General features: G+C 44.5%; 11 protein-coding genes, 3 long non-coding RNA genes and 5 pseudogenes across 136 annotated transcripts, besides 38 other annotated features; 8 read left to right on the top strand and 11 right to left on the bottom strand.

The window, feature by feature from the left end:
* Positions 1–1,954: 1,954 nt before the first annotated feature.
* On the bottom strand, positions 1,955–58,970 carry VRTN (vertebrae development associated). 2 transcript variants are annotated; one of them, XM_011536911.3, is made up of 3 exons: positions 58,813–58,970; positions 24,079–24,240; positions 1,955–5,180 (listed from the first exon to the last, which is right to left on the bottom strand). In XM_011536911.3, the coding sequence occupies exon 3, from the start codon at positions 5,177–5,179 to the stop codon at positions 3,071–3,073; it is 2,109 nt and encodes a 702-aa protein (XP_011535213.1). In that variant the 5' UTR covers position 5,180; positions 24,079–24,240; positions 58,813–58,970; the 3' UTR covers positions 1,955–3,070. The 2 variants fall into 2 exon arrangements, with proteins under 2 accessions (XP_011535213.1, NP_060698.2); NM_018228.3 differs by lacking the exons at positions 24,079–24,240; positions 58,813–58,970 and adding an exon at positions 13,311–13,492.
* Positions 2,973–3,551: an enhancer, noted in NCBI's record as "H3K4me1 hESC enhancer chr14:74825115-74825693 (GRCh37/hg19 assembly coordinates)". NCBI's record gives its function as "activates a minimal SCP1, AML or CMV promoter by ChIP-STARR-seq in naive H9 embryonic stem cells {active_cell/tissue: H9 hESC(naive)}" and the evidence as "EXISTENCE:reporter gene assay evidence [ECO:0000049][PMID:30033119]".
* Positions 11,729–12,478: an enhancer, noted in NCBI's record as "NANOG-H3K27ac-H3K4me1 hESC enhancer chr14:74816188-74816937 (GRCh37/hg19 assembly coordinates)". NCBI's record gives its function as "activates a minimal SCP1, AML or CMV promoter by ChIP-STARR-seq in naive H9 embryonic stem cells {active_cell/tissue: H9 hESC(naive)}" and the evidence as "EXISTENCE:reporter gene assay evidence [ECO:0000049][PMID:30033119]".
* Positions 12,479–13,229: an enhancer, noted in NCBI's record as "NANOG-H3K27ac-H3K4me1 hESC enhancer chr14:74815437-74816187 (GRCh37/hg19 assembly coordinates)". NCBI's record gives its function as "activates a minimal SCP1, AML or CMV promoter by ChIP-STARR-seq in naive H9 embryonic stem cells {active_cell/tissue: H9 hESC(naive)}" and the evidence as "EXISTENCE:reporter gene assay evidence [ECO:0000049][PMID:30033119]".
* Positions 31,896–32,515: an enhancer, noted in NCBI's record as "H3K27ac hESC enhancer chr14:74796151-74796770 (GRCh37/hg19 assembly coordinates)". NCBI's record gives its function as "activates a minimal SCP1, AML or CMV promoter by ChIP-STARR-seq in primed H9 embryonic stem cells {active_cell/tissue: H9 hESC(primed)}" and the evidence as "EXISTENCE:reporter gene assay evidence [ECO:0000049][PMID:30033119]".
* Positions 33,756–34,377: an enhancer, noted in NCBI's record as "NANOG-H3K27ac-H3K4me1 hESC enhancer chr14:74794289-74794910 (GRCh37/hg19 assembly coordinates)". NCBI's record gives its function as "activates a minimal SCP1, AML or CMV promoter by ChIP-STARR-seq in primed H9 embryonic stem cells {active_cell/tissue: H9 hESC(primed)}" and the evidence as "EXISTENCE:reporter gene assay evidence [ECO:0000049][PMID:30033119]".
* Positions 35,618–36,237: an enhancer, noted in NCBI's record as "OCT4-NANOG-H3K27ac-H3K4me1 hESC enhancer chr14:74792429-74793048 (GRCh37/hg19 assembly coordinates)". NCBI's record gives its function as "activates a minimal SCP1, AML or CMV promoter by ChIP-STARR-seq in naive H9 embryonic stem cells {active_cell/tissue: H9 hESC(naive)}" and the evidence as "EXISTENCE:reporter gene assay evidence [ECO:0000049][PMID:30033119]".
* SUB1P2 (SUB1 pseudogene 2) lies at positions 55,900–56,540 on the bottom strand (annotated as a pseudogene).
* Positions 58,581–58,940: an enhancer, noted in NCBI's record as "active region_8726". NCBI's record gives its function as "activates an Ori minimal core promoter by ATAC-STARR-seq in GM12878 lymphoblastoid cells {active_cell/tissue: GM12878}" and the evidence as "EXISTENCE:reporter gene assay evidence [ECO:0000049][PMID:35858748]".
* Positions 59,029–76,694, top strand: ABCD4 (ATP binding cassette subfamily D member 4). 40 transcript variants are annotated; one of them, NM_001353595.2, is made up of 19 exons: positions 59,029–59,088; positions 61,695–61,813; positions 62,288–62,415; positions 63,894–64,033; positions 65,514–65,630; positions 65,989–66,109; positions 66,765–66,815; positions 68,715–68,809; positions 69,094–69,215; positions 69,321–69,412; positions 69,587–69,676; positions 71,464–71,672; positions 71,845–71,936; positions 72,444–72,480; positions 73,198–73,247; positions 73,704–73,756; positions 74,077–74,153; positions 75,147–75,262; positions 75,434–76,694. In NM_001353595.2, exons 4-19 carry the CDS (start codon positions 64,018–64,020, stop codon positions 75,500–75,502), a joined length of 1,407 nt encoding a protein of 468 aa, NP_001340524.1. In that variant the 5' UTR covers positions 59,029–59,088; positions 61,695–61,813; positions 62,288–62,415; positions 63,894–64,017; the 3' UTR covers positions 75,503–76,694. The 40 variants fall into 40 exon arrangements, 30 of the variants coding, with proteins under 30 accessions (NP_001340524.1, NP_005041.1, NP_001340522.1 ...); NM_005050.4 differs by having other exon boundaries at positions 65,984–66,109; NR_003256.3 differs by lacking the exon at positions 62,288–62,415 and having other exon boundaries at positions 65,984–66,109.
* Positions 59,201–59,280: a silencer, noted in NCBI's record as "silent region_5929". NCBI's record gives its function as "represses an Ori minimal core promoter by ATAC-STARR-seq in GM12878 lymphoblastoid cells {active_cell/tissue: GM12878}" and the evidence as "EXISTENCE:reporter gene assay evidence [ECO:0000049][PMID:35858748]".
* Positions 69,353–70,205: an enhancer, noted in NCBI's record as "H3K27ac-H3K4me1 hESC enhancer chr14:74758461-74759313 (GRCh37/hg19 assembly coordinates)". NCBI's record gives its function as "activates a minimal SCP1, AML or CMV promoter by ChIP-STARR-seq in naive and primed H9 embryonic stem cells {active_cell/tissue: H9 hESC(naive and primed)}" and the evidence as "EXISTENCE:reporter gene assay evidence [ECO:0000049][PMID:30033119]".
* Positions 95,934–96,434: an enhancer, noted in NCBI's record as "H3K27ac hESC enhancer chr14:74732232-74732732 (GRCh37/hg19 assembly coordinates)". NCBI's record gives its function as "activates a minimal SCP1, AML or CMV promoter by ChIP-STARR-seq in naive H9 embryonic stem cells {active_cell/tissue: H9 hESC(naive)}" and the evidence as "EXISTENCE:reporter gene assay evidence [ECO:0000049][PMID:30033119]".
* Positions 99,225–122,514, bottom strand: VSX2 (visual system homeobox 2). Its single transcript, NM_182894.3, has 5 exons — positions 122,032–122,514; positions 120,697–120,781; positions 116,675–116,798; positions 102,181–102,361; positions 99,225–101,369 (listed from the first exon to the last, which is right to left on the bottom strand). The coding sequence occupies exons 1-5, from the start codon at positions 122,399–122,401 to the stop codon at positions 101,044–101,046; spliced, it is 1,086 nt and encodes a 361-aa protein (NP_878314.1). The 5' UTR covers positions 122,402–122,514; the 3' UTR covers positions 99,225–101,043.
* Positions 104,253–104,432: a silencer, noted in NCBI's record as "silent region_5928". NCBI's record gives its function as "represses an Ori minimal core promoter by ATAC-STARR-seq in GM12878 lymphoblastoid cells {active_cell/tissue: GM12878}" and the evidence as "EXISTENCE:reporter gene assay evidence [ECO:0000049][PMID:35858748]".
* Positions 110,176–110,335: a silencer, noted in NCBI's record as "silent region_5927". NCBI's record gives its function as "represses an Ori minimal core promoter by ATAC-STARR-seq in GM12878 lymphoblastoid cells {active_cell/tissue: GM12878}" and the evidence as "EXISTENCE:reporter gene assay evidence [ECO:0000049][PMID:35858748]".
* Positions 115,854–116,355: an enhancer, noted in NCBI's record as "H3K4me1 hESC enhancer chr14:74712311-74712812 (GRCh37/hg19 assembly coordinates)". NCBI's record gives its function as "activates a minimal SCP1, AML or CMV promoter by ChIP-STARR-seq in primed H9 embryonic stem cells {active_cell/tissue: H9 hESC(primed)}" and the evidence as "EXISTENCE:reporter gene assay evidence [ECO:0000049][PMID:30033119]".
* Positions 120,198–121,163: an enhancer, noted in NCBI's record as "H3K27ac-H3K4me1 hESC enhancer chr14:74707503-74708468 (GRCh37/hg19 assembly coordinates)". NCBI's record gives its function as "activates a minimal SCP1, AML or CMV promoter by ChIP-STARR-seq in naive H9 embryonic stem cells {active_cell/tissue: H9 hESC(naive)}" and the evidence as "EXISTENCE:reporter gene assay evidence [ECO:0000049][PMID:30033119]".
* On the top strand, positions 144,199–153,102 carry LOC105370564 (uncharacterized). Of its 3 annotated transcripts, none has more exons than XR_944025.3 (3): positions 144,199–144,383; positions 147,206–147,317; positions 153,012–153,102. It is a non-coding gene; the product is annotated as an uncharacterized LOC105370564 (long non-coding RNA). The 3 variants fall into 3 exon arrangements; XR_944026.3 differs by lacking the exon at positions 144,199–144,383 and adding an exon at positions 144,627–144,924; XR_001750823.2 differs by lacking the exons at positions 144,199–144,383; positions 153,012–153,102 and adding exons at positions 144,627–144,924; positions 149,149–149,357.
* Positions 159,590–159,790: a silencer, noted in NCBI's record as "peak2199 fragment used in MPRA reporter construct". NCBI's record gives its function as "represses an SCP1 promoter by STARR-seq MPRAs in K562 erythroleukemia cells {active_cell/tissue: K562}" and the evidence as "EXISTENCE:reporter gene assay evidence [ECO:0000049][PMID:32103011]".
* Positions 160,470–277,007, bottom strand: LIN52 (lin-52 DREAM MuvB core complex component). 9 transcript variants are annotated; one of them, NM_001024674.3, is made up of 6 exons: positions 276,970–277,007; positions 270,657–270,731; positions 265,978–266,015; positions 264,103–264,169; positions 260,725–260,808; positions 160,470–163,041 (listed from the first exon to the last, which is right to left on the bottom strand). In NM_001024674.3, exons 1-6 carry the CDS (start codon positions 276,986–276,988, stop codon positions 162,986–162,988), a joined length of 339 nt encoding a protein of 112 aa, NP_001019845.2. In that variant the 5' UTR covers positions 276,989–277,007; the 3' UTR covers positions 160,470–162,985. The 9 variants fall into 9 exon arrangements, with proteins under 9 accessions (NP_001019845.2, NP_001358935.1, XP_016877253.1 ...); NM_001372006.1 differs by having other exon boundaries at positions 270,657–270,725; XM_017021764.2 differs by lacking the exon at positions 160,470–163,041 and adding an exon at positions 233,310–233,869.
* LOC112268141 (small ubiquitin-related modifier 2-like) lies at positions 168,686–170,067 on the bottom strand (annotated as a pseudogene).
* Positions 187,210–187,507, bottom strand: RN7SL530P (RNA, 7SL, cytoplasmic 530, pseudogene; annotated as a pseudogene).
* On the top strand, positions 219,402–265,300 carry LOC105370563 (uncharacterized). Its single transcript, XR_944024.3, has 3 exons — positions 219,402–221,739; positions 261,756–261,818; positions 265,244–265,300. It is a non-coding gene; the product is annotated as an uncharacterized LOC105370563 (long non-coding RNA).
* Positions 270,478–270,550, top strand: RNY4P21 (RNY4 pseudogene 21; annotated as a pseudogene).
* Positions 275,889–275,978: an enhancer, noted in NCBI's record as "active region_8725". NCBI's record gives its function as "activates an Ori minimal core promoter by ATAC-STARR-seq in GM12878 lymphoblastoid cells {active_cell/tissue: GM12878}" and the evidence as "EXISTENCE:reporter gene assay evidence [ECO:0000049][PMID:35858748]".
* Positions 276,919–277,098: an enhancer, noted in NCBI's record as "active region_8724". NCBI's record gives its function as "activates an Ori minimal core promoter by ATAC-STARR-seq in GM12878 lymphoblastoid cells {active_cell/tissue: GM12878}" and the evidence as "EXISTENCE:reporter gene assay evidence [ECO:0000049][PMID:35858748]".
* On the top strand, positions 277,510–305,116 carry ALDH6A1 (aldehyde dehydrogenase 6 family member A1). Of its 3 annotated transcripts, none has more exons than NM_001278593.2 (12): positions 277,510–277,616; positions 286,946–287,008; positions 289,352–289,426; positions 289,599–289,721; positions 289,989–290,067; positions 290,466–290,768; positions 292,982–293,103; positions 294,394–294,583; positions 295,077–295,258; positions 296,603–296,782; positions 297,043–297,141; positions 301,217–305,116. In NM_001278593.2, the coding sequence occupies exons 1-12, from the start codon at positions 277,569–277,571 to the stop codon at positions 301,319–301,321; spliced, it is 1,569 nt and encodes a 522-aa protein (NP_001265522.1). In that variant the 5' UTR covers positions 277,510–277,568; the 3' UTR covers positions 301,322–305,116. The 3 variants fall into 3 exon arrangements, with proteins under 3 accessions (NP_001265522.1, NP_005580.1, NP_001265523.1); NM_005589.4 differs by having other exon boundaries at positions 289,599–289,760; NM_001278594.2 differs by having other exon boundaries at positions 289,599–289,760; positions 290,303–290,768.
* Positions 279,099–342,614, bottom strand: BBOF1 (basal body orientation factor 1). 24 transcript variants are annotated; one of them, XR_007064048.1, is made up of 14 exons: positions 342,429–342,614; positions 338,819–339,047; positions 332,714–332,779; positions 327,792–327,935; positions 321,318–321,398; positions 315,833–315,903; positions 313,889–314,033; positions 313,510–313,617; positions 311,768–312,261; positions 306,278–306,379; positions 304,983–305,057; positions 304,705–304,819; positions 283,611–283,767; positions 279,099–279,175 (listed from the first exon to the last, which is right to left on the bottom strand). XR_007064048.1 is itself a non-coding variant. In XM_011537171.3 (13 exons), exons 1-13 carry the CDS (start codon positions 342,482–342,484, stop codon positions 297,175–297,177), a joined length of 1,794 nt encoding a protein of 597 aa, XP_011535473.1. In that variant the 5' UTR covers positions 342,485–342,614; the 3' UTR covers positions 295,871–297,174. The 24 variants fall into 24 exon arrangements, 22 of the variants coding, with proteins under 22 accessions (XP_011535473.1, XP_011535476.1, XP_047287734.1 ...); XR_007064049.1 differs by lacking the exon at positions 313,510–313,617; XM_011537171.3 differs by lacking the exons at positions 279,099–279,175; positions 283,611–283,767 and adding an exon at positions 295,871–297,275 and having other exon boundaries at positions 304,698–304,819.
* Positions 297,846–298,065: a silencer, noted in NCBI's record as "fragment chr14:74530601-74530820 (GRCh37/hg19 assembly coordinates)". NCBI's record gives its function as "represses an EF-1alpha promoter that drives an FKBP-Casp9 reporter gene in an ReSE screen in HepG2 liver carcinoma cells {active_cell/tissue: HepG2}" and the evidence as "EXISTENCE:reporter gene assay evidence [ECO:0000049][PMID:32094911]".
* Positions 317,458–317,627: an enhancer, noted in NCBI's record as "experimental_36659 CRE fragment used in MPRA reporter constructs". NCBI's record gives its function as "activates a minimal promoter by MPRAs in K562 erythroleukemia cells, with activity observed for both the introgressed and non-introgressed 14:74511124 variant alleles {active_cell/tissue: K562}" and the evidence as "EXISTENCE:reporter gene assay evidence [ECO:0000049][PMID:34662402]".
* Positions 339,863–340,157: an enhancer, noted in NCBI's record as "tiled region #10298; HepG2 Activating DNase matched - State 5:Enh". NCBI's record gives its function as "activates a minimal TATA promoter and a strong SV40 promoter by Sharpr-MPRA in HepG2 cells {active_cell/tissue: HepG2}" and the evidence as "EXISTENCE:reporter gene assay evidence [ECO:0000049][PMID:27701403]".
* Positions 339,863–340,217: a biological region, named in NCBI's record as "Sharpr-MPRA regulatory regions 4216 and 10298".
* Positions 339,923–340,217: an enhancer, noted in NCBI's record as "tiled region #4216; HepG2 Activating DNase unmatched - State 5:Enh, and K562 Activating DNase matched - State 5:Enh". NCBI's record gives its function as "activates a minimal TATA promoter and a strong SV40 promoter by Sharpr-MPRA in HepG2 cells, with weaker activation in K562 cells {active_cell/tissue: HepG2 | K562}" and the evidence as "EXISTENCE:reporter gene assay evidence [ECO:0000049][PMID:27701403]".
* Positions 342,498–342,747: a silencer, noted in NCBI's record as "silent region_5926". NCBI's record gives its function as "represses an Ori minimal core promoter by ATAC-STARR-seq in GM12878 lymphoblastoid cells {active_cell/tissue: GM12878}" and the evidence as "EXISTENCE:reporter gene assay evidence [ECO:0000049][PMID:35858748]".
* ENTPD5 (ectonucleoside triphosphate diphosphohydrolase 5 (inactive)) lies at positions 342,675–406,634 on the top strand. Of its 14 annotated transcripts, NM_001321987.3 has the most exons (18): positions 342,675–342,713; positions 346,033–346,139; positions 350,813–350,872; positions 354,151–354,267; positions 365,187–365,313; positions 373,791–374,077; positions 375,070–375,149; positions 378,802–378,945; positions 384,589–384,664; positions 384,904–384,939; positions 385,551–385,639; positions 385,948–386,027; positions 386,978–387,039; positions 387,985–388,086; positions 388,939–389,079; positions 390,055–390,111; positions 391,838–391,953; positions 394,949–398,733. In NM_001321987.3, exons 6-18 carry the CDS (start codon positions 373,861–373,863, stop codon positions 395,033–395,035), a joined length of 1,287 nt encoding a protein of 428 aa, NP_001308916.1. In that variant the 5' UTR covers positions 342,675–342,713; positions 346,033–346,139; positions 350,813–350,872; positions 354,151–354,267; positions 365,187–365,313; positions 373,791–373,860; the 3' UTR covers positions 395,036–398,733. The 14 variants fall into 14 exon arrangements, with proteins under 14 accessions (NP_001308916.1, NP_001317118.1, NP_001308913.1 ...); NM_001330189.2 differs by lacking the exons at positions 354,151–354,267; positions 394,949–398,733 and adding an exon at positions 402,410–404,047; NM_001321984.2 differs by lacking the exons at positions 354,151–354,267; positions 394,949–398,733 and adding an exon at positions 400,413–400,879.
* Positions 342,778–342,847: a silencer, noted in NCBI's record as "silent region_5925". NCBI's record gives its function as "represses an Ori minimal core promoter by ATAC-STARR-seq in GM12878 lymphoblastoid cells {active_cell/tissue: GM12878}" and the evidence as "EXISTENCE:reporter gene assay evidence [ECO:0000049][PMID:35858748]".
* Positions 342,858–342,997: a silencer, noted in NCBI's record as "silent region_5924". NCBI's record gives its function as "represses an Ori minimal core promoter by ATAC-STARR-seq in GM12878 lymphoblastoid cells {active_cell/tissue: GM12878}" and the evidence as "EXISTENCE:reporter gene assay evidence [ECO:0000049][PMID:35858748]".
* Positions 343,023–343,317: a silencer, noted in NCBI's record as "tiled region #8014; HepG2 Repressive DNase unmatched - State 1:Tss". NCBI's record gives its function as "represses a minimal TATA promoter and a strong SV40 promoter by Sharpr-MPRA in HepG2 cells {active_cell/tissue: HepG2}" and the evidence as "EXISTENCE:reporter gene assay evidence [ECO:0000049][PMID:27701403]".
* Positions 343,038–343,107: a silencer, noted in NCBI's record as "silent region_5923". NCBI's record gives its function as "represses an Ori minimal core promoter by ATAC-STARR-seq in GM12878 lymphoblastoid cells {active_cell/tissue: GM12878}" and the evidence as "EXISTENCE:reporter gene assay evidence [ECO:0000049][PMID:35858748]".
* Positions 358,182–358,607, bottom strand: RPL41P4 (ribosomal protein L41 pseudogene 4; annotated as a pseudogene).
* Positions 369,120–369,621: an enhancer, noted in NCBI's record as "H3K4me1 hESC enhancer chr14:74459045-74459546 (GRCh37/hg19 assembly coordinates)". NCBI's record gives its function as "activates a minimal SCP1, AML or CMV promoter by ChIP-STARR-seq in naive H9 embryonic stem cells {active_cell/tissue: H9 hESC(naive)}" and the evidence as "EXISTENCE:reporter gene assay evidence [ECO:0000049][PMID:30033119]".
* Positions 398,293–412,045, bottom strand: COQ6 (coenzyme Q6, monooxygenase). 15 transcript variants are annotated; one of them, NM_182480.3, is made up of 12 exons: positions 411,783–412,037; positions 408,394–408,528; positions 406,454–406,512; positions 406,035–406,158; positions 403,686–403,816; positions 402,885–402,992; positions 402,739–402,801; positions 402,441–402,548; positions 400,588–400,790; positions 400,393–400,508; positions 400,060–400,226; positions 398,293–398,993 (listed from the first exon to the last, which is right to left on the bottom strand). In NM_182480.3, the coding sequence occupies exons 1-12, from the start codon at positions 411,868–411,870 to the stop codon at positions 398,964–398,966; spliced, it is 1,332 nt and encodes a 443-aa protein (NP_872286.2). In that variant the 5' UTR covers positions 411,871–412,037; the 3' UTR covers positions 398,293–398,963. The 15 variants fall into 15 exon arrangements, 13 of the variants coding, with proteins under 13 accessions (NP_872286.2, NP_872282.1, NP_001412192.1 ...); NM_182476.3 differs by lacking the exon at positions 411,783–412,037 and adding an exon at positions 411,468–411,661; NM_001425263.1 differs by lacking the exon at positions 411,783–412,037 and adding an exon at positions 411,366–411,661 and having other exon boundaries at positions 398,851–398,993.
* Positions 409,611–409,909: a silencer, noted in NCBI's record as "fragment chr14:74418757-74419055 (GRCh37/hg19 assembly coordinates)". NCBI's record gives its function as "represses an EF-1alpha promoter that drives an FKBP-Casp9 reporter gene in an ReSE screen in phorbol 12-myristate 13-acetate-treated (for megakaryocytic differentiation) K562 erythroleukemia cells {active_cell/tissue: K562(+PMA)}" and the evidence as "EXISTENCE:reporter gene assay evidence [ECO:0000049][PMID:32094911]".
* Positions 410,979–411,979: an enhancer, noted in NCBI's record as "H3K27ac-H3K4me1 hESC enhancer chr14:74416687-74417687 (GRCh37/hg19 assembly coordinates)". NCBI's record gives its function as "activates a minimal SCP1, AML or CMV promoter by ChIP-STARR-seq in naive and primed H9 embryonic stem cells {active_cell/tissue: H9 hESC(naive and primed)}" and the evidence as "EXISTENCE:reporter gene assay evidence [ECO:0000049][PMID:30033119]".
* On the top strand, positions 411,869–439,264 carry FAM161B (FAM161 centrosomal protein B). 3 transcript variants are annotated; one of them, XR_007063990.1, is made up of 11 exons: positions 411,869–411,990; positions 415,358–415,677; positions 417,078–417,628; positions 419,248–419,594; positions 420,910–421,037; positions 423,851–424,015; positions 424,262–424,361; positions 425,875–426,014; positions 427,569–427,649; positions 429,485–429,582; positions 439,227–439,264. XR_007063990.1 is itself a non-coding variant. In XM_011536475.3 (10 exons), the coding sequence occupies exons 1-10, from the start codon at positions 411,937–411,939 to the stop codon at positions 429,528–429,530; spliced, it is 1,932 nt and encodes a 643-aa protein (XP_011534777.2). In that variant the 5' UTR covers positions 411,869–411,936; the 3' UTR covers positions 429,531–429,687. The 3 variants fall into 3 exon arrangements, 2 of the variants coding, with proteins under 2 accessions (XP_011534777.2, NP_689658.3); XM_011536475.3 differs by lacking the exon at positions 439,227–439,264 and having other exon boundaries at positions 429,485–429,687; NM_152445.3 differs by lacking the exon at positions 439,227–439,264 and having other exon boundaries at positions 427,569–429,687.
* Positions 411,903–411,962: an enhancer, noted in NCBI's record as "active region_8723". NCBI's record gives its function as "activates an Ori minimal core promoter by ATAC-STARR-seq in GM12878 lymphoblastoid cells {active_cell/tissue: GM12878}" and the evidence as "EXISTENCE:reporter gene assay evidence [ECO:0000049][PMID:35858748]".
* ZNF410 (zinc finger protein 410) lies at positions 429,442–475,104 on the bottom strand. 6 transcript variants are annotated; one of them, NM_001242924.2, is made up of 14 exons: positions 475,048–475,104; positions 469,755–469,936; positions 468,031–468,166; positions 467,554–467,604; positions 465,429–465,647; positions 463,701–463,892; positions 457,853–458,003; positions 456,880–457,061; positions 452,533–452,622; positions 440,858–440,983; positions 439,757–439,897; positions 438,441–438,568; positions 437,144–437,261; positions 429,442–430,460 (listed from the first exon to the last, which is right to left on the bottom strand). In NM_001242924.2, the coding sequence occupies exons 2-13, from the start codon at positions 469,785–469,787 to the stop codon at positions 437,160–437,162; spliced, it is 1,551 nt and encodes a 516-aa protein (NP_001229853.1). In that variant the 5' UTR covers positions 469,788–469,936; positions 475,048–475,104; the 3' UTR covers positions 429,442–430,460; positions 437,144–437,159. The 6 variants fall into 6 exon arrangements, 5 of the variants coding, with proteins under 5 accessions (NP_001229853.1, NP_001229857.1, NP_067011.1 ...); NM_001242928.2 differs by lacking the exons at positions 437,144–437,261; positions 467,554–467,604 and adding an exon at positions 434,735–434,856 and having other exon boundaries at positions 456,880–457,032; NR_040251.2 differs by lacking the exons at positions 437,144–437,261; positions 467,554–467,604 and having other exon boundaries at positions 465,429–465,615.
* Positions 475,045–475,114: an enhancer, noted in NCBI's record as "active region_8722". NCBI's record gives its function as "activates an Ori minimal core promoter by ATAC-STARR-seq in GM12878 lymphoblastoid cells {active_cell/tissue: GM12878}" and the evidence as "EXISTENCE:reporter gene assay evidence [ECO:0000049][PMID:35858748]".
* Positions 475,165–475,444: a silencer, noted in NCBI's record as "silent region_5922". NCBI's record gives its function as "represses an Ori minimal core promoter by ATAC-STARR-seq in GM12878 lymphoblastoid cells {active_cell/tissue: GM12878}" and the evidence as "EXISTENCE:reporter gene assay evidence [ECO:0000049][PMID:35858748]".
* PTGR2 (prostaglandin reductase 2) lies at positions 476,237–510,132 on the bottom strand. 14 transcript variants are annotated; one of them, NM_001371330.1, is made up of 11 exons: positions 510,020–510,132; positions 503,064–503,147; positions 501,306–501,424; positions 487,749–487,940; positions 487,287–487,379; positions 484,795–484,965; positions 482,658–482,867; positions 481,787–481,908; positions 480,671–480,758; positions 479,525–479,564; positions 476,237–477,862 (listed from the first exon to the last, which is right to left on the bottom strand). In NM_001371330.1, the coding sequence occupies exons 6-11, from the start codon at positions 484,909–484,911 to the stop codon at positions 477,786–477,788; spliced, it is 654 nt and encodes a 217-aa protein (NP_001358259.1). In that variant the 5' UTR covers positions 484,912–484,965; positions 487,287–487,379; positions 487,749–487,940; positions 501,306–501,424; positions 503,064–503,147; positions 510,020–510,132; the 3' UTR covers positions 476,237–477,785. The 14 variants fall into 14 exon arrangements, 13 of the variants coding, with proteins under 13 accessions (NP_001358259.1, NP_001358260.1, NP_001358261.1 ...); NM_001371331.1 differs by lacking the exon at positions 510,020–510,132 and adding an exon at positions 509,843–510,016; NM_001371332.1 differs by lacking the exon at positions 510,020–510,132 and adding an exon at positions 509,959–510,016.
* Positions 476,746–476,855: an enhancer, noted in NCBI's record as "active region_8721". NCBI's record gives its function as "activates an Ori minimal core promoter by ATAC-STARR-seq in GM12878 lymphoblastoid cells {active_cell/tissue: GM12878}" and the evidence as "EXISTENCE:reporter gene assay evidence [ECO:0000049][PMID:35858748]".
* Positions 509,996–510,398: a silencer, noted in NCBI's record as "fragment chr14:74318268-74318670 (GRCh37/hg19 assembly coordinates)". NCBI's record gives its function as "represses an EF-1alpha promoter that drives an FKBP-Casp9 reporter gene in an ReSE screen in phorbol 12-myristate 13-acetate-treated (for megakaryocytic differentiation) K562 erythroleukemia cells {active_cell/tissue: K562(+PMA)}" and the evidence as "EXISTENCE:reporter gene assay evidence [ECO:0000049][PMID:32094911]".
* Positions 510,337–510,386: an enhancer, noted in NCBI's record as "active region_8720". NCBI's record gives its function as "activates an Ori minimal core promoter by ATAC-STARR-seq in GM12878 lymphoblastoid cells {active_cell/tissue: GM12878}" and the evidence as "EXISTENCE:reporter gene assay evidence [ECO:0000049][PMID:35858748]".
* Positions 523,348–523,517: a silencer, noted in NCBI's record as "fragment chr14:74305149-74305318 (GRCh37/hg19 assembly coordinates)". NCBI's record gives its function as "represses an EF-1alpha promoter that drives an FKBP-Casp9 reporter gene in an ReSE screen in K562 erythroleukemia cells {active_cell/tissue: K562}" and the evidence as "EXISTENCE:reporter gene assay evidence [ECO:0000049][PMID:32094911]".
* Positions 525,717–525,895: a silencer, noted in NCBI's record as "fragment chr14:74302771-74302949 (GRCh37/hg19 assembly coordinates)". NCBI's record gives its function as "represses an EF-1alpha promoter that drives an FKBP-Casp9 reporter gene in an ReSE screen in K562 erythroleukemia cells {active_cell/tissue: K562}" and the evidence as "EXISTENCE:reporter gene assay evidence [ECO:0000049][PMID:32094911]".
* LINC02274 (long intergenic non-protein coding RNA 2274) lies at positions 531,828–539,404 on the top strand. The gene is made up of 2 exons (NR_135238.1): positions 531,828–532,067; positions 538,471–539,404. It is a non-coding gene; the product is annotated as a long intergenic non-protein coding RNA 2274 (long non-coding RNA).
* Positions 539,405–551,821: the final 12,417 nt, after the last annotated feature.

Raw genomic sequence — 551,821 nt, 5'->3', positions numbered from 1 at the left:
CCTTCTTTCAACACATTTTAGCACCTATGATGCCAGGAACGAATCTACCTGCTGGGAACACAGTGGTGTGAGCAAGTCAGGGAAAAGCCCAGATTTTCATGGAGCTTACATTCTGCTGGGGAGGTAGGCAATAATCAAATAAACAAATAAACAAGAGAAACATCAGATGGGAGTAAACACCATGAGAATGAAAACTGTGGTGTGATGGTGACCCTCAGAGATCTGAATGGTAAGAAGTCTGCCATGTAAATATGACAGGGAAAAGCATTCTAGACCATAGCAGCAAATGCAAGGGCCTTTAGAGCAGAAACAAGTGTTCAAGACCAGAGGCAGCTGGTATGGTTGTAGCGTGGTGGGTTAGGGCCAGCATGGAGCAAGAGGCAGAGTCAGGGACAGATTGTCTGGGCTTTGTAAAGCAGCACAAGGAATTCTAGGAGTAAAGGGAAGCCACGGACACATTTTAGGCAGGAAAGTGAAAATCCGATTTCATAAACTCTCTCACTGCTCTATGGAGAATGGGTTGTATAGGGGCCAGGCATGGTGGCTCACGTCTATAATCCCAGCACTTTGAGAGGCCGAGGCAGGCAGATCTCTTGAAGTCAGGAGTTCGAGACCAGTCTGGCCAACATAGTGAAACCCCGTCTCTACTAAAAAGGCTAAAGTTAGCCAGGCATGGTGGCACGTGCCTATAATACCACCTACATGGGTGGCTGAGGCATGAGAATTGCTTGAACTCAGGAGGTGGAGGATGCAGTGAGCTGAGATTGTGCCACTGCATTCCACCCTAGGTGAGAGAGAGAGACTCTGACTCAAAAAATAAATAAATAAAAATAATGGGTTGCAGCACTTTGGGACGCCGAGGTGGGTGAATCACGAGATCAGGAGTTCAAGACCAGCCTGGCCAAGGTGGTGAAACCCCATCTCTACCAAAAATACAAAAATTAGCCAGGCATCATGGCAGGTGCCTGTAATCCCAGCTACTTGGGAGGCTGAGGCAAAGAATTGCTTGAACCTGGGAGGTGGAGGTTGCAGTGAGCCAAGATCACATCACTGCACCCCAGCCTGGGCAACAGAGCGAGACTCTGTCTCAAAAAATCATAAAAATAATGGGTTGTATAGGGGTATAGGGGCAAGAGTGGAAGCAGGGAAGCAGGGAGATGGGGTAGGAAGCTGTGATGTGGGCCAGGAGAGACAATGGCAGTAGAGTGGAGAGAGGGTTCTGGGTATCATTTGGAGTCAGCGTCAATAGGACTTGCTGATGGATTGGATGTGGGGTGAATAAAAAGCAGAGGCAAGAATGACTCCCCAGGAGCACAAGGATGCCAGCCACTGCAGGAAACCCAGACAGAAGAAGGGCCTACGGGAACTTCTTCCCTAATGATTCCTCCCTCACCAAACAGGCAAAGGCCTGGGCTTAAAGCTCCCATTACATCCCTGCTGCTGCTCATTACAGCAGGCTGCCCTCACCCTTGTCCCACCAGACAGAGGGAGCATGCAAATTAGCCACTCTAAGGCTGTGTCCTTAGAGTGTCCCAGTCACAGGACTGGGCCTACCTGCCCGAGCACATTGCAAGGACTAAATAGAATGTCTGGCACAGACTTGACTCCAGGTGCTGGCCTGGCCTCCATGGCCCAGGGCCAGCCTCACAGTGGGCCCCTGTCGAGCCAACCTGTGGTGGCAGCAACCCCTTCCCCACCTGGGAACGCCAGGTTTCTCCCATGGGAGGGAGGGCATTTCCAGGTAGCCAGAGCCCCACCCTTCAGCTGGAAAAGCACCCAAGGTCACTTCTAGATCCAATTCAGAGTCCCCAGAATAACTCTTTTCATCCCCCAAGCTCTAGACCTGAGTGCATCCCATCGAGAAAGAGAAGGTCACTCTTGTCCCCTTAAGCCAAAGGGGAGCATGGGAATGGGCAATCACATCCTGGCAAAACAAATACCAGAGACCAAGCACTGTGGGCACTGCATCACTTTATTTCTTTGGTTTTCAAACGTTACTCTCGAACAAGGCAAATTCAGTCTCCCACCTGCCTGGCCGCTTTGTGATCTCTCACTGAAGATGGGCCTCCAGCTCCGAGAAGACGCTCAGCAGAAAGGTGGAATCCCCAACTGACAGCCAGGCTGGCCGAGGACTGCAGGGTCCCAGCAGGTGGATCAAGCACCCACAAGCAGAGACTCTGGGCCATAATCTGCAAACAGAGCCTGCATCTCCCAGCCTTGCCCCACCTGGTCCCACACTCCTTGCAGGGGACAGGCCAGCCCCTCAGTGATCTCCAGTGCCTCAAGATCTCCGGTGCCTCAGTGCCATCCTTTAGAGGCCAGCTGTGGTTCTTTCTATACATCCCTGCTGCTGCTCCTGCTGACCTGGCACCTTCTCCCTTGGGGATGCCAGGCACAAGCTGCTGATCAGCTCTACATTTGATTTTCTTTCTTTTTTTTTTTCTAAGAGATGAGGTCTCACTACATTGCCCAGGGTGGTCTCTAACTCCTAGCCTCAAGTGATCCTCCTGCCTTGGCCTCCCAAAGCGCTAGGATTACAGGCATAAGCCACCACACCTGGCCCCCATATTCGAGCCTAATGTTCCTTTGGGAAACAACTGAGTAAAGAGGATGCCAACCCCCAAAAGAAACTGAAGATAACGTTCTGCCCAGTGGGACCGATGATCATGCTATAACACTCCTTTTGTCTCCAGGAAAAGCTGAAAGCAGCTCTAGCTAACCAACCCCCCTCTAAACCCCCTGACATACATACGGCTTCCAACTCCAGCAAGGGGGCCAACCAACCCACTCAAATCAAAACCAAAAACTAAATCATAACAGTAAAAATATGACCAGCAAACAACGAAAGAGGATATCTCTGGTCCCACAGTTTCCTACGGGAGACCAGATGGCTGATTTCTGGCATTCTCTGTCCTGGAGCCAGAAAATAACACAAATATACCCTTGGACTTAGGGTAGACACTGTGGGACCCAGAGCAAAGGACATCCTGGCCAAGCCTGGGGTCAGCTCAGGTCCCTGACCCTCTCCAAACTGGTCCCCCTTCTTCCCAGCCCCTTTTGTACCTCCCTGTCAGCCATCTACCAGGGTCAGGCCGTCATAGAGGGCTCGCTTCCACATGTAGTATGTGGAGCGGGCAGTGAGGGGAAAGAGGGCACTGAACTCCTTGTAGGAGGGAAAGCTCTTGGACTGGAAGCGCTTCTGCAAGAACAGCTTGGCCTGGGCCTTGAACTTCGTGGTAGCGATCATGTCCATCACCAGCATCCGGCCATCCCTGCCACCCGCTGCTGCCACCACAGGTTGGCTCAGCAAGGGCCCACTGTGGGGCTGGCCCTGGGCTGTGGCCCCCTCCTGCAGGGCCCCCTCTCTGGAAGGCCCTCCCTCTACATCTTCTGAAGAAGCCCCCACAGGTGGGGCCATCACAGCTGTCACATCCCTGCCAGCCTCCTTCTCCTGCTTCTCCTCAGCCTCCTGCCCCCCTTTGCCCAAGGTGGGGACCGGCACCTGAAGTTTGGACAGGCCTCTGGGCCAACCCCGAGCAAGACTCTTCCAGACCCAAAAGGCAGAAGGTGACAGGCTGGGGTAGCGGAGGCGGAAGCGGCAGAAAGGGAGATGCCCACTCAGCACCTGCCTGCGGGCAGCCCTGCGCAGACGCCTCTGCCAACGGGACAGGGGCATCCTTAGTGGCAGGAGCTCCCCGGGGGCGGGAGGGTCCTCACCTGTGGCATTCCCTGCCCCCTCTTCCGCCTCACTCTTCCAAGGAATTACAGCCCCTTCCCCAACAGATGCTAGCTGGGGAGTCCCAGCAGCAGAGAGGGCTGGTGCCGGCTTGAAGCTGGGGTTCCTCCGGAGGGCCTTTCGCCGCCAATTATAATAAGTGGACCGTGAGATGCCAGGGAACCTGCGTTTGAAGCAGCGATAGGGTACCAGTGTGTTCAGGGAGATGCAATGCTCCAGGTACAACTTGGCCCGCTGCATTAAGACCATTCCAGGGCTTGACACCGCCAGTGCGGAGCACTCCAGCTCCTCCTCAGCCACCTGCTCCTCCGGCAGCTTCTCTAGCTCCTCCATGCCCAGCACCTCCCTGGGGGGCAAGGCCGGGCAGGTGCCAGAGCCCAGCAGCTCATGCTTCCAGGCATAGTAGGTTGAGCGGGAGATCTCCGGGAACCGCTGGAGGAACTGCTGAAGTGGCACGACGCCCCCCCGGTGGAAGCTGTCCTGCAGGAAGTGCTTGGCGGAGAAGCGGGCAGCAACCTTCTGCCGGTGCTCCTGGGACTGCCGCCGCCAGCGGTAGAAGGTGCTTTTGGTGACGCTGTAGCGCTCACAGAGGTGAGAGTAGCTGAGGCCAGGTTCACGGTTGAGCAGCTCCAGGGTCTTGGCCGGCGATGAGAGTGGGGCCAGGGCTGGAAGAGCTGGGGCCACGCCAGGGGCACCTTCAGCCTCCACCTCTTCCAGCCCCACCACAGGGGCAAAGTACTGGTGGCGGAAGAAGTGGCTGGTGAGGGGCTGGCCAGCCCACATGATGTGCAGCGTGGAGGGCACGTGGTCGCAGCGGCGGGGCCGGATGACACGGTTGAAGTAGGGCCGGATCTTGAGGTTGCGCATGGGGTAGATGGAGTAGATGTTCCGCTGGAGGACAGAGGCGAGAGCATACAAGTGCCACACGTTGGAGAAGCTGCTGGGGAAACAGGAGGCCTTGACGTCGGCATCGAAGATGGCCTCCAGCGTGGCGGGGGGCAAGCTGGTCATCTCAGGGGACTCCTCAGAGCATAGGGAGTAGCGCACGGCCTGCAGCATCACTTTGGAGTCGATCATGCCCTGGAGGTAGTAGTGTCTGTGCAGCAGCATCTCTACCACGGTGCGGGCCCGCAGCTCCAGGCTGAGGCCTGCGTCACCCCACAGCAGCATGCTGGCCGCCTCGAACAGCAGGCTGCCCTCCCCCTTGCACACCAGCGGCAGCATGTTCCGTGGAGCATCTTCTGGATACAGGCTCAGGGCCACCGAGTCCACTTCCAGCACCTGGAGGCCAGGGCCTCCCTCCCGGCAGGTGGGGAGAGTGAAGGAAGACAGGACCTGCTTGGCCTCCAAGGAAGCACCTATGAGACCCTCCAGGCCTTCGCACTCCACTGCTTCCTGCAGCTCCTGCAGCACCTTCTGCACCAGCTGGTTCCGAGAAGTCATCCTGCCAGGGCAAAAGATAAAGGGGCAGTAGTCAGGTCGAAGTGCCCAGATGATGACTAGCAAAGGTGCCCTGTCCACTCCTGCACTTTCTCCCAAAAGGTAATGTCTATCTGCTCCCGTCCTCCCACAACAGACGGGATTGGTTCATCACTGAATGGTACTGAGGAAAAGTGTGGTCTCTAGAACCTGGCTTTGAATCCTGGCTCTGACATAAGCTTGGTCACCTTGGATCACTTAACCTCTCTATGCTTCTGTTCATTTTCTATAAAATGGGAATGGTGTGTTAAAATCTGCTTTATAGGCCAGGCACGGTGGCTTACACCTGTAATCCTAGCACTTTGGGAGGCCAAGGCAGATGAATCACTTGAGGGCAGGAGTTCGAGACCAGCCTGGCCAACATGGTGAAACCCCATCTCTACTAAAAATACAAAAATTTGCCAGGCATAGTGGCAAGAGCCTGTAATCCCAGCTACTCTGGAGGCTAGGGCAGAAGAATCACTTAAACCCAGGAGGCAGAGGTTGCAGTGAGCTGAGTTAGAGCCACTGCACTCCAGCCTGGGCAACAAAGTGAGACTGTCTCCAAAAGGGAAAAAAAAATTAATAAAATATGCTTGAGTTGTTCTGGGCATAAATGAGACAATAAAGAGATGTTGGCTGGGCGTGGTGGCTCATGCCTGTAATCTTAGCACTTTGGGAGGCTGAGGTGGGTGGACTGCTTGAGTCCAGGAGTTCAAGACCAGCCTGAGCAACATGGCAAAACCCCATCTCTACAAAAAATACAAAAATTAGCTGGGCACAGTGGCATGTGCCTATAGTCCCGGCTACTTGGGAGGCTGAGGCAGGAGGATCATCTGAGCCTGGGAATCCGAGGCTGCAGTGAGCAATGCTCGCACCACTGCACTCCAGCCAGGGTGACAGGAATGAGACTCTGTCTCAGAAAAAAAAAAAAAGAGAGAGGCCAGGTGCAGTGGCTCATGCACTTTGGGAGGCTGAGGCAGGCAGATCACTTAAGGTCAGGAGTTTGAGGCCAGCCTGGCCAACATAGTGAAACCCCATTGCTACTAAAAATACAAAAAAAAAAGTTAGCCAGGCATGGTGGAATGCACCTGTAATCTCAGCTACTCAGGAGGCTGAGGCACGAGAATCACTTGAACTTGGGAGGTGGAGGCCGCACTGAGTAGAGATCATGCCACTGTGCTCAAGCATGGGTGACAGACCGAGACTCTGTCTCAAATAAATAAATAAATGATGCTATTTTTTTTTTAAAGAAAAGAAAGAAAACCGTTATCCTTAAGTACATGTCGTTTTCAATACTGGGTGTAATCAAATGGGGCATACTTATAACACGCTTGCTGCAACCCGAGGTATGATGAATGTCTCCATTGGATGATTGTTCTGCTTTTCTGATAAATTAGCTCCCTTTAGCATGATATACAATTTTTACTTGAAAGAAAGTCTAATAGACACTGGTCATTCAGATTTGGATATATTTGGCAGATATTTTCTCAAAAATGAATGAAGTGAGACTGTAATTTCAAGGGAAACAACTATTTGCTGCCCATAAAAACTTATCAGCTTCCATCTGAAAATCTCAATTTTTCTGATGAGATCAGTGGTGACAATTTTTTTTTTTTTTTTTTTTGAGACTGAGTCTCGTTCTGTCACCCAGGCTGGAGTGCAGGGGCGCAATCTCAACTGGCTGCAACCTCTACCTCCCGGGTTCAAGAGATTTGCCTGCCTCAGCCACCCGAGTAGCTGGGATTACAGGCGCATGCCACCATGCCCAGCTAATTTTTGTAATTTTAGTAGAGACGGGGTTTCACCATGTTGGCCAGGCTGGTCTCAAACTCCTGACCTCAAATGATCTGCCCGCCTCAGGTTCCCAAAGTGCTGGGATTACAGGTGTGAGCCGTCACGCCCAGCCCTAACAAATATAATTTTTTATGCTGTATAATGAATTGTCAATTGTTTCCACTAAAGATCTACATCACTCAGTGAACATTTTCCAAATAGCCAATGGGTGCTGTTACAAAGTCATGCACTTGTAGAAGAATCATTCAAAGTATAAAAGAAACCCATGGGGCTGGGTGTGGTGGCTCACACCTGTAATCCCAGCACTTTGGGAGGCCGACACGGGCGGACCACGAGCTCAGGAGATCGAGACCATCCTGGCCAATGTGGTGAAACCCCGTCTCTACTAAAAATACAAAAATTAGCCAGGAGTGGCAGCACATGCCTGTGGTCCCAGCTACTCAGGAGGCTGAGGCAGGAGAATTGCTTGAACCCGGGAGGCAGAGGCTGCAGTGAGCCAAGATTGCATCACTGCACTCCACCCTGGGGACAGAGCGAGACTCCATCTCAAAAAAAAAAAAGACCCATGGATTTTAATATAACAGGGTACAAAAAGTTCATGGATATGGTTTCAAATTCCACATTATAACTAAGCTTTGAGAAGCTACTACTTGTAAAGTTTTGGTATAATATCAAAAAAATCCACTGAAAAAGTGATCAAAATACTCCTCCTTTTTCCATCTATATATCTGATGAAGTTAGATTTTCTTCAGATGCTTCCACCAAAACAATATATCAAAACAGATTGAATATAGAAAGATATGAGAAAGTACTCATCTTCTTTTAAACCAAATACTATGGAGATACAGAAAAATGTAAAATGTAAAAATGTAGAATAATGTGCTCTCGGACATTATTTAACATTTTTCCAAGTCTCCATAGTATCTGGTTTAAAAGAAGATAGGCCGAGGCAGGCAGATCACTTGAGGTCGGGAGTTCAAGACCAGCCTGGCTAACATGGTGAAACTCTGTCTCTACTAAAAATACAAAAATCCATCCTGGCTAGCATGGTGAAAGCCCGTCTCCACTAAAAATACAAAAAATTAGCCGGGCACGCTGGCGGGCGCCTCTAGTCCCAGCTACTCGGGAGGCTGAGGCAGGAGAATGGCGTGAACCCGGGAGGCGGAGCTTACAGTGAGCCAAGATCACGCCACTGCAGTCCAGCCTGGACGACAGAGTGAGACTCCATCTCAAAAAAAAAAAAGTAGTTTTTTTGCTCTGGAAATGTCACTTCTCATAAAAATGATTATTTGTTACTGTATAACAGGCTTTTTAAAATTTATTTCTTATTTTTAATTTTGTGTACAATATACACTGGTAGATATAACCTATATAAACAAAAGGTTTTCAGGGTCTGCAGACCGTACAGGAGTCCTGAAACCAAAAAGTTTGAGAAGTGCTGCCCCAGAAACAGCCTTTCAAAGGGGTAGCAACAATCTATTCACTGCACAAAGATCTAATAACTATGATTTACTGAGCATTTACTATTTGCCATGCACTGTCCTAATCCTGACACTAATACTTTAAGTACTACCATTATCCCCAATTTACAGGTGAGGAAACTGAGGCAACTGAAGTTAACCTAATTTGCCCAAGGTCACAATACAAGTTAGTTGAAACCAAACACTTTTTTTCTTTTTTTTTGAGACAGAATCTCACTCTATCACCCAGGCTGGGGTACAGTGGCTCATTCTTTGCTCACTACAACCTCCGCCCCCAGGGTTCAAGCGATTCTCCTGCCTCAACCTCCAGAGTAACTAGGACTGTAGGCACATGCCACCACGCCCAGCTTATGTTGTAGAGATGGGGTTTCACCATGTCCGACAGGGTGGTCTCATGGTCTCAAACTCCTGACCTCAGGTGATCCACCCACCTTGGCCTCCCAAAGTGCTGGGATTACAGGCGTGAGCCACCATGCCTGGCCCCAGATGCTCTTTAGGGTCTGTGATTCATCTCCTGTTCAAACCATTAACCACCTTTTAACACAAAACTAATCATCTCAATTATTGGTATGTTTTTATTGTTCAGTTGCAAAGCAGAGTGGTATTCCTTCATAGACACTTTTTACATTAGGGGAGGGACCATTATCCTTTCTGGTTTCTCAGATCATGTTCTCAAATTAAACTTGTTCTCAGAGTTCAATAAATTGCTTTAGATGACCCTTAGGTTTAAAAATGGTGTTTGGGTATATACATTTTTCAGATCAAACTGTACGCTTAAGGCCAGGCGTGGTGGCACACGCCTATAATCCCAGCACTTTGGGAGGCTGAGGCAGGAAGATTACTTGAGCATAGTTCGAGGTTACAGTGAGCTATGATCACGCCACCGGACTTCAGCCTGAGCAACAGAGGAGACTGTCCCCAAAAAGCAAAACAAAACAAAAAAGCTACATTTGAAAGGAGTGGATGAATGCAAATTGTAATTTAGTAAAAATGTTTTAAAAAATTAAAAGTAGGGCTGGGGCGCAGTGGCTCACACCTGTAATCCCAGCACTTTGGGAGGCTGAGGCAGGTGGATCACGAGATCAGGAGTTCATGACCAGCCTGGCCAAGATGGTGAAACCCCATCTCTACTAAAAATGCAAAAATTAGCCAGGTGCAGTGGCAGGTGCCTGTTATCCCAGCTACTCGGGAGGCCGAGGCAGAAGAATTGGTTGAACCTGGGCAGCAGAGGTTGCAGTGAGCCGAGATCGCCCACCGCACTCCAGCCTGGGTGACAGAGTGAGACTCCATCTCAAAAATAAAAAATAAAACATAAATAAAAAAAATTAAAAGTACTGAGGCCGGGCATGGTGGTGGCTCAGGCCTGTAATCCCAGCACTTTGGGAGGACGAGGCAGGCGGATCACAAGGTCAAGAGATCAAGACCATCCTGGACAACATGGTGAAACCCTGTGTCTACTAAAAATACAAAAAAAAAATAATTAGCTGGGCATGGTGGCCCGCGCCTGTAGTCCCAGCTACTCGGGAGGCTGAGGCAGGAGAATCACTTGAACCCAAGAGACGGAGGTTGCAGTGAGCCAAGATCGCACCACTGTACTCTAGCCTGGAAACAGAGCGAGACTCCGTCTCAAAAAAAAAAGTACTGAGGGAACAGCCACCAGAATTTTACTTGATAACCAAAGAAGGAAAGTCGTTTAAAAATTGGTAATCAGCCCAAGTGCAGTGGCTCATGCCTGTAATCCCAGAACTTTGGGAGGCTGAAGTGGGCAGATAGCTTGAGCCCTAGGAGTTAGAGACCAGCCTGGACAACATAACATAACCCCATCTCTACGGAAAAAAAAAAATTAGCCTGCATAGTAGCATGTGCCTGTAGTCCCAGCTACTCAGGAGGCTGAGGTGGATAACCTGAGCCTCAGGGGACTGAGATTATGCCACTGCACTCCAGCCCGGGTGTCAGAGTGAGACTGTCTTAAAAAAAAAAAAAAAAAAAAAAAAACCTGGTAATCAGAATCACCTTTGGACAAAATTTCTAGGCTGTGGATTTCTTTAAAATGTGTATATTATAACAAATCTGGTATAACCTCTCACCATATTTCTATTTGTACCATATCATTTAACTCTAGAAGTTGGCTTTTATTAATCTGTCAACTTTTATGCCTTTTATATTTACTTTAAAAAGAAAACTATTACTTTTCTTTGGATTCAGGAGATAATCCATATCAGTCCTTAGTAAAGACAGCACTTAACATTATACAATTTTTAAAAAAGGAATCCTGAAGAACAAACTGTGTACACACAGACAAGCTTTTTCATTTTGGCAGACAATGATGTCAACAAGCAAGACGTTGGGTTTTTGTTTTTCTTGCATTATGTCACTTGTTGAATGCTATTTTACAACTGCATACAAATGAGTGCTCTGCTAGATACTTTGTAAACAAAATTAGGAAAATAGCTACCATTTACTGACTGCTTCCTATGTGCATTTAACTAGGTAATTCAACCAAAATCTCAGGAAAAACAAGAGGGAACAATATACTGAAGCTGTGTGGATATTTTTATACCCTTACACGCAATTAGCCGATTTCCTGAGGAGAGCATGATGTTCCCTGAAGTGTTAACAAGTATCTGCCAGCTTTTCACCCTCAAGCATTTGGAGTTCAGGCTTTTCAGTGGTAATTTTGTTTATATGTGGTTCTCACCTTCCTTCCATGTGAACTACAATTCCATCACACCTACGCTATCTACAGGATCCCTAGTCCGAGTTCACACCTGGAGGTTCCGGGTTTACATTAAGTAGCTTTCGCAAGACCACACAGCTTTTAAAAGCTACAAAGTCTAAGCAGCCTGACTCTCAAGCTCCCTTTCTAAGCACTATAATTCCATCATCCAAAATTCTCATTATCCAATGGATCCAGAAACTTATGGATTTTTAGGACTTTAAGACAAACCTGGCCATTTTACAGATAAGGAAATTGAGGTCCACAAAGGTAGAGTCGACTTGCCTGAATTCATGCAGCAGTGTCCAGATACCTTCCAACACAACGTCCAGATATGCCACACTTCCTCTTGCACAGTCCCCACCTGTCCCCACCCTCCTCGTCCCACCCTATCTACTCTTCCCAGGCCCAGTTCCACCCGGCTCCACCCAATTTCATTCCTTTCTCTTCCCCAAAGAGGTAGGAGGTACAAGTATGTGATACCCCACTTCTGGCTTCCTCAAAAGCTTAAGGAAAAGCAGCTCCACACTCACTCCCAACCCACAGATGGATTCGCCCACCAGAGAATAGGGCCGTGTGGAAAGGGTAGGGGCTGCACGGGGAAGCCTATCACTCTTAAGTAGACAATTGATGATGGGGTTCAGGTGCAACAGTCTTTTTGGCAATGGCTCTCTTCCTAGAAGTGCAATGCAAAGCAGACAAGCCGGTTGCCAGGTGCATTCAGGGAAGGAGGTGCAAAAAGTGATAGCTAATCTATGGACTTTGCCCAGCTGGCCTGCCCTGGCCCCCACAACTCTTGGAAGTGATCTGAAAAGGTATGAAACCAAGGAGGCAAGGCACACTCGGGATTGCACAGGCTCATCCCCTCCTCTTGCCTGAGATTAGAAGGGCGGGGGTAAAGGCAGGACATCCAGAGGCATCCAGCCAGGATCTTAGCTCCAGTAAAGCCAAGGAATGAATGAATGGCCACAGGCTACTCTGCAGGGCACTCACAGCCTCGCCTTCACCAAGGTCAGCCTCCCCGCTCCCCCATTCTTTATTTCAAGCATATGGGGTCTCAGAACCCAGGTCTGGCCTCTTGTCCCCTGCGTCTTAAGAGTGAGCCAGGAATCTGGGTGGGCCAAGGGATGGAGGGGCAAGAGATCTGCTGTTATGAGCCTGGCCTGGTCTTTAGAACAAAATCCTTCCCCACCAGCCTCATTCTGGGCTCTAGCTTACCATGGATCCCATGTTCTCAGCCCTCCCTTTTCTTCCTCTCCCTCCCAAAGCAGGCGCTGTGTTCTCTATAGTCAACCTGCACATGGGCCACCAGGTCTCAGTAAGGCTGTGGGTTCGATTCTCCCCTGGATGGCTGGCTCCTCACCCAGCCTTGCGCCGTGCCTCTCTGCCCTGCCCTCCCTGCCCTGGCCACACCAGCCCGACTGCACAGGCTGCGCCTGCCAGGGCCTAAGGGAGCGCCAGCCATCTTTGCTCCCTCCCCGGTGGCCCTGGAGGCCAGCTGGGCAAGGGCAGCTGCCAGGGTTGGCTGGTGGCAGCCAAGCCTTTGGGCTGTGACTTCCCAAGGAAATTCCCACCACCAAGGGTAGTGGCTGCACCTTGGGTCACAGGGGTGGGCCTGAGGCCACCAAGTCAATCCAGCCCAGTTCAGTTGCTCTACTGGACCACGTGTTTGGAAGGGAGGAAGAGTGCAGCCCACAAGGGGAAGCAGCACAGGCTCCCGGTTGCCCCTTAAGGTGCCAGGAGGCAATGAGTGGCAAAAGAGGGAGCTGGCAGGTCCGGGGCTCCAGGGACGAGGGATCCAACCTGAGAAGCCCGGGGAACCTGGGGAGGGACCGAGGCCAGACCATTGTGTAGGGTGGGGAAGGGAGATAGGCAGACGGGTGGGGGTGGGGACAGGGCTGGAGGTGGAGGTGGGGGTGGGGAGAAAGAGAGCTTGAAACAATGCGTCCTCTCCCTCTACATACACTCCCAGACACACATACACCACAGCATCTTCACGGGGCCACTCCTTGACCTGGGCCCAGTAGGGTCCCGAGATCATCCCTGACCCCGCTGGAGCCTCCAAACTGTACGGGGCACCCCCACCCTTCCTAGTTTTGAGGAAACTCGCTGTTTTACTGACCTGGAGTGTGACCCAGAGCCCTGGGGGCATCCACTTCTCGCTCCACCTTCCAGCCTGGGACATTTAAGTCACCCTGTGGGGAAAGGCCTTCTCAAGTAGCGTCCCCAGCCGAGCTCGTCTCACTCCAGAACCAGTTTCATATCTGTAGAGGACCATTGAGCATGGACCGTCTACAGCCAACTGGCCGGTGGGGAAGCGGCTTAAGCCACTCCCCCCAGGAAATCGCCCACCCTCAAGTGCTCTGTACCAAGATGAAAGAAGTGCAAATTCGGGGGTCACTTCCAATGGTAAAGTGATAGCAGCTATTGTCATCCACTCTCCCCAGCTGGGGGTGTTAAAGTGCCCTGACCCAGCTCTGAAACAAACCCCAAACTGCCCAGAGAAAAGTTGAAAGAAAGTTGAAAGATTTCCAAAGAGTTTGGGGGGAGGGGAGGGAATGGGAGGAGAAGGTTCAGATCGAAAGACCTAGGGGAAGAAAGTCTGTGGCCAGGCTTGCAGAGGAGGTGGAAGAGAGCAAAGCTGGGGCCCAGAAACTAGCTATGGATAATTGCTTAAGAGAAATACCTTGAGGCTCTCTGAACCCTCAAAATGCATCTCTTTGTGAGGCAGCTCTCACCAACCCCAGTCCTGTAAGACAGGCAGAACCAGGCAGACTGGAGAGCTACTCACGGCCCCATCATGGGGCAGTCTCCCTTCCCATCCAGGAAGGCCCCACTTTCTCTAAAGGCTGCATCTCCACCATTCTCTGAGCATCCCCCAGGCTTGGGGCTCAACACCTCTCATTCCCAAAGCAAGCCTGGGCCAGAGCTGCATCTGTTAGGAGCCAGGGGGCCTATCCCAGGGCACCTAACTTACTGAGCCCCACTGAAAGGTGGGGGCACGCAGTACCTGCAGCTTCGGTCCCTCCCCCATGGCTCACCTAGGGCCCAGGGGCCTCAAATAATCCCAGGAGGAACCAGTCCAGCCCCTGCTGATGGGGGAGGTGAAGGCCTCAGGATTGCAGCCTTGGTGGCAGCTTCCCCCCAAGGGGCTTTCCAGCCTGGCTTTAACCCTTTGGAGTGCTGTAGCTAACTGCTTCTTTCCAATTCCACCCACAGCTCCTCCGTGCTGTCTCTCCCCTGACAACCACTGTAAAATGCCCCCATGCATCCATTATGCTCCAGCTCCACTATTATCATTTTCTCCTCTCTCAATCACAGCTCCACAGTTATCACCAAAAGCAAAAATCCTTCACAAAACACCCTTTCCCAGGGGCACTGGAAGAAGAGCCGCCACACTTGAACTCAAGTCCAGTTCCTGCATCTTAATCACACCCGCCCCACCCACCAGGAATGGCAGTGGCCTGAGGCTGTGGCTTAGCGGGTGTCTTGGACTTGGGTTTGAATGCCAATCCTGCCCCTTACTAGAATGTGGCCTTGGGCAAATTGTTTAACCCCTCCCAGCCTGACTTTGTGGTTAATGGGGTATAGCATCTACCCCAGAGAGTCATTGGATAAATTCCACGAGATGATAAAATTTAAAACATTTAGAACTCTGCTTGGTACAAAGAAAGTGTATTCTAGTTCTCAGCCTTTCCAGTTAATTTGAAATTATGTTTAAATTCTTAATATAAATATGCTGTATTTTTAAAGTTTTGGAGAATAGTGGTTATCTCATAGGAGGAGATGGAATTACGAAATACCTTTTCTTTCCACACTATGTTCTCTCTGTGCTGTTTGACATTTTATAAAAAACGTCTGCATTACTTGCTATCATTTTAAAAACCAATGAAGATAATTTAAAAATTTTTAAAAGGCTAATGGAATCTTTCAAAGTGTTTTTTAAAAAGAAAGTAGTGAAAAAACAAAAAGGTTTGTTGGCTTTTCCATTACAAAAGTAAGAGTGTTATTTAAGAATAATTGGGAAATTTTTTTAAAGTAAAGTAAAGGGAAGAAAAATTACCTATAATCCCATTATCTAAAGACAGCTATTGTTAACATCTCAGTATATTTTGTTCTAATCCAGTTCTTTTTTCTTAGAATTACACAAGTTAAGCATTCTCTTTACAAAAGATTGAAATAATACAGAATAAAATGGCCAGGCGTGGTAGTGCATGCCTATAGTCCCAGCTACTCGGAAGGCTGGGGCCAGAGGATTGCTTGAGTCCACAAGGTAGAAGCTGCAGTGAGCTATGATGGCACTGTTGCACCACTACACTCCAGCCTGGGTGACAGAGTGAGATCCTGTCTTAAAAAAAGAAAAAAAAAGAGTAGGTAAGCAAGTCCTTGTTCCACACCCAACACATTCTCCTCACTAAACCTGCCAGTCCTTTTGCTGTGCATTTTCATCTTTCTTTTCTTTTCTTTTCTTTTTTTGACACAGGGTTTCACTCTGTTGCTGCTGGGGTGAGATGGTGGGATCATAGCTCACTGCAGCCTCAAACTCCGAGCTCGAGTGATCCTGCCACCTCAGCCTCCCGAGGAGCTGGGACAACAGGCACACGCCACCATGCCCAGATAAATTTTTTTTTTTTTTAATAGAAACAGGGTCTCCCTATGTTGCCCAGACTGGTCTCAAACTCCTGGGCTCAAATCCTCCTGCCTTAGCCTCCCAAAGTGCTGGGATTACAGGTGCAAGCCACCGTACCCAGCCCATTTTCATCTTTTTATGTGCATATATACGTGTTTATTTTTCTAGTTTCTCTATGGGTATTTTCCTTGCTTTTCTTTTTCTTTTTTTTTTTTTTTTGGAGATGGAGTCTTGCTGTTGTTGCCCAGGCTGGAGTGCAGTGGCACAATCTCGGCTCACCTCAACCTCCAACTCCCAGGTTCAAGTGATTCTCCTGCCTAAGCCTCCCCAGTAGCTGGGATTACAGGCCCCTGCCACCACACCCAGCTAATTTTTGTATTTTTAGTAGAGACAGGGTTTCGCCATGTTGGCCGGGGTGGTCTCGAACTCCTGACCACAGGTGATCCACCCACTTTGGCCTCCCAAAGTGCTGGGATTACAGATGTGAGCGACCATGCCTGGCCAAGGATATTTTTGTTTTATGTTAAGCTATTTTAAAAACATTTTTGACTAAGTAATAATAGGCAGGGTGCAACTGGGTGTTTCACCAACATGGTGAAACCTTGTCTCTACTAGAAATATAAAAATTAGCCGGGCATGGTGGCAGGTGCCCATAATCCCAGCTACTCGGGAGGCTGAGGCAGGAGAATTGCTTGTACCTGGGAGACAGAGGTTGCAGTGAGCTGAGATTGTGCCACTGCACTCCAGCCTGGGCGATAGAGTGAAACTCCATCTCAAAAAAAAAAAAAAAAAAAAAAATAGGCAGGGTGCAGTGGCTCATGTCTGTAATCCCAGCACGTTGGGAGGCCAAGGCAGAAGGATCAGTTGAGCCCAGGAGTTCGAGACCAGCCTGGGCAAACACACCAAGCTCCCATCTCTGCAAAAATTTAAAAATTGGCCAGGCATGGTGGTATGAACCTGTGATCCTACTTACTCAGGGCTGAGGCAGGAGGATCAATAAGCCCAGGAGGTGAAGGCTGCAGTGAGCCAAGGTTGTACCACTGCACTTCAGCTTGAGCAACAGAGCAAGACCTTGTCTCAAAAAAATAAATGAAAAATAAAAATAAAAATTTTACAAAAAGATCAGGATTCAAATTTCAGCTCTTTTCTCTACTACAGTTTCTCTCTCCAGAAGCAGCCAGTATTGTTTCTAGTGCATCACTCCAGAGATGGGTTATGTATAAACAAGCAAGTATCAGAGACAGAGCTTTTTTCCTTTCTTTAAAGCACAAATGGTAGTCTACTATACACTCTTATGCACCTTGCTTTTTTCACTTCATTTTTTTATCCAGAGCCACTACTGTCCAATGAAATTTAAAGAGGGTTACACACATATTTTTACATTTTTCTTTTTTTCATTTTTTTTTTTTTTAGTCAGAGTCTCCATCTGTTGCTCAGGCTGGAGTGCAGTGCCGCGATCTCAGCTCACTGCAACCTCTGCCTCCCAGGTTCAAGTGATTCTCCTGCCTCAGCCTCCTGAGTAGCTGGGATTACAGATGCCCACCACCACGCCCCTGCTAATTTTTTTGTATTTTTAGTAGAGACAGGGTTTTACCATGTGGCCAGGCTGGTTTCGAACTCCTGACCTCAAGTGATCCGCCCACCTCAGCCTTCCAAAGTGCTAGGATTACAGGTGTGAGCCACCATGCCCAGCCACTTTTACATTTTCCAGTGAACACTTTTTTTTTTTTTTTTTTTGAGACAGTCTTGCTCTGTCACCCAGGCTGGAGTACACTGGCATGATCACGGCTCACTGCAGCCTTGACCTTGATCAAGCAATCCTCTCACCTCAGCTTCTCCAACTGGCTGGGACCATAGCTGGGCACCACCATATCTGGCTAATTTTTTTTTTTTTTTTTGTAGAAAGCAGAGTCTTGTTATGCTGTCCAGGCTGGTTTTGAACTCCTGCGTTCAAGTGATCCTCCCCCTTTGGCCTCCCCAAATGCTAGGATTATAGGCATTAGCTACCATGCCCAGCCGGTAAACACATTTTTTAAAGTTAAAAGGAGGCCAGGCGTGGTGGCTCACACCTGCAATCCCAGCACTTTGGGAGGCTGAGGCAGGTGGATTACTTGAGGTCAGGAGTTCGAGACCAGCCTGGCCCACATGGTGAAACCCCCGCATCTACAAAAATACAAAAAAATAAGCCGGGCATGGTGGCGCACACCTGTAATCCCAGCTACTCGGGAGGCTGAGACAGGAGAATCACTTGAACCCGGGAGGCGGAGGTTGCAGTGAGCCGAGATCACGCCACTGTACTCCAGCCTGGTGACAGAGTGAGACTCCGTCTTAAAAAAAAAAATTAATGCGATGTATGTTTTACATTCCTTTTTTGTACCAAGTCTTCAAAATCTGGTGTGTATTTTACACTTAAAGCACATCTCAATTGGGATTAGCCACATTTCAGATACTCCACAGCCACATGTGGCTGGTGGCTTCTATTTTAGCCGAGATAGCATGAACTCCATTTAATGCATGGGCGTGATTTATGGATCCAGTCTTCTACTGATGAACATTAAGGTCATTTCCATCTTTTGCTGATTGAACCATGCTACGGTGGGTAAGCCTGTACATGCATAATTTTCCACATGTACAAGTATAGCCGTACCTTCAAATTGTATGTGTAATAGTAATTTGTATAGATCTTGCAAATTTCCCCACTTAGAAGTTATACCAGGCCAGTCAGGCACGGTGGCTCACGCCTGTAATCCCAGCCCTTTGGGAGGCTGAGGCGGATGGATCACCAAGGTCAGGAGTTTGAGACCAGCCTGGCCAACATGGTGAAACCCTGTCTCTACTAAAACTACAAAAATCAGCTGGGTATGGTGGCATGTGCCTGTAATCCCAGCTACTCAGGAGATTGAGGCAGGAGAATCGCTTGAACCTGGAAGGTAGAGTTTGCAGTTAGCCAAGGTCGCAGCACTGCACTCCAGCCTGGCCACAGAGCAAGACTCTGTCTCAAAAAAAAAAAGTTGTATCAATTTACTTTCCCGAAAACAGTATGAGAGTACAATTTCTCCACCCTGCCAGTATAATGTGTTATCAGAAAAAGTGTTTTATAATCTTTGTCAATCTAATAGGTGAAAAATTATTCCCTCAGTATAGTTTTTTTGTTTTTCTCAGTATAGTTTTAATTTACATTTTTAAATTATGATGAAAGAGCATTTTTCATATATGTAAGAGCCTTTTAGACTGGCGTGGTGGCTCACACCTGTAATCCTAGAACTTTGGGAGGTCAAGGCAGGAGGACTTGAGCCCAGGAGTTCAACACCAGCTTGAGCAACACAGTGAGACCTTGTCTCCACAAAAGTAAAAAAGAAAAAGTTAGCCCTGTGTGGTGTCATGCGCCTGTAGTCCCAACTACTTGGGAGGCTGAGGAGTTCAAGGTTGTAGTGAGCTGTGATCACACCACTGCAATCCAGTCTGGGTGACAGAGTGAGACCCTGTCTCAAGGAAAAAAAAAAAGCCATTTGTGTTTTTTTCCTTTGAATATCCTTTGCCCATTTTCCTATTGGATTATAGCCCTTTTTCTTATTGATTTGTCAGAGCTTTGTACAGTGTGTATATGTGTGTATATATATGTACACATATATGCACACACATACACATATATACATTCACGTGTATGTGCGCATATACATATATACACGAATACATATATACACATATTTACATACACATACATGTATAGTTTTATTTTGCACAAGCCCTCAGAAATAAATGTAGGATATATTAAGACAGTCCTTGGTTGATGACAGGAATTAGAAATATTTTTTCTGAATTTGTGGTTCCTAGTTGGACTTTGAACCACAGTCCGAACAGATATGGTACAAATCTGTCTTGTCTTTTTTTTTTTTCTGAAGCAGGGTCTTGCTGTGTCACCCAGGCTGGAATGCAGTAGTGTAGTCACAGCTCATTGCAGCCTCGAACTCCTGAGTTCAAGGGATTCTTCTGCCTCTGCCTCCGCCTCTGCCTCCTGAGGAACAGGAGCATACCATACCCAGGCTGATCTCAAACTCCTGGACTGACGTATCTGTCTTTTCTTTAATGGGTTTGGGATTTGGTAAATTTTAATTTACTTTTATTTAAACTGTCAAGATGAGATGTCACAAAATTAAGGGCCTGGTTATTAAGGTGTTCAAACACCAAAATCCCAGTTTCCCAGCAATAACTAAACCAGCTTCCACAAGTAGACATCTTTAGTTAATATATACCTCGCTTTGAACAAAATTCAGATTTCAGAAGCAGAGGAGTTGGGGGTAATCCTTCACTTACAAAAAGACATGCGGCCAGGTGTGGTGGCTCACGCCTGTAATCCCAGCACTTTGAGAGGCCGAGGCATGTGGATCACCTGAGGTCAGGAGTTCGAGACCAGCCTGGCCAACATGGTGAAAGCCCATCTCTACTAAAAATACAAAAACTAGCTGGGCATGGTGCTGGGCGCCTGTAATCCCAGCTACTCTGGAGGCTGAGGCAGGAGAATCACTTGAACCCAGGAAGCGAAGGTTGCAGTGAGCCAAGAAGGTGCCATTGCACTCCAGCCTGGGCAACAAGAGCAAAACTCTGTCTCAAAATAAATAAATAAAGAGACATGCAATAGAAAAGCTTTAAAGAAGTAATTAACAATGTTTATGTTTAAATTTACAGCTTTCCAGGGGTTGTGTAAGTGGTGGCTCACCTGAACTTGCATCAGCTACTAAAAGCAAGTCCTATGTTGAACAGGACATTGATTGGGTGGTAAAAAGTCTAAATTTTGGAGTATGATAGGGTCAGTATTCCAGCTTTGCCCTGTGGGACATGGAGTAAATTACCTGGCCTCCCCAGATCTAATTGCTCTCTTAGAAAATGATGGTAACAACCCCAGAGAGGTTGCTGTGAGGATTAAATGGAAAAACTGTGAAATTCTTAGCACTGGTCTAATAATGAAATGCTCAGTAAATAGTGCTGCTATTCAGTTATTCTCTTCCCTACTCACCTTCTTTCTACAGAGATTTAAAGAATTCATCCATCTGTCCCATCAATTAATTCATTCACTCAATGACTTGTTAAATAATTTGTTATTTCAGCTGGGCACGGTGGCTCACACCTGTAATCCCAGCACTCTGGGAGGCCGAGGCAGGCGGATCACAGGGTCAGGAGATCAAGACCATCCTGGCCAACATGGTGAAACCCCGTCTCTACTAAAAACACAAAAATTAGCCGGGAGTGGCTGCGCGTACTCCAGCTACTCAGGAGGCTGAGGCAGGAGAATTGCTTGAACCCAGGAGGCAGAGGCTGCAGTGAGCTGAGATTGCGTCACTGCACTCCAGCCTGGGCGACAGAGCAAGACTCCGTCTCAAAAAATAAAAATAAAAATAAATTGTTATTTCATATAATTCATCATTCATTCAATCATTTATTTATTCACTTGTGCATTTATTCATACATTCAGTCATTCATTCAACAGATATTTGAGCTCTTAATATGTGCCAGGTTCCAGGCTAGCCCCAGGAATACAATGATGTCTACAGACTGAACTCTAGACTTTAGAGTGTGAGAGTTGAAACTCAAAAGGCTTCTCATTGGCCGGGTATGGTGGCTCACGCCTGTAATCCCAGCACTTTGGGAGGCGGAGGTAGGCGGATCACCTCTCAGGAGTTCAAGACCAGCCTGACCAATATGGTGAAACCCCGTGTCTACTAAAAATACAAACATGGCCGGGCGCGGTGGCTCACGCCTGTAATCCCAGCACTTTGGGAGGCCGAGGTGGGTGGATCACCTGAGGTCAGGAGTTTGAGACCAGCCTGACCAACATGGAGAAACACCGTCTCTACTAAAAATACAAAATTAGCCGGGCGTGGTGGCACATGCCTATAATCCCAGCTACTAGGGAGGCTGAAGTAGGAGAATCGCTTGAACCTGGGAGGCGGAGGTTGCGGTGAGCTGAGATCGTGCCCTTGCACTCCAGCCTGGGCAACAAGAGCAAAACTCCGTCTCAAAAAAAAAAAAAAAAAAATACAAACATTAGCTGAGTGTGGTGGCACACACCTGTATTCCCAGCTATTGGGAAGGCTGAGGAAGGAGAATTGCTTGAACCCAGGAGGCAGAGGTTGCAGTGAGCTGAGATCATGCCACTGCACTCTAGCCTGGGCAGCAGAGTGAGACTCCATCTCAAAAAAAAGAAAAGGCTTCTCATTCATTCTACAACACAACAAACACCTATTATATTCACTGTAAACAAAGGCCTTAAATCCAATTACTGCTAGTCTTACTTTTATGACATGTTCTCCTAGCTTCTTTTATTTTCTGTTTTTGAGACAGGGTCTTCTCTGTTGCCCAAGCTGGAATTCAGTGGTGCAATCACAGCTCACTGCAGCCTCAAAATACTGGGCTCAATCGATCCTCCCGCCTCAGCCTCCCAAGTAGCTGGGACTACAGGCATGTGCCACCATGCCCAATGAAATTTTTTCTTATTAGTAGAGATGGTGCCTCACTATTTTTCCCAGCCTGCTCTAGAACTCCTGGGCTCAAGTGATCCTCCCACTGCCTTGGCCCCTGAAGTGTTGAGATTACAGACATGAGCCACCATGCCCACCCTGATTTCTTTTTCTTTTGTTCTTTCTTTCTCCTTCCTTTTTCTCTCCCCCTCCTCCACCCTTCTCTTTTACCCTCTCTTGCCTGTACCCAGGACTGAGACCTTTACTCCCCCATCCAGAGTCCCTTGGTGACTACCAAGAGATGGATGACCACTCAGACTCTGGAGTCAGAGCAACCAGAATTGAGTCTCAGCTCCCCTACTTCCTAGTTACAGAACTTTGAACATGCCTGACCCTCAGTTTCCTCATCTGTGAAATGGGGCGAGTGATATCTACTTTACAGGGCCAATGAAATGATCTGATAAAACAGCCATAACACTACTTGGCCCTGAGGAAATAATACCAGGGAAATATGATTGTCAATTCAAATTACAATTAGTGGCTCCCACCTGTAATCCTAGCTACTTGGGAGGCTGAAGCAGGAGGATCACTTGAGGCCAGGGGTTCAAAGTCAACCTGGGCACCCTAGTAAGACCCTGTCTCAAAAAAAAAGAAAAGAAAAAAATGGCTTGGCACAGTGGCTCACTCTTGTAATCCCAGCTCTTTGGGAGTCCAAGTCAGGCAGATCACCTGAAGTCAGGAGTTCGAGAGCAACCTGGCCAACATGGTGAAACCTCATCTCTACTAAAAATCTAAAAATTAGCCGGGCATGGTGGCTCACACCTGTAGTCCCAGCTACTCAGGAGGCTGAGGCACAAGAATTGCTTGAACCCAGGAGGCGGAGGTTGCAGTGAGCTGACATCTTGCCACTGCACTCCAGCCTGGGCAACAGAGTGAGACTCGATCTCAAAAATAAAAAATAAAAATAGTTAGCTGAATGTGGTGGCATGCAACTATAGTCCCAGCTACTCAGGAGGCTGAAGCAGGAGGATCACTAGAGCCCAGGAGTTTGAGGCTTCAGTGAGCTGTGATTATGCCACTCCACTCCAGCCTGGGCAACAGAGCAAGATTCTATCTCTAAAACAAAAAACAAATTACAATTTGTTAAACATCTACTCTGTGTAGGCATTATACTCAGCTCTGTGGAAGACACACAAAGAGTGAACGCAGTCTTCCAGTCAGGACAGAAGAGTGCATAGCAAATTCTCTATGGTAAGAGCTCATAATGAGAGCTACCATGACTTGCTATTACTGAGGAAAGTAACAAGTATTTCTTGAGCCCCTCATTCCTGGGTACTGGCGTTTCTCAGAGATCTGTGCTAAGAGGGCTGTCAGGCTGATGCTGGCTTCTCTGGTTTCATTTGCAACTCCAATCTAACATTATTCATGGCTTTAAGTCATTTCACTTAGGGGTAAGTGTGAATATAGATTAGATATTAGAGTATACGAAGCAATTAATGTTAAATTTGTTAGGAGTGAGAACAGTATGATGGTTACATAGGAAAATGTTCTAAACTTTTAGATATACATTTCAGAATTTAGGAATAAAATGTCAGGGATTTGATTTTTTTAATCAGAAAAAAGAATATATATGGCACAATGTGATACTTTTTGGATCAGGAGTTCATTTTACTATTCATTCTGAGTGGTTCATTATACCATTTTTCATTTTGGGTGTGCTTAATAACTTTTACAATAAAAAGATGAAACATTTTATTTGAGGAGTGAAGTATCACTTTAAAGGAGCAAAGGGGAAGGACACTTACCTGCAAGCCAGGCTCCCACTTCAGGGAAAAGCAGGCAGCCCAGGTACCTGGGATGGGCAATGTCATTGGCAACCTGGATTGCCATCTGCTTGTTTGCAGGGTCTTTGATAGGTGCCTTTGGGGCAGTGGGCTTCACAGAGCAGCTGTCCTCAGGAAACGTACCTGGCGAGGCAAGAAGGCTTGTCAATAACTCAGCCCTTCTCCCACCCCAAGAAAACAGGCACAGGTACCCACTAGGGGAACAGTTGGCCCTGAAGCAGTTTCAAGGGCTTGTGGTCCTTCCCCTCCGAGTTTGTTGCATTTCTTCAGCCCTCTCTATTTCATCCATGAAGGGGAAACAAGACCACAAGGCCAAACTCAACGTCTCCCAATCACCCTGCTCTTCCTCTCAGGCCTAGTATCTTTGGTCTTGGTTAGTTTACTCCCAACTCCTTTCATCCCCCATTACCACACACTGGCAACCACCTTTATTAGTTTCCTTCCAGAGTTTCTTTTTTTGTTGTTTTGTTTGTTTGTTTGTTTTTGTTTGTTTTTTGTTTTTTTGAGGCAGGGTCTCACTCTGTCACCCAGCTAGAGTAAAGTGGCACGATCTCGGCTCACTGCAACCTCCGCCTCCCAGGTTCAAGCAATTCTCCTGCCTCAGCTTCCCGAATAGCTGGGACTACAGGCATGTGCCACCATGCCCAGCTAATTTTTGTATTTTTAGTAGAGACTGGGTTTCACCATGTTCACCAGACTGGTCTCAAACTCCTGACCTCAAGTGATCCACCCACCTCAGTCTTAAAGTGCTGGGATGACAGGCGTGACCCACTGCACCTGGCCCAGAGTTTCTTTTCATCAGTACAAACAGATACAAAAATACATTCTTCAAGGACAGTATGTTCTGAACAGGCATAAACCCAATTCAAAGTAAATTTTCAAAATACGTAAAATTACAAAATGTTCCAGGTAAGAGTGAAGTAAGTGTGGGAGTTGTTAGCATCTAGATAAGATCTAAAGCCAAAGGGGTAAGAAAAGAGGAGAAAAAGAGGAGAGAAAGAAAAAGGACAATTCTCTAAAGTCACCTAGAGGAAAATAGCGAAAAAAATTACCAAGAGGAAACTTTTTTTTTGAGATGGAGTTTCGCTCTTGTTGCCCAGGCTGGAGTGCAATGGCACGATCTCAACTGACCGCAACCTCCACCTCCGTCTGGTTCAAGCGATTCACCAGGAGGGAACATTTTAGTTCAATTATATTACCCACTACTGATGTGTCAATAGATCTATGGGAACTAACCCAGAAAGATAGCCAAATTAAAGTGGGATTTCAGAGTTAAATAAATCTTATGAATCCACTTTTGCAAAAATCTATCTATTATGTATGTATATATATATACACGTGTTTAGGGAGTAGAAAGAAGTGTCTGGGAGACTATAAATGGAGCAAACTAATGGAAAACCCTGGAGAAGAGGTTTGTGGAAAGAGGCGGGTTTTTTTTGAGACAGAGTTTCACTCTTGTTGCCTAGGCTGGAGTGCAATGGTGCAATCTCGGCTAACTGCAACCTCCGCCTCCCAGGTTCAAGCAATTCTCCTGCCTCAGCCTCCCGAGCAGCTGGGATTACAAGCATGCAGCACCATGCCCAGCTAATTTTGTATTTTTAGTAGAGACAGGGTTTCTCCATGTTGGTCAGGCTGGTCTCAAACTCCTGACCTCAGGTGATCTGCCTGCCTCAGCCTCCCAAAGTGCTGGATTACAGGCGTGAGCCACCGCACCTGGCCAGCTTTTTTACTTTGCACACTTCAGTTTTGTTTGCATTTTTGCCACAAGAATGCATTCTTTTTGTAAATAAATAAAGAAGATCTGAGGCTGGGTGCGGTGGCTCACACCTGTAATACCAGCACTTTGAGAAGCCGAGGCAGGCAGATCACTTGAGGTCAGAAGTTTGAGACCAGCCTGGCCAACATGGTGAAACCCCATCTCTACTAAAGACACAAAAATTAGCTGGGCCTAGTGGTTCATATCTGTCATCCCAGCTATTCGGGAGGCTGAAGCAGGAGAATTGCTTGAACCCAAGAGGCGGAGGTTGCAGTCAGCCGAGACCATACCACTGCACTCCAGCCTGGGCAACAGAGCAAGACCCTATCTCACAAAAAAAAAAAAAAAATAGAACATCTGTAAAAGGGGAGAAACTGCTTAAGGACACCTATATTGAAAATTTCTAAGCCTGTATAGAATGGCAATGAAAATCACTGGCTTTAGAGTTGAATAAACATGGGTTTAAATCCCAGCTCTACTGAGCCTTAATTTCCTCATCTGTAAAATAGTGATATAATAATATAGGTTCATTACAGGCCTGTGATAAGGATTAAATGAAAGAAATACAAGTCAGGCATTTAGTACAGTGGCTATCATACACAAAATGCTCAATTAATATTAGTCATATTTTAAAATAGTGATTAGATCAAACTAGCCAATCAGAGAGGTATGTACTTGGACCACATTACGTTGACACCTCTAGACCTACTGTCACTGAATTGCTTTTTCTGTGTCATGCTTTGGATCCCCACTGAGGGTTATTGGATGTGTCTGCTACATGGCTTCCCATATTCTATTATCCAGTTATGGTTATTCTTTCTTGCTCTGTCACCCAGGCTGGAGTGCAGTGGCATGATGTCAGCTCACTGCAAACTCCGCCTCCCAGGTTCAAGTTATTCTCCTGCCTCAGCCTCCCTAGTAACTGGGATTGCAGGCATGCACCACCACACCTGGCTAATTTTGTATTTTTAGTAGAGACAAGGTTTCACCATGTTGACCAGGCTGGTCTCAAACTCCTGACCTCAAGTGATCCACCTGCCTCGGCCTCCCAAACTGCTGGGATTACAGGTGTGAGCCACCGTGCCTGGCCTTTGTGTTATGGTTATTTGAATGCAGGTCTCCCCTACTAGATTTCTTTGAAGGCAGGAATCATACTCTTTGTCTTCGTATTCTTCAAGTTACTCAATGGTGATGTGAAGACTGCTACTCTTATCTACTGCCAGAATCCAATCCATAGACCCACCCTCCGTACCAAGGAGCTCAGAGGTGGGCGGCATGTACCTGGGAGTATGCAAGATGATTCTCAGAAGAACTTCCGTGTAGATACATATTTTCTTTCATTCTTTTCCATTTCTACATTTGTGTTTTACAAGGCACAGAATATAATAGTGCATACATATCATTTATAAAGAAATATACCTATGTTGGGAAGTTTAACCATTTTGCTCATGGAATGTTAACCTATAAAATTTGGAAAACAGTATCTTCTTTATGAGTTCTCTCAGACTCAGGGTCACAAAAAGCTATGTTTCTCCCCAGCAATTGGTTTATTGTTTGTTTGACATGGAGTCTTGCTCTGTCATCCAGCCTGGAGTGCAGTGGTGCAATCTCAGCTCACTGCAACTTCTGCCTCCTAGGCTCAATTGATGCTCCCACCTCAGCCTCCCTAGTAGCTGGGACTACAGGCACCCACCGCCATGCCTGGGTAATGTTTTGTATTTTTATTAGAGATGGGGTTTCACCATGTTGCCCAGGCTGGTCTCGAACTCATGAGCTCAAGCAATCCGCCCGCCTCAGCCTCCCAAAGTGCTGGTATTACAGGCATGAGCCACTGTGCCCAGCCTAGGTTTATTGTTTTTAATGAACTTATATCATTTAATACCTTTCCTTCTTGGCTTTGGCTTCCAGGAACCTCAGAGCCAAACCACAAACCAGATGTATGCATAGAATGCCTAACATTCACGTTCTGAGGGCTTTAGTAATGAGCGTAGCTTCTGGAACCACATTGCCTGGGTGAGCCACTTACTACTTGTGTGAACTTGGGCAAGTTGCTTAACCTCTTTGTGCCTCAGTTCCCTCATCTGTGAAATGGTGATTGTAACTGTAGTAACCTCATAGAATCATTATGAAGATTAAATAAGATGGTGCATGTAAAGCAACTAGAACAATGCAGTGAACATATAGTGAACACTCAAATGTTGTTATGTTGTTTTATTTTATTTATTTATTTATTTTTATTTATTTTTTTTTGAGACAGAGTCTCGCTCTGTCGCCCAGGCTGGAGTGCAATGGCGCGATCTTGGCTCACCGCAACCTCCACCTCCCGGGTTCAAGCGATTCTCCTACCTCAGCCTCCAGAGTAGCAGGAATTACAGGCATGCGCCACCATGCCTGGCTAATTTTTGTATTTTTAGTAGAGATGGGGTTTCACCATGTTGATCAGGCTGGTCTTGAACTCCTGACCTCAGGTGATCCGCCTGCCTCGGCCTCCCAAAGTGCTGGGATTACAGATGTGAGCCACCATGCCCACCCTGTTGTTTTAATGTTATTATTCACTCTTACTCAATGATTTCTTTACCCTTGCTTTTCTTTTTTCCTTTTTGAGACAGAGTCTCACTCTGTCCCAGGCTGGAGTACAATGGCATCATCTTGGCTCACTGCAGCCTTGATCTCCCGGGTTCAAGTGATCCTCCCACCTCTTTTTTTTGAGATGGAGTCTCGCTCTGTCGCCCAGGCTGGAATGCAATGGTGTAATCTCGGCTCACTGCAACCTCCGCCTTCTGGGTTCAAGCAGTTCTCCTGCCTCAGCCTCCTAAGTAACTGGGATTACAGGCACATGCCACCACACCCAGTTAATTTTTGTATTTTTAGTAGAGACGGGGTTTCACCATGTTGGTCAGGCTGGTCTCGAACTCCCGACCTCGGGTGACCCGCCCGCCTCGGCCTCCTAAAGTGCTGGGATTACAGGCATGAGCCACCGTGCCTGGCATATAAACATATTTTTTAATGTGCCAGTCACTGTGTTAGGCATTTGAAGAATACAAAGACAAAGAATGTGATTTCTGCCTTCAAAGAAATCTAGCTTGGGAGACATGCATCCAAATAACCATAACCCGAGAATAGAATATGGGAAGCCATGTAACAGACATGTCTGAATGCCATGAGGACACTGAGGAGCTGAGACCCAGGAAAGTTTCCTGAAGAAGGTGGCATGGGAGAGCAAAGATTTCAAGAGAAGGAAGCAATGGAAGATGCATGACAGTCTCTGCAGGACTAATGTGCCACTCACACTGCTGGGTCCAAGTGGGTGCTCAAGAAATACCTGTTTGTGAATATTTGATTCAAGCAATGTGAAAAGAGGTAAAAAGAGTTGATGGGACAATGCCCAAGGGCACTGGTTGTTAAAGGAAGTGAAGAAAAAAAAATAGATTAGGAGGCCAGGCATGGTGTCACGCCTGTAATCCCAGCACTTTGGGAGGCCGAGGTGGGCAGATCACCTGAGGTCGGGAGTTCGAGACCAGCCTGACCAACATGGAGAAACCCCATCTCTACTAAAAATACAAAAAAATTAGCCGGGCAAGGTGGCACATACCTGTAATCGCAGCTACTCAGGAGGCTGAGGCAGGAGAATCGCTTGAACCCGGGAGGCGGAAGTTGCAGTGAGCCGAGATCGCGCCACTTCCAGCCTGGGCAACAACAGCAAAACTCCATCTAAAAAAAAAAAAAAAAAAAAAAAAAAAAAAAAAAAAAAAAACAGATTAGGAGTCGATCCTCCGGAGGGGGAAAGGTAGACTTGTCCTGCCAGGCCAGAAAACACAGGTGTGAAAGCCAGGTAAGCAGCAGTTGCTTTGAGGGAGGAGGAAATGGAAGCTTTGGGATTGGGAGTGAGTAGGTTTGGGAGGGGTCCTCTGTGCAAATCTATCTACAATACAGAACAAAGGTCCAAAACCCCTAACATCTCCCCTTGGGGCTCAGAGATGGGACCTTCCTTTTTTTTCCCATGGTGTGGCTTCAACTTCAGGCCCTTGCAGAACTACATATGGGCACAGTCTTTTAAGGTGTCCTATCATCTCTAAGCAAAGTAATCCCAGATAACTTCAGCCACATGCTCCCTTCCTTTGGACGCATATGTAGGGTGAGCCTGAAAATGAGGGACCTAATCACAGTTGATTTCCCACCCCAAGTGTCCCTTAGAAGTGACAGAGTGTGGTGAACAAAGTACGGAATTTGGAGTTGAACAAAACTGGGCTTTTACTTCTAGCTTCTAACAAGATACTAACCTAGTTAAATTAATCTGTAAAATAAGGATGTCAATGTCTGCGTGAAAGGCATGTTGTGAAGATTTCACGTCTTACACAACGTAAAGTGTGCACATCTAGTATTCTGCAGGCACTAAAATTACCTCTAAGCTCCCTCCATTCCTGAAATGAATAAGCTAGAACTTATTGAGGACTTCTACTATATCAGGCACTGTGCAGACTTGTGTGTTTTCTTTTTTGTATATATATATATATATATATATATATATATATATATATATATATAAAATTTTTTTTTTTTGAGATGGAGTTTTGCTCTTGTTGCCCAGGCTGGAGTGCAATGGTGCAATCTTGGCTCACTGCAACCTCTGCCTCCTGGGTTCAAGCGATTCTCCTACCTCAACCTCCTGAGTAGCTGGAATTACAGGCACCTGCTACCATGCCTGGCTAATTTTTTCTGTTTTTAGTAGAGACAGAGTTTCACCATGTTGGCTGGGCTGGTCTCGAACTCCTGACCTCAGGTGATCCATCTGCCTCTGCCTCCCAAAGTGCTGGCATTACAGGCATGAGCCACTGTGCCCAGCCCAGACTTGTGGTTTGTTTGTTTGTTTATTTATTTATTTATTTTTGAGACGGAGTCTCACCGTGTCCCCCAGTCTGGAGTGCAGTGGCGCGATCTCGGCTCACTGCAAGCTCCGCCTCCCGGGTTCACGCCATTCTCCTGCCTCAGCCTCCCGAGTAGCTGGGACTACAGGTGCCCGCCACCATGCCCAGCTAATTTTTTGTATTTTTTTTAGTAGAGACGGGGTTTCACTGTGTTAGCCAGGATGGTCTCGATCTCCTGACCTCGTGATCCACCCACCTGGGCCTCTCAAAGTGCTGGGATTACAGGCGTGAGCCACCGTGCCCGGCCCAGACTTGTGTTTTATTCATGCTCCTGTTTTGCCAATGAGGAGGTGGTTCTTGCCCTTCGGAATGAGGCAACAACGTGGGCTCTTTCCCTTCTTTCTGCTCTTGCAGACTTGATCTGCTAGAGTCAAGTGGTCAACTTCTAGAACGCCTCAGGTGTAGTCAGAAAGTCTGATACTGCTGTTGGGCGCGGTGGCTCACGCCTGTAATCCCAGCACTTTGGGAGGCTGAGGCAGGCGGATCACCTGAGGTCAGGAGTTCAAGACCAGCCTGACCAGCATGGAGAAACCCCGTCTCTACTAAAAATACAAAATTAGCCGGGCGTGGTGGCACATGCCTGTAATCCCAGCTACTAGGGAGGCTGAGGCAGGAGAATCACTTGAACCTGGGAGGCAGAGGTTGCAGTGAGCCAAGATCGCACCATTGCACTCCAGCCTGGGCAACAAGAGCGAAACTCTGTCTCAAAAAAAAAAAAAAAAAGTTTGATACTGCTAAGGGCTATACTTCAACTAACTGAGTGCTTACATAAGTCTAGTAGTAATTCAAGGCCACTCTGGGTCCTTTACTTTTTTTCCCCAGAAAGAGCAGGGCAAGTAGTATCTGTTTAGTTTTCATGTAGAACAAACAGAGTATCACCTCACTTTCCTTTCCAAATCAACCTTTCCTTCCTTCCATTTCTTTAGAAAAGTGTTTCCCAACTTGGCTGCCCATGGGAAACACCTGGGGAGATTTAAAAAATGCTTTCCAGGCCCGGCACAGTGGCTCACACCTGTAATCCTAGCACTCTGGGAGGCCGAGGCAGGCAGATCACTTGAGGTTAGGAGCTCAAGACTAGTTTGGCCAACATAGCGAAACCCCGTCTCTACTAAAAAATACAAAAAAACTAGCCGGGCATGGTGACACGTGCCTGTAATCCCAGCTACTCAGGAGACTGAGATAGAAGAATTGCTTGAACCGGGAGGCAGAGGTTGCAGTGAGCTGAGATAGTGCCACCGCACTCCAGCCTGGGTGATACAGCAAGACTCTGTTTCAAAAAAAAAAAAAAGCCCAGGCCCGGTGGCTCATGCCTATAATCCCAGCACTTTGGGAGGCCAAGGTGGGCAGATCACTTAAAGTCAGGAGTTCGAGACCAGCTTGGCCAACATGGTGAAACTGTCTCTATTAAAAATACAAAAATTAGCTGGGCATGGTGGCACATACCTGTAGTCCCAGCTACTCAGGAGGCTGAGGCAGGAGAATCGCTTGAACCCAGGAGGCAGAGGTGGCAGTGAGCCGAGATCACGCCACTGCACTCCAGCCTGGGCAACAGAGTGAGACTCCGTCTCAAAAAAAAAAAAAATGCCTCCACAGGCCAGGCACTATGGCTCACACCTGGAATCCCAGCACTTGGTAGACCCAAGGTGGGTCAAGGTGGGTCAATTCTTGAGCCCAGGAGTTCAAGACCAGCCAGGGCAACATTGCAAAACCTCATCTCTACAAAAACAAACAAACAAACAAACAAAACCACTAGCTATTCGTGGTGGCACGCGCCTGTAGTCCCAGCTACTCAGGAAGCTGAGATGGGAGGATCACTGGAGCCCTGGAAGATGCCACTGCAGGCCAGCCTGGGTGACAAGAGTGAGACCCTGTTTCTTTTTTTTTTTTTTGAGATGGAGTTTTGCTCTTGTCGCCCAGGCTGGAGTGCAGTGGCATGATCTTGGCTCACTGCAACCTTCGCCTCCTGGATTCAAGAGATTCTCCTGCCTCAGCCTCCTGAGTAGCTGGGATTACAGGCATGCGCCACCATGCCCAGCTAATTTTGTATTTTTTTTTTAGTAGAGACAGAGTTTCTCCATGTTGATCAGGCTGGTCTGGAACTCCCAACCTCAGGTGATCCGCCCTCCTCGGCCTCCCAAAGTGCTGGGATTACAGGCATGAGCCACCGTGCCCAGCCCCAATTTTTGTATTTTTAATAGAGACAGGGTTTCACTATATAGCCAGTCTGGTCTCAAACCCCTGACCTCAGGTGATCCGCCCACTTCAGCCTCCCAAAGTGCTGGGATTACAGGCGTGAGCCACTGCACCCAGCCCCAATTTTTGTATTTTTAGTAGAGACAAGGTTTCACCATGTTGGCCAGGCTGGTCTCGAACCCCTGACCTCAGGTGATCCACCCATCTCAGCCTCCTGAAGTGCTGGGATTACAAGCATGAGCCAGGGCACCTGGCCAATAACTTACTCTTTTTAACCCTGCAGTATGTCATGGATCTCTTTCCTTGTCAGTATAAAATTACCTCGTTTTTTAACAGCTGTAGAATGTTTTGTTGTAGGGAGGTATTATAATTTATTTAAGCAATCCCTTGCAACTGAACATTGACTTTTTCCTGTTTTTCACTATCAGAAACAGTGTTGCAGTAAACAAATGTGTGTATGTTTTGCAAAAGTTCCTTCCTGTAAGACTCACCAAGTAGAATTGCTTGGTCAAAAAAACAATCTGTAGACACATATTTATTTATATATTTTTATTTTGGGGTAATTGAAGGCAGCACTTTGTGATATCATTCATTGGGTACATACTTGGGAGTATTGTGGCTGAAATGGCTTCTGAGCCCCTCAACGGACTACAGAGATCCACTGGGCTCTCCAGACAGAGGGCTGGCTGGACTGACAGAAACCATGGCCACCTCTGACAGCTCTATTGTGGCTTCTCTGAGGCAGGAGGTGGCCAGGGCACAGGGTCTTCCGTCCTCACCCTGCAGGGTACCTTTTGATATATTGGCTCATAACCCAGGAAGTTGGAGGTACTTCAGGAAGCTCTCAGAAGAGGTGGAACATACCAATTAGAATCAACCAGCACTAGCCAGGTGTGGTGGCTCACGCCTTTCCTTCGCCCCGATCTCCTCCAGGACAAGATCACCCACAAGGGCCAGGCGCAGTGGCTCATGCCTGTAATCCCAGCACTTTGGGAGGCTGAGGTGGGTGGATCATCTGACCTCAGGGGTTCGCGACCAGCCCGGCCAACATTGTGAAACCCTGTCTCTACTAAAAAGACAAAAATTAGCCAGGCGTGGTGGTGGGCACCTGTAGTCCCAGCTACTTGGGAGGCTGAGGCAAGAGAATTGCTCGAACCTGGGAGGCACAGGTTGCAGTGAGCTGAGATTGCACCATTCACTGCACTCCTGCCTGGGCAACGAAGTGAGACTCCATCTCAAATAATAATAATAATAATAATAAAATAAAATCAACCAGTGCTTATGTTGTCTGAAATTAGGCCCAGTCCACAAGGGCAAGGCTTGCAAGAGAGGAAGGAGGAATCGCGGAGCAGCAAACCAAAGCCAGGCCTGTGTCTTGAGAGGGCTTCTCACCAAGGGAAGGTATAACTGCCCCTTTTCCTGGCCTGTCCTGCTCTACGGGAATTTGAAACAAAATGTGGACTTTAGGAGGCTGCCTGGGAGGAAGGGGAGCCTGGGTGGGGCCATCCCTGCGGATCAGGAAAGGGCAGGATCATAGGATGGCTCCTGTGATTTGGGAGACAGTCGGTAAACAGGTAAACAGTGCAGACTGCGGAACTGTGCAAGAGAGTTTGAGGGAAGAGTTACCCAGTTGGTCCTCGGATTCCTACTCAAGGTGGCAGGTGGGGAAGACCTGGATTCACATCCTGTCACTACTGTGGACCAGCGGACCGAGGAGGCTTGGGGTGAGCCTCTGGATCCACATATATTTCACCTTGGGCTGTGGTGAGGATTAAATGAGGAAACAGATGCGACGCACCTACCATTGTTCCAAGCACACAATAGGTGCTCAATAAATAGTGTATTTATCAGTGGATAAAACCACTAGGATACCTAATCCAAGGAGATAGGGAACCAACCACCTAGGAAAGAGGATCCCAAATCCTACAGGACAGCCACCTGTGGGGCCTGAAATCAGGAGCACAAAGTGACAGGCAAGGAGCTTCCCATTGCTGCTGCTTGGTGGGTGGGATGGATTGTCCTAGACAAAGGATCTACACCTTCAGCCCTGGATTCTAGGATGTGAACCACACACCCATATCCCGCTGCCCTATCTGTGTCACAGCAACTCCCCTCAACCTCCAGGGAACGAGGAGGAGCGTCCTGGGGTCCAGTGGGCCTGAGCCGTGGCCATGAGTGGGGAGAGAGGATCATGGGGTGGGAAGGCTGTAAAAGATGTAAATGGTGTGGTGTGGAGCTCGGCTCCAGCTGTCTAGCACTCCCTGGAGCTGGCAGGAGTCCAGGGAAGGGGCCCCAGACTCAGGGCGCCTTTTGTTCCAGGGCTTGGCTATGTAAAAGGTGGGGGAAGGGGCAAGAATTCATGGAACTTGTCCATTCATTGGAGCCCCCGCTGCCAGCAGGTGCGAGAAGGAGGGAGGGAATGAGGGACTTGGGGCTGGAAGGTTTAGATATGAGAATGGCAGCTCAGCATGCAGTGGATGACAAACAGATTCCTCAGCTTCCATCCTCCAGGGCTGTGAACATTCAAGCCAGCCAGACCCCAGCCTGCTTAGAATGTGCCACGAACTGTTTCCTCTAGCCCCCAATTGGCGTTCCAAACCCCCATCTCTCCAGTCCCCAAATTCCCATTTTCTATGTTCTGCCAAAACACCCTGCTTCCCCAGGACCACTTCCATTGCTGTCTGATTTTCTGAGGTTTTGTTTGTTTCTTTCTTTCTTTTCTGTTCCTCTTTGGCTGCTTGGGGCTCACAGCTTCCAGGGCCTTCTCCAAAGCACCATATTCAAGCACTGGATGCTGCTTGGACATATCAATTGAGGTCCCAGAGAAATCAGTATGGGGAGAAGAAGGACTTGGAATCACACAAACATGGGTCCGAACCCTGCTTGCCCTTCCCAGCTGGGTAAACTCCAGGCAAGTTACTAACCTTTCAGAGCCGCATTCTTTAGGTAAAATGAGGATAATGTTTGTTCCTACTTCTCAGAGTTTTTGTAAACATTAAATTCTGAGTTGATGTCTAGAAAGCTCTTTGCACAATGCCTGGCCCAGAACAAGTGCTCAATGGATAATAAGCATAGGAAAACGAGGCAGAAAGCCCCTGCAGTGTTTTCATTTGTATTTCCTTGTTGCCAGAGAGATTAATCTTTTAAATGTATGTTTATTATGTATTAATATTTCTTTCCTCTTTTTTTCTTTTTTTATTTTGAAACAGGGTCTCACTCTGTTGCCCAGGCTGGAGTACAGTGGTGCAATCATGGGTCACTGCAGCTTCCAACTCCTGGGATCAAGCAATCTTCCTGCCTCAGCCTCCCGAGTAGCTGGGACTCCTGAGTAGACAGGGGTCCCACTATGTTGCCCAGGCTGTTCTCGAAATTTTGGGCTCAAGAGATCCTCCTGCCTTGGCCTCCCAAAGTGCTGGGGTAACAGGCGTGAGCCACCTTGCCCAGCCTATTTATAGTTCTTATTTCTTACATAAATTACCTGTGTTCATCTCTTATCCATTTTACTTCTAGTTTTTTTGTTTGTTTGTTTTTTGTTTTTTGACCTTTGGTTTGATAATTGGTGGAACAGCTTTATACATTTTGTAATTCTTTGTCATACAATTTGCAATTTTTTTCTCTTGGTTTCTCACTTGCTTTTGATTTTTTTGGCGTCTTTCAACATACAAAGTCTCTTTTTCCTTCTATATACCATATTCCCAAATCTGCGTTAGTTTCTCATTTTCCACAACATCCTCCCACAGATGGCCCACAGGAGCTGTCCCTGTATAGGCTGATTTTCTCAGCATTTTGGGGTCTGCACTGACCCTTGCCTTGACCAGTGCACTCCCCAGGACTTTATTAGGCCCTCCATTGTTCCCAAGATGCGAAAAACCTGCAGCCAGGGCTGTTTGACTGAATCCTGTAGTATTTTAGTTTTATCCTGAAATGCACACACTCCCCCCTACTGGTTTCTGGAAGGATCACACTCTTTTTTTTTTTCCTACTAGTTTGCTCATTTGGGGAAACTCTAAAATCTGATTGAGAAATCAGTGTCTGAATGAGAATGTATTTATTTATTTATTTATTGTATTTATTATTAGTTTTTTGAGATGGGGTCTCACTCTGTCTCCCAGGCTGGAGTGCAGTGGGGAGATCTCAACTCACTGCAACCTCCACCTCCTGGGCTCAAGCCATCCTCCCGCCTCAGCCTCCTGAGTAGCTGGGGCCATAGCATGCGCCACCACGCTCGGCTAATTTTTGTATTTTTGGTAGAGACGGGGTCTCGGCATGTTACGCAGGCTGGCCTCAAACTACCGGGCTCAAGTGAGCATCCTGCCTCGGCCTCCCAAAGTGCTGGGATTACAGGTGTGAGCCACCACACCCGGCCTGAATGAGAATTTAAATGTCCCCCATTAACCCTCTCTTTGGGGCCCAGGACTGCCTCAGGCTGTCCATATCTCACCATCTCAGCCAGCTGCCAGACAGACTGGCCATAAGATGTATTTCTGAGAAGTATGTGTAAATCTTACTTGATGAATTCCATTTTAATGCTGTAAGAGAAATTAAAATTAAAATAAATCCTTCTTTTTTTTTTTTTTTTTTTTTGAGTCAGAGTCTCACTCTGTCACCCAGGCTGGAGTGCAGTGGTGCCATCTCAGCTCACTGCAACCTCTGCCTCCCGGGTTCAAGCGATTCTCCTGCCTCAGCCTCCCGAGTAGCTGGGACTACAGGCGCCCGCCACCACGCTCAGCTAACTTTTTGTATTTTTAGTAGAGATGGGGTTTCACCATATTGCCCAGGCTGGTCTCGAACTCCTGACCTCATGATCCGCCTGCCTCGGCCTCTCAAAGTGCTGGGATTACAGGCGTGAGTCACCATGCCCGGCCTCTTATAGCTTATTTACTGGGCACTTACCATGTGCCATTCACGGCAGTTAAGCACTTTACATGAAGCTCTCAATCCTCAGGACCATAAGGAAAGATCAAATTTCTCCATTTTACAGATAAGTAGACTGAAGCTCTAGGAAGTTATGCAGCTTGGCTGAGGTCACCCAGCTGGAAGGTTGCCAGATTCAGCAAACAGACATATAGGAAGCCCAGTTAAATTTGCATTTCATATAAATAATGAATAATTTTTTAGTATTGCATGTCCCAAATATTGCATGCCATATTTTATCTGGCAACCCTTCCCAGATGATAAGTAGTAGAATGTGGCCTAGAATCCAGGTCTCCTGATTCCCTGACCTTCCAGTGGGAGGACTAGGGAGTATTGCATGGAATTCTTTGGAAAGAAACCCCTGTACTAACTCTTGGACTCCACCTCAGACATACTGAATAGAATCTCTGGGAGTCAAGCCTAGGAATCTGCACTGGTTTTTTTTGTTTGTTTGTTGGTTTGGTTTTTTTTTTTTAGATGGAATTTCACTCTGTCGCCCAGCCTGGAGTGCAGTGGGGCGACCTTGGCTCACTGCAGCCTGCACTTCCCGGGTTCAAATGATTCTCCTGCCTCAGCCTCCTGAGTAGCTGGGATTACAGGCGCCCACCACCACGCCCAGCTGATTTTTGTAATTTTAGTAGAGATGGGGTTTCACCATGTTGGCCAGGCTGGTCTCAAACTCCTGACCTCAGGCGATCTGCCCGCCTCGGCCTCCCAAAGTGCTGGGATTACAGGCATGAGCCACCGCCCCCAGCCAGAACCTGCACTTTTTAACAAGTATCCTCACCTTCAAACCTCTACTCCCCAGAGATTTTTTTTGAACTTTGAATTTTGAGAGCACTTTTGTCTCTATGCAGCTTGTAGGTGGAGAAGCCCATATTCAGCTGTCCTGTGGCTTCCAATATTCCCAGTATGCTTTTTTTTTGAGATGGAGTCTCACTTTGTCACCCAAGCTGGAGTGCAGTGGCATGATCTCTGCTCACTTCAACCTCCACCTCCTGGGTTCAAGTGATTCTCCTGCCTCAGCCTCCCGAGTAGTTAGGATTACAGGTGCATGTCACCATGCCTGGCTAATTTTTGTATTTTTGTAGAGACAGGGTTTCACCATTTTGGCCAGGCTGGTCTCAAACTCCTGACCTCAGGTGATCTGCCCACCTTGGCCTCTCAAGGTGCTGGGATTACAGGCGTGAGCCACCGTGCCCGGTCCCTAGTATGCTTTTTAAGTTCATTCACTCATCCATCCATAAAACTCCTGACAGATATTTATTGTTTGAAGGCTTGTCCTGCCAGCTAGGGATAGAAAGGAGAATTGGAGGCAACCGGAGACTTTGAGGAGCTTCTGTTCCACTGCAGGACATTGACAAGAAAACAGACACAATAGGAATACAGGGGGTGTTGGGTTGGACAGTTCCATAGGGGCTATGACAGGATTTGCTTCAGAAGCAGAGGGACAGGGTGGGAGCAGTCAGTTGCAAATTTCAGGGGATATGCTTCAGTGGAGTCTTGAAAGGCCAATAATTGTGTTTTCCTACCAAGGGGAGAACAAACGATAATAGATATAAATTTTAGACAGTGGTTACAATTTGCAATAAGAAATGAATTTAAATAGGCCAGGTGCAGTGGCTCATGCCTGTAATCCCAACATTTTGGGAGGCTGAGGAGGGACAATCACTCGAGCCCAGGAGTTCAAGATCTGTCTGGGCAACACAGTGAGACCCCATCTCTATAAAAAATATAAAAATTAGCTGGACCTGATGGTGCACTCCTGTGGTCCCAGCTACTCAAGAGGCTGAGGTGAGAGGATTGCTTGAGCTCCAGGAGGCAAGAGGTTACAGTGAGCCATGACTGTGCCACTATACTCCAGCATGGGCAACAGAGTGAGACCCTGTCTCAAAAAAAAAAAAATATGGGGAGCCGGGCACGGTGGCTCACGCCTGTAATCCCAGCACTTTGGGAGGCCAAGGCAGGTGGATCATGAGGTCAAGAGATCGAGACCATCCTGGCCAACATGGTGAAACCCCGTCTCTACTAAAAAACAGAATACAAAAAATTAGCTGGGTGTGGTGGCACACACCTGTAGTCTCAGCTACTCAGGAGGCTGAGGCAGGAAAATCGCTCAAACCCGGGAGGTGGAGGTTGCAGTGAGCCAAGATCGCACCACTGCACTGCAGCCTGTGGGACAAGAGCAAGACTCTGTCTCAAAATAAATAAATAAATAATAAAATAAAAATACATTTTAAAAATGCAAATGAAAAGCTGGGCACGGTGGCTCACGCCTGTAATCCCAACATTTTGGGAGGCTGAGGCAAGTGAATCACCTGAGGTCAGGAGTTCGAGACCAGCCTGGCCAACATGGGGAAACCCCGCCTCTACTAAAAATACAAAAATTAGCGGGCATGGTGGCGCATGCCTGTAATCCCAGCTACTTAGGAGGTAAGGCAGGAGAATCGCTTGAACCCAGGAGGTGGAGGTTGCAGTGAGCCGAGACCACACCACTGCACTCCAGCCTGGGCAACAGAGCAAGACTCTGTCTCAAAAAAAAAAAAAAAAAAGCAAATGAAAGAGAGCAAGAATGTGGGCTCTGGAGCCAGACATCCCGGTTACTTCCAAGTTCCCCCACTTACTAGCCCTATGACCACGTCCATGTACCCCACCCCATCCTTTCCATGCCTCAGTTTTGCGTTCTGTGAAATCGGGATGATCATATTCTCTTCCTCATTGGTTGGGTGTGCAGGTTAAAGGAAATAATCATACAAAATGCCTCATGCAGCTCCTACTTAGTAAGTATTCAATAGAGGTTAACATCAACAATTTTCCTCTCTTTTCTACACCTTCCCTGCAGCCTACAAATGTGTTGTAACAGCTTTCCATCCTTGATCCTGGATCCTCCTCTTATTACTGACACATTACTTGTCCCCATTTGTGGCACAACTCTTTGAAAGAATTGTGTGTAATTCCCATTTCTATTTTCTCACCTTCCTGTTTCTCCTGAACCCACTCCATGGAACCTGCTCTTGTCAAGGCCACTGATAAACTTTATATGCATTTCCAGTGGGCAATTCTCAATCCTTATCCACAGCCTTTCAGGAACATTTGACACAGTTGATCCACCCTTGCTGCTGCTGCTGCTGCTGCTTTTTTTTTTTTTTTTTTTTTTTTAAAGAGATGGGATCTGGCCAGGCAATGGCTCACGCTTGTAATCCCAGCACTTTGGGAGGCCAAGGCAGGTGGATCATGAGGTCAGGAGGTCCAGACCTGCCTGACCAAGATGGTGAAACCCCCATCTATACTAAAAATACAAAAATTAGGCAGGTTCAGTGGCGGGCACCTGTAATTCCAGCTACTTGGGAGGTTGAGGCAGGAGAATCGCTTGAACCCGGGAGGTAGAGGTTGCAGTGAGCCGAGATCACGCCACTGCACTCTAGCCTGGGTGACAGAGCAAGACTCCGTCTCAAAAAAAAAAAAAAAAAAAAAAAAAAAAAAAAAAAAAAAAAGAGGCCGGGCGCAGTGGCTCAAGTCTGTAATTCCAGCACTTTGGGAGGCCAAGGCGGGCGGATCACAAGGTCAGGAGATCGAGACCATCCTGGCTAACATGGTAAAACCCCGTCTCTACTAAAAATACAAAAATTTAGCCGGCGTGGTGGCGGCGGGCGCCTGTAGTCCCAGCTTCTTGGGAGGCTGAGGCAGGAGAATGGCGTGAACCCGGGAGGCAGAGGTTGTAGTGAGCCAAGATTGTGCCACTGCACTCCAGCCTGGGCGACAGAGCGAGACTCCGTCTCAAAAAAAAAAAAAAAAAAAAAAAAAAAAAGGGATGGGATCTTGCTCTGTCACCCAGGCTGGAGTACAGTGGCATAATCATAGCTCACTGCAGCCTCGAAGACTGAGGCTTAAGCAATCCTCGCACTTCAGCTTCCTGTAGTGGGAGCAGCTAGGAGTATAGGAGCATGCCACTATGCCCAGCTAATTTTTTTATTTTTATTTTTTTGTAAAGAGGGAGGTCTCACTATGTTGCCTGAGCTGGTCTCAAGCAATCCTCCCGCCTCCACCTCCCAAAGTGCTGGGATTACAGGCATGAGCCACCGTGCCCAGCCAGGGCTTGCTTCTTGAAGCACTCATATTCTTTGGCTTTCAGGACAACACATTTGTCCAGTTCTCCTACCTCCCTGGCTGCTCCTTCTCCATCTCCTTTGCTGGCTCTTTACTACTAGATGTTGGACTCCCAAAAGGCACAGTCCTCTGACCTCTTTTCTTCTCAATCTACAGTCAACCCTTAGGTGATCTCTTGCAATCTACTCATTTAAAACCCCACCTTTCTTCTGATGATTTCCACATTTATGGCTCCAGCTCAGACATCTTCCCTAACTTCCAGACTCAAACAGCCAATTGCTTATGTAACATCACCACTGGGTGTCCAACAGGCATCTCAAATTTAACCTGTCCATAAACAAACTCTTGATTTACCACCTGTTCCTCACACATAATCTGTTCTTTCCCCATAACTCCCAACCCCAGTAAATGGTACCATCATTCACTCAGTTGCTCAGTCCAAAGCCTTAAAGTTGCACTTGAAGCGGGGTCTTTGATAGCTCAGTTGGTAGAGCAGAGGGCCATTTGGATGAGCTGCAGAACCACACTTGATTCCTTTTTCTCTCATTCACCACATCCAAACCCAAATCTGATTGTCTCTATTGTCAAAATACTATAAAAATACATCCCGAGGGGGCCAGGCGCGGGCCGGGCTCATGCCTGTAATCCCAGCACTTTGGGAGGCCAAGGAGGGTGGATCATTTGGGGTCAGGAGCTCAATACCAGCCTGGCCAACATAGTGAAACCCCATCTCTACTGAAAATACAAAAATTAGCCAGGCAGTAGTGGCACATGCCTGTAATCCCAGCTACTCTGGAGGCCAAGGCAGGAGAATCGCTTGAGCCTGGGAGGCGGAGGTTTCAGTGTGGTGAGCCAAGGTCGAGCCACTGCACTCCAGTCTGGGTGACAGAGTGAGACCCCATCTCAAAACAAACAAACAACAAAAAAAAATCCCGAGACCAGGCACAGTGGCTCATGCCTGTAATCCCAGCACTTTGGGAGGCCGAGGCAGGTCGATCACTTGAGGTCAGGAGTTCAAGACCAGCCTGACCAACACGGTGAAACCCGGTCTCTACTAAAAATATACAAATTAACTGGGCATGGTGGCACATACTTGTAGTCCCCAGCTACTTGAGAGGCTGAGGCACAAGAATTGCTTGAACCTGGGAGGTGGAAGTTGCAGTGAGCCAAGATTGGGCCATTGCACTCCACCCTGAGCAACAGAGCAAGACTCCATTTAAAAAAAAAAAAAAAAAAAAAGGCCGGACACGGTGGCTCACGCCTGTAATCCCAGCACTTTGGGAGGCCAAGGCGGGCGGATCACCTGAGGTCAGGAGTCCGAGACCAGCCTGGCCAGCATGGTGAAACGCCTTCTCTACTAAAAATACAAAAATTAGCCGGGGCCTTGCGTGGTGGCTCACACCTGTAATCCCAGCGCTTTGGGAGGCCGAGGCAGGCGGATCACCTGAGGTTGGGAGTTCAAGAACAGCCTGACCAACATGGAGAAACCCCCACCTCCACTAAAAATACAAAAATAGCCGGGCGTGGTGGCGCATGCTTGTAATCTCAGCTACTCGGGAGGCTGAGGCAGGAGAATCACTTGAATCCAGGAGGCGGAGGTTGCGGTGAGCCGAGATCACGCCATTGCGCTCCAGCCTGGGCAACAAAGAGCGAAACTCTGTCTCCGAAAAAAAAAAAAAATTAGCCAGGCGTGGTGGCACATGCCTGTAATCCCAGCTATTCAGGAGGCTGAGGCAGGAGAATCCCTTGAACCTGGGAGGTGGAGATGGCAGTGAGCCGAGACTAAGGTCTCTCAACCTTAGTACTATTGTCTTTTTTTAAATTTTATTTTTGAGACAGGTTCTTACCCTGCTGCCCAGGCTGGAGTGCAGTGGCACAATCATAGCTCACTGCAGCCTTGAACTCCTGGGCTCAAGCAATCCTCTTGCCTCAGCCTCCGTAATAGCCTGGACTACAGTTGCTTGCTACCATGCTCAACTAATTTAAAAAAAGAGATGAGGTCTTGCTTTGTAGCCCAGGCTGGTATAAAGCTCCTGGCTTCAAGCAATACTCCCATGTTGGCCTCCAAAAGCGCTGGGATTACAGGCATGAATCACTGTGCCCAGCCACCATTGAGATTTTGTTTTTTTTGTTTTTTTGTTTTTCTTTGGAGACAGAGTCTCACTGTATCCTCCAGGCTGGAGTATAGTGGCACGAACTCTGCTCACTGCCACCTCCACCTCCCAAGTTCACGTGATTCTCATGCCTCAGCCTCCCAAGTAGCTGGTATTATAGGCACCTGCCACCACACCCAGCTAATTTTTGTATTTTTAGTAGAAACGGAGTTTCACCATGTTGGCCAGGCTAGTCTTGAACTCCTGAGCTCAGGTGACCCACCCACCTTGGCCTCCCAAAGCGCTGGTATTACAGGTGTGACCCACCGTGCCTGGCTCACTATTGACATTTTGGACCAAGTAATTATTTGTCATGGGGAGTTGTCCTGTGCATTATTGTAGGATACTTTGCAGCACTCACTAGAAGACAATAGCATCCGTCAGTTATGACAACCGAAAATATCCAGATACTGAACAAATGTCCTTGGCTGGTAGGGAGAGTTGGGGAGAAGTATGTAAGATAAGCTAGAGCAAAGTCACCCTGGTTGAGAGCCACTTCTCTACAGCTCTGTACCATTCTATAGTCCCCACCAACCTGTCCCTTTCTATAGTCCCAACCATGACTCTCTCACCTGAAATACCAGAATAGCTTCCTATCTGATTTCCCTAACTCCATTCTAGCTCTCCATACAGCAGCATCCAGGGTGATCCTTTTAAATCATCCACCAAATTTTGTCACTCTTCTGTTTTTAACCCTCCAATGGCTTCCTGTAACAATAAAGATTCAAATTTTTTATGATAGTGTGCAAGACTCTACATGACCTGGCCCTTGTGCATTTCCTATCACTCTCCCCTTGTTCATTGCACTCTGGCCATGCTGGCTTCTTTGCTCTTCCTTGAACATCCCAAGAATAATCCCTCCTTGCCGGGCGGTGACTCACACCTGTAATCCCAGCACTTTGGGAGGCCGAGACGGGCGGATCACGAGGTCAGGAAATCGAGACCATCCTGGCTAACACAGTGAAACCCCGTCTCTACTAAAAATACAAAAAAATTAGCCGGGCATGGTGGCGGGCGCCTGTAGTCCCAGCTACTCGGGAGGCTGAGGCAGGAGAATGGCGTGAACCCGGGAGGCGGAGATTGCAGTGAGCCGAGATCACGACACTGCACTCCAGCCTGGGTGACAGAGTGAGACTCCATCTCAAAAAAAAAAAAAAAAAGAATAATCCCTCCTTTGGGCATTTGCATTTGCTGTTCCCTTTGCTTAGAATGCTCTTCCCTCAGAATCTGCATGGCTCCTTCCTTCACTTCATTCAGGTTGTTTGTTCATTTGTTTGTTTGTTTGTTTGAGATGTCTCGCTTTGTTGCCCAGGCTGGAGTGCAGTGGCGTGATCTCGGCTCACCACAGCCTCTGCCTCCCAGGTTCAAGTGATTCTCCTGCCTCAGCCTCCCAAGTAGCTGGGACTAGAGGCGTGCGACACACCTGGCTAATTTTTATATTTTTAGTAGAGACAGAGTTTCACCATGTTGGCCAGGCTGGTCTTGAACTCCTGATCTCATGACCCACCCACCTCAGCCTCCCAAAGTGCTGGCATTACAGGTGTAAACCACCACACCCAGCCTCATTTAGGTTCTTTAAAACCTCCTCGGAGAGTCCTTCCCTGACCACCCTATCCCAAGAAGCACCTCCACCATCATCCTCTCTCCCCATATGCTGGGTGATGGACATGTTGACCCCCTGCCCAGATTCCCTTTCAAGGCAGGACTTGTTGCCCCAGCTGCTGGGAGTGCCGTAAGCAGACAGCCTTCAGCTATCAGCTCCTTTGAGAATTGCCTCAGCTACAAGAGAGAATTTGCCTGAGTTTACGCCCTTTGCAAGATATCCCACACCCAGTGACTGATTGGGGTGGGGTAGAAAGGAGGGCCACTGTGGCCCAACAGGAAGCAACTGAGATGGGCCATGTCCACTCTGGTGCTCCCCATGGGGTCGGCTGAGGCTGTAGTAGGGCCTACCTCTCAGCTTGATTCCTCCCTCTGCCCAATCATGCTTCCTTCATCTCCCTACCAATATGCAATCTCTATAGTCATTGAGCATGATAAGCATTGTCTCAGGGTGTGGATCCAGTGGACCCTACTTGTGACACCCACTGTAGTTTTCTTAGCGCTATCTGATTTATATTTAATATTGTTTTGTATTTGCCTAAGGTCTGTGAAGGCAGATACTTTGTCTTGAAACTGCTATATCTCCAGCACCTATGCCTGGCACATACAGAGTAGTTACTCAGTAAATGCTTTTTGTTTGCTTTTTTGTTGTATTGTTTTGTAGAGACAGGGTCATGCTATGTTGCCCAGGCTGATCTCAAACTCTTGGCCTCAAGCAGTCCTCCCGCCTCGGCATCCCAAAGCACTGGGATTATAGGCATGGCCACCACACCCGGCCTGGTCAATAATTACTGAATGTTGAACGAATTATCACTGTTGCTGGTTGCGGTGGCTCATGCTTGTTATACCAACTACTCAGGAGGCTGAGGCACAAGACTCGCATGAATCTGGGAGGTGGAGGTTGCAGTGAGCCAAGATCACACCGCTACAAGCCAGCCTGGGCGACAGAGTGAGACTCCGTCTCAATTTCAAAAAAAAAGAAGTATCACTGCCATCTCCTTAATACTGTTGGGGCTCAGAAAACAATACCCCAAAGTATGGCACTTTGGCATGCTGATACTTTGAACTGAAAGACATTGGAAGGACCTCAAAAGCAAAGTCTCTTTCTTCTCTTCTCCTGTTCTTCTTTCTCCTGCTTCCCTTCCTCTCCCAAGGCAGGCCATAGAAACTAGAACCCTTCTTCTTCAAAGCCAGCCATAAAACCTAGAAATAGGACTTTAACCTTCCTCCATCCTTCTGTGTAGGAGCTGGCCATAAAATTCTGACCTACCTTGTCTGAAAATAGACCATAAGACCTTCATTTCAGAAGGGGCACTGCCCTAAACCCAGGAGAAAGGAACACCACACAAACAGGCCAAGAAGAATCTGAACAGAGGCCTTGCTGGGTTTCCCCACTCAGTCTGTTACTATTAGATCATTCCCTTTCTGTCTAATCACATTTCAACACAGCTGTCATGCTTCACTGAATCTAAGCATAAAAATGAACAGTTTTTGGCTGGACGCAGTGGCTCATGCCTGTAATCCTGGCACTTTGGGAGGCCGAGGCAGGCGGATCATGGAGGTCAGGAGATAGAGACCATCCTGGCTAACTCGATGAAACCCCATCTCTACTAAAAATACAAAAAAAAAAATTTAGCCGGGTATGGTGGTGTGCACCTGTAGTCCCAGCTACTCAGGAGGCTGAGGCAGGAGAATTGCTTGAACCCAGAAGGTGAAGGTTGCAGTGAGCCGAGATTGTGCCACTGCACTCCAGCCTGGGCCACAGTGTGAGACTTCATCTCAAAAAAAAAAAAAAAAAAAAGAACAGTTTTTTTCTTGAGTCTTTTGGTCCTCATTTCTGAAGGCTCCCACGTCACATACAATTACACAATTTTGATTAGATAAATCTGATATGCTTTTAGATGGACATGGTGGTGTGCGCCTGCAACTCCAGCTACTGGGAAGGCTGAGGCGGGAAGATAGCTTGAGCCCAGAAGTTCAAGGCTGCAATGAGCCATGATCACACCACTGTACTCCAGCCTAGACAACAGAGCAAGACCTTGTCTCTAAAAAAAAAATTAAAAGAGAAAGTTATAAATTGCTTATGCTTTTCTCTTGTTAATCAGTCTTTTGTTATAGGAGTGGTGGCCATGACCCTTATGATAAAGAGGAGATTTATTATACCTTTCCACCCCTTCAATACTCTAAGATTACTCTATGGTTGGGGAGTCCTTTGGTGATATCTAATATAAAGGCTCCAGCTGTTTTTCGTTTTTTGTTTTTGAGACAGTGTCTCGCTCTGTTGCCCAGGTTGGAGTGCAGTGGCACGATCTCAGCTTCCCAAGCATCTGAGACTACAGCTTGCACCACCACACCCAGCTAATTTTTGTTTTTGTTTTGTAGCAATGAGGTCTTGCCATGTTGCCTAGGCTGGTCTCCAACTCCTGAGCTCAAGCAATCTTCCTGTCTCAGCTTACCAAAGTGCTGGAATTACAGGTATGAGCCACCACGCCCAGCCAAGGCTCCAACTTTTTAACAGACTTGCAGGGGCCTTAATCTTTCCAAAATGATTCCAGGGTGGAAAGAGGCCAAGATGGTTTCAGATCTAGAGGACGTGACAGCAGGGCTCTGCTCAGCTGACAACTCTGTCCCTCCTGCTCACAAATTTAATAGGCTGTTCTCACTTGGGGAAGATGTCACCGTCCTTTGAACCAGCTACACTGCAGACATTTTGACCTGGTCAGCCCACAGGATAAATTTTAGATTAAGCAGCTATTCTTGAGTATTTTAACAAACTTTCATTTTTTTTAAGAACTTTCACATTGCTCAGGAATTTCTTTTTTTTTGCTCAGGAATTTCTTAGGATGGCCATTAGATGTGAGTCGCTTTATCATTCTAATTTTATATACAGGGAAACCTAGGTCAGAGGAGTAGCTTCATTCATCACAGAAGTGTTTAGTGAACACCTTCTATGTGCCAGGCGCTGGGCTGGGTATTGGAGGTTGACTAGGCAAGCTCCTTGGCTAGCAAGGGAAACAGACAGGTCCAACTCTGTCTATAACTGAGGTGTGAACCAAGAGCTTGGAGGACCAGAAGATAAAATGATTGCTTCTCTTTTAGGGTATAATCTCTGAAAAAAATTTATTGTATAGGTAACATTTTAAAAAACAAAACACAGGCCAGGCGCAGCGCGCATGCCTGTAATCCCAGCACTTTGGGAGGCCGAGGCAGGTGGATCATGAGGTCAGGAGTTCGAGACCAGCCTGACCAACATGGTGGAACCCTGTCCCTACTAAAAATATAAAACTTAGCCAGGCGTGGTGGAGTGAGCCTGTAATCCCAGCTACTCAGGAGGCTGAGACAGGAGAATAACTTGAACCTGGGAGGCGAAGGTTGCAGTGAGCCACTGTACTCCAGCCTGGGCGCCAGAGCGAGACTCTGCCTCAAAAAAAAAAAAAAAAACACAGGCCAGGTGCGGTGGTGCGTGCTTGTAACCCCAGCGCTTAGGGAGAGTGAAGAAGGCAGATCACTTCAGCCCAGGAGTTTGAGACCAGCCTGGGCAACATGGTGAAACCCCGTCTCTACAAAAAATACAAAAATCAGCTGGGTGTGGTGGCATGTGCCTGTAGTCCCAGCTACTCGGGAGGCTGAGGTGGAAGGATCACTCGAGCCTGGGAGGTCGAGGCTGCAGTGAACCAAAACTACATCACTGCACTCCAGCCTGGACTACAGAGTGAGACTTTCTCTTGAAAAAAAAGAGAGATTAAAAAACAAAACACTTAAGCATATGGGCTCTTTAGTCAAACTGCCTTTTGCTCTCTCCAATCCTTGCATTCTGAATTCCTACAGATTGCAATCAACTTCAGTGGGTGCACAGTTATGCACACACAAACATGCTTTTAAAAAACAAAATATGGAGCCTATCTTCTTTTAAACTTAGCTATATTTGGGATATATCCAAAGATGTTAATTGCAGCATTATATGTAATAGCAAGAGACTATAACCCACTAAAATGTCTGTCAATAGGAAACTAGATATATAGTTCCTCTGTAGAGACAGTCCCTGACTTATGATGGCACAATTTGACAATGGGTTTGTCACAAACTTAACAGTGGAAAAAAGTAATTACTTAAATCTGTGTATGCTGGCTGGGCGCGGTGGCTCATGCCTGTAACCCCAGCACTTTGGGAGGCCAAGGCAGGTGGATCACCTGAGGTCAGGAGTTCAAGACCAGCCTGGCCAACATGGTGAAACCCTGTCTCTACTAAAAATACAAAAAATTATCCAGGCATGGTGGCGGATGCCTGTAATACCAGCTACTCAGGAGCCTGAGGCAGGAGAATTGCTTGAACCAGGAAAGCAGAGGTGACAGTGAGCCAAGATCGCACCACTGTGCTCCAGCCTGGGTGACAAGAGCGAAACTCCATCTCAAAAAAAAAAAAAGTCTGTATATGCTGATATGGAACAACTTCCAAGATATATTACAAAGTGTAAAAAGAAAGCTGCGGCCGGGAGCGGTGGCTCACCCCTATAATCCCAGCACTTTGGAAGGCCGAGGCAGGCAGATCACCCGAGGTCAGGAATTCAAGACCAGCCTGGCCAACATGGCGAAACCCCGTCTTTACTAAAAATACAAAAATTAGCCAGGTGTGGTGGAGCATGCCTGTAATCCCAGCTACTTGGGAGGGAGTAGCTTGACCCCAGGAGGCAGAGGTTGCAGTGAGCCAAGATCACGCCACTGCACTCCAGCTTGGACAACAGAATGAGAGTCTGTCTCAAAGAGAAAAAAAAAAAAAAATGCAAGCTGCAAGGCAGAGTGTTTAAAAGGAAAAGGAGTATTTGTGTTTGAGTGTGGGTATGTGTGAAATATATTAATACATATAAGTTTGCATATATATAAAACATTTCGGGAAAGATTCCTAAGAAGCTGTGAACAGCTTGGCTCTGGGGTGGAAGACAAACTTATTTTTTATTATATGCCCTATCATCTTTTGCAAAATTTTTTTTAACCACATGCTTTTCAATTTTTCAATTAAAAAACTAGTTGATTAAATGAAACAATAGGGCATGGACATTGTTCAATGTTTAATATTAATGTCACATTCAGCTCTTATTATTGCCAGGTAATGTTTAAGTCTTAATATCTATTAACTTGTTTATTCCTCGAAACAACCCTCTGATGTGGAAACTATTATTACCCTCATTTACAGATTTTAAAAAACTGAGGCTAGGTGCAGTGGCTCATGCCTGTAATCCCACCACTTTTGGAGGTCAAGGCAGGAGGAACGCTTGAGGCCAGGAGTTCGACAGCCTAGGCAACATAGTGAGGCCCTGTCTTTACCCCCCCAAATTTTTTTTAAAGAAAAATTTAAAAACCTCACCGGGTGCAGTGGCTCATGCCTGTAATCCCACCACTTCGGGAGGCCAAGGTGGGCGGATCACTTCAGGTCAGGAGTTTGAGACCAGACTGGCCAAGATGGTGAAACCCCATCTCTACTAAAAATACAAAATTTAGCCAGGCATGGTGGCACATGCCTGTGGTCCCAGCTACTTGGGAGGCTGAGGCAGGAGAATCACTTGAACCCAGGAGGCGGAGGCTGCAGTGAGCCGGGATTGTGCCACTGCACTCCAGCCTGGGTGACAGAGCAAGACTCTGTGTTTAAAAAAAAAAAAAAAAAAAAACAGAGGCAGCATGCCCCCAAGGTCACACAAATACCAAGTGATAGAGTGGGGATTTGAACCCATGCAATCCGGCTCTGAGGTCCATGTTCTGAATCACTATGGCAATGCTACTTCTCCTTTTTTTTTTTTTTTTTTTGAGACAGAGTTTTGCGTTTGTTGCCCAGGCTGGAGTGCAATGGCGCGATCTCGGCTCACTGCAACCTCTGCCTCCCACGTTCAAGTGAGTCTCCTGCCTCAGTCTCCCGAGTAGCTGGGACTACAGGAATGTGCCACCACGCCTGGCTAATTTTGTATTTTTAGTAGAGACGGGGTTTCTCCATGTTGGTCAGGCTGGTCTCGAACTCCCAACCTCAGGTGATCCACCCGCCTCAGCCTCCAAAAGTGCTGGGATTACAGGCGTGAGCCATGGCACCCGGCCATCTCCTTCTTATTAATAGCTGCAAAATATATTCTACACAGTGAGGGTGTCATATTTTGTTTAACTGCTCCTCCTTTGATAAGCATTCTGGTTGCTTCTAGGATTTTGCTATTACCTTCTATGCTGTAGAAACATCCTTGTGATTGACCCTTTGTCCTTTGTGCTTTTGGGTAAATATATTTATAAGAGAATTCCTGGAAATGAAACTACGGCATCATCTAAAATTTGACAGTTATTACCAAATTATTTTCCTTTTTTAAAAAAAACATCAATTTGTCTTCCCTTTATCTATGTATAAGAGTGAGGAAGTAGCACAGGACTCTAGGAGCTGAAATAAGGGAAGTTTGGTCCCATTAGAAAACAGTATAAGCAGAGACAGTGACCTGTGGGTTTTTTAAAATTTTATTTATTTACTTTTAGAAACGAGGTCTCGCTGTGTTGCCCAGGCTGGAGTGCAGTGGTATGATCATAGCTCAGTGCAGCCTCTAACTCCTGGGCTCAAGCAATCCTCCTGCCTTAGCCTCCGTTGTTGAGGCTGCAGTGAGCCCTAGCCTCACTGTGTGTTTTTTGAGGTTAGGGATTGTCTTGTTTATCTTTGTTCAACAAACAGCACAAGAATCACTTAAGAGCTTTAAGTGGGCTGTTGATTTGGTTTACATTTGTGCACATTTCTCTGGCTGCTTTGTAAAAACTGGATTAGAGCCGGGGGAAATTCAAGTGTATAAACCCAGTTAGAAGATTTTGCAAATATTTGTTAAACAAATAGCTACTGTGCTCTTACGAGTGCTTCTGGAAAATGGGGACACAGTAGTGTGAACACAACAGACATGGTCCCTGTCCTCTTGGGGTGGAGCGAGAGAGGCATGAATGAAGTAAACGCACAAAATGAAAATATAACCAGCTGCAATAAATGCTAGAAGCAGGAAAAAGTGGGGTGCTGTGGAAGGAAACAATAAAGGGTGGTTAGGAAAAGACTCTCTGGGGAAGGGACATTCACAGCGGGGATGGAAGGAAGAATAAAAATCACCGGAAGAGTAGAGGAAAACAAGGTTTGTTTTCTAGCCCCTAAAGAGGTTCAAACAGAAATTAGCTGGGCATGGTGGCATAAGCCTGTAATCCCAGCTACTCGAGAGGATGAGGCACAAGAATCACTTTAACCTGGGAGGCAGAGGTTGCTGTGACCTGAGATCATACCACTGCATTCCATCCTGGGCAACAGAGCAAGACTGTCTCAAAAAAAAAAAAAAAACAAACAGAAGTTGGAGCAATAGGCAAGGCCAGGGCATAAGAAGCCTTGAAGAGCAGGGTGCAGTGGCTCGCGCCTGTAATCTCAGCACTTTGGGAGGCCAAGGCCAGCAGATCACTTGAGGTTAGGAGTTCGAGAGTAGCTTGGCCAACATGGCAAAACCCCATCTCTACTAAAAATAACAAAAATTAGCTGTGCGTGGTGGCGGGTGCCTGTAATCCCAGCTACATAGGAGGCTGAGGCAGGAAAATCGCTTGAACCCGGGAGGCAGAGGTTGCAGTGGGCCGAGATCACACCACTGCCCTCCAGCCTGAGCAACAAGAGCGAAACTCCATCTCAAAAAAAAAAAGAAGCCTTGAAGGGCTTTAAGTGGACTGTTGATCTGGTTTACATTTGTTCAGATTTCTCTGGCTGCTTTGTAGAAACTGGATTAGAGCAGGAGGAAATTCAAGTGTAGAAATCCAGTTAGAAGGTTTTGCAGAAGGACATGAAAATGAGATAATAGTAGCTGGTCTAAAGGGGTAGAAGAGGAACCTATAAACTAAAAGAGTGTTAAATGACATATGATCAATTGCAATGTGTAGACCTTATTTGGATCCCAATTTTTTTCTTTTTTTGTAGAGATGGGGGTCTAGCTATGTTGCCCAGGCTGGTCTTGAACTCCTGGGCTCAAGCAAACCTCTGGCCTTGGCCTCCCAAAGTTCTGAGACCACAGGTGTGAGCCACTGTGCCCAAGTGGATTGTGAATTTTTTAAAAACCTAGAAAAGAAAAAAATAAAATAAAAAGAAAACATCGATCACAGTTATGAGCTAATTAGAAATTTGAACTAATTTTAAGTTGGCTCTAAACCCGGTGGCTTACACCTGTAATCCCAGCACTTTGGGAGGCTGAGGCAGGTAGATCACAAGATCAGGAGTTCGAGACCAGCCTGGCCAATATGGTGAAACCCTGTCTCTACTAAAAATACAAAAATTAGCCAGGCGTGCTGGTGGACGCCTGTAGTCCCAGCTGCTTGGGAGGCTAAACAGGAGAATTGCTTGAACCCGGGAGGCGGAGGTTGCAGTGAGCCAAGATCGCGCCACTGCACTCCAGCCTGGGCAACAGAGCGAGACTCCATCTCAAAAAAAAGAAAAAAAAATTGGATCTTATCCAAAAGATAACTCTGAAATATAAACTCAAATATTAACAACCAATATGATATATGGCCTTTTGCTATGCTTCATTATGATTTTTCTATGCAGATATTTACATCTATATATATTTTCATAGTTGAGATCACATTTTACATCAAGTTTAGTATTGGTGTAATACTTTTTTTGTTCAATGCAATACACTCTTTTTTATTGTGAAAGCTGAATTGAAATTAAAAGATCTATAAAAAACTGTCATTTTTGGCCTTCAAGAGCACCAACTCTCATGATCAAAAAAGGCCACAACAGGGCCAGGAGCAGTGGCTCACGCCTGTAATCTCAGCACTTGGGGAGGTGGAGGCGCGTGGATCAACTGAGGTAAGGAGTTTGAGACCAGCCTAGCCAACATGGTGAAACTCCATCTCTACTAAAAATATAAAAAATTAGCCGGGCGTGGTGGCGGGTGCCTATAATCCAACTACCCAGGAGGCTGAGGCAGGAGAATCACTTGAACTTGGGAGGCAGGGGTTGCAGTGAGCCCCAATCCAGCCTGGGCAACAAGAGTGAAACTCCATCTCAAAAAAAAAAAAAAAAAAAAAAAGGGCCACAACAGTTAAGAATGTATTACTTGATTTATTGTATACTAAGTGGTGGGCACAGAGCAATTCTCCTTATAAAGTTGACAATTAGCTTCACTCAGAACATTTTAAATAATGCACATTAAAACAAGTATTCATTTTACAAGTTGTTCTGCAATCTAAACATACAATAGCTTGGAGGACAATATTTAGAAAACAAAAGCCAATGTAAAAAGACAGATTAAAACAACTAGAGGCCAGGAGCGGTGGCTCCGCCCTGTAATCCTAACACTTTGGGAGGCTGAGGCAGAAGCATCGCTTGAGCTCAGGAGTTCTAGACCAGCCTGGGCAATATAGTGAGACCTCATCTCTATTTAAAAAAAAAAAAAAACTTAAAAATTAGCTAGGCATGTTGGCGCATACCTGTAGCCCCAGCTACTCAGGAGATTGAGGTGGGAGGAGTTGGAGACTGCAGTGAGCTGTGATTATTATCCCACTGCACTCTACCTGGACCACAGAGCAAGAACCTGTCAAAAAAAAAAAAAAAAACCACACATACACAGACACACACACACACACACACACAAACCAACTACACTAGAACAGTATAGGTTTTATATGGCTTGAATTTCACAGTTTTCTTAACTGCATCATCAGTATCAGAAATCTGTTCTTGGCCAGGTGCAGTGGCTCACATCTGTAATCCTAGCACTTAGGGAGGCAAAGGTGGAGGATCACTTGAGCCTAGGAATTTAAGACTAGCCTGGACAACACAGTGAGACACCTCCCCCCAACCCCTGCCTTCTCTACAAAAAAAATTTTTTTTAATTAGCTGTGTGTGATGCCAGCACCTACAGTCCCAGCTACTAAGGAGGCTGAGGTGGATCACTTGAGCCCAGGAGATGGAGGCTGCGGTCAGCTGTGATCCCACCACTGCACTCCAGCATGGGCAACAGAGCAAGACTCTGTCTCAAAAAAAAAAAAAAAATATATATATATATATATATATATATATGTATATTTTTACATATATATATTTTACATATATATTTTTACATATATTATATATATATAATCTTTAAATTTAAATTTTAAAAAATCTGTTCCTTCAGCTGGCTTCTTTGCTCCAAATTCAAAGAAATACCTTCTCTTCCTGGTTTCATTTCACCTTCTGGATCCATCCAATATTATTTAATATCAATTACCCTTTAAAATCCCAAACACTGGCCCGGCTTGGTGGCTCACACTTGTAATCCTAGTACTTTGGGAGGCCAAGGTGGGCAGATCACTTGAGGTCAGGAGTTCAAGACCAGCCTGGCCAACATGGTGAAACCCTGTCTCGACATAAAAGACAGAACTTAGCCAGGCATGGTGGCGAGTGCCTGCAGTCTCAGCTACTCAGGAGGCTGAGGCAGGAGAATTGCTTGAACCTGGGAGGCAGAGGTTGCAGTGAGCCAAGATCGTGCCATTGCGCTCCAGCCTTGGGGGACAAGTCTAAAAAAAAATCCCAAACACTAATGTACCTCATTTTCCTAACCTGAAACATCATGTTATCATCTGTGCTGCTGCTGCTGTTCTCTTTGGAAGATGATAGAGCTCTTCAAGTTTCACCAGTCTTTTGCTTCTTTACAGGTCTTTCTGGAGCAACCTGCTTTTTCCTCTTTAACTTTTTGTCAACATCACTGTCAGAACCGCTGCCAGAAGAGCTTGAAGAAGTAAGTTCCTTTGATTTGGGCATTACTCTGCTCTGCTGCACTCCAGTAGCCTCCCGCTTGCTCACTGGTAACTCTGGTGTATTACTTCTTCTTCTTCTTTTTTTTTTTTTTTTTTGAAACAGTCTCACTCTTGTCACCCAGGCTGGAGTACAATGGCACAATCTCAGTTCAATGCAACCTCCGCCTCCTGGGTTCAAGTAATTCTCCTGCCTCAGCCTCCCAAGTAGCTGGGATTACATGCACCCGCCACCACACCTGGCTAATTTTTGTACTTTTAGTAAAGACGGGATTTTGTCATGTTGGCCAGGCTGGTCTTGAACTCCTGACCTCAGGTGATTTGCCTGCTTCGGCCTCCAAAAGCGCTGGGATTACAGGCGTGAGCCACCGTGCCCAGCCTGCTACTTCTTAAAAGTTTACAGTAATAGACAATGCTGAGGCACCCTGGGACAGTAATGCCACCGAATACCAAACTAGGACATTTTTGAGACTGAAAGGGGACAAGATCTGTAAACCTAGATTACCCTAGAGAGGTGACGTTGCTTGCTTTAATACTTTGGTTGCCTTATTAATTTTTCAAAAATTGCATCCTATTTTTTTGGTTTTCAAAATAAGAAAGACATACTTGAATAAAGTTATTTCCTCTTCAAAGTCTTTCTAGATTCCACTTTTCCCCATGCTGAGTTAAATGCCTTTCTCTTTGGTTCTGGGGCAGTGGTTCTCAATGCTAGGGGGTGGGGTAAAGCTGGAATTTTGGTCCTTTCTCCCCTAAGGGACATTTGGCAATGTTTAGAGACATTTTGGGATGCCTAGGTCAGAAGGAATGCCACCGGCATCTAGTGCGTAGAGGCCTGGGATACAGCTAAACATCCTACATTGCATAGGAAAGCCTACACAGCAAAGAATGATCAGGCCCCAAAACTTAATGGCGCCAAAGTTGAGAACCCCTGCTGTATGGTATGTTTGTCATAGCACTTCATAAAGACAGCTGTAGGCCGGGCACGGTGATTCACACCTGTAATCCCAGCATTTTGAGAGGCCAAGGTGGGTGGATCACCTGAGGTCGGGAGTTCGAGACCAGCCTGACCAACATGGAGAAACCACGTCTCTACTAAAAATACAAAATTAGCCGGGTATAGTGGTGCATGCCTGTAATCCCAGCTACTCGGGAGGCTGAGGCAGGAGAATCGCTTGAACCCGGGAGGCACAGGTTGCAGTGAGCCAAGATAGCACCATTGCACTCCAGCCTGAGCCACAAGAGCGAAACTCCGTCTAAAACAAAAACAAAAACAAAAAAAGGCCAGGAGCGGTGGCTCACTCTTGTAATCCCAACACTTTGGAAAGCCAAGGCGGGCAGATCACCTGAGGTTAGGAGTTCAAGACCAGCCTGACCAATATGGAGAAACCCTGTCTCTACTAAAAATACTAAATTAGCTGGGCGTGGTGGCACATGCCTGTAATCCTAGCTACTCGGGAGGCTGAGGCAGGAGGATGGCTTCAATCCGGGAGGCTGAGGTTGCCGTGAGCCGATATCGCGCCATTGCACTCTAGCCGGGGCAACAAAAGCAACACTCCGTATCAAAAAAAAAAAAAAAAAAAAAAAAATCTGTAATTGTCAACTGATTGACCTACCCAGCTAGACTGCAACTTTCATAAAGACAAGTGATACATGCATGTTGTAGAGTGTTTGGCTTGCAGTTGAAACTTAATAAGGATTGGAGGAAAGTGAGAAGACACATCCAGATTCAAATTTAGGGACCTGTGGGATCATGCTGTTTGGGTTTTTTTTGAGCCATTTCCCACCTCCCTTTGGGTACTAATCAGTCAACTGATAAGCATTTCATTCATTCAACTATCTATCTTATCTATCGATCATTATCATCTATTTATTTGTTTTTGAGACAGGGTCTCTCTTTGTCGCCCAGGCTGGAGTGCAGTGGCACAGTCACGGCTCACTGCAGCCTTGACCTTCCGGGCCCAAGTGATTCTCCTGCCTCAGCCTCCAGAGTAGCTCGGACCACAGGCGCTCGCCACCATCCCCGGCTAATGCTTTTGTCTTTTGTAAAGGCGGGGTCTTGCCATGTTGCCCAGGCTGGTCTTGAATTCCTGGGCTCAAGCGATCCTCCCGCCTTGGCCTTCCAAAGTGCTGGGATTACAGGAGTAACCCACCGGGCCCGGCTGGAAGCCTAATTTATACTTTTTTAAAGATCATGCTGGCTTCTCTGGGAGAATATGTAAAACATCTATTATACACAGAATCTAAAATACTTGCCATAAAGTAGTTACACTCTCGGATACCTATTGTCAAAAGGGAAGTCTCCCAGAAAATATGGGGGCGCTGTAGCCGCCGGGTCAGCCGAGTCCACTCTCTGGTACTTTTAGAGACGTCGGTCGCTTCCGGGAGAGTCCGCGTCTCCCGCACCTTCCTCTCTATCAAACGCCGTCTCTGTGGTAGCCGGGGCCCCGCCCCTCCTCGGACTCTACCCAGTACTGAACTAGGGGCAGCTGGGCTCCAGAGTCCCTCGGGTCTCAGGTCATGGCGGTCGCGGGGCCCGCGCCCGGAGCTGGCGCCAGGTAAGCAGGGCGGTCGGGGAGGAGGTTTGGGAGCAGGAGTTCCGGGCTGTAGGGAATGGGCTTTCCTGCCCTCCGTGCCTCGTCCGCCGCCCTGGCGCCCCCGTCTCGCCCCCGTGACTTCTGAGAGAAAGAGGAGCTCTCGAAGGGGCGTCCGCCCTCCCGCCGCTCTAGGCCGCTCCGCACCGGCCGCGGCCCCCTCCGTTCTTGGCCGGACTTGTGCCATCTCCTGCGGTGTGGGACCCTCACCCTCGCAACTGGCATTCTTTTTTTGAAAAGAAGAACCTCAGGTGCACAAAATTGAGTTGATCCTTCTCAGTTCTTGACACCCTGTGGGCCAATGCAAGGCTCCTTGTTTATTTTATCACTTCCTCTCTTCGTTCCTATTCCCAGACCCCTTTCACTCCCCTTTTCAGACAGCCACTCTGGTGTGTTATATAAGTGGCTTTACGGTCCACCTTGGGTAAATTTGTGCAAGTGTTACTTTGAAATCTATATAGCGGTTTCGAATTCTTCAATATAATATGCTGTGATTTTTCTTTAAACCTTTTTCCTCAACATTGTGTTTTTGAGTCCATCCATGCTAGTCATCTTGTTTTCACTTCTGAGTGCTTGCATGAGGGGTGCTGTGTGCATAGACTTATTCCCCTAGTGGTGGATAGATTTTTTTCTAGTATTAACACCCCCACAAGCCACACTGTAACGAATATTCTGGCAGTTGTCTCCTTGTGCATATTGTTGCATTTCTCTGGGTATCCACCCCAGAGTTGGGTCCTGGTCATATCTAATTTTGCTGGATTGTTCTTTGGAATGGTCACACTAGTTTATACTTCCCGACGGGCAGTGCATAAAGCTTCCTGTTTCCCGGTATCCCTCCATCGTTCAGTGGCGGCTGGTTTTGTAATGTTTATCAGTCTGGGGGGTGTAAGGTGGTATCCCATCGTGTACATTTTCTTTCTTTCTTTCTTTCTTTCTTTTGAGACGGAGTTTTGCTCTTGTTGCTCGGGCAGGAATGCAGTGGCATGATCTCGGCTCACTGCAACCTCCGCCTCGGGTTCAAGCGATTCTTCTGCCTCAGCCTCCTGAGTAGCTGGGATTACAGACGCGCGCCACCACACCCAGCTAATTTTTTGTATTTTTAGCAAAGATGGGGGGGTTGGCCAGTCTGGTCTTGAACTCCTGACCTCAGGTGATCCACCCGCCTCGGCCTCCCGAAGTGCAGGGATTACACTTCCCGACGGGCAGTGCATAAAGGAATTACAGACGTGAGCCACTGCTCCCGGCCTACATTTTCATGTGTTTATTAAACGTGGGTTTTCCCTTTTTTGAATTGCCTGTTTATATCCCTTCCCACTTCTCTGTGGATTTCCTATGTTCCTGGCTTGCAGGAATTCTTGTAGGCTCTAGATTTAGATCCTGGCCATGCCCGGTGGCTCACACCTGTCATCCTATCACTTTGGGAGGCTGAGGTAGGTGGACCACTGGAGTCCAGGAGTTCAAGATCAGCCTGGGCAACATGGTGAAACCCCATCTCTACCAAAAATACAAAAATTAGCTGAGCGTGTTGACGCACGCCCGTACTCCCAGCCACTAAAAAGGCTGAGGTGGGACAGTCGCTTGAACCCGGGAGGCAGAGGTTGCCCTGAGCTGAGATCGCACCACTGCATTCCAGCCTGGGCAACAGAGCAAGACCTTGTCTCAAAAAAAAAAAAAAAAAGATTTTAGGCCAGGCGCGGTGGCTCACGCCTGTAATCCCAGCACTTTGGGAGGCCGAGGCAGGTGGATCACCGGAGGTCAGGAGTTCGAGACCAGCCTGACCAATATGATGAAACCCCGTCTCCTACTAAAAATACAAAAATTAGCCGGGCGTGGTGGCATGCACCTGTAATTGCAGCTTGTCAGGAGGCTGACACAGGAGAATCACTTGAACCAGGGAGGCGGAGGTTGCAGTGATCCGAGATTGCGCCGTTGCATTCCAGCCTGGGCAACGAGCAAAACTCCGTCTCAAAAAAATAAAGATTTCAAGTCCTTGTTGGTTTTGCACTCTGCAGATACCACCTCCAAGTCTTCTAACTTAATCTATGGCACTGTGTTGAATAAAAACATTTAACTCTAATGAAGTTAAATTCATCAGTTTTCCCCTGTATAGGTTTTTAAGGTATCTTCATTAAGACATTTTTCTACATTTCCTTCTATTAACATGATAGTGTTACTTTTCACGTTTAGATTTTTAATCCATTTGTAATTTTTTAAGTTTTTTGTTTTTGGTTTTTTTTTTTTTTTTGAGACGGAGTTTTGCTCTTGTTGCCCAGGCTCTTGTTGCAATGGCGCAATCTCAGCTCACTGCAACCTCTGCCTCCCAGGTCCAAGCAATTCTCCTGACTCAGCCTCCCGAGTAGCTGGGATTACAGGCATGAGCCACCACGCTTGGCCAAAGAATTTCCTTTGTATCCGTGGTCTGTTCCCAGCCTACCATCTTCAGCATTTGAAAACCATTCTTTCTGCATGGCCTGGACCCTCTACAGAACAATGTGGATGAGCTTAATAACTACTCCCTAAGGCTTAATTATTGTCTTGGGCTTTTCTCTGCCTCCCCACCTTCTCTTCAGGCCCAGGTTAGATCTGCAATTTCTCCAGCGGTTCCTGCAGATACTGAAGGTTTTGTTTCCTTCTTGGTCATCACAAAATGCCTTGATGTTCCTGACCCTTTTGTGCCTGACCCTACTGGGTGAGTGAGTGAGCCCAGACTAGAGGAGGGAGGGGAGCTCTGGTTTGGGGTCCCTTTCCATCTTTTTTTTTTTTTTTTTTTTTTTTGAGACAGAGTTTCTCTCTTGTTGCCCAGGCTGGAGTGCAGTGACATAATCTCAGCTCACTGCAACCTCTGCCTCCCTGGTTCAAGTGATTCTCCTGCCTTCGCCTCCTGAGTAGCTGGGATTACAAGCACCCACCACCACGCCCGACTAAACTTTGTATTTTTCAGTAAAGACAGGGTTTCACCATCTTGGCCAGGCTGATCTCGAACTCATGACCTCAGGTGATACACCCGCCTCAGCCTCCCAAAGTGCTGGGATTACAGGCGTGAGCCACCGCGCCCGGCCCCTTTTCATCTCTTTGGGGTGCTGATGAGGCAGGGACTCAGGAAGAAGCCTCCCTTCTTTTTAACCCCTCATCACTGATTTCTTACTCCTCTCCCTCCTTTCAGAGCAATTTGTGATCTACCAGGTTGGCTTGATCCCCAGTCAGTACTATGGGGTCCTGGGAAACAAAGACTTGGAAGGGTTTAAGACTCTGACATTCCTGGCTGTCATGCTCATTGTTCTGAACTCCACGGTAAGATCTTTCCCTCTCTCTGTGTCTCTCGTCCTCTCCAGTCCAGTGTGACCGTAATGCCTAGTGGAACTTAGCCTCCAGGAAGCAGGAAGCAAGCTGTGGGGGTGTGTTTCCTCCCTTTTCTGGGAACTAAAGGGATAGTTGCCTTTATTAAGCACGTTGATCTTGCTATTGGCCCACGTGGGACTGATTCCTCAGATGTTTCCACTCCTGGGCCCAGGCCACAGGTTCTGGTTTAATTCAGCATTTAGCAGAACTGATCATTGCCCCTTTCCTTCCTAGAACTCTTATTTCCGGCAGCTCATTAAAACGGCTCAGCAGCCAGAGCTGCTGCTCCTCCTCTGCGGGACCGAGGCTGTGACTCACCCTGGCACCATGTCACACCTCCCAGCCTTTGAACAGTGCTTTCTTGCAGAATGGCCTCCTCCCCTACCCCTCATTCAGTAGGGGGGCTACCACCTGCTCACTCTTCGTCATCCCTCCGTTGTCACCTCTTTCAAGTCTTTCTCAGCTTTCTCCTTTGTGTCTCCTCCACCAAACTCTGCCCTTTTTCTGTACTTAACGAATTCCTTGAGTTTACCTCGCTGTAACACTCCTCACACGCTTGTAATTGTTTTCTGGCTAAACTGTGAGCTCATAATGTCCCTAGTGCTTAGCACATAGGTGCCCTGGAAATGGTAAATGATGAGACTCAGGGCTGTACCAGAACTCAAGCCTAATGCTGTCTGCCAGGCTGTGCCACCTGTTTTCTTGGGGAAGCCACTGCTCATCGTACCATGGCCACTTTTGTTGGGTCTTCGGTCAGTAAGCACCTATGCATACAAATCTCTGTCCCAAGCTTGGGGGACAAAGGAGTAAGAACATAAATGGAATCGACAATATGGTCTCCAATCTTCAGAAGCTCATCTACTCTCAAAATAAGACAGTGTAGAAAGAGGGTCTTGCCTCTGGTAAGCCCTTTAATATTTGGTGAAGGAGGCTGGGTACAGTGGCTCACGCCTGTAATCCCAGCACTTTGAGAGGCCGAGGCGGGCGGATCACCTGAGGTCGGGAGTTCCAGACCAGCCTGACCAAGATGGAGAAACCCCGTCTCTACTAAAAATACAAAATTAGCTGGGCGTGGTGGTGCATGCCTGTAATCCCAGCTACTCGGGAGGCTGAGGCAGGAGAATCGCTTGAAACTGGGAGGCGGAGGTTGTGGTGAGCCAAGATCGCGCCATTGCACTCCAGCCTGGGCAACAAGAGTAAAACTCCATCTCAGAGAAAAAAAATTTGGTGAAGGAATGAACACGTGAGTGAGTGAGGAAGGGAAAGTCCCATGACTCGATGATTTAAAAAAGAAAAGTGCTGAGTGGACGGAGTAATCAGAGTCAGAGTGGGCTGGGATGGGTCAGCGGAGGCTCTTGCGAGCCTTGAGCTTTGAGCTGAGATTTTCAGGAAGCCATCTCTCCCTTCCCCTTGCTTCCCCCACTGCACAGCTGAAGAGCTTTGATCAGTTCACCTGCAACCTGCTGTATGTGAGCTGGAGGAAGGACCTCACTGAGCACCTTCACCGCCTCTACTTCCGGGGCCGTGCGTACTACACCCTCAACGTGCTGCGGGATGACATCGATAACCCGTAGGCGCCCCAACTCAGTCCTTTCTACACTCTGTGTGGTCCTTTCCTTCTGGCCTAGCCCTGGAGACTGCTGGTGGCAGACACCAAGGAGATCATCTGCAGTCGTTTTCAAATGCTGCTGCCCAGAGTCATGGGGGAGGGTGCCCTGCAGAGGACTCCTGGAGAAGCTGCAGGGCTGTGAATAGGCAGCTAAAAAGAAGAAGCCTGCCAGGTGCAGTGGCATGCACCTGTAGTCCCAACAACTCAGGAGGCTGAGGCAGGAGGATCACTTGAGCCCAGGAGTAGTGCACCGTGAGCACACTTGGGAATAGCCACTGTACTCTAGCCTGGGCAACATAGCAGAAACCCCCATCTCTTAAAAAAAAGAAAAATGTTAGGAGCAGCTTTCTTTTGTCCTTTTCATACTTTATATCTTAGTCTTCCAGTAAGAAGACTAAGGGGTTTCTTTAGAGGGTTCTAAAGAAAATGTCCTTGCTAGAAAAACCAGCTCTTAGATTTTCATCAGTAAAAAAAATTACCACTATCCAGGACTCAGTCTAGGATTCACATCTCCATTCTATCACCACTCAGGTTATAACTCTTAAAGTCACCAAGCCCCAGGTTCCCCTTCTGTAAAATGAGGACAATAATAGTTCCTATCTCAAAGGGTGTAGTGAGGATGAAATATCATTCATGTAATGCACATGTACAGTGCTTGACACATAGCAAGTGTTTCAGTGTAAGTTAGCTATTGTTATTTTACAGATGAGGAAGCTGAAGCCCAGAGATTGCAAGTGACTTGCCCAAGGTCACGTCACTCATTGGGAATAGGAATCAGTATGGCCCTAGTGGTGAGATGAGACATAGGGGGTCTCCTTCACACCCATCCCCTCACTCACCACCTTCCTAGCAAGCACTTTGTTGGTTGGGGTACCTCTCAGCTCAAGCTTAGCTTTGGTGCAAAGATGCGTGGGAGGCTGCTGCTGCTGCCTAACTTCTAGGCCTCTTTCTGATGGCTATGGCTTCCATCCTGCCTCTGCCCCCTGAGTAGCTGGGACTACAGGTGTGCCTCACAGCCTGGAGCTTTCACAGCCAGATAACTAAAGGGGCCAGGCTAGGGCTTATATAAGAGAAATTTGGGAGGATTGAGATAAAGGGGATAGTCTTCTTGATCATCCAAAACAGCTCATCTACCTTCAAGTTTTTCTTTGGCTCTGCTCAGAGCTGGCTCAGGCCCCTGGGTACTGGACCTTTCAGTTCCCACTTTTTCAGGGGATTAACTAAGGCACCGTAAGATGCAACTCTCTAGAACCCTGTTTAAAGGCCCTGGGATTTAGTTGCCCCTAGGAAACCAGCCTTGTCTGGTTCCCTCTTCCCATAGGGTCAGTGTTCACAGCACTGTGAGGCAAGGTCAAGAGCAGAGGTGATGTGAAAGTTTCTTGTTCTCTCTACCTTTGGGCCCATCTCCCTGGGTCCAGCTACTCTGTGTCATTGGCTCCAGGGACCAGCGCATCAGCCAGGACGTGGAGCGATTCTGCCGGCAGCTCAGCAGCATGGCCAGCAAGCTCATCATCTCCCCGTTCACCCTCGTCTACTACACTTACCAGTGCTTCCAAAGGTGAAGCCTCCCTCCTCCCCAGCCTGGTGTTTCCCCAGAGGGCCCTCAGTCAGCTCTCCCAGGTCAAGGTCCAAGAGAAGCTTATTTCCCCTCTCTCCCACCGTACCTTACCACGTGCTCACCCATCCCACGTGCTCAGGCCCCTGCCCTTCCTTTGGCCCTGTGTTGCAGTGTCACAGATATCCTGGCTCTGAGAGCTCATACCAGATGCCCCCACATAGGAGCAGAGGGCCCATTGGGCCACTCAGATTGGACAGGGGCTACCTGAGAGGGAACAGGAGTCAGGGCTGAGGCATGTGGGGATAGGTGGCACCCCACACCCTCTCCCTTCTCTCCCTCTCTCTCTATTTCAGCACAGGCTGGCTCGGGCCTGTGAGCATCTTCGGGTATTTCATCCTGGGGACCGTGGTGAACAAAACTTTGATGGGCCCCATTGTGATGAAGCTGGTGCATCAGGAGAAGCTGGAGGGAGATTTTAGGTGTGTCTCCCTCACTTGAGGTTTCTGGGCTGGGGCATAATAGTTAAGGAAGGGGATCTGGAGTAAAACTGCCTAAGTTCAAATCCTAGCTGTGCCAGTTACTAGCTGTGTGATCTTGGAGAGGTCTTTAACCTCTCCAAGCTTCAATGTTCTTGTCTCTAAAGTGGAAATGGTACCGTTGCCTACTGAGAGGATTAGGAGGATTAATGAAATCATACCTGAGAAGGTCTGAGAACCGTGTCTGCCTGGCCATCACCATCGTCATTGTCATCTCTTGGCCTTCTCACTGCCCTGGCATAACCGCCCTGTCTTGGATCAGTTGGGTGTGGCAGCCAATGGATCCAGTGCCTGCCCTGTGCTTCTTGTCCCCCTCCTTTGGGCCAGGCCCTGGGAGGAGGAGATGCTGTGAGCAGGAATACCCCTGTCCTCTCTGCAGAAAGCTGAGGGGCAGCCCTGTCTCTGCAGAGCTCCTGCCACACCACCTAGCCCTGGGGTTTTCTACCCCATAACAGTCCAGGAAAGGGTCAGACTGAGGCAGCCACGGTTTTGAGGCAGAGCCGGGCTCCGCTTGGGCGGTCTTTGTGATCCAGGACTCCAACAAGAGTGAGGCCAGTACTCCCTGTTGTCAGCACACATTTCCCTTTGGTCCGCCCAGGTTCAAGCACATGCAGATTCGGGTGAATGCGGAGCCTGCTGCTTTCTACAGGTGAGTCTGGAGAGATGGTTCCCCTTCTGCCTTGCCAGAGCTGAGAGTGGAGAAGGAAAGATGAATCCTCAACCCTCCCACCACCACCGAGCTCAGGGGCTGAGTGTTGTCACACTTGGCTGTGACCCTCTCCCTCTACCTCCCCCTGCCCTTGCCTGCCTCATCCTTAGGTCCAGGGGTTTGCTTCTGAAGCTGGTGGTTCCTTACTGTGGCCAGCTTTAGTCTTAGTGGCCTAGCGTGGGGCCTGAAATTGTCAAATGAATGAATGCCTCATCCTCTTGCTGGTGACTGTAAGACATCCGTCTGCCTCTGCTCTTCTGTCTGTTAAGAAGCTTTCTTGCCAGTGCCTGAGGTTCAAGCCTGATCCTTTGTCTCCGTAGCGTGGGATGGAATGGGAGCTTCTCAGAAAACCAGGAGACCTGCTCCCCACAATGCTGTCTAATGGAGCCAAGCGTCTGGTCTCCTGACGGCAGCAGCAGGAGCAGCAGCAGCGGCATGAAATCCCATCCCTTCCCTCCAGGGCCAGAACCGGTCCCTGTGCTCTGCCTTATGTGAGGCCTCTGAAATCAGCGTTAGGATTGATAGTGCAGGCAGAGGTTTGCGTTTAAGAAGTGGAAGCTACTCCTTGGCTCTGTACTTGGGGTGGATGTGATAGCCCTGGGACCTTTGCTCCTCAGTCTCTGCTGCAGTTTGCAACCTCCACCACTTGAGGGCACCAAGAATACTGGGAATCTGCGCTGGGGTGGGGTTGTGAGGTGGGCAGGGCTGGGTGTGTAAAAAAGTTGCTTTTGGAGGCCGGGCATGGTGGCTCATGCCTGTAATCCCAGCACTTTGGGAGGCCGAGGCGGGTGGATTGCCTGAGGTCAAGAGTTCGAGACCAGCCATGGCCAACATGGTGAAACCCTGTCTCTACTAAAAATACAAAAAATTAGCTGAGCATGGTGGCGGGCACCTGTAATCCCAGCTACTGGGGAGGCTGAGGCAGGAGAATCACTTGAATCCGGGAGGCAGAGGTTGCAGTAAGGCAAGATCCTGCCATTGCACTCCAGCCTGGGTGACAGAGCAAGACTCCGTCTCAAAAAAAAAAAAAGAAAAAAGTTGCTTTTGGATTCTGCAGCCTCTGCTCATGAAGCTCTGGGGAAGGCAGGTTAGTTTGTAGAGTTTCAGATGAGTTCTTCTGTGGCCTCTGTGCAAAATCTGAAATCTCCCTCCACCTTTTCTGCCTAGCGAATTTCTTCCCATCCTTGAAACCCCAGATCACCTCCTCTGGAGAGCCTTCCCAGACTCCCTTAATGGCTAAGCCTATCTGCTGCCATGGCCCTGAGGGCACACTTAGTACTCCTGATTCCAAGTGAAGAATGCAGTGTGCCTGCCTGCCCTCTGGACTGAGAGCTCCTCAAAGACAGAGATAATTTTCTCATTTCTTTATTGCACTAGCTAACTAGTGCAATGCCTGGTACACCTAGTGACCGCTCTGTGTATGTTTATTTAACAATAGTTTTTATTTATTGAGGGCTCCTTATGTGCTTGGCACTTTATATTTAGAAACTTTTAATTCTAACTCTAACCTATTACATAGGTATTATTGGCTCCATTTTATAGATTAAAAAAACTGAGGCTTGGAGGCTTAAGTAGCCTGCCTGTGTCACGCAGCTAGTAACTGGCCAGAGCCAGGATTTGAACTAGGTCTGCCCAACTCTAGAGTTTATGTTCTTCACACAGACAATACCATTAAGGCATGACTGAAGCCGTGAATGGGCGCTACCAGTAGACAGATCCTGAGACCAAGATCATTTGAATGGCCTTGGTTTCTAAAGGAGGGTGTGATATGGGACAGGCGGCCCCCCAACCTGGCTGAACCTCTCCAGCCCTGTGGACATCCCAGCCTTTCCTTGTCAGAGCTGGGCATGTGGAGCACATGAGGACAGACCGCAGGCTGCAGAGACTCCTTCAGACCCAGAGGGAGCTGATGTCCAAGGAGCTCTGGCTGTACAGTAGGCGAGGGGGCCCAGGGAAGTGGGAACCATGGGGTTGGACTGGTCTGCTTCCCTTCCCACACCTCTCTACCTCCTGTCTGCAAGGATAAATGTGCCATGATGAAGGAATTAACCGGGGATGAGGAGGGGGGGCTGTTGCCTTTCTGTGAGTATCCTCAGGAGAATGAGGATCCAGAGAGTCCACGTGGCCCTACTTGGCGTCCTGCTCCCTGTCTTAGGGTTGTGTCCGCTGTAGGGCATGTGGATGGTTCCTGGGTGTCTCACAGATGTGTTTTCTACAGTCGGCATCAACACCTTTGACTATCTGGGCAGCATCCTGAGTTACGTTGTCATCGCAATCCCCATTTTCAGCGGGGTCTATGGAGACCTGAGTCCCGCAGAGCTTAGCACCCTGGTCAGCAAGGTGAGACTCCCTCTTGGTCACCCCACATGCTGTCCCTCTCTGTCCTTGGCCCAGTGTCTGTGGGCTCGAGTCGAGACCTGCTTGACCTCTTCCCATCCTGTCCAGAATGCCTTTGTGTGCATCTACCTCATCAGCTGCTTCACCCAGCTCATCGACCTGTCCACGACGCTCTCAGATGTGGCTGGCTACACGCACAGGTGAGGCCGTGTCCCACCCCTCTGGCTCCTGAGCAAAGTGTGTGCTGCTGGCAGAAGTGGCTGAGTGAAAAAAGGAACAGAGACATACCATGTACTCGTGGGTGTGAGATAGGAAAAGGAGTTCACCTTCACCTGGCTCCCAGACCCTGCCTCAGATTTTCTTTTCTTGTTCAGAATTGGGCAGCTTCGGGAGACGCTTCTGGACATGTCCCTGAAGTCACAGGACTGCGAGATCCTGGGCGAGAGCGAGTGGGGCTTGGACACGTGAGTAGCGGGCTGGCAGAGCAGTAGTTGAGGCTGCAGGCTGTGGCATCACCTGGCTTGGGTTACCCTGGAGTCCTGCCCTTTCCCAGCTGGGCAGCAGAGTTGTAAGGAGTAAATGGAAATGGAATGCCAGGCACATGTAAGTTCACAGTCGATGTTGCTGTTCCGGCATCTGTTGTGTTAATTTACACCATTCCCCGGCCAGTGGAAGCAAAGTACACACACCTTCTGCCTGAGATAACAGGAATCTGCAGTGTCCTCCCCTTCCTGTGCTTCCTCCTCCCGCTGATTCCTCTCCCTGCCCCTTTCCTTGGGGCATGTCTGTCTTTGTTCCCCCACCTCACTCAGCCCCAGAGATGTCTGTATCCGTGTGTCTGCGTGGATCTGTAATATTTCTGTGCATTCAGGATTTGCTTGATCTCCACACTTTCCTTGGGCAGATTACCTAACTGTTCTGTTTCTTCATGTCTGAAAAGGAGGTCATAATGAACTTCCTTCACTTGTTGTAGGGATTAGATATCATCATCCATGGAAAGTGCTTGGACAGTGGCCACATCATAAGCTTTCAAAAATCAGTCTGAATTCCAGGGCCTACACTCAACTTGCTTTTCTTAGGAGCTAATACCTTAACTGTTGCTTCTGTTCCAAATGAAAGCTTCATGCAACCATGAGTGCAGAGGCTGGGCATGAAGGAGGGTCTGTAGGAAACTGGAATTGCTGTTCTGTGGGGAGCCAGGCATCCATGCAGAGGCAGAAACTCCAGAACCATTTAGCTTTAACCACTCCCATTCTTGTTATTAGTACTCTGGTCACACTGTGATGCCATGAAGACCCACCAGCATTAGAATTTGTTGAATACCGCTCTGCAACCTGGGCAGTTACTTAGCCACCTGATTCTTAGTGTCCTCATCTGTGATGATATTTGAGACTCATGGGCATTAGACTGAGTAAGATCAGTCCCATAAGGGGCTTTGTCCAGCCAGGCAGAGAGTAGAAGTTCCACCCCTACCCCTGTATTAATGTGCTCAGGCTGCCATGACAGAAAACCACAAACCGGCTGGCTTAAACAATAGAAATTAATTTCCTCACAATTCTGGATGCTTATGGTCCACGATCAAGTTGTCAGCAGGGTTGGTTTCTTAGGCCACTCCTTGGCTTGTAGATGGCCACCTTGTTGCTGTGTCCTCACGTGGCCTTTCCTTTATATGTGCGTGCCCCTGCCACCTCTATCTTAAGAGGACACCAGTCATATTGGATTAGGGTCCCACCCCAACAACTTCATGTTAACATCATCTCTTTAAAGACCCTGCCTCCAGCTGGGCACGGAAGCTCACGTCTATAATCCCACCACTTTGGGAGGCTGAGGTGGGCAGATCACCTGAGGTCACAAGTTCGAGACCAGACTGGCCAACATAGTGAAACCCTGTCTCTACTAAAAATATGGGCACGGTGGTGGGCACCTGTAATCCAGCTACTCAGGAGGCTGGGACAGGAAAATCGCTTGAACCCAGGAGGCGGAGGTTGCAGTGAGCTGAGATAGCTCCACTGCACTCAAGCCTGGGTGACAGCAAGACTTTCTCTCAAAAAAAAAAAAAAAAAAAAAGACCCTGCCTCCGAATGCAGTTACATTCTGAGTCACTAGGGGGCTGGACTTCAGCATGTGATTTTGGGAGGATGCAAGTCAGCCCATAATAATCCACAGGTGGTGGCTCCCGGGAGCAGTGCCTCCCCCACAGCAATACTGACCCTGCCCATCTTCCTCACGCCCCCTCTCTTCTCTGACACAGACCCCCAGGGTGGCCAGCGGCAGAGCCAGCAGACACAGCATTTCTCCTTGAGCGGGTCTCCATCTCTGCCCCCTCCTCTGACAAACCCCTAATCAAGGATCTGAGCCTAAAGATCTCCGAGGGACAGAGCCTGCTCATCACAGGCAACACGGGCACTGGCAAGACCTCCTTGCTCCGGGTTCTGGGTGGCCTCTGGACGAGTACACGGGGTGAGAGCCAGGCCCTCCCTGCCTCTGACCCAGCCTGGGCCCTAGGGGTGGGGTGAAGGCGGGGACGGTGTGGTAGAATCCATTCTTTTCTGTTGGGGAACAAGGAAGAGAGGAGACAGGCAGTTGCCTCTTCTGGGAGATCTCACAATGGAGGTTTCTGTGGGCTCTGCAGGCTCAGTGCAGATGCTGACGGACTTTGGGCCCCATGGGGTGCTATTCCTGCCACAAAAGCCATTCTTCACTGACGGGACCCTTCGGGAGCAGGTCAGTCTAGTTCAGGGGGCTCACTCCTCCCTCCTCAACCCCGCCCACCCACAGCTGGGACCTCTGGCACTGTGACAAGTCTCAGGTCCTAGAGTCAGGGCAAAAGGTGAGGTGGTGAAGTGGCCCGGGCCTGGGAACTGCTGGCTCTAAGAACCTTCTATTCACATCCATGGATTGGGCCCACTACTCATAGCAGCTCCTGAGGCAGGTAAATGGGGCAAGGACTCACGCCAAATACCACACGCGTATGTCAAACACCCAAGGTCGGATTCTGGGGCCCCTGCCCTCAGGAGGCTGTCAGACTGTTCCCCCTAAACACACTTCTGAAGGTTGTAGGGACCTTGCCCTGCTGTCTGCCGGCCAGAGCCTCTCCCATCTGACCCAGGCCAGGCGTTCCCACCTCTCCTCCTTGGGAGGTTCCAGTGGGTTCTGGAGGGAGGGTGGGCTGTGTGCAGCTCCGTCTTTTGCTCGCCCTCCTAGGTTGGTGTGGTTTTTTTCTTTTCTCAGGTGATATATCCCCTGAAGGAGGTCTACCCCGACTCAGGTGAGCTGGTCCTCCTTAGGTCATGTCCTCTCCTTCTGTCATGGTTGTCCCTGCTCTACCTGACTGTGGCCTCATCTGTGCCCTTGGGGAGAGGCTCCAGCCAGGCCGCTGATTCAAGGAAGAGGGGCTCCTCTCCTCTTCCTTTGACTGTTTTGGGGTCTGTACCCAGATCTCACCTCATTCTTTCTGTCCTTAAGGAGAGATGCCCACTGGGACAAGGAAAGTGATGCCTTCCTTCACCCACCCCTTCCCTTATGAAGATCTGCAACCTGTGGTTTCAAAGCCTTCGCCCAGCATTCTGAGGCCCCCACCCCTGCATCATCCATGATGTGCCCTGTCTATTCTTTTTTTTTTTTTTTTTTTTTTTTTTTGAGATGGAGTTTCACTCTGTCACCCAGACTGGAGTGCAGTGGTGTGATCTCGGCTCACTGCAACCTCCACCTCCCGGGTTCAAGCAATTCCCCTGCCTCAGCCTCTTCCGTAGCTGGGGCTACAGGTGCACGCCACCTTGCCTGCCTAATTTTTGTATATTTAGTAGAGACAGCGTTTCACCATGTTGGCCAGGGTGGTCTCCATCTCCTGACCTTGTGATCCACCTGCCTCGGCCTCCCAAAGTGTTGGGATTACAGGCGTGAGCCACTGTGCACAGCCTTGCCCTGTCTATTTTGACCAGCCAGGAGGCTCTGGCTTTTTGCAGAAGGCTTCTTTGTTGTGCAGGTTCTGCCGATGATGAGAGGATCTTGAGGTTCTTGGAATTGGCAGGCCTGGTAAGTGGGGAGAGGGACCCTCAGGACCCGAGCCCACCTGGGAGCACCAGCTACAGGTAGGCAGGTGCTGGCCCTGCTATGCTTGGGCCCAGGACTGGAAGTCTGAACCTGGGGTGGAGAATGGGAGTATCAGTTGACAGTGTGTGCTGTTGGCCAGGTTTAGGCACGAAGGGGGTAGTGCTCTCATTGGAGAATTTTAAAACAAGAATAGGATTGATGAAGGCGGTTTGCTTTTTACTGTCATCATGCTCCAGCAAGTCTAAACAGTGTCATTGGTAGAATATTCCTCTCTGCCTGGGGCAGACTGTCCCACAGTCCCCCGCCTTGGTATGCCACTGGGGCATATATTTGTCTTAGAGGTGTGTGTGTATGCTGGGGAGTGAGGGAGGTTCCCCATGATGGCAGGTAGCAGGGCTGGCCATTTCATGGACATCCTGCCCTCTGGGTCTGTTACAGTCCAACTTGGTGGCAAGGACAGAGGGCCTGGACCAGCAGGTGGACTGGAACTGGTAAGAAAAGAGCTTGGGTGCTCCAGAGATAGCCCCACCATAAAGACAGTGGGTTTCAGGGTCCCTGTCAAGGAATGGAACGGCTCCTGACCCCAAAGTCCAGATGTTTGGCTGGTCAGTCGGGTGCAAGTTTATGCCCTTGGGAACAGAGTTTTGCCTCACTCTGTGAGGGCTGTAGGCCTATGGTCGAAAGGGAAGGGGCTTCTGTCTCCTGGGGCTCACCTCTGTGCAGAGAAACCTCTTCCTACCCAGACCATTCTAGGTAAAAGCCAAGCTATATTCTTCCTCCTCTAGCAGTCCTCTCTCCTACCTTTCCTCAGGTATGATGTTCTGTCCCCGGGGGAGATGCAACGGCTCTCCTTTGCCCGACTCTTCTACCTGCAGCCGAAGTACGCAGGTGAGGTCTCGCCTTGTGGCTGCACATGCCATGCGCTGTCTGCACTCACGGGTGTAGCAGCATGTGTTCACAGGCACCCAGGCACACCTGTGAATGGCTGGGCTTCTCCGCATTCCCTGCTGGAGAGGACAGCAGGCCCTGCCCGTGTAAACAGTGCCTGGCATCGTCAGAGTTAACACTGAATATGCGGTACTGCCAGCTCATAAGCTTGCTTTTCTTCTGTTTTCTTTTTTCTTTTCTTTTTTTTTTTTTTTTTTTGAGACAGTCTCACTCTGTCACCCAGGCTGGGGTACAGGGGCACAGTCATGGCTCAGTGCAGCCTGGAACTCCCAGGCTTAAGTGATCCTCCCACCTCAGCCTCCTGAGTAGCTGGGACTACAAGCATGTGCCACCACACCCTGCTAATTTTTTTATTTTTATTTTTGTAGAGACAGGGTCATGCTATGTTGCCCAGGCTGGTCTGGAGTTCCTGGACTCAGGCCATCCTCCCACGTTGGCCTCCCAAAGTGCTGGGATTACAGGCATGAACCACTATGCCTAGCTCATAAGCTTTTTGCCTGGCAGCAGCTGGAGCCAGGAGCCAACATTGAAGGGTTATAATTTTATGCTCCTCTGGCTCCACCATCAAATGAATGGGCACCCATCCTCCTCTCCCACCAAGCTGTGCCTGGCAGGTGGATGGGTGTGGACTTTTCCAAAGACTGACATTCTTGCGGGGGACTGGGATTCCCTGGATTGAGTGGTCCCAGGGAGTGGCTGGTGCTTATCTATAGAAGCTGAGAGATTTCATGCAGCTGCTCACAGGCTATTCCCTTGGAGAGTCTGGCCCTCTGCTCCTCTGGCCCATCCTTCTCCCTGAGGCAGGGCTTCTGGAAGCCAGAGCAGCTTTCAGCCTCCCCTGGGTCCCAGCTGGGGTTGAGTATGGGTGGGAGGAGAAGCAGCGGCGGCAGAGGGCAGGGCTTTGATCTCTTCCTCTGTGCTCTGCCCCCTCAGTGCTTGATGAAGCCACCAGTGCCCTGACAGAGGAAGTGGAGAGCGAGCTCTATCGCATCGGCCAGCAGCTGGGGATGACGTTCATCAGTGTGGGACATCGGCAGAGCCTTGAGAAGGTACCCGTGCTCACAAGGATGGCCTGAGGAGGAGAAAGAACCCAAAGGCTCAGCCTGGCCAGGGCCAGAGGCCCCTCAAAACGGGGAGTAGCAGTAGCAGAGAGAACCGAGTGGCCTCCTCTGCCAGCGGCCAGGGCAGCCTGATCTCCATGTGGTGGTGGTCTCTTGTAGTTTCATTCCTTGGTTCTGAAACTCTGTGGAGGAGGAAGATGGGAGCTGATGAGAATCAAAGTGGAATGAAGCTCTGGCTTTTGGAAGGAGAGCCACACTGTGGCGGGTCGGCGGCCCTCAGGAGAGACCAGGAGGACTGACAGCGAAGATCGAGCTCAGGTTCGCCACATAGATCCCGTGCAGGAGCCACATGGGTCCTGTGCAGGACCCCTAGCAGTGGTGGGCTGAGCCCAGGTCTAGGTTTCTGTGGGGGACACTGAATCTCCCAGTGTTCAGTCTCCCAGGACTCTGCTGCCTCAGCCAGAGCCTCCATATGCTTGAAGTGCTGATTACCTACAAATGATTTCAGATCATGTTTGCTAAAGAGAAATCTGGAAGTGTGAGATCTGTAAGAAATGAAAGAAATGACTCTTGGAGTCAAGAGATCTGGAAATCTTTTAATCAGTTAAATTGTGCAGCAATAGATTTTTAACTTTAACTGACCATTTAAGTTTTTTAATAAGTTTTTTACAAAGAAAAGTTAAACATTAAAAAGAATTACAGCTTTCTGTCTTCTCTATCATGGAATGATCTTTTTTATTGAATCTCCAGATTTGTATTTGACAGCTTGGTGGGAAGGGAAGCACACTCTGCTGTTCTGGAATCTTATGCCCAGGGTTTTTCACTTCTCCCCACATCTCCCTTTCCACTTGCCAGTGTTGTGTAGTTAGAACCTGAACCACTAACTTCCAGGGGCCTTTGGTCTGCCCTACCTTAACCCAAATGAAAGTAAATCCCTTTCCCCTTAGCCAAAATAAGGTTGGGTTTTCTAAAAAAATAGTCTATATTAGGGAACAACAACAGCAAATTAGACAAAACCCAGAAAGCACAAAGCATGAGGTGGAGTTACTGTGCCCAAAGTCCTCACTCAGACCAGTGCCCCTCCAGTTCAGTTGTCTATGTATTACCTTCCTTACCTTCATAATTTTTGCCAGGCTTCTGTACTTCTAGTACTTGAGTTACTTAATATTTTTAAAAACAAACCTTTTAAGTTTAAATGGATTTTTAAGTGAAATTTTACACTTAACATAGATGGAAAGTAACTAAAAATAAATACAAGAAAAACCATCGGTGTTATTAACTTACGGCTAGATGCTGTTGCCTGCATAGACTCTGGGCCTGAGGCTTGTTCATTTTGTAAAAAAGAGAGGTGAGGAGTTAGACGGACTGGCACTCAACTGAGATTTTTCTCCTTAATAAAATCAGAAAGATGGAGTGAGAATTGTATTTTCTCACTGTAAAATATAAGATTATTTAACGCTTTCTTGGTACCACTTAAAAATGACTTACTCTATCCTTACTGACTTCTTCAGCTCCTAAGCCTTTTTCACAGACGCTGCTGCCGCTGCCAAGTTATTTTGTTTATTTTTATTTTTTATTATTTATTTTTGAGACAGTGTCTCACACCTCACTCTGTAGCCCAGGCTGTAATCTAGTGGCACAATCACAGCTTATTGCAGCCTTGACTTCCCGGGCTCAAGTGATCCTCCCACCACAGCCTCTCAAGTAGCTGGGACCACAGGCAGGAGCTCCTATGCCCAGCATCCAGATTATTTTGGAGACCAATTCATTCCTATCTCAGGGTCTTTGCATTTGCTGCTTCCTCTGCCTCTAACTGGTTTCCAGTGCTGTTCTGTTCTTAACACTTAGCCTTCTCCCTCACAGAAACTGCCCAAGAAAGCTACTCCTAGGGGCACACTCTGCACCTCTATCCCTCCCTCATGTCAGAGATGGAGACTACTCTTAGATGAGTCGACATAAACATGCGTGGAGGAAAATCAGGTCTTGTGTCCTTCATAGTACATTATGGACAAAATGTTTGTTTTAAATGCATCGTACATCAGCCAGGCAAATAGTTTCCCAAACTTAAGACCCATTTTGGCCACCCAGGAATCTACAGTGACCCATGTGGATGAGACATAAAGATAGCCATAGGTTTCCCATCACTCTTCTGGAGGGTTCTGGGCTGCAGGACAGGCAGAAAAGCCATCTTTTGTCATCTCTATCCACGTTGGCTTAACATGTCAATGTGTGTCTAGTAAAGGCAGCTCAAACCCAACATGTCCCAAACTGAACAAGAAGAGCTTTCCCTGGCCGGGCATAGTGGCTCATGCCTGTAATCCCAGCACTTTGGGAGGCTGAGGTGGGTGGATTGCAAGGTCAGGAGATCGAAACCATCCTGGCCAACATGGTGAAACCCCGTCTCTACTAAAAATAAAAAAATTAGCTGGGTGTGGTGGCACATGCCTGTAATCCCAGCTACTCGGGAGGCTGAGGCTGGAGAATCGCTTGAACCCAGGAGGCGGGGGTTGCAGTGAGCCGAGATCGTGCCACTGCACTCCAGCCTGGTGCCAAAGCAAGACTCTGTCTCAAAAAAAAAGAAAGCTTTCCCACTCACGCCTGTAATCCCAGCACTTTGGGAGGCCGAGGTGGGCAGATCACAAGGTCAGGAGTTCAGGACCAGCCTGGCCAATATGGTAAAACCCCATCTCTACTAAAAATACAAAAGTTAGCCGGGTGTGGTGGCAGGCGCCTGTAGTCCCAGCTACTCGGGAGGCTGAGGCAGGAGAATCATTTGAACCCAGGAGGCGGAGGTTGCAGTGAGCAGAGATTGTGCCACGGCACTCCAGCCTGGGCGACAGAGCGAGACTCCGTCTCAAAAAAAAGCTTTCCCCAGAGCCTTTTCTAGCATCTCCTCTGATGGCAAGTGGCGTTACTGTCCATCTAGCACATCACCAGGTGCTGTTGCTCTGACCCCATAAGTAAATCTTCCAGCCATTCACTTCTCTCACCTGCTTGAATCCTAGCTAGAAGCAGCTCAGAGGGAGCCAGAAAAATGAGAAAAACCACAAGGAGAATCGAGGAACAGGAGCCTGGACGGCAGCTGGACTCTGAAAAAAAGAAGTGTCAGGAGGCAGCCTGAGCCTGCCACGTAGGGGAATGTTAGTAACCAGTGGCACGGCATTCTGTGGGCTATGGGGCAGTTCTTGAAAGTGAGGGCACTTTGGTTTGCCGCACACCAGCCATGTCTGAGGCACCATTCTCAGTTCCAGGGTTACAGTGGGGAGCAAGATGGACCTGGCACCTCTGCTGGAGCTCGCGTGTTCCATGTGGTACATGGTGGGTCTGAAGGCAGAAAGCAGCAGGAAAACACTGGGCTCAACTACAAGTGGAAAACATTTACAAAATCGTATGTCTGTTGTGATACTGTAGCAGGTCTTCTTGAGCTGCCTCTAGAACTCGAGCATTCTAGCATTACCCAAAACATCAAGTCAAATACAAAACCATGGAAGACTATTACAGAATGTTACCAGATGGTTCGTGAGTGTGTAGGGAGTCCTATTTCCTGCTGCAAAGCAAACCATCTTTTTTTTTTTTTTTGAGACGGAGTTCACTCTTGTTGTCCAAACTGGAGTGCAATGGCGCAATCTCGGCTCACTGCAACCTCTGCCTCCCAGGTTCAAGCAATTCTCCCGCCTCAGCCTCCTTAGTAGCTGGGATTACAGGCATGTGCCACCATGCCCAGCTAATTTTTTTTTTTTTTTTGAGACGGAGTTGCTCTGTCCCACAGGCTGTAGTGCACTGGCGCAATCTCAGCTCACTGCCAGCTCTGCCTCCCGGGTTCACGCCATTCTTCTGCCTCAGCCTCCCAAGTAGCTGGGACTACAGGCGTCCACCACCACACCTGGCTAATTTTCTGTATTTTTAGTAGAGATGGGGTTTCACCGTGTTAGCCAGGATGGTCTCGATCTCCTGACCTCATGATTTGCCTGCCTCAGCCTCCCAAAGTGCTGGAATTACAGGCGTGAGCCACCACGCTTGGCCGTATTTTTTTTTTTAGTAGAGGCAGGGTTTCACCATGTTGGCCAGGCTGGGCTCGAACTCCTGAACTCAGGCAATCCACCTGCCTCAGCCTCCCAAAGTGCTGGGATTACAGGTGTGAGCCACTGCGCCTGGCCTGCAAACCATCTTTAAAATCCCCATTATCTTTCCCTTGGTTTCACTTCTTACACAGCAGCCTGTGTCTTCTCTCCTTCTCCTGTATCTCCCCTGCAATCCCTTTAACCCCTCCGAAAGGATTGGGTACTGGAGGGGACAACTTGGATTCCGGGACAGATTATCTCAGGAAAGACCAGGGAGGATGGAAGTGATCTTAGCTTTTGAACAAAAGTTCATGAATGCAACATCTGTGGGGCAGGCACTGCAAACAGAAGTCCTCATAAACAGCTGCCACACCTCCCCTGCATCCAGCATTTTGGAGACATTTTTTCATTTATGTATATGTGTATGTATGAGTGATGGGGTCTTTCTCTGTCGTCAGGCTGGAGTGTAGTAGCACAATCATAGCTCACTGCAGCCTCGACCTCCTGGGCTGAAGCAATTCTCCTGCCTCAGCCTCCTAAGTAGCTGGAACTATAGGTGTGCGCTAGCACGCCCAGCTAAATTTTTTTTTTTTTTTCTTTTGTGGAGATGGGGTTTCACCATGTTGCCCAAGCTGGTCTTGAACTCCTGGGCTCAAGCAGTCCTCTTGCCTCGGCCTCCCAAAGTGCTGGGATTACAGGCGTGAGCCACTGTGCCCGGCCATTTTCTTTTTTCTTTGTAGAGACGGGGCTCTCACCATGTTGCCCAAGCTGGTCTTGAACTCCTGGGCTCAAGCCGTCCTTTTGCCTCAGCCTCCCAAAGTGCTGGGATTACATGCGTGAACCACTGTGCCCTGCCCATTTTTTTCATTTAATTGTCACCACAGACCTAGCAGCAAGGAAGGCTGCAGGGCTTGGGCTATCACTGATGGGGCTGTCAGAGGTAGGGTCCTTGAGTCCTTGCAAAACAAAATGCCTGGGGGTTCTGCTAGGTGTGGAAGAAAGACAGGGACTGAGGAAGGTGAGCTGGTAACCTGGCCACACGGACCAGGCCAGTTGAGAAGGAAGCAGAGTGGGAAAGCCTCTGGGCAGAGGAAGGAGGGAGGGAGATGCTTCTCATGGGCAGAGGATAAGGAGCCCCCAAGAGACTCGGGCTGGCCACTCTGGTCATTTTGAGGGTAACAGAGACTGGAAGGTCACCAATAAGCCTCTGTTCCTGCCATAGGCCAGAGAGAGCTGTGCTGTGTGTTCTGTGTCCACAACAGAGCTGAGCTTGTCGGTCCAGGAAGCCGGAGAAACACAATGCCAGTTAGTCTCTGTAAATGCTGCCTTTCTGGAAGCACTGTCCTGTTGGTGCCAGGAGCTCCTGGCTGATGCTGTACTTGGATTTTGGGACAATGAATGTTCCTGAGCTAATCCCTGGGACAGAGAGGACCCTGTGGAGGCACATGTAATTGTTGGGACAGCCTGCCCTTGGAGAGCAAGTCAGCTGAGAGGGGGGCCAGTACCCTTGTGGGAGGCTGCAGCAATGCCCTCCTAGGGGGTGGGGAGAAGCTTAGCTAAACCCTGGCCCTGGGCATCAAGCAGGAGGACATGGGCTAGGGAACATTGACCTTGAGCCTCCAAGCAGGGTGAGGCTGGCCAGGGTGGGCCAGTGGATTTGTTCATCTGTAGGTAGGAAAGAGTCTTGAAGGTCGGAAGCCTCAGGGAAGGCTCAAGTTCAGGGCAGGACAGAGGGGTTCATTTGTTCTTAGCTCCTGGCATTCAAGGAAATCTCTCAAGGCACTAGCTGAACAGAGACCACACATGACAAGGATTACTGACTTTGCAAAAATAGTTTGGTAAAGTCACCAAACAAAGAGGCAACTACAGCCTTCAGCAATTAAAAACAGTAAACTGGGGAAGGAGGAGAAACTGATTTCTAGGGTTGCCATATTATAATATTCAAATGTCTAGGTTTCTTTTTTTTTTTTTTTTTTTTGAGACGGAGTCTTGCTCTGTCACCCAGGCTGGAGTGCAGTGGCGTGATCTCGGCTCAGTGCAACCTCTGCCTTCCAGATTCAAGCAATTCTCCTGCCTCAGCCTCCCGGGTAGCTGGGATTACAAGCGCGTGCCACCACGCCCAGCTAATTTTTGTATTTTTAATAGAGACGGGGTTTCACCATGTTGCCCAGGCTGGTCTTGAACCCCTGACCCCAGGTGATCTGCCCACCTCGGCCTCCCAAAGTGCTGGGATTACAGGCATGAGCCACCACGCCTGGCCTTCAAATGTCTAGTTTTCAATAACAAGTAGAACCTCACAAATTATACAAAGAAATAAGAAATGATGGTCCATTCAAGAGGAAAAAAGTTGACAGAACCTGTTTCTAAGGAAGCCTAGACATTTAAATGTGCTCAAAGAGCTCATGGAAAGCACGGGCAAAGAACTAAAGGAAAACAGAAAAATGAGGTACAAAATGAATATCAAGAAAGAGACAGAAATTATAAAAAGGAATTCAGGCCAGACACAGTGGCTCACGTTTGAAGTCATAGCATTTTGGGAGGCCAAGGTGGGTGGATCACCTGAGGTCAGTAGTTCAAGATCAGCCTGGCCAACATGGCAAAACCCCGTCTCTACTAAAAATACAAAAAGTTAGCTGGGTGTGGTGGTGGGCTCCTGTAATCCCAGCTACTCGGGAGGCTGAGGAGGGAGAATTGCTTGAATCTGGAAGGCAGAGGTTGCACTGAGCCAAGATCGCACCACTGCACTCCAGCCTGGGCAAAACTCCATCTAAAAAAAAAAACAAACAAACAAAAGGAATAAAGGAATCCAGTAGAGCTGGACCTGAAAAGTATAGCAACTGAAATAAAAAATTCACTAGAGGGGTTCTACAGCCGATGAGAACAAGCGGAAAAAAAAGAACCAGCGAACCTGAAGACAGGATGATTGAAAGTCTCCAGTCTAAGGAGCAGAATGAAAGAAAGTAAGCAGAATCTAAGTGATTGTGAGACACCGTCAAGTGGAACAACATCCTGAGACTGTGGGACTCTTGGAAGAAGAGAAGAGGAAGGGGAAGGAAGAATATTTGAGGAAGTAACAGCCAGAACTTCTCGAGAGTGAAAGGTAGAAAATATTTGCAAATCAGAAATCTGATAAGAGTCTAGTATCCCAAATATTTAAAGAACTCTTACAACTCAACAATAAAAAGACAATCCAATTTAAAAATGGACATTTCTCCAAAGAAGATATATAAATGGCCAACAAGCATACAAAAAGATGATCAACATCATTAGTCATGAGGGAAATGCAAATAAAAACCACAGTGAGATATTTCATACCCACTAGGGTGGCTATAATTTAAAAAACAGAAAATAACAAGTGCTGATGAGGAAATAGAAAATTGGATCTGGGCATGGTGGCCCACATCTGTAATCCCAGCACTTTGGGAGGCCAAGACGGGTGGGTCACCTGAGTTCAGGAGTTCAAGACCAGTCTGGCCAACATGGTGAAACCCTGTCTCTACTAAAAATACAAAAATTAGCACAGAGTGGTGGCACACACCTGTAGTCCCAGCTACCCGGGAGACTGAGGCATGAGAATCGCTTGAACCTGGGAGGCAGAGGTTGCAGTGAGCCAATATCGCACCACTGCACTCCAGCCTGGGCAACATAGCAAGACTCCGTCTCAAAAAAAAAAAAATTGGAACCTTTGTACATTACTGGCAGAAATGTAAAATGGTGCAGCCACTATGGAAAACATTCTGGTAGTTCCTCAAAAAGTAAAATAACTACCATATGACCTGGCAGTTCCATTCAGGCATATCTCAAAAGAACCAAGGATGGGTACCCCAACCAATACTTTTATAGGAGTGTTCATAACAGCACTATTCACAATAACCAGAAAGTGGAAACAGCTCAAAAATGTCCATCAACAGATGAACTGGCACTGGCTCTATCACTGGATTTGGTGCTGAAGCCGCTTCTAGCTCTGCAGCTGGCACTCATTCTGGCTTTAGCTTGGGGATGAGTGCTGTGGTGGGTGCTGGAGCTAGCTCCTGCTTTGTAGCTGGTGCTGGCACTGGCTCTACTGCTAGTGCTAGACTAGGTGTCAGAACTGTCTAGCTCTGGAGCTGGATCTAGGGCTGGTGCTAGAGCAGGAGCAGGCTCTAGCTTCAAAGCTGCCATTGGAGCTGACTCTAGCTCTAGAGCTGACACCAAAGCTGAATATAGCTCTGTGGCTGGCACTACAACTGGCTTAAGCTCTGGAACAGGTGATGGAGCTAGTTCTAGAGCTAGCACTGGCTTTAGCTCTGGAGGTGGTGCCAAAGCTGGCACTTCACCTGGCCTAGGCTCTGGAGCTGGTGCTAGAGCTGGCTCTAGCTTCTCATCTGGTGCTGGAGCTAGTGATGGAGCTGGCTCTAGCTGTGCTGCTGGTGCTGGAGCTGGCACTAGCTCTGGACCTAGAACTTCCTTTAGTGCCAGCGTTGGTGCTGAACCTGCTTCTGGCTCTGGAGCTGGCACTAAATCTGGCTATAGCTCACGAGTGGATGCCAGAGTTGGTGCTGGAGTAGGTGCAGAGCTGTCTGTAGCTCTAGAGCTGGAGCTAGTGCTGGTACTAATGTTGACACTGGCATAGGAGCCGGAGCAGGCTCTAGCTTTGGAGCTGACTCCAGCTTTAGAGCTGACTCTAGCTCTGGAGATAGCACTGGATCTGGAGCTGGCTCCTGAAGTTGAATGTAGCTCTGGAGTTGGCACAACAACTGGTTCTAGCTCTGGAGCTGGTGCTAGAACTGGCTCACTCTCTACAGCTTGTGCTGAAGCTGATGGTAGAGCTGACACCGGATCTGGCCCTAGCTCTGGACCTGGTGTCAGAACTGGCACTGGAGCTGGAAGAGGAGAAAGGTTTGCCAGCATGATTGGATTCCATGTGCCTTTTCAAAGACAGAAAGCATCCCACTGCAGGCTGGACATGGTGGCTCACGCCTGTAATCCCAGCACTTTGGGAGGCCAAGGCGGGTGGATCACTTGAGGTTAGCAGTTTGAGACCAGCCTGACCAACATGGTGAAATCCCATCTACTAAAAATACAAAACTAGGCGTGGTGGTGCATGCCTGTAATTGTAGCTACTTGAGAGGCTGAGGCAGGAGAATCACTTGAACCTGGGAGGCAGAAGTTGCAGTGAGCCGAGATTGCACGACTGCACTCTAGCCTGGGCAACAAGAGTGGAACTCCATCTCAAAAAAAAAAAAAAAGCATCCTACTGCTTTAAGAACAGTCCTGGCCCGGTGTGGTGGCTCACGCCTGTACTCCCAGCATTCTGGGAGGCCGAGGCAGGTGGATCACAAGGTCAGGAGATCGAGACCATTCTGACCAACATGGTGAAACCCCGTCTGTACTAAAATCACAAAAATTAGCTAGGCATGGTGGCGTGTGCCTGTAATTCTAGCTACTCAGAAGGCTGAGGCAGGAGAATTGCTTGAACCCAGGAGGCGGAGGTTGCAGTGAGCTGGGATCACGCCACTGCACACCAGCCTGGGCAACAGAGCAAGACTCTGTCTCGGAAAAAAAAAAAAAAAAAAAAAAGCAGTCCCAGCCCAAGAACTCTGCCCCCAGCAAGTCTTCTCAGTCTGCAGCCCACCAAATGAGTGCTCCGAGCTTACTCTCTGCTCCTGTCCAACACCGCTCGTCCCAGGGTGGCCCAGCCCCAGGCCCCTCCCCACACATTCCCGCACACCCACCCCAGTCCTCTTCATCCTCTTACTCTACCCCAGTGGCCTCTAGGTGCTTGAACTGGGCAAGAAGAAGTCAGGCCTAGCACTCCAGGTACCAAGCCAGCATGGTAAGCTGAATGTAGCCACCAACAGCCTCTGGCAGGGAAAGTCTTGAGGCTGACAGAATTCTCCAGGCACTGGTCCAGACAGGAGCCCAGAATGAGGAGATGGCGCTGGGACAGGTGAGTGAGCAGTGGAGTCAGAGGCCTGGCCTTTCCTCCCATGCTACCCTCCTGTGGCACCCCTGCAGGGGTCTAGGCTCCCGTGTCTGCCCTTGCCCACTTCTATACCCCAAACTCCAGCCCCACTCTAGCTGTCCTGGCAGCAGCAGACCTGGTCGTCAAACATGGGGCTAGCAAGGAGCCTCAGGCATAGGGAGCTCTCAATAAATGTCTGACCAGCCGGGCGCAGTGGCTCATGCCTGTAATTCCAGCACTTTGGGAGGCTGAGGCAGGCAAATCACCTGAGGTCGGGAGTTCGGGAGGTGGAGATTGTGGTGAGCCGAGATCTCGCCATTGCACTCCAGCCTGGGCAACAAAAGCAAAACTCCGTCTCAAAAAAAAAAAAAACAAAATGGTCTGACCGGCTCCCCCAAGGCAGGCCTAGAGAGTCTGGGGGAGGCCCTCCCCATCTAGGGACACATGGATCACCCTTGCCCTTCTGCTCAGGAGGTACCCCAGGGCCTCTCCCTGACGCCAGTCCTCCCAGCCCAGGGTGTCTTCTCACACACTGCTCACTCTGTCTGCCCACATTCTTCCTGTAATTTTTTTTTTTTTTGATACAGAGTCTCACTCTATTATTCAGGCTGGAGTGCAGTGGCATGATCTTGGCTCACTGCAACATCCACCTCCCGGGTTCATGCGATTCTCTCACCTCAGCCTCCCAAGTAGCTGGGATTACAGGCAGGCGCCACCACACCCAGCTAATTTTTGTGTTTTTAGTAGAGATGGGGTTTCGCTATGTTGGCCAGGCTGGTCTTGAACTCCTCACCTCAAGTGATCCGCTCACCTCGGCCTCCCAAAGTGCTGGGATTACAGGTGTGAGCCACTGCGCCCAGCCAGTCTGTCCACATTCTTGACATCTGTCCCTACTCGCTAGCCAAACCGCAGCTTCCAGAGAAGAGTGGGCCTGGCCCCCAGCTTTGCCAGGGGTGGTCAGGTGGGTGAGCACTTTCCATTCCTAGCATAGCCACAGAGTACACTCCTCCTACCATCTGTCTCCCCCTTCCAGTGGAAAAGATGGTGCTGTCCCAGGGGACCTGGCACCATGCCACCAAGCTCAACCACAGCCCTCTCTGCACCCCACCAGGCAGATAGAACCACCAGAGGAGTCTGGTTTCCCTTTAGTTACAGACGGGGGTGGCCATCATCACACCCCTCTAATCCTGATGTACCACGGCCAGGGAGCCACATGCAGCCAGTGGCCTCACAGGGCTATGGTTAACTCTGGACACACATCCACTATGCAGTCACGGACTAATATAGGCAGAAGCCCAGAATGCTCTCTGGCTGATAGCTCTGCCTTCTGTTACTCAGCACTCAGTTGGAAGTATGCTAAGTCATCAGCATGCTTCCACTTCACCCAGTCTCCTGGGAGGATCAAAACCAAATCCTACTGTCTATTGCAGCATCTGGCTTTAGCCTAGGTTTTCTGGAATAACTATACCCCCCACCCCCACTGTAAGTTGATTGTGTTTGAAATCTAGACTGCTACTGCTATACCCCTAGCACTTAGAAGAGTAGACAGTCTAGTGTCCATGTTGATAAATCGTTGGTTAGGGTTCTAGCACATGCTGCCTTTATTAAAAACTGTCCCAAACCCATTTACAAAAGCAGTAGCTAGTGCAAGGGTGTGTGGCTTATAGTGGGGGGCAGGCTGGACTTGAAACTAGAGAAAGCCTAATTCTTGCTTATTTCAAAGGTTCATTCCAGGGGTGTGAGTGAGGTATTAGCTACATGTGCTTGGGGACATCAAAGTACCCTGGACCCCTCCAGTCAGAGAAAAGGGGTCTGGGAAGTCTTTCATGCCAGGATATTCAAAATGCATCTGTGGCCGGGCACAGTGGCTCATGCCTGTAATCCCAGCACTTTGGGAGGCTAAGACAGGAGGATTGCTTGAGGCCAAGAGTTCAAGACTAGTCTGGGCAACATATTGAGCTACAAAAAATTTAAATATTTTTCTTTTCCTACAAAAAATTTTAAAATTAGCTGGGTGTGGTGGCACACACCTGTAGTCCCAGCTACTTGGCAGGGCTGAGGTGAGAGGATCACTTGAGCCTGGGAGGTTGAGGCTGCAGTAAGCCTCATCCCACCACTGCACTACAGCCTGAGCAGTACAAGAGACTGTCTCAAAAAAATAGTAACATTTTAAAAAATTTAAAAAGAATAATAAAGTGCACCTGTAAGCACTATACAGTGTGTTTTCCCAACTCTGTCCCCTGAGAAGGCCTAGAAGCAACTGTACCACAATAACAGTAAGCATACCTTGTGCCTAGATTTTGGTACCTAAATACCATTCTCCACTAAAAAGCCAGACAAGAGGAACCAACAGATGTTAAAAGTAGTGGATTAAAGTTTGATGAGGAATAAGATATTTATATAGTCTCAAAGCATCATCCCACAAAATACTTGTTAATAAGTACATGATACTCATTAACTTTACAATGGAAAAACCTGCAGGTACTATCTTTTTTTGTTTTGGTTTTGGTTTTGAGACAGGGTTTCACTCCCATTGCCCAGGTTAGAGTGCAATGACACAATCTTGGCTCACTGCAACCTCCCCCTCCTGGGCTCAAGCGATTCTCCTGCCTCAGCCTCCCGAGAAGCTGGGACTACAGGCACACATCACTGCACCCAGCTAATTTTTGTATTTTTTGTAGAGACAGAGTTTTGCCATGTTGCCCAGGCTGGTCTTGAATTCTCGAGCTCAAGCCATATGCCCCTCCTTGGCCTCCCAAAGTCCTGGGATCACAGGCACATGAGCCACTGCACCTGGCTAGCAGGTACCATCTTAATCGAATGATAAACATTAACATCACCAGGAATGGAACAACATGGTGTGCTTCCTGATATGATGCACTGAGAATGGAGAACCAGTTCCATGGAATTTTCTCCAAAAATGCAGATTCAGGTATGCAACCTGAGTCTTATGAGGAAATATCAAAACCCAAATTGAGGACATTCTATAAAGTAACTGGCCAGAAATCATCAAGAACGTCAAGGTCACAGAAGGCAGTTATGGATTGGAGGAGACTACAGAGACTGGGTCACTCAATTCAGCGTGCAGTCCTGGATCAGATCACAGTTGATAAAGGACGTTTTTGGAATGATCAGGGTTCTGTGGACTAGTTGATAGTATTTAACACCCTTCTGGACAAATCAATGTCAATTTCTTGATTTTGTTAGTCGTATTTGGTTGTGTGGGAGAGTATCCTCATTTTAAGGAAATATACACAGAAGTATTAAGTGGTAATGGGGTATCATGTCCCCAACTTACTATCAAATGGTTTAGAAAAAAATGCAAAAATAGGCCAGGCAAGCGGGGGTTATGCCTGTAATCCCAGCACTTTGGGAGGCCAAGGTAGGAGGATCACTTGAGCCCAGGAGTTTGAGACCAGCCTGGGCAACATAGTGAGACCCTGTCTCTATAAAAAAATTAAAAAATATTATCTGGGCATGGTGGTGCACGTCTGTAGTCCCAGGTGCTTGGGAGGCTGAGGTGAGAGGATCACTTGAACCCAGGAGGCTGAGGCCACAGTGAGCCATGATCACACCACTGCACTCCAGGTGACAGAGGAAGACCCTATCTCAAAAAAAAAAAAAAGTAATAGTAGAGATACAGAGTGAATAATAAAATGTAGTGAACTGGATTTGTTTTTGTTTTTGTCTTGAGGCGGAGTTTCACTCTTGTTGCCCAGGCTGGAGTGCAATGGCGTGATCTTGGCTCACCACAACCTCCACCTCCTGGGTTCAAGCAATTCTCCTGCCTCAGCCTCCCGAGTAGCTGGGATTACAGGCATGCGCCACCACACCTGGCTAATTTTGCATTTTTAGTAGAGACAGGGTTTCTCCATGTTGGTCAGGCTGGTCTGGAACTCCCAACTTCAGGGGATCTGCCCGCCTTGGCCGCCCAAAGTGCTGGGATTATAGGCGTGAGCCACCACCCCCGGCTAAGAGTTTTGTGTTGTTGTTGTTGGTGTTGAGATAAGAGTCTTGCTCCGTCTCCCAGGCTGGAGTGCAGTGGCACCATCTTGGCTCCCTGCAGCCTCCACCTCCTAGGTTCCAGGGATTCTCCTACTTCAGCCTCCCGAGTAGCTGGAATTACAGGCATGCGCCACTACGCTCAACTAATTTTTTTATTTTTAATAGAGACGGGGTTTCACCACGTTGACCAGGCTGGTCTTGAACTCCTGACCTCAACTGATCCTCCTGCCTCAGCCTCACAAAGTGCTGGGATTACAGGTGTAAGCCACTGCACCCGGCAAGTATTTTTTAAAGTACTACTAAAAGAGTCCTTCCCTTTATTTCTACCTGACTCCCTGACTATCCTACCAACTGTATGGTCTATGTGCCTTTGGGAGAACTTTCATTCTTCCAGCTATCATTGCACCTAGCCTGGAACAAAAGACTGGAAGAAAATACATTTAATATTTTCGGCTGGGCGCTTGAACCTGGGAGGCAGAGGCTGCAGTGAGCCGAGATCGCGCCACTGCACTCCATCCTGGGCAACAGAGCGAGACTCTGTCTCAAACAAAAAAAAAATTTTCATTGTCTCTCTGCCTAACCACTCACTCGCTCGCTCCTCCAATGCTTACTTGACGCTTCTAAAGGCAGAGGGCAGAGATGAAGAGGAAGGTGCCAGTTACAGGAGAGACGCAGAACCATGGCCCAGGGAGGCTAAATGTTTGGTTCAGAGACCCCAGAGCGTTTACGGAAGCCTCTTGGCCAGAAGGGATTGATAAGAACCAGGCAAAACAAATCCAAAAAGATAACTGACGTCAGGACCGGGGGAAATGTCCCAACAGGGAACTGAGTGGGGCAGTGACCACCAGCCATAGGGAAGGATACCAAGAAGCCAAAGGCTTGAGTGGTAACATGTTGTTCCCATTTCACAGCCCTTTATAGTTTACAAAGGAGCTTCTAGGACAATGGTGGAGTGGGCTGGTAAACAATTCTGATTAAGAACATCTAGAGGTGAACAAAATATAACAAAAACAAGTTTCACGCATGACTGGAATAGGAAACAAGAAAGGGAATCCCAGGTATGACAGTCAGAGTCAGAAGGTTGACTAGCACTTGCATTTTATTTATTTATGAGATGGGGTCTTGCTATGTTGCCCAGGCTGGAGTACAGTGGTGCAATCATGACTTACTGCAGCTTCAACCTCCTAGGTTCAAGTGATTTTGTAATTTTGTATTTTTTGTGGATTTGGAGTTTTGCTATGTTGCTCAGGCTTCTCTCAAACTCCAAGGCTCAAGTGATCCACCCACTTTGGCCTCCCAAAGTGCTAGGATTACAGGTGTGAGCCACTGTGCCCAGCCCTTAGGACTTGCATTTTATTTTTTAAATTAATTTAAATTAATTTTTTTTTTTTTGAGATGGAGTCTCTCTCTGTCACCCAAGCTGGAGTGCAGTGGCATGATCTCAGCTCACTGCAACCTCCGCCTCCCAGGTTCAAGCAGTTGTCCTGTCTCAGCCTCCTGAGTAGCTGGGATTACAGGCACCCGCCACCATGCCTGGCTAATTTTTTGTATTTTTAGTAGAGATGGGGTTTCACCATGTTGATCAGGCTGGTCTCGAACTCCTGACCTCAGGTGATCCACCCGCCTCGGCCTCCCAAAGTCCTGGGATTACAGGCATGAGCCACCACCCCTGGCCGGGACTTGCATTTTAAATGTCCACTTGGGGACAAAAGAGCCGACCTCATGGTGAGGACTGGAACGAACACTTAAACAATGGAAGTATTCACACAGAAAAAGAGAAGGAGAAAAGCTCGTTGTGGTCAATAACAAAACACACAAGCAGACAGTATGCTATGAGAGTAAAATATGCAACAAACAAAAAGCAAAATTACAAGGCAAAATTGGCAAATCCACAAAGCAGAAGATTTTAAACTCTAATTTCCCAAAATTAGAAAAAACATGTTTAATCACAAATGGAATATTTATGAAAATTAACCACATGCTAGCCCTAACCAAGTCTCAGTATATCAAAAGAGCAAGATGATGAACCATGATCTCTGATCATAGTGTAATAAAATTAGACCAAGCACAGTGACTCACGCCTGTAATCCCAGCACTTTGGGAAGCCGAGGCAAGTGAATCATCTGAGGTCAGGAGTTCAAGACCAGCCTGGCGAACATGACAAAACCCATCTCTACTAAAAATACAAAAATTAGCTGGGCGTGGTGGCAGGCTCCTGTAATCCCAGCTGCTCGGGAGGCTGAAGCATGAGAATCGCTTGAACCTGGGAGGTGGAGGTTGCAGTGAGCTGAGATCACGCCACTGCACTCCAGCCTGGGTGACAGAGTGAGACTCTGTCTCCAAAAAAAAAAAAAAAAAAAAAAAATTAGAAGGCAATAATAGAATCACTTCCCTCACAAAAATCCTAGAGCTTGGAAATTTCAAAACATTCAGAAGCTTAAAAATGGGATTTAATAAATATGTGAAACAGAAAATAAGTGAAAACTCTGTGCAGTCTTTTGGGATGCAACTCTAATAAAACTTAGACATGTATGATTTTTAAGGCCAGGCACTGTGGTTCACAGCTGTAATCCCAGCACTTTGGGAGGCCAAGAAAGGCAGATCGCTTGAGCTCAGGAGTTCGAGACCAGCCTGGGCAACGTGGTGAAACCCTGTCTCTACTGAAAAAAATACAAAAATTAGCCAGGCATGGTTGTGCACACCTGTGATCCCAGCTACTGGTCAGGCTGAGGTGGGAGGATCACTTGAGCCTGGGAGATGGAGATTGCAGTGAGCCATGTTCACACCACTGCACTGCAGCTTAGGCGACAAAGCAAGACGTTCTCAAAAAAAAAAAAAAAGAAATGTATGATTTTTAATATCTGTATTAGTAAATAATAAAGATTTAGAAAGAATGAGATAAGTGTTTAAGAAGCTAGCAAAAGCCCACTCTCCCCCAAAAAAGATACAAGGTAGGAAAAATTTTTTAAATAACAGCAAAATAAAACTGACTCAAGGAGAAATAAAGTTTAGTGCAAACCACCTCATCTCATTGGGCTTCACAACAGTGCTGTGCAGGACTGTTAGGACTGCAGTTTTATGCCTGAGCATACCAATACTTGAGGAAGTTAAGAAAGTAGTAAAGGCCAGGCACGGTGGCTCACGCCTGAAATCCTAGCACTTTGGGAGGCCAAGGCGGACAGATTGCCTGAACTCAGGAGTTCAAGACCAGCCTGGGCAACACGGTGAAACCTCATCTCTATTAAAATAAGTGGCAGCATGCACTTGTATTCCCAGCTACTTGGGAGGCTAAGGCAGAATTGCTTGAACCCAGGAGGCAGATGTTGCAATGAGCCGAGATCGCACCCCTGCACTCCAGCCTAGGTGACAGGGAGACTCCGTCTCAAAAAAAAAAAAAAAAAAAAAAAAAAAAGAGAGCAGTGGAGACTGCACTTAAACTCAGGTCTTCTAGATCCACTCTGATGTTCTTTCCATTTTTAGGTCACACTCTTCTCATCACGGGTTGTCTTCCCTGGGCCACGGCGCCTTGCACTTTTCCATATAGGAATGGTCCCGGATGAGGGAGGGCTATTGGGAAGTCTTCACCTTTCACGGTACTCTGCCCCTCCCTTCCTAAAAACTTGTGCCTTCTGCATGGAAACCATGCATGGACTGACTCCTGAATCACGGGACACTGTGGGAGACAGAAATGTGGGGTGGAGGAGAAAGAAGCGCTCCTGTTAGAGAATGCTGTTGTCCTTTGGTCCTTTGAACATCCTCCTATATCTGTTGCTGTTAAGCTCAGACTTGTCTTAATCTTTCCTTTCCTTTTTTTTTTTTTTTTCTTTTTGAGACGGAGTCTCCCTATGTTGCCCAGGCTGGTCTCAAACTCCTGAACTCTAGGGATCCTCCCACCTCAGCCTCCCAGTGGGCTGGAATTACAGTTGTGAGTCACCATGCCCAGCCTTAATTTCTTCCTTTCCTTCCCTTCCCCTTCCCCTTTCCCTTTTTCTTTTCTGCCTGCCTTCTTTTCTTCTTTCTTTTTTCACAGTCTTGTTCTGTCACCCAGGATGGAGTGTGGTGACACAATCTCAGCTCACTGCAACCTCCACATCCCGGGTTCAAGTGAGTCCCCAGCCTCAGCCTCGCAAGTAACTGGGACTACAGGCACACACCACCACACCCGGCTATTTTTGGTATTTTTTAGAAGAGACAGGGGGTTTCACCACGTTGGCCAGGCTGGTCTCAAACTCCTGGGCTAAAATGATCCACCCACCTCGGCCTCCCAAAGTGCTGGGATTACAGGTGTGAGCCACTGGTCCCAGCTCAGCCTTAATGTTTTCTTTTTCATAAATATATTCATCAATCTAATTCGTGTAATCATCTCTTTGATGGCTGCGAAGCTCTTTGTTGGCTGAGCATAGATTTGCCTTTTAATAATTTGTTTCTGCATCTGAGCGGGTAAAAACTGTTCTGGTCTACCCTCACTGAGGCTGTGTGGAGGAAATGGTGAATGTTTCCTCCTCTTTCCTCTCACCTCTGAGCCCACTATTGTCCCCCTGGTCAACCACCTTTTCTCTGGCCTCAACACCAAGCAAAGGGGTGAGTGAATATCAGCCTGGTGAGCAGCTCAAGCAATTCTGCAACTAACAGAAGGCCACCTCCTCATTCTTTGACCCCTTCCTGTGACAGAGACTCCCTGAGGTCCGCAGCCGGGCTCTGCCTCATGAGGAACAGAGCCACGGAGATAAATGGGAGGGGTCCTTGGCTCAGCAGCAAGGAGTGGGGGAGGGGAGGAGGCCAACAATCAATGAAAATAGTCAGCATTGGGTGGGATTGATCTGGAGTGAGGAATTAATAGAGCAAATCACTGCTGGGCCTGCTTAGCTGTGACTAAGCAGAGACTTCCCTGACTTCATTGCTGCCTGAGTTGAGCAGCAGCCAGGAGGGAGGTGGGGACAACAGGGAGACCTAAAGAAGAAATGGGGGGGAGGAAGCTCCAGGAGACAGGGCCGGCCAGGGCCAGGGGCTCTTGACTCCAGCTTGGTTCCCCAGAGGGTAGGTCTTGGGGGCCCTGGGGGACCAACTGGGATACTTGGTAAATGGAGCACTGGGGGGTAAGAGACAGGGAGAGGGAGAGCCCTGGCACTTGTTCCAACCCAAAGAAGCCCTCTGTTGTTTTCCCTCTAGAAAACAAACTAGTTTGTTTTAAAAAATAAACTTTTTTTTTTGAGACAGAGTCTTACTCCATCGCCCAGGCTGGAGTGCAGTAGCACGATCTTGGCTCACTGCAACCTCTGCCTCCCGGGTTCAAGGGATTCTCCCGCCTCAGCCTCCCAAATAATTGGGATTACAGGCACCGGCCACCACGCCCAGCTAATTTTTGTATTTTTAGTAGAGACAGGGTTTTGCCGTGTTGCCCAGGCTGGTCTCAAACTCCTGACCTCAAATGATCCACCTGCTTCAGCCTTCCAAAGTGCTGGGATTACAGGCGTGAACCACCACACCCGGCCTAAAAGTAAGCTTTATTTTTACAATTTTAGATTTACAAAAAAAATTGTGAAGATAGTACAGAGTTTCCAGGTCCATAGTACAGAGACCTCATAACCCCCTGCTGTAGTTTGAATGTGTTCCTCCACGTTCATGTGTTGGAAACACAATCTGCAGTGCGACAGTGTTAGTAGGTGGGTCCTAATAGCTGATGAGGTCATAAGGGAGAATGGATTAACATTATCATGGTAGTAGGCCTGTTATAAAAGCAAAGTCGGCCCCCTCTTGTTCTCTAACACATGCTCTTGTGCCCTTTTATCTCCCACCATGTTGTGACGCAGCAAGAAGACACTCACCAGATGCAGTCCCTCAACCTTGGACTTTCCAGCCTCCAGAACTGTAAGAAATAAATTTCTTTTCTTTTCTTTTCTTTTTTTTTTTTTTTGAGCTGGGGTCTGGCTCCATTGCCGAGGCTAGAGTGCAGTGGTGCAATCTTGGTTCACTGCAACCTCTGCCTCCCAAGCTCAAGTCTTGTGCCTCAGCCTCCTGAGTAGCTGGGACTATAGGCATACACCACGCCAAGCTAATTTTTGTATTTTTCCTAGAAATGGGGTTTCACCATGTTGGCCAGGCTGGTCTCGAACTCCTGGCCACAAGTGATCTACCCACCTCAGCCTCCCAAAGTGCTGGGATTACAGGTGTGAGCCACCACACCAGTCTCTCTTTTCTTTATAAATTACTCAGTCCATGGTATTCTGTTATAGCCACACAAAATAGACTAAGACACCCCCTCACCCAGCGTTGCCTCTTATTGACATCGATATTAGTATGGTACCTCTGTTGAAATTGATGGGCCAGGCTGCCTCAGCTCCACACTCTGAAGAGAGGTGGGGAAGGCACTGCAGTAGGAGAAAGACTTCAAGGCCCCAGTGAGCTGTTGGGTGCAGGAGACACAAGAGGCTGGAGGGCCAGCAGGAGGCTGGGACCAAGGTCCCAGCGATCCCTGAGATCGAGTCCCTCTTTCTTGCAGCAGCTGCTCTCTCCAGGCCATAGGACTGGCCTCAGAAACTCCCCCACTGTCACCAGCCCTGCTTGCCACTCTCCCACTCCCAGCCAGACTCCTCCTCATCTTTCCCTGCCAGGCCTGCTCACCAGCACCCGCAATCCTCATGAACCAGCCCCTCCTGCCCCTGTAGCTCTCTGCTGCTCTTCTTGGGGCACGCAGCCATCTCTTGGCAGCCTGTTAGCCCAGCAGAACCTGGAATAAAATCTCCCTTCCAGGAGCCAGGTGTCAGGGTCAGAGGGAAGAAGACACTCCTGGGGTACAATCCCACCTAACAGGACTTCTCTCTTTGTTCTGCCTCATTTGGGCCTGGCCATCCAGGCCTTCCTTTCCTGTCCAGCCTCTCCCCTCATCGATTACTTGTAAACCTATTTGCATTTCCTTGTGCAGAGAGCTGCTTGCTTCTCCTCCGGGCAAATCCCCTGAGGTGATCGTCCAAGAGGATTTCTGCTATCTCCCAAGGCTCTGAGTGTCCCAGTTGTCCCCTAGGCCTACCCGAGGGTGGGGCAGCTGCCAAGGATGCCCCCTGGGCTTGAGAGGCTTGCGTTGGCCCCTCCACCTTTCCTTTGTGCTGTACGGTGCCTTTCTCCACGTCCTCGCTTCTTCCTGGATACTCTACGCCACAACGGGCGGAGCAGATGTTACTCTTCCATTTTATAACACAGAGAGAGGGTAAACACCCCGGCCCAAGGCCCACAGATGGTCAGGTCATCCTATTAGATGCTTTCACGGTTTCTTACAGCATGCCTCCAAGTTCACAGGACATTTGCAATTTTATATTTTATTTGTATGGTTACTTAAATGCTGTCTTTCCCTCCAGACTGTAAGTGCCATGAGAACAGGGAACTTGGGGCCAGGCGCGGTGGCTTACACCTATAATCCCAGCACTTTGGAAGGCTAAGGCAGGCAGATCATTTGAGGTCAGGAGTTCGAGACCCCATCTCTATGAAAAATACAAAAATTTAGCCAGATGTGGTGGCATATGCCTGTAATCCCAGCTACTCAGGAGGCTGAAGTAGAATTGCTTGAACCCAGGAGGCGAAGGTTGCAGTGAGCCGAGATTGTGCCACTGCACTCTGGCCTGGGTGACAGAGTAAGACTCTGTCTCAAAAAGAAAAAAAAAAAACAGGGAATCTGGGACTGCTTTGCCTACTACTATATCCCCAGTGCCTTGCCCCACTGCCTGATACATATTAAATGCTCAGTCATTATTTTTAAATTATTGAATAAATGATGAATTATAGGCAGAACATTCATCTGTGCATTCAATAATGGATTGAGGGTCAGGCCCTTTGATGGGTCCTGGGATAAAAGAAGAAGAAGATGTAGTGCCACCCTTGAAGAAATCCGTCTTATGGGAAAGATAGACTTGTAAATAAAAAAATTACATAATCCCAGTACTTCGGGAGGCTAAGGCAGGCAGATCACGAGGTCAGGAGTTCAAGACCAGCCTGACCAGCCTGACCAACATGGTGAAACCCTGTCCCTACTAAAAATACAAAAATTAGCTCAGCATGGTGGCACGCACCTATAATCCCAGCTACTCAGGAGGCTGAGGCAGGAGAATTCCTTGAACCCAGCAGGCGGAGGTTGCAGTGAGCCGAGATCCTGCCTCTGCACTCCGGCCTAGGCGACAGAGTGAGACTCCATCTCCAAAAAAAAAAAAAAATTACAACACAACGTGGAAAATGCCATAATCAGGAATGTCCCAAGTGCTGTCAGAGAACAGAGGTTATAAACTTGCTGGCTGGGCGCAGTGGCTCATTCCTGTAATCCCAGCACTTTGGGAGGCTGAAGTGGGAGGATTGCTTAAGCCCAGGAGTTCAAGACCAGCCTGGGCAACATAGTGAGACCTCATCTCTACTAAAAATCAGCCAGCATGATGCACACCTGTAGTCCCAGCTACTCGGCAGGCTGAGTTGGGAGGGCACCTTGATCTGAGAGCTCAAGGCTGCAGTGAGCCATGATCACAACACTGCACTCCAGCCTGAGCAACAGCAGGACCCTGTCTCAAAAATAAATAAATCAGCAAATAAATACACTCTTCCTGGAAGGTCAGGAGGGCTTCGGAGGGGAGGGGACTGGAAGGTTGACAAGTGGTTTACTTCCTGGAGGGTTGGAGAAAGACATTCCCAGACCGAGGATGAATCCTGCAGGAGCTGACATGCCGGGGAAGGCCTGGGAGCAGCCTGGCACGGCAGGACTTGAAGCCAGGCTCATGGCTCTTTCCCATCCCCACACAGGAGCTGGAGATTTCCCACATGTGCCCCTCAGGGTCCTGGTCTGCGAGGACCACATCTGGGTCCAATCCAGGGTATTAGGACTGCTGACCTCCTGTCATTCTCCTTCGCTGATGGGCTGCCAGAAACCTCATCCACGAGGGAGTTCACATCTAAGCCAATTTGAAACAATCTTACGAGATTTCTTGGGCCCAAATCTCAAATACAGCCTATCTCATCTGCTCACCCCGCTCTCTCATCTCGTAATTCCATCCATCACATCATCAAGTCGGTGGGTCACAGCTGTCAGTAGACAATTTCATATGGTCTTCCTCGAGCTGTTTCTCTTTGACTCTCCTTCCCTTTGACACGGATTTAGCATAATCTGTCTGGCTTTCAACTCCAGATACTGTTACCTCTTTCGTTTGTTGTTGTTTAGGTTGAGGGTAAGATGTGGAAGGGCACAGGTGTGCACAAAAGGAAGGGAGTTCTCTTGGGGGCCAAGGTGGGCTGTGAGCTTCCGCAGAGGGCAGTAGGAAACAGGGTTATCAGTAAGTCAGTACCAAGGAGAGAGGCAAATGCCGACTACTATGTGGGGAGTAGGAGGGAGTCAGAGGTAAGAACTATGGATCGTTGGGACATTTAGGTTGTGTCGATCATGGAGGCCAATCCCATGTCACAGTGACGAATGTCATTGAAGGGTGGTATCGGCTCAGTGGAGAGACGTAGGCCACTTGTACCTCTACAATTAGAGTAATTTTTTAAAAAAGGAACCCAGTAATTTTGACCTAAAATATCAACTTGTAGATTTACTTTTTTTTTTCGAGACAGGGTCTTGCTCTGTTGCCCAGGTTGGAGTGCAATGGCATGATCTCAGCTCACTGCACCCTCAACCTCCCGGGTTTAAGCAATCCCCCTGCCTCAGCCTCCTGAGTAGCTGGGATTACAGGAGTGTGCCTCCACCCCTGGCTACTTTTTATATTTTTAGTAGACACAGGGTTTCACCATGTTAGCCAGGCTGGTCTCGAACTCCTGACCTCAAGTGATCTGCCCACCTAGGCCTCCCAAAGTGCTGAGATTACAGGCATGAGCCATCGCACCCAGCCGTAGATTTACTTTTTATGCCACCCATACACACGGAACACAAACCATTCCCCACCCACAGTGGACTCCTGGATTTCTCCCCTACTATTTTTAAGTCAATTTTATTCTTACTTGTATCTTTACAGAAAATGGCACAGAAATCACAGGTTTCGAATACCTAGAAGTTATTACAGTTCCATATTTCAAACACCTCAATATCAAGTTTCTTTCTTCTCACTCTATGTACATTATTTACACACCAGGGGCTATAGTCTAACACTTCAAACCAACAGGGACAAAGACAAGAAGAACCGGACTAGGGGGAGGGAAGTTCCATAAATGGAATGAAGAAGAAATCAACTTTTGATATGGAATTAAAAAGTTGCAACGCACTGTCTCAGGCCATTCTCTAACGAGGTATTCCCTGCAAAGGTGGGTGGGGTGGTGGATAGGTGGATGGGGTCGGGAGCCTGGCCTGGGAATCTGGATCGGGCAGGTCAACAGGGCTATGTGCTCCCATTGTTCATGCGAATGGAAAAGGCCAGGCCGGAGAGGTCACCATACACAGGTCCACCCATCAGCCAGCAGAAAGAAGCCCCAGCTCCTTATTCCATCATGGTTACCGTGTTTTAGTCTAGTGAACGTGCTTCCTGGCATGCACTGGCATGAAGGCGTGTGTGCCTGCAGCTTAGCTTGGGCTTACTCCTGGCCTTCTGCCTTGCTTTCCTTCCAGCCTTTTTCCCATCCTTCTGAACAGGTCAAAGGCTTGCTCTGAGAGGTGCTCAGCCCTAGCCCCTTAGCCCCCTGTCTGTCTGGAGTGAAGGTTTCTCCAGCAGGCCCTTAATGCGTATGCATAGCCCCAGGCCTACTCCAGGCTTGGCTTCTCAGTTGAGGCCAGGCCTGTGGCTTCGTAGATGTCATTTACCAGCCAGATTGGGTTGTTCAAGGCAGGGCACATGTGAACTCATAGTTTGCAAGGAGCTGTGGGGGCAGGTGCCTTCATGGCAAGTCAAGGTCACAAGCAGCATATCACGAGAGTCGAGATTCTTCAGGACACAGGCTCAGGGGCCCGAGGACCCAGGGTAGAAGGTTTGGACTCCTGAACAGTGCAGTGAACCACAGCATTTGTGAGGCATAGGACATGGACTCATGGCACGCAGCGTACATCACCACATGCCACATAGGTGCCTGTGCTGGGAGGAGCCAGTGGGACAGGCTGGGTGTGGAGAGGGTGGGTTCCTGAGGGTGACCATGGCGGGGCATGAGACCAAGGGTGGCTGAGGGGCCCAGGCTGAGACTTCCCAACTGTAGCCTGCCATCTGGACTCCACTGATGGGTGGGGCAGAGGCTGGGCCTGCCTGGGCCTGCACAGTGTCTTCACACTGTGGAAGCCCAGGCCCAGCCAGGTCTGCAGGAAGGAACAGGCTGAGTTGGGAGAAGACTTTTACTGAGGAGTGGGGTGCTGAGGACGCTGGAGTTGCAGTTCCAGTCCTCCGTCTGTGTCACAGCCATGGCAGGCAATTCACAATGCATTTGCAGCAATGGGCTTTAGGCATGGGCAGAGCAGAATGTAGAGCTGGGAAGGAGGACTCTTTAAAGCAAGAGAACAGAGAGCAAGGGGTGGCCAAAACCAGTGAGCGTTGCAAAGGGATTGAGAGAAGGGGCTTGAGGGGACGTTGTGGGCAGCAAGAAGGCTTCTGAGGCTGGGATGCTGGAGAGGTCAAGACTAGATGAGGGATGTCTCAGCATGGTCCAGAGTCAGAACCCAGCGGTGCCTGCAGCCACCAGGGGTGATGGAGGACCTGTGGGGAACAGGGAGGATGGCAGAGGCCAGGTCTGGGCCTTGCCTCAGAGAGCATCTCCCAGCACCACAGGGCCCGAGGAGAGCAGAGTCTTGGGGCTCCGGCATCTGAGCGCGCCTTGACCTAAGCCATGTCCTCCAGCTGCGGTGGACTGAGCCTCTCCGCCGGCCTGTCTTCATCCATGGCCTCCTCCTCCTCTGGCTTCTCGGTACTCCGGGCCAGGCTGTCCGGCCCAGACACAGTCCCCAGCACTTTGGTGCTGTGCTCCTGAGCTTTGGCCCGGAGCACCGCAATGCTGTTCTCCCTCAGTTCCTCCTGGGAGATGGCCGCCTGAGCGTCGGGGCCCCGCTCGTCCTGCTCCATCTTGTCGAGCTTGGGCAGGGCCTGGCGTTCCCCCTCGGGCTTCCTCCCCGACTCGGCTGCTGCCTCCAGCGACTTTTTGTGCATCCCTAGAAAGAATTGTTGGTATTCGGGTTTAGAAAAGCGCCTGGGAAAGCCATCTTGAACTGAAAACGGCAAAGATAGAGAGAGGCCAGAATTAAGGACGAGCAGAAAGCCTTACTCCCCACACCGCAGTCACACAAGTCCCAGGGCTGGACCAGGGTCAGGGAATGGGGAGATGGGTCGCCAGCCCTGTGGAGGACCTCCCCCTGCCAAAGCCCTGGGCACCTGGGCCTCGGGTGGCCTGTTCTGTCCCTTCCAGGCCACAGCACATGCTCCCCTGTCCCTCCCCCATGGGATTCCGGATCTTAGAACCCCAAGAGGAGCTGGTGCTGTTCTCAGATATAGGCCCAGAGGGCAGGTGGGGAAGTTGGCAGGTGGGGAAGATAGCAAGTAGAGAGATTTGGGGGACAGAAGTCCTTTGGGCTAAGCAGAATGGCAGCCAGAGGGACCTAGGGGTTCTCTCAACCCCCAGGGAAGACTGTTTTGTTCAATATAAACCCACCTCTGGCCAAGGGGAGAGGAGGGTACAGACCCCAGGCCAACAGCCACACTGTTCTCACAGGACAAAATAATCCACAGTTAGGGACTCGTTCATGATGAGAGTTCTTGGCACCCAGTGCAAGTGACAGACACCAGGCCCCAGGCCCACCCTGCTCTGAGTCCCCCAGGATAGACCAAGAGGTTTGCTTTGAAGAATTTCTCTCCTGCTAGGCTGCTGTGGCCCAAGTGCCCCTGCCTCAAGGCTCTGTCCCCTCCTCCAAGGAGCCCGCTCTCCTCACCGCAGGGCAGGACCCCAAGGAGGGTGCGGGCTCTTACCCAGTAGCCACGGGGCACAGGAGTCCATGATGCCATCCTTGGCTGACTTGAGGATGGACTCGGGCAGGGGGATGGAGTGCCGCACCATGGCCCCGTAGAGCCCATACTCCGCCATGACACTGCTCCGGCCCCAGCACTTCTCCCGCTTCCTCCACTTGGCTCGACGGTTCTGGAACCAGACCTGCAGGTGCACAGAACAGGTCAGAGGCTTGCTCTGAGAGGTGCTGGGCCCAAGGCCCTTACCCCTTGTAGGCTTGGAGTGAAGATTTCTCCAGCAGGGCGTCCTTAACCTAAGCTCGCCTACTCCATGGTGCCCTCTGTGTTCCTCCAGGCTCAGGGAGTATTCAGAAGGAGGACATCAGTCTTATGAGAATATCATGGGTAGTTCTAGGGAGATGGGGTATGGATGCTTCCTGGACAGGGTCTTGCAGGTGCGCAGGACCCAGTGTCATCGACTGTTTGCAGCTGAGAAGCCTGCCCTGCCACTGATGGCTCTCTTGCATGTGTTCACACCTCCAGCATATAAATCTTTTTTTCTGATTTGCAGAGGGACAAATTCCTTTCCCAGCACTGGACTAGCAGTGTCTCTGGCTCAGGGCTTCCTCTCTGCCAGAAGCCCAGAGTCACAACCATCCAGGAGGGCTGCAGGTGAGTGAGGGATCAGGGACAAAGGGCAGGGGACAGTCTTAGGGGCACTTCACCCAGGTATCAGGAAGGCTGGGAACTCAGGGAGGGAGACTCCCCTCGGAGGCCTGGGTCAGCCTGCCTCCTCCACCCTGTCCCAGCTAAGCTCTGCCAAACCACATGTGCCCTCCAGGTACCTGCTCCCCACAGCTCCGAGCCTAACTCTGAATAGTATTTGGGGAGCTGGACCAGGGATGAAGATAACATTCTCCAGGGTTGAGGAGCAAATGGGAGGAGGGACCTGGGAGGGAGTGGGGGCGGAGGAAGCACTAGCGAATGTGTCTCTGGCCCCAAAGCTGATTGGTGCAGGGTCTGAATGACAGTGGGGTACCCTGGGGTGTCTGCAGCACTCTAGCCCATTCTAGGATCCCAGAATCCCTGCCAAGTTTGAGGAGGGAACATTTCTTGGTCCCCCAGAGCAGCTTTCCGGAGATTTCCCGCAGCTGACAGAGCCGGGAGCCCCTCGCATTGTCCGCCAAGGAGGTCCAGGCCCGCGGGGTAATGGTGCGCCCCAAGCCTGGCGGTTCCCTTCTCGCCCCTCACAGTCCTTAAAGGCTCAGACCCCGGGGGCAGCGAGTCGCCCCAGGGAAGTCGAGGGAGTCGGGAGGGGAGGACCGAGGCGGGCTTGGGAAATCTGTTCATTTCCTCCCGATTTCCTTGCCTGGGTCTGGGCCGGCGCCGCCCTTCCCTCCGGGCCCCCTCCCCCGCGGCAGAGGTATCAGCTTTTAATGAAAAATTGCTCCAGCTCTATTCAGGAGGCGGCAAAAGAAGAGTCACCCCCAGGGGCAGCCCTGGGCTGATTGAAAAATAAGTTAATTTCAGTTTGAATCGATGGGCCTCAGGCACTGAAATACCACGGGAAATTAAAGCGGCTGCTCTCCCGGGAGCCGCGGCATTGACCCGCACTAATTAATGCTGGGGAGGCAGCACTCGCCTCGTCGCGAGCGCCCCCGCTTCCCCGGGGACCCCCAACTCTTCTCATTTAACTAATTAGACGGGGAAAATTGGGTGTTAATTTGTTTAGGATTTTCCCCCTTCCCCCCGGCAGCCCCTCGCGGCCCCCGCCCCGCGCGGCGCGGAAATGCATGCGGGCTCGGCGGCAGATGGCTGCCCGGGTCACGCTGCAATCTCCTCCGACTTGATTGCTTGATTAGGTCGTTAGCACATTAAAAAAAAATTGCTTGCCGTCTGGCGCTGGCGTGATGAGTGGGACGCTCGGCAGCGCCTGGGTAATTTATCTTTTTATACGGCGAAGAATTTGATTTCAATCTGCAGATATATGGGGCGCCTTTGACACCTGTTTAACATCGCGCCGCTGACAGCTTAACCCTTCGCTTCCTGGGGAGCGGGAGCTGGGGCCGGCGGGGCTCGGGGGAAGTGGGTGGGGGGTGGTCCGCGCGCTCCTGCGGTTCCCGCCGTTGCCGTCAGGTGGCGAAGTGAGCGCCCGGCGGCGCGGAGTCTGCGGCGGAGCGCGGCCGGCCAATCCCCGGCAGGGGCGCTCCGGCCCGCCAGCCTCGCATCCCACGGAGGTCACAGAACACTGCACGCGCACCTTTAAGTTGACCCAAACGCGTGTCCTCTGGCCTTTATTCATTTGTAAATAACTGGGAGCCTCTAAACATGGGAGCTACACGGCCTTAGATGCCCCCGGCCTCTCCCGCCCCGGGTGGCTCCATCCCCGTTTGGGCAGCACTTTTGCTGCCTCCGGGTTTGGCACCTGCAGTTCCCGCGCAAAACTGGGGGGCTGGGAAGCACAGGTGCAAGGCCTCTGCCTGGTCCGGACCTGACCACCCTGGGAGACCCCCGCCAAGGAAAGGGTTTGTGTAATCCGAAGGCCGCTAGATGACTGTCCTCCCTGCCCTGAAGGGAGTGGCAGCAATGCCAGCCGTGCTAACTCGGGCCTGCGTCCCGGCCTGGCTCCATGCCGTATGTAGATCTCCCCAGCGCCGCGGGCCTGTGCTGCAGGATGTGTGCCCGACTAGCTGTGTTACCCGGGGCCTGCGGTTTGTCTGGGGCCTCAATCCTGCCCCATCATCCTCCCCTTAGCGTATCTGCTTGCTGCAAGCTGCTTTCTCCCACAGAGGAAAAATCCAAAAGGACTAATCTACATAAAAGTATGACTCCCGGCCTGGCGCAGTGGCTCATGCCTGTAATCCCAGCAGTTTGGGAGGCCGAGGCGGGTGGATCACCTGAGGTCAGGAGTTTGAGACCAGCCTGGCCAACATGGGGAAACTCCATCTCTACTAAAGATACAAAAATTAGCCGGGCACGGTGGCGCACACCTGTAATCCCAGCTACTCAGGAGGCTGAAGCAGAAGAATCGCTTGAACCTGGGAGGTGGAGGTTGCAGTGAGCCGAGATCGTGCCACTGCACTCCAGCCTGTGCAACAGAGCAAGACTCTGTCTCAAAAAAAAAAAAAAAAAAAAAAGTATGACTCCCGGTTTTATCCACCTCTCAGAGAAGACAGCAAAGAATGAATCCCCTGGTGATGGAATTCCAGACACCAAGTGTGACCACAGAGGGCTGGAGAGGTTTGGTTCATGAATATAAGAAGCCACCTACTTCCTGGTCGGGTGACAGTCTGTCCTGCTTGAATACAGTGCATTATATTAGGTTGGTGCAAAAACTTATTGCAGTTTTTGCCATTGAAAGTAATTACTTTCGTTTGAGATGGAATCTTGCTCTGTCACCCAGGCTGGAGTGCAGTGGTGTGACATTGGCTCACTGCCACCTCCACCTTCCGCATTCAAGCAATTCTCCTGTCTCAGCCTCCAGCGTAGCTGGGACTACAGGTGCCCGCCACCACACCGAGCTAATTTTTGTATTTTTAGTAGGGACGAGATTTCACCTTGTTGGTCAGGCTGGTCTCGAACTCCTGACCTCAGGTGATCCACCCGCCTTGGCCTCCCAAAGTGCTGGGATTACAGGTGTGAGCCACCGTGCCTGGCCAAAAGTAATTACTTTCAATGGCAAAAACCGCAATGACTTTTGCACCAACCTAATAAAACAAGGCCACAACCCCTCAACTGGCATCTGTGCAGCCAGACTGGAGAATGTTTTGGATTTAAGAAAAAAGATGTGATGCATAAACCACAGTAACATAATGTCCTGCAGCAGCAGCACCTCATGATCAAACCCATCAGCTTCGATTTCTCAGCAAAGCATTTATGTACATGTTCACACTAAAAACGATAAATAAATTCTGTAAGGTCTGGTCCGGTTTTTGCCATCACTGAGTTTTGATGCCAAATTTATAAAAGAGGGTTCTGTTTTCAGTGCAGTTTGGACTTAGGGTTTCTGGAGAAGGCATTGTGGAATATAGAAAGACAGAGATGCCCCCACCCACCCAGTGTGGATACCTGGCAAGGTGCACTGCCCTGGCTTCCCCAGGAGTTCCATGAATACCCATGCTTGAGATGGCGCAGTTTCTCAGATGGAAACAGCATTTTTAGGGTACTAAAGAAGGGGGTGCAGACTCGGGATTCTGATCATCTCTGGGGCCTATAAACAGAACTATTTTCCTGGGTCTCCTAATTTGGGCAAATGAATATCTGGCTGATCTGTAGATCAGACTTTGCCCACAGACTCTCTCCCAGGGGAGCCAGTGCCAGCTGGTCGCTCAAACCAGAAGTCATCCAGACCCTCAGTTATGGGCTCCTGGAATGCCTGGCTCTCTGTGAAGACCAGATGCTGCTCCAATTTATAGAGGAAACCTGGATGGCCAAAACAATTTCTTTCTAAGACAGTTGGCAAGGATGCTATGGCAATGGTGCCTTGGAGGGAAGTGGACAAGGAATTAGAATTAACCCTAACTGCTCTGTAAATGTCCCTTTCTATTCCCTTCCTGGAAGCCACCAGCCTGTATATAGAACTGAAATATTTACCAGAAGCATTGAGGCCAGCCAGTCCTGACCTGGAATTCCCAGCTCTGAAAAATTGCTGTGTGACTTTGGGCAAGTTACTTGACTTCCCTCAGTCTCAGTCTCTCCAAATGAAAGATAAGAATATCCACTTTTCAGGCCAGGCATAGTGGTTCACGCCTGTAATCCCAGCACTTTGGGAGGCCGAGGTGGGTGGATCACAAGGTCAGGAGATCGAGACCATCCTGGCTAACACGGTGAAACCCCGACTCTACTAAAAACACAAAAAAATTAGCCGGGTGTGGTGGGGGGCGCCTGTAGTCCCAGCTACTCAGGAGGCTGAGGCAGGAGAATGGCGTGAACCCAGGAGGTGGAGCTTGCAGTGAGCCGAGATCATGCCACTGCACTCGAGCCTGGGCGACAGAGCAAGACTGCGTCTCAAAAAAAAAAAAATCCACTTTTCGGGGTTTTTGGAGGATTACATGAAATAAGTGAGTGCCTAAAATCAGTGTTTGTCATACAGAAGGTGTCCGATAAGTGTTAGTTTTCGGTAGAGACACTGAAAATAAATGGGAGCCTACCCGGAAGGCAAGTTAATCAATGGCATTGCCTGGCCCTCTGGCCTCCTTCACATGCCCTTCAAGGCTGGACTTACAAATAATAATAACAACAGTCCAGGAGGAGGGGAAGAAAGATCCAGCCTTTGGCTGTATATTCAATACAGATAGCCTCTACTTCCCCCTTAGGCATTTGGAGAGCTAAACAGGTGTTCCTGAAACTCTCCCCACATTTCTTTTCTTTTTCTTTCTTTTTTTTTAAATTTGAGACAGAGTCTCGCTCTGTCTGTCGCCCAGGCTGGAGTACACTGGCGTGATCTTGGCTCACTGCGACCTCCACCTCCTGGGTTCAAGTGATTCTCCTGCCTCAGCCTCCCAAGTAGCTGGGATTACAGGCACCTGGCAGCACGCCCAGCTAATTTTTTGTATTTTTAGTAGAGTCAGGGTTTCACCATGTTGGCCAGGCTGGTCTTGAACTCCTGACCTCAGGTGATCTGCCCGCCTTGGCCTCCCAAATTGCTGGAATTACTGGCGTGAGCCCCCACGCCTGGCCTCTCCCCACATTTCTAATACATCCCAAGCCCTTAAGGCTCCAGTACAGGGGAACACCTACACAGTGCCCATACTCCCTGTGAGTGGACTGTGGTGCAGCAGCTAGAAGCCCTAGACTGGGGATTTCTGCTCTGCCTCTAGGTGCCTTTGTGGCTATGAGTGCATTTCTTTTTCTTTTCTTTTCTTTACTTTCTTTTTTTGACGGATTTTCGCTCTTGTTGCCCAGGCTGGAGTGCAATGGCGCGATCTCAGCTCACCGCAACCTCTACCTCCCAGATTCGAGCGATTCTCCTGCCTCAGCCTCCTGAGTAGCTGGGACTACAGGCTTGTGCCACCATGCCTGGCTAATTTTGCATTTTTAGTAGAGACAGGGTTTCACCATGTTGGCCAGGCTGGTTTTGAGCTCCCAACCTCAGGTGATCAGCCAGCCTCGGCCTCCGAAAGTGCTGGGATTACAGGCGTGAGCCACCACACCCAGCCAAGTGCATTTCTTAACCTTTCTGAGCTTCCCATTCCTTACCTGCCCTGTGACACCACCTCTCTGCAGGTTTCTGGTGGAAATTAAACAGCGTGTGGGAAATGCCTGCCACATAGTGATAACTGAAACACACTGGCCTGATGCTTGATGAATTCTGTGGACAGATGTGCAACAAGCTTTGCTTTCTAGCAAATGTTCTAGGATACCTTTCACGTAAAACCCTATCATTTTATCTCCCACCTTTGATATGTCTTCTCAGCATTTAGGCTCCTTTTTCTAGGTGGACTGTTGGTTCTGACAAACCCACAATATTCCTTTGATCCCTCTCTCACTCACTTTCCTGACCGCTCACTTTCTAGAAGAGACTGCTCCTCTCACATGGGAGTCTGGTCCCAAGCTCTTCAGAAGACCCTGCGTCAAGGTGCCAGCGAGGACTAGAGCCCTGCCTTATACTTCAGTCAGGGTGCCAGGTGCCTGAAAAGGGGCCCAAAGTGACACCCAGGGCCACCAGATTTGGAGTCCCAGGACAAAGTGAGTTGGGAGGGCCTTCCAGTTTGGGAATGACCCTGGGTTTCTCTTTTCCTTTTTTTTTTTTTTTTTTTGAGATGGAGTCTCACTCTGCCACCCAGGCTGGGGTGCAGTGGCACGATCCTGGCTCACTGCAACCTCTGCCTCCCAGGTTCCAGCAATTCTCCTGCCTCAGCCTCCTGAGTAGCTGGGATTACAGGCACCCGCCACCATGCCCGGCTTATTTTTGTATTTTTAGTAGAGACAGGGTGTCACCATGTTGGCCAGGCTGGTCTCGAACCCCTGACCTCAAGGTGATCCGCCCTCCGAGGCCTCCCAAAGTGCTGGGATTACAGGTGTGAGCCACCACCCCTGGACAAGCCTGGGTTTCTTGATACATTTCTCCTCAGAGGTATCAGCAGTGATACCCCAGCAGCAATCAGAAAGCCCAGGTTGGCCAAGCGCAGTGGCTCATGCCTGTAATCCTAGCACTTTTGGAGGCCGAGTCGGGTGGATCACAAGGCCAAGATATCGAGACCACCCTGGCCAACATGGTGGAACCCCGTCTCTACTAAAAATACAAAAATTAGGTGAGCGTCGTGGTGCAAGCCTGTAGTCCCAGCTACTCAGGAGGATGAGGCAGGAGAATCGCTTGAACTCGGGAGGCAGAGGTTGCAGTGAGCCGAGATCGTGCCCCTGCACTCCAGCCTGGGCAACAGAGGGAGACTGCATCTCAAAAAAAAAAAAAAGAAAGAAAAGAAAGCCCAGGTTGTGTGGAAAGACTGTGGCTGTCCACAGTTGTCTGGCAGGTGCCTCCACAGCAGGCACAGAATGTGCCTGTGCCTCGAAGGAAAGACTGGGCCCAGGGAAGGACTTCTTGCCAAGTGGATGCAAAGGCACAGCTAGCAGGCCAGGAAACCCTGTCAGCTCTTTCTCGACGTGGGCAATCAGCAGGAACAGCCGAGGCCATGCCTCACACCTCCTCTTGTCTCTGCATCATCACATAGCTGCTGTCCTGCAAGCTCCCGCCCTGGCATCGCCACCAGAAAACATGCCCAGGGTTCCATCCCTCAATCATCTCCCAGGAGACCCTCTGCAGTCCTTCCAGGATCGCCCTCCTAAATACCTCCTGAAGGAGACATTGTGCATGACAGATGCCCTTTGCACATTCTGGTCTCCTCGCTACCTCAGGCCCTGCCCTGCCATCTTGCCACATGCCATCAGGTGAGCGTCCATCACTTTCCCCCAGTCTCTTTCTTCCCCTCTGGCTGGAAGCTGATGAATTTGGGCTCATCGCTGGCGTGACTTAAGGGCTTCACACTCTGCACCCACTCAGCACTTCGCCCGCGGTTTATTGCAGCGCGCTCTGTGCAGCCCAGCCTAAGGCTCAGACAAGTGGAGTCTTGCTGCAGCCTCTGTTACCCACTAGGGGGCAGCTCCGACCACATTTCCAGACAGCCTCTTGCCTGAGCACTGACATTCCATTTCCTTCCTCACCCCAAACCCCTGCCACCCAAAACGCCACTTTCTTCCACTCATATTAACCCACTCAGAACAGAAACAACCCTCTCCTGAGCCTCCAACCCAGTGTGTTTACATTCACTGCACACAGAATCACCTAGAGAGATTTAAAAGCATACAAATGCCAACGTGAAGAGGTTTGATTTTTTGTTGTTGTTTTTGTTGCTTTTTTGAGACAGAGTTTCGCTCTTGTTGCCCAGGCTGGAGTGCAATGGCGCGATCTCGGCTCACTGCAACCTCCGCCTCCCGGGTTCAAGCTATTCTTCCGCCTCAGCCTCCTGAGTAGCTGGGATTACAGGCATCCGCCATCATGCCCGGCTAATTTTTGTATTTTTAGTAGAGACGGGGTTTCACCATATTCGCCAGGCTGGTTTTGAACTCCTGAACTCAGGTGATCTGCCCACCTTGGCCTCCCAAAGTGCTGGGATTACAGGTGTGAGCCACCGTACCCGGCGTAATTTTGTATTTTTAGTAGAGACGAGGTTTCATCATGTTGGTCGGGCTGGTCTCGAACTCCTGACCTCAAGTGATCCACCCGCCTCGGCCTCCCAAAGTGCTGGGATTACGGACGTGAGCCACTGTGACCTGCCGAAGATGTTTGATTTTAAACCAATTAAATCGGAATTGCTGGGTGTTGGCCGGGGGAGCGCATGGGCATTTTAAAAATCTGCCCTGGGGTTTGGCGCGGTGGCTCACGCCTGTAATCTCAGCATTTTGGGAGGCCGAGGCGGGCAGATCACGAGGTCAAGAGATCGAGACTATCCTGGCTAACACGGTGAAACCCTGTCTCTACTAAAAATACAAAAATTAGCCAGTCGTGGTGGTGCGCACCTGTAGTCCCAGCTACTCTGGAGGCTGAGGCAGGAGAATTGCTTGAACCCAGAAGGCGGAGGTTGCAATGAGCCGAGAAAAAAAAAATCTGCCCTGGTGATTCTAATAACCATCCTGAGATGAGATCTGTACAAACCCTTCCCTACTCAAGCACCCATCTTCTTAATTCTGGAATATGACCCACTAATACTTTGTTCCCTACCCTTAGGCAGGGGCCACTTTAGAAGAGGCAAAGTCACACAGTGCTCGGCAGAGAATCTAAACCTCAGCCTTCAACATACACGAGACTTCTAAGAGGGGTGAAATGTAGTCTCTGTTTACTTCGAACATTCATAGTTCTGTAATGTTTGCATTTTATAACAAGCACATCTTAGAAAAAAAAATAAACACATGAATATATATGTAGCCTGCCCTCACAATTCTAGTAACAAGTGACCCCTCAGAGGAAATTAAGTCAGTCTGGAAACCCACCTTCTCTTCCCCAGGGCTGATAGCTGGCAGGGACTTCCAGAATGCCATATCCTAGCATTTAAAAAAAAAAATTTTTTTTTTTTTGAAACAGGATTCTGCTGTGTCACCCAGGCTGAGGTGCAGTAGCACGATCACAGCTCACTGCAGCCTTGACCTCCTGGACTCAAGTAATCCTCCCACCTCAGCCTCCCAAGTAGCTGGGACCAGCATGTGTCACCACACCTGTTAATTCTTGTATTTTTTGTGGAGATGAGGTTTTGCCATGTTTCCCAGGCTGGTCTCAAACTCCTGGCCTCAAGTGACCCTCCGACCTTAGGCTCCCAAAATGCTGGGATCACAGGCACCAGCGTTTTATTTATTTATTTATTTAAGACACAAAGAAGACGGTGTGCCTGAGTCTGATGTGGAGACATAGAAGCTTTTCTTTCCCCAACACTGCACCATAATCCTCCACCTCCAGCCCAGAGCGATGTGGAGTGAGGACGTGTTTACTCTCCAAACACAAAGGCAGAGGAAATCATCATGCCTTTCTGCTGGGACTGGTTTGTCATCACTGTTCTTTGCATTATTACAGTTTGTATAGAGAGGCATTCATGTCTATCTCATAGGATCTCATGTCACGGTAGCTGAGTACTGGGTTTGAATCCCAGTCTTACTTTACCTCTCAGCCCCTCAGTTTCTTCATCTAGAAAATGGGTGTAGGAATGACAGCTAACTAATTTGTCTGTTACGGATTAAATGAAATGAAGCATGCCGGGCATGGTGGTTTACACCTGTAATCCCAGCACTTTGGGAGGCTGAGGTGGGTGCATCATTTGAGGTCAGGAGTTCGAGACCAGCCTGGCCAACGTGGCAAAAACTCGTCTCTCTAAAAATACAAAAATTAGCCAGGCATGGTGGTGGGCACCTGTAGTCCCAGCTACTCAAGAGGCTGAGGCAGGAGAATTGCTTAAGCCTGGGAGGCAGAGGCTTCGGTGAGCCGAGATCACACCACTGCACTCCAGACTGGGTGACACAGTGAGACCCTGTCTCTAAAAAAAAAGAAGAAAAAGAGAAGAAACGAGGTATGGAAAGCACTTAATATCTGGGACAATGGTGAGTACTTAATAAATGCCAGTAACAACACTGTTTTTATTAAGTTAGCATTATGAAAAAATATTATTATCTTACAAATGAGTAATTTCAGACTCAGGGTTTGGCTTGCTGGCAGTGAAACAAAGACTGGAAGTAGGTGTGTCTGCCTTTCCGCGTCTACATCGCAGGTTCTCATCAGACATCAGACAGTAGACTTCAGACATGCAGGGGTTTCTTGGCTTGGCCCAGCAGGGGTGTATGCTCCAGCGGTCCATCTGGGCCTGTTAAACTTAACCTGCCCTGCACCCCCATTCTACCAATGGCAGCCCAGGGGCTTGTGGTGGGGGAATACTCAGGAGGCACCTCCCTGGAAGGGATCTCACCTCTTTCTTCTACAGATGGGGAAACTGAGGCTCACAGATGGGAAGTGGCCTAGCCTCTGCCACACCAGATGTCAGTTGGAGCTAAAATCCGGGTTCCTGATCTCCAGTTCAATAACCTTTCCATTCCAACTTGATAATTTCTCTCTGTTTTTTTTTTTTGTTCGTTTGTTTTTGAGACAGAGTCTCACTCTGTCACCCAGGCTAGAGTGCAGTGGTGCGATTACAGCTCACTGTAGCCTCTACCTCTTGGGCTCAAGTGGTCCTCCCATCTCAGCTTCTTGAGTAGCTGGGACCACAGGCTTACATCACCATGCTCGGCTAATTTTTAAATTTTTTTTTGTAGAGATGGGGATTTCACTATGTTGTCCAGGCTGGGCTCAAACTCCTGGACTCAAGGAATTCTTCCACCTCAGCCTCCCAAAGGGCTGAGATTACCGGCATGAGCCCCTGCACCTGGCCAGGAATTTCTTTTCTTTTCTTCCAAGACAGGGTCTCGTTTTTGGTTTTTTTTGTTTTTTTTTTTTTTTTTAGCCTGGTCTCAAACTGCTGGGCTCAAGCAATCCTCCCACCTCAGATTCCCAAAGTGCTAGGATTACAGGCCTGAGCCACTGCGTGGCCGAGAATTTCTAACTCCAGACTTGGAGCCAGTAATAACTTCCCCTTTCCTGCTCGTCTCACCTGCAGAGTCCTCTGACCCAAAGCTAGGCTGGGAGGGGGCTGGCTCAGGAGTGGCGGCCAACACGTGGAGGGGAAATGATGGGGAGGGAAGTCAAGGTAGAAAAGCAAGGGTTTTGGAGTCTAAAGAGACTCAACTCTGGCCTCTGTCTGTGCCTCAGGTTCCCCATCTGTCAAATGAGAGTAATAGCCCCTAGCTCATGGGTGTTCTGAGGACTCTGCTGAATATACATGAACTAGCTCTGTGAGGAAATGAAAGACACAGGTGGGCTGCTGGTCGAGGGAGGGCGAGGACTTGCTTTTCACCCTCTTGAATTCATGTACAGAATTTGCCCATTCAAAAATAATTTTGTTATATAAGTGAGTTTTGGGCTGTTTTTTTTTTTTTAAACAGTGCCTGGTACTCAATAAACATTGATTAACTTTACTGTGATACAGGTCCCCCGCCTGACTTCAAATCACCTATGCTCCCCCAGCTTCAAGTCAAAGCAAAGACTTCAAACAGAAGAGGTGGGCAGTGCCACTGTGGGCTTTCGATTCAGAGTTAGGTTTGAGTCTTGTGTCTCCCACTTACTAGCTGTGGGGCCTGGGCAAGAGGCTGTGCCTCAGCTGCCTCAGTTCTCAAAGGAAATTCATGGTCTTCAGCCCCTGATTGTCACCAGGACTTAATAAGATCAGATCTGACACCGAGTGAGCTGGGGGCACGTGCCAGGCACTGCCCTGAATGCTGCACACATATGGCTCATTACCTCCACACAAGAGGCAGGTGCCACTGTCACCCCCATTGTACAGATGAAGACTGAGAGGCTCTGGCATGTGAAGCCCGGCCAGGAGCCCAGCCAGTCTGGCCCCAGAGTCAGTGACCCTAACCATGGTACCACCCTGCCTGTCCTGTGTACATCGTGAACTCAGGAGAACACCTGGCACATGGAAACTCCTCTGGAAACGATCGCTGTGACTGCTATTGATGCACACCAAGATCTTTCCCAGGCCACTTTACTGAACTGGGGCAAGAGGACTTGACAACTCACAGACAGCTTCTGGGGGTAGCATTCAGGCATGTGGTGCTCAAAGGCTCTGAGACTCTTTCCTCATTTCTCCGATATCCACAAATTGCAGAGCCAATCCTCACAGTCCCAGGGCGATGAGCTCTCCTCATCCCACACCCCAAGCTCCTTCCTGCTGGTTCTGGTGCCCTCAGATACCACCTTATAGGCAACCCCCAAGCAACTTAACAAAGCCCTGTTAAGTTAAATGTGCCTGTTGGGGCATTCGTAGCAATGCAGTTACAGCTGAGGGAGAGCCTGCCCCCAAATCCTGAGCTCAGCAGGTTTCAAACACCTCATCCACCCTCCCCCACCTAATCTACCAAGCAGATTTCAGGACAACCCACTGCAAGAGACAAGCTATTCCTTCATTCTGGTCAATACCGCAAATGTGGGGCCTGCCAACAGCGGGGATTTGTCATTGCTCCTCCCTGCCGCAGCCACCTGGAATGGCCAACTTTATGCTAATGAAGGCCAGGCAGGGGTTACTGCCGTGCAGTTTAAGGCTTGGCTTACACACACGCACACACGTGCACACACACAATTCAACATCAACGCCCAGCTTACCTCACAAGAACCCAATTGGGTGGAGGGTAATGGGTCCAGGCCCCCATGGATAATGCACCAAACATAATCTGCTTATGAATAATTGAGCTTATTGTTAGTGTCAATGTCTAAAACCATCGGCTGAAATTCCAAATAGATTTCCAGGGGAGAGGAAGGCCTCACAGCCTCATTTCACATTCTCTGGTCCTCCAGTGAGAGAGTACAGAGCAACCCACACACCTTACTTGGCTCCCCCGGCCTCCCAGGCACACATCACACCTGGAGATACAAGGAACCTAGACTGGGGAGGAGACGCAGAGCAGAGCAGTTCCAGGAAGTCAGGACCAGCCCCTGGCCCACACACCCCAGCCTCCGCAATGAACTAGCTCTGGACCGCTCAGGCGATGGGAGCAGCTTTCATTGAAGGTTGAGCACCAGCTAAGACAACCCCAAATCTTCTGGAAATGTTCCTCCCACCCCACTCCTTCTGCCTCATGGAGGCCCTGCCCAGACTCCATCCTCCCCCAGAGAAATGATTCCACAGCCCTACTCCTGCCCAAGTAGGGGACTCTGGACTTGCCAAGGTCCTGCTGCCGCTAAGTGGAGGCCCCATGCCTACCACATGCCCAGATCAGTGGCTAGTTATGCCACAAAACTGCCCAGGAGAGGAGGAGGGCTTAGTGAGCCACCTGCAGGGCCATGCCCCAGCTCACATCCTAGGCCAAACCTGGGAGAAGAAAAGGAGCAGCAGGTCAGGGCAGCAGTTGCTGGGCTGTGTGTGGGAGGAAGGAGCCTTAGGTGGATGGAGTGGTGGGAAGCAGGAAGAGAAGGGGTAACACTTTCATCATGGGGAGGGGAGGAGAGGGGAGGGAAACAGACTGGGGTCAGGACTAGAAGCCACCTTCCTCTTCACAGCTACCCAGAGGCCTGGGGCACCCTCTGGCCTTGGAACAGACATTTAGCTGTACCAAAGGGACCTCCGCCTCAACAGAGACCCTGCCCAGGACCGGGGGCCCCTCCAGTACTCCACCTCTCATCCCCAGACCCCCGCAGGGTCTGTCTGACATACTCCCCGGGAAGCCTATAGTCTGGAACAACAGCCAGGTCACAACTGGGTGCTTCTCATCCCCCGACAGCACCCACCTCATGTGGCAGGTGTTCAGCTTAAATAGGCTGAGAACATGATCATAGGCAAGCACATGCCCACAGTGGGGCTGGGAGGCGGGGTCATGGGCATCTGGAACCCTGGAGTGGTAGATGTCACCGAGAGAGGGGAGAGTGGAGGGGAGAGGGGCTCAGGGCTGTTACCTGTATCCTGTCTTCCGGCAGCTCCGTTTTCATGGCCAGCATCTCCCGGGCATAGACGTCTGGGTAGTGGGCTTCGTTGAATGCCTTCTCCAGCTCCTCTAGCTGGTAGGAGGTAAAGATTGTCCTGAGGGGAGCAAGACCGAACACTCAGGACCCCAGAAACTAAAAGAGCCTGTCTCAGACAAGACAGAACCGCCTTCCTCTGTGTCTCCTGGGCAGGCCCCGAACCCAGGCTGGCTCAGCACAATAGGACACAAATTCTCTCTCTCTCTCTCTCTCTGTCTCTCTCTCTCTCTCTCTCTCTCTCACACACACACACACACACACACACACACACACACACTTTCTCTCTCTCTTTCACACACACACACACACACACACACACACACACACACACACACACACACTTTCTCTCTCTCTCTGTCTCATAGTTTAACCCTCCGGACTCTTCTTCCTCAAGGCTGAGGGCTCACACTACCCTTCCTGTGTTTGGGGGGTGGCCATTATTTCAGCCCTCAGTGACATTTCACACTGGGAATCTTTCTGGAGGTGCTCTGGGGGAAAGGCTGTCCCAGAAGAAGGACATTCTAGAAAAGCAGAAAGCCCCTCTTCCTCCCAAGCACAGAGAAGAGGGGCTTACCAGATTACTAAATAGCCCAGCTCCACCCAGACCAGCTTCCTGGGCCCCTCTCACAGTCACTAGAGCTGAATTTTTGAATGCCTTTCAAAGTTAGAAGATTCACCGGAAGGTCAAATGCAGCCTCAACCTCAGTGTTTATACAGCAGAGAACTGAATCTCCCACTCCCTCAACTCCCCCCAGCACCCCTTCCTCCTCCCCTGCCCTTCCTCGACATCACCCAGACCTACCAGCCTCCCAGCACTGCCCCGAGCCTTTTCCAGTCCTATTCTGTGCTGACAAGGGAAGGGCCACCTTCCAACCATCCCATACTTGCAAGCTCAGCCACTCACCTGCAGGGGGTTCCATTCGGGCCACCCTGAGAGCCCACAGGCACAGTTCCCCACCCCCAACAGAGCAGTTCATATGGATCTATTTTGTGTTATAAACTGCTTTAAGAATCTGGTAAAAACTACATTCTCTCACCTTAGGAAAATGGGCAAATAAATAGGCCCCAATTTGTAAAATTTTGCCTCCAACATTAGGGGATTCATAGGTCCTCTTTCTTGAATAAACCGCTAAACACCTACTTCCAGACACAAACTCTTCTCTTTTCAAACCTTAATTTCACCAGGTTTTGGGTGGTCTTTATCCTGAAACCTCATTAACAAGCCAACAGGCAATATAGTCCAGCGTCCACAAACTGAACTGGTAGAAATGGTCCAGCCCTTGCCTGGTCCCCTGGGATCAGACTCTGGCGCCAGCACAGGGGTGTAGAATCCCTTATTGCTGGGCCCTCACCCTCGTCTAACACAACCCAAAAGTACAGATTTGAACCTCACACAATCCTTGTGCTGGTGTCCACTTTAATATCTCGGGGGATAATTCAGGGAAGAAAGATTGTGCTCTTTGCAGAAAATGACTGGTTTGATTCTAAATCGTTTCTCCTATTCTCTGGGGGTGGGGGGTGATGATGTGAAATGCTTATGCACACACGAAGTTAATTCTTGAGAATTTTGAAGATCTGCTGCTTTTTCGCTTCTGCCATCTGCTGAAGGGCCCATGGACAGAGCATCAAAATAAACAATAAAGAAATTCAAGTCCTTTCCAAAACCAGGGAAACTGAGGCACAAAGGCAGTCAAAGAGGAGAGCCGATTATAGGTCATGTAGAACCATTCAAGTCTCAGTCCCTACTTCGGAGAGCCCCTCTTCAAAAAACAAAACAAAAACTCAAATCTCCCAAACTTTCCCTAATTCATGCCTCAGAGCTGACACACTTCCCCCATAATGTGACCCAGCCTGTGTTCCTGGTTTATGCAGAACCCCAGACCCTTCAGGCTCCTGTTGTGTCCAGTCTGAAGAGGAGCTGAGCTTTCCCAGTAGAGAGAAAGAGCAAAATCAGAGAGACTCTCACCGTGGCTGCTTTGTCCCCACGCCACCCCCCAAACGCTTTTAAGTCTGGTTTGTTTCTGGGAGATAAAAATAAGCCCATCTCTCATCACCAGATTCCAGGGTCTCTTACCCCAAATCCCCAAATGACAGAAGCTCGAGTAAAATGTATTTTTTCCTAATTAAAACAAGCACTTGAAATCCGTAGCCATTCTCCTCTCTCCAATAACCTTCTCCCTTCATGCAACAGAAATAGAAACCCCAGGCAGTTAATACCCGAGTGTTGGTGAGTTGCTGTTCTGCCCCCATGAAAACCCACCAAAACCCCCAAAGGTGTTCCTGGCGAAGAGAGTGACAGATGAAAACAGACGGTCACTAAGTGCCATGCAGTGAGATGTCCTGATGCGGAAATGCCATTCCTGTACCCAGGGTTTGGGGATGCTTTTTCCAGGGCTCTCCATGCTGTGGGAACCCCTCCCACCCCTCCTGGCACCAGCACAAGGGCAGTTTTGCCGGTCTCTGACCTGCCCTCCCTGCAAGGTCCCTGTCCCTGCCTGGGGAAGATGACAAGATTACCCACCCTGGGACCCGCGTAAGATGGGTGCATAAAAAGTGTTTTAATGAATATTCGTTGAATGAATTGAATGTAAAAAAAAAAAAAAAAGACCAAAGATCAAGACCAAAAAAATTTTTCTTTTTCCTTTTAAAATAAAACAATACAAACTAAACAAATGCAAACAGCTGCCGGAAAAAGAATAGACCGAGATCCGGAGAAACCAAGTCGAAGTTCACCTGCATTCAAGCCAAAACCTATTAGGGCCTAAGGGGTGAGGATAGGCCGTTTTAAAAGGTGGCGGTCAACAGTGGAGTTTCCCAGGGCCAAGGAAGAACGAAGCATAGAAAAGCGCAGAGAGGGTGCAAAGAGGCTGAAAACAAATTAGGGTGGGAGAAAACGATGTGGCGGCGGGGGTGCCAGAGAACGCCCTAGTGGAGAAATGTCTTGAAAGGGCGCAGAGTCTGTGGCGGCCCCACCTGATGGGGACGGAGTGGGGTGCGGGGAAATAGCTCCGAGGTGAGCGCCGGGGCAGCACCTGCGAGCAGCACCCGCAGAAAGGCAGGCAGATTTTTGGTTCTTTCTCCTTTATTTCCTTGAAAACCACCTTACAAATGTACCCAAGGAACTGGTAGCAGTGCGGCTGGTGCGGAAGGGAATGAGGGCGGGGGTGGGAGAAGGGTAGGTTACTTTTCAAGATATACCTGTCGGCATCTACTGAGTTTTAACTTTGTGCAAGTAATTTCCATTTAAAGACAAAAACAAAACAAAACAAAACAAAACAAAACCCTTTCTAGTCTGTACCCCGATGCAGTCCACCCTACTCCAGCTACGGCTGGTGGGACCGTCCAGTCTACATCGCCTACCACTCCATTTTGCAGACGAGGAAACTGAGGCTCACAGAAGGGAAGCGACTCGGTCAGAATCACGAATGAGCAGAAGCCAAAAGAAAATGCTCTGTCAGTGCAGAGATCGCTCCAGCTTTGGAGAACGGTGGGAGCAGAAAGCTTAGGGAGTTGGCAGAGAGGACAGGGACCCCGGGAGAGAAATGGGGGCGGCGGTTGAGGCCGAGGGCAAAGAACCGGCTCTGGCAGGAGGTGGGAGCTAATCTGCCCGCCGCCGGGTCTGTGTGGCTCTCAGAATGTACTGGTGCGGGGATCTGGGGACCGCCCCCACTCTGTGGCTCAGTTTGGCCTGTGTTGGAGCCTTTCCTTTCTCCTGAACAAGGAGGAGAAAGCCCGAACCGGGCCGCTTTCCCGGCGGCCACTCATCCTGCTCAACCGGTGCCGACGCCAAGGCCCCCGGGCAGATTCCGCCAAACAACCCGTGGTCTGCGCCCTGGCACGGCCTCGGACCTCAGATCCGTTGTCGGCGAAAATAGGGTCCGAGAGACCCGATCCCGGAACGGGGGACGGCAGCGGGGTGCGCGGGCAGGAGAGGTAACAGAAAGCGGGGGCCTCACCTGTGTCGCCGCTTCTTCCGTTTCTTGGTCTGGTTTAAAGCAGATTTGGACATTTTTCGATCGCTGGAGGAAACATCTTCAGAATCTGAAAAGCGGGCGTAGGGACATGCGGCAGAGTGGGGGACGCGCTCCGCTGTGCCCGAAACCCGCGAGGGCCCCACCCCGGGCTGCCTCCGCGAGCGGCGGGGACCTGCTCTGTCTCCCCAGGAAGCCTGCGGGCGCCCCGGTGGCCGTCCCATCCCTGAGCTCAGGCTGACCTCTCCCGCGCCGGGGCCCGAATCCGGAGGTTTTGAACAGATTTCGTTGTAAGAGAGGCAAAGGCCCCGGCGCGCTTGGGACCGGGACGACGGAGAGCGAGGCAGCCTTAGGGGGCCGCAGAGATCCCCGGCAGCGCTCGCGACCCTGCTGCGCCCTGCCCTGCGCGGCCAGCCCCAATGCCCCGGGCCGGAAAGTTGGCCTCGAGGAGCGAGGAGCGGAGCGGAGGCGTGGGGAGCTGGGCTCCGGGAAGACTGGGGGCTGCCGAGCACCGTCCTTTTCGCAAGGCGGCACAATGCGTCCCTACTCGAGGCCCGAGAGCCTGCGACGCGCTGGTTTTCGTTGCCTTTCCACGTAAAACAAAGTAAAACGCAACGAAAAATCGGGGGAATTGCCAAGCTCAAACAGGAATCGGAGGTTCGAGCGGGCCGCGACACACCTCCCGGAAAGCAGCGCGGGGAGAAGGCGGAGAGGTCACCCAGGGTCCCCGAGCCCGCGCGTCCCCGGGCTCCAGTATATAGTGGCGCTTACGTGGGAGAGGATGGCGGCCGCTTTAGCTGCCGCGATGGCCGGGTTGTCTGAGCTCGTGGGGGTGAAAAATAAACCCCAGTTGACCAGCGCGGGATTTGGGAATCAGACAACTTTGGACACCAGGGATGGGGCCGGAGCCGGAACAGCATCGGGCTCGAGGAGTGCGGATCCTACACCAGGCCGGGGCCGCAGTGGAGCAGCGGTGCTGGGGCCCTCCGACACGGCCGGCGACTCTGCACCACGGGCTCCGACACCCCAAACCCAGTTTTCAGTGGGGCTCCAACAGAGTGCCGTGGCCGAGCCCTGCCCGACGCGGGGACTGGAGAACTGCGCGGCCGCCCGAAACGCTTGGGGCCGAAACCCTGCGGACGCCGAAGCATCCTCCCGGGCCCCATCACCAGGCGCGTCGGCCCAAGGCCCAGGCGGCGACCCCCGGCCTGGCAGGAACTTTTCCGCCTGGAGGCCTGGTCCAGCAAGCGAGAGCCGACGGCGCGGGGCTCCCGGCTGTCGCCCCCCAGTCAGGCAGCAGCGCAACCTCTCCTCACCTACCCGAGCTGGCCGTCTGGCTGGTGTCCAGCGGCCCCGATGCTCTGCCCAATGGCTGCAAGTGGACGCTCTGCGGGTCGGACAGCACTTCCAGGAAGGTGGGCTGCGTGTAGAAGCCAGGGAGCCCCCCGGGCCCCAGAAGCCCCATGCCGCCCACCCCCGCGGGGCTGAGCACTGAGCGCGCCGCCAGCAAGTGCCCGGGGGCCAGGCCGTCGAGCGCTGCCCGCGGGTGGGAGCTCGGGGGCTCCTTGTTCAAGCCCAGGATCTCCTGGATGCCGAACCCAGTGCACCTGGCCGGGGCGCCCCCCGAGGTACTCTTGGCCACTGTCTCGGATTTGGGCTTGCTCAGCGCTTCCCCTGCTTTCCCCGTCATCTCCCTGTTCTTTGGAGGGGCTGAGGCCGCAGGTCTTTAGCTCCCCCCACCCCCCCGCCGGGCTTCCCGCTTCGCGAAGTTGGTCCCAGGTGCCCCCTCCGGTGTCTAATGCTCTGGAGCCCAAGGAGATTCCCCTTTTATCCAACCAGGCGGCAGCCCAAGTGGGGTCAGAGCTGAGCAGCCAATCACCGGGGCCAGGAGCGATTAGGAATTCCAAAAAGCTGGCAGCTCCCGCCGCAGGCAATGTCGAATGGCCAGGGTGCTGGGGGTGGAGCACCGGGTGGGCTCTGCAGGATGCCCATGGGCAGGGACCCCAGGGGCCGAAGTGAGACAACCAGGTTCAGGTTCAGGGCTGTTCCGGGAGGCAGAGTGGCTTGGGGCTCTGGGCAGATTCTGGCAGGGACAGGTCCCTGAGGTCAGGTGGAAGGATGGGCTAAGGGCAGAGGTGAGAGACTGGGAGACCTCCTTCCCTCAACTCCTATGCAGGTTGGCAGCATCAGGGCGGCCTGAATATGGCACCTCTGTGTAAACGGTTGAACAAGGGAGAGGTAAGTGCTGGGGCAGTGTGTGTGGTGGTAAGCTGGGAAAAGATCAGGCCAAGGTGTGCAGAGGGTGATGTAGGGGTAGGGAAAGTTTGCTTCCCCAGCACAAGGTATAATGCCTAGTTCGGAAGAGCTACTCAACACATATTGGCCCAATGAATGAATGATAAATGGGTCAGAAAGAGGGGTCCCTGGTGGGAAAGAGGAACAGTGATGATTACTTTTGGAGAACAACCATGGACATCCAAACCTCTTCCTAGAGTAAGCATGAAGCATGCCCAACTTTCATGGGAGGACTTGATTCTTCCACCCAATTCATTCGACTAATATGTATTGAGCTACTAGCTCCGACCTGGTAGCCAGGGGTTCCGCAGTAAATCAGACAAGGCAAGGGCCCTGCTATACTTCAGAGTTCATTGAGCAAACAGAATGAAGAGGAAGGGATTGTTGATGTGGAGGGAGAGGAAGGAGGAAGCGGGTGAGAGGAAATTAAAAGGTAAGCTGCTTTCCCCTGCACTCCACCACCTCAGCTAACTCTTCTGTGACCTTCTTGGGGCTGGGAACTATCTTATCGACCTTGAGGCTCCCTTCTTCACTGCGCCTAGCATATGGTCAGTTCATGGTAGGTTCCTTGAATTGAAGGCACCCTATGGGGAGATAAGGACTAGGTCCATTGCTTTAAGCAGAGATTGGAAAACCAGGCTGGGAAGATTCCATCCAGGATTTCTTAGCCAGTCAGGTGCAAACCCCCAAATGGAAGGAAACCCCCTAGCCATACCTGGCCTATTGCCAAGGTGTCTGGTACCCTCGTGGCTGCCATGGGGCCAGCCTGAGAGGTAAGAGGAGGCACCTCAGGATGTGGAACCTAGACCTTGCTAGCAGGGCTGTTGTGAGGAGGGTCTCCACTCCCATTGGTTTGGTCCACATAACAGCTGGAATTAGGTAGGGGCATCTCATGGTGCAGGAGATATCTGGGAGAGTGGTGCCTCTGTATCCCATAATAAGGCCGTGCCTACTGTGTGCCTACATCATCCCAGGCCCCTTACATGGTGTCATCTCTGGTGACACAATCTCAAGGCATTCTTCACCTTATATTCTATGGAGGTGGGTCCCAAGTAACACCACTCACGTAGACAACAATGTGAATGGTGCCCTCTGGAGTTGTGCAAAGCAGTAGACTCACCTGCCAGAAAAGAATTTCTGTCCCCATTTAATGGATACACAAACTTATGTTGCCTAAGAGGTTACCTAGCTAGTAAGCATCAGAGGTCAGATGAGTCAGCGCATGAGTCTGATGTCAGAAGCTGTTTTCTTTTGACTCCATCCCTCTCTCAGCCCACTCTCCATGCCAGCCCACCCTGGGAGGATGGATGAGGATGTTATGTTAATGGCATCTGTCATGTCCCTGACTTATCATGAGACATCCACGATGAGCCAGATGCCAGCTGATGGGCAAACGTGAGTGATGGAAAACAAGTGTGTGAGTGATGAAGTTGGCTCTTGCCAGATGAGGATGAAAAATCTCTTGACCAAACCCCATGTCTGAAGCTGCCAGTTCCCAATATCAGAGAGATAGTCGCCATCCTGCTGTAGGAGGTTGGAGACCGGGACAACCCCAGGCCCCCTGAGAAAAACCCTTGCCAGAGGCTGAAGGTGAAGGGAGGACTCAGCTTCCACCTGCGGCCAGCTCCACCCTGGGAGCTGGACTCCTTGACAGACTCCTGGCTACGGGGCTGTCTCTGAGCTTTTGAGGTGTCACTGTTACTGCTCCCCAGCTGCCCAGCTTGGGCTGGACCCAGACTTAAGACATTTGTGGCCGGGCGTGGTGGCTCACGCCTGTAATCCCAGCACTTTGGGAGGCTGAGGGAGGCGGATCACTTGAGGTCAGGAGTTTGAGACCAGCCTGGCGAACATGGTGAAACCCTGTCTCTACTAAAAATACGAAAATTAGCCAGGTGTGGTGGCGTGTGCTACTCCGGAGGCTCAAGTGAGAGAACTGCTTGAACCCAGGAGGAGGAGGTTGCAGTGAGCCAAGATCGCGCCATTGCACTCCAGCCTGAATGACAGAGGGAGACTCCATCTCAAAAAAAAAAAAAAAAGACATTTGTGGACCATAACGGGGGACCCTACAAGGAAATGCAGATCCCCACAGCTTGGGCCAGGGGTGTGGGGAGTGAAGTGAACCCTTTCAGAGGCATTTAGTTTGGTCACACTGAGTCCAAACCTGGGCCTTCTCTGAGCTCATCATTTCTCTTCTCTCTTAACATCGATTGCTTTACCTAGAAAATAGCCCGATAATGGGGTTGTGAGCATCCCTTGACCCCCTGAGTTAGCATAGAGGACAAGGGCCTGGTCTCTAGAGCCAGACTGCCTGGGTTCAGATGCCCACTCTATCACTTGCTTGGTGACTTTGGGAATATTATCTAACCTCTTTGTGCCCTCTGTGCCTCAGTTTCTTCATCCATAAAATGGGGATCATAGTAGGACCCCACTCCTTAGAATTATCATAAAGGGCCAGGTGTGGTGGCTCACACCTGTAATTCCAGCACTTTGGGAGGGCAAGGCGGGTGGATCATTTGAGGTCAGGAGTTCAAGACCAGCCTGGTCAACATGGTGAAACCTGGTCTCTCCTAAAAATACAAAAATTAGCTGGGCATGGTGGTGGACACCTATAATCCCAGCTACTCAGGAGGCTGAGGCAGGAGAATCGCTTGAACCTGGGAGGCAGAGGTTGCAGTGAGCCAAGATCGCACCACCAGCCTGGGCGACAGAGTGAGACCCTGTCTCAAAAATTAAAAAAAAAAAAGAAGTGTCATGAAGGCCGGGCCTGGTGGCTCACGCCTGTAATCCCAGCACTTTGGGAGGCTGAGGTGGGTGGATCATGAGGTCAGGAGATCGAGGCCATCCTGGCTAACACAGTGAAATCCCGTCTCTACTAAAAATACAAAAAATTAGCCGGGCGTGGTGGCGGGCGCCTGTAGTCCCAGCTACTCAGGAGGCTGAGGCAGGAGAATGGCGTGAACCTGGGAGGCGGAGCTTGCAGTGAGCCGAGACTGCGCTACTGCACTCAAGCCTGGGCAACAGAGCCAGACTCCATCTCAAAAAAAAAAAAAAGAAAGAAAGTGTCATGAAGATTAGAGCTATCCAGTGCTGCACATGGTGAATCAGTGTAGACTGTGAGTATACAAAAAGGCTACAAATGAAGGCTCCTATGATGTTTACTATTATTATTACCATGCAGCAGGATACTGTACTTGGGACTGGCAGTGTGGTGGGGAATAAAGACCTGGTCCTTGCCTTCCTGGAACTTGGACCAGTGGTGGGAGGAGGTGACATATTTAAAGCACTTAGCATGGTGTCTGACCCTGGGGACTCAATACATTGTGGCTCTTACTGCTATTGTGAATGGGTGCCAGGCCCCTTGTCACCTCTAATCCACTCAACTTCTGTGAGAGGCCAGAAGTTCTGTCCCCCTTGTCACAAATAAGACACTAAAGCTCCAAGAGGGTGATTAGGGAAGAGGGAGGATGCTGTCTCTATACTTTGCCTTGGTTACTGGTCATTTGTAGCACCAGCTACAGCCAAATCATTCTCCCTTGCTAGCTGCCTCCCCGAGTCACTATCCAGCCATCAGCAACAATTTTTTGGGAGGGGTTGGAAAATGCAGGGAGGAGACAGGATCTGTGTTTGAATCAATAATCCCATTATGAATCTGTCACCCATGAGTGTTTCACTTTTTTAATATGCTTGTGTATTTTGGGCTTACCCTGAAGGGTAAACCTTATTTTTCTTTGTGCTGGACAGTTCTCTTGAGAGAGTCTCGATGTGCCTTCGGCAAAGGTCCTGCTCTCACCTCCTGCTGTCATCAGACATTGGACCAGATATTCGGTTCCCTTTGTTCAGTAAAGAGGCTTATGATGGGAGGAAAACAGGAGGGATTTTGATTCACATTTAACCTACACACACTGAACATTTATTAACTCCTGAAATTTTTGCATTGTCTCAGTGAATCCTTCCAACTACCCTGAAAGGTGTGTATCATTTTTTCAAATGAGGGAGCAACTTCGGAGAGGCTGGGTGACCTCCCCAACAACACACAGCTATCCAGGGCCAAGATGGAGTCCAAGTTCACTGCATTCTGGTTTTCTTAAAGATGAAACTACAGCCTCAAGCAGAGGAAGGGATCCTGGATAGAGGGAGGTGAACCCTGCCCCAAAAATGCTTGAGCTACCATGGCCCATGGAGAATGGGAGGGAAGAAAGGAAGGGGTCCTCAGAGGGCTTGGGAAGGGCTACCCAGGTCCAGGCTGGGGGGCATCCCCAGAACCCAGGGCTGCTAAGAGCATCTCACCTCAAACACCTGGGCCTGGTTTTTTCTTCTAGTTTTCCAAGGGCCCAAGGAGTCATCTGTACTCTTAGAGTTTTCTCGGAGGGCCTGGGGGAGTGGGAGGGAAGGAACAGGTTCTTGGTAATGCCTCCAGCCAGCCCTCTAGAAGGCCTTGACTTCTGTCAGTCATGTTCAAGGTGCCTCTTGTAGCTCAGCTGAGGGTTTCATCCAGCAGAACATTACCTATCAGGTTTCAGCTGCCCACAGCCCCTACATCACGACTCCCTCAGCATTAACCTTTCCTTAGCCTCTCAAGGGAAAAGCAAGACACCCGCACCATGTCCTTGTCTCTCCTGCCATGTTCAGCTACGGGCAGTGTGGAACAATGGAAAGATGCAACCATACAGGACTGTCTATCACCACCTGGCTGGCCACCTCGGGCTGTGTCTCAGGTTCCCCTTCAGGCTCAGATGGTATGGGTGCCACCATCCTGATGCCCTGAGAAGGCATGCGTTCTGTTTTACAGCCCCCCCCGCCCCAATGATACTTTTGTAAGACAATCTGGTCGAGTATTTATTCCTTCAACAAATATTTATTGAGCACCTACTATGTGTCAGCTACTATTCTTGGTGGGAATACAGTGGGGTGAAAGACAGCAAAGCCTCTGTTGTCATGGAATTTATGTTCTGTTTGTGGGGTACAGTTCACAAACAGGCAAGGACATAAGCAAGACCATCTAAGAAGGTGAAAAATGCCAAGGAGGAAATCAAGTGGCATTTGAGTGACTGTAGGAGGGGCCTCTTTTGTTTGTTTGTTTGTTTGTTTGTTTTTGAGATGGAGTCTCGCTCTGTTGCCCAGGCTGGAGTGCAGTGGCACAATCTTGGCTGACTGCAACCTCCGCCTCCTGGGTTCAAGCGATTCCCCTGCCTCAGCCTCCCGAGTAGCTGGGATTACAGGCGTGTGCCACCATACCCGGCTAATTGAGGGGCCTCTTTTGGATGCAGGGCAGGAGGGGCCTTTCTGAGGAGTTAGCATTGGGGCAGAGACCTGGGTGGGGAGAAGAAGCCAATCTTGTGGGGTGCAGGGGCAGGGGGTGGGGTTAGGGGATCTGCATGTGTGCATATCCTGGGGGTCAACCAGGTAGGTGTCTCTGAGGACCAGTGAGGAGGTGAAGGAGGCTAGAGGGGAAAGCGGAAGAGCAGGTGAGCCTCTGAGAAAAGCTCATTAGGGTTCATAAGCCGGGCCTCCTGGGCCAGGGCAAGGACTTTGAATGTTATCCCCAGTGGGAGAGAGAGAAAGCTGTTGGCAATTGTGAAACAGGGAGGCCAGCGAGGGGCTCACAGTGTGGTCCAGGCAAGAGCCAGCAGGGGATGGCTTCAGGGTGGAGGGTAGCAGTGGAGATGGAGAGAAGAGGATGGCCTTGGGATTCACACAGAAGAAATTTGAAAGTACCCAGTGCTCTCCCAAGGCGGAGTATGATTCCGATAGTCTGTAGCTCAGAGAACTTGGAACCTGAAGTCTTTTTGAAAACCACTTCTGTGTTCTCCCAACAGAGTCCCAGCAGCCCCCATGTCAGCTTCTCCTGGGTCAAGGGCCCTGAAGCCTCTCTTCTGGCTCCTGGAAGTTTGGCTTTCATCTCTTTGTCAAAATCAAGGGCAAAGCTAGAATCACATGATGAACAGTCGGCGCCCACAGCAGCCATTACTATTAAGCTATTAAGCTGTTGTAAATGTGTGGAAAGGCAGATGGATGTGAGGAAGGCAGAGAGCACATGACCTTGAGGGTAGCTTCCCCAAAGACCCAGAAAGCAGGTGGGGGCCAGGGACCATGGCCATGACCCAGAAAGCAGGTGGGGGCCAGGGACCATGGCCATGACCCAGAAAGCAGGTGGGGGCCAGGGACCATGGCCATGACCCAGAAAGCAGGTGGGGGCCAGGGACCATGGCCATGGGGCATCTGGTCAAGGAAAGGAAAGGGATGTGGGCTGCAGAGGCACGACCAGGATCTGACCCCAAGAAGACATTTCCAGATTCCGTACTTATTGGTCCTCTGAGGTGCACAGCTTGGCCCTTCTAGTTAAATGACCTTGGGAAAGTTACTGCATTCTTTGAACTTCCATTTTCTCATGCAAAAAATGGGAACATAAGGTCTACTTCAGAGGATTGTTGTGAGGATCGCATGAAACAATCTACAGTCTTATAATGGACAGTGATTATTTTGTGGGCTGTTCTACATTTCAATTTGATTCCTATTTAGGGAAATTCCCCAACTTACGAGTCCTAGTGGAAGACAGAGTTTTGTGTGTGTGTGGTTTTTTTTTTTTTTGAGACAGAATCTTGCTTGGTCACCCAGACTGGAGTGCAATGGCGCGAACTTGGCTCACTGCAACCTCCGCCTCTTGGGTTCAAGCGATTCTCCTGCCTCAGCCTCCCAAGTAGCTGGGACTACAGGCATGTGCCACCACACCCAGCTAATTTTCGTATTTTTAGTAGAGACGGGGTTTCACCATGTTAACCAGGCTGGTCTCAAACCCCTGACCTCGTGGTCCACCTGCCTCAGCCTCCCAAAGTGCTGGGATTACAGCCGTGAGCCACCGCGCCCAGCCCAGAGTTCTTATTCTGCAACGAAACTGGAAATGCCAAACATTTGCTCTTCCAGCTTCCCTTGCAGCTAGAATGTGGCCATGTGACCTGGGCTCCACCAATCAGAAGCAATCATCTTGGACTTTTAACCAGAGTCAGTGACACGAGAAGCAAGAACCGTGGAGAATCTTTTCTGGTAGCAGTAGCGGGTGCAGCAAGATCAAATTGCAGGGCAATAAGTTAGCAACAGAATTCCATGCCCAGGGTTGATGGTGGCAGCAGTGAGAGCCTCAGCACTTACCTAGGGTCCAGTGAAGGTGACAGTAATCACAGTAGCTTCATCAGACTAGTACTGTGGCAAGATTTTGGGCATTGATTTTAGTCTCTAAACCCACTGGTGAATTTCTGAGCTACTCAGTGTCTTTCTCTCTCTTTCTTTTCTTTTTTTTTTTTTTTGAGATGGAGTCTTGCTCTGTCACCCAGGCTGGAGTGCAACGGTGCCATCTCGGCTCACTGCAACCTCTGCCTCCTGGGTTCAAGCAATTCTCCTGCTTCAGCCTCTCAAGTAGTTGGGATTATAGGTGTGCACCACCATGCCCGGATAATTTTTGTATTTTTAGTAGAGACGGGGTTTCACCCTGCTGGCTAGGCTAGTCTCAAACTCCTGACCTCAGGTGATCTGCCCACTTCAGCCTCCCAAAATGCTGGGATTACAGGCTTGAGCCACCACACTCGGCCACTACCCAGTATCTTTCTAGTAAACCCCCTTTTTGGTGAAATTCAGAGTTGCTCGTAACCCAGAACCCAAACTATTACAGGATGTGAATGTGGTACCTAACCCTACTCTCCACCACAATCTAAGCTGGGGACATTCATTTCTCTAAATAATCTAATTTGGGCCAAATTTGAGCTGTGATTAGCATGGGATTATAAAGAGAAAGTCTTTGGAGAGAGATCTCTTTGTAAATTCTGGCTCTATGGGTATGGCTGAGACCGATAGTTGTCATACCAATTTCCACCCTCTCCTTCCTTCTTAGTATGATAACCCTATTTTTTTTTCAGTGGTACTATGCCTAGATAAAAGACTACACTTCCCAGCTTCCTTCATCCTAGAAGACTCTAAGACATTTGGCACACACCCTTTTTGCTCTTTTCGCCTTTTTTCTGGCTTCCTTTCTGAAACACAGACATGATGGCTAGTATTCCAGCAGCTGTTTTGGATATGAGGTGACCTTGAAGATGGAAGCCAACATTAGAGCAGAAAGAAGGACGGAGTCTGGGTGCCTAAAAACCCGTGAGCCGCCATATCAGCCCAGGACTGCCCCAATGAGCTCAGTGTTTAAGCCGCTGGTCTCTGATCTCTGTTACTAGAGGCCACAAGTGATTCCTCAGTGATACCATGGAGAAGCATTTGAAATCAAACATTTTGACCTGCCGGAAAATGGAAGGGTTGCTGTCATAGCAGAGATCTGATTTGTCCCCAAGTCCTAACAGCTGGAAATCTCTCTTGGATCTGTCTCTCCTCTCCAGCCTCATAGAACTCGATATTCACTTTATCTTCTTCTCTTCCCTGCCATCTAGATGTCCTCCTCCAGTGTCTTGAGTCATGGCCCCTAGAATAGCTTTTGCAGTGGTCTAGGTACCACCAACTTTGGCTTTGCTGCAGGGAAGCTCCTTACTGTTCTGTTTTGGTGTTTTTTTTCCGTAACGCCCAGCATTCTCTGCACAGAAAAAGCTGAGGTAGGGGGCAGGGCTTGACTCCGGACCAGACTGAAGACTGGCTGAAACAGAGAAGAGGCAAAACACCTCCCCATAAGACATACCCACCAGTGCACCATGACAGTTAACTGTAGCCATGGCAACACCCAGAAGTCACCACTCTTTTTCTAGAAATTTCTGAATAACTTACCCCTTAATTTGCATGCAATTTAAAGTGGGTATAAATGTGACTACGGACCTGCCCTGGAGCTGCTACTCTCAACACTGCCTGTGGGTTCATCCTGTTCTGCAGGGGCAGTCACAGAGCTGCAACACTGCCATCTCAATAAAGCTGTTTTCGGCTGGGTGCGGTGGCTCACACCTGTAATCCCAGCACTTTGGGAGGCCAAGGCAAGCGGATTGCCTGAGGTCAGGATTTCAAGACCAGCCTGGCCAACATGGTGAAACCCCGTCTCTACTAAAAATACAAAAATCTGCCGGGTGTGGTGGTGGGCACCTGTAATCCCAGCTCCTTGGGAGGCTGAGGCAGAGAATTGTTTGAACCTGGAAGGCAGTGGCTGCAGTGAGCTGAGATCGTGCCACTGCACTCCAGCCTAGGCGACAGACTGACAATCTGTCTCAAAAAAACAAACAAACAAACAAACAAACAACAACAACAAAAACCTTCCCAGACAGAGCCCCGATGTGGGGGCTCCCCTGCCCTGCCTCAGAGTTACAGTCATAGTTCTAATCCTGCCTCTAGTACTTGTGGTGTCCTGTGGGGCGAGTCTTTTAGCTTCTCTCTTCCTCAGTTCTTTCGTCTGTAAACTGGGGATAGTGATGCCTGTCCTGGCGTTCTTAGAGGGCTCTCAGAAAAGTGCTCCGAAGATGGTGAAGGATTGTGCAGAAGTCTGGTCATCTGTTTCTTGTTTATAAATGATAACTCAGAGTATATCAACCATCTCATTTACAAGCTTTAGTTATTTTTTCTGTGTTATACTTGTCCACAATTGCGACTCATCTTCCCACATTTCTTACTCTTCAGCCTTTTGAAGATCCACCTGAAGATTTATTCCTGTTGACTTGGTATTATACCCTCTGTCGTTTACATATGACTGACTAGCATTGATCTATTGAGATTTACAACTACCTCTAGCAATCTCAGCTAACGTCTATTGAGTGCTTACTATGTGCCAGGCATTTTGCTCAACACTGTATACAGATTATTATATTTAAAACTCACAAAAAACCATGAGGTGGGTGCTTCTATTATCTCGTTTTTACAGATGAGGAAACTGAGTTACAGCATGGTTACAGTCAGGCAGCTAGTGAAGTTGTGTAGTCAGTAATTGAACTCAGTGAATGAGGTTTTGTAGCAAACAGTTTGGGGACTCTAAGGAAGCAGCAGCTAGGACACAATCTGGGGAGTGCAGGTGGCTTATCAGGGGAGGGGTGACACCTGTGAAAGGTGAAGAGGAGGAAGCAGAACTGGGCAGAAGAAGCCTCAAACTGCAGTGTACATCTGACCATCTCAGTCAACCTAACGGGGAGCTCAGAGCAAAGGTTGTCCATTAGAGGAGCTTGAGCTGGGCAGAAATGGCCAGACCCTGTGTCACTCAAACACTGCAGTGGAGTTCAGAGGGGCTACAGCTAGAGGCCATCTATTAACTGCACTCTTGCACCTGAATAGCAAGTTCTTTCTTAAGGGACATCCAAGCAGTGCAAAGCCATAGTGTTACCAGAAGGGGATCCTGATCCAGACCCCAAGAGAGTGTGAGTCCATATGGTAAAGTGAAAGCAAGTTTGTTAAGAAAGTAAAGGAATAGGCTGGGCGTGGTGGCTCACACCTGTAATCCCAGCACTTTGGGAGCCTGAGGCAGATGGATCATTTGACTCTGTTCTTTGTGTTCTAAATGACTTCATCTCTCAGGCCATCTTCATCTCTCAGGTTGGTTCAGGGATGGGTACCTGACCTAGGTCCCCCCGCAATTTCTTGGGATTTCTGGATTTGAGACTGAGATTTGGGTTTAGTCTGTTGCTGATGGTGGAGAAGATGTAACACAACAATCCTGAGAGTTGTCAGCAACCATTTTTTCTGCCTCTGAAGAAAGTCCGTGGCCAGAGCATCAGGATGATAAGAGGGAGTTGACCAACATGGGGGTCCCTTCTCCAGTCGCTCCTTTGGCTCAAGTTCACCTTCCTGCCCTGGTCAAGGTTGAGCTGTAATGTTCCAGCATTCCCATCAGTTCAATGTGGGTTTCTGTCACGCTATCAACTAAAGAAGATCTTAACTAAGACACTCTGCCTGTTATGTTACAAATCCCATTTTAGAGAATAAGGGTCGGACAGGGTATGTAGCTTGGCTAATGCCAAAGAGAAGTGAGTGGCAGAGATGAGGTCTGAGTCCAGGCCCAGGACACTCCAAAAGCCATGCTCCTTGTGGCCTTCCCCAAAAGAACTCAATGTCGTTGGCCAACCTGTAACCTCACCAGATGCACAGTTCCCAGGCTGGTGATGAGGATGCTGAAGAGAAGCAGTTTTGGTGCTGACCCCACTCAGTGGCCGTGTAGAAGCTTCATCTGCACTCATCTCTTTTAGTAAGCCCATCCAGCCTCTGGAGTGAAGCCTCACCTCAGTGGTCCCTCCAAACCTCTTCTTTTCAGAGCCCCTTTGTTTTCAGCCCTGGGTGGGCCCTGGGCTTCTAGATGCCCATCCCAAGGGTCACTGCCATCTCTATTCCAAGGCCTCAACCTGGCATGCAGCACCCTCCTGCCCCTTTCCCATGGGCTCACTGGCTTTGCACTTCTGCCTCTTCCCACAGGGCACTTCTTGTGCATGGCGTGTCTCCTAGGCCTCCTTCCCTTTCTGCCATCCTTGCCCTACCGCTAGGCTTTTCTCCTTCCCCTTCTTCCTTAGCCCCAGGGGTGCTTCCAATATTCTAGGGGCCACCCATGGCCCAGAGCCTTCCAGGCCCCTCTACTCCACTCTACTTCTTGACCTAGGTTTACCTCTTCCCATTCCCCAGCCTGCCGGGCTCAGACAAGGCCCAGCCTCGATGACTCCCAGATGCCCCTGCTATACCGAAGTTCCCTGCCAGCGGCTGGTCAGGGGCAAACAAGACTTAGAAAGGCTGGGCTTGGTGGCTCACGCCTGTAATTCCAGCACTTTGGGAGGCCGACACTTGAGGTCAGGAGTTCAAGACTAGCCTGGCCAACATGGTGAAGCCTCGTCTCTACTAAAAATACAAAAATTAGCCGGACATGGTGGCAGGCATCTGTAATCCCAGCTACTTGGGAGGCTGAGGCAGGAGAATGGCTTGAACCCGGGAGGCAGAGGTTGCAGTGAGTCGAGATCACACCACTGCACTCCAGCCTGGGTGGAAAAAAAAAAAAAAACAGGACTTAGACGAATCACCAAGAATCTGAAAAATGCCTTCTTAGGAAAACCTCAACCCAGCATACCTTTATTATTATTATTATACAAGTCATACATGTTCATGGTGAAAAATAAGAAAATACTGATAAGTAAAAAGAAAAACATTAAAATCATCCAGAGATAACTGCCATTAATATTTTGGTTTACCTGTTTTTTGGCAGCTTTCTAAGCATGTAAGTACTTGTATTCCCAAAAATAGGGAGCCAGGCACAGTGGTTCACACCTGTAATCCCAGCTACATAGGAGGCTGAGGCAAGAGGATCACTTGAGCCCAGGAGTTTGAGACAAGCCTGGGCAACATAGTGAGACCTTGTGTCTATTTTTTTAAAAGTGATCCTTCTGTATACTGTTTTGTAAACTTTCTTCCTCCCTGTGTACATTGTAATATACCCCAAATGTCTTCTACTCCTCTTTGATACACATTTACTAAATGTCTATGGGTGTTCCCTGACTCAAGCTCAAGTCCTTTCCACTTAAGGCTGACAGAACCCACCTATAGAACCACCCATTGCTCTCAATGCCTTGCCAAACTCTGGCACTGGGATGGGTCCATGGGGGGATCCTGCCAGGGCCTCTGCCTCATTGCACTCAGTGACTGGCCAGGGACAGAGCACAGAAGCCTGTGGGTGGCAAAGGGCAAGACTGGGAGGTGGGGTGCAAATGGCTATGTTCTGGGGGGACTTGGGGTAGGAGAGAAGATGGGAAGCCTGGTAGGGTGGGGGTGGAGGGCCAGGGCCAAGGTCTCAGGAAACGGGCATCCGGGAAGACTGCCCAGAACACTGTTATGAGCCTGAAGACAGGTCGGCATTACTTGGCAAGGTGTTAGGGGGAGGAAGAGAGGGCTCCGGAGGAAGGCCTGTAACGTGAACAAAAGTGGAGAAAGGGCTCCCTTAACCTTTTCAATTCTCAGTTTTTCCTTCTGTAAAATGGGAATCTCTTTTGAAAACCTGCTCTGCAGTGAGACTGAGAGGACCCAGGGACATGATGGCGATGAAGCATGCAGACAGGCCCCCGCGCACTGTGGGTGCTGGGTCTTTCAGCCTTTCATTCTCCCCAATCTCCTCCAGGCCAAGATCACCCACAAGGGCCGGGCGCAGTGGCTCACGCTTATAATCCCAGCACTTTGGGAGGCTGAGGCAGGTGGATCACCTGAGGTCAGGAATTTGAGACCAGCCTGGCCAATATGGTGAAACCCCGTTTTTACTAAAAATACAAAAAATTAGCCTGGTGTGGTGGCGCATGCCTGTAGTCCCAGCTACTCGGGAGGCTGATTCTCCTCCTCAGGAGGAGAATCGCTTGAACCCAGGAGTTGGAGGTTACAGTGAGCCGAGATCAAGCCATTGCACTCCAGCCTGGGTGACAGAGCAAAACTCGGTCTCCAAAAATAAAAAGATCACCCACAAGGCAGCGTGGTGTAGTGGTTAATGACTCTGGCTCTTAAATTACATGGTCCTGGGCTCATGTCCCCCATTTACCACCTGCTAGCCGGTGACCTGGGAACTTAGCTTTCACCATGCCTCAGTTTCCCCTTTTTAATATGGGCCATGCAGGGAAAACTTCCTAGAGGAGGCAGCAGTGGGGCTGGACTATGAAGCTAGAATGATCACTAGCCTGCAGCAGTGAGGCCCCAGCTCCTTTGCCTGTGACCATCTCCTCCCAACGCTTTTCCACCAAATCTCAGGCTTAGGACACCCCTCTGGAAAAATCCCACCCTGCCCACCATCTCCTCATGTTTTCTTTTTCTTTTCTTTTTTCTTTTCTTTTTTCTTTTCTTTTCTTTTTCTTTTCTTTCTTTCTTCCTTTCTTCCTTCCTTTTTTTTTTTTTTTTGATGTTTTGCTCTTGTCACCCTGGTTAGAGTCCAGTGATGCACTCTCGGCTCACTGCAACCTCCGCCTCCCGGGTTCAAGTGATTCTCCTACCTCAGCCTCCAAGTAGCTGCGATTACAGGCACGTGCCACCAGGCCCAGTTAATTTTTGTATTTTTAGTAGAGACAAGGCTTCACCATGTTGGCCAGGCTGGTCTTGAATTTCTGACCTCAGGTGATCTGCCTGCCTCGGCCTCCCAAAGTGTTGGGATTACAGGCGTGAGCCACTGCGCCTGGCCATCCTCGTGTTTTCTTTTAGCCATCCTGGGAAGAAGTTGGGAAGAAGGTCACCCACTCTCACACGGCCACAGCCCAATTTTCTCTTGAAAATCGCTACTAGAATCACCATTTGTCATAGTCCAAGGGTCGGGGACAGAGTCTGGGGGAATAATTTGACGAAGGTGGGCAGGAAACCCCCCTCCCTCCCGTCGAGCCCTGCTGGAGGGAAGGACTGTGGTAGGCGCAGAGGTGAGGAGGCCAACCGAATGCAGAAACCCAGCCAGGGAAAGGTTTAGCCCCACAATCCAATTCCACTTAATATCCCATAATAGAATGCTGTCAACATGAGTTTCCTGTTCAAGTGGATTTGTTAGGAAGGCTGGGGAGGTCAGAGGTGTATTCCGGCCCTCCTGGTGTGGGGACTCCAGTAGGGTGTGTGTGGTGGGGGTTACTTGGGCACAAGGGCCCCCTCCCCACCCTCTCCCCTCAGCAAGCCAAACAGGCTCTCAGGAAGGGGTTTGTCACACTTGTCTGTACCAAGACCTCATGAGTTTGTGATGGCTTGCAGAGGGTCCTGGAGCCTCCTGAGGGAGCGTGCATCTCCTTTGAGAAGCGTCCAGCCACTAAGGCAGAGAGCAGGATATTCATGTGAAGGGATTCAGACCTTGAGCAGAAGGTGGGGAGGGGTTCCCAGTTCGGGGGAAGGTACACAGGAGGAGCCACAGGGCCAAACTTGAGGCAACCTTGGGGGGCAAGGGGCCACTTAGGGAGAACCCTGAAGATCTGGGTTGGCCTCAGCCCCCATGAGTGACAACCCAGTGGGTGACCCCACGTAGTTACTCAAACTGGCTGCTGCCTGCTCCTTCTGCCCCCCTGGCTGGCCCATTGCTAGGCGTCCTTCCTCCCAGCTGACTAAGAATCCTTTTGGGGGAGACTTCTGTGAGAGCTTGTGATCGAGCGGTCCCCGTGGATCAGACACAGTGCTGGGCCTTCCATATGCTGCTGCCTCATCAAATTCTGTGGAGCCAGGCCAGGGAGCAGCAGCAGGGGTCAAGGCTGGGGAGAAGGGCTGTGTGAGCACAGGAGCCGTTATTATCCTCATTTTCCCCAAGTAATAGGGGCTCAGGGGTTTTAAGAAACAAAACTAGGGCCAGGCGTGGTCGCTTACACCTCTAGCCTCTAATCCCAGCACTCTAGGAGGCTGAGGCCAGTGGATCACTTGAGCCCAGGAGTTTGAGACTAGCCTGGGCAACATAGCAAGATCCCATCTCTACCAAAAAAAAAAAAAAATAGAAAGGCATGGTGGTGCACACCTGTAGTGCCAGCTACTCAGGAGGTTGAGGCAGGAAGATCACTTAAGCCCAGGAGTTTGAGGCTTCAGTGAGCTGTGATTGAGTCACTGCACTCCAACCTGGGCAACAGAGTGAGGCCCTGTCTCTAAAAAATATATTTTAAATAAATAAATAGAAACAAATCAAGACCTCACATAGTAGGGGAGGGCACTGGGACAAGCATGAAGTTCTTTCTGACCCCAAAGCTGGTGCAGGAGAGATGGGGAGATGAATGAAGACTCAGTGAGAGCCTTCAGAAACCCAGCCTGCGCCTGGTCTTGGAGAGCGGATGTTGGGTGCATTTTTCTGTAAGTATCCAGGAGGGTGTGGGGCAGAAGTTGCAAGGATGAGGTCAGGCCTTGGCTCCTCTGGGGCCTGCGGGTGGGTGAGACCAGGGGAGGGGGGAATGGGCCTGGGGCCGAGGAGGGCAGGGCTGGGCCTCCGGCTCTTTTGTGAGCTGTTTTAATTCGTGTAAATGAGGGTTTTTAATTTGTTATTCTGGGTTTTATTTCTATTACCATCTCATTTGCCTGTAAACCCTATTCTGCCCCTGCCTGGACCGAATTCCATTTGATGCATTAGGACTAATTCTCCTCCCAAAGGGTTAGATGTTTTCTCCCCACACAAAAGTCGCTTATTTTGGATAAAGAGACGATTAGATTTATCTTTAATATTTTAATGGCAGCTGGGATTAGTGGGCAAACAGCCCCGACTGGGGTTGTTCACGGCGGATTAAGTTCTGATCAACTCTCAGATGGGGAGCCCCCACCCCCACCCCACTCCACTTTCTGTTTTCCACAAAGTGCTTTTTATTATTTTTTGTTGAAAAAAAAATTCCCTTGTCTTTTGGAGCATCATAAATTCCATTTGCTGTTTTCTATTAAATCAAGTTGATTAAATTCGTTGTGACTCTTTGCACATAGATCTTTTTAATTTTAACGTCTCCAGCATAAAATCTTTAATGGTGCCATTTGAAATTGCTGCAATATACAGTACAGGCCCTGAGAAAACAGATGGAAATGAGGTTCTGCCAGGGATGGGGGAGGTCCTATCAGGAGGGGTACAGTTGGGAGAAGGCACAGACCTCCAGGTGAAGGCAGGGGACTGACTCTTCCTGAGGTCCAGAGAGCCCCACGTTCTCCATTCAGCTATTTTCTAGCTTCAGGGCTTTGGCTAGGAACTTGGCCCATGCTATGGAGGGCTTGCTATGTGCCTGGCACTGTGTATGCATCGCCAGTCATCCTTACAAGGAGGCTCAGAGAGAGGTCACTTGCTCAAGGTCACGTAGCAAGTCGGTGGCAGTGGTTGAGTCCAGATTGTCTTTGCCAATAAAGCCTCATCTCCCCTTTCATCAGTAAAATGGGGGTGATCGGTTCCGCCCTGGGTCACAGGTGCTTGGAAAGATTGGATGAGGTCCACAAACTGCTTTGGGAACAGTACAGAGCTGTGCTCTCCTGGGGGGATGGAGGAGTGGGGCTGACCCATTTGGGCCTCAGAGGCTCTGCTATCACTGGGTAGAGCTGCCTTTTGAGACCCTGGGAACCTTCACTAACTCCAGGGTCTCGGCTTCCCCCCGCCCCTCAGCTCTCCAGCTCTCCGGCCTCCGGCCTCAGGCTTTTTCTCCCCGTCTCTAATCCTGACCTCATCAAGTCCTGGGAAGAGGGTTGATCCACAGGAGCAAATCCCTCATTCAGAGGGGCAAAATCAGCTTAATTTGCAGCAATTTGAAGCAGGTCTTTGCCAGGATTTGAATATCAAATTATCCCACAGCCTGGGCTGGTCTGGGAGGCCTCCCCCGGCTGCAATATGGACCGATGTGCTCAGGCTTCACCAGGGAGATTGTCCTGGGAGTGACTGAAGCTGAGGCTGTGGAGATGGGAGTGAGTGTCAGAGGGTAGTGGGCAAGGTGGGGGTCACCAGTCAGCCCCCACTGCCAGAGGGCACTGCAGCAGTGACTGAGGGACAGATGGAGTTTGGGGTCAAAACCTCCTGTTCTTGAGACTCACCGGGGGCTCTTGTCAAATGTGCGGATTCCCAGGCCCTTCTACAAACATAAGAAATCAAGATTTTCTTGACTAAGAAAGTTTAGAAAAATCCGGTGCAGCTCAGTTAGCCAATCAACAAACACTTGCTGTGCACAATCTGTACTGCCTCTCATTTTGAGAGAATCAGCCTCCTCTGGTGCCCACCCTGTTCATTCCCAGCCTCTGGTACTGTGGACAATATTTCCTTGGCTGTCTGCTCCATGATGGCCCCTGAGGCCTGAGTCAGCGGCTGCAGAGAGCTCTTCAGCCTTCCCTTCCTGGTCTGCATGCCCAACTCCTCTGGCCACCCGGCCCTTTCATTCCTTTTCTGCAAGCTCAGGCCTAGCAGACATCCTCTTATGTCAGTCACACAGGCCTCGCTGCCCAGACCTGAGCCCCGGGGCTCAGACCCCTCTCATGGGCATGTCATGAGCTGTGAGCCTCTTCAGGAAGGCCCGAGGTTGGTGAAACATTCTGGTCCCGCCACAGTGTTGTGTCCCTGTGGGCCCTGCAGTGTAAAAGTAGCAGCCAGGGATGTTGGGATGGCTTTGCGCAGGCCCACTGTCCAGCCAGCACCATCAACAGAGATGAGAGGCTCTCGGTGTGACAAGCATTATAAGAGCCACAAGTGCTTCCATTTAATTCTCACAAAATCCTATGGAGTAGGTACTATTATTATATACACCCATTGTATAGATGAGGAAACTGAGGCACAGAGAAATTAGTAACATGCCCCACCCAGGTCATACAGCAATAAGAGGTGGACCTGGGATGCATACGCAGGCAGTCTGACTCCAAACTGCTCCTCTTAACCACTTTGTTCTGTCTCCATCTATCCACCTTTACCTAAAATTTTGTCCTTCTCTATATTCTCCACAGCAATGACTTGCCTTATTTTTAAAGGCATAATCACAGTGTGTTTGGGGAGCAAAGAAAGGAGCGCATAACCTACACTAGGGCAATCACAGAGGCTTTTTGGAGGTGGTGTCTTTATTTGTTCAATGATGTGGTAGAGCAACCACTGTGTGCCCAACACTGGTGATACAGACATGAAGAAGCCATGGAGCTCACAAACGGGGGCCTGAACACCCCATCGGCAGTGCTCAGTGCACTGATGGAGAAAACACAGGGCATCGTAGAAACACTGGGGACACCCCAAAGCCCAGGAGATCAGGGAAGACTTCCTGGAGGAGAGGCACTAGTCCCCTTCACTAGATCTAGTCATTAACCTGAGGTTCAGATGGCCCAGAGGTCCCACTGGGCACACTCACCCTTCTTTGTCTCAGCCAGTCCATCCTCCGTGGACCGTCTGGACCAACCAAGCTTGAGACCCTCTCTGACCACCTGTCCTAGACAGGTAGACCCCCTCAGGGGAAGTCTGTGTTCCCTACTGCTATGTGTTCTTAGAGGCGGGGCCTGAGCAGGAACGAAACTCCTGAACCCCAGATCCTATGCCTAGCAGGGTCTGGTGTAAGTCATTGGCTGCCTTGGGAAAGCCCAGTGGTTTGATTCAAGGATGACTAGAATTTAGAGCAAAAAGGGACCCCAGAAGCCACCCAAACCTGTTTTGAAGGAAGCCACAGGAGATGCCCACGCCCCACAGCTCAGAGATGCTGCAAATTCCAGCCTCCCAGTGCCCTATCTTCTCTCTGGGGTGGTCTAGCCCCACCTGGCACTCCCCCAGTCTTTGTCCCCGTGTCTGCCTTGCCTGATGGTGGCCAGGGGGCCTTTCCGGAATAACGATGGTATTGGCTCAGATTAAGGGCAACTAGCTGGCTCTTGGCTTTTCATTTTTATATAACAACTAATCTCCTTCTAATCAGCCATTATTAAATTATATTCCATTTTTAATTCATTCACAGATCACCGTTGGGACAGCTGGATGGATAATTGGAGAGAGATAATTTATGTAAATGAGGAGCAGCAGAAGGTGGGGGAGAGGGAGGCCCAGGGCGCCAAACGGAGCCCCCTCTGTGTCCAGGCTGGGGAGGGGGCAGTGGCCTGGCTCCTCCTGGAAACCCGCGCCTGGGGATGCTGGGAGGATTGGGGGCTGCCATGGGACCTCAGGGCTCCTGACCGGTGGTTCCTGGTGTGGCCCCTCAGCATCACCTTGAACACTTTTGGCAAATGGGAAGCTCACTACTTTGGGGGCGGAGTGGCTCTCAGACATCAGCTCCCCCTTTTAGAAGCAGATCCTGAGAGGCAGAATGCCCCAGAAAATTCTGGAGTCAGAGCTGTTTTTGATTCCAACTCCACCACTGTGTGCCGTTTCCTAACCTTAGTTCCCACGTCTGCAAAACGCAGGTAATGACAGTATCTACCTCATAGAGTGCTGTGAAGCTTAAGTGCCTGGCACCTAAGGAAGAGACCAAGACAAGTACATGGTGGCTCTTATCACCCTTATAGGACAGTGTGTATCTTTCAGAATCTTCCTCTCTAACATCTGCCTTCTGGCCATGGAGCTTCCTTCTGGTAACACACAAAAGAAATCCACTTCCTTTGCATATCTGAAGACAGCTCTGTACCACTGATAATAACACTCCGGAGGCTTGTGTCTCATTGTGTCCTCCGTGTCTCATAGTGTCTCATTGTATCCTCGGAACGACTATAGAAATTGGGGGCGATTGCGTCCATTTTACAGATGAATATACTGTGGACCCAAGCTCTCTCCTGCCAATTCCTTCAACAAAAACGATAACAAGCCCCAGAAGCCTGCTTAGAAAGGAACACGAGGCTCAGAAAACCTGGATCCCAGCCGGAGGCTATTTTGGGAAGGTGCCTTGGGGACTGGCAGGCAGGGTCAGGGATGGCAGGGAAGGTGGGTGAGAGAGGTTGGACCTCCACCCTTCTTGGCTGTCCCTTTGGGGCCCCAAGAATCAGGCACGATGGGCATTCATGGGCACAGGTGGTCTGACAGAGCTTGAGGGGCAAGGTCTGCCTGTGCCTGGGGCTGGCATGGGCTGGCAGGGAGGCCCTTGGACCATTCCCAGAGGGAGACAGGGGATTAAGGGGGGTTAGGGAGGTGGTCCCAGAGGGTCCATGCAGAGTAATGGGATTAGCTCTTGGGCAGTGAGTGAAAGTTATTATCGTGTGGGGCCTCTGGCCTCCCACCCAAGGCTGCAGCTGTCACCCATCCTGGGAGGCACCAACAGCCCCCTCCACCCCCACCTTGGGGCAGGCTGGCACCTCTTCTCCCCACAGGCTTTTCTGCTGTGGTCATCTGCCTAGGGGCTGGCCGCCTAGCTTTAGCCTCCTGTCGGTCCTTGGCAGACTGGGCCACCCACACAGTATGCTCTAGACTTGCTCTGTGCCTCGGTTTCCCCTTGAACAGAAAGATACAAGAAGGTGCTTGAGATCCTCTGAGGCATGGGGGTTCGGAGCCAGGCCCCCTGGGTTTCCGGCTCTGCCACGCATTCGCTGTGTGACCCTAGGTACATCTGTCAGCCTCTCTGTGTCCTAATTGGTAAAATGGGGGCAGTAGCAGAGCAGCGTTAGGGTTTTCATAGCGGAGGGCTGGGTAGGGAGCATAGGGTCGGCCTGTTGGTGCTGGGCACCTCCTAGAGGTCGGGGCCGCGGAGGGCTGCGGGCCTAGGGCCTAATGACAAGAAGGGACCAGTCTTGTCGGAGCCTCGCAGCCCCTGCGAGGCGGGTGAAAGGCAGCGCCTGAGCGAAGCCGCAAGCGGGAGACTTCGGAGACGCTCCCGGCTCCCTCTAGCGGTGGCCGCGCGAGTGGCGCGGCGCGAGCGCGATCCCCTCGGGGTGGGAGGAGACCAGAGAGGCAGGTGGCGGTTGCCGGTCCGGGAATCTGGGCCAGTCCGCCTTCCTCCAAGGCATCAGAGGGGAGGGATTTCAAGGGTCCTCAAAGGTTCCCCTTCTTAAGCAATGCATAGCACCCATCCTAGGAGCGTCCGTCCGTTCACTTGTATGTCTGTCCGAATGGAAGTGCCTCCTTGGGCCAGGTGCGGTGGCTCACGCCTATAATCCCAGCACTTTGGGAGGCCAAGGCGGGCAGATCACTTGAGGTCAGGAGTTGGAGACCAGCCTGGCCAACATGGTGAAACCTCGTCTCTACTAAAAAACAAAAAATTAGCCAGGCGTGGTGGCGCATGCCTGTAATCCCAGCTACTTGAGAGGCTGAGGCAGGAGAATCGCTTGAATCGGGGAGGCAGAGGTTGCAATGAGCTGAGGTAGCACCACTGCACTCCAGCCTGAGTGACAGAGTGAGACTCAACTATAAACAAACAAACAAACAAACAAATAAATAAAGGGCCTCCTTGGAGGCCCAACACATCAGGGACATCTCATCCACCGCTTACTCCTCCCAAGCCCAGCAGAGCAGGGAGGGTGGCGGAGCATTTGCCCAGTGTGCACGGCTAATGCCATCCCGTCCACGTGATCAAGTGGTACCTGGAAGAACCTGACAAGGCAGCTCCAGACTAAGGACAAGTCAACCCCTTTTCTAGCCTGTTTCCTCATGGTGAACTGACAGGGTGGGACTAGGTCAGTAGTTCCACCTTTTCACTCGGAAGAGCCCCATCACCCCGTTTTTTAGAGACAGGGTCTTGCTTTGTCACCCAGGCTGGAGTACAGTGGTGCCTCCACAGCTCACTGCAGCCTCGACCTCCTGGGCTCAAGTGATCCTCCTGCCTTGGCCTCCCAAAGTGCTGTGATTACCGGCGTAAGCCACCGCACCCGGCCCAGGGAGGCACTTCCATTCGGACAGACATACAAGCTAATGGACAGACGCTCCTAGGTGTGAGCCACTGCACCCGGCCAACTTTTACGTAATTTTAAAGAGAAGAAAAAAGTTCACATTCATGCAGTGGAATACTGTGCTGCTATTCCACATTCAATCTCCAAGACAGTATTTATTTATTTTTTTTTAGACGGAGTTTCGCTTTTGTTGCCCAGGCTGGAGTGCAATGGCGCAATCTCGGCTCACTGCAACCTCCACCTCCCGGGTTCAAGCTATTCTCCTGCCTTAGCTTCCTGAGTAGCTGGGATTACAGGCATGTGCCACCACGCCAGGCTAATTTTGTATTTTTAGTAGAGATGGGGTTTCTCCATGTTGGTCAGGCTGGTCTCGAACTCCTGACCTCAGGTGATCCACCCGCCTTGGCCTCCCAAAGTGCTGGGATTACAGGCATGAGCCACTGCGCCCGGCTGACGGTATTATTTTTAAAAAAGGAAGATGGACAGTACGTTTTATTTCACTTGTGAAAATGAAATATGTATATACATATAAATATTTTTTAATTTCTGGAAAAGTGTATGAAAAACTGGTTACTGGTTGGTTGTGGGAAACAGAATCAGATGGCTGGAGGGCAGGGGAGTGAGGGAAGCCTGTGGTTTCCTCTACACCCTTATTTTAGTTTAAAAAATTGTGTGTATATGTATTATCTATTTTGATAAATAATTCATTAAACATAACAGTATATACAGGTGTAACATATTCACGGAATCTCTTACCACTCCTGTCAGCACACAGTAGGCACTTAATAAGTGCTAGCTTTTTTTTGTTCTTTGTCTCTCCAGAGCATCCATTAATGATTTGTGTTCACCTGACCATCACCCCTTTACAGTGAGCTTAATTAGTAAGGTACAATGTTTGCTAAATGACCGAGACCAAGGAGAGGAAAGATGTTTCCAAGCTTTCATGGCGGCGAGGCTAAGGGTCTCTGTTACCACAGGAGATAGGGAAAGGTCTTCCTGTGCCAGGGCTGAAGTAGTGGGTACAGATTACAAGGGGCGGCTAGGGTGGGGTGAGGGGACAGATCTGGCATGGGAGTGGTGGCCTTTGACAGTCAGTGGGAGCGCAGAGCTGTCCAGGTGGCCCCCAGCCTCACCCTGCCCTGTGCCGAGGAGAGCGGGAACTCTGTTCAGCCTCCCAGGACCATGGCTGGGGGCATGAACTCAGTGCCCAGGGGCTGCCTGGAGACCCCCCTTGCTTTAGGCCCTGCAGTCCCAAGACCCAAGGGGCCCTCTTCTTCTTGGTCTCTAGTTAGAGAACTGTGGTCTTCTCATCTGGTGAGCTCCATATGGCACCAAGGGCACTTTGTGAGTGGGGCTCTGATCCCTGGAAGGTGCTGGGCGATGGGGAGGGAGTGGAGAGGAAGTGGTAGCCAGATAGCCCGGCATCCAGCAACCGTGCGTCCTAGCAGCCCATTCACATTTTTCTTTTCTCTTTCCTGTTTTTTTTTTTTTTTTTTTTGAGACAGTCTCACTCTGTTGTCCAGGCTGGAGTGCAGTGGCACGATCTCAGCTCACTGCAACCTCTGTTTCCCAGGTTCAAGCGATTCTTCTGCCTCAGCGTCCTGCGTAGCTGGGATTACAGGCACCCGCCACCTGGCTAATTTTTGTATTTTTAGTAGAAACAGGGTTTCTCCATGTTGGCCAGGCTGGTCTCGAACTCCTGATCTCAGGTGATCCACTCGCCTCGGCCTCCCAAAGTGCTGGGATTACAGCCATGAGCCACCACGCCTGGCCAGCCCACTCACATTTTTCAAGGGTGCACTACAGGCTTGAGGCCCGGGGGCTCAGAATTTGGGGATACAATACAGCTTCAGCAGTTGTTAGGTGAGGTGGCCCTGGGTCTTAAACCACCCATGTCCACTGTTGCCACTAGTAAAGACATTGAACATTTACCATGTGGCAGGTGCTCCACAAGCATGATCCTACTGAACCCTCACAAAGACCCAGGACAGTGTTTAGAACAAAAAAAATTTTCTTCCCAGGGATGGAAACTGTGGCTCAAAAACATTGTCTCTTTCTGGGTTCACAGAACTCACAAGTGGCCAGGCCAGCATTGGAAGCCAGCTCTGCCTGCCCGCACAGGCCTGGACGCCCAGCCACAACCTGGTGTCCCCTCTGCCCAGCTCTCGCCTTGGCTCTCAGTAAGTGCCTGGAGCTGGTCACCACGCCTTGAAGCTCCGCCCTTCTCCGTGGCCTCCAGTTCCTACCGCCCCACTGCCCCAAAGCTGTCTCACCTGCCTCTAGGCTCTGTACCTCCCTTCCAGTCCACTCAGCTTCCCAGGAGGTCCCCAAGTACCCCAGTGTCTGGGGACAGTGGTGGGCAGAGGGCCCCAGGGCCTCTCAGCTGGGCCCATGGCTGAGCGCTGTGGGGAGGCGGGCGCAGTGCACAGAGCTGATCCTAACCAAGTTTGCCAGCCCAGCTTTTCTCATGGCTCTCACACAATGGTCTGCTTTGTGCCCACCTGCCGATAATGCTTAATTAGGCGAGGAGGTGATTAATTTGAGGTAATTGACAGCTAATTAGAGGCCCACAGGCTCATTAACTTGACATCTTGTCTTCGTGAATTGGCTGAGTAGGGTCAGGTGATGCAAGCCGCTGCTTCTCCCTCCCCAGCTCTCCCGGCCCCTGTAGGCTGAGGCGATCACCTAGGGGAGGGCTGGGCCGACCCAGGAGTTCAGGTGGGGCAGTCCCAAGGCCAAGAGTAGAGGAAGCCAAGGCAGTGAGGGAGGAAGGGTCCGGATGGAGGTGTCTGCCCTGACCTTAAGAGGGAGAGAGTGGGCAGGGAGTGAGGGCTTGTGGGTACTTCAGCAAAGACACGTAAGAGAAGTGGGGTATTAACAGGGCCGGAGGGCGGGAGGGAGAGCTGGTGTCCATGAAGGGAGGAGGGATGAGGGGAAGCAGGTGAGTGGGGCAGCCTGTTGGAACTAAGCATAGGCTGTGAGGTGACACAGACCTGGGGCTGGATCCTAGCTCTGCTACTAACCAGCTAGGTGACTGTGAACCAGTGATTTAATCGCTAAACCTCAGGCTTCTCCGCTGTAGAATGGGAATAATAATGGTACCTGCCTCAGGAGGTTGTCATGAAGAGTCCATGAAGCACCGAAGTAAAGGACAAATCTGTGAATTGAATGAGCAGGGTCAGGCTGAGCAGGATTTGTACCCGGGGGCCTGATGAGTGCTCAATCAAATGTTAACTAGTCCATTAAAATTTTTTAAAATAAAAAGTTAACTATTCTTGGTGGCAGGAAGGAGTGACAAGAAGAGAGAGTGATTGGGTGGAATGGGCCCCAGTGCTGTGGGGAGGCAATGGCAACCCCCTCCCAAGATAAGCCACCGTTACCCTGCAGGACACCTGCAGGCCTGATCACAGTGGCCTGGTGGAAGGTGTGGGGAAAAGACCTTCTTGTTGTTGCCATCTCTTTTGGGCACGGGGCATGCAATTCAGCAATATATATTAAAGTTTAAAATGCATGTGGTCTTTGACCCAGCAATTCCCCTGCTAGTGATATATCCACAGATACCTAAACACAAGGGTATCTGCTCATCACCACATAGTTCGTAGTAGCAGAAGACAGGAAATGACCTGAATGTCCATCACAGGGCCTGGCTAGGTAACTGAAGGCACATCCATATAGTGGAATAGTATGTAGCTGTTACATCTCTAGGTACCAATATGAACAAGATCCAAGATAAAAAAAAAAGCAAGCTGCAGAACAGGTGTAGTTTCCACAAGCTGTTAACTAGTGGTCTGAGGGTTATGGGATGGCAAGAAGATGTATTTTTTCATAATCTGTTCATTTTAAATATAGTTTGTATTTACTACCTTTTCAAAAAGTATTTAAAAAGTCATACTTTTTTTTCCCAAATGAAATCTAACTTGAAATCTGAATTTATAGGCAAAGTGCCTCTGGTTGAACTGGGGGTGGGGGCCCAGTCCTACCCACCTATTTCCTTCCTCCCCTCCGCTACAGGCTCCAAGAGGATCACCTGGAATCCATCATTGTCCACTGGAACTTTCTATGATGATGGAAATGCATGCAGTTCTGCACTGTCGAATACAGTGGTAGTCAGTAGCCATAAGTGGCTACTGAGCACTCAAAATGTGCCTAGCGCAACTAAGAAACTGAATTTATTTTATTTTATTTTATTTTAAAAATAAAGGCTAGTCTCAAACTCCCAACCGCAGGTAATCTGCCCGCCTCAGTCTCCCAAAGTGCTGGGATCACAGGTGTGAGCCACTGCGCCCGGCCTGAAGATCCTTTCTAACAGAATCAGAATTGCACTGATCGGAAGCATGTCAGAGATGCTGGTAGCTCTCTTGGAATCCCAGTTATTTTAGGAAGGAGTGCCTGAATGATCCATGAGTGAAAAAGCCTATCTTTGGCTTTAAGATCAGTGGCCAGTTCCATCTGGGAAGAATTTAAGTGATGAGTTAGGTCACTGGAGGCATCCATTTGGCAACTGTACAATGAACATCTATGATAGGTCAGGCTCTGGAGAAACAGAAACACACATCTGGTCCTCGCTCTTGAGGAGCCCCCAGTCTGGGGACTGATTTCTCAGTAAAGGGTGGGTAGACAAAGGTGCTCCCTCGAAGGAGAGCCCAAGGGTGCAGCATCTGGGCTTGGAGTTTGACTGACAGCCCTCCCCCACATTGAGGTCACGGTGAGTGAGGGCACAGGACAGGGCCCTCCAGCCCTTATGCTCAGTCACTGGTGGAGCATGAGTGGCAGCTGCCAAAGGGACATGTTGACCATCTTCTGTCCTTCTTTCTGACTTCATAGCTTTGAACCCAGGGTGAGTCTGGGATCCTCTAGATTCCCCTATGCTATTGCCCCAAATAGCTTCCATGGGGTGGTTTGAAACATAAAAACCATCAGCTTTCATCAACACTTCCCTCTAGAGGCTCAGAGAACCTTAATTTCTTTTAAGGCACAGCTTACCTAAAGTGTGCAGCCACTAACTGCACAGCTCGATGAATGTTTACACACATACCCTCCTGTGTTAACCAGCACTCAGATCAAGACAGAGAATATTTCCAAAACCCCAGAAGGCTCCCCGGGCCCCTTTTCAGTTAATACCTCCAAGGTTACTACTATTTAGACTTCTATCACATAGATTAGTTCTGCCTGTTCTAGAATTTCATACAGATGGAGTCATACGGTATGTGCCCTTCATTCGTGTTTGGGAGATTCATCCATATTACTGTGTGAAGCGGCATGGTAGTTTGTTCATTCTTTATTGCCAGTTGGCATTCCACATAGAATATACAATCTATCCATTCTCCTGCTGATGGCCTTTGTTCCCCAGTTTTTTACTTGAATGAATAAAGTTGCTATTGTTTTCACACGTGTCTTTTGGTGTCAACTCATTTTTGTTGGGTATAAGTGGAATAGGCAAAGGTATATTCTTTGAATTCTTTTTTTTTTTTTTTTTTTTGAGACAGTCTCACTCTGTTGCCCAGGCTGGAGTGCAGTAGCACAATCATGACTTTCTGCAGCCTCAAACTCCTGGGTTCAAGTGGTTCTCCTGCCTCTGCCTCCCAAGTAGCTGGGACTACAGGTGTGCACCACCATGCCTGACTAATTTAATTTTGGAGAGATGAGGTTTCACTATATTGCCCAGGCTGGTCTTGAACTCCTGGCCCCAAGTGATCCTCCTGCCTCAACTTCCCAAGGTAATGGGATTACAGGTGTGAGCATCATGCTTGCCACCCCCTGTCTTTTTTTTTGACAGCGTCTCACTCTGTGGCCCAGGCTGGAGTGCAATGCTGCCACCATAGCTCACTGCAGCCTTGAACTCCTGGGCTCAAGCCATCCTTCCGGCACTGCCTCCTGAGCAGCAGGGACTACAGGGATGTACCACTGCGCTGGCTAATTTTATTTAATTAAAAACATTTTTTTTGTAGAGATGGGGTCTCACTATGTTGCCCAAGCTAGTCTCTAGCTCCTGGACTCAAGTAATCCTCCTGCCTCAGCCTCCCAACATGCCGGGATTACTGGTGTGAACCAACGCATCTGGGACACTTGATCCTTTCGACAACCTGGTGAAGTAGTTATTTTCCCCCTTTAACGGAAAAGGAAACTAAGTTCAATAAGGGTAACAATCCTATCCAAGGCCACACCCCAAAGCTATTAAGTAGCAGAAACCACATTAAAACTAGAGTGATCAACGGTCACATGGTCAAGACTGTTATTCCTCCCAGGAAACCCCTGAGTTCCAAGCAAATCAGACGGCTAGTCACCCCAATTCAAACCCGACTGGACTCAAAAATGGAGCTTTTTTTTTGTTTTTTGTTTTTGTTTTTGAGATGGAGTCTCGCTCTGTCACCCAGGCTGGAGTGCAGTGGTGCGATCTCAGCTCATTACAAGCTCCGTCTCCCGGGTTCACGTCATTCTCCTGCCTCAGCCTCCCGAGTAGCTGGGACTACAGGTGCCTGCCACCACGCCCGGCTAATTTTTTGTATTTTTAGTAGAGACGGGGTTTCACTGTGTTAGCCAGGATGGTCTCGATCTCCTGACCTTGTGATCCACCCACCTCAGCCTCCCAAAGTGCTGGGATTACAGGCATGAGCCACCGTGCCCGGCCCCAAAAGTGAGCTCTTAATCATCAGGCTGGGATTTCCTCTGGCCTAAAATTTCACCAGACAGCACATGGTGTTAACATAGACTCAAGGCAGAATATTTTGTCTTCAAAACACTCTTGTGATATAAGGATTTTACTTGTTTTTGTTTTATTTTGAAGAAAGTGATTTCATTTAAAGTAGATCTGAGTTAGGTAAGAATAAAATTATTTATATGAAAAGAATTTTCTAACACATTAATCCATCAAACAAGGATTTATTCAGCACCCATGAGCTGAAAAGAAGTTTAAGGCAGTCCTTGACTTCAAGAAATTAATCATTTACTTAGGGAGCTAAGAGTAAAGCTTAAGGAATAAAATTAGAGGATAATAAACAGTAATAATAATCACCCCATATGTGAGTACTTACTGTGCCCAAGGGGCTTTACCGAGTCTAATTTAATCTTTACAACACAGCTGTGAGATATGTTCTGCTGTTATGCTCATTTCAGACGAGGAAACCAAGACTTGGTGAAGTGAAGTGATTTGGTCAAGGAAAAAAATCATTGAGCTGTTCACTTAAGATTTGTAGATTTAATATAAATGAGTTACGCTCTGATAAATCTTTATTGAATGGGAAACCCTTGAAAATACGGACATTTTTTGCTTTCTCTGCTCTTGAATTTCCTATTCCCCAATAATTTAGTGCAAAATGTTAAAGATGTATTTTGGCTTGTTTCATTTTAGGAAAATAGCAGGTCGGGTCAAAATGGCGCTTTTAGCCTTAATGGCTTGGGTGCAAATAGGCATAGCTTGTGACTGTGAAATCAGAGGTCCTGGGTTGCAGAGGGGTCCTGGAGCTGACACAGGCCAATGGGCCAGTACAACCTGCTTGGTTCCCCAGCTGCATGAACTGTTGGCCCCATGGTCAGTCCTGACCAGAAATGCACAAGGGTATTTGTCCCCTGGGTCCTCAAGGTCAGCTCCTCTGTCTCCCTCCAACACACCCCAAACCTTATCATATCCCTCAACCTCCTGACCCTGCCACCCATCTCTGCTTTTCAGGTTTGCAGGCCCCCACCCAGAGGCACCTTCATCATTCCTCCCTGACGTGTCGACTTTCATTTTCCTAGGACGAGTCTCATTTGACAGTCTCCTGCCCATATTTCTAAGCTCTCTGGGTCTCGTTGTGCTATTTCTCTGTCCTCTCTGGGGTTTGTAACACCAATCATCTGCAGGTTTCATTAGCATGCTGTTTACCCCTGTCTTTCAGATCATTAATGAAGATGTGAAGTGAGACACCAATCCTCACAGCCCCCACCACGTGCTCCCTCCCATGCCTGGCGCTGCTGGAGTCATTATCCTTCCTGGTGTGACAGGGTCAGAACCAAACCAATTTGCATCAGTCTTTGGTGATGTTGTGAAGCGTCGCCTGCCCTGCAATCCTGCTGCTGTAACAACTGCTTCAGCTGTCTGTTCTGGAGTGCTCTTCGCTCCTTTGGAAGACTGATCAGATCTGGCCACCCCAGTTCTGGCTGAAAGCCCTAGAGCGACCGCAATGGTAGGGCAGGATTCAGGGCTACACATGGCTGACATTGTTCCTTCTTCGTTTTGCTCTTCTGAGCTGGACAGAAAGCAGTCCCTCTTTGGAAAACAGGATGGACAAGTGCATACATTAGTGGAGGACGCAGCAGATGTGGCAGGCATAGAATTTTACTCATTGCTCCATCTATTTCTATCAAGGAAAATGGGGAGTGCTCCCAATTTCCGCCCATTTTCTAGCCCAGGCCTAGTCAGATGTGTGGGCTTGTATATTCTGGGAACCTGGGGCTGATGTGGTCAAGTCACTTCTTGGGGACAAGGTCAATTCTTCTCCATTTTCTCATGTCATTTGGTCCTGAGGGTTTTATATCTTCTTTAGCAATTCCATGACTATGCTTCTCATCCTGCAGGGAAACTGACTTTATATACACACTTGTCTCCCAATAAAAGTGAGAACCACCTCCTACATATCCCTTGTGTCTTCCAGACTCCAACTCAGATGAAATGCACTTCCTTCTCTTTCCTGATTGTGCAGCGCCTCCAACTGGTTGTTTGTGATGAAAACATGAGTATAATTACAGACTCTTCTCTGACCCATTTCTACTCCTGACCCCCAACTCATCTTTTCTTCCTTCTCTCCAATTGGGAAGGGGAAGGGAAGCAAGGAGAAAGTAGCGAAGGAAACTCTCGCAAACACATCTGAAGTAAGATGCTGCATGTCCAAGAGCTGGGGGAAACTTAACGCTACGACTCTACAGCAAAGTTAGGTGAGACATATTTTCTCAGGGTAGGTAAGGAAAGACTGAGGAAAAAGATAGCTATTTGGCAACACTGAACACCTACTGACTGAATGATTTTTTTCTGCTCCTGGGCAAAGGCTCTGAGGAGTGTGGGGAGAGATGGGACTGTCATGAATAGGGAACAAGTTTTTTTTTTCCACATTACATGCAATGAGGTAGAGATCCTAGGGTATAGCTGGATGCTTATTAGGTGCTCAGTAAACACTTATTGGTGTACAGATTGATATACATTTGCATACTAAAGAACAAATTTCATTACCATATACAAAGGTTATCGATGAACTATGTATGTATGCACATGTGTGCAGGATAACAGGCTGAGCTGAGAAGCAGGGCTTTTAAAATCTGTATATCCGGCCCCAGAGGCTTTTTTCTCCCTGTATTATAAAATCAATACCTGTTTCCGTAGAGAGTTTGGAAAATGTAGAAGAAAACAACAATACCCCATATTCCTCCAACCAGGCAGCAAGCACTATTACCACCTTCGCCTATTGCCTTCCATTCACCACCCCACTGTAATTGTTATATCTGGCCATTTCACTTATCCTTATGACAAAACCATTTCTTCCATGATATCATAACCTCTTTGCAAACACACCAAATGGCTGCATGGCAGTTCGCTACGGGAATGTACCATGATTTACTCAACAGCTGCACATCTGAACAGCCTTTGGGCCACTTGAAGGCAGAGGCAGCAGCAGCAGAGGTGGATGGCGGGAAGTAGGAGGCCAAGGTGAAGCAGCTCGCAGGACCTTGCTTCCCCATGAGCCCCCCGACCACCATTCCTCAGAGATCATTTCTGGTTCCAATCCTCACATATCCTTCATGGGTCCTGCCACAGCCAGCACTTCTCATTTCTACTCAGCCTCAAGTCACTGACTTTCCCAACTTGACTCTTCTCAGCTGCTCCTTTGTGTGAAGTCACTGGCTCAGGCCAGCTTGGCTCCTGGGGCTTGGCTGCGTCCAGAAAGGCCCTGGGATGTGACCTTCAGCCTCGCTTGACCCTGAGGCCTCAGGCTGCAGTCAGGCGAGGGTCTCTCCATGGGCTCCCAGAGAAGGCAAAGCCCAGAGGAGGCTGCTGCGGGAGCAGAAGCCTGAGTGGACCCTGCTTAGTCCTGGAAAGGGACCTGACAGGTTTGCGAGAACCTGACAAATCTCACACCATAGAAAACTATCTGGCCCAGGCACAGTGGCTCATCCCAATACTTTGGGAGGCGGAGGTGGGCGGATCACTTGAGCCCAGGAGTTCGAGACCAGCCTGGGCAACATGGCGAAACCCCATCTCTGCAAAAAATACAAAAATTAGCCAGATGTGGTGGCACGTGCTTGTGGTCCCAACTACTTTGGAGGCTGAGGCAGGAGGACTGCTTGAGCCCAGAAGGCAGAGGTTGCAGCGAGCTGAGATCGTGCCACTGCACTCTAGCCTTGGTGACAGAGGGAGACCCTGTCTCACCAAAAAAAGGAAGGAAGGAAGGGAGGGAGGGAGGGAGGCAGGGAGGGGGGAGGGGGAGGAGTGGGGGAAGGAGGGAAGGGAAGGGAAGGGAAAGGAAAAAGAAAACTATCTGGAGGAATGTGGAGGACTGGTGGGTTAGGGGTAGGAGGTTATGACTGAATCAAACAGGGAAGTGTGTTCCTGTGCAGTGATTGGAAAAGCATGGATGCTCAGAAAATACTAGGACTACAAAGATTAGCAAAGTACAGTGATTTGAGGCTTATGTATGCCAAGTTCAGTATCAGTTCAGAAACTTGCCAATGTCACAAAGTATACCTTTCCCTCCCTTGCTTAATGCCACTGTCTGTAGAGTCAACAATGGTTTCTACTGAGTGTCCATGCTGGCACAGGGCCTCAGTGGGTGGAAGGATGGGGGTAGGAGAAATAGTAAACTGTCAGCTCTTCTGAAGGGTTACAGAAATGGTATTCTGCTTAACTGACTAGTCAAGGTAACCAGAAGTTACTATATTTTCCCTATAGGGATTGCCAATGTTTTTTTTGTTTGTCGTTTGTTTTTGTGTGAGACAGTCTCACTCTGTCACCCAGTGTGGAGTGCAGTGGTGCAATCTCAGATCACTGCAACTTCTGCCTCCCAGGTTCAAGCAATTCCCTTCCCTCAGCCTCCTGAGTAGCTGGGAGTACAGGCACCTGCCACCCTGCACAGCTAAATTTTTTTGTATTTTTTCATTTTTTTTTTATAGTAGAGACGGGGTTTTGCCATGTTGGCCAGGCTGGTCTTGAACTCCTGACTTCAAGTGATCCACCCGCCTCAGCCTCCCAAAGTGCTGGGATTACAGGTGTGAGCCACCATGTCCGGCCTAGGGATTGTCAATTTTTAACAAATGTGAGTATAATAAAAAATTAAATACTACATGGAATCTGTTTTATAGATCTATCCATCAAGCAATTATATACGTAATGGGTAAGATATGCCATGCACCATTCTCAACACTTTGCAATACTCGTTTAATCTCTACAGCTACCCTAGTAGTTAGGTGCTATTTGCACCCAGGCAGCCTGACTTCAGAGCCTGTGCCCTTATCCATGATGCTGATATGACTCTTTAAAGTGGAAAAAGTCCTAAGGAAACCAAGGCTTAGAGAGAAGTAACTTACACAAGATCACCCCTGCCTCTCTCTCAAAATCCAAGCACTTACTATATCTTAGACCAGCAATGAGGCTATGAACACCGAATGTCAAGGCACAGTTCATTCTTTCAACAAATGCTTATTTTAGCACCTATTATGTGCCAGGTAGTTCTGTTTATAACCAAAGAAACTGTAGGAAATTGAACAAATTTGGATCAATTCTTTGGCATGTCCCAAAAGTTATTTTTAAAAGTCAAATCTTATCATTATCCTCTCTGTGCCTCAGAAAACTGAAGGTAGAAAAACAATGCAACTCTGATTACTTGAGTTTTTTGGCTCCTCAGATTCTACATAACTGAATCTCCTTTGGTATTGGAGGTCACTTTCAGAAACATCAGGTATAGAGATCGAGACAGAAAGCAGAGGGCAAGAGAGAGATGAAAATATGTGAGCCCAATTCTGCTCCGAACTTGGGTTTAATTGAGATTCCAACTGCCACTCTCCCCTGCATTCCTTTGTCCCTGGCTATGACCAAGTTTACGGCTGTATCGCCCCAAGTAATCCCCGTAATGGGCTGCAATCCTGGGGGAGCTGTTTTTGTTCATTAAGTGACCAACCTCTGAGCCACATGGAGCGCGGCCAGTTACAGCTTCTTGCCCTGGCAGATGGGCCACTTTTCTGTTTTAAAAAAACAGGGATCTTTCAGGAGAGAGGAGATAGTAGGCAGGGGTTGGGGACACAATCAGGGACATAAAGGTGATGGGTGCTAGAAATGAAGGCCAGAGTGAGGGGGGCAGTGGGTGCCCCTTCCAGGTCATGCAGTCTTCTAGGGCAGAATTCACTCACGTGCTGTGTGTTAGCTTTCTTTGCAATGGTAACTATAGTTGTGTAGGGCTTACAGTTTGTGAAGGGCTCAATGTAGTTCCTGGAGTGATGCTACCAGTCTGCAGAGGTGGGAGGAGTGAGGGGGCCATAGACAGGAGGCAGCGAATGAACAGAGTAGGGCAAATAGCTGAGAGGGGGCTTCCCCTGAGGGTCAGAAATTCTCAGTGCTTCAGACTCCAGCTCAAGTGACAGGGGCCAGGCTGTGCCAAGAGCAGTTCTCTCAAGCCAACTGACTCTTACCTCTCTGCCCACAGCCCCAGTGTCTGCTTCTTGAAGTTGGGGAAACATTGCAGCAGCTGCTTGTTGGGAGACCCGTCCCCTCACTGCACTGCCCCACCCCCTCCCCGCCACCTGCCCCACCACCCCATGTCTGTCCTCTGGGTAGAGTTGTGTGAAGCGGAAGACAATTTGGGGCTTATTAGTGTCCCAGGGAGACATGTAACTTGTGTTGCTGGGACCCAAACAGCAAGAGTCTTAGCGGCAAACTCCAGCCGAGAAAAGACTGAGGAATTGTCTCACCTAATTACAGGGAATGGCCCTCTTTGTGTTTGTGATTCGGTACGGTTGTCCGATCGCTTTTGATCGCTTTTCTCTATTTGCTGGCTCAGGCCATGCTGGAATTGTGCTAATTAGAAGAGAAATGGACAGAGTGATCCTGTCAGCCCTGGTTACTGGTGGGGACAAAGCAGAATATTATTCTGAGGCAGTGTTTTGTGAGGGCCCTTCTTCCAGCTCTCATTAGGAGGAAGGGGCCCACAGGAGGGGAAGGTTCCAAATGCCTGGCCCAGCTAATGGAGCACTGGGGTGTTTCTGTGCTAATTAACAGGCTTTGCCAGCACTCACGCCAACCAGGAGCCTCACAGTTACACCTGGTATCGTCTGAAGCCCCCAGCTGCTCGAGAGGAAAAAGCGCCAGGCAAAGGGTGGGAAGGCCAGTGGCCTCTTTAGGCATAGACAAGGACACACACCCCAAATGCCAAAAAGCCTACATAGATAGGAAAAATCAGTTCCAGTCCATCAGAACTTACAACCGTGGAGACACCACCCTTTGCCACTCTCTGGGGTTGGGGGTTGCAAGACTCTCTGGTGAAACAAAGCCCACATAGGGACCAGGTATCCTTGTAGCTCTCACGAGATGAAGAAAACAGAAAATGGAGAACATAACCAAATTCTTGGAGACGGAGTTAGTGCAGAAGCTGAGAACTGGTAAGAGACTGTGTTATTTGGCTTCTGCGACCATCCACCTTGGCCCAACTGTCCATTTCCTCACTTCCTGCTCTGCCTGTTCACCTTCTTGTGATGTCTTAATCCTGGAGGAAACAGGAGGGGTCAGGGAATCCCACTGGAAATGAAATTTCTCGGCTTCATTTCAAAGCTCCTGTGGAAGTCCAAACACACTTCTGAAGCCACAGGGACAAGGGAATGACTTTCATCAGTTCCATTTTCACTGCCTTGATCTGGGAGCATCCAGAAGAGCAGCTAGAGAACTAAAACCACGGAGCAGTTAGCAAGCATCCATTTAAAAAATATGACAAAAATGGAAAGATAAAAATGAATGATGGCATTTCAATATCAACACAATTAATACCCTGTGAACTTTAAGTGTTCTAACCTATGGAAGGCAGGCCAAGCAAATCAGCAGAGGCCTAGAATCTGTGAGACTGAAGACAGCAAGAAATAATGAGAGTGCTGGTAAGAAAAAAATGTCAATAAGAATTTGCAAATGTGTCTCCAAGCTCCAATACTATGCTTTTCAGAATGTTGCTGCTCACAGCTGACAGATGCTTTACAGGATGGTATTTGGAATGGCAAAGGAAAAGGGAAAAAATATCTGTAGGCAAATAATAAACAATTACTTACCGTAAAAATAGTCTCTAAAGACTTAGAACACTCCTAACACTGTCCCTACTTAGTCAATCAGCCATGCTTTTCTAGATCACAGAAATCTACTGTTCATCCAGATGTCTTTTTTGGAAATAAATGATGGGCCTATGATGAGAAGCAATTTGCTTTCCTTAAAATGAAATGCTTTCTTTAAAAGGGCATATTCTGGTCCAGAGCAGGTAAACTATCAATGAGTGATAGCAGTAGCAATAATGAGTACTTCCTCTTTTCTAGTTCTTGAACATGGTTGAAAAGGAACCCACACTAAGGGATTTAGAAGATGGCAGATAAATACTTGTTTTCAATCTATCATGTGTAACCAGAAGCCTGCAAGCAAACAGGTTTTGAACCCCTAGTTCAAAGACACTGAAGAACTAGATGTGCAGGAGACAGCTATACCTTGAGAAGCTTTGAATTTAGTAGGGCAATAAGATATGTACTCAGTGTCAGGCGTAGTGGCTCACACCTGTAATCCCAGCACTTTGGGAGGCCGAGGCGGGAGGATCACTTGAGGCCAGGAGTTCGAGACCAGCCTGGCCAACTTGGCAAAAACCCGTCTCTACTAAAAATACAAAAATTAGCTGGGCGTGGTGGCATGCACCTGTAATCCCAGCTACTAGGGTGGCTGAGGCAGAGAATCGCTTGAACCCGGGAGGCAGAGGTTGCAGTGAGCCAAAATTGCACCACTGCACTCCAGCCTGGGCAACAGAGTGAGACTCTGTCTCAAAAAGAAAAAGTACTCAGACCACTTAAATATAAGGCAGACTATGGTAAGAGTCACAGGGATGATATGGGTAAATGCTATAGGAATGTAGGGGAAGGACCATTTCCAGCTGGATCATCAGGAGATTATAGGAAGCATAGGTTTGCCAGATGCAAAAGGGATCCAAGACCTTCTAGGAACTCAAAGGCAGGAGCAAAGGCACTCAAGTGAGAAACTGGGAACTGTTCAGAGTAACTGCAACAGAGACTTCATATATAGGAGAGGAAGAAAACGAAACGGAAGGGTTGCTTAGGATTACATGTAGAGAGTCTTAAAATGCCGGGTCAAGAGATTGAGACTTTATTAGTAGACACGGGAAGGTATTAAGGGTTTCTAAATACTACTTTCGGGTGTTGGGCAGTGGTAGGATAGAATGGAAGGCAGGAGACCAAGTAGATGACTGTAAAGCCCCCAACTATCCATTAAGTATATTAAGGGGGAAAACAGTAGATTATTTATCATTACAGTTGTACTTTCTGGGGAGGTCTGTGCTTTAAATATCCAACTCGGCCCTCTGAGGAAAAACTCACCCTCCTGTAAAAGGGACATATTTATTATGAAGACACAAAAACCATCACATACAAAGTACAATACTATAACATCCTGAAATACATATACACACATACTGTACATAAATTTATATTATCAATATAAAAATACATCATTAACATTTCTAAGGATGACAAATACTAAACCAATAAATATTGCAATTCTAAAACATCTACTTACATTAAGTGCTGGTGAATAGGATGACGGTAAAAGAAAGAGGACAAAGCGGACCAGAAAACCAACCACCTGGCTTCCAGTTACAGACTTGAGTTGGTTTGGGGGAGGTATCCCAATCAATTTCCCCAAACACTGAAAAGTGCCTGATGTCATCAACTCTCAAAAACAGAGCAAAGGAAGAATTTGACATTATGGCACTATTTTTTGGCCACATGCGCGCGCGCACACACACACACACACTCTTCAACCGCATTTAGTGAGATACAGAAATATCAATCGATAATAAGTTTAAATTAAAATCAAAGCCCCTACAACCTAACCTTCTATGTAGCACCCCAGCAGAATGTTTTACTTCTCATACTCATCTTTCCTATCTTGTGTTAAGTCTTTTTTCCTTTCAATAAGTAAAACTACATTGATGGTCAAATGAGAGAAAAATCCAGCATTAATTCTAGCATGAGAACAAGGCACAAATGTCAGAAAAGGTTTAATGGATCAGCTGTTAAACTGAAGAGTGCCATGCCCTAGCAAACACTCACGACTCAAAACCATAACTTTTCTTGTGTCCAAACACCATCAGACTATTGCCACAGGGATATTCTTTTTTTTTTTTTTTTTTTTTTTTTTTTTCTGAGACAGAGTCTCACTCTGTTGCCCAGGCTGGAGTGCAGTGGCATAATTTCGGCTCACTGCAACCTCCACCTCCCGAATTCAAGCGATTCTCGTGCCTCAGGCCCCCAAGTAGCTGGGACTATAGGCATGCACCATCATGCCCAGCTAATTTTTGTATTTTAGTAGAGACAGGGTTTCACCATATTGGCCAGGATGGTCTCGATCTTTTGACCTATGATCCACCTGCCTCGGCCTCCCAAAGTGCTGGGATTACAGGCGTGAGCCACCATGCCCGGCCCCAGGATATTCTTTTGTGCAAAGTTTAGGAAACTCCATGCACTTCTCAAAACATCAGATGCTGGGGACTGGCTTATACAAGAAATATGGAGAACACATATAATAGATTTTAGCCATGGGCTAGATTTTCAGATTTTAACAGAGACAGATAAGTGGTGAAGAACTCCATGAAAGTTGTATTTAAGTCAGAAGATTCTTTTTCGTGTGTGTGCGTTTCTATTATATAGATGAACTATTTCATATGTGCTGTCAGAGGGGACAATCCCACCATCCCATAGCATGTTACTTTAAGGTCAATTAGGGCTTCTAGCTTTCAACCAAATGGGAACTCCTATAAACCATCCCGTTTCTCTTGTCTTTCAGGCTATACTGACTTTCTTGCTTGAAGCTGTAACAGATTAATTAGAACTCAAAAGTCCTTTCTGTCACCTTCACATTGGTCTTTAGACAACCTTGGATGGGCCTTTCACTATACAAGCTAATTCCAGGAGGGACTCAGGGATCCCTCTGCCCGAAGTCAGAACTAGAAGGTGGGGCTGGGAAGTAAGGAATGAAAAGCAAATGGGACTATCATAAGAGGTATAGAAGTTTTAAAAAACAGATATACATTTCGAGAAGATTCTGGTTTCTTCAGCTGGGGATTCTGGGAACTTAGTATATACTGGAGAGTTCACAGGTCAGGCTGCATGGTCTGGTCCAGAATCTACTTGGTCTCTGGTCTCCTCACATCGTAAACACTTTCTAAGAGATCAAGAACAATTCAAAAGAACCCATCCAATCAACATGTCACAACTGACTGCCATGACTGAGTCAAATCAACCGTAAGATCCTGGGGCTCCTGAATCACTTCCAGAAATGAGAAAGCAGGACTTCGACCTTTAAGAATGATATGCCCTCAGCTGTTACCAATATCCGAGGCTAAGAAGGTTCAAGTCTGAAAGTTGATTGAGTAACTGCAATGATCCTTGGGTAGAGCAGATTCTTCTCTTGCTGCTGAATGTCCTCAGACGTGTAGAGTGCCAGGAGCAGGGGAGAGGGCAGTCCTGGAGGTACACCCTCTGGCCTCTCCCAAGCAAGCAGTGAGGTGTGCATTGTTAGAGGTGCACCGGGAAGGGAGCTTGGTTTCGGACCCCAGGACATCCTGTCCGCAAGCAGCTGCTACTTCTTGGGCTTCTCTAGAATATTGAGGAATTTCCCCCGTGTCATCTCTCTGGCTGGAATCACAAAGCAAACAAATGATCAATGAAAACCTAAAATCGGAAAAAAGAATCATAGGAAGATTTAATTTAAAAATGCAGATTGATTTAAATTATATATCAAGTTGCTATCACAACAGATTCAATCATCACCAACTAACCTAAAAGGGGGTAAAAACAAACCACTATAGACAACTAAAACTGTACAAAGCTATTCTGAAGTTGGCAATTGAGATACATGCCAAATGACTGGGAAAGATTTTATCATCCACCTTTAAACAAATCACCAGGGGATTCCCCCAAAACCTATCTCTGTCTCTAGAATCTAACCTAATACTCATGTTCACTATCTCAGGGGGTTTGCTCTTGAAGCCTAAAATCCAACCAAGATTAGTCTTCTCTGGGTTGCTGGTCTCTGGACATTTATAATCTCAAATCAAAATTAGAGATCATTTACCCTATCTCTCAGCAGTGTTAGTCCCTGGATACTGTAATATAACAGGGTTTATATTCCCTCAGTGCAGTTCATCTGTGGATGGTGTCATAAAGTAGGGTTTATAGAGCTTTGGTCTTCTCTCCCTTGGCATTGTCAGTCCTTAGCTATTTAATATAGCCAGCCAAGGTTTATGTGTCTTTCTCCGGCTTTCAGCACCATCAATCTTTGAATGCTATAGTTACAAGTGGGTTTATACAGCTACTTTCCTACATATAAGGCTCCAAAATGAAAGTAAAACATTTCTCAATTACAAGGGCTACTCCAGAGGTCTCCCATTTTAGATCTCAGAAAGCATACGTAGTGTAACAGCCCCTTCCTCATCCTCATCCTCATCCTGCAAGGCCATGTTTTCAGATTTCTTAAATGGATTTAACAGTGCAGAAAGTTTCTGATCGCTGATGGCTGGCTCTGGAAGCCAGGCCTTCTGGAACCATGCAGTAGGCACGGGGTAGGCTGTGTGGTCTCCCAAGAACACATCTCCGTCCTGGCCAAAGAAGTGAGGTGGCTAGGGAGGCACTCTCAGGAATGAGAAGGACCTTCACCCTGGCCTCCTTGTTGCCTTTCCCAAGTCCAGAGCAAATGGAGCTAGATGAATGGCCTCCAGCTCCCCTCTGCCCCAATTTAAGTTTAACAGTTTCTTGTTTTCTTGTACAATGAAGAAATAAAAACTACACAACCTCTGGGACCACAGGGAGGCTTTTGTAACTTCAGTCTATACATTCCCCATCTTTCACTAGTTCCTGTGCCCCAACAAAGGGAAAGGAAATTCCATTAACTAGGCATAGAAGCCCAGTGTTGGGTCTTGCCTCATGTGCTCACAACCCCAACCCAGACCAAATCAAACAGACCATTCCTTCCTTCATGGATTTACAGCAAATCCTGTACAAGAAAGTTCCCATAAGACTTGCATGCAATTACTAGCTTATATGGTTGTCTTCCTCCACTAAAATGTAAAAACTGAAGGCAGAGACTGTTAAGAGCTTTGGTCTTCTCTCCCTTGGCAAAAGATCCACAATCAGATCCAAACTCCAGAGCACGTGCTCTCCTGTTCACTTGTCATCAGAGATGTTAACATTTCTGATTAATTCATATAGCCCTTATTTTATTCCTCATTTCTTTATCCTTGCTCTGCTGCACTGCGAAGATTCTTACCGACCTGCTACAGACTCAGCAGACCTAGTGTCTGCTGAGTAAGTGTTGACTGGATAAATTATAATACACCAAAGAACTAGAACCAAGTAGAAATGCAAAAAATGTTAGTTTCCTTCCTTTCCATTAACAAATATGACTAGTTAGTGGCCCTCAGTGCTCCATTCTCTACATGATGGGAGTCTTTTTAAATGTGCCTTGCTTATTTGGCAAGAAAATCATTTCCCTTAATGCAAATAATGCCAAGTTCATGGAGAGACTGGGGTCAAGGACTAACTACTCTAGAGAAAATCCAATCAAGTACTGTCTTGCCCATAGGAGGTAGCATGGGCTTCTTGCAGAGAACACAGGATTTGAACTCAGTTTAAGTTTCAGCTCTAGCACTTAGCAGCAGGGTGACACCTTGGGCTGGGCAGATCTCTGAGCCTCAGTCTCTTCATTTGTAACGGAGAGCATGTTAATACCCTACTTTTCTCTTGGATATTAGCAATGAACATGCTTGGTATAGTGCTAATCATTAACACAACACTTTCCAGAGGGGGGTAAGTTCTCTCGCACTTAGTATTTTCTGAGTGAGTGAATGAATGAATGAATGAATGAACAAACTGCACAAAGGGAGGCTAGCAAACAAAACTCCGTTCCTTGGAATCTTTTCCCTCAGCTTGAAGGAAAAGAAATTTACTTATACTTTTGGGCAGATTGGGTCTCACTTATTTCTACTAGATGGGTTATCTGTCTACTCTCAAGTTTAAACATGTAACTAATGATCCTGCAACATGGCTAGAAGCAGGAGCTCTGGAAACCAGACACGGTCAATACAAAAGTCTTCTGGAGAGAATAGAGCCTTGTTCCAAAAATCCTGGGCCTGGAGCACTGCATTGCTCTAACCAATGATTTCTGCCTGCTGACCTTCAGACTCACCAACTCCTTACTGTTTTTCCCCAAATGGGAAAATGACCAATATTTTAAGACTTAGAATTTTAAAAGATCCACACAATTTAAGGGGTCAAAAGGGTTTAAAAGGAAAAATAAATAGATATTCTGAAGTCTCTCAGTGGCAAGCTCTCCTTGAATTTAACCAATCCTTTTTAACAACCCTTTTTCTACTCAATCATTCCTCCCCCTTCAACCTAATCCAAGTACACAGAGCTGCAGGAAACCACTGTAAAAGTAGAAGTAATTCAAAAGACATCATCTCCTACATGGGAGGAGAGAAAGTTTTCCTACTCGCCAGTCCCATACAGGAGATATACGAATGTATGACACAGCCGCTCCCTAAAAGAGGGCTGTGCCCTATAAATCAGATGCTAAGCACCAACCCCTTTTTGTGCACAGAGAAATTGCTGTGGGTCAGGGGCTGCTCCAGAGCACGTGCCCTCCTGTTCACTTGTCATCAGAGATGTTAACATTTCTGATTAATTCATATAGCCCTTATTTTATTCCTCATTTCTTTATCCTTGCTCTGCTGCAGGGCGAAGATTCTTACCGACCTGCTACAGTAATCACCGCCCGCTAACCGAACCCCCCCAAACCTAGTGAAATTGTTTAGTGATGCCAACTGCGCTTTTAATTTGCAAGACATCAGACACAGAGGTAATTTATACTAACATCTGTTCATTTTTGACTTCTGAAACAAACTTGCACATACTGCTACAAAATCCCATTAGGAGTAGGGAGACAGCCTTCTGCTACTATTCTGTATTCCTCGTCTACACGCGCACACACACACACACACACATACACACACACACCCACACACACCTCTTCTAGTAGGGTCTTATAAATAAATGTATTTTACTCTTAGCTTTTTAAGCTCCCATCAGGAATTTCAAATCTCTTTGGGGAAAAATCTTTAGAGATGACTACTGCCTGCTTACAGAGAAGAGAAAGCCATTTCTATTCCCCACTGCCTGGTTCTGTCCCTTCTTCTTCACAATGGTTGTAGCTTGGTATAATTCTAGGATGAATGGCCAGAGTAAGACTACATGTTCTTCAGCTTGGCACTCCCAGTTCCTCCATTTTCTCCTTTTTCTTTGTTCCCCATAATGTATTATATTATATAGAAAACAATTCTAGACACAACAAGATTGGGAGAGAGAGAGTGTTATATAGAGTCAGTGAAATCTGTCAACTATTTTCTTTTTTTTTGAAACAGAGTCTCGCTCTTGTTGCCCAGGTTGGAGTGCAATGTTGCAATCTCAGCTCACTGCAACCTCTGCCTCCCCGGTTCAAGTGATTCTCCTGCCACAGTCTCTCAAGTAGCTGGGATTACAAGCATGCACCACCACACTTGGCTAATTCTTTGTATTTTTGGTACAGACAGGTTTTCACCATGTTGGCCAGGCTGGTCTCGGACTCCTGACCTCAGTTGATCTGCCCGCCTTGGCCTCCCAAAGTGCTAGGATTATAGGCATGAGCCACCTCGCCCAGCCTGTCAACTATTTTTTTGATTCTGGATTTATTCTCTAAGATTACAAGGTTTCACAGGAAGGCAACACCGCTTCCATTCTAATAACTATGCCAAGAGGGGCCCACTGGTCATCAGCTACTGGTGTATGCCGTGCAGGAGAGAAGCATGACCCCTATGTCAAGTCATGATTTACAGGCCCTATTATGTCGTACATAGATCACAAATTGAGAAAGCCACAATTGAAACTGTCACTATAGGGTTAACATGTGAAATGCTGCAGAGTGTGGAGAGGGGACTGGCTACTACACACTGAGAGACAGCAAATGGATAGACTACAATCAACTTTCAGGTTTCCACTGTTTCTGTTATCCCCCACCACTTTCGTAGTTCCTCCAGGGCTATCCAGTTCATGGCAGCTGTAAATACCTGGGTATACTTGGAGAGGTCAGGGCTGAAAGGAGGACTCCACTGTGCCTGCTCTGAAAGTGGTGTGTGGTTTAATATAATCTCTTCTTTAGACTCTCCAATTCCTCCATCCTACATTTAGCCTTGCTTCTGGCTCACTTTCCACGATAACTATCCCCAAACTGCCTTCTCTGCAGTAAATTTTTCTGGTGGCTGGTTGAAAAAGATTCAGTGGTACAGATTGATTTCTCACTGGTGAGGGATGAGGGATTACCAGAGGCACCCTGGTTAACGAGATTGGGTGCAGAACCTCTCTCAAGACCAGCCCTCTCTGCCAGGGCTCTGCACCTTTCCCCAATGACATATGGGTTTTATTACAGAAAGATTGTCCAGATTATAACTTTGAGGCAATTGCCTGATAAAATTCTGCTCAGCTTTTATGTAGGGAACAATGTAAATTTTAAGAAACTTTTTAATGAAGTGGAAGAAACTCATAGTTCAGTTTTTCAATTCCAATGCAAACTACTTTAAATATTTCTATGCCTCAACATAATTAAAAATGTTTGTGAAGCGGGGACAAATTACTTTCCACTGGGTTTCTCATATTCAGAAGAGCAATAACAGGTTGCTTTTAGGAGATTGTAATATGAGTGGCCAGGAAACAAAGGAGACAATGTAATATTGTGAAAAGAGCAGGACTTCAGCTCTTACATTGACCCTGGGCCACATAGGCAAATTACCAAGTTATTTTTCTGAGCTCCTTTCCTCATTCATTCAAGGTAGGATTAATACAAAGTCACACAGGCATTCAATAAATGCTAGCTACTGTAAAACTATTTGTTTCATTTCAAACAGAAAGTTTACTTAAGCAATAGGATGCCTGGTGGGAAAACTATCTAAGATTCATTTCTTTTAGAGTAACTTATCCCTACTTAAAGACATATTGCCCTACATGTAACAGCTATGTACAAGAGTTTAAAAACTGGTTGGTTTTAGAATGACACGTGAAAAACACCAAAATTCTCAAATTTAACAAGGTATGGAAGGATTTTTTTTTTTTTTATAAGAGACAAGGTCTCGTTCTGTCACCCAGGCTGGAGTGCAGTGGTGCAGCCATAGCTCACTGCAGCCTCAACCTCCTGGACTCAAGTGATCCTCCTGCCTCAGCCTCCTAAGTAGTTGTGACTACAGGCATGCAATACCTGGCTAATTTTTTTCTTTTTTTTTTTTTTGTGGAGACAGGATCTTGAACTACTAGCTTCAAGCATGGAAGGATTTTTTGTTATTGATTTTTATTAAATGATGAGGCAAAATAACTTAATGAAGTATAAAGATAAGAGCTGAATGAGCATGCCACTAATGGAGAAAGGGGGCATTGCCACAGAATCAGTATTTATCCCCATCTTATCTCCATCTGATGTTGATCAAAACATATCATTGGCCATTTAGTTTAAAAATAAAAAGGTAATATGCTTGTGCACAAATGCCAGTCACTTTATGCACAGTAAAGGAATGAGAAAGGGGTACACGAAAGGACAAAAAAAACCCTACACTTTTGTAGTCAGGATGGAATTCAACGGAGTTGTAGTTTTCTGAGAATGTATTCCTGGTCTGTGGGAATGGAGTTCTGCAGTAAAGAGCAGGTTCCCTTTGTAGTAGACACCTCCTGTCTGCTGCTGGAACATATCAATTGTATCCTCATTTCCAACTGTGCAGGTGTGTCTGTCTCATTAATTGGCTGCCCATCAAATTGGAATCTGATCTGCCTCATTGATATACTGTTGTTCACAACGAGCTTTCATTAGTCTACCAAGTGGTGTATGCCTCTTAATCTTAGACTGCACCACTGAACTATCCTACCCCTCCACCTTCAAATTAATATGACCACTGTTGGCTGGGCATGGTGGCTCATGCCTGTAATCCCAGCACTTTGGGAGGCCAAGGCAGGCGGACTACCTGAGGGGTCAGGAGTTCGAGACCAGCCTGGCCAACATGGTGAAACCTCATCTCTACTAAAAATACAAAAATTAGCTGGGCGTGGGGGCATGTGCCTGTAGTCCCAGCTACTCGGGAGGCTGAGGCAGGAGAATCGCTTGAACCCAGGAGGCAGAGGTTGCAGTGAGCCGAGATCATGCGACTGTAATCCAGCCTGGTCAACGGAGTGAGACTCTGTCTCAAAAAACAAAAAACAAAAACAAAAACAAAAAACAACCACTGTTCTCAGTCTTGCTTCCTTCCTTGGCCTTCTTGTCAGTCATGGTAAGCCGTGGAGTCTCCTTAGCTGCTGCTTTACAGGAGGTACCAGATCTACACCAAGTAAGCACATACATAGCACCAGGAGTGACAAAAGACCTATTTATTTCTAAAAAGATCTTCCAATGCAAGATAAATGGTAACACAAATGACTTGCATCTGTGTGAATGAAGGCATACTGTGGTGTATTAAGCCTGGCTGGAGTAATGTCGGGTACTAGGTGGAGCTACCTTCTTTAACTATACCAGTAGATACTTCTAGCCAAAAGGAACACATAAAATCCCAGTTTAGTGGCCGGGCGCGGTGGCTCACGCCTGTAATCCCAGCACTTTGGAAGGCCGAGGTGGGCAGATCACGAGGTCAGGAGATCGTGACCATCCTGGCTAACACGGTGAAACTCCATCTCTACTAAAAATACAAAAAAAATTAGCCAGGCGTGGTGGTGGGTGCCTGTAGTCCCAGCTACTGGGGAGGCTGAGGCAGGAGAATGGCGTGAACCCGGGAGGCGGAGCTTGCAGTGAGTCGAGATTGCACCACTGCACTCCGGCCTGGACGACAGAGCAAGGCTCCATCTCAAAAAAAAAAAAAAGAAAGAAAGAAAAAAACCCCAGTTTAGTTTAAATCAATGTGCTAAAGGCTGTTTATTTAATTGGCCTCATAAAAGATGTTTTTACAGAAATGATGCCATTTGTTATAGTTATAGTTTTGACTCTTCTTTTAAAATTACTTTTTTGGTCCCTGAAATCTTGAATGTATTCTATCTTGAATGTATTCTAACAGCTATGACAAAAGGGACCTGCTGATCAGTTATCAGTGTGTGCTGTGCAGAAAAGAAGCATGGAGGGGGTGGTGAAGAGTGAAGGCAGTCACATGGAGCACACACTATGTACTAGATATTAGGAAGATTCAAATAAAGTCAAAGACATGCTTTCCCACAGAAAGAGACTATTCTCAAAGGCAATGCTGCCTTTGAGATGGAGCTAGCTGTTGTTAACAGGTATTCTGGTGGATTGGCAGAGAACAAAAAGAGAGCAATGTGATTTATAATGCTGATTTCTGTCTCGCAGGAATGTGCAACGTTTCCCTGTGGCTCTGGCGCAGAGCTGGTGTACAGCAGAGCAGTTCCAGGGCAGTCTGCCAGACTGACTCTTCACCACACTCCAGCTCAGTGTCAGATCTCCACAGGAAAAGTATCACTAAGTGATCAATAAGTCAAGGACTAAGCACTTTTTAATGCCTCTGATATGAGAGCAGCTGGTGCTGGAGTCACTGTCAAGAGCAGAAGGAGCTGTGAAGAGCACACAGTGTCACTGGATGAGGACGGGTCTTTTGGAGCTTCATCCCATTAGGACACTTGGTGGCCCTCAGCAGGTGGTGTAACTGTAATAAGGTCCACTGATTGTTCTCCGTCCACTCTTGTGGAGAAGTATACACTAGCAACAGTCTTTGGTGTAAATCTTACTTCTCTCTAAAATATATAAAAGTAGCATTTGAAGGTCGGCAGCCTTGAGGCTTTTGCCTAAAGTTCTTTAGGTGGCCAGGCATGGTGGCTCAGATCTATAATCCCAGCACTTTGGGAGGTCGAGACAGCCAGATCACTTGAGGTCAGGAGTTTGAGACCAGCCTGGGCAGCATGGTGGAACCCCATCTCTAGTAAAAATACAAAAATTAGCTAGGCATGGTGGCACATGCTTGTAATCCCAGCTACTTGGGAGGCTGAAGGGGGAGGATTGCTTGAATCTGGGAGGCGGAGGTTGCAGTGAGCTGAGATCGCACCAGTGTACTCAAGCCTGGGTGACAGGGTAAGACTCTGTCTCAAAAAAAAAAAAAAAAAAAAGTTATTTAGGCATAATAAAACATTTCAAAAAGGAGACTAAAATACTATATACCTGAGAAAAGAACAGTCTGGATCAAACTATCACAGACTATCAAAATTTTTGTCCTCAGTGTTCTCAAAAAAATCTTTTTGGGAGCACACTTTCTAGATTATCTTTCTATTGGGTATCTTGGCTCTTTATCAGGATTCTTCCAAAAGCGTGCAGTGGCCAAGAACAATGTTCCCTCCAGTGACTGCTGAGAAAGAAAATTTTATTATTTATTTTACTTTATAACTTTAATTTTTTGTAGATATGGGGTCTTGCTATGTTGAACTGGTCTTGAACTCTTGGCCTCAAGCAATCCTCTTGCCTCAGTCTCCCAAAGTGCTGGGATTACAGGCATGAGCCACCATGCCCAGCCTGAGAAAGATAATTTTATATCAAACTTTTTTTCTTCAATTCATAGTAACACCCATTTGCAGACAGTGTTTTATCCAAGAAGTAATATGAAAAAGAAAAGCCAGGACTCAATGTGCAGGTAAACAAATTTGGACAGTTCCAATATGGAAAATAATTTTAATGGCTTTTCATAACAGAAAAAAAAGGACAGAAATATCCAACCAACAGATTTATTTTCAGAATATAAAACATCAAGCAGGAACATAAAATATGGGAAGTGTCAGCCATGATGCCTGATGATTGAAGGCAGAAGTAGAAGAATCTTAATTGTCAGGCATTTGAAAAATGTTGCATTCAAGTGAAAGACTGTTTCTCCATCAACTCTCCTTGCTCTGCCCTCTTTTAAGAGCAAAACAAGACTAGATTTCAAATATGTATTCTTATCATCCTTCTTCCTACTAGAAACAAACCAAAACAACAGCAAAAAACCCCCAAAGATCTGTGTTCGAGAAATGAGAGCTAACAACTTCTTAGCTGCACTTTGTTTCCTTTTCTGAGGACCTGACAGGTCTATTTCATAGTTTTACTTGGTTTCCTTTTCAAGGGTACAACTCAATTGAATGAAAGGCAATGAGATCAGAGCAATGAATTAATACTCTGGGGGCTAGAACTTTTATTAAATACTCATAAATTTGTGCAGAACATTCATGCTTCAGGGCCTTTACATAGTAATACATCCTGGTGAAACACTTATTATGACCAAAGGCTAGTAGCTTCACAGACTTAATATCCTCATCCATAAAGTAAGAACAGCAATAATAATCTATCATGTAAGGTTAAGATAGAAGAACAACAACTAGTCAAAGTGACTTGATCAGAACACAAAATATTTTGCCCCAAGTTAGACAGAGTAGCTTATTCATAGGCTAGGTTCCACTCTCAGGAAAATCAGACCAGGATCACAGTATAGATAATTTCAAATGACCTGCATATTCAGACAACTTTCCTGCCCTGTCTATCTGACTTCAAGGGGCTGGCAGCTGGCAACAGCTAACGTCTAGGGATGATGAAGGCCTAGTCTTCTTGACCCCCAGGGAAGGGAAAGGGTTACATCTTCACACTGAGAAGCCAATAAAAACCTCTCTTGATTATAATTTAGATAAGAACCACTGGATTGAATAATAATGTCTGAAACTCCCCTGGCTGTTTCACCTTGAGACGTCCATCACTGGGTTAAACATGATGCTAATTGCATTTGGATTGATTAATTTCTCTCACTCCTGTCTATTCGAATAACGCTTAACAAAATAATCATAGCACCCAGAGCCAAATCTTTCCCGTCAAAGGAATGAAGCCACCAGAACAGGCAGAGATGAAAGAAATGAAGATGACCCGTAATTACTGCTACGGTGATATCATTACCATATTATACAAAATGAGTGTGGGGGGAAACGGGGGTGGAGGGAGGAGGGGCTGAGATTATTTATTTTTTTTAATGGAACCCTACAACCTAAGAATACAGATTTGACATCAAGTGGAACACACAGAAATATAGAACTTTTTAAAAAAATACAAATCTTCCTCATGAAATTATAAAATCCAACAAACACTGAGGCCCAAGATACATCAAATGTCTTGGGCTGTGAGCGGGTATTATTCACGCCACTATTTTTTCATCGCAATAACACTTTGTGTATGACTTGCATCGAGATTTAAGATGCTGTCTTCATACCACAAGCATTCCCATGGTTATTGGAGAATTTTTCTTTAAGCCAGGGAATAATATCATTTTATTTTAATATTGTTAGGGGTGGCCTTGTTTGTAAAATTACAATCTGGGTTTTAACTGCAGCTAGTTCTAGTTTAAAGCACATACAAAAAATCTCTATGAATTTTTGTGTATGGTTCATTGGACATTATGGATTTAATTTAAAATACTAGTGAGGACAAATATAATATTTCCCTATAAACTATTTTGTTGTTTAATAGAAACTTTTAATACTTATGACAGAAAACCTATGATCGTAAGGGATTTAAATCTACCTTAGGTGTAAATCCATCACGTATTAGTGATCTCAGATGAATTATGTAGGCTCTCCATGCCTCAGTTCCTTCCTCTGTTAAGTGGGGATTGGTATCTACCTTACTGAGTTATTGTGAGCCTTAAAGATAATACAGTTAAGTGCTCAGTAAGTGCTGGCACAAGAAAAAAATTTTCCCCTAAGATTAACTTTATGGCTATTTACAGAACCCTGTACAATGTTTTTGCTATTACATTTACAAAAGTTAATTCAACCGACACTTGTAAAGTAACGTGCACACAGATGTTAACAAATATTTGTGAAATAAATAAATAGGACACTTAGAAGGCACATAATTTGAAAAGGCTAGAAATACCTGTAAGATATTTTTGCTGTGGTATTTTAAAAGTAGAACCATCATTAAATAAAAAAACAATAAAAATGGATAATGAAGTTGTTTTATTTAGCTTGGACAAAAAGGCATATTCCTCTATTTTCTTGTACAACAAATATCCCCAAAATAAAGCAAGCATATATATTTTGAATGTGTAATAATCCAGTGATAAACAAGAGCAGTACTTTAAAAGAAAAAAAAATATGTATTTCTGTCAGGTTAAAATGAGAATCAAAACCATTTACTCTGCTAACTCATTATTTTTTGCTTTCTTTTTGGTTAAGAGAGGCAATGCAATACACTGAAAAAGGTTTTTATCTTATCTGGCATTGGAATTAGACATATTCAAACCCCAGCCCCCATTTCCAAACTTTAAGACCACAAACAAGTAATTTACTTTTCTGAACATTGGTTTTTTCTGTAAAATGGGAATTATAAAATAGACTTTGCAGACTCTTATGAGATTAAATAAGATAATGTATGAAATTCTTTCTTCTTTTTTACTTTTTTTTCTTTTTTGAGATGGAGTCTCACCCCGTCACCCAGGCTGGAGTACAGTGGTGCAATCTTGGCTCACTGCAACCTCTACCTCCCATTCAAGTGATTCTTGTGTCTCAGACTTCGGAGTAGCTCAGACTAAAGGCATGTGCCATAACGCCCGGCTAATATTTGTATTTTCAGGAGAGATGGGGTTTCACCATGTTGGCCAGGCTGGTCTTGAACTCCTGGCCTCCAGTGATGCAACAGCCTTGGCCTCCCAAAGTACTGGGATTACAGGCATGAACCACCATGCCTGGCCAAAAATCTCCTGACCTTGTGATCCGCCTGCCTCGGCCTCCCAAAGTGCTAGATTACAGGCGTGAGCCACCACGCCTGGCCTTCAGGTGCTTTCTTGAATATCAACCTATTTACTTCCTTTACAGCACTTAACAAAATCTGAAATTAACTTTTTGTTCCCCCTGAGACAGGGTCTTGCTCTGTTGCCCAGCCTGGAGAGTAGTGGCACAATCTTGGCTCACTGCAGCCTTGAACTCCTGGGCTCAAGTGATCCACCTGCCTCAGCCTCCCAAAGTGCTGGGATTAAAGGTGTGAGCAACCATGCCTGGCCTTGAAATTAACTTTGTTTATTTACTTTCATGCTCCATGAAGTTCTGCAGAACCTCTTGCTGTATCCCCAGCAATTAGAACAATACCAAGCATATGGTAGGTGATCAACAATCTGTTGAAATAATATATTCATATATGAGGAAAGAGGAACTCTATTTCCTTTTCAGTTTTTTGTTTGTTTGTTTGTTTGTTTTTTTGAGACAGAGTCTCACTCTGTCACCCAGGCTGGAGTGCAGTGGCACCATCTTGGCTCACTGCAGCCTCCGCCTCCTGGGTTCAAGCGATTCTCCCGCCTCAGCCTTCCCAAGTAGCTGGGATTACAGGTGTGAGCCACCATGCCTGGCTAATTTTTTGTGTTTTTTCGTAGAGATGGGGTTTCATCATGTTGGCCAGGATGGTCTCGAACTCCTGATCTCAAGTGATCCAGCCACCTCGGCTTCCCAAAGTGCTGTGATTACAAGCATGAGCCACTGTGCCCGGCCTCAGTTCTTAATTAAACACTGAGCATCAAATATTTTTGTTTAAGTAAAATTACATATGCATTTTACCCTTTAACCCAGAAATTCCACTTTAGAGTTACTCACATGCCTATTCAGTTCAGTACTATTTGTAATAACTGAAGATGAGAAACAACTCAAATATCCATCAATAGGGAGAGGGATGATCGTGTCACTACACTCCAGCCTGAGCAATAGAGTGAGACCCTGTCTCAAAAATAAATAAATAAATGAAATAGAAAGAAACCTTAAGCTGCATCCAGGGGTCTTGTTGTTATATGTAGTTAGTTATTTTGAAGTAACTTTTATTGTAGGTTAAATAAAATAATTATGTTAGTTATTAGGAACCAAGATTTTCAGCATTAAAAAAGAAATCACTGGCTGGGCGCGGTGGCTCATGCCTGTAATCCCAGCACTTTCGGAGGCCGAGGCAGGCAGATCACGAGGTCAGGAGATTGAGACCATCCGGGCTAACATGGTGAAACCCCGTCTCTACTAAAAATACAAAAAATTAGCCAGATGTGGTGGCGGAGCCTGTAGTCCCAGCTAACCGGGAGGCTGAGGCAGGAGAATGGCGTGAACCCAGGAAGTGGAGCTTGCAGTGAGCTGAGATTAAGCCACTGCACTCCAGCCTGGGTGACAGAGCAAGACTCCATCTCAAAAAAAAAAAAAAAAAAAAAAAGAAATCATTATAAAATCAAATATATTACATAAAAACCCCCAATCCCCAAATATTTTAAATTTGAACTGGCTGCATTATTGGTAAGAATACAATTCCTTTTTGTCTTTTCACTAAAACCATATTTACCTACCCTGTTCATAGAACAGGCCTAGAGACAATGACAGTCTCTTAACAATGAGTACTATTAGTGCCTAGATTTCTACTAAAAGAAACCAGGGTTCCTTGGAGAAATGGATAAGATTCCAAATCTGGAGAAGTAAGTGAACCAGGGATATCCTGACATGCCTGAAAGCAAGAAGGTTATCAAGGTTACTAGGGTCTTCCATGTTTCAGTCTAACAAAAAATAAGAAAAAATTTTTAAAAAGAAGAAAAAATAAATAAAAAAGAAAAAAGATGTACTAGGGTCATGTCAAAAGACAGGAGCCAACTTGAAGGGGCACCCACTAAAGATGGGACCATTTTGAAGAAAAAAAGAATAATGATTGTAATAGATCTAAATACAACAAATACAAACATCTATGATATTTTAAAAAAGTCCTCAGTCACTTCAACTCATTCTGAAAATTGACAGATGAAAAGAGGAAAAATTTAACATTTTTTCTGCCATTCTTCTTTGAACTGTATTTCAGGGAAGCCAAACAGTTGCCGATTTAATAGAATAATAAATGTTATTATCATTACCGTTATTATTTTGAAAATAATATGACTGATACCACCCAAAGCCACTGATCTTCACTCAAACTGGAACAGACAGATGTCATGTCAGTCTTGATGTGAAGGAACAGGGAGCACACAGTACCATTATGAAGCATTCTTGCCAAAAAGACTGAATCCAAACCCAATCCATTATCTAGCTCTATCAGCTTACAGGAAATTTGGCGGGAAAGAAGAACATGTTAAATGACATCACTAGGATAAAATTATCCAAACTTAAAATGTGGGGGCCGGGTGTGGTGGCTCACGCCTGTAATCCCACCAACTTGGGAAGCCAAGGTGGGTGGATCGCTTGAGCGCAGCCCAGGCAACATGGAGAAATCCCATCTCCACAAAAAATACAAAAATTAGCCAGGCGTGGTGGCATGTGCCTGTGGTCCCAGCTACTTGGGAGGCTGAGGTGGGAGGATCACTTGAGCCCAGGATGTCAAGGCTACTGTGAGTGAAGATCACACCTGTGCACTCCAGCCTGGGTGACAGAGTGAGAAAATGTGGGGAATCCTATCAGACAAACAACCCATCTTCTTCATTAATTAATGGGGAAAAAATCCAGAGGAACTAGGGGGTGCAGTTACAGAGAAATTAAAAGAGACTTAAGATTCATGTCAACTAAATGCAATGTACAGACCTTGTTTGGATCCTGATTCAAACAAACCTATTGTAAAAAAACAATTTTGAGCCGAACTGGACATGGACTATTAGATGTTATTAAATAATTATTATTTTATTCTGTTTGATATGTTAATAATGGTAGTGTTTCAAAAAAGGGGGGATCTTCTGGTTAGAGATATGTATGAACGTATTTATGAATGAAATGGTATGACATCTAGGATTTGCCTTAAAATATTATAGTAAACAACATAACAAAAAGTGTGATAAAGGGGGTACAGATAAAACAAGAATAGCAGAAAGTTGATCATTTTTGAAGCTGGGGATGGGTACACAGGGTTCATTGTAACATTCTCTGTACTTTAGTTAGCTTAAAAATTTTCTATAATAAAAAGAAAACCTCACCAAATGCTTCCCTGGAAATATAGCTTTTTCCTCATTATCACTACATATCATAATATCATTCATAAGTTAGAAGCAACATGAATGAGTACTCAGGGAAGAGTAGGCCAGGGAGCAGAGACAGGGATGATTAATTGGCCTGGAAATAGATGGACAGAAAAAGCTTTAGAAGCGGGTAACTTTTTGGCTGAGTGCGGTGGCTCATGCCTGTAATCCCAGCACTTTGGGAGGCCGAGGCAGGCAGATCACGAGGTCAGGAGATCGAGACCATCCTGGCTAACATGGTGAATCCCCGTCTCTACTAAAAATACAAAAAAAATTAGCCGGGCGTGGTGGCGGGCACCTGTAGTGCCAGCTACTTGGGAGGCTGAGGCAGGAGAATAGCGTGAACCCGGGAGATGAAACTTGCAGTGAGCTGAGATCGCGTCACTGCACTCCAGCCTGGGCGACAGAGTGAGACTCCGTCTAAAAAAAAAAAAAGAGAGAGAGAGAGAGAGAAGGGTAACTTTTCATGTCACGAATGTTTATTTCCATCGTTAAATTCTTTAGATGAGGAACAAATTACATACAACCAAGAATCAAACACAGATTACATATTTTTTAAAATCTACCAAATCAAACTCAGGTTAAGCCTAATAATAAGGAGCTACTACCTTCCAAGCTTTCTCTCTCTTAAATATTTAAGAAATCATACTGATGAATCTAAGAATACAATTTTCACTTTGCCCATAAAACAACTATGAGGGAAACTGCCCGGCTTAACATGTTGCTTCTACAAAATTTGCTGGCAAGTGGAGAGAAAGAGTCCTTGGTTACTTACTGAATCTTCTCAAAAGAAGCTTTTGAGATAGGTAGCAAGACTAACTTTCAGGTCCAGGCCAGTTTGATAGCTAACAAGTCACAAAAAGGAATAGCTTAAGTTAAAATTCCACTAGTCTAACTAAATTTCTACTATTAATACTTTGCCCTCACACTATCAACAACTGTATATGTAAATGATGACCTCGCTAATCCAATTTTACTGCGATCATTCTTTTACTTCACAGATGCTGATTTGTCCAAATCAGCATCTACATTACTTGGCTGATTTGGACAAATCAGCATCTACATTACTTAGCTGATAATTTAACTGATAATTTGATTTTTAATTGTTTGCATTGTGGTTTCAATAAATATGGCTTATTTTCTCAACCTGACTGAACAATAAATTCATCAATGTGAAAATACTTTTAAAGATAATTTCCCTAATGGACTTGGAAAAAATGCACAAAAGGTCAGGCGCAGTAGCTCACACCTGTAATCCCAGCACTTTGGGAGGCCTAGGCGGGCAGACCGCTAGAGCTCAGGAGTTTCAGAACAGCCTGGGCAACACAGCAAAACCCCCTCTCCACAAAAAATACAAAGAATTAGCTGGGCATGGTGGCATGCACCTGTGGTCCCAGCAACTCAGAAGGCTGGGGTGGGAGGACTGCTTGAGCCTGGGAGGCAGAAGTTGCAGTGAGCCGAGATTGCGCCACAGCACTCTAACCTGGGTGACAGAGTGAGACCTTGTCTCAAAAAAATAAACAAATAAATAAAAAGCACAATATACAGTAGCCATCTAGTCAGCCTTAATTTTAAAAAACTTTTTCCTCTAAAATCATGTAGCAGTACAAAGGTACAACAATTTCTGTCTTCATTTGCTTATGAATTTGTTTCAAAACCACATCACAATCAGGTAAGAACTTGATGTGTCTACTTAGGAAGTCATATGGTAGTGGTTATTTTCCCTGTGATTAGAAATAACCGCTAGTAAACTTTCTGTTTTTTCAGAATATTTGATATTGATGTTTCTGAATAATCTTATTTAAAAAATTCATGAACTACTAGTTTAAAATAATTAGAACACAAAAGGATCCTCAGCCAGAAAATTATATTGAGTATAATAGTCTGTATCACTGAAACTCTACAGCTTAACCTGCTTATGGTTAACATATAGTAAATGTGTATTAAATGAAAGAATACTATTTCAATGATAATACAGACCATAATTTAGGATCTTAAAATAAATTATACATAATGTGGCAAAACACAATAGACGGGGGAAAATCTGGTTAATTAGATTCTAGTATAAGCATAAGCATGTACTAGAATTTTTTTTTTTTTTTTGACAGGGTCTTGCTATCACCCAGGCTGGAGGGCACTGGTGTGATCATGGCTCGCTGCAGCCTCAACCTCCTAGGCTCAAACAGTCCTCCCACCTTAGCCCCCTGAGTAGCTGGCCACCATGCCTGGACCGGCTTTTTTTCTTCTTAAAAATTTTTTTGTAGATGAGGTCTCGCTACATTGCCAGAGCTGGTCTTGAACTCCTGACCTTAATAAGTGATCCTCTCACTCTGTCCTTCCAAAATGCTGGGATTACAGGTGTGAGCCACTGCAAATGGCCTTCCATTCTTTCCTTTTCTTTTCTTTTTTCTTTTTTTTTTTTTTTTTTTTTGAGACAGAGTCTTGCTCCATCACCCAGGCTAGAGTGCAGTGGCATGATCACAGCTCACTGTAGCTTCTACCTCCTGGCTCAAGTGATCCTCCCACCTCTCAGTCTCTCCAGTAGCTGGGATTACAAGTGCGTACCACCATGCTCAGGTAATTTTTCTATTTTTTGTAGACAGGGTCTCACTACGTTGCTCAGGCTGGTCTTGAACTCCTTGGCTCAAGTGATTCTCCCGCCTCAGCCTCCCAAAGTACCGATATTACAGGCATAAGCCACTGTGCCCAGCCAGGCCTATGATTCTTAATAATTAAATTTAAAATGTATTTTTTTCACTTCATTAATTTTAATTGCATTCATACCAATGCCAAAGTGAAAGTGAAAAGCAGCATTTTTATATGTTAGACCACTGGCCTCAAAATCAGAAGGTTAGAGTTCTAAACTAGTTTAATCAGTTAGTAGACATTTTACTGTGTGCCCATTATGTGCTCTTACAATTGCAAATAATGAGACACCAAAAGAGATCTACCATTCTTCCTTAAAAAATTCCTCCTCCCTAGGCTGGGCGCGGTGGCTCACGCCTGTAATCCCAGTACTTTGGGAGGCCGAGGCGAGTGGATCACGAGGTCAGGAGATCGAGACCACGGTGAAACCCCATCTCTACTAAAAATACAAAAAAAAAAATTAGCTGGGCATGGTGGCAGGCGCCTGTAGTCCCAGCTACTTGGGAGGCTGAGGCAGGAGAATGGCGTGAACCCGGGAGGCGGAGCTTGCAGTGAGCCGAGATCATGCCACTGCACTCCAGCCTGGGTGACAGATTGAGGCTCCGTCTCAAAAAAAAAAAAAAAAAAAAATTCCTCCTCCCTCCTTTGAGCGCTTAAGTTTGCTCACCAAGAGTTTGTCCTCGGTGTAGACACTATGCAGGTAGAGAGCTTTGCAAATATGGAGTACTTTCCCCCACAAGATCTTCAAGAGAGGGCCAGGTGCGGATATCAGGAACAGAACCTATTTCAGTAAACTGGATGTCTTTCAGGTAGGTTAGTTAGAATTTATAATGTTAGTGGTTCTCAGAGTGTGGTACTTGACCAACTACATAAGCATCACTTCAGAACTTGTTAGGCTCCATACCAAATCTACTGAATCAGAAACTCAAGAGCTTGAGCACAGGATCCATGGTTTAGCCAGCCCTACAGGTGATTCTAACTCATGCTAAAGTCTGAAAACCATTAGCCTATATTATCCAGGCTCTTTCATTTTGTTTCCAGTTCCCTGCAGCTCTAATTCATTACTAACAGAGGAGGCAGGCTTTTATTTTATCAAAATTATAATCATAAAGCATACTTCTCACAATTAAACCACAAGGGGGGTGTCTTTTAGAAAATATGGCCTACAGAAGGAAAAATGAGAACATTTAGCCGAAGAATTAGATTTTTTTTTCTTTTTTTTCTTTTTTTTTTTTTTGAGATGGAGTCTCACTCTGTCACCCAGGCTGGAGTGCAGTGGCCTGATCTTGGTTCACTGCAACCTCCACCTCCCGGGTTCAAGCGATTCTGCCGCAGCCTCCCGAGTAGCTGGGACTACAGGCATGTGCCACCACGCACAGCTAATTTTGTATTTTTAGTAGAGATGGGGTTTCACCATGTTGGCGAGGCTGGTCTCGAACTCCTGACCTCAAATGATCCGCCTGCCTAGGCCTTCCAAAGTGTTGGGATTACAGGCATGAGTCACCATGCCCGGCCCAAAGAATTAGAATTTTTACCAAAACTATAGCCCTCTATTGCTATCTATTGTACTCAGTGTTAAGGCTACAATACAGTCCTTAACCTTGAGAATCTTGGAAGAAGACAGCCTGGGCAATAAATTATTATCAAACAATGTAATGAATCCTATATGAGTATAGAACACATTTATGAGGATAGAATGGAGATAATTAATTCTGCAGAAGACTTGGTTTGGATGGACAGGAAAAGCTTTAGAAAGAGAGGGATGTGCTTGAATGAGCCTTTATAAATATATTACTGTATTATTATTATTTTTTGAGACAGGGTCTCATTCTGTTGCCCAGGCTGGAGTGTAGTGGCGTGATCATAGCTCCTCAAAATCCTGGGCTCAAGTGGTCCTCTCACCTCAGCCTCCTGAGTAGCCGGGCCTACAGGTGCATGCCATCATGCTCAGCTAATTTTTAAGTTGTTTTTTTTTGTAGAGATGGGGTCTCACTATGTTGGCCAGGCTGGTCCTGAACTCCTGGCCTCAAGTGATCCTCCCACCATGGCCTCCCAAAGTGTTAGGATTATAGGCATGAGGCACTATGTCCAGCCTCTCTATTTTTTTTGAAGGTAGAAGAACTACAAAAGCTAGCCTGGGTGTGGTGGCTCACACCTGTAATCCCAGCACTTTGGGAGGTTGAGGTGGGTGGATCACTTGAGGCCAGGAATTTGAGACCAGCCTGGCCAATATGGCGAAACCCCGTCTCTACTAAAAAAATACAAAAATTAGCTAGGTGTGGTGGCATACACCTGTAATCCCAGCTACTCGGGAGGCTAACGCACGAGAATCACTTGAACCCAGGAGGCAGAGTTTGCAGTGAGCCAAAATCGCACCACTGCACTCCAGCCTGGGCGACAGAGCAAGAATCTGTCGCAAAAAAAAAAAAAAATTATTTTAATAAAGAGTACTTATTAATTAAGTCCCCACTAATCTAGCTTTGATTTGATTAAGGGATCCTATTTCTAATAAATCCCAAAATCCAGAATTGAGTCAATGGCCAAAAGACAATATGAATAATACACCTAAAGATTCCTACCATTAATCACATTCTTTGAACCATTATTGCTCAAGTTCAGCTTCAGCTGCTGGGTACATTCACTTCATCTGTACAATCAATGATGTGTCTTTGAGGTTAATGTGAATATAAAAATTAATTTCTGTATGCCAGAAATCTATTCAGCATTTTAAGTGTATAGATTCTTTCTCGCAAAGTTACACTCTAAGCAAAAACGAAACAAAAATCTATGACTGAGATTTAAAAACAACAACAGGCCGGGTGCAGTGGCTCACACCTGTTAATCCCCGTGCTTTGGGAGGCCGAGGCAGGTGAATCACTTGAGGTCAGGAGTTTGAGACCAGCCTGGCCAACATGATGAAACCCCGTCTCTACCAAAAATACAAAAAATTAGCCAGGCCTGGTGGCGGGTGCCTGTAATCCCAGCTACTCAGGAGGCTGAGGCAGGAGAATTGCTTGAGCGCACGTGGCGGAGGTTGGAATGAGCAGAGATCACGCCATTGCACTCCAGCCTGGGCGACAGAGCGAGACTCCATCTCAATAAATAAATAAACCAACAAACAAAATAAAAACAACATAACAGAGGTATGACCAATTGCTGTCATTCAGCTTTTCATGCCCCAAGATAGCCAACCAACTGTAAATGAATTCACAATACATCATTCTTTTCCATCCTAGCTCAAGATATAAAATATCAAACTTTAGAGTCCCTTGAAATGAAATCCAATATTCAGACTGATGAAAACAAAAAGGGCTGTGTTTTTGCTTACTAAGTCACAGTTTCTAAATAACTCAAAAAGACATAGGAGAGACTAATGAATGGTTGAGTGACCTATCAGTTTAGTAAAATGTATTTGGACCATTGCATGATATGTTATTCTCACATTAAGTTAAAACTTTATCTAGGGTGTTCTGATGCATATCTTATGGCATAATATACAAACATCCCCTTACATCAAAAGCTGAAAACGATGACACAAAACTTGTACATGAATGTTCACAGCAGCATTATTTATAATAGTCAAAAAGTGCAAACAGGCCGGGCGCAGTAGGTCACACCTGTAATCCCAGCACCTTGGGAGGCCGAGGCAGGCAGATCACCTGAGGTCAGGAGTTCGAGACCAGCCTGACCAACATGGAGAAACCCCATCCCTACTAAAGATACAAAATTAGCCGGGTGTGGTGACACATGCCTGTAATCCCAGCTACTTGGGAGGCTGATGCAGGAGAATGGCTTGAACCCAGGAGGTGGAGGTTGCAGTGAGCCGAGATCGCACCATTGCACTCCGGCCTGGGCAACAAGAGGGAAACTCAGTCTCAAAAAAAAAAAAAGTGGAAACAACCCAAATGTCCCACTGATGAATGAATAAACAAAACATAGTTTATCCATGTAATGGAATATTATTTGGCAATAAAATGAAATAAAACCCAGAGATAGAAAATAGGTTAGTGGTTACTTTGGTCTAGCAGGGCAGGTTGGGAGAGTGAGGAGGAATAAGGAATGACTCAAATGGATATGGAGTTTCTTTTGGGGTGATAGAAATATTAAAACATTAACTGTGCTGATAGCTGAAGTATTCTGTAAATATAGTCATGTGCTGCATAAAATTTCAGCCAACAATGAACCACATACATGATGGTGGTCCCATAAGATTATAATGGAACTTAAAAATTCCTATCTCCTAGGGATGTTGTAGCTGTTGTAACATCGTCATAGTGCAACGCATTACTCATGTGTTTGTGGTAATGCTGGTGTCAACAAACCTACTGTGCTGACAGTCATATAAAAGTTCATCACACACAATTATGTATAGTACATACTTGATAATGATAGATGGCAATATTACTGGTTTATGTATTTATTATACTTTTTGTCATTATTTTAGAAAGTACTTCTACTTATTAAAAAAAAAAGTTAACTATAGCTGGGTGCAGTGGCTCATGTCTGTAATCCTAGCACTTTGGGAGGCCAAGGCAGGCGGATCACTTGAGGTCAGGAGTTCAAAACCAGCCTGGCCAACATGGTGAAACCCCGTCTCTACTAAAAATAGAAAAACTAGCCGGAAATTGCTTGAACCCAGGAGGTGGAAGTTTCAGTGAGCCGAGATTGCGCCACTGCACTCTAGCCTGGGTGACAGAGCATGGCTCAATCTCAATAATTATAATATAAAACAGCCTCAGGCAGCTCCTACAGGAGGTATTCTAGAAGGCACTGTTATCACAGGAGATGACAGCTCCATGTGTGTTACTGCCTCTGAAGACCTTCCAGTGGGACAAGATGTGGAGATAGAAGAGAGTAATGCCCATGATCCTAACCATGTGTAGTCCTAGGTTAATGTGTGTGTTTGTGTCTTAGAGACTGGGCCTCACTATGTCACCCAGGCAGGAGTGCAGTGGCCTGATCATGGCTCACTGTAATCCTGTACTCCTCAACTCAAGTGATCCTACTGCCTCAGCCTCCCAAAGTGTTGGGATTACAGGCATGAGCCACTGCACCTGGCCTAAACAATTTTAAAGATAGAAAAATCTTATAGAAAAAGGATATAAAGAAGGAGAAGATTTTGGTATAGCTGTATAATGGGGGTGTGTGTGTGTGTGTGTGTGTGTGTGTGTGTGTGTGTGTATGTGTCTGTGTTAAGAGATGGGATCTTGCTTTGCCACCCAGGCTGGAGTGCAGTGGTGTGATTATAGCTTACTGCGGCCTCACACTCCTGGGCTCAAGCAATCCTCCTACCTCAGCCTCCTGAATAGCTGGGACCTCAGGCACACAGTACCATGCTCAGCTAATTTCTATTTTTTTTTTTTGTAGAGACAGGGTCTTGCTATATTGCCCAGGCTGGTCTTGAACTCCTGGCTTCAAGTGATCCTGGGGCCTCGCTACATAGCCTGGACAGGAGTATGGTGGCCTGATCATGGCTCACTGCAACCCTGAACTCCTCAGCTCACTGATCCTCCCACCTTGGCCTCCCAAAGTGCTGAGATTATAAACATGAGCCACCATGCCCCAGCCTTGTGTTTTAAGTTAAGTGCTATTACAAAAGAGTTAAAAAGTTAAAAAAAAAATTAGAAGTTTATAAAGTAAAAAAGCTACAGTAAGCTAAGGTTAATTTATTATCAAAGAAACATATTTTAATACATTTAGTATAGCCTAAGTGTACAGTGTTTATAAAGTTTGCAGTAGTGTAATGTCCTAGGCTTTCATATTCACTCACCACTCACTCACTGACTAACCCAGAACAACTTCCAGTCCTATAAGTTCCACTCATGGTAAGTACCCTATACAGGTGTACATTATTATTATTATTATTATTATTTTCTTTGAGTCAAGGTTTCACTCTGTCACCCAGGATAGAGTGCAGTGGTGTGATCATGGCTCACTGCAGCCTCGACCTCCGTTAACTGAGGGCTTAAGTGATCCTCCTGCCTCAGCCTCCTGAGTAGCTAGGACCACAAGCATGCACCATCATACCTGGCTAATTTTTTAATTTGTTTGCAGAGATGGGACCTTGACATGTTGCCCAGGCTAGGTGTACCATTTTTTTTTTCAAATGTATTATACTGTTTTAGTTTTTGTTTTTTTAAGAGAAGGGGTCTCACTTTGTTGCCCAAGCTGGAGTGCAGCAGCTATTCACAGGCATGATCCCGCTAGTGATAAGAACACGAGTTCTGACCTTCAGTTTCCAACGTGGGCTGGTTCACCCTTCCTTAGGCAAACTGGTAGCCCCTGCTCCCATAAGGTCACCATATTGATGCTGAACTTAGTGCAGATACCTGATTGGCATAGCGCACTACAGGCTAGAACTCCTGGGCTCAACCAATCCTCCCCCCCAATAGCCTCCTGAGTAGCTGGGACTACAGGTGCCCATCACCATGCCCAGCTATACTGTATCTTTACTCTACCTTTTCTATGTTTAGATGCACCAATACTTACTGTTGTGTTCCAACTGCCTCTAGTATTCAGTACAGTAACATACTGTACAGGTTTGTGGCCTATGAGTAATAGGCTATACCATATAGCCTAGGTGTGTAGTAGGCTATACTATCTAGGTTTGTGTAAGAACACACTATGATGTTCACACAATGAAATCACCTAATGTTGAATTTCTGAGAACATATCCCCAGAGTTAAGCAACATATGACTGTATTAAAAACCCATTGACTTGTACACTTCAAGTGGGTGAATTTTATTGTATGTGGAAAATATCTCAATAAAGCTCCTTTTAAAAGTGGGAGATGTCTAGAGCTGAGCAAAAATTAAATGCAGAGATATAAAAAGACCTTCAGGTTCAAGTCAAACCCCTGATAGAAAGACTTCATTCACAAAGAGGAGATCTATGGCAACAGAACCTGGGTTTCTTCACTAAAGACAAAGGCACCTCTTACCTCTATCCTGAAGCACAAAGGAAGCTTGCCCTGTCCTTCTGGCTTTGTTCTCGCAAGAGAACGGGCAGAAAATCTAATTAATCAATGGTCTGGATAAAAAATTTGAGCATTGGGACATTACTGCCATATAATTAAAGAAAAAATACTTCATAAATTCAATTCTGTTTAAATTCAAATAACATCAGAATTTGTATTATGCTGTACTGTTTTTAATAACAAAGATACTATATTTTGACTTAAAAGTACAGTACTTAGGTTATTTACATACTATGAATAATTATTTGAAAAATATTCCTTTTGTTTAACCACTCATGCTAGGAAGTCAGGATACAATTAGATTTAAAATAAGTAGATTAGATGAATGCAAATGCATTAAATACAAAAACATTTAACAAACTGTATATTTAAACATATCAAAATCCACAAAGTGAAAGATTAATGTTGCTGTAAAAACTAAGTAATCCAGGCTGGGCACGATGGCTCATGCCTGTACTCCCAGGACTTTGGGAGGCCAAGGCGGGCGGATCACCTGAGGTTGGGAGTTCAAGACGAGCCTGACCAACATGGAGAAACCCTGTCTCTACTAAAAATACAAAATTAGCCAGGCGTGGTGGTGCAAGCCTGTAATCCCAGCTATTCAGGGGGCTGAGGCAGGAGAATCACTTGAACCCAGGAGGCAGAGGTTGCGGCGAGCTGAGATCATGCCATTGCACTCCAGCCTGGGCAACAAGAGCGAAACTCTGTCTCAAAAAACAAAACAAAACACACAAAAAAACACTAAGTAATCCTTAGTACATGTAAATAATTGGCTAAGTAATAACCAAATCAGCAATCCAAATTCAGATCATGAACAACAGAATGCTTTTTATACAAAAAGCATTTAATTATAGGTTCTATGTCAGTATTGTGCTACACTTGAAAGATACTGAAAAATAATATTGATAGTTTCTTTTTTTAATTGGTTCATTCAATACGTATTTATTGGATACAATTTTATACAGGATTAGGAGTTCTCAACTTTTTTGCATTCACAATTTGAAGAGATTAGAATATTCAGAAACTCACTAAACAAGTTAGCACACTTATTCTGATGGCATAATTTCTCAAAGGGCCCATAGGAACCTCCATAATCACCACACTAGTTACATGGTTGCCATTCAGTCCTGTGTGGCTATTTGAGCAGAACATTTTCTGATCTAACTACATTCGTATTTTATTAATGAGGCAAAGTGCTCACTGGCTCCAGTAAAGGCCATCTTTCTTTGGTGCTGTCTTGATGTTATACTTCTTACCTCTTACTGAAAACAAGTTGTACCTGCTCCACACATCACATCACATAACCTGCTCAGTCCTAAGTTGCACCTGACACCACTGTAATGCTAATCTGTTTATTACACATTGATCAAACTTAGAGCACACGCAGTGAAGAGTTTGTGCTATGGAACAGCTAAGAACCATAATTATTAACATTTCTTAATGATTATGTTCACTTAACATGTATTATTACTTAAAATTCTCACAACCCCCCTATAAGTAGATATAATTTATTATTCTCATTTTATAAATGAAGGAACTGAGAGAGAGAAGTTATATAACTTGTCAAGATTACACCGCCAGTAAATGGCAGAGGCAGCACTGGATCCGGGTGGCCTTATCTCCAGGTCCTGTGTTTTAACGGCTTTGCTACAGTTATCTCCCCATGGTTCCTGATGTAAAAGGAGTTCACAGACTAGAGATACATATACCATTATAATATAATATGACAGTGCTGTAACAGAAGAATGTAGGAGCACAGAAAAGCTAGGGAAATGGTCAAAGCCTTACAATAGTGAAGAAACAGCATTCAATGTTTCAAACATTACAGACACAAATTTCCCAAGAAATATGACTTAAGTTTGCTTTAAGAATTAAAATGGGCCGAGAGCAGTGGCTCATGCCTGTAATCCCAGCACTTTGGGAGGCCGAGGTGGGCAGATCATCTGAGGTCAGTTAGAGATCAGCCTGGCCAATATGGCAAAATCCCATATCCACTAAAAATACAAAAAATTAGCCAGGTTTGGTGGCGCATGCCTGTAATCCCAGCTACTTGGGAGGCTGTGGCAGGAGAACTGCTTGAACCTGGGAGGTGGAGGTTGCAGTGAGCCAAGATCGCACCATTGCTCTCCAGACTGGGTGACAGAGCAAGACTCTGTCTCAAAAAAAAAAAAAAAAAAAAGAATTAAAATATTAAAATGAAGACAGACATAAAATAATATTTGATCTAAATTCATTTTCCTATTTCTAGGTCTATGTAAGTTCTGACTTTGCTTATATAACCGTTCATTACTTTTTAGACAACATTCTTTTACTAAATTTCTAGTATAATGGCTTTTGTTTTCCTTCTAGTTCATAACATTTATTTAGGTTTTCTTTAATGCCTGTCAATAAAATTTACAATTTTTTTCCACTAAAATTTTTTGTAGATTAAAACTTAATGTACTTTATATTCTTACTACGACTGGGAAAATCATCTTTCTGAAACATTATTTTCTAATTGTTTCTGGTGTAAAAAATACAACAGACTTTTGTTTGGGTTTTTTTTTTTTTTTAGACAGGCTCTCACTCTGTCACCTAGGCTGGAGTGTAGTGTTACAATTGTAGCTCACTGCAGCCTTGACCTTCAAAGCAATCCTCCTGCCTCAGTCTCCCAAGTAGCTGGGTCTATAGGTGCATGCTACCACACCTGGCAAATTTTTTTTTACAGATGGAATCTTGCTATGTTGTCCAGGCTGGTCTCCTGGGCTCAAGTGATCCACCCACCTCAGCCTCTCAAAGTGTTAGGATTATAGGCATGAGCCACTATGCCTGGCCAGTACCTTTCATTTAATGGCAGAATTTTTCAGAAACATGTTAAAGATATAGAGTACACCAAGCTAATTTTTTTTTTTTTTTTTGGTACAGACGGAGTCTCACTATGTTGCCCAGGCTTGTCTCAAACTCCTGGGCTCAAGCAATATACCAGCCACAGTATCTCTAAGTGTGGGATTACAGGTGTGAACCACCATGCCTGGGATCATTTATGTCTTAAAAATTTTTTTTTTTTTCTGGCCTGTACCTAACTCCTTTCCTTCTGGAACTCTAGTTACAGGTATGTTAAACTGCTTGATATTGTCCCACAATATCAAGGTTCTATTAATTTTGCTTTTAATATTTTTCTCTCAGTACTTAATTCTGGACAGTTTATATCTATCTTTATAGTTTCTACTGCTTATAGAAACTATAATATATCACACTGTAGTCTAATATGAAACATCAAACTAAAAAAATAAAAACCTCTAACTTTTCTATCTCTTCCTTTTTTAATCAGGGAGAAAATGGAACATTTAAACTCCAAGGCAACTTCTATAAAGTTAAACAGGGTATTATAGAGTTCACCTCAATAAAAATTATTTCCATTTTTTTTTTTGAGGTTGGTAATTTGGCAAAATGTGGCACTACGAGTTCTGGCAGGTAATCAAATAATTTAATAGTTCATATTTACCCCAAAAACACACAAATGCCCATTAATAATTATGCTTAAGAACCTATAGAAGATATACAAGTCCTAAAAGAGCAAAAAAAGTCAGTCTTTGTGGAATTTAGACAAAAATCACTTCTAGATCTGGCCCTTACCTACCTCTTTATTTATTTATTCACTGGATATTTACTAAGCATCTGTTATGCACTAGGCAATGTGGATACAATAACGAATGGGCCAGGTGAGGTCCTGGCTCTCATGGAGCTCACATCTAATGAACAACTTTGTCTCTTGCTTTTCTTCCATATGCTCCTGCTACACAGGAACAACTAGCAGGTCTTCAAATGCACCATGTGACTTCACACTTCTGTTCCTGTCCACGTTATTCTAATTACTTAAACAGGCCCATCACTCCTCCCCTCTTTCGTATTCCAGTACTGCTGATGTCCATCTGGCAGATTTTTATGTGCTCTTCAAGACCCAGCTTCCAGTGTCTCTTCTGTGAAGCTTTTCCTGAAACCCCCACTCAGGCAGAGCTGCTTATTCCTTCCATCATGTCAGCCATGAACTTCACACAAACTTCTTTTACAATGAAATACAGTTATCTGATTACATGACTGTCCCTCACTGGATAAGTATCTCACAGATGTTTTATCTTTGAGATCCTAGAATCTAATAGTGTCTGAGGCATAATATAAGCTCTAATTTTGAAAAAACAGAAACACATGATTGGCAACATGAACAAGTTTTAAAAGGGGGTACTATGATAGATCTCTTCAAATACATTGAACTATTTATGTGTGAGAGAAATTTGCTTTCTTTCTGTATTGCAACTAACATCATAAATAACAACTGTGGCTATAAATTAAGAGAAGTAGAGAGATGGGAGAATTCTACTGGGATGATTCTAATTGTCTGGCAATGGAAATGAGATCCCTTCCACTGGAAATGTTGGAGAGAAAATGATGTTGGAAGAGGAATAGACTTATGATGCTGGAGAGAGGGGAAAAAACATGGAAATAAGGCTGAAGGTTCCTTACAAGTCACCAGAAAACAGCAACCAGAATACACAGAAAAGGAAGGTAACTCTTAAGAGAAAGGATACTTCTTGGAATTGGGAAAAAGGGAGGAGAAAAGAGACAAAAGGATTTTGATATTAAAGAAGAAGGTTTACTCAAGATAGTCTAGATATTACTGGTAAAAGGGAACTTCTCTTGAAACAGTAGAAAAAGAAATGTGGACTGGGGATGTGTGAAAAGAAGACATTTTAGAAACAGTCACTAAGGTAAGGCTCAAGTCAGTGAGACAGCCCAGATATGAAAATGTGCTTCATTTTCAAGGCCCAAAAAAGAGTTTCCAAATTTTAACATTCCTTTCTCTCCGGAAATTCTTTTTTATTTTGAGACAAGAGTCACACTCTGTTGCCCAGGCTGGAGTACACTGGCGTGATCTCGGCACACTGGAAACTCCACCTCCCAGGTTCAGGCGATTCTCCTGCCTCAGCCTCCCAAGTAGCTGGGCACGCGCCACCATGCCCCGCTAATTTTTGTATTTTTAGTAGAGATGGGGTTTTGCCATGATGGCCAGGTGTCTCAAACTCCTGACCTCAAGTGATCCGACTGCCTCAGCCTCCCAAAGTTTTGGGATTACAGGTGTGAGCCACCACACCTGGCCTATGTCCAGAAATTCTTAACATGTAACCCAGTTCACTCAGGTATTAGATTAAGTATGTTTCCTTTTACTCTAAATGCTGTTTGAAAAGCTGGTTAATTTTTCTTTTTTTTTTCTGAGACGGAGTCTCACTCTGTCACCCAGGCTGGAGTGCAGTGGCACAATCTCTGCTCACTGCAAGCTCCGCCTCCTGGGTTCACACCATTCTCCTGCCTCAGCCTCCCGAGTAGCTGGGACTACAGGCACCCACCACCACGCCTGGCTAATTTTTTGTATTTTTAGTAGAGATGGGGTTTCACCATGTTAGCCAGGATGGTCTCGATCTCCTGACCTCGTGATCCACCTGCCTCAGCCTCCCAAAGTGCTGGGACTACAGGCGTGAGCCACCGCGCCCGGCAAAGCTGGTTAATTTTTCTATCAGAACACTTACTAATTCAATACAAGTACTAATAGCATTGCTATCTCCATTAATAAGTAATAACTGTTATAACAGAGAGGACTGTAAGATTAAAAAAACAGAAATATTATAAACAATGGTGCAATTCAAGATGGACACTGGCTGTTTATTTTGTATATCTTCTGTTGAAAGCAAAAATAATAGAATCCTTAATTCATGTAGTTGAAAAGAATATCTGATCTAAACTCCCACCTAATAACCTGCAGTATCTCATAACATTCTATAGTTAATTGCAGAGCTCTGCCTGAGCATTACCACTGATAGGAAACTCAGTACTTCTTGAGGGTCCATTTAATTCTTGGACATTTGGAAAGTTCTTCCAAGAGTGTGGCAAAACAAATAAACAAACCCCAAAACAAAATCCAACTTCTCTCTAACTTCTCATTGTTCCTAATTCTGCCCTCTGAAATGTAACAAAGATCACTGCCCAACTGCCCATGGTGTAGTCAAGGTAGATAAATGGAATATAATAACTGTAAGTAAAAGAAAGGAAGCCAGGCTCACTGGCTTACACCTGTGGTCCTAGTTACTCAGGAGGCTGAGGCAGGAGGACTGCTTGAGTTCAAGAGTTCAATTCCAGCCTAGGCAACATAGTGAGACCCTCCCCCATCTCTATAAAAAATATAAAAACTGAAAAAAGAAAAAATAGGTGCAGTATTAGGGACAATACTTCACTTGTCAAATAGCATTTAGAGTAAAAGGAAACATACTTAATCTAAAACCTGAGTGAATTGGGTTACATGTTAAGAATTTCTGGACATAGGCCAGGCATGGTGGCTCACACCTGTAATCCCAACACTTTGGGAGGCTGAGGCGGGTGGATCACTTGAGGTCAGGAGTTTGAGACCAGCCTGGCCAACATTAGCCAACTATTGACTAAGTCAATAAACACCCGTCCCCTGAATGTTTTAAGAGCAATGAAAATAACCTCTTATATCTTCCTTGATGCTAGGATTCTGTTCAAACCCAGAGGGGTTATGAAAATGGTACAATTCTATTCAGTATTTCTTCAGATGAAATACACCATTAGATAAAATAACATGTGATTCTATAGCCAAACAACAATCCATTAAAAAGACAAGTGACAGCTCAACCCTGTCTCCAGGAACATTTGTCTCCTATGCTTTTATCCTTCATGGATTTGAGTTGAATGACATTTGCTGCACGTTGATAATTAGTTTTTCTTTCTTTTTCTAAAAAAAAAAAAAAAAAAAAGCAGCAGAGGCCAGTGTTGGCCTCTTCCCCAGGAGAGATACCAGCCTGAGTGGTTTGGGGATACATGCCTTGATGAGATTTGCACTATGACTCTTGAATGCATGCACCATCCCAGCAACACCTGCTCTCCTGACAGGCCACCTGGGACTGACAGAAAAAAGAACCATCAATTCCACTCTCCCCAGAGAGAACACCCAGACCCAGTGCTAAATGTACAATTCAATGTCATGTCAAAAAAGTAAAATTCCATCCACCAAAACCTACCAATTACCAGAGGTCAATATTTAGAGGACCTTAATAATGAAAATTGGCATAGAATTTTATTTTTTCCCAAGTGAATTGCAATCCAGCTAGATATTCAGGAAAATACCCCTTACACCAAGGGAAAAAGATGGGAAAAAGTGAAATTCCTTAATCAAACTGTGTGATCAACATATTGCTAAAGCCTTGAATTTTGGGTTCTATTTCCCATCATGAGACAGAAATATAGTTGCTTCCCACCCAGAAAATGAATTATATATTTTGGATTTTTTGGGCACACAGATTTCATGACACAAAACTGAAAATATGTGAGCAATAACGTTTTAATTTAAAGATCTTGGCCGGGCGCGGTGGCTCATGCCTGTAATCCCAGCACTTTGGGAGGCAAGTGGGCGGATCACCTGAGGTCAGGAGTTCGCGACCAGCCTGACCAACACGGAGAAACCCCATCTCTACTAAAAATGCAAAATTAGCCAGCGTGGTGGCGCATGTCTATAATCCCAGCTACTCTAGAGGCTGAGACAGGAGAATCGCTTGAAGTCAGGAGGCGGAGGTTGCGGTGAGCTGAGATCGCGCCATTGCACTCCAACCTGGGCAACGAGAGCAAAACTCTGTCTTAAAAAAAATAAAAAATAACTTAATTGTTAAAAATAGATGAAATAGCTGGGCGCAGTGGCTCACGCCTGTAATCCCAGCACTTTGGGAGGCTGAGGTGGGCAGATCACCTGAGGTCAGGAGTTCGAGACCAGCCTGATCAACATGGAGAAACCCCGTCTCCAGTAAAAATACAAAATTAGCCGGGAATGGTGGCGCATGCCTGTAATCCCAGCTACTCAGGAAGCTGAGGCAGGAGAATTGCTTGAAGCCGGGAGGTGGAAGTTGCGGTGAGCTGAGATCATGCCATTGCACCCTAGCCTGGGCAAGAAGAACGAAACTCTGTCTCAAAAAAAAAAAAAATTGGTGAAATAGGTAATCGGAGGGACAGAGACTGGATATTGTAACATTTTTGGAAACAAGGCTAAACAATGTTTAATAAGAAAATAGGCCCAGCACAGTGGCTCACACCTGTAATCCCAACACTTTGGGAGGCGGAGGTGGGCGGATCACTTGAGGCCAGGAGTTCGATAGCACCCTGGCCAACATGGTGAAACCCCATCTCTATCAAAAATACAAAAATTAGTCAGGCGTGGTGGCATGTGCCTGTAATCCCAGCTACTTGGGAAGCTGAGGCAGGAGAATCGCTTGAACCCTGGAGATGGAGGTTGCAGGGAGCCAAGATTGTGCCACTGTGTACTTCAGTCTGGGTGACTGAGACTCTGTCTCAAAAAAAAAAAAAAAGAAAAGAAAACCTGTAATTCTCCATTAACTCCTTCCCATGGCAATCACTTTCACTCTGTTTAGCTGATTCTTTTATATTACCTTTATGTCTTAAATGACTAAATAATATGCCTGTATTCCTAGGAATGAACCAAAGGAATGAAAAAAAAAGTGCCTGTATTGCTACCTCCTGATTTTTCAATTTGAGGCATTTTCTATTGACTTCCCCCAATACAGGAAGTGATAACTTGACTCTTTTTTTCCCCCTTCCCACCTTAATTCCTCATAATACACATGACATGCATCCTATCTCCTATCTTCTCAGGGTTATACATGGTAACTTAAATTAACATTCAGTTTCTACATTATTATGATTATACAAATACTATTTATAGCTAAGGCATATTATTAACTATGATTACTTTTCCTTACTTGCACATTTTTTTTTGTTTTCCCTGAGTTTTTCAGTTTGCTTGGTTTTCTCTGTACTTATCTCTAAATCAACCACAGAATCGACTATGTCTGTCTGCTGTCTAAACTTAAGATATTGAAACGTGGTAAATCATGCGATTTATCAATTTTACCTTCTTGAAGGCATATTCTGTTTTCTCCAAGTTGCCTTCCATTCATTGCCTTCAGTCCTTATTTTTCATTTTAGGGGCTTTTCTCAAACATTGGTAATTTCTTTTCCTATGTAAGAATAGGAGACTAAAAAGCTGCTTGAAAACTCAAGTAGGAGCTAGGCTTGTTGACTGTAAGCTTTGCTACAGTGTGATCAGGCTGTTTAGTTGTAGAACTTCCAGTGTCAGTGCCTTTATTCTTCTTGGGCTGATCAGATTCCCCAGATTAGTCTCTTCTAATTTCCTGACCGGAGAGTGAAGGCCTGGGTGTGGAGGGAGAGATGGCCTCAGCATATAATGCGTGCATAATTTGCTACATTTTCAGTGCAGGCCGGGCATGGTGGCTCACACCTGTAATCCCAGCACTTTGGGAGCCCGAAGCAGGCGGATCACTTGAAGTCAGGAGTTCGAGACCAGCCTGGACAACATGGTGAAACCCTGTCTCTACCAAAAAATATAAAAATTAGCTGGGCATGGTGGTGCCTGCCTGTACTCCCAGCTACTCAGGAGGCTGAGATGGGAGAATCCCTTGAACCCAGGAGACAGAGGTTGCAGTGAGCCGAGATCGTGTCACTCCACTCCAGCCTAGGTGACAGAGTGAGACCCTGTCTCAAAAGCAAAAAAAAACAAAAACGGCTGGGCGCAGTGGCTCACGCCTGTAATCCCAGCACTTTGGGAGGCCGAGGCAGGCGGATCACGAGGTCAGAAGATGGAGACCATCCTAGCTAATACGGTGAAACCCCATCTCTACTAAAAATACAAAAAATTAGCCGGGCATGGTGGCGGGCACCTGTAGTCCCAGCTACTCCGGAGGCTGAGGCAGGAGAATGGCGTGAACCCGGGAGGCGGAGCTTGCAGTGAGCCGAGATTGCGCCACTGCACTCCAGCCTGGTCGACAGCACGAGTCTCTGTCTCAAAAAAAAAAAAAAATTTCAGTACAGACCCCATCTTCCACTGGTCTAGTATCCACCGGTTGAGTAACCATTGTGTTTTAACTTTAGAGAATAAAGCTCCAGTCTTTTGTGGGAGAGAATAAAGCAGGTGATATAGGTATGTGACTCCTAAATACACTTTAATCCTCCTTATTTAAGCCATCTCCTCCTTCACCTGTACCACCAATCTTCAGCCTTTGAAGTTTCGTGAACTGCCTTGGTTCTTGGCTTTCCTCACTTTGTATTATTTTTCATAGGCTTGCTAAATTCACATACTTTCCACCTTCCAAAATCTTGCTGCTGTTGTCATCTCTCTTGTTCTCTCCTTGAGGGCTCTTATATTTTTTAAAAAAATTGTTTTAGTAGGGTTTCGAAAGAAAAGCCAGAGTGTACATTAAAACCATCATTAACCTTAAAGTGCCCTCCACATTTATTTTTCACTTCAGATGTCTTTAGCTTTTTCCATGATTATAACTGTTTTGTCATCCCCCCCACTCCTACCTTGGTTTTGTTTTTACATTTCTAATGTTAGCTATATTCTTTCTAGAGAGCGAGAGACAACTGGCAGACTATTAATAGCTTCTGAAAAAGTAGCAACGGAGGCTGGGTGCAGTGGCTCACGCTTGTAACCCAAACACTTTGGGAGGCAGAGAGGTGGATGGATTGCTTGAGGTAAGAAGTTTGAGACCAGCCCGGGCAATATGGTGAAACCCCGTCTCTACAAAAATACAAAAATTAGCTGGGCATGGTGGTGTGCACCTGTAGTCCCAGCTACCTGGAGGCTGAGGTGAAAGGATGGCTTGAGCCCAGGAGGTTGAGGCTGCAGTGAGCTGAGATTGTACCACTGTACTCCAAGCCTGCAGACAGAGCCAGACCCCGTCTCAAAACAAGAACAAAAAAGAAGGTAGCAAGGGAGAATAGAAAGGGTAAGTGCCTACCTGTTCCTTGACTGCTTTGATGGCTATGTTTCCATTTTCTTACTTAATTGTAAATATAAAATGATTCCATCTATTCAACATGCATTCGTATAGTCCTATTCTGTAATATACAGAAGTAATATAAAGCACAGTCCCTGAGTTCACTACAAGGGCCTTACAATTTAGCTGAGAAGACAAGCATAAATAACAATTGAAGAACAAATAAGGTTGTTAGGAAAGGTGCTAATGGAAGACAGGAAGAGGAGAGCTCAATGTCGTTAAAAAGAGAAAAGTTGGGAGAGAATATAACAATTCAAGAAAAATGAAATGATTAGAAGAGAAAATTAGTCATACATGAAATTAAGAAAATTCGGCTGGGCGCAGTGGCTCACACCTGTAATCTCAGCACTTTTGGTGGATGAGGTGGGTGGATCCCTTGAGCCCATGAGTTTGAGACCAGCCTGGGCAACATAATGATACCCCATCTCTAATATTTTTTTTTCAATAAAAAAATAAATAAATAAGGAAAGTAAGAAAATTCAATGTGGCTAAGAGGGTGGGAGAGCAATCTTTTTTTTTTTTTTTTTTTTGTGAGATGGAGTCTTGCTTTGTTGCTCAGGCTGGAGTACAGTGGCGATTTCCTCTCACTGCAACCTACATCTCCTGGTTTCAAGCGATTCTCCTGCCCCAGCCTCCCAAGCAGCTGGGATTACAGGTGTGCACCACCAAGCCCAGCTAATTTTTGTATTTTTAGTAGAGACGAGATTTCACCATATTGGCCACGCTAGTCTCAAACTCCTGATCTCAAATGATCTGTCCACCTCAGCCTCCCAAAGTGCTGGGATTACAGGCGGCAATTTTTTATTCACACTTATGCTTTGTTATCTTCCAATTACTGTCAGATTTTTTATTTTTGAAAATTTTGTTAAAACCTGTTAATTGAATGATAGTTATCAACCCCATGATGCAAAATAAAGTTAACTTGTAATATTTAAAGTTACACAAAAATTTTACTCACTGTGCCAGTTATCCATTTACTGTCTCTCGCTTCCTAACTCACCCTTTGCCCTGCTTTGTGATACTGGAGTTGGACCCAACAGCAGGCTACATTTCTTCTCTGTCACTTAGCCTGGTGCTTTGCTTTGCCAATAAAGGGCACTGGAGGGAGGCTGCAAAGCTGAGGCAGGAAAAAGGCCTTTTCTTCCTTCTTGCACCGTGTGGCTCTTCTGTGCAGCGACAAGCAGGTTGGCGTGCAGGGTCTCAGCTATGTTCACCTTGGCAATGGCAGTCCTTACAGTTCAGTGGTGGGGCTCCCTCCCCCAAAGATTCTTCACTGCCATCAGGTGGGCTGCTCCGGCAATGCACCGGCAGAGTGTTCCCGTGGCCATGTGTTTTCCCTTCAGAGGGCTGAACCTCAGCCTTGTGGGGACCTCCACTAAGTTCCTCTGTTGACTCTCCTTCAGTCCTAGGGGTTAGCAGCTTTCTGCTACCTCTGTACACCGTTGACTCTTCTTTTCCTTTCAGAAGTTAACCACCTTTCACCTAATTAACATTTTTTATTTTAAATTTTCCCTGTTCAGACCGGGCACGGTGGCTGACGCCGGTAATCCCAGCACTTTTGAGAGGCCAAGGAGGGTGGATCACCTGAGGTCAGGAGTTTGAGACCAGCCTGGCCAATGTGGCAAAATCTCATCTCTACTAAAAATACAAAAATTAGCTGGGCATGGTGGTGCATGCCTGTAGTCCCAGCTACTTGGGAGGTTGAGGCAGGAGAATCGCTTGAACCCAGGAGGCGGAGGTTGCAGTGAGCCGAGATCATGCACTGCACTCCAGCATGGGCAACAGAGTGAGACTCTGTCATAAATAAATAAATAAATAAATTTTTCCCTGTTCAAATTACTCCTGACTGTTCTTGGCTAATATGATTACCCTAAAAGACCAAATATATGAAACACAATGTGATACTAATTAAGGTCTATCCCCAAATCCTAATGTTAAGACAATCATGAATATAAGGTTACCCAAACCATAAGTTCTATGTACTGAAAAACATGATGAGTAAAGAACAAACTATGTCAAAGCAAGTTCTGTATTTTGTTAAGATAAAATTACAAGATTAGTGGCTGACGAGAACGCAAAAGATGAAATAACCTGATTATAAGAAAGCATTTAATATTGCTTCTCCTGGCATCTTCCTTGCAAAATTAATTAAAACTAGCTAGGATATATGAGTCTCATGAATTGAAAACTGGCCTCAAGACCACAAGGAGTGATTATAAACTGCCTTAAATCACACTGAGCAAAGTGTCTAGTAGAAATGCCCAGAGAGTATTAGATTGGTTATAATCCAGTATTTCCATTAGTGCTTGAGAAAGTAAAGAGTAAGTTAGTTAGTGTTTAGTAGACTTTAACTAGAAGGGATTTCTGAAAACCGGTATGGCCTAAACTGTAGAAGACTTAGAAAAATGGAAAAGATATACTTTTTTCAAAAGGCAAACCCTTTCCCTTTACTATGAATAATTAATTTAAAGAGTAATTTTCACCTAATGATCATGAAATCTCCATATGCATATGGAACTACATAAAATAGTGAAAAATTAAAGGTTTTTAAATCTAGGCTAAGAACGGCAGCAACCTTGGGGACCTAATTCCTTTTAGTCTATAGAGATTATAAACTCCTATAGAGAGAAGGGTATTTGGGCCCATAAATAATCCTTCACACAAGTACATCATACAGCAGCTTGAGCTAATGCTAGAATTGTCCATTCCTTCTGAGGGCTGTGAGGCAAAGCTCTGTTCCAGGCCTCTCTCTTTGGCTTGTAGATGGCATCTTCTCCCTGTGTCTCTTTTCACTGTCTTCCCTCTATGCATGTCTGTCTCCATGTCCAAACTTTTCCTTTGTATAAAGACTTCAGCCATATTGGGATGAGGCCCCACACAATGACCTCATTTTAACTTAATTACCTCTGTAAAGAGCCTATCTCCAAATAAGGAAGAGGACTCCAACATATCTTTTTCAGGGGACAAAATTCAATCCATAACAGAGATCTCTTAAAAAATCTGATAAAAGTCATAGAAACTCTCTGCTGAAAATTATACATGTACACACACAAACACAATTTCATAATGGTGCCAAAGTTGAGAACGCTTGCTGTATGGTAGGTTTGTCATAGCACTTCATAAAGACAGCTGTAGGCAGGGCACGGTGATTCACACCTGTAGTCACAGCACTTTGGGAGGCCAAGGCAGGCGGATCACTTGAGGTCACGAGTTCGAGACCAGCCTGGCCAACATGGTGAAACCCCGTCTCTACTAAAAATACAAAAATTAACTGGGCGTGGAGGCACATGTCTATAATCCCAGCTACTCAGGAGGCTGAGGTGGGAGAATTACTTGAACCCAGGAGGTGGAGGCTGCAGTGAGCTGAGATCATGCCACTGCTTCTAGCCTGGGTGACAGAGTGAGACTCCATCTCACCAAAAAAAAAAAAAAAAAAAACAAACCCCACATATGAGGACTCTAGGTTAAGAACCATGGCTACAGAATCTGCCTGGACAAGACAGACAATTTGAGCATTTATCCACACATGTACAGAAACTTAAATCAGTAATTGTGTAAGTAGTAACATTATACTGCAGATAATTCTAATGGTACTCTGTTACGTATATACAAAGGCAGGCAGGAGATATTTTGCTGAATGAAGGTTATGCTAAGATCACCAGAAAGCTTTAGGAAAGAGAATTACCAAGAGATCTTCTCTTAAAAGAATAAAGCCAATGACACTATTTTATTTAAAAATTGTAGGGAGAACTTGGGTAAGATTTTTTTTTAATCTCAGAATTTCTGGTATTAAATCTTGTAATTAAATAAAAAGATACACTCTATACTGAATATAATACAAATAAGAAAATATATTTCACTTGCATTAATCTGCTAATGTTAAATTAGATTTAAAACATGTAGTTTATAATAGTTAAGACCCAACCACTAGGAATACAGAGCCTTTAAATGTTTGTCTCCTGTGGCCCCAGGAACCCTGTGTTGGAAAGAGCTCTGAGGCCCAGCAATACAGTTGGAAGCAGAGATTAGAGAGACCTGGGAGGAAAATTATAACCATCTGGATATAACATCAATGTAACTTGCAACATAAGAAGTTGCAAGAAAATTCTGAAATTTTGTGTTATTTGGCTTTGAGTAATAGCATTCAAAATTATTAAGGGCCATTTGTGAACTGTGGTGATAGAGTTAAATAAATTCGATTTCTGATCTCTAGAAATAAATAACTTACGGCTGGGCGCAGTGGCTCACGCCTGTAATCCCAGCACTTTGGGAGACTGAGGTGGGCGGATCACCTGAGGTCGGGAGTTCAAGAACAGCCTGACCAACATGGAGAAACCCCATCTCTACTAAAAATACAAAATTAGCCGGGCGTGGTGGCACATGCCTGTAATCCCAGCTACTCAGGAGGCTGAGGCAGGAGAATCACTTGAACCCGGGAGGTGGAGGTTGCAGTGAGCTGAGATCGTGCCATTGCACTGCAGCCTGGGCAACAAGAGCAAAACTCTGTCTCAAAAATAAATAAACAAACAAGTAAATAAATAAAAATAAAAAAGAAAGAAAGGAAGAAATAACTTACGACAGCAGTAGGGGGCGGGCCACGCACGGTGGCTCACGCCTATAATCCCAGCACTTTGGGAGGCTGAGGCGAGAGGATTACTTGAGGTCAGGAGTTTGAGACCAGCCTGGCCAACATGGTGAAACTCCATCTCTACTAAAAATACAAAAATTAGCCGGGCATGTGACGCGCACCTGTAATCCTGGCTCTCGGGAGGCTGAGGTACAAGAATCAGTTGAACCTGTGAGGCGGAGGTTGCAGTGAGCCGAGATCACGCTACTGTGCTCTAGCCTGGGCAACAGAGGGAGACTCTATCTCAAAAAAATATATATATATATATATATAGCAGTGATGATAGAAAGCATAGACACCTTAATTGTCTTAACAAGAAAGGTTTCCTCCATTGCTGCAAACAAAGTTAAATTATAAAGTGAATGTCATAAGGGCAAATTGTTGAAAATCTGAACAACAATATACCCCTGAAGTTGAAAGAAAGAATTGTGAACATTTGAAACACCATCTGGCAAATGATGCACAAAGCCCTTAATCTGAGACCAAGAAGTTCCACATTTGTTCTTCCATAGGAAATCCCCAGAGCCTCAGGTGTAGATCCCATAGAATGATGACACTACGGAAAGCCTGGATCAGTGTCAGGAAGGCACTTTGTGAAAGCCTGAGAATTTGAATGTTATCTTGTAGGACCCAAGGAGACATAGAACTTTGATAAGCAGGAGTATGCTGAGCACGGTGGCTCATCCCTGTAATCCCAGCCTGGGCAGCACAGAGCAATCCCATCTCCACAGAAAAAAAAAATATCAAAAAATGAGCCAGGTGTGGTGGTGAGTAGTCCCAGGTACTTGGGAGGCTAAGGTGGGAGGATCCCTTCAGTCCAGGAGGTCGAAGCTGAGGTGGGCCAAGTTCACACCACTGCACTCCAGCCTGAGTGACAGAGTGAGACCCTGTCTCTAAAATAAATAAATTAATTAAAAAATATATATATATATATAGCAGGAGTATGCCATGATTCACTTTGTTTTCAAAGAAGTATCTGTGGTTAGCCAAGATACAGAATCAACCTAAGTGTCTATCAACAGATGAATGGATAAAGAAAATGTGGAGGCCAGGTGTGGTGGCTCATGCCTATAATCCCAGCACTTTGGGAGGCTGAGGCGGGAGGATCACCTGAGGTCAGGAGTTCAAGATCAGCCTGGCCAACATGGAGAAACCCTGTCTCTACTAAAAATACAAAAATTAGCTGGGTGTGGTGGCACATGCCTGGAGTCCCAGCTACTCAGGAGGCTGAGGCAGGAGAATTGCTTGAACCTGGGAGGTGGAGGTTGCAGTGAGCCGAGATGGCAACACTGCACTCCAGCCTAGGTGACAAGAGTGAAATTCTGTCTCAAAAAAAAAAAAAAGAAAAAGAAAATATGGTATACATACATAATGAAATACTACTTAGCCATACAAAAGAATGAAATTTGGTCATTCCCAGCAACATGGATGGAACTAGAGGACATTAAGTTAAATGCAATAAGCCAGGCACGGAAAGATAAATACTACATGTTCTCACTCATATGTAAAAGCTAAAAAAGTTGATCTCCTAAGTACAGAGTAGAATAGTGGTTACTGGAGGCTAGGAAGGGGAGGGGAGAGGTAAAGATGGGAGAGGTTGGTCAATGGATACAAAATTACAGCTAGGTAGGGGAACTAAGGTCTAGTGTTCTCTACAACTGTAAGGTGACTGTAATTAACAACAATTTATTGTATATTTTCAAATAGCCAGAGGAGCAGATTTTGAATGTTCCCAACACAAAGAAATGATAAATGTTTGAGGTGATGGATATACTAGTTACCCTGATTTGATCATTACACATTGTATGCATGTATCAAAATATCACCCTATAACTCACAAATATGTGCAATTATTATGTGTCAATTAAAAACAATGAAAGCAAACAAAAAACAAAACCATAAAAAACAAAGAAAAGAAGTAACTGTGGTAGTAGAGGATAGACTTTTCTCACCATTGACCATGCTACACACCTAACAGATGCTCAATTTATACTTGTTGATAGACAGACTGACTATAGGAAAGGGTTATTAGAATTGTAGATTGACATGTAAAAAAGGGTTAGTCTAAAAAAAACAATACTGGGCATTCGCATCAACATAACAAAAGCATTTAAGGCTTGATGTTTGTTTTCTGCTATTGCTAAAAAAGGAGTATTATGATCTGTAACCAAATAATGCCAATTCTTTTTTCTTACATTAATATGACTTTACCTGGCTTAAAATAGGAGGACAAAGCAAATCAATAACCTTATCTACAGGAAATAAAGCCAAGTAAAATTGCATCTAAAACATCAATGTTTATTTCAATCTGTAAGCCCTTTTCTTGCTTGGCTGTACAGTCTCCAGTCATCCCTGAAATACAAGTGATTGGGCTCTTCTGGACCCACCAGTGAAGGGGAGGGAACATTTATCTACCGTCAATTCATGGGACACTAATCTCCTTCCCACTCTTCTGATTACAAGCAAGCAGGATGCTAGAGGAAAGGCCTCAACAGAAGCTTTAAAAATAAATAAATAAACCCAGTCCCTTCTGTTCCAGGAATACAGAAAAGATTGGCATTAATACAAGAGAAAGTGATCTGCCCAAACAAAAGCCAATCTGAAGGAGGAGTAAACCCCACAAGCTAGCCTAGCATTATTGCTAGGAAGATAGCACACTTGTTAAAAATGTATATTTTAATTTTCTGTATTGCAAAAGGCTCCAATTTGCCTGGGGATCTAGCTAAGCTGCCATTTTCTACTACGACGGAGTCTAATCTTTATTTAATGGATTTAGCATCTATCTTTACTAGAGTGGTCTCCAAGGAAAAGGGGAGGGGAGAATGAAGGGGCAGAGAAGAGACGATCAGATCCCCCACCCCCTTTCATCCATCCGGCGCTCATGTTTGTGTTCAAAATTCAATTACCTCCTTATTGATACTTCACAGAGATATTTAAGCTGCAAACATGAAGCCCTGATTTCCCAAGGGGCCATGCCCCTCTCTATTTCACTGCTCTGCTTCCACCAGGGTGAATTCCTGAGGCGTCCATATTAATAGGTCACAATTCATTTATTAAACAGCTAGCAAGGTTTATCAGCCTGCCCTGATTAGCCCAAAGAAACCACTGAATTCCTAATTTATTTATGGAAATGTAAGTGTCTTTTTGAATTTCATTCAGGAGCTGCAGGAGTGTTTTGGTTTTAGCACACTGAAATCTAACAGGCAGCACAAGCAACAAGCAAGCTTTCCAGGAAGAAGAGGGGCTGCTTGGCACTAGAAGGCAAAGAGCCAGAGACATACACTGCAGAGATTCTTTTGGCCACAGGATTTGGGTCCACATAATCCTTGGATTAGTACTTATTTGATTGCTTTCTGTTTACATAAAAGAGTTTGAAATGTTGTCACTAGGCAGCCATTACTACCCACTGTAACAAAAATCAATCTCAGGGATGCTGCTTTTTGATTGGCAGAAAAGTGGCCCTTAATGGAGTAGAATTGAGGACCTCAGTGAGTTAAAAGACAATAATTCTTAGCAGAGTTAAAACCAACACCAGGCCGGAACACAAACCAAAGCCACTAAAATAATACTTTTCAAGCATTCATCTTACACTAGTAACTAAACCCGATCCTGTTTTAATCTTACGTCTTCTAGGCTGCAGGGACAAAACAGCTTTGTGGATAATTTCCGCAACTCTAATCAATTAGCAATTCACCCAAAATTGCCCATTACTAATTAAAAGGCCAATACAGATTAAATAAAGCTCTTAGGAGTAACATTAAAACCCATCCCAACTGCCCCAATAGGTGCAATTAGAAAAGAAACTGTTTCAGGGATATGAGCAGATCATATAACCTAGACTCTTACTTCTAGCCAGAATTAGGACTGGCTGCTTCGGAAAAATGATAAAATATAAAAAATGTAGCCAGTGTTTCAGATCCAACAAAGAATGATGTTAATGTTTATCTTTGGTTAACCACAGCCAATATTTTAAAATCCTAATCTGCCTTCCTTATAGAGCTCATTATGATTAAGAACAACCTCCACATATAGCCTGGTTTATGTAGTGAAAGGCAAACCATAATTATGAAAAATACATCAGACAAATCCCAACTGAGGGACATTCTACAATGTGCCTGACTGTACTCTTTAAAACTGTCATGGCTATCAAAAAACAAGGAAAGTCTGAGAAACTGTCATGCCAACATAAGCCTAAGGAGACATGACAACTAAATGTAATACAGTATCCTAGATGGGACCTGGAACAGAAAAAAAAAAACATTAAGGAAAAGCTAAGGAAATGTGAATAAAGTATGGACTTTATTGGTTCATTAACTGTAATAAATGTACCACACTAACGACAACAGGGGAAATTCCATGTGGGTTATATGGGAACGCTCCTTCTTAATTTTCCTGTAAATTTAAAAATATTCTAAAATTTACAACTTATTGAAAAACAACTAGTGACAATTTACAAACTAAATCAGAAGCTGGCCAAAACACAAATAATTTTTATGTTTTTACAATAGAAGATAGAGTTTAAAAAAATCATTTTCCGCCAGGCATGGTGGCTCACGCCTGTAATCCCAGCACTTTGGGAGGCAGAGGCGGGTGGATCACCTGAAGTCAGCAGTTCGAAACCAGCCTGACCAACATGGTGAAACTCCGTCTCTACTAAAAATACAAAAATTAGCCGGGCATGGTGGTGGGCACCTATAATCCCAGCTATCGGGAGGCTGAGGCAGGAGAATCACTTGAACCTGAGGGGTGTAGGTTGCAGTGAGCCAAGATTGCGCCACTGTACTCCAGCCTGGGCAACAGAGAGAAATTCTGTCTCAAAAAAAAAAAAAATCATTTTCCATTAAAAACAATATTTTTGGAATATTAAAAGACAACATGTTTATAAATGAAAATGTTCATATATACTTATTTATTTTTAACCTAATATGAATAGCAAAAATGTATTTAGTTATCAGCATATTTAGTTACCAGTTTTAAATGTATTCTCTAGAAGATAACCCCATGCAAAATATCAATGACTATTACAATGAATGGGAAACCGCCATAAAGCATACACACACAAAGAAAAAACTAGTTCTAACATTAAAATATAGTTGGGAGGGGTATCTGCAAATAAAATTATAACATATCCTCAAACCAGACATTAACATTCTTTACATCCTTTACTGTGTTCCTCTCCTTGTCTGAATCTTCAAGAAACAATCTGCATGTGCTCTGGTAATGATAAAATGTAGGCTCAGGTCAGGAGCACAACTCCTCCCACTCCCAAATTAGTAATTGCACGCACTAGGATTCTGTTAACTCCAAAGGGAAATATAATAATAAATTTTTCCACTAAGGCTCAGTGTCTTTCATTTAAGTATCTGATACATAAAAATACTATCTATGGTCCTGGCTTTTTTTTTTTTTTTTTTTTTTTGAGACAGAGTCTTGCTTTGTTGCCCCAGCTGGAGGGCAGTGGTGCGATCTCAGCTCACTGCAACCTCTGCCTCCCAGGTTCAAGCAATTCTCCTGCCTCAGCCACCTGAGTAGCTGGGATTACAGGCATGTGCCACCACGCCCAGCTAATTTTTGTATTTTTAGTAGAGATGGGGTTTCATTGTGTTGGCCAGGCTGGTCTCGAACTCCTGACCTTGTGATCTGCCTGCCTTGGCCTTGCAAAGTGCTGGGATTACAGGCGTAAGCCACTGCGCCCAGCTGGCCCTGGCTTCTAAAATACTAGATACAGAAAAGTCAAAACTCAAGTGCATAATGGCAGGCATAGCATAATAAACTAAAAGCAAAGGCTATGGAGTCAGATGGCTTGGATTGATTCACAGCTCTTGGGCTAGTCCAGACCTTTGCCAACTGTAAAATGGCGACAATGTTCCAACTTACAGGGCTGTTGTGAGGCTTTAGAGACTATGTACCTAAAGCACTTAGTGAATGAAGTACCTATTAGTAGGTACTCATAATGATGGCTATTGAAGCAATGATTATCAATGTTTCTTAGCAAGCACCTGATGACTATAGGCAGAACAGGAGGAAACAAAAGTTAATTGAACAGTATAAAAACAATGTAGAGCCCATCTGTAGAGTCCATCACCATTAACACAGCATTCTTTTTTTTTTTTTTTGAGATGGAGGTTTGCTCTGTCACCCAGGCTGGAGTGCAATGGTGCAATCTTGGCTCACTGCAGCCTCCGCCTCCTGGGTTCAAGTGGTTCTCGTGCCTCAGCCTCCCGAGTAGCTGGGATTACAGGCATGCACCATCATGTCAGGCTAATTTTTGTATTTTTAATAGAGATGGGGTTTCACCATGTTGGACAGGCTGGTCCCGAAGTCCTGACCTCAGCCTCAAGTGATTCGCCCACCTCAGCCTCCCAAAGTGGTAGGATTACAGGCGTGAGCCACCTCGCCCTGCCTAACAACAGCACACTTAATTTAAGACAATGCATCCATTTGATGAACTTAACAACCTGTGGGGAAGGCACAGCAGTTACTTATCACCTATAGTTTTCATAGATGAGAAAAAAAAAATGGCAGGTTAAGTGATTTGCCCAAGGTCACTACCTAATAAGGAGCAAAGTCAGGACTTGCATGTAGTTCTTCTGACTCCAACTGATTAGTTTGTTAATTGATCTCTTGTTCTGCACGATAGCCATGTTTCGTCCTTTTAACTGGCTGATAACTCTTGACTTCTATGGCATGTTACTATAATCGATGTCAAATTCCTTAAAATTAAAACCCCCATATGGCAAAGAGTCTTAAAGCCCACCAAGCACTACTATTATAAGACAATTTCAACATTAAAAAAGAGAATCTATTCAAATAGCATTTGATTTATATTAAAATAACCAGCAAAAACAGACTGGTCAATCACTTTTTTCTTTTAATTTCTGCTCAACTGCATCCTAATCACCTCATTAATAAATTTCACTGACATCTTTGTATAAAGCAGTTAGTCATTATCTCAATCTTCCTAAATATATGACAGGAAAAAAAGACACTGGCCAAATCCTTTCCAAGGGTTCTATCCAATAATTCCCACTTAAAGGAATACTACATTAAACAAACTTCCTCTTACTCTGTATGTTGTGGTTATTATTGCTTCATTCACAATAGTAATACCACATATGGAAAAAAATAATAAAATGTTCTTTCTGGTCTAATTATCCCAGTATGTGACTTTTCTTCATTCCCACCGAAAAAAGTTGCTACCCCAGTACACCCACATTTTAACTAAAAACTTCAAAGGGAATACTGCCATCTACTGAATCACATTCATCACCACCCTTTCTCTATGCCGGTGACCTCAATTAATGACTCTCTGGGTATAAAAATTGTATTTTAAGGAGGTTTATATTAAAAAACAAACCTCTAAGGCAGAAAAGGTTGTGTACATTCATAGCTGCCCATGACAAAAATATCTTCGAAAACAATTCCAGCTACTCGTATCCCATTATATAAGGCCTGCTCAAGAAATATTTTGAAATCTGGAGCTTGGAGCAGGGGGGCGGGAGGGTTGGTTTCCTTCATCTTCAACATCTTTTCCTAACTGGCTGGAAAACTACTGATGCTCAATATCCTTTTTTCATGAGCTTCCCATATCAAACCAGAAAGGCTTTAAGTGCTACCACTTCAATTTAAGGTCAGACTGGCTATTAGCCCTTAGAGTGTATTCATTTTCATTTTTATCTCAGTCACTATTTGTCTTTAAATTTTTTTTAGTTAATTTAAAAAAGTATAACATATGAACAGAAAAATGTACAAATCATAAATATACTGTGTAACAACCACATATAGGTACATAGAGAATCATTACCACCACTGCAGAAGCCTCTTCCTCAGGCCCCCTCCCAGCCATCATCATAGCCCCAATGCAACCATTATTTGGATTTGTATCACCATGGATTAGCTCTGCATGTTTCTGAACTTTATAGAAATGAAACTGTACAATATAAACTCTTTTGTGTCTAGCTTCATCATTCAATGTTATATATATTCTTGAGATTCATTCATGTTGTTGCATGTAGCAAGAGCTGGTTCATTTTCATGGCTATACAGTATTCTACTATGTTCTTTATCAATAATAAATTTTTGCATTATTTATTCATTCTACTGCCAATTGATTTGAGGTTGTTTCTAGTTTGGGTCAATTATAAATACTGCTGCTCCAAACATTTTTGTATGTATCTTTATCTTTCGGCACACAAATGCATGCATACCTATTTCTAGGGTACATAGCATAAAAATTACTGAGGCATAGGGTAGAGGTATGATCAGTTTTAGTAGATACCGCCTAAGTTTTCCAAAATGGTTGTACTGATAATCACTTGCCATTTAAAGCCTCCTATTTCTCAGCAGGGGGACAATCTTTTAACTATAAATTGTTCTCAGTTAAAAGAATTTGAGACACTTAGAAGCAGTAAGAAGCACTTAGGGAAAGAGAGGTTAGAGAGCTGCTAAGATGGTAACACAAGACCTTTCCAGACTCTTGGTCCCCCTTGAGGACTATGACCTGGAATCCACGAGTTGGTAGAAGACTATTTTGCAAACAGAAGAGTCTGTATCCCATGTCACTGTAGCCTACAGCCAATTTACCAGTAAGTTTCTTTCATCCAGGTTCTCCTAAACATTCTCTAACCCTAATCAATACCTCAGACTCCCAGATAAAGATATTATATATTTCAACTATAAGCTAAATTATTTTAGTTAGAATTCAAAGGCATTTTTATATCATTCTTTCTTATCTGATTGCATGGAATGTGTTTTGAAGGAAAAAAGTTTATGAAAAACAAGAATATTGCTGGAATTGAATCGGAATTACTATAATGGCAACCCCTCCCCAAAGATTTCTCCTATTTATAGTGACAAAGACCCTTGTCAATAATGTGAGAATACCACGCATAACCTCATTCATGTACCGATCAGGCCTGGTGCAGTCTTATCTCATCATGATGTCTCAACTTAAAGGCAAAAAGGAGACAGCTGCCAGAATATTTTAATACCTATGAATTTAGAGAATTGCTTTACGTCAGTCTAATCGTTTTGTAGAGTTATAAAAATATCCACTACAAAAGTGATGCTATAAGTATGTGTCCTTATGTAGCTGAGGGTTATAAAACACTGCACGGCCCTGGGTCAAAGCCTGCCAAGCCAAAACTGATATACATCAGTGTTGCTGTGAATTTTTAAAACCATGCTGCCTAATCTTTCCAAAGAACTCTTGCTCATTTAAATAAGAATTAGCTGCAATAGTAACCAACTACTTCAGTGCTTCAATAATGAGTTGTGCCCACTGAAAATTCAGAAATCATCACCGCCTGTCACAGGAAGTTAACATTTAACATGTAGAAGAAAAACCCCAAAATATTTTAAAAATTAAGGGTTTTTGTGACTCTGATAGGTAGTAAATCCATTCACCATGGAAAGCTGAAATCAAAATCATTGTCAAGGTGCAGGTCAAATTCATACTAGGCCACAGACACTTGATGGTGGCTTTCTTATCTCTTTGTTGCCACTTCTAGGCTTAGCAGGGTAAAGCTAGACAGGCTGTTGCATGGCCCAGTGGCCAAATTATGATGTAAAGTTACTTCGCCCCCTTAACATACTGATCTATATGTGGAGGAATAGACAATCAAGCAATTTTTTTTTTCTGTCTAACCTAACAAACTGGGATACTAACAAGGGAAATGAATATGAGAAAAAAATAATTTTTGCAGGTTAATCAAATAGCAACTGCTATATAAAATACTACATTTTACATGGAATCTTACAGCAAGAAGGAAACCAACTTGCCACTGTTGATATGTAGGATTTGTTGTTGTTGTTGTTCGTTTATATCCCACTTTTTTTATAAGACTTTTTCCAAACACCTTTAGCCTACTGTAATCTCTCATTTCTGTCAACTTCTATGCTCCTCAAGTGGATCAGTACATGCTCTCTTGTACTGTGATCAAACTTTTTATACATTTGCCTTGTCTCTCTAGTCAGATTGTAAGTGCCATGAGAGGAGCTTATGTATTTTTGACACCCAGGGTCTAGCACATTGGTTTACATAATAAATATTTACTTATTATGATAATATCAAAATCTTAAGAAATAGATGTGAACCTTTGGTAGGGTCCCAGATGTTAACATAAGTACTGAGGAGGATCAGGAGATTATTTCCAATCTATTTTGCGAAATAATAAAGGGAAGAGGAGAGTTAGAAGGGACTTATTCATGAATTGAGGAAAGTGGAATATAAAATCACTACACATTAAAAAAAGGCCTTTGATTAGGAGCAGGCCTATAATAGACTGTCAAATCTTCTGGGCTTCCTAGATAGGTTTTGTTTTCTTTTTTCTTCTTTTCTCATATAACTTTTAAAAACTTGAGATATAATTCACATAGCATAAAAGTCACCTTCCCCCACTTTAAAATTGTGAAATATACATAACACTTACCATCTCAACCATTTTTAAGTGTACAGTTTAGTGTGGCATTAAGTGTGTTTGCATCACTGTGCAACCAATCTCCAGAACTTTTTCAACTTGCAAAACTGAAACTCTGTAACCATTAAACAATACTCCCCCATTCCTCCCAACCCCCATTCTACTTTCTGTCTCTATGAATTTGACTACTCTGATTACCTCACATAAGTGGAATTACGTAGTGTTTTTTTGTGACTGGCTTATTTCACTTAGCATAATGTCCCACAAGGTTGTGTGTCAGATTTTCCTTCCTTTGTAAAGGCTGAATAATATTCCATTGCATGTATCTACTACATTTTGTTTATCCATTCACCTGTCAATGAACATTTGGATTGCTTCCACCTTTTAGCTATTGTGAATAATGCTACTATGAACACAGGTGCTGGGATTTCAGGCGTAAGTCACCACACCTGTCCTACCCAAGTACTTTCTTAATGGTGTCTTTGAAGCACAGAAGTGTTTAATTGTAATGGAGCTTGTTCTTTTGGTATCATATCTAAGAAACTACTGCCAAATTCAAGGTCATGATTTATGCCTATGTTCTATAGTTTCAGCTCTTATATTTAGGTCCATGATCCATTTTGAGTTAATTTTTTATATGATATGAGGTAGAGGGTCCAATTTTATTTTATTTTATTTTTTATGTGGATATTTTGTTTGTTTGAGATGAAGTTTCGCTCTTACTGCCCAGGTTGGAATGCAATGGTGCGATCTCGGGTCACTGCAACCTTCGCCTCAGGCATCCAAGCGATTCTCCTGCCTTAGCCTTCCAAGTAGCTGGGATTACAGGGGTGCGTTGTCATGCCCAGCTAATTTTGTAGTTTTAGTAGAGATGAGGTTTCATCATGTTGGTCAGGCTGGTCTCAAACTCCTGACCTCAAGTGATCCACCCACCTCGGCGTCCCAAATTGCTGGGTTTACAGGCATGAGCCACCATGCCTGGCCTCATGTGGATATTGTTTTCCAGCACCAGTTGTTGAAAGAGACTACTTTTCCCCCATTGAATGATCTTGGTGTCCTTGTCAAAAACCAATTAACTGTAAATATGGGGGTTTATTTCTGGATTCTCAATCATATTCCATTGATCTATATGGCTATCCTTATGCCACTACTGCACTGTCTTAATTACTGTAATTTTGTAGTAGGTTTTGAGACTGGGAAGTGTAAGTCCTTCAACTTTGTTCTTTTTCAAGATTGTTTTGCTATTCTGGGTCCCTTGCAATTATTTCCATGTGATTTTTAGGATTAACTTGTCAGTGTTGATTTTTCTGTACTTTATGCTTAAGAAGGAAACCAAGGTATTCTGAACAATCAATCTATAATTGTTACTAGTACCTGAATTCAAGTCTTTAATATCTGTGGGCTTTCTACTATGAAGGCATGAAAGTCAATGTAACACAGGAGTTTATCTGCAATTTTGCTTAGGAACAAATCTGAACAGCACACACTGGAAGAGCAATTCACTTAGCTGGCTAGTGAACCTAGTGGTCCACCCAGTACCTGCATCCCACCATGGCTACGAGATTCCCTAACAGTACTCTTACACATGATAAAAATAACATTTTATGGAAACTGAAGAGAACTAAAGGAATTTGGAAGGCATATTTTTCTTATGGTTGGCACAGATATATGACATGAATAGTTCCATAATGTATCCAGCCGTGTGTGGGAACGTTTTAACAAGTATCCCAGCTTTTATCAAACATGTTCATCAATAGAGAGAAAAATACATACTTCTCTGAAAAGGCAGTGAGGATGATTCAGGAAACATGGGATTCATGACCAAAATGTGATTTGGGAAAAAATAATGAAAGGGGAAAAGTAAGCACCTATCTATTATGTACCAAGTATGGTAAATGTTGGGAATTCAGTGGTGAAACCTGCAAATACCTAGATATCCTCACAGAGCTCTATGAGGGAGTTTAAGATCAGACTTGACTATTTCACGTCATAGAATCTGCAGTCTTTATGAAAAAACAAGTTTTCCATACCAATCTGAAAACCCCAAGACATGAAAGGAATGTCTTTCCAAATATTGGTAGTCCAGTGGAAAAAAACACCCTCAGACACAGGGCAAGGTGTTTTGGACTGGTTTCAAAAACATTTCATGTTTTGTCTCTTAGAAGGGCCGAGAAACAAACAAACAAAAAAACAAAACACTTTGTGCCAGAAATGTCTAAGCTTGAATTTCAAGTTCTCCCTACTGTGGAAAATGTGGAAGGCTATCTTTAATTACTATAGTTTACAATTCTAAATCCTTAAGTGATGTTCCTTCCTCTGAATACTTCTGACTTTTCGACCAGACTGTAAGAGACAAGCTCAAAGCATATGACTTTGCCACACTTTCATTGTCATCAAAAAATGCCATGGACAAAGATAGCAAACTTATTAACAGGCAGCTTTAGAAGAGGTACATCCTTGATTATGTAAGGATTCCATAGAGAATCTTTTACTACAAATCAGGTGATCTACAAAAGTGGATGCTTACTGGCATACTGTAAGGAAGAAGGCAGTGTATAACTTTAAGATTATTTTCACAGGCAATGAAGAATACACTGTTAATACTGGAGAGGCAAGAGGTTGGCAAAGGTTTGGAGGGCACACATAAAAGTAATATGGAAGAACTGAAAAAACAATAAGACTCACAGATGAGTTGGCAAAGAATGGCAAAGGGGATGACACTGAAGAATTAGAAGAACTTTTTTGAGTTTTCATACATTTAGTCAACGTTCTAATGGAGAAACAGCTAATTGACACCATAACTGCTTATGATCAATGGATAGAGCTTTAAATGTTAAAATCTGCACTGATTTCATACCATGGAATAAAAGCCAACTACAGCTACCACTCAGAGTTCTTTAGAAAGAAGCGATCACTTCACAAAGGTTCCCTCTCAGAATACTGTTTCACAATGATCTCCCTTATCTCTTCTATCACGTGCCTTGTTTTCAAGGTTATTGTTGAAGTGTCACTTTTTTTGTGGCTTAGTACACACTTCATGATCTCAACCACACAACCCGTGATCATCTGACATGTTGAGTTTGAAGATTCAGACAAGTTCCAGTTAACATTTCTATTTGTAATTAAACATATTGCAGTGTAACATTTATTTTAGTGGGAGAATACTTTACTTACTTCTAATTATAGAATAATTCATACCAAAGGCCCAAACGGTAACAATTTTTTTAACTGTACTTTACCACATTTTAGAGGAAAAATGATACACTATGAGTTATCACAAACTTGGAAATTTGCAGTTACCTCATGAATGTCAAGGTCCTGTCTTGAAAGCGACAAGCTGACTTACCACAGAAGTGCCAGGTGCTCATTTTATAGGTAGATTTCATAGACCTTATATTTAATAAGAATTTGTTAGAGTTACATTTGCTAAGGGAAGACAATCTCTCAGATGTTGAGAATACCAGAAAAAGAATCTTTTTGCTGCATTCTTCCTAGGAGAGACTGAAATAATGTGATGGTTTAAAAATAATTTGAGGCTGGGCACAGTGGCTCACATCTGTAATCCCTGCCTTTCGGAAGGCCAAGGTGGGAGGATTGATTGAGCCCAGGAGTTCGAGACCAGCCTGGGCAACAAAGTGAGACCCCTCCCAACCCCCATGGCTCCAATTAAAAAAAAAAAAATTAGCTGGGTGTGGCTCCCACACCAGCTACTTGGGAGGCTGAGGCGGAAGGATCTCTTGACCCCAGGGTCGAAGCTGCAGTGAGCCGTGTTTGTACCACTGCACACCAGCCTGGGTGACAGAGCAAGACCCTGTCTTAAAAAAAAAAAAAAATTGAAGAATAAAACCTTGTCATGTGTGACAACATGGTTGAAACTGGAGGGCATCATGTTAAGTGAAATAAGCCAGACACAGAAAGACAAATACTGCCATGATCTCACTCATATGTGGAATCTTGTAAGAAAAAAAAAAATTGAGATCATAGAAGCAGAGTGGTTACCAGAAACTGGAAAGAGGGGAGAAGAGGGCAGGGGAGGAGGATGAGGAAAGTTTGGTCAACAGGCACAAAATTACAATTATACAGGAGTTCTGGTGTTCTGTTGCACAGCAGGGTGACTAGTTAACAGTAAGGTATCACATATTATGAAATAGCTGGAAGAGAGGCTTTTGAATGTTCTCACCACAAAGAAATAATAAATGCATGTGGTAATAGATATGCTAGCTACCCTGATTTGATCTTTATACAACATATGTGAATTGAAATGTCAAACTGTACCCCATAAACATGTACAATTATAATGTATCAATTAAAAATATGAAAAAATTATAATTTGTATAGTTAAAAAAAAACTTCACAGTAAATTCTTTGTTAAAAAGTGCATCTGCTTTTTTGGCGGACTATGTGGAGACAGAGGCTTCTCATTCTGTTGCCCAGGCTGGAGTGCAGTGGAGCAATCACAGCTCGCTGCAGGCTCTGCTTCTTGGGCTCAAATGCATCCTCCCACTTCAGCTTCCCAAGTAGCTGGGACCACAGGGGCACACTGCCACACTTGGCTAATTTTATTGGTATTTTTTGGCAGAGACAGGGTCTTTCTATGTCGTCCACGCTGGTCTCGAACTCTGGGGTCAAGTGATCCTCCCACCTTGGCCTCTCAAAGTGCTGAGATTACAGGCATAAGCCACTATGCCCAGGCTCATTCTGTTTCTGTCAGAGTAAGATAGGAGAGTATAGAACACAGAAGACACAAAATAGTGTACAAAATAAGAAAGATGTTCTGTTAAACTATAGGTGTTATGCACAAAGCTTGTAGGAAATTGATAATTTATACTATAAACTATTTTCCTATTTCAAATGCACATCCCGCTTGTCCTAGCTTCAGGGAACTGATTTGTGTATGCTCTGGACTCATTCCATAGTCTATCTATAGTAAGAAACTTTATCTGAAATTTGTCTATTTGCTTATTAGATTTAGTCTTCTGATGACTTATGGAAAGTCCTAACCCAATTTGATCAGAAAGCCAAAACGTCACCAAGAGGAAGCATAGGTCCAGGGCTGAGCAAAGGTTTTTTGTAAAGAACCAAACAGACTGAATGTGGCCCACAAGCCTAACATAACATAAGTATGAATGGGACGTAAGGATGTTATGTTAGGCTTGTGGGCCACATTCAGTCTGTTTCAGATTCTTCCGTTTTTTGTTTTTGTTTTACTTTTACAGCCCCCATAAAAACGTAAAAAACATTCTTAGCTCAGAGAATACAAAAACAGGTTGCAGGCCATAGTTTGCTGACCTTTGGTCTAGAGCAGTGCTGTCCAATGTGGTAGTCATTAGCGACACATGGCTACTGAGCATTTCCTAGAGTGACTGAGGAATTAGATTTTAAATTTTATTTTTAATTAATTTAACTTCAAACAAACACATGCAGTTAGTGGCTACTGCTTTGAATAGTTTAGGTCTACAAGATCTCCAATAGCCCAGAACAGCCCCAGAAATCTCTGTATACCTACATCCCATGAATCTAATAAAGGCTTGGACAAGAAGTAAATCAGTTATTGTTATTAATAATAGCCTCCAATTATTAAATTAAAGATTGGGCATCAATTCAAATGACTAACATCAAGGACAAGAAAAGCACTGTATAAAAAGTCTGAAACAAAACTAGTTTGCATTTTGCAATTTAGTAGTATGACATCTCTTCAATATTTGGTCAAACCTCAATTTTGAAGTGTTGAGAATGGGACTAAAGAGCTTCGAGTTAAAAAAAAGACTTGCAATGCTCCCATCTTTGGCAGATGTGGAATTTCTACCATTCAATTTGCATACAGATTCTCTTATTAAGACAGATGCAACTAAAATTAAGTTTCTGTTTGACTGAGAAGACAACTGATTTCTCCTATCACTGACCTGAAATGCTCCTGGAAAATTGCTTTGCTTCATTCATCACACTGCCACTCCCAGCAAGGCCCTTAAAGTTCATGAGGCACAAACTTGCTTTGTTAGCCAAGCTGTTACACAAGAAACCTAAGTCCTCATTTCCACGTGCTGACAAATCATTTCCCAAGTCCATTAATGCGTTCAAAACTTGATTCCTGGAACTTCTGAAGTAGAAAATTAGGGGAGAAAACACTCATTCAACTTTAGAGGAAGCCGCCAGTCAGTGCCTTGGACAACACTCATCAAAGGCTATTTGTTTTCCCCACCTATCTGGGACAGAATACTTCTCATTTAACTAAGCAACAAATTAAAAGCACACAGTGGGGTGCATATCACTACACATATGTCCGGCTAATGATGCATGACAAGACTCACACTACCTCCCCCCTAAAAGCTTTACCTCCAGAATTTCCTATTTTAAAACAATACTGGACTAAAATGTAACATTCCTGAAGTAAGGAAAATCACTTCATGTAAAAGCAGAGTTTGAACTATGGAACACAAGTCAGTGGATGCAACCTGCTTGTATGGTAAGGCTTCATTTATAAGGTCCAAGTCAAACTATCTACAAAGAGTCTTGAATTGGTACATCCATATAGTGAAATCCTATGAAGCATTTGGAAAACAGTGAAGCAGATCTATGTATACTGCTGTGGAAAGATATCCAAGACATGTTGTGGGGTCAAAGATAAGTCACAAAACAGTATGTATATTATGATTGCATCTGTGTATGGTAATGTATATAAACTTTACTATGTACAGAAAATGTCTGGAAGCATCCATGGAGAAACTGTTCGTGGCAGTTACCGCTCATAAATTCAGCAGATAAGGATTTTACTTTTCACTTTATATCCTTTCATGTTATTTTAAAATATTCTTAAAATCAAGAGCTTGTATTATTTGTATAAGTTTAACATATTCCTTTAAAAGCACAGAGAGATCTTTACAGTGGTTTCCTCCAGAAACCACTTATTTACCATTACAGTGTTTGATAATTGAAATGAAAAAGTTAAAACTGTTCCTTTTGTAGTTAACATCATTGTAATGTTCCTACGATAGCTTTTATTAATGAATTTCCATGGGGGACAGAAGAGAAAAACGCACACAACGGTATTACAAAACAGAAAAAAAATAAGGCACTTGCTAGGACAAGGCAATCCACAAGTGCCAACCAGCTCCAGGGCCATAAAGATCTCAGGAGAGCCATCACATTTCAATTACCATCACTAACATTACTTATTATTTGGCCTGCTCCAGTCCCTAAGGAAGGCAGCTTGTGATGATAATACCCAGCCTCTTCTTGTAAAACAATTCATTAGGCAAAGCAGAACAGCTGGGGCAGCCACGTGCGGGTTCTTAAAGCACCGCCCCACTGGGACCTCTGGCCCAGATTTCCCTTTTCGTGACGGACAGTCACCACCCCTCTGACAGCTGTAGAGTCCTCCGGGGACACTTCAGGTTTAATCAGTACTTCCTGCACTGGAGAGGGTCATTTGATTTCTAACATAAACTAATGGCAATCCTGCTTACAGCAGGTTACACCAGACATCAGATAAGAGGCTTTAGGGCATTTTTATCTTGTTCTAATGCTCGAGAGTTAATGAGGCAGCAAAAGATATTGTCATAGAGCCCCGGTGTAGCTATATTATCCAATAAACAGACTCTTTCCAAGACAGGTTTAATATGGATCGAGGAGGTAAAGAAGGCTAGCTTAATATTGATCCTACTGAGAGGATGAGAATCCAGTCACCATAACTAGGGCAAAATCATGCACATTCTGCAGTAGACAAAGTGCTACAAGAAGGTAAGGAGTCGCCTTTAAATACTAAGAGTAAAATGCTGCTTTTTACATTTAAAGCAGCAAAACTCTACTAGACTTATTTGGTGTTTTGGGCTAAGTTATTTTTAAAAAGCTTTTAAGTGAATCTATTTTTGTGTTTTTGCTGAAGTGTTCTTAGGAGTTAAATTTTAAATTAGTAATAAAGCTATTGTGGCTTTATATTAATTATATAATCTATACACTATATATTATAAAAGGGATAGCTTTTTTACTAGCTATGAAGCATGTTTTATTACATTAAACCATAGACTGCCTTTAACTTCTAAATATCACCACAGTCTACCTCATACAGGCTTCAGAAATAATTCAATCATCCATTCAACAACACCAATAGCCTATTATAATCAAGCCTATGTGAAACACAGTGAATATAAAAATAAACTCTTGGACTCACTATGCTAGCTGCATAAAAGAAAATATTACTCTAGCAATATTTTTCTTATATCTTAGAATCTGTTTTGGTAAACATACACAAATCAGAAATCCAAGTGTTTCTCTTCTCCATACTGGAAATATCTATAGCAGGTTCTGCTCAGCAATTTTAAAAACTGACCATTTCTTGAGTGGCTTGTTCCCTGAAGATGAAAAAGAGCTGATATTTTCTAATATTTATTTACTTGGAGAAATAGCCAAAGGGAGGGGGAAAAAAAAAGGTCTGCAAGATCCTTTAACAGGAGATGTTGGGCACGCAGTCACCCATTTATGGAGCACCAAACAAGCTTAATGTGGTAAAGAAAACAAGATCACTAAGTCCATACATGCACCTGTAAAATCACTAATTCTGAGCTTCCTTCTCAACACATCACCTCACATCCTTCTACTGACCCCACTGCTCTTGCAAAGGTCTCTTGTCCCCTGCTATGGCAGAGAATATTGGCTGCCTATTCCAAGATCCATGTTCCCTCTTCCTCTGTATTAACAGATAGCCAACTTTTTTGCTACCAAAATTATAGCTCAGAATAAACAATTACATTATTTTGCAGCCAGGCCAGGTGATTTAAATTCTGTGGGACTTCCAGGAAGGCTGCTTAAAAAGAAAAGTGTCAGCTGTGTGGGATCCCTTTTTTAAATTAAATTCCTACCCCACCTTCTTGCCTACAATTCAGGCATGATGGCTAGAGCTCTAGCGTGTATAAAGTATATTTAGGATGGAAGGATGGAAACTTTAGTCCTTGATGACACCTTTGGAACTGCCCTACCTGCTAGGTGCATCTACCTCCAGCTTTCCTTTTTGTTGAAAAAAAAAAAAAAATGCTACCTTGTGTAAGCCACAATTATTTTAGATTTCCTGTTATATATGGTTGCACTTTATCATAATTAACAGACTATATATTCACAACCTTTTCACCTATATAACCCTGATAGTAGTTTAAATTGTTAAGTTATTCATTTCAAAGATGCCTTTTTTTTTTTTTTTTGAGGCAGGGTCTCACTCTGTCTCCCAGGCTGGAGTGCAGAGGATAGGGGGTGGGGTGAGGGTGCAATCACAGCTCACTGCAGCCTCACTCTTGGACTCAAGTGATTTTCCCACCTTAGCCTCCCAAGTAGCAGAGACTACAGGCTTGAGCCACCTCACCAGCTAATTTTTAAATTTTTCTGTAGAGATGGAGACTCGCTATGCTGTCCAGGCTAGTCTTGAACTCCCGGCCTCAAGTGATCATGCCACGTTGGCCTTCAAAGATGCTTTAACAACACCTTAGCAAACAAAACTGAAGTTTTATAATGCATATCTCAGTTCCACACTAAATTGTATTCTCCTAGTCACAAGGGCTTAAAATCTTGAAATCACTTTGACTCATCTCTCTAGTCTGTTACAATTTATCAATTTTCCCCCAAAATATCTTATCCATTCTCAAAAATTCCTTCCCATTCTGAAGTGTATTCTTTCCTCTTATATACAAATATTAGACATCAAATTCTATTTCAAGTTTCATCTCTTCCAAGAGGTGTTCCCTGGATTATTTACCTCACTTTTCCCTCTGTTTTCTGAATGTGCGGAACACATGCTCAGAAAGGGAGCATGGTGTGAAAAACGTTAGATCAGGCAGAGCTGTAAGGCCAAGTTAAAGGTTTTTGACTTGATCCTGAGAACAATGAGAAGCTGTTGACAGATTTTAAGAAGAAGGGAATAAGGTCACATGTCAATTTGTGTTTCAAAAATATTACTCTGACTGTGGAATAGAGTAGTTATTGGAGAAAATATCAATTCTACAGGTAATTCATTTGGAAGAAGGAGAGGATACCAGAAATAAAGGAGCTTGATAAAGCAGGCTTATTGTAAAGAGAGAACTCAAAACTCAATATTCTAGAAGAAAATGATAGTCATTTGAGTAAATATATGTTCACCACAGGAAAAAGCTGGTAAATATTTATTAAAAGAGCTACTGTGAGGCCAGGCGCGGTGGCTCATGCCTGTAATCTCAGCACTTTGGGAGGCTGAGGCAGGCGGATCACGAGGTCAAGAGTTCAAGACCAGCCTGGCCAACACAGTGAAACCCCGTCTCTACTAAAAATACAAAAATTAGTTAGGCATGGTGGTGCGTGGCCTGTAATCCCAGCTACTCGGGAGGCTGAGGCAGAAGAATCACTTGAACCCAGGAGGGAGAGGTTGTGGTGAGCTGAGATCGCGCCACTGCACTCCAGCCTGGGCAACAGAGCAAGACTCCATCTCAAAAAAAAAAAAAAAAAAGAGAGCTGCTGTGAAGAATTTAGTGCTCAATGTTCTCTTATCAAGAATGTAATGGCATTTACAATGCCAGAACTTGGACTGGATCTTGGTTTTAATAAAAATGCTACACAAGATTTTTAGGGACAATTGGGGAGGTCTGAATGTGAAAATATATTAGATTTTTTAAATTATTTTTGTTGGATGTGATAATATTATATAGAAAACTATCCTTATTCTTAGGAGATGTGTTCTTAAGCATTTAGGGGTAAAGTGCCATGATGTCTGAAATTTACTTCCAAATGGCTAAGGAAGAAGAGAATATCAATACGTAATATAGATTAAAAAAATATATATATATATATATTCATATATAAAATATACACACACAGAGGGGGGTTTGCTGGGTGATCAAAATTTTTTCATAATGAACTGTTGGAGGAAAAGAAGACTTAATGACTTTTCTTCTTAATTTAGTGAAGAGGGGCTTCTTTCCTGACCTATTTGTGGCATTGATATTCATTTACTTGATAATTTGAAATAAGTTTTTAAAATTATAGTTCCAAGGAAATCCGGGATTTTAAAAAGTAAAACATCACATAAGGATTTTAACCCAATAATTATCCCTTCTACAAGTAAACAGATCAATACTCTAACGCTCCCTTTAGTTTCAAGCCTGGCTACTACTGGATTCCATTCTCACTCTGATTAAGGGGGGCAGCTGCTGGTCCTCTTTCAACCTGGAGACATGTGATTGAATCATTCTCCAGCACCTATATTTATTAAACCTTTAATACAAAGTTATCAATCCCTCTTGCAGAGTCATTTCAAAGAACAGTAGATACACAATTTATTATCCAAATAATATTTTATTGTATTGTTCTTTTCTTTTTTAATAACGTTTTCCTCCAACACTGTGAGACTGTTGGCTAATTAAACCCTTGTTTTTACTGAACTTAACAGCTGACAGCAGCAGAAATGGATGCAAACAACTATAAACTATTTTCCCTCCTATCAGAAGAAAAATGCTTCCCCTGTGAAGCTAGAATACATACTTTCCCCACCTTTCAAACTATTTTCTGGGAAGAGAAATTCTTAGTAATAACAAGCTTTTCAACCTAAGCAATTAGAAAGCTTATTTCTGTAATCAGACCCAGCTAGACTTCTCACTCTTCTTTCAACATATTGACTGGGCATACAGGTGAAACTCCTTAACTTGGTCCAAACCTGTGCTTACAATCAGATTGTATAAAATTAATAAAAGAAAAAATAAAGGTCTGCATCAAAATGAATGTTAAGCACTTTCAACTTGCGCATTCACTGAAGAAAAAAATTTAAGGTCCTAAAACAAGGAGTTACAGCACTAGCACAATAACTCTAGGTTTTGTTAGGTTAATTTTAGATTATTGTATTTGTTTGCTACATTGGACATAGCAAGTGATACACTAGAAGTTTCCTCAAACTAGAATTAGGTAACAATGTAATTTCACAAGCTTACTCCATGAGGAATACCATTAGCATGGACTGAAAAAGAAAAGGAGAAAACTATCTCAATAGTTTAGATACCCAAATAGTTTTTTATTGTTGAGTGTGCTAAAAACCAATGAACACTAAACTTTACAAACATAAACCTTATGGTATGTGAATGATATCTCAACAAAGTGTTATTAAAAAAAATGTTTTAAGGAGTTAAAAAAAAAAAACTCCCTGTTCTAAAGGAGGACAAGAAATGACTGACAAAGGGGCCTGAAGAGATTATCCCTCTTGCTCAAATAAAGTAGTTTATCCCTTGTTAAGTAAGAATAAACTCTACTATGGCAATAGATGTGATAAGGAATTAAAACCACAGATAATTTCAAATCTTATTCTTGCAACAATTTTAACCACACTTTTCACCACAGCTTCTGGAAGGATGCCAAACAATTTTGTATCACATCACCTCCTTTAATCTTCCCACTCCCATGATAAAAAAAAATGGCTATGGTCAGTTGCAGTCAAAAAGGAATGTAAGCAGACGAGAACTTATGGAGAAATCAACTTAATTGCTCAGTATATTATTTGGACTTGTGGGCTGACTATAGGTTGATGCTTATCATGCATCTTATCCCCTCACTGTTAAACTCTTCTGTCACCTACTCTGCTTTTAAACTACCTCAAAGAGGCTGGGTGAGGTGGCTCATGCCTGTAATCCCAGCACTTTGGGAGGCCAACGCGGGCAGAACATGAGGTCAGGAGATCAAGAATATCCTGGCCAACATGGTGAAACCCCGTCTCTACTAAAATATAAAAAATCAGCCAGGCGTGGTGGTACGCGACTGTAGGACCAGCTACTCGGGAGGCTGAGCCAGGGGAATCGCTTGAACCCGGGAAGCGGAGATCGTAGTGAGCAGAGATCACGCCACTGCACTCCAGCCTGGCGACAGAGCAAGACTCTGTCTCAAAACAACAACGACAACAACAACAACAAATCCCTACCTCAAAGAAGGTTCAGGGTATGCAAGGATAGTTTCAATTCTTGAGGGATTTGTTGAGTATGAAATGTACTAGAAGAAAACAATGTGTTTGCTTTTCCATCTACTTAGAAAGGACTTCTCTTAATTTCAGTTTCTTTCAAAATTACTATAAGGAAGAAAACACTAAAGAGAGAGATCCTAAAGAGCCTTTTAAAGACAGTTATATTAAGAATTGCTCCTTGTGACTGCCTTTCTCATGGTAAATGGTTGTGGGCACACCACCTTAAGCAGATGAGAAAGAGCCAATAATAGTTGAGAATTAAGATAAGGCAGATGTAGTCTTCACCTTAACTCTAGCTGGCCCACTCTTGAGCAGATATGAGTGCTCTAAAAGTGAAACCCTGTGTTTTAATTCTAAGAAAAGGAAAATGGGGGAGGGGGGCCAGAGGGAACCTAAGTTTAATTATCAACAGTGATAGGAAAGGGAAGTCACCTTAAAGGTACATTATAAAATGAAGTTAGAAAGGATTTTTCACATCTACCATATCAATTCAAGTTTCATTTTCATTTAGGAAATGAATATTGTCTGTCCATGTTCTATCTTCAACACACAGTTATCCTAGGAGGTCATTTGATCTCAAACAAACAAGAGAGGCCAAGGTCCAGTATCAATTCCTATCCCACCATTCCTACCTAATCTCCTAGCAAGTTAATGCAAATCAAAGCAAGCACTTCAGTGCTGCTGGTAGTGAAGCCTGTTCCTTTCCCAAGAGAGGCCTGTAAAACAGGACAGTCACTGACAGCAGTACAATTACTGACACAGATACAGACTTTATGGACATGTTTATCTCTGCTGTAAATCCACACTCTCTCTCCACTCCGATTCACAAGTCATAAAGAAATTGCAGATAATGAAAAAGTTGGGGAAATTTACAGCATGTCGGAAACCTCAGACAGCCAGAAGAAATTAAAGAGCTGACTAGGGATAAATCACACAGGTACAATTAAAACTTCCCGTGTACCTCCTTCATTTCCAAACTGAGGCACAATCCAATGGAGCTGATGAAAAGTTGAGGTCATGACTCTGCAGGCTGTAATCATTTCTTAACTACATGTTAAAAATTAGCCAACTCATGGGTCATGTGTAAATGCTGATTTCTTGTTCCTATCTTGATTTCCTCCACTCTCCACTAAAAGAACCCACAGAGCAATTCTGTCTGTAAACAGGCCAAATTGCAACAAGCAATAAATGGAAAGGTGATGTCCCCTCTCCCACTGCCATCTCTGAAGGTGCAGGACATCTTTTACCATCGCCACTGTGGATTGAGCATTAAAATGAGAAAGTGGAGCTACAATGGGTGAACGAAATTGGAGGTTTCTTGTTCCCTGATAAATAACCATTCTGAAGGTTTCATTTGATCTCTTTTCAACATTCCAAAGGAAATTTTAAAGGACTGTTATGTTTGATACTAGAATAAGAATTACTTCTGGAGATACTTATTTTTCAATACTGGACTGAGTTCATGGCTCAGACTGTTATGTAACCATCTCTGCATGCACTGATTAATGTGTTAATTAATGTGCAGCTCTTGTTACAATAAAGCAAATCAGAAAAATACCAAAGATAAGAATTAATATCTATTTCTTAAATAATAAGGCTTAACAGATCCCCACTACTGAAAACTAGAAAGAATAAAGTGAGTTAATTTTTGGTACCTATATTCTAGAAGGCTTTTAACAAAATAGTATAGGAAGGGAAAAAAGGAACATTTTATCACATGCTGCTCTCTTCCATCTTCCCCAGCTTATTTAGATGCGACTAGCAGGTTTTAAAAACACCAACCCAATCACAAGATTTCTCTGCAAAGCAGAAATGTAGAACAGTTTTTACCAACTAACTTCTACATAACTGGACCAAATCAAGAGTGTCATTAAAGTTATACACAAGTCAATACTAATCTTTGTGTATCTCCATAGGATGAAGCCTCAACCAAATTAGCTCTGATAGATTTTGAAATTTTGAGCCCTGTCAAGAAATGGGTTGTTTTTTTTTTTAAAGATATGGAGGATGCAATTGACATGGTTTCGATTTTGCTCCTATCTGACCCCTTGTTGATTTGAGGTCCGTTTTACACTTCACAGAACCCAAATGTCATTTTCATTTTATATATTAAGATTTTATTCTCCTTGGAATAAAAATAGTTCTAAGGAAATGCTAAGAGTTTCAACACAGACTATCACTACCATAAAAAACTTAGGTCATGGCTGGGCGCGGTGGCTCACGCCTGTAATCCCAGCACTTTGGGAGGCCGAGGCGGGCGGATCATGAGGTCAAAAGATCGAGACCATCCTGGCTAACATGGTGAAAACCTGTCTCTACTAAAAATACAAAAATTAGCTGGGCATGGTGGCGCATGCCTGTAGTCCTAGCTACTCGGGAGGCTGAGGCAGGAGAATTGCTTAAGCCGGGGAGGCGGAGGTTGCAGTGAGCTGAGATTGTGCCACTACACTCCAGCCTGGCGACAGAGTAAGACTCCGTCTCAAAAAACAACCAACCAAACAAAAAAAATTTAGGTCATATGTAGTGCATGGATCTCAATTCTATTCACCCAATAAGCATAAGATGGTCCTTGATCTGCTTTTCTTTATAACAAAAAGTTCCTTAAGCTTCCAAGTGTCTTAAGTGTCAGACTGGTGTCCAGTATCAGCAGGAACTGTGAAATAAAGGTTATTTACAAGCTCCAAGAAGCAAATCATATTTTATCAAAAGAGCATTTGAGTGAAGCGAAGAGACATCCACTGTTACTATTATGAGGCAATGAAACCCCTGGATTAAGAATCAGAAGACCTGGACTCCAGCCCCAGTTTTACAAATAACTGTGACTCTGGGCAAATAATTGAAGCTCTCTGAACCTCAAGTTACCTCATCTGTTTAAATGGGAATAATAAAGAATAGTAGTGAGAATTAAATGAGTATACACATGTAAGAAACATAACAGGCTCATAAATGTTAACATGCCTTTCCCTTTTCATGATCTCAAGATTCAGATGCCAGGTTCTGTCACTAATGAGCTTTGTAGCTGTCTTTAGGTAAGTCACCTAAGATCTTTAGCCCTCTGTTTCTGCATCTGTTATATTACAGGGTTGTGACTCTATCTCTAAGATTCCTTCCAGCTTTAACATGCTATGATGATTGATTCTATCACTAAATTACTAGTTGGCCCTGGGAAAGTCACTTCTTTTAGGTCTTAGTTTCCTCATCTTTAAATCCTGGAAACTCAACCAACAGAAAAACAGACAAGGACTATAACAGTATAACAGAAAATTCATAAAAGGAGGAAAAACAAGTGGCCAGTAAACATTACTTTATTAGCAACCAAGAAATGCGTATTAAAAATACTGAAACATAATTTTTCAGCTATAAAATCGGCATGTATTAAAAAGTTTAAGCCTACGGCCAGGTGCGATGCTCACGCCTGTAATCCCAGCACTTTGGGAGGTCAAAGCGGATCACCTGAGGTCAGGAGTTCGAGACCAGCCTGGCCAACATGGTGAAATCCCGTCTCTACTAAAAATACAAAAAGTTAGCCAGTCGTGGTGGCAGGCGCCTGCAATCCCAGCTACTCGGGAGGCTGAGGCAGGAGAATCGCTTGAACCTGGGAGGCAGAGGTTGCAGTGAGCTGAGATCATGCCACTGCACTCCAGCCTGGGCAAAAAGAGTGAAACTCTGTCTCAAAAAAAAAAAAAAAAGTCACTTAAATAGCAAAGTTTATTCTTGGATATCCCTCAATCTCACTTAGAAACACCATAGCACTTAGGAATTCTAAGCTGACACCAGGGTTTACTCAAGATTGCTAACAGCCATGAAAAGCACAACTATACTGGACAATGGATGATGGGATTTGGGCTGGTTATTTGTTGCACGATAGCCTAGAAGGCAAATAGACAATAGGAATACTTAAGAATAAAAAATTTAATTTGTGGGCTGGGTGACGTGGCTCACACCTGTAATCCTAGCACTTTGGGAGGCCAAGGCAGGAGAAATGCTTGAGCCCAGGAGTGGGAGACCAGCCAGGCAACAGAGATCCTATCTCAATAAATAAATAAATAAATAATAAAAATTTTAATTCATAAATTATGTTTAAATTTTTGGTTGTCAATTCTACAATTAAAAGCCTATTTAGGGCCGGGCACGGTGGGTCATGCCTGTAATCCTAGCACTTTGGGAGGCCAAGGCGGGTGGATCACTTGAGGTCAGGCATTTGAGACCAGCCTGACCAACAAGGCAAAACCCCATCTCTAAACAAAAAAAATTAGCCACGCGTGGTGGCACATGCCTGTAATCCCAGCTACTTGGGAGGCTGAGGCACGAGAATCACTTGAACCTTCCGGGTGGAGGTTGCAGTGAGCCAAGACCACTGAACTCCAGCCTGGGTGACAGAGTGAGACTCCGTCTCAAAAAAAAAAAAAAAAAAAAAAAATGGCCAATTTAGGCTAGGTGTGGTGGCTCATGCCTGTAATCTCAGCACTTTGGGAGGCCAAGGCGGGCAGATCACCTGAGGTCAGGAGTTTGAGACCAGCTTGGCCAACATGATGAAACCCTGTCTCTACTAAAAATATTAAAATTAGCCAGGAGTGGTGGTACACGCCTGTAATCCTAGCTACTTGGGAGGCTGAGGCAGGAGAATCGCTTGAACCCAGGAGGCAGAAGTTGCAGAGTTGCAGTGAGCTGAGCCACTGCACTCCAGCTTGGCAAAAGAGCGAGACTGTCTCAAAAAAAAAAAAAAAAAACCAAAAAATGCCTATCTAATAAATTCCTCATTCCCTAATATGTGTTCATGTAATTTATTTATTTTTTTTGAGACAGGGTGATATGGTTTGGCTCTTTGTTCACATCCAAATCTCATCCTGTAGCTCCCATAATTCCCACGTGTTGTAGGAGAGACCTGGTGGGAGATAACTGAATCACGGGGGCAGTTTCTCCCATACTGTTCTCCTGATAGCAAGTGGGTCTGCATGAGATCTGATGGTTTTAAAAGGAGGAGTTTCCCTGCCCAAGCTCTCTTTTTGCCTGCCGCCATCCATGTAAGACGTGATGTTTTCCTCCTTGCCTTCTGCCATGATTGTGAGGTCTCCCCAGCTATGTGGAACTGTAAGTCCATTAAACCTCTTTTTCTTCCCAGTCTGGGGTATGTCTTTATCAGCAGCATGAAAACAGACTATACATAGGGTCTCACTCTGTCCCCCAGGCTGGAGTAAAGTGACATGGTCACAGCTCACTGCAGCCTCGAATTCCTGGATTCAAGGAATCCTCTTGTCTCAGCCTCCCAAGTAGCTGTGACTACAGGTGTGTGTCACCACACCTGGCTAATTATTTTTTGTACAGATGGGTTCTCACTATGTTGTTTGGGTTAATATCAAACTCTTGTGCTCAAGTGAGCCTCCTGCCTCAGCCTCCCAGAGTGTTGGGATTACAGGTGTGAGCCACTGTGCCCGGCTGCATGTAATTTAGAAATACAGAAAAGCAGTCTGGGATCCAACATATAAGCACCTCTTCATCTTCCCACCAACTCACAAACCTGATCTTCATCTATCCTCTCTCATTTCCCTTGTTATACAAGAGTAGACAAAGTAGCTCTCTTCCAATCTAAAGCCAACACATCCATATTCTAAGTGCTATGCCTTCAAACCCTCTCAGAAACCTTACTTATATTTGATTCACCTGCGCCCTCTCAGAAACCTTACTTATATTTGATTAACCTGCATCTTCTATCGTGGCATTGAGATTTAAATATATATTAAGTCTATCATCCTAAAGCAACTAAACTCTGACTCCACTTCTCCCACTAGCTTTCACCCTTTGTCCCTCTTAAGAGTCAAACTCTGAAAGAATTATCTCCCTATCCTGTTTCCATTTCCTACCTTCCACTCATTCCTCACTCCATTTCAAACTGCCTCCACCATCCCACTAAAACTAACTCACTCATTCATACATTTAACTGCCTAAACAATGTCTCCAGTTAACAACCAAAGCCAAACCCCATGTCAAAAACTAAATGCATAATCTTTCCTTACAATCTGTTCCTCCTCCAGGGTTGTTGTTTTTGTTTTGTTTTGTTTTGTTTTTTTAGACAGAGTCTTGCTCTGTTGCCCAGGCTGGAGTGCAGTGGTGCGATCTTGGCTCATTGCAACCTCAGTCTCGCAGGCTCAAGATTCTCATGCCTCAGCCTCCTGAGTAGCTGGGATTACAGGCGTGCACCACCACAGCAGGCTAATGTTCTGTACTTTTTAGTAGAGACGAGGTTTTACCATGTTGGCCAGGCTGAACTTGAAATCCTGATCTCAAGTGATCTGCCTGTCTCAGCCTCCCAAAGTGCTGGGATTACAGGCATGAGCCACTGCACCCAGCCACAGCGTTCTTTAGTAAAAAGCTTTACTGAGATATAATTCACATATGATAATGCACATATTTGAAGTGTATAGTTTGGTATGTTTTGACAGATGTATTCCACACTACAGAGGCAAGATCCTTTTGAGTCCTCCCTGGTGTCCTGTGAATGATGAGGTTTCTCCAGTCCAGTGGGAGTAGGCACTATTACTGGCCCAGTGGTGCCAGGCACTGTTCCTTCCAATCCTTTTGGATGGTTCTTTCTTCATCCTCAAGAAGCTCCCTCACATGAATGTGCTGATCAGTCCTCAGCTAAATACTCCAGGAGGACCCTCTGTGGATCTCTCTTCTTTCTCTGTGCCGCCCTCTCCTCTCCGGTACTCTGCTGTCCTGTGAACTCTAGCTGTCTTGGCCTCTCCACACTCTCAGCTCCATTTCTTCAACTCAGGAAGCCCACCAGCCTCTGCCTGGGTCCCTCTCCCTGCACCACAGCCTGGAAATTCTTTCAAAGCAGTAAGCTTGGGGCAGTCACAAAGTTCACCTTTCTCTTTAGTGATTACTGTCCTTTGTTGCCTGATGTCCAGCATCCTGAAAATCATTATTTCATATATTTTCCATTTAAAAAAACTGTTTCAGGTAAGAAGGTGAATCTAGTCCCTGACATACCAAGTTGACCAAAAGCAGAGGTCCCTCCAATGTTCTTTGCATGCCACTGACTTACATGCTCAAGAGAAATCTAGGAGTCATCCCTGACACCCTTCTCCCCTTTCCCACAGCCAGTCCATCAAGACTTATTCTCTGTCCCAGACAGGCGTGGTGGTTCATGCCTGTAATCCCAGCACTTTGGGAGGCCAAGATGGGAAGAGTGCTTGAGGCCAGGAATTCAAGATCAGCCTGGGCAACATAGCAAGACCCCATCTCAAAAAAAAAATTAAGTTTAAAAAAAGACTTATTCTGTGTCCTAAGTCATTCTCAAATTAACTACTTCTCTCCATGTCCACTACCAGTACCCTAGTTCCAGGCAGCAGTCTTAGCTATTGCAATGACTTCCTACTTTATTTCCCTAGTTCCTCACTTGCCTTCCTGCAAACCATTTTTTACATGATCAGAAACTGAATATTGTTTGCTTAAAGCCTTTCAGTGGCTTCCCAGTGCTCTCAGTATAATACCCAAAATCCTTAGTAAACCTAAGAAATCTCACATGAGCCAACCTGTCTATCTCACCAGTCACTGTCTGAATTCATATTAGTCTTCTTTCAGTTCTTCAAAGACACTGTGCACCTTCCCACTACCAGACTTTGCTGTTCCCTTCTGAAAGCTCATCTCCGTTCTCTCCACCCAGTTAACTCCTACTCATTCTTCATACCGAAATATCTTTTTCTCAGGAGACCCATCCCTGCCCTCTTAGGCCTTGTCCCACATTGTACTTAGAACAATATCTCAGCAAATAATTATTTGTGTAAGGCCTTATCTACTAGAATGTTAGCTTTATGACAGCAGGAACTATATCTGTCTTATTTACTGCTAAGTCCTTGCTGCCTAGCATAGTACTCTGAAGTTACATAATAAATATTAACTGTATGAATTAGAAACACTAGGCCTTAATATAGTAGAATTTTAATGCTGTAAGGACCTTAGAGGTCTTCTATTCCAACAACTTCATTTTTTCAGCTCAGGAAATTGATGACCAAGGTCACGAAGCTAAATTTCTGATAAAGGTGACACTATGTAATAATATTTTAAATTTATTGGTAGCTTGCTAGGTGTCAAACACCATACTAGCTAGTTTTTGATTGAGGTGAAATTCACATTTTTGAAGTATACAATTCAGTGGCATTTAGTGCATTCACAATGTTGTGCAATCACCACTTGTATCAAGTTCCAAAACATTTTCACCTTCCCCACAAAAATCCCAAATCCATAAAGTAGTCACTCCCCATTCCACACTTTCTCTAGGCCCTGGGAACCACCAATCTGCCTTTTCATGTCTTCTGGATCTACCTACCCTAGATGTTTCATGTAAATGAAATCACACATTATGTGTCCTTTTGTGTCTAACTGCCTTCATATAGTATAATATTTTGAAGATTTATTTATATGTTGTAGCATCAGTACTTCATTCATTTGAATGGCTGAATAATATTCCACTGTATGGATATACCACATTTTGTTTATTCATTCATCTGTTGATGGACACTTGGGTTGTTTCTACCTTTTGGCTCTTGTGAATAGTACTGATGTGAACATTTGTGTAGAAGCATTTGTTTGAGTACCTGTTTTCAATTCTTTTGGGTATAAACCTAGCAATGGAATTGCTGGGCATATGGCAATTCTACCTTTTAACCTTTTGAAGAAATACCAGTTTCCCACAGGGAGTATACCATTTTACATAGCCACCAGCAATGTATGAAGGTTCTAATTTCACCATATCCTTGCCAATACCTGTTACTTTCTGTTTTTGTTTTGGGGTTTCTTTAATTATAGCCATCCTAGAGGGTATAAAGTGGTATCACCCTGGTTTTGATTTGGATTTCCCTAACGACTAATGATGTTGAGTATCTTTGCATGTGCTTGTTAGCCATTTGTATTTCTTCTTTGGAGCAATGTCTAGTCAAGTCCTTTGCTCATTTCTTTTTTTTTTTTTTAATACTTTAAGTTTTAGGGTACATGTGCACAACGTGCAGGTTAGTTACATATGTATACATGTGCCATGTTGGTGTGCTGCACCCATTAACTCATCATTTAACATTAGGTATATCTCCTAATACTATCCCTCCCCCCTCCCCCCACCCCACAACAGGCCCCGGTGTGTGATGTTCCCCTTCCTGTGTCCATGTGTTCTCATTGTTCAATTCCCACCTATGAGTGAGAACATGCGGTGTTTGGTTTTTTATCCTTGTGATAGTTTGCTGAGAAAGATGGTTTCCAGCTTCATCCATGTCCCTACAAAGGACATGAACTCATCATTTTTCATGGCTGCATAGTATTCCAGGGTGAATATGTGCCACATTTTCTTAATCCAGTCTATCATTGTTGGACATTTGGGTTGGTTCCAAGTCTTTGCTATTGTGAATAGTGCCGCAATAAACATACATGTGAATGTGTCTTTAAAGGCAACCTACACAATGGGAGAAAATTTTTGCAATCTACTCGTCTGACAAAGGGCGAATATCCAGAATCTACAATGAACTCAAACAAATTTACAAGAAAAAAACAAACAACCCCATCAAAAAGTGGGCGAAGGATATGAACAGACACTTCTCAAAAGAAGACATTTATGCAGGCAAAAGACACATGAAAAAATGCTCATCATCACTGGCCATCAGAGAAATGCAAATCAAAACCACAAATGAGATACCATCTCACACCAGTTAGAATGGCAATCACTAAAAAGTCAGGAAACAACAGGTGCTGGAGAGGATGTGGAGAAATAGGAACACTTTTACACTGTTGGTGGGACTGTAAACTAGTTCAACCATTGTGGAAGTCAGTGTGGTGATTCCTCAGGGATCTAGAACTAGAAATACCATTTGACCCAGCCATCCCATTACTGGGTATATACCCAGAGGATTATAAAACATGCTAATTTCTTAATTGGGCTGTTTTTTTGTTGTTGAGTTCTAAGAGTTCTTTATTTATTCTGGATACTGGCCCCTTATCAGAAATATAATTTGCAAAACTTTTCTCCCATTCTGTTGGTTGTCTTTTTGCTTTATTGATAATGCCCTTGGACACACAAAAGTTTTTAATTTTAATGAAGTTCAACTTACCTATGTCTCCTTTTGTTGTTTGTGCTTTTGGCATCATATCTAAACCCATGGTCACTTCTTTATCAAGAGCCTCTCAGCTTTTTTTTTTTTTTTTTTTTTTTGAGACAGGGTCTTGCTCTGTCACCCAGGCTGGGGTGCAGTGGTGCAATCTTGGCTCACTGCAACCTCCACCTCCCAGGCTCAAGTGATTCTCTGACCTCAGCCCCACTGAGTAGCTGGGATTATAGGTGCACATCACCATGCCCAGCTAATTTTGCATTTTTTGCAGAGATGGGGTTTCATCATGTTGCCCAGGCTGGTCTCAAACTCCTGAGCTCAAGCAATCCTCCCACCTCAGCCTTCCAAAGGGCTAGGGTTACAGGCATGAGCCACTACACCTACCCAGGAGCCTCTTAGCTTTTACTGGCTCTTTGATTTTCTATAAAATTTTAAAATGAACTTTCAAGTTTCAAGAAATTTTGGGGGATTGTAATTTGAATTATATTAAATTCACGAATGTTTCTGGGAGAAACTGAATCTTTAAGATACTGAGCTTTCTAATCTACTTACAGTATTTATTCATATTCACTCATTTGGTCTTTTACAAAGGCTCTCCATGAAGTGTTATTGTATAACTATAGAGATCTTACATACATCATTCTGTAGATGTACTACATCTTTATTACTGTCTGACATCTTAGATGGTATTTTTAATTTCTTTTTTTCTGTTTGTCTTGGATATAGAATTTGGTTAGTCTATTTATTTTGTTTCCAGGAACCTAGCTCAATTCTTTTTTGATTCCAGTAACATATCTGAACATTACAATTTGGAAATGAATAAAGTCCATGATCATCTTGTAAAAAAAATAAATAAATAAAAATCCATGGCCAAATCCAAGATCATGAAGACTCATACTAAGCATTTTATAATCATCATCCAATTTAACTCTCTCAACAGCTCATTAAGAGGCATTATTATTACCTTAATTTCACAGAAAAGGAAAATGAAACTCAGAGAGAGGTTATTTATCAAGTCAGTAAGTAGAACAGATCTACTTCCAATAACCAGGATCTCTGAAATCCCAGGCTAGTTTTCTTTATACTCACATGGCAATGTGCTTCTCTGGGGGATGAAGGGGAGAACAGAAGCCATGGTCTTTTGGTAACTTAATCTCAGAAGTGGGATTCCATCACTTTTACTATCATTAGGTCCAGCCCACCCTCAAGAGATGATTAAACAAGGGCACACTAGTAGCAGGGATCACTGGGGACCGTCTTAGAGGGTGCCTACCACACCACGGTTCTATATTTAATGCTACACATCCTCCTGGCTTCTCTCATCTATGGCTTTAAATAAAACCTATGGATCAAGGATCCAAATTCCCTGTGCTCTAGTATCTATTCAATTGTCTCCTAGGTATTTATTTCCACCTAGATAGCCTACAGATACACTTATAAATGAACTCCCAAATCTTTCTTCTCAAAGGTCTTCTTCTTCCTATATACACCTAAGCTAGAAACCTAAGAATTGTTCTTGGTTCCTCATTCTTACTGCCCAGGACTTCCCAATCCCAATATATCCAATCAGTCACTAAAACTTTCCATTCTCCTACTAGGATTTATAGAACCCATCCTTTATGCTCCAGTAATATTTCTACTGTCTTAGTTCAAGGGCTTACCATTGTAGTCTAGTTTACTAAAGTAATCTAACTCATCTCCCTGTTGCTATTTTCATTCCTCACCAATCTACCTTCTACCATGTTAGCAAAGTGACCTAAGAATGTAAATATGATCAGATGTCTACCATGCTTAAAATTTCTCATATGCTGCTCATAAGAGTAACAACAGTTAATAGTTTTTAAGAACTTATTAAGATCCAGACAGTGAGCTAAGAGTTTTATAAATAAGGCTGTATCAAATCATCAAAATAATACTCTAAGGCAACAAATCTCAAAGTGTGGTCAGGGAACACCTGCAGATCCTGGGCTCGCCATACTTCTTTTGGGGGTCCACTAGGTCAAAACTGGTTTTTGTTTTTGTTTTTGTTTGTTTGTTTTGTTTTTTTGAGACAGAGTCTCACTCTGTCACCCAGGCTGGAGTGCCGTAGCACATGATCTTGGCTCACTGCAACCTCTGCCTCCCAGGTTCAAGCAATTCTCCTGCCTCAGCCTCCCAAGTATTTGGGATTACAGGTGCCTGCCACCATACCCAGCTAATTTTTATATTTTTAGTAGAGACAGGGTTTCACCATGTTGGTCAGGCTGATCTCAAACTCCTGACCTCAAGTGATCTGCCCATCTTGGCCTCCCAAAGTACTGGGATTACAGGTGTGAGCCACTGCACCCGGACAGGTAAAAATTATTTGTATAATACTAAGATGCTCTTTTCACTCATACTCTCACAAGTGTCCAGTGAAATTTTCTAGAGCCTAAAATATCCTAACATATTTTAAATAAAATAGAAACAAAGAATACTACAATGAATAATCATATACTCTTCACCTGCTCACCAACTGTTAACATTACACACTTGCTTCATCTATTTATATTTTTAAATTTTGTTGTTTTATTCCTGAGCTATCTGAGAGCTAGCTGCAGACACCATGATAGTTCATCCCTAAATACTTCAGCATTGTCTCCTAAGAACAAGGATATTCTCCTACATAGCTACAATATAATTAACAAACTCAAAAAATTTAACACAATACAATTATCTGATTTTCAATCCATAATAAAATATCTCCAATTTGAACATAAGTTTTAAATTTTACTACAGTTCCGTTTAGCAATATTCTCCTTTTTGGTTAATGACACTCCTGTTCTTTTAATTTGGGTTATAATAATGTCAAAGCTGTAGCATCTCAGAAATAAAATACTACATTACTAGTGTGAATTCTTTTCTTCCTCAACCTCTTCTCATGGGAATATGAGAATATTGTTACTGGTTACATGATAAACAAAAATTCCAGTGGAGAAAGTGAAGGTGTGTTTGAGACCAGCCTGTCCAACATGGTGAAACCCCGTCTCCACTAAAAATCCAAAAATTAGCCACGCGTGGTGTGCGCGCCTGTAATCCCAGCTATTCGGGAGGCTGAGGCAGGATAATCACTTGAACCCGGGAGGCAGAGGTTCCAGTGAGTTGAGATGGCGCCACTGCACCCCAGCCTGGGTGACGGAGTGAGACTCCGTCTTAAAAAAAAAAAAAAAAGAAAGTGAAGGTGTGTTTTCCTCTTTCCTTAACTCACTGTTTTCTTGATTTGATGTGTAAGTTTTCTGACAAACTTGTTGAGTGATATATTTTTTAATGTATTACCATCATTATTTGAAAATTTTTGGAAAACCACTTTCCTGGAAAAACCAAAGCATCTTTAACTATTTTCTTTAACTATTTGCTAACTAACTTCGGCACTATGTGATAAAAGCATTTGCAATAATGACTTCACTATTCAGTTGATGCATTAAAGTATCTTAGAATTGGAAAGGAACGAATAAGGAAAATGTTAGTCTCACATTAGTCATTAAAACTTGCATCACTTACTTATGAAATCAATAGATGAAATCTGTTTGTTACATGCATGAAAATCATTATGGCTAGTGGTATAAGAAATATAGAGTAAATCAATAATATAGAATGGAAACAGCAGATCTAAGCAATGGAGAATTGCTGAATAGAGAAAAGTTGTTTGGGTGGGGACAGGGAAACCTCTGGGAATTATATGGGAGCCACTGATTTCTGTTGGGTTATAATGATTTAGGTCAATGCTCTGCTGATAGAATTTACAACTTGACTCCAAGGGGAAAATCTACTGTGTATAGTTTATTTTTAGAAATACTTGTGCCTACTACATGGTTTTTTTTGGAATAGTTTTAAGCTTTTTTTCTTTCTTTGAGACAGAGTCTCCCTGTGTTACCTAGGCTGGACTCAAACTTCTGGGCTCAAATGATCCTCCCACCTCAGCATCCAGAGTAGCTGAAACTACAGGTGCATACCACTGAGCCTGGCTTGAAACTTTTTTTTTTCTTGAGACAGAGTCTCGCTCTGTTGCCCAGGCTGGAATGCAGTGGCTCACTGCAACCTCCTCCTCCTGGGTTCAAGTGATTCTCCTGTCTCAGCCTCCTGAGTAGCTGGGACTACAGGCGCACGCCACCAAGCCCAGCTAATTTTTTTTTTTTTTTTTTGAGAGGGAGTCTCACTCTGTTGCCCAGGCTGGAGTGCAATGGCACGATCTCGGCTCACTGAAACCTCCGCCTCCCAGGTTCAAGCGATTCTCCTGCCTCAACCTCCCGAGTAGCTGGGATTACAGGCACCCACCACCAAGCCCGGCTAATTTTTGTATTTTTAGTAGAGACGGGGTTTCACAATGCTGGCCAGGATGGTCTCGAACTCCTGACCTCAGGTGATCTGCCCACCTCGGCCTCCCAAAGTGCTGGGATTACAGGTGTGAGCTACCACGCCTGGCCTACTTTTTGTATTTTTAGTAGAGACAGTGTTTCACCATATTGGTCAGGCTGGTCTCGAACTCTTGACCTTAGGTGATCCACCGGCCTTGGCCTCCCGAAGTGCTGGGATTACAGGTATGAGCCACTGCGCCTGGCCAAAACTTTTTTAAAGATTTCAAATTTCAACAAATAAAAAGTTGGGGGAAAAAACTCTTTGGTTCATTAAAACATACCATTAAGAAAATTAAAAGGGAAGCTACAAAGTGGAATATTTGCAATTTATGTGACTGACAAAGGGTGGATATCCAGAATATATAAACAGTACTTACAAATCATTTTTTTAAAGACTGATAATCCAAGCCAGGCTCAGTGGCTCATGTCTGTAATCCCAGCACTTTGGGAGGCCGAGGCAGGCGGATCACCCGAGGTCATGAGTTTGAGACCAGCCTGGCCAACATGGTGAAACTCCATCTTTACTAAAAATACAAAAATTAGGCACACGTGGTAGCGTGCACCTGTAATTCCAGCTACTTGGGAGGCTGAGGCAGGAGAATCGCTTGAACCCAGGAGGTAGACATTGCAGTGAGCTGAGATCGTGCCATTGCACTCCAGCCTGGGCGACAAGAGTGAAACTCCATCTAAAAAAAAAAAAAAAAAGAATAATCCAGTAATCCAGTTTTTAAAGATGGGCAATGGGCAAGAGACACTAATAAGGACTTCACAAAAGATGTTATCCAAATGGCCAATAAACATACAAAAAGGTGCTCAACCTCATTAGTCATTAAGGAAATGCAAATTAAAACCACATTAAGATACCATTTATTAGAACGACTAGAAGTTAAAAGACTGAGAATACACCTGTTGGTAAGGACTTGGAGCAACTGAAATTGCTGATAGGTTTGTAAATTGATATAACCACTTTGGAAAACTATTAATATTTGGAAGTACCTACTAAAGCTAAATATACATATACCCCTATGATCTAGCAATTCCACTTCCTAGTTATATATCCAATGAAAATGCATGTACGGCCCAGGTGCGGCGGCTCATGCCTGTAATCCCAGCATTTTGGGAGGCCAAGGCGGGCGGATCACGAGGTCAGGAGATCGAGACCATCCTAGCTAACACAGTGAAACCCTGTCTCTACTAAAAATACAAAAAAAATTAGCTGGGCGTGGTGGGGGGGCGCCTGTAGTCCTAGCTATTCGGGAGGCTGAGGCAGGAGAATGGCATGAACCCAGGAGGCGGAGCTTGCAGTGAGCCAAGATGGTGCCACTGCACTCCAGCCTGGGCAACAGAGCAAGACTCTGTCTCAAAAAAAAAAAAAAAAAAAGAAAGAAAATCCATGTACCAAAAAAAGATATATATCAAAAATACTAACAGTATTTATTTGTAATAACCAAAAGCTGGAAATAGTCCAAATATCCATCATTAGTAGAACGAGGAAATAAATTGTGGTAACTTCTTACAATGAAATACTATATAGCAATGGGAGAAAACCCAAATGATATGGCCGATGTCATAATTTAAACGCTGATCAAAAGTCAGACACAAAAGAGTATGTGATTTGTTATTCCATTTACATAAAGTTCAAAGATAAACAAAATTATTCTATGATAGTATAAGTCACAGTAATGCTTTGAGAGGAAGGGGCAAGTAGGGACTAGAAGGGGCACAAAGGAGATTTTGTATTTATGTACTAGAAAGGTGTTTTGTTTTGAGATAGGGTCTCACTCCTGTCACCCAGGCTGGAGTACAATGGTGTGATCTTGGTTCACTCCAGCCTTGACTTCCCAGGTTCAGGTGATCCTCCCACCTCAGCCTCCCAAGTAGCTGGGACTACAGGTGTACACCAGCAGGCCCGGCTAATTTTTGTATTTTTTGTAGACACTGGATTTTATCATGTTGCCCAGGCTGGTCTGGAATTCCTGAGCTCAAGTGATCTGCCAGCCTCAGCCTCCCAAAGTGCTGGGATCACAGGCATGAGCCACAGCACCAGGCGCAACGTTCTGTATCTTGATCTGTTTTGACCAACGGTTACAGGGGAGTGTTAATTTTATGAAAATCATTGAGTTGTACATTATAATTTGTGTGCTTTTCTTTATATACATTATACTTCAATGTTAAAGCTTATTAAAGAACAAAAAATGATGGGACAGTAGAATATTTTTATATTCTGAATCAGATTGAATTCTCATTTTAGCTCTTTCCTCTTTTTATTTACTTATTTTTTGACACAGGGTCTCACTCTGTCATCCAGACTGGAACGCAGTGGCATGATCATAGCTCACTGCAGTCTCAAACTCCTGGGCTCAGGTGATCCTCCCACCTCAGCCTCCCCAGTAGTTGGAACTACAGGAATTTTCAGCTTGTCCGGCTCTCTTTTCTCTTTTCATTCAATATCCAAAACTTCAACCTATCAGATTCAACTCTCCATTGAAAGGACGTCTTTACCGTTATCCAACCATTCAGTCTTAAACGTGTCCTCCTACAATAGAGTCAGTCAAATACAACTACACCTGAGAAAACAAATCATTACTTCTATTTTATTTTTCAAATTTTTTTTGGTTATACCAAACCGAAAAGTAACAAGCTTTTAGTTTAGACTTAACAGTTAGAGATACTTCTCTTATACATATGCCAAAGTCATTATTTCTCCAGATTTCCTGTGACAAAGTATTTTGTGATCATTTATAAATTCCCATGCATTATCGCTACCTTCCAGATCATATTATCAACACAAACCAGTGGAAAGTACCAGAAAGAAATAAAGAAACGGGCACTACATTTGAAATACAAAAACACTCCTTATTTTGTTGAAATTTCTAGAACATCAATAACTAAAAAACAAACGAAAGCAGAAAAATGCCAATTTATTTCCCCATGGGCAGAAACAGTCATTCTTAAACCCAAAGCCTGGAAAGAAACTGAACTCCTATGAACACTTTTGTAATCACTTTAGTTCTCATCACCTCTTTGTTATACAAAAACTACTTTCAAAGCCCCCCCGCCAAAAAAAAGAAATCCAGGTCCATTTCACCTCTCAGCCAAACAGCTGCAGTTCTATTTAAGATTGACAGACATTCCAAATGGTTCTTTGCTCCTACTGAGTACTTAATACCAAGAGTTCACAGTTCTCCAACTACAGTGAAGACAGCCCGAAAACATAAAGTAACATCTTGGCCAACATTTGCTTAAGAAAATATGCTTCTTTGGCCAACTAAATCGTCTCTTGCCCATGACCCAACAGCCTACCATTTCTTTTGCTCTCAATTCCTACTTATGCAAGCACATCCTGAGTATGGGAAATGAGATATGTATGGGAAACATTCACCTTGCTATTTATCACTTGTATAAACTGATCAATTGTTAATGGATCTACTCATTTTTATTTAGAAACAGTCCACAGAAGAGCTCAAAAATTTAACTGCCTAGAAAATTCAGAGATTTAAGTACAATTTTGTTTCTAAAATGGCATACAACTTTTCCTTATTTTTTTAAGTAGTATTTTTTTCCTATTCAACAGACTAGAATGTGTTTTTGTTAATTTGGAAAATTCAGAAAATTTTAAAAACCACTCAAGATAGTCATTAAAACATACTGGTGTATTTCCTTCCAGCCATTTGTCTATGTCCATGCTCTCAAAAGAAAAAAAAAAAAAAACACCTGCTGTAAAATTGTATGTTCTGCATTTTGTCACTTGCTATTATCCTTATATATAATGAATACCTTTCTGTCATGAAATGCCCTTTAGTGCTTTTTTTCTTTTCTTTTTTTTTTTTTTAGAGACATAGTCTTACTCTGTCACCCAGGCTGGAGTGCAGTGGCACAATCTTGGCAGCTCACTGCAAGCTCCACCTCCCAGGTTCAAGTGATTCTCCTGCTTCAGCCTCCAGAGTAGCTGGGATTACAGGTGTCCACCACTACGAGTGACTAATTTTTGTATTTTTAGTAGAGACGGGGTTTCACCAGCTTGGCCAGGCTGGTCTCGAACTCCTGATCTCAAATGATCCGCCTACCTCAGCCTCTCAAAGTGCTGGGATTACAGGCGTAAGCCACAGTGGCCAGCCCCTTTAATGTTTTTTAATGACCACATTGTATTCTACTGTATGGGTAACACTATAATTCACCTGGTATTTCCCAAATGTTGAACTTTGTTTTATTATGTATTTTTTTTATTTTTTATTTTTTGAGACAGAGTCTCACTCTGTTGCCCAGGCTGGAGTGCAGTGGCTTAATCTTGGCCCACTACAACCTCCACCTCCTGTGTTCAAGCGATTCTCATGCCTCAGTCTCCCCAGTAGCTGAGACCACAGGCATGTGCCACCACACCCGGTTAATTTTTGTATTTTTAGTAGAGACAGGGTTTCACCATGTTGGCCAGGGTGGTCTCAAACTCCCAATCTCAGGTGATCTGCCCACCTTGGCCTCCCAAAGTGCTGGGATTATGGCATGAGCCACCATGCCTGGCCCATTTTCTTATTTATCACACTTTCTGCAGAATTACATGGAATGCTACTTTGAAACCAACACCATCCAAATTAATTTATACTCTGCCTACTCTCCAACCCCCTTCCCCTACAAAAAATCAGAAGAGAATGAAACACCACAAGCATTTTATGGTAAAATCCTCTTTGTGTGTAAAGCCATTTCAGAGGCAATGTTGGGTTTATGAAATAACTTGACTAACGGATAAAAGATTTGAATGTTTACAAGCCTTAAAGGTAATTTGAAGATTTGTATATCCTAATTTGTTAACCAAGGGAAAAATGAGAAATAATGGCATGGTTTACTTCACATTATCATAAAACATTTCAAAAAATAAAATACTTAAGGCTAAATTGACAATTTCTAATTAAGAATAACCATGATCCCTTCAAAGTGGAGTTCCTAGATTTTATGCTGTAACCTAAATAGGTGCAAAGCTAATGACTATGGCAAGATGGTAAAGTAATGCATAAAACAAAGAAAACAAGGATAAGTTTCCATCAGTATTTGCAATGCAGATTTCAACACAGTCTTTGGGGTGCTTTTCAATCAAGTTCTCTGGCTTTATTTTTCAGGTTAAAATAATTTAAATTTATACTTTCTTGAACTTCCAGCCCTCATCAACAGATAGGATCAAGAAACATGGAAAAAAAAAGTTCGCCTTCACAATAGAAGAAATGAACATTAGAACAAGACAATATTTTGCCTATCAAGTTGGCAATGACTTTAAATAATTATAATACTTGTTATTAGCAAGGATATGGAGTGGGGAGTACCTTTTTGGAAGATAATTTGGCAATCTGTTTCCCTCTCAATCACTAATTTCCAATTGCATGTAAATTGCAGTCATAATACCTAATGGGAATTATCCCAGTGCTGATATAATCCAATGTCGCTTATTTAAAACATGAGCAACAACAAATATTTTGGACCAATTCCTGTTACTTCAAATTTAAACTTCTGAAACTTTTTTCCAGTTAACAAAGAATTGGATGTCTACTGTATAGAGAGGCCATAACAACTTTTTAAACTTGTAGGAAAGTTCAGGAAAAGTTCATAGGTAGGGAACCGAAAGAAAAAGCACTATTGTGGAAGAAAACCATACAAAAGTCAGTCATTCTACTTAGCAGCCTAATGACCAGCCAAAGAAAATAGGGACTTCACAAGTCAACTTCTGAAGTTATGTACATCCTATTTCACATATTGATTTCTTTGAGATCAAATAACTCACCATTCACTATCTAAAACATTACCTGTTGCCTAGGTAATATGACTGAACTAGATATCTTATTAATAACACTAACCTCTAGCCTCTACAAATGACATTTACTTATTTCTAAGAAAATAAAGATGCCTGCCTACAAAGGAGCAAGTAAAAGAATTATGTGATTTTTGTTGTTGTTGTTGTTGTTAAGCAGGCATCTAGCCTCCTTCTGACTTCCCTGTCATTAATTAGGCTAAAACATCATGGTAAGCTCTAATTTCAGCTTATCCCGTAACATCCCCATCCAGACATTTACCTACTCCTAAAAATTCCAAATCTGAAAAATCTATTGTCAGTGCACTTCTTCCCATTCTCACTGCCATCATCCATTCAAGCTCTCAATCCTTCACCCTGGATTCCCACTGTAACTTCCTGCCTCCTCTCTCTACCATCCTACTCTATCCTGTGCACCAATGCCTCCTAAAGGTGTGTATCTTTCCTATTCAAAAATCTTCAGTGGTAGAACTTTTAATGACACAGGAAAATGCTTAAGATAGAATAAAATTTTTTAAAGCACAAGTTAAAACTACACACACACACACACACACACACACACACACACACACTAATCTCAGTTATATTAAAAAAGCATTTCTGGCCGGGCGCTGTGGCTCACACCTGTAGTCCCAGCTACTTGGGAAGCTGAGGTGGGGGACTTGCTTGAGCCCGGGAGGTAGGGGTTGCAGTGAGCCAAGATCACACCATTGCACTCCAGCCTGGGTGACAGAGGGAGACCCTGTCTCAAAAAAAGAAAAGAAAAGAAAAAAAAAAGAAAAGAAAGAAAAATAGCATTATCTGTGTACATGGTACATGAATGGATGCAAGTATACATATAAACACACACATAGACACATAAAGGGACTAAAAGTGGGGCCAGGAAACACATGAAATGTTAATAGTGGTTATCTCTCAGTGGTAAGGCTATGGTTTGTTGGTGGTTTTCTTTTTTTTACTTTCTTCTTTATTTTTACAATAAAAAAAATTGTAGTAAAATCTCTTTTAGTAAAGGGTCTCCCCAAACCATCTACAACACACACAGTTAATTTGACAGCATTAAGATACTTTTTAAAGAACATTTCACATGCTCCCTACTACCACTGAGAATAACTCCTTGACCCCTGGAGTTCAAGGCCCTCCTCAGTCTGGCCCCTCTATCTCCTTCCTAGTCTTAGTCATTATGAGACCTAACATAACCTGGGGTCTAGATTCAACCACTCGCACCGTTCCTTGAGCAGAGCTGTTGCTTTCAAACTCTTTAACATTCACTCTACCTAGAATATGCTCCCTTTCCATTTCTACCCATCTTTGTGTTCTTTAAGGTTTTCTTTCTTTCCTTCCTTCCTTTTTTTTGAGACAGAGTCTTGCTCTGTTGCCCAGGCTGGAATGCAGTGGCATCATCTCAGTTCACCGCAACCTCTGCCTCCCAGATTCAAGTCATTCTCCTGCCTCAGCATCCCGGGTAGCTGAGATTACAGGCGCCCGCCACCACGCCTGGCTAATTTGTGTATTTTTAGTAGAGGCGGGGTTTCACCATGTTGGCCAGGCTGGTCTCAAACTCCTGGCCTCAGGTGATCACCCAACTCAGCCTTCCAAAGTGCTGGGATTACAGGCGTGAGCCACCGCACCTGGCCAGGTTTATTTCCAATGTTCCAGAAATTGCAAATATTACCATACTCATTTCCCTTGTCTATAACAGACATCACTAATTGCCTTCTCTGAATCTAGGCTCCCTCTCAAAATCTTTCTCAATTCAATGGTCCTAGGCAGGTCTTAACTAAATAAAATGAAGTTTATCTGCCACTCCTGTAGCAATCTAATGCAATTGCCTCTTCTCCCCCATCCATATAGTTCTTTGTACTCTCATAGAGCTTTTCTCCTCTATATTTTTTTAAGAATCATTTACCTTAGTTGTCTTATCTTCCTTTCCTACTAGATTTTAATCTACAAGAGGGCAGTAATTATCTTCCTATCCCCTACATAGCCTTGTATGAAGTAGTCACCCAAACAGTTGCTGAACAGGACACTTCATTCTTTTGTTATTCAAAATGGCTAAATATTTGAAAGCTTTATTTTAAAACAATTAAATTTTTCTTGAAGGACTAATTAGTCCAATGTAGTTTCATCAACTTTAGCTAACATTCCTGTTTAATGTAATAGAGCATTGCCTGATACCACATGAAAACCAACAGAGTCCAAGGATACAAGATAAGTCACTGGTAGGGGAAAGTATTGAGACAAGAGAACTTAACCCATTTTTAGGGTCTTATATGCAGATATAAAAACTATTGAATTAACCACATTTTTAGAATTTTTTTCTACTAAGTGGGAGAATCGCTTGAACCGGAGGCAGAGGTTGCAGTGAGCCGAGATTGTGCTGCTACACTCCAGCCTGGGCAACAGAGGGAAACCCTGTCTCAAAAAAAAATTTAAAAAAAAACAAACAAACAAGGAAATATGTAAAAAAAGATGAAGAGATAAAAAAGAAAAACAAAAAGCTAAAAATAAAAATCAACAAGGTATCAACAAAGCTAGGCAAGTAGTCTGGTAAAAATCACAAGAAGGGGCCAGGTGCTGTGGCTCATGCCTGTAATCCCAGAACTTTGGGAGGCCGAGGTGGGCGGATCACCTGAGTTCAGGAGTTCAAGACCAGCCTGACCAACATGGAGAAACCCCATCTCTACTAAAAATACAAAATTAGCCTGGCGTGGTGGCGTATGCCTGTAATCCCAGTTACTCGGGAGGCTGAGGCAGGAGAATAGCTTGAACCACGGAGGCGGAGGTTGCGGTGAGCTGAGATCACGCCATTGCACTCCAGCCTGGGCGACAAGAGCGAAACTCCATCTCAAAACAAAAAAAAAGAAAAAAAGAAAAAAAATCACAACAAGTTTTTACATAGATCAAAAATCCAGTTCAAGAGATGTGGGTAGTCTTTCTGTTAGTGGTACAGAAAGACTCATGCTGCCATCTAGAGGTTAAAGGCTAGATGATTTTTCTCCTCAGTCAAGGACTATTAATTTAGTTCTATGAGAGGTAGGACTTAATTGGCCTAATAAGGGAAGCCAGACAAATAATTCTGATGTCAGCCCACAAAAATAAATAAATAAATAAATAAATAAATAAATAAATAAATAAATACCAGGGGCAGGGCATGGTGGCTCACACCTATAATCCCAGTGCTTTGGGAGGCTGAGGCGGGAGGATTGCTTGAGCCTAGGAGGATGTGGCCAGCCTGGGCAACACAGGGAGACCCCATCTCTACAAAATAAAAATTAAAAAAAAAAAAAAATCAGTCAGGCATGGTGGCACTGTCCTGTGGTTCCAGCTACTCGAGAGGCTGGGCTGGGAGGATTGCTTGAACCTGGGAGGTCAAGGCTGCAGTGAGCTATGACTGCACCACCGCACTCTAGCCTGGGCAACAGAGACCCTGTCTCCAAAAAAACAAAAAGGTGTAAGAATCACAGTTATACTCTCCCTTCCCTCCTTTATATATTAAAATTACAAATCAAAAGAACTGTTTAGAATTTTATCTAGATGGGAAACAACTTCTAAATGTAAATGATCACTTTTTTGCAAATCACATGCCCAGAGGGTGGAGAAGTCTAGTACCACAGGCTAGTGCTGTGGAAACTTCTGCTTCTTGAAAGCAGTTTTTCTTAGTTACTACCATCAAATAAAGTACCAAATAGTAAAGTTGTATAGATAACTTCATCAATGTAGATTAATGGGATAAAGTATTAAGTTTTGAATGGAGACATCTTAATCTTTTTTTTTTTTTTGAGACGGAGTCTCGCTCTGTCACCCAGGCTGGAGTGCAGTGGCGCGATCTCGGCTCACTGCAAGCTCCACCTCCCAGGTTCATGCCATTCTCCTGCCTCAGCCTCCCAAGTTGCTGGGACTACAGGTGCCCACCACCACGCCCGGCTAACTTTTTTTGTATTTTTAGTAGAGACGGGGTTTCACTGTGTTAGCCAGGATGGTCTCGATCTCCTGACCTCGTGATCTGCCTGCCTTGGCATCCCAAAGTGCTGGGATTGCAGGCGTGAGGCACCATGCCTGGCCTCCTTTTTTTTTTGAGATGGAGTCTCGCTCTGTCACCCAGGCTGGAGTGCAGTGGCATAATCTCGGCTCACTGCAACCTCTGCCTCCCAGGTTCAAGCGATTCTCCTGCCTCAGCCTCCTGAGTACCTGGGACTATGGGCGTGCGCCACCATGCCCAGCTAATTTTTGTAGAGACAAGGTTTTACCATGTTGGCCAGGCTGGTCTCAAACTCCTGACCTCAGGTTATCTGCCCACCTCAGCCTCCCAAAGTGCTAGGATTACAAGCGTGAGCCACCACACTGGCCTTAATCTTTTTCTTTTAGAGATGGGGTCTTTCTTTTAGAGAATGGAGTCTTCGTTTTGTTGCCCAGGCTGGTTACAAACACTTGGCTTCAAGCAATCATCCCCGCTTGGCATCCCTCTCAATCTTTTTACAGTGAAATGTTGCTTTTAAAAAACAACAGTGATAAAATTTAGCCAAATAACAGTCCCATTAAACTGCTACATGAACGTACAGAATTATATGATTAATCAGCAGAAGCAACTACTTATATCAAAGTAAGCTAAATTCCTCAAAGCTTTTTTAGAAGGTAATATATTCAGTGTTACCTTATTTACATTAAAGCACATCTACAAAAAGCCCACAGCTAACACTGTGGGTTTCTCCCAAAGATCAGGAAAAGTCAAGGATGTCCACTCCTGCCACGTCTATTCAACACTGTACTGGGATTTCTAGCCAGGACAATTAGGAAAAAGAATTAATTTAAAGGCAGTCAGAATGGAAATGAAGAAGTAAAACTGTCTCTCTTTGCAAATGACAATTCTGTATATGGAAAATTATAAATAATCTACTAAAACATTATTAGAACTAAAGAAATAAGTTCAACGAAGTTGCAGAATACAGGATCAATATACAAAAATTAATTCTATTTCTCAGTAGTAGCAATGAGCAAACTGAAAATGAAATTAAGACAACAATTCCATTTATAATAGCATCAAAAAGAATAAAGTACTTAGGAAAAAATTTAACAAATGAAGTATAATATTTGTGCTTTGAAAATTGCAAAACATTGTTGATGTTGGAAAGCTCACACATCCCAATTTCAAAATTTACTACAAAGCTACAGTAAGCAAGAAAGTGAATTACTGGCATAAGGATAGAGATTACATCAATGGAATAGAATGAGAGTCTAGAAATAAACCTTCACATTTACGGCCAACCAATTTTTTTTGTTTTGAGGCAGGGTCTCTCTCTATAGCCCAGGCTGGAGTGCAGAGGTGTGATCATGGTTCACTGAAGCCTCAACCTCCCAGGCTCAGCCTCCTGAGTAGGTGAGACTATGGGTGCACATCACCATGTATGGCTAATTTTTAATCTTTTTGTAGAGATGGAGTCTCACTTTGTTGCCCAGGCTTGTCTCAAACTCCTGGGCTCAAGCAATTCTCCCACCTTGGCCTCCCAAAGTGCTGGGATTACAGGTGTGAGCCACCATGCCTGGCTGCCAACTGATTTTTTACAAGGATGTCAAGACAATTCAATAGAAAAAGGATAGTCTTTTCAACAAACGATGCTAAGAAAACTGGATATCCACATGCGAAAGAATTAATTTAGATCCCTATCTCACACCAAATATAAAAATTAACTTAAAATGAATCAAAGACCTAAATCTAAAATTATAAAACTCTTAAAAGAAAACACAGGCATAAGTTTTTGAGAACCTGGATTAGGCAATGGTTTATCAGGTAGGACACTAAAACACAAGCAACAACAAAATAGATAAATTGGATTTCATCAAAATTTAAAGCTTTGTGATTCAAAGGACACCATTAAGAAAGTAAAAAGACAACCCATAGAATGAGAGAAAACTTTTGCAAGTCATATATCTGATAATGTCATATATGTGATAATAACATATATATGTTTCTAGAATATATAATGAAGTCTTACAATTCAATAATAAAAACACAAACAATACAATTTACAAATAAGCAAAGGATCTGAATTGATAGTTCTCCAAAGAAGATATATAATAAGCACATGAAAACATGCTAAACACCATTATTACTAGACAAATGCAAATCCAAACCACAATGAGACACTACTTCATACCCTCTATGATGGACATGATAATAATTAAAAAAACAAAAAATACAAATAACAAGTATTGGCAAGGGTGTGAGAAAACTGGAACCCTTATACACTGCTTGTGGGAATGCAAAATGGTTCAGCTAGTTTGGAAAACAGTCTGACAGTTCCTCAATAGATCAGATATAGAGTTACCACATGACCCAGGAATTCCACCTCTAGCTATAAACCTAAGAAAATGAAAACATGTTTACCCAAAAAGTTGTGTGTTTTGGTTGAACCTGAATGTTCACAGCAGCATTATTTGAAGTAGCCAAGTAGTGAAAACAACTCAAACGCCCATCACCAGGTAGATAAATACAATGTGGCGTATCTATACAATGGAATATTATTCAGCCATAAAAAGAAAGAAAGCACTGATACATGCTATAGCATAATTGAACACTGAAAACATTATCTTAACAGAAAGAATCCAGTCACAAGAAACCACATATTATATGATTTCATTTACAAGCAATGTCCAGACGAGGCAAATCCATAGAGACATGAAGCCAGTAAGTAACAGCCTAGGTCTGGGGAGTTTGGGAAGTAATGGGGAGTGACTGCTAATGGGTGCAAGGTTTTTCAGGTGATGAAAATGTTGTAAAATTGGTTGTGGTGGTGACTGCAAAATTCTGAATATACAAAAATCACTGAATTGCACACTATAAATGGGGAATTATAGACTATGTGAATTACATCTCAATAAAGCTGTTACCCAAAAAAAAGAGAAAAAAACCAAATGTATCAGGGTCCCAAGGTTTAGCCGTAGTTTCAAATGATACAATCCTCTGCTTTCCCAGTTTTCACATTTTATTTAAAAATATTTCAAAGATAGCTAGTAAGTAGGTCATTTGCATGACTACTAACTGGTCTGTGGTCTTCAGAGATGGGGAAAAAAATCTATGGGCTATGGGCTGAAAAAGTAAAAATATGATTCTTATCTTAAAAAGTTACAATCAGTCCAAGGACTGAGACATGTACCAAAAATCTCCAAGAAGAATGGTAAAAGCACCTTACAAATCAAACAAACAAACTGCTCTAGGGGCAATTTGAGAGGCCAGAGAGAGCACTCACTTTCTAAATCAAGGATGAAAAGGGAAAGCTGATAGAAGGACAGCTTACCGAGAAAAAGGAATAGCATGAGTAGAACTAAGAAGATGGGGAAGTATTCCAGAAAGAGAGGGTAAAAACTGCTGAGAACTAGTATTCAATAGGATTCATGATAATGAACCTTAGGAATAAAGGAAGCAATGTAGTATTGAAACTTACAGGTCTAAATCAGGATCATAAGCATGTAATAATAGTGATGGAGTAGGGTTCAAGTAGAAGATAAACCAAGCGATCATCAACAAGTTTCACACTGTATTTATTCTGTGCTGTTGACCATCCACTGTCATAAGAGAAGACATTCCAGAAATAAGACCTTCAAATATTACGTCTCATCACTAAAACACCAACTACCCAGAAAAAGAACAATTTCCCGAAGCTTCAGACAGAGACAGTGCATGTGTTTTGGTAGAGGAGATGTAAGAAGGCTAGAGTAATCCGGCGAGGGTCAGAATGCAAAGGATTTTGAATGCCACACTAAGGGGCCTAAATTTTATCCTATGGGTAATGAAGTAGTACCAATGATTTATGAGCAAAAGACAAAGAGAAGAAAATGTACTTCAAAAAATCAGGCCGGGGCCGGGCGTGGTGGCTCACACCTGTAATCCCAGCACTTTGGGAGGCCAGGCGGGCAAATCACTTGAGGACAGAAGTTCGAGACCAGCCTGGCCAACATAGTGAAACCCCATCTCTGCTAAAAATATTTTTAAAACGCTGGGCATGGTGGTGCACACCTGTAATCTCAGCTACTTGGACGGCTGAAGCATAAGAATCACTTGAGCCTGGGAGGTGGAGGTTGCAGTGAGCCAAGACTGCACCACTGCATTCCAGCCTGGGAGACAAAGCAAGGCACTGCCTCAAAAAATAAACAAATAAATAAATAATAAATCAGGCTGGGGTAGGCATGGTGGTTCATGTCTGTAATTTCAGCACTTTGGGAGGCCAAGGAGGGAGGACTGGTTGAGCCCAGGAGTTCAAGACCAGTCTGGGCAACATAGTGAGACCTCGTCTCTACAAAATATCAAAAAAATTAGCCAGATATGGTGGCACTGCACCTGTAGTCCCAGCTACTTGGGAGGCTGAGGTGGGAGGATCTCTTGAGCCCAGGAGTTCGAGGCTGCAGTGAGCCATGATAAGGCCATGGCACTCCAGCCTGGATGAGAGACCTTGTCTCAAAAAAACAAACACAAAAACAATGCGGCAGCAGTAACAAGATAGATTGGAATGGGCTAGTTGAGAGGCAGAGGGACCAGCTAGAAGGTGACTGTAACATAGTTCCAGTAAAAGAGGGAGGACTCTGAGCTCAGATGGAAATAATAGAAATGGAATTCTTCATATGCTAAGGCAGAGTTTTACTTTTTTAAATATTTCTATATATTTCAAGGGAATTTCATATAAATTAACTGCCCAAATCAAGCCAAGAGGCCTCAATCATCTGAGAGACTATAAATCCCTATAAGAAAAGTTACTGCATTCCAAAATTTGCACACCAAAAGGGTTATCTGAGGCATAATCATGTACCAATTCAAAGGGTAGCACTCATCTTCCAAAAGACACAACCTAGTTACTATCAGCCCTAGAAGGTTCATATAATTTTTATACTAACATTTAACAATGCTCTTGGGAAGTGACAAACAATCATGTTTTGAGGACAAATATTTTTTGCATTTTTTTTCTTTCCATCATCTTTATCAGTGCAGATATTTGCATAAAAACAGGATCACTGGTCCTTGGGGATTCATCAGTTCCTACTGCTTATTTTTCACCCATGTCATCCTCTCAATTAATGCAGGAAAGAGGATTTAGACATTGAAACACCAGATTAGGGTGTCAAGTAAAAGCCAACCCCTAGAGTAGATGAATAATCTGTAAGGACAAAAAAAAAAAAATCTTGTTTTTAATGCAAATACACTACACACAATAAAACAAAGAGAGACTGTATGTAAGAAGTTCAATACACATCAATGTAATTGTTTCTCATTCTAAATTTTAAAGCTATTTCATGTCAGCTAAATTCACGATGGTCAAGGAAAACGGCAATCAGTTGCAAAGCAATGCTATGGAAATTGAAAGAACACCAAATTTTGAGGTAGAAGATAATTCTGAACAATCTCAGCTGTGCTCATGGGACTCATTTGGCAGAAACAAGCATTTCTCTTATACAGTTTTGGTTTAGTGCTGAAGGTGGCCGAATTAAATGACTTCAAACCCCCACCCCCAAAGCCTTAAGTTTTTAGAAATACAGTTAGCAGTAATAATGGCTTTAATTGTGTGGATTTAAAAAAATAACAAATGCCACACCAAGTTTTTGATTCCATTGAAAGTCATTAAAATAAACTTTACTGATGCTTAGGGAACAAACTCATTATTCTGAAAACTAATAAAGAAAGAAAAAGAATCATTTATCCCATCATGCCAGTAGAAGCAGTTTTCGAGGTAACCAAATAGTTGATAAGATACAGTCCTTTTTAGAAAAATTCTAGTCAATGAGAGAAATGACAGAATATTACTACCTTGCAACCTATAATAAAACAGTAAATCTAGACTGTGATCAAAGCCTGCTACTCTAGGTATAAGACTGATGAAGAATATTACAATGAATAAATCTGATTGTCATAGTTCCACCTGCATTTTATTTCCCCATCATTTGTTAAGCCTAGTCATTTGTTCTGTAGATTTTTCAAATTCTGGGTTTTGTTGATTACATTCCTGTGGTAGAGCTTAATTAACATGTTCACCTATCCCTTTTTATTTCCTGATAGTTAGATCTAGAATCCATCAACTATTAATCTTAGTATCACAAAAAGAAAGACCAGCACACATAATGTACCCAACACCAACTGTGAAATATTCTTATCAAAATTAAAAAAAAAAAATCAAGCCTGTATCTGTGCAAGCTTCTAGATCTAACAATCAGCAGATAAAAAAGGGATAGGTGAACATGTTAAGCTCTACCACAGGAATGTAATCAACAAAACCCAGATTTTGAAAAATCTACAGAACAAATGACTAGGTTTAACAAATGACAAGGGGAAATAAAATGCAGGTGGAAGTATGACAGGCTAAAAAAGATTTCAGAGACATATCAAATACAGTATATGAACCTTATTTAGATCCAGACTCAAAAAATGAACTGTATAAAGGCATTTATGAGTCAACTACAGAAATCTAAACCCTGATTGGCTATTTGATGATATTTAACAAGTTTGTTAAAAAAATTGTAGTTATAATAATGAAACTATTGTTATATTTTTAAAAAATAACAGTAGCCAGCTGGGCGCAGTGGCTCACTCCTGTAATCCTGGCACTTTGGGATGCTGAGGCAGGTGGATCACGAGGTCAGGAGATTGAGACCATTCTGGCCAACATGGTGAAACCCCGTCTCTACTAAAAATACAAAAATTAGCCAGGCATGGTGGCATGAGCCTGTAATCTCAGCTACTTGGGAGGCTGAGGCAGGAGAATCGCTTGAACCCAGGAGGCGGAGGTTGCAGTGAGCCAAGATCGCGCCACTGCACTTCAACCTCCAACCTGGCGACAGAGCGAGACTCCGTCTCAAAAAAAAAAAAAAGAAAGAAAAAGCCAGGCACAGTGGTATGTGCCTGTAGTCTCAGCTACTCAGAAGGCTGAGGTGGGCTGATTGCTTGAGCCCAGGAACTCAAGTCCAGCCTAGGCAACATAGAAAAACCCAGTCTCTTAAAAAAAAAAAAAAAAAAAAAAAAAAAAAAAAAAAACTGGCCAGGCCCGGTGGCTCACACCTGTAATCCCAGCACTTTGGGAGGCGGAGTTGGGCAGATCACCTGAGGTCAGGAGTTCAAGACCAGCCTGACCAACATGGAAAAACCCCATCTCTACTAAAAATACAAAATTAGCTGGGCCTGGTGGCACATGCCTGTAATCCCAGCTACTCAGGAGGCTGAGGCAGGAGAATCGCTTGAACCTGGGAGGTGGAGGTTGCAGTAAGCCAAGATCATGTCATTGCACTCCAGCCTGGGCAACAAGAGCAAAACTCCATCTCAAAAAAAAAAAAAAAAAAAAAATCTTACATTTTGTGCCACTGTTCCTGAAGAGAAAGGAAAAAAAACAATATGTCAGGTGTGGTGGCTCATGCCTGTAATCTCAGCACTTTGGGAGGCCAAGGTGAGCATATTATTTGAGGTAAGGAGTTTGAGACCAGCCTGGCCACCAGGGTGAAACCCCATCTCTACTAAAAATACAAAAATTGGTCAGACATCATGGTGCATGCCTGTAGTCCCCGCTACTTAGGAGGCTGAGGGAGGAAAATCACTTGAACCCAAGAGATGGAGGTTGCCGTGAGCCGAGATTGCACCACTGAACTCCAGCCTGGGCCACAGAGTAAGACTCTGTCTCAAAACAAAACAAAACAAAACAGCAAAAGAAAGTAAGAGTCCTTGTCTTCTGGAAACACATACAAAGTTACTCGGCAATGGGGTAATATGATGCCTGGAATTTGCTTTAAAGTAGCTACAGGAAATTGTTATAAGTAAAACAAGATTGGCTATATGTTGATTACTGAAGCTGGGCCATGGGTCATTATTCCGTTCACTCTACTTTGGTATAAATAATAAAAAGCAGGAAAAAATACTTCATTACCTTTCTCAGTAGGAAAGCAGAAAAAGAGAAACTAATTAGAGGAACCATAATTTCAGCTATAACTATAGATAATACTACTGACAAATCTATTTGGTAATATAGCATCTTCTTGATATAACAAACATAACATTTACTTCATTGAAAAACATTGACACAAAGAGATAAAGCCTTGATCACAATGATCATTACAGCATTTATTATCCAAAGCTAGAAACAAAATCAAGGAACAAAATCGACTATGAAAGTCTCACATTCATGAATTTACTAATCACAGATTTGCCTTTTCATTATAAATCAAGGAGGTCCATGACATACATGGTAACTAGTAATTTTGCCAAGGTATAAACTTTAATCATAAGAAATAAATTACCAGTATATAGAGAAGAGTTAGGTACTAATGAGTGAACTTAGCAGAGCAGCTAACAACCATATCTTGAAGCAGTTTGTTGTTCTCTATTTCTTGATTCCATAACCAATTCAAAAATGTTTTCTTGGTAAAAGAAAGCCAACTGCTGATGACAGTAATAGAAATAAAGGAAGGATAAAGAGGTCTGAGGAAGTGACGACTATCAGTTGAAAATTAGAAATTTTAAATTAATTTTCTTGTTTTTGAGACAGAGTCTTACTCTGTCGCCCAGGCTGGAGTGCAGTGGCATGATCTTGGCTCACTGCAACCTCTGCCTCCCAGGTTCAAGTGATTCTCCATCCTCAGCCTCCCAACTAGCTGGGATTATAGGCATGAGCCACTGTGGCCAGCCTTAAATTTATTTGTAAACTAAAATGCTGGTTGGGTGCGGTGGTTCATAATCCCAGCACTTTGGAAGGCTGAGGCAGGAAGATCACTTAAACCCAAGAGTTCAAGACCAACCTGGGCAATATAGTGAGACTCTGTCTCTACAAAAAAAATTTTTTAATTACCCAGGCACGGTGGTACATGCTTGTAGTCCCAGCTACTTCAGAGGCTAAGGTGGGAGGATCACTTGAGCCCAGGAGTTGAAGATCAGCCTGGGCAACATAGTAAGACTCTGTCTATTTAAAAATGAGATAATAACCTGAAGGGATTTCAATATACTTTTACTGTATAAAGAAAAATCGGCCGGGCGCGGTGGCTCACGCCTGTAATCCCAGCACTTTGGGAGGCCGAGGCGGGCGGATCACGAGGTCAGGAGATCGAGACCATCCCGGCTAAAACGGTGAAACCCCGTCTCTACTAAAAATACAAAAAAAATCAGCCGGGCGTAGTGGCGGGCGCCTGTAGTCCCAGCTACTTGGGAGGCTGAGGCAGGAGAATGGCGTGAACCCGGGAGGCGGAGCTTGCAGTGAGCCGAGATCCCGCCACTGCACTCCAGCCTGGGCGACAGAGCGAGACTCCGTCTCAAAAAAAAAAAAAAAAGAAAAATCATTTGTTACCTAGTAAATCCAGTAATTATTCCACCACACTCCACCATAAAAAGTCAATGAATTAGATTGACTTCTTACCTTCAGAATGCTTCTCTTTTCCCTAATATACTTTCTGAATTATAACTGGAGCTCAGGGTGGAATACCTGAGCTCAGGGTGGAATACACAGCTCAGGGTGGAATACACCCCTGAACAAATGCGATCGGGGTACTCACACTCATCCAGCCCCAGCTGATAGGCTAGGTTCTGTAGGCCTCGAACCTTCTCCATCAAATTAGCCGTGGTGAGACTCCCCAGTTCTGAAACAGAATCATTTATTTCAACATCATTTCTTTCCACTCTTCTCTAGTAGCAACTTCCTTGGGTTGGGAACTCTTGTTATACAAGTTTTCAAGCTTAATTACCACTGAATAAGTAGAAAATGGATCCGTAACTCCTCCCCCAATCTTAAACACACACAAATCAGGGAATTTTCCCACTATTGCAAAATTCCTCAGATAAGCTTACCCACTTAATAAGAAAAGAACTAGCATAAAAACAGAATTAGCTGGGCATGGTAGCACATGCCTTCAGTCCCAGCTACTTGGGAGGCTATGGCAAGAGGATCACTTGAGCCCAGGAGTTCAAGACCAGCCTGGGCAATGATACCTCACCTGTATAAAAATAATGCAAAAATTCAGCCAGGCATGGTGGCTCATGCCTGTAATCCTAGCACTTTGGGAGGCCAAGGCGGGCAGATCACCCGAGGTCAGGGGTTTGAGACCAGCCTGGCCAACCTGGCGAAACCCTGTCTCTACTAAAAATAGAACGATTAGCTGGGTGTGGTGGCAGGCGCCTGTAGTCCCAGCTACTCAGAAGGCTGAAACAGGAGAATCACTTGAACCTAGGAGGCAAAGGTTGCAGACAGCTGAGATTGTACCACTGCACTCCAGCCTAGGCAACAAAGTGAGATTCCTTCTCAAAAAAAAAATATAAATAAAATAAAATTAGCTGGGTATGGTGGTGTATGCCTGTAGTCCCAGCTACTCAGGAGGCTGGGATGGGAGGATCACCAGGAGGTCAAGGCTGTAGTGAGCCATGATGGCACCACTGCACTACAGTCTGGGTGACAGAGTGAGACCTTTTCTCAAATAAAAAAAGAAAAAAATAATAAAGTAACAAATTAAGTGATTCATCCTCAGGAAACATTATTTATAACATTTGTTTGGAATACATCATTAAAATGTAAAACCTTGTCTTTTGATAGCATTAAGAAAGCCTTGAAGACAGATCTGATCTGACAAAATGGACACTGTCTCCACTGTTAATTGTAAGTCCACATTATTTCGACTTATAATAAAGTGGCAACAAAACACTTACTATTCCCCATTTCCCTAAGTTTAGAAAACAAAGACTAAATAAAAATCTAAACTTTCCCTTCAAATCAAATTCCTATAAAAATCTTTAAGTTTACTAAGTAAAAAGACAGCATACTGTTGGAGGTTAGGAGCAAATGGAGTTGGTTAGGTCAGATCTCTTTCACCATCACAGTTACAATTCTGCAATGGCAGTTTCACTGTTGGGTGTTTCTGTGCTTGAGATATTTTGCAGGCCTTGCATTTGATGGATCAGTTGGTACCACCCAGATCAATAAACTGGTTCATCTGATCTTGTGGCCCCCACCCAGGAACTGACTCAGTGCAAGAGGACAGCTTTGACTCCCTGTGATTTCATCTCCAGCCCAATCAATCAGCACTAGCAACTCACTGTCCCCCCAACCCACCAAATTATCCTTAAAAACTCTGATCCCCAAATTCTCGGGGAGACTGAGTAATAAAAAAAACTCCAGTCTCTTGCACACACATACACACACACACACACACACACAAAGACAATACTTAAAAATGTTCTTTCCTGAATTTTTATTTAAATAGCACCCAATTCCTTTTAGGTTTAAGACACAGGTCAGTTTGCATAGAATATAATGCTATGATCCCTCACTAAAAATTTAAAGTTGCCTTAAGAAATACATGCTGATGAGATATTATATAAATGTCTGTTTGAAACATTAGAAGAATGAACCTGAGATGCCCTTGAGACTTAATTTTTCCATGGCAGGAGGAGGGAATCTGCATTTAAGCATTTCATAAAGAACAATGAATTACTTCTAAAATCAAATAAAGGTGTTTTTTTTTAATCTCATTTATCATGCCACAGTCATTATCTACACCTAGCATAAGTAGACTTTCTTGATATGTTCAGCTGTTTAAATACCTCAAGAATCCCAGGTTTTTACCTTAATTTCAGTCTATTACTTCACAATCATCATGAATCTTATCACCAGAAGGATGATAAAATAAATAAAGTAGGGCAAAATCATGGAAAATTAATGTTTTTTAATTTAAATTTCCACTTTGTGATTGAGTTTCAAATCATTTATCAAACAACAATATTCACTACTTATAGTATTCTTTATAGAAGAAATTGATGGGATAAAAAAATAAAAAATAGGTCTTAACCCACTAAGAGGTTGTCATTTAATAGTACTGACAATATATGGCAGTAAATTCTAAATAAGGCACTTGTGTTATAATGGAAAGAGGCTAGACTTAAAAAAGCAGAGTTTACGCGGGGCGTGGTGGCTCACGCCTGTAATCCCAGCACTCTGGGAGGCCGAGGTGGGTGGATCACTGGAGGTCAGGAGTTTGAGACCAGCCTGGCCAACATGGTGAAACCCCATCTCTACTAAAACTACAAAAATTAGCTGGACGTGGTGGGGGATGCCTGTAATTCCAGCTACTCGGGAGGCTGAGGCAGGAGAATCGCTTGAACCCAGGAGGCGGAGGTTGCAGTGAGCCGAGATCGCACCACTGCACTCCAGCCTGGGCAACAAAAGCGAGACTCCGTCTGAAAAAAAAAAAAAACCAGAGTTAAAATTTTTTAACTTTTTTTTTTTTTTGAGATAGAGTCCTGCTCTGTCAGCCAGGCTGGAGTGCAGTGGAACTATTGTTCGCCACAACCTCTGTCTTCTAGGTTCAAGTGATTCTCCTGACTCAGCCTCCAGAGTAGCTGGGATTACAGGAGCTTGCCACCATGCCTGGTTGATTTTTGTATTTTTAGTAGAGACGTGGTTTCGTTATATTGGTCAGTCTGGTCTCAAACTCCTGACCTCCAGTGATCCACCCACCTCGGCCTCCCAAAATGCTAAGATTACAGACATGAGCCACGCCTAGCCAAATTTTAACTCATTCTATCTTGGTTAACTTATGAACTTTGAATATCATCATACCCAACTCACAGGACCTTTATGGGAATTAAATGAAAAAATTTATGTTAGAGCTATTCGTTAACTGTATTATACAAAATCAGGTTCACATTAGAAGAATTTAGCACCAGCAGCAGAATTCACTATGACTGAGTCTTGAATTGGCAGGATTTCTACACATGGAAAAGGTAGAGAAGGGCATTGCAGACATGAAAAACTACAAATAAGGAGGTTTAAATGAGAAGTCTGAAGCCAAAAATACTTGTAAGGAAACAGAAAAAAAAAATAGAGAGGTGGTCTATGGAAAAACATAAATATCCAGTTAAAAGTGGTAACTAGCATCACTTACCTTTCAACATGTCGATGTCATCACGTTCTATCTCAGCCATCCATTTGGGTGGAGAACTAGTAATAGGCTGTCAAAAAATAATATATCCATTCAGACACATAAAAAGTGTGAGGAGACCCTATTATTCTTATAAGAAGTGTAGCCTGGGCCGGATGCGGTGGCTGCCAAGGTGGGCGGATTACTTGAGGTCAGGAGTCAGGAGTTCGAGACCCGCCTGGCCAACATGGGGAAACCCCATCTCTACTAAAAATACAAAAAAAATTAGCCAGGCGTGATGGCACACACCTGTAATCTCAGCTACTTGGGAGGGTGAGGCACGAGAATTGCTTGAACCTCTTGAATGTGGGAGGCAGAGGTTGCAGTGAACCAAGATTGTGCCACTGTACTCCAGCCTGGGTAAGAGTATTACTCTGTCTCAAAAAAAAAAAAAAAAAAGAAAAAGAAAAAATGCAGCTTGTCACATAGCCTTCAGGTTGTTTGGAAATACTGGCAGATTATAATTTCAAAAACCTGGATTTCTCCAGGTTTAGATATGGCCTACAAATAGTCACTGCAAAAAACATGGCTCATCTTGAAAGTCAGTCTCAGAGAAATCACTGTGGAAGAATAGGTATGACCACTATTACTGATTTATGCCTAACAAGTTAGTATAGCAATGAATGAAATTACTTGAAATTCAGTTCTGGTGAAAGCCTCCAATTCAACTGTTTGAAACACTAATCAGTAAGTAACATTCTCTGGCATACGGGAGATTCAAAGAAGAATCAAGAATGAGAAAATCATCATTTTAAGTGAGAGAAGTCTGGAATGGTCATCACTTGGAATTTCACAATTTTATTGTAGAGGTTTTAGGAAACTTCAGAATTTTACAATTTTTCATTTATGAAAGTGAACTTAAAACTATGAAAGAAAGCCCATTCTTAGAATAGCTCTGGGTTGGCAGTTTAATGCTAGTTGCACACGAGAATCACCTGTGTAACTTTTAAAACTATAAATGCCTTGGCCACACTCCAGACATAATGATTTAGAATATGAGGGGTAGGGAAGGGTCCAGTGGAAAAAGTAGAGCAAGGGACTCCTCATATGTGCTTTTCTTTTTTTATATTTAATTAATTTTTTTCTTGGTGCTCATTTGTTACAGTGCATTTTTCAAGAGCTCCATAGCTGCATGTTGATGATTCTGTCATGCACAAAAGGTAGGGTTGAGAAACATTATTTCAGCTTTGCGTCTTTCTCTTTTTTTAATTAAAATGTACTCAGAACCTATTATGTGACAAGCAAAACACTTTACATGCATCAAGTCATTTACCTCCAAATCAACTCTATAAAGTAGGTATTTTTTTCACATTAAAAAAAACAAAAAAACAAAAACACATACATTGGCTCACACCTGTAATCCTAATGCTATGGGAGGCTGGAGCAGGAGGATCACTTGAACCCAGGAGTTCAAGACCAGCCTGGGAAATATAGTGAGACCTCTTCTCCACAAAAAATTTTAAAAGGCCAGGCGCGGTGGCTCACACCTGTAATCCCAGCACTTTGGGAGGCTGAGGTAGGTGGATCACTTGAGGTCAGGAGTTTGAGACCAGCCTGACCAAGATGGTGAACCCCGTCTCTACTAAAAATACAAAAATTAGCTGGGCGTGGTGGTGGGCACCTGTAATCCCAGCTACTCAGGAGGCTGAGGCAGGAGAATCGCTTGAACTTGGTAAGTGGAAGTTGCAGTGAGCCGAGATCGTACCACTGCACTCCAGCCTGGGCGAAGAGTGAGACTCTGCCATAAATAAAATAAAATAAAATAAAGAACAGAGATCTGAGCTTTTACTCAGGAGCGAAACTTTGGATTGACCTCAGTAGGTAAGGGATATTACTTACACTTTTGAAGGAAGCTGCAAATTCAGCAACACCTGGTACTAAAAAGAAAAACAAAACTTTATTTATTCAATAAGTATGATTGCTCAGGCATAGAAGATCCAAATAATAAGAAAACAGCTTTGTCTGTTTTCTTATAGTTTAGAAGAAGAGAAAGAATAAACCAATAACTATAACACTGTTTCAGTCCTCAAAGAAAGATGCCAGGACTATGGCAAGACAAAAAATGGCAAGCTAAGTCAGACCCAGGGGGCATAAAAAGCTTCTCAAGGAAAATAATGCCTCAACTGAACTTGGAAGGACCAGGAGTTAGCTGGTTGGGAGGGTGGTAAGATACAATATCTCTTACCAGAAAGTTTAAACTGCCTTTTTAGAGATGCTGTTCTGTCAATCCAATTTTATTTATTTAAATTTCTCACAGAAAGAATCACATTAAAATGCAGAAAAATAAAAATCAGGGCTGGGCATTTTGAGAAGTCAAGGCAGGAGGATCCCTTGAAGATCAGCCTGGGCAACAGGGCAAGACCCCAGACTCTACAAAAAATTAAAAAACGGGCCGGGTGCAGTGGCTCATGCCTGTAGTCCCAGCACTTTGGGAGGCTGAAGCGGGTGAATCACTCGAGCTCAGGAGTTGGAGACCAGCCTGGGCAATATAGTGAAACCCCGTCTCTACAAAAAATACAAAATTTAGCCAGGCGTAGTGATGTGCCCCTGTAGTCCTAGCTACTTGGAAGGCTTGAGCCCGGGAAGTTGAGGCTGAAATGAGCCATGATCACACCACTGCACTCCAAACTGGGCAACAGAGGAAGACCCTGTCTCAAAAAAAAAAAAAAAAAAAACAGTTAGTTGGGCATGGTAATGCACACCTATAGTCCTAGCTACTTAGGAGGCTGAGGCAGGAGGATGGCTTGAACTCAGGAGTTGGAGGCTGCAGTAAGCTATCATCGTGACATTGCACTTTAGCCTGGGTGATAGGATGAGCCTCTGTCTCTAAAAAAAATATATAATTAAAATAACATCTTTGCCTGAGCTCAGGAGTTGGAGACCAGCCTGGGCAACACAGTGAAACCCCGTCTCTACTAAAATACAAAAGATTAGCTGGGTGTGGCGGCATGTGCCTGTAGTCCCAGCTATTCAGGAGGCTGAGGCAGGAGAATTGCTTGAACCCGGGAGGTGGAGGTTGCAGTGAGCTGAGATCACGCCATTGCACTCCAACCTGGGCAACAGAGCGAGACTCCATCTCAAAAAAAAAAAAGTTCAATCTCACCAAAAAGGAAATGTAAAATGAAACTAATAGATTAGTAACATCTAATACTGGCTAGTATGTGAGGAAAGGGGCCCTCATACAGTTATCCTCTTCCATGTATATGAAGATATGTGTACATGGGTATTCACTGATAAACTGTCTGTAAAGTCAAAAACTAGATATAGGCCAGGCACAGTGCCTCACACCTGTAATCCCAGTGCTCTGGGAGGCCAAGGTGGAAAGACAGCCTGAGCCCAGGAGTCTGAGACCAGTCTGGGCAACACAGTGAGATCTTGTCCCCCCCAAAATTTTTTAAATAGCTGGTTGTGGTGGTACATGCCTGTGGTCCCAGCTACTCAGGAGGCTGAAGTGAGAGGATCACTTGAGCCCAGGAGGTTGAGGCTGCAGTCAGCTGTGATCACGCCACTGCACAAAGCCTGGGTGACAGAGTGAGACCCTTGCTCAAATTAAAAAAAAAAAAAAACTACAAAGTAGATATAACTTAAGTTTCCAAATAATGTATGAATACATAAACTATAATATATCCATACAATGAAATATATTTAAAAGAATGAAGTAGACATACACATACCAAGATGGAACTGTTCACATGTGGAGTAAGTTAAGTGGCAGGCCACATGCATATGACTCCAACATTATGAAGAAAAAAAAAATCCCTCTTATACATACTTAAAAAATTATTATTTCCTTATCTGTATAAAATAGGTCAAAAGGATTTGTACCTTTTTTTTTTTTTTTGAGACAGAGTTTCACTCTTGTTGCTCAACCTGGAGTGCAATGGAGTGATCTCAGCTCACTGCAATCTCTGCTCACTGCAACCTCTGCCTCCCGGGTTCAAGCGATTCTCCTGCCTCAGCCTCCCAAGTAGCTGGGATTACAGGCATGTGCCACCACGCTCAGCTAATTTTTTGTATTTTTAGTAGAAACGGGGTTTCGCCATGTTAGCTAGGCTGATCTCAAACTCCTGACTTCAGGTAATCCGCCCACCTCGGCCTCTCAAAGTGCTTGGATTACAGGCGTGAGCCATCACACCTGGCCGGAGTTGTACCTTTTACAAGGATTTGTACGATTAACAGTGGTTAACGTTATAAGAGTGGGCCAGGTGCAGTGGTTCAGGCCTCTAATACTAGCACTTTGGGAGGCTGAGGCAGGCAGATCATCTGAGGTCTGGAGTTCAAGACCAGCCTGTCCAACATGGTGAAGCCTCTTCTCTACTATAAATACAAAAATTAGCCAGGTGTGGTGGCATGCACCTGTGATCCCAGCTACTTGGGGGGCTGAGGCAGGAGAATTGCTTGAACCCGGAAGCAGAGGTTGCTGTGAGCCAAGACTGCACCATTATACTGCACAGCCTGGGGAACAAGAGTGAAACTCCATCTCAAAAAAAAAAAAAAAAAAAAGAGTGATTGAAAAAGGTGAGAAAACGCTTTATATATCTCAGTATTATGTGAATTTCTTATAAATGTAGTTTTGGGGGCTGGCTGTGGTGGCTCACTCCTGAAATTTCGGCACTTTGGGAGGCCGAGGTGGGCGGATCACCTGAGGTCAGGAGTTCAAGACCAACCTACTTGGTGAAAAGCCGTCTGTACTACAAATACAAAAATTAGCTGAGCATTGTGGCGGGCACCTATAATCTCAGCTACTCGGGAGGCTGAGGCAGGAGCATCGCTTGAACCAGGGAGGCGGACGTTGCAGTGAGCCGAGATTGCACCATTGCACTCCAGCCTGAGCGACATGAGCAAGACTCCATCTCAAATAAATAAATACACAAACAAACAAATAAGTGTAGTTTGGGGGATTTTTTTGAGAAAGAGTCTTTCTCTGTTGCCCAGGCTCGAGTGCAATAGTGCAATCTTGGCTCACTGCAACCTCCGCCTCCCGGGTTCAGGCAATTCTCGTGCCTTAGCCTCCTGAGTAGCTGGGATAGCAGGTGTGCACCACCACGGCCAGTTAATTTTTGTATTTTTGATAGAGACAGGGTTTCGCCATGTTGGCGAGGCTGGTCTCAAACTCCTAGCCTCAAGTGATCCACCCGCATTGGCCTCCCAAAGTGCTGGGACTACAGGCATGAACCACCATGCCCAGCCTATAAATGTAGTTTTAAAAAGTAATTAATGGCCAGCCATGGTGGCTCACGCCTGTAATCCCAGCACTCTGGGAGGCCGAGGTGGGTGGATCACCTGAGATCAGGAGTTTGAGACCAGCCTGGCCAACATGGCAAAACCCTGTCTCTACTAAAAATACAAAAAATTAGCCGGGCATTGCGGCATGTGCCTGTAATCCCAGCTACTCGGGAGCCGAGGCAGGAGAATCGCTTGAACCTGGGAGGCAGAGGTTGCAGTGAGCCAACACTGAGCAATTGCACTCCAGCCTGGGCAACTAGAGCGAAACTCCGTCTAAAAAAAACATATATATATATATACATATATATAATAATAATAATTATTGTTGGCTAGGCACGGTGGCTCACACCTGTAATCCCAGCACTTTGGGACGCTGAGGCAGGTGGATCACCTGAGGTCAGGAGTTCGAGACCAGCCTGGCCAACATGGTGAAACCCTGTCTCTACTAAAAATACAAAAAATTAGCCGGGCATGGTGGCATGCACCTGTAGTCCCAGCTACTTGGGAGGCTGAGGCAGGACAATCGCTTGAACCCTGAGGCAGAGGATGCAGTGACCCGAGTGCACCACTGCACTCCACCCTGGGCGACAGAGAGAGACTCTGGTTCAAACAAAATAATTATTATTGTTTAATGGCTCCTTATTTTCTGAGTCACACTGTGTTCTGAACAAATTAAACCACCAAACAGCTATTCTTAACACTGGACTTCAATCTCTTCTCTTTGAAATAAAATAAAACTTTAATCATTAAAGTTAAATGATAACTCTTCAGCCTGGTCTGATGGTAATGGGTTATCAGAACTTTTTTTTTTTTTTTTTTTTTTTTGAGACAGAGTCTCACCCTGTCACACAGGCTGAAGTGCAGTGGCACAATCTCTGCTCACTGCAGCCTCCGCCTCCTGGGTTCAAAAGATTCTCATGCCTCAGCCTCCTGAGTAGCTGGGATTACAGGTGTGTGCCACCACATCCAGCTAATATTTCTATTTTTTTTTTAGTAGAGACAGGGTTTCACCATGTTGGCCACGCTGGTCTCAAACTCCTGACCTCAGGTGATCCTCCCAACTCGGCCTCCCAAAGTGCTGGGATTACAGGCATGAGCCAACAAGCTCAGCCTGTTATCAGAACTTATTAACGTTAGTGTCACTAAAGTTTGTATACAACCCCCCACTGCTAAATTTGACTAGCTTCAAAATAAATAAAAATTTACAAAATAAATAACTCTTTAAAAATCTCTTTAAAAAGGAACATTGTTTCTCCTGCATTGACTCTGATATAAAGAAGGCAAAAACTTACATTGTTCTGGCCAAAGATCTGGTGAGGCACGGTCAAGTTTTTCAAAACTTAGCAAAGATGCTTCCAGATCTGTCCCTAGAACAAAACATCCAGATGAACCAAGAAGACAGGAAACACATTAATGTATATGATACTTCAATCTCAAAGGACATAAACTGGAACACTCACCTGGAAGTCTAGAGATATGAGTTCTGTAACTATTGATGCCACTGGTCCGTGATAGAATACAAATAAATCATTCTCCCTTACCAAACCTCACTCTTTCAATCTATGAATGGGAATGATATTTTATTGGGAGTGTTAAGAAAAATGAGTATCAATGAACCCACCTGCATCTTCATTCATACTCTTGTGCTTTCCTCCAGTTACAATGAATTAAGTGTTTCTCCTTCCATGAAACAGACTCTTCTGATAGCACTCTAGATGCCATCTTCTCTTGCTTTATCAAGGACATCATTTGCATATCATCTTTCTCAGGTACCATCAGTTTCTACCTTCTCTAGCCTCATCTCAGTGTCACTAAAGTTTGTACACAACCCCCCACTGCTAAATTTGACTAGCTTCAAAATAAATAAAACTTTACAAAATAAGTAACTCTTTAAAAATCTCTTTAAAAAGGAGCAGTACCAATCAAGCTGGTTGCAGAATTTCTGTGTTTCAAAAAAAAACCCCAGCCGGACATGGTGGCTCATGCCTGTAATCCCAGCACTTTGGGAGGCCAACACGGGTGAATCACAAGGTCAGGAGTTTGAGACCAGCCTGGCCAACGTGGTGAAACCCTGTCTCTACTAAAAATACAAAAAATTAGCTGGGTGTGGTAGCAGGCGCCTGTAATCCCAGCTACTCAGGAGGCTGAGGGAGGAGAATTGCTTAAACCCGGGAGGCAGAGGTTACAGTGAGCCAAGATTGCACCACTGTACTCCAGCCCAGGCAACAGAATGAGACGCCATCTCAAAAAAACAAACAAACAAACAAACAAAAAACACCAGGGCAGGTGGGGTGCCTCATGCCTATAATCCCAGCACTTTGGGAGGCCAAGATGGGTGGATCACTTGAGGTCCGGAGTTCAAGACCAGCCTGGCCAACATAGTGAAACCCTGTCTCTACTAAAAATACAAAAATTGGTCAGGCATGGGGGAACACACCTGTAATCCTAGTTACTGGGGAGGATGAGGCAGGAGAATCGTTTGAACCTGGGAGGTGGAGGTTGCAGTGAGCCAAGATCACACCACTGCACTCCAGCCTGGGCAACAAAGCAAGACTCCATCTCAAAAAAAAAAAAAAAAAAGAGTGCACTGTTATACATGCCCACTTGGGCTTTGGGAGTCACAGGCACCCACCCCTAGATGCTACCGTGGGGCTGGAGCCCAAAAGTGCTCGCCCTGACTCCTACACCTGCCCATCTGCGTGCTCCCTCTCCCATAAGAGGATTGAGTGCACACAGACAAGCCACACCCCTGTCGTATGTCCTGCGGTTAGGGAACTCCCCTATTTCAACATGAGGACTTTTATCTTCATCTGTATGCCAATGACTCCATATTTATATTTCCATTCCCAACCTTTCTAAAGAACTACAAAGGTTTATGTCCAAGTGGTTATTTGAATCCCTCTCTATTTACATATAAAAAAACTGCTTAAGGCCAGATGCAGTGGTGCACGCCTGTAATCCCAGCAGTTTTGGGAGGCCGAGGTGGGTGGATTGCTTGAGCTCACGAGTTTGAGACCAGCCTGGCCAACATAGTGAAAACCCATCTCTACAAAAAGCAAAAAAATTAGCCAGGTGTGGTGGTGTCAGCCTGTAGTCCCAGCTACTTGGGAGGCTGAGGTGGAAGGATGGCTTGAGCCCAGAGGTGGCAGCTGCAGTTAGCTAAGGTCACACCACTGCACTCCAGCCTGGGTGATAGAGCCACATCCTGTCTCAAAAAAAAAAAAAAAATCCCCACTTAAACTTTAAACCTAATTATCTTCAAAACCATATTCCCCCAATCTTCTCCCATCTCAAGAAATAACACTACCATAAATTCCAATTCTCAGATCAAAAACCCAGATGTCATCCTTCATGCATTCTTTTCCTTCACCCTTCCATAACCAATCCATGAGTAAATCTAGTCGTTTCTACCTTCAGAATACACCCTGAAATCAAATAACCCAAGGAACCATCACTTCTTTCTTGGACTACTTCAACAGCCTCTTAACAGATCTCTCTGCTCCCATTCTTACCCTTTCCCCTTCACACCCCCGGAATCTATTCTCCATAAAGAGGCCAGAATTGATTTTTTTAAACGTCAATCAGTTCGTGTCTCTCTCCAGCTTAAAGTTCCTCCCAGCTAAATCTGTGAATGTGTATCTACCACACTCTATAAAATCTTACTCAGCCTCTACCTAATTCTTTGACATCATTTCTCTTCCACTCTTCCCTTGCACACAGTAGTACTCAATATTAACATTTGTTGAGTTTTTATTGTATGCTCAGTATGCTAACCAGTTGCATAACTAGTTCATTTAATGCTATAAACAGCAGTTCTTAACATTTTCTGGGTAACCACATCTCTGGAAATCTGGGAAATAAAATGAACTCACTCCCCAGAAAATATACATACGTACAAAATGTACTTTTCTCTAAACTGAATTTGTTTTGCCAAATATTCCAAAGGAATTTCCAATGGCATTTTAATTGTAAAGAACTCAACTAATACATTGCCTTAATTAAAGCATCCAAAAATTAGCTTCTCTTTGTTACCGATTTCTGAGGAATGTTCAACCATAACAAAAGTAAAGTTATTGGGCCAGGTACAGTGGCTCATGTCTGGAATCCCAGTGCTTTGGGAAGCCGAGGCAGGAAGATTGCTTGAGCCCAGGAGTTTGAGACCATCCTGGGCAACATAGTGAGACTCCATCTCTACAAAAAATAATAAGGTGGGGGCATGGTGGCTCACGCCTGTAATCCTAGCACTTTGGGAGGCCGAGGTGAGTGCATCACCTGAGGTCAGGAGTTCAAGACTAGCCTGGGCAACATGGTGAAACCCCGTCTCTACTCAAAATACAAAAATTAGCCAGGTGTGGTGGCGTGTGCCTGTTATCCCAGCTACTGGAGAGGCTGATGCATGAGAATTACTTGAACCCAGGAGGCGGAGGTTGCAGTGACCCGAGATCATGCCACAGCACTCCAGCCTGGGTGACAGAGTGAGACTCCGTCTCAAAACAAAATAAATAATAATAATAATAAATTAGCTGGGCATGGTGGTGTGAGCCTATAGTACCAGCTACTTAGGAGGCTGAGATGGGAGAATCGCTTGAGCCTTTGAGGGTGCAGTGAGCTATAATCATATCACTGCATTTCAGCATGGGCAATAGAGTGAGAGAGACCCTGTCTCTAAAAGAAAGTTAAAAAAAAATTATTGGGGGTACAATCTAATAACCTACATGGGTGACCTTATGATACCACAGTCTGGGATAGAACTCAGACTCTGCTGTGAGTCTTACTCTCATAAATTAAGTAATTAGATGGCTGTATTTGAATTTCAGTTTTCTCCTTTTCAAAGACGCTCCAGCAAATTTATCACGAAAAAGACAAAAGAGTAAATGACAAACATATTAAAATAAATATTATCTGAATTAAATTTTAAAGACAGTGACAGGTGGAACACTAAAAATAGAAGTGAAAGAGCTAGGCCGTGGAATATTTTGGAATGAGATACTTATTTAGAAGCTGAATTTAAGTTCAAAGTGCTTGACTTGATTTTTTCAGATTAAAAAGAAAACATTAGGTGGAGAGGAGTGAAACTTTGTAAGAGATGAGAATGAAAACTTAAAAATCAAGAGTGCAAATAAAGTGACCATAGAGATGGCTAGAAAAGGAAAAAAATTTAATTTTTTTTTTTTTTTTTTTTTTTGCAATGGAGTCTCGCTCTGTCCCAGGCTGGAGTGCAGTGGCGTGATCTCGGCTCACTGCAAGCTCTGCCTCCCGGGTTCACGCCATTCTCCTGCCTCAGCCTCCTGAGTAGCTGGGACTACAGGCACCCACCACCACGCCTGGCTAATTTTTTGTATTTTTTAGTAGAGACAGGGTTTCACTGTGTTAGCCAGGATGGTCTCGATCTCCTGACCTCGTGATCCACCCATCTCGCCCTCCCAAAGTGCTGGGATTACAGGCGTGAGCCACCACGCCAAGCCAAATTTAATGTTTTTAATACTCTTCCTGGCCAAAGAAAGGAAACTAAATTGAGAGATGACAGGGGAAAAAAATCAAACTCAAGGAACACATCTCTAAAATCCCCAAAGTTTGTAAAAACAATTTAAAAATAAACTAAAAAGTTTAATAACAATTACTTCTACTTGTATTACTTGGCTTTTTTTTTCAACTGTGGTGAAATATACATAAATTTTACCATTTTAATAACTTTTAAGTATACATTTCAGTGGTATTAAGTACATTAATTGTGCAATCATCACATTCATTTCCAGAATTCTTTCACCTTCCCAAACTGAAATTTGGTACCCATTAACAATAACTCCCTATTCCCTTGCCTGACTTTTTAAATGCCCTTCTTTCTGGCAAGAGAAGGACATTTTTGCAAGAGCGCACCCAGGCAGGAGAATCTCTTTTGACTCCAAACATCCATAATTTCTTTTTTTTTCCTTCTTTTTTTTCTGAGACGGGGTCTCGCTTTGTCACACAGACTGGAGTGCAGTGGCATGAACATGGTTCACTGCCGCCTCCACCCCCTGGGCTCAAGAGATTCTCTTGCCTCAGCCCCCCCAAGTAGCTGGGACTACAGGTTTGTGGCATCACACCCAGATAATTTTTGTATTTTTTTGTAGAGATGGGGTTTCACCATGTTGTCTAGGCTGGTCTTCAATTCCTGAGCTCAGGCGATCTGCCTGCCTCAGCCTCCCAAAGTGCTGGGATTAGAAGTGTGAACCACCACGCCCAGCCATAATTTCTAATACAGTATGTACCTGCGCTCACAAAATTTAAGACTCGGTTAAACTTAAAACTTAAGATCAAGTAATATATTATTTCTGCATATATCTAATCAATCTTTCAATAAATGTTAATTAAAGACCTACTGTTCGTCAGGCACTGTGCTAAACCTGGATCCAACTATGAACAAGACAAACTTGGAATTTACAATCTAGCGCAAAAGGGGCAAAGTTAACAGAGTAACTATGCTGACAAGGAAGATACTGAGATAATGAATAATGGTGGGAAAGGGCAACTCCAGATACTGTGTTCTAAGAAAGACTCTTTGGGAGGTGACATCTAAAAAGAGAACTGAAACTGAAAAAAAAAAATGTTTATATGTTTGAGTCATCTTTTGGTCTCCCAAAGCACCTAGCATTATGCCTTTCATGTAGCAGGTACTTAATATAGCTCACCTTGGCTTCAATTTCTTCATTCCTGCAATGAACTTCCAAGATTCCTTCCAAATATAAAATGTTTTTGTCTAAGGGAAGGAAACCTATATATCAATAAAATCGATATATAGTTGGGATGAGGATGGTAGAACTAAAAATGAGTTTAAAAATGACTGCAAGACCCTAACTCTCTAAAGCAGAACCAAGAGGAAAAGCATGGGAGTATACCAAAACAACTTAATTGTTACTTGAAATGACTTGCATTTTACACAATATATAAACAGAAATCGTTAATTCACTCAGCCTTAAGAAACAACACGTAAAGCAGATGGAAGACAGGTTGCGACCTGTGCAAGACGACACTTAAAAGCTCAATACTGATTCTCCTCGCGACTCTCAGGGCGAGGGGCCGAGAACGTCCCCCGCTTCTCTTGCTGCCACGGCAATGGTCCCAAACTGAGGAGACAGGAGAGAGATCATGTTTCTCTTGCGGTTCAGTATCGAGATGAGGTCAGCCAGCAGCCCTGCGAGGGTTTGTGAGAATCATTCCATCCGTGCGCTCAATCAGAAGAGAACTGATCCTTTCAATGGGTACCCCAAGGAAAAAACTACAGTAAGCCACGTCCTCCAGAAACATCTCCTCCTCGACCCTCAGCCTCGCCCAAATAGAGATAAGGAAGGCACAGGGCGACCCCCCTGTCCTTTTACCCAGAATGAGTCCCTCCCTAGTGCCCTCCTCCACACGCCTGGTACAGAGCGGGGAAACTGGGCACCTCCGGAGCTGCTGTGAAGAACCGGTGAGCTGAAGACGGCGATGGATCTCAAGAAAAAAAATAAAAGGGAAAGGAGAAGAGCCCAAGAAAGAAATGTATGTTCGAGGGGCAGAGACAGAGTGGATGTTCCCAGTAGAGCAAAGAAGGAGGCTGCAGGCAAAGATCTCTAAGCCGGCTCTTACCGTCTGTGGGAGACGCCATCTTCCAACCCATGTCACGTGACGTGGCCAACCGTCGGCGGGAAAACGAGGTTCCATAAGCCACGCCCCCAAAGAGAAACCCTATCCCCAACTCGCAGCCCAGTCTCATTCCCTCGCCTCATAGGGCAATCTTTGCCTAGCCCCGCCCCTAAGTATAGCCACGCCCCTTACGCGGATGTTGAGGTGGAGCGACTGCAAAATTCTTGAAGGGTCTTATTTACTTTTTTCAGTGGGGGGGTGGGGCCTCGGTTCCGCCCTTGGCCAATCGGAGTTCCAGGTTAGGGGGGCGTCTTCCCCGTGTGCTCGGTAGGGAGTGTCCAAGTCAGGGGCGTCTTCTCTACCTCCGCCTACGTCATTGGCTGAGGTGGCAGAGGGCGAGAGCATTTTCGCTCCTAACCAATCACTTATCCCCAGGACGGGGGTGTGAGGAGAGGAATCAGGTGTTCGGACCAGTGATTGGCTGGAGAAAATAGTCCTCCCCACCAATGAGGAAGCCTGGCAGGATGGAGGGCGAGGCCTGGCAGCTGTAGTGCTTCTGGGCAGTAGAGGCGCGGGGTGCGGAGCTAGGGCGGCCGAGAGCCATGGCGGCGCTATTGGCGGCGGCGGCAGTGCGAGCCCGGATCCTGCAGGCGAGTGAGGGTGGTGCCAAGGCACCATGAAGCTAGGAATTGGATCCTTTCCGTCCGCTCCCTGAGCCATCCTCGGGCGGGACCACCTTCTTGGCCCAACCCCTTTTTGGCCAGACCTCCTACCCGACCTGTGCGGCCCTGTCCCATGCCCAGCCCTCACTTCATAACCTCCCTGGTCCCGGATCCAACCCTGGGCTGTTACCCTTGGCCCTCTACCCTTTTACTCCTAAGCCTCCTCTTTTCTGGCTCTCGCCCACTCTCCTTCTCCAGCTCTGCCCGCTCCCTGCTGTCACTCTCTTGCCCTCATCTCTCCATCCGCCCACCGTCTTTCCTTTTTACCTCTGCACCAGCCTTCTCTCTCTCCCCCAGAAACTACTCTTTTTGGTTACTCTGTCCCCTGCCGTGAGCGTCCACTTTGCCATTGCTCCCTTCCCCCACCCTACTTCACTATCCGTGGTGATCTGAGGTAAGGGGGAGGGGGGACGCGAGGGGCGAGGGTCAGTGTATGAACTTTGAATTTCCTTCTAGAGGTGGACTCTAGATTTTCACCAAAGGCAGCCATTTGCTAAGCTATTTTCCCTAAGTGTGGCTCTTTGTATTTTCCATGGACTGGCTGTCCCCTTTCTTGCCAAAACTTTGAGTTAAACTTTTTCTCAGCTAAGTTACAGTTTACATAGATAGGGCACATCTACATAGATAGGGTAGATAAGGGCACACAGTTAAAGCTACCAGTATGTTCCATGTATGTTCAAGGTACCAAACATCTTTAAAACGGGTGATAGAAAGTGGGAGCCAGGTAAGACAAGAAGTCTAAGTTCCCACCCCAAAATCAGCTCTTCTAGTGCTACACACCCTCATCTCTGCACTTGGGGGATTGAGTCCTCTCTGAAGCCAACCTAAGGAGAAATGGTAAAGCTACAGGAGTTGCATGCCTGAGGCCTGTAATCTCCAACTCTGTTTATAGTCTTTCCCCTGTTCATGGCCTACCAAGGATTTAGAGTATGTGGCAAGATTTACCGCAGGCAAGAAACAGTCTGCAAGAAACAACAGTGCCGTTCTTATTCATTACATCCAGTCTGAGAATTTCCTCTATATTGCTGAGCTTTTAGGTAATATTAGTATTCACCAGGTTTCCGTGAGTTCTAGTAAAGAAACTTGGGCAGTTTTAAGATTCTTGGCAGAGTCAGCAAAGATTCATTTTTAAATATGCTATTTAATGGGGAAGGTAGAAAGGATGAGTTTGAAGGGTTTGGCAGATGGTCTGGCCTCACTCATATTTCTTGCTGCGATCCTTGTTCTGTTCTAGTATCTTTTTTTAGTAGCAGGAAAACAAAGTTTCCACCCTATATTTTTCTTACCAACTTCTTGAAATCTTTTACTGAAATTGGCTTTTTTCCTTTGCCTCCTCTTCCCCTCCCATCACAATGAGTCATTGAGAACCTTAAGAAAGTATTTTGTCCTTTTCCATCAAGGAGAAGAATCTCTCTTTCCATGTACTTTTATTTCAGAAACAGACACTATGTATTTTCTGATTCATTTGGAGAAACTTCTGAAGTGACCTGGAAAAGAACAGATAGAGTAATCCTCAGCCAACTAGGAGTTGTAACGTGAATCTTTGATTAAAAGTTCGATAAAAAGTAGCCTACGGGCCAGGCGCTGTAGCTCCTGCCTGTAATCCCTGCACTTTGGGAGGCCAAGGTGGGTGGATCACCTGAGGTCAGGAGTTCGAGACCAGCCTGACCAACATGGTAAAACCCCTTCTCTACTAAAAATACAAAAATTAGCCGGGTGTGGTGGCGGGCGACTGTAATCCCAGCTACTCAGGAAGTTGAGGCAGGAGAATCGCTTGAACCCGGAAGACGGAGGTTGCAGTGAGCTGAGATCGTGCCATTGCACTCCAGCCTGGGCGACAGAGCAAGACTCCATCAAAAAAAAAAAAAAAAAAAAAAAAAACCTCGATTTTGGCAGCCATGAATATTAGAGAACTATCAAAAGGATTTATAGAGGAGAAAGTTAATGTTTTCAATTATTTTAAGTATTCAGCTTATTTTTCTCTGCCACGAAGAGTAGTCAAACTTAACCTAAAACCTCTCTCTGCTCCTTGTGATATTATCACTCCCATGCAGAGATAAAGGAATGTTCGAGACAGGGTCTCGCTCTGTCACCCAGGCTGGAGTGCAGTGGTGCAATCACAACTCACAGCAGCCTCGACCTCCCACGCTGAAGTGATTCTTCCATCTCAGCCCTCCGAGTAGCTGCAACAACAGATCGTGCCCCCATGCCAGCTAATTTTTGTATTTTTTGTAGAGACAGGGTTTCACCATGTTGCCCAGGCTGGTCTTGAACTCTTAAACTCAAGCTATCCTCCCACCTCAGCCTCCCAAAGTGTTGGGACTACAGGCACGAACCGCTGCACCTGGGCAAGAAAATTACTCTTGAAGAGATGTAGCGACTTGCACTGTCGGTGATATGGTTACCGAACTAGTAACTGATGGGGCTGAAAATTCAGAACTTAAGTCTTGCCATCTCTTTCTATGTTAGGCACTGACATAGGCTTACAGTAAAATGCTCACTGAAAGCTCCTTTATTGTACTGCAATAAGTGATAAACAATAGGAGTATCTGGGATACTGTGGGGACCTAGGGAAAGAGCCAAGTATTGCAGGACTAGCAGGCCATGAACCAGGAGAGGAAGGAGTTCCTTATAAAGGATATAGCAAGTAGGAAGTAAACATCTAGAGAGCAGCAGTTTGGGGTGACTGGCCACAGGATAGTTTCTTCAGCAACAATGCTAATGGGTGTTTCTTAGGAAATGAAGAAAAGATAGAAGATCGAACCTGTCAAAAAACTATATGAATATGTTCTATTATACCAGATGTAGTGCTTTTTACATCCTCTTAACAGCAGGGAGGCTGTATACAAGTGAAAAAATAAAATTTAAGTGGCCTAGAATGCTCAAGTTGGCTGATCAGTGCATTGTCTGCCAACTTGAGAGTACTGAAACAATATCAAATGATTGCTTGGCGAGTACTCATTCTTTCATTGTGCAAAATATTGCTTACTAAGTACTTACTCTCTTCCAGGAATTGTGCTAGGGGCTGGGGACACAACAATCTAGTGACCTCAAAGGAGAGAAAGTTAATCATTAGACAAGCTATTATTTCATAGCGTGAGATGAGAAATAAAGGAATTTGGGTGCTTTATGAGCTTCACAATCAGCTGCTTACCATAGACCTGAGGTTGAGACTTCCTAGAGAAAGTGATGATGGCTGAGTGGGGACCTAAAGGAGTAGGAATGAGCCAAGGAAATTAGATGAAACAGTGCCAGGCAAGAGAGAGCAGCATGTGCAAGAGCAAAGAAAGCAAGACACACGTTAAATTGCAGGAGCATAGAGAACAGGGAGGAAAGTAGCCAGTTATGTAACTAGAAAAGCAAAGATACTATGTAGCGTTTTCTAAGCAACATCAAGGGGATTAGTCTTTATTCCAAGGGCAGTGGAAAGCCAAAGAAGAATTTTAAACAAGGGAATAATCTGACCAGATTTATGTTTCAGAAAGACCCTCTGATTATGGGATGGAAACTAGATTCAGAAAGTTTAAGAGTAGGCTGGGTGTGATGGCTCATGCCTGTAATCCCAACACTTTGGGTGGCCCAGGCAGGAGGATCGCTTGAGGCTAAGAGTTCAAAACCAGCCCTGGCAAGATAGGGAGGCCCCATCTCTACAAAAAAAAATTTTTTTTAATTAGCTGGGCATGGTGGCATGTGCCTGTACTCCTAGGTACTTGGGAGACTGAGGCAAGAGGATCACTTGAGCCTGAGAGCGAGGTCGTGTGCACCTGTGGTCCCAGGTACTTGGGAGGCTAAGGCAGGAGGATCACCTAAGCCCTGGAGATTGAGGCTACAGTGAGCTGTGGTTGTGCCACTGCACTCTAGCCTGGGTGACAGAGTGAGACTCTGTCTCAAAAAAAAAAAAAAAAAGAAAGAGTTTAACATTAGAGGCTGAGAGATGTGTTAGGAAGCTATTATGGAAGGTCAAGTGAGAGACAATGATGGTATAGACTGGGATAATGGCAGGACAGCTAGAGGTGAGTGATGTGTTTCAAACAATTCTAGGACAGACTGCCAGGAGTTTTTTGCTTCCCTGCAGAGAGAGAGGGAGGAATTGGAATAGTATCTGGGTTTCTCCTTTGGCAACTTGTTAAGGAGTAGCCCTATTTACCGAGAGGTGGGCTATAGGAGGCATAGCAAACTGGCAAAAGGAAGATGCAGAGTTTAGCTTTTGCTTTTGTTTTTTGGTTTTTGTTTTTTTAAGATAGGGTCTCGCTCTGTCACCCAGGCTGGAGTGCAGTGGCACAATCGCAGCTCACTGTAGCCTCAATCTCCAAGGCTTAGGTGATCCTCCTGCCTTAGCCTCCCAAGTACCTGGGACCACAGGTGCACATGACCATGCCCAACTAATTTTTAAAATTATCCGTAGAGGTCACATGTCGTGGCTCACACCTGTCATCCCAGAACTTTGGGAGGCCAAGGTGGGCAGATCATTTGAGGCCAGGAGTTCAAGACCAGCCTGGCCAACATGACAAAACCGCATCTCCACTAAAAATACAAAAAATTAGGCCAGGCGCAGTGGCTCACGCCTGTAATCCCAGCACTTTGGGAGGCTGAGGCGGGCGGATCATGAGGTCAGGAGATCGAGACCATCCTGGCTAACATGGTGAAACCCCATCTCTACTAAAAATACAAAAAACTAGCCAGGCATGGTGGCGGGCGCCTGTAGTCCCAGTTACTCAAGAGGCTGAGGCAGGAGAAGGTGTGAACCCAGGAGGCGGAGCTTGCGGTGAGCCAAGATCGCGCAACTGCACTCCAGCCTGGGCGACAGAGTGAGACTCTGTCTCAAAAAAAGAAAAAAAAAAAAAACAATAAGAAAAAAAAATTAGCCGGGTGTGGTGGCATATGCCTGTAATCCCAGCTACTCAGGAGGCTGAGGCAGGAGAATCGCCTGAACCCGGGAGGTGGAGGTTGCAGTGAGCCGAGATTGCGCCATTGTACTCCATTGAGTGCAGGCAGGTCTCAAATTCCTGAACGCAAGTGATCTTCCCACCTCAGCCTCCCAAAGTGCTGGGATTACAGGCGTGAGCTACTGTGCCCAGCCACCTTTTTTTAACATGTGCCCAAGTAACATCCAAATAGAGATGTGGTAAAGATAATTACGTGGGTATCACCTGAAGAGGAAAATACTGGCCAAGGACTAAAGAGTTGGGCATCATCAGGATCTAGATAGTTAAGCCATGAGAGTTGATAAAATCACCCAAGGAGCATATACAGAATGAGAAGAAAAGAAGGCCTAGGACCAAGCCTTGGGAAACTTAAAGAGTTAATGGCAGCCTGGTGGGGTGGCTCACCCCTGTAATCCCAGCACTTTGGGAGGCCAAGATGGTCAGATCACCTGAGGTCAGGAGTTCGAGACCAACCTGGCCAACAAGGTGAAACACTGTCTCTACTAAAAATACAAAAATGTGGCCAGGTGCAGTGGCTCACACCTGTAATCCCAGCACTTTGGGAGGCTGAGGCAGGCAGATCACTTGAGGTCAGGAGTTTGAGACCAGCCTGGCCAACATGTTGAAACCCCATCTCTACTAAAAATACAAAAAATTAGCTGGATGTGGTGGCACATGCCTGTAATCCCAGCTACTCAGAAAGCTGAGGCAGGAGAATCACTTGAACCCGGGAGGTGGAGGTTGCAGTGAGCCAAGATTGCACCACTGCACTCCAGCCTGGGTGACAGAGTGAGACTCTGTCTCAAAAAAATAAAATAATAAAAGCAAATTAGCTGGGTGTGGTGGTATGTGCCTGTGGTCTCAGCTATTTGGGAGGCTGAGGCAGGAAGATGGCTTGAGCCCAGGAGATGGAGGCTGCAGTGAGCTATGATCATGCCACTGCATTCCAGCCTAGGAGACAGGACGAGACCCTATCTCAAAAAAAAAAAGTATATACCTCTTCATCCAGTCCACATATATTGATCGTGCACCACTGTCTCGGTCACTTTTCCTGCATGGAGCTTGCTGGCTACCTTCTCCATTAGGTTGAGTTCAGTTTTGTAGGTTTGCTAGTAGGAAGTTGAGAAGTTCTCATCTGATGGTTTCTGTGTGCTCTGAAGTAAGAAAAACAAAGTCAGCTCCTGAAAGTACAAGAGGAATTAGTAGAATTGGGAGTTTTAAGATAAAGTTGTGGAATAGCAAAGAGTGAAAATAAACAATAAGTGTTTATTATTTATAGAAATGGAGTCTCGTTATGTTCCCCAAGCTGGTCTTGAACTGGGCTCAAGAGATCCTCCTGCCTCAGCTTCCCGAGTAGTTGGGACTACAGGCAGAAATCACCGTGCCGTTATTTACAATGACATAACAATAAGATTTAATGAGTACCAGCTTTGTGCTAACTACTTTTCTATAACTGGACAGTCCTGATCAGGTTTAATCTTTAACTCTGAAGTAGGTGAACAAGACAGATGCAGTGTCAACCCTCCTGAAACTGACAGTCTTTATGGGTAACAGATAAGTACCCAGGTGCTGTGGCTTGGATATGGTTGGTTTGTCTCCACCAAAACTCATGTTGAAATTTAATCTCCAATGTGATAGTGTTGGGACCTAGTGGGAGGTGTTTGGGTCATGGGGGTGGATCCCTCATGAATGGCTTTGTGCTGTAGTGAGTGAATTCTTGCTCTTTTGAGACTGGATTAGTTCCCATGGGAATGGATTAGTTCCTGTGTGAGTGGGCTATAAAGCCAGGATACCCCCCCAGTTTTGCCTCTTCACACAGGTCTGCTTCCCCTTTGATCTTCTCTGTTATATTATGACACAGGACAGAAGCCCTCGCCAGAAGCTAGAGCCATTCCCTTGAACTTCCCAGCCTGCAGAATCATGAACTAAATAAACTACTTTTCCTTATAAATTGCCCAGTCTCAGGTATTTTGTTATAGCAACACAAAACGGAATAAGATACCAAACAATTACAACACAGAGAGATAAGCCTGAAACGGGAAGTATTGGCTGCTTTCAGAGGACAAAAAAGGGCCTCTTAACCTAGTTTGGGGTAGGAAGCAGACAGGAATGGGCTTCTATTTTATTCAGCAGATATTTACTGAACACCTACTACCTACCGAGTACTATATTGGTATTGGGAACATAGCTATAAATAAGACATGATGGGCTCCAGGAGAGTGTCAGTGGTTTGAAATGGCTTTGGTAGGGAATAGAAGAGCAAACAGATGAGGTATTTGGAAGGACTATCTGCTGGACCAAAGGACCACCACCTTTTCCTGGGCAGTGCTGCAGGCACCCTTCATGCAGCTCTATACTCTGGTTAACAGAGTCCCTTTTCAGGCAAGATAAAAGATTATTAGATTGCAGCTTTCCTTTATATCCCAGTCCTGAGTATTTTAGTTTGCTCATTTTGATTGGCTTAAGTATTTCTTAAATCAACTTTGATAACATATATATAGGCTGGGTGCAGTGGCTTACACCTGTAATCCCAGCACTCTGGGAGGCTGAGGCGGGTGGATCACCTGAGGTCAGGAGTTTGAGACCAGCCAGGCCAACATGGTGAAACCCCATCTCTACTAAAAATACAAAAAAAATAAAATAAAATTAGCCAGGCATGGTGGCGGGTGTCTGTAATCTCAGCTACTCAGGAGGCTGAGGCAGGAGAAAAGCTTGAACCCAGGAGGTGGAGGTTGCAGTGAGCCAAGGTCATGCCACTGTACTCCAGCCTGGTCAATGAGAGCAAAATTCTGTCTCAAAAAATAAATAAATAAAAAGAAAATTAGCTGGGCGTGGTGGCAGACACCTATAATCTGAGCTACTTGGCAGGCTGAGGCAGGAGAATCGCTTGAACACGGGAGGCAGAGGTTGCAGTGAGCCGAGATCATGCCACTGCACTCCAGCCTGGGCGACAGAGTGAGACTCCATCTCAAAAAATCAACTTTGATAACATATATACAGACTTTTTTAGTGAGTTACAATTTGAGAGTTATCTTGTTGAAACTGATCCTCCCCGTTTACTGATTTTACTCCATCAAATATTATCTATCCAACACATTTTTTCCTTTAATGTACCTATGGCATTTCAATATAGCTTTATTAAAATAAAATTGACACAAAACAATCTGTACATATTTAAAGTATGCAGTTTGATGAGTTTTAACATTTGTATACACCTGTGAAAATAGCATCACAATCAACATAATGAACATATGTCCATCACCCCAAAAAGTTTCCCTCGTCATCCCTAGGTAACCACTGTTCTGCTTTCTGATATTACAGATTTGTTTGCATTCTCTAGTGTTACATAAGTAGAATCATACAGTATGTACTTTTATTATCTAACTTCTGTCTCTTGCCATAATTATTATGACTATTTATATTGCATGTATCAGCAGGTCATTCCTTTTTTTGCTGAGTAGTATTCCAGTGTATGAATATACCACATTAGTTTCCTTATTCACCCATCCAATGGTAGACATTGGGTTGTTTCCAAGTTTTGGGCTACTACAAATAAAGTTCTTATGAACATTCATTTTTCAAATACCTATATGGACATAATTTTAATTGCATTTGGTAATAAATTTTGATTTATATTTACATTGATTATATACTCTATTACTTATATTTATATTTACATTGATTTTTTTTTTTGAGACAAGGTCTCCCTCTCTCTTCCTGGCTGGAGTGCAGTGGCATAATCACGGTTCACTGCAGCCTCACCCTCCCGGGCTGAAGCAATCCTCCCACCTTGGCCTCCCTAGTAGCTGGGACCACAGGCATGTGCCACCACTGCCTGGCTAATTTTTTAATTTTTTGTAGACAAGGTTTTGCCATGTTGCCCAGGGTGGTCTCAAAACTCCTAGACTCAAGTGATATACCCGTCTCAGCTTCCCAAAGTGCTGAGATTACAGGCGTGAGTCACCATGCCCAGCACATTGATTTTATATGATCTTAAATTCAGTACCTATTGTGTTAGATACCATGCTAAGTATTTTCATATTGTTAGATTTATGGTACATTTGCCAGGCCCAAATTAGGAAAATATAATGACAAAAAGATTTTTTTTAATCAGTACTATCCTGGAAATATAGGACATGATTATTATGGTTTATTGTTTGTTCATAGTTTGCTGTGTCATAGATTCATATCTTTTCTCTTTAATGACTGTATGGCCTTTGAGAGAAACATACCCCCTATATACTATAGCAAATAGCATATAGTAGCTATTTGCTAAATTTTAAATAACTTTCTGCTCTCATTTATCAAAATAATCGTTCTTTTGCCTCACAGGTTTCTTCCAAGGTGAAATCCAGTCCCACCTGGTATTCAGCATCTTCCTTCTCTTCTTCAGTGGTGAGTTTATTTGGCATAGAGGTTGACTTCTGAGAAGGAATTCAGTATAGTTTTGGGTATCTCTATCTTCTTTACATAATTGTCATCAGAGTGTATGTGAAACTTTCTAGTTTTTTCCTCCTTTTGGATTATTTCCCTCCTGAAATGGATTACCATGTCAAAAGATACAAACATTTTCATGGCTTCTAGAGGTTCTGCTGACCCTGCCAGATAGTTGTCTTCTTCTTAATGACCTTTAGAGTGGTTTTTACAGATCATCTGTCTGTCAACCACTTCCAGCATCTAAAATCTAATAAATAAGGACTATTGCTCAAATTCTTTCTACACAGAAGTATGCACACACTGTACCACAGTAGGTCACCATTTTTTGGTTCATAGACCGCTTTAAAAATTTAGTGTCCCAGCACTTTGGGAGGCTGAGGCAGGTGGATCACGAGGTCAAGAGATCGAGACCATCCTGGCCAACATGGGGAAACCACATCTCTACTAAAAATACAAAACTTAGCTGGGCATGGTGGCACGCACCTGTAGTCCCAGCTACTCTGCGGGCTGAGGCAGGAGAATCGCTTGAATTCGGGAGGCGGAGGTTGCAGTGAGCCAAGATCGCACCATTGCACTCCAGCCTGATGACAGAGCGAGACTCCGTTTCAAAAAAAAAAAAAAAAATTTAGTGAAAGGGGCCGGGCGCAGTGGCTCACCCCTGTAATCCCAGCACTTTGGGAGGCTGAGGCAGGTGGATTGTCAGAGTTCAAAAGTTCGAGACCAGCCTGGGAGACATGGTGAAACCCCATCTCTACAAAAAATTAGCCAGGCGTGGTGGTGCGTACCTATGGTCCCAGCTGCCTGGGAGGGTGAGGTAGAGGGACTGCTTGAGCCTGGGAGGCAGAGGTTGCAGTAAGCCAAGATTGTGCCACTGCACTCCAACCTGGGTGACAAAGTAGACTCTATGTTAAAAAAAAAAAAAATTAGTTAAAGTGAGCTATATCTCAGAAAAAAATACATAGAAACATTTTCAAAATCTTTTTTTTTTTTTTTTTGAGATGGAGTCTTACTCTGTCACCCAGGCTGGAATGCAGTGGCGTGATCTCAGCTCACTGCAACCTCCACCTCCCAGGTTCAAGTGATTCTCCTGCCTCAACCTCCCGAATAGCTAGGATTACAGTCGCATGCCACCAAAACCAGTTGATTTTTGTGTTTTTAGTAGAGACAAGGTTTCACCATGTTGTCCATGGTTGGTCTAGAACTCCTGACTTCAACTGATCCACCTGCCTCGGCCTCCCAAAGTGCTGGGATTACAGGCGTGAGCCATTTGCCCAGCCAAAAATCTTTTGATCATAAAGGTAATACATGCTCACAGTAATGTAACAGTCAGCTGGGCCAAAAAGTCATAATAGCTAATCTTTATTAACAGAGTTGCTGCTTTTTTAGTATAAGCTTCATAATATCGTGTTTCTACTCATGAAGTTCCACTGTGTGAATAGCAGGGAATTTCCCATTCTCAGAGAGATCACAGTATTGAGAGGCTGTGCCACATCTTAATATATACTATAGTCTGGGCACGATGACTCACGCCTGTAATCCCAGCACTTTGAGAGCCTGACGCAGGTGGATCACTTGAGCCCAGGAGTTCGAGACCAGCCAGGCAATATGGCCAAACCCCGTCTCTATCAAAAGTACAAAAAAATTAGCTGGGCATGGTAGCATGTGCCTGTAGTCCCAGCTGCTCAGGAGGCTGAGGTGGGAGAATCACCTAAGCCCTGGGGGTTGAGGCTGCAGTGAGTCATGATCACACTACACTCCAGCCTGGGCAACAGAGTGAGACCATGTCTCAAAAAAATAAAAAATAAAAAATAAGGGCCAGGTGCAGAGGCTCACGCCTGTAATCCTAGCACTTTGGGAGGCCGAGGTGGGTGGATCACCTGAGGTCAGGAGTTCGAGATCAGTCTGGCCGACATGGTGAAACCCCATCTCTACTCAAAATACAAAAATTAGTTGGGTGTTGTGGCGGGTGTCTGTAATCTCAGCTACTCGAAGGGCTGAGGCAAGAGAATTGCTCGAACCCGGGAATCAGAGGTTGCAGTGAGCCGAGATCATACCACTGTGTGCTCCAGACTGGGGGACAAGAGCGAAACTCTGTCTCAAAAAAAAAATAAACACACACACACAGAATAGATAGGGATATTATGTGTCTCTTTCCTAGTGGTAACATTTCTAAAGACCAGAAGATTCCGTTATCAACTTGTTTTCTTTCCTTTTGGTGCAAGGGAAAGGGAAAAGCAAAGCAATTAGCTAATACAAAGTTTCATGTTTTTGTTTGTTTGTTTGTTTGTTTGTTTTTTTCAGCCAACTGTAAAGCTCTTCATTGGTGGGAAATTCGTTGAATCCAAAAGTGACAAATGGATCGATATCCACAACCCAGTAAGCGAAGCTGCTTTGGGACTTCAACTTATGAGCCTAGAATTCTAGGGACATGATGGGCAAGAAGGGACCTGGGTGTCTGTTGTAAAGCACATAGTGCCACTTCTGTGACTGGATGTACAGTGGAGAAGGTGAGTCAGGCAAAGGATCATGTGCTTATTTTTCTCATCAGGCCACCAATGAGGTCATTGGTCGGGTCCCTCAGGCCACCAAGGCAGAAATGGATGCAGCCATTGCTTCCTGCAAACGTGCTTTTCCTGCATGGGCAGACACTTCAGTATTAAGCCGCCAGCAGGTCTTGCTCCGCTATCAACAACTTATTAAAGAAAACTTGGTATGAAATCTAAATGGTATGCTTTTCCAAACTGTCACCTAGGGCATGTTTGTCACTCTCACAGAGACCTTTTCAGCCACCCTCCCTTACTCTGCAGTATGCAGAGACGTTGATCATGACTCTCTCCCTTGTACTGCATCTCCTCCAGTCTTATTCTTCCTTTGCTACCTCAGAATTTAAAAGAGGAACATTCTTGCATTAATTTCTATTTGTGTGTCTTCTCTCTAGAAAGAAATTGCCAAGTTAATCACATTGGAACAAGGGAAGACCCTAGCTGATGCTGAAGGAGATGTATTTCGAGGCCTTCGTAAGCTGGGAGCCCCTTATGGGACTTTTGGGAAGGACCAAAGGAAGATGGGAGGCAAAGATCGCAGAATGGGAGGTTGCTTCTTCCTTTACATAGATTTTGCCATCCCATGATATCTTTTTTAATACTTGTGAAAAATGGCAGTATTCAGTATCCCTAAGACTGATTTACTTTACTCTTTACTCAAATGATCTTCCAGTGGGTATATACATATCGCTGTATTTTTCCCATTCAGAGAATCTCATTTTGCACAAACCCTTAACTTGGAAGGGCAAGTCAGTGTACCCTGCACCCCTTCATTGGCCTGAACCACTTCCTGTCCTCAGGGCTGAAGAGAACAGGACAAAGCTAACTAGTACACAGTGTGGAGAGCTGATGGCCTGACTTCTGTGTTCCAGAGGTGGTTGAGCATGCCTGTAGTGTGACATCCCTCATGATGGGAGAGACCATGCCATCCATCACCAAAGACATGGACCTTTATTCCTACCGTCTGCCTCTGGGAGTGTGTGCAGGCATTGCTCCATTCAATTTTCCTGCCATGATCCCCCTTTGGATGTTTCCCATGGCCATGGTGTGTGGAAATACCTTCCTAATGAAACCATCTGAGCGAGTCCCTGGAGCAACTATGCTTCTTGCTAAGTTGCTCCAGGATTCTGGTGCCCCTGATGGAACATTAAACATCATCCATGGACAGCATGAAGGTAACTGCCCTTATGCATATGGCTACTTAATCTGGCTACCAAAAAATCAAGGTGTTGAGTGATGGTTGGATGTTTTAGGATAAGGAACCTACTTGTAAGGAGGAAAGGATTTACTCATTTTAACCTCCATGTTTGTTGATGATTTTGCCATCTTTGTGCGCCAAGGTAACTGATTGGGGAATAGCAGTGCTTGTTGCCCTACAGTATATATTGGGACACTAGAAATATGGATTAGGGCTAGACACAGATAAGATTAAAAAGAAACTTTTTTCTTCAGTGTGAAGAGAATACATGAGGGTATTTAATTCAGAGAATTTGCAGATCTCAGAGATACTGAAGGCCTTCTAATTCATGTAATAATAGCTAATACTTAAATAGTGCTTCTGTGTTTCAGGCACCGTTCCTAGTGCTTTTTATCTATTAATCTTTATAATCACCCTTTGAGGTAGGTATTATTTTTCCATTTTGCAGAAGAGAAAAATGAGACATAGTGAAATTAATTAGCCCAAAGTCACAGTGCTAGAAAAAGCCAGGATGTGTATACCCATCCAGGAAGGCTGACTCTGATTTTTGCTTTTAAAAACTACACTATATTACCTCTTACATGAGAACACAATAGTGTCTGAGTGTCCCAGTACATAGTCACCATTGAGGAAATATTGTTATTCTTTTTTTTGAGATGGAGTCTCCCTCTGTCGCCCAGACTGGAGAGCAGTGGTGCGATCTCGGCTCACTCTACCCGCTGCCTCCCAGGTTCAAGCAATTTTCCTGCCTCTGCCTCTTAAATAGCTGGGATTACAGGCATGCGCCACCGTGCCCCACTAATTTTGTTATTTTTAGTACAGATGGGGTTTCACCATGTTGGCCAGGCTAGTCTCAAACTCCTGACCTCAGGTGATCCACCCGCCTCGGCCTCCCAAAGTGCTGGGATTACAGGTGTGAGCCACTGTGCCTTGCCTATTGTTATTCTTAAAGGACAAAAAAGAAGGGTTCAGTATTCAAAGGCTGTTATTTTGGAGGAAAATAGGAGTTGCAGCCTTCAAAGTTAGATTAAGGCTGGGTGCAGTGGCACATACCTGTGATCCCAGCACTTTGGGAGGTGAAGGCAGGCGGATCACTTGAGCCCAGGAGTTCGAGACCAGCCTGGGCCATGTGGCGAAACCCCCGTCTCTACAAAAAAAATACAAAAATTAGCCAGGAATGGTGGCATGTGCAGGTAGTCCCATGAGGTGGGAAGACAGCTTGAGCCTGGCAAACAGAGGTTGCAGTGAGCCAAGACTGTACCACTGTACTCTAGCCTAGGTGAAACAGTGAGACCCTGTCTCAAAAAAAAAAAAAAAAAAAGGTTAGATTAGAAGTAGAAATTCTGGAATAGCAAATGAGAAAAATCATGAAAGGAAAGAGACTAAATAGAATTTATTTTTATATTTTTTATTGTTTTGAGATGGAGTTTTGCTCTTGTTGCCCAGGCTGAGGCGCAATGGCACAATCTCGGCTCGCTGCAACCTCTGCCTCCCGGGTTCAAGCAATTCTCCTGCCTCAGACTCCCAAGTAGCTGGGATTACAGGTGCCCACCACCACATTTGGCTAATTTTTTTGTATTTTTAGTAGAGACAGGGTTTCACCATATTGGCTAGGAAGGTCTCGAACTCCTGACCTCAGGTGATCCACCTGCCTCGGCCTCCCAAAGTGCTGGAATTACAGGCATGCGCCACCGTGTCCAGCCGGCTAAATAGAATTTAAAAGAAACAAGGAGAGAACTTCACAATGAGAATCCAGTACAGAAAAACACAGGCCTGATGCAGTGGCTCACACCTGTAATCCCAGCATTTTGGGAGGCCAAGGCGAGTGGATCACGAGGTCAGGAGTTCAAGACCAGCCTGGCCAAGATTGTGAAACCCCGTGTCTACTAAAAATACAAAAATTAGGCAGGCATGGTGGTGGGTGCCTATAATCCCAGCTGCTTGGGAGGCTGAGGCAGAGAATTGCTTGAACCTGGGAGGCGGAGGTTGCAGTGAGCCGAAATTGTGCCACTGCACTCCAGCCTGGGCAACAGAGCGAGACTCCGTCTCAAAAAAAAAAAAAAAAAAAAAGAAAAAGTAAAAGAAAAACACAGGAAAACTTCAAATCCATAGCAGTGGGGAAAGGGGAAATTTGCCATGTTGAGAATCCATTTGCTCCTTTGTGAGTGATCATTTATTTTCTTCTTAAAGCTGTAAATTTTATTTGCGATCATCCGGACATCAAAGCAATCAGCTTTGTGGGATCCAACAAGGCAGGAGAGTATATCTTCGAGAGAGGATCAAGACATGGCAAGAGGGTTCAAGCCAATATGGTGACTTCTTATTCCTTTTTTCTCCAATCTTTGTTCTATATATGAAAATTACCTAGGAACAGACCTTCAGCAGAGAGGCCACTCATCCCACTCCAATGTCAGTGTTTCTTTCTTTTTTTTGAGACAGAGTCTCTCTGTCACCAAGCTGGAGTGCAGTGGCATGATCTCGGCTCACTGCAACCTCTGCCTCCCGGGTTCAAGCGATTCTCCTGCCTCAGCCTCCCGAGTAGCTGGGAATACAAGCACATGCCACAGCGCCCGGCTAATTTTTCTATTTTTTTTCAGTAGAGACAGGGTTTCACCATGTTGGCCAGGATGGTTTCGATCTCCTGACCTCATGATCTGCCCGCCTCGGCCTCCCAAAGTGCTGGGATTACAGGCGTAAGCCTTACCATATCCTCCTGAATGTCTTCTCTTTAATCATGAACCTTTTGAGGAGTTTCATTCTAAGTCACGTTAATCACTTTTTTTCTTTTTTTTTGAGACAGAGTCTTACTCTGTCACCCAGGCTAGAGTGCAGTGGTGCCATCTCAGCTCACTGCAACCTCCACCTCCCAGGTTCTAACAATTCTCATGCCTCAGCCTCCTGAGTAGCTGGGATTACAGGTGCCTACCACCACACCCAGCTAATTTTTGTATTTTAAGTAGAGACAGGGTTTCTTGGCCAAGCTGGTCTTGAACTCCTGACCTCAAGTGATCCACCCACCTCAGCCTCCCAAAGTGCTGGGATTACAGGCATGAGCCACCATGCCTGGCCTCTTTCTTGAAATTCTACATCAAGAGGTCTACTTTCTGTTTTGCCTTTCAGCTGGTTACTGGCATTATTGCTGTAAGGCTGTAAGTTCTTTTTTTTTTTTTTTTTAACATTGCTCTTCATATAACTAAAAAACCCAGCAGACAACAAATTCCTGTTTTTTGTTTGTTTGTTTGTTTTGAGACAGGGGTCTCACTCTGTCACCCAGTCTGGAGTACAATGGTGTGATCTTGGCTCACTGCAACCTCCGCCTCCCAGGATCAAGTGGTCCCCCTACCTCAGCTTCCCAAGTAGCTGGGACCACAGACTGGTGCCATTATGCCTGGCTAATTTTTTGTATTTTTTGTAGAGATGGTGTTTCACTATGTTGCCTAGGCTGGTCTTGAACTCCTGACCTCAAGTTATCCTTCTCACCTCAGCCTTCCAAAGTGCTGGGATTACAGGCATTAGCCACCACACCTGGTCCACTGCTTAATTTCTTAGCTTAGTTGTATTTGGCCAAGGAAGACTCATGTGCTTTCTGCATTTTTTTTTAGGGAGCCAAGAACCATGGGGTAGTCATGCCAGATGCCAATAAGGAAAATACCCTGAACCAGCTGGTTGGGGCAGCATTTGGAGCTGCTGGTCAGCGCTGCATGGCTCTTTCAACAGCAGTCCTTGTGGGAGAAGCCAAGAAGTGGCTGCCAGAGCTGGTGGAGCATGCCAAAAACCTGAGAGTCAATGCAGGTAATCAATCACCTGACTTGCCCCCTTAGATTTTGCATCTGTGGCATTAAGCTCTTGGGTTCTGTCACTGGCCTTGGCCAGTGGGAACAATCATGTCTATTCTTGCCATTTCCTCTCTTTATACTGTACTTGTCATTTGGAGTCATCTTGTTAGCAGTCTTTTTTTTTAAAGCACAGGCTGTCTGTTACCCAAGCTGGAGTGCAGTGGCACCATCCTAGCTCATGGCAGCCTCAAACTGTTGGGCTCAAGTGATCCTCCTGCCTCAGCCTCCTGAGCAGCTTGGACCACAGGTGCGGGCCACCACCTGGCTAATTTTTTTATTTTTTGTAAATATGAAGTCTCACTTTGTTGCCCAGGCTGGTCTGGAACTCCTGGGCTCAAGCAGTCCTCCTGCCTTGGCCTCCTAAAGCTTTGGGATTACAGGCATGAGCCCTGGCAGCAGTCATAATTTATGTTAATGAGGACCTTAAATTCTTCTGTGTTGTTTTACAGGAGATCAGCCTGGAGCTGATCTTGGCCCTCTGATCACTCCCCAGGCCAAAGAGCGAGTCTGTAATCTGATTGATAGTGGAACAAAGGAGGGAGCTTCCATCCTTCTTGATGGACGAAAAATTAAAGTGAAAGGCTATGAAAATGGCAACTTTGTTGGACCAACCATCATCTCGAATGTCAAGGTGAACAACTTTCACTTCACAAATATGAGAGCTGAAGGCACCTTAAAGGCTATAGAATCTCATCCCTCTAATTTATTAATGAAAATACTTAATGACTAAGACCTTATCTCTTGCCAGGATTGATCAATTATTTTATCTGGAGTCTGAATGAGCCTCTCCTTCTAACTCCCAACCAAACTCTTTCCACTATACCAGCAGTCTGCAGACTTTCCATAAAGGGATAGATATTTCCAGCTTTGCAGGGATATAGTGTCTGTTGCAACTAAACTCTGACATTGTAGTGTGAGATCAGCTATAAACATTGTGTGGCTGTGTTCCAAAAAAAATGTTATTTATGGACACTGATATTTGAATTTCATATCATTTTATATATGATTAATTTTTTTTCAACCATTTAAAAATGCAAAAACCATTTTTAACTTGGGGCTGTACAAAAACAGGCAGGAAGCCACATTTGGCCCACAGGCTATAGTTTGCCAAACGCTATCTTATCTTATACTGGTTTGTTAATGTTTTCTCTCCCCTCTCCCTCTTGCTGCCTAGCTTATGGCTACTGCAGTGTCTCAATCAATATATCAACCACCCAATATTTATTGAAAGTGACAAAAATAATTGACTTGTCAATTTTTATTTATCAAAACTTTGAAAGTCTCTCAGCTAACATGACTTAAAAATTGAGGTTATGAGGCATTTTTTGAAATTCATATATCCTTACTATAATAGTGAATCATCAAGTGTTGAATGTAAGTGCAGTAGAAATTATGAAATCTCTTGCCACAGAACCATACAGAAAAATCCGTTTATCAGCAACAAACATTAATTGCATGGTGAAGGATGTTTTGAGTGTCTGCGACCTGATATCAAAATATAAACATACAGACATATTTGGGAGGCAAAGGAGTGAATAAGAATGGATTATTTATGTTACAGAAAACAGCATGGGGTTTCTGTAAAGAGAAAAATTATCCTGGTATATTTACTATAGATTGGATTTATAAAAAATAAATTTTCATGTAACTTTTTGATAACAATTGGATGAAACTAGTCGTTCAGGTATTAAAAAGGCAGCTGATGATGGGTCATGAACTAAAGATACAGTCCCTTAAAGGAAGTGTGGTTATTGTTGATAGGAATTCCAAGTTGTTTATATGATTGGTAACTTGGAAGACGGAATACACTTGAGAGAGGACTTTTTTTTTAAATAGGTGATTTGAAATGAAAAGAGATTAGTAATATGAAAGTTGTCCACGTAAATGATGTGTAGTAAGTGAAAGTACCAAATAAGCATAAAATACTCAGAATCCAAAAAGCTGACTTCTTTTCTGGATGCATCACTCCTGGCAGCCAAATATGACCTGTTACAAAGAGGAGATTTTTGGTCCAGTTCTTGTGGTTCTGGAGACAGAAACATTGGATGAAGCCATCCAGATTGTAAATAACAACCCATATGGAAATGGAACTGCCATCTTCACCACCAATGGAGCCACTGCTCGGAAATATGCCCACTTGGTGGATGTTGGACAGGTTCGTGAACAGAATTTTTAAGAGATTCTTATATCCATTTACTATTTCCTAAGAGGAAACAGTAAATAATGGTGAGTCATTGGTTTAAGATTGCCCCCATGACCTCCCACATTGCCCCATTTCTTCCTCAGGAATGAAAGTTCATGGGGTAGAGGATAGGGTAGAAGGTGGGTATTTAAAACTGGTCTCTGATGCCTTTGTGTTTCTAAATGGAGAGTTCCTTTGTCCTTAGGATATGACACGGATTTGTTCTGTTTTAGGTGGGAGTGAATGTCCCCATTCCAGTGCCTTTGCCAATGTTCTCATTCACCGGCTCTCGATCCTCCTTCAGGGGAGACACCAATTTCTATGGCAAACAGGTAACTTTTGAGTTAAATTTTTTGTCTTTTCCTTTAAGAAATTTTCTTAAAGATATTCAGGAGCAAGGATTCTGCAAGGAAGGGACTGCCAGCAGCATCTGTGAGGTCATAATCAGTGCTTCTCAGAAGGTTCCCTAAAAAAGATTTAAAAGTTAACAAAATTTTGCCAAAGCTGCTTCTTCCTGAATAATTCAAAGCAACAAAGTTTTGAGGAAAGAGCATGGGGAAGTCTAAGCCTTTGTATATGCCATTTCCTGAGTGTGTGACCCTCTTCCCCATCTCTCCCCTTTCATCTGACTAACTCCTAATCATCTGTCATGTCTCACTTTAAAAAATGAGCTCCTCCAGAAAATCTCCTCCAACTACCACCACCCCTCCCTCAGTGCTGGGTAGTGTGACCCCAGTGTGTTCCCATTGCACGTATTTTTTCTGTAATAGTTATTCATTTACAAAAAATGTTGTTGAGCACGTTCTTTGTAGCAGACATTATTATTACTATTATTATTATTATTTTTTTTTTTTTTGAGACACAGTCTCGCTCTGTTGCCCAGGCTGGAGTGCTGTGGCATGGTCTTAGCTCACTGCAACCTCCGCCTCCTGGGTTCAAGCACTTCTCCTGCCTCAGCCTCCCGAATAGCTGGGACTACAGGTGCCTGCCACCATGCCTGGATAATTTTTTGTTTTTTAGTAGAGACAGGGTTTCACCATGTTGGCCAGGCTGGTCTTGAACTCCTGACCTTGTGATCCACCCACCTCAGCCTCCCAAAGCACTGGGATTACAGGTGTGAGCCACTCTGCCCGGTCTGTAGCAGACATTATTTTAGGCACTATGAATACAGCACTGAACAAGAAAAGTAAAGCAGATCTGGAACCAAATTGCCTGTGTTCAAATCCCAGCTAAGCCAGTTATTAGCTGTCTGACTTTGGGGGATACCATTAATTTTTTTTTTTTTTTTGAGACAGAGTCTCACTCTGTCGCACAGGCTGGGGTGCGGTGGCACAATCTTGGCTCACTGCAACCTCCGCCTCCCAGGTTCAAGCAATTCTCCTGCCTCAGCCTCCCAAGTAGCTGGGATTACAGATGCCCACCACCACACTTGGCTAATTTTTGTATTTTTAGTGGAGATAGGGTTTCACCATTTTGGCCAGGCTGGTCTCGAATTCCTGACCTCAGGTGATCCGCCTGCCTCAGCCTCCTAAAGTGCTGGGATTACAGGCATGAGCCACCACAGCCAACCAGGATACCTTCTTTATGCCTTAAATTTATTCACGTATAAAATGAATAACAATAGTACCTATGTATTTCATAACATTGTAAGGACTGAATTATCACTATTGGCCAGGTGCAGTGGCTTACGCCTGTAATCCCAGCACTTTGGGAGGCTGAGGCAGGCAGATCACCTGAAGTCAGGAGTTTGAGACCAATCTGGCCAACATGGCAAAACCCCCTCTACTAAAAATAAAACAATTAGCCAGGTGTGGTGGCAGGTGCCTATAATCCCAGCTACTCGGGAGGCTGAGGCAGAAGAATCCTTTGAATCTGGGAGGCGGAAGTTGCAGTGAGCCGAGATTGCACCACTGGACTCCAGCCTGGGCAACAGAGCAAGACTCCATCTCAAAAAAAAAAAAAAGAAGAATTATTACTATTGCCACATCGGCCAACAGGTGCATATGTCCCGAGGCAGGAAGAAGCATGGCACATTCAGACAGCGGAAATGGGCTGGGGCACAGTGAGCAAATGAGAAGAAAAGGAAGAAATGAAGTTAGAGAGGCAGGCAGGGGTTGAGTCATGTAGGGCTCTTTAAGCCATTTAAAGAAGCCCTCATCAGACTGTAGTTGTTATCTACTTATCTGCAGTACCTGGAACAGAGCAGGCTGCCCAAACATTTGTTGAACAAATAGGCTAGGGGAAGTTCTTTCTAGTCATAGGACTAGAGCCATTTTGAAACCTTCATTAATAAATTACATGTTTTGTTATACAAGTCTCCCCTTTTATAGGTTGATTTTTTTTTTCTGTGCCAGCTATGTGCTGCCACAGGGCGAGGGATGTGGGGCTTTTTTATTTTATTTATGTTTGGGTTATTAAAAAATTAACAATGGGATTGCATAGCATTATGACAGTGTGGCCAAATGGTTAAGAAGTCAACACTTTGGTATTTGGAGGTTGATTATATAGTTTGTATATTAGTCACAGCTTTTGGTTTTTTGTTTTGGGGTTTTTTTGATGGAATCTTTCTCTGTCACCCAGGCTGGAGTATAGTGGCATGATCTTGGCTCACTGCAACCTCAGCCTCCAGGGTTCAAGCAATTCTCGTATCTATGCCTCCCGAGTAGCTGGGATTACAGGCACGTGCCACCACACCCGCCAATTTTTGTATTTGTAGTAGAGACGGGGTTTCGCCATGTTGGCCAGGCTGGTCTCGACCTCCTTACCTCAGGTGATCTGCCTGCCTCGGCCTCCCAAAGTGCTGGGATTACAGGAGTGAGTCACCGCACCCGGCCTAGTCACAGCTTTTGTAAAAATGACTAATTTGATACTAGTAACATTTCTTTTAAGCAAAACAGAGTACAACTATTGTTTAAAAATTGTTCCCTGCCCACCCTCTCCATTTATTTATTTTTTTGAGATGGGAGTTTTGCTCTGTTGCCCAGGCTGGAGTGCAATGGTGCATTCTCGGCTCACTTGCAACCTCCACCTCCCAGGTTCAAGCAATTCTGCCTCAGGCTCCACCACGCCCAGCTTTTTTTTTTTTTTTTTTTTTTTTTTTTTCCCAGTAGAGACGAGGTTTCGCCATGTTGGGCCAGGCTGGTCTTGAGCTCATGGCCTCAAGTGATCCGCCTACCTCAGCCTCCCAAAGTGCTGATATTACAAGTGTGAGCCACCGCTCCTGGCTGCACCCCCCAGTTTAATTATTATAAATTACTCTGGTAATCTGGTAAAATGTCATTCTAGCTTGCTAGTAATTATATAAGTGTTAGATCTGCACAATGTATTCTCTTTTGCTCAAGCCTACTCTTATAAACTATATCTATATATAGAGAGAGTTAAATATGCTGAATTTTTGGGCTCACATGTTATAGGTAATTGAGAAGTGAATTTGTATAATGTCAGACATTTTACTTTAGATTTCTAAGATACTTTGGGTTTGCCACTTCAATATAGAGCTCATGATCTCTGATAATTATCAGAAATGGCCGCTGGGTACAGTGGCTCATGCCTGTGATCCCAGAACTTTGGGAGACCAAGACTGGCGGATCACCTGAGGTCAGGGGTTCAAGACCAGCTTGGCCAACATGGTGCTAGCCAACATGGGCTAATCTGAAATTAGCCCTTCTCTACTAAAAATACAAAAATAGCTGGGCATGGTGGCACACACTTGTAATCCCAGCTATTCAGAAGGCTGAGGCAGGAGAATCACATGAACCTGGGAGGCAGAGGTTGCAGTGAGCCAAGATCACACCACTGCACTCCAGCCTGGGCAACAGAGCAAGACTCTGTCTCAAAATAAATAAATAAATAAATAAATGGCCTACTATATAATAGCTGGGGGCACGGTGGCTCACACTTGTAATTCCAGCACTTTGAGAGGCCGAGGAAGGCGGATCACTTGAGGCCGGGAGTTCGAGACCAGCCTGGCCAACATGGTGAAACCCCATCTCCACTAAAAATACAAAAATTAGCCAGGCGTGGTAGCAGGTGCCTGTAATCCCAGCTACTCGAGAGGCTGAGGCAGGAGAGCTGCTTGAACCCGGGAGGCAGAGGTTGCAGTGAGCTGAGATCATGCCACTGCACTCCAGCCTAAGTGACAGAGCAAGACTCCATCTCAAACAAAAAAGAAAGAAATACTAGTTTCAGCATAATAATGATGGCTAAGGTTTGATTGTTTACTATCTGCCAGGTATTATGTTAAATGTTTTAGATCAATTATCTTAGGAACAATATATATTGGATTCTGATTGCATTTCTCAATTAGGAAAGTGAGTAGCACTTTATAATACCTCCTTCAAAAGCTAATTAAAAGAAGAATCATGAAACCCCAGAAATATATGCTAACTTTTTTTCTGTTTTCCTTAGGGCATCCAATTCTACACTCAGTTAAAGACCATTACTTCTCAGTGGAAAGAAGAAGATGCTACTCTTTCCTCACCTGCTGTTGTCATGCCTACCATGGGCCGTTAGAAACAAGTTTGTTTAAGACTGACTCCATCCTGAGTAATCTCCCTTTATTTTTGACCAGCTTCATTTGTCAGCTTTGCTCAGATCAGATCGATGGGATTGGAATACATTGTAACTAAAATCTTCCTCAGGACTATTAACCCCCGCAAAGTTTCTATAGGGAACTGCCTAGTGTAACAATGAAACCAGATTTCTCACTTGCTCTTCATACTTCTATTTTGAGGTAACTGTTGTAACTATGAAATGCTTATCTGAAAGTAGTGCTTAAACCTGATTTCTAAAAATTATCCCATTTTCTGATGATTTGAAGGGGAGAAAAGCCAGTGTATGTAAAGAAAATGTTCCAGCCAGGCGCGGTGGCTCACGCCTGTAATTCCATCATTTTGGGAGGCCACAGTGGGCAGATTGCTTGAGCCCAGGAGTTGAAGAACGTGGCGAAACCCCGTATCTATTATTTAAAAAAATTGAAAAAGTAAAAAAAGAAAAGGGAAAAAAAATTTTTTAAAGAAGATGTTCCAATAATTGCAAGAAGAACTCTTAGATGGGGAAACAGGACAGAAATAACTCACCGCTTTTGGTTGATCCTCAAACATAGCGCTACCTAAATGCCACTGGGAGAGACCTCCTGCAAAGTTTTCTTTAGCCCCTCTTTTATCCCACAATACACAAGATATAATCCATTTTTATATATCCCAAAGTTGTGGCAACAGCTTCTTTCTTTTCTGCTCAATGCCACTTTGTTTCCTAGTAATTCATGACCACTATTAATTCTATCATTGTCACTGCTCCTGCTTAAGATCACTTCTCAAGGATACCTCAGTAAGCAATGGATAAATCAACTTTTTGTTATATGTGCCAAGTACTAAGTTTCAGGGTTCTCTTCAGCAATCATTAATTAATACTTCAGCCATTAATTCAGATGCAAATAATTTTCTTTTTTCTTTTTTTTGAGATGGAGTTTCACTCTTGTTGCCCAGGCTGGAGTGCAATGGCGTGATCTCAGCTCACCGCAACCTCCGCCTCCCAGGTTCAAGCGATTCTCCTGCCTCAGCCCCCCTAGTAGCTGGGATTACAGGCATGCGCCACCACACCCAGCTAATTTTGTATTTTTAGTAGAGACGGGGTTTCTCCGTGTTGGTCAGGCTGGTCTCGAACTCCTGACCTCAGGTGATCCGCCTGCCTCGGCCTCCCAAAGTGCTGGGATTACAGGCATGAGCCACCACACCCAGCCAGATGCAAATAATTTTCTTAGAAAATTATTTCAAAAGTTATTTTAGGCCCAGAAATCAAGGATTGTTCCAACCATGAAAATGGGTAAGACACCTGCCTTAAGCAAATCTAACCTGCTATTACTTGCCAAATTTTATATATTCTTTTCTCTTGCCTGTATTTCTAATTAGTGATTTGTTTAATGAAGAACTCTTCATGTAGAGCAATTAACTGGGCCTAAGAAATTTCGAAGCTTTCCATGACATAAAGTGGTTAAAAAAAAATGCTTTGACAGTCTTCTTCTGCCATTAGTTCAACTGCCTTTACGCTTTTTTTTTTTTTTTTTTTTTTGAGATGGAGTTTCACTCTTGTTGCCCAGGCTAGAGTGCAATGGCGTGATCTTGGCTCACTGCAACCTCTGCCTCCCGGGTTCAAGCAATTCTCCTGCCTCAGCCTCCTGAGTAGCTGGGATTTCAGGCATACGCCACCATGCCTGGCTAATTTTGTATTTTTAGTAGAGACAGGGTTTCTCCATGTTGGTCAGGCTGGTCTCGAACTCCCGACCTCAGGTGATCTGCCTGCCTTGGCCTCCCAAAGTGCTGGGATTACAGGTGTGAGCCACCACCCCCAGCCGCCTCTATGCTTTTTGTTTCTTTGATATATCTAAACTTAAGGTCAGAACAGAAATTCATGTGCTGAACAGAATGGATTCTTTTTGCAGTACCAATCCAATTGAATCCTCTTTTTATTTTCCTGCGTCCTTACCAGTCACTTTGATAGTGCTAACTAACCTACACTATGGGGGTTATTCATGAATTAAGTATGATAAAAAAAAAAAAGACCTTGAAAATGTTGTGTACCCTGTGGATTTGAGGCTTATTACTACCACCTGGCTGGATAAAATGTCAAAACCTTCAATCACTTAAGGTGACTGGAACTTTTGTAAAATACACTTATGATCCTACTGGGCCTTTTTTTTTTTTTTTTCTGCTTTCCTAAATATGAGGCAATAGAAATTTATAATTTGAGACTACAGTACCCCTTGTTTTAGCTCTTATCACAGCTGGCAACTGGTAGTGATTTTTTTTGTTGTTGTTTTGTTTTGTTTTGAGATGGAGTCTCGCTCTGTTGCCCAGGGTGGAGTGCAGTGGCACGATCTCGGCTCACTGCAACCTCCACCTCCTGGGTTCAAGTAATTCTCCTGCCTCAGTCTCCCGAGTAGCTGGGATTACAGGTGCATGCCCCCACACCCGGATAATTTTTTGTACTTTTAGTAGAGACAGGGTTTCACCATGTTAGCCAGGATGGTCTCAATCTCCTGACCTAATGATCCGCCCACCTCGGCCTCCCAAAGTGCTGGGATTACAGGCGTGAACCACCGCACCTGGCCCTGGTAGTGATATTTAATCCAATCCAACAACTATAGGCTGGGTTAAATAAAAGGTCATTATTGTCTATATTCCAAGTGGAATTAAATGTAGTCACAGAGATTCCTAACATTTTCCTTATATTTAAGGGAAATCACTTCTAAAAAAACACACTAATCAGAACTGTGATGCTCTAATTAGAAACAACTCATCTGGCCAACTATTTGCTGCTCAGAGTTTCTTATTTCTTAGATGAAAAAAACTCATCAGTTATATTCATGTGATCGCGGCTAAAAAGTCAGTATTTTCTTTTTGTTCTAATGTGGCTTCATTTGAAATTTCTCAGATTCTACATTGTACTAATTATGAATAACAAATTATAAATTAAAAACTCTTAAAGAGAAAAACTTGGCTTAAAAAAATCATTTCATATCTCCTTATAAGCCTTTGTCCTCTAGGTTGTAATGACTCTGACTTCCCACCTGTGATGGAAAGCTAAGAGTCACAAGGTCACTATGTTTACTCTTACGTAAAAGATAGTACACATTTTGGCTAGGCTGTTTACTTCAAAAGGCAACCTATAGGTTTCTACACAAAAAGAGGCACACATTTGCATTTGCATTAGTATAATATGCATTTGTACGGATATTGCTTTAAAAATTTATGTAATCTACTAATGCTATTTATTACTCATTCCACTGATCCCTGAAGTCTCTCAACTAGTAGAGAAAATAACCGTGATTTAGCAAGAAGCGACATGGGGAAGGGTGACAACAATATACATTGTTTGATTAGATACAGACTCCTTACTGTGTCAGACTCCTGAGGTTCTTTTGGAATAGTGGGTAGCACCACTTCACCAGAAGAGTCTGATATTGCAATTTGCTGGGTGATGAAGATTTTATCTTGAAGCTTACTTTCATCCCTGCAATAATGACAAAATAACAGAACCGTCAACAACTCTACACACATGAAACCTGGTTTAGAATAACAGACTTGTCATATTACTTTCAATTAGCACATTCAAGATGCCCACAAGAACCATCGTGTTGGGCTCATGTTTATTACTTAAGCAAGAGAGCTCTTACCCAAATTCCTTTGTTTCCCCACTGTCAGAAACAACATAGTCTGGAACTGGAGGCCTAGAACTCTGGTTGTATTTCCTGTAGTGGGTAAAAGTCAACAAAGATAATGAATGAGGCAGTGTCTCCTCATGCCTTCATATTTTCTTTTTGTATTTTAATTTTTTTTTATTTTTTATTTTTGTGGGTGATAGTAGGTATACGTATTTGTGGGGTACGTGAGATGTTTTGATACAGGCATGCAATGTGAAATAATCACATCATAGAGAATGAAGTATCCATCCCTTCAAGTATTTATCCCTTGTGTTACAATCCAATTACACTCTTTTAGTTATTTTAAAATGTATAACTGGCCAGGGGCAGTGGCTCATGCCTGTAATCCCAGCACTTTGGGAAGCCGAGGTGAGTGGATCATCTGAGGTCAGGAGTTTGTGACCAGCCTGGCCAACATGGTGAAACCCTGTCTTTACTAAAAATACAAAATTAGGGCCGGGCACAGTGGCTCATGCCTGTAATCTCAGCACTTTAGGAGGCTGAGGCGGGCAGGTCACCTCAGGTCAGGAGTTCGAGACCAGCCTGGATAACATGGTAAAACTCCATCTCTACAAAAAAATACAAAAATTAGCCAGGCATGGTGGTGGCCCCTGTAATCCTAGCTACTCGGGAGGCTGAAGCACGAGAATCACTTGAACCAGGAGGCAGAGGTTGCAGTGAGCCGAGATTACATCACTGCACTCCAGCCTGGGCAACAGAATGAGACTCCTTCTCAAAAAAAAAAAAAAAAAAAATTAGCCGGGCGTTGTGGCACATGCCTGTAGTCCCAGCTACTCAGTAGGCTGAGGTGGGAGGATCACTTGCACCTGGGAAGTGGAGGTTATAGTGAGCTGTGATTGTGCCACTGCACTCTGGCCTGGGTGACAGAGTGAGACCCCATCTCAAAAAAAAAAAAAAATACTTATCTTTGCAAACCAATAAAATCTTAATATTGTTATGTTTCTCTTCAGTTGCCACTCATTCAGCTGAGCAATATTGTAACTTCTTAATAAGCACTACCTTAAACATCTAAGATGAATCTTTCCCCTCCCCCTTTAATTCCAACTCATCTTTCATTTTCATGCTCATTCATTAATCTCCCATTCTTTATCTCTGGGAGCTGCAGTAGTTAAGCAGTAGGGCCTTTTTATATTTTCTGGTCCTTTCCCGTCCCTTTAGTTCTAAGTAAGAAAAATAAGTTCTTTGTTCCTAAGTGGTTTCTAGATTTGATAACAACTTGGTATTTCACTGCAGAAATAGGGAGTTACCTAGAAGGACAGCCATTCATTTTTGCAAAGAGCAATCGCAATACTTTTTCCTTCTGCTCCCAGGTCAAATCTCCAATATCCACATTTCCTTCAATATGTGTCCTAAAGAATTTCAAAGGAAAAAAATGTGAAAAGGAAAAATACGGTCAAATAGGCTTCTCTTCTTTTTAAAAAATATATAATGGGTAAACATAGGATAAATTCCACACCATAATTGAATATTATGAAACAACTACAGGCCAGGCGCGGTGGCTCACACCTGTAATCCCAGCACTTTGGGAGGCCGAGGCGGGTGGATCATCTGAGGTCAGGAGTTCGAGACCAGCCTGGACAATGTGATGAAAGCTCGTCTCTACTAAAAATACAAAAATTAGCTGGGCATGGTGGCAGCTGTCTGTAATCCCAGCTACTCGGGAGGCTGAGGCAGGAGAATCGCTTGAACCCAGGAGGCGGAGGCTGCAGTAAGCTGAGATCGCGCCACTGTGCTCCAGCCTGGGAGAAAAGAGTGAAACTCCGTCTCAAAAAAAAAAAGAAAGAAAAAAAGAAAACTACAAAGCAAACTATCCATCACAAAATCATAAAGTTGATAAGGACAACAATATACTAGCCAATCCGAAATGTTACATATCATAAAGATGAAAATGACAAAAACTTTAACAACATGAAAAAATATTTGTGCTCAGACATTAAGGAAATAAGCAAAGTAGAAAACTCTAAGGAGGCTGGGGACGGTGGCTTACCCAACACTTTGGGAGGCCAAGGCGGGCAGATCACAGGTTAGGAGTTCGAGACCAGCCTGGCCAACATGGTGAAATGCCGTCTCTACTAAATATACAAAAATTAGCTGGGCATGGTGGCAGGCTCCTCTAATCCCAGCTACTCAGGAGGCCGAGGCAGGAGAATCGCTTGAACCTGGGAGATGGGAGGTTGCAGTGAGCCGAGATCACTCCACTGCATTCCAGACTGGGTGACAAAGCAAGACTCCTTCTCAAAAAAAAAAAAAAAAAGAGCCTGGGTGCGGTGGCTCACACCCGTAATCCCAGCACTTTGGGAGGCTGAGGCGGGAGGATCACAAGGTCAGGAGTTCGAGATCAGCCTGACCAAAATGGTGAAACCCCATCTCTACTAAAAATACAAAAATTAGCTGGGCATGGTGGTGGGCACCTGTAATCCCAGCTACTCAGGAGGCTGAGGCAGGAGAATCACTTGAACCTGGGAGGTGGAGGTTGCAGTGAGCTGAGATCGTGCCACTGCACTCCAGCCTTGGCAACAGAGCGAGACTCCGACTCAAAAAAAAAAACAACAAAAAAAACTGTAATGTAACATTATTTATTTAGAGACACAGACAAAGGGAACAAGAAAAAAAAAGTTGTTTAGGCCAGGTGCGGTGGCTCACACCCGTAATCCCAGTAATTTGGGAGGCCAAGGTGGGTGGTTCATGAGGTCAGGAGATCAAGACCATCCTGGCTAACATGGTGAAACGCTGTCTCTACTAAAAATACGAAAATTAGGCTGCGCGCAGTGGTTCACACCTGTAATACTAGCACTTTGGGAGGACGAGGCGGGCGGATCACGAGGTCAGGAGATCAAGACTACCCTGGCTAACATGGTGAAACTCTGTCTCTACTAAAAAATACAAAAAAATTAGCCGGGCATGGTGGCAGGAGCCTGTAGTCCCAGCTATTTGGGAGGCTGAGGCAGGAGAATGGCTTGAACCCTGGAGGCAGATCTTGCAGTGAGCCGAGATTGTGCCACTGCACTCCAGCCTGGGTGACAGAGCGAAGACTCTGTCTCAAAAAAAAGAAAATCAGCCAGACGTGGTGGCATGCACCTGTAGTCCCAGCTCCTCGGGAGGCTGAGGCAGGAGAATCGCTTAAACCCGGGAGGTGGAGGTTGCAGTGAGCCAAGATGGCATCATTGCACTCCAGCCTGGGCGACAGAGTGAGACTCTCTCAAAAAAAAAAAAAAGTTTAGGTTTTGGCCAGGTGCGGTGGCTCACACCTGTAATCCTGGAGCTTTGGGAGGCCAAGGTGGGAGAATACCTTGAGGGCAAGAGTTCAAGACCAGCCTGGGAAATGTAGTGAAACCCTTTTCTCTATAAAAATAATTTTAAAATTAGCCTGGCATGGTGGCACATGCCTGTAGTCCTAGCTACTTGGGGGGCTGAGGTGGGAGGATCGCTTGGGCCCAGTCAAGGCTGCAGTGAGCCATGATGGTGCCACTGCACTCCAACCTGGGCAATAGAGTGAGACCGTCTCAAAAAAATAAAAAAGTCGGCCGGGTGCAGTGGCTCACACCTGTAATCCCAGCACTTTGGGAGGCCGAGGCAGGCAGATCACAAGGTCAGGAGAGCGAGACCTTCTTGGCTGACATGGTGAAACCCCGTCTCTACTAAAAATACAAAAATTAGCCGGGCATGGTGGCACGCACCTGTAATCCCAGCTACTTGGGAGGCTGAGGCAGGAGAATCGCTTGAACCCGGAAGTCAGAGGATGCAGTGAGCCAAGATCGCCACTGCACTCCAGCCTGGCGACAGAGTGAGATTCCATCTCAAAAAAATAAATTAATTAATTAAATTAAAAAGTCTAGGTTTTGTCTTATGATTACCATATACTTCATTTTTTAAAAAATTTATTTTATTTATTATTATTTTTTGAGACTAGGTCTCACTGTGTTGCCAGGCTGGAGTGCAGTGGCATCATCATGGCTCACTGCAGCCATGGCTCACTGCAGCCATGGCTCACTGCAGCCTCGAACTCCTGGGCTCAAGCAATCCTCCCACCTCAGCCTCCCGAGTAGATGGGACTACAGATGCACACCATCATGCCAGGCTACTTTTTGTTTTGTTTTTTGTAGAGGTGGGGTCTCACTGTGTTGCCCAGGCTGGTCTTTAACTACTGGACTCAAATGATCCTCTTGCCTCAGCCTCCCAAAGTGCTGGAATTACAGGCATGAGCCACCACACCCAGCCGATTACCATATACTTCAACTGTCCTTTTCCAATCTACCATTTAAATAGATGATGTAATTTTTTTTTTTTTGAGATGGAGTCTTGCTCTGTTGCCCAGGCTGGAGTGCAGTGGCACAATCTTGGCTCACTGCAACCTCTGCCACCCAGGTTCAAGTGATTCTCCTGCCTCAGCCTCCTGAGTAGCTGGGATTACAGGTGTGTGCCATCATGCCTGGCTAATTTTTGTATTTTTAGTAGAGACGGGGTTTCAGCAACTTGGCCAGGCTGGTCTTGAACTCCTGACCTCTTGATCCACCTGTCTCAACCTCCCAAAGTGCTGGGATTACAGGCGTGAGCCACTGCGCCCAGCCCGATGATGTAATATGTTAACCACCATTTCTGCCCTGCTGATAGAGGCAATAGGACACTAAGGCTAAAGTGTTAAGGTGGTCAGTAGCAAAAATGTCACATAGAACACAGAATAGGAAGAGTCCAGTTACTGCAGTAACAATGTAGACAATCATTTAACTTCCTCTGAAAATGTATAACACTTACTATTTCGTAAACAAAAGGATATAAAGAAAACTGCCTTATATATGGTAGGGACTCAACTTATTTGATGTATTAAATAAAAAAGAGAAATTACAGCAAATCTCTTGGTAACAGTAGTAGTATTACAGATTTCTGAATATGACAAGAAGTAAATTATAGTTTAGGCATTTTGAAGAAGAATCTTATCTATCAGAGACTACTGAGCATGTCCAACCTTCTCAACAGCCATATAATTCAAAACAACCTATAAAATTAGTCCTTTAAAAATAATTTAAAGCAAAAAACACATTTGGAAGATGTTAGGCTGGGCATGGTGGCTCGTGCCTGTAATCCCAGCGCTTTGTGAGGCTGAGGCAGGAGGATCACTTGAGCCCAGGAGTTCCAGGCTGCAGTCCTTTTAAGTTTCTTGAGTTAGGGCCTTTGAAGAATCTAATTGCATTGGAATATAAAATAATTTTCTTTCAGAATAACCCTCAAAATGGACTATAATTTAATCCATGGTTTATAGGGAGGAGACTGCTCTAAGAAACAAAAATGCTAATAGGAAACAAAGTTAATCATTATGTAATATATAGTCTGCAACTGTCTCAAACATTCTGTTACCTTTATCATAGTGGCAGCAGATCTCTAAAATTTTGGAAAATTTTGGGGGACTTTTGGTTAATACAATGCTGGGGGCACTACTGATTGTCCTCCAATCCATGGGACAGTTCTCTATAACAAAGAATTGTTACAAATAATTGTTTTGGTTTTTTGTTTGTTTGTTTTTTTGAAACAGGGTCTCACTCTGTTGCCCAGGCTGGAGTGCAGTGATGCAATCTTGGCTCACTGCAACCTCTGCCTCCTGGGTTCAAGCGATTCTTGTGCCTACTGAGTAGCTGGGACTACAGACCCCCGCCACCACGCCCAGCTAATTTTTGTTTTTTGTTTTGTTTTTTTGAGACAGTGTTTTGCTCTTGTCACCCAGGCTGGAGTGCAATGGCGTGATCTTGGCTCATTGAAACCTCCATCTCCTGGATTCAAATGATTCTCCTGCCTCAGCCTCCCAAGTAGCTAGGATTACAGGAATGTGCCACCATGCCCAGCTAATTTTTGTATTTTTAGTAGAGACAGGGTTTCACCATGTTGGTCAGGCTGGTCTCGAACTCCTGACCTCAGGCGATCCACCCTCCTCGGCCTCCCAAAGTGCTGGGATTACAGGTATGAGCCACCACACCCAGCCTAATTTTTGTATTTTTAGTGGGACAGGGTTTCACCATGTTGGCCAGGCTGGTCTTGAACTCCTGGCCTTAAGTGATCCATCCGACTTGGCCTCCCAAAGTGCTGGGATTACAGGTGTAAGCCACCATGCCTGGCCTACAAATAATTGTTATATTGATTTTTTTTTAATTATATGGTTGGATAGATATTATCACCTATGAATTTCATCTCAGGATAGTAAACGGTACAAAATATTTCTGAAAGTATGCGTATCAAAAATGTTTAACCTGGATTGGTGCAGTGGCTCACGCCTGTAATTCCACCACTTTGAGAGGCTGAGGCAGGAGGATCACTTGAGGCCAGGAGTTCAAGACCAGCCTGGGCAACGTAGTGAGACCCTGCCTTTAAAAAAACAAAAAAGTTTAACCTGAATCTAATCAGGCTTTTATAACAAATGTCCAATTTATGGGAAACAAAGGAACAAGTGAAAAGATACATAATGACCTTATATATCTTATATAAAAAACAACCTATGGGAAAAATAGTCTCCTTAACAAGACTTCTATCATGAGACAGAGGGGAATATACTAAGAATACGTCCAAAGCCCCACATGCTATGCTAAGCCTAGAGATTACAAAGATGAATAAGTCAGTTCCTGTCCTCAAGTAACCTACTGAGAAATCTATTCAATACTTGAATATTATAAAACTAAACTTTTCAGACTTCCTCTTTCTGTAAAGGACACAAAAATAGCAGCAAAAAGATAATAATAAAGTATTGCTAGTACCATTTTTCGGCCTCCAGAAGATCCTGATTCACACTATTGGTGCTGTGCTCTCTGCCATCAAATGTTCTGATTTTGGGATATTCTGTTCTTCCTGTACATGCTGCTCTCATTTTTAAATTGAAAGCAGCTTGTGCTATCTGCTTATAATGCTTCCTGCTAATTAGGATCTGTTGCTTCACTTGGTGCAGAGCATCTAAAAAGAATCTTTCCACTTCTGTTCTCTCATCCAGTATGTTCTTGGCCAGCTTCTTCACACGATTCATTTCCCTGTCCTTCATCTGAAGAAGGTGCTGCAGCTTGTCAATTTCTACCTGACCTGCTTGGTTCTCTATCATTGCGTGTTGCTGCAGTTTTAAAACTTCACTCTCAAACTCTTTGGTCATGTAACTCAGAGCAGTCTCCAAGTTTACTACCTTCTTCTGAAGGGTTTGGATTTGTGATCTCTGCTGGACAAGTTGCATAATCTTTTCCTTAACCAACAGATCATTGATCTCCTAAAAACAGAAAGATGAGAGGTGATTTTTTTTTTCTTTTGAGATGGAATCTTGCTCTGTCGCCCAGGCTGGAGGGCAGTGGCACAATCTCAGCTCACTGCAACCTCCATCTCCTGGGTTCAAGCAATTCTCCTACCTCAGGCTCCTGAGTAGCTGGGATTACAGGTGCCCATCACCACGCCCAGCTAATTTTTGCAATTTTAGTAGAGACAGGGTTTCACCATGTTTGCCAGGCTGGTCTCGAATTCCTGACCTCAGGTGATCTGCCTGCCTCAGCCAGCATAACAGGCGTGAGCCACTGCGCCCGGCTGATTTTTTTTTTAATCATTCCAGAACTTAGGAAGTTCCTTACTAATTTCCATTACTTCATGAGATTTAAGTTTTATGCCAAGCTGAGGTGATATTTTGGTATTCTATATAGAGAGTAACAAACATCCTAGGGTCCTTGTCTGGACTTGGGAAGGCAATCTACTAATTATGAATTGTGCTAATTAAGAAACTTTCTTGCAGCCATGAAAAAGAATGAAGGGCTGAGCATGGTGGCTCATGCCTGTAATCCTGGAGCTTTGGGAGGCCAAGGTGGGTGGATCACCTGAGGTCAGGAGTTCGAGATCAGCCTGGCCAACATAGCAAAACCCTGTCTCTACTAAAAAATGCAAAAATTAGCTGGCCGTGGTGGTGCATGCCTGTAGTCCCAGCTACTCAGGAGGCTGGGTCAGGAGAATCACTTGAACCCAGGAGGTAAAGGTTGCAGTGAGCCAAGATCATGCCACTGCATTCTAGCCTGGGTGAGAGTGAGACTCCGTCTTTCTCTCTCTCTCTATAACTATATAGTAAAACATTAATAACTATATTGGAAACTATGGCATCTCCTTGTTGCCTATCCCAATATCTATTTTCCCTTTCCCTTTCCTCCATAGTAATAAAACCCCAACTTCATTCAGAAAGGCAGTTAAGTCCAGCTGAAAATTCCCAGTCTCCCTTGAAGTTCAGCATAACCATTTTCTAGTCAATGATATGTAAATAGAAATGTGTGTAGGACTTCCAGAAAGACCTCTTAAACGAGAGGCACACTTTTTTCTTTTTTTCTTCCTTCCTGCTATTTAAAGGAATGGTTAGAGCTCCAGCAGCGCCCCCCAGGCTGTGAGGTGAGTTTGAGGATGTAAGCCAAGTGTTGCAGAGCAAAGTTAAGGAAGCTGAGTGTCTATTAACTTTGTGGCACTACCATTCCTGCTGTGGATTGCTTACCTCCAGGCCTCCTTTAGGTGAAAGAATAAACCCTTGTGTGGTGATGCCACTGATGTCAGGACTGTTACTCACCGCTAAATGTATTCCTAAGTGACTCAGGGACCAACTCTAAGCAAAGAAAAATGAATATTCTAAGGTAGTAGAGGATAAGGGTCATATTTATGTTTCTGATATATTCTTTATAAGTTGAGTCTAATGCTTCTTATAAGCATTATAAGATTGAGTATTTAACCTTTTCAGATAAAAAAAGTGCATCATCCAGACAGATGAAAATGGTCTCATTGTCCTTATATATCATTATTATACCCAATTTTTGGTATTTACCAACCCAATCCTTAAATAAAGAAAAGAAGGACACCAAGTCTAAATGAGAGGGAACCTTTTGATGTAAAAGTAAAGTATGACTCTCTTGCAACTTCTGGGAGTTTTTTTGTAGAGCGTCAGTTTCCTTCAGGTGATATGCCAGAGCTTTCTGAAGATAATCATTCTCTTTAAAAACATTTCTTCCAGCATCGTTCAATTGCCTGAAATAGATATAAGATCTCAAAACACAGGTCTAACTTTTAGATATCGCCAAAATAGAAAAATGATTGCTTCACCACCTGCACCCCCAATATTATCAATAGTGACTACCACCTATTTAGCTTATGGTGGGTACTCAGTAGTTATGTGGGAATCTTGTAATTAAGTTTTCACCCAATAAAAAAGTGAAAATGGCTGAATGCAGTGGCTCACATCTATAATCCCAGCACTTTGAGAGGCTGAGACGGGAGGATCACTTGAGCCTAGGAATTTGGGACCAGCCTAGGCAACATAGTGAGACCCAATCTCTACAGAAAATCTAAAAAATTAGCCAGACGTGGTGGTTTGCACCTGTAGTCTGTCGCAGCTACTCAGGAAGCTGAGGAAGGAGAACCACTTGAGCCCAAGAAGTCAAGGCTACAGCAGTGAGCCATGATTGTACCACTGCACTCCAGCCTGGGTGACAGAGCGAGACCCTGTCTCAAAAATAAATAAATAAATAAATAAATAAATAAATAAATAAAGTGAAAAAGGACGGGTTACTTCTAGTGCAAGGCAGTTAAGAGCAGGTATGAGTCTCCCATGCTCTTTCCTGTCCACATGACTAGACGTGAAAAACTCCAACACGGCAGAGGTGCAAGAAGGAAGCAGCCAGGTTCCTGAATCATCCCTGGAGGAGAGCTGCCAGACCCATACAGGATTGTTCGATGAACAAGAAATAAACCATTAAGACCTGAGAGTTAGATGTACTTCCACTAATATACCTCATGACAACCCTGCAAGATTGCTACTATTAGCCATGGTTTTACTATTTATTTATTTTTATAAACTCAGATTACTGGAAGAAGTAAATTAGCCCTACTTTTAGTTGAAGAAATTTAACTTCAAGAAAGTTAAGAAATGTGGCTTGGTACAGTGACTCACATCTGTAATCCCAACACTTGGGAAGCCCGAGGCGGGTGGATTGCTTGAGCCCCGGAGTTCGAGACCAGCCCGGGCAAAACCCAGTCTCTACAAAAAATACAAAAATTAGCTGGGCGTGGTGGCACATGCCTGTAGTCCCAGCTACTCTGGAGGCTGACGTGAGAGGATCACTTGAGCCCAGGCAGTGGAGGATGCAGTGAACCATGATGATGCCAATGTACTCCAGCCTGGGTGACAGAGCCAGACCCTGTCTCAAAAACAAAGAATCAAACAAAAAGGTAAGAAATCTTCCTACGGTTAGTTAGTATACATGTTGAGAACCAAAGTCAAGTGCAGGCTGGGCACGGTGGCTCATGCCTATAATCCCAGCACTTTGGAAGGTTGAGGTGGGTGGATAACTTGAGGTCAGGAGTTCGAGATCAGCCCGGCCAACATGGCGAAACCCTGTCTCTACTAAAAATACAACAATTAGCCAGGTGTGGTGGTGGGTGCCTGTAATCCCAGCTACTCAGGAGGCTGAGACATGAGAATCGCCTGAACTCGGGAGGCAGAGGTTGCAGTGAGCCAAGCTCATGCCGCTGCACTCCAGCCTGGATAGCCTGGATGACAGAACAAGACTCCATCTCAAAAAATAAATCAATAAATAAGTAAGTTCAAAGCCCAGGATCTTTCCACCACACAATGCTGCCACAGAAAGAGTAGAGGAAAAAGGGGTGGGAGTATACAAAGAGAAAGAAACAGGGAGGGACAGTAGACCAGAAAATTTGAAGCAAGTAAGCCAGAACAGAAGGGGGAAGACAAGAAAGTAAGAAGAAAAGAGACCAGCAAAGAGGTAAGAGAGGTAATCAGAGTCAGAAAGTAGGCAGCAGTCTCTTACACAATAGCCTCATGGTGGGCTCTCTCTGCTAGCATTATTATCTTCTTTTCAGCCTCTTGTTCTAGTCGGTGCTAAAAAAGAAAATGGGCTGCTTAAATAATTATGCCCCTAACAACAAATTTTACTCATCAAAAGATATTTATTTTAGAATGTCAAATAAAAAACTCCTGTCCCCATGACCTGAAAGAACTCCAAGCACTGGTGGAGAAGCTGACAAAGAGGACAGTGTGAACACAGGAACCTTAGGGTTCCTCCCCATTTTCCCACTTAAGGAAGCAATATGACATATAAATAGGGGAGAAAATTCAATTCCATGTTGGAAAGCAGAATGAGGAGGAATTTCTGCTAAATGCACTGAAATGAGAGTCATTCATTTATTCATTCAGGAATGGTAGCCCTCAGGACTAGGCTGTTCTCAGTAGCCTCTCCCTCTACTCCACCCTAATCTTGATCTCTTTTTTACTTGGTGTAGAAAATAAAAATTAGAAGTGCTTGGTCAGTCTAAAAATTACTATGAGCATTGTCCGGGCGCGGTGGCTCACGCCTGTAATCCCAACATTTTGGGAGGCTGAGGTGGGTGGATGACCTGAGGTCAGGAGTTCAAGACCAGCCTGACCAACATGGAGAAACCCCAGCTCTACTAAAAATACAAAATTAGCCCAGTGTGGTGGCACATGCCTGTAATCCCAGCTTCTCGGTAGGCTGAGGCAGGAGAATCACTTGAACCCGGGAGGCAGAGTTTGTGGTAAGCCAAGATCGCGCCATTGCACTCCAGATGGGCAACAAGAGTGAAACTCCATCTCAAGAAAATAAATAAATAAAAAATAATACTATGAGCATTAATAATTACCAGACTGTTTTAGATACTGAAATTCTGTAGTGAACAAAACAGACAAGGTCCCTGATCTCATGAAGCTTATATTCTAGGGTGAAATCTAAACAATAAGCAATAATTATCATGTTTTGAGCATTTACTATGTGCCAGGAACAGTTCTAAGAATGTTACATGTATCATTTATTTGTCACAGCAACCCTATTATATAGATACTACTATTATGCCCAAAAGCAGGGACTGAGGAAACAGAAACAGAAAGGTTGGCCGGGCCTGCTCGCTCATGTTTGTAATCCTAGCACTTTGGGAGGCCAAGGCGGGATGACTGGAGCTCAGGAGTTCAAGCCCAGCTGAACAACATAGGGAGACCCCATCTCTGGGAGTATCCCTCTGTTGCCCAGGCTAGAGTACAGTGGCGTGATCTCAGCTCACTGCAACCTCTGCCTCCTGGGTTCAATCGATTCTTTCACCTCAGCCTCTCGAGTACCTGGGATTACAGGCACCTACCATCATGCCCAGCTAATTTTTGTATTTTTGTAGAGACGGGGTTTCACCATGTTGGCCAGGCTGGTCTTGAATTCCTGACCTCAGGTGATCCACCCGCCTCAGCCTCCCAAAGTGCTGGGATTACAGGCATGAACCACCGCGCCTGGCCAAAAAAAATTTTTTTTAATTCGGCATGGTGGTGTGCACCTGTGGTCCCAGCTACTCAGAAGACTGAGCCAGGAGGATTGTATGAGACTGGGAGGTAGAGGCTGCAGTGAGCCATGGTTGTGCCACTGCACTCCAGCCTGGGTGACTCTGTTTAAAAAAAAAAAAAAAAGAGAAGAGGTTGGTGACTTGCCCAAAGTCACAAAGCTAGTAAGTGGCAGAGCAGGGATTTATATGCAGGCAATCTGATGCTATACAGTCCCCTAACAAGTAAACAAATAAAAAGAATTAATAGACTGTGATAAATGCTATCAGTGAAATAAATGGGGTAATAAGGTAGATAGTAACTAGAGGAGGTCGTTTTATTATTTATTTATTTATTTATTTTATTATTATTGTTTTGAGACAGAGTCTCACTCTGTCACCCAGGCTGGAGTGCAGTGGCATGATCTCGGCTCACTGCAACATCTGTCTCCCGAGTTCAGGTGATTCTCATGTCTCAGCCTCCCAAGTAGCTGGGACTACAGGTGTGCACCACCATGCCCAGCTAATTTTTGTATTTTTAGTACAGACAGGGTTTCACTATGTTGGCCAGGCTGGTCTCAAACTCCTCTCCTCAAGTGATCCGCCGGCCTTGGCCTCCCAAAGTGCTGGGATTATAGGCGTGAGCCACCGTGCCCAGCCTCATTTTAGATTGGAGTTTAGGAAATCTCTCTCTAAAGAAATGATATCTGAGCTCTAAATAAGAATGATCCAGAGCTGGAGGAACAGCATTCCAGAAGGAGGGACTAGCAATATAAAAATATGGATGTAGAGGCCAGGAGTGGTGGCTCACACCTGTAATCCCAGCACTTTGGGAGGCCGAAGCGGGCAGGTCACCTGAGGTCAGGAGTTCGAGACCAGCCTGGTCAACATGGTGAAACCCTGTCTCTACTAAAAATACAAAAATTAGCTACTCAGGAGGCTGAGGCAGGAGAACCAGTTGAACCCAGGAGGCAGAGGTTGCAGTGAGCCGAGATCATGCCACTGCACTCCAACCTAGGTGACAAAGTGAGACTCTGTCTTTTTTTTTTTTTTTTTTTTTTTTTTTTGAGACGGAGTCTCGCTCTGTTGCCCAGGCCGGACTGCGGACTGCAGTGGCGCAATCTCGGCTCACTGCAAGCTCCGCTTCCCGGGTTCACGCCATTCTCCTGCCTCAGCCTCCCGAGTAGCTGGGACTACAGGCGCCCGCCACCGCGCCCGGCTAATTTTTTGTATTTTTAGTAGAGACGGGGTTTCACCTTGTTAGCCAGGATGGTCTCGATCTCCTGACCTCATGATCCACCCGCCTCGGCCTCCCAAAGTGCTGGGATTACAGGCGTGAGCCACCGCGCCTGGCCGACTCTGTCTTAAAAAATATATATATATAAATGTAGGACAGGGCTTTGTGATTCAAAGAATAGAAAGAAATAAATGGGAAAATCAAACCAAACACCAATGATCTGGGAAATCCTTTATATGGCCGGCTGGGGCATGCTGAGGTATAAAGTAAATGAACAGGCCGATTGGAAAGCCCAATGCCATGAAGCTGCAGCACCGGGGCTCAAACCAGCACAGGAGAAATATCCATGAAGTTTGTACCTAACATGGAGAGGCAGACCCTGCTGTGATGTCCAAACCAACATTCATTCCCATCCTTCTTTTTCCTCCCTAGCTTCCACTAATGGCGAGGAAAACAAACATTCACTTTCCCAGTAGTGTGTGTGTGTGTGTGTGTGTGTGTGTGTGTCTGTGTGTGTGTGTGTATAAGAGAGAGAGAGAGAAACAGAGCGAGAGAGAGAAAGAGGAAGAGAGAGAGAGAAGGACAGGGTCTTACTCTGTCATCCAGGCTGGAATACAGTGACACAATCATGGCTCACTGCAGCCCCGAATTCCTGGGCTCAAGCAATCCTTGAGCCTCAGTCTCCAGAGTAGGTGGGAGAACAGTGTGTGCCGCCCAGCATTCTTTATAACATGGTTCTGGTCAGTGAGATGTAAGATGAAATGTGCTAACAGCTTCTGGGAAAGTTGTTATGGCTTCCAGATAAAAGGGACAGACACAGCTGGAGCCTCCCTTCTTGTCTTGAACACAGAGCTTCAAACTGCAGTTAACTACCTTGTAACCATGAAGGAAAGGCCAGCAGCCATCTGCTCTCATATATAAAAATCCTATTTACATAAGCACTGTTACTCGGGTATTCTGTAAACTGACCAACTCTTTCTAACCTTTATTTTCTACACCAAGTAGAAAAGAGATCAAGATTAGGGTGGAATAGGAGAGGCTCCTGAGAACAGCCTATTCCTGAGGGCTTCCATTCCTGACAGTGCCAGGGAGGGTCTCAGAGGGAAAGCACCAGGGTGCTGCTCTTGCCTCATTTCCTCCAGGTTATTCCATACACAAACTGGAACCTAGAGCCACTTTCTATAGCAATTCCTTTTATCTAAACCCCATAGGAGCAAGGCATGGTAGCTCATGCCTGTGATCCCAACACTTTGGGAGGTCAAGGCAGAAGGATTGCTGGAGCCCAGGAGTTCGAGACCAGCAACATAATGAGACCCCATTTCAGTTTTGTTGTTGTTGTTGTTGTTGTTTGAGACAGAGTCTCACTTTATCACCCAGGATGGAGGGCAGTGGAGCAGTCTTGGCTCACTGCAACCACTGCCTCCTGGGTTCAAGCAATTCTCCCGTCTCAGCCTCCTGAGTAGCTGGGATTACAGGTGCACACCACCATGCCTGGCTAATTTTTGTATTTTTAGTAGAGATGGGGTTTCACCATGTTGGCCAGGCTGGTCTCAAACTTCTGGCCTCAAGTGATCCGCCCACCTTGGCCTACCAAAGTGCTGGGATTACAGGAGTGAACCACCACACCAGGCCCAGCAAGACCCCATTTCTACAAAAAATAAAAATTAGCTAGGTGTGATGATATATGCCTGTAGCCCCAACTACTTAGGAGGCTGAGGTAGGAGGATTGCTTGAATCCAGGAGGTGGAGGTCAAGGCTGCAGTGAGCTGTGACTGAACCACTGCACTCCAGCCTGGGCGACAGACAAGACCCTGTCTCAAATAAACAAGCAATCAAACAAAACCTCATTTGCCCCACCCTCAAGTGCCTACATTCCTACCAATTTCTGAAAGAATCTATTTAATTATTCCCTAAGAATAAAAAGTTAAAGAAAGGATTAAAATAAAGAACAACCATGAGGCCTCTGAAAGGATTCTGTAGAAGTGTTCCAGTGTACTTCCCACAATTTGGAGAGTTAACTTCAGAAACACAGAAATTAAGTTGGAGTTGGAAGCTGTGTTGTGCTAAGGAACTTTTTTTTATTTGAGAAGGAGTCTTGCTCTACCACCCAGGATGGAGTGCAGTGGTGCAATATCGCCTCACTGCAACCTCTGCCTCCTGAGTTCAAGCAATTCTTCTGCCTCAGCCTCCTGAGTAGCTGGGACTACAGGCATGTGCCACCATGCCCGGCTGATTTTTGTATTTTTGTAGAGATAGGGTCAGGCTGGTCTCGAACTCCTGACCTGAGACGATCCACCTGCCTCGGCCTCCCAAAGTGCTGGGATTACAGGCGTGAGCCACCGTGCCCAGCCTAAGCAACATTTTTTATTAACATCTTTAGCTCGGCTTGACTAAGGAAACATCTTTGCACACATACGAGAGTGATTTCTCCACTCCCATCTTCCCTATATAATGGGAGTACACATAGCTTTAGTCTCACCAGGGGAGTATCAAGCTGAGGGAGACATGTCCCAAAGCCTTCAGAAGAGGACAAGAATCTCTGAATGAGAGAGAAAACAAGGACTAGATATTGAGATTTCTAGAAGGTTTTATTTTCCCTCATTGTATTGTGCTATAATTTGGTAACAATCTTCTAATCTTCTATTAAGATACCAAATGGAAGGCTGATGTTTCAGAATGCATATAAATACACTTATGTTCTAGTAAACAAAACATTTTAAATTAACCCTAATAATCTGTACCTTTTCTTCAAAAAATCTGCTTTCCAGTCTTCTAAGAGTCTCCTGATGTATCCGCTCTGTGTTTCTTAAATTCTCTTTCAGCTAAAATTAAAATAACAAACAAACAAAAATGATCAATAGAAAATGGGGGTCATTGAGCACATTCTCAGAAAATTATCAATAAGGAAATGCTTTCTGTTATATGTTACCTCTTAATCCTGAACACACAGAAAAAATCTGTGTTCCTGCCTCCGAGTACCAAATTTCCCTCAATCTTCTACAGATTGATAACATTAGTACAGTAGTCCTCCTTATGTGCAGTTTCACTTTTTGCAGTTTCAGATAACTGCAGTCAATGATTTTTCAAAAATATTAAGAGGCTGAGCACGGTGGCTCACACCTGTAATCCCAGCACTTTGGGAGGCTAAGGTGGGTAGATAGCTTGAAGAAGTTTGAGACCAGCCTGGGCAACATGGCCAAACCCTGTCTCTACAAAAAATACAAAAATTAGCTGAGTGTGGTGGTGCACACCTGTAGTTCCAGCTACTCCAGAACTAAGGCTGAGGTGGGAGGATCACTTGGGCCCAAGAGGCAGAGACTGCAGTGAGCCCACATTGCTCCAGCCTGGGCAACAGAGCGAGACTAGTCTCAAAAAATATATATATATATGTTTTGGAAGAGAGAGAGACAACATTAACAAGACTTTAAAAATTAGTATCAACATACAAGTTTATAGAAATATGTACTATCCTACTATCCCATTGTATGTGGAGATGGATTTTTCATCTACCATTAGACTCCCTCAAAAATCTATAAATTAATAAAGCTTTCAAAAGGTAAGTAGGCAGCACACACCACAAACCTTTAAAAGTTCATGTTCATTAACCCATAAATTCTACTAAGAAGTTATCCTAAAAACTAAAGGTAGAGGTTGGGTACAGTGGCTCATGCCTGTAATCCCAGTACTTTGGGAGGCCGAGGCGGGTGGATGACCTGAGATCCAGGAGTTCCAGACCAGCCTGACCAACATGGTGAAACCCCCGTCTCTACTAAATACAAAAAAAAAAAAAATTAGCCAGGCGTGATGCCACATGCCTGTAATCCCAGCTACTTGGGACGCTGAGGCAGGAGAATTGCTTGAACCCAGGAGGCAGAAGTTGCAGTAAGCCGAGATTGCATCATTGCACTCCAACCTGGGCAACAAAAGTGAAACTCCGTCTCAAAAAAACAAAAACAAAACTAAAGATATAGAAAAAGATTTCATTCCTTAGATGATCCCCACAGTTTATAATAGTGAAAAATTAGGAAAAAGTCCAAATGTCCAACAGCAAGCAACCAATTAATAAATTAAGATATATCTACCCAATGGAATTCCGTGCATCTATTGAAAAAATGTTATAGAAAATATTTAATGGCATTGAAAAATGTTCACAATATATAAAGTGAAAAATCAGGTTAACAATTTATATCATGACTTCACTTTTGTAAAAATAACATATAGCTATTTTTAGAAGTTTCTACAGCAAAGGAAAAAAGAAACTATACAATCGTTACATAGTGTAATTGTAAGGGATGGATCATTTTTATTTTCTAATTTTATCAGCCAAGCTAAATTTGCTGTGATGAGTATTATCATTTTGTCAAAAGAAGACTAAAACTATTTAAAAAATAATAACTGCAATCTAACAATATATGCAATATATGCTTCTTTGGTTAATCGGGTATATGGAAAACATTTTTTTCTTTTTCATTTCTTTCTTCTTTTTTTCTTTTTTTGGAGACAGGATCTGGCTCTGTTTCCCAGGCTGGAGTGAAGTGATTTTTTTGTAGAGATGGTGTTCTGCCACGTTGCCTAGGCTGGTCTTGAACTCCTGGGCTCAAGCATTCTACCCACCTTAGCCTCTCAAAGTGCTGTTATCACAGGCATGAGCCACTGTGCCCAGCCAGAAATAATTTTTTTCTTTAAAACATACACTTTGAATACCTTTTGAGAATCTCAATTTAGTTTTCTTTGTAATTTGTATAATGAATTCTACATACACAGTATAATTAATTTTCTTTCCTAATGTATACCTCCTAATTTAAAATTCATGGACCCTCACACCTGCCACAATTCTGCCACATTTGGGATTCCACAGAACCACCTTATTCGTTCCCATAAGCCAATATCTTTTGAATTTTAAGTCTTCCTCAAAGGCCCACTTTGAAAGGTCTGAAATCTATTTCTCCACTAGGTGGCAACACTGTTCTTTAAAAAAATTACAACATGGGCTACTTGAATATGCACTAGTTCTTAATTCATTTGAATTCAGAATGTATACCTGTACATAGGCTATTTTAAGAGTTCATGAAAAGTTAATTATGTTGATTCAATCTACAGCATTTTCATATAAAACATAACTTGTATTCCTTCCAGAAAAGTTGACATTCCTTATGTTTTTAACAAAAGACCCGCTCAGCATTTAGCAAAGATTAATTCAACATTACTATGTATCTTGTATTTCAATGAATACAAAGGACAACACTGTTCACACCTCAAGTGAGTGCAATCTATTAGGGGAGATAAGATAAATGATAAATAAATATAATATCAAGACAATATCTTTAGGTATATAAAAAGACAAGATAAAAAAGACAGAATGGGGTATAAAAAAGATAGAAAATGCTATGGGAACATACAGAAAAGAAAATTATTCCTTTTTTTTTTTTTTGAAACAGAGTTTCGCTCTTGTTGCCCAGGCCAGAGTGCAATGGCACGATCTCAGCTCACTGCAACCTCCGCCTCCCAGGTTCAAGCGATTCTCCTGCCTCAGCCTCCCGAGTAGCTGGGATTACAGGCATGTGCCACACCAGGCCCAGGTAATTTTGTATTTTTAGTAGAGACAGGGCTTCTCCATGTTGGTCAGGCTGGTCTTGAACTCCCGACCTCAGGTCATCCGCCTGCCTCGGCCTCCCAAAGTGCTGGTATTACAGGCGTGAGCCACCATGCCTGGCCGAAAATTATTACTTTTAAACAGGACTCCAGGAGAAGACCTCATGGAGAACACGAATTTGAGCTGAGCCTTTGAAAGACAGGTGGCTGGGCATGGTGGCTCATGCCTGTAAGCCTAGCACTTTGTGAGGCCCAGGCAGGCAGACTGCTTGAGCCCAGGAGTTCGAGACCAGCCTGGGCAACAGTGAAACCCCATCTCAAAAAAAAAAAAAAAATTAGCCAGGTGTGATGGTGCGTGCCTGTAGTCCTAGCTACTCAGGAGCCTGAAATAAGAGGATCACTTGAGCCCAGGGAAGTAGAGGCTGCAGTGAGCCATGACTACACCACTGCACTCCAGCCTGGGTAAAAGAGCGAGACTCTGTCTCAAGAAAAGAAAAAAAAAAAAAAAAAAAAAAAAAAAGAGGCCAGGCGTGGTGGTTCACACCTGTAATCCCAGCACTTTGGGAGGCCGAGGTGGGCAGATCATGACGTCAGGAGATTGAGACTATCCTGGCCAGCATGGTGAAACCCTGTCTCTACTAAAAAATACAAAAAATTAGCCGGGCATGGTGGCACGTGCCTATAGTCCCAGCTACTCAGGAGGCTGAAGCAGGAGAATCGCTTGAACCTGGGAGGCAGAGGTTGCAGTGAGCCAAGATCATACCACTGCACTCCAGCCTGGGCAACAGAGCAAAACTCTGTCTCAAAAAAAAAAAAAAAAAGAAAAAAGAAAAAAAAAAAGATAATATTTTAATGGGCCAAGATCTACCAGGAATATATTTTAGATAAAAGACAGTGTGAACAATGAAACAAAGAGACAAGATTTCAGGGATTAATGAATACTCATTTTGGGTGAATTAAAGGAAGTATGGAGGTGGATGGGTGATGTAGTAAAAGGAGATAATAATGTTCCCAGATAGGTACAGGGTCTTGACTTTCACATTAAGGTGTGTGGACAATATTCTGTTTACAGTGGAGGAACACTAAAGACAGCTTTTTTTTTTTTTTTTTTGAGACAGAGTCTCGCTCTGTCACCCAGGCTGGAGTACAGTGGCATGATCTTGGTTCACTGTTACCTCCGCCTCCCAGGTTCAAGAGATCCTCCTGCCTCAGCCTCTGGAGTAGCTGGGACTACAGGCACATGCCACCATGCCCGACTAATTTTTGGATTTTTTAGTAGAGACAGGGTTTTGCCATGTTGGACAGGATGGTCTCAAACTCCTGACCTCAGGTGATCCACCTGCCTTGGACTCCCAAAGTGCTAGGATTACAGGTGTGAGCCACTGTGCCTCACCGAAAGACAACTCTTGAAGGACGTGATCAGAACTGTGATATTTTAGGCCAGGTGCAGTGGCTCATGCCCACAATCCCAGCACTTTGGGAGGCCGAGGTGGGCAGAGCACCTGAGGCCAGGAGTTCTTGACCAGCCTGGCTAATGTGGCAAAACTTTGTCTCTACTAAAAATACAAAAAATTAGCCTAGCACGGTGGCGTGCGCCTATAGTCCCTGCTACTTGGGAGGCTGAGGCACCAAAATCGCTTGAACCCAGGAGGTGGAGGTTGCAGTGAGCAGAGATCGCGCCACTGCACTCTAGCGTGGGCAATAGAGCAACACTCCATCTCAAAAAAAAAAAGAACTGTGATATTTTAAAAGTATTCCTGTAGCTGTGTATACACTGGACTGCAGTGGTATGGTAGTTTTAAAATGTGTCTATAAGTTCTTTGACACTCTTCTCTTCAAATGATGGTATCTAATTCCCCACTGCTAGGAATGTGGGCCAGACTTAAGGATTCACTTTTAACTATTAATAATAAAATATGGTGGAAGTAATGCTATGTGACTTTGAAGGCTAGGTCATGAAAAAGATAGCTTCTGTCTACATCCCGCTCAGATTACTCACTCTGGGTGAAGTCATCCACCAAGTTATAAGAACACTCAAGCAGCTTATAAAAGGGCCCATATGGGCTGAGCATGGTGGCTCACGCCTATAATCCAAGCACTTTGGGAGGCCGAGGTGGCCAGATCACTTGAGGTCAGGAGTTCCAGACCAGCCTGACCAGCATGGTAAAACCCTGACTCTACTAAAAAAAAAAAAAAAAAAAAAAAAAAAATTAGCTGGGGGTGGTGGTGCACGCCTGTAATCCCAGCTACTCGGGAGGCTGAGGCAGCGAGAATCGCTTGAACCCAGGAGGCAGAGGTTGCAGTGAGCTGAGATCGTGCCACTGCACTCCAGCCTGGGTGATGGAGTAAGACTCTGTCTCAAAAAAAAAAAAAAAAAAAAAGGGCCCATATGAGGAGAGGTCTCCCACTAATCACCAGCACCAACTTAACAGCCACTTGAATGTGCCTCCTTGGAAACAGATCCTCAAGCTCCAATCAAGCCTTAAGATAGATGACTGAAGCCTTTGCTATACTAAAGTATTTCCCCCAGAATCAGCAAATGCTACAAATAAGGACCATTTTTTTTTTACAGAGAGCTGCACACCACTGTTTATATAATTTTTACCATGTGACGTGCTATTTTATGCACTTTACAAATATTAACTCATTTAATCCTATAACAATTCTATGAAATAGTAACTCTTATTTTATTTTACTTTTTTTTTGAGACATGGTCTTACTGTCACCCAGGCTGGAGTGCAGTCGTGCAATCACAGCATACTGCAGCCTCAATCTCTTGGGCTCAAGTGATCCTCCCACCTCAGCCTCCCAAGTTGCTGGGACTATACGCACGAGCCACTGTGCCTGGCTAATTTAAAACATTTTTTTGTAGAGTTGGGATTTCACTATGTTGCCTAGGCTAGTCTTGAACTCCTGGCCTCAAGAGATTATCCTGCCTTGGCCTCCAAAATGCTGGGATTACAGGCATAAGCCACCATGCCTGGCTGAGATACTAACTCTTACTATCCCATTTTACAGATAAGGAAACCAAGGTATGGAAGAGTTAAGTAACTTGCCTATAGTCACAAAGCTGATTTCAGCTACTTGTTCCTGGCACTCCCCTGTGCCACTTATTGAATTATCAGTAATGTAATAAAACTATATTCTAAGCCGAGGAAAGTAAGAGAAAGAGCACAGAAAGGTAACATAAATTTTCTGAAAGTACTCAGTGTTTCTCACCCTACTGACCCCTACCATAGAGCCTTCTAAATTTCTCTAAAACTATCATTCATCAGCCTAAACATTTTTCTTTAGAAGTCTGCTACTTTTTCCCTGAGGTTTTCTAAGAACTTGTAGTTTGTTTCTTACTGAAGTCAATCCAAAGGGTTACCTGCTGATAAACATAGGAGGATGTGTTGTCTGAGATTTGGTGAGTTCCCAAGGAAATCAATGCTTAGAAAAAGAGAAGTCTAAAGTCAAGACCTTTGGCATCCAGTCTGTCTTCTCCTTTTTCTCTCAAATAATTTCTAAAATGTCAAAGAGAGTTCTTTGCCGTCTCACAGGAGTAAATGTTTGTGAAGGCTTCTGTAGGCATTAAATAGTTAATTCTAATTTCCTTTTTGTAAAAAAGGAATGAAACTTACATCATCTAACTCTCTCTCCACTTGGATTTTTCTCTTCTGGAATTGTCTTACTGCTTTCAGCTCTGTGTGAATCATGCCAATTTCTTTGGCTTTTTGATGGAACTGTCCCTCTAGTTCATTAATTTGCCTGGTATACTTTTGTTCCTGTATTCAAAAAAGAGGTAAACGAGTTAGGAAAAAGAACAGAAGTCCCACAAAGTCATGTTTCATTTGAAGCCTTACGCCATTTGCATATCTTCTTTGAAGAAATATCCCCCCTTTTTTCTATTTTTATTTATTTATTTATTTATTTTATTTATTTATTTTGAGATGGAGTCTTGCTCTGTCGCCCAGGCTGGAGTGCGATGGCGCGATCTTGGCTCACGGCAAGCTCCACCTCCCGGGTTCACGCCATTCTCTTGCCTCAGCCTGGGACTACAGGTGCCCGCCACCATGCCTGGCTGATTTTTTTATATTTTTAGTAGAGACGGTGTTTCACCATGTTAGCCAGGATGGTCTCGATCTCCTGACCTCGTGATCCACTCACCTCGGCCTCCCAAAGTGCTGGGATTACAGGCATAAGCCACCGCACCTGGCCTTTATTTTATTATTATTATTTTTTTGAGATGGAGTCTCACTCTGTTGCTCAGGCTGGAGTGTAGTGGCGTGATCTCAGCTCACTGCAACCTCTGCCTCCCAGGTTCAAGCAATTCTCCCTGCCTCAGCCTCCCGCGTAGCTGGGATTACAGATGCCTGCCACCACGCCCAGCTAATTTTTGTATTTTTTAGTAGAGATGGGGTTTCACGATGTTGGCCAGGCTGGTCTTGAACTCCTGACCTCAGGTGATCCACCCGCTTTGGCCTCCCAAAGTACTGGGATTACAGGCATGAGCCACCGCGCCCGGTCCCCCTTTTATTTTTGCATAAAGTTTTCATTTCTGTAAAAAGATACCATCTGCATTGAATAAGAAAAAAATTTTGGAAAAGTTTCTATATAGAAAGGAAAAAATGCAGATGTTTACTAAAAAGGGATATGAGAAGACCTAACACACCTTTTATCTCTGACATAACCCTAATACCCGAAACTAGTTAAAATTAATTGGCTAGGAGTCAAAGGGAGTGTGGTAAATATCCCTAATAAAGAGGAAGGTAGGAGAAAGAAGGAGGATGAGGAAGGAAGAGGAGGGAGAAAAAGGGAAGGAGACATAAAAGACTGAGAGGAAGAGAAGGAGAAAGAGGAGGAGGAGAGGGAAGTGAAAGCAAGAGGACAGAGAAAAGGAAGGGGGGAAGAAGGAAAGGCCAATAACAACAAATGAACAAAAGGTACTAAAAGAAATGCAAATGGCCTTCAAATGTGAAAAAAAAGTCCAATCTAGCTCCTAATAAGAGAAATGTAAATTGGGCCAGACGTGGTGGCTCACACCTGTAATCCCAGCACTTTGGGAGGCTGAGGCGGGTGGATCACGAGGTCAGGAGTTCAAGACCAGCCTGGCCAACATTGTGAAACCCCACTTCTACTAAAAATACAAAAATTAGCCAGGCATGGTGGCACGCACCTGTAATCCCAGCTACTCAGGAGGCTGAGGCAGGAGAATCAATTGAACCTGGGAGGTGGAGGTTGCAGTGAGCTGAGATCACACCATTGCACTCCAGCCTGGGTGACAGAGCAAGACTCCGCCTCAAAAAAAGAAAAAAAAAAAAAAGAGAGAAACGTAAATTGAAAAATACCCATTTCTCACCTATCACATTGCAAAAATCAAGTTTGAGGCCAGGCACAGTAGCTCACACATGTAATCCCAGCACTTTGGGAGGCCAAGGCAGGTGGATCACTTGAGGTCAGGAGTTCAAGACCAGCCTGGCCAACATGGTGAAACCCTGTCTCTACTAAAAATACAAAAGTTAGCCAGGTGTGGTGGCAGGTGCCTGTAATCCCAGCTACTTGGGAGGCTGAGGCAGGAGAATCGCTTGAACCCGGGAGGCGGAAGTTGCAGTCAGCCGAGATCGTGCCACTGCACTCCAGCCTGGGAGACAAGAGCGAGACTCTGTCTCAAAAAAAAAAAAAAAAAAAAAAAAATCAACTTTGAGAATAGACTCTGTTGGTAAAGCTGTGAGGAAACAGGCAATCTCATGCATGGCTAGTGGTATTACAGAACAGCACAATATCTATAAATGGATATTTGGCAATACCTAGAAAAATTATATATTTTTCTTTGGTCTAGCAATACCACTTACAGTAATCTATCCCAACGATATAATGGCCAAAATGTGAAAAGATACATACATGAAGCTCTTTACTGGCACATTCATTGTAATAGAAAAAGACTGGAAACAACCCAACTATCCATCAAAAAGGGACTGCTATGAGCTGTATGTGTGAACCCAAAAAATCCTATGTTGAAGCCCTAATCCCCAGTGTGATGGTATTTGGAGGTGTGACCTTTGGGAGGTAGTTAGGTTTAGATGAGATCATGAGGGTGGAGCCTCCATGATGGGATTGGTGAAGAAAGAGATGGAAAAACCAGAGCTTTCTCTCTCTGTCAAAAGTAAGGATCCAGCAGGAAGCGGCCATCTGTGAACCAGAAGAATGGCCTCCACCAAGAACTCAACCATGCTAGCACCCTGACCTTCTAGCCTCCAGAATGATGAGAGATACATGTTTGTTGTTTGAGCACCTCAGTCTATGGTATTCTGTCATAATAGCCTGAACTAAGACAGGGACCATTTGAATAAACTATGATATATCCACACAATAATCATCACACAGCTATAAAAGGGAATGATGCCAGGCGTGGTGGCCTACACCTATAATTCCAACACTTTGGGAGGCCAAGCTGGAAGGATCGCTTAAGGCCAGGAGTTCAAGATCAGCCTGGGTAACACAGGGAGACCCCATCTCTACAAAAAATACAAAAATTTGCCAGGTGTAGTGGTACTCGCCTACAGTTCCAGCTACTCCGGAGGCTGGGTGGGAGGATCCCTTGAACCCAATAGTTTGAGGTTACAGTGAGCCATGATTGTGCCACTGCACTCCAGCTTGGGCAACAGAGGGAGACCCTGTCTCAAAAAAAAAAAAGAAAAGAAAAGAAAAAGGGAATGTCTCTACATACTGCTATGGAGTGATCACCAAGGCATACTGTTAAATAAAAAAAGCAGGTGCAGGTTTATGTATATTGCATGCTACCTTTTATCTAAGAAAGATTTTATATATAACCTATATATATAAAATCTCCTTATATATAATCTCTCTCTCTCTATATATATATATATATATGTTTATGACTTTTTTTTAGCTTTTCTGATAAGGAAACAATTTTTTAAGCAACCTTTTTTTTTAAAGAGAGGATAAAACACAAAATAAATAAAATGGTTTTCTACAGGGAGAGGGAGAAGACAGTGTGGAAAAGACATGGATAGGAGTTGGATTTCTCAGCACTTTGGGAGGCCAAGGCGGGCGGATCATGAGGTCAGGAGATCGAGAGACCATCCTGGCTAACACAGTGAAATCCCGTCTCTACTAAAAATACAAAAAATTAGCCGGGCATGATGGTAGGTGCCTGTAGTCCCAGCTACTCGAGAGGCTGAGGCAGGAGAATGGTGTGAACCCAATAGATGGAGCTTGCAGTGAGCAGAGATTGCGCCACTGCACTCCAGCCTGGGCGACAGAGCGAGACTCCATCTAAAAAAAAAAGTTGGATTTCTCGACGTGCAACTTGTTTTACAGACTTTAGAACCATGTAAATATTTTACTTAATTTTATAGGCAAAACTAATTTTTTAAAAAGCAACCTCTAAAAAAATTAAATTAAAAAATAAAAATAAATAAATAAAAAGCAACCTCTAAGTCAGGTGTGGTGGTGTATGCCTGTAGTCTTAGCTACTCGGGAGGCTGAGGCAAGGAGAACTGCTTGAGGTCAGAAGTTGAAGACCAGCCTGGGCAATATAGCAAAACTCCCATATCTAAAAAAATTAAATAAATACAGTAGAATGAAAAAATAAAAAGCAACCTCTAAAAATCAAAAGCAAAATGTGTTGTTGAGTTGGTGGCATAACCTCATAGAAAAGAATTTCAAATGGTTCTTAAGCCTTGCAATTTTATCATAGATCCTTACTGGTATATATCCTAAGGGAGAAAAATGCCCCCCAAAATCTTAAACTGTTTTCAGCAATTTATTTTTGGTGGTAATATTAGCATTCTGAGATTGATATATTGGGGTTTACGCAACTAGGTAATTATATTGGTATCAGTAAGAATAAGGACTTTTGGCAAGGGATAAAGGAGATACAGATAAAGTTAAGTAAAAATTCTATATTCCTGCATGTAAACTGAAAGTATTAGTATAGAGTCATGATCTATTTTAATATTTTAAAAACGTGTATCTCCTAGCTCCATCCACTGAAAAGCATTAGAAACAATAACAAATTCAGTATCAGGAAGCAATCTTAATATTATATGGTTTTTTACAATAACTTATTTTTATAATATGTTGTTTTTAAACTTTTTTTTTTTTTTTGAGATGAAGTTTCACTCTTGTCACCCAGGCTGGAGTGCAATGGTGCGATCTTGGCTCACTGCAACTTCTGCCTCCCAGGTTCAAGCAATTCTCCTGTCTCAGCCTCCCGAGTAGCTGGGATTATAAGCATGCACCACCATGCCTGGCTAATTTTTAAATTTTTAGTAGTGACAAGGTTTCACCATGTTGGCCAGGCTGATCTCGAACTCCTGACCTCAGGTGATCCGCCGCCTCAGCATCCCAAAGTGTTGGGATTACAGGCATGAGCCATCATGCCCAGCCTGGTTTTTTGAATTTCTATACAATCAAGCTTTAAGGTCATTAGCCTGCCCAGAGAACTTACTCACTCACTGTCATTGGGTCTTAAATACCTGAGCTTGCCAGAAACCTGACCATCCAGTAAGTGGAGTATTAGTACACATAGATAACTCACCAATTTATCCTTCTCCTCTTGGGCTTTTTCCTTTGTTTCATTTAATTGCTGTTTCAGTTTTTCAATCTGTTGAAAATCAAAATACAGGGTCATGAAGATAAAGAAACTGCTCTATGTCTACCTTTATTAAGTAGACTAGTTTCACACAATACTAAAACCAATATGGCAAAAGAGGTGAGTGAGGTGGAAAGAGAAGAGGGGACAGGAAATTTCCCATACCTTCAACCTGCTATTGCCAGTTTCTAAAACCTGGCTATCATCAGAAGTACCTGGTCAACTTTTGTGTGTGTGTGTGTGTGTGGTTAAAAATAAAAGCAACATTAATACCAGCCTGACCAACATGGAGAAACCCCTTCTCTACTAAAACTATGAAATTAGCCAGGCGTGGTGGCACATGCCTGTAATCCCAGCTACTCAGGAGGCTGAGGCAGGAGAATCACTTGAACCTGGGAGGCAGAGGTTGCAGTGAGCCGAGATGGCGTCATTGCACTCCAGCCCGGGTGACAGAGCAAGACTCTGTCTAAAAAAAAAAAAAAAATAGAGATGGAGTCTTGCCATGTTGCTCAGGCTGGTCTCAAAGTCATGGGCTCAAGTGATCCCCCTGCCTTGGCCTAAGTGCTGGGATTATAGGTGTGAGCCATAGCGCCTAGCCAAGATGAGTTTCAAGAAGAGTACAAAAAATTCCCATACTATTCACCCATATACATTAATTTTGCCGCATTTGCTTTCCCTCTATTTGTGTGTGTGTGTGTGTGTGTGTGTGTGTGTGTGTGTGTGTGTGTATTTCTTTAGTGGTAAAGGGTAATGTCAATTTCAAGATGACCTTTTACCCCAGAAGACTTCAGTATCTATTTCCTTATTTGTTTTTCTTTCTTTTTTTTGAGACAGAGTCTCACTCTGTCGCCCAGGCTGGACTGCAGTGGTGCAATCTTGGCTCACAGCAACCTATGCCTCCTGGGCTAAAGCAATTCTCCTGCCTCTGCCTCCCAAGTACCTGGGACTATAGGCATGCGCCACCACACTTGGCTAATTTTTTGTATTTTTTGTAGAGACAGGGTTTCACCATGTTGGCCAGGCTGGTCTCGAACTTCTGACCTCAGGTGATCCACCAGCCTCAGCCTCCCAAAGTGCTGGGATTACAGGCATGAGCCACTGTGCCTGGCCTTTCAGTATCTATTTTTGAAGAAAAAGGGCATTCCCTTTTACAAGCACTATAAAATTATAAAGATCAGGAAGTCTAACATTAATATACTACTATGTAATATATACTCTATATTTAAATTCTGCTACAATTATCCCAATAATGTCCTTTATTGCAATTTTTTATTTTTCTTGTCTACAATACAACCCTTGATCATGCGTTGCATTTATCTGTCATGTGTCTTAGTCCCCTTTAATCTGGAACAGTTTCTTGGTCTTTGTTTTTAAATTGACTTTTTAAAAAGAATACTGGCCAGGGTTGGGCTTAGCTGATGCTTCTTCATGAGTAGATTCAGGTTGTATGTTTTTGGTAGGTTATATATAGTACCTAAGTGATGATGTATCCTTTTCAGTACATCACATCATTAGGTGATTGATGCTAATTTTAACCAGTTGGTTAAGGTTGTGTCTGCCCACTTTCTCCACCTAAAAGTTATTATTTTTTCTTCTGTGATTATTAAGTAATTTGTGGTACAATCTTTTGAGACTATGCAATTATCCTCCTCATCAAACTTTCACCCAGTAGGTTTTAGCATCCATTGATGATTCTTGACTGATTCAGTTATTACTGTGATGCCAAATGGTGATTTTTCTAACTCCATCACTCCTTGGAAATTTATTAATTGGCATTCTTCTGCAAAAAAAAAAAAAAAAAAAAAAAAAAGCTGGGCGAGGTGGCTCATGGCTGTAATCCCAACACTTTGGGAAGCTGAGGCGGGTAGATCACCTGAGGTCAGGAGTTCGAGACCAACCTGGCCAGCACAGTGAAACCCCGTCTTTACTACAAACACAAAAATTAGCCAGGCGGGGTGGTGGCACAACTGTAGTCTCAGCTACTCAGGATGCTGAGGCAGGAGAATCCTTTGCAGTGATCCTTTGAGGTTGCAGTGAGCCAAGATCGCACCACTGCACTCCAGCCTGGGTGACAGAGCGAGACTCTGTCTCAAAAAAAAAAAAAAAAAAAAAAGGCTTCCTTTCTCCCTTATTTATTCATGTATGTGTTTATTAGTAGTACACACTCGTGGATTTTTATTTCATTCAATAGGTTATAATCTATTACTGTTGTTATTTATTAGGTCAGTGCAAAAGCAACTGCAGTTTTTGCCATTTTTTTTTTTTCCTTTTGAGATGGAGTCTCACTCTGTCCCTGAGGGTGGAGTGCAGTGGCGCAATCTCAGCTCACTGCAACCTCCACCTCCTGGGTTCAAGCGATTCTCCTGTCTCAGCTTCCTGAGTAGCTGGGATTACAGGTGCACACTACCACACCCGGCTAATTTTTGTATTTTTAGTAGAGACAGGGTTCTGCCATGTTGGCCAGTCTAGTCTTGAACTCCTGACCTCAGGTGATCTGCCCACCTCGGCCTCCCAAAGTTCTGGGATTACAGGTGTGAGCCACTGCACCCAGCCATTTTTGCTATTATTTATTAGGTTGGTGCAAAAGCAATTGTGGTTTTTGCCATTCTTTTAATGCACCAACCTAATATTTTGATTGTCCCAGATTTGGCCAATGGAAGCCCCTTCAAACAAGGCCATGTCCTTTAAAATTTTTTATTTTCTGGCACAATAACATATTCCAGACTCTTTTTTTTTTTTTTTTTTTTTTTTGAGATGGAGTTTCACTCTTGTTGCCCAGGCTGGAGTGCAAAATGGCATGATCTTGGCTCACTGCAACCTCCGCCTCCTGTGTTCAAATGATTCTCCTGCCTCAGCCTCCTGAGTAGCTGGAATTACAGGTGCCCACCACCACACCTGGCTAATTTTTGTATTTTCAGTAGAGATGGGGTTTCGTCATGTTGGCCAGGCTGGTCTCAAACTGCTGACCTCAGTAATCCACCCGCCTTGGACTCCCAAAGTGCTGGGATTACAGGCATGAGCCACCGCCCCCAGTCTCTCTCTTTTTTTTTTTTTTGAGACAGAGTCTCACTCTGTTGCCCAGGCTTGACTGCAGTGGCACAATCTTGGCTCACTGCAACCTCTGCCACCTGGGTTCAAGCAATTCTCGTGCCTCAACCTCCCAAGCAGCTGGGACTGCAGACACGCACCACCATGCCTAGCTAATTCTTTGTATTTCTAGTAGAGATGGGGTTTCACTCTGTTGGCCAGGATGGTCTCAAACTCCTGGCCTCATGTGATGCACCCCCCCCACCCCGCCACTCAGCCTCCCAAAGTGCTGGGATTACAGGCATGGGCCACCATGAACAGCCCAGCCTCATGTTTTATATTCCCTGTTCCAGTCCTGAAATCAACCATTTCTCCAAGGAATGCTGGTTTGTTTTAGAAGGGAATCTGAGTAGCTTTTTAAACTAAAGACTTGTTGACATGGTTGTTGACACAAGTGAGATACTATGTACAATGTTTTAGACCACCTTAGGAAAAAATCTAGATATTCTAAAAAATAAACTGGGACAATCCTAAATCACATAAAACTGGTGTGACATTTAATGAGATTATTCTGTGATTAATTCAGTACAGCATTAAATTCTCTTAAGGGGAATCTCCTAATTTTGTTCATAATAAAATAGTTTTCAAAACACATTTCATTTCTATTATTTCTATAATTAACATGACTATAAACAGTTTAAACAAAGTTTAACAACATAACATTTTTCTAGTATATAGCAAAATGAGTAACAAAACTATGGGAAAGCTAGTTAATGAGGATATATTTAGTCTACTTTGTTTCTTCCTCCCAAGGTTGTTTCTTTTGGTTTAATGGCAATCCATGATTATAAAAATTACCCACCTGTTACTGCCAGATGCTGCCCTTTGATATAAGGAGGCAGATGAGAATCAGGAAGTACAAGTGATACTGATGTAGACCAATAACAATGAGCTATTACAAGCCACAAAACAAAGCATCTAAGTAACACATTTGGAAATTATTTCTATGGTTGACTAAAAAAACTTACTTTAGAACAATACTTTATAGAGGGCAATTTAATAATACCTACTATTAAAAGAGTAATTTTAAAAATAAAAATTGGCCAGGTTTTGTGGCTCATGCATGTAATCCCAACACTTTGGGAGGGTGAGGTGGGCGGATCACTCAAGGCCAGGAGTTCCAGATCAGCCTGGCCAACAACATGCCAAAACCCCGTCCCTACTAAAAATACAAAAAATAAAATAAAATAAAGATAGAAATTTCTGGACCAGGTGCTATTGCTCATGCCTGTAATGTCAGCACTTTGGGAGGCTAAGTTGGGAGGATTTCTTGAGCCCAGGAGTTCGAGGCTAGCCTGGGCGACATGGCGAAATCCCATCTCCACAAAAACTACAAAAAAATCAGCCAGGCATGGTGGCTCATGCTTGCAATCCCAGCACTTTGGGAGGCCAACGCGGGTGGATCACTTGAGCTCAGGAGTTCAAGACCAGCCTGGGCAACATGGCGAAACCCTGTCTCTACCAAAAATACAAAAAATTAGCCAGGCATGGAGGTGCGTGCCTGTAGTCCCAGCTACTTGGAAGACTGAGGCAGGAGGATCATCTGAGCCCGGATGTCGATCCTGTGGTGAGCCGTGATCATACCACTGCACTCTAGACCAGGCAATAGAGAGAGACCCTGTCTCAAAAATAATAATAAAGTAATAATAATATGAGACAGAGTTTTGCTCTGATGTCCAGGTTGGACTGCCGTGACATGACCATGGCTCACTGCAGCTTCAACTTCCTGGGCTTAAGTGATCCTCCCGCCTTAGCCTCCCGAGTAGCTGGGACTACAGGTGCACACTGCCACGCCTGGCTATTTTTTACTTTGTGTAGAGACTGGGTCTTGCTTTGTTCCCCAGGCTGGTCCTGAACTCCTAAGCTAAGTTATCCTCCAGCCTCTTCCTCCCAAAGTGTTGGGATTATAGGCATGAGCTACCACACCCAGCCTGAATTTCCACTTTTAACACCCACTAGGGGTGTGACTTTGGGCAAGTTACCTGTCCTTTCTGAAAGTCAATTTCTTCATCTGTAATATGGAAATAACAATATTATAGCTACATGGGGTCATAAAAATAATTAAATAGGAGGTTAGTAAAAGAATCAAGAGAGGTAAAGCACCCAGTATAGTACATTGTAGTGGCTCCAAAATGTTAGTTCCCTTCCCTTTTTCTTTTCTTTTCTTTTTTTTTTTTTTTTTTGAGATGGAGTCTCTCGCTCTGTCGCCCAGGCTGCCAGGCTGGAGTGTAATGGTATGATCTCAGCTCGCTGCAACCTCTGCCTCCCGGGTTCAAGCAATTCTCCTGCCTCAGCCTCCCGAGTAGCTGGGACTATAGGCACATGCAGCCATGCCCGGTTAATTTTTTGTATTTTAGTAGAGACGGGGTTTCACTGTGTTGCCCAGGCTGGTCACGAACTCCTGGGCTCAGGCAATCTGCCCACCTCAGCCTCCCAAAGTGGTGGGATTACAGGCGTGAGCCACCACACCCGGCCTCCTTTTTTCTTCCAAATATAAAATGATAGCTTTACTCTCAACACTTTAATAAGGTACAATAAGATACAAGATTCAACTGGCCAAAAATAAAAATAAAGATTCAACTTGCTGGGTTCAGAAAGTTATCATGGATTATCAGTGAACTGCTTTACAAATTTTTAAAACTAAAAATCAGCATCAAAAAATATATAGATCACATACCATGCTCTTATCCTTAAAATAAAGTAGATCATAAAGTTCCCTTATGATCATCAATCTCTGTTTGCTTCAGACAAGAAAACATGCAACAAGGATTGAAAATAAAAGAGAGCCGATAACAGTAAAACCATTCTGAAAAAGTGTCTTGCTTCAAACAGAGTTAAGGTCAATTGAAATGTCTTAAGTATATGTTAAGATTTCAAGGAATTAAAAATCTTTGAAATACATAACCACATCAGCATCACCATAGAGGTAGTTAATGAGGCCAAGGAGGCTTTCTACCTACCTACCATATTATCTTTCTCCTGATCCTGCTTCTTCAGGTAACTTAATACTGACATTATGTCTTTCTCCATTTTACATTGCTTTTTCTTTAAGTCCTCATTACTTTTTGCCAGTATCCGTGAAGTATCACGATACTTAATCCTAGAGAGTTCTGTGACTTCCAACCTGGCCTCCCAAAGGGAGGCATTGGCCTTGGCTCTGTCCACCACAGATTCATCTGTTTTTATTAACTTCCTGCATGGGAAGAGGATATTGACAGTATATGACTATTTATACAACTCTAATATGCAGATAGTATATAACTCTATTATATTACTATTAAATTTTTCTCTTTTTTTATTTGTTTTGCTTGGCATTGCCTGGCACACATGATCAAATATTGTTGGAAGAATAAGTTAATAAGAAATACATATTCACATTTGAAAAAAGAAAAAAAAAGAAATACATATTCACTTGTATTCACATAAGATAATTAAGTAAGTGCCTCTTCCTGGAGGAGGGGAGTCCTGGAGCATAACTCGAAAAGACTGGTAAAACAAAGGGAAAAGACAGGATAAGCCAAACTCATTTCAGAAAGCTTTCATATCTTTTTTTTTTCTTTTTGAAACTGGGCCTGGCTGTGTCACCGGGCTGGAGTGCAGTAGCACGATCTCGGCTCCCCAGAACCTCTGCCTCTTGGGCTCAAGCCATCCACCCACCTCAGCCTCCCAAGTGGCTGGGACTACAGGTTCATGCAACTATGCCCAGCTAATTTTTGTACTTTTTGTAGAAATGAGTTTTTGCCATGTTGCCCAGGCTGGTCTTGAACTCCTGGGCTCAAGTGATCCTCCTACCTCAGCCTCCGAAAGTGCTGAGATTACAGGTGTGAGCCACTGCGCTTGGGCAGTTTTTATACCTTTTCATTTACTTATTTGATTCTCCCATATTTATTTTTTTTTTAATAGAGATGGGGTCCCACTATGTTGCCTATGCTGGTCTCCAACTTCTGGGCTCAAGTATCCTCCCACCTTGGCCTCTCAACGTGCTGAGATTACAGGTGTGAACCAGTGCCCTAGCCTGATTCTCCTGTAGTTAAACTATCTTTTCTATTCCTACTCACTCAGTGCTGGACTTTGGTTCTCTCCACTGCAAACCCATTATCTCTGTTCAGTTTCTGCATGATGATACCCATTGGTAGTATAACTGTGATCTCCCACCCACTTTACCCTCCACTTTTGAGTGTGTTTTTTTTTTTTCTGGGGGAGGGACGGAGTCTCACTCTTTCACCCAGGCTGAAGAGCAGTGGCGTGATCTCGGCTCACTGCAAGCTCCGCCTCCCAGGTTCATGCCATTCTCCTGCCTCAGCCTCCCGAGTAGCTGGGACTACAGGAGCCCGCCACCAGGCCCGGCTAATTTTTTGTATTTTCAGTAGAGACGGGGTTTCACCGTGTTAGCCAGGATGGTGTTTTTGTTTTGTTTTGTTTTGGGCTAGGTCTTGGACAAAAAGTCAAGTCACTAGGGCAAATACGTTAAATAGTTTATCAGCTGGTGCCACAGTTCACCGGACTTTTTTTTTTTTTTTGAAACAAGATCTTGCTCTGTCATCCAGGCTGTAGTGCAGTAGCACCATCACAGCTCACTGCAGCCTCAACCTCCCAGGCCCAAACGATCCTCCACCTCAGCCTCCTAAGTAACTGTGACTACAGGCATGAGTTAGCATGCCCAACTAATTTTTAATAAAAATTTTTGTAGAGACAGGGTCTTCCTATGTTGTTCAGGCTGGTCTTGAACTCCTGGGCTCAAGTGATCTTCCCCTGCTCAGCCTCCCAAAGTGCTGGGCATGAGCCACGATGCCCCACCCACCGGGCTTTAAGGATGCCTGAGAAACCATAATCATTTATATAGAGGTGGAGAGGAAAAAGGATGGATTCAAAGATTAAAGTGGTAAAGGAAGAGATTTTTCTAAATATTTATTGTATAAGCATTAACAAAACACTCCCCCTTATATATGGTAGGTACCATGATATATAAATATGTACATATTTAAGAATATTTCACCTGTATTTGAATTCTAAATATTTTCACACATATGTACATGTGGACCTTTCTATACTGCCACCCTCCACATCCACTTTCCTACCTCTGGTTCTCAGTCCTCTTCCACAGAGGTAATGGGTTTGCAGTGGAGAGAACCAAAGTCCCACTTTCACCTTTTGTTCTCTTCAAATTAAGGCCAGCTCCATTCCCAACCCCTCAGCCTGTTATAGCTGTTGATGTCCCTTTCTGGCATGATTTAGGCACTAGTGATACACTGTCTCACTACGACCATCCAGGTATCAGGTCTGAGTGGCTCGAAGTACTTGATGCGACAGGGCATGGTGGCTCACGGCTGTCATCCCAGCACTTTGGGAGGCCGAGGCGGGTGGATCACCTGAAGTCAGGAGTTCGAGACCAGCCTGGCCAACATGGTGAAACCCTGTCTCCACTAAAAATAAAAAAATTAGCTGGGCGTGGTGACGGGTGCCTGTAATCACAGCTACTCGGGAGGCTGAGGCAGGAGAATTGGTTGAACCCAGAAGGCAGAGGTTGCAGTGAGCTGAGATCGTGCCATTGCACTCCGGCTTGGGCAACAAGAGCAAAACTTGGTGTCAAGAAAAAAAAAAAAGTACTTGATGCAAGAAATTAGACACTCTAATAGGACCACTGATACTCACTGTAGAAACAAAGCCAGGTTTCTCAAACAATGGGTCATGGAAAATCCAAGGAATAAGGTCTCTTACCCTTAGTGTTCCTCATTGTTCAAATGTGTACTGTAGAAGCATGGTCAAAATCTGAAAACATATGTTAGTGAGTTCTAGGAATGTGATAAGCCCTTGGCACTTTAAGGGCTAGACTAACTGTGCAGTTATGTAAAAACAAAAAAAAAATACCATAAAAGAATACTTACATTAACAAATGGGAAGAAAAAAGCCACATATAAGTATGTACATTGGGCTATCGTTTTATTAAAAAAGAATACTCCAAAATATAGTAGTGTTTATTTTTGGATAATGAGACTACAGGTGATTTTTGTTTTTTCTTTTGGTACTTCCCATGTTTCCCAAACTTTCTGTATTGAGCATGAATTACTCTCTTAAGTTACTTTACAAACATCTCAAGTTTGGTGCCAACTCTGTGTTCCCATATATGGTGTTGTTGCTGGACACCACGTATGACTCCAACGTGTCCAGAAACCACCGGGGTCCCCCAATAGGGCTAGTAGCAATCTAGCAGCAACTCCAGGCCTGTAAGGGGTTAGTGCTAGAACATTACCCACCTCAGTGGCTCTGATCAGTTTGGGAAAACCTCAATAATTATCCAACTTGGTAAAATACTTTAGGTGTCCCCTTTGAACCAAAAGAGATCTCTGAAAAGGCCCAAGGAACTACTTTATACATCCTCTACACGTTTAAGATAATCTGAACACATAGTAGAGATCTGCCAGACTATGGACATGGGAGCTGTAATCCTCACAAGCCGGGAGAGCCGGGGAGAGGGTCCGAGTGGGCCGGCGCGGGGGGCGCCAGGTTGCCAGCCCCAGACCCGAAATCCCAGGCAGGCCCAGGGAGAGGGGACTCTCGGGTGGCTTCTCCTTACTTCGTGTCTTTGCCTTTGCTCTTGCCTTTCTTTTTGTCCTTTCCCTTCGACGGCATCTTGGCTTCCCCAGGGGCTCCGCTGTCGTAGTTGCCCAGCCGCGGCCGCCCTGGCCAGCTCTGTCTCCAAGGGAACCGGGACGCCGAGCTGGCAATGCCCCACCCGCGCCGCTGACGGCGCGCGGAGAGCGCACGCGCCCGTGACGTAGCCCAGGCGCCGCGGCGCGCGGGGTGGGGCGGAGGTCGCGCCGAGGGCGGCGGGCTGCCGCGCAAGGGTGGCGCGCGCGCGGTGAGTGTGCGAGTGTCGGCGGCGCCGGATCCTCTACGTGGGGCCCGGGCTCTGCGGGCGGGAGGCGGGAGCTGGCAGCCCCAGGCGGTAGCGCTTCGTCCTGCGGCCTGGGTGTGTCAGGAGTCGCTGCGGTCGGGGCGCCCTTGCCTCAGGAGACTTAGATCCCCGCTGATCCGCCCGTCCCGCCGCAGTGGTCTGAGCCGCAGCCCTTTCCCGTGCCGCCCGCGGGTCCCGTTCCTCCCGTGTCTCCATGCCGCAGCCAGCGTGGCCGCGGCTACCTTGCCCTCGCCCCCGCTCCGCTTCTGCCGCTCCCGGCACTGCCTTACTCCTTTGGGTTGCATCTCTTTCCTGGCTTTTCACCCTTGCTGATTCTGTAAGGGATAGTGCAGCCAGCGGACGTCCCAGGCCAAATGTTTTTTGATAGGCAGTCGAGGACTTTCCCGAGGGCGGTGGTTGAGGGCGAGGCTGCCAGCCTCCGAAGAGCAGCGGCACGCCAGGGAGCCGGGCGGGGAGGGGAGTGCTGCCACCGAGGTCGGGAGCAGGGTCCTCGGCCTCACTAGGTCCTGTGTGGCCGATACTTCCTGCCCACGACCGCCCCCCGGATTTCCATTTGCTAATACCGGTCCGCAGCCTTCTTTCCTGAAAGTTGCATAAAGTTGGAAGCTCTTCAACTTGCCTCCCCGACTCCTGAAATCCCGAATACACCTCTGAAAAGGAGTGTACTCACAAGTATTCTCATTTTTCAATGAGAGTCAGTCAGTGAGTCATTAAGGAAGGTACGGTATTCTGAGTGCCAAGCCAATAGTTAGGAGACTTGTGGTTGAAGCTCTGCTCTGTTATACTCCATTTCAAATTAAAAAGTTTATTTTAAATGTGGTTGTAGATCCTTCGTCACCATTTCTCTAGGGAGGACTTAATCCGTACACTCCTTCCCGATGTCTTTGACCTCTAATTACTCCCCTCCGCCTTGTTTCCCACTTGCATAGTTTCTGTTTCTGAATTTCTGTTTCTTCTGAGGGAACATGCCGATTTGGTAATGATAAGCCTTGTAAACTTTTTTTTTTTTTTTTCTGAGAGAGAGTCTTCTGTCACCCAGGCTGGAGTGCAGTGGGGCATCTCGGCTCCCTGCAACCTCCACCTCCTTGGTTCAAGCGATTCTCCTGCCTCAGCCTCCCCAGTAAGTGGGACTACAGGTGCATGCCACCACACCCGGCTAATTTTTGTATTTTTGGTAGAGATGGAGTTTCACCATGCTGGCCAGGCTGGTCTCGAACTCCTGGCCTCAGGTGATCCACCTGCCTCGGCCTCCCAAAGTGTTGAGATTACAGGCGTGGGCCACCGCCCCGGCTGTAAACCTTTTTTTTGAGACAAGAGTTTTGCTCTTGTTGCCTAGGCTGGAGTGCAATGGCGCAATCTCGGCTCACCACAACCTCTGCCTCCCGGGTTCAAGCAATTCTCCTGCCTCAGCCTCCCCAGTAACAGACTATAGGTGCGTGCCACCATGCCAGGCTAATTTTTGTATTTTTGGTAGAGACAGAGTTTCACCATGCTAGCCAGGCTGGTCTTGAACTCCTGGCCTCAGGTGATCCACCCGCCTTGGTCTCCCAAAGTGTTGAGATTTACAGGCATGAGCCACCGCCCCCGGCTGTAAAATTTTTTTTTTTTTTTTTTGAGACAGAGTTTTGCTCTTGTTGCCCAGGCTGGAGTGCAATGGCACGATCTCGGCTCACCGCAACCTCCACCTCCCAGTTCAAGCGATTCTCCTGCCTCAGCCTCCCGAGTAGCTGGGATTACAGGCACACACCACCATCCCTGGCTAATTTTGTATTTTTAGTAGAGACAGGGTTTCTCCATGTTGGTCAGGCTGGCGTAAACCTTATTATACATACCATCTGCCAGCATGATCATGGCTTTTTCTTTTCTTTTTTTTTGAGATGGAGTTTCGCTCTTGTTTCCCAGGCTGGAGTGCAATAGCACGATCTCGGCCCACCGCAGCCTCCACCTCCCAGGTTCAAGCAATTCTCCTGCCTCAGCCTCCCGAGTAGCTGGGAATCCAGGCATGCGCCACCATGCCCGGCTACTTTTGTAATTTTAGTAGACACGGGGTTTCTCCATTTTGGTCAGGCTAGTCTCGAACTTCCAACCTCAGGTGATCCGCCCGCCTCGGCCTACCAAAGTACTGGGATTACAGGCGTGAGCCACCACGCCTGGCCGATCATAGCTTTTTCTGAGTGTATTTCTGGTATACTTTCACACTCCCGTGAGTCCATAGGCGGAATCGCCATATATTGAAGAGTTTATCTCTGATGTAAAATCTATAAAGTTACCATTAATTTTGTATGTGTAAGGTTCTGAAAAAGCACACTGTTGATAAGCTGCAGAAAAGAGAGTAGGGCATCTTCTGTCACAGGCTGTATATTTGGAATTTATTCTAGAAATTGGTAACTTTATAATATGAAAGTCAGTCCAAGACTCCTCATTTGAACATAGGCTTACAGATTAATGTATGAACATAAAAATTTGACTATAACAAGATTATTAATGTATGCGTAGTACCTTAGTTATAGTACTTTATAGTTTCTTTTATTGGTTTTTGGGTTTTTTGATGGTTTTTTTGAGATAGGGTCTTACTCTTAACCATGCTGGAGTACAGTGGCAGGATCATGGCTCATTACAGCTTCGACCTCCTGGACTTAAGTGATCCTCCCACCTCAGCCTCTGGCATAGCTGGGACTGTAGGCATGCACCACCATGCCTGGCTAATTTTGTATTTTTTGTAGAGACAGGGTTTTGCCATGTTGCCTAGGCTGGTCTTGAACTCCTGAGCTCAGGTGATCCTCCTGCCTTGGCCTCCCAAAGTGCTGGGATTACAGGCATGAGTCGCCACACTTGGCCTAGTTTATTTTATTGTATTATATATATTTTTTATTGACTAAGTTTGATTTTGTAGATAAAGCTGTTGTGACATGAATATGGCTCAGGGAAATGCCAAGATTTCATACTCTGGTAGAGGTGGATATAGAGTCTACATTCTTCTGAATCCCCTCATTTTCTACCAAAGAACTGGATGTTGTTACTGTCATCTGCTGGTGAGCAACAACTGATAGTACAGATAGTAGAGTAGGAAGTTGCTATTTAGTAGTTTATCTGGTAGCATTTCCTTCCACAGTTACTGGTAGGTGCCTTTACTATGAAGTTCCAGGAATTATTACTAAATAAATTTTCCTTGTTTCATTGTTTAGAACACTAATGCTTTTAAACTTGGAATAAGCCACTTCATGTTTTGTTGACTTGGTTTTGTAATTCTTTTTCTGTCCAGTTTTCCTTGTTCCTGGTCAACAAAGAAATGTGGAGTGTCTTGGCTGAATCCTCATACAGACAAGATCATTATGGTGCTGTTAGGTAGGACTTGTATCCAGATGTAAGGTAATATCTCCACTAGCTTAAATTTATAAATGTATTTCAAATGTTCCTGAATGGTGGTTTTCTTTTTTTCCTGAATTTAATTCTCTGTTTTTTGCCAAGTGATGTTAATTTTGTCCAACAAGCCATATATAAAATTTAGAACTATTATGTATCAAAATAGATAGAATTTCTGGCTGGTCATGGTGGTTCATGCCTGTAATCCTAACACTTTGGGAGGCCAAGGCAGACGGATTGCTTAAGCCCAGGAGTTCAAGACCAGTCTGGACAACATGGCAAAACCCTGTCTTTACAAAAAATACAAAAATTAGCTGGGTGTGGTGGCCATGTACCTGTAGTTCCAGCTACTCAGGAGGCTGAGTTCAGAGGATCACCTGAGCCCAGGGAGATCATGGCTGCAGTGAGCCGTGCCACTGTATTCCAGCCTGAGCAATGGTGTGACTGTTTCTCAAAAAAAAAAGGGGGGGCGGGGGGTGGGTAGTACTTCTGCTTTTTTCTTCTAGTAGGTCCAAAACTGGGTTTACTTTATAAATTCATCTATAACTTTATTCGGGTTTACCTTAGAGGCCATGTTTCCCTTCATAAATCATTCTTGAGATCACCTTATAGCAGATGGTACTTTATAGGTGGATCAGTCTAAGTGAACAACTTTAGATTTTGTTTCTACATAGCCTTTAGAATCCTGAATAAATATATTATTATCCAAACTGTTTCTTATGGGAGTTACTTTCTTTTTTTTTTTTTTTGAGAGGTAGTCTTGCTCTGTCGCCCAGGCTGGAGTGCAGTGGCACAATCTTGTCTCACTTCAACTCTGCCTCCCAGGTTCAAGCAATTCTCCTGCCTCAGCCTCCCGAGTAGCTGGGATTACAGATGCCTGCCACCATGCCCGGCTAATTTTTGTATTTTAGTAGAGACAGGGTTTCACCCCCATGTTGGCCAGGCCGGTCTTGAACTCCTCACTTCAAGTGATCTGCCTGCCTCGGCTTCCCAAAGTGCTGAGATTACAGGCTTGAGCCACCACACCTGGCCAGGAGTTACTTTCATCCTGCTTTTTTATTGCATGTGCTGCAAATATAGAATTCTACTAAATTGACATTTTCTCGTGATATTAAGACTAGTTCACATCTCTGCAGGGGCATTTTAAGAAATCCTGGCGGTCAAGGATTTAATCTTATCACTTTTAGATAAATTTTTAAAAATTTAAAACATTCAATGTTTTACTTATATACAAGATATGTTACCACAGATAATTATTTGTTTATTTATTTGTTAATGAATGACAGGGTCTCACTATGTCACCCAGGCTGGAGTGCAGTGGTGCAATCATGACTCACTGCAGCCTTAACCTTCTGGGGTCAAGCAATTCTCCCATGTCAGTCTCCTGAGTAGCTAGGAGCACAGGCTTGTGCCACCATGCCCAGCTAACTTTTTTTTGTGGGGGGGGGGAGTAAAGACTGGATCTCACTCTGTTGCTACTGGGCTCAAATGGTTCTCCTACCTCAGGCCCCCAAAGTGCTGGAATTATAGTTGTGAGCCACTATGCTTGGCCATATATTTTTGAAATGGGGTTTTGTTATGTTGTCCAGGCTGAACTTAAGCTCCTGAGCTCAAGAGATCCTCCTACTTCAGCTTCCCAAGTAGTTGGGACTACAGGCGTGCACCACTATGCCTACAAATAATCATTAACTACTGTTCCTTTATTTGCAAAATATCCCATTTTTATTAGTTGTCCATCCCAACAGAGCCACAGACTAAAAGTTCTCTAAGAAAACTTACCTGGACTGGGCACAGTGACTCACATCTATAATCCTAGCATTTTGGGAGGCCGAGGTAGGAGGATTGCTTGAGCCTAGGATTTTGAGACCGGCCTGGACAACATAACAAGACCCTGTCTCTATTTTTTAAAAAAAGCAATGAAAAATTACCTAAGTTTTAGGCCCACTTGTCTGCATTTTTATGTCATGGATCTGTCAAATGTTCATTCATTTAAGAAACATTTAATGAATACCAACTGTATAACAGCCTGTCTGATAACTTCATGGGTACAGTAAGGAACAAGAGAAGGCCCTTGCCCTCAAATTGTTTACAGTCAGATGTATAAAGCTCTGACCTGGATGTTGATCTCTGAGAATATACAACCTTATTGTCACCCATACACAAACACTTAACAGTAAACAGTACCAAGCAGGGATTGATAAAGGAGAGATGGTGTAGACCAGGGGTGTTCAATCTTTTGGCTTCCTTGGGCTACATTGGAAGAAGAAGAATTGTCTTGGGTCACACATAAAATATACTAACACTAATGATGGCTGATGAGCTTAAAAAAAAATCACAAAAAAAGATCTCATAATATTTTAAGAAAGTTTACAAATTTGTGTTGGGCTGCATTCAAAACCATCCTGGGCTACATGCGGCCCATGGGCTGTGGGTTTTGACTAAGCTTGGCCCAAACCCTAGGTGCTATAGAATTTGGAGGCATTTAAGACTGTCGTAGTCAGGGAAAGTTTATAGAAGGAGATGGACTGAAAGGAGAGGGAAGTTCCTCTGGGAAGTTAGAACAATGTGAGCACAATTCAGAGTATGCTTAAAATAGGGAGTAGTTTAACTCTAGCATTGGTTCCTAAAGTGTGGTCCACAGACCGGTAACATCAGCTTCACCTGGTAACTTATTAGAACTACAGTTTCACAGGCCCCACCTGAGACCTACTGATTCAGAAATACTGGCAATGAGGCCCAGCAGTCTATGCCCTCCAGGTGGTTCTGATGCGTGCTAAAGTTTCAGAACCACTAGACTAGAGCAGAGGGTTATTGTATGGAACAAGTAGGCAAAACACTCTAAAAAGGTAGGCTGGGAACTCATTGTGAATGACTTAGAATGTCAGACAGGGAGTTTGTCTTTTATCCTGCAGACTAGAGGCCCCAGCTTGTGACTTGAGGGCTGGACTTGGCTCATAGAATGTGTTTCGTTTGGCCTGAATGGTAGGTTTTTGGGGGTTTTTAAATGGAATTAGTTGTCATCATTTAAAAATCAGCAGATTTTACAAAGAAATCTGTGCTTTCAGCTTACCTTGAAAAATCAGAAGACCTGGCAGTATGGAGCCTACATTCCATTATGGTAGCAGTTGGTGGGAATAGCAAGAAGCTGCCCCTTTAGATGGGACACATGCTCTCCAGTTTACTGCAATCCCCACCGGTTCCTTTTGTCTTACACACACCTTTACTCATTTATATTTCCTGCCTGGTGCCTGTAGGTGTTTGAGTTTGTAACTTCTGTTGTGGACAGTGGGACATTAATGAAAATTTTGAGAAGCAGAGTGATGAGATTTATGTATTTGTTAATTTATTTAACAAACATTAATTAAACATATATGCCAGATTGTACTCTGTTAAGTAATCAGTGTTCAAAGATGAATGAGTCCCAGCTGGGACCGGTGGCTCATGCCTATAATCCCAGCACTTTAGGAGGCGAAGTCTGGTGGATCACTTGAGGTCAGGAGTTCAAGACCAGCCTGGCCAACATAATGAAACCCCCCCCTCTCTACTAAAAATAAAAAATTAGCCGGGGATGGTGGTGGGCACGTGTAATCCCAGCTACTTGGGAGGCTGAGGTGGGAGAATTGCTTGAACCCAGGAGGCGGAGGTTGCAGTGAGCCGAGATCATGCCATTGCACTCCAGCCTGGATGACAGAGTGAGACTCCATCTCAAAAAAATAAAAATAAATAAAATACATGTTTACTTTGGAGACCTTATAGTTAGAATTTATAACATGGGTTGCGTGAGTCAAATCCATAATTCAAATCCTGTCTTGAATGTGTAATCTTCAGATTTATGTTGCATAGGTAAGTTTAACTTTTTTGTTCCTGAGGGAATAGAAAATAATATATAAACTCAAATTCTTAAGTGATTCTTTCACCTCAGCCTCCCAAAGTGCTGGGAGTATAGGCATGAGCCACCAAGCCCCCATCTGCTTGGTCCCTTTTAACCACATACTCGTGCATGTAATAGTAAGTAGCCACTCATTGATCATACTGTGGAACATATGGCTGACATTTTAACAGCAAAAAAAGACCTCACATCTCGGCTCACTGCAACCTCGACTTCCCATATTCAAGCAATCCTCCTGTCTCAGCCTCCCAAGTAGCTGGGACTACAGGCACATGCCACCACACCTGGCTAATTTTTTTTATATTTTGTAGAGATGGAGTTTCGCCACATTGCCCAGGTTGGTCACAAACTCCTGAGCTCAAGCTGTCTGCCTGCCTTGACTTCCCAAAATGCTAGGATTATAGGCGTGAGTTGCTGCGCCCAGTCTGTGTACTTTACTTATGAATTAGCTCCTTGGTCATTGCCTTCTCCACCTTTACACACACATATACACCAGCTTCTAGAGGGAGTGTGACTTGCTTCTCTTGCTGTTGGTGACTTTTTAAATGAGCTGGATGTGTGGTAAAGTGGCTGAGGTTGTAGTTTGAGTGAGAAGAAAGTGTAGGGGAGCAGAAAGAGCTGAAGGGCATTAGACTACAACTCAGGAGATGAGCTTGGTGATCTGGGTTCCAAAGCCTGAAAAGATTAGAAATGAAAATGTGGAAGAGATAACTGAGTCAAAAGTAGGCATACTGACAGCAGAGAAAAAGAGGAAACTGTTCTTATAATTATTCATGTCCATCTTACACAGGTTGAAAAAGTGATATAATAAAGGAACCAAGGAGAAAATTCAGAAGGAAAGAAAAAATTGGTAAGTAACATATATAAGTAATACTTCACTTTTTCATAGGTCAGATTTCTGCAAATTCTGCTTTGTTGTTCCTAGCTGAGAGCTCACAGTAGATGGAAAAGGGTCCATAAGGCACTGAAAGAGCTGTCACAAAGTGCAGTACCCTTATTCTGTTGGAGAGGTCTTCATTTGCTTATGTTGACATGAAATTCTAATAATTATGGCTTCCTGATTTACATCCTACAACAGATTTAAAAAGAAAATTAGGAGGTAATGGTGGTTTATTGAAGGAGCTGGGCACATGACAGTACTGATCAGTGAAAATATATAGCATGATGTCAGAAAAAACTAGCTCAAAAAGGATAGCAATCTGGGACCATTTGGTGACAGAAGGGCAAACAGTCCTGTAGACCTACTGTAGCCCTTGGAGGCATCTCAGGTTTACAGGAAAATATAACTGATAATCATAATCATGACTTTGAACTATAAATAAAAGTGGTTTTCCCTGTAGGAAATTATATAATTCACAATGGAAACACTTTTTATTTTTTTTTTTTGAGATAGAGTTTCGCTCTTGTTGCCCAGGCTGGAGTGCAATGGCTTGATCACGGCTTACTGCAACCTCTGCCTCCTGGGTTCAAGCGATTCTCCTGCCTCAGCCTCCCGAGTAGTTGGGATTACAAGCATGGGGCACCATGCCTGACTAATTTTGTATTTTTAGTAGAGACAGGGTTTCTCCATGTTGGTCAGGCTGGTCTCAAACTCCCGACCTCAGGTGATCTGCCCACCTTGGCCTCCCAAAGTGCTGGGATTACAGGCGTGAGCCACTGCGCCTGGCCGAAAACACTTTTACCAAACACTAAGTGTTATAGTGGAGCCAGGTGCAGTGGCTCACACTTGTAATCCCTTGAGAGGTTTGGGACTTGGGAGGCTGAGGCTGGTGGATCATTTGAGGCCAGGAGTTTGAGACTGTCCTGGGCAACATAGCGAGACTCCTTTCTCTATAAAAAAATTGAAAACACGGCTGGGTGCGGTGGCTTACGCCTGTAATCCCAGCACTTTGAGAGGCCGAGGCAGGCGGATCACGAGATCAGGAGATCGAGACCATCCTGGCTAACACGGTGAAACCCTGTCTCCCTAAAAATACAAAAAATTAGCTGGGCGTGGTGGCGGGCACCTGTAGTCCCTGCTACTCAGGAGGCTGTGGCAGGAGAATGGCTTGAACCCAGGAGGTGGAGCTTGCAATGAGCCGAGATCATGCCACTGCACTCCATCCAGCCTGAGCGACAGAGCGAGACTCCGTCTCAAAAAAAAAAAATCGAAAACATGCAAAAATTATCTGGGTGCAGTGGTTCATGCCTGAAGTCCCAGCCCTCTGGGAGGTTGAGGCAGGAGGATTGCAGGAGTTTAAGGCCGCAGTGAGCTGTGATTGCTCCACTGCAGCCTGGGTGACAGAGCAAGACCTTGTCAATAAAATTAAATTTTTTTAAAAACCCCAAGTTTTTTTGGTATTTAGAAGGAAAGCATTTTAAAGCCACATTTGGTGGGGGAAAGACAAATTTGGGAAAATGTAATTATGGGGAACCCCTATTCCTTCCTTTATACATGAAACTATCATTGTAATATTTTTATCTTTGGCATGTTTTTCATTTTGATTTAACATGTTTGAAGCAGTAGCTATTTTTCAGTTGATAACAAGAAAGGGAAAATGTTTTTATTCTCTTCCCACAGTTAAAATCCAATATAAACGGTGCCCAGTGGCACTGATCCTAGTGGCAGTTACTCTTCTGTAAATAGTGCCTCCCACAATGGATATGGGTTTGGAGGCAGACAGAGCTTATCACCTCAGATTTTCATTCTGATTTTTCATTGGGGCAATATGAACCCCCTCCTGAATGACAGTATCTTCTTATCTAAAGGACTTTGATTCTTAATGAATGGGCAAGAAAAGACCTTCTGGTTTGTGAAGAAAAAGAGGCAACAATAGCAACAGCTTTCCTCCAAGTGATTATTGTAGCAAAGTCAAGCCTGAAACAATGGAGAATGAAGTTATGCCTGACTCATTTTGTTATTACACCCAAATGAGTTCATTGTACAGAATGGGCCTTTTTGACACGTGTCTAATGATATTTTGATGCAAATGAAATAATACACATAAAAAATGACCTGTTTACAGGAAAGACTGATGTATTTGTTGATAACTACCAGTGACATCAATTCTCATTTCTTTATTGGCAGTTACAGTATTTGAATTTAGGGTTAGACCTTAAAGGATATATCCAGCCAGGCATGGTGGTATAAGCCTATAATTCCAGCTACTCAGAAGGCTGAGGCAGGAGGATCACTAGAACTCAGGAGTTTGAGACCAGTCTGGGCACAAGAAGACCCTGTCTTAAGAAAGAAAAAATAAAAGTCTAGGCCAGGCGCAGTGGCTCATGCCTGTAATCCCAGCACTTTGGGAGGCCGAGGCGGGTGGATCATGAGGTCAGGAGATCGAGACCCTCCTGGCTAACACTGTGAAACCCCGTCTCTACTAAAAATACACAAAAAGTTAGCCGGGCATGGTGGCAGGCACCCATCGTCCTAGCTACTTGGGAGGCTGAGGCAGGAGAATGGTGGCGTGAACCTGCGGGAGGCGGAGGTTGCAGTGAGCCAAGATCGTGCCACTGCACTCCAGCCTGGGCGACAGAGCGAGACTCCGTCTCAAAAAAAAAAAAAGAAAAAAGAAAAAATAAATAATAAAAAATAAAAGGCTATATCATTTGACAAGCCGTCTGATCAGTGAATCTGTTCTGGAAACATGATCAGATTTGGAGCAAAGACCCTTCCCTCCCTACCAGTTTGAGACAGCTCATATTGTTGGAACTTAATTCTGTTCAATCCCTCCCCCAGGAGGTTCCATGCTCACTGGTCTTATTATATGTAAGTCTTTGACAATGATCTAAGAAAAGCTGAGTTAAAAAATTTTTTTTTTCTTTGTCTGGGGGTGGTGGCTTATGCTTGTAATCCCAGCACTTTGGAAGGCTAAGGTGGACGCATCACTTGAGGTCAGGAGTTCAAAACCAGTGTGGCCAACATAGTGAAACCCCATCTTTACTAAAAAATACAAAAAAATTAGCTGAGCATGGTGGCGGGTGCCTATAATCCCAGCTTCTGGAGAGGCTGAGGCAGGATAATCACTTGAACCTGGGAGGTGCAGGTTGCAGTGAGCCAAGATCACACCAGTGCACTCCAGCCTCAGTGACAGAGTGAGACTCCATCTCAAAAAAAAAAAAAAAATTTTTTTTTTTCAACACAAGGTCTCACTCTGTCACCGAGGCTGGAGTACAGTGGTGCAATCACAGCTCACGGCAGCTTCAAACTCCTGGGCTCAAGCGATCCTCCTGCCTCACCCTCCCGAGTAGCTGAGACTACAGGTATGTGTCACCATGCTCAGCTCAAAAGCTGACTTTTAAATAAACCTTTTTATTAGTTTTATTGACTTGAAAAATATTGCTATAAAATTTTTCTATGGTTTTCAAATCTGTTCCAGTTGTCAGTCTTGTCCCTTTTCACCAAATACCTCTTCAGTACCTAATTTTTTTTTTTCCAAGGTGGAGTCTTGCTCTGTCACCTAGACTGGAGTGCAGTGGCGTGATCTCAGCTCACTGCAACCTCTGCCTCTTGGGTTCAAGCAATTTCTTCTGCCACGGCCTCCTGAGTAGCTGAGACTACAGGCATGCGCCAGCATGCCCAGCTAATTTTTTATATTTTTAGTAGAGACGGGGTTTCACCGTGTTAGCCAGGATGGTCTTGATTTCCTGACCTCGTGATCCGCCCTCCTTGACCTCCCAAAGTGCTGGGATTACAGGCGTGAGCCACCGCGCCCGGCCATACCTAATTTTTTTCTAAGAGACAGGATCTTGCTATGTTAGCTTGGCTGGCCTTGAACTTCTAGGCTCAAGTGATCCTCCTGAGTAGCTGGGACTACAGGTGTGTGCCACCATGCCCAGCTAGTACCTAATTGTTAATGCTACCTGATATGATTGGAAGTTTTTTTCTGTATGTAGCATAAAGTTTCTATTCTGCCAATACAAGTATTTTCTTTCATTCTGTATCTTTGTTGATTTAGTGTTTAATTTCAGATTTATTATTTAATTCTTAACTGATATGTATCTTCAAAACAAATACAGTGACTCATTTATTTTCTTCCTACTCTTTCTTAACTATATCTGACTTTTAGTTGAATAATAGGTGGGGTAGCTCAGGCCTGTAATCCTAATGCTTTGGGAGACTGAGGTGGGAGGATCTCATGAAGCCAGGGGTTTGAGACCAGCCTGGGCAACATAGCAAGACTCCATCTCTATAAAAAATTTGAAAATTCACTGGGCATGGTGGCTCATTCCTGTAGTCTAGCTAGTCAGGAGGCTAAGGCAAGAGGATCATTTGAGCTCAGGAGGTGAAGGTTGCAGTGAGCTGTGTCTGCACCACTGCACTTGAGCCTAGGTGATAAAGCAAGACATCTTCTCATTTAAAAAAAAAAAAAAAAGGGCCGGGTGTGGTGGCTCACACCTGTAATATCAGCACTTTGGGAGGCCGAGGCGGGCGGATCACGAGGTCAGGAGATCGAGACCATCCTGGCTAACACAGTGAAACCCCGTCTCTGCTAAAAATACAAAAAATTAGCCGGGCGTGGCGGCGGGCACCTGTAGTCCCAGCTACTCGGGAGGCTGAGGCAGGAGAATGGTGTGAACCCGGGAAGCGGAGCTTGCAGTGAGCCGAGATTGTGCCACTGCACTCCTGCCTGGGCAGCAGAGCGAGACTCCGTCTCAAAAAAAAAAAAAAAAAGGCTTGGCGAGGTGGCTAATGCCTGTAATCCCAGCACTTTGGGAGTCCAAGGTAGGTGGATCACCTGAGATGATCACCAGCCTGACTAACATGGAGAAACCCCGCTTTGTCTCTACTAAAAATACAAAATTTGCTGGGCTTGGTGGTGTATGCCTGTAATCCCAGCTACTTTGGAGGCTGAGGCAGGAGAATCTCTTGAACCTGGGAGGCAGAGGTTGTGGTGAGCCAAGATCATGCCATTGCACTCCAGCCTGGGGAACAAGAGTAAAACTCCATCTCAAAAAAAACAAAAAGGTATTTAAATTTCTTTTCACCTTTAGAAACAAGAAGTACATTGTGTGAGTTGTAGTTTTTCTGACTTTAATTCTTTTCCTTAAGTAAAATATTAGGACTATAACAGAAGATGGAAGTTAAAAGTCAAGTCAGCATTGTTGTTCATTTTGTTTGTTTATTTGTTTTGTTTTTTATTTATTTTTTTGAAATGGAGTCCTGCTCTGTCTCCCAGGCTGGAGTGCAGTGGCATGATCTCAGCTTACCGCAACCTCTGCCTCCTGGGTTCTAGCGATCCTCCTACCTCAGCCTCCCAAGTAGCTGGGATTACAGGCGTGCACCACACACCCAGCTAATTTTTGTATTTTTAGTAGAGATGGGGATTCACCATGTTGGCCAGACTGGTCTTGAACTCCTGACCTCAGGTGATCCACTCCCCTCAGCCTCCCGAAGTGCTGGGATTACAGGCGTGAGCCACCGCACCTGGCCAGTTGTTCATTTTTAAGAGTTAATAGCAGCCGATGTGATGGCTCACACCTGTAATCCTAGCATGTTGAGAGGCCAAGGTGGAGGATTGCTTGAGGCCAGGAGTTTGAGAGCAATCTGACAAACATAGTGAAACCCTGCCTATATTTCTTTTCTTTTTTTTTGAGACCGAGTCTTGCTCTCTCACCCAGGCAGGCATGAGCCACCACGCCTGGTTTATTTCTTTTTTTCTTTTTTTCTTTTTTTCTTTTTTTTTTTTTTTTGAGACTGAGTCTCACCCTATCGCCCAGGCTGGAGTGCAATGGTGCGATCTCAGCTCACTGCAACCTCCATCTCCCGGGTTCAAGCAATTCTCCTGCCTCAGCCTCCCGAGTAGCTGGGATTACAGGCATGTCCCATCATGCCCAGCTAACCTGGCTTATTTCTATATATTATTTTTTTCTAAGAATAAACAAATGAACAAAAACAGTTAATATCATTGGAATAACATGCAGGTCCTAAAATAAGAAGTATGTAAGATGTGTTTATTGAAATATATATATGGTATACTGGAAAAAAAACCCCACAAAATATTACACAAATACTGGTTACAGCTTACAGTAGCCAGCCTCCAAGATGCCCCCCAGTGATGCTCACCTCCTAATATTCATGCCTTTGTGTAGTCCCCTTTTACAGTTCGTCAGGGTTGGTCTGTATGAGCATTAGAATATAGGGATATGATAGTGTATGACTTCCAAAACAAAGTCATAAAAGACATTACTGCTTCTGCCCTGCTCTTCTTGGATTGACTGCTCTGGAGGAAGCCAGCCACTGGGTTATAAAGACATTCAAGCAGCCCTATGGAGGATCTACACGGGGAGCTACTGAGACTTCCTGCCCACAGCTGGCATCAACTTGCCAACCATTGAGTGAGCCATCTTGGAGGTGGGTCTTCCAGGCCTAGTCAAGCCTTCAGATTGACTGCAGCCCCAGCCTACATCTTGACTGCAATCTCATGAGAGCCTCAGAGCCAAAACTGTCTAATTAAACCACTCTCAGAGTCCCAAACCACAGAAATAATGAGATAGGCCGGGCGCAATGGCTCACACCTGTAATCTCAGCACTTTGGGAGGCCAACGCAGGTGGATCACCTGAGGTCAGGAGTTTGAGCCTGGCCAATATGGCGAAACCCCGTCTCTACTAGAAATACAAAAATTAGCCGGGTGTGGTGGGGGGTGCCTGTAGTCCCAGCTACTTCGGAGGCTGTGACAGGAGAATCACTTGAACCCAGGAGGCAGAGGTTGCAGTGAGCCAAGATCACGCCACTGCACTGCAACCTGGGCAATAGAGGGAGACTCTGTCTCAAAAAAATAAAAAAGGGATGAGATAATAAATATTTTTATTGCTTAATACATGTATTTATTTACTTAATTAATTTATTTTTTGAGACAGGGTCTTGCTCTGTCACCCATGCTGGAGTGCAGTGGCATGATTCTAGCTCACTGCAGCTTCGAACTCCTGGGCTTAAGTGATCCTTCTGCCTCAGCCTCCCAAGTAGCTGGGACTGCAAGTGTGCACTGCCATGCCTGGCTAATTTTTTCATTAAAAAAAAATTTTTTTTAATAGGGTTTTGCTGTGTTGCCCAGGCTGGTCTCAAACTCCTGGGCTCCAGTGATCCTCCTGCCTTAGCCTCCCAAGTGTTGGGATTTACAGGCATGAGGCACCATGCCCAGCCAATTTTTTTTTTCTTTTTTTCTTTTTCTTTTTTTTTGATTCTTCAGCTAAGACAGCAGAAGAGATGATTTATCGTATGGTTGTTATACTCGGCCACAAGTAAACACAGAAATAGTCCAGAATGTCCCAGGTCCAGGGCAGAGGACCAACATGGGCAGTTTTGGTTATGAGCAAGGTGGGTCTCAGAGGTGATCAGCGATCAGAGGGCGGTGAAGTTCTGGATCCATTGAGACAAGCTCTACACAATAGCATGCAGTCCCACAACTTGTACCAGCATCCCCAGCATCTGGCATTCCATGTTTCTGCTCCTGTGTGGCCTCCACGGTGCAACAAGCTAGCGGTTTACTTGGACCTCTGCCTCATCTTTCTTCTTTTGTGCTTCAGACTGCACATTCGCTTTTTCCTCCACTTAGCTCTCATGATGCAGAGGTTTCCAAGAAAATGGCGCTAAGGCTGAGAGAAACCCTAGCCCATTTCTATTGTCAGTTTTTATTGAATTCCACCTTGGACGCTCTTCTAGGTTCTTGGGTTACACCAGTAAACAAAAAGATTTCTGCTCTTGAGGAGCTTATATTCTATCAGAGGAACACAGACAATAAATATCAGTAAGCTTTCCAGTATGTTAGAATGTGATAAGTGGTGTGGAAAAAAGAAAAGTGGATCAGAGTAAGGGGAGTTGAGAAAGCAGGTAGAGGTGGGAGCATGTGAAGGTGAGAGGTTATAGTATTAAGTAGATCTCAATAAGAAAGTGATTTTTAAACAAGTATTTGAAGGAGTTGCAGGAATTCATCAAGTGGATATATAGGAAAAGAATTTCTAGGCAGTGGGGACAGCTTAGAGCGAAGGCCCTAAGGCAGGGGCATGAGTGAATAAGCGCAGAGGTCAGTGTTGGGGGAGAGTAAGGTGAAAACTATTAGTAGATGGGGTCAGAGATGTAGTGGGGATGGAAGCAGAAGGCTATTTTCAGGACCTTGTTTCTCTGAAATGGGGAGCCAGTGCTGGATTTTGCATAAAACAGAGACATACTCTAATTTATATTAAAGGATGACTTTGGTTGTTTGTTAAAAGGAGACAAACTCCAGGGGAGTGAGGATAAAAGCAGGAAGATCTGTTAGGACAATATTAGCAAATCACATGAAAGATGATAGTGGCTTGGGCGAAGGTGGTAGCAATGGAAGTGGTCAGAAATGGTCGGATTCTGGAAATGTATTCAACAGCAGGAAATTAAGATCTTCAAAATCTCTTGATTAGCTGGGCACAGTGGCTCAACCCTGTTATCCCAGCTATTCAGGAGGCTGAGGCTAGAGGATTGCATGAGGCCAGGAGTTCAAGACCAGCCTGGGTAACATAGTGAGACTCCATCTCTACATAAATAAATAAATAAGCTCTTGATTTTATGTAAGAAGGTCAGACTGCTGTAAGACTTTCACATCCTGATGGAAGTCTCACTTTCCAGCCTCATCTCAGACCATTCTCTGCTCTACACTCGCCTCCCCACTCCCATATCTGTCTTTTCCAAGAGCCCTGTTAGATAATCCTTCTTGGGTGGCCTACTAGTTAAGACTGTGGCTCTGGAATTAAACCATCTGGGTTTGATTTCTGGCTCATTTCATTTAACTACGATGTGGTCTTAAGATACTTAGTTTCTCTAAGCTCAGTTTTCTCATTTATAAAATGGGAATCTTAATAATAGCACCTAACTCACAGAGCAGTAATGTGAGATTAAATGAGCTAATCTATGTAGAATACTTAACATCATGCTTGGCATCTACTAAGATCTCCGTAAATATTGGTTACTATTTTTTTAAAATCTCAGATTATGTTTCTTTGACCACAATCTTTATCCTCTGCATTAAATGCTAACCCTCTTCTTCTATATCCTCTTTCACTAGTTTTCTACTTTTTGTTTCTCAAATTCATATAAAAAATTCTTGAGGACATTGGCTTTTAATTATTATTATTTGAGACAGGGTCTCACTCTGTCGCATAGGCTGGAGTACAGTGGTGCCGTGCAATCACAGTTCACCTCAGCCTCCACTTCTCAGGCTCAAATGATCCTCATACCTCAGCCTCCTGAATAGTTGAGACTACAGGTGTGTACCACCATGCCTGGCTTTTTTTTTTTTTTTTTTTTTTTTTTTTTTTTTTTGAGATGAGGTCTTGCTCTCTCGCCAGGCTGGAGTGTAGTGGCATGATCTCGGCTCACTGCAACCTCCGCCTCCCAGGTTCAAGCGATTCTCCTGCCTCAGCCTCCCGAGTAGCTCGGACTACAGGTGCCCGCCACCATGCCTGGCTAATTTTTTTCTTTTTTTTTGGGATGGAGTCTTGCTCTGTTGCCCAGGCTGGAGTGCAGTGGTGCAATCTCGGCTCACTGCAAGCTCGGCCTCCCAGGTTCACGTCATTCTCCTGCCTAACCCTCCCGAGTAGCTGGGACTATAGGCACCCGCCATCACACCCAGCTAATTTTTTGTATTTTTAGTAGAGACGGGATTTCACCGTGTTAACCAGGATGGTCTCGATCTCTTGACCTCGTGATCCGCTTGCCTTGGCCTCCCAAAGTGCTGGGATTACAGGCATGAGCCACTGCGCCCAGACACACCCTGCTAATTTTTTAATATTTTGTAGAGATAGCATTTCACTATGTTGCCCAGGCTAGTCTCAAACTCTTGGGGTCAAGCAATCCTCCCACTTTGGCCTCCCAAAGTGCTAGGATTACAGGCATGAGTCATCATACCTGGCCTCGCTATTTTTAATTTTTATACGGATAGGGTCTCACTGTGTTGTCCAAGCTGGACTTGCACTCCTTGGCTGAAGTGACCCTCTTTCCTCAGCCTCCTGAGTACCTGGGACTATGGTCACGTGCCACTCCATATGGCTCTTGAGGAAATTTTTAAATGAAATCAAACGATACTTTTCCTATCATCTTTTTCTAATCTCTCTGGTCTTTATACACATCTGGTCTCTATTATTTCTGTAGTTATTTCTGTCCATTTTTCATGATTGCTTACATGTCATTTCATTTTTTTTGTTGTTGTTTTGAGACAGGTTCTTGCTCTGTTGCCCAGGCTGGAGTGCAGTGGCATGATCTCGGCTCCCTGCAGCCTCGCCTCCCAGGTTCAAGCAATTCTCCCACCTCAGCCTCCTGAGTAGCTGGGATTACAGGCACACCACCACGCCTGGACAATTTTTGTATTTTTAGTAGAGATGGGGTTTCACCATATTGGCCAGGCTGGTCCTGAACTCTTGACCTCAGGTGATCCACCCTCCTCGGCCTCCCAAAGTGTTGGGATTACAGGCGTGAGCCACTGTGCCCAGCCATTTCTTTTATATATGCTTATATATATATTTTTTAAATTGAGACGGGGTTCAGTCTTGTCACCCAGGCTGGAGTACAGTGGTGCGATCTCAACTCACAGCAACCTCCACCTCCCAGGGGGCTCAAGCAATCCTCCCACCTCAGCCTCCCAAATAGCTGGGACTACAGGTGCATTCCACCATGCCTGACTAGTTTTTGTATTTTTGGTGGAGATGAGGTTTCATCATGTTGCCCAGGCTGGTCTCGAACTCCTGAGCTCAAGCAATCTGCCTGCCTTGGCCTCCCAAAGTGCTAGGATTACAGACGTGAGCCACTGTGCCTGGTCTCAAATGTCTTTTCTTGATGCGTTTCCAAATCCTCTAGGGAGTTAGTCCTGTGTTTTTGTTCCTTTACCTTTTTTTTTTTTTTTTTTGAGATGGAGTCTCGCTCTGTCGCCCAGGCTGGAGTGCAGTGACGCGACCTCGGCTAACTGCAACCTCCGCCCCCTGGGTTCAAGTGATTCTCCTGCCTCAGACCCCTGAATAGCTGGGATTACAGGTGCATGCCACCATGCCTGGCTAATTTTTAAATTTTTGGTAGAGATGGGGTTTCATCATGTTGGTCAGGCTGGTCTGGAACTCCTGACCTCATGATCCGCCCGCCTTGGCCTCCCCAAGTGCTGGGATTACAGGTGTAAGCTACTGCGCCCGGCCCTTTACCTTTTTTTTTGAGACGGAGTCTCGCCCTGTTGCCCAGTCTAGAGTGCAGTGGCTTGATCTTGGCTCACTGCAACCTCCGCCTGCCAGGTTCAAGCAATTCTCCTGCCTCACCCTCCTGAGTAGCTGGGATTACAGGCACGCGCCACTGCGCCTGGCTAATTTTTGTATATTTAGTAGAGACGGTTTTACCATGTTGGTCAGTCTGGTCTCAAACTCCTGACCTCATGATCCGCCCACCTTGGCCTCCCAAAGTGCTGGGATTACAGGAGTGAGCCACCGTGCCCGGCCTACCTTTGTTTTTTTTGGGGGGGTGGGGGGCAGAGTCTTACTCTGTCACCCAGGCTGGGGTGCAATCCTGTGATCTTGGCTCACTGCAACCTCTGCGTCCTGAGTTCAAGCAATTCTCGTTCCTCAGTCTCCTGAGTAGTTGGGATTACAGGCGCATGCCACCACACCTGGCTAATTTTTGTATTTTTAGTAGATATGGGGTTTCACCACGTTGGCCAGGCTGGTCACGAACTCCTAACTTGAGGTAATCCACCCACTTTGGCCTCCCAAAGTGCTGGGATTACAGGCGTGAGCTACTGCGCCTAGCTTCTTTACCATTTTTATGCTTAGTTTAAAAAGTTACGGTTATTTTTATATATGTCTGCCACCTCTGCCAGACTCAGCATCTTGAATAAAAAGATCTGTTTTCCTCACCTTTACTTTTCTGGCACCTAGCAGTTAGTAGGCATCAGTAAGCATTAGTAGAATTAAGCAATTGAGTGGTCCTGACAAGGCTCCTGACTGCAGTCCTTACATGTAACTACCAGATTCGTATTTGGATACTCCCTAGTTCAATATCTTCAGTGGCTTCCTATCACCTGCAGAGTAAAGTCCAAACTCCTTAGCTGAGTATTTGGTGTCCTCTACTATGTGACCTCAATCTATCTCTTCAACTTTATTTTCTACTATAGTTGGTCAAACTGATCCATTCACTGTTCCTCAGGGGCCCCCATCCCTTTTCCACATCCGTGTCTTGATTCATGGTTTTATTCCTGAAAAGCACTCCTTGCCTGTCCTAATTCATTTCCCTCCTCAGGACCCTCCTCAGATACGACCTTTTTCACAGAGCCTTCTCCATCATCCCAGCTTTGAAGTTTCAGAGCATAGTAACTGTGCTGCTTGACACATTTTCACTTTATAGAGGTAATTTATGGACATGTATTTTTTTTTTCCAACTTAGTATAGTTTCTTAGGGTTTCTTAAAGTTTCTAAGATGATTTATCTTTGTGTGCTGTACTTGTAAGCAGCAGTAAGAAATTGCTAATTTCTGGAATGGCTGTCACTGTCGGTTACTACAGGTTGAATGAAGGGGACAAACGCAGAAATGAAGACAAAGACAAAAGGATCTGTTTCGAAAGAAGGGGTCAGGGAGCTCCTTGCTTCTAGTGAGCAAAGGCAGCCCTGAGCTTCTACCGCCCTTCGTATTTATTAGATAGAAAGAGCAGGGAGGGAGAGGTAACAGTTGGTCAGCTGCTAGATTTATCACAGGTACACATAATTGCTTTCTTTGTACAACAGGCTTCAGATGCTCCTATAGATAATTGCAAGGAACACTGCGCTGGGGGTGTGACTGCCCTCAGCACCCCTTCTGGTGGCAGACGCAGTTTGTCAGTTTTCCAACATCCTGCTTTCATGAGAACAGTTTTCTGTTTGCTCATATAACCTCCAATGGCATACTGAGTTGGTCACGACCCTCATTCTTTCTGCCTGTAACACATGGCCAAATGAATGAATGAATATAGGAACAAATAGGCTTCACATGCCCTATCCATGGTCTAGTTTGGAGGGGAATTGGGAGTTGGACATGTAATACCTAGGCCGTAGTGGAACACTGGGAAAGGGGGTACTCCTTGCCCTATTGCTTCTGCCTGCATATTCCATTAGCCTAATTGTACCAAGTCCATTTGGGATTCAATTACTGGTGTCCAGCATGTTCCAGGCCTAATATTAATACCTGTCTTTGGTAATACAAAAGATACCATGCACCACCCACCTTAGACATCCTTCAGATAGCAAGGTGTGTCAGGGCTGTGGCCCTTTGTATTATAAGTTATATCCTCAAATAAGGCATTGCTCACTTTGCTGCAGCCTGTCCTGAACTTAGCTTATTAGACCTACCTTGGTTTTGCTTGGCTTGGCTTACTTATGCACTGGGTGGTTTAACTATATTGGTTCCATAGTTCAGCTTACTGTTTAAAAATTTCATTCTAGTTACATTTTAAACTTGCCTTATGTTTAATTTTTAACTTGTTAAGGCTAGCTTTGCTGTGGAGCTCAGATGAATTGTCAGTGGGAGCTTTTACATTTCACTCTTTTTGGACCTTTTGGTGGACCTTTCTAATCACCTATCCAATTTTCCACTGTTGTGAGATACTGTATTATTTTATCCAAGTCAATCAATAATGATATTTGCTTAGGGAGTCAACAGAAAGACATAACTAACAATCAATCTCACTATGGGAAAGGAAAACAAGTCCACTCCTTTTGAAATCTGATTCTCTGCTTCCAGAGCCATTTTCCCTCACTCTGGCTGTCTTTATTCTGGTACACCTCTATATTCCAGCTGTACCAAGCTGTTAATACTTGAAGTTCTCAGAATCCTCCTTGTGTCATTTTCCCAGGATAATTCCTACCTCTCATCCCTCAAGAAGCTTCCCAGTCCCATCCCACCTTCACCTTTCCCCTTCCAAGCCAAGTTTCTTGTCCCTTATGTCTGTTCCTAGAGCACTTTGTGTGCATTTCTGTCAGAGAACTTATCACAGTACATTACAGTCGTTGGTTTGCTTGTCTGGGTTTTGTTAGTTTGTTTTTTGAGACAGGTTCTTGCTCTGTAGCCCAGGCTGGAATGCAGTGATATAATCATGGTTCATGCAGCCTTGACCTCTTAGGCTCAAGCGATCCTCCCACCTTAGCCTTCTGAGTAGCTGGGACTACAGGTGCATGCCACCATGCCCAGATAATTTTTTTATTTTTGTAGAGACAGAGCTTCACTGTGTTGCCCAAGGTGGTCTTGAAATCCTGACCTCAAGTAATCCTCCTGCCTCGACCTTCCAAAGTGCTAAGATTACAGACAAGAGCCACTGTGCCCAGCCCTGTTTTCTCCAGTAAGCTGAAATTTCTTCTATATCGGATTCCTCTGTATATATCAAGAATCTAGCACAGTGCCTGGTATATATTAGATACTCAGTACATGCTTATTAACTAGACAGGTGAATGCCCAGGTTTCTAAAGTTTTTTTTTTTTTTTTTTAAGAGACCAAGTTATGTTCCATCCAGGTTTCTAAATTCTGTGTCAGGGATGGAAGGTATTGAGAAGTGCTATTAACTTTTCTATTTGGCTAACAAAAACACAGAAATGAGTTGCTGAGCAGCTTCCGCCCTATGAGCGATAATCCTACTAGTTGGAAGTTAACTATGATAAAAGTAGATGAACGAATTGTGTACTCAGAGAAAAAGAGAGTAAGGGAGGAGGGAAGGATAGAGAAGGGAGTGAGTTAGCAAAATGCCACACTGTTAGTTGCAAACTGGCACAAAGGTGAATGCGGTTCATGAGGCTCGCTTGATTAAGAAGAGCTGAAACAGGAGCAAAGAGCAAAAGGCAACCTGCAGCGAAAGCAAGGACTCAGGGAACCGGCAGACACAAGCAGGTGAGCACATGAATGGGGCCCAGGTCCTCTGGGATTGTGGTCTCTCAGGCTTCCGGGGACATGGAAGAAGGGAAGCCAGAGTGTGACGTTCTGGGAAAGCTGAGTGGGGAGGATTCATGTCTACTCCAGGTATAAAGAGACACAAAAGACCATAGAAGGAGATGGAGATAGTGACAAACACTGGCTGGCACCAGAGTCTCAACAAAAAGAATTGGAAACAGGGCTTTGTTGGGGGGTGAATAAGAGATAGTGAGCAAGAGAAAATGAGAAGACCAACTGTGAAAGGAGTAGATTTAAATGTACTGACGTATACATACCTCCCTAGTCTACAAAAAGTACGCCTATCTGCACTATTTTGAGTAGCATATAAAACTTGACACATTTGGATAAATGTCACCTTTATATAACAAATGTGGGGAAAACCTTCACTGAAGCTTGGAATTGTGATTTTTTTCAGGGGCTGGGTAATTTTTTGGAAAGCAGTCAGCTATTATTATTATTATTATTATTATTATTATTATTTGAGATAGAGTCTCTCTCTATCACTGAGGCTGGAGTGCAGTGGCACACTTAACAGGCGTGAGCCACTGTGCCCGATCAGCTGTTACATTTTTATTAAATGGGTGAGATCTAGTGCCTGAGTTACTGTATTATTGTTTATCCCTTTGGAGTATTCATTCAACATCTACTGTGTGCTCACACCACCATTCCAGCACCAGGAACACATAAAAAACAAAACAGATAAAAATTCCTGCTTACGGGCCAGCCAAGGTGGCTCATGCCTATAATCCTAGCATTTTGGGAGGCTGAGGCGGGTGGATCACTTGAGACCAGAAGTTTGAGAACAGCCTGGCCAACATGGCAAAACCCTGTCTCTATTAAAAATACAAAATTAGCCAGGCGCGGCGGCACATGCTTGTAATCCTGGCTGCTTGGGAGGCTGAGGCATGAGAATCGCTTGAACCCGGGAGGCGGAGGTTGCAGTGAGGTGAGATTGCACAACTGCACTCCAGCCTGGGTGATAGAGCAAGACTCTGTATTTAAAAAAAAAAAAAAAAATTCTGCCTGGCTATGTATAGTTCACATAGTGGGTAAAGGTGGCAGGAAACAGGAAATATGAAAATAAACAAAAGTAAATTATATAATGTGTTAGATGGTAAAAAGTCCTGTGGAGAAAAATAAACAGAAAAGGAAGATAGGAAAACATGATGTGGTCAGATGGGTTATAATTTTAAATAAGGTAGACAAGGAAGGTCTCACTGAGAAGCTGACATATTTGAGCAAAGATTTTAACATAGTGAACGAGCAAGCTGTGCAGACTCGGGTTCTGTAAAATAGGATGTCATTCTATAAATGTAAGACTTTTTTTTTTTTTTTGAGATGGAGTCTCGCTCTGTCGCCCAGGCTGGAGTGCTGGTGCAATCTTATCTCATTGCAACCTCCGCCTCCCGGGTTCAAGCGATTCTCCTGACTCAGCCTCCCAAGTAGTTGGGATTACAGGTGCCTGCCACCACGCCTGGCTAATTTTTGTGTTTTTAGTAGAGATGGGGTGTCACCATGTTGACCAGTCTGGTTTCGAACTCCTGACCTCATGATCCACCCACCTCGGCCTCCCAAAGTGCTGGATTACAGGCGTGAGCCACTGCACCTGGCACATTAGTTATTTTAAAATGGCTTACATTGCTCGGTGCGGAGGCTTGTGCCTGTTATCCCAGGACTTTGGGAGGCTGAGGCGAGTGGATCACCTGAGGTCAGGAGTTCGAAACCAGCCTGGCCAACATGGTGAAACCCCATCTTTACTAAAAATACAAAAAATTAGCCAGGTGTGGTGGTATGCGCCTGTAATCCTAGCTTCTAGGGAGGCTGAGGCAAGAGACTTTCTTGATTCCAGGAGGCAGAGGTTGCAGTGAGCCAAGATTGCACCATTGCACTCCAGCCTGGGCAACAGAGTGAAACTCCATCTCAAAATAAATAAATAAAGTTTAAAAAAATAAGACAATGCCTAATGCCATTTTAAAATAACTAATCTTAAAAGTGCGATTGCAAGTGGTTTAGAATGTAGTTACTGAGAGCTGAAAGGGGCATTCTATTTGTTCATCCTTTGCTTTCTCTAAAATCTATTGTTTGGTTTTACACTGAACAACTAGTATGACTCTGCAGGGTTTTTTGTTTGTTTTTTTTTGTTTGTTTTTTCGTGAAAACAGATACCTAGGATGTTTTTTTTCACCTTTGAAATCTCTGGAAGAAAAACAAATATTTACTTAATAGAAATAGAAGCTGGAGAAGTTTTTCAAAAACTACAATGATATATTAATACAAAATTTGGGTGACCCCTGAAGAAACTGCAGTCACACAGAGGAAGGAAAGCTGCTGCCTAGAATGCCATTAATTCACTTTCTGAGGGAAAAGAGGGACCCAGAGTTGGACAAAGCAAGGATCTGTTAACACTCAGAGACTCTGAAGAGTTGTTTCTGTTTCGAGTTATTTAGTTTGATCTACATGTCTAGCTCATTTGCTGTAAAAGAATCAGCCAGAGTGTGAACCTGGCCAGGCAGCTATCCTGTATCAGTGGTTGATTTCCTGGGATGAAGTTTCCTTTGTTTGGGATTGTAAAAGGTCAAACAATTTTGTCTGTTCCTCTCCTAACCAATAGCTCTTATTCTTAACTACAGGATAGAAGTTCAGCCTTGAATAGTGTTCTAACGGATGGTTCCAGCTCTGCTTTGGTAGTACCTAAGACCAAATCTAGTTATTTTAAATATTTTATTTATTGAGACAGGGTCTCACTCTGTACCTAGGCTGAAGTGCAGTAGTGCAGTCACAGCTCACTGAACCTCAACTTCCCGGGATCCAGAGATCCTCCCACCTCCAGCTTCCCAAGTAGCTAGGACCACAGGTGCATGCCACCACGTCCAACTAATTTTTGTACTTTTGGTAGAGATGGGGTTTCATCATGTTGCCCAAGCTGGTCTCGAACTCCTGACCTCAAACAATCCACTCACCTTGGCCTGTCGAACTGCCGGGATTACAGGCATGAGCCACTTTACCCAGCCTAAATATTTTAAAATTCCAAATATAGTTAACTTTGTTTTATGTATTTATTTTGAGATAGAATCTCACTCTATCTCTCATGCTGGAGTGCAGTGACACAGTCTCAGCTCACTGCAACCTCCGCCTCCCAGGTTCAAGCGATTCTCGTACTTCAGCCTCCCAAGTAGCTAGGACTACAGGCCTGTACCACCATGCCCGGCTAATTTTTGTATTTTTAGCAGAGACGGGGTTTCGCCTTGTTACCCAGGCTGGTCTCGTACTCCTGACCTCAAGTGATCCGCCCGCCTCGGCCTCCCAAAATGCTGAGATGATAGGCGTGCGCCACCACACCCAGCTGCAATTAACTTTAATTTGCTTTTTTTTTTTTTTTTTTGAGACGGAGTCTTGTTCCGTCGCCTAGGCTGGAGTTCAGTGGCACAATCTCCGCTTGCTGCAGCCTTTGCCTCCCAGGTTCAAGCAATTCTCCTGCCTCAGCCTCCCTAGTAACTGGAGCGACAGGCATGCGCCACCACGCCTAATTTTTTTTTGTATTTTAATAGAGACAGAGTTTCACCATGTTGGCCAGGCTGGTCTCAAACTCCTGACCTCAGGTGATCTACTCACCTCAGCCTCCCAAAGTGCTGGGATTATAGGCGTGAGCCACCACGCCTGGCCTAATTTGCTTTATTTTGTGTAATATGTCACCTGTGGGGAGGGAGACATTTTGATAAACCCTAGATACTCAACAAAGTTGAGATGATTGAGAATCCTTAATCTGTACTCCAAATATACGAAGTATTTTGTTAGAGCTGAAGGGCCTGGGAAATGGGAACTTTAGAATCAGATCTTGTCACTTAACCAGTAAACTATGACTTACATAAGAGATCCAGAGATGAAAGCTGGATCAGAAGACCCAAAACTGTTTGGTGCAAAGTACATAAAGTGCAAGTCAGGAAGCTTTACCTTAGAGGATAGATACGGCATTATTCATTAATACCGGAAGAAAATGGCAGAGAAAACGTTTATATACATACATATATATGAAAATATTTTATATATATATATACTTTTTTTTTGTGAGACGGAGTTTCGCTCTTGTTGCCCACGCTGGAGTGCAATGGTGCAATCTCAGCTCACTGCACCCTTCACCTCCCGGGTTCAAGTGATTCTCCTGCCTCAGGCTCCCGAGTAGCTGGGATTACAGGCTATTTAAAAAAAAATTTTTAAATAAACATAAAATTAAAATACATAGAATATATTTTATATGTAAATATACAGAGCAGGAAAATTAGCCAGCAGACAGCTGGCAATGTCTGGAGACGTTTTTGGTTATCACAACTGGTTGTGGGTGGAGGGGCGGGATGTGCTATTGACCTCTAGTGGATAGAGGCTGGGGATACTGCTAAACATCCTACCTTACACAGGACAGCGCCCACATCAAGCCCTAATTGTTTTTTTTTTTTTTTTTTGGTTATTGTTTTTTTTTTTTTAAGACAGATTCTTGCTCTGTCCTCCAGGCTGGAGCACAGTGGTGCGATCTTGACTCACTGCAGCCTCCGCCTCCCGGGTTCAAGTGATGTTCCTGCCTCAGCCTCCTGAGTAGCTGGGATTACAAGCATGCACCACCACAACTAACTAATTTTTGTATTTTAGTAGAGACGGGGGTTTCACCACGTTGGCCAGGCTGATCTCAAACTCCTAACCTCAAGTGATCCGCCAGCATTGGCCTCCCAAAGTGCTGGGATTACAGGTGTGAGGCACTGCTCCTGGCCCCTAAATGTAAACAGTGCTAAGATTAAGAAACCCTGACCTTGAGGAACTCCAGTTTTCCTTTACGGATGAGATCATAGGACACAGTCTGAGCTTTGCAGGAGGCCAGATACAAATCACCAAAACAAAAAGCACTTAATTGTTTTTGTTGGTTTCTCATTTAATGTCCATCCAGAAAAAAAGAGGGGGAAAAAAGTTGCTAGTAAAGCAACTGTGAAGTATGGATGCCATTATTCCATTCAACACTACCAAGTGATTTTTTGTTTTTGTTTTTGTTTTGAGACACAGTCTCACTCTGTCGCCCAGGCTGGAGTGCAGTGGCATGGTTTCGGCTCACTGCAACCTCTGCTTCCCGGTTTCAAGCAATTCTCCTGTCTCAACCTCCTGAGTAGCTGGGACTACTGGCGCATGCCACCATGCCTGGCTCATTTTTGTATTTTTAGTAGAGATGGGGTTTTACCATATTGGTCATGCTGGTCTCGAACTCCTGACCTTACATGATCCACCTGCCTCGGCCTCCCAAAGTGCTGAGATTACAGGCATGAGCCACTGCACCCAGCCACAAATGTTTTTTATCACAGGTTTCAATAATATTCAAACTCATGATAATGGCTTTGTTGCAGAATGATGGAAAAAAACCCTATACATTTAAAAAATTATTTTCCAGTAAAACAAATCCGGCTGGGTGAAGTGGCTCATGCCTGGAATCCCAGCACTTTGGGAGGCTGAGGCAGGTGGATCTCAGGCTGAGTTCAAGACCAGCCAGGGCAATATGGCAGAACCCCATCTCTACCAAAATAAAAAAAATAGCCAGGTATGGAGGCACACACGTGTAATCCCAACTACTCGGGAGGCTAAGGAGGAAGGATCACTTGAGCCCGGGAGGTGATGATTGCAGTGAACCGTGATTGTGCCACTGCACTCCAGCCGGGGTGACAGAGTGAGACCCTGTCTCAAAAAAAGATGGGGAGTCAGAAAAGAGGGAGGGAGAAACGGATATTTATGTTCTAAAGGGAAAATCATCAAAATGGAAAGAAGAAATTAGACTCAACAATAGGAGCAGAGTGGCAGAGAGCCTTTGAGTATGTGAGAGCCACCCTACAATTATTATTTTTTATTTTTAGAGACAGGGTCTTGCTTTGTCACCCAGGCTGGAGTGCAATGGCATGATCATAGCTCACTGTAACCTTGAGCTCCTGGACTCAAGTGGTCTTCCTACCTCAGCCTCCCAAGTACCTGGGACTATAGGCATGTGCCACCATACCTGGCTAATTTATTTATTATATTTATTTATTTTTTTTGAGACGAAGTCTTGCTCTGTTGCCCAAGCTGGAATGTAGTGGGGCGATGTCTGCTCACTGGAACCTTAGCTTCCCAGGTTCAAGTGGTTCTCCTGCCTCAGCCTCCTGAGTAGCTGGGATTACAGGCACCTGCCACCAAGCCCGGCTAATTTTTTTTTTTTTTTTTTTTTTTTTGAGACTGAGTCTTGCTGTGTCGCCCAGGCTGGAGTGCAGTGGCACGATCTCGGCTCGCTACAACCTCTGCCTCCCGGGTTCAAGAGATTCTCCTGCCTTAGCCTCCCCAGTAGCTGGGATTATAGGCACCCGCCATCATGCCCAGCTAATTTTTGTATTTTTGTAGAGGCGGGGTTTCACCATGTTGGCCAGGCTGGTCTTGAACTCCTGACCTCAGGTGATCCGCCTGCCTCGGCCTCCCAAAGTGCTGGGATTACAGGCATGAGCCACCGCGCCTGGCCTAATTTTTGTATTTTTAGTAGATACAGGGTTTCACCATGTTGGCCAGGCTGGTCTCAAACTCCTGACCTCAGGTGATCCGCCCGCCTCGGCCTCCCAAAGTACTGGGATTACAGGCATGAGCCACCGCGCCCGGCCTAATTTTTGTATTTTTAGTAGATACAGGGTTTCACCATGTTGGCCAGGCTGGTCTCGAACTCCTGACCTCACGTGATCCACCTGCCTTGGCCTCCCAAAGTGCTGGGATTAGAGGCATGAGCCACTGCGCCTGGCCTGTGTATTTTTTTGTAGAGACAGGGCTCTCGCTATGTTGCCAAAGCTGGTCGTGAACTCCTAGGCTCAAGCAATCCTCCCACCTGAGCCTCCCAAAGTGCTGGAATTATAGGCTGGAGCCACTGTTCCTGGCCCCCACCCTATAATTAAAAGCAAAGTGGCTGGGCGTGGTGGCTTATGCCTGTAATCCCAGCACTTTGGGAGGCCGAGGCGGGTGGATCACGAGGTCAGGAGTTCGAGACCAGCCTGACCAACATGGTGAAACCCCGTCTGTACTAAAAATACAAAAATTAGCTGGGCATGGTGGTGGGTCCCTGTAATCCCAGCTACTCAGGAGGCTGAGGCAGGAGAATCACATGAACCCGGGAGGCAGAGGTTTCAGTGAGCTGAGATTGCGCCACTGCATTCCAGCCTGGGCGACAGAGTGAGAGTCCGTCTCAAAAAAAATAAAATAAAAAAAAGCAAAGGTCATTATGTTAAGTGAAACACGCCAGGCTCAGAAAGATATATACTGCATGTTCTCACTCATATATGGGAGCTAAAAAAGTTGATTTCATGGAAGTAGAATAGAATGACAGTTACCAGAGGGGCTGGGAAGGCTAGTGGGGTGTGGAGAGATTAGGAGAACTTGGTTAATGGGTACAAACTTACAATTAAATAGAAGGAATAAGTTATAGTGTTTGATAGTTCAGTAGGGTGACTATAGTTAACAATATTTTATTGTGTATTTCAAAGTAGCTAGAAGATTTGAAATGTTTCCAACACAAACAATGATAAATGTTGTAATAGATATCCTAGATTCTCTGATTTGATCTTTACACATCGTCTGCATATATCAAAATATCACATGTATTCCATAAATATGTACAATTACTCTGTATTTTTAAAAACCAAAGCATGGGAAAATATATCTTCAATTCCAATTTCCTTTTGGAACTAGATACCCTTCGGAAAAGGTGCTAAGAGCCCACATCACCCTGGTTTAGCTTGTTGTACAGGTTATTAGAATAGGGAAGGAACACCTTGGGCCCAGGAGTGAGTGTTTCTTCTTTTACAGGTGTAACTAAAAAAGCTAGTTGGTCTAACTTGTGTGTCTTTGTCCTATAAGCCTCTGCAGGTGTGCGAGCAGGATTGCTTCTGCAACAAAAGCCTCCACCCAGCCACATCTTGGGAAAAGAATGGCCACTTCTTGGGGCACAGTCTTTTTCATGCTGGTGGTATCCTGTGTTTGCAGCGCTGTCTCCCACAGGAACCAGCAGACTTGGTTTGAGGGTATCTTCCTGTCTTCCATGTGCCCCATCAATGTCAGCGCCAGCACCTTGTATGGAATTATGTTTGATGCAGGGAGCACTGGAACTCGAATTCATGTTTACACCTTTGTGCAGAAAATGCCAGGTAAGTGCAACTGGGACCCTTAGTAGAGTCTGTAAATCCACACTTTAGCATCTCCTCCCAGAAACAAATATGCTGAGAGTTTATTATGTGAATTACAGAATCTCACACCTAGTGGATGTCTTTCTTCAGAGAACTTTGGACTACAATTGAACATGTGGTTTATTTATTTATTTTTATTTATTTGTTTTGTTTTTATTTTTTAACTTTTTTTTTGAGACAAGGTCTTGCTTTGTTGCCCGGTCTGTAGTGCAGTGGCATGATGACACATCACTGCAACCTTGACCTCCTGGGCTCAAGCAGTCCTTCCACCTCAGCCCCCTGAGTTGTTGAGACTACAGGCTTGTGCCACCATGCCCAGCTCATTTTTAAATTTTTTTATAGAGACCTGCTCAGGCTGGCCTCAAACTCCTAGGCTCAATTGATCCTCCCACCTCAGCCTCCCAAAGTACTGGGATTATAGGTGTAAGTCACCATGCTTGGCCAGAACACATGGTTTAATTCAATGTGAAATTAGAAGAGAGCTGGGCTGTCTGTAGTCTGAAACCCATGTGTTCAAAAAGAATAGTTATAATTTGTTCTTCCTCTTTAAACATGGGATACTCCAGGGATCCATAATATTCAGAATATGGGGAGTGGTTTTGGGAGAAGGATCACATGAGAATTTCACTGCCATCCTTGGACATGAGGCTAGGAATCCCTGAAGATTAACTTTTTCTGAATTGTCAGTGTTTTTTCCTCAGGTCACTTATGGAGCCTGGGGAAAGGTGGAGGAGTTAGGTGTCCACCAGAGAAATGGTAGCAGAAATGGACCCTCAGAGGTTGCTCTAGTCCTTCTTTCCAGTACTCCTGCAAGACATTCCTCACAACTAGGATCATTTGGGATAACTTCAGGGAAGTCATAGGAAAACTTACAGAGACAGAGCCCAGCATCTGAAGCAGCCTAACTTTTGGTAACCAGCTCTCTCTTCTGTTTTGTTCCATGGACAAAATAGGACAGCTTCCAATTCTAGAAGGGGAAGTTTTTGATTCTGTGAAGCCAGGACTTTCTGCTTTTGTAGATCAACCTAAGCAGGTGAGTTTCTTATGATTTGATGTTTAGATTCTCAATGCCTTGATAACTTGACCACACCACTGCTGTTAAATATTTCATGCTATTCACTAATGAGATTGAGATCATGTGTGAGATCAGCTTTCTCTCCTCAGCTAATCTCCTGGATAAAATTAATTACATTTCCCACGCTCATGAGGGCTGGGTGGAAGAAGGCTAGAAAATTGGTTGTGGTAATGCAAGGATGACACTAGCTTTTAAGAGATTACTCCCTATGTACTTACTGTTTAAAATTTTGAGTTGAAGCCATCAGTTGTATTTGTTCATGTAAGCGCAGAAGATAAACATGAAGTTCTGTAGGGTATGATGTATAAACATGGCAGTTGAAGGCATGGTGAGCAGTGAATTCCATTTCAGAGTGCCTTGATGCAGGATGGAACCATATCTATACTTGAGAAATTAGGCAACAACCCATGATGACAAAAATCTTTGGTGGTAGAAGATGAATAGAGAGTTTGTGGCGACTATATTTCACATTTGAGCATCTACAACATACTACATCCTATGTGTCTGAGGCCATGTTGAAATAAAATAGAATAATGCAGAATGTTAAACTTGGGGAGCAAATGTAAAGGTATTTATTGTTCATTGTCACAAGAATAATCATTACCCAAATGCTTGATGTTAAAAATGATTTGAGTTTGGAGAACTGAGAGGATATATGGATATATATACATTTTCTTCTTTTTCTTTTTTTTTTTTTTTTTTGACGGAGTATCACTCTGTTACCCAGGCTGGAGTGCAGTGGCCTGATCTCGGCTTACTACAACCTCTGCCTCGCGGGTTCAAGCAATTCTTCTGCCTCAGCCTCCCGAGTAGCTGGGACTACAGGCATGTGCCACCATGCCCGGCTAATTTTTGTATTTTTAGTAGAGACGGGGTTTCACTATGATGGCCAGGCTGGTCTTGAACTCCTGACCTTGTGATCCGCCCATGTCAGCCTCTCAAAGTGCTGGGATTACAGGTGTGAGCCACTGCACCTGGCCCCGAGAGGATATATTTTCTTAGTTCAGTAGCACATGGATAGCAAATCTACTAGAAAAATTTGGAGCTGTTCAAAAGAAACTACCATCAGAGTAAACAGGCAACCTACAGAACGGGAGAAAATTTTTACAATCTACCCACCTGACAAAGGGCTAATATCCAGAATCTGCAAAGAACTTAACAAATTTACAAGAAAAAATCAAACAACCCCATCAAAAAGTGGGCAAAGGATATGAACAGACACTTCTCAAAAGAAGACATTTATGCAGCCAACGGACACATGAAAAAATGCTCATCATCACTGGCCATCAGAGAAATGCAAATCAAAACCACAATGAGACACCATCTCACACCAGTTAGAATGGCGGTCATTAAAAAGTCAGGAAACAACAAGTGCTGGAGAGGATGTGGAGAAATAGGAACACTCTTACACTGTTGGTGGGACTGTAAACTAGTTCAACCATTGTGGAAGACAGCGTGGTGATTCCTCAAGGATCTAGGAATAGAAATACCATTTGACCCAGCCATCCCATTACTCGGTATATACCCAAAGGATTATAAATCATGCTGCTATAAAGACACATGCACACATATGTTTATTGAGGCATCATTCACAATATCAAAGACTTGGAACGAACCCAAATGTCCATCAATGATAGACTAGATTAAGAAAATGTGGCACATATACACCATGGAATACTATGTAGCCATAAAAAAAGGATGAGTTCATGTCCTTTGTAAGGACATGTATGAAGCTGGAAACCATCATTCTGAGCAAACTGTCGCAAGAACAGAAAACCAAACACCGCATGTTCTCACTCATAGGTGGGAATTGAACAATGAGGACACAGGGTGGGGAACATCACACACCGGGGCCTGTCGTGGGGTGGCGGGAGCAGGGAGGGAAAGCATTAGGAGATATACCTAATGTAAATGATGAGTTAATGGGTGCAGCCCACCAACGTGGCACATGTATGCATATGTAACAAACAAACCTGCACATTGTGCACATGTACCCTAGAACTTAAAGTATTAAAAAAAAATACCAGGGTCAGGGGTATATTTGAATAGTAAATAAATAAATTAATTAATTAAAAATAAATAATTAAAAAAGAAAAATTAGGAGCTGTTGAAAGCAACTATATTATTAGAAACTGACTTGGCATTTAGAAAAGGTGATCGTGTTGTAGTTGCTAACAATAATGATCAAAGGGCAGTCAGATATCAGAATAGAAGTTCATTCAGGGAAATAGTGGATTTAAAATAATGGTTTTCATTTATTACAAATTGAGCATCTACTGTGTGCCATATGATGATACAGGAATAAGCCTGACATGTTCTTTAGGAGATCATCAAAAGTATGGCATCATTACTGCCACAGCTTGTGTGGTAACCACATGCACTATGCCTCATGCACACAACAGTTTAGTGGTGGTAGGCAGCGTATCTACCATCCCACACTTGAGGAAACCAAGTCCCAACAAGGCCAAGTGACCTAAGTTAGGCCACAGGGCTAGCAAGCAAGTCTTCTGACTCTAACTCCTGTTTTCTTCACTCTACCATCCTAAAGCTGATTTATATATAAGAAACATGAAATAATCAGCCAGGTGCTGTGGCGCATGCCTGTAATCCCAGCTACTCAGGAGGCTGAGGCAGGAGAATCGCTTGAACCCGGGAGGCAGAGGTTGCAGTGAGCCGAGATTGTGCCGTTGCACTCCAGCCTGGGTAACAAGAGCAAAATTCCGTCTTAAAAAAAAGAAAAAGATAATCAACTAAAATGATCACAATATAAAAGAATAATTTGGCCAGGCACGGTGGCTCATGCTTGTAATCCCAGCACTTTGGGAGGGTGAGGTGGGTGGATCACTTGAGGTCAGGTATTCGAGACCAGCCTGGCCAAGATGGTGACACCCTGTCTCTACTAAAAATACAAAAATTATCTGGGTGTGGTGGCATATGCCTGTAATCCCAGCTACTTGGGTGACTGAGGCACAAGCATCGCTTGAACCTGGGAGGTGGAGGTTGCAGTGAGCCAAGATCACAAGATCATGCCACTGCACTCCAGCCTGGGTGACAGAGCAAGAATGTCCCAAAAAAAATAATAATAATAATAATAATTTTTTATTAGGACTGTCAAAATGAAATGGATTCTCCTTTTTTTTTTTTTTTTGAGATGGAGTGTCACTCTGTTGCGCAGGCTGTAGTGCAGTGGCATAGGCTTGACTCACTGCAACCTCTGCCTCCCAGGTTCAAGCAATGCTCTTGCCTCAGCCTCCCGAGTAGCTGAGACTACAGGTGTGTGCCACCATGCCTGGCTTATTTTTGTATTTTTTAGTGGAGATGGGGTTTCACCATGTTGGTCAGGCTGATCTCAAACTCCTGACCTCAAATGATCCACCCACCTTGGCCTCCCAAAGTTCTGGGATTACAGGTGTGAGACACCACTGCGCCTGGCCTGGATTCTCCTTCAAAGCGGCCCACTTCTCTAGGTTTCTCCTGCTACAGAGCAGAGAGAGGTTGGAGCCCTATGCCACCTCCCTCTTCTTGCTCCCACAAAGTATGTTGACAGAATAGACCAGTGCCAGCCACTAAATGGATCGTTCATCAGATGAACGGGTTATCTCTTTTGAAGGGTGCTGAGACCGTTCAAGGGCTCTTAGAGGTGGCCAAAGACTCAATCCCCCGAAGTCACTGGAAAAAGACCCCAGTGGTCCTAAAGGCAACAGCAGGACTACGCTTACTGCCAGAACACAAAGCCAAGGCTCTGCTCTTTGAGGTAAGTTTTAAAACTGCATCTTGGATCATTCTGCCCTTTTCCCTATATGAATACTTTATGAGTTTTTAGCCTTTTGGAATGTGACCACTACCTTCAGTATTCCACCACTGCCAAAGCATTGTGATGACTCTGACCACTTGTTATAGCTAGTTGTTTACATTTTTAACTATCACTCTTAAATGTATAGAGCTTTTCCTAAAAAATTTAAAGTACTTTCTATCTAGGATATTCTTCATTCTTTTTATTTTTATTTTTATTTTTTGAGATGGAGTCTCACTCTGTCACCCAGGCTGGAGTGCAGTGGCGCCATCTTGGCTCACTGCAAGCTCCACCTCCCAGGTTAATGCCATTCTCCTGCCTCAGCCTCCGGAGTAGCTGGGACTACAGGCACCTGCCACCACACCCGACTAATTTTTTGTATTTTTAGTAGAGACGGGGTTTCACTGCGTTAGCCAGGATGGTCTCGATCTCCTGACCTCGTGATCTGCCCGCCTCAGCCTCCCAAAGTGCTGGAATTACAGGCATGAGCTGCTGCACCTGGCTGATATTCTTCATTCTTTTAGATTTTTAAAGCAGAATCAGAAGTCGTTTCTAATCAACTTTATTAAGATAAACTTACATACAATAAAATATATCTATTTTAGGCTGGGCACGGTGGCTCACACCTGTAATCCCAGCACTTTGGGAGGCTGAGGCAGGTGGATTGCCTGAGGTCAGGAGTTTGAGACCAGCCTGGCTAACATGGTGAAACCTCATCTCTACTAAAAATACAAAAATTAGCTGGGCATTGTGGCGCACGCCTGTAGTCCCAGCTACTCAGGAGGCTGAGGCAGGAGAATCGCTTCAACCCAGGAAGCAGAGGTTCCACTAAGCTGAGATCACACCACTGCACTCCAGCCTGCGCAACAGAGCGAGACTGCATCTCAAAAAACAAACAAACAAAAAATTATATATTTTAGGTGTACAGTTAAATGAGTTTTGACAAGAAATAGAAATTTCCTCATGCTCTTTTATAGTGAGTTTCCCTCACCCCTGAAACCAACCAATCACTAATTTGCTTCCTGTCACTATAAGTTTTGCTTATTCTTTTCATATAAATGGAATTATACAGTTTTTATTTTTATTTTTGTATATCTGGCTTTTTTCCTCTCAGCATAAAGTTTTTGAGAAGAATAATGGAACTTTAAAGTTTGATTTTTTTTTTTTTTTTGGAAACAGAGTCTCACTCTGTCTTCCAAGCTTGAGTGCAGTGGCACGATCTTGGCTCACTGCAACCTCCACCTCCCAGGTTCAAGCAATCCTCCTGCCTTAGCCTCCCAGTTAACTGAGATTACAGTTATGTGCCACCACACCCGGCTAATTTTTATAAATTTTTTTGTAGACATAGGGTTTCACCATGTTGCCCAGGCTTGGTTTCAAACTCCTGAGCTCAGGCAGTCCACCTTCCTTGGCCTCCCAAAGTGCTAGGATTATAGGAACAGGCATGAGCCACCACGCCTGGTGAAGTCATATATATATATATACATTTTTTTTTTCTGTTACCCAGACTGGAGTGCAGTGGCACAATGTTGGCTCACTGCAACCTCCGCCTCCCAGGTTCAAGCAATTCTTCTGCCACAGCCTCCAGAGTAGTTGGGATTATAGGCATGCACCACCACGCCTGGCTAATTTTTGTATTTTTAATGGAGACAGGGTTTCACCATGTTGGCCAGGCTGGTCTCAAACTCCTGGCCTCAAACTCCACCCACCCCGGCTTCCCAAAGTGCTGGGATTACAGACGTGAGCCACTGCACCCGGCCCTAAGTCATATATTTCAACTCCCTTCTTATTCAGATCAAAAATTTAAGTATAGAGAGTTTTGTTAAATTCAGTATTTTTATTTTTATTCTTATTTATTTATTTATTTATTTATTTTTTGAGAGGCGGAGACTTGCTCTGTCGCCCAGGCTGGAGTGCAGTAGTGCGACCTCAGGTCACTACAACCTCTGCCTCCCAGATTCAAGCGATTCTCCTGCCTCAGCTTCCCGAGTAGCTGGGACTACAGGCGTGCGCCACCACTCCCAGCTAATTTTTGTATATTTTAGTAGAGATGGGGTTTCGCCATGTTGGTCAGGCTGGTCTCAAACTCCTGACCTAAGGTGATCTGCCCGCCTCAGCCTCCCAAAGTACTGGGATTACAGGCATGAGCCATTGTGCCCAGCCAAACTCAGTATTTTTAAATTTTATTGTATATATTTGTTATGCAATAAACATGTAAGTTAATAAAATTTAAATTTCATGTTGTGAAGAATATAAGCAGAATCTCATTATAACAAAAAATCAGGCTCGGTGCAGTGGCTCATGCCTGTAATCTCAACATTTTGGGAGGCCAAAGCAGGAGGATTGCTTGAGGCCAGGAATTTGAGACCAGTCCAGACAACAAAGCAAGACCCCTATTTCTACAAAAAAAATTAAGTCCCGGTGTGGTAGCTCATGCCCAAAATCCCAGCTCTATGGGAGGCCAAGGCGGGCAGATCACCTGAGGTCAGGAGTTTGAGACCAGCCTGGCCAACATGGTGAAACCCCGTCTCTACTGAAAATACAAAAATTAGCTGGGCATGGTGGCTCACGCCTGTTGGTCAACTACTCAGGAGGCTAAGGCAGGAGAATTGCTTGAACTTGGGAGGCGGAGCTTGCAGTGAGCCGAGATCACGCCACTGCACTCCAGCCTGGGCAACAGAGCGAGACTCTGTCTCAAAAAAAAAAAAAGATTGAAACTGAAAATCATAGTAGGCCAGGCGCGGTGGCTCATGCCTGTAATCCCAACACTTTGGGAGGCCGAGGCGGGCGGATCACCTGAGGTCAGGAGTTCAAGACCAGCCTGGCCAACATGGTGAAACCCTGTCTCTAATAAAAATACAAAAATTAGCTGGGCATGGTGGCAGGCATCTGTAATCCCAGCTACTGGGGAGGCTGAGGCAGGAGAATTACTTGAACCTGGGAGGCAGAGGTTGCAGTGAACCAAGATCGTGCCATTGCACTCCAGCCTGGGTGACAAGAGTGAAACTCTGTCTCAAAAAAAAAAAAAAAAAAAATCATGGCAAAAAAGGACTCTGTATTACAGGCCCTAAATCCATTTTCCTTTGACTGTCAGTACAGAGGACTTAAGTCACTTATCCAAGGATGAGCAGCCTAATATGTCTCTGTGAGAACCTGAATCCTGATTCCTGATTTATTCCTCATTTATTCAACATAAGAGTGCTTACTGGGCCAGGTGCAGTGGCTTACGCCTGTAATCCCAGCACTTTGGGAGGCCAAGGCGGGTGGATCACGAGGTTAGGAGATCGAGACCATCCTGGCTAACACGGTGAAACCCCGTCTCTACTAAAAATACACAAAATTAGCCAGGCGTGGTGGTAGGCACCTGTAGTCCCAGCTACTCGGGAGGCTGAGGCAGGAGAATGGTGTGAACCCGGGAGGCAGAGGCTGCAGTGAGCTGAGATGGCGCCACTGCACTCCAGCCTGGGTGACAGAGCAAGATTCTGTCTCAAAAAAAAAAAAAAAAAGTGCTTACTATGTACTGGGTACTGGTGAAGTTACTGGAATACATTCAGCAGGGAACCAAAAATACAAAAATGGTCTTTGCACTCCTGTAGCTTACATTCTACTTCAGGAAGACAGAAAATAAACATCTGAACAAGTCAAAAGAAAGTTATGTTAGGTTCTGCAGGTGCTATGGAGGGAAAAAAAAAAAGCAGGGAAAGGCAGGTAGGGAATCTGTTGATAGTGTGGGGGAAATGCTATTTTAAATAGGACAGTCAGGGAAGAAGTCTTTGATAAAATTCAGTTGATCAGAGATCTTAGGGGGATGAAGAAGCAAGTTACACAAGACATTTGTGGGAAGAATATTCCAGGCTAAAGAAACAGCAGGTGCAAAGGCCAGAGGCAGGTATGTGCTTGGTATGTTAGGAACAGCATCCAGGAGGTCAGCATAGCTGGAGAGGAAAGAGCGATATGAGAGGTAAGGAGGCGGTAACCTCAGAGAGGCAGGGTTAAGGGGTGTTTATCATGTAGGATCTCAAATGCCAGTGTAATCACTTTGGCTTTTTCTTTTTCTTTTTTCTTTTTGAGACTGAATTTTGCTCTTGTTGCCCAGGACGGAGTGCAATGGCGCTATCTCTGTTCACTGCAACCTCCACCTCCTGGGTTCAAGTGATTCTTCTGCCTCAGCCACCCAAGTAGCTAGGATTACAGGCATGCGCCATCATGCCCGGCTAATATTCTATTTTTAGTATAGATGGGTTTTCACCATGTTGGTCAGGCTGGTCTCAAACTCCTGACTTCAGGTGATCCGCCCGCACTTTGGCTTTTTCTATAAGAAGGAAGCCACTGGAAGGTTTTTTGTTTTTTGGCGTTTTGTTTTGTTTTGTTTTGTTTGAGACAGAGTCTCACTCTTGTTACCCAGGCTAGAGTGCAATGGCGCGATCTCGGCTCACTGCAACCTCCACCTCCTGGGTTCAAGCGATTCTCCTACCTCAGCCTCCCAGGTAGCTGGGATTACAGGTGCCCACCACCATGCTAATTTTTTTGTATTTTTAGTAGAGATGGGGTTTCATCATGTTGGCCAGGCCGGTCTCGAACTCCTGACCTCAGGTGATCCACCTGCCTCGGCCTCCAAAAGTGCTGGGATGAGAGGTATGAGCCACCATGCCCGGCTGCCACTGGAAGGTTTTGAGCCAAGGAAACACATGATTTGACGTCCATTTTTAAAGCACCGTTCTGGCTGCTGTTTTGAGAACAAACTGTAGGATGGGGGAGAAAAGTGGAGAAGGCAAGAGCAGAAGCTCTCTTGCTGTGCTTCATCCTGTTCACTTATCTGTCTTTAAAAGTTTGTTTATATATAACTTAACTGGTTTTTCCTGGTTGAAACAGGATCCAGAGGTCATTATGTGGTATGTTTCATCCATCAGAAATGAGAACAGCAAACAGACTAGCGTTCTTCCTATCCTATTTGGAGAATTCTTTTTTCTTTCCCTTGATAATTATATAAACATAAGACATTAACACCCATATCAATGGTCTGTATTATGGAGAGGCAAGATGTTTTTGCAAGATCGTCATTCCCATCTCCTGAAACAGGATTCCTTAAGTCTAGATCTGGAGTCTCCCCATGCTCTAGAGACCCTAGCCATGTGCCAGAATCTGACAGGAGCTGGTAGCAGAGTACCTCAGCCCTTAGGTGTGAACTTCACCACAGCAGGTTCATGTCAGCTCATCTAAGGAATGGAGTGGGAAGGCTCCTCCTAGTTTCCAGTGTATGTCCAGGTAGAGTTTATCAGGTTTAAAAAGTTACAGGATCCTGATTTGAGCTGGCAGGGTTAAATATATGCCTTTCCATAGGTCCAGTTCACCTATACATTTAGATGGTTTGGTTTAGCTTTACTTAAAGTCAAAGGAATCTCTGTGTTTGTGTTTTTGCAAGAAACTGGTAATGGCTTGCCTAGTTTCTTCTCTAGTTTCTTAGGGCAAAGGAATGAGTTTTGCCAAAATTTTATCTAGGAAAAATGGAGTAGTTTTCTAAGTCTTACAGGACACTGTCAAAATATGGAAATCTATTTTATTGCCTTAGGGAATTCTTTTTTTTTTTTTTTCCTTTTTCTCTAGGTAAAGGAGATCTTCAGGAAGTCACCTTTCCTGGTACCAAAGGGCAGTGTTAGCATCATGGATGGATCCGACGAAGGTGGGAGAGGTGTTGATATGCGTTCCAGGGGGAGAGGGGCAGGATCAGTGAAAGATCTAACTAAAGGAACTGGGGCCAGGAATAAACAGAAGGAATGAGATAGCAGGAAATAGAAGACAGGGAGAAGGGAACATGTGCTCTAGACATGGAATTTAGAGAGGAAAAAAAAAAAACAAGGTTGGGGCCAGGAAAGAGAAAAAATGCTCTGGGATCTAATCCTTGTCTTTCTTTCTTTTTAGGCATATTAGCTTGGGTTACTGTGAATTTTCTGACAGGTAATACATCCTCAAGTTTATCTTTAGAGCTTAACTAGCTTTTACATGCATAGTCAGAGGAGTAAAAGCCTTTTCTTTCATTCTGTATTGTTTCTTCTTCTTTAAAAAAGGAAAAGAGGCTGGGTGTGGCAGTTCATGCCTGTTAATTCCAGCGCTTTGGGAGGCTGAGTTGGGCAGATCACTTGAGGCCAGGAGTTCAAGACCAGCCTGGCCAACATGGCGAAACTCCGTCTCTACCAAAAATACAAAAATAGCTGGGCATGGTGGTGTGTACCTGTAGTCCCAGCTACTCAGGAGGCTGGAGAATCACTTGAACCCAGGAGGCAGAGGTTGCAGTGAGCTGAGAGCCGAGATTGCGCCACTGCACTCCAGGCTGGATGATAGAGCAAGACTCTGTCTCCAAAAAGGCCTTCCAAAAAAAAAAAAAACACCTGCCTTGAAGGCCTCTGCTGCAACAAGAGTCCTTCCGAGTTGACATTCACCTGCAGCCTTGGGGCTGGGGAGCAGTGGAGTATGTATGGAATACCTTCAGTGTATGATAAGAGCAAGAGAGACAAGTGTTGGGCTGCCCAGGATGTCGAGGCTATTTAGAGCTGGCTCTCATTTGACAGGTCAGCTGCATGGCCACAGACAGGAGACTGTGGGGACCTTGGACCTAGGGGGAGCCTCCACCCAAATCACGTTCCTGCCCCAGTTTGAGGTGAGTCATTTAATGAAGATCTGGTTAGAAGTGCACTTGGCAGGCGTATCATGGTGCCAAGAAAGAGGCGCCCCATTTTCAGCCAGCAGCTCTACCACGCTTAGGCAGAGTCAAGTCAATTAATAACTAGGTGAATGTTCCCTTGCCATCTCACTGTTCAGAATCCCTTCGTTTCCTCAAGCCTAGTGAGATTAGCCCCTTAATCTGTCTTCATCTCTGATTTTTTGCTGGGAGGGACGGGTGGTGGTGTGAACATCTTCAGGTAATTACAGATCCTGAATAGTCTTTTTGCTTTTTCTGATTTGCAGAAAACTCTGGAACAAACTCCTAGGGGCTACCTCACTTCCTTTGAGATGTTTAACAGCACTTATAAGCTCTATACACATAGGTGAGGACGGGGACAGGGAAGAAGAATATTTCATGTTGTATGATTCTCCTAACTTTCCAAAGCATTCTCAAATCTGTTATTGTATCTGATTAGCAAAAACAAAGTCTGTGCCAATTCCCTAAGGCCTATCAACTGAAACCCGGTCCACTTACAAAGCCGGAGGAGCCTAAGAGGCTTCTCCATTCTTGGCCTCAAAAGCATTAATATATGACTTAAGAGTCAAAAGTTTTCGGCTGGGTGCAGTGGCTTCATGCCTGTAATCCCTGCACTTTGGGAGGCCGAGGTGGGTGGGTCACCTGAGGTCAGGCGTTTGAGACCAGCCTGGCAAACATGGTGAAACCCCGTCTCTACTAAAATACAAAAATTAGCTGGATATGACAGCGCACACCTGTAATCCTAGCTATTCAGGAGGCTGAGGCAGGAGAATCATTTGAACCCTGGAGGCGGAGATTGCAGTGAGCCGAGATCACACCACTGCACTTCAGCCGGAGCGACAGAGCAAGACTCAGTCTCAAAAAAAAAAAAAAAAAAAGAATCAAAAGCTTTCTGTAGGGAGAGGACACTTCAAGAAGGCTCAGGCAAAGCTCCTTGCCAGCTCCTTTGAGCTGGCCTTCAGAGGTTCAGAATCCAGCCTGGAATGTGATCCCAGTTGGGGCTAGGAGCTAAGCTAAAGAGAGCTTTTCTGGGAATGGTTCCTAGTGTGGGACCCTAGGAATTGTCACTGTCTCTGGCCTTTGAATGATAACTGTGGGGAATTCTTACTGCATAGCCTTGATCCAAACTGTGCAGAAATTACCCCTTGTTGACCACAGGAGATGAATATGTCACAGACAGAACAAGGTTTTCATCTTTCCAGAGGGACACAGGAACAATGTTACTTTTGAAAGAGGTAGCTTTAGGCTAGAGAACTTCAGGACCAGCATGAAATTAGTCAATCCTGTATTTTACAGTTACCTGGGATTTGGATTGAAAGCTGCAAGACTAGCAACCCTGGGAGCCCTGGAGACAGAAGGTTTGTCTGGGTACCTGTGCTGGGGGGGGATGGTGAGGGTGACACAGATACTCCGCTTGCTTCTTCCCTTCCTTGATAGCCATTCTATGAAGGAAAAGATTATGTTGAATTGGGAGGCAAATGTTGTATAATGGACCTAATAATGGCAAACTCCTTTTCTAGTTTATAAGTTCAGAAGTTTTGATGTATATTATTAGCCATTTTTAGAATGAGGTCTACTTGTTCAGGGGTAACAGCCTATGTCTAGGCAGCTGAAGTGTCTGCAGAAATCCCAGGCTTTACGAATACATTCAGCAGGAGCTTGCTCAAGCCCTGAGCTTTACATTGGAGGCACAGGAAGCAGAGTCTGTTCTACATGCAGGTGGAACAACAGAGTAACTCCATTGATCTCTTCACAGGTCAGGCAGAACTGGGTTCAGTCCCAGTGTTGTGATATGAGGCAAGTAACCTATCTGTGCCCCTTTCCTCACATTAAATGAGAATTTGCATTTAAGGCACTTTGTACAGTAATCTGTTATTGGGATGACATCTATTTTGCATTTCAGAGTATACAAAACATCTTCAAGTATATTTAATTGAAGCCTCTCAGCAACCAGTGAGGAAGGTAGCATAGCATTTCTTTCCTGTTTTTATAAAGGTGGAAAGTTGCTGTATTGAAGGTTTTGGATCTCTTTGAGATGTGATGAAAGCCATGGACCCCTCTGACAAAAGCACATATGCATGAAAATTTGCTTCTGGTTTCAGGGGGTTCACCAACCCCACAAAGCCTATCTTTGAACCCTGAGTTAAGGATTCCTGTCACAGGATGTTGTCATGGAATTAATTTCATAGGATTTTAAGGCCCAGCCCCCATGGTGATTCTTTTCCACCTCACTGGCTTCTTGCTTGCCTTCCTCCCTCTCTCTCACTTACTTACCTCTTACCTTGTGCCCTGGATTCTTTCAGGGACTGATGGGCACACTTTCCGGAGTGCCTGTTTACCGAGATGGTTGGAAGCAGAGTGGATCTTTGGGGGTGTGAAATACCAGTATGGTGGCAACCAAGAAGGCAAGTGATGTTTTTTCACTGGTTAAAGTTACGTTTACAATGGAAGCTCTGGAAAAGTCCCATGGGAAACTTTTTCCAGAACTCAAGAGAAGCTTATCTTGTTGCAGGGACTTATTCCAAAGATCTTGGCATGCCTCCAAGGACTAATGTGAAGTGACAGTGAACAAAGCAGCTGTCATTCTGCATCAGCCAAGTGTCATGGACCCATTAGATACCTGCCCTTAGCCAAGTGCTGTGGTGCACATCTATTGTCCTAGCTACTCCAAAGGTTGAGGCAAGAGGATCACTTGAGCCCATGAGTTCAAGGCTATAGTGCGCAATGCCACTGCACTCCAGCCTGGGCAACAGGGAGACCCTACCTCTTACAAATTAATTAAGAAGCATATTCTAAGCCTAGGTCTAATGCAGCAGTGTGAAAGCCTGTTTAGTTAATGGTTAGCTATTTAAATTATAGTAAAACTTAAAACCAAGACAAGAATGATTCATCTTCTTATAAAAGGTATATACCTGAATATCAAGGAATGAACCTGAATTCCCAGTGAAGGAAGCAGGCGAGCCCTTTAGCTACTTGCTTACAAATGCTATGGAATGTAATGCTAGGCAGCAGCACAAGGTTGGCCATGATCTGGTGAATACAGATTAGGCAGGAGAGCGGCCATGGAGAAACAGACTGGTGAGGCTGCAGACGTTTGCTCATCTTTGTTTTGACGCCTCTTGTCCCAAGCCTCAGCCTTCTCCTGCTTTCCTTGACCTTCCTGCTGTTCCCTCATTGTCTCCAGCAGCCTGCCTCAGAGAGTGTCCCCTTCCCCCAGCGTCGTTCTCACCTTACCCCTGTGCACCTTTGCCTGGCAGGGGAGGTGGGCTTTGAGCCCTGCTATGCCGAAGTGCTGAGGGTGGTACGAGGAAAACTTCACCAGCCAGAGGAGGTCCAGAGAGGTTCCTTCTATGCTTTCTCTTACTATTATGACCGAGCTGTTGACACAGACATGATTGGTGAGTTCACCCCAGGTGTCAGTCCAGAGAGGAAGGTGGATAGGGCTGTGGTGGGGAAGGTCAAGGAGAAAGAGCACTTGAGGTGCTTTGTCGGGGTGATTACCCACCTCTTTTCTAGTCACTCGAACAAAAGGGTGGAAATGACTTAGAGTCTTTTGGAGGTGAGAGATGACCAAAACAACTATATGAGGTCTTTTTTTTTTTAACATGTTTATTGAGGTATAATTGGCATACAATAAGTGCACATTTAAAGTATACAATTTAAGTTTTGTCATGTATACACCCATGAATCCATCAGCACATTGAAGATAATAAACATATTCACCACAAAAAGTTTCCTCCTGTCTCTTTATAACTTTTCTTCTTATCACAAAAGCAGTGTTTTTGCCTAACTGTGAAAGTATATGTACCTGATCTGTCATGGCCTGAGAGAGATGAATTAATTTCCTATTATTGTGGGGGTTTTGTTGTTGTTGTTGTTTTGGTTTTTTGTTTGTTTGTTTGTTTTTTGAGACAGAGTCTCACTCTGTTACCCAGGCTGGAGTGCAATGGCATGATCTAGGCTCACTGCAACCTCTGCCTCCCGGGTTCAACCGATTCTCCTGCCCCAGTCTCCTGAGTAGCTGGGATTACAGGTGCCTGCCACCACACCCGGCTAATTTTTTTTTTAATAGAGACGAGGTTTCACCATGTTGGTCAGGCTGGTCTTGAACTCCTGACCTCGTTATCTGCCTTCCTCGGCCTCCCAAAGTGCTGGGATTACAGGCATGAGCCACCACACCCGGCCTATTGTGTTTTATGGGTCTGTTTTTTCCATTGTGGTTAAATATACATAACATGGAATAGATTGTAAATAAGTAAATTAGGTTGCATAGATTACATTATGTACATGTGTATATAATGAATGAATGAATGAATTTCCTTATGCTTCCTTGAAGGCGTTTTGATATCAGATAATCTTCTGTTTTATTTCAGATTATGAAAAGGGGGGTATTTTAAAAGTTGAAGATTTTGAAAGAAAAGCCAGGGAAGGTAAGTGTCAGGGGAAGCCCTTGAAGGTAAGCCTGTGAGACTGCCTGCCTACTCTAGTGACCTAAAGTGACCTAAAGCACCTCAGTCAGCTCAGAAGGCCTATCAGAAGGCTAGTTTCCTTTCTGAGTCTTCCAGTCTTTGCTAAAAGTTAAAAGCATTGGGTGGTAGCCAGGCATGGTGGCACGCATCTGTAGTCCCAGCTACTCAGGGCGGGAGGATTGCTTGAGGCCAGAAATTCAAGGTTATAGTGCACTATAATCACACCTGTGAACAGTCACTGCATTGCAGCTTAGGCAACATAGTGAGACCTCTGTCTCTAAAAAAATAAATTTTTTTTCAGCTTTATGCAGCATAGAATTATGGGCAAGAATATGGGAATACAAGAGGTTTTAGGAGGCCGGGCACGGTGGCTCACGCCTGTAATCCCAGCATTTTGGGAGGCCAAGGTGGGCGGATCACCTGAGGTCAGGAGTTCAAGACAGCCTGGCCAACATGGTGAAACCCCATCTCTACTAAAAATACAAAAATTAGCCAAGGAAGGTGGCAGGCGCCTGTAATCCCAGCTACTCGGGAGGCTGAGGTAGGAGAATCGCTTGAACCTGGGAGGCAGAGGTTGTAGTGAGCCAAGGTTGTGCCACTGCACTCCAGCCTGAGCAACAGAGTGAGACTCCACCTCAAAAAAAAAAAAACAAAGAGGCTTTAGGGCTTTAGGGAAATGGTGAAGACCTTTTTTTTCCTTCTACATTTCTTGCTTTCTTTTTTAAATTGAAATAGTGTTATCAGTGTTAATGAAACACTAAGCATCAAAAGACATGGTAAATAGCCACAGAGGCTTCCTTGAGAGGATCAAAACTACCAAGAGAGCTAGGCACAGTGGTTCGACCTGTAGTCTCAGCTACTTGGGAGGCTGAGGCAGGAGGATCGTGTGAACCCAGGAGCTTGAGGCTGCAGGGAGCTGTGATCATGCCACTGCACTCCACCCTGGGTGACAGCATGAGACCTTGTCTCTAAAAAAAAAAATTAATAAAAAGTTTTTAAAAATTAAAAAATAAAATACAAATGATCTTATCGAGTAGCCCACAGTAGGGTTAAATGATATTTCCCTGTCTTCTGGGCCTCACCATTAATAATAGATAAGGGATTTAGAACTAAGCCCCCACAATAGGTCATAGAAACTTAGCAAATAAACTAGAGCCCATGTAAATGTGAATAGATAATCATACCAGAGATGTGCAAGTTCTTCAGAAGCTGCGGTCTTACAGAGGCAGTCAGTGCAGTCTAGTCTCTGAGATGCCTAAGCATTAACCAAAGGGAGACTTCTGCTTTGCTTATTCTTCTTCTCCCCCTACCTTTTTTTTTTGAGACAGAGTCTTGCTCTGTCACCCAGGCTGGAGTGCAGTGGTGAGATCTCGGCTCACTGCAACCTCTGCCTTCCAGGTTCAAGCGATTCTCCTGCCTCAGCCTCCCGAGTAGCTGGGATTACAGCGGTACACCACCACGCCCTGCTAATTTTTGTATTTTTAGTAGAGATGGGGTTTCACCACGTTGGCCAGGCTGATCTCAAACTCCTGACCTCAGGTGATCCACCCGCCTCAGCCTCCCAAAGTGCTAGGATTACAGGCGTGAGCCACCGCGCCTGGCCCCTATTCCACTTCTTTCTAAGAGAAAATCCTACACCTCTCAGTTAGTTGCAAACTTGAGCTCCACTGTTTACTCTCTCTTTCAGTGTGTGATAACTTGGAAAACTTCACCTCAGGCAGTCCTTTCCTGTGCATGGATCTCAGCTACATCACAGCCCTGTTAAAGGATGGCTTTGGCTTTGCAGACAGCACAGTCTTACAGGTAAGAGACAGGACACCAGAGTCTCATAACAGCCCTCTTTTGTGGGGGTTGAGAAGGAGTAAGAGCTTGTTCAGTAATCAGAGTAGCTAGAAGTGAAATTATGAGGTATTTTTGTTTGGGCTATGGACAAGGTACTGTGCTGGGCACCATGAATGTGGGAAATTATCTCAATGCAATGGTAGCCTCCGAGTGTATTACCAGGCAAGCTATCGCACAGGTCACAGAACAGAAAGACTAGCAGCCCAAATTAAGATGCCAAGTCACATGGTTTATTTATTTATTTATTTATTTATTATTATTTTTTTGAGATGGAGTCTCGCTCTTGTTTCCTGGGCTGGAGTGCAATGGCATGATCTCAGCTCACTGCAACCTTCGCCTCCTGGGTTCAAGCGATTCTTCTGCCTCAGCCTCCCAAGTAGCTGGGATTACAGGCATGCGCCACCACTCCTGGCTAATTTTTTTGTATTTTTATTGGAGATGGGGTTTCACTATGTTGGCCAGGCTGGTCTCGAACTCCTGAGAACTCCTGACCTCAGGTGATCCGCCCACCTCGAACTCCCAAGTGCTGGGATTACAGGCGTGAGCCACTGCACCCGGCCCACATGGTTTATTAAATCAGTTTAGAACTCAGGGTGAGAAGCAAGGGGAAAGAGTTGGAGAGGTGAACACAGAAGACACGGTGCAAGCAGGATGCAAGTGCCACACTCTCTGAATCTTGGGTTCCATTTGTCCTAGGTTTATATGTCCTGCCTGTCTCTGCTGCTAATAGAGTGGTTACACATACTAGAGCTGAAGTTCGGTCATGGGAGCACAAAGACAAAAGGTGCCTGAGGCCACCACACAAACTTGCCCTATTTGGAGAGGCCCCAGGGGCACACACACATGGCCATTTGCATTAGCTCAGTCATTAGCCTATAAGATGGGTTTTCTTTGGCAGAGGACATGAGAGACCAAGAGGGTGTCACCAGTGAGTGGCTTATTTAAGGCCTCATGAACACTGAATGCCTCATGCATATGTAATGTGTCATATATATTTCATGTGTGCCTCGTATATTTAATGCCTCTTGAATCTTAGGTCTTTCTTTGTCCTCCTGTCTCTCTCCATCTGTTTCAGTACCTGCAGGCTCTACTTTATCTGTAGTAAGTTATTTATCCCCAGTTTTGGGCACAGTGTCTAGGCTCTATTACATCAGGTCAACACAGAACAATCAACTGGTTTATAGACTTTTTTGGTGGTGGTAGCATCTTTATCCAACAAAAACTTATGTAGAATATCAGTAATACAGCCGGGCCTGATGGCTCACGCCTGTAATCCTAACACTTTGGGAGGCTGAGGCGGGCGGATCACCTGAGGTCAGGAGTTCGAGACCAGCCTAGCCAACATGGTGAAACCCCGTCTCTACTAAAAATACAAAAATTAGCCGGGCGTGGTGGCAGGTGCCTGTAATCCCAGCTACTTGGGAGGCTGAGGCAGGAGAATCACTTGAACCTGGGAGGCAGAGGTTCCAATGAGGAGAGATCATACCATTGCACTCCAGCCTTGGCAACAAAGAGCGAAACTCCGTCTCAAAAAAAAAAAAAAAAGAGTATCAGTAATATAAAACTGGTAAAAGTGGAACTATTCTGGTTGAAGCAGAGATTGGGGGCCTGAAACTCCTCTATCATTTGGCCTCCCTTTTTCCTTCGAAGCATTTCTAAGAAACCCCTAAAATTCTGAAGAAAACAAATTGATAAACCGATAAACACTAATCTAATCCTCTTCTTATATAGTTGAGGAATTTGGGTCTAAAGTTTTGCCCAAGGTCACTAAGCTAATTGAGATATGTACTGGCTTAGAATGTCTTAAGTTCCCTGTTTGATTATTTTTTTCTTTTCTTTTTCTTTTGAGACCAAGTTTCGCTCTTGTTGCCCAGGCTGGAGTGCAATGGTGCAATCTCAGCTCACTGCAACCTCCACCTCCCGGGTTCAACTGATTCTCCTGCCTCAGCCTCCGAAGTAGCTGGGATTACAGGCATGCGCCACCATGCCTGGCTAATTTTGTATTTTTAGTAGACACGGGGTTTCACCATGTTGGCCAGGCTATTCTCAAACTTCTGATCTCAGGTGATCCACCCGCCTCAGCCTCCCAAAGTGCTAGAATTATAGGCATGAGCCACCACTCCTGGCCTTTTTTGTTCGTTTCTTTTTTTTTCTTTTTTTTTTTTTTTTTTGAGACAGGGTCTTGCTCTGTCACCCATGCTGGAGTGCAGTGGCATGATCTCAGTTCACTGCAACCTCTGCCTCCCGGGTTCAAGTGACCCTCCCACCTCAGCCCTCTGAGTAGCTGGGATTACAGGTGTGTGCCACCACTCTTGTCTAATTTTTTTGTAGAGACGGGGTTTTGCCATGTTGCCCAGGCTGGTCTTGAACTCCTGGCCTCAAGCAATCCACCTGCCTTGGCCTCCCAAAGTGCCAGGAGTACAGGCATGAGCCACTGCGCCTGGCCCCATGTTTGGTTATTATTAGTGCTTAGGAAGAGGCACTTGCTTACATAGTAGGAGTTGAGAAGCTTGGTTTGTTCTTTCCTACCCCTAGATCTATTCTCACCTCCTGACCATGCTCTTTCTGCCACATCTATTATCATTACAAGTTGCCTTATCTGAAATTAGTGAATCAGAAAATAAAGCAGGGGATACTTTGTGTAGTTTCAACGTTAGGGAAAGTTCAGAATACTGTCTGTCTAAACTATCTCTCTAGAAGGCCTGATGGGCCACAACCTGGGCCAGAAGCATTCAGTTCAGATATGAGAATGGTGGGTGTAGGGGCAATGGCCAATGGGCCATGGCCGGAAGGAAATTGTTACAGAGTAGTGGGAAGCCTGCAAAGACTGGCTTCTGTCCGTTTTGCCTTGGTTTGCCCATGTGGATATTCTTTGCCAATATTTTCTGCCCAAGAGCTGTGCTTGCTAGAGTTGGAAACTGGATGAAAAGGTGAAGACTTTTTTTCTTCTCAACAGCTCACAAAGAAAGTGAACAACATAGAGACGGGCTGGGCCTTGGGGGCCACCTTTCACCTGTTGCAGTCTCTGGGCATCTCCCATTGAGGCCACGTACTTCCTTGGAGACCTGCATTTGCCAACACCTTTTTAAGGGGAGGAGAGAGCACTTAGTTTCTGAACTAGTCTGGGGACATCCTGGACTTGAGCCTAGAGATTTAGGTTTAATTAATTTTACACATCTAATGTGAACTGCTGCCTAACCACTCAAGAGTACACAGCTGGCACCAGAGCATCACAGAGAGCCCTGTGAGCCAAAAAGTATAGTTTTGGAACTTAACCTTGGAGTGAGAGCCCAGGGACAGGTCCCTGGAAACCAAAGAAAAATCGCATTTCAACCCTTTGAGTGCCTCATTCCACTGAATATTTAAATTTTCCTCTTAAATGGTAAACTGACTTATTGCAATCCCAAGACCCATCAATATCAGTATTTTTTTCCTCCCTATACAGTGCCCTGCCCACCCTTATCTGCACCCACCTCCCCTGAAAAAGAGAGAAAAAAAAAAACCTGGTTTTGCTTTCCATGTATAATTCAACAACGCAAAATGGGACCATGTCAGAATCTGTATGATCCTATTCTGTGTTAGCTCCAATCAGCCAGCTGAGAGCCATCCTAAATATTAATAGGATGAGAGAGTAACTCCTAACTGTGCATAAATTACAGCCTTAAGAAAGAAGGCCACCCGGTCTCTGGGGACATGTTTTGGGAGGGTGTGGCTGCCTCATATAGCCTACCTTTGCTTTAATCAGCATTTTATCAGTCAACTCTGGGATTAATGAACATATCCGACTTTATGGGTATGTGTATATTCAGTGCCAGTACCACCTCCCAGGCTAATGTGTTAACAGTGTTTTCTATGATTCTAAACTTGTTTTCTTTGTATTTCTAAGAAATACAACTAGGCCCTAACTTTTGGTCTGTGGTCAGAGGTCAGTGTCTGTGCTATTCCAGGATCTATTATTTCAGTTTGCCCTTTTATTCTCTCCGTTTGTAACAGTACCTTCCTGTCCTGGTCCCTGATCACTTTAGCTAATATCCTTTGAATTATTTATCTAGTTCAGAGTTTCCAATACCGTTCCTGACAAAACCCCACTTGGATTTGGTTGGCTCTCTCAGCCCACATCAGTACAGTGGACCAACATTTCCAGGGAGAACCATATTTAATGTCCCTCATGCTCTCTTTTTGAATCCAAGTGCTCAGAGCTCTTGACTGTGAATTATTTACCCCAAATTCATTATCTTGCACTTTTTTTTGAGATGGAGTCTTGCTCTGTTGCTCAGGCTAGAGTGGAGTGGCGCAATCTCAGCTCACTGCAACCTCCGCCCCCAGGTTCAAGCGATTCTTGTTCTCAGCCTCCTGAAGAGCTGGGATTACAGGTGCCCACCACCATTCCTGGCTAATTTTTGTATTTGTAGTAGAGATGGGGTTTCACCATGTTGGCCAGGCTGGTTTCCAACTCCTGATCTCAATTGATCCACCCGCTTCCCAAAGTGCTGGGATTACAGGCATGAGACACCGCGCCTGGCCTTATCTTGCACTTTCAACATAATCATCCCTGCTTCTCATCTGCCCTGCAGTGCTCTTGGACCTGGAAGATCTCCCTGTGGTCTGGCCCCTTTGCCTTGGTTGTTAACCTCCAGCTTCTTTGCAGGAGTGTATTTCCCCAAAACTTGTGGCTTTCACAGTAGACTCCGTTTCCATCCTCTCTCTCACAAAGGATGTTAAGTATGCCTGGCCCTCACACAGTCCATGGGAAACCTTATTTTTAACATTACTCCATTGAGTCAATAAATATTTACCATCTGCTGTGTGCAAGTTACTAGGCAAATTTCTGTATCCTTGTCCCTAAAATTCTTGTCTTTAAATTCATTGTGGAATTTCTTTAGACTTCACACTGACTTTTATTACTAAGGTCACCTTTATACCAACTGCCTTCCTCAAAATGCTTATAATGAAATAACAGAATCTTGAGTTGGAAACAGCCCAAAGAAATAATCCAATGTTGTACTCAGTGCAGAATTCCCTAGAATTTCTAACAGGTTGTCATTCAGCTTCTGCTAAGCCATGTTCAAACAGCTTATTCCATTTGGAACTGCACTGATATTAAAAAAAATTCCTTATATTGAGCTGAAATCTACCTATCTTCTAAGTGGTCTTAGTTCTGCTCTAATCTCTCCTTCCAAAATCTTTGGATCTTTTGAAAAAAGTTCCTCCCAAGTTCTTTTATAAGTGACATGACTTTTAGACCCCTTCCCATCTTTGTCAACAAAAGTAGGGTGCCAGACCAGTCACAGAACACTAAATGTCATCCATGTTTCCTTCAGTAGAAACCAGCAGTTTTAAAAGAGGTAAGCTGTGTTCACTAAAGACTGTTCCAGCTTGACAAATGCAGAGATATAAGTCTCTGGTCTTTAATCACTGTGGGGGCCATTTTGTAAAACACACATACTGTCCAGCAGACTCCTTTGGTCATCCCAAATACCTCTGAACTCCAGGGAAGATGCATTCTAACTCCACGAACTTACCTATTTTGTTAACCTTGATTAGACCTTCTGGAGAAGTAACCAATTTGTCCATCTTAGGAGCAATTTGGAATGAGAGTTTTTATTTTTTTCTGTAACGCCCATCCTGCCTGCAGTAGACCCTTTGGGCTTAAGAGGTCCTACAGATTCTAATAGTTTCCTCTTTGTAGATGTGTTAACATATTTAAAATACTTAGGACATGGCCTGGTACGTGACAGATGGTGTTTAACATCATTGTCATATGAAGAACACTCTCTGTGGGCCAATGGAGGTGTGCCTTAAAATTCTTCATCTTGCCTGATTTTGTTTGCATAACTTCTGGAGAGTCTGTGTCCTCCTCATCTAGGCCACCTTTCCATTTTTTGTGAAAGATGACCTTGTCCCTGCAGTCTCCGCCAGGAGTCACACAGCTTTTCACAGCAGCTGCCATCTTTAATTCTTTTTCCTGAGATTCCAGCAAGGTTGTGACATTGTCACTTTTTTGTTCTAGACTCTTTTAAATTTTCTGCATTTGCCTGAAAAGCACCCCTGTAAGAATAGATTTCTCATGGCTCTAAAAATTATTCCCAAGAATACCTTACTTGGTTCAAAAGCAGACTGTTTCTCTTCATTTCATCTCAAATCAGACTTCTGGGCAAGATGTTCTTTAGAGTAAGCAAACCTACAACCTAAAAATCTCTTCAAGAGGCATCTCTGGTCTTGTGACGAGACCTCTTCAAAAACCCACAGTAAAACTCCCCTCCCTCCAGTTGGCCACCAGTCTGCCACCAAACATGAACAAATTCTGCTGCTAATCGGTTTCCCTTGTGATCTGGTTCCTGAGGTCTTCGGATCTGTGCAATGAATTATTTATTGTTTTATTAAACCGACAGTGGTGTCCCAGAGAGGAACCATAAATAAAATGGAAATCTGGTGCTGTGATAAAGTAATAACTAGCATTAATGAGACCTGGTTTTCCTTTCAGAAAGTCCAGTATACCTGTAACAAAGGTTAAAGCAATTTATATTTAATTTGCATTCTGATGTTAACATTTAAACAGCAATTCTAACAAAAATGCATCGAGTCTAATTCTTACCTCTATCAAAAAACAACTGTATAAATTTATGACCAACATTAAAACAAAAACAAAATGTAAATTTTCTCTTTAGAAATGATTAACTGGAAATGAGTGAGACAGCACCTTGTGGGTTTTTTAGTAATAAAAAGCTCTTTTCAACCAAATTGTAAGTCTTCCTTCGAAGTTTTTTCCTTTGGTCTGGCTAATATACGCTCCTCACAGCAAATTATCATTCATTATTTGGGTGCCACAGGCCCATTAAGCAAAGAAGAAAAAGAGAATTTTAATGTAAAGTAAGTTTATTAAATTAAATAAGATCTTGAAAATATGTATGATGGGTCCTGGGCAGGATGTTCTTTTTCATCAACGTAATCTTTCTTTAGGAGAGGAGTACTCATTTGCTTGCAAAGGCCATAATCTGTTCCTGGAGAAAAAATAAAAGTGAATGAAACTCTTAACACAGTAAGGTGAAGAAAATAATTATTGTAGATAATAATCACGTAGGTATTCTTCCCAAGTGTCCTTGTTTTATTTCAGCTAAAAAAAGAAAAATATACATACATATACACACGTTTTAGAGACAGGGTCTCACTCTGTTGACTGGGCTGGAGTGCAGTGGTGTGATCATAGCTCACTGCAGCCTCAAACTCCTAGGCTCAAGCAATCCTCCCTCCCCAGCCTCCTATAAAGTGCTGGGATTACAGGTGTGAGCCACTGCACCCATCAGAAAAAACATATCTTTAAATGGAAGTTCTCAGGGATGAAACTAGTCAAGCAGCAAAAGGAGCTTAAACATCTTCATCATTAGAAATCCCTATTCATTTTTTTTTTTCAAGAGACTGGTCTTAACTCTGTCACCCAGTCTGAGTAACAATGATGTGATCATAGCCCACTGCAGCCTCAAACTCCTAGGCTTAAATTATCCTCTTGCCTCAGTCTCCTGAATAGCTAGGACTACAGGCATGTGCCACCACACTCCCTATTCACTATTTTTAAGCCCTTTTTATACATAGTTATTGCTTAGATGTGGGCCGTAACACCTAAAAGCCTAGCAAGTACTCTTCTGCTTGTAACCCTTGGGAAGGCAAACACATAAAGATAATAATTTTACAGCCAAGAAAATTAATTCAAAGAAATTAAGAGCTGTGGGCCAGCCGCAGTGGCTCACGCCTGTAATCCCAGCACTTTGGGAGGCCGAGGCAGGCAGATCACGAGGTCAGGAGTTCAAGACCAGCTTGGCCAACATGGTGAAACCCCATCTCTACTAAAAATAAGAAAATTAGCCGGGTGTGGTGGTGGGCGCCTGTAATCCCAGCTACTTGGGAGGCTGAGGCAGGATAATCACTTGAACCTGGGAGGCAGAGGCTGCAGTGAGTGGAAATTGTGCCACTGCACTCCATCCTGGGCGATAAGACCAAGACTCTGTTTCAAAAAAAAGCAAAAGAAATTAAGAGCTGTTTGCAAAGTCATTCCTCTGAGCAACCTCTTACTTTGAGTGGAGACACTGCATTTGTGGCCTGCAAGCCCCACGTCCTGAGCAACACAAGCGGGGAGGCACTGGTAGAATAGAGCCTTTTTAGTAAGTCTGTAGCAGCCAGAAGAGCAGTGTTGTGACGCTGTCTTTCTGTTTCATAACCTGTGAGGTGGCTCACGGAACCTGAAGGGCAGAGGAAAGATTAAATCCCTAATCCAATAATAAGGTTTTCTTCCATCTCCTAGCAAGCCAGATATATTTTATGTCCACTCCCTCTTGCTACTGTGGGCCCTGATCTTGCCTAACTATATGACCTCTGGATACTTCCCCATAGTATCTGAATCCTTACCTAAGTCCTTCCCATTGAAGGCTGCCGTACTGAGGTGATGGGCCAAGCTGGAGATATCCCCAAAGCCCATGTTGACACCCTGTCCTGCAAGCGGATGGACTCTGTGGGCTGCATCCCTAAGAATAAAGCAGAGTTCAGGTGTGACCTCTGGCAGCAAAGTGAGAAGGGAGTGGCCCTGCTCTGTTATCGTCTTACCCAATGAGCGCCACCCGAGGCCTGACGTACTCAGCAGCATGTCCCAACCCAAGAGGAAACAGAACTCGGCTTTTGGCATCCACCCTGGCTACGCTTGGGGGCAGCTGGCGAGCCGAGACCTTAGTGGGCTTCAGAAGGCTGACAGCATACTGCAGCATGGCACCAGCTGTGTCGATGAAGTCCGTGTGGTCAGCATCACTCCACTGAGCAGCATCAGCCACAAGACAAACAAGGTGAAATGTGAGTAGCAGGGAATTAAAAATTCAATAAAGAAACCTTGTTTGTAACCAAAGCTTAGGCTAATGCTACCCAACTTGCCTACACTGATCTTGACAAGTGATAAGCCCCTCAAGTGCAAAGCAACTTCTCATCACTCCCCAGAGGTTTTAAGATCTAGCCAAACTGTACATGAGCTGGCCCCTGCCTACTTCTGAGCTTCACCTTTCACTAGTCCCCACCCTCAATAACCACGCACCAGCCACAGTATAGCTCATCACACAGTATCCTTCTACCTCCATGACTCTCCTCTGCTTAGAATGCCCGTCTCTATTTCATTAGGATAACATCTCAGAGCATCCAGAAGACGTCGCCTCTTTTTAACTCCTCCAGTCTTTCTCTGTGTTTCCCCCCTGTATGCTTCCACAGCATCCTATGCATACTTCTATCACTGTACGGAGATTGTCATTTACGGTCTTCCTTACTTGACTATGAACTTCCTGAAAGCGGAGACTGTTCTCAGTATCTCCAGAGCCTGCTACATAGAAAGGACAATTAATGGTGAATGACTGCACTGCAGAGGACCTAGACCTGTGCCAGGAATATATACTAAATGGCCCAGAGTAGGGTAGTGTTCACCATTTATCTCGGAATCCATTTCAGTATGTTCAGTTCCCTTTATTCTTGTTGCTACTACAGAGCAGTGGAGTCTTTGGTGTGAAGGTAGCAGGCTTTGAGTGTCATTTAGGCTCCAAAAGTAATACTGGTACCCATATTATCCAAAGGCTGTGTCTACTCCAGAATTATTAGTATTTGTTGAGCACCTACAATGTACTAAAGATGTTCCATGGATTTTACAAAAGTTCTCTCATTTTGAAAGTCTTTATTCAATCCTGAGCAGTTAGTGATACTATTTACATTTTGAACCCACATCTATCTACTAAGCTTACTCTTAAGCCCCATGCTGAAATTCGCTCGGCCTTTCCCTAGGAATACTTTCAATGAATCAGGCTTGAAAGGTTCAGGTAGCTGCAACCTAGCAGAACTGTTCAAAATAATCCAAGTGTTACAGCTTCAAAAAAAGGCCAATGCTAACCACCACCCAGGCAGCTGTTTCAGTCAGCCTAACAGCAGCCCACAACCCTCAAAAGGTTATTATTTATTATTTCTATTGTTTTGCATTTCCGTGTGTACACTCCTCCACATAATCTAGACCAAGCATTATAGTTACAAAGTAGAAAGGGACAGCTGACTGGTTACTCCTTTTTCCTGACTCAAAACCACCTTTCTGGCTGGGTGCAGTGGCTCACGCCTGTAATCCCAGCACTTTGGGAGGCCAAGGCAGGCAGATCACTTGAGGTCAGGAGTTTGAGACCAGCCTGGCCAACATGGTGAAACCTCATCTCTACTAAAAATAGAAAAATTAGCTGGGCATGGTGGCACGTGCCTGTAGTCCCAGCTACTTAGGAGGCTGAGGCAGGAGAATCGCTTGAACCCGGGAGGCGGAGATTGCACAGTGAGCCAAGATCGCGCCACTGCGCTCCAGCCTGGCAAGGATCCGTTTCAAAAAAAAAAAAACAACACCTTTCTGTATCTCCCCCTGCAGCACATCATCAGCTGGGTAAATTGATACTCACAAAGGCAGAGTTAACGGCATCCACAAATTTTTCCTCATCCATGCTAACTAGCTCTGCTGCATGTTCATGGGACGTGGACCAAACCAAGGAACTCAAGGTGTCTGAGAGCTGTGTCAAAAGAACACCAATACCAACGGCTAAGACTCTGCTGCACTTGGAAACTCTCAAGCATAAAAAGACAAAAAGGGAACTTACAAACAGCCTGGGCAGATTCCCTTGAAACCAGAAAAAGGCTGAGAGAAAGTGAAGAGGAAAGGCTTGCATGCATGTGGGCGGACTGGTCAGAAGGACCTCTTACCGGGAGCAGAGCAATAGGCCCAGAGGGAAGAAATCTCTGCCAGGCTACGTTGTTTTCTGTGGCCTGCAACAGAGAGGAGAAAAGTTTCTCTGTGAAGTACCTAGTGCCTATGAATAAAGTCCCCAGATGGCAGCTCAGGATCTTACCTCTGATAAATGCAGAGTAGCCACAACAGCAGACTGGTCATAGTTCCAGCTCACATTCTGGATTCCAACAGCCTGCCGTACTCCGGAGTTGTGACCATCTGCACCTATCTGCATGGACACATGAGCCTGCTAAGTCTTCCAGCCTCTTCATAAACTGCTTCAGAAGTTTTTCTCTGCTCCCTAAAGTTTCCTCCAGCTCTGATTGTTGTGTGGCAGGATAATTCCATCAGGCCTGCTTCACTCACAGCCCCTAGAGGTGGAGCCCCTGCACTGTCACATCAGCCTCAGCCAACAGAGCCAAAGCTGGACATGACTGAACAGGTGCCAGCCATGAGTTAAACTCAGCCAGGCCCTCCTGATATTTGAACTAGAGAGCAATAAGGAAAGTTTCAGTATGGGGCACACACTGGAGCTGAATAGTTCTGATGTAGGGTTAGGAATGGCTACCATGCAAAAAGGGAAGCTTGTGAGCAGAAAGGAGAAAAATGAGAGGCAAGAGATCAATGACCACAGACTCCTCAGAGGGAAAGAACAGCCTCCATTCCCAACACTCTGGTGCCTGTCCTGTGAGGCCCAGCTATCTGTTATTTCACAACCTAAGACGGCCCATGAGATTGCTCCCTGTACAGGATTTACGATGAGACCATCTCCACTTGAGCTGGCCTGAATAGGTACTGGTCCTCATAACCAAAAGTTTTGCCTAAAATTAAACTATAGCTTAAATCGAAAACCAGAGTCCCTAGAATCTAGGATAAGATGTAGATATACAAGACCCCTAGCAAAATAAGAATCTTCAACTACCAACAATTTGGTCTGGAAGGTGCTGCCATCACCTAGGGTAATATGAACCCAAGGGCTGGAGTCGGCCATAGGAAATGGACAAGGCCAGGTATAGCGAATGGCTTTGCTCCTGTAGAGAACCGTCACTCGGTCTGGGGAGGTCAAAAGAGAGGAAAAAAAATTAGAAAGGTGGGCCACATAGGCTGAGGAAAAAGCCATAACTAAACCTAAAGCAAGGTCCCAGGACAGCAGTGTCTTGTCATTTAAGATTAAAAAAATCAGTAATTAATGCTGTGGTCTGAGCTAATAAATGACAGAAGCCACAGAGATAACTCAATGTCAAAAAAAGACATTGAAGTTCTCAGTGAACTCTGTCAGAGGCACTCTTTCTTACTGTCCACATGCTTCTGCGCCTCCATTTTCACTCTACGCTTAAATGAGCCCGTGTTTGCTTTTACAGTAGACAGGCTGGGAATACCATAGGCTGAAACAAATCCTAGACTACAAAAGATTTTCTTCCAGCTGGAAATCATTTTATTTTTCTGGTCATAAAAACAATACGCTCTATGGCCAGGCACGGGTGGCTCATGCTCGTAATCCTAGAACTTAGGGAGGCTGAGGCAGGAGGATCACTTGAGCCCAGGAGTTCAAGACCAGCCTGAGCAACATGGTAAAACCCCATCTTTACAAAAAATTAACCAGGCGTGATGGTGCGCACCTGTCGTCCCAGTTAGTCAGGAGGCTGAGGTGAGAGGATTGTTAAGCCACTGCACCCCAGCCAAGGAGGACAAAGCAAGACCTTGTCTCAAAACAAAACAAAACACTATCTCCAAAAACATCAGCCTGTATACATCATTTACAGCTTTTTGTATGTCAGTCAGTCATACTGTCAACAAAGCGATTTAAATAATAGAGGGCCAGCACAGTGGCTTACGCCTGTAATCCCAGCACTTTGGGAGGCCGAGGTGGGTGGATCACGAGGTCAGGAGATTGAGACCACGGTGAAACCCCATCTCTACTAAAAATACAAATAATTAGCTGGGCACGGTGGCAGGCGCCTATAGTCCCAGCTACTCCAGAGGCTGAGGCAGGAGAATGGTGTGAACCTGGGAGGCCGAGCTTGCAGTGAGCCGAGACTGTGCCACTGCACTCCAGCCTGGGCGACAGAGCGAGACTCCATCTCCAAAAAAAAAAAAATAATAATAATAATAATAAGCTCGCTGTAGAAGTCTGGACAACAAAGAAAGGTTCAAGTGGAGAAAAATCACCCTTAAACTACTCAGAGACAACTGCAATTACAGCTTTGGTGTATGACTTTCCAGACAATTTCCTATGCATGTACATGCACACACAAGTGTGATCATATGACCCAATATATTATGGAACAAATTTATAAGTTATTAAATTTTAGATTCAAATTATCTTTAAAAGCTACATCATGGTTCACTGCATGAACTACTATCCAATATCAAAAAGCATTTAAGTTACTTCCAATTTTTCTCTCTCTAGAACATTAAGATATTTGCAAGCCGCATAACTGATAAATTTATATTTAAAATATATAAAGAACTCCTATAACTCAAAAACAAATAATCCAATTTAAAAACAGGCAAAATATTTTGAACAGACATTTCTCCAAAGTGGATACACAAATGGCCAGTAAGGACATGAAAAGATACTCAGCATCATTAGTTATTAAGGAAATGCAACCACTACTACAATGAGATACAACTTCACTCTCAACAGGATGGCTACAGTTTTTTTTTACAGAAGGAAAATAAGCGTTGGTGAGGATGTGGAGAAACTGGAACCCTTATAGACTGGTGGGAAAGTGAAATTGTATAGCCTCTTCAGAAAAGTTTGGCAGCTTCTGAAAATATTAAACATAGAATTATTATATGACCCAGCAATTCCACTTCTAAGTATCCAGCACCGTGAAATAATCATCAGAGGAATTTTTTTTTTTTTTTTGAGACGGAGTCTTGCTCTGTCGCCCAGGCTGGAGTGCAGTGGCGTGATCTCGGCTCACTGCAAGCTCCACCTCCTGGGTTCACGCCATTCTCCTGCCTCAGCCTCCCAAGTAGCTGGGTCTATAGGCGCCCGCCACCATGCCTGGCTAATTGTTTCTTTGTATTTTTAGTAGAGACAGGGTTTCACCATGTTAGCCAGGATGGTCTCCATCTCCTGACCTCGTGATCCGCCCGCCTTAGCCTCCAAAAGTGCTGGGATTACAGGCGTGAGCCACCGCACCCGGCCATCAGAGGATTTCTTTATGGTGGACACTGAATATTGTAAAAGAGATCCTTTCTTCCAGTAAGTCCTAAGCAGTTCACTTCCCAATGAATGCAAGGTGGAAGATGGGGGCCTCACCAGACACAGCCTCCAACTGCTTAGTGAGAGCATGCATGATGACATCATTCTCCACGATATAGCCCATGTCATCTAAATTATCCTTATCAAACATTATCAGGGCCTCTGAGCAGGCGTCCCACACCTGGAAACACAAAAGGAAAGTCTGCATTAAAACCAAGAGGGAAACATCACTCCAATCAGAAACAATATTGCTTTCCCAAGTGACAGAGCAGAAAATCACAATTTGTCAGCCTCTCTGGTAGGAAAATATAAAATGAGAAGAAAATTCTCCTGGGAATGCTTCTCCCCACTTCCTCGGACTGAATGTGAACCTTGTCTGATTCCTCCTACATTCACAGAACACTTGGAGAAAGTGGACTCCGATATCTTAAGACAGACCAAGACATCTTGACAAAATTGAAAAGATAAAGGGGCACCTGCATTCGCCGAAAGGCTCTGTATCTCATGTTGCAGATATGGTCCCAGGCACCAAAACCTACAAAAGAAAGGATCTATAGACCAGAGTGACTTCACAAGGACCTGGGCTCCCCCTTGTCCCTCCATCCTGTTACGTAAGAGGTTGTTTTCAGTGTTCTTCAATAATACTCTCCACTTCTATCTTGTTTGATGTTAGTACCTAAGCTACTCTGTTCCCCAGTTCCAGGTTGTATAGCATGAAAAAAGACCCAGCTTCTGCCGGGCGCGGTGGCTCATGCCTGTAATCCCAGCACTTTGGGAGACTGAGGCGGGCGGATCACGAGATCAGGAGATAGAGACCATCCTGGCTAACACCGTGAAACCTCATCTTCACTAAAAAATACAAAAAATCAGCTGGGCGTGGTGGCGGGCGCCTGTAGTCCCAGCTACTTGGAGAGGCTGAGGCAGGAGAATGGCCTGAACCCGGGAGGCGGAGCTTGCAGTGAGCCGAGATCGTGCCACTGCACTCCAGCCTGGGCAACAGAGCGAGACTCCGTCTCAAAAAAAAAAAAAAATAAAATAAAAAAAAAAAAGACTCAGCTTCCATGATCAAAAGGTCAAATCACATAAAGTAGGGGAAATTAAAAACGAAAACCAAATCCATGTATTTTTTTTTTTTTTTTTTTGAGACGGAATCTCGCTCTGTAGCCCAGGCTGGAGTGCAGTGGCGGGATCTCGGCTCACTGCAAGCTCCGCCTCCCGGGTTCACCCTATTCTCCTGTCTCAGCCTCCCCAGCAGCTGGGACTACAGGCATCCGCCGCCATGCCCGGCTCATTTTTTTGTATTTTTAGTAGAGACAGGGTTTCACCGTGTTAGCCAGGATGATCTCGATCGCCTGACCCTGTGATCCGCCTGCCTCAGCCTCCCAAAGTGCTGAGATTACAGGCGTGAGCCACCGCACCCGGCCCCAAATCCATATTGTTCTTTTTCTTCATCATCCTGCTGAAGTTATAAACCTCGTAAAGACAATTTTTAAAAAATTATTTTTACAAAGGATTTCTAGTAACTTGAAACCATTTGTTTTTTCTTTTTCAAGATACAAGGTCTTGGTATGTTGCCCAGGCTAGACTTAAACTCCTGGGCTCAAGCAATCCTCCCATCTCAGCCTTCCAAGTGGCCAGGACTATAGGTACACATGACTGTGCCTGGCCTATGTTCTATTTTTTAGCTCTTCATAGCACTGAACAGATTTATTCATTGAGGAAATATTTACTGAGCACCGACTATGTGCCAAATACAGTAAAGTGGGAAACCAATGGACAAAGTCCTTGGCCTTCTGCAGTTAACATTCTAATTGGAGAGATGGACAATAAAAAACAAACACATAATATAATGCCAGGTAGTAGTAAGCATTATGAAGAAAAATAGAGCAGGGAAAGGGGCTAGAAAGTGATGGAAGAGTTCAATTTGAGATGGGGTGGTTTCAGACAGGATGGTCTGAGGGAAACATCTAGCAGACCTAATGACAATTTGCTAACTGGTTCCATGTGCACACATTATTCATCTGCACCCCAAGGGAATTTCACGTGTAAGCTCCCTAGCTTGCTAGAAGGCTTGACTCAGGATGAAGAGAGCCCTGCTATTCAAAGTGAATGTTCATGATTAGTTCATATGATTTCAGTTCCACCAATTCATAATGACACAACATCACAAGTGAAGTCAACATGATGGACCCACATGCCTCAAGGATGCATTCCTCAGACAGGGAGTTGAGGCAGTAGCAACTGCAGGGGTCCACATCTTCAACTCTGCCCTAGACTACCAATCCCACCCCCTCTCTCCACCCACCTCAGTGAGCTCCCTCCTTGTCAGATGCTCTGATGACTCTGCCCCATGGGATACACTAGAAAGCTAAGTGGGAAAGGAGATTGGATCTTTGAAGGAGGATCTTCTACTCACTACTGAGAAGCGTTGCAGAGCCAGGGGAAATGGAGCTGACCCTGTTGCTGTAAGTTTCTGACAATTTCTCCAGTACTTTCTTTGGACCTGCTTCGAGCAACAGGATTTTCTTGTCATGAAAGTGAATATCATATCCTTAAAAAAAGAAAATTTATATCATCTTAGGAAAATCAAGAATTTCCTTTCCCATTACCAAGAGAAACAACAGAGTAACCACTTAACCCTTAGAATATGAATTTCTTACAGAGAACATAAACACTATACCCATGCAGAGTCCTAAGCAATAACATATACCACCATTTTAGCTATGAGAACCACCCTGCCCACAACTGTAAGACTTCTCCAAAGACCACTACATGCCACGTGCCAAGAAGCAAATAATGGCAAACACCTAACTAGCAAACAGAATGCCCTAGAAAGGAAAAATGAAGTAAAAAAGTTAGACTACAGTATTTAAACACCAGTTCTTTTCAATCTCCAGAGTATTAAGTCACTAAAAATTACAACTCCTGTTCAAAAGAAAAAGTGGAATAAACAAGCAAAATTCAATGCAGTCTCAAGATTAAACCAAGAATAAAGAATTAGAGTTTATAAAGGCCGGTGCGGTGGCTCACACCTGTAATCCCAGCACTTTGAAGGCCGAGGTGGACAGATCACCTGAGGTCAGGAGTTCAAGACCAGCCTAGCCAACATGGTGAAACCCGTCTCTACTAAAAATACAAAAAAATTAGCCAGGTGTGATGGCGGGCACCTGTAATCCCAGCTACTTGGGAGGCTGAGGCAGGAGAATCGCTTGATCCTGGGAGGAGGAGATTGCACCACTGCACTCCAGCCAGGGCAACAAGAGCAAAATTCTGTCTCAAAAAGAAAGAATTAGAGTTTATAAAAGAAAACGTGAGCCAGGCATGGTGGCTAACGCCTGTAATCTCAGCATTTTGGGAGGCCGAGGTGGGAGGATTGCTCAAGCCTAGGAATTCAAGACCAGCCTGGGCAACATGGCGAGACCCTGTCTCTACAAAAAAAAATTTTTTTTAACTAGCCAGGCATGGTGGCACACCTGAGCTATGTTTGTGCAACTGCAGTCCTACCTGGGGGACAGAGCAAAACCCTGTCTCAAAAACTACAAAAAAGAAAAGAAAAGAAAGAAAGGTCAGGCACAGTGGGTCACACCTATAATCCCAGCACTTTGGGAGACTGAGGTGATGGATCAGTTGAGCTCAGGAGTTCAAGACCAGCGTGGGCAACATGGTGAAACCCCATCTCTACTAAAAACACAAAAATTAGCCAGGTGTGATGGCGGGCGCCTGTGGTCCCAGCTCCTCAGAAGGCTGAGGCAGGAGAATCACTGGAACCTGGGAGGCAGAGGTTGCAGTGAGCTGGGATCCTGCCACTGCACTCCAGCCTGGGTGACAGAGCAGAGACTCTGTCTCAAAAAAAAAAAAAAAAAAAAAAAAAGTTAGCTCCAGCCATACAGACAGTGAGCGGTCCATCTTGGCAGCTTTTGCTGTGGAGGATGGGGCACAGGGACATGCTCTGTAGAGCATGCTCTGTAAAGGGCACTATCTTCTTTTTTTTTTTTTTTTTTTTTTGAGATATCGAGTTTCGCTCTTGTTGCCCAGGCTGGAGTGCAGTGGCGCGATCTCAGCTCACTGCAACCTCCCCCTTCCAGTTTCAAGCGATTCTCCTGCCTCAGCCTCCCAAGCAGCCATGAGAACCACCCTGTTACAGAAGTCTATGATCTGCTTTAAGTTAAATTTTGTGTATCTTGTGAGATGAGGATCATAGGGTGGAACAGCTGCCCTTAGATCAGGGTGTCCAATCTTTTGGCTTCCCCAGGCCACAGTGGAAGAATTGTCTTGGGTCACATATAAAAAAACACTAATATTAATGATAGCTGATGAGCTAAAAAAAAAAAAAAAATCACAAAAAAAAAATCTCATAATGGGCCAAGCATGGTGATTCATGCCTGTAATCCCAGCACTTTGGGAGGAAGGGGCAGGTGGATCACGAGATCAGGAGTTCGAGACCAGCCTGGCCAATATGGTGAAACCCCGTCTCTACTAAAAATACAAAAATTAGCCAGGCATGGTGGCACAAGCCTGTAATCCCAGAGGTTGCAGTGAGCTGAGATCGTGCCATTGTACTCCATCCTGGGCAACAAGAGCGAAACTCCATCTCAGGGAAAAAAAAAAAAGTGAAAAGACTACAAAATGGAAGAAAATATTTGCAAGTCATTTATCAGATAAGGGACTTATACAGAATAAACAAAATAATGGCCAGGCAGGGTTGCTTATGCCGGTAATCCCAGCACTTTGGGAGGCTGAGGCAGGTGGATTGCTTGAGCCCAGAAGTTCCAGACCAGCCTGGGCAACATAGTGAGACCTCGTCTCTACAAAAAAATACAAAAATCAGCCGAGTGGTGGCGCATTCCTGCAGTCCCAGCTATTTGGGAGGCAGAGGCAGGAGGATCAATTCAGCCAGGGAGGTTGAGGCTACAGTGAGCCGTGATCGTGCCACTGCACTGCAGCCTGGGCACAGCGGAAGACCCTGTCTCAAAAAATAAAAATAACTCTTACCACAGTATTCAAGAGACAAACTGCTCAATTAAAAACCGGGCAAAGGGTCTGAATAGGCATTTCTCTAAAGAAGATATACAAATGACCAATAAACATATGAAAGGATATTCAACATCATTAATCATTAGGGAAATACAAGTCAAAACCTGGAGATCCCACTTTACTTACACCCACTAGAATGTCTATAAACAAAAAGACAATGACAAGTACTGTCCAGGATCTGGAGAAACTGGAACTCTCATTTATAAATAACCCCGGGAAGGCCTGTTTTCCCATGAGTAGAACAGACTCTGAACGCCCCTCCCACTTTTGACCCTAATGGACCCTGAAGGACCACACGCATTCCGGCGTGCCCTGGGGTTCCTCTAGGAGGGGAGGGGAGAAGCGTCGCGAGACCTGAGAAATTGTCTTTGGGCAAGTCGTGCTAGGGCTCTCACGGCTCTCATCGTGCCTCCGCGGCCCGGTTTCCGGCCACTAGTAGCCTGGAGAAGGGCTTACCCAAGGCACAGGCCATGGCAGCGCCCACCAGGCCTCCACCCGACACCACCACGTCATACACGGTGTCTGTTGAGGCGCCGGACCACCTGCGCCAGGACACCAGCGGGCCGCTGTGGGGAGCTGCACGCACAGCCCCGCATCGGCTGACAAGCCGGGCCGCCATGGTGCAGACCTGCGCCGTCGCACTCAGAACTCCCGCAGGCCCACCTACGTAGTGCGTCCGGAGCAGAGCACTCCAATCCCGTCCCGCTTCCGCGGCGTCCTCAGAACCGGAAATAAAATGCGCGGAGAAAATAGGCCAATCGGAAAACGAACCTTGCCTCCTCGGGCGGGATGGATCGGAGGCTGCCCTGGAAGCCAACCAGACGCCAAAGCTAGAAAGGGGTGGACCCTGGCCCCGCATAGCTCTCGCTGCCACCGCTGCTGCCACTATCGCTGTCACTGTCGCTGCTGCCTCTGTCCAGCTGAAATGACCGTGGGGAGGCCTGAGGGAGCCCCCGGAGGCGCGGAGGGGAGCCGTCAGGTGAGGAGAGAAAAGAGACTGCCCCCGGGAAAGGAATCCCGGAGAGGAAACTGTTGGGCGTTGCCTTGGAGACAGACAGCAGGGGCGTGTCACGGAGGGGCGTGGGATTAAAATGAGCGTTTAGGGACCAGGAGGCGGACTCTGACTTACAGACCTGAACCTCTCGGACTTTATACGAGGCTCTTGATAGGCAATGTCACTCAGTTTTCGCTTATCCTCTTAGTACTCTATGACCAGTAGTACAATTGTCGTCTCATTTTTGTAGAAGAGAAAACTGAGGCACAAAGAGATTAAGAAAATTGCTCCCCAAATTTGGCCGGGCGTGGTGGTTCACGCCTGTAATCCTAGCACTTTGGGAGGCCGAGGCGGGTGGATCACCTGAGGTCAGGAGTTCGAGACCAGCCTGGCCAACATGGTGAAACTCCGTCTAAAAATTTAAAAAAAAAAAAAAAATTGGCCAGGCGCGCTGGCTCACGCCTGTAATCCCAGCACTTTGGGAGGCCAAGGAAAGCGGATCATGAGGTCAAGAGATCGAGACCAGGCTGGTTTCCATGGCAAAACCCCGTCTCTACTAAAAATACAAAAATTGGCCGGGTGCGGTGGCTTACTCCTGTAATGCAGCACTTTGGGACCTGAGGTCAGGAGTTCAAGACCAGCCTGACCAACATGGAGAAACCCTGTCTCTACTAAAAAAAATACAAAATTAGCTGGACGTGGTGGCACATGCCTGTAATCCCAGCTACTCGGGAGGCTGAGGCAAGAGAATTGCTTGAACCTGGGAGGTGGAGGTTGCAGTGAGCCGAGATTGTGCCATTGCACTCCAGCCTGGGCAACAAGAGCAAAACTCTCTCAAAAACAAAAACAAACAAACAAAAAAATACAAAAAATTATCTGGGCATGGTGGTGCGCGCCTGTAGTCCTAGCTACTCGGGAGGCTGAGGCAGGAGAATCACTTGAACCCGGGAGGTGGAGGTTGCAGTGAGCCAAGATTGCACCACTGCACTCTAGCCTGGCGACAGAGCGAGACTCCGTCTCAAAAAAAAAAAAAAATTAGCCAGGTGTGGTGGCGCGTGCCTCCAGTGATCCACCAGCCAAGGCCTCCCAAAGTGCTGGGATTACAGGCGTGAGCCAGTGCACCTGGTGGACCCCAAACTATTAAAGGCAAAAAGTAGATTGGCAGTTGCTTAGGGCTGGTGGGGTGGGGTGTGGAGGGTTAGGGGAAATAGGGAGTGACCACTAAAGCGTGTGGCATTTCTTTTAAGGGCGATGAAGGTGTTCTAAAATTGTGATGGTAGTTGCACAACTCTGTGTATATACTAAAACCACTGAATTGTACACTTTAAATGAGTGAATATATTGTATAGAAATTATGTCTTAATAAAGTTGTCTTTAAAAGAAAAGAAAAAACGTGCCCAAGATCACACACTGTAGCAGAGCCAGGGCTAGGGTGCATACATATCTCTGACTCTTACCCTGGATTTTAGTAAGCCTGGCTCCTCATCAATCAAGTGTCAATTCAAAATTCCTCCACAATGAAAAATAAAAATCAGCCCAGGACTGAGAAAGTATAACTCAGACTGTCATAGGCATAGATAATGCCAACGGCAAGAGCATCAGGAAACAGTGTTTCTCTCAGGGCCATAACATAGGTGCAAAATTACTAACACCCCTTCTTCCAAAAGGCTTACTGATCAATTACTTACCCACCCTACTTTATTCTTCTCACCTTTTGAATAAGTATTGCCGTTGGGCGGGGCCCAATGGCTCACGCCTGTAATCCCAGCACTTTGGGAGGCCAAGGCAGGCGGATCATTTGAGCTCAGGAGTTGGAGACCAGCCTGGGAAGCATGGTGAAACCCCATCTGTACAAAAAATACAAAAACTAGCCAGGTGTGATGGTGTGTGCTGTAGTCCCAGCTACTCGGGAGGCTGAGGTGGGAGGATCATCACCTGAGCTCAGGAGGTTCAGGCTGCAGTGAGGCATGATTGCACCACTGCACTCCAGAACCTGGGTGACAGAGCAAGAACCTGTCTCAAAAAAAAAAAATTGCTCAGTCATTCGCTTAACTAAATTGTCCCCACTTCATGACAGCACCATTCCAGAGTTGATACCTGGTTCCCTGAATCAATCAGGGAAGCCAACCCTATAAAAATCACACCCTCAACCCTAAGTTCCCTGTGGTTTTCCGTAGTGTCCTGCAGCAAGTTAATAAGCCTAACTGATGTACTGATTACAAGTACATTCCTAATAACCTTAATCTGATGGACTTTATCAACCAAAAAGCTTTCCATAGGCACTCCATCTTTTTATAACCTCACAGTTGTTTATGGTTTTCACAGAATTTATCATCATCTTATATTGTCTGTCTCCTCTTACTACAGTGTAAGCTTCATGAGAGTAAGGACCTTGTTTGTCTTGTTCTCAGCCAAATGCCCAGTGCACATCAGGCACCCAGTAAATATTTTATGAATGAATGGAGTACTGAAAAAGTTAATTGTGTGTCCCACTTCTTAAGACATTGCTCTTCCAGCCAGACCATACTGTCTGTCTTGTTAATCATCCATTCCTTTTTTTTTTTTTTTTTTTGAGACGGAGCATCACTCTTGTTGCCCAGGCTGGAGTGCAGTGGCGCAATCTCATCTCACTGCCACCTCCGCCTCCCGGGTTCAAGCGATTCTCCTGCCTCAGCCTCCCCAGTAGCTGAGATTACAGGCACCCGCCACCACGCCCAACTAATTTTTGTATTTTTGTAGAGACGGGATTTCACCATGTTGGTCAAGCTGGTCTTGAACTCCTGACCTCAGGTGATCCACCTCCCTCGGCCTCCCAAAATGCTGGGATTACAGGCATGAGCCACTGCACCCAGCCATCATCCATTCCTTGACAGAGTGCAAATTAGCTAGAACATGAGGAAAGCAGAGGAGTAGAAATAAGGGAAGGGAGAGAAGGAAGATGAGCAAGAAGTAGGTTAAAACCCAAGTAAGGGAGAGTGTGGCCATCATCATGGGCAGGATTCCTGGAGTGCAGGGGTCAGAAAGCCTGGTGTAGGTGAGGTACTCTGTAAAAGCTTACTGCACTGTATGGCATAGGGAACCAACTTCAGCTCTTCACTTCCCTCTCCATCCCTTCAACCAAGCGCACTTCATAGACCAAGTTGTGAAATTTCTTTAGACCAAGAAACACACCTTATTTTTAAAAATTCCTCCCAAAGTGTTGGGATTACAGGTGTGAGCCAGTGCATCTGGCAGACCCCAAATTCTCCCCAGTCCCTAATATACAGAAGCTTATTCAAAGCGAAATTAAGTTATGATTTGAATACCTTTGAAATTATTGTTTGACCCACAGCCTATTTCTATTCTATTTTAGATATTTCCCCCCGAGTCCTTCGCAGACACAGAGGCAGGAGAGGAGCTGTCCGGGGATGGGCTGGTTTTGCCCAGGGCCAGCAAACTTGACGAGTTCCTCAGCCCAGAGGAGGAGATAGATTCTACTTCTGACTCAACTGGGAGCATTTACCAGAACTTACAGGAACTGAAGCAGAAAGGGAGATGGTGTCTGTTGGAGTCTCTCTTTCAGTCTGACCCAGAGAGTGATGAAAACCTCTCTGAAGATGAGGAGGACCTGGAGAGTTTCTTCCAAGACAAGGACAGGGGGATGGTGCAGGTCCAGTGCCCGCAGGCTCTGAGGTAAGGCACTGCAGCTCCACGGCTGCCTCACTCCACACCTCCACACAGGTCACATCGTGTCTCTGGGCTTCATCTTCCTCTGTAAAGCAAAGAGCACTTCTGCAAGTTGCCATTTACTGAGGCTCTAGCTGAGAATCAGCTTTTGGTTCCAAACAGGTGTTCTGATTCCTCCCCAGGAATCCTGAATTACTTTGGGCAACACTTAGTCCAGTGATGCACTGGAATTAATTAAAGGGCAGCCTTTCCTCAGGTGCAGGGGCTCACACCTGTAATTCCAGCACTTTGGGAGGCTGAGGCAGGCGGATCACTTGAGGTCAGGAATTCGAGACCAGCCTGGCCAACATGGTGAAACCCCATCTCTACTAAAAATACAAAAATTAGCCAGTCATGGTGGCGTGTGCCCGTAATCCCAGCTACTCAGGAGGCTGACGCATGAGAATCCCTTGAGCCCAGGAGGTGGTGGTTGCAGTGAGCTGAGATCACGCCACTGCACTCCAGCCTGAGCAACAGAGCAAGACTCTGTCTCAACAAATAAAAATAAAATAAAATTTAAAAATGGGCCGGGCACCGTGTTTACGCCTCTAATTCCAGCACTTTGGGAAGCCGAGGTGGCTGGATCATGAGGTCAGGAGTTCAAGACCAGCCTGGCCAAGATGGTGAAACCCCGTCTCTACTAAAAATATAAAAAAATTAGCCGGGCATGGTGGCAGGTGCCTGTAATCCCAGCTACTCGGAAGGAGAGGCAGAGAATTGCTTGAATCTGGGAGGTGGAGGTTGCAGTGAGCCAAGATCACGCCCAGCTTGGGCAACAGTACAAGACTCCATCTCAAAAAATAAGTAAATAAATAATAAAAAATAAAAAAAAATACAGGGAAGCATTTCCTAAATACACTTTCCCTGAGAATGACAACAAAGTACCTTTATCTTGGTCAAGCCTTAGAAAGTAAATATTGAATGAGATAAAGTGTACATTATCTCATTACTTTATCTTATTTAATATTTACTTTCTCCTCCAATAACCTGGTAAGTAGACATTAATTTTTGCCACTCTACATAGGAGGAAATTGAGGTTTTAACAGAACTTTGCTCAAAGTTTGAAGCAAGATTTAAACCCAGGTCTGTCTGACTCTAAAGCTCTACTCTGCTCATTGTTCTCTCTCTCATATGAAATATTAGAGTGCAAAGTGGCAGTTCTTGGATCAATTCTGAGAAGAGACTTTCCATTAGGGCTGCCAGGATTGTCTGTGGGAAGGTCATGGACATAGAGGCCTGTGGGGCTGTGGTGTTAGGCTGAGCAGCCAGCTGTGACCAGTGGGAAGGGAGGACTGGGGAGGAGGTCTGGAGGGAGCAGGGCCTCCTGACTGCCCTGTCCTCCACTCACAGATCTGCTTTTTTCCCAGGTGTGGCTCCACAAGGCGCTGCAGCTCCCTGAACAACCTTCCCTCCAACATTCCCAGGCCTCAGACCCAGCCACCCTCAGGCTCCCGGCCTCCCTCCCAGCACAGAAGCGTCAGCTCCTGGGCATCATCCATTACTGTCCCTCGGCCATTCCGCATGACGCTGCGCGAGGCCCGGAAGAAGGCCGAGTGGCTGGGCTCACCTGCCTCCTTTGAGCAGGAGAGGCAGCGGGCCCAGAGGCAGGGTGAGGAAGAGGCCGAGTGCCACAGGCAGTTCCGGGCACAGCCTGTGCCTGCACATGTCTACCTGCCCCTCTACCAAGAGATCATGGAGCGCAGCGAGGCCCGAAGGCAGGCAGGGATCCAGAAGAGGAAGGAACTGCTCCTCTCTTCTTTGAAGCCCTTCAGCTTCCTGGAGAAGGAGGAGCAGCTAAAGGAAGCTGCTCGACAGAGAGACTTGGCAGCCACAGCTGAAGCCAAGATCTCCAAGCAGAAGGCCACCAGAAGGATTCCCAAGTCCATTCTGGAGCCAGCCCTTGGGGATAAACTCCAGGGTAAAGACATCCTTGCCACCTTGCTGCCTCCTGCCTCGGGGAACCAATCCCACCATAGGGATTTAGTCAGGGCCCAGGGATCTGCCTGGCTTGGAGATTTGCTGCTTGGGTGGACCCACTAGAGGCTGCACGCTTAGTGCAGGCCATTGGGGAGGGTTAGGTCTGTCTATACAATCAGGACCTGTATGGTGCCAGGAGTGAGAGGTCCCACAGTGTCCCCAAGGCTCGTCCTGTTGACATCTAAGTGAATGCACATGAGGGCCTCTGCACCAGCACAGGTGCAGGAATAGAGAACCAGTGAGACACCTGAGGACCAGCTTGGGCTCATGCCACCACCAGCACACTGCCCTGAGATGCTCCCCCATGGCTCCTTCGTCCTGGTGAGGTAGTGTCAATCGCCGAAATTACCTGGGGGATGATTATTTACACATTTCCAAAAGTATAGCTCCAAATAAGGGGCTCAGGCTTTATTCACTTTTCGGTAGCATGTGCCATGCTCCAGGCACTGTGCCATGGTGAACACACAGACATGGAGTTTGTAGATATGTGAGGAAAACAGATAAAGACAAATACATACAAATGTGGCGAGTTATTTACAAGGATTAAAAGGGGAAGCATGGGAGCATATATCAAAGGGACCTAACCCGGGGATTGGTGAAGCAAGGGAGCAGTTAGGGAAGGTCCCCTGAGAAAGTGGGCCCTGGGGCTGAACTGAAGGAGGGGCGAAGAGGGAGGAGAAGTGGAGCAGGCAGAATGTGGCATGGAGGGGAGAGAAAGCAGAGCATCTGCAAGGGATGGAAAGGTCGAGGGCTGAGAGAAGAGGGAGTGGGAAGGAAGAGGCAGGCATGGGCCAGACATGAGGAGCTTTGCAAGCCACGTTGGCGAGTCTGGACTTCATCCCAAGGGCACAGGGAAGCCACTGAGGGAGTGAGGCAGGGTGGCCCATGATCAGAAATATAGTTCAGAAGGATCCTTCTGATTGCTGTATAGATAATCTGAGAGGGCAGCAAGACTGGAGGGATGTTGAGCCAAGAGGAAGCTATTTCACAATTCAGTAGAGAAATTGTGCAACTGGTTGCAGGGATGAAAAAACGAGGATGGACTGGAGAGAGGTTAAAGAGGAGGAAATGACAGAACTTGTGACTGATGAGAGACACGGAGGAGTCAGTGATGTGGGCAAAGGGCCTGGGCAGCTGGGTGGATGGTAGGGCCTTTCTCTCAGATGGGGAAACCTGGGAGAGGAGCAGGTTACTGGCCCACTTCCTCTGCTTCATCTCTGAAGAAGCAATCATAGAAAGTGCTCAGTAAGTGTAGATGGTCACTGCTTCTGCAGCCTGATTGACACAGGCAGTGGTGTTCTGGATGACATTTATTAACAAGCTCTCCAGAAAAAAAAAAAAGGAAGCTGGTTTGTAATGTTTGTTATTTTCTGTGGCATAATTACTCCTATTCAGGCCATCTGCAGGCATCTCACAGGATGTTAACGTGTCAGAATTCCTGAAAAGTTCCTACTTGCCTCCAGTAACACTTACAGCTAGTGTGTAAAAGAGGGAAAGTTCTCCAACCCTGTAGGTTTCTTGCTTGGTCCTTTCTTACCCATCACCATCCTTTCTCCACAGAAGCTGAGCTCTTCAGGAAAATTCGCATCCAAATGAGAGCCCTGGACATGCTCCAGATGGCCTCTTCCCCTATCGCCTCCTCTAGTAACCGGGCTAACCCACAGCCCCGCACAGCCACCCGAACCCAGCAGGAAAAGCTTGGGTTTCTGCACACTAACTTCAGATTCCAGCCTCGGGTGAATCCTGTGGTCCCTGACTATGAGGGCCTTTACAAGGCCTTCCAGAGAAGAGCAGCCAAAAGAAGAGAAACCCAAGAGGCCACTCGCAACAAGCCCTTCTTGCTGAGGACCGCCAACCTGCGCCACCCTCAGCGGCCCTGTGATGCTGCCACCACCGGAAGGAGGCAGGTGAGAGCCCAGGCAGCTGTGGGAGGGTCAGGGCTGCGGCCTGAAATACAGGGTGGGGCCAGGTCTTCCTGGAAAGCACTTCTCAACAAGGTTTTCCTATCTTTTTTTTAAACACCAGCTCAGTTGTAAGCAGATTCACTTTCCTATAAACTCCAGACCACAGCCCAGCCTGGGCAACAGAGACCCCATCTCTAAAAGAAAAATACAAATATTTGCCACATGTGGTGGTGTGTACCTGTAGTTCCAGCCATTCAGGAGGCTGAGGTGGGAGGACCTTCTGGCTGCAGTGAGCCAAGATGATGCCACTGTACTCCAGCCTAGGCAACAGAGTGAGACCCCATCTAAAAACAACAACAAAAAACAGGCCAGGCGTGGTGGCTCACGCCTTTAATCCCAGCACTTTGAGAGGCCGAGGAGGGCAGATCATCTGAGGTCAGGAGTTCGAGACCAGCACGGCCAACATGGCAAAACCCCATCTCTACTAAAAATACAAAAATTAGCTGGGTGCGGTGGCGGGCACCTGTAATCCCAGCTACTTCAGAGGCTGAGGTAGGAGAATTGCTTGAACCTGGGAGGCGGAGATTGCAGTGAGCTGAGATTGTGCCACCGCAGGCCAGCCTGGACAACAAGAGTGAAAGTTCATCTCAAAAACAGAACACAACAGAAACCATAGGGACACTTCTTTTCCTCCCTTACTGTAGAAGGATTTCACAGAAATAAGTCCAAGCAGGCTTGAGAGGCAAGGAGTTGGGATCAGTTGTTGATGTCTCTATACCAATTCCAAGGAACTCTTCTCATTTGACTAAAAACTTTAGGATTGATATCCAAGTCTTGGCTTGGTTGTGAAACTTGAGATCTCTTTATCCTTGCCTTATTCCCAGGAAAAAAAATGAAGATTCTCATTTTCAGTCCTTCAGTGAAGCTGAATCCTAGTAAAGATAGAAAATGGCTGGGCGCGGTAGTTCACACCTGTAATCCCAGCACTTTGGGAGGCCGACACGGGTGGATCACCTGAGATCAGGAATTCGAGACCAGCCTGACCAACATGGTGAAACCCCGTCTGTACTAAAACTGCAAAAATGTAGCTGGGCATGGTGGCTCACAACCTGTATAGTCCCAGCTACGTGGGAGGCTGAGGCAGGAGAATTGCTTGAACCAGGCAGCTGGAGGTTGCAGTGAGCCGAGATTGCGCCACTGCACTCCAGCCTGGGCAAAAGAGCGAGACGAGACTCTGTCTCAAAAAAAAAAAAAAAAAAAAAAGATAGAAACTAATCACACATGCTGTCCCACCAATACCAACCTTTGTTTCTTCTAGGATTCCCCACAGCCACCAGCTACACCCCTGCCAAGGAGTCGTTCTCTGAGCGGCCTTGCTTCCCTCTCTGCCAACACTCTCCCTGTGCACATCACAGATGCCACCAGGAAGAGGGAATCTGCAGTCAGGTGAGTGGTCAGGCTGCACGAGACCCATGCTCTGATTCTGGCCCCAAATGCTGGAAACCTCCCTGCCAAGGGGCCTCCTTTCCTGTTATCAGAGATACCTCAAGGGGTCAAAGGGAATTTTCTGATCAGGACTGGAACAATTGCGGTTCTCCACACCTGGTGCTTGGAGAACAGCTAGCCATCATTCAGCACATATTCATAGTGGGCTTATTCTGTGCCAGGCACAGTGTTAAGGCTGGAGATCTTAGGGAACCTCCAGTTTATTATCTAGTCTGAAATACAGAAAAGCAAAGAAGCAATGGCCATATTTTTTGAGTAGTGCAATGATGGGGGGTAAAGGGGACTGTGAGGGCACTGGGCAGCCTGGAGCAGGGGGGTCTTGTCTTGTGGAATAGATGTCTAAAGTGAAACTGAAGAACAAGGAAGAGTTCGCCAGACAAAGCCTGGAGAGAAGGAAGGTTCCAGACAGAGAGAACATGGATAAAAGCCCATGGGTGAGAGGAAGGGAGTAGTGAGGAACAAGAATTCAGAGAAGCATGCTAGCAGGTGGCTGAAGTTGCCGCAAATATGAGACATCCATTGCATAGATTTGAGATTCTCTGAGATTCATCTTGGGAAGATGTCAGAGTCTGTTGGGCAGCAAGAGCCTGCTTATTTTTAACTCTTCAACTGACCTGATTCTGTTATGATGTTCTCATTAAGCCAGCCCCCAGCAAGGGTTCTTCCACCAGGCTTCTGAGCTGAAGTAGGCAAGAGAGGTCATGGTGTAACAGCAGCTTAGGCCAGGGAGAGGACTAATGTCTTACTGCCTTCCCATGGGGCATGTAGGGGAGTACTCAGAACCTACTTGGATCGTTAAGCCCCACAGCAGGGATTGTAGAAGAGTATTTACGGTCCAAGGGATACTCCTTTCTTCTTCAGACTTCAGTTAGACCTACTAAATCAGGGCTAATTAATTGCTCAGTATCCTGAGGGCCCAAGAACACAGGCCTCCTGAACAAAGAGGCTGGCCTTCCTATAGAGGACATCCACATCTGCTTTCCAGCCACAGGGAATCTGACATATTAACAGATTAAATTTTCATGTCCTTCTTCCCAGTATGTCCATTTGAATATAAACATCCAAATATAAGAGTCTTGGTTGATTTTCCTTTTGGAAGAACTCAACATATTACTTTGTAGATAACTGAACAAACTAAGTGCTACAAGTTGAACCCAAATAGTCTGCACTGAGGGAGGCTCATTTCCAGTTCTCTCTGAATGTGCAGATTTGTATTCCCAAAGGACCATGAACCCAGACACCTTCCAGCCCACTGTTTCCAGCAGAGTGGTCAAGGCCAGAGGCTTCGGAGTCAGAGGTCCTGGTCCAATAGGGGCTTTTCCACTGGCATGCTGGGTAGCTTTGAGCAAGGGGCTTACCTCCTTTGAGCCTCAATCACCTCCCCTATAAAAAGGGAATTTAGTATTTACCTCATAAGGCAGTTATGAGGACAATGTGAAATGTAATGGTACTTGGTTCATAATAAGGAGCTCAGTAAATGGTAGCTATTAGTATTATTTTGTATCCAGATAGGCGAAGACCTATTGAATGTTGGACTGTTTAAGTAAGGATATATATATTTTTTTTCGAGACAGAGTCTTGCTCTGTCGCCCATGCTGGAGTGCAATGGCGCAATCTCAGCTCACTGCAACCTCTGCCTCCCGGGTTTAGTGATTCTCCTGCCTCAGCCTCCCAAGTAGCTGGGATTACCGGCACGTGCCACTACACCCAGCTAATTTTTTTTGTAGTTTTGGTAGAGACAGGGTTTCACCATGTTGACCAGGCTGGTCTCGAACTCCTGACCTTGTGATCAGCCCGCCTCAGCCTCCCAAAGTGCTGAGATTACAGCCATGAGCCACCGTGCCCGACCTAAGTAAGGATATTTTAACTGACGTTTCTCCAGTTCAGTAAATGCACTTCTAGGGTAGGAACTCACTGTGTCCCTAGTGCTGGAAAGGCTTCATCTGCCAGTGCATTTAATCCTAGAATTTTATTATTTTTAAAAATGGCAGTTGAGGTAAATTACATGCCCCATTCATTAAAAACACCAACTTACTTTCCAGAAAAGGTTACTAAGATTGCTTTATTTTATTTATTTATTTATTATTATTTTTTGAGACGGAGTCTCTCACTGTCGCCCAGGCTGGAGTGCAGTGGCACGATCTCGGCTCACTGCAAGCTCCGCCTCCCAGGTTCATGCCATTCTCCTGCCTCAGCCTCCCGAGTAGCTGGGACTACAGGCGCCCACCACCGCACCCGGCTAATTTTTTGTATTTTTAGTAGAGATGGGGTTTCACAGTGTTAGCCAGGATAGTCTCGATCTCCTGACCTTGTGATCCGCCCGCCTCGGCCTCCCAAAGTGCTGGGATTACAGGCATGAGCCACCATGCCCGGCTATTTTATTTTATTTTATTATTATTATTATTTTTGAGACGGAATTTGATCTGTCGCCCAGGCTGGAGTGCAGCAGTGCGATCTTGGCTTATTGCAACCTCTGCCTCCCGGGTTCAAGCGATTCTCTTGCCTCAGCCTCCCGAGTAGTTGGGATTACAGGTGCACACCACCATGCCCAGCTAATTTTTGTATTTTTAGTAGAGCTGGGGTTTCACCGTATTGGCCAGGCTGGTCTTGGACTCCTGACCTCAGGTGATCCACCTGCCTTGGCCTCCCAAAGTGCTAGGACTACAAGTGTGAGCCACCACACCTGGCCTAAGATTGCTTTTCAGTATACCCAGGTTGGTAATCTATACTCTTTTTCTGCCTCCTTCCTTTAGAAGTGCACTTGAAAAAAAGAACAAAGCAGATGAGAGTATTCAGTGGCTGGAGATACACAAAAAGAAGTCTCAAGCAATGTCCAAATCTGTGACCTTGCGTGCAAAAGCCATGGATCCCCATAAAAGCCTGGAGGAAGTGTTCAAAGCAAAGCTGAAAGAGAACCGGTCAGTGTCCTCTATGTGTCAAAAGGGGTGCTTGCCTTGGGATCCAACAGACCACTGGCCTATTGCCAGAAAATGCAAAATAGAGTTATCGAGGTAGGTAGGCTCCTGTAATCACAGCAGGGTCATGATTTTCCAAGTCAGATAGGAATTTACAGTGTACACGAGAGTTACACTGCTTTACTGGAAATGAAGGGTATTCTGGATTAGAAAAGATGAAATTCTTTCTAAAAGTCTTGCTAATTCCAGGAACAATGACCGTAAAAGAGCGAAAGAATATAAGAAAGAACTGGAGGAAATGAAGCAGCGAATACAAACAAGGCCCTATCTCTTTGAACAAGTTGCCAAGGTAAAACTAAACCATCATTTGTTTTCTTTCTGCCTTAGATAAAAGGACTCTGAAAAATTACAAAACAATTTTAATATGTGGGTATTAAAATTTTCCTTGAGGCCCAGAAATTCTAATTTCACTACTACCTTCTTTTCCCAAAATAAATAGTACAATAGAGAATGCTGCTTGTGTTGATTTCATCCAAGAGTGGACTCCAAAGGCATCGATAAAGGGATATTTCACTTCCTAGAGCTTTCACTGTAGTCTACCATTCAGATTTCATCAGACTGGGCATTAGACCCCAGAGACACAGGGACCATTTGGCTCTTTCTATGCTCTGGAGCCACTGTTCACAGTGCTGGAAAGGTATCTCTCCTCTGGCAGTGCTGCTGGCCCTGGGCCTCCCCAGCCTCTAGAGCTGTGGTATATTTATAGGTCTCCAAGCATTAGGATGCCCACAAACACCCTGCAAGGCTTTCTCTAGACTAAGTGGCTTTCAGGCTGGAAGCCTGAAATTTTTTTTTCTTCTTTTATTTTGTATGCATGTGTATGTGTGTGTGAGTGTGTGTTCCTTATGGAGCAGGGCTAACCCATAGGCAGTGTACCCGAAGTATCCTGGAAGAGTATCATTTTAAGATATTCTCTGTAGACTTTTAGGGATGTTGGACTCAGCTGAGATCTCCGTAAGGATGTAAGGATGCTCTGTTTCTACTGCATTAGGCTCTGTGGATCTCTTTCCTCTCCAGTTTCAGACAAGTTGGGGTTCCATAGTGACCTAGTTCCAATGGCAGGGCATTAGCTCCATCTTATAGTTAGTACATTGTCTAGGCATTTGCTGGCTCCACTTCCTCCTCCCTCCATAAATCTTTCTCCTCTCACACACATAAGCACACATGGTCTTGGATTTACTTAGCAACCTGCATTGTTCAAAATCTCATGCTTCTTTATGTTAATGTTAAGCAAGCTCACTCTTCAGATCTCAACAGATCTTTCACCTCTCTAGGAAAAATACAAAGTACTCTATGATTTTGTTCTTGAATACTTAAACAAAAAATAATATTCTGCTGGTCCACATGCAGACCATCTGTCCTTCCACTAAGAGTCTTGGTGTAGCTTATTTTCTATTTTATTTTAGTGTTCCTGATAATGGTTTGTTGCTTTAAAATCTTAGGTTTTTAGTCCATCCTTTTAAATCTGGGTCTCATTTGTCTCCCAAAAGTCTAAGTCATTGCTTTTCAAAATTGTGACTCCCAAATCAACAGTTTGGCATCTCTGGGGAGTGTTAGAAATACAGAATTACAGTCCTCATCTGACACCTACCAAATGTGAAATCTGCATTTTAACAAGACCTCAGGTGATTTATATACACATTAAGGCTGGAAAACAAGGGTTAAATAATTTTCTTGCAAATCTATGCCCCACAATAAGGGTGGTGGTGGTTGTGGCAGTATTGTAACAATACTGATTAAGTAATTTAGAATTGTCTGGTAATTCATAAGACAGCTACAACAGATTAATTTCCATCCCACAGGATCTAGCCAAGAAAGAAGCAGAACAGTGGTATCTAGACACCCTGAAGCAGGCTGGGCTGGAGGAAGACTTTGTGAGAAACAAGGGTCAAGGCACCCGGGCTGTTCAAGAGAAAGAGACCAAAATCAAGGATTTTCCCAGGTAACCTGAAATGTTGCTGTCATTCTGCAGCTCTCTAAATTGTCATACCCAGTAATACCACTGGGAGGAAACTTTAGAATAGCCACTGGTATTTTGAGATCATAATCCTGTATTTATGTAACATTAATAAGTAATCCAGAGATCTCCAAGTAACACATTTGAATTTAGAGAGTGATGCAGTTGTGAATAAAATCTGACAAATTATGTTTCGTTTTCTTCCATTTTGAAACAGATCATTTTCCAATTCCAGTTCCAATTTCATGAGCTGAAACTATTTCTACTTTATTTTTGAAGAAAAATCATGTATATTTTGACTTCTTATAAAACTATAAAACTGTTTTTCTAGCATTCCTTAAAGGTAGCTCATTAGTATCACCTTCTCCATAACCTTTTTTTTTTTATTTTTTGTATTTTTTTTTTGAGACAGAGTCTCACTCTGTTGCCCAGGCTGGAGTGCAGTGGCGCGATTTCTGGCTCACTGCAAGCTCCGCCTCCTGGGTTCACGCCATTCTCCTGCCTCAGCCTCCCGAGTAGCTGGGATTACAGGCTCCCGCCATCACGCCTGGCTAATTTTTGTGTATTTTTAGTAGAGACGGGGTTTCACCATGTTAGCCAGGATGGTCTCGATCTCCTCACCTCGTGATCTACCCTCCTCAGCCTCCCAAAGTGCTGGGATTACAGGCGTGAGTGACCGCGCCCGGCCCTCCATAACCCATTTTGATATTGAGTCAAAGGGAGAAAATAGTATCTTCTCTCCATTATTCTCAATTGTTTTGTATCTTAAATCCTAGCAGCCCCTACCCTAATTCCTATCTCAGTTTTATACCCCTAGAAATTTTCCTTTACATCCCATATAAAATAGTAATAATGTTGAGACTTTTTTTTTTGAGACGGAGTCTTGCTCCGTCGCCAGGTTGGAGTGCAGTGGCGCAGTCTTGGCTCACTGCAGTCTCTGCTCACTGCAGTCTCCGCTTCCCGGGTTCAAGCGATTCTCCTGCTTCAGCCTCCTGAGTAGGTGGGACTACAGGTGTCCACTACCACGCCCAGCTATTTTTTGTATTTTTAGTAGAGATGGGGTTTCACCATGTTGGCCAGGATGGTCTTGATCTCTTGACCTCGTGATTCACCTGCCATGGCCTCCCAAAGTGCTGGGAGAGACCGTTCTTAAACCTTACACAGTGCTTTAAGACTTTCTTTTTTCAGACTGGGCACGGTGGCTCACGCCTGTAATCCCAGCACTTTGAGAGGCTGACGTGGGTGGATCGCTTGAGCCCAGGAGTTTGAGACCAGCCTGGGCAACATGGCAAAACCCTGTCTCTACAAAAAGTTAAAAAAAAAAAAAAAATTAGCTGGGTGCAGTGGCACGTGCCTATAATCCCAGCTACTTGGGAAGCTAAGGTGGGAGGATTGCTTGAGGTGGGAGGGTTGCTTCAGCTGGGCTGTCCAGGCTGCAGTGAGCTGAGATCATGCCACTGCACTCCAGCCTGGGTGAGAGTGAGACCCTGTCTGAAAAAAAAATTTTTTTTGTTTTTCATGTTTTAATTTATTCTGCAGGTTCCAAGAAACTACAAAACTCAGCATCAGAGATCCAGAGCAGGGTTTAGAAGGATCTCTAGAACAGCCTGCAAGCCCCAGGAAAGTACTGGAGGAGCTGTCTCATCAGTCACCAGAAAATCTCGTATCACTTGCTTAATCACTACACTTAAAATTACTGCTTTTGAAAAATATTAAGCAGCTAACTTGGGTTTGAGTCAAGGCAGGGAAAACTTGGGTTTTGAGTCATGGCTACTGTTAGAGGATGGACAAATGAAGAGTAGCAGATTAACAGGCCAGGCGCAGTGGCTCACGCCTGTAATCCCAACACTTTGGGAGGCTGAGGCAGGCAGATCATCTGAGGTCAGGAGTTTGAGACCAGTCCAGCCAACACGGCAAAACTCCACCTCTACTAAAAATACAAAAATTAGCTGGGCGTGATGACACGTGCCTGTAATCCTAGCTACTTGGGAAGCTGAGGCAGGAGAATCACTTGAACCCAAGAGGCAGAGGTTGTAATGAGCTGAGATCACTCCACAGCACTCCAGCCTGGGCAGCAGAGCAAAACTCTGTCTGAGAAAAAAAAAGAGCAGCAGATAACAGAGAATAGTTCAAGGAAATCAAAGTGGGGAGGCTCAGGTGGAGGGATGGTAGCCTAAAGTTAAGGGTTCCTGCTTTGTGCCTCACACTTAGAGAATTAGGTACAGAAAAGAGAGCACAGGCCCAAATGCCTATAAGGGGCTAGTGCAGAAACATAAATGCGTCCATGGAGTGGGTGTAGACAGTAGGAGATAGTAGACACTGGAAAGTATCAAATCCTGCTGGAATATAGGCTCAGAGTTACTACATCAACTACATTTTCATCAAGCCAGAAATTTGTATGCTATCAACTAATTTAAAAATTACTTAGAAATATTGTATGGGCAAAATAAAATACATCTGCATATCAGATCTAGCCCATGGGGGATGAAAAACTTACAACTTCTAGTACAGGATTTCTTATCCTCAGTGCTATTAATATTTTGGGCCACCTAATTCTTTGTTGAGGGTTGGGGAAGGGAACTGTCCTGTACATTGTAGAATGTTTAGTAGCATCCCTGGCCACTACCTGCTAGATGCCAGTAGTACCCCTCTCCCCAGCTGTGACAACCAAAAATGTCTCCAGATATTGCATATCCCCAGGGGGCAAAAATGTGCCTGGCTGAGAACCACTGCTCTAATATAAATGGCTGCATGAAGCAAAAACTGGCATTCTAAGAATACAAGTAATTGCCATGAACACAGTCTATGTACTATGTGATTATGCATGTCATTAACAAATTAAGAATTTAAAACAATTCTCTCCCGTTATCTGTTTAGAATGTGCCTGTGTGTTTATGTGAGCATGAGGTTCATTTTAAGTAAACTTAAAATTTCCCAGACAACCAAGATTTTCTACTAGTAGGTGAACTTTGGAATAATTTTCTTCTCACCAATAATAATTGGATATTCTGGCTCGGTGCAGTGGTTCATGCTTGTAATCCCAGCACTTTGAGGGGCCAAGGCAGGAGGATCGCTTGAAGCCAGGCGTTCAAGACCAGCCTGGGCAACACAGACCTCATTTCTACCAAAAAAACCACAAAAAGTTAGCTGGACTGGTGGTACATGCCTATAGTCCTAGCTATTCAGGAGGCTGAGGTGGGAGGATGCCTTGAGCGTAGGAGTTCAAGGTTACATTGAGCTATGATTACACTACTGCACTCCAGCCTGGGTGACAGAGCAAGACCCCATCTCAAATCATAATGATGATGAGTGGATATTTTCTCAGTAGCTGTGGAGACAGGATGACTGATAGCAAGAGTGCCTGCTCTAACTAAAGCACCTTTCTCAAGCTTTTTTAAAAAAACTATCTTTGTGGAAAAATTCAGAAGTATCTGTTTTTATTGCCATTTTCTCAGATGCGTCTTTTTTGGTGGTGACAGAGTAACTATCACCTGGGCTTAAGAAATGAAGATGTTCTTGTTGTTTCCTAAGACTCCTCGGTTCAGTTTTACTGGTATGGAATCCTAAGGGTAAATCAATACACTATTTTAAAGGGAAAGATTAAATTCTTAATCTCTAAGAAAACAAATTTTGTATAAAACAAGAGCCAAAGAACTGACTGGGCTGTTTTGTTTATTTAAAGGAAAACCTGAATCTCTGCATCATGTAATTTTTAACTTTAAAAAAACAAAAACATGAAATCCCTCTTAACATGCTACTGTATGTTCCATTAACGAAGAAAGCAAAGTGACCAAGTAGAAGTGTATAGGACAAGATAGTACCTCAGCCTGGGCCAAGGGGAGATTCAAGTAATTTATTTTTTTGCAGCCCAGTGGCAGAGAGTCTCTTACTCAGGTTGCTAAAGGGAGAATGTAACAAGAGAATTGACATCACTCCCTTCTTCAAAGCAACAAGGCATCTTGAAAACTCAACTTCCTGGTGAAGCTCTGTTGTTGGTAGCAGGAATTATTTCATCCATGTGAAAAGACAGCTGAGTCTGGGATGAAAACTCTTCAAAGGAAAACCTCCCCTCAACAGTCAGAATGAAGAACTTCAGCCAACACATAATCAAATTCACTTTTGGTCTATCCCAGAAATTTGCAGTGGGAAGAGAGGTAGGTACAGTTTCCCAGCCCACAGTCATTGCTTCATTCCTTGTCTGATCAGATGGTAGTTAGAAAAGAAGCTCTCCTACATCCATCTTCTATACCAGGAAAGAGGAAGAGTGGCAAAAGCAGAGTCTTGTGCCTTCAAAGATTCATTCTGGTTCTGTTGTGGGCTAAGGCATCCTGTTCCCAGTATACGCATTTTGAGATCAGATAGAGTTGCTCTTCCAGGAGTCAGCACCCACGCTCATGTCCGTCTTTCAGTTAAATCTCCTTGGTTTAGTAACTGTAAAAGATTGAAAGCAAATCTAGAATAGGTTACAGTTGAATTATAGAAAAAATAATTCATAGTAAAAAGTATTAAGAGTGGAGGATGGAGAATGCACTACAGGGGTGAATGAAGGCTATCTACTTCCAAAGCAAACACATGCACGGACTGATAGATGTCACTGTGGCCTTGGGACAGCACTTTAGCCATGTCATAAGGCTGGCATTTTAACTCTGGCAATCAAATATTCTGAGTCTATAAGCCAAACTATTGTTTGTGTAGTTACCTACTCATCAGTCAGTGACAGAGGAATCTCTAACTTACAGGGAAAACAGAAATGGTGGAACCAAAATCTTATACGTGTCAGCCAAAGGATAGGCTGAAGGCTCAAGTAGGAGAAGGAAATAGGAAGAGGAGCTGTTCCTTTATAAGTACTATATGAGAGCTGAAACCCACTCATAAAAGATCTAGGGGTTCCTTGGGCTTAAAAGAATGATAAGCCTAAGGGACTCCTGCATAATGGCAACTACCACTAACATTCTACTCTATACACAAGGCTCTATTCAAAGGAGTTTTGAAATAATGAAATTGGCTTCCATTTTAATATAAAAACAAAATGAGGCTGGGTGCAGTGGCTCACATCTGTAATCCCAGCACTTTGGGAGGCTGAGGCAGGAGAACTGCTTGAGACCAGAAATTTGAGACCCACTTGGGCAACACAGTGAGGCCCTGTCTCTACAAGAAAATTTTAAAAATTAAGCATGGTGGTACATGCTTGCAGTCCTAGCTACTTGGGAGGCTGAGGGAGGAGGATCACTTGAGCCCAGGAGTTCAAGGGTGCAGTGAGCTATGATCATGCCACTGCACTGCACTCCAGCCTGAGTGACAGACTGAGACTGTTTTCAGACACACAAAAATGAGATGGGAACAATTCAGTAAAATTCAGAACAAAAACAACTTATTAAAATCTAATCAAATAAATTCTTCAGCTTGAGATGTATTTACTTGGTGATCCTAATTTGGATGAAGGTAATTTATACAGTAGAATTTAATGATTGGGCTGGGCACCATGGCTCATGCCTATAACCCCACCACTTTGGGAGGCTGAGGGAGGAGGATTGCTTGAGGCCAGAAATTTGAGATCAGCCTGGGCAACATGGTAAGACACTGTATCCACCAAAAAAACTTTTTTTTAAGAGTTTAATTATATGGAATTTAAAGACTTTTAAACAAAATCTAAAGAAAAAATTAAACCTTAAAGAAACCACATATTCCATTTGATGCTGTGTGGCAGGAAAGTTAAGAATAGTGTGTTTTTAATGGAGGCCAAGATCCAGATCTTTGCAGTCAAACTTAGCAAAGGTACTTTATGAGAAATATTATAGAATTTGTAATTTCTATTTGTGCCTTGATTTGGAAAGCATTCTAAGAGGTAGTCAAAACTAGCTGGGAATCTCTTATACTGGTTCTTGAGTTCAAGAATGTGAACTCAATGTAAATATGGAGCCCCATTTAGAATGACCTTTAGTAAGTATGACAGCCCAAAAGCCCTGGGGTTCCCAGTTGGGCCTGTGCAATGAGTCCTCCATCTAATTCTCAGATGTGGCACAATAATGAGGGAAAATAGAGATTGTCCACCTGAACCAGAGAGGTGACTTGTAGTTTCTGATATTTTTCCCATGGTAATTTTTCTTCTTTTTTTTTTTTAAAGAGTTTGGCTCTGTCACCCAGACTGCAGTGTAGTGGCAAGATCATGGCTCACTACAGCCTCAACTTCCTGGGCCCAAGTGATCCTCTCACCTCAGCCTCCCAAGTAGCTAGGACCAGCTAATTTTATTTTATTTTTTGTAGACATGGGGTTTTCCTGTGTTGCCCAGGCTGGTCTCAAACTCCTAAGCTCAATTGATCCTCCCACCCCAGCCTCCCAAAGTGCTAGCCACCGCACCCAGCCTCTCATGAAAATTTCTGATAACAGATTTGGTTGTTCTCTGATATTCTTGATAAGCTATTTTTATTTTTAGAGCATATTTACAGGAAGTACAAGTTCATCAGTAGACTTTGATCCATACTGCTTGGTGATCTCCAAAAAAGGTGAAACGGACATGTGTTGCAAATAGCCTTCACCTTCTCTGGCACCTGAAAGTTCTTAAGGAATCAACATTCCTCACTCACTGGAGAAATAGCAAGTTATTACCTAGACCTTGGATGAGGAAGAGGCCTAAGCCTGGAACCCTGAGGGCCTCACAGCTTGAAAAAAAACTGAAGGTATTGGAGGACCCAAACTAGTGAAGAAAGAAAAGGAGGGGATAAGCAGTGGAAATGCCTGTGATACGAGGAGGAGAATAATGCTAAAAGTGAAGAAAACACAAAAGAAGTGAGGCTCAGACAGAGGGTATGTTTGTAAATATACAAAAACCCATGAGGAAAAAGTGACAGTGCAGGATTTTGAGCTACATCCAGGACAGCACTTTCCCTTTTGTGTTGTTAATATTTTTCTAAGTGTTTTGGGCTTCCATTATGAAACTGGGTTTTGTGCCTTCCTGGAGTGAAGACCATACTTCCTTTTTTTGTTTGATTTTTGGGATAGGATCTCTCCCAGGCTGGAGTGCAGTGGGACAATCATAGTTCACTGCAGCCTCGAACTCCTGGGCTCAAGTTGATCCTCCTGCCTCAGCCTCTGGAGTAGCTGGGACTACAGGTATGCACCACTATGCCTGGATAATTTTTTAAAAAACTTTTTGTAGAGACAGGATCTTGCTCTGTTGTCCAGGCTTGTCTCGAACTTCTGGCCTCAAGTGATCCTCCCACCTTAGCTTCCAAAAGTGCTGGGATTATAGACATGATCCACCACACCCAGGTCTTTCGTTTTTTAGGCAGCCTGTGTTATGCTGTCTCCCTGAGGCTGTAAGTGGGCAGCACCTATTATACATGGATGCTCTGAGGCCAATTCCAAGACTTGTGCCTAGGTTCTAGGGAACAAATGTACTATTACTGGATATTCTGAATACACAAATCTGATCACGTCATACCCTACTTCAAACCATGCAGTGGTTCTTCAGTGCCCCCAGGATAAAATCATGCCTTGTAAGACCTTTCAAGAGACTAGCTTATCTTTCCAGCTCTCAATTTTCCTCTCCAGCCCATCTCTTCATCCCATGTCCCATCACACTCAACCCTATTTACAGTTCCACAGAGGCCCTCTACTCCCTTACCTTCTACCTTTGTACACACTGCTGTCCTTCTGCCTGTTATATTCTTCCAACTCCTACTTCTCCATCAAGATGATGTCTATTCATCCCTCCCATCTCAACTTAAACTCTAAAACATATTCTCTGACTTCTCCCAAGACTGGAACGTACTACACTTAAAAACTGCCAGTTTAGGCTGGGCGCAGTGGCTCATGCCTGTAATCCCAGCACTTTGGGAGGCCGAGGCGGGTGGATCACCTAAGGTCAGGAGTTTGAGACCAGCCTGGCCAACATGATGAAACCCCGTCTCTATCAAAAATACAAAAAATTAGCTGGGTGTGGTGGTGGCCGCCTGTAATCCCAGCTACTCAGGAGTCTGAGACATGAGAATTGCTTGAACCCAGGAGGTAGAGGTTGCAGTGGGCCGAGATTGTGCCACTGCACTCCAGCCTGGGCAACAGAGTGAGACTCCGTCTAAAAAATTAAAAAAAAAAAAAAAATTGCCGGTTGATTAATTGGTCACTTCTCCCATCCTAACCTCACTGTACAGTGCAACTCCAGCACCATATATATAGTTATGAAGGTCCTAATTCTGCCTATAAGCTATTTGAGGCAGAGACTATATTTTGTTTACTATTGTATAACTAGTACCCTGCAGAATGCCCCACACATACTAGGTATGTGGTAACTAGCCGCTGAATGAATTAAATTTTCATACATCTGGCATTTATTTGGGTAACGTGGAGAATTTTAAAGATATTTACCAATACAGGAGAGAAAAGCTCTGAGGTTTCAAATATAAAAAAGAAAAGGCTAGGTGCTGTGGGTTGGCTTGCTCGAATAATAATGTGTACTAGGTAAAAGAAAAACGAGATGGTTTTCCTGAAATGACGATTTCAGGGCAACCCTATGGTTGATGAGAGAAGTATTTCTTGTATAAAAGAATCACAATTAGGCCGGGCGCAGTGGCTCATGCCTGTAATCCCAGCAGTTTGGGAGGCTGAGGCGGGTGGATCACCTGAGGTCAGGAGTTCAAGACCAGCCTAGCCAACATGGTGAAACCCCGTCTCTACTAAAAATACAGCCGGGCGTGGTGGCACCTGCCTGTGGTCCCAGCTACTCAGGAGGCTGAGGCAGAAGAACCGCTTGAATTCGGGAGGTAGAGGTTGCAGTGAGCCGAGATGGTGCCACTGCACTCCAGCCTGGGCAACATAGCAAGACTCCACCTCAAAAAAAAAAAAAATCATAATAAACACAGAGGGAACAAGAGAATTAGGATATCACCATTTTGCAGGCCTTAATGAAAAATAGATCTAGGCTATGATCAGTAATGGTTGCCAAAACCTTTACATAACCTACCAGTCAATCTTAAGATCAACTGATTGTCATGTGCCTCCTGATGAGATGTAATAGGAAGCAAGAGCACCATTTATGAAATATTCTTGCCAAGGGGGAAAAATTGAATCTAATCAAACCTCTAAATGTAACTACCAGTTTTTAGGAAATACAGTGGATAGAGAAATTAATATTAACAAAAGGAGTCAATCAGCCAAAACCAGAATGTGGGAAAATCTTTAGGACAAAAACTCCCAATTCCTGGCCGGGCGCAGTGGCTCACGCCTGTAATCCCAGCACTTTGGGAGGCCGAGGTGGGTGGATCACTTGAGGTCAGGAGTTTGGGACCAGCCTGGCCAACATGGTAAAAGCCCGTCTCTACTAAAAATACAAAAATTAGTGGGGCTTGGTGGCAGGTGCCTGTAATCCCAGCTAATTGGGAGACTTGAGGCAGGAGAATTGCTTGAACCTGGGAGGCAGAGGTTGCAGTGAGCCGAGATCACGCCACTGCACTCTTGACCTGGGCCACAGAGTGAGACTCAGTCTCAAAACAAAAACAAAAACAAAACAAAACAAAAAACCCAGTTCCTTAAATAGATAACCATACTGAAAAAAAAGGACTATTATAAAGAGAATTAAGAGAAGTATTAAACAAATGCAATATACAGACATTGTTTGAATCCTGACTCTAGCAAACCAACCATAAGATATTTTTGAGGGGGAGGAAAAAAAGAACATAGACTATTAGAGAATACAATAAATTATTGTTATCTTTGTTTGAAGTGGTAAAGATATTATAGTTTTTAATATTGTATCTTGTTAGAGGCATATACTGAAATATATACAGAAGAAATGACATGCCTACAATTTGCTTTGAAATACTCCATCATAAACAGCAACAACAACAAAAGGAGGAAAGAGATAAAACAAGAACAGTATAAAGTTAATTGTGTTTTTGTCTTTTGAGACAGGGTCTCACTCTGTCACCCAGGCTGGAGTACAGTGGCACAGTCACTGCTCACTGTAGCCTCAACCTCCCAGGCTTAGGTGATCCTCCTACTTCAGCCTCCCGAGTAGTTGGGACCACAGGCACATGCCACCACGTCCCGCTAATTTTTTTTTGTATTTTTTGTAGAGATAGGGGTCTTATGTTGCCCAGGCTGGTCTTGAACTCCTGGATTCAAGCAATCCACTTGCCTCCACCTCCGAAAGTGCTGGGATTATAGGCATGGGCCACTGAGCATGGCATAAAGTTAACTGTCAAAGTTAGGGCCAAGTGCGGCAGCTCACACCTGTAATCCCAGCACTTTGGGAGGCTGAGGCGGGTGGATCACTTGAGGTCAGGAGTTCCAGACTAGCCTGGCCAACAGGGTAAAACCCTATCTCTAATAAAAATACAAAAATTAGCCGGGTTTGGTAGTGGGTGCCTGCAATCCCAGCTATTCAGGAGACTGAGGCAGGAAAATTGCTTGAACCTGAGAGGCGGAGGTTGCAGTGAGCTGAGATCGCACCACTGCACTCCAGCCTGGGCGACAGTGGGACTCCATCTCAAAAAAAAAAAAAAGTCAAAGTTAGGAGACAGGTGTGAGCTGCCGCTCTCAGCCGTAACTTCGACTTCGACGTGGGTTTATCATACTAGTCTCTCTCTCACTGTACTCTGAAAATTTCCATAATAAAAGCTTTAAAATAGAAAAATGAAGACAAGAAAAATGGAGGAGAAAGAGGAAGGCTCCGTAAGTGAGATATGTATGATTCATTCCAAAGCAGTTACCAGAAAAAGTGACTTAGGAAAGAACCAATGATATCAAGATCAAAAACTTTAAATATAAGCAAAGACAATGGGTCACAACAATAAAAAGAAAAGTCCTGGCAAAAGCATTAACATGTATGCCCAGAACCCTGTAATCCTGGGTACCCCCAAAGATATTAGAGAATAATGGAGAATATTCAATATAGGATGCAGAGTCATTTGAATGATGCAACAGCTTACTGTGGTATAAAGGTTATAATGAAAAGAAGAAGGCTGGGTGCAGTGGCTCACGCCTGTAATTCCAGCACTTTGGGAGGCTGAGGTGGGCAGATCACGAGGTCAAGAGATCGAGACCATCCTGGCCAACATGGTGAAACCCTGTCTCTACTAAAAATACAAAAAAATTAGCTGGGCGTGGTGGCACGCACCTGTAGTAGCAGCTACTCAGGAGGCTGAGGCAGGAGAATCGCTTGAACCTGGGAGGCAGAGGTTGCAGTGAGCCGAGAACGCACCACTGCACTCCAGCCTGGGCAACGGAGCGAGACTCTGTCTCAAAAAAAAAAAGAAAAGAAAAGAGGAGAAAAGACGGAAGAGCACCATAAAAACTAATGTAATACTGAAAGGATCCAAGCTACAGAGGTTTTGACAAAAGTTTATGCATATGAAATGTGCTCGTGATGAAGTCATCCACTCCCATGACACAAGACCAGTGAAATATCCCAAGATTTTAAAACACTGACCACTTTGCATTCTGTTTCCTGAGTCAAAGCCAAACTACAGAGTTGAAAGTGCTTTAGCTCAACCTCAAACCCTTTTTGTTTAGATCAGAAGTCACCAACCCCCAGGCCATGGACCAGCACTGGTCCGTGCCCTGTTAGGAACCAGGCCACACAGCAGGAGGTGAGCAGCAGGTGAGCAAGCATTACCACCTGAGCTCCACCTCTCCTGTCAGATCAGCAGCAGCAACAGATTCTCATAGGAGCGCAAACCCTATTGTGAACTGTGTATTTGAGGGATCTAGGTTGCGCACTCCTTATCAGAATCTAATGCCTGATGACCTGAGGTGAAACGAAACCGGTCCCTGGTGCCAAAAAGGCTGGAGACCATTGATTTAGGTAATGGTTCTCACTTAGCAAGCAAGTGAACAAATCTGTATATGCCCATTTGGTTAAGCCTGGTATCTCCCAGACATATGACCATAGCAGAATGAACAATAATTATGTTTAATGATTTTGTTACTACCTTTTTTGCTGAGGGACTTTTTCCAGGATGTTATTTCTGGAGAAAAGAAAGGGATCTCTAGGAAATACTTGCTCCTGTCTGGTACAGAAATTTCACCCAATTTACACAGGCCAGGCCCTCTTCTCTGAATAACTTAACAGGTGAGGTCAACATGCATTTATTCAGTGCCTGCTGTGTGCTTTTATAAAATAAAAGCTGTATCATGTTATAGTGTGGCAGAGAATAGTGGGAACAGACATCAACAAGGAATGTATATAAAAGAACTTTAAAGCCGGGAGTCCCAGCTGTGACAGACCAATCTCCAATTCATTAAGACCCTAACCCTCAGGCTCCTTTCAAGCTGAACTCATGCTTAATTTAAAGGAAAATATTCGTGCCAAAGTTTCCAGGAAATGGAAACTGGAGACTTTTTCAGGTCCTCTAAATTCTCAATCATTCCCCACATGAATTGTCACAGAAACAAAGGGCAAGAGACCACTTTACCTCTTGTGGATTTACTGCAGTTAAGACAGAAACTTCATATGATTGCCTCCCTGACTGCATGGTCACCAGGTGATGTGTCACATCAGGCACTGAAGACAGGGAACGTGGGGATCCTTCAGCAAGCACCTCTGTGAAGCAACAGAAAAATGTTTCAATGAAAAGTGAATCCAGAGATACACCTATCTGGATCATTAAGCCTCTCATTAACAACTCTAAAACTCTATTCCTCTATTTCCCACATTCCTCTATTTCTTCCAAGTTAATCCTGTCTGATAAGCATTATCAGTGAATTTGGAAAGTAATATAAAAAGAGAATAGAAAGGCAAGAAATCTTAATACAGGATTTAGAATAATATGGTGTTAGCACTTTTAACTGAATTAAAACTATGTATGAAACAGGCAAAAGTCTTAGGCAAGCAGGTAAGGGAACCAAAGCCACCCTTAAAAGCAGTCGCCAATGATACTAATAGCACTTACTAACTGAATATGATATGAGTAACAAAAACATAGGGTCTCACAGTTACTAAATGTTCATCAGTGGGATCACCATGAAAATCTTCTGGAAATAGTTTATGGATATACCACTTAGCCCTCAAAAAACTAGAAGTTTCTTCTAGGGGTTTTCTAGATTATACAACTATTTTATGCTGTACCATATAATTTAATGTTGGCTTATATACTATCTTTTATGTACTCAATGTTCTTTCCCATATATATGTAAGCTTTCACTTCTCAACTGGATTTTAAGGTCCCTATCTTCTACTTTTGTCTTTCCCATGGTGCCAGGCACACAGTAGGCACTGAATAAATGCATGCTGACCTCACCTGTTAAGTTTTTCAGAGAAGAGGGCCTGGCCTGTGTAACTTGGGTGAAATTTCTATACCAGAGAGGAGCAAGTGTTTCCTAGAGAGCCCTTTCTTTTCTCCAGAAGATATGGCTTTTGAAGGTATGGAGAAATTGCTTTATATCTCCTCTGTAAAACCTGGTTATGTTCTGTTTAAATGTTCTAAAAGTTAAGTTCTTCCATAACTGCAATAGGAAAGATAGAAATAGTTGGGCTAGGATGCTAGGATTAGGAATAATTTTTTCTTAAGAATTTTTTCTTTTTATTCTTTTATTATATTATCTTCAATGAAAAAAAATTTTTTTTTAAACAGATTGACTAATCCACCCCAGAGAATAAGAACACAAATGCTACTCATACCACAGCTACTCATAAGAAATGAGATTTAAACATACATTGTGGAGACACCCCATTCCTTAGCCCCTAGTTGCAGCCCATTTTTCCCAAATAAAGGAGAGTTGGAAGTCTTACCATCATCAACTCCCAGGATAGAATTGGTATTTGGTAGGTTCAAGGACTCTCCACCAAGGCTGGGCTGGGAATTCATAGACACCAGGTTTTTACTGGGTACTGAAGCCTCTTCAAGCAAACTACTGCCCATTAGTGGCTCAGCTGCACAGAGAATAGGTTGTGAGAGACATACAGCAATCAAGGCTGTGCCTGGTCCTCATTTTCTTTCAACAGAAGCTGGCCTTCTCTTTCATTACTAGAAGTTAACCTATAGATGGGATGCCACCCCCTATTTCACCTACTTTCGAGAAACAAGAATAAACCTAGAAGGGAAAGAGTAAGCCTTAGAAGATAATGATCCTTGCTTGTGTTCAGCGTCTGAAGAATTAGCATATGAAACAGGATAGGTGGATCTTTAGAAAGGAATATTTGGAATAATTAAGGAAAGATATGGCGAAGGAATAAGAATTAAAAAGAGTTATCAAATTTCAGGCAGGGCAAAAAGGTAGTCATGACTGGTAAATAAAATATGCTTCCAGCCTGGCCAACATGGTGAAACCCCGTCTCTACAAAAATATAAAAATCAGCCAGGTGTGGTGGCACCTGCCTATAATCCCAGCTACTCAAGAGGCTGAGGCAGGAAAACTGCTTGAACCCAGGAGGCAGAGGTTGCAGTGAGTCGAGATGGCGCCACTGCACTCCAGCCTGGGTGACAAAGCAAGACTCCATCTAAAAAAATTAAAAAGCTTAAACTCTTCCCATGTGGAAATCTTTTATCACTGTGTTACTCAAATGCTTGTTCATGGATCAGCACTAGTTACCATCAAACTCACTAGGGAAACTTTTAAAACTACAGATTCTAGGATCTTGCAAATTATCTCATTTATCAGATTGCTTTGTTTTATTGGTGGGCGGACAAGCAACAAAAAGTATATAAATTTTAAAAGGTTGCAGATGATTCTACTGTATAGCTATGTTTGGAAACCATCAGCCCATCAAATGAGACCAGGTCTATCTACCCAAAACAGAATCAGAAAATTTCCAGATAAGCAGGCAGGACAGTGATTTGGCTCTTGGAACCCTAGAAGTAGTACAGCGTTCCACTATGCCCACCCTCCTCACCAGTTTGCTCCTGCTCTTGACTCCCAGCTGCTCCCAGCTGCAGGTGATGCTTTCTCATATGCACATTCCTGCTTCCACTCTGAGAGAAGGTCTTCCCACAGACTTGGCACTGATGAGGCTTCTCTCCTGAAACAGGGACCAGGTTAAACAAGGAAGCCAAAAGGACAGGAAGAGAATGAACTCAAGACCTAGATGGAGAAACCCAGAGAATGTTAAACTGAACATAAGCAGCTGCTCCTTTTCCCATTCCGCACCTTCCCAGCCTCTCAAACTTCAGTATATGGGGGAAGGCAGGAAGAGTACACCAGGAGGGCTTTAGCACACTCCCTGCTCCCAGCTGCTGGTCCTTTCCAGACCTTCTGTAATGCTGCCTTCACAAAACCTCTTTGGTATAGGACCATGGCAACCACAAAAAATATGCCTTCTTTTTCAGTTAGTCTTCCATGGACCTCTAGGACATGTGCTTTCCTCAAGGATTTCAATCCTGTGTTCCTAATATCCCCTTGTCATATTCCCTGCCACCCTCTTTAGGGTCATCAACATTCACACTGGTGGCTCTTACAACATAATAATCTAAATTGTCCTCTATGTCTTCAAGTCCCAAACTCTCCGTCTCCATTCTACCTACCCAGAAAACCATACTTAGAGCAGGGGTCAAAAACTCATGTCTATAGGAGACTGATAGGTAGCAAAAGTAAGTAAAATGGCCAAGTGGGGGCTGCAGTAACCTAGAGAGTACCTAGAAAAGGGGCAGCTGTTATTCAGCTCTAGCCAACTGTTGCCATGGGTAGATTAAGGCAGATTCTCTGATTTTTTTTTAAGACACTGGAAATAAGGATTTTTAAGTAGAATCTCCCAATTTCTAAATGCTAGGAACAAATTCACAATTGACAAACACATGGTACAGCAATCATCATTGCTGATTGTATTTTGCTGGGAATGCAAAATACAAAAACCTCTTTGGGGGAATCTGACCAGATCTAGAAAAATTGTAGATGCACTTGCCCTTTGACCTAGGAATCCCACTTCTAGGAATATGTCCCAAAATTACAGCAGCAAAATGTGAAATACTCTGTGCACAAGGTTATTCATCACGGCAACATTATTTTAAATGGCTAAATACTGGAAACAACGTAAATATTCATCACAGAGACTGACTAAAAAGCTATAGATACTGCAGTAGTCCTGCATAGCAAAAAAAAAAAAAAAAAAAAAAAAACCTATACAATAGAAACAGGGTGGAATATTACAAAGCTTAGAACTAAAAACTGAATCACCATTTGAACCAGCAATCCCATTACTGGCTATCTACCCAAAGGAAAATAAACTGCTCTACCAAAAAGACACTTGCCCTCACATGTTCAATGCAGCACTATTCACAACAGCAAAGACATGGAATCAACCCAGGTGCCCATCAATGGTAAATACGATACAGAAAATGTGGCACATACACACCATGAAATACTATGCAGCCATAAAAAAGAACAAAATCATGTCCTCTGCAGCAACATGGATGCAGCTGGAGGCCATTATCTTAAGCAAATTAACACAGAAACAGAAAATCAAACACCATGTTCTCACTTATAAGCGGGAGCTAAACACTGGGTACTTATGGACACAAAGATGGGAACAATAAACACTGGGGATTCCAAAAGCGGCTACGGGGCAAGGGCTGAAAAACTACCTATCAGGTACTATGTTCACTGCTTGGTCAACAGGGTCATTAGTAGCCCAAACTTCAGCATCTTGGAATATACCCTTGTAACAAACCTGCACATGTACCCCCTGAATCTAAAATAAATTTATTTTAGCCAGGTGCAGTGGTTCACACATGTAATCCCAGCACTTTGGGAGGCCGAGGCGGGCAGATTACTTGAGGTCAGGAGATCAAGACCAGCCCGGCCAACATAGTGAAACCGCATCTCTACAAAAATTAGCTAGGCGTGGTGGCGGGCGCATATAATCCCAGCTGCTTGGGAGGTTGAGGCAGGAGAATTGCTTGAACCCAGGAGGTGGAAGTTGCAGTGAGCCAAGATCATGCCACTGCACTCTAGCCTGAGCCAGAGTGAGACTCTGTCAAAAAAAAAAAAAAAAAAAAAAAAAAAAAAGGCCGGGCACGGTGGCTTACTCCTGTAATCCAGGCACTTTGGGAGGCTGAGGCGGGAGGATCACGAGGTCAGGAGATCAAGACCATCCTGGCTAACACGGTGAAACCCCATCTCTACTAAAAATACAAAAAGGTAGCCGGGCGTGGTGGCGGGCGCCTGTAGTCCCAGCTACTCGGTACGCTGAGGCAGAAGAATGGCGTGAACCGAGGAGGCAGAGCTTGCAGTGAGCCGACATCACGCCACTGCACTCCAGCCTGGGAGACAGCAAGACTCCGTTTAGGGGAAAAAAAAAAAAAAAAAAAAAAAAAAAAGGCCATATGAAATGTCCAGAACAGGCAAATCCAGACACAGAAAGCAGATTAATGGTTGCCAGGGGCTGGAGAAAGAGAGACATGGTCAATGATACTAATAATGGGACTTCTTTTTCTTTTTTTAATCATCTCCTGGATATGGGGATCCTTTTTGGGATGATGAAATGTTGTGGAGTCGGACAGTAGAGAAAACTGTAAAACTATGAATATATAGTTGGCCATCCACATCCATTGATTCAACCAAGCAGATAAAAAATATTCAGAAAAAATAAAAATAAAAAATAACAGGCCAGGCGCAGTGGCTCATGCCTGTAATCCTAGTACTTTGGGAGGCCAAGGCAGGTAGATCACTTGAGGTCAGGAGTTCCAAGACCTGGCCAACATGGTGAAACCCTGTCTCTACTAAAAATATAAAAATTAGCCAGGCACATGCCTGTAATCTCAGCTACTTGGGAGGCTGAGGCAGGAGCATCACTTGAACCCAGGAGGTGGAAGTTTCATTGAGCCAAGATCGTGGACCACTGCACTCCAGCCTGGGCAACAGAGCGAGACTCCATCTAAAAAAATAAATAAATAAAAAATAACAATATAGCAATAAAAAATACAAATAACCAATATAGCATAACTATTCACATAGCATTTACGTTGTATTAGGTACTATCAGTAATCTAGAGATGATTTAAAGCATATGGGAGGATATGTGTAGGTTATATGCAAATACCATGCCATTTTATGTAAGAGACTTGAGTATTTGTGGATTTTGGTATCTGTGGGGTCCTGGAACCTATACACCACAGATAACAAGGGATAATTATATTACTACTAAAAATCACTTAGTTGCACCCTTTTCTTCTTTTTATATTTTAGATGGAGTCTCACTCTGTCACCCAGGCTGGAGTGCAGTGGCATGATCTCGGTTCACTGCAACCTCCCCCTCCCAGGTTCAAGTGATTCTTGCACCTCAGCCTCCTGAGTAGTTGGGATTACAGGCACATGCCACCACACCCAGCTAATTTTTGTATTTTTAGTAGAGATGGGGTTTCACCATGTTGGCCAGGCTGGTTTTGAACTCCTGACCTCAGGTGATCCACCCACCTCGGCCTCCCAAAATGCTGGGATTACAGGCATGAGTCACCATGCCCGGCCGGACTGCACACTTTTTTGAGATGAATCTTATGGTATGTGAACTATATCTCAACTTAAATAACCTGCATTTGCTTGTATATGCAAAAAGAACCACTGGAAAAGTAAACCAAATAGGAAATAAAAAGTGTTTATACCTATAAGAGAAGGAGGGAGGGAACATGGTAAAGAGACACACCTATAATCAAGGCTTTTTGAAAAAGAAACTGAAGCAAATCTACATATCAAGCTGGTGATATATTAAAACAATGATTTAAAGGGTATTTAAACATAGTATTATTCTAAGAACCACAGCTCCAAAAGTCTTAAACTTCATTCTGTAGACAAATTGATAATATTGGTATTATCATTTTGAAACAATATTGTATTAATGTTATGAACCAAGATTTTCGATGTAAGAAAAAAATAAAGTACAAAAAAATCCCCTGAAAATTGTTTAATGTGAAAATTTAAATTGGAATTATCAACATGAACCAATTATTTTCTTTTCAAAAATATGTCTTTAGTTCTTTCCACCGAAAAGTTCTAGAAACAGTAACAACCTTTTTATTTATTTATTTTTTTGAGACGCAGTCTCGCTCTGTTTCCCAGGCTGGAGTGCAGTGGTGCATCTCGGCTCACTGCAGCCTCCACCTCCTGGGTTCGAGAGATCCTCATGCCTCAGCCTTTCAAGTAGCTGGGATTACAGGTGTATGCCACCACACCCAGCTAATTTTTGTATTTTTTTTTTTTTGTAGAAACGGGGCTTCACTGTGTTGCCCAGGCTAGTCTCGAACTCGTGGGCTAAAGTGATCTGCTCGCCTCAGCCTCCCAAAGTGCCAAGATTACAGGCATAAACCACTGCGCCCTGCCAACGATGACAACCTAACAGCAACGGGCACATGGCACCCAGACTGTGGTTCCAACTATAAGGAACCAGGACTCCATGGAGGAATAGCTGATTCCAAGTCCAAGGTAAGCCTGGGAACTGTTGTTGTGTTAGAAAGCAGAGAGGCTATAACAAGACAAATGGGTCATGTCAAAAGCATAAATACAGCATGAGAAGCTCCAAAAATAACAACCAGGCCAGGCACGGTGGCTCGTACCTATAATCCCAGTACTTTGGGAAGCCAAGGCAAGTGAATCACTGGAGGCCAAGAGTTCAAGACCAGCCTAACAAGGCAAAACCCCATCTCTACTAAAAAATATGCAAACATTAACAAGACATTGGTGGTGGACGCCTGTAGTGCCAGCTGCTCAAGAAACTGTGGCATGAGAATCACTTGAACCAGGGAGGCCAGTATAATTACCCTCATAGAAAAGCTAAAGATATCACAAGAAAACATTACAGACCAATATCGCTCATGAACATCCAGACTCCTTTTCCTCCTTCCTTTCCACTCTCCCGCCCTCCTTCTCTATCTCTCCCTTCCTCTCATCCTTCCTTCCTTCCCTCCCTCCCTCTCTCTTACTGATTTATTATTTTTTGTAGAGGACAGGTCTCCCTATGCTGCCCAGGCTGGTCCAGAACTCCTAGGCCCAAGCAATCCTCCTGCCTTGGCCTCCCAAAGTGCTGAGATTACAGGCATGAGCCACCACATCCAGCCAGCTGTAAAAATTCTTAACAAATTATGACAAAACCAAGTCTAGCACCACATAAATAGGACTATACACCCTGACCAAATGGGATTTACCCTAGAAACACAAAGTTGGTTTTACATCCAAAAACCAACTACTAGCAGTAAAATTAGTAGCATACAGTACAAAAACAAGATCATCTCAACAGACACACGAAGGTGTTTGACAAGATCCAATACCCATTCATAATAAAAATTCTCAACATACTAGGAAGAGAAGGTAAATTCCTTCATCTGATAAAGGGCATCTATGAAAAAACTACAGCTAACATCAAATTTAATCATGAAAGGCCAGGTGCAGTGGCTCACACCTGTAATCCCAGCACTTTGGGAGGCTGAGGCAGGTGGATCATTTCAGGTCAGAAGTTCGGAACCAGCCTGACCAACATGGTGAAACCCCATCTCTACTAAAAAAAACAAAAATTAGCCAGGCATGGTGGCGAGCGCCTATAATCCCCACTACTCGGAAGGCTGAGGCAGGAGAATCGCTTGAACTCAGGAGGCAGAGGTTGCAGTGAGCCAAGATCACACCACTGCACTCCAGCCTGGGCAACAGAGTAAGACTTTGTCTTAAAAAAAAAAAATTAATCATGAAAGAATACATGCTTTTCCCCTAAGACTGGGAAAAAGACAAGGATACGTACTCTCACCACTTTTTTTTTTTTTGAGACAGATTCTCGCTCTATCACCCAGGCTAGAGTGCAGTGGCGCGATCTCGACTCACTGCAACCTCCACCTCCTGGGTTTAAGCGATTCTCATGCCTCAGCCACCTGAATAGCTGGGATTACAGTCATGAGCTACCACACCTGGATAATTTTGTATTTTTAGTAGAGATGGGGTTTCACCACGTTGGCCAGGCTGGTCTAGAACTCCTGGCCTCAGGTGATCTGCCTGACTCGGCCTCCCAAAGTGCTGGGATTGCAGGTGTGAGCCACTGCGCCCGGCCTCACCACTTCTATTCAACATTGTACTCAAGGTTCTAGCCAGAAAAAGAAAGTAGGCCGGGCACTGTGGCTCATGCCTGTAATCTCAGCACTTTGGGAGGCCAAGGCAGGTGGATTACCTGAGATCAGGAGTTCAAGACCAGCCTGGCCAACATGCTGAAACACTGTCTCTACTAAAAATACAAAATTATCCGGGTATGGTGGCTCACGCGTGTAATCCCAGCTTCTCAGGAGGCTGAGGCAATAGAATCTCTTGAACCCGGGAGGCAGAGGCTGCAGTGAGCCCAGATTACGCCATTGCACTCCAGCCTGGGTGACAGTGGGAGACTCAGTCTCCAAAAAAAAAAAAAAAAAAAGGAAATTAAGGCCAGGTGCAGTGGCTCATGCCTGTCATCCCGACATTGGAAGGCTGAGACAGGAAGACTGCTTGATCCCAGGAGTGTGAAACCAGCCTGGGCAATATGGCAAGACCCTGTCTCTATAACAATTTTTTGAAAAAACTAGCTGGGGGCCAGGCACGGTGGCTCATGCCTGTAATCCCAGCACTTTGGGAGGCCAAGGCGGGCAGATCACTTGAGGTCAGGAGTTCAAGACTAGCCTGGCCAACATGGTGAAAACCCGTCCCTACCAAAAATACAAAAATTAGCTGGGTGTGGTGGTGTATGCCTGTAATCCCAGCTACTTGGGAGGCTGAGCCAGGAGAATCACTTGAACCTGGGAGGTGGAGGTTGCAGTGAGCTGAGATTGCGCCACTGTATTCCAGCCTGGGCAACACAGCGAGACTCAAAAAAAAAGCTGGGCATGTGCCTGTAGTCCCAGCCTCGGGAGACTGATGTGGAAGGACTGCCCAAGCCCAGGTCAAGGCTGCAGTGAACCATGATCATGCCACTGCACTCCAACCTGAGCAACAGAGGGAGACCATGTCTCAAAAAAAAGCAAGAAAGAAAGGAAATTAAAGGCATCTAGCTTGGAAAGGCAGAAGCAAAACTATCTTTACTCTCAGATGACATGATCTTTTATGTAGAAAACACTAAGAAATCTATTTTTTAAAAACTACTAAAACTCAGCCAAGTGTGGTGGCTCATGCCTGTAATCCCAACAACATTTTGGGAGGCCAAGGTGGGAATACCACTTGAGGCCAGGAGTTCAGGACGAGCCCAGGCAACACAAAGACTCCATTTCTACAAAATAATAGAAATTAGCTAGATGTGGTGGTGTGAGCCTGTAGTCCTATTGCAGGAAACTGAGGACTGGAGAGACTGATACGGAGAACAGGAGGATTGTTTATTTTAGGTACGCACCAGCTCAGTGGATTCACATCCAAAAAGCTGAGCATTAAACAAAGACGGAGTGGGGTTTTTGTAAGCGGACTTACAAAAGTAAAACAAAAGCAGTTAATCATGACAGGTCACATACTTTATAGCATAGCATAACTTGTGGCCTTGCATAGCTGGTGACCTTATAGCTGCATTGAAAGAAAAATAAGAACTGGCTAAATACAGACATTTGCAAAACACAGTTATGCTTAAGAAGCCAGGGAAAGGAGTAACAGTAAAGGAATTTGTCTTTCCTTTTTTTTTCCTTCAACCTTGCTCTGGAAGAGGGGGTGTCTGGAGTCCATTCCTTTGGCCTTGGCTTCTCAAACAGCGTTATCTTATAACTGTCCTTGAAGTGAGCTTGCTAGGCAGAGGAAAACTTGTTCTTTTCTTTTTAACCCTTGCCTTGCCTGTTACTTTTCTTGGAGTGAATGAATGCATATTTATTTTTAAATTTCTGCCTCAGTCCCAGCTACTGGGGAGGCTGAGGTGGGAAGATCACTTGTTCCCAGGAGTTCAAAGGCTTCAGTGAGCTATGATGGTGCCACTGCACTCTAGCCTGGGCAATAGAGTGAGACTTTGTCTCTAAAAAAATAAACAGAAAAGAAAAAAAAAAATGGGGTGTAGGAGGAGGGGGAGAACATCAGGATGAATAGCTAATGGATGCTGGGCTTAATATCTAGGTGATGGGATGATCTGTGCAGTAAACCACCATGGGACACCTTTACCTAGGTAACAAACCTGCACATCCTACACATGTACCCCTGAACTAAAAAGCTGGAAGAAAAAAAAAAAAGAAACTACTAAAACTCAAGCATTTACCAAGGTTGCAAGATCAATGTACAAAATTCAATTGTATTTCTATATACTACCAATGAACAACTCAAAAATAAAATCAAGAAAACATTTCATTTGAAATAGCATCAAACATGAAATACTAGAAGTAACTAGAGCATCAATTCCTTATTCTCAAAATTCACAATTAAAAGAATTACATATTTATCCTGTCTTGCCTATGCAAATGATCAAATAGCCCTACTTGATATTAGTGGAAGAGTCCAACTAAAGAGTCGCACAGTACAGAAGAATTCCAACTAATGTGAAAGGAGTAAAGGAATAAGAAAAACCACCATTTTACAATCCTTTATGAAATAAGAGATTCAGGTATCATTTAGGAATGAAATCAAAAGGTGAAAGGTTGGCTGGGTGTGGTGGCACGTGCCTGTAATCCCAGCACTTCGGGAGGCCAAGGCAGGCAGAGCACTTGAGGTCAGGAGTTCAAGACCAGCCTGGCCACATGGTGAAACCGTCTCTAGTAAAAATACAAAAATTAGTCGGGCGTGGTGGCACGCGCCTGTAATACCAGCTACTCGGGTGGCTGAGACGGGAGAATTGCTTGAACCCAGGAGGCGGAGGCTGCAGTGAGCCAAGATCACGCCACTGCACTCTCGCCTGGACAACAGAGTAATACTGTCTCAAAAAAAAAAAAAAAAAAAAGAAAGTGAAAGGTTCATAGGGAACCTTATAATACAGGGATCAGGCCAGCTGAACCCATGGATCAATTTTGACAACCAAGCACTGTGAGCTTCCTGATGTGACACAAAACGAAGCACACAGAACCATCTCTGACATATTCTTGCCCAAAACTTCCAAACTTTGAAGCTTTTAGAGCTTACTTACATTTATAGGAAACGTAGAGAAACAAGTTAAATGACATAAATGGAAGCAAACCAATATATCCAGAATGTGGGCTATTCTATAGGAGTCAACTGACTCTGTTTTGCAACAACTCTATGAAAAAAACAAACAAACAACAACAACAACAACAACTCAATGTAGAAAGATCTAGATTTTTAAAGACTTAATAACCAAATATAATATTGGATCTTGTTGGATCCTGATTTAAACAAACCAACTTTAAAAGACATTTTCGAAACAAGTAGAAAAAACTGAACATGGATTGGTTATAAGATAAAACCAAGGAAATATTAATTTTGACAGGTATAACACCACTGTTGCTATATAAAAAAAAATTTCTCTACTTTGGTGAATCTTTCACATAATCTGACACAGTAAAGTAAAATAAAAACGCTCTACAATCCAAGCAAAACACATCTGAAGTCCACATCTAGCCTACAGGATACCAGTTTGCCACCTCTGCTTAGAACTTGTCATCATATTAAAAAACTGCTCTACTTCTAAGATCTCAACTCTGAAATGTACATCCCTGATTGTTTATAACTCTCCAACTTCCTTGCTCCTGCTGCAGTAGCTTGCTTTCCTCATAAGTAACTTTCCAGTTCCTCCTCTCCACTTGTCATGTTCTGGCTTCCCCTTGTTTCCCACGGCCAGTCATTCAACAATGACCTGATTCCATTCTAGAATCCCTCTCCTCCTTGAGTTCATCTCTTCCTCAGCAAGCCTCTGCTCTGATTAACCTCCATCACCTATTTTCTCCAGTACCCAGCTTTTAAACTGTTAAGCAGTAGCAGAGAAAAGTAATAAAATCTGAACAGGTCTACTAAAAAAAGTTATGCTACTTACTCTCAGCTATGTCCTCATTCACTGTTACTTAGCAATCCTTTTATTCATTCTAATTGGTTCAATCAACAAATTCTAAAAAGCTGTTGTGTGCCAGGAATTTTCTCACCTCCAACAAACTTACAAGGCTAGTCTACAGAGCCCCTCTAGCACTCATCATCCAACATTTTTCTAACCCCTCTTATAAATATGTGAGTCAGCCTGACAACTGGAAAGCCCCCTTTCCCTCCTTATCTTCACTACCACTTTTTTTTTTTTTTTTTTGAGACAGGGTCTCGCCCTGTCACCCAGGCTGCAGTGCAGTGGCGCAATCACAACTCACTGCAGCCTCAACCTCCTGAAACTACCATGCTTTTTTTTTTTTTTTTTTTTGAGACGGAGTTTCGCTCTTGTTGCCCAGGCTGGAGTGCAACGGTGCAATCTCAGCTCATTGCAACCTCTGCCTCCCAGGTTCAAGCAGTTCTCCTGCCTCAGCCTCCCAAGTAGCTGGGATTACAGGCATGTGCCACCATGCCCGGATAATTTTTTATTTTTTTAGTAGGCTAATCTCAGCAGGGTTTCACCATGTTGGTCAGGCTGGTCTCGAACTCCTGACCTCAAGTGATCCACCTGCCTCGGCCTCCCAAAGTGTTGGGATTACAGGCGTGAGCCACCACGCCAGGCCACTACCATGCTTCTGATTATTGATTATTCATCAATAATCCTCACCTGCTGCCTCCATTGCTGTATAACTTTATAGCCAGCCAATCATTTGTGGAGTTGAACAGATTCTTCCACTGGGTCTCTTTCCATGCTCCCTGCCACTACACTGGAGCAGACTTCTTGACCAGACTGAAAAAAAGTCTTCTCATCTCTTCCTGTTTTAGTTTAGCTTCTGCATCACTGCCAGATAAATCTTCAGTAAGCCAAGTTCTCATCAGGTTGTACCTCCAGTAGGCTCCACAAACTCTCCTTCCTGGCATTTTAGGCCCTTCTTAAACTACCTTCCCCATCTTGTTTTCCAAGTAAATCACCATGTCCTACAGGAAAAAAGTCCTTCTAACAAGATACAGGCTTTTCCCTGCGCTGTACCTGACTTCTGGTTGAGAGGATGAGATATATCTGCACAGAGTGAGCAAACTGACAGAATTGCAGGGAATTAATTTAAGGCTCCAAACAGAAAATGGGTCACTAAATCTTACTCCTCTTTTCTCTTCTCCACATCTGCAATGATAAGGTTTGTGGTTCTGTTTGCCAAAGGCATAGTTTCTGCCAAAATGGTGACTCAAGCAGGATCACTAACACCTGCTCAGAAGGCAGTAATATTACTGGTGCTGCTACAACTTATATCAGTCTTTTTACTTTCTTCTGATATGAAATCCTCCCCAAGGATAAAAATGTCAATTCCTAAAGAAGAGGGTCCATGTTTTATGTAACTTATAAAGCACCCAGCAGAGTGCCAAACAAATTTGCTGATCTCTTCAAAAGAAGGCTTTATTAGAAACACAGCTGAAAATAATAATTAGATGTCCCCCCCCCAACCTTGATTATAAGAATTAAGGGCCTTGATTTCTGATTCTGTCATGATGATGAGAAGCTTTCTATCTTTATAGTGAACAGTTTGTTTCTTTTTAGTTGTCTTTATATCACCCCCACAACCCTTTTATTCTTTTGTCTACTTTTCCTAAAATCTATGAATGGCAGAGGTTCTGATACCTGAGTGAACCACCAGATGTTTTCGGAGGCTAGAATACTCAGCAAAGGAACGGCCACATCCTTGGGCTTCACAAAGGAAAGGTTTCTCTCCTAGAGACAGAAAATGAGATAAAGACTCAGTCTTCTGATGAACTGATTACCTGTTACTCTCTTTTCCCACCAACTTTATTCAGAGTCTAATGACTTACCTACTCTGATTTATTTAATTCATGTTATAATTTCAACTGGGCTACCTAGCAAGTGTTGCCTCTCAATGATCTTTTAGTATATATGCCACCAGACAGCCTTGCCCTTTTCCTTGGAATGTAAGCCTATATTTCCTTCTCCCTCCTGGCCCAAGAGCTGGAGAGTTGCATTAACCTACCTTCTTCAGTGACTCCCACCATCTGAGGATATCAAGATTAATACTGTATATGCTGTCAGGATTTTTACCTTACATCAATTTTCTTTATGACTCAGTTTGTAGATCCATCTAAAAGTATAATTTTTTTGGAGAGGAAGTCTCACTATGTTTCCCAGGCTGATCTCAAATTCCTGGGCTCAAGCCTGGGCTACAGAGAGAGAGACCCTGTCTCAAACAAAAAAACAAACAAACAAAAAAGATGCAGTCTCTATCCTCCAAGGGTCACAAACTAGTGTGAGACAGACAAATGAATTCATAAATACAAAAAAAAGTGCTCCGTTGCAGTAATTTTTGTAAGCAGCTGAATTTCTGAGTTCATCTAAAAGATGACAAGGATGGAAGGAAATTTCAGGCACCAGGAATACTGTGAGCAGAGCCTTGAAACAGAGTGCCCGGGGAAAGTTCAGAAAATGGCTAGTAAGGCTGGCACAGTGACAATATGGGAGCTGAGCTTTCTGGGAGGGAACAGCACTGCTAGATTATACTATTCTTTTAGACTGTACCACACAGTTTAATGTTTGAGACTCTCCACCGGTAGCTTTTTTCAATGTTTTAATTGTATACTCATCCCTCAGAATGCTAGGTACTCAAAAAGTTATTGAAAGAATGAGCAATATACTAATATATATAACAGAACAAATGTAAAAAAAAAATTTTAGTAATAACAAGATCAAATGTTTCAAAAGATGAACTAAAGAACTGAAAAAACAAAAAGGATTTAGAAAAAGATTCTACATAAGAATGTAATGGCATGAAATCTCTGCATCAAGCTGGTTAGGGGACATACCTGCCTATTTGGAAACTTGAGAGGATGGTTATTTCACTGGGATAACGGACACAGGAGAAGGAAGAGGTTTAAAAGACAATGCAGCAAAATGGTGAAAAACATGGCCTTTGGGGTCTGTTAATCCAATTCTGACTTCAGATCCTGGCACTACCACTTATTTGCATGGGGAAGGTGTTTAATCTCTCTAAAAATCAGCTTTTCATCTACAATATGGAGATAATACAATTTCAAAAGAGTGTTTTGAGGATTAAATAATACCAGGTAAATATTCAGCATAGTGCCTGGCACATAGTAAGCCCTCATAGTAAGCCACTGAATTAACAGATTTACTTTTTTTTTTTTTTTTCAAGACAGAGTTTCGCTCTTGTTGCCCAGTCTGGAGTACAATGGCACAATCTCCACTCACTGCATCCTCTGTCTCCTGGGTTCAAGCGATTCTCCTGCCTCAGCCTCCCTAGTAGCTGGGATTACAGGCATGTGCCACCATGCCCCAGCTAATTTTTGTATTTTTAGTAGAGATGGGATTTCACCATGTTGGTCAGGCTGGTCTGGAACTCCTGACCTCAGGTGATCCACTCGCCTCGGCCTCCCAAAGTGCTGGGATTACAGGCATGAGCCATTGCACCCAGTCAAAATTTTTTTTTTTGAGATGGAGTCTCGCTCTGTCTCCTAGGATGGAGTGTAGTGGCGCAATCTCGGCTCACTGCAACCTCTAACTCCCGAGTTCAAGCACTTCTCCTGCCTCAGCCTCCCGAGTAACTGGGATTACAGGCACCCATCACCATGCCTGGCTAACTGTATTTTTAGTGGAGATGGGGTTTCACCGTGTTGGCCAAGCTGGTCTCGAACTCTTGCCCTCAAGTGATGTGCTCACCTCAGCCTCCCAAAGTGCTGGGATTACAGGTGTGAGCCACTGGGCCCGACCTGAACTGCAGCTTTACTATCATTACTACTAATAAAGCTTTGAGGTCAATTTTGACATTTGAGATAAACTGAGTTGTCAGCATTTAAAAATAAAATCCTTGGAAGAGCTTTGGGGTCATATCAGAATTCAAATTCCAGCTCTGCCATTTCCTACCTGCATGATGTTGGGCAAGTTACTTCTCTCTCTAATCTTCTGTTCCTTTATCAATAAGTACAGTATCTAATGCATAAAGTTACCTTAAAGATTAAATGAGATAATGTATATGTGGTTGGTACATACTAAAGTGCCTCAACAAATGCTAACTTTTATTATTATATTAATTATTATTGAGATTCAGATCTGTGAGGCATCTAGGGAGAAATAATTAAATAGAGGCCTGAGATTATGACAAGAGAGTACACTGAGTAAAAGAGAAGGAACAAGAAATTCTGAAACTGGTGAAACATTCAGAGATTAACAGAGATAAAAGCTAGAAAGAATTAGAGAAAAAAAAACAACGGGAAAATCAGGTCATATTTTGAAGTAAAAGCATTTTAAGTCTGGGCGTGGTGGTTCACATATATAATCTCAGCACTTTGGGAGGGCAAGGTCGGCGGATCACTTGAGGTCAGGAATTCGAGAACAGCCTGGCCAACATGGCAAAACCCGGTCTCTACAAGAAATACAACAATGTCTGGGCGTGGTGGTGCACACCTGTAATCCCAGCTACTGGGAAGCTGAGGCATGAGAAAAGCTTGAACCCAGGAGGCAGAGGTTGCAGTGAGCTGAGATCGCATCACTGCACTCCAGCCTGGGCGACAGAGTGAGACTCCGTCTCAAAAATAAATAAATAAGAAAAAAGAAAGCATTTTAAGATGATGTTCAGAGGTATCAAATGCTACAACAATGGGCTGGTCTGAAGGTAGTGAGTTATCTCAACTGATGTTCACAGTCAGTTACAGATCAAGTGCCTTGTTTTACTTTTTCCCCTCTTCTCACTACTGCATTTGACTAATTAAAAAAAAAAAGTATAGGCTGGGCACAGTGGCTCAAGCCTGTAATCCCAGCACTTTGGGAGGCTGAGGAGGGCAGATCACGAGGTCAGGAGATCGAGACCATCCTGGCTAACACGGTGAAACTCTGTCTCTACTAAAAATACAAACAAAAAAAATTAGCTAGGCCTGGTGGCGGGTGCCTGTAGTCCCAGCTACTCAGGAGGCTGAGGCAGGAGAATGGCATGAACCCAGGAGGTGGAGCTTGCAGTTAGCCGAGATCTCGCCACTGCACTCCAGCCTGGCAACAGAGCAAGACTCCATCTCAAAAAAAAAAAAAGTATGTGTGTATATATATATATATATATATATATATGTGTGTGTGTGTGTGTGTGTGTGTATATATATGTATGTATGTGTATATATATGTATGTGTATATATGTATGTATATATATGCCTTTTATTTTTATATTTTATATATGCCTTATATTTTTATATATGCATTTTATATATGCCATATATATGCCTTTTAATTTTACCTGCTGTCATTTTGCCAATGCAAGAATCAAGAAGAGTCAAAGTGGCAAGTAAGTGGGGAAGAATAGTTACACATTCTAAGAGTGGTGTGGGTTCAGTGATTATACTTTGGCTAGAGACTAGCTCACGCTGGACCAAGTGGCTTGGAAAATCACCCTTAGACTCTTAGATTAAGAGTCAAGGAATCTTTATTTTGCTCCTGTGATATTAACATACTGTGTGACCCAGAATAATTCACTTCTCTATTCTGTTTCTCACGTTGTGAGGCTCTAACAAGAAAGTCAGGGATTATATCTTATCTTTTGTATTTTTTTCCCACCCTGCCCCATTTAGTGCCTAGAACAGGTTCTGTATGGTTTGTGTGACTCAGTAAATGTTACTGCCCAAAATCATAACTGCGCAGTGTTCAGAAAGATTTGAACACAGACTGATTTTGTCCACATCTCCCCACATCATTGTTGTCTGAGAAGGTCTTACAGCTCTCCCTGCAGGTTAGGCTCCTGAAAACAGAAATCAACACTGTCTACTCTACACACACAGGTAAAAATACAATAAATGTTATTATAAGTGCAACAAGTCATTTGAAAAAGAAATCCCATCTTCAGAGTTCTAGCAACAACCCCAGACCTTCATTTCTATTCCCACTTGAGTCTTTCCTAAGGAGAGGCAAACATGCAGAGCCAAGGAGCAGACTGCCCAAAGGAATGTTGGTGCTGCACACACCTGTGTGGATGCGCCGGTGGTTCTTCAGGTTTCCAGCTGTAGTAAACTGCTTACCACAGCCAGACTCATGGCACATAAAGGGCTTCTCTCCATTGTGGGTCCTCATGTGCACCTTCAGCCTCTGCAGCACATAGAAGCTTTTCCCACAACCTTCTGCAGGACAGATGAAGGAGCGGTCATTTCTGCAAAAATAATCACATAAGGAAAAATATCTGAAAACACTCTTTGCTAGAGATGACAAGTCAAAGCCCCTATTGACTCTCAAGGCAAACAGTAAGTCCAAAAACTGGATATATCAGAATCAACTGAAGACTTTGTTAAAACTATAGCTGGGTGGTGGCTCACGCCTGTAATCCCAGCTACTCTGGAGGCTGAGGCAGGAAGATTACTTGAGCCCAGGAGTTTGAGATCAGCTTGGGCAACATAGCGAGACCCTGTCTTTAAAAAATGTTTTTTTAATTAGCCAGGTGTGGTGGTGCAAGCCTGTAATCCCAAGTGAGGCTGAGGTAGGAAGATGACTTGAGCACAGGAGTTCGAGGCTGCAGTGAGCTATGATGGCGCCACTGTACTCCACCCTGGGTGACAAAGTGAGATCCTGTCTCTTAAACAAAAAAAATCAAACAAAAAACTACAGATGCCTAGCACCACCCCTTAAACTGATCTCATAGGTTCAAGGTAGGAGCCCATGCTTATTTGTTACTTTTAAGTTCTCAAAGGAAATATGTTTTATAATAAAATTTGAGAACTCTTGGTTTAAGGCCTTTAGGTCCCAAATGTCTTATTAAATATTTATCAAGAATGAGATAAATGAGACAATGCAAATCCTTCTATTAAAGAAAAAAAGATATCTTAACCAGAAGTTAACTGGAGTCCCTACTTTCCTGTAATTTGTCAACCTGAGGGGCAAGTTCCTCTGGAAGAATCAACTTTTGCATCAACGTATATCCAAATATGAGATCTCGGATTTGCTCACCGATGAGTCTTGAGGTGGTATTTAAAGTGAGCTGGCCATACAAATGTCCGGTCACAACCTTCAACTGTACACTTGAGCTTCTTTTCCACTTGAGGAAGGGGCCCAGAATCTTTTGACTGCCCATCACCAGAACCAAGGTGGACATTTTCTCCTGTAACAGAGTCACATATTTGTAATCCAGGGAAAGACCCTACTCAGATACTTAGGCTCAAACAATAAAGCTCCTATATTTTACTCCTAGTGATCATTAATCAGGTATCTATCTTCATCTTCCCCAGTTATCTTTGTATGCACTTAACAGCAGAAACTTGGCCAGGCATGGTGCTCACACCTATAATCCCAAGCACTTTGGGAAGCCAAGGTGGGAGGACTGCTTGAGCCCAGGTGTTCCGAGACTAGCATGGGCAACATGGTGAAACCATATCTTTACAAAACACAAACAAACAAACAAACAAAAATTAGACAGGCATGGTGGCGCAGTCCTGTAGTTGAGGCTCCAAGGCTGAGGCAGGAAGATCACTTAAGCCTGGGAGGTTGAGGCTATAGTGAGCTGTGACTGCACCATTGCACTCCAGCCTGGGTGACAGAGCAAGAATCTGTCAAAAAATAAATAAATATAATGAAACAATAGAAATGCAAGTGTTCTACATCCTCATTCCCTTACTCCAGAAAAACTACCAAAAACTATCATGCTTTGTTTCACAAGACTAGGCCTCTTTGACAAATGTAAGAGATATCCAAAATGGTTTGCTATTAGAAATCAGAATTAAAACCATTTTGCATTACACAGTTTGGTGGAGAAGCAGGGATAGCAACACTATCCCTGAGTAGGGTGCTACAAAGATGACAAAGTTCTGAGTAATAAAAACTCTGTATTTTGCTTGTGTCCGGGAGGCGGAGGCTGCAGTGAGCCGAGATTGCACCACTGCACTCCAGTCTGGGCAACAGAGTAAGACCCTGTTTCAAAAACAAACAAACAAAAAATCCCACTGTATTTTAAGAAGAAGTAGTCATTCTGGTTCAGTGTGGGCTCTGACAGCCATTTTTAGATTTCCATCTTCTGAAAGGAATTTGGCTATTTCTTGTCATTCTGCAAACTAAGAACCACCTTCCAATTTCCTGTACCACCCTTCTTTAGTTATAAAATACTTAAGGAATTCAAAAACTCAGATGATTTTTAAATTTCTAACCACATTTTAAAAAGTAAGAGAAAATATCTACTGGAGTTTTGTTCAACAGAATAAAGAGAGGTGAGGAGAGGAGTACAAAGTGCCTCCCTTAAATGTAAACAAAATCAGTTACTTAAAAATTTTTATATAAATTCCAGATTAGCAGGTGGTGGTCCTTTTCTTTCACTTTCTTCAAGAAATACTTGAACATCAATAGAGAAAAAAATTAATAGTCATTTAATTCTGCCATGAGCATATGCAGGCAGTGTATCTTTCCACTATATATACCTTAGCAATAAGATTTGTATCTCCAAATTTCCCCCTCAATAGCCAAAAGTAGAATATATATGTTGTGCCTATCACAGCCCCTAGAACCTGATGGTTAATCAAAGGCAGTTTCTGTCCCATCTATTAATCTTCTCCTTGCTATACTTTACCAAATACTAGTCATAAAACTAATTGCTCCAAGGTCAGAGCAGAACCTAGGATGCTTCCTGCTAGTTACTATTAAGTTTTTCTTTAATATTGCCCCAAGGTTTTTAAAAATGTGTTTACTTGAAAAATATCAGGGCCAGGCGCAGTGGCTCACGCCTGTAATCCCAACACTTTGGGAGGCCGAGGTGGGTGGATCATGAGGTCAGGAGATCCAGACCATCCCGGCTAACACAGTGAAACCCCGTCTCTACTAAAAATACAAAAAAAAAAATTAGCCAGGCATGGTGGCAGGAGCCTGTAGTCCCAGCTACTCGGGAGGCTGAGGCAGGAGAATGGCGTGAACCCAGGAGGTGGAGCTTGCAGTGAGCCGAGATCGCGCCACTGCACTCCAGCCTGGGCGACAGAGCGAGACTCCGTTTCAAAAAAAAAAAAAAAACTACACATATAGCACAAAAATACATATGCCGTGAAGGAATCTTCCCACCAACCCCAGAACTCCAGCTAATTGATTTCTAATGAAAGGTCTGTTAACATCATGCTTTTTTCTTTTAAATTTTTTCTTTTTTTTTTTTTGAGACAGGGTCTCATTTTGTTGCCCAGGCTGGAATCCAGTGGCATGATCTCGGTTCACTGCAGCCTCGACCTCCCCAACTCAGGAGATCCTCCCACCTCAGCCTCCCAAGTAGCTGGGACTAGAGACAGGTGTGCACTACCACACCTGGCTAATTTTTTCTATTTTTTTTTTGTAGAGATGGGGTTTTGCCATGTTGCCCAGGCTGGTCTCCTGAGCTCAACAGATCCACCCGCCTCGGCCACCCAAAGTGCTGGGATTACAGGCATGAGCCACTGCACCGGCCAAAAAAATCATGCTAATACAGTGATTCAAATCAGTGATAGTAGGGGCTTTCTGGATTCCGTTTTATAGATACAATAAGAATATTAATATAATCATAAAATAGGAAAAATGAATACATAGAATAAGGCAAGGCTAAGAAATCACTGAAACTCCTCCTGCTCAAGAATGAAGATTATCAATATATGGTCAAATAAATATAACGCAAATTTTTCCCTAAAAAAAAAAAAAAATCCCTCAGAAAAGAGTGTATTTGAGTTCTATCATGTTGGCCAGGCTGGTCTTGAACTCCTGACCTCCAGTGATCTGCCCACCTTGGCCTCCCAAAGTGCTGGGATTATAGGTGTGAACCACTGCGCCCGGCTGCCGTATGGTTTCTGTTACAACTACTCAGCTTTGCCATAGTAGCAGCCTTAGACAATTTGTAAGTAATGTGGATGCCTATGTTCCCATAAAACTTTAATTATAAAAACAGGTGGGGATTTGGCCCAAAGGCCTTTGCTGATCTGATATACAACATCTTATGCAAAATTAAAACGTTTCTGTATTTCAAACAACTTAGACTGTAAGTGAAGATAACATGCTCTGAAAAACTATGCTAGAGGACTCATAAAGTGACTTCAGTGTCAACAATGACAAAAATATTTATGTTAAAAATGCATTAAAATATTGAATAAAATCACTTCATTACATGTTAGTGCAAGGGTGTCCAATCTTTTGGCTTCCCTGAGCCACACTGAAAGAAGAAATGTCTTGGACCACACATAAAATATACTAATACTAATGACAGCTGGTGAGCTTTAAAAGCAAACAAACAAAAAAATCTCATAATGTTTTAAGAAAGTTTACGAATTTGTGTTGGGCTGCATTCAAAGGTATCCTGGGCCACACGTGCCCACAGGCCGTATGTTGGACAAGCTTGTGTTAGTGGGTGAAAGCAATATTGATATATTTCATATGATTTAAAATGTATATGTGGGACCACGCACGGTGGCTCACGCATGTAATCCCAGCACTGCGGGAGGCAGAGGCAGGCAGATCACCTTGGGTCAGGAGTTTGAGACCAGCCATGGCCAACACGGTGAAACCCTGTGTCTACTAGAAATACAAAAATTAGCTGGGCATGGTGGCATGCACATGTAGTCCCAGCTACTCGGGAGGCTGAGGCAGAGAATCACTTGAGCCCAGGAGGCAGAGTTTGCAGTGAGCCGAGATTGCGCCGCTGCACTCCAGCCTGGGCGACAGACTGAGACTCGGTCTCAAAAAAAAAAAAAAAATTAAAATGTGTATGTATAACCAAAATCATAAAGCTTCCAAATAGCAACCTATAATGTTAATTTTATCTACATGCTTAAAAGTTTACATAACTAAGTTAGAAAAAAATAAAAGGCTTTTAGGGTATTATCTTGTTGGAAAATAAAAGATTGTCTTATATTTGGGGTGATTTTTTTTTTTTTTGGGAGACCAAGTTTCGCTCTTGTTGCCCAGGCTGGAGTGCAGTGGTGCGATCTCCACTCACTGCAACCTCCACCTCCCGGGTTCAAGCAGTTCTGTCTCAGCCTTCCTGAGTAGCTGGGATTACATGCATGCGCCACCACGCCCAGCTAATTTTGTATTTTTAGTAGAGACGGGATTTCTCCACGTTGGTCAGGCTGGTCTCGAATTCCTGACCTCAGATGATCTGCCTGCCTCGGCCTCCCAAAGTGCAGGGATTACAGGCATGAGCCACAATGCCCAGCCTATTTGGGGTGATTTTATATTCAGGCATACAAAGTAGTTGTTAAGATAGTAAGGCAACATACTTTGAGAGTAAGAAAAACATCCACACAATGCTTTGCTGATTATAACATTTCCCAGATAGAATGTTACATAATCTCCATAACAAGCCAGTCAGGAAAGCTGCCTGATCTCTATGTTCAGATCGTAAGAAAATTGAAGCTAAGGGAGGTTAAACTGCCCAAGGCAGGGAACCAGTAAATGATGGTGCCAGGCCTGGATCCCAGGGCTCCCAGATTCTAAATTGCAAGCTCCCCTCCCTACGCTGCTTCTCATTGGCAAATATGACACTATTTCTTCAATGTAAGAGGAAATGCTGAAGGTTTCAGCATCTGGAGATTGGCACATATATCTCAGGAAGAATCTGAACTTTAAGGGTCCCACCAAAATGTTAAAATGAACCATTCTAAGTAGCACTATGGTAGTCATAAACAGAACTAAGTATTTTGAAAACAAACAGTTTAGAGTTTGGCTGGGGATGGTTGCTCACACCTAAAATCCCAGCACTTAGGGAGCCAGAGGCAGGAGGAGACCCTGAGTCCAGGAGTTTGAGACCTGTCTGGCAACAGAGCAAAACCTCATTCTCCATAAAAAGGGAAAAAAAAAGACCAAAAAAAAAAAAGATTTAATGTTTCAAAATATTCATAGGGAACTCTAGTTCTCTATGAGAAATTTTAACTTTTTATTTTCATTTGAATGGTAATCAAAAAATAATAATAAGCATATACTAGATAATCTGCATAAACTCCAAACAACTGTGTACTAAGTGCTTAAGCTTAGTTTGTGATAATGATAGCATTAAACCATGTTGTATTGAGTTGTGTCACATGTTAATGAGAAAACACAGAGGCAGACCTAAAAAAGTATCCATGACATGCTACATAAGCAAAGATTCTGCAGTGGTCTGAATAGAGCCGTGGTTCTCAAGCTTTAACATGTATCAGAACCAAGTTTTTGACTCAGTAGGTCTGGCATGGGCCTGAGAGTTTATATTTCTCAGTTCCCACGTGACGTCAATGATCCAGTGACAATGCTTTGAAAATTACTAGAACAGAGAAAAGTGACACAGAGTAAGTAGTATAGGCATGCTGAACTGAAAAGAAAAAGCATTAAAACCATCATAGCTAATTGTTAAACTGCCATGAGCAGCAATTTAGTTTCAGCAAAACATAATCCTCTGCCACAATGACTTAATGTTATTTTTATTTTCATGGATTTGGTAGTTTTATTCCTATTAACTGATAAAAACTGTTTTGATTTCATGATGGTATAAGAGCTCTAAGTATATGAAGTTTACACAGAATTTATGTTTTTGCATATTTAAGAGACATTACAATAAAAACAATTCAAACCCCAGGATGTATATTATTTTTTCTTTAAAAGGGGCTCTGTACATTATTTAAAGTTGAGAATTCAGAATACTAGTTGGTTTTGAACACAAATCTGGCATGACCAAGTTATTTTATAGAAAATAAAATTTAAACAATTTACAGATTTCTAGCCTTCTGCTCTCATCAATAGAATAATTTAAATTATATACAACTCAAACCAGCCACTGCATTACCAAAATCTCTTTGCACAGAATAGTGGCAAGGAAAATGCCGACGGGCCTCACCATTGCTGCTGGTTTTTGCATTCTTTGCCAGTTGTGCACGAGTAGCAGCAATCAAACTGTCATGGGCCAACTCCTGAACCCGGAGGAACCATGGAATGCTACTGTCTGTGCTCTCACTGGAGAGGAAATCATTCCCTGAATCTTCTGCCTCATCCTGTACAAACACTAAGTGCTCAGCTGAAGAGCCCAGACCTGGAAGAAACAAAATATATGAAAAGTTAGAAACCAAGCAAGCTTTTTATTTGCCCTGGCTCAGAGACTCTCCATGTCCCTTTTTTTTTTTTTTTTTTTGAGACGGCGTCTCGCTCTGTCACCCAGGCTGGAGTGCAGTGGCGCAATCTCGGCTTACTGCAACCTCCGCTTCCCAGGTTCAAGTGATTCTCCTGCCTCAGCCTCCTGAGTAGCTGGGATTACAGGCATGCACCACCACGCCCGGCTAATTTTTGTATTTTTAGTAGAGACGGGGTTTCACCATGTTGGTCAGGCTGGTCTTGAACTCCTGACCTCGTGATTCGCCCACGTCGGCCTCCCAAAGTACTGGGATTACAGGCGTGAGCCACTGCGCCTGGCCCAGAAACTCTCCATGTCCTAAATAAGCTATTCCTGACCTTCGCCTTTTACCTCAAACTTCTCACTGAAGAGCAGGCTATCATCTTTCTACCTTTAGTCTACAGGCTTGTCATTACCTTGCCTCCTCTGGTTTCAAGGCAAAGCTGTCTTTCTTGGTCAACCAGACTAATCCCCACCTACTGTATTTCATTCTCATTCTTCAATTATCCCCCCATATATACTTGTGTTATCTCCTCTCTCCTATCTGCAACTAGTTCCTCTCTATCGGCCAGCATTTCCTTATGTCTTTAAATATGTCCTAACTCAAGTCTCTCACCCTTATTTTTAAAAAGAATTAGAAAACCCCAAGTACTTCTCTAGCTATTTACCTTCTTCCCTGTTCCTTTAAAGTCAAGCTTCTTGAACAAGTGTACCTTCTAACTTGTGTATCTATTGTCTTACCTCCCATCCACTCCCCATCTCTTTAACCCTGGCCTCTACCTCAGCTACCACAGTAACAATTGCTCTTGCTAGGGTCACCAGACACACACTTCTTCTCACTAATAAGCCCATCATGTAGTATTTGGCATGATTTAGTATCTTTTCTGCCTTAAAACTTCTTCCTCCCTTGGCTTCCCTGCTACCACTCTCTCCCAGTTCTCTTCATCCCCTTCCAGCTGCTCCTTCCTGTTCTGTTGTCCTCTTAAATGTTTTTTCCCAGGGTCCCAGACTTGCCTTCTTTTCTGTTTATGCTTGAGACTTCTCTAGAATCCATGTTCATTGTTTCATACGTTTCCTGAATGCTGATAAGCACCAAAACAGACCTTTCTAGAACTCTGGATTCATGTTTCTAACTCTCTAAAGGACATGTCCTCCTGAATATACCTCCAAAATCTCAACATAAATAGGTGCAAATTGGAACTAATCATCCTCCCCCAAGCCTTGCTCTTCCTGTGCGATCTCAGTAAATGGCACTACATAATTTCCCAAACAAGATATGAGTCATACTAGAGTCCTCCCTCTCCCTCTACATATTCAAATGGTCACCAGACACACCAATTCTCCAAAATAATAAAATAATAAAGGTTCTTTCTATTTTAAGTATGACTAAGTTAAATATGCCCCACCCCTAATTTTTTTCTTAGGCATAAGCAGAGCCCAAAAAAAAGGAAAGAATACCTGCTCTTGTTAGGTTAAGAAGAATAAAAGAAGTGCTATCACTTGGCTGTAGATCTTGCAACAAGCTAGAAGACTCTGAAGTGGACAAAAACTCCGGGGATTTCTGTACAGTCTGAGCTCTCGTCTCCTCTCCGTCTGGACCCACATTCACCCGAAGGCTTCTCAAAACAGCTGAGGAAGGGACCTCCTTGGAGGAGTTAGAATGATTTGTAGTATCATCTAGTAAAGGGAAAATACCACAGCTTTATGTAGCACCTATCTCTAGGAGCCCACCATTTTGATACACAGCACCCAACATCTCTTGGAAGCTAACATCCTTATAGCAACAGACAGCATTCTCATTACACAAATAAAAACTTTGTCTCACAGAAGAACAGAGAGATGGCTTTATGTTCCAAAGGCAGTCAGCCAAAACGTGAGGAACAGAATTCTCTGTCACTTGGCAGTAATGGTTGGTGAATAACCAACCATTCAACATTTGGACATCACAGAATTTAGTCCTTTTTGAGGCCAGAAATCAGTACTTTCTCCTTGAAAAATATAGCTATACAATGAATACTAACTCAAGAATAGGATCTACATTTTATTTTTCCTGGAGAGAGCTCCCTCTCCTTAACTTTTGTATTAGGTTGGTGCAAAAGCTATTGCAGTTTTTGCCATTACCTTTTTACCTATGGTTGTATCTCAGGCTGCGGTTATTTTTTCTGTGCCACCACACCTGGTTAACTTTTGCATTTTTAGTAGAGAGGGTTTCACCAGCCAGGCTGGTCTCAAACTCCTGACCTTAAGTGATCCACCCACCTCGGCCTCCCAAAGTGCTGGGATTATAGGCATGAGCCACCACGCCCGGCCTGTAATATTGTGTTTTATGAGCTGGGAGGCCAAGTATTTGGATTTTCATTTACTTTTATCTATACTTGTATGTCTAAAATACTTTAAATCAAAATTAAAACTAAAAGAAATGTGGAAAAGAAGGTGAATGCATTTTTTTTTAAATGCATTCATTAGTTGATGAACACTAAAGCTGATTCCATATCTTGGTTATTGTGAATAATGCTGCAATTAACATGTAAGTATAGACATCTTTGACTTACTGATTTCAATTCCTTTGGATATATACCTACAAGTGAGATTGCTGGGTCATATAGTGGCTCCATTTTTAGTTTTCTGAGGAACTTCCATACGGTTTCCATAATGGCTGTACTAACTTACATTCCCACCAACAGTGTACAAAGGTTCCCTTTTCTCCATATCCTTACCAACACTTGTTATCTTCCATCTTTAAGATAACAGTCATTCTAAGGGAAGATGAACGCTGTTGTTTTCATTTCCTTAATTATTGTTTGTTTATACATATATTTTTTAAATTTATTACTATTTCTTTTAGACAGGGTGTTGCTCTATCCACCCAGGATGGAGTACAGTGGTGTGATCACAGCTTACTGCAGCCTCAAACTCCTGGGCTCAAGTGATCTTCCCACCTCAGCTGGGACTACAGCTGCACACCACCATGCCCAGCTAATTTTTAATTTTTTGTAGAGACGAGGTCTCGCCATGTTGCCCAGGCTGGTCTCAATCTCCTGGGCTCAAGCTATCCTCCTGCCTCAGCCTCCCAATGTGCTGGGATTACAGGCACGAGCCACCACACCTGGCCTGTCTTCAACTTTTCTAACTGGTTCTTTCCCCTTAGCATAAAGCAACCCTCAAATATCTCAGATCTTAACACAAACAAAAAATTTCCCTCTATCTTACCGCCTTCTCTTTTTCCTTCTCGTACCAGGAGAGACTTTAGAAAGTATGTATTGATAGGCCTGGCGCAGTGGCTCACGCCTGTAATCTCAGCACTTTGGGAGGCCAAGGCGGACTGATCACTGGAGGTCAGGAGTTCAAGACCAGCCTGGCCAACATGGTGAAACCCCGTTTCTACTAAAAATGCAAAAATTAGCCAGGCATAGTGGCACGCACCTGTAATCCCAGCTACTTAGGAGGCTGAGGCAGGAGAATAGCTTGAACCTGGGAGGGGAGGCGGAGGTTGCAGTGAGCCAAGATTGCGTCACTACACTCCAGCCTGGGCGACAGAGTGACACTCCATCTCAAAAAAAAAAAAAAAAGCAAGTATGTATACTCAAGTCACTGCAGCCTGACTTTCCATCCTCTTCTCTCCATGGAACAGGTTCTGCCAAAGTCAATAATGGAGTCCTTTTAGTCCCTATTTCACTGGGCCTGTCAGTAGCATTTGATACAATGATTTCTCCTGGGTTTCATGCCTCCACTCTGCTGATGTTCATCCAACTATTTTAGTCTTTGTTTCTTCCCTCCTTTACAAGTTCTCCTGCCCTACCCTGTACCTTAAATAAAGAGTTCCATAGTTTTGCACTGACCTTTTTTCCCCACTCTCACACTCTCTGGGTGATCATATCCATTCCTATGGCTTAAACTACCAATGCACTAATGATTTCATGGTTGCTTTTTCTCCATGACTCCTAATTTTTACAGTTTCCACCAGTCAGTTATTAAACGATATATTCATTCCACCAGTAACATAGAGTAGGCTAAGCTCTTAAGACTTCTTTATCCTATTTCTAGTGATCTTAATTTTTACCTGGTAACATTAGCCGACTGCATTCTGAGGCTTCAGTCACGGGAAGGAGGGACAAGCAAGTAATATCTTTAGCTTCTGATTCTACAAGCCCCTGTCCCAATGGGATGGACGTATTCTGAACAAACTGTACCAGGAGCTGGGGGGAGAAAAGACAACACTGAGAAATACGAGTTGTTAGAAATGTATCTAAACCTTTGAATTTACCAAAAGATAATATTAAGACTGTTCACTAGTCTCATCCATATTCAAACAAAAACTAAACAACATAATATCTAAAGTTATTTTATCAAGTTCTCTGTTCTAGAGAACAGCTGATTTATATAAAGTCATGTGCTGCAAAACGACATTTCAGTTAACAGACCACATATAGGATGATGGTCCTGTGAGATTGTAATATCCTATTTTTATTGTACTTTTTCCACGTTTAGATATGTTTAGATACACAATGTTTACCACTGTGCTTCAACTGCCTACAGTATTCAGTACAGTAACATGCTGTATAGGTTTGCAGCCTAGGGGCAATAAGGTATACCATACAGCCTAGAGTGTAGCAGGCTAAACCATACAGGTTTGTGTAAGTATACTCTACCATGTTCGCATAATAATGATATCAACTACCATCATATTTCTCAGAATGTATCTCTATCGCTAAGTGACACTTCACTGTAATTAAGTTAACCTCTGCCACCTTCTGTCAAACAGAGAAATGATAAAAATAATTACATTTTAAAATAATGGCTTAAAAAAAATCAACTGCATCATATTGATTACATTTTACAAAACACTTTTCTGTGTACTGGCTCATTTAATTATCGCATTAACCCAGTAAGATTTAAGATGTATTTTTTTTTGAGACAGAGTCTTGCTCTGTTGCCCAGGCTGGAGTGCAGTGGCATGATCTTGGCTCACTGCAAGCTCCACCTCCTGGGTTCACGCCATTCTCCTGCCTCAGCCTCCCAAGTAGCTGGGACTACAGGTGCCCGCCACCACGCCCAGCTAATTTTTTTTGTATTTTTAGTAGAGACAGGGTTTCACCATGTTAGGCAGGATGGTCTTGAACTCCTGACCTCATGATCCACCTGCCTCGGCCTCCCAAAGTGCTGGGATTACAGGCGTGAGCCACCGCACCCAAACTTAAGGCATATTTTACAGCTGAGGAATAAAATTGAAGACATTAAGTGACTTGTCTAAGGTCACAAGACTAGTTAGGAGCAATGCCAATCCTCAAATTTAAGTAATCTGATTCCAAATTCAGTGACCACTCTGCAACACAGATGTGCTAAATTTAAAGTAAGAAAAGTGAACAACAAAAAATGTTTAAATCCCCAATCACATTTAGAAAGAAAATACTTACAGATATATATAAAATAAACAAAAGAATTTGTAGTAGTAAATATTTATATACTTATACACCTATACATCACATGTATCTCATATTTATGTATATATTTATACATAAACATATATTTTTATTTATAAGATTTTATTACATTATCTAAATGTATGATTTCACATATACTGAAAAACAGATATAAAAACAATCACAAAAAATATAATTTTTAAATCTTTGAAAAAATAGTAACAATCAAAACCATATAGCTTAAAAAACCTAAAATATTTATTATCTGGCCCATTAAAGAAAAAGTTTGCTGACCCCCTAAACTGAAGATAAACTTTGAAATATAGCCCACCAAAAGAAAAGGAAACAAGCTGACTGGGCTCACCTCTGGTTTGGATTCTAACTCATCTGATAACATTGATTCAGCTTCCAAAACCTGTAGCTATTCAGGGGACAAGTTCAAATTTAATTCAGAGCCAATGATACCTTCCTGTTATGTTCATATTCCTCTAGGAAATACTATGCTCTTCCCGTAAGATGTTGTACTAGGTGGGTAATCAATGTAACCTAGAATAGGGGTAAAAAAGAGAGAGGGGGCATTAAGAGCAGTGGGAAAACACAGGTACATAAAGACACTTCTTTACATATACAAAAAAAATCACAACAAGCAAGCAAATAAAGAATTCAAACCGAAACACTTCTTTTAAAATACAACAAGCTCAACAGGCATCAAAACCCATAAAAATACTACGCTTTGATGCAGTATTTCAACCTCTAATAATCTAAAAAACTATCTTAAATATGGATAGAGCTATGTCCAAAGATGTCCGTCTTATCCTATGTAATAAACAACTGGAAGCAATGTATACACACACACACACCCCCAATTAGGGAATGGTTGATTAAATATGGCACTGTCACTTCAAAATATGCTGTGAAGGGTTGGGTGTGGTGGCTTACAACTGTAATCCCAGCACTTTGATAGGCTGAAGCAGGTGGATCACTTGAGGTCAATAGTTCGAGACCAGCCTGGCCAACATAGTGAAACCCCCTCTCTACTAAAAATACAAAAATTAGCTGAGCATGGTCGCAGGCACCTGTAATCCCAGCTACTCGGGAGACTGAGGCAGGAGAATCCCTTGAACCCAGGAGGTGGAGGTTGCAGTGAGCCAAGGTCAGACCACTGCACTCCAGCCTGGGCGACAGAGCAAGACTCTATCTCAAAAAACAAACCAACAAACAAATGCTATGAAGACAATGCAACAACAAGTGACTGACATGTTAAATTATAAAAATAAAATACAAAATTATATACTTGCTATTATTAAAACTAGTTATAATAAGCATCAGAAAAAGTAAAAGGAGATTCATACAGCTATGACCGTAGCTATACCGTGTGGTAGGCTGGTGTGACTTAATTTTCTTTTCTCAATTTTCCAATATTTCTAAAAGGCAACCATATTGTTTTGATAATTTTTAAAATTACATTTAAAAAAAAAAAAGTTAAAATTTGAAGAGCGTTTCCCAAAGGTAGTGCTCTCAGGACCCTGATGCGGCTGTTCTCTCTCTTTTATTTATTTATTTAGAGATGGAGTTTTGCTCTTGTTGCCCAGGCTGGAGCACAATGGCACGATCTCAGCTCACCACAACCTCTGCCTCCCAGGTTCAAGCAATTCTGCCTCAGACTCCTGGAGTAGCTGGGATTACAGGCATGAGACACCACACCTGGCTAATTTTGTATTTTTAGTAGAGACGGTTTCTCCATGTTGGTCAGGCTGGTCTCGAACTCCCAACTTCAGGTGATCCGCCTGCCGTGGCCTCCCAAAGTGCTGAGATTACAGGTGTGAGCCACTGCGCCCAGCCACTCCCTATAACTTAAATTCTTACTTTCTTATAGCTTAGTTTCTTTTCAGGATTTTGGAATGTGAGTCCATTTTATTTTGTACAATTGTTACTAAAATTGGGAGCACTATTACAAATAATCATACAGTGTAAAATGTATCCAGGATGGGTATATTTTCAATCAATGGGTACTTTAAAGTTTCCAATTAATACCAGGTAGTGTGGAAAGGTAGAACAAGACAGACTTTACAAAGAGGGCACTTAGGCTGGGCACGGTGGCTCACGCCTGTAAACCCAGCACTTTGGGAGGCCGAGGCGGGTGGGTCACCTGAGGTCAGGAGTTCAAGACCAGCCTGGCCAATATGGCGAAACCCCGTCTCTACTAAAAATACAAAAATTAGCCGGGCATGTGGCGGGTGCCTGTAATCCCAGCTACTCGGGAGGCTGTGGCAGGAGAATCGCTTGAACCCGAGAGATGGAGGTTGCAGTGAGCTGAGACTGCGTCACTGTACTCCAGCCTGGGCGACAGAGCAAGACTCCATCTCAAAAAAAAAAAAAAGTAACTGAATAAATGTTTTTTTGTCCTGTTGGTTTCTCCCTCTCTCTTTCTAAGCTACCTGAAATCCTCATTTTTCATTGTAAAAAAGTAACCATTTAGGCCGGGAGCAGTGGCTCACGCCTGTAATCCCAGCATTTTGGGAGGCCGAGGCAGGCGGAACACAAGGTCAGGAGATTGAGACCATCCTGGCCAACATGGTGCAACTCCGTCTCAACTAAAATACAAAAAATTAGCTAGGTGTGGTGGCATGTGCCTGCAGACCCAGCTACTCAGGAGGCTGAGGTAGGGGAATCGCTTGGACCTAGGAGATGGAGATTGCAGTGAGCCGAGATCGCTCCACTGTACTCCAGCCCGGGCGACAGAGCAAGACTCTGTGTCGAGAAAAAAAAAAAAAAAACTAACCATTTACAAGATATAAATGGAAATGCTCCTTCCAAGTTTCCCACATAAAGTATCATAAATCCCTGACTTTTCTTCCACACATATTTTTCTTATTCAAGCACTGCAACAGTTTCATATGGTTTATCCATCCCTCTATTTAGAGAGGAAGGAACCAAGGCTCAGTATATTACTTAATTACCAAGTTATTAAGTTGCAAAGCCAGGACTCCCACCCACACCAGAAGTATGCAGAAATCATTGGCGTGAATAGTGATTACATCTCTCTAGGTTTGACCCTGAATCTCCATGGCCTAAGAATTCCTTTTCTCAGCCTAGGCAACACAGTGAGACCCTATTTCTTTTTTTTTTTTTTTTTTTTTTGAGACTGAGTCTCGCTCTGTCACGCAGGCTGGAGTGCAGTGGCGCGATCTCAGCCAGTGAGACTCTATTTCTACAAAAAAAAATTTTTCAATTAGCATCACATGGTGGCACATGCCTGTGGTCCTAGCTACTAGGGAGGCTGAGTAGGAGGATTGCTTTAGCCCAGGAGATCGAGGCTGCACTGAACAGTGATCACGCCACTGCACTCCAGCCTGGGTAACAAATGGAGGCTGTCTCAAAAAAAACAAGAATTCCTCTTCCCCAATTCCAGCTTGTCTTAACAAGCCAAGAAATTATCAGATGTTTGTTGTTTAAGTCATCCTTAAGGTTCCTCCAACTTTGAGATTCCAGGATTGTAAAATCTCTGAGGAACCAGACAACTATTTACTGTCCTTTTTATGTTATCTATGACATCTTTTTATTTCAGTGTTTTCACTTCAATAATCTTTAAAAATTAACACGAGCATTTTCTCAAGCACTGGGTATTCATATTATAACTAAGTACTACCATACAATTTTTGTGTCCAAGTTTATGATTTGTATGTGTACGGTATGAATAAAATAAAAAATAGCAGGATGCATTAAGATATGCAACTGAACTCAAAAGAATTTGTACTAGAGCACTCAGTATCTTATCAAGTGTACTGTGGGGATCTCATCTTTAACAGAGCAACGTACTATGTACATTAGCTATAGGTGTAACGGCAAATACACAATTAAACATTCCTATTCCCAATTCCTTACTCAACAGATTTCCAAAACTGCAATGTAAATCTTTTTTAAAAATTAGTTTCACTAAGATATCGTTCACATACCATACTATTGACTCATTTAAAGAGTACAATTAAAATATCTTTAGTTCATTCAGAGTTGTACAAGCAGAACCACGATCAATTTTACAATATTTCATCACCTCACAAGGAAACCCTGTGCCCATTAACGGTCACTTCCCACTTCTAATGTGTTTACTATGAGCTTAAAGGGCTTCCATACAAGCTTCCCAGTAAGCAACTGGTAGGTACTAAATATTTGTATAATGAATGAATGACACTACAAATGATACCTACATTTTTCTCTAGTCATCTCTTCTGAACTCCAAACCTTCATTTCTAACTGCTTGCTAGGTATCTCCACATGTATATCCAACAGCATCTCAAACCTAACAATGTCCAAAATCCAGATTATTATCTTCCTTACCAAACCTGTTCTTCTTGTATTACCTATTTCAATGATCGCCCAATCTTCCTCCCACTCAGCTGCAAATTCTAGGTCTTTAAATCTCTCTCATTCTCCATTTTTAAATAATTCCCGTGATTCTCTGTTCCCAGAATGTTCTCTGTTCCCTACTGTAATGCCCTGTTTAGGTCTCTCAGTAACTTTCTACTATACTATTAAAACAGGCCTCTAACTGGTCACCCCGCGTTTAAAATTCCTCTTTCCAATACATCCTTTATGCAGCCATTCAAGTTATCTTTCCAAAACAAAGAAATGCTTATGTCACTTCTACTCAAAGTTCAGTGCCTCGGAAAAATTGTCATAGCCCTAAAGGTAAACCCCTTCGTTTACAGAAAAACTCCCCAGAGCTAGAGATTCAGCAACTTGCCAAAAATTAGACATCTACTTAGATGCAAAACGTAAAAAACTAGAACTTAAAACTTCTGACTGCTACTTTAGTTGTCTTTTACTCTGCACCACACTAAGAAAAAACCAAGTGCAATTTCTCACTCCCTAACAAAATGCCCGACTTTATTTCCAAATGTTTTTTATTTATTGCAAATATGCTGCGTTGACCTTCGTTCCAACCTAAGTACTAATTCTTAAGTCCCAAGTTAATAATATTTAACTTCCAAATGGTGCCTAAATGCATTTCTGAGCCTCATGATCAAGTGGGATAAACTTTAATAAATTGGATTATCTTGAGAAACTTCAGAAAATAAATTCGACACGAAATGTATGAAGGCCGTAAACAATCCACACACTCCTGCCCCCCGAACTGACAGGCAAAGGAGAAACGGGCGACCCAGCCCAGCCGAGTAGGCAGCTGTCCCTTTTCCAAACCCAGAAAGTAAGTGGTATGAAAGGAGAGGGTAGCTCTGGACTGAAACATTCAGGGCAAGGCCTCCTGGCATCCTCTACCCCACACCACAAAGGCCTCAGAAATAAGGCCCCAAGGTCCGTAGGCAGGCCCCGGCTGCGGGTGCAGTCCAAGAGCCCCCGCCCCGGGGACTCGCTGACTCTGGCTTTCTCAGGACAGTCTGTTCCTATATCCCTACCCCCAAAACCAAGCAAAGGAGCAAGAACATCGCCCCTAAAAACCCGCGAGGGGAAGGGCCAAAGCCGCAGGGCTTCAGACTGGCCGCTCCCGGGCCCGCCAGATCCAGGAGGGATGCCCAAGGAGGGCGGTTTCCTCTCTCGGGGCGAACTCGGCCCCAGGCCCCAAGTAGCCGGTACTGGCCCCCGCCCTCTCGGGTACTACCTAACCGAGGAGGGGTGGCCAGGCCCACCTCGGAGCTCACCTTCCAGTTCCGGGAAGCCGGCCGGCCGTCAGTCGGTCCCGAATTCCGTCCACACACAGCGTCTTCCGGCTCCCGCCGGAAGCAGCTCGAGCGCGGGACAGGAAGTTTGGCTGACCCCCCACGCACACACCCACTCGCTCGCCTCAGTGTCGTGTGGCTGCCGCACTGCTCGGGACCCAGACGTCAAGGGTGCTGGCGGGGCCTCCCCAGGCCCGCGACGCAGGGCTCCGCCCCGGACAGGAGGAGCCGCAGCCGCCCCGCTCCCACTCACTCACTCACTCTCGGCCTTCGGGACTCCTATGTCCGCGAAGCCCGAAAAAACAGGTCAGCTAATTCGTTGACGTCACTGCCACCCCGCAGTAGCGGAGGGAGTAGTTTTTCCCATCAGCGGAGGCGTTGCAATGGAGGCAAACGCGAAAGAAAAGATCACTGCTTAAACATTTATCAAAGGTCTCCATGGAGAGGACCTTCGAAGTTTCACCGCCCGAGAAAGGAACTTGCAGAATCAAGTTTTGCATTATATACGGGACGGGGTATGCAGTGAGTCTGGGTTCCGTGTTGTAATTAGGATGTAAAGAGCTCTTGGATGTCCCGACTGCGGGCTTGAACACTTGACTTCCAAGCTGGATGCCACCTTGTTAAAGCTTTGTGAGTTTGACTGACTTCTTGAAATTACTTATTTTAAAATATTTGCGTGCGGAAGAATGAGAGACTCAACCGTGGGAATTAAAGGAGTTCTCTTTAAAAAGGCATTTTCAAGGTTAAAGATAAGCCTTGATGACAGGTTTGGGTACACAAATTACTAATGGTGATTTAAAATAAAGGAGAAACATTTCAGAGGAAGATAATTCCACTTTAGAAAAGCAGAGTAGGCCGGACTCCGTGGCTCACGCCTTTAATCCCAGCACTTTGGGAGGCTAAGGTGGGCGGATCACGAGGTCAGGAGATCGAGACCATCCTGGGTAACGCCGTGAAAACCCGTCTCTACTAAAAACACAAAAATTAGCCGGGCGTGGTGGCACGCGCCTGTAATCCTAGCTACTCGGGAGGCTGAGGCAGGAGAATCGCTTGAACCCGGGAGGCGGAGGTTGCAGTGAGCCGAGATCGTGCCGCTGCACGCCGGGCGACTGAGCAAGACTCCATCTCAAAAAAGAAAAGAAAAGAAAAAAGCAGAGTATAAGATGCAATCCAGAGTTGAGGATATTTACTTGGAGGTAAAGGTCCAGTGCTCAAGAAAGAGGTCAGAAATACAGATGGAGATTTGGGAGTTAGCAACATACAGAGAAAAGTGAAACCCCCTCAGGCGATGAAATGGTCCAGGAAAAGTAACAAAAAAGGGCCACTCACGAAAACTGGGGAGGCTGATTACCAACACAGTTTGAATCTACTTATTACAAATGTTGCATACAAAAGTATATTGGCAGTGTGTAGACAATCATAAGCCAAAACATTCAGAAACAATAATCTTCAGTTTTACTGTTCTGCGAGGGTTGAGTACAATTAATAAAACAAACTTTTGAGGTACATCAGTAGTTCCTGAACATTCATGTTTACAAACATTTGTTAATTTGCCCAGTCCTGTCATTTTCTGAAACTGTCTTTGTTGTCAATCTGTTTTTGTTTTTTGAGATGGAATTTCACTCTTGTCGCCCAGGCTGGAGTGCAATGGTGCAAGCTCAGCTCACGGCAACCTCCCCCTCCCAGGTTCAAATGATTCTCCAGCCTCAGCCTCCTGAGTAGCTGGGATTACAGGCGTGTGCCACCACGCCCAGCTAATTTTTGTATTTTTAGAGAGATGGGGTTTCACCGTGTTGGCCAGGCTGGTCTTGAACTCCTGACCTCAAGTGATCTGCCCGCCTCTGCCTCCCAAAGTGCTAGGATTACAGGCTTGAGACATCAGGCCCGGCTGTCAATCTTTTTAATCACCTACAAGTGATGTTTACATCTGTTTGCCCTCTCAATCTTTACAACTTGACAGTATGTGCCTGCTAACCTAAAATAAACATATGCTTTTCTCAATATATATGGAGTTTTTAGGCTATACAGTAAATTATTTGGCAAATACAAAGAGATGATCCTCTGGAGTAAATCTTGTCAACTTAACCAACCTAAGTTATTTATCTTCCCATACTAATCCCAACCCAAAACCGCTGGTCTCCTATCCCAAAAACTGTTACACAAGCTCCGAAACCCCCAATCCTGCCCCCAGTCCCTATGTACACATCATACCATTAAGTCTCTTTTCAGTCTACAATGTGAAAAAAAGGCCATCTCAATTCTATTTTTACACCAAGTTTCAGTTTAAGAATCATGTAAAACATTTCCAGTTCAACAAATCTTTACTCAGTGCCTCTCAAGCATTCTATTTTATTTTAAGCATTCTATTTTAAATTAATAAAAGTTATTAATATTAATTTTAAAAAACCTATTGTGTATGATTCATTAATGGTTGTATCAGATCATGTAAAACGTTTCCAGTTTAACAAATCTTTACAAAGTGCCTCTCAAGCGTTCTATTTTAAATTAATAAAAGTAATTACTAAAAGTTATTAATTTTTAAAAACCTATTGTGTATGATCCATTAATGATTGTATCAAATACCCTATGCAACTAAAAATAACACCTATGATCACATTTAAATCAAGAGCTATGTATAGTCTAAGGATTTTTTAACATATCTTTGAAAATATGCAAAATGGAAAAGAAATCTATGATTGCCTTGATGACATTTACAGCAATTACAAAGAGATTTCTTCTGAAATGCAAACTATCTGCTTTCCAATGTTACCTCCTGTCATCATGGACTGGAATGCAGCTGGAAAAAGAGAAAGTAGGTTATCTGAAAAGATAAATGTCACTATCATACTTGTTTCCAAAAGGTACAACATATAAAATTATGTTAAATAACTTTTTCAATGATTTTGAATATTAAGCATAGAAGAAAATGGTCATGAAAAGAAATCTCAAGTAAAAAGTTACACACAAACTAACCCAATTAACATCTTAAAAAAATGTTTTGCCCATACTGGAAAGATTTAATTGGTATCTAACTGGTATGCACATCAATGTTCATTGTTTACAGTATCTGAAGACTAGAGGCAAAAAAAAATGGGAATAAAATGTGAGTGAAGGCCGGGCATGGGGCCTCACGACTGTAATCCCAGCACTTTGGGAGGCCAAGGTGGGTGGATCACTTGAAGTCAGGAGTTTAAGACCAGCCTGACCAACATGGTGAAACCCCATCTCTACTAAAAATACAAAAATCAGCTGGGAGTGGTGGTGTGTGCCTGTAGTCCCAGCTACTCGGGGGGCTAAGGTGGGAGCATCACCTGAACCTGGGAGGTAGAGGCTGCAGTGAGCCATGATCGCACCACTGCACTCCAGCCCGGGTGACAGAGCATGGCCCTGTCTCAAAAATTAAAAAAAGGGCTAGGCACTCACACCTGTAAATTCCAGCACTTTGGGAGGCTGAGGCAGAAGGATCATTTGAGGCCAGGAGTTGCCTGGACAATATAGTGAGACCCTGTTTCTATGGAAAATTAAAAAAAAAAAAAAGGTTGGGCATAGTGGCAGGTAATTGTAGTACCAGCTACTCTGGTGAGAGGATTGCTTGAGCCCATGGGTTCATAAGTTACAGTTAGCTATGATCATGCCACTGCACTCCAGCCTGGGCAACAGAGCAAGATCATCTCTTTAAAAAAAAAAAAAAAAAAAAAAAAAAAAAAAAGGGAGGTGAGGGGAGGGAAGGGCAGGGAAGGGGAGGCCAGAGAGGTAGCATTAAAAGATAAAAGACTTTGGCCTGTGCGGTGGCTCACGCCTGTAATCCCAGCACTTTGAGAGGCCGAGGCAGGCAAATCACTTGAATTCAGGAGTTCAAGACCAGCCTGGCCAATATGTTGAAACCCTGTCTCTACTAAAAATACAAAAATTAGCCAGGCATACCAGTGCACGCCTGTAGTCCCAGCTACTTGGTAGACTGAGGCAGGAGAATTGCTTGATCTCGGGAGGTGGAGGTTGCAGTGAGCCAAGATCATACCACTGCACTCCAGCCTGGGAGACAGAGCAAGACTCCGTCTCAAAAAAAAAAAAAAAAAAAAAAAAAAAAAAAAAAAAAAGGGCCAGGCGTGGTGGCTCACGCTTGTAATCCCAGCACTTTGGGAGGCCAAGGCAGGCAGATCACGAGGTCAGGAGATCGATACCATCCTGGCTAAGACAGTGAAACCCCGTCTCTACTAAAAATACAAAAAATTAGCCAGGCGTGGTGGCAGGCGCCTGTAGTCCCAGCTACTTGGGAGGCTGAGGCAGGAGAATGGCGTGAGCCTGGAAGGCGGAGCTTGCAGTGAGCTGAGATCATGCCACTACACTCCAGCCTGGGCAACAGAGCAAGACTCCGTCTCAAAAATAAATAAATAAAAATAAAGAGACTTTATCTTTGTGTGCTGAGCATGTGTATATAATAAGTCTACATTCATCTTACCTCCCATGTTTTCCAACCCATTTATTACCGTCTCTTTAATCTGTAAATCAAAATAGCTAGATTTAATAGTCTTTAAACTTCAATGTTTCTATATGATAGTTTCCATACTTACAAAAGCCAGCAATACTATTTAGCACTTTGTCTAAAAATAGATATTCTTTATTTCATGTAGGTAGCCCAGAAAAGCTTCCTATCAATTGATTTTTTAAAGTAATATCCTATTTTCCCATTGTTTAATCTCTTCAATTAGTAACAGATCACAAGCTATACACTCTAAAACAGAAAAAGAACAGTACAGAAGCACACAAAGGTACAACTTTGCTTATCATTTGCAGGTTTCAAGAATAGCCTAGGCCAGTCCAGGTGCACTGGTTCACAACTGTAATCCCAGCACTTTGGGAGGCTGGATGGGCAGAACACTTGAGGTCAGGAGTTTGAGACCAGCCTGGCCAACATGGTGAAACCCCATCTCTACTAAAAATACAAAAATTAGCTGAGCGAGTGGCATGTGCCTGTAATCCCAGCTACTCGGGAGGCTGAAGCAGAATAATTGCTTGAACCTAGGAGGCGGAGGTTGCAGTGAGCCGAGATTGCGCCACTGCACTACAGCCTGGGTGACAAAGTGAGACTCCGTCTCAAAAAAAAAAAAAAAAAAAAAAAAAAAAAGAATAGCCTAGGCCAGTATGTCTGAAGCCCAGATTAATAACTCCTGATTTTCGATCAACAACTAAGACATACATTAGAATGTCCAGGGAGGACAGGGAAGAAGTATGGTGGTATAAGCATCAGGAGGTGCTCACATTATTTTTGAGAAAGCACAGCTTCTAACACATAGTAGCATCCCATAAATATTTGTTAAATTAATAAACATAATTTTACATTTGGGGGAAAACCTAATGATTTTGTAATATAATCTATGGAAAGTAAAGCTAAAAAATTTTAGATAAAGGGAATAACAAGCAAGGGTTTGTTGATCAGGAGGTTATACTCACCTGGGAGGTAGAGTTAATTTATAATATTCAGCATACTTTTCTTTTGTAGGAATTTTTATAATGAAACTAGTATGTTTGCTATAGTACATTTAAATAATGCAAAATTATATCAAGTAGCAGGAAGAATTATATTGATAAAGAATAGAAGTTCTACCTTTAGCTTTCCTTCTTTAAACCACTGACTCAGCTGTAGAATGCCAGGCTCAAATTTGTCTTTATAATTTAATACCAGAAATCTTTCCCTGCAGTGAGGAAGAAAAGGATAATGATCAGAGAATATAACGGGAGTGGTATTCCAAGATCAAACCATTCCAGAATTCTAATATCTGTTAATCCTTAAAATATTAGGACATAACACATTGAGTCTGATCAGATAGTTTTATGCATAGTTACAGGTGTAAATGTAGACTTCTATTAATAATTTTTCAAGACCAGCCTGGCCAACACGGTGAAACCCCCGTCTCTACTAAAAATACAAAAAAATTAGCCGGGCATGGTAGTGAGCGCCTGTAGTCCCAGCTACTCGGGAGGCTGAGACAGGAGAATCGCTTGAACCTGGGAGACGGTGGTTTTAGTGAGCTGCGATCGCGCCACTTTACTCCAGCCTGGGCGGCTGAGCGAGACTCCATCTCAAATAATAATAATTTTTGTCTGCCCAGTATCTACAACCCCATTTGTTAATAGCACCGTGAATTTTTCCTTTGTGGGTAGCATCCTTTCTCGACCCTCATGTGACTTAACCCAGGCCAGTCAAAGCCAATAACTATCAGTTTTCAGGTAGCTAGTTAGCCAGAACCTAAATATTGAACCAGCTTAAAAAATGTGTATTTTAAAGGTTTTTTTTTGTTTTTTTTTTTTTGTTTTTTTGAGATGGAGTTTCGTTTTCATTGCCCAGGCTGGATGGAGTGCAGTGGCATGATTTTGGCTCACTGCAACCTCCACCTCCCAGGTTCAAGTGATTCTCCTGCCTCAGCCTCCCAAGTAGCTGGGATTACAGGCGCCCATCACTACACCCGGCTAATTTTTTTGTATTTTTAGTAGAGAAGGGGTTTCACCATGTTGGCCAGGCTAGTTTTGAACTCCTGGCCTCAAGCAATCCACCCGTCTCGGCATCCCAAAGTGCTAGGATTACAGGCATAAGCCACTATGCCCGACCTAAAGTTTTATTTAATAAAGAAAAAGTGTCTATGAAGAACAATAGATTTCATACACATCTATGATATTTAAAACCCCATGAACCTGGTAATAAGGGCAAAGAGGAAGAACACACCTTGTGATGTTTCTTTCTTTCTGGATTGCCTCTATAGCAGGGGATAGCGGGGGAGGATAAGGCACATCTTTGTTGTACTGAGAAATTTGACCACACAGGATGATGTGGCTGTTCTCATTCATCTGCACAGAGAAAAATAATGATAAAATATCCCTTTCCTATGTTTACTGATTTTATGGCTGCCATAATGGAAGCCTCCTTGACTATTTAATCCTTTCTGTCAACTAGTTCGATTTTTTTTTTAATTTACCTGTTAGAGGTATTTAAGAATTTTAACTAGCTAGAAATAATTACATTCCAAAGGAACACCAAGGCAAATAAATGGTTGGTAATCAGCAAAAGAATTACATTAGTTGTTGTTGCTACTTATTAGTGGTAGAACTGTATTTTTTTGGATTTAAACAATTTAATAATCTCAACTGCAAATAATTTTAGATGCAGCAAAGGACTATGTAGTGTTAATACCTCATGTTGATATTTTATAATATTGTTAGTAAATATGCATAAATACATGCAGCCTATGAAACCCATAGGTCTGGGGCCATGGCTGTGAGTTGGTCAGTGGTGAGTTAGGGATCAGTGCTTCAGCATTTCAACAATGCAACTGTAATTTTTCACAAAAATAAACCAAAAGTGAAAAATATAATATTGGTAGCAAATAACTGAAATTGAAGTTCATAGTACAAATCTGCAAGTAAATGGAAGTAGGTATCAGCAAGCTCTTTTGTATCACTTAAATACAATACTGATCATCACATTAAGTCACAATAATCCCTCCAATTTTATAAATTTTTTTCTCAGTATTAGGTAAAAAGATATCACAACATATAAAGTGCAGTATTCAAATTTGTTATAGAAATCAGCAAACAACCTGACTTATCACTGTATCACTGATGTTACCACCAACATTGTCAAAATAAACATCCACTCCAGCTGGGCATGATTCACGGAGCTGTTCTGCCACATTGTCTTTTTTATAATTAATTGCAGCATCAAAGCCCAGTTCTGAGGTCAAGAGGATGCATTTCTCATGTGTTCCACAAATTCCCACCACTCTGGAACAACCTAAGAAATGGCCAATCTAGGGGGGAAATTTGAAGATTAAATGGCTTTATATTGTCACATTTAAATGTAAAAATGTACCAGTATACAAGATATTACAGGTATATGACAGTGTTCATTACAATTAAGGTTAGATTACGCTGCTTTTAATGAAAAGTAATTTGAAACTAAAAGAACTGAGGGCAGACAATGTCATCCTAAAAAAAAATTATTAAAATTGAACAAAGGTAGACTTATGTTCCTCAACTTATGATAGGGATATGTCCCAATAAAACCATCATTAGTTGAAAATATCCTAAGCAAAAAATGCATTTAATATACCTAACCTACTGAACATCATAGCTTAGCCTAGCCTACCTAAAACATGCTCAGAACACTTATGGCTGGGCAAAATCATCTGGCAACACAGTACACCGTAGAGTACCAGTTGTTTACCCTTATGGTCATTGTCAAAATAAACATCCACTCCAGCTGGGCATGATTCACGGAGTTGTTCAGCCACATACGGTGGCTGACCAGGAGCTACAGCTTGTTGCCGCTGCCCAGCATCTCGAGAGAGTGTCATACTGATATCGCTAGCCTGGGAAAAGACCAAAATTCAAAATTCAAAGTATGGCTTCCACTGAATGCATAGGGCTTTTGCATCACTGTAAAGTAGAACCATCATAAGTTGGGGACCATAGGTAGTTTAAATGTTAAAATCTCACAATTTTTGGCTTTCACTCATTGAAAAATATAAAATCAAAGAATAATAATTAAATTTAAAAAAATAAAATTTCGCAAATTAAATCTGATTTCATAAAAGGAATAAATAATCAGACCCAAAACATCACGTGCAATTCATTATTTTTCAAGCTTGTGGCGAACTAAAATCACAGCTCGGACACAATGTTTGTTTTCAATGGTTTCAACCTATAAAGGCTATTATTTATAAAAGGATGTACTTTTATAAGATTCTTTTTTTGTTTTTTTAAAGAAACAGGGTCTGTCACCCAGGCTGGAGTACAGTGGTGCAATCATAGCTCACTGTAACTTCAAACTCCTGGGCTGAAGTACTCTTCCTGCCTCAGCCTCTCAAGTAGTTAGGACAACAGGCGTGCCACCACGCTGGGCTAATTTATTTACTGAAGAGTCTTACTATGTTGCCCAGGCTGGTCTTGTGCTCCTTTCCTCAAGTAATCCTGCCAAGTTGGCCTCCCAAAGCACTGGGATTGCAGGCATGAGCCACTGTGCCAGGCCGACTTCATAAAATTCTATCAAAATGTTTACACTTCTAGAATTCAATAAGTGGTTTCTTATTTGAGGATATTAATTTAAAATGTGAGTTTGACTTTTAATTCATGCAATTCCAAACAGCTTCTCTATCATTCTCTTCCTTATAATAATGAAAGCAAAGCTTTAGCATTTACTATATCTCCTTTTGGTTAACAGAGAATAAGACACTAAAATCTACATTTTTCATACTGTTAGTAAGAGAGTCTAAGTAGGTAAAAAAAAAAAACCATTTCTACAAGAAACGTGTGAAAGTCATTATAAATTTAGTCAATTTTGGCTGGGCGTGGTAGCTCACACCTATAATCCCAGAACTTTGGGAGGCCGAAGCAGGTGGATCTCTTGAGGCCAGGAGTTCGAGAACAGCCTGGCCAACATGGCAAAACCCCATCTCTACTAAAAATACAAAAATTAGCCAGGTGTGGTGGCACACACCTGTAGTCCCAGCTACTCTAGAGGCTAAGGCATGAGAATCTCTTGAACCCAGGAGGCGGAGGTTGCAGTGAGCCAAGATTGCGCCACTGCACTCCAGCCTGGAGACTCTGTCTCAAAAAAGAAAAAAAAAATTTATCCAATTTTATATTTTTAATGGTATACATATATCCGGAATTTCAATTAAGAATTATAACAATCGTCAAATAATCAGAAAATCAAATAATTCTCAGAAAGTTTACCTGCCCAGCCACAGATCCACAGGCACCTGCGGCCCCACTGACAACCATTGTCTTATTAGATCCAGCAGTTATATGACCTTTTTCCTGTATCCCAATCAAGGAAGTCAAACCAGGCATACCTATAGCTCCAAGAAAATATGAAAGGTGTCCATCCACAAGTTGTGGGTCTACCTAAAATAAAATATATACCCTTTAAAAATACTAGGAATTCCTGTTTTGAGACAACAAAGTAGAGACAACGTGTTATGGACTGAATTGCGTCCCCACAACATTTATATAGTAAAGCCCTAAGCCCCAGTGTGACTTTATTTGGAGATAGGCACTTAAAGGAGACATTTAGGATTGAATGAGGACATAAAGGTGGGGTCCTAGTCCAACAAGACTTGTGTCCAGGCCGGGCACAGTGGCTCACATCTGTAATCCCAGCACTTTGGGAGACCGAGGCAGGCGGATCACCTGAGACCAGGAGTTCGAGACCAGCCTAGCCAACATGGCGAAACCCCATCTCTACTAAAAATACAAAAAATTAGCAAGGCATGGTGGCATGCGCCTGTAATCCCAGCTACTCAGGAGGCTGAGGCAGGAGAATCGCTTGAACCCAGGAGGTTGCAGTGAGCTGAGATCATGCCACTGCACTCCAGCCTGGGCGACAGAGTTAGACTTCATCTCAAAAAAAAAAAAAAAAGGACTTATGTCCTTAGAAGAAGAAGAAACAAGATCTATCTCTCTGCACACCCACAGAGGAAAGACTGCCTGAGGACACAGCAAGAAGGCAGCCATCTGCAATCCAGGAGGAGGGGCCTCACCAGAAACCAAATTTTCCAGAACTCTGATCTTGGACTTTTAGCTTCCAGAACTGTGAGAAAATAAATTTCTGTTGTTTAAACCACCCAGCCTGTAGTACTCTGTTATGGCAGTCCATCAGTATAATAAATAACCCAATATGGTTTATAGAAGAGTAAACCATTCATCAGTCTTGCTAAAATTCTATACTTTATTTGTAAAGAGTAAAAAACAATATTACTTCTCTTTATATTAAAGAAACTTTAAGGCCGGGTGCGGTGGCTCACGCCTGTAATCCCAGTACTTAAGGAGGCTGAGGTGGGTGGATCATGTGGTCAGGAGTTCAAGACCAGCCTGGCCAAAATGGTGAAACCCCGTCTCTACTAAAAATACAAAAAATTAGCCAGGTGTGGTGGTGGGTGCCCAAAACCCAGCTACTCAGAAGGCTGAGGCAGAGAATTGTTTGAACCTGGGAGGTGGAGGTTGCAGTGAGCCAAGATTGTGCCACTGCACTCCAGCCTGGGCGACAAAGCAAGACTCCATCTCAAAAAAAAAAAAAAAAAAAGAAACTTTTAAAAAATTTCCCATGTAAGAGACAAAATATTCTTTCTTGTTAATGCCCCAAGTATGGGAAAAAAAAAAAAAAAGGAAGTGCTTAACAGAAAAATACTTGGCAACAATGGAAGATCTTTAAGTCTCTGAGCAATTCCAACATAAACATGTACCTATAAATATCAACTCAGGCCGGGTACAGTGGCTCACGCCTGTAATCCCAGCACTTTGGGAGGCCAAGGCGGGTGGATCATGAGGTCAGGCATTCAACACCACCCTGGCCAAGATGCTGAAATCCCATCTCTACTAAAAATACAAAAATTAGCCAGCCATGGTGGTAGACGCCTGTAATCCCAGCTACCCAGGTGGCTGAGGCAGGAGAATCGCTTGAACCCAGGTGGCAGAGGTTGAAGTGAGCCGAGATCGCGCCACTGCGCTCCAGCCTGGGCAACAGAGCAAGACTCTGTCTTGAAAAAAAAAAAAATCAACTCAAACTCCAACAGTTCTCATTACTAATGCTTAAAATGTACCATTAAGGCTGGGCACAGTGGTTCACACCTGTAATCCCAGCACTTTGTGGGGCTGAGGCGGGAGGATCGGTTGAGGCCAGGAGTTCAAGACCAGCCTGGGCAACATGGTAAGACTCTTGTTTCTACAACAAGTTTAATAAAAATGGCTGGGTGCAGTGACTCACGCCTGTAATCCCAGCACTTTGGGAGACCAAGACAGACAGATCACTTGAGGTCAGGAGTTTGAGAACAGCCTGGCCAACATGGCAAAACCCCATCTCTACTAAAAATAAAAAAAATTAGCTGGGCGTGGTGGTGCACACCTATAATCCCAGCTACTCGGGAGACTGAGGTGGGAAGATCACTTGAACCCAGGAGGCAGAGGTTGCAGTGAGCCAAGATCACTCCAGCCTGGGTGACAGAGTGAGACGCCGTCTCTAAATAAATAAAGTCATTAGCAGACCCAGTCAGGCTATTACCTATTCTTTTGGCAGCTGCTCTGAAACAACTTTTATTACCTGAGAGACTTTATCTACAATAAGATAACCTTTGTTTACCATGCAATTCCTCCCCTTTCCCTTTTTGTTGCCATTTCCCCCAAAAACCTCAAGCCCCATTCCTTTAGCTATAAAAACTTCAAGCTCACACCTGTAATCTCAGCACTTTGGGAGGCTGAGGTGGGAGGATTGCTTGAGCCTAGGAGTTTGAGACCAGCCGGGGCAACACAGTGACAACCCATCTCTAAAACAAACAAACAAGCAAAGAAACAAATAAAGAACACCTTCAACCATCTGGTCCCTCCTTTGAGTCTCCTATTCTTCTGTGAGGCTCCAGTGCACATACATGAATTAAAATGGTTTTTCTCCTGTTAATCTGTTTATTGTCAGTTTATTTTAGCAGGCTCAATTATCAAACCTTCAGAAGGACAATTTAAACTTCCCTACACAGCTAACAGTGGAAAAGGAACAAAGGCTTTCCACATTTTGGCAGCTAGCTAAAAGAAAATATATGCTTTTATTTTTCCCTGATTACAAACACAACTGAATATCAAATGCACAAAGTAAGAATTATACGGGGAAAAAAAATCAGATATGTTCATATATATATCACCTTTTCAAGGCTATTTCCATCCAGAATAACCTTGGTTTGCCAGGGCCAATAGAAAGAAGTCACAAAATCGCCTTTAGTCAAATTTGTGTGTTTGCTTTCTTCTATAATTCCAATACCTCCTCCATCAACGACTTGAGATAGCTGCCAAGGTGTTATATAATCAGTGCCAGTGTCTTCATTCATTCTACAACGCTGAAAAAAGAAAACATTAAGATAATTTTATCCAATAATGTCAAACCACTCTACTAATTTACCCAATGACTAAAAGCATATAATGAGTAATATATTGCACACAATACATAAAAATCAACTCAAAATACATTCAAGACTTAAACATAAGACCTGAAACAACATAGTGACTATAGTTAATAACAATGTATTATATACTTGAAAATTGCCACTGGCTGGGAACAGTGGCTAACAATGTATTGTATACTTGAAAATTGTCACTGGCTGGGAACGGTGGCTCAGGCCTATAATCCTAGCACTTTGGGAGGCTGAGGCGGGCAGATCACTTGAGGTCAGGAGTTCAAGAACAGCCTGGCCAACATGGTGAAACCCCATCTCTGCAAAAATACAAAAATTAGCCAGGCATGATGGCGGGTGCCTGTAATCCCAGCTACTCAGGAGGCTGAGGCAGGAGAATCAATTGAACTCGGGAGGTGGAGGTTGCAGTGAGCCAAGATTGCACCACTGTACTCCATCCAGCCTGGGCAACAAGAGCGAAACTCCGTCTCAAAAAAAAAAAAGAAAAGAAAAGAAAAAAAGAAACTTGCCATAAGGGTAGATTCTAAGTGTTCTCACCACAAACAATAAGTATGTGATATAATCCATGTTAATTAGCATGTTAGCATGATATAGCCACTGCACAATATAAACATATTTCTTTTTTCTTTTTCTTTTTTTTGACATGGAGTTTCGCTCTCTTTGCCCAGGCTGGAGTACAATGACGCGATCTAGGCTCACTGCAACCTCTGCCTCCTGGGTTCAAGCGATTCTCCTGCCTCAGCCTCCCGAGTAGCTGGGATTAGAGGCATGTGCCAACATGCCTGGCTACTTTTGTATTTTTAGTAGAGATGTGGTTTCTCCATGTTGGTCAGGCTGGTCTCGAACTCCCAACCTCACGTGTACTGCCCGCAGCCTCTCAAAGTGCTGGGATTACTGGCATGAGCCACCACGCCTGGCCTGTAAACATTTCAAAACATCATGTTGTACACCATAAAAAAAATTTTTTTTTTTTTTGAGATGGAGTCTCTGTCACCCAGGCTGGAGTGTAGTGGTATGATCTGGGCTCAGTGCAACCTCCACTTCCTGGGTTCAAGCGATTATTCTGCCTCAGCCTCCCGCATAGCTGGGACTACAGGCACGCACCACCACACCCGGCTAATTTTTGTATTTTTAGTAGAGACGGAGTTTCGCCATATTGGCCAGGCTGGTCTCGAACTCCTGACCTCGTTGATCTGCTGGCCTTGGCCTCCCAAAGTGCTGGGATTACAGGCGTGAGCCACCATGCCTGGCAACAATTTTTATTTGTCAATAAATTTGTTTTTAAATAAAAAATTAAAAAACTGAGGTGACAGTTGCAAAGCTCTGTGAGTATTCCAAAATTCACTGAATTGTACATTTAAATGCATGAAATGTATGCTAGTGAATAAAGCTAAAAATTTAAAAGAATTACTTAAGGAAACTGAAGTAATATTATACACGTTATACCAGCAAAAAATAATACAAAATAGTGTTTTGATGGTTTCAAAGGATTGTGGCCAATTAGGTTACACTCACATGTTGCTGATATTATAAAACTATTTTTTATGGAAAACAAACTAGCAACATATACACCATAAAACTTGATTTCTTTTGGGCTAGCAATTCTGTCTCCCCAGTGGAAATAACCCAAAAAGAAGTGAAGTGAATTTTATACAGTTGCTCATCCCAACTTCAGACCAAGTACGCTCCCTATTTCATGCCCCCTAACCTCAGATAAGTGCTCTCTTCACCCCTCAAAGACAGAATGTCACAATGGGACTGCACCCCATCTCAAGAGGAAGGCTAACAACTTCTCTTGGTAGCAGTCAAGGCTCTCTTCCTCTGTGGCTCACTCTTGCCTCTATCATGAAATCCAAAATGTAGAGGACGACAGCACGGACCAGGAAATGGAAAACATGGAAGGACACCTGATTAAGGGGTCCCATGTGGTTCGGTGTACCCAGGTAAAACGGGTAAAAGACGAAACAGAGAACTGATGCAGAAGCTTCTGTAAGAATACATTTGCTTCTGCTTGTGTGCCACCTCCCACGTATTCCTTAAAAGCAAGTGCAGCCATAGACACTGGCCAGACCAAGGGCACTTAAACACAGCTAGTAGGAAAAATGGAAATAAGCTCTCTGAGATATAGGAAAAAAATCTACTTTTTCCTCCTTTCACTCACCACTCAACACTTCTAAAAACAGATGTGGAGGGGTATTTCCCCATACACCAACCAAGCAATTCTGCAGAGGACATCAACTGGGTGTCCCCTAATTCCATTCAGTTCAACTGTGACACTATCTACCTGGATATAGTGTCAGGTCCCACAGATTAAAGGCTCAGTCCCACAAGACTGCACCTACTTCAGATGCCAATCTCAAGCCCTAGGTTATGGTCTGTGCTTCTGACAAACTGGCTATAAATCAGGGTCCCCACTCTACCCTCTCCTTTGGTTTAATTTGCTAGAGCACCTCACAGAAGTCAGAGAAATACTTTACTCACATTTACTGTTTATTATAAAGGATATTACAAAGGATATAGATGAATAGCCAAATAAAAATAATAAAAATTTTTTAAAAAGACAAAAAAAGAACAAAAATTAAAAAAAAAAAAAAAAAAAAAAAAAAGATGAACAGCCAAATAGAAGAGATGCATGGGGTAAGTTATATGGGAAAAGGCGTGGAGTTTCCACACCCTCTCCAGGTGCACCACCCTACAGGAATCACCATGTGTTCAGCTATTTGGAAACTCCTCAATCAGGTCCTTTTGGGTTTTGATGAAGGCGTCATTATATAGACATGATTGATTAAACCACTGGCCATTGGTGATAAACTCAACCTTCACCTGCTGTCCCCTACCTGGAGGTAAGGTGGTAGGAATAAAAGTTCCAACCCTCTGATCATATGGTTGGTTGCCTTGGTAACCAGCCCCCATCCTGAGGCTATCCAGGAGCTCCCAACCACTTGTCATCTCATTAGAATACAAAAAGACACCTTGGAGATTCCAAGGGCTTTAGGAATTGTGTGCCAGCAAAGAGCAAGAAGACCAAATATTTCCTATTATAAATCACAATATCACACAAGTAATTCCCTATAGCTAAACAAATGATGTCAACAGAACAGAATGTTATTAACCACTAAAATAATAATATTTGAACTAGTTTTTCCATATAAAGTCACTTAAAGAATATGAAAGCACATCTGTAAACCCACCACTTTGGGAGGCTGAGGCAGGAGGATCGCTTGAGGCCAGGACTTTGAGACCAGACTGGCCAACACAGTAAGACACTCCTCTCTGTCAAATGAAAATAAAAATTTTAAAAAGAATAAAAAGAATATGAAAGCCAAGTTGTATATGCACATTAAGGATAATCATGTAAAATACTGTGTACACATAATGATTAATTTTAGTTGTGAATTTGGAATGATATAAAATCTCAATTATTTAATGTTTGTTAGACTCCCTTTTCCCTTTTAAAGCTGCTTAAGAGGTCTGGTGTGGTGGCTCATGTCTGTAATCCCAGCACTCTGGGAGGCCAAGGCGGGCAGATCACCTGAGGTCAGGAGTTTGAGACCAGCCTGGCCAACATGGCGAAACCCCATCTCTACTAAAAAATACAAAAATTAGCTGGGCGTGGTGGCAGGCATCTGTAATCCCAGCTATTCAGAAGGCTGAGGCAGGAGAATCACTTGAACCCGGGAGGCAGAGGTGGCAGTAAGCCAAGATTGTGCCACTGCACAGAGCAAGACTCTATCTCAAAAAAAAAAAAAAAAAAGGTTGCTTAAGATTTTTCTATTTTTTAGAGTTGGGGTCTTGCGTTGCTGCCCAAGCTGGACTTGAACTCATGGCTTCAAGCCATCCTCCCACCTCAAGTCTCCCAAGTAGCTGGAATTACAGGCCCAAGCCACCATGCCCAGCTGATTCTTTTTTTTTTTTCTCTCTGAGACGGAGTCTCTGTCACTCAAGCTGGAGTGCAGTGGAATGGCACAATCTCAGCTCAATGCAACCTCCGCCTCCCCGGCTCAAGCGATTCTCCTGCCTCAGCGTCCTGAGTAGCTGAGATAACAGGCACATGCCACCACGCCTGGCTAATTTTTGTAGTTTTCGTAGAGACGGTGTTTCACCATGTTGGCCAGGCTGGTCTCAAACTCCTGACCTCAAGTGATCCGCCCGCCTCAGCCTCCCAAAATGCTGGGATTACCAGCATGAGCCACCTCGCCCAGCCTGATTATTTTTTTTAAAGGAATGAGGCATAGAGAATGTCTAGTGAAAGTATCCCAAAGTGATTTTTCTTCCTTCCTTTATGCAATTAACATTTAATAAACATTATGCTAGTCACTGGAGATACAGTGATAAATACGAACTTTGTTTTCATAAACTTTTTTTTTTTTTTTTGAGGCACGGTCTCACTCTGTTGCCCAGGCTGGAGTGCAGTGGCATGATCACAGCTCACTACAGCTTCGACCTCCTGGGCTCAAGTGATCCTCCCACTTCCCGGGCTCAAGTGATCCTCCCACCTCCCGGGCTCAAGTGATCCTCCCGCCTCAGCCTCCAGAGTGGCTGGTGCACCTTAACACTCACCTAATTTCCTTTTTTTGGTATTGATGGCATCTTTCTGTGTTGCCCAGGATGGTTTCAAACTCCTGGGGTCAAGTGATCCTCCTGCCTCAGCCTCCCAGTGTGCTGGGATTATAAGTATGAGCCATGGCACCCAGCCCATAAGCTTACTTTTTACTAAGGAAGACAGATAATCTAATAACTACACAAATGTAATTATTACTTTCAATTGGGATAAATGCTGAATGTCAAGAGGAAAATATCAAAGAGAGGTCTGGACTAGTCTGAGGGTTCAGGGTGATTTACCAAAGGAAATCTCTTTAAAGCAGGCATCTAGGGAATAACAGGGATTACCAGGTAAAGGGAAAGGAGTGGGAAGAGGCTTTTAGATAGAGGGCCAACATGTATGAAGGCTTGCTTTAATATGTACCTGGGACTCTGTTTTAACCAGGTATGGTAAAATGATAGATACGAAGACAACTGCCTTGAAAGAAGAATTTCTTACAGTTGCCGAGAGGGGAGGGCACAATATGCCAAGAAGGGTCGCATGGGGAAGCACAAGAGTTGGTCAAGAGGGCAAAGGAGCAAGGAAGAGCATGGCCCAGAGTCTTCTTTTTTTTTTTTAAGGAAGAAGTATCTTTGGTTTCCACAGGAAAGAACGGGCAAGGCAGGGTAGGTAACCTTGAGTATATTACATGACAGCTTTAATAATGTCAGAGGGCTCTGATATACAGGGGTGGTTCTTAAGTTGTGCAGCATCTGGCCCTGAGGTGATTTAAGGCAGGGGAGTGTGAGTTAGATAGAGGAGGAGTTTAGGGATATGGGCTTTGGATTGGTTGGTTTGTATATGAATGGCAAGACTCAAATGCAAGTTGTTATCTCTAAAAATAAGCAAATCCTGCCAGGGACAGTTACTCTAGGATTCACAAGCCCCCTAAGATGTCAAAACATCCTAAAATACACTAAATTAAAAACATGATTCATACAAAGATTAAGCAGAAGGGGGCACTGATGTGTTACAAAAGACAGACATCCACTGAGGCAACAGTGTGAGGGTAATTGGCAGGCTTCTCTGAGCCTGGACAGGTAAAGGAGTCAGGTTATGTAGCTTCTTTTTTTTTTTGAGACAGAGTCTTGCTCTGTTGCCCAGGCTGGAGTGCAGTGGCGTGATCTCGGCTCACTGCAACCTCGGCCTCCCGGGCTCAAGTGATTTTCCTGCCTCAGCCTCCCAAGTAGCTGGGACTACAGGCATGTGCCACCACGCCTGGCTAATTTTTTTGTATTTTTAGTAGAGACGGGGTTTCACTATGTTGGCCAGGCTGGTGTCAAACTCCTGACCTCAGGTTATCCACCCACCTCGGCCTCCCAAAGTGCTAGGATTACAAGCGTGAGCCACCGTGCCTAGCCCAGGTTATGTAGCTTCTTAGACCATGTCAAGGCTGATTGGTCTCAATTCCAAAACTAATGGGAAGCCATTAAACCACTTTAAGCAAGGTGACACAATTAGTTGCTGTTATAAGAAGAATCACTCTGGCATTCTGGCTGCAGTGTGAAAAATGGCTTAAAGGGGCAAAGTGTGTATGCAAGGGTACCTACCCCATTAGGAAAGAAACAACGGTGATTCAGACTAGGTAGACTTCCCTGGAATTACTAAGACATGGACTGAATTGAGAGGTATTTAGGAGGTGGGATCCACAGGACCTGGTAGAGGCAAAATTCTCAAGACTGTGCTTTCTAGCATGAAATGAGTAAGTAGACAAAATATTTACTTCCCTGGAGGAAAAAGAGGTTTTTTGGTTTTTGTTTTTGCTTTGAAGTTGGGAGTGTTCGAAGTGAAGATCATTAATTCAATTTATATTATAATCCTAGTTGTTCCATCATTTTTCCTCCCCTAAAATCTTTTTTTTTTAAAGACAGAAAGAAATTAATGAACACCCAAATAAGTAGAAAGACATCATGCATTCATGGATCAGTGTATTAGGATATTGTTTTCATCAGAATTCTCCAGAGAAACAGAACCAACAGGATACATACATATCTATGAAGAGATTTATTATAAGGTATTGGCTCATGCAGTTAGAGAGGCTAAGAAGTCCCATTATCTGCCATCTGCAAGCTGAAGACTCAGAAAAGCCAGCAGTGTGGTTCCAGTGAATGAGAGCAGGTAAGCTGACAGTAGAGATTCTAGTCCAGATCTGAAGGCCTGAGAACCAGGAACTCTGAGGACAGGAGAAGAATGATGCTCCAGCTTAAGCAGTCAGAGTTAGTTCAACCTTCTTCTTCTTCTTTTTTTTGTTTTTTTGTTTTTTTTTTTTTTTTTTTTGAGACAGAGTCTTGCTCTGTCACACAGGCTGGAGTGCAATGCCGCGATCTTGGCTTACTGCAATCTCCGCCTCCCGGGTTCAAACAATTCTCTTGCCTCAGCTTCCTGAGTAGCTGGGATTACAGGTGCCTGCCACCACACCCGGCTAATTTTTGTATTCTTAGTAGAGACGGGGTTTCACCACGTTGGCCAGGCTGGTCCTGAACGTCTGACCTCAGGTGATCTGCCCGCCTCAGCCTCCCAAAGTGCTGGGATTACAGGTGTGAGACACCGCACCCAGCAACCTTCTTCTACATTTTGTTCTCCTTAGGCCCTCAATGGACTGGATGATGCCCACCCACATTAGAGAAGGACATCTGCTTTTTTCAGTCCACCAATCCAAAAGCTAATCTCTTCTAGAAACACCCTTGCAGACACACCCAGAAATAACGTTCAACCAGCTATTTAGACATCCCATGGCCTAGTTAAGTGGACACATAAAATGAACCATCACAGAAGACAATACTCCCCAAATTGATCTACAGACTCAAAGCAATCCCTATCAAAATCCCTATCAAAATCTTCTGTGCAGAAACTGACAAGCTGGTTCTAAAGTTCATATGAAAATTCATGGGACCCAGAAGAGCCAAAACAATCTTAAAAAAGAAAAACAGGCCAGGTGGGGTGGCTCACACCTGTAATCCCAGCACTTTGGGAGGCTGAGGCGGGAGGATCACAAGGTTAGGAGATCAAGACCATCCTGGCCAACATGGTGAAACCCTGTCTCTACTAAAATACAAAAAATTGTTCAGGCATAGTAGCTCATGCCTGTAATCCCAGCACTTTCGGAGGCCGAGGTGGGTGGATCACCTGAAGGTCAGGAGTTCAAGACCCACCTGGCCAATATGGTGAAACCCCGTCTCTGCTAAAAATACAAAATATTAGCCAGGTGTGGTGGTGGGTGCCTGTAGTCCCAGCTACTCAGGAGGCTGAGGCAGGGGAACCACTTGAACCCGGGAAGTGGAGGTTGCAGTGAGCCAAGATAGCGCCACTGCACTCCAGACTGGCGACAGAGCAAGACTCCATCTCAAAAAAAAAAAAAGAAAAACAGATTGGAAGACTCACACTTGCTCATTTCAAAACTTATTACAAAGCTACAGTAATTAAGAGAGCGAGGTACTAGCATGACAGATATACAGATTGCTAGAATAGAGTTGAAAGTCCAGAAATAAACCCTCATATTTATGGTCAGTTGGTTTTCAACAAGAGTACTAAGACAAACCAATGAGGAAAGAATTATCTTTTCAACAAACAGTGCTGGTTCATGTCCCTTCGTGGTCAAATATTTCTGGTCTCTCTTAAAAAAAAAAAAAGTGCTGACACGACTGTATATTCACTTGCAAAAGAGTGAAGTTAGGTCAGGTGTGGTGGCTTGCACCTATCGTCCCAGTTACTTGGGAGTCTGAGACAGGAGAATCACTTGAGCCCAGGGAGTTTGAGATTGTAAAAAAGAATGAGTTGGGCCCTGTGATGGATAATTTTAGGCGTCAACTTGACTGGATAGAGGAATGCCTAGATGGCTTGTGAAGCATTGTTTCTGGATATGTCCTTGAGGGTGTTTTCAGAGGTAACTAGCAGGTGAGTCTGTGGACTATGTGGTGAAGATCTGCCCTCAATGTGGGTGGGCACCATCCATTCAACAAGGAGCCCAGATGGAACAAAAAAGCAGGTGAAGGACAAATTCTCTCTCTCTCCTGCAAAGCAGGACACCCTTCTTCTCCTGCCCTCTGACATAAGAACTCCAGGTTCTTCAGCCTTTGTACTCTGAGACTGCACCCATGGCTTCCTGGGCTCTCAGGCCTTGGGACTGACAAGTATACCAATGGCTTCCTTGGTTGTCGGGCCTTCCAGCTTGGATTGAGCCATGCTACCAGCTTCTCTGGTTCTCCAGTTTGTAGACAGCCTATCATGGGAACTCTCAGCTTCCATAATCTTGTGAGCCAATTCCTCTTATAAGTCCCCTCTCATATATATGTGTGTGCATGTCTGTGGGTGCATGCCTATGTGTGTGTTTGTGTTTCTGTCTCTCTAAAGAATCTTGATTAATACAGACCCCTTCCTCATACGCATACATAGAGTTTAACCCAAAATGTGTTACTGACTTAAATGTTAGAGCAAAACTATAAAACTCTTAGCAGAAAATATACGACTAAATCTTCATGACCTTAAGTGAGGCAAAGCCTTCTTAGATATGAGTCTGAAAGTATTGAAAGTATACGTGACAAACAAAAAAAGAGATAAATCGGACTTTATCAAAATTAAAAACTTTTGTGCTTCAATGGATACTATCAAGAGAATAAAAAGACAACCTACAGCATAGAAGAAAATATTTATAGATCATACATCCAGCAAGAAGCTTATATCAAGAATATATAAACAACTCTTACAACTCAGTAATAAAAACACAGATAATCCAACTTTTAAAATGCACAAGAAATCTGAATAGACATGTCTCCAAAAAAGACATGCAAATGACCAATAAGCACATTAAAAACATGCTCAACATTATTAGCCATAAGGAAATACAAAAGAAAACCACAAGGAGATATCACTTTACACCAACTAGAATGGCTATAACCAAAAAGACAGATAATAACAAGTGTTAGTGAGGATGTGGAAAACTGGAACCTTCACACACTGATGGTGGGATTGGAAAATGGTAAAGCCACTTTGGAAAATAGTTCGGTAGTTCCTCAAAAGGTTAAACATATACTTACTGTATGACCTAGTAATTTTACTCTTATGTATATACCCAAGAGAAACAAAAACACAGTCCACACAAAAACATATACACAAATGTTCATAGCAGAAGTATTGCTAATAGCCAAGTTGTGTAAACAACCCACATGTCCATCATCTGATGAACAGATAAGATACTGTATCCATACAATGTAACATTATTCAGCAATAAAAAGAAGTATAAACTACAACATGATGAGCCTTGTAAACACATACTAAATGAAAGAAGCCAGACACAAAAGGTCATATATTATGCCAGGCACAGTAGCTCCCACCTACAACCCCAGCTACTCAGGAGGCTGAGGCAGGAGGATCCCTGGAATTCAAGACCAGCTTGGGCTGTCTCATAGCAAGAGGTGACCTTGGGTGGGGAAAAGCCTTCTTAGATATGAGTCGGCCAGGTGTGATGGCTCACACCTGTAATCCTAGCACTTTGAGAGGCTGATGCGGGTGGATCACCTGAGGTCAGGAGCTTGAGACCAGCCTGGCCAACATGGTGAAACCCCATCTCTACTAAAAATACAAAAATTAGCTGGGTGTGGTGGTGCACGCCTGTTAATCCCAGCTACTCGGGAGGTTGAGGCATGAGAATCTCTTGAATCCAGGAGGTGGAGGTTGCAATGAGCTGAGATTGAGCCCCTGCACTCCAGCCTGGGGGATAGAGTGAAACTGTCTGCCAAAAAAAAAAAAAGAGAGCCTGAAAGTATGAGAGTATAAATGACAAAAGATAAAACAGAACTCATCTCTAAATAAATAAATAAATAACAGTTTATTCTTTGCAATGATTCATAAATAAACAATTTTAAAATGTTTTTTTAAAAAATTTTAATTAGCCGGGCATGGTGGCACACACCTATGGTCTCAGCTACTCAAGAGCTCTCAGCTGAGGTGAGAGGATTGCTTGAGCCCAGAAGGTCAAGGCAGCCGTGAGCTATGATTGCCCCACTGCATTCCAGCCTGGGCAACAGTGCAAGACTCTGTCTCTTAAAAACAACAAAAAAGAATAACATATTGTATGTTTTTATTTATATGAAATGGCCAGAATAGGCAAATCTATAGGAACAAAAAGTAGATTACTGGTTGTATACAGCAGAGGGTGGGGTGAGGAGGGGAAATGGGGAATGATTGCTAATTATACCATAGGTTCAGGGTTTCTTCTGGGGATGAAAATGTTGTAAAACTGATTGTAATGACAGTTGCAGAATTCCGTGAATATACTAAAAATAATTTAGTTGTACTCTTTAAGTGAGTAAATTGTATAGTGTGTGAATATAATAAAACTGTTAAATTTTTTAAGTATATGGAGACAGATGTAGTGGCTCACACCTGAAATCTCAGCACTTTGGAGGCCAAGATAAGAGTATTGCTTGAGTCCAGGAGTTCAAGACCAACCTGGGCAACATGGCAAGACCCCATCTCTACAAAAAACAAAAAAATTAGCCGGGTGTGGTGGTGCATACCTGTGGTCCCTGCTAGTTGGGAAGCTGAGATGGGAGGACTGCTTGAGCCCAGGAGGTCGAGGCTGCAGTGAGCTGTATTCACACCACTGCACTCAGCCTCAGCAATAGAGATCTCATTTCAAAAAAGTTAAAAATTAATAAAATGAAGTCCACAGTCCTTCACTCAGCTTGCCGCAGTAGTGACGTCTTTAATAGCTGCAATATAATATCAAAAGCAGGACATTAACATTGGTACATTGCTGTTACCTAGACAGCAGATCAATAAGCGATCCTTTGTACGGGCACTCTTTCACTTCCTACTTTATATACTTCTGTTTCAACTATTTAGAATGTTGATAAAAATAGGCCAGGCGCAGTGGCTCACGCCTGTAATCCCAGCACTTTGGGAGGCCGAGGCGGGTGGATCACGAGGTCAGGAGATCAAGACCATCCTGGCTAACACAGTGAAACCCCATCTCTACTAAAAATACAAAAAATTAGCCGGGCGTGGTGGCGGTTGCCTGTAGTCCTGGCTGCTCGGGTGGCTGAGGCAGGAGAATGGCGTGAACCCGGGAGGCGGAGCTTGCAGTGAGCCGAGATCGCGCCACTGCACTCCAGCCTGGGCGACAGAGCAAGACTCTGTCTCAAAAACAAACAAACAAACAACAACAACAAAAGTTAATAAAAATAATAAAGTTGCTCATTTTTTAAAAATGTCTTCAATAATGAAAAAGATAATCAGCCTCTACATAACAAAAAAAAAAGAACAGTTTGACACCAGGCTGGCCAGTCTGGTGGGACCCCATCTCTACTAAAAATACAAAAAATTAGCTGGGTGTGGTGGTGTACGACTGCAATCCCAGCTACTCGGGAAGCTGAGCCAGGAGAATCACTTGAACCCAGGAGGCAGAGGTTGCAGTGAGCCAAGATAGTGCCACTGCACTCCAGCCTAGGCAACAGAGTGAGACTCCGTCCCAAAAAAAAAAAAGCCACTAAGTTTACAGTACTATGTCAAAACAGCAACAGGAAACTCATACAGTCGTTCAGCAACCTATGAAACAGTTAACAAAACAGACACATGGGGCCAATTTCCCTACTGCACCAATCTGATTCCAAGCACTGAGACTTTTTTTTTTGCAACAGGGTCTCACTCCATCACCCGAACGGAAGTGCAGTGGCGCAATCATGGCTCAATGCAGCCTCAACCTCCCAGGCTCAAACGATCTGCCCACATCAGCCTCTCGAGTAGCTAGGACTACAGGCACACACCACCACACCTGTCTAAATTTTTAATTTTTTGTTGAGACTGGGTCTCACTCTCTTGTCCAGGCTGGTCTTGAACTCCTGGGCTCAAGCAATCCTGCCTTGGCCTCCAAAAATGCTAGGATTACAGGCAAGAGCCACCATGCCCAGCTGAGCCTCTTAATAGCAGGGGGTAAATTGACATAAAGAGTTATGCTTGTCATGGCCATAGGAAAAAGTTAGAAGTAAAGAAAAGACTGTATGACCTCTGGGAGAAGTAAAGCAAGACGCCAGCTCGTAGAGCCAAAGTCCCTGTGCCTAATGGCTTCTTATCTGCAGTCTTCAGCAATGTATACGTTTTCACTAAATCTTATTTATCTAGAAGTAGCATAAGTGAGTCTGTTCCTTTCAAAAAGAGATCAACTACAGGGCTAAGCACAGTGGCTCATGCCTGTAATGCCAGCACTTCAAGGAGGCCAAAGTCAGAGGATTGCCTGAGCCCAGCAAAATTGAGACCAGCCTGGGCAACACAGCGAGACCTCATCGCTTAAAAAAAAGAAAAAGAAAAGAAAAGGAGGTCAACTAGAAATAAATAAAGATCTCATACATAGCCTCTCTTATAAAGTGGATCTGAAAGAATTTGCAATCTTATTTTACTATCTTAAAGCTTTATTTACTGAATTTGCAATCCTGTTTTACTATCTTCAAGCTTTATTTACTACTGGGAAGTAATCTGAACATTTGAAAGCACCTGAATCACATACATGTACTACTATTATCTGTTCCCTCTACAACATTCCTTAATTACACTAGTGAATAAAAACAAAGGCAATCTATAATTAAAAGGTATCAATATATAACTGCTCAAATATTTACCAATCTATAAGGGACTGCACAATAAGATTCAGATACAACATGAAAAATAATAAAATAAAGTTATTTTTCACCAAGTTACAACATCCTGATTCTTACCATGTAAGGATCCACAGAAAGATAAAGAGTTCTAACTTGTACTTGTCCTTCATTAATATTATCTGGTAAATAGACTTCTTCCATTCGGAAATTCTCTGCCACTGGATTACCATTTTTTCCTAAAATATTATGCAAAAATATAAAGTTAAAAAAAGCCACTTTGCTATATACTATTATTATTATTATTATTTGAGACAGAGTCTTGCTCTATCACCCAGGCTGGAATGCAGTGGCGCGATCTCGGCTTACTGCAACCTCTGCCTCCTGGGTTCAAGTGATTCTCCTGACTCAGCCTCCCGAGTAGCTGGGATTACAGGCATGCACCACCATGCCCGGCTACTTTTTAATATTTTTAGTAGAGATGGGGTTTTACCATGCTGGCCAGGCTGGTCTCAAATTCCTGACCTCACGATCTGCCCACCTTGGCCTCCCATAGTGGTGGGATATACTTATTATTCTTTAAAGGGTCACTCTAGGATTCAGAACAGTTCCTTTTAAAACAGGCACAAGGGGCCAGGCGTGGTGGCTCATGCCTGTAACCCCAGGACTTTGGGAGGCTGAAACAGGTGGATCACGAGGTCAGGAGTTTCAGACCAGCCTGGCCAACATGGTGAAACCTTGATTCTACCAAAAATACAAAAACTAGCCAGGCGTGGTGGCGCACGCCTGTAGTCCCAGCTACTCGGGAGGCTGAGGCAGAAGAATCGCTTGAACCCGGGAGGTGGAAGTTGCACTGAGCCGAGATTGTGCCACTGCATGACAGAGCGAGACTCCGTGTCAAAAAAAAAAAAACAGGCACAAGTAAATCTATATTGTTTTGTAATTCTTCTGTAACTATAGAAATGACTCAGTATGTATTTCTTTTTTTTTTTTAGAGACAAGGTCTTACTCTGTCACCCAGGATGGAGCGCGGCTAAACTTTCCTTCCTTATTTTAAGAAGCAAATAGAAACTTAAATGAATATAAAAGTAATAATAATAAAGTCTGAAAAAGTGGAAAATTAAAAAATTTGAGGCATGAGAAAAATTTGTAAGGAAAGGTCATCATTATAGAAACTTAAACGAATATAAAAGTAATAATAATGAAGTCTGAAAAAATAGGAAGTAGGAAATTAGAAAAATTTGAGGTATGAGAAAAATTTGTAAGAAGGAAAGGTTACCACTAGAAGGTACTCATATTCAGATATGTTTAATGCAAATTTACTCTTCATAGAATTGTTAAATTTATAAGGTGGGAATAGTACATAAAGATCTTAATCTAACTGCTCATTTTACTAAAATTGAGTTCAGAAAAGTTAAGTGACTTCCTCAAGTGGGCAGCAGTGACCCAAATCTCTCAGGTTCTTTCCATATCTGTTTTTATGATGCAGTTTACATGTCAGCACTGATATGTTAGTACATTTCACATAAAAAAGAAAAGCAAATTTTAAGGACCAATAATAACATACTCTAAAGAAACAAAAGCCACATATATTTGTAATGTAACCTTTCAGACATTATGATTCCAAAATACCTTATTTCATCAACAAATGCCTGGATAAGTTATCACTTGAAAAACTAGCACACTGTTTAAAAATGGTCTTGATAAGCTAACACTTGAAAATTATTACATCGTTTAAAGAGTTTCTTCTAATATCTTTACTAGTGTCAATATCTTACTACCTTAATTTACCACATGAACATCACATTAGTTTTTATTCCTCCATTTGCATTAATACTTATCAAAGATCAGAGTTGTTCATTCATCGCAAATACATACCAGGTCGAGAATTCAATACCACTCTTTGAACAATCATTGCTCTGGTTGGGCAGTGGTTTCACAAGATTTCTGTATAAAATACTCCTATAAATAAAAAAATTTTTAAATCACAAGATTTGAAGTATTCAACAATTTAAAAATAAAAAAGAAGTCCATTTGTGTTTCCCAATGAAGAGGGAGAAAAATCACATTTAGGATCCAAAAAGATAAACTCGCCTGTCAGAGTTTGCCTCCTAAAGCAAATATATGAAGAAAGACTAAATCTAGTTAGAATTTTTAACTAATAGGAACAAGTTCATTGAAGATTAAGTGGGGCAAAATGTTTGTTTATTTATTTATTTATTTTAAAGACGGAGTCTCGCTCTGTTGCCCAGTCTGGAGTGCAGTGGTGTGATCTCTGCTGACTGCAAGCTCTGCCTCCTGGGTTCACGCCATTCTCCTGCCTCAGCCTCCCGAGTAGATGGGACGACAGGCGCCTGCCACCATGCCCAGCTAATTTTTTTGTATTTTTAGTAGAGACGGGGTTTCACTGTGTTAGCCAGGATGGTCTCAATCTCCTGACCTCGTGATCTGCCCGCCTCAGCTTCCCAGTGTTGGGATTACAGGCATGAGCCACCACACCCGGCCCTAGTGGGGCAAGATGTTTTTGGTCTCAGATAATTCAAGCTCATTCATCTTCAAGCACACCATCATGATTAAGCCTCCTATGGCTCGATTAAAAGAAAACAACACAAGGCTGGTCCAAAGGTAGTGAGTTATATCACCTGATTGTTCAGTCAGTTACAGGCCAAACCCCTTGTTCTACTCTTTTCCCTTCTCAATACTGCACTTGTTTTTAAATAAAGACAAGAAAAAAACATAAAACAAACAACATGATATATTCCTCCAGAGCTAGCAGTTAATCTAGTGGCAAAATAAAAACGCTAACTGCAGCTGGGCGCGGTGGCTCACGCCTGTAATCCCAACACTTTGGGAGGCCGAGGCGGGTGGATCACAAGGTCAAGAGTTCAAGACCATCCTGCCTAACATGGTGAAACCCCGTCTCTACTAAAAATACAAAAAAATAAGCCAGGCGTGGTAGCGGGAGCCTGTAGTCCCAGCTACTCCGGAGGCTGACGCAGGAGAATGGCGTGGACCCGGGAGGCGGAGCTTGCAGTGAGCCGAGATCGCACCACTGCACTCCAGCCTGGGCAACAGAGCGAGATTCTGTCTCAAAAAAAAAAAAAAAAAAAAAACACTAACTGCTTAATTGACATGTAATCAAAAAAATTTTTTTTTTGGAGTGGGGGACAGAATCTTACTCTGTCACCCAAGCTGGAGTGCAGTGGCGCGATCTCAGCTCACCGCAACCTCTGCTTCCTGGGTTCAAACAATTCTCCTGCCTCAGCTTCCCAAGTAGCTGGGATTACAGGCGTGCACCACGGTGCCCTGCTAATTTTTTGTATTTTTAGTAGAGACAGGGTTTCACCATGTTGGCCAGGCGGGTCTTGAACTCCTGACCTCAAGTGATCTGCCCACCTTGGCCTCACAAAGTGCTGGGATTACAGGCATGAGCCACCAAGCCCAGCCACGTAACCAAATTTTCAAAGGCTCTTCTATTCGTTCATCAAAATGGAAATTCCTTTGCCTTCTTATCAGTGGTGAATTAAAAAAAAAAAAAACGGAAATTCCTTTATAGTTTAGCTGACAATAAAAGTAATATATCAAGGAATTTAAAAATCCTTACCTTATAGGAAATTCCATATCACAATATGGCCAATAAGTAAAGGATCAGTTTATTCTGTTTTGTTTTTTGAGATGAGGTCTCGCTATGTTGCTCAGGCTGGTCTCGAATTCCTGGGCTCAAGTGATCCTCCCATCTCGACCTCCCAAAGTGCTGGGATTACAGGCGTGAGCCACTACATCTGGCCAGTTTATTCTGGATTTAGAATTTGAGCTAATGAAGAAAGCAAAAGAACTTCCAGTACTAGCACTATCTGACTTGCTGAAAATCACTTTGCTTACTTTATCCACCAGTGAAAATTAGAAAATCAAGCCCTTAGTGTTACTATGTGCCAAGCACTCTTGTGAGTGCTTTGTACAGCTTGACTACTGGGATACATGCTGAGAAATGTGACATTAGGTGATTTAATCATTGTGTGAACATCAGAGTATACTTACACAAACCTACATGGTACAGATTACTAGACACCTAGGTGATATGGTTTAGCTTATAACTTCTACGGTACAAACCTATATGGCATGTTGCTGTACTGAATGCTGCAGACAACTGGAACACGATGGTAAGTATTTGTGTATCTAAACATAGAAAAAGTACAGTAAAAATATGGGGTAAAAGATTTAAAAATGGGCTGGGAGCGGTGGCTCACCCTTGTAATCCCAGCACTTTGGGAGGCCAAGGCGGGCAGATCACCTGAGGTCAGGAGTTCGAGACCAGCCTGGCTAACATGATGAAATCCTGTCTCTACTAAAAATACAAAAAAAAATAGCCGGTGGGCAGGTGGCCCATGCCTGTAGTCCCAGCTACTTGGGAGGCTGAGGCAGGAGAATCGCTTGAACCCTGGAGGTGGAGATTGCAGTGAGCCAAGATTGCGCCACTGCACTCCAGTCTGGGTGACGAGTGAAACTCCGCCTCAAAAAAAACAACAACAAAAAAGATTTTAAAATGGTATACCTATATAGGGTAACTTACCATGAATGGAGCCTACCAGATTAGAAGTTGCTCTGGATGAGTCAGGGAGTGAGTGGTGAGGGAATGTGAAAGCCTAGGACATTACTGTAGGCTACTTAGACTTTATTAACACTATGCACTTAGACTACACTAAATTTCTTTCTTTTTTTTTTGAAACAGAGTCTTGCTCTGTCGCCCAGGCTGGAGTGCAGTGGCGCAATCTCAGCTCACTGCAACCTCTGCCTTCCAGATTCAAGCGATTCTCCTGCCTCAGCCTCCCAAGTAGCTGGGATTACAGGTGCGTGCCACCATGCCCGGCTAATTTTTGTATTTTTAGTAGAGACGGGGTTTCACCATGTTGGTCAGGCTGTTCTCAAACTCCTGACCTCATGATCCACCCGCCTCGGCCTCCCAAAGTGCTGGGATTACAGGCATGAGCCACCGCGCCCGGCCCCACTAAATTTCTTAAAAAATAAAGTAATACTCCGGGCGTGGTGGCTCATGCCTGTAATCCCAGCACTTTGGGAGGCTGAGGCAGGTGCATCATTTAAGGTCAGGAGTTCACAACCAGCCTGACCAACATGGTGAAACCCTGTCTCTACTAAACATACAAAAATCAGCCAGGCATGGTGGTGCACGCCTGTAATCCCAGCTACTCAGAGACTGAGGCAGGAGAATTGCTTGAACTCAAGAGGTGGAGGTTGCGGTGAGCCGAGATCACGCCACTGTACTCCAGTCTGGGTGACAGAGTGAGACCCTGTCTCAATAAATAAATAATAAAAATAAAGTAATTGCACTATAACGTTCTGATGACTATGACATCACCAGGCAAGAGGAATTTTTCAATTCCATTATAATGTTATGGGAGGCTCATCGTCTGTCATTGTCTGAACCGTCATTATATGGCAAATGACTATAACCCAGCCATCACAGATTTAAACATAAACACTATGCCATTATTACACCTAATAGTAGTACTGGCAATTCCTTATCATCATCTAATACCTAGTGCATATTCAAATTTCCTGACGTTTCAGGATGTTCAAAGATATCTTTTTACAGTTGGTTTCAAAAATGTTTCAAAGATGTCTTTTTACAGTTGGTTCATTAAAATCAGGATTCAAGGTCCACATACTACAGTTTGAGTCTCCCTTCCATTTATTTCATGCCCTTGATTTGTTTCTTCATTACTTTGCTTGTAGAATGTTCTTTGATTGCTTCCTCATGGTGTCATTTACCATCACAAGGTAAATGACTAGCTTTTAAAGAAAGAAGGAAATGTTTCTTCTATCTCCTCCCCTTATCCATGACTGCTAGTTACATCTAGAGGCTTGATTACTTCAGGTTCAATTTTTCAGGCAAGAATCTTTAAGGGTGGTGCCACATCCATTCATCACACCAAGAGGTCCATAATGTCATGTAGGGCTACATATGTTTTAAAAAGGAAACTTTCTACAGAATCACCATATGTGTCAATTATATAAGGATTAAAAAGCCAAAGTTTTCCAAATTAAGTGGGTCTAAAAGTCCTTAAGTAGTAATAGAACCATAATGGCTAAATTTTCAAAGCAGTCTTTCCAAATGAAATATCATATTTGCCCTCTAATTACTGTCAATGGTATGCTTTATTTGTTTAACATATTAATATGTATATTATAGATTTGTCCAAACACTGCTTATCAGCATGAAAAATATACTATTAAAGTTCTCTCACTCTGCATTAAATTAGAAACTTTTCAAGTGTCAAATACTACAATTAATATAGGATAATTGTGTGATATCCCTCAATAGTACCAAAAAAACACACATTTCAAATATAGATAACTTGGCTGGGCACGGTGGCTCACACCTGTAATCCTAGCACTTTGGGAGGCTGAGGCAGGTGGATCACTTGAGGTCAGGAGTTTGAGACCAGCCTGGCCAACATGGTGAAACTCTGCCCTACTAAAAATACAAAAATTAACCAGGCGTGGTGGCGGGTGCCTGTAATCCCAGCTACTCCGGAGGCTGAGGCAGGAGAATCACTTGAACCTGGGAAGCGGAGGTTGCAGTGAGCCGAAACTGATCCATTGCACTCAAGCCTGGGGGACAAGAGCGAAACTTTGTCTCAAAAAAATAAATAAATAATAAAAATAAATAAAATATAGATACCTAGATTTAGTCATAAAATTAACAGCTAAAATAAGACACATCAAGTTCCAAGATCTGAAAGAAGGGTAGATTGTTAAATTCATCCCAAGTAGGGGAAAAAAACTCAGCAAATCCTATTTGCCTGGGATACTATTCCTACTTGGTGCTAATATTCCAAAATAATAACAGACGAATTTGCTCCGATGTGATGATAGAGTGTGTTGAGTGTTTACCTTGCAGCCTGGTAAAAGGGAAAGGTCATTTAAGTAGGAAGAACAGAGTACTTCTCCTAGTTCTAACCAGGTGGGAACTTGGAAAAAGTCCCTTCTCTCAACCTGTTTCCTTAATATTCCTAAATGCCAGGAACTGAGCACAGACTCATTCACTAGCCTGTTTAAACCACCTCCCCCACCCTCACCCCAAAAAAACTGTGAGGTTGGTAATATCATCCTCTCAATTTTATAGATGAGAAAAGGGGCCGGGTATGGTGGCTCAGGCCTGTAATCCCAGCACTTTGGGAAGCTGAGGTGGGCAGATCACTTGAGGTCAGGAGTTTGAGACCAGCTCCGACAAAACGGCGAAACCCCACCTCTACTAAAAATACAAAAATCAGCCCGGCGTGGTGGCGGGCGCCTGTAATCCCAGCTACTCTGGAGGCTGAGGCTGGGGAATCGCTTTAAACCGGGAGGTGGAGGTTGCAGTGAGCCGAGATCACGCCATTGCACTCCAGCATGGGCGACAAGAGCGAAACTCCATCTCAAAAAAAAAGAAAAAAGAGAAGAAAAAAGAGGTACAGAAAGAGAATAATTCGCCCAGAGTCGCCCAACTTGTAATAACGCTAGAACCCATACTCCAACACGGCACCTGCTATTTCCATCACATGAGCTTCCTAATACCTTTTAATACCCTTATTTCGTGCGATTATTCTGCCACTAGCAACCCTGTTGACCACGCCTTGTTATAAAACGTATCTTTCTGGGCCCAGAGCCGTGGCTCACACCTGTAATTCCAGCACTTTGGGAGGCTGAGGTGGGAGGCTCACTTGAGGCCAGGAATTCGAGACCAGTCTGGCCAACATGGGAAAACCCCGCTCTACTAAAAATACAAAAATTAAGCGTGGTGGTGGGCGCCTATAGTCCCAGCTACACAGGAGGCTGAAGCTGGAGAACTGCCTGAACCCAGGAGACTGAGGCTGCAGTGAGCCGAGATCCAGCCAGGACACTCCAGCCTGGGCAACAGAGCGAGACTTTGTCTCAAAAAACAAACAAACAAACCACGTGTCTTTCTGGATCTCTCTGCCAGTCTTCTCCTCCCCTTCCGGTTTTCTGGTCTCCCCCTTCCCCTCCCGAAGTCTTGCATGTGGAGATTCCTATCTTGCTCTTCCCTTTCTCAGTGACCTCCCTGAGCCCTGTGGCTCCTCCTACCAACCACTTTATATGGAAATTAATAATAATTTGCGTCTCTAGCCCAGAATTTCAAACTAACTGCCCAGCTCGTCAGCGCTAAGAGGATAAGGACTCGTCTGCTTTGTTCAATGATGTGAATCCAGGCCGGGCGCGATGGCTCACGCCTGTAATCCCAGCACTCTGAGAGGCCGAGGCAGGCAGATCACGAGGTCAGGAGATCAAGACCATCCTGGCTAACACGGTGAAATCTCGTCTCTACCAAAAATACAAAAAATTATCCGGGCGCAGTAGTAATCCCAGCTACTCGGGAGGCTGAGGCAGGAGAATCGCTTGAACCCGAGAGATGGAGGCTGCAGTGAGCCGAGATCGCGCCACTGCACTCCAACCTGGGCGACAGACAGAGCGAGACTCCGTCACACACACAAAAAAATGTGAGTCCAATCCCCTATGCCCGGCGCATGGTACGTGCTCAACAAATCTGTGTTAAATGAAAGTTTCAGAGGCACCTCAAACACAATTACGTCAAAACCTCAGGTTGCTTTCCCCCAGTAATTCAAAAAAAACCCCAAAACCTGCTTCTGTTTCTCGAGCATTCCCTATCTCAGTGTTGCGGGCAATAACGCCAGTGTCCCCGGTAGCTCCGGGAGGACGCCTAGAAGTCACCCTGGTTGAGAGTCTTCTTCCTCACCGCTGGGGCCCGAAGCAGCTTCGGGAGCCACAGTCGCGGGAGCCGCTCGCGCGTCACTGACCCTGTGGAGCCCGGGTGAACGAAATCTCGCGTGATTTGCCGGAAAGAGGCTGTACTGCACGACCCCAGCTCGCCCCCAGGCCTCGGCCCTCTGACCGCAGTACGCAGGCGCGCGACTAGGCCCGGCTCCGCGCCCCCTCCCCTCCCAGGGGCGGGGTTTGGAAGCTTAGGGATTGGAAGTTTAGGATTCCTGGGCGCCCCACGTTTCCGGGAGAAGCAAGGGAAATGCGGAACGTCAGGGGAGAGTTACTAGTCTGGGCAAAGTGCATTAATAACTTAACTGAGATTGGTTCCTTGTGGCCGCCCCTACTGCCTTGACCCAAAGAGCAAATCTTGCAGCCTTGACCAGTGAGTTCACATTTAGCAGTCCGTGAAGAAGTTTTATTAGTTTTGTGGATTTCTCCCTGAACCTCGATTGGGAAATTATAGTGAGACAGGGACCGTCAAGCCTACTCCTTGTTTTATAGATGGGGAAACTGAGTCTCGGAGAGCTGATGTGATTGGACCACCTACCTTTCAGCTGGTTAGGGGCAGTGCTGGGATAAAACCCCTCTCTCCGGACCCTAATCCAGGGCCCCTTTGCGCCTCTTTTATTTCACGAAGAATACCAAATTCCTCCAAGATTACCAGTGTGGGCTGATTTCTCAATTTCATTCATCGTTAGTCGTCTCCTTTTGTGCTGGACTGGGTTGAGAGAAGTGTATACCTAGGACAGCTTCGGATCCCCAGGGACTTCAAACCCTAAGAAAGATCATCTGAATTAGGCAGGTATAAGAATTGCTTGTATTCATGTGGGAGCTAATAGCTCAGCACAAGTCATGCATGGAGTAGCTGAAAGATGACTAGGTTGGTGAGCAAGGGAATAGTGATCAAACAGGTTGGAGTTCCTGGTAGCTTTATGTCTGAATATTTTTGCTTCTTTGGGAAAGCTTCAGGAAGGACTAGGAGAATTACACTACTTTGCAAACATTTTCAGACAGGAGCTAATCTCTTTTATCTGTCATGGACAGGTAGACAGACCTTCAATGCCTTTTGTAATGACTTAAACCAAATGATGAAAAATAAAATGCTCAAATAGACAAAAAGTAGTAGTATAAAATAAAGGTAATCTAGAACTTGATTTAAAAGAAACACTTTCAAAATAGAAAAGAAGCCCTGCAATATTAAATTAGTTTTGGGGCTGGACGCAGTGGCTCACGCCTGTAATCTCAGACCTTTGGGAGGCAGAGGCAGGTGGATTGCTTGAGTCAGGAGTTCGAGACCAGCCTGGGCAACGTGGTGAAACCGCATTTCTTCAAAAAATAAAAAATAAAATGAAATTAGCTAGGTGTGGTGGTGCTTGCTGGTAGTCTCTCAGCTGCTCAGTAGGCTGCAGCGAGCCTTGATCACACCACTGCACTCCAGCCTGGGTGACAGACTGATACCTTGTCTCAAAAATTTTAAATATATGTATGTGTATTAATTAGTTTTAGCTCTCTTGATTCTAGGGTCTGTGAACTCCTTGTAACAAGTGTGATTTTTCTCGCCAAAATGAGTTCCCAAAAATTCAAGAGATGAGTAGAGGATTTATAGGTACATTTCTATCCAGTTTATCCTCTTCTTCTAAATTTTCTCTAACACCAAGGATTACTATCATTTACATAATGCGTAGTTTGAGTTGGATAATGCCTTATATGATTTTTTGCCTACATGATTTAATTTTCAAAACAGCCCTATTATTATTATTACCATTTTACGAATGAGGAAACCGAAGTTAAGCTAGTTAAGTTCTAAGTCAGGTTAAGTAACTAATAAGTAAAGGAGCAAGTTATCCTGCCTGAGTCCAAGCACCTGACCCTTTGTTATATTTGCCATAAATCTGGAATTCCCTACTCCTCCCTCTTTGCAGAACTTTGTACTGCCTCCTTCTCATCGTTCAAGCAATTCCTGAGAATCATTTTCTTTTTTTTCTTTTTTCTTTTCTTTTTTTTTTTTTTTTTTTTTGAGACGGAGTCTCTCTCTGTCGCCCAGGCTGGAGTGCAGTGGCACGATCTCGGCCTACTGCAACCTCTGCCTCCCGGGTTCAAGCAATTGAGCCTACTGAGTAGCTGGAACTACAGGTGCATGCCACCACACCCAGCTAATTTTTGTATTTTTAGTAGAAATGGGGTTTCATCATGTCGGCCAGGCTGGTCTCAAACTCCTGACCTCAGGTGATCCACCTGCCTTGGCCTCCCAAAGTGCTGGGATTAAAGGCATGAGCCACCACGCCCAGCCCTGAGAATCATTTTCTAGACTTCACTAGAAGGAAGTGTCAATTCTTCTCATCTCCATCTTATCAAAAAAAAATACATAGTATATATTGTTTCATTCAAGCATGATAAATATAGGCCAGGTGCAGTGGCTCACACTCATAATTCCAGCACTTAGGGAGGCGAGACAGGAGGATCACTTGAGGCCAGAAGTTTCAGACCAGCCTGGGCAACATAGGAGACCCCTATCTCTACAAAAAACAAACAACAACCAAAAAAAAAAACAAAAAGAAAAAAAATAGCCAGGTGTGGTGGCACACACCTGCAGTCCCAGCAGCTACTCATGAGGCTGAGGCAGGAGGATCGCTTAAACCCAGGAATTCCAAGTTGCAGCTAGCTATGATCTCATCACTACATTCCACCCTAGGTGCCAGAGTAAGACTTTGTCTCAAAAAAAGAAAAAAAAAAAAAAAAAAAGCCAGGCACTGTGGCTCAAACCTGTAATCCCAGAACTTTGGTAGGCCAAGAGGTAGGAAGATCGATTGAGCCCAGGAGTTCAACACCAGCCTAGGCAACATGGCAAAACCCACCTCTACAAAAAATTTTAAAAATTAGCCTGGTGTGATGTGTGTGCCTGTTGTCTCAGCTGCTTGACAGACTGAGGTGTGAGGATCACTTGAGCCCAGGAGGGCGAGGCTGCAGTGAGCTGTGTTTGCACCACTGCACTCCAGCCTGGGCAACAGAATGAGATTCTGTCTCTTAAAAAAAAAAATGCATAATAAATATAAATACTTGGCCGAGCGCAGTGACTCACGCCTGTAATCCCAGCACTTTGGGAGGCTGACGTGGGCGGATCACAAGGTCAGGAGATCAAGACCATCCTGGGTAACACGGTGAAACCCCGTCTCTACTAAAAATACAAAAAAATTAGCTGAGCGTGGTGGGGGCGCCTATAGTCCCAGCTACTCAGGAGGCTGAGGCAGGAGAATGGCATGAACCCGGGATGCAGAGCTTGCAGTGAGCAGAGATTGCACCACTGCACTCCAGCCTGGGCGACAGAGCAAGACTCCATCTCAGAAATAAATAAATAAATAAAATAAATATAAATACTTAATCTAATATGTTTGTATACTCATTCATTAAATTATTTTTTAGTTTTTTCATTCATTAAATTATTTTTAAATGAAAATAACCTCGTATGATAGCAAATTACTCAGGAGAAATCATTCAAGTTTGACCAACCTGCATGGTATATGACACTTAGTGCAACATCAAAGATTATTTGATGCTAAATAAAACATTTTTCCATGGAGGTGATAATTGTTCATAATGACACAAATTCAAACCCAAACATACATCCTAAAGAGATAACAGAACAAAGTAAGAGATAAAAACCACACCTGGCTGGGCTCGGTGGCTCATGCCTGTAATCCCAGCACTTTGGGAGGCTGAGGCAGGCGGATCACATGAGGTCAGGAGTTCGAGACCAGCCTGGCCAACATGGTGAAACCCTGTCTCCACTAAAAATACAAAATACAAAAATACAAATACAAATACAAAAAATTAGCCGGGCATGGTAGCGAGCGCCTATAAACCCAGCTACTCAGGAGGCTGAGGCAAAAGAATGGCTTGAACCTGGGAGGCAGAGGTTGCAGTGAGCCCAGATCACGTCACTATACTCCAGCCTGGGTGACAGAGCAAGACTCTGTCTCAAAAAAAAAAAAAAAAAAAAAAAAAAAAAAAAAATGCTGTAACCGAATCCTGTGAAACTCAAGCTTAAATAAATGCTTTTTCAGAAAAATTGAGCATTTAGAAAAAGGTCATATTTGTGCCTATTACAAGGTGGGTTCTCTGGAAAGCAAACCCTGATGGGGAGTTTGGTATGCAGGATGTCTATTAGGGAATACCTTTTGAATCAATACCTATCGGAGGAAGAGGAAGAAAGCAGGACTGGGCAACAGGAGAAGCTGAACTCCCCGGGGAGCTTGGAACTAACATGGCCAGTCAGAGTTGTCCTCTGTTGGACCTGAATTTTCTCCCACTCCTTTTAGTTAAAGTCACTGTGGGTAATGTATCTCAAAATTGCAAAGCAAAATTTTCTCCCCTGTACCTCCTATTGGTATGACTGATCTCTTTAGGGGCTTGAATGCTATAAGCTATTTCACTGCTATTAAATAAAAGCTTATTTATTTATTTATTTACTTTAATTTTTTTTGAGATGGAGTCTTGCTTTATCACCCAGGCTGGAGTGCAGTGGCGGGATCTTGGCTCACTGCAACCTCTGCTTCCCAGGTTCAAGTGATTCTCCTGCCTCAGCCTCCCAAGTAGCTGGGACTACAGGCACCCACCACCATGCCTGTATTTTTGTATTTTTAGTAGATACGGGGTTTTACCATGTTGGCCAGGCTGGTCTTGAACTCCTGACCTCAAGTGATCCACCTGCCTCAGCCTCCTAAAGTGTTTGGATTACAGGCATGAGCCACTGCACCCGGCTATATTTCTTCCTCCACTTCTGCCAGTAAAATTTAGCTCCACTAGCCTACATTTTACATATAATGCTGACTAATGAAATCCAGAGCCTGACCTTAAAAATGCTAAGTCTTCAAAATTAACAAAAAGAGTCCCAGAAAGAGATGAATGAGATTTCTTCTCTCCCCTGCAGTTACTGATGAAGAGCGACATTTCTGTATCATAAAATCATTTCAAAGACTCTAACCGTATAAGGTGTTAAATTAAGAACATTTATATGATTACCAAGTTGTATGGATATTTATAAATGTGATCAACATGTTTTTGTTCCCCATTAATGTATCTGTCCTTTGAAGTACAATTTCAGAAAAGAGAGCTTGAAAACTCTTAGAGGTTTAGAAATTCTTGCATGCCAAGTGAAAATAACCTTGAAAGAAAAACTTTTGAAGATTGGCTGTTGTATCGTTATCTATTGCTACAAACAAATTACCCCCAAAACTTAGTGGTTTAAAACAATGAACTTTTCCGTGGCTCACGCTTGTAATCCCAGCACTTTCTGGGGGCCAAAGTGGGTGGATCACGAGGTCAGGAGTTCGAGACCAGCCTGGCCAACACAGTGAAACCCCGTCTCTACTAAAAATACAAAAATTAGCTGGGTGTGGTGCCGGGCGCCTGTAATCCCAGCTACTCAGGAGGCTGAGGAAGGAGAATCACTTGAACCCAGGAGTCAGAGGTTGCAGTGAGCCAAGATTGTGCCACTGCACTCCAGCCTGGGTGACAGAGCTAGACTCCATCTCAAAAAACAAACAAACAAACAAACAAAAACTATGAACTTTTATTGTATTATCTCAGAGTTTTGAAGGATCAGGAAGCCATGCACAGTTTAGCTGGGTGATTCTGGCTCAAGGTCTCTGTAATCAAGCTGCCAGTCTGGGCTGGGCTGTGGTCTCATAAGAAGACTCAGCTGGGGAAGAATCCACTTCCAAGCTTGCTTTCTTTTCTTTCTTTTTTTTTTTTTTTTTTTTTTTGAGACAGTCTTGTTCTGTTGCCCAGGCTGGAGTGCAGTGGCACAGTCTCAGCTCACTCAAGCTATTCTCATGCCTCGGCCTCCCAAGTAGCTGGAATTACAGGCACATGCTACCATGCCTGGCTAATTTTCTTATTTTTAGTGGAGACAGGGTTTCGCCATGTTGGCCAGGCTGGTCTCAAACTCCTGGTCTCAAGTTACCTGCCCACCTTGGCCTCCCAAAGTGCTGGGATTATGCATGAGCCACCGCGCCTGGCATAGGATGTATTCTTAAATCGTATAAATATTGTATTTAAAAAACTGTAGTAATCAAGGCATTGTGCTGTTGATGCAAGGATAAATAGATCAATGGAAGAGAAGAGTCTTGAAATAAACCCTTCCTACATTATAGTTAATTGATTTTTTACAAAGGGGTCAAGACAACTCAGTAGCAAAATGATAATCTCAATAAATGATGCCGGCGCAATTGGATATCCATACACCAAAAAACAAAAGCAAAGCCCTGGAAAACAAAAACAACAAAAAGAAACTTGAATCTTTGCTCACACCAAATACAAAAATTAATTCAAAATGGATTATAAACCAAAACCTAAGAGGTAAAAATATAAAACTCAAAAAAAGACACCAAAAGCAGAAACCATAGAAGAAAATGTGATAAATTAGAATTTATCAAAATTTAAAATATAAAGTACCTTAAGAAAATGAAAGGGCCATGGGTGGTGGCTCACACCTGTAATCCCAACACTGGGAGGTCAAGGCGGGCAGATTGCTTGAGTTTAGGATTTCTGTACCAGCCTGGGCAACATAGGGAGACCTTGTCTCTACTGAAATTCAAGAAATAATTATTAATAGCTGGGTGTGGTGGTACAGGCCTGTAGTCCCAACTTACTCAGCAGGCTATGGTGGAAGGATCACTTGAGCCTGGGAGGTTGAGGCTGCAGTGAGCCTTGATCATACCACTACCCTCCAGCCCGGGCAACAGACTGTGACTCTCTCTCAAAACCAAAAAAAAAAAATGAAAATGAAAAGATAAGCCACAGACTGGAAGAAAATATTTGCAAATCATACATCTGATAAAAGGCTTATATTGAAAACACATAAAGAACTCATAACTCAATAGTATGAAGATAATTATGAGATATGGCTGCTGAATGTCTGAATAAGAAAACAAAAAAACAAGGATATATGAAGACAATCAACCGAATTAAAAAATGGTCCCAGGAGAGGCGGAGCTTGCAGTGCGCCGAGATCGTGCCACTGCACTCCAGCCTTGGCGACAGAGCAAGATTCCATCTCAAAAAAAAAAAAAAAAATGGTCCCAGGGGCTGGGTGCGGTGGCTCACACCTGTAATCCCAGCACTTTGGGAGGCTGAGGCAGGTGGATCACTTGAGGTAAGGAGTTCCAGACCAGCCTGGCCAACATGGTAAAACCCCCTCTCTACTACAGAAAAATACGAAAATTAGCTGGGCGTGGTGGTGCACACCTGCAGTCATAGCTACTGGGGAGGCTGAGCTAGGAGAATCACTTGAGCCCAGGAGGCAGAGGTTGCAGTGACCCAAGATCAGGCCACTGCCACTCCAGCCTGGGTGACAGAGTAAGACTCCATCTCAAAAAAAAATTTTTTTTAATGGTCCCAGTCCAGTGCGGTGTCTCACGCCTATAATCCTAGCACTTTGGGAGGTCAAGGTGGGAGGATCACTTGAGGTGAGGAGTTCAAGACCAGCCTGGGCAACATAAGATTCCTCTCTCTACAAAAAATGTTAAAAATTGGCCAGATGTGGTGGCACGTGATTGTAGTCCCAGCTACTGGGGAGGCTGAGACAGGAAGATCACTTGAGTCCAGGAGGTGGAGACTGCAGTGAGTGAGCTATAATTGTACCACTGCACTCCAGCCTGGGCAACAGAGGGAGACTCTGTCTCTCTAAAAATAAGTAAATAACTAAAGTAAATCTTAATGTAATTATGTAACTTTTGGACTTCAGTTAACAATAATGTGTCAATATTGGCTCATAAACTTTTTTTTTTTTTTTTTTTGAGATGGAGTCTCGCTCTGTCACCCAGGCTGGAGTGCAGTGGCGTGATCTTGGCTCACTGCAACCTCCGTCTCCTAGGCTCAAGTGATTCTCCTGCCTCAGCCTCCTGAGTAGCTGGGATTACAGGCATATGCCACCACGCCCAGCTAATGTTTATATTTTTAGTAGAGACGGAGTTTATCTCAGTAAGACTTTCAAGCTCTGTGGTCACCGTTTGAAAAGCATTAGATACGCTGGGTGCAGTGGCTCACACCTGTAATCCTAGCACTTTGGGAGGCCGAGGTGGGAGTTTCATTTGAGCTCAGGAGTTTGAGACCAGCCTGGGCAACATAGTGAGACCTTGTCTATACAAAAAATGAACAAAATTAGCCAGGCGTGGTGGTGTGTACCTGTAGTCCCAGCTACTTGGGAGGCTGATGTAGGAGACTCGCTTGAGCCCAGGAGGTCAAGGCTGCAGTTAGCTGTGATCACCCCACTGCACTCCAGCCTGGACGACACAGTGAGACCCTGTCTCAAAAGAAAAAAAAGGAGGCGGGGGAAGAAAGAAAGAAAAGAAAGAAAAAGAAGGAAGGAAGGAAGGAAGGAAGGAGGAAAGGAGGGAGGGAGGGAGGGAGGGGAAAAAAGAAAAGAAAAAGAAAGAAAGGGAAAGTATTAGATAAGCAGTTGAGAAAGGAGCTGAGATCAGGAATTCAGTTCTGCATCTTCTCTGTGACTTCTCATTCATCTCTGGGTCAGTCATAGAGTCTCTCTTGTCTTAATTTTCTCATCTGTGAAATGGCTACCCCTTTATTTACCACCAGTGGTATTGAGAACCTTAATCAACATTTAGGAAATAATATGTCATCCTTATAACATGAGACCCATAATTGAAAGACTATACCATTATCATGGCCCATTTCATTTTATCTGGATTTTTTTTAACTAAGTTGGTTTTACATTTTGATGTGAATTTATATGCAGCACTATTGTTAAACTGAGTGTTGATTTTCACTCCCCAGAGAGTTTTCTCCTTCAGTAGTGGAAAAATGAAGTGTACATTATTGCAATAATAACACCCTTACTTGTGATCTTGTCATTTCACAAGATTCTTTTTTTTTTTTTTTTTTTTTTTCTGAGATGGAATCTTGCTCTGTCACCCAGGCTGGAGAGCAGTGGTGCAATCTTGGCTCACTGCAACCGTTGCTGCCGGGGCTTAAGTGTTTCTCCTGCCTCAGCCTCCTGAGAAGCTAGGATTACAGGTGCATGCCACCATGCCCAGCCTTTTTTTTATTATTATTTTTTTTTAGTAGAGATGGGGTTTCACCATGTTGGCCAGGCTGGTCTTGAACTCCTGACCTCAAGTGATGAGCCTGCCTTGGCCTCCCAAAGTGCTGGGATTACAGGTGTGAGCCACAGCACCCAGCCTCATAAGAATCTTGATACAGGAGTTGGGCTAAATTACTGCTGAGAGGAGAGACTTTCAGAGTAAAAGCATGTGCTGTAGGAACAAACTTAACTGCTGTTGTTTGCATTTTCCTTTTTCCACGTTCAATTCTTGAGAACCCAGGAGTAGATAAGGCCTAGCATCATATAGGTTCAAACACTTCTTTTTAATATAATAGCTGCTGTTTCTCCTCTAGCTGCTCCGCCAATCCTATGAGACTCCCTTCTTATAGTCCAGGGGGCACTTCCTGATATCTGGCCCCAGCTATTCCCTTTTTCTTGTTGGCTACTGAAGAAATAGTGGGCAAGAGCTTGTGGTTTAGATGAGCTGCCAATCCATACCTCAGCATGCATTCTTATCAACCAGTGTCAATTGTGATGACTCTTGGCAAAAGCTCTTTAATTTCTGTCTCCCATTGATATTTGCTACCATGCTCTCCTGCTGTGGCCAGAATTCAGTCCTAAGAAGTTACCACATGTGACTGGGTGCATTTTGTTAAATAATAACTTTATTGATATGTATACATCCATATGATGATGTAGATACAGATCATAAACACTACTTTATGCCATATATATATATATATATATATATCTGCACATGAGTGGTTCAAACTCCTTGACATAAAAACATATAGAATTTGGGCACAGTGGCTCATGCCTGTAATCCCAGCAGTTTGGTAGGCCAAAGTGGGAGGATCACTTGAGGCCAGGAGTTCAAGACCAGCCTGGGCAACATAGTGAGACCCTGTCTCTACAAAAAATCTTTAAAAATATTAGCAAAGTGTGGTGACACACCCCTGTATTCCCAGCTACTCAGGAGACAAAGATGGGAAGATTGCTTGATCCCAGGAGGTTGAAGTTATGCTGAGCTATGATCGTACCACTCCAACCTGGGTCACAAAGCAAGGCCCTGTCCCCCACAAAAACAAAAACAAAAACAAAAACATACAGAATTTCCATTTAGATTTTTTACAGCAGGGGAAAGCATGCTGATGTCAGTTCATTGGTAATTATTTTGCCCATAAGTACCTGTTGGAAAAAGGAAATCGTGAAAACATAAAGAATAAAATTACCATGAATCATACTAGTGATTTAAAGTAATACTATTATTACTTGTTTGATTTATACTAATTCACACTAGTGATTTATAGTAATAATTTATAGAATAACTTACTAGAGCATTATAGTTTTCCAAAATTATATGCATTCTATGTGAAAACAATAGGTTTACCTACTTTGGGAGATGGGGAAAAAAGCAAAGGGAAGATATGAATAGCACATATAAGCAAATAGTTAAGCTGTAATAAAACAACAAGATATTGTAGCAGAGTCAAACACTATTTTTATGTCCAAGAATAAAAATGTTTTGAAGAACTGTTTCAGATTTTCATATTTTATAGTAAAGCGATCATAAAGCTTTACTGCATGCTGAAATACTGAATGACAGTGTAGCAGTTACTGTCATCATTCCCTGAACTCTCTCTCTGTCCAGTGCTTTAGCCTTCTAAAGAAAAGGAATGTTGTATAATAAAGAATCTGGGCCAGGTGTGTGGGCTGATGCCTGTAATCCCAACACTTTGGGAGGCTAAGGCAGGGGAACTGCTTGAGCCTAGGAGTTTGAGACCAGCCTGGGCAACAAAGTGAGACCCTGTCTCTACAAGAAATTTTTATTACTATTTTTTAATTTTGTTTGAGACAGGGTCTCACTATGTTGCCTAGGCTGGTCTTGAACTCCTGGGCTCAAGTGATCCTCCTGCCTTGGCCTCCCTAAGTGCTGGTGCTGGATTACAGGCATGAGCCACTGCCCTCAGCTCTACAAAAAAAAAATTTTTTTTTTGAGTCGGAGTCTTGCTCTGTCACCTAGGTTGGAGTGCAGTGGCACAATCTCGGCTCACTGCAACCTCCACCTCCCGGGTTCAAGCAATTCTCCCTGCCTCAGCCTCCTGAGTAGCTGGGATTGCAAGCACCCGCCACCACGCCCGGCTAATTTTTATATTTTTAGTAGAGATGGGGTTTTGCCATGTTGGCCAGGCTCATCTTGAACTCCTGACCTCAGGTGATCCGCCCACCTCGGCCTCCCAAAGTGCTGGGATTACAGGCGTGAGCCATCATGCCCGGCCAACAAAAATTTTTTTAAAAAGGTTAGCCAGGCACCTATGGAGGAGACTGAGGTGGCTATGGAAGCAAAATTGGAGGAAGAAGTGACTACAGAAATGATCAGTACAATCGACCATACTGATGACTGTTTTGAATATTCCTTTGTCTCTGACATGATCCATAGTGAAATTGCCAGAGTTTTGCCTGCTGCTTTCCTCGTGGCCTCTTCTTGGGTAGTGAAATTAAGTGATTTTTTTTTTTTTTTTTGAGACGGAGTTTTGCTCTTGTTGCCCAGGCTGGAGTGCAATGGTGCGATCTCGGCTCACTCCAACCTCCACCTCCCAGGTTCAAGTGATTCTCCTACCTCAGCCTCCCAAGTAGCTGGGATTACAGGCATGCACCACCACCCCGGCTAATTTTGTATTTTTAGTAGAGACAGGGTTTCTCCATGGTGGTCAGGCTGGTCTTGAACTCCCAACCTCAGGTGGTCCACCCGCCTCGGCCTCCCAAAGTGTTGGGATTACAGGTGTGAGCCACGCGCCCGGCCGTGACATTTGGATTATTTGAGTGGGAGGGCTGGGACAGTTTTTCTTTTAGAAATGTTGAGATTTCCCCTTTTAGTTTCCAACCTTCTCCTCCTCAACCCTTAGAGCTAAATGTGTTGTAAAATATTGCCAATATGAAAAGTGTTTTGTAATACTGCAATAAAGGCTGCTTGTTTTTGTGGAAAAAAAAAAGGTTAGCTGGTGATATGTGCCTGTAGTTTCAGCTACTCAGGAGGCTGAGGTGGGAGGATCCCTTGAGCCCAGGGGTTGGAGGTTGCAGTGAGCTATGATCGTGCCATTGCATTCCAGCCTGGGCAACAGAGCAAGACCCCATCTCAATAAATGAGTGAATAAATAAGTAAAAAGTTAAACATAAACAAATAAAATTTAGCAATTTACATTTCAAAGAACAACCATCAGTTTGGGAAAAGGCCAATTTTCTCCAAATAATTATTTTACAGTATGGGCAATTGTTTCTCATCCTGCTTCAGTGTTTATCATGACAAAAGTTAGTTTTACAAAAGATGTGGAGATTTGTATTTTTAGTAGAGACAGGTTTTCACCATATTGGCCAGGCTGGTCTCGAACTCCTGACCTCAGGTGATCCACCCACCTCAGCCTCCCAAAGTGCTGGGATTACAGGCATGGGCCACCGTGCCTGGCCCATTCTCCATTCCTTCTGATCTCCTTAATAAATATTGCTGTGAACATACCTCTTTCAGTTGATTTCATCATTTCACCAACCTGAACACAAAATCCATTAGGCTGGTATTACAATAATATCCTCTGACAGATAGCACAGTGCTACTGAGTAGATGTGTTGGGTTGTGTGGGAGGCGGAAGATGTACCTTGATCGGGGTAGGAGAGGGCTGTGCATAACAAAATCAGAAATGAAAATGAACTGAAAGGGGTGTCAAGTGCAACTAGTCTAAAACACAATGCGCAACCAAATCCTTGACAATAGTAGGAAACTACTTGCAGGGAGAACGTTCAATTAAGCCACTATTTTCAGGAACTAGTGGAAAAAGGACTAATAAGCATCCAACTGCTGAACATCATCTTGAGAAACAGCTAAATGACAGGTGCATCACCAAAGTGGGTAATGAACACATGAATAAAGATGTGTTTTGTGTCTGAAGTTACATTGCTGTGAGTAAATTATTAAAGAGTTTTATACTTTAAGGCTCAGCAAGAAGAAACTCTTGTTAAGTAGCTCTTTAGGGGACAGTGGGTTTCTACTGATCATGTAGTCAACCAACATGGCTATGTTCTTTTGTGTGTGTGTGTGTGTGTGTGTGTGTGTGTGTGTTTGTGTGTGTGTGTGTGTGTGTGTGTGTGAGAGAGAGACATAGTTTTGCTCTTGTTGCCCAGGCCAGAGTGCAGTGGTGCGATCTCAGCTCACTGCAACCTCCACCTCCTGGGTTCCAGTGATTCTCCACTTCAGCCTCCCGAGTAGCTGGGATTACAGGTGCCCATCGCGATGCCTGGCTAATTTTTTGTATTTTTAGTAGAAACAGGGTTTCATCATGTTGGCCAGGCTGGTCTAGGACTCCTGACCTCAGGTGATCCACCCACCTTGGCCTCCCATAGCGCTGGGATTACAGGCATGAGCCACCGGGGCTGGCCAAGGCTCTCTATGTTCTATGGTGCCTGCGCTGCTACAGTTGCTGAAATCCTTGTCTTAGTTGCCTGGGGCAGACACAGTCCCCACATACCAAGCATATATGTACACACAGTACCTCACCTCTTACTGTAAAGAACAGCACAAAATCCAGCTCAAGGCATGTTGCATCATTGGAACACCTGAAAGCCTGCTGCTTTTTCTTCCTGGATTGACTTTATTAAAGTCAGCCTCCCTGGGCTACCTTTAATTCTGCAGCTTGTTTAGACCCAGAGGTCTGACAAGACTTTCCGTAAATCCAGCTGCTTTGGTGCTTCCCAGGGGTCAGCCTGTGTGGGCCTGGTATACAGGTGGCCATGCTTGTGAGATCGATTGAACTTATCTTTTTTTTTTTTTTGAGACGGAGTCTCGCTCTGTCGCCCAGGCTGGAGTGCAGTGGCGGGATCTCGGCTCACTGCAAGCTCCGCCTCCCGGGTTCACGCCATTCTCCTGCCTCAGCCTCCCAAGTAGCTGGGACGACAGGCGCCCGCCACTACGCCCGGCTAATTTTTTTGTATTTTTAGTAGAGACGGGGTTTCACCGTTTTAGCCGGGATGGTCTCGATCTCCTGACCTCGTGATCCGCCCGCCTCGGCCTCCCAAAGTGCTGGGATTACAGGCGTGAGCCACTGCGCCCGGCCCGATTGAACTTATCTTTAAAAAAAAAAATTGTCTTTTTCATTTATGCTTCTGTAGGGGAGAAAGATAACATCTTTCCTCACTCATTGCTAGGTTCATGGCTGACCCCCCTATAACAAAAGATGGATTAACAAGAAAAGGGAGATAATCTTTTCTGTTCTATTTTACCAGGTCCTTAGGAGAATGTAGGAGGTTTGCGATAGAAATGCAAAGAGAAGAGAAGGAAAAGTTTCAAGAGTTTTACAGAAGTGTCTTTAAGAAAATTGAAGGGGGTCAGGTGCTGTAGCTCACGCCCATAGTCCCAATATTTGGGAGGCCAAGGAGGATGGATCACTTGAGGCTAGGGCACCTGTAATCCCAGCTACTCAGGAGGCTGAGGCAGGAGAATTGCTTGACCCCAGGAGGCGGAGGTTGCAATGAGCCGAGATGGCGCCACTGCACTCCAGCCTGGGCAACAGAGTGAGACTGCATCTCAAAAAAAAAAAAAGAAAGTTGAAGGGAACATATTTCCTTCAGTCCTGGCTTCCTGGCAGGGCCCCAAGGAGGTGGCAAAGCCAAAGGGCCCCAAGGAGGTGGCAAAGCCAAAGAGAGGAAAGGAATTGGGGCCCTCAATCTTGCAAACAAGTCTCATGTCCCAAGTGGGCGTAGAAACGAAGGTGTCAGCAGATCTGAAGGGGCTACTGGGAAAGGGACAATGTCTCTGCAGGGATCTTCAACAGCCAGGCAGGACTCAGTGTCAGAAGGCCACATCCAACTTGGAATTGGGTAAGATTGTGGAATCTTTGCCTGATTGCAAAGTGCCAAACATCAGGAATGACCAAAGTTAAATATTTGCCTGCCTGTGCGACTGGGGCACAGAGGCAGAAACTCAATTGATATGGAAAACAAAATACCCGTTCTGCAGGTCTGGCCCTGGGTACTGAGACTGGTTTTCTCTGTGCATTCATCAGTGAAGTTATGTAGATATAGCTCAACTGGAACTACATTTCCCAGAATTCCCTCCCACATAGTGTATGAGTTAGGCTTGGCTACAAGTGAAAGATTCCATGCAATTTGGACAGCAGAAGTGAAGCAGTGGCCATAATGCTCTGAAAGCCTCACATACCTCGTGACTGCCCTGCTGACTTCCTTTGTTGGTGTGGGGCAGCAACTTGGCCCACCATTCCTCCAGTTCCCATCTCAGGGATGCTTCCTGGGATGCTTCCCAAATAAACTACTTGCATTCAAATCCCCCCCCTCCTTTTTTTTTTTTTTTTTTTTTTTTTTTTTTTTTTTTTTTTGAGACAGGGTCTCTCTCTGTCACCCAGGCTGGAGTGCACTGGCTGGATCATGGCTCGCTGCAGCCTCGACCTCCCGGGCTCAAGCAATCCTCCTGCCTCCGCATCCCAAATAGCTCGGACTACGGGCATGAGCCACTACACCTGGCTGATTTAAAAAAAAAAAAACTGTAGAGACAGGGTCTCCCTATGTTGCCCTGGCTGAGCCTCAAACCCCTGGGTTCAATCAGTCCTCCAGCCTCAGCCTCCCAAAGTGCTGGGATCAACTCCTTATCTCATGGCTGGCTTCCAAGAAAACCCAAACTAAAACAGATCTCATAAAATGGAACAATGGACTGAACTTGATTAAGTTAAATTTACTTATTTATATTTTATTTTATTTTTTGAGACAGGGGCTGGAATGTCAGTGATGTCACCCAGGCTGGAGTACAGTGGCGTGATCTCGGCTCACTGCAACCTCCGCCTCCTGGGATTACAGGTGCCCATCACCACGCCTAGCTAATTTTTGTATTTTTAGTGGAGACGGGCTTTTGCCATGTTGGCCAGGCTGGTCTTAAACCCCTGACCTCAGGTGACTGATCCACCCGCCTGGGCCTCCCAAAGTGCTGGGATTACAGGTGTGAGCCACCGCACCTGGCTGGATAAAGTTAAATTTAAAGATCTGCCCAGCTGGGTGTGGTGGCTCACACCTGTAATCCCAGCACTTTGGGAGGCCGAGGTGGGCACATCACAAGGTCAAGAGATTGAGATCGTCCTGGCCAACATGGTGAAACCCCGTCTCTACTAAAAATACAAAAATTAGCTGGGCGTGGTGGCGCATGCCTGTAGTCCCAGCTACTTAGGAGGCTGAGGCAGGAGAATTGCTTAAACCCGGGAGGCAGAGGTTGCAGTGAGCCGAGATCGCACCACTGCACTCCAGCCTGGCAACAGAGTGAGACTCTGTCTCAAAAAAAATAAATCTACCCTTAGATTCAAAAACCAACTTCACGTATAACAAGGAGATACTCACACCCAAGCAGTCACCGGTCTTAGAGTTGGAGCAGGCCTCTGGCTGTGCCTGTGGGGAAGCTCAGGGGTGGTCCCAAGGGTCCCAGGTTTTCAATAACTTTACATCCTGTTCAGCTATACCAGATGAATAAGTGTTGTTTGTGTTTAAGATGATGCTGAGCAGATAAAGAGAAGCACACCAGTGTCACCCTAATACATCTGAGCCCCCATCTCCTTCCCAAGGCCTACATCAGTGCTGCATCTTGGTCAAAAGAAAAGCCAATTTGACTCCAAACAACTTTGAAAGTAACAAAGCCTGTACTAAATCTCTCTCAGGCTGGGCGTGGTGGCTCCCTCTGTAATCCCAGCACTTTGGGAGGCCGAGGCAGGCAGATCTGTTGAGCCCAGGAGTTCAAGACCAGCCTGGGCAACATGGCGAAACCCTGTCTCTACCAAAAACAAACAAGCAAAAAAAACCGTATATATATAACCATCCATTTATATATTTATATATATAACCATATATTTATATATATATAACTATATATATAACTATATATATATAACTATATATATAACTATATATATATAACTATATATATAACTATATATATATAACTATATATATATAACTATATATATAACTATATATATATAACTATATATATAACTATATATATATAACTATATATATAACTATATATATATAAATATATATATAACTATATATATATAACTATATATATAACTATATATATATATAAATTAGCCAGGTGTGATGGCATGTGCCTGTTGTCTCAGCTACTTGGAGGCGGAAGAATCACTTGAGCCCAGGAGGTTGAGGCTGCAGTGAGCCTTGATGGCACCACTGCACTTCAGCCTGGGTAACAGAGCGAGACCCTGTCTCAAATAAAATAAAAATAAATCTCTTTCAGAAGGTTGATTGACGAAATTGAGGAAGGAGCTACCTTACTGAACCAACAGCAAGTTCTCTAGCTTCAAAATTCCACCCTTAAGGAAATTGTTTAAATCTTTCTTCAGTTCCCCAAAGGCTCCAGCGCCCCTGTGGGTGCGTGCCCCCAAGTCCCAACCCCAAGTCCGCACTGGTCCACAAATGTTGGAGTCTCAATGACTCACAAACCAAGAGTTTCCTCAAGAGGTTGGGGTTGGGGAAAGAATGGGATTGGGAGGGAACAGGGAGAAACTGACTAATTATACCTCAAAAATTATTGTCCCTGTCATATGCAAAAATTAATTGTTTAAATGATCATAAATTCAGGATCCACCACTCCCTCCTTACCAGCCAAGCCTCCTCTCAGGGAGAATTAGCATAGGATAATAGGAACGGACTATTAGAAACAACTCAGTTACCCCTCACTTCCTGCTGGGAGCCAGTCCCTTATTCAGATAGGTATTTTAGGCAGGGTTGCTAATGACCTCCAAGCCCATTAGTGACATTCTTTATGTTTGCTTCACATGCTGATGCAGGTGATGTGACTGCCCCTGGCAAGATGGGAACTCCTCTCTCTGCCCTGGCACAGCTGCCTTAATGTTCTTAGGTAGCCTCTACTATTGTGTTCTAGACTTAAAATCCAGGCTAGTAAAAAGGGCGTCAGAAATTGGCCGACCATGCAGTCCTTTCCTATTTTGTTCTTTTCTGCACTGATGTATAAGTAAAAGTTTACGTGGTTGACACAGCGCCCAAACTCCATTTTCTTTGCTAATGGAAGAGAGTAGAGGGGAAGAAAACACAAAACAGGCTCTGTGTGCACAGCACACACACTGTCATTCTCACAGGGGCCTCCCTGGCTTCCTGGGCAGCTTGCCTCTTGAGGGGAGAGCAGGGCCCCTGGTCGTGGTGCCAGGAATTCCTAGTTGCGTCAGAAAGGGCAACCGCTGCCCATGAAGGCTGAGCAAATTCCCCGAGGCACCCAAACAGTGGGCAAAGGAATTCAGAGGTGGTGGGCCCCTGCTGCCTCCACCCCTCCTACTTATAAAAACACAGGCAACAAGCCATCAAAAAGACACTTTCAACCAGCAAAGCCCTAATATCCAAAATGCATACTCCAATGAATCAATATGAAAAAAAAAAGCAACCCACTAGAAAAAAATAGACACTTCACAAAAGAGGAAAAATATATTTAAAAGACGCTCAACTTCATTAATTAGCAGGAAAATGCAACTTAAAACAACAATAAGATGTCTTTATGCCTGATGATATCAAATGATGAAGAGGATGTGTAACAATGGGAACTCATACATGGCTGGGGAGGGAATACATTGGATTCAGTCACTTGGAAAACTATTTGGCAGTATCTAGCACAGTTGATTATTCACAGATGCTATGTGCCATTTGTCCCAAAAACCTGACCACTTCTCTTCCAGGTCTCCCAGAACCTTATCTGGATTAGCTATACAAACAAATGAGGTCTGGATTGAGGAGCTGGCATTCCTTTCCTTCCTTCCTTTCTTCTCTCCCTCCTTCTTTCTCCCTTTTCTTCCTTACTTTCTTTCTTTTTACCTTTTGCCTTCCCTCCTCTTCTTTCTTCCTTTATTTTTGCTTTTCAAAATAGTAAAATACAACATACATATAGAAAAATACATATAGAAAAATGCATAGAAAACTTTGAGCACTTTGGGAGGCCTAGCTGGGTGGATCACCTGAGGTCAGGAGTTTGAGACCAGCCTGGCCAACATGGTGAAACCCTGTCTCTACTAAAAATACAAAAAAGTTAGCCAGGCATGGTGGTGCACACCTGTAGTCCCAGCTACTCGGGAGGCTGAGGCAGGAGAATTGCTTGAACCCTGGAGACAGAGGTTGCGTGAGCTGAGATGGAGCTACTGCACTCAAGCCTGGGTGACAGAGCGAGACTCTGTCTCAAAAAAAAAGAGAAAAAAGAAAAACGAATAGAATATCTTTGGACAGTTTAAAAAATAATTACAAAGCAGCCCCCTGTGTAACCAACACTCAAGTCAAGAAATAATAATGGCCAAACATGGTGGCTTATACCTGTAATCCCAGCACAATGGGAAGCTGAGGCCAGAGGACTGCTTGAGCCCAGAAGTTCAAGACTGGGCAACAAAGTGATGTCCCGTCTCTATGAAAAATTTTAAAATTAGCTGGGCATGGTGGCACGTGCCTATAGTCCTAGCTACTTGGGGGGCTAAGGTGAGAGGATCACTTGAGCCCAGAAGGTTGAGGCTACAATGACTTGTGATTGTGCCATTGCACGCAAGCCTGGGTAACAGAGCAAGACTCTGTCTCAAAAATAAAATAAAATAAAATAAAATAAATAGTAATAATCAGCACCCAAGAAGTTCCCTGTGCATCCCCTGAGTGATCACAACCATCTCCCTCCTATCAGAATTACTATTATACTAACTTTCATGATGTTAATTCCTTCTTGTTCTTTATAATCTACCACCTGTATTTGAATTTTATATGTGTGGATTCCCACTGTGCACATTCTTCTGTATCATGCTTCTTTCCCTCAATGTTATGTTTGTGGGATTCAAACAACTAACTCACTGGTTGTCACCGTAGCTCACTCATTTTCATTGCTGTATTGTATGAATCCACTACGATGCATCTCTTTCATTCTTTTTCTACTTTTTTTGAGACGTAGTCTCTCTCTGTCACCCAGGCTGGAGTGCAGTGGCACGATCTTGGCTCACTGCAACCTCCGCCTCCCGAGTTCAAGCAATTCTCTGCCTCAGCCTCCCAAGTAGCTGGGATTACAGGCACCTGCCACCATGCCCAGCTCATTTTTTTTTTTTGTATTTTTAGTAGAGACAGGGTTTCACCCTCTGGGCCAGGCTGGTCTTGAACTCATGACCTCGTGGTCCACCCACCTCAGCCTCCCAAAGTGCTGGGATTGGTGGCAGGCGCCTGTAGTCCCAGCTACTGCGGGGGCTGAGGCAGGAGAATCACTTGAACCCGGGAGGCGGAGGTTGCAGTGAGCTGAGATTGCGCCACTGCACTCCAGCCTGGTGACAGAGCGAGACTCCGTCTCAAAAAAAAAAAAAAAAAAAAAATAGATAGGATTGTTTCTGTTTTGAGCCTATTATGAACAATGCTGCCAAGAACATTCTTGCACCTAAATCCTGATACCCTTGTGCAAGAGCTTTTGTAAGGTGATGGCATCAGGGGGCTTCCCTTTAATCAGGGCTTAGTGCATTCACGCTTTTCCCCTGTCTCCTCTTCCAAAACCACCTCTCAGGAAAGGATTAGAAGTTCACTCATGTTAAGGTATAAATGGCTGAGAAGGATTAACATGTAGTCTCTCCCATATAACTGTGAGGTGGGGACAAAGGAATTAATTTCTAATTGTAGAATTTTAGTATCATGCCGGGCGCGGTGGCTCACGCCTATAATCTCGGCACTTTGGGAGGCCGAAGCGGGCGGATCACAAGGTCAGGAGATTGAGACCATCCTGGCTAACACAGTGAAACTCCGTCTCTACTAAAAATACAAAAAAATTAGCTTAGTGTGGTGGCGGGTGCCTGTAGTCCCAGCTACTTGGGAGGCTGAGGCAGGAGAATGGCGTGATCCCAGGAGGCGGAGCTTGCGGTGAGCCGAGATTGGCCACTGCACTCCAGCCTGGGCGACAGAGCAAGACTCCGTCTTAAAAAAAAAAAAAGAAAAAAAAAGAATTTTAGTATCAAGAGATTGGTGGAGAGAAATCCATTAAGTTAGCCCTAAAAAAAGCATCACATGGTTGTAATACCATGAACCAAGAAAATGAAAAAGAAAAAATCCATATAGACAACAACAACAAACCAGCCAAGGTGCTATACTCTACTTGAAAGGTCAAAACCCACATACAAGAAACGAAGTCCCGCTGGGCACAGTGGCTCATGCCTGTAATCCCAGCACTTTGGGAGGCTGAGGTGGGTATATCATCTGAGGTCAGGAGTTCGAGACCAGCCTGACCAACATGGTGATACCCCATCTCTACTAAATATACAAAATTAGCTGGGCGGGTGGTGCGTGCCTGTAATCCCAGCTACTTGAGAGGCTGAGGCAGGAGAATCGCTTGAACCTGGGAGGCAGAGGTTACAGTGAGCCAAGATCACACCATTGCACTCCAGCCTGGGCAATAAGAGCTAAACTTCGTCTCAAAAAAAAAAAAAAAAAAAAAAGAAGAAGGAGAAGAAATGAGGTCCTGTCTCCGAGGATCAGTTGGTAGTTAATGGCTAAGCTAACTGGTGATAGAGTGGTCAAAAGTAAGTCCTCAAGGCCAGATACCTGCACTTGAACCTCAGCTCCATCAGCTAGATGAGTCACGTTCTCCCAGCCGCAGTTCCTCTTCTGAGAAATCGACATAATGAGAGTACTGACCTCATCAGGCTGTTGTGAAAATAAAATAATGACTGAATCACATTTCACACAGCGCTTTCCGTTTAGTAAGTGCTCAAATAGTATTGGGCATCCTTCTTATTTGTGTTATTTGATGCTGAGTGTGAGCACTTTCTCTGTGTCAGGGTAAGCCAATGATCTGAGTAGGGCTTGATAATGCCATTGGAGAGTCTGACAAGATCAAAGTGTAAATGGGAGAGAAGAGGAAAAGAAGGAAAGAAATGAGAGCCACATATCTACTGGCAAAAGGAAAAGTGCAAAATTTCCAAGGGCAGGCTGCTGAAGGCCTGCCAGAGCGGGTAAGTGGAGAGGCTGGGCCAGAGAGGCAGAGGGGCTGCTCACCTAGATCAGGCCCAAGAAGCGGTTTGAGTGGGTCTCACTGTGTCAGGATAGAGAGGTCAGGTGTAGTCAATACATGAATAGGAAGGTGCAGGGCAAGAAGTAGGTCAGACAACAGCAAAGGTGTGCATGCCCACAGGATTGCTGTAGATCAACTGGAACTGAGGCCTGTGGCTTGTGATGCAGCTGTGGCTAACAGCTCCTATGCATGCTGATGGCTTCACGTCTCAAGCACCAGTGGAGTCTCTCAGCTTTTCTGCTTCAGAATTTTCTCCTCAGCTTGGAAGCTTGCTCAGTCCAACTTGCAGATACAGCCACAGAAGAAAGGGGCGGGAGCTGGGTAGTAGGGGAGTGGGAGAGTGCCAATGGAAGATGAAGGTTGCTGGATAAATGTCCCAACCTCTCACACTTCAGCAGGACAATTTTGGGTGGTTTCTATATGGTTCTTCAAAAGTGTGCAGGGAGATTGAGCCAATTGTCCACAGTGACAACCCAGCTCAGTAATGTATCTTTCATTGGCTTTCCGTCCTTCCTGTATCACTCTCCTCTCTCCCTCCCCGTCTTCCTTGGATATCTTCCCAAGTAAACTATTGTCACCCAAGTTCTTGTCTCAGGGTCTGCTTTAGGAGGCACCAAACCTAAGTTGTTTTATTACTAACACAAATCTGAAGCTGAGATTCCAAAAACTGAAACAAAAACTAACTTAAATAGAATGTAGTCTTGATGTGGGGGCTCACGCCTGTAATCCCAGCACTTTGTGAGGCCAAGGCGGATGGATCACTTGAGTCCAGGAGTTCAAGACCAGCCTGGGCAACATGGCGAAACCTCATCTCTATAAAAAAATAGAAAAATTAGCCAGGTGTGGTGGTGCAGGCCTGTAGTCCCAGCTACTTGGGAGGCTGAGGTGGGAGGATCGCTTGAGCCTAGGAGGGTGAGACTGCAGTAAGCCACCATCATGCCTCTGCACTCCAGCCTGGAAGACAGAGCAAGACACTGTCTCAAAAAAATAATTAATAATAAACTAAAAATAAATATAATAGAATGTTGAAGAAACATGGTCTAAGTGGAAATTAGGAGTGATTTTGCCAATGGAAAATTTCAAGAACTAATAGATCCTGTTCCAGCAGGTGTGACTAGAGAAAGAGGGAAAAAAAAAAAGAATAGAGTCAAAATCATTGTATAAGCTAGATGTGCTCAGATAAACCAAACGTGGGCAGGCATATGAATAGAAGAAAAAACAAACTGCAGGAGTATTAGAAGAAAATGTAAGCAATCCTGGGAAAATAGTCCTCAGAAATTCTCACAAAGGACCATATATGAGGTTGTTCATTACAGGGTTGTTTGTGGTAAGGGGAGTTGAAAGCTCCAGGGGCTCGATGCTGGGGGAAGGGATGAGGGTAGCAGTTAGAATCAAGAAACTGAGGGTACCATGGCTATGTGGAAGGGCTGTAAAACAGTGCTGAGAGAAGACAGTCAGAATAAGGCCTGTGGCACAATATCATTTACCTAAATACATATATATAAAAAAAATTTTATTTATTTATTTATATGCATATATATGCATGTATATGTATATGTATATGCATATATATGCATGTATATGTATATGTATATGTATATGTATATGTATATGTATATGTATATGTATATATTTTTGAGATGGAGTCTCGCTCTCTCGCCCAGGCTGGAGTGCAGTGGCATGATCTTGGCTCACTGCAACCTTCACCTCCTGGATTCAAGTGATTCTCCCGCCTCAGCCTCCCGAGTAGCTGGGACTACAGGCACGCGCCACCACACCCAGCTAAGTTTTGTATTTTTAGTAGAGATGGGGTTTCACCCTGTTGGCCAGGATCATCTCGATCTCTTGACCTCATGATCTGGCCTCCTTTACCTCCCAAAGTGCTGGGATTACAACGGCCACCGTGCCTGGCCCGAGAGCCACCACGCCCGGCCACATATTTTATAAGGAAACATGCAAATGCTATAAAACCTATCAAATGCATTACTGTGTTGTGTATGGTGTATTGGGGGGATGGGAATGGGAAATGGGATAAAAGGGAATAAACAGACAAAGATATGTCTCACACAGACCAATGCTGACCATGAGGAATGTGAGCTGAGGAGCTGAGGAGCAGATTAACTCGACTGAGGTCCAAAATGAAAGAAAAAAAGTACAGGGAGATAGTATTATAACCTCCAAGTACGGAAGGCCTCAAACAAGGTATAAAATGCTAAATACAGCTGGGCGCAGCTGCTCACGCCAGTAATCCCAGCACTTTGGGAGGCTGAGGCGAGAGGATCGCTTGAGCTCAGGAGTTCAAGACCAGCCTGGGCGATTTATTGAGACCTAATCTTCAGTAAAAAAAATTAAAAAATTAGCCAGGTGTCGTGGTGTAAACCTGTAGTCCCACCTATTCGGAGGCTGAGGTGGGAGGATTGCTTGAGCTGGGGAAGTCAAGGCTGCAGTGAGCCATGATTGCACCACTGCACTCCAGCCTGGTGAGGGAGCAAGACCCACTCTCCATTTAAAAAAAGTAAAATAAAATGTATACATGCTAAAGTAAAAATTATAACTACTACATGCATAAAAAGACATCTGGCTGGGTGCAGTGGCTCACGCCTGTAATCCCAGCACTTTAGGAGGCCAAGGCGGGAGGATCACTTGAGCTCAGGAATTTGAGATCAGCCTGGTCAACATGGTGAAACTCTGTCTCTACCAAAAATATAAAAAATTAGCCAGGTGTGTGGCGTGCGCCTGTAATCCCAGCTACTCAGGAGGCTGGGGCAGGAGAATTGCTTGAACCCGGGAGGTGGAGGTTGCAGTGAGCTGAGATCATGCCACTACACTCCAGCCTGGACGACAGAGCGAGACTCCATCTCAAAAAAAAAAGACATCTATTAGGGTGTCAACACAGCATTTTAGTAACAACTAGAAATTGAAAATGAAATGGTTAGTGGTGTTCCATTTCTACCATAAAATACTATGCAGGAGTAACAAGAATGAGGTGGACCTGCATGTACCGAGAAGGGGCACAGAGTGCTAGGAGGCCATTCTCAGGGTCACAGAGGGTTCTGCTTGCCTCACTCTGGTCCTGACCCTGCCAGGGTATATCTATAGAGGAAGAAGCAAGTCAAAGAATAAAAAAAGTGACCAGGCACAGTGGCTCACGCCTATAATCCCAGCACTTTGGGAGCCCAAGACAGGTAGATCACCTGAGGTCAGGGGTTCAAGACCAGCCTGACCAACATGGCAAAACCCTGTCTCTACTAAAAATACAAAACTTAGCTGAGCATGGTGTGCACGCCTGTAATCCCAGCTACCCAGGAAGCTGAGACAGGACAATTGCTCGAACCCGGGGTGGGGAGGGCAGAGGTTGCAGTGAGCTGAGATCACGCTACTGCATTCCAGCCTAGGTGACAGAGCAAGATTCCATCTAAAATAAAATAAAATAAAAATAAAAGAATAACAAAAGTCTGGGCAACATAGGGAGATTTTAAAAATACAAAAATTAGCTGGGCATGGTGGCACATGCCTATGGTTCCAGCTACTCGGGAGGCACAGGCAGGAGAATCACTTGAGCCCAGGAGGTCGAAGCTGCAGTGAGCTGTCATCGTGCCACTGTGCTCCAGCCTGGGTGACAGAGTGAATCTCTCTCTCAAATAAAATAAAATTAAAAAGAATAAAAGTACAATACAATTAGTACAATACAATATAATTAGTACAATACAATATAATTTGTACTATAAAAATGGCAGGGAAATACCTACTATGTATCCACAGTTTTGTGTTTTTTTTAATGGCAGGGAGACACAAAAAGAAATTTATAATTTGATCTGTACATTCTACACATACATCAGTGTCTAGAACGAAGTGTGCAAATTAAAATAACTATATATGTTGAATACGAGTGTAGGGAGTATGAAAGGATTGCTACATGATTAGTTGCTCCATTTTAAGATCTTCCAGAACAGTTTTGAGCAGTGAGGCCAGTTTTTCCAAATGTCTCTGGGTTCTGAAACACTCATCTCTCCAGGGTCCTATCCCTGGAGAAACGCTCAGGCCAGAGCCTGCACTTTCCAGAGCTGCCCATGGGGGGGCAGAAGCACCTATGTTAGCCGGCTGCCCTGGCAAACTGCCCTGTGACCTGGAATTTAGGGCTGGGCCCCGCCTGCTTCATAGCCATTAAGGCTGATTATTAAGTTTTTCTGCAGAGCAGCGATTCAAATATGTGCTCTTGGCTGCATATTTTCAAAATTCTGAACATGCAATTGAGTTAAAAGTAACGACCTAATTTTTTTTTCAAAATAGAATTACCCTACTTTCTTTCTTTATGATTATAAAAGTAAAAATATACTTACTATAAAAACTTTTTTGGAAAAGTATAAAATGAGAAAAACACATTTTTATTACCTGGATAAAACATTTTAATGTATTTCTTTTTGTACACAAACACTTTACTAAAAGATTTATTCATACTATACATATCATTTTATAGCTGCTTCATTTCAACTGGATCAATAACACCTCACTGGTATCTTTTAAGGGCTCAATGGTAAATAAAATTTACATACATGTTATTAACCTAGTTATTTCCATTAAAGCATCCTAACACTCACTGAGATGGGCCAAGGCCAAGACCCATGCCACTGTTTGGGCTTTAGATCTGGTAATGCTATTCTGACCAGAGGGCCTGGCATTTCTGTGAACAAATCAACAGTGAAGGGACCAAGTGCTTCCCTGGATCCACACTTCTGAATGGCTGTGGAGTTTTGACAGCCAAGTGCTTTGTGGTCTTTTGTAGGTTCCCTCACACAGTGGCTTTTTTTTTTTTTTTTTTTTTTTTTTGAGACAGAGTCTCACTCTCTGTTGCCCAGGCTGGAGTGCAGTGGCACGATCTTGGCTCACTGCAACATCCGCCCCCAGGTTCAAGCAAGTCTCGTGCCTCAGCCTCCCTAGTATCTGGGACTACAGGCGCCAGCCACCACACCCAGATAATTTTTGTATTTTTAGTAGAGATGAGGTTTCACCATGTTGGCCAGGCTGGTCTCAAACTCCTGACCTCAAGTGGTCTGCCTGCCTTGGCCTCCCAAAGTGCTGCGACTGCAGGCATGAGCCACCGCGCCCGGCCACACAGTCACGACTCTTTGAATAATGAATGTGATTTCAATTTATTAGATAACAGAAAATAGATGCACATCAGCTTCAAAAATCTCCCTTGGAAAAGTGATCGAGCTGTCTATGTATTGTGTGGAGTGACTGACTAGAAAATGAAGTCTTTGGATTGCCAGATTTTAGCTGCTTCTCCCTTAGGGGAAGTGATTATCTCATTATAGAAATGTATAAATGTAGCTCTTGCTAACTACATTGTTTGGGGAGGTTTGATTCAAAAAAGAATAAAGCAATGGCTTCATATGCAAAGACATGTCAGATTTAAACTGTCTTTCTTTCTGGCCCTGTTCTTCCAGGAGTGCCTAGAAAACTTAACCAGATAAAAAATAGTTTGGGCTGGGCACAGTGACTCACACGTGTAATCCCAGCACTTTGGGAGGCCAAGGCGGGCATATCCCTTGAGCCCAGGAGTTCGAGCAACATGGCAAAACCCTGTCTCTAAAAACAAATACAAAATACAAAAAAATTAGCCAGGCATGGTGGCACGCACCTGTAGTCCCAGCTACTCAGGAGGCTGAGGTCAAGGCTGCACTGAGCTGTGATCATGCCACTGCTTTTCAGTTTGGGCGACAGAGTGAGACACCGTCTCAAAAAAAAAAAAAAAAAAGAAGTCTGATTTTTTTTTTTAAAGTGAATTGTTTCTTGTTTTGGAAGGGATTCAGATAAATAAAAAGTTAAAGATTTGCCAACAAATACGAGAACAAATACACCATTTGGAGGGGATCAACTACCATACATATCCAATGCCCAAGGAAACAAAAACTAATTTTGCCCCCAACTTACAAAGATCAATGAATACAGAATTCAGAGAGAAAGTGTGATATTATTTTCTCAAAGGCATAATGAAAAATTTCCAAACCCAAACATCTTGGCAGACAATGGCTCAACTGAATAATCAAAACCCCAGGAACAATGGGCCACAGATGCAGAAAGGGCCCTGGGTGGTCAGGTTTGTGGTGGGGTGACAGCTTGCCAAGCAGCAAGGGCCCCTCTGAAGAGTTCTGCAGTTGTATTCTTTCTTCCTCAGGATTTAGGTCACAGGAGATGGTCCTGCTTTAAACCACCAACCTTCAAACCACCTCCAAAGCTGTCAATGCCTGGAGGAACTCCAGTCTTTGTCTGTGGTAGGGCAGACAAAGCTGACTGGAAGTTGGAAAGCATATTTTATTACATATGTGTTTGTTTTTTGACAGGATGGAAGGCAAAGGTTGTTGAAGTTATGAATGTCTGTTTCACAGAACTAAATATGAACAGCTTTATTAAGGAGATGGCTCATCCCAGGATAAAGACAGCAACAGATGATATAGAGAAGATTACACCAAACAAATCTGCTGTAAACTGCATTTACCCTTAGGAGATGATAAACTAAAGATGAAGGGAAGGGATAATGAATGAATGTTAAGAGCTAAAAACTATAAAACTCTTAGAAGAAAATATAGCAGTAAATCAACAAAACCTTGGATTAGGCAACAGTTTCTCAGATATCTCATCAAAAGCACAAGCGACAAAATTAAAAAATAGATAAATTGGACTTCATCAAAGTAAAACTTTTGCGTTCCAAAGAATACCATCAAGAAAGTAAAAAGACAACCCACAGAATGGAAGAAAATATTTGCAAATCATATATCTTAAGAGAATTGTAGCCAGAATATAAAAACTCTCACAACTCAACAATAAAAAAACAAATAACTCAATTTTGAAAGTGGACAAAGGGATAGACCTACAAATGTTCAATAAACACATGAAAAGATACTCAGTATCATTAGCCATCAGGGAAATGCCAGTCAAAACCACAATAGATACCATTTTATGCCCACTAGAATGGCTATAAGATAGATAATACTAAATTTTGTCAAAGATTTGGAGAAATCAAACCCTTACACATTGTTGATGAGAATGTAAAATGGTACACAATTTTTGGAAAACAATCTGGCAGTTCTTCAGAGTTAAAACAAAAAGTTACCTTGTGACCTAGCAATCCCATTCGAAGAGAGTTAAAAACATATTTTCCAACAAAAGCTTGTACATGAATGTTTATAGCAACATTATTCATTATGGCCAAAAAGTGGAAACAGCCCAAATAAATGTTCCTCAGCTGATGAGTGGGTAAATAAACGTGGTATGAACTTATGTTTTATTTATTCATTAAACCATAAAAAGCAATGAAGTACTGATACAGGCTACAACACAGATGAACCTTGAAAACATTATGCCAGCCTGGGCAACATGGTGAAACCCCGTCTCTGTCAAAAAAATACAAAAGTTAGCTGGGTGTGGTGGTGTGTGCCTGTAGCCCCAGTTACTCAGGAGGCTGAGGTGGGAGGATCGCTTGAGCCTGGGAGGCAGAGGTTACAGTGAGCTGAGATCACACCACTGCACTCCAGCCTGGGCGACAGAGTGAGACCCTGTCTCAAAAATAAAAAGAAAAAAAAAAAAAGAGAGAGAGAGAAAACAGTAAGCTAGCTGGGTGCAGTGGCTCATCCCCGCAATCCCAGAGCTCTGGAATCCCAGATGGGAAAATCGGTTAAGCACAGGAGTTTGAAGCTTCAGTGAGCTGTGATGGCACCGCTGCACTCCAGCCTGGATGACAGGGACTCTGTCTCAAAAAAAAAGAAAAGAAAAAAGAAAGAAAGAAAGAGAGAGAGAAAGAAAGAAAGAGAAGGAAGGAAGGAAGGAAGGAAGGGCCAGGCGCGGTGGCTCACGCCTGTAATCCCAGCACTTTGGGAGGCCGAGGCGGGCAGATCACGAGTTCAGGAGATCGAGACCATCCTGGCTAACACGGTGAAACCCCCTCTCTACTAAAAATACAAAAAATTAGCTGGGCGTAGTGGCGGGCACCTGTAGTCCCAGCTACTTGGGAGGCTGAGGCAGGAGAATGGTGTGAACCCGGGAGGCAGAGCTTGCAGTGAGCCGGAGATCGCGCCACTGCACTCCAGCCTGGGCGACAGAGCGAGACTCTGTCTCAAAAAAAAAAAAAAAAAAAAAAGAAAGAAAGAAAGAAAGAAAGAAAGAAAACTTTATGCTAAGTGGCTAAGTGAAAGAACCCAGGCTGGATGTGGTGGCTCATGCCTATAATCCTGGCACTTTGGGAAGCTGAGGTGGGTGGATCGTTTAAGCCCCGGAGTTCAAGACCAGCCTGGACAACATGGTGAGACCCCATCTCTATTAAAAATTTAAAATCTGGCTGAGCGTGGTGATGTGTGCCTGTAGTGCCAACTACTCAGGAGGCTGAGGTGGGAGGATCGCTTGAGCCTGGGAGGTTGAGGCTGCAGTGAGTTGTGTTTGTACCACTCTACTCCAGCCTAGGCAGCCTAGGCGACAGAGCGAGAGACCCTGTCTCAAAAAGAAAGAAAGAAACCATACATAGAAGACCCTGTCTCAAACAGAAAGAAACCATATATAAAAGAAACCATACATAAAACCATACATATTGTATTATTCCATTCATATAAAATATCTAGAATAGGCAAATCCACAAAGATGGAAAGTAGATTAGTGGTAGCCAAGGCCTAAGGGGAAGTAGGAATGGAGAGTGACTGCTAATGGATATGGGGTTTCTCCTGGGGGGCGATGAAAATGCTCTGGAGTTAGGAAATGCTGACGGTTGCACAGCTCTGTGCATACACTAAAGCTACTATATTGCACACTTTAAAAAGGGAGATTTTATGGATATTTGAACCATATCTCAATAAAGGTGTCAAAATAAATACATAAATTAGGAGGACTTCAATAAATAAAAAAATAAAGGGAGGTCACAGACTGTCTGATCCCATCTCTCAGCTGAGCAGGAGCCCGGAGTGCTGAGTAGTGACTTGGGTGGGGTGACCAGGCCTGGCTCATGCACCAGCTGCCAAGGTAGGAGTGAGGGCAGTCAGGAGGAGGCACCCACGGGCAGAAATGGAACCAACACCCATCGTCACTGTTCACTGGGAAAACTCCTGGTAGGTGGCAACCCAGGGAAACTGAGGCAACTGGAATTGAGCAAGAAGGATGGGCAGGAAGGTGGGAGCCAAGGTATTTCCTGAATTAAAGAGCACAGCCAATTCTATAGGTTGCCTGGAACAAGGTGTGAGCAGACAGAGAGCTATTAAGGGCACTAAGCAGAAATTGTGTAGCTTTTAAGGAGACTGACTTGTGTAAGTAGTCATCGACTATCTCCAAAGTGATTCGTGATATGACATTCATTTGATTCAGTAAGCTTTCGTGCCTACTGTGGTGCTAGACTGAAGCAATAAAAAGGAAAGTAAGGCCAGGAGTGGTGGCTCACGCCTGTAATCCCAGCAATATGGGAGGCCAAGGAGGGCGGATCCCTTGAGGTCAAGAGTTCGAGACTAGCCTGGCCAACATGGTGAAACCCCATCTCTACTAAAAATATAAAAATTAGCCGGGCATGGCAGCACGTGCCTGTGGTCCCAGCTACTCCAGAGGTTGAGGCAGGAGAATCGCTTGAACCCAGGAGACAGAGGTTGCAGTGAGCCGAGAACCTGCCATCACATTCCAGCCTGGGTGACAGAATGAGACTCCATCTCAAAAAAAAAAAAAAAAAAAAAAAAGTAAAGTAAGAGCCAAGACTCGCAGCCTGATAAAAATGACAGATGGTAAGTTACTCTATAGTACGACAGGTGCTATGATGAAAGTAGGTACCAGAGTACAGAAAAGGGTCATCAGATTCAGGTGGAACGCAGTGACTAAGCAGGTAACAATTTGATTCTCTTTGTCAATTGAGAAACTGAATTCAACTCAGTTTTAACTGGAGCATGTTCCTCCAAATGTCTCTTATGAATTAAGTTATGATCCCCTCAAAAAGATATGTTGGACCGGGTACGGTGGCTCACGCCACTGCAGGCAAGGCCGGCAGATAACCTGAGGTCGGGAGTTTGAGACCAGACTGACCAACATGGCAAAACTTTTTTTTTTTTTTTTTTGAGACAAAGTCTTGCTCTGTCACCCAGGCTGGAGTGCAATGGTGTGATCTCGGCTCACTGCAACCTCTGCCTCCTGGGTTCAAGCGATTCTTCTGCCTCAGCCTCCTGAGTAGCTGGAATTACAGGTGCCTGCCGCCATGCCCAGCTAATTTTTTGTATTTTTAGTAGAGTTTAGTAGAGTTTAGGGGTTTCACTCTGTTGGCCAGGCTGGTCTTGAACTCCTGACCTTGTGATCTGCCCGCCTCAGCCTCCTAAAGTGCTGGGATTACAGGCGTGAATCACCGCTCCCAACCTGTCTCTACTTAAAAATACAAAAATTAGTTGAGCGTGGTGGTGCAAGCCTGTAATCCCAGCTACTTGGGAGGCTGAGGCAGGAGAATCGCTTGAACCTGGGAGGTGGACGTCGCAGTGAGCCGAGATTGTGCCACTGCATCCTAGCCTGGGCAACAGAGCAAGACTCTGTTTCAAAAAAAAAAAAAAAAAGATATATTGAAGTTTTAACCCCTTAACCCAGTACCTCAGAGTCTGACCTCATTTGGAAATAGGTCATTGCAGATGTAATGAGGTAAGGTTAGGTTACACTGGAGTAGGATGGACCCCTAATCCAACATGACTGGTGTCATAAGAAGATGGCCATGTGAAGACAGAGACCCACAGGGAGAACAGGACGCGGGGAGCCTGGACTGCTTCTGCAGCAAGCCAAGGCAAACTACCAGCAGCTAGGAAGAGGCAAGGGAGGGTTCCGTGACCTCTATCAGAGGAAACGCGACCTTGCCAACACCCTGATTTTGGACCTGTAGCCTCTAGAACTGCGAGACAATGAATTTCTGTTGTTTTACGCCACCCAGTTTGTTGTATTTTGTTATGGCAGCCCAGGAAAACTAACACAGCGTCCCAAAGCTGAGGCGCTATCAGCTTGCACACAAAAGAAGTTTGTAGTCTTTACTTGAAGGGTTGTTTCCATTAAGAACAACAACAACAACAAAAATACCTTTAAATTCCCTGGGATTCCAATGCTGTTCCCGAGAGTGCTGGTTTCCTGATGGAGTCTGGTGCTGGCTCTAGGACCTCTTACTCTGGTGAAATGGACTCAGCTTCCTTGAGAAGCACCTGGAAATGTCATTTTCAGGTCCTATGTGAGACTCAATTAATGGATAAATTGGGCTTCTTTTTTCCAGGGCTTTGTTTTTTTTTTTTACTTTTTTTTTAGAGACGGAGTCTCGCTCTGTCTCCCAGGCAGGAGTACAGTGGCACGATCTCGGCTCACTGCAACCTCTGTCTGCCGGGTTCAAGCAATTATCCTGCCTCAGCCTCCCGAGTAGCTGGGATTACCGGCGCATGCTGCCACGTTTGGTTAGTTTTTTGTATTTTAGTAGAAACGGGGTTTCACCGTGTTGCTCAGGCTGGTCTCAAACTCCTGAGTTTAGTTAATCTGCCCACCTCGGCCTCCCAAAGTGCCGGGATTACAGGCGTGAGCCATCATGCCCAGCCTGTTTTTTTTACTTTTTTAAGAAATAAATTATTATTATTTTTTTGGGGGGGGCGGGTAGCTGGGCGCCGTGGCTCATGCCTGTAATCCCAGCACTGTGAGAGGCCAAGGCTGGTGGATCACTTGAGGTCAAGAGTTCGAGACCATCCTGGCCAACATGGCGAAACCCCGTCTCTACTAAAAACATAAAAATTAGCCAGGCATGGTGGCAGGTGCCTGTAATCCCAGCTACTCTGGAGGCTGAGGCAGGAGAATCACTTGAACCCGGGAGACGGAGGTTGCAGTGAGCTGAGATCACGCCACTGCACTCCAACCTGGGTGACACAAGGAAACTCAGTCTCAGAAAAAAAAAAAAAAAGAAAGAAAGAATTTTATTTTTTTAAATAGAAATAGAGACAGGGTCTCAATATGTTGCCCAGGCTCGTTTTGAACTCTTGGGCTCAAGCAATCCTTCTGTCTCAGCCTCCCAAAGCCTCCCAAAGTGTTGGGATTACAGGCATGAACCACTGCACCCAGTATATATATATATACATACATACATATACACACACACACACACACACACACATATATATATATACACATATACATATATATATACACATATATATATATTTTGGAGATAAGGTTTCAGTCTGTCCACCCAGGCTTAGGTATAGTGGGGTGATTACAGCTCATTGCAGTGTCAAACTTGTGGACTCGAGTGATCCTCCCACCTCAGCCTCTCGAGTAGCTGGCTGGGACTACAAATGTGCACCACCACACCCAGCTAATTTTTTAATTTTTTTATAGAGATGGGTCTCAATTTTTTGCCCAGGCTGGTCTTAAGCTCCTGGCCTCAAGCAATCCTCCTGTTAAGGGAGATAACAGACATGAGCCACTGCACCCAGCCCTTTTTTCTAGTTTTTAAAAGACACTGAAGAACTTACACTTCCATATATGTGATAGTCTTTCTCTTTCTTTCATTTATTCATTCAACAAACTTTACAGCACACCTACTGTGTGTCAATGGTGGATGGTCTCTGCCCTCACGGAGTCTGCAGCCTGGGGCGCCTTCTCATTACTGCACCTGTGCTGCTGCCGCCTCTATGCCTTTCTAGGCCTCCTCACTGAATAATGTCTGCCTAACTCATAGCATGTTCCCGGTGGTTACAACCTCCACCTTTGCAGGCGAATATGAGTTTTTGGACCATCCAGAGTCCTTCTGAACCATGTCTGAGGAATAAAATGTATGATTAAGCAGGAAAAAAAAAGATTAAGTCCTGATTTTTTCCTCTAAAAACCTCAGGAAAAAAAACCCAAAATATTTTAGTGGCAGTATCAACGGGATACATTTATAGCTCATAAGATGATGCTGTAGAAGAACAATGTTATTCAGATATAAAAAATGACTTATTACGTCATGGTCATAGAAGGAGAACCTTTTAAGTCAAGCCCAGGGTTCTCAAGAGGCAGCCTTTCTCTCATGTTTTTTTTTCTTTGTGTTATTCTTTCCTCTAGATAGAGGCGCGGGGTGAAGGGAGCGGTATCTTTCATCTCTTCTTTCTTTCTCTTGAGTACACAGATGGTGACTGGTGCATGGCTCAAACCTTTCATAGCTGCCAGGGCTTTCCAGACTCTTGATTGCCCTCATTATTTTTCCTGCCTTGTCCAGGGTTCTCCTTCCAAGGTCATCTTCTGGTTGTGATGTAAGCCTCATCACAGCTCCCATAACACATCACAAGACACATACACTACAGACACTCACAAAGCTGAACTGCAAGAGAAAACAGAAAGCAAGCTGGGCTTTCCATTCACATAGGAAAGCGTCTCAAGATGCCTGGGAAAGTGACTCCAGGGCTTCTGACCCAGTGAACTGAACCTACTTTCCTTCTTTTCTTTTCTTTTCTCTCTCTCTCTCTCTCTCTCTCCCTTCCTCCCTCCCTCTCTCTCTCTCTTTTTCTTTTCTTGAGACAGGGTCTCGCTCTGCCACCCAGGCTGGAGTGCAGTGGTGCAATCATAATTCACTGCAGTCTTTAACTCCTGGGCTCAAGCAATCCTCCCACTTCGGCCTCCCCAAGTGTTGGGATAACAGGCATGAACTGCCATACCCGGTCATTACTATTTCTTGACGCAAGTGTTGGTTACACAGAGAGCTGCTTTGTAATTATTTGTTAAATTGTCCAAATATGTTCTGTGCATTTTTTCTTTTCTTTTCTTTCCTTTCTTTCTTTCTTTTCCTTTCCTTCTCTTTCCTTCTCCTTCCTTCGCCTTCCTTCCTTCTTTCCTTCCTTCCTTCCTTTCCTTTCTTTCTTTCTTTTCTTCTTTTTCTTTTTTGAGACAGGGTCTTGCCCTATTGCCTAGGCAGGAGTGCAGTGGCACAACCACGACTCACTGCAGCTTCAACCTCCCAGACTCAAGCCATCCTCCCACCTCAGCCTCCCAAGTTTCTGGGACTACAGGCACATGCCACCACACCCGGCTAATTTTTTATTTTTTGTAGAGACAAGGTCTCGCCATGTGGCCCAGGCTGTTCTCAAACTCCTGGGCTCAAGTGATTCTCCCATGCCAGCTTCTGCAAGTGCTGGGGTTACAAGTGTGAGCCACAATGCCCAGCCTGAGCCTAGTTGCTAAGTCTAGAATATTCCTTCCTGGTGTGTGGACATAGCAAAGGTTAAATTCAGTGTTCCATAAGGCAATTGTATATCTGATGAGCACAATTTGTTATATCAGAAGACCACCATCTCTGCAAATCAGGAGGCTTTATTCACTCATTCATTCATTCATTTATTCACCAGATATGTATGAAGTGACAGACACTTTAATAGGCAATAGGAAATCTGAAGCTGGAAACACAGTCTGTGCCCTTGAGGGGTTCATGGCAGGGAGACAGATCTAAATAGAATCTGGTGTGATATGGCCTGAAGGTAGCCATGACTTCTTCGTCCACCCTTCTTCCTCTTTTTTTTTTTTTTTTTTTGATTGAGTCGGAGTCTTGCTCTGTTGCCCAGGCTGGAGTGTAATGGCACGATCTCGGCCCACTGCACCCTCTGCCTCCTGGGTTCAAGCAATTCTCCTGCCTCAGCCTCCCAAGTAGCTGGGATTACAGGCGCCCGCCACCATGCTCAGCTAATTTTTATATTTTTAGTAGAGACCGGGTTTCACCATGTTGGCCAGGGTGGTCTCGAACTCCTGACCTCGTGATCCGCCTGCCTCGGCCTCCCAAAGTGCTGGGATTACAGGCATGAGCCACTGCACCTGGCATGGTTTTTTTTTTTTTTGAGATGGAGTCTTGCTCTGTCGCCCAGGCTGGAGTGCGGTGGCAGGATCTTGGCTCACTGCAACCTCTGCCTCACAGGTTCAAGTGATTCTCCTGCCTCAGCCTCCCGGGTAGCTGAAACTACAGGCCTGTGCCACTATGCCCAGCTAATTTTTGTATTTTTAGTAGAGACAGGGTTTCATCATGTTAGCTAGGCTGGTCTCGAACTCTTGACCTCAAGTGATCCACTTACCTTGGCCTCCCAAAGCGCTAGGATTACAGGCGTGAGCCACCACACTCAGCCTTCAACCACACTTCTAAGCCCTGTAGATCCAGCCCAGCATCCAAATTACCCGCTCCAAAGGCATGAGCAGGAAAAGGAGGGGCAGACATCACACATCACCAACAAAACTTCCCAATCATCGCCTTTTAAAAACATCTCTGCTTCCTTCCCCAAAGTGCCCTCTCCCATTGCAGTTGCTGCACCTCAGCTCTCATCTCATCCCATCCCAAAAACTAAGATCTTAGCTTTTTCTCCCCTCCTCACATCACCCCTCCACTTGTAACCTGGTTTAGTGAAACAAGACTTGGCCCCAAGCATCTCTCAAGATTGCCTCTAAGGGGCCTCAATTCAAAGTGGTTTGGTGTTGCTGCACTATGACGTGAAAGCCCAGGGGAAGCCTGGAGTCAGAGGAAGGGCGATTCTCAGAAGCCAGACTAATTTTTGTAGTGGCTGCACCTACCCTTGATTTACTGAATCAGAATCTAAACCAAATTCCGTCTCTTTTTCTCTCTCTCTTTTTCTACGTGTTGAAAAAGTTGACTGGTCTGTTCTGCAGGACAAAGTTTCTCACAGTCTGAATGTTGCTGATCACAATATTGCTGTATTTCGTAGTAGTTAGATTTTGAGGTTAAAGTGGGTTCACGTGTGATTATTTTGGCCACACTACTTTTAGGGTTGCCAGGCTTAGTAAATAAAAATACAAGATGCCCAGTTAAGTTTTAATTTCAGATAATGAGCTTTTTTTTTTTTTTTTAATAGAGTCTTGCTGTATTGCCCAGGCAGGAGTGCAGTGGCGATCTCGGCTCACCGCAACCTCTGCCTCCCAGGCTCAAGCGATCCTCCCACCTCAGCCTCCCAGGAAGCTGGGACCACAGGTGCGCACCACCTCGCCCGGCTACTTTTTTAATTTTTTGTAAAGGTGAGGTCTTGGTATGTTGCCCAGGCTGGTCTTGAACTCCTGGGCTCAAGCAATCTGCCTGCCTCGACCTCCCAAAATGCTGGGATTATAGGTGTGAGTCACCGCGCCCGGTCCCTGAACTTTTTTTTTGGGGGGGTGGGGGCAGACAAAGTCTCACCCTGTTGCCCAGGCTGGAGTGCAGTGGCGTGATCTCAGCTCACTGCAACCTCCAAGTCCCTGGTTCAAGCGATTCTCCTGCCTCAGCCTCCTGAGTAGCTGGGATTACAGGCACGTGCCACTACACCCAGCTAATTTTTATATTTTTAGTAGAGACGGGGTTTCACCATGTTGGCCAGGATGGTCTCGATCTCCTGACCTCGTGATCCGCCCACCTCGGCCTCCCAAAGTGCTAGGATTACAGGTGTGTGCCACCATGCCCAGCCTGGTCCTTGAACATTTTTCAGCATATGTATGTCTCATGGAACGTTTGGGATATATTTATACTAAAATTTATTTGATATTTATTTGAAATCCAAATTTAACTAAACATTGTGTGTTTTATCTGGAAACCCAAACTACTTCACAAGATGTATTGTGTCCATTCGTCAGGAGCTGAATATCTGGCTCTCGCTCTTTTTGCGATGTTAGAAGCTGTTGATGATCATGGCCTAGACTGATTATTTCCCTAGAGGCTGTAAAATGATGATATTCTAATTCTATCTTTTTTCTTCATTTCTTAGCTGGAATATGTCTATAAAGAGGAACTTTTCCTTGTCAACTATTTGGATTCCTTGGTTATTTTCATACAGAGAAAGCAGGCTACATGCTTAACTCTGTCCTTTTCTTTACCAGTTTTCAGAATAATTAATTGGTTCCTTAGAACTTGCCAAAAGTGACCAATGGGTTGTGTTCTTGACTTTAAAAGTATCATTATGATCTCAGATTTTTTTCGTTTTTTTTTTTTTTGAGACGGGGTCTCACTCTGTAGCCCAGGCTGGAGTGCAGTGGTGCGATCTCGGCTCACTGCAACCTCTGCCTCCCGGGTTCACACCATTCTGTAGTCCCAAGTAGCTGGGACTACAGGTGCCCGCCACCATGCCCGGCTAATTTTTGTATTTTTAGTAGAGACAGGGTTTCACCATGTTAGCCAGGATGGTCTCGATCTCCTGACCTGGTGATCTGCCTGCCTCAGCCTCCCAAAGTGCTGGGATTACAGGTGTGAGCCACCACGCCAGGCCGAACTCAGGTATTTTGACATGTATATATTTTGACCCATTGCAGTTGTTATTCTTTCAGACACTCAAATTGTTCCATATTTGGCCAATGAGAGTCTCTTGAACTTGGCTATTGGGTCCTTTTGATGCCACCCCAACGGTCTTTGTTAGGTTCTTTGCTTTCTGGTGTAACAAGATGTTCCAGAATCATCTTAAGCATTTCTTAGCTCTGGCATGGAATTAGACATTTCTCTTAGGAACTCTTTTAGTAGGAAATGATATTTAGAGATCAAACATTTCCTACTCCCCAATTTAAAATTACAACCCCCTGCAACAAACACATAGACCTATGTTCCCTGAGATCCCCTTACCTGATCTACTTTTTTCCATGCGGTTATCACCTTCTAACATATGAATTTAATTATGTTTATTGCTTGTCTCTCAGCATGAGACTGTAAGCTTCTCAAGAGCAGAGACTTGTTCACTGTCTGATACATAGCACAATAGCAGACACTCAATAAATACCCCTTTAATGAGACAATGACTATATATCACCAAATTACTTTTTTTTTTTTTTTTGAGACAGCGCCTTGTTCTGTTGCCCAGGCTGGGGTGCAGTGGTGCGATCTTGGCTCACTGCAACCTCCGCCTCCTGGATTCACGTGATTCTCATGCCTCAGCCTCCCGAGTAGCTAGGACTGCCACCATGCCCCGCAAATTTTTGTATTTTTAGTAGAGACAGGGTTTCGCCATGTTGGCCAGGCTGGTCTCGAACTCCTGACTTCAAGTGATCTGCCCGCCTCGGCCTCCCAAAGTGCTGGGATGACAGGCATGAGCCGCTGCACCTGGCCCCAAATTACATTTTTGAAGTGTTCATTCTCACTTCTGGTGGAGAATGTATTTGGGAGGGACTGTTGTGAAGCAGGGAGGCCACTAAAGAGGCTTTTTCAGTTGTCCAGGGGAAAAATGAGGGTGGCTTAGACTAAGAATGTGTCTGCGGAAATGTAAAGAAAAGTGAGGTAGAGACAAGAGGTATTTAATATAACTGACTAAACATGGTGATGGGCTGGATGTGTGGGATGAGGGAAAAGGAAGAATGAAAAATGACTTCTAGAATTTGCCCTGTGCAAATAGATGGATAAAGAAGCTAAAGGGGTGAAAGGGAGGGGAGAGGAGAGGGAGAGATTTTGAGGATAAAGAGAATGAAGAGCTCGATTGTGGAAATGCATGATTGGAAGTGCCTGTTAGCCAGGTGGAGACATAAAGCAAGAGGAGGATGGATGAGTCTGGGCTCAGGCATGGAGATGTAAAATTGGGGGTCATCAGTATTTTGGTGGTATTTAGAGCTCTGGAGTAGATGAGATCATTTTGAGAGCTTTAGACAGCGACTAGATGCTATTTCAGAACCAAGCCCTAAAGTACCCCAACACTAATGGTCAGGTAAAGGAGAAGCCTGCCAAGGAGACTGAGAAGAGTCTATCTCTATAGCCATAGAGGTAGAGGAAAACCAGGAGAGAGTATCATCGTTAAAACGAAGAAGGAAGAATGCCTCAAGAAGGAGGAAGTGGTCAACTGTGTCAAATGCTACTGAAGGGTCAAGTTTTACGATGGCAGAGGTAGACCCATTAGATTTTGCAACGTATAAGTTGCTGGTGACCTTTACAAGGGAAGTTTCAGTGGAACAGTAGGGACAGATGAGTGAACAGGAAGAATGAAACCAGAGAGAGCAGACTCTTTCTTTTTTTCCTTTTTTTTGAGACAGGGTCTCGCGCTGTCACCCAGGCTGGAATGCAGTGGCAGAATCATAGCTCATTGCAGCCTTGAACTCCTGGGCTGAAGTGATCCTCCCACCTCAGCCTCCAGAGTTACTGGGGGTACAGGTGTGTGCCACCACGCTGGGCTAATTTTTAATTTTTTTTTTTTTTGTGAAGACAGTGTCCAACTATGTTGCCCTGGCTGGCCGCCAACTCCTGGCCTCAAACGATCCTTCTGCCTCAGCCTACCAAAGCATTAGGATTACAGGCGTGAGCCTCCACACCTGGCCCTGACTACTATTTCAAGAAGTTGGAAAGAGATGCAGAGGCGAGGAATGGGTATAGTCAAGATGGGAGATGCTGTGTAATAACGAGACGCCCCTGTGTAGTAGGAGAGCCTACTGACACAGGACTGAGAAGAAACCGAAGACTGTTGGCAACATCCATGCAAGAAATAAGAAGGACCTTCACGCCTGCAATCCCAGCACTTTGGGAGGCCGAGGCGGGCAGATCACGAGGTCAAGAGATCGAGACCATCCTGGATAACACGGTGAAACCCCGTCTCTACTAAAAATACAAAAAAAATTAGCTGGGCGTGGTGACGGGCGCCTGTAGTCCCAGCTACTCGGGAGGCTGAGGTAGGAGAATGGCGTGAACCCGGGAGGCGCAGCTTGCAGTGAGCCGAGATTGCGCCACTGCACTCCAGCCTGGGCGACAGAGTGAGACTCTGTCTCAAAAAAAAA

The sequence above is a fragment of the Homo sapiens genome, chromosome 14 (assembly GCF_000001405.40).
Source record: "Homo sapiens chromosome 14, GRCh38.p14 Primary Assembly".
Classification (NCBI taxonomy): Eukaryota; Metazoa; Chordata; class Mammalia; order Primates; family Hominidae; genus Homo; species Homo sapiens.
The sequence above is the reverse complement of the archived record's forward strand: the minus strand, read 5'-3'. Positions and strand labels throughout refer to the sequence as shown.

Bases quoted from the DNA above. Each gene is read 5' to 3' on its own strand.
- ENTPD5 (NM_001382256.1), top strand. From the start codon at position 373,861: ATGGCCACTTCTTGGGGCACAGTCTTTTTCATGCTGGTGGTATCCTGT. The intron at 385,640-385,947 runs GTGAGTCATTTA...TCTGATTTGCAG, and splicing joins CGTTCCTGCCCCAGTTTGAG to AAAACTCTGGAACAAACTCC. The intron at 390,112-391,837 runs GTAAGTGTCAGG...TCTCTCTTTCAG, and splicing joins TGAAAGAAAAGCCAGGGAAG to TGTGTGATAACTTGGAAAAC.
- FAM161B (NM_152445.3), top strand. From the start codon at position 411,937: ATGACCGTGGGGAGGCCTGAGGGAGCCCCCGGAGGCGCGGAGGGGAGC. The intron at 424,016-424,261 runs GTCAGTGTCCTC...TGCTAATTCCAG, and splicing joins GCAAAGCTGAAAGAGAACCG to GAACAATGACCGTAAAAGAG. The intron at 426,015-427,568 runs GTAACCTGAAAT...TTTATTCTGCAG, and splicing joins AAAATCAAGGATTTTCCCAG to GTTCCAAGAAACTACAAAAC.
- ZNF410 (NM_001242924.2), bottom strand. From the start codon at position 469,787: ATGTTATCAGATGAGTTAGAATCCAAACCAGAG. The intron at 468,167-469,754 runs GTGAGCCCAGTC...TTCTCCCCCCAG, and splicing joins AGTTAGAATCCAAACCAGAG to CTCCTGGTACAGTTTGTTCA. The intron at 439,898-440,857 runs GTGAGGAGGGTG...TTCTCTGTGCAG, and splicing joins TCAAGAGCAGGAGCAAACTG to CTGAGCCACTAATGGGCAGT.
- COQ6 (NM_182476.3), bottom strand. From the start codon at position 411,630: ATGGCGGCCCGGCTTGTCAGCCGATGCGGGGCTGTGCGTGCAGCTCCC. The intron at 408,529-411,467 runs GTAAGCCCTTCT...TCTTTTTTTAAG, and splicing joins TGCCATGGCCTGTGCCTTGG to GATATGATATTCACTTTCAT. The intron at 403,817-406,034 runs GTGAGGCCCCCA...TGACCTCCCCAG, and splicing joins GCAGTTGGAGGCTGTGTCTG to ACCGAGTGACGGTTCTCTAC.
- ALDH6A1 (NM_005589.4), top strand. From the start codon at position 277,569: ATGGCGGCGCTATTGGCGGCGGCGGCAGTGCGAGCCCGGATCCTGCAG. The intron at 287,009-289,351 runs GTGAGTTTATTT...TGTTTTTTTCAG, and splicing joins CTTCCTTCTCTTCTTCAGTG to CCAACTGTAAAGCTCTTCAT. The intron at 289,761-289,988 runs GTATGAAATCTA...TCTTCTCTCTAG, and splicing joins AACTTATTAAAGAAAACTTG to AAAGAAATTGCCAAGTTAAT.
- BBOF1 (XM_011537170.3), bottom strand. From the start codon at position 342,484: ATGCCGTCGAAGGGAAAGGACAAAAAGAAAGGCAAGAGCAAAGGCAAA. The intron at 306,380-311,767 runs GTACTAGCAATA...GAAATTCTTTAG, and splicing joins CTTCTGGAGGCCGAAAAATG to GACACATATTGAAGGAAATG. The intron at 305,058-306,277 runs GTAACTCCCTAT...TACCCACTACAG, and splicing joins ATGAATGGCTGTCCTTCTAG to GAAATACAACCAGAGTTCTA.
- VSX2 (NM_182894.3), bottom strand. From the start codon at position 122,401: ATGACGGGGAAAGCAGGGGAAGCGCTGAGCAAGCCCAAATCCGAGACA. The intron at 116,799-120,696 runs GTGAGGCCCCCG...TGCTCCCCTCAG, and splicing joins CGGAAGAAGCGGCGACACAG to GACAATCTTTACCTCCTACC. The intron at 102,362-116,674 runs GTAACAGCCCTG...GTGCACCTGCAG, and splicing joins TGCCGGAAGACAGGATACAG to GTCTGGTTCCAGAACCGTCG.
- LIN52 (XM_047431916.1), bottom strand. From the start codon at position 277,000: ATGGGTTGGAAGATGGCGTCTCCCACAGACG. The intron at 270,726-276,969 runs GTAAGAGCCGGC...TTCTAGGGACAG, and splicing joins GATGGCGTCTCCCACAGACG to ATCTGGAAGCATCTTTGCTA. The intron at 247,958-260,724 runs GTGAGTACCCCG...TTTTTGAGACAG, and splicing joins TCAGCTGGGGCTGGATGAGT to GGTCTCCCTCTGTCACCCAG.
- ABCD4 (NM_005050.4), top strand. From the start codon at position 59,051: ATGGCGGTCGCGGGGCCCGCGCCCGGAGCTGGCGCCAG. The intron at 62,416-63,893 runs GTAAGATCTTTC...CCCACTGCACAG, and splicing joins TCATTGTTCTGAACTCCACG to CTGAAGAGCTTTGATCAGTT. The intron at 69,677-71,463 runs GTGAGTAGCGGG...TCTCTGACACAG, and splicing joins AGCGAGTGGGGCTTGGACAC to ACCCCCAGGGTGGCCAGCGG.
- VRTN (XM_011536911.3), bottom strand. From the start codon at position 5,179: ATGACTTCTCGGAACCAGCTGGTGCAGAAGGTGCTGCAGGAGCTGCAG.
- PTGR2 (NM_001146154.2), bottom strand. From the start codon at position 503,100: ATGATTGTTCAAAGAGTGGTATTGAATTCTCGACCTG. The intron at 501,425-503,063 runs GTATGTATTTGC...ATAATATTTTAG, and splicing joins GGTATTGAATTCTCGACCTG to GAAAAAATGGTAATCCAGTG. The intron at 487,941-501,305 runs GTAAGAATCAGG...TTCTTTTTTCAG, and splicing joins TTTCTGTGGATCCTTACATG to CGTTGTAGAATGAATGAAGA.